General features: G+C 44.5%; 1 protein-coding gene across 2 annotated transcripts; it reads right to left on the bottom strand.

Moving 5' to 3' along the window:
- Positions 1-79,595: 79,595 nt before the first annotated feature.
- Positions 79,596-447,913, bottom strand: ZBTB7C (zinc finger and BTB domain containing 7C). Of its 2 annotated transcripts, XM_077135517.1 has the most exons (5): positions 447,814-447,913; positions 372,580-372,802; positions 234,120-234,181; positions 92,150-93,376; positions 79,596-82,199 (listed from the first exon to the last, which is right to left on the bottom strand). In XM_077135517.1, exons 4-5 carry the CDS (start codon positions 93,358-93,360, stop codon positions 81,548-81,550), a joined length of 1,863 nt encoding a protein of 620 aa, XP_076991632.1. In that variant the 5' UTR covers positions 93,361-93,376; positions 234,120-234,181; positions 372,580-372,802; positions 447,814-447,913; the 3' UTR covers positions 79,596-81,547. The 2 variants fall into 2 exon arrangements, with proteins under 2 accessions (XP_076991632.1, XP_076991633.1); XM_077135518.1 differs by lacking the exons at positions 234,120-234,181; positions 372,580-372,802; positions 447,814-447,913 and adding an exon at positions 186,898-187,150.
- Between the last annotated feature and the right edge of the window lie 91,189 nt (positions 447,914-539,102).

Below are 539,102 nucleotides of genomic sequence, written 5' to 3'. Positions count from 1 at the left end.
GAATATCAGAGCATTTTTAAAGCATAGTGAAACTACATTTTCTTAATACAGTCTGAGTGATTTGTAACCCTGTTACACATGGCACCTTTCTTTCTTTCTTTCATGAATTTTATTTTTTCTATTATAATTTTCTGCATTTTCTAATTTTTTCCCATAAAAAGCATGCATTACCTTTGTAACAAAATTACCTTTCTATAAAAAGAATGTACTGCCTTTGAAATCTAAAAAAAAAACCCACAATAAATATTTTTTAAAACATTGCATTAAACAAGATGAGAAGAGAAACTAGGGTGAATTTTCTAGTTAAAATTATTTTCTGTAAAGTTAAGTCTGTAATAAAAAGTCGAAGGTTAACAATATTGGCCTCTTTAACTTAACCCTCACCCATATGTGTATCTTACATCTTTTCTATTGTTACTATTATTGTTTAAGACAAAACAAGCCATCTCCTGCATCAATTTGCAGAACTTCCCAATGCATCATTGCCTAACTAAGCATATGCTTCCAGGATAGACCTGAGGGGACTTAGCCCCAGCACCGTGTCTGTGCAGGGAGCCGTGTTGGGGACAGTGTGTTTGGTGAATCACTGGCACCCGGTAAAGAGGCAGGCAAAACTCTGACAGAAAACAGGATATGGTAATTCTCTGGAGGCTTAGCCCAGCTCTGCTGTGGTTTCCTTGAAAACCTCTCTGATTTTCCAAGACCCACCTTAGGGCTCTACTGCTCTGCAGTGGTCTCCCTGTACCCACACGCACGCTGGTGCAGGCAGAATGCATCGGACAATGAATTTGTGAGCTTGTTACTTCTCCAGGAGGGAATGGAGTGGCTGGCCTAAGGTCACACTCCAGTTGGAGGTAGAATGAGGACCTGCCCAGGCATGGGGTCTGCCCAGGCTGGAGGGCTGGAGCAAGAGATAAAAGCGCTGAAGGCAAGGTGATGCCTCAGTTTACCTAACCACAGTCAGAACCCCCCCTGTTATTTTTACCATCTGTTTGAGGGCAGCTCAGGTTCCTGCTAATCTAGTCCCACGTGGAATTCACCACAATTTCTGAACTTGGGCAGGATTGGATAGTATATATAGTATATAAAAATGGGCATTCTCCTTCCTGAGGCTGCCCTTGCCAGAGTGTCCCACCCCCTGCATCTGCTGAGAACTGGAGTTTCTCTGTAAGGCAGACAAGGATACTTTTCATTATTATTATTATTAATTATTATTATTTGAATAGGTAATACAAGCACATTGTTCAGAAGTCAAAACAGTACCAAAGAGTATTCACCAGAAAGTAATTTTCTTCCTCAGATTCTGCCACTCAGTTTCCCTGCCTAGACACAATTGCTGTTACCAAATTTTTGGGTTTCCTTCTAGAGTTATTCCATAAATATCCAAATAAATATACAACAAATGTGTAATTGTTTAAAGTAGATGAAGGGAAACTATTTATACTGTTGTCTCTGGATGTTTCTTCACTTACTATATCTTGACAATTGTTCCATATCAGCACATATGAAACCAGAGCTTTAAGATCTCCTTCCAAGGCCATGATATTCTGTGTCCATTTATGTTCAAACAAAACTTTTCTTTCTCTTTCTTTCAAACTTATGGCCAGGAGAATTTTAACAACTAATGGTTAGGATGCACATAAATACAGACTTCAGACAGAAACATGAGGTACTCTCCCCACACAAACCTGGTAAATTGCCAGAGTACCAGGCCTCAAGATCCAGCACCTTGGTGTCGGAAGGGACCATTACAATCACATGGCTTGACATTTTGCCCAGTAAAAGAATCCGTTCCATATGGAATGAGGCTAAAGAATGGGGAGCGGCTGCTTACTATGTGCAGAATGTTTAACTGGGTTCAACTTAAACGTTTGGAAGTGGACAGAGGTGACAGTAGCACCTTATTGTGAGAATAATTAACAGTGCTGAATGGCGTGTAAGTGTGGTGGAAAGGGGAGGCTTAGTCCCGTATGTCACCAGAAGGAAAGTTGGAGTTTAAATCATGGGAATGTATAACACAGTGAATCTTGGGGTGGACAGTGTCTGTGATTAACTGTGCAAATTTTAAAAACTTCTTTCATGAAGGAGAGCATATGTACAGCTCTATTAGAAAGCATTAATAATAGGGGGTATATGGGGAAACCATTCCTATTGCGAACTATGGACTATAGTTAATAGTAATATTTTAATACTCTCATCAACAGTAACAAATGTACTACGACAATATTATGGGTCAATAACACGGGTGCAAGTGGGTATAAAGAGTATGGGAGGATTTGGTTTTTCTTTTTTATCTTTATTTCTTTTCTGGGGTAGTGAAAATATTCTAAAATTGATCATGGGGTTGTATGCACAACTATGTGATGATACTGTGATCCAGTGATTGTACACTTCAGATGGTTTGTATGGTGTATGAATTAAATATCTCAATAAAAATGCAATAAATAATCATCATCAGCAGCAAAATCTATAAAGGGAAAAACAATCCTTTCCATATTCTTCCTGATGGTGTCATATAAGTCCCACTTGGGGTAAGCTCCATAGGGATCCTACTTCCTCTCAAAAGAAGCCATTCTACTTCCAGAGTGTTCACAGTCCTTCTCAAATGAAGGTAAAACTTGGCTTCCTCGTGGTGTCTTCAAGGGTCTGATTATACATCAAGTCTCATCTTCAGACTATGATTCTCCAGGACTTTCTATGGCTTAGGAGCTCCCAAGAGCCACACCCCATCACCCTGGCCAGGCACCCTGCTTCCTTGCTGTCTGCAAAGAGGCCCTCAAACCTGGCAGAGCCTCCCAGCTGGGGCCTGGCAGCACAGAGCAGCAGGCATGGAGCCACACCTAGGGACGAAAGGATATTGCTTGTGTCTTGCTCACAGTTTCCAGCTATTTCCCTGCTTTCCTCAAAAACGCCCAGGGCAAGGATTAACCAATTGATTTTGTGAACATATTTTCTGAGACCCAAAGTGCACCCATCAGCCTCTGGTCAAATGCATGACTGATATCTAAGTTTCCTAGGGCTGCCATAGCAAACCACCACACATTGGGTGGCTTAAAACAACAGGAAGATATTGTCTCACGGTTCTGGAGGCTGGAAGTCTGAGATCCAGGTGTTGGAAGGGAAGGATCCTTGTAGCCCATGAGGGAGAATTCTTCCGGGCCTATTCCTAGTTTTTGGTGGTTTTCTGGCAATCCTTGGCATTCGTGGCTGCAGCACTTCAGTCTCTACCTCCACCATCACAAAGTATACTCTTCTGTCATATCTCCCTGTCTCTTTGCCCAAATTTCCCTCTTTAAGTACAGATGCTGGTCATACTATTTTAAAGCCCACTCTCCTCTGGTTTGGCCTCATCTTAACTGATCACATCTTCAGAGACCCCTGGGCTGTAAGTGGCAGCTCTCGCCTGGCATGTGGCTTACATCTTCATGATTAGCCATGGTTGCAAGATCTCTTGTCTCTCAATCTCTTATGTCTTGCCCTCAGTCTAGGCAGAATGCACAAAGCCATAAGGAAGAAAGGATGTCATCTCAATGAGGAAAGAAAGCCCTTTGCAGAAATCCCCAACTCACTTCCACTTAGGTCTCATAGCCAGAAACTGTGTCACATATTCACCCCTAGCTGCAAGAGGGGCTGGGAAATAGATGTCTGAGGCTAGCACATCACCACTCAGGCTTATGCTAGTGATGAAAATCAGGTGGCTCTGGGTAGGCAACTAGCTAAGACTGCACACCCTCTAAATACATGATGCTGCTCAAGTTCAGCTCTTTGCACTTTCCTTGCACCCAGCTCTAGAAGCTTCCCTATGTCTGTGAAGAGGAGCATTAATCATTCTTCCAGGCATCTAGAACTTGGACTCTTGGTTCCTTCCACTCCTGGGTGATCCACTGTCACCACCCCACTTCTAGAACATATTCCCTTAAGTTAATGATAGCCGTAGCTTCTAAGTCTAGCACATGCTTTCAGTCCATGTTCTCATCCATCACCACCACACTCCTCCATCTAGTCACTGCCCTGTTTTGTACCTTCGGTGTCTCAACATTGCCCACCAGGTAACCGTTCACACGTGAAGGGTGGCATTTGGCTTCCATGTGCCTTTCTAGCCTCTTACATCACTGTTCTACTACCCAAGCCCTCAAAAATAACAAATAGATCAACTCAGTATATCCTAGGTATATCTTGCATTAGCCAAGGTCTGCATGTTTGCTCCACTGACCATTCTTCTGAATTGCCCCCTTCTTCCTTCTCTCTGTATTTCCAGATCTACCTCATTCCCAATCACCTCCATGAAACTTTTCCCAACCACTTTAGCCTACATGGCTTTCTATCTTTGCTTGGGGGAGAGGTGTGCACCCTGATGATGTGATAAAGAACGCAAACCTAGGTTCAAATCTCAGCTTTGCCATTAATTGATAAGATCTTATGTCAGTTACCTAGCCTCCCTAAACATTGGGTTTTGCCTTTGTAACTAGAGGATAATATTAGTGCCTACCTCAAAAGGCACTGTGAGGAGCAAATGAGAAAATTCATAAAAGGCAGAGATCTGACATTGTAAGTGCTTGGTAACTGTTGTGCTTTTATTGATGCAGACACTGTTGCTTGTCCATCCAGAGCCTCCTTGACAGAACTACAATTTTCAAGCACCTCCTCGCCCTACGCACAGCCATCTTCTTCTGAGGAAGCCAATCTGCTCTCCCATCAGGGTTGTGTCCTTAATAGAATCAGCCAGGGGTTGTTTTATGTGGTTCACAAGCTGAGAAAGGTTTTTATGTTTTTAAAGGGTTGTAAAAAACAAAACAGAAGCACAAGGAAGAATATTAGTCAGAGAGACTGGATGTAACCCCTAAAACCTACAGTATATACTATCTGGCCTTTGCAGAAAAGTTTGTTGACTTCTGGTCTAAGTGAATCAAGATAATCTCATTCCCTTTGCTAAAGATTAGATTAGGAGTCAATGTAGGATCCGGTGCTAGCCAATGAGATGTGAGTGGAGCTTGTCTGGGGTCCTCAGGGCATTGTCACATCTGATAGGCCACCTGGAGGTGCTGTAGCTACCTCACTCCAGCCAGGAGAGCACCAAGGATGGCATCAGGGATGGCAGAGTAGAGAGATGGAAAGAACATGGATTCTTATTACTTATGGATCAAACAACTCCCAAACCTGCTTACTTCTGAAATTCTACTTACTATGAAATAATAAATTTCCTTATTTAAGGCAATCCAAGTCAGGGTATTACATCCCTTGCAATCCAACTGTATTGGCTAGGATAGGCTAGGTCGCACTATGGCAATGAATTAATCCCAACTCTTAGTGGCTTTAACACTAGGAAGAGGACTTGCTTGCAATAAATATCCAATGCAGATGGGTGGGGCTCTAAACCAAACAGTGGGTAAGGGACCCAGGCTGATGGAGGCTCCATATATTATAGTTGCTTCCTCTTGAACATGAAACCTTCATGGTCACTGTGGCAAGGGAAGAGAAGCTCTGGAGAGCTAAATGACTGCTTCCCTTTTAAAGAATAAGTTCCTTGAACATAGAGACCATGTCTTTTCATGGTTGATCCCTAGAACCTAACACAGTGACTGGCACACAGTAGGTACACAACGAATGAATTAGTGGCTAAATAAGTCACTTATCTCTCATGTAACAGTCCAGAGGCACTTGCGGGTGGTGGGCAGCTCAGGTCACTAAGGTCATTTAAGGACCCAGATTCTTTCCATTATTTTTTAAAATAATCTTTAAAGGACAAAATTGGTTCACTGTCTTATTCTCATTCTGGCTTAAGTGTAGAGGGAAAGTCAGAGGCGGAAGGCAAGTGATTTCCTTTTAAACAAGTCACATGGAAACTGCACATATGACTTCCACTCACATTCTGCTGAAGTAAACTTAGTTACACGGCCACACATAGCCACAAGAGAGGCTGGGAAAGGCCATCCCGAGCTAGGCAAACACTCCACACAAAGGCCATAGGGGAGAGTGAACCTTGGTAGACCACAGCAGTTTATCCCAGGGAGAATAGATATTGGGTAAGTGTCATGAGTTAAAATAATGCAGGGCTTTTTCACAACATCATGGTGTTTCAGCATCTCTGAGGTCTGTAGTAACATAAAAACAGTAAGCAACCAGTATTTCTCTGTCACAGAAAGCATGAGAAAATAAATCTATAAGTAACTAGAATAGTCAAATAAGAAAATGTTTCTGCTTTAAAGAAACTTAAGGGTTACCTGGTTGAAATCCATTGATATATTTTATTTTTATAAGTTGTCTGTTGGGTTTTCTTTTTGCAAGCCAAACAATCAAGATATATTATAGGCATACCTTGTTTTATTGTGCTTCACTTTATTGCACTTTGCGTTTTATACAAATTGAAGGTTGTGGCAACCATGCATCGAGCAAGTCCATTGGCGGCATTTTCAGACAGCATATGTTCACGCATGTCTCTGTCACACTTGAATTCAGACATATACATAGCTTTTTAGACATAATGCTATTGCACACTTACTAGACTACAGTACAGCATAAACATAACTTCTACATGCACTGGGAAACCAAAAAAAATTTGTGTGACTTTCTTTATTATCATGGTCTGGAAGCCAACCTGCAATATCTCTGAGGTATGCCTGTGTTTATAAAGGGAAAGCCCTTTAATGTCCAATAAATCTATCCTGATGACTTTAAATGCCCTCTGTATTTTTATGAGTCAAATTTATATTAACCCTGACCTTTTTCTGGAGCTTTAGACTTTAAGTGGCTACTTGACACCTTCATTTAAGTATCTAATAGAAATACAGAGCATAATATTCCCAAATAGAATTCCTGATTTTCCTCACTCACCCTCCCATGACTGTCCCTTTCTGTCCTCCCACTATAGTGTTCCCCCATTTTACTAATGGCACAACCCAATTGGAGTGAAAGACCTAGGAGTCAAAAGACAGTGGAAGACAGAAGAAATATCATAGATTAGAAACTAAGAAGAAATAACAACAAATGTAATGCAGACTCTTGGATAGCATCCTGGAACAGAAAAAGGACATTGGTGGAAAAACTGGTGAAATTCAAATAATAAAGAATAAAGTCTATAGTTTAATTAATGGTATTGTACCCATGTTCTTTTTTTTGAGCGGTTACCATTGGGGAAGGCTGGGGCACAGTAAGTCAAGCCATTCTCATCTCATCTGTGTGCATCCACTCTTACTCCTGTACAAATCACTTTCGTCCCAGCAGCCAGGTCATCTTCCTAAGACATGGGTCAGATGATGTCATTCCCTTGCTTAAAACATGCCCAAGGCTTCCCCTATTGCATTTCAAATAAAACTCTATATCCTGACAGCAGATCATAGCCTACATGACTGCTCTGTCTACTTCTCCAACTTCGTGTTCTACCACTAAAACCTCATCTTCCACACTTGGTTACTGTTTCTCAAACTAACCTATTTCTTTCTATTTCAGGACTTTGGTTTTTGCTATTTCCTCTACCTGGACCGTTCTTCTCGCTAGCCTTGCACTTTTTTTGAAATCTTAGTTCAAGAAAGGCCTTTCTTCAAACCCTATGTATAATCATTCCTAACCCCATCTGCGCCCCCATTCTTTTTTCTTTTAAACTGCTTTATTAAGATATAATTCAGATACCATACAATACATCCATTCAAAGCATACAGTTCAATGGTTTTTAATATGCTCACATGGTTGTGCAACATCACCACAATCAATTTTAGAACATTTCATAACCGCAAAAGAACTATGTCCCTAGTTCCAACCAAGCCCCCCCAGCTCTAGGCAACCACCAATCTACTTTCTGTCTCTATTAATTTGCCTATTCTGGTCATTTCATATAAACGGAATCATACAAAAAGTTGTCCTCTGTAACTGATTTCTTTCACTTAATGTAAGTGTTTATGCTTTTCAATTTAGCATAAGGTTTTCAAGGTTCAGCCATGTTGTTGCACTTGTCAATACTTTCTTTTTTATTGCCATATAATACTCTATTGCATGGGTATACCACATATCATCATTCATTCACCAAGTTGATGGGCATTTGGTTTGCTTTCATGTTTTGGCTCTTATAAATACTGCTGCTATGAACATCTGTGTACAAAGTTTTTTGCAGTCATCTGTTATTATTTCTCTAGGATCCTCCATTCTTAATTCTCTCTAGAAGACAAGTTAGCAGACTTTTCCTGCAAAGGACCAGACCGTAAATATTTTCAGCTTTGTGAGTCAGAAGCTTTCTGTTGAAACTACCCAAGTCTGCCATTGTTATGCAAAAGCAACCATTGACACTTATGTAAACCTGTGAACAGAACTGTGTTCCAGTAAGATTTTACTGACACTGAAATTTGACTTTCATTTATGTTTCATGGGTATTAGAATATTATTATTCTCTCAATTTTTTCCCCCAACCATTTAAAAATGTGGAAACCATCTTTAGTTCACAGGCCATACAAAAACAGGGTGGACGAGAATTGGCCCATGGGCCATATTTTGCTAATTCTCCTTCTAAAATTCAATGTATTTATTTTCTTCAAAACATTTATCACAAACCATGCATGGCTATCTGTTTACTTATTTGCTCTGCATGAGAATGTGAGCTTTATCAGATAGTGGACACAATCAACATTTTGTTGCATTAATAAAAGTACTCTAATTTGTTTCGGTGATCTCATAAAAATAGATATTTGGGTTGTTTCCAACTTTGTGATGTCACAAACAATGCTGCCAAGTATGATTATGCCAATAGGTATAAATATTTTGTTTCAATAAATTTGACAAGTTCTCCTCCTAAAAAGTTATATTAACAACAAACATGCGAGTGTGTCCATTTCCCAACACCTTAGACATCATTTGGTATTATCTAGTGAGCAATAAATAAATCTCATTCTTTTATTTGTATTTCTGTATTGTTAAAATGGAACTTTTTCTTCATTATTGGGCCTTGATTTGTAAGAACTCTCATACGTTTGTATATAAAGGACATCAGCCCTGTATCTGTCAAATGCATTGTCTGTAACTTTTTGCAAATAAGTTTGTGTTTTTACATTTTGAATTTTTATTTTTTTGGCTGTTGACTTATTTTTAAGGATGACCTTTTTTTCATAGAGAAAATTTTAATTTCTTAGGTGATCATGCTTAGAAAGCCTTTCTCATTCCACGATTATAAAATATTCATCCCTGTTTTCCTCTAGTAAACTTAGGGTTTCTTTCTTTCCTTTTTTTAAAAAATATTTTAATCTTTTAACTATTGGTAATGAATCCTAGAACAGGTGAGGCAGGTTTCAGCTTTATTTTGTTCTAAATGATGAACCAGATTTTGAATGTCATATTCTATTTGCTAATTGGAAGTGCTTTGTTTAATATATTAAATTTCCAAAAATATTTGCTGTACTCAGGGGTGATATTCAAAATATTCAAAAACAGATACGACACAGACCCCCCACTGATCAGAGCAGGCCATCAACATGCTAAAATACAGGGGAGGTGTAGATAACTGGTGTGGCAGAGGCCACACAGCTCAGTGTCTGGACTTGGCTCTGGCTCCTTGATCTGGCCCCTACTCCTGCTCTCCGGCTATCACGGCCCTTGGACTGAGGCCCCTGCAGTCCTCACTACATGCCAGACCCAACAATGATAACACTACCAACAAGCTTCATTAGGTTTGATAATAAATGGCCTGATACATTTTTTTAAATTTATTTATTAATTAAAAGAAATTTAACAAACCAAATAAAACATTAACATATATAATCAGTAATTCACAATATCATCACTTAGTTGCATATTCATCATTTCTTAGAACATTTGCATCAATTCAGAAAAAGAAATAAAAAGACAATAGAAAAAGAAATAAAACAAAAACAGAAAAGAAAAAAAAAGATTATACCTACCATACCCCTTACCCCTCGCTCTCATTGATCACTAACATTTCAAACTAAATTTATTTTAGCATTTGTTCCCCCTATTATTTATTTTATTCCATATGTTCTACTCGTTTGTTGACAAGGTAGATAAAAGGAGCATCAGACCCTAGGTTTTCACAATCACACAGTCACATTGTGAAAGCTATATCATTATTCACTCATCCTCAAGAAACATGGCTACTGGAACACAGCTCTACATTTTCAGGCAGTTCCCTCCAGCCTCTCCATTACATCTTGAGTAACAAGGTGATATATACTTAATGCATAAGAATAACCTCCAGGATAACCTCTCCACTCTGTTTGGAATCTCTCAACCATCGACACTTTGTCTCATTTCACTCTTCCCTCTTAGTCAAGAAGGTTTTCTCAATCCCTTGATGCTAAGTCTCAGCTCATTCTAGGGTTTTTCTCAATCCCTTGATGCTGAGTCTCAGCTTATTCTAGGACTTCTGTCCCACGTTGCCAGGAAGGTCCACACCCCTGGGAGTCATGTCCCACGTAGACAGGGGGACGGTGGTGAGTTTGCTTGTTATGTTGGCTGGAGAGAGAGGCCGCATCTGAGCAACAAAAGAGTCTCTCTTGGGGGTGACTCTTAGGCCTAAATTTTAAGTAGACTTGACCTATTCTTTGTGGGGTTAAGTTTCATATGAACAAACCCCAAGATTGGAGGCTCAGCCTATAGCTTTGGTTGTCCACACTGCTTGTAAGAATATCAAGAATTCAACTTGGGGAAGTTGAATTTCTCCTCGTTCTCACTATTCCCCGAAGGGGGCTTTGCAAATACTTTTCCACTCACTGATCAAATCATTCTGGGATTCATCGGGGAATCACTCTGGACAAACCAACAAAATCTCATGTCCTACCTGAGATTCCCAGTACTTATAGTGTTCAATCAAACTATCTACATAAGTTATATTAGGAAATGCACTAGTCAAAATATAAATTTTGTACCAAATAAACATTTTTTGTTTTAGTCTCACACATATGGTGACATTTTAAAATATTAATTACCATCTATTATCAGCACCCTGCAATAATGACATTCCTTTGTTCTTCCTCATGCAAAAACTAAGTGGCCTGATATTTAAACCACTTTTAGTCAGGATTCTGTTACTTGCAGCTCAAAGCATCTCATCTGACACACTAGCTGTGTGTGTGCAGAGGTAAGCGAGTACACAGATGACCATGTGCACAGGTGAGTGTGTATAGGTGCACCTGCCATATTTATCAGCTTTTAAATATCACAATAAAACTGGTTTTGTAGAAACGAAGGACAGCAGAAAATTTTATTTTGTAATGCTCAGTGGATCTTTTGAATAGTATCAAAATCAATCTGCTCCTTGTATTCACCCATAAATCTGGCACATTGAGAACTTTCTTTGTCAATTTATTCCATGTTTTTATTGTTACCTTTCTTGCTGCTACTAATTTAAATCTGCCATCTTTTTGGGGGGGGGGGGTTACTTTTTAAAGTTTGTATTTTCTCAGAAAATTGTCCATTTCATTCGGATTTTCAAATTTATTAGGCTAGAGTACTGAAAAATTATTCTCTAATAAGTACTATTTCTATTATCTCATTGCAGTCGGATAATATGGCCAGTATATCTTCCTTCTTCTTCTTCATGTTTTCATTGTGGTCTCTTTGGTAAAAATTTTATAAATATTTCAGGTAGTATAGTGTAGATGTTAAGCACTAAACCGTCTGGGGGTGAAGTTTCATTCTCCCACTAATCGGTTAACTTTGGGGAAGTTCAATTTCCTCATGTAAAAATGGGATAATAACAGTACTGTCGTTGGCTTTACATGGGCTAATAGCTTAAAGCTCTAAAAACAGTGTTTGGAACATAGAAAATTTCAACCCATGTCAGATTTTATGCTTATTGTCCTTTGGTATCATTTCTTTTTTAGTATGTTTTATAAAAATTCATGTTTTTTTCATTTATTTAATACTATAGAGAATTTTAATTAAAAAGTTCTCCTGAGGGGGTAGAACGGTAGTTCAGTGGTAGAATTCTCGCTTGCCATGCAGGAGACCCAGGTTCGATTCCCAACCATGTACTTCCCAAAAAAGAAAAAAAAAAAAGAAATTCAAACAAATGTGCTGCAATAACGGGATACTCACATGGAAAAAGAATGAAATGTGGCCCCCATGATACAGCATACAAAAGGGGAAAAATAAAAGTCCTGTTTTCTAGAATAATTTCTCACAGAGTACGCTTGATCTAATTTGTACTTGATATATTCCTTCCCATCTTTTCTTTTCTTTTTGTATTTTCAACACACAAGAATGTTTCACGACAGGAGGTGGGGCACATTATTCCTCTTCAGATAGAGTACTCTATTCCAGTTTATCGTTTACCCGAGAATCCTGTTTGTGGATTTTTCTTGACTGTTTTCCCCTTTCCCCCAAAGCAGTCTTTTAAACACACTTCAGAATCTGAGCTGGAAGGTGGACCACCGATGGAAACTTCTGATGGTGGTCTCCGCCTGCGGAGCAGGGGAAGGGGCAGCTGTGGAAAGGAGCCTCAATGTGTTGTCTCTGTTCTTCCCTCCTTTGCTCATAGCCCATCCCATGAAAGGAGCCCTTTCCTGATTTTGACAGTTCCCCCACCCACTTTGGGACCAGCAGTTCAGCCTGAAAGGTTTTCCCAGTAGAGAAATTGAGTGTGACTGAAGGAAGCAGCCGCAAGTGTTCTCCTTCAGCTTTGCCTACATATTCTTTGGTGGGAAAATAGGCCCCCAGCAAAACACTCCCTTTTTCTGCATATACTTCGTATCACCCTTCATTCTATCTCTCCACAGGAAGGGGCCCTGTGATATCAGGGGGCAGGAGTTCTCAAGTTCTTGCTTCTGACACCAGTTGAAAGTTAAGGGTCTCCAAGACCACTCTCAGTTTCCATGTTTCACTAGGACTCAAAGATTTCACTCAAAGCTGATATACTCAGTTACAGGTTGTTCCAGCTAAAGGGTACAGCTTAAAATCAGTCAAGGAAAGAAGTGCATATGTCTGGATCCAGGAGAAGTACCCTAGGCATAGCTTCCAGTTGACTTTTCCCAGTGAAGTCCTCTCCCAGTGAAGTGATGGACAGCGCTGCTTTTCCCAGTAACAATGTGTGACCACATGCATGGGGTAATGCCAACCAGGAAAGCTCACTGAACCACAGTGTCCAGATCCTTTACTGGGCTCCATCAGGTAGACACAAATGACTGCTCATGTGGCAGATCTCAGTATCTGGCCCCTCTGGAGGTCAAATAGATACCATGGGACCAAAAACCCCACCCTAAATCACATTGTTAGACTGTCTGGCATGACCTGAAGATCCCCAGGAAAACCAAAACACTTATCAGTCATGACATTCCAAGGGCTCAGAAATGACCTCCCAGAATCCAAGGAAGATTGGACCTTTCTTTGGGAAAGACTAAATACTTGACTACACAGTACCTGTGAATACTCATTTACATTTCAGAAGTTGCACCTGCTCTGAATTAGAGGAAAAAGATGTCATACCTTGGTGCTCACCTTCCTTTTGGCTTAGATTTCTTATATACCTGGCAGCTAGAGCTCTTGGCATCTAGAAGAGTGCAACATCTCAGAAGCACTCAGTAAATACTTGTTCAATGGATGAAGTGTGACTGATTGGTTGAATGAATAAATGTTTCCAGAAGCTGTGATTTGAGATGTGGTCAATCTCCTGGACTTTGTTCATTCTGGTGGGCTTCAGACACTCTCGTTTTATATATGAGGAAGCAAACATCCAGAAAAGCTGAGTCACCTCCCCAAAGCCACCCACTAGCAAGGGGCAGAGATGGAATCAGAATACAGGTTTCTCAATTTTTTTCTTCCCCTGCATGGAAGGCAGCACCAGGAACCGAACCCGGGTCTCCAGCATGGCAGGCAAGAATTCTGCCTGCTGAGCCACCATGGCCCTTCCTGGTTTCTCAACTTTTAAAACTGCTGTTAGCCAAGTGCTTTAGTTCCTCTTTTCCTGACCAATGACAATAATAATAATAATAACAATGGACTCATCTAATTGAGTTCATTACAGAACAGTGAAACTTCCCCATTTGGGGCCCCGTTCAGCGTCCCACCTGCCTTGAGGTGTTGGTGTTAATGAGCCAGAAATTCATCAGTCTGAACACAGGGAAAAGAATGAAACTGTTAAGAACCTAGATACTGATTCCACTTTTGAACAATTAGGGATTCCCTGTTTTTGCATTTATTTCGAAGATCAATTGAATCCCTCCAATATTCCTGTAGAAATATGGTTTTAAAAAAATTCCCATCCAGGGGTGCTTGGGACAGGTTGAGAAGCCAGACTCTAGGGGAGAAACAATTTCTTCAAAAAATGGTGTTTTCTCATTAGCCTTTTAAAAGATAATGTTTTACTTGATAGTTGTTAAGACTATAATGAAGAGACAGTAACAGCAAGTCCAGGAGGCCAGTAGAGAAGATAGTAAAATGGTATTTTATATACGGGATTGCTCCCCTGCAAACATCAGTGCTGTCCCAGGCAGCTGCCACACTTCTGACCCAAGTGTAACTGCAAGGCTAATATTTACCAAGCACTTACTGTGTGCCAAGCAAGGCTCTAAAGGCTTCCCACAGATGGAACCATTTCACAACCACTTATAATTAATTTAATCCACACAACCCTTATTAATATAGGGACTATTAATATCACCAGCCCTGCTGGTGAATCTGAGGCACAGAGAGATTAAGCAACTTGCCCAAGTTTACTCAACTGGTGAGAGGCCCTAGAATTCAAATTCCAGCAGTTTAACTCACACTTCTGATGGTAATGCCAGTGAAATGAAATTAATATGAACTTTAAGGATGTATTGGTATTCCAAAGCTGCATAATAACCACAAAATTAGCAGCTCAACACAACACAAATTCATTGTCTCACAGATTCCGTGAGTCAAGATCTTGATAGAGTTTAGCTTGGAACCTCTGCTCCGAGTCTCACCAGGCTGAAATCCAGCTGTCAGCCAGGGTTATGGTTTCAGCAGAGGCTCAAGGTCCTTTTACTAGCTCCCTGATTCCTGCCAGAATTCAGTTCTTTGGGACTGTAGGACTTAGAACTTCAGCTCCCAGAGGCCATCCACTATTCTTAGCCATGTGACCTATGACATGGTAATTGTTTTGTCAAAGCCAACAGGAAATCATCTCTGCTGCTTTGTGTCTTTCTTCTTCCATCTCTGTCCTCCAAATGCTTTTTCAAAGGGTTTCCCTGATTAGGTCAGGCCCACCCAAGATGAACTTCCTTTTGTTTAATTTAAAGTCAATTGATTAGAGATTTTAATTAATCTGAAAATCCTTTCACCTTTGCCATATAATATAACTACTCACACTCAAAAGGATGAGGTTATAGAGGGTGTATACCCTGGGGGAGGGGGACAGGAATCTTGGGGACCAGTTTAAAATTCTATTGACCACAAAAGATAACACCGAAGAGGAAAATGTCATGAAAGTGTAGGAGTGGAGGGAGGGAGAGAAGGGCAGAAGAGCCATCCCTACATGTAGGTATGTGAGCTTCAGATCTCTTTTTTTAAGCACCAGCCAGCAGAGCAGTTCCTTTCTCACCCCACCGCTGTGCCGTGACTACTAACCAAAGTTGCTATCGACACACTCAAATGTGCCACATGCTGGTTCATCTTTAAAAACTTTTGCATTTTCTCTGCTGATCCTTACACTCTGCCTCAATTCTACCTCTAGTGAGTCCATCCCAAGTTGTATAGCCTTCCCATTCAAGGCGTCCAGGGCTGGGCCCCTGTGGGGTAGGAATTATCCTTGTTACTTTAGATGTCCCACTGTGGGGTGTCATTAAAAGCTGGTTAAAAACTTGCCCCTAAAGTCTGTTTGCAAATGGTGATAAAGGGGGAAAATTCAACTTCCCCAAGTTGAATTCTTGATATTCTCACAAGCAGTGTGGACAACCAAAGCTATAGGCTGAGCCTCCAATCTTGGGGTTTGTTCATATGAAACTTAACCCCGCAAAGGATAGGTCAAGTCTACTTAAAATTAGGCCTAAGAGTCAGCCCCAAGAGTACCTCTTTTGTTGCTCAGATGTGGCCTCTCTACCCCCAGCCAACACAACAAGCAAACTCACCACCCTCCCCCTGTCTACGTGGGACATGACTTCCAGGGCTGTGGACTTTCCTGGCAATGTGGGACAGAAGTCCTAGAATAAGCTGAGACTCAGCATCAAAGGATTGAGGTAACCTTCTCCACTAAAAGAGGGAAGAGTGAAATGAGACAAAATAAAGTGTCAATGGCTGAGAGATTCCAAACAGAGTTGAGAGGTTATCCTGGAGGTTACTCTTATGCACTAAATAGATATCACCTTGTTGGTCAAGATGTAATGGAGAGGTTGGAGGGAACTGCCTGAAAATGTAGAGCTGTGTTCCAGTAGCCATGTTTCTTGAAGATGATTGTATAATGATATAGCTTTCACAATGTGACTGTGTGATTGTGAAAACCTAGGGTCTGATGCTCCTTTTATCTACCTTGTCAACAGACAAGTAGAACATATGGAATAAAAATGAATAATAGGGGGAACAAATGTTAAAATAAATTTAGATTGAAACGCTAGTGATCAATGAAAGGGAAGGGTAAGGGGTATGGCATGCATGATTTTTTTTCTGTTTTCTTTTTATTTCTTTTTCTGAATTGATGCAAATGTTCCAAGAAATGATCATGATGATGAATATGCAACTATGTGATGATATTGTGAATTACTGATTATATATGTAGAACGGAATGATCAAAAGTTAAAAAAAAAAGCTTGCCCCTATCTGGGGAAACTGAGGCTCATGAGGTCACTGCTATCTAGCTGCCAGGGTGAGCCATCCAGGAAGGGAATTTTGGCCAGGCCTTGTGTGACTGGGTTCAAGGTGAGTGAGTCAGCACTGTGGTGGTAGTGGGGGGATGGGTGGTGTTGGACCTCAGTTGGGGTCCCTGTGTCTGCACCAGGTGGTTTCAACACTCTGGGCAGCTCTGTGCCCACCCCATAGCCCAGCTGCTCACATTTTCATTGATTTGTGTTGGCATGACAAATTTCCAGAAATGGTGTGTTCTGGAAATGCTTTTCTCTAGGTTTAATTACCCTTTCATATTTGCCTATGATTTTTCTCCTCTTTTGACCCACCAAGGAAACTGTCTTGATTTCTATGATCAGGAACGGGGCTGAGTAAATGCAACTTCTACTGCCTGAAGTGACGCACTCTTCCTGGATGTTATTTTAATACAATGGATCCCTACAGTCACAGGGAAATTGTAACTCTGTACAGAAAGAGCAGTGGCCACTGCTTCTAACTCAAAAGATTTCCCTTGAAGCATTCAAAATGTCTTATACAGTGGTTAAAAGCTACAAAGAGTTTAAAACAACTGAGAAAGTTTAGAGGGCACAGTCCTTCCAACCACTCTCACTTCGGACACCAAAGGCAAGATTTGGGATTCCCAAAATCACCCTGAGGTTTGAGAATTTGCTAGAAGCACTCACAGAACTCAGTGAAAGCTGTTATACTCACAGTTACTATTGATCACAGGGAAAGGATACAGCGTAAAATCAAGGGAAGAAGACCGTGAGGCAGAGTCCAGGAAAAGTAGTGAATATGGAGCTTCCATTGTCAGGGACAGAGCCCCTCCCCTCCCCAATTCATTATTCACAACAACATCTCAGAGACCTGCCCAGAGCCCCTCTGTACCTTTGGCAGATGTCACCACAAAGCCAGATGTGGAAACTGGAAACCAGAATGCAAAGAAAGCCTTGTTTCATCCCTGCGCCAACAAGCGCCACGTCTATCAGCGAGGTCATCCCGCCAGCTCCTGGAGCCTGCAAACTCCCCACGTCACTGCCCTGCTAGGGGAGACTCCCGGACCCACTGACCTCCTACAACGCTCTTCATATCACAGGACAAAGTAACTGATAGTCACCCGCTTTCTCTGGAGACAAAATCTCACAAGGATGAACATTTATTCAGCAGCACGGGGCCTGGGGCTGTGCAAGAGCTGTTTATTTTTGATAAGGCCAGGAGAAACAGAGCCAGGTGTGCTGCCCCGGAGACCAGGTGGAGGAAAGAAGGGGGAGTTGAAGACCCTCTAGCAGACCGATATGACGGTCAAGTACAGAGGCCACAAGCGAAGCTGGACAAACTCAGCAGAATGAGCTTCCCCTACCTTGACGGCCACTATACCCCAAGATGAACCCCTCAAATCTGGCACCAGCCAGGTGGCCTTTGTCAGTCAGTGCCCAGAATACCAGCATCGGGAGTGGAGGAGGGCGAGATAAGCAGGCGAGAATTGTCTATGCCACCCCACTCCATCGCCAGGATCTTTGCCAAACAGCCCCACGTAGAGCAGTTAACCTGGAAATTCAGGCTGAATTCTGAAGGCAAATTTGAACAGTCTCCATGGCAACCACTACACAACCAGTGACTTGGCATCTTCATATCACCTACAAGAAGGTGACCCCATACAGTTAGAGTGGCGGCTCCATCCTACGGGCAGAGGCACCAAACAGACCTGGAGCCCCCAGGAAAATGTCATAGCTACACATGTCACAATGTAGTCCCTGAGGCGGAAGTGGGGCGTGGACTTAAAGCCTCTGTGGGTCCAAGAATGCTGTTCAGATAAAAAAAAAAAGGCCTTTATTTTTACGGCTGAGGATTTTGAATGTTAAACAAAAAATGCTGGCTAAGAGAAGTAAGGAAAGGTCATTAATACCTGTGGTATATGGAAAGGAGGCGAAGAGGAAAGTAAACAGGAAGCGGACCAGGATGTGTCCTCTCTGCTCATTCTCAAGAAGTCTCCAATGGGCGCTTCAGGCTCTTGGAATTACATTCTTAGATAGTCAAGTTACTCTCAAATAAGCTTTTACTCAATTGCGCTTCTCATACTAGCTCCCTTGTTCGCTCGCACTCCTTATTCCTGTCCCCAGGGAGGTGGAAAGAGCGTTTGCTGGGGCCGAGACGGCCACACAGCTCTCTTCACATCACAGGGCAAAGCAACGGACAGTCACAGTTTTCTTTGGAGACAAAACCTCACAAGGATGAACATTTACTCAGCAGCATGGTGCCTGGGGCTGTGGAGGAGCTGTTTATTTTTAAGAGTCAGAGGGTTCCTGCTGTTATTTGATAAGACCAGAAGGGCTAAAAACAAAGCCAGGGAGAAATAGCTTGAAAGAGTTCAAATTCTTCTTTGTTGAAAAATACCCCACCAATGAAACAGCCAGTGTATTAGTTAGGGTTCTCTAGAGAAACAGAATCAACAGGGAACACTCGCAAATATAAAATTTATAAAAGTGTCTCACGTGACCGCAGGAACGCAGAGTCCAAAATCTGCAGGGCAGGCTGTGTAGCCGACGACTCCGATGGAGGGTCTGGATGAACTCCACAGGAGAGGCTCACCAGCAGAAGCAGGAATGGGACCTGTCTCCTCTGAATCCTCCTTAAAAGGCTTCCCGTGATTAGATTAAGTGTCACTCATTGTAGAAGACACTCCCCTTTGGCTGATTACAAATGGAATCAGCTGTGGCTGCAGCTGACGCGATCATGATCTAATTCTATGAAATGTCCTCATCGCAACAGACAGGCCAGCACTTGCCCAACCAGATAAACAGGTACCACAACTTGGCCAAGTTGACACATGTCCTGGACCATGTAACCAGAATGAGAATATACGTAGAGTTTGCAAATGTTTTAGGGTCAGAAATGGGGTTATTGAGCGCTGCCACTGTCCTCAACACACCCCCGCTATCCAGCTGTTTTCGTTTCCCAGCCGTACAATGGGGTTGCTTAAACAATGCATTTATTGGCTCACAGTTTTGGGGCTAGAAGAAGTACAAAGTCGAGCCATCAGGCAAGGTGATGCTTTCTTCATGAAGGCTGCATTCTGGGGCTGGCTGCCCACGATCGCGGTCCTTGGATTTTCCATCCCATGGCGATGCACGTGGTGGCCTCTCCTGGTTTCTCTGGTTCTGTTGACTTCTGTTTTTTTTCCCCATGGCTCTCACTCTCTGATTTTCACTCTGTTTATAAAGGGCTCGAATAATCTGGATAAAAGCCCAAGCTAATTCAGTTGTGCTACTCCTTAGCTAAAGTAACATCTTGAAGAGATTTTATTTACAACAGGTGCATACCCATCAGAATGTGGACCGAGACAAGTAACAGGTCCAAACTGGGATACATAGCCCAGTTCTGTGCCTACAGAACGTAAATAAAAATTTAATTTCCATCGAGAACTTACATTGCACCTTGCTCTAGGTAGTAGGTTTAGCCTTTGTGGAGGTGAGGAGAACCAATGAGTTCCTTTTATTTATCCATTCCTTCATTCATCCGACCAATATTTATTTAATGATGAAAAAAAATAGGATTCTTTCTGTTTTGGGGATACTAACAATAGACAAAGTTTCCATACTTATTCAGGTGGGAAAGACAGAATGCAAACAATTATGTAATGAAACGTAATGTAATATAAAATGCATGGTAGTAAGTCCTACAAAGTTTACTTATGATGAAAGCTGTAGTCCATTCCTCAAAAAAAAAAAAAAGTCTTTACAAACTCAGTATTACCTATTATTTCCAGAAGTTACTGAATCCTCAGAATCCATCCACTGACCTGCTCTTGGCAGTGGGTCCTTAGCCTGTGAATAGCCTGATTTGGTAGGGCTGATGCGGGGCCCCAAATTTTTATTTTTTGAAGTTCCGCTGGTGATTCTGCCGCACAGATGGAGTTAAGAACCACTGGCATAGAGGATCTAACAGTTTTGTTTGTTTTGCTTTGTTTGCAGTTTCTTCCTACTTCTTCCTGCCTCCTGCAACCACCAATTGGCAACCACCAATTTGTGTTCTGTCTCTATGGATTATTCTGGATGTTTCATACATATGAACTCATAGAATATGTGTCATTTTGTAACATTTTCAAGGTTCATCCATGTTGCAGCATGTATTAGAAGTTCATTCCTTCTTATGGGTGAACAATGTTTCATCATCTGTATGTACCACACTCTGTTTATCCAGTCATCCACTGATGGACAGTTGGCTGTTTTCACCTTTTTTTGCCTGTTGTGAATAATGCTGCTATGAACAGCATTATTGGTAAAGATCATTAACAAGATCAAGGCTACTGAATTACAGGTATATAATTTTAGATATTTCCTTCTAGCTATTCTAATACATTAGAAACTAAAAGGAATTTCTATATAATGAATCAGTAGTCAAAATCATTTGTTAGAACCTAATTTCTCAGTTACACCTCCTCCCTCTCATTTGATCACTTTCTCAATCTTCAGATACATCTGAGCAATGATCATTTTATCTTTTTCATCCTGGAAAAGGGTGTTGACCTTATGGGGGAGAGAAATGAAACAGGTTGATATTCTTAGAGAGACTGGTACATCTGGGTTTCAGGGCTTATCTGGCATAGAACAATCTAGAGGCCTTAAGTTTCTGAAAAACTAAACTTACCATGGAAGATTTGTATAGACTCTTATTATAGAGCCCAGGGTATTCTTTAGGGTTTTCATGAATACTATTGGTTGGAGCTCGGCATTATGTGGCAATTTGCAATATCTGGCTGAAGCTTGCATAACAGTAACCTCCAGAATGACCTCTCGACTCTATTTGAAATTTCTTAGCCACTGAAACTTTGTTTTGTTTCATTTCTCTTCCTCCTTTTGGTCAAGAAGACATGCTCAATCCCATAATTCCAGGGCCTGGCTCATCTCTGGGAGTTGTGACCCACATTATGAGGGAGATTTACCCCACTTGAAGTCATGTCCCATGTAGGGGGCAGGATGGTGAGTTTATTTGCAGAGTTTGGCTTAGAGAGAGACCACATCTAAGCCACAAAAGAGGTTCTCTGAGTCTTAGGCATAGTTATAAATAGGTTTAGCTTTGCCATTGCAGAAATAAGTTTTATAAGGGCAAGCCTGAAGATTATTAAATTGGAAGTTCCTAATGATTGAGAGAATATTAGGAATTCCCCAGGCAGGAAAGTTTAATAGTTCCACATTTTTTCTCCAGTCCCTCAAGGAAACTTTACAAGTACTTTTTTACTTTCTGCCCCAAATACCCTGGAATGTATTAGGAGTATTCTGTACCTGTACCTGTACAAAATAATAAGATCTCATTCCCTATTTTAGGTTCCATGTAATTTTGATGTTTAAATAAACTGACCAGAGAGGTTAAATTAGCTAGTTGCTGCAGAAAATTTAAATTTTGGACCAAATAAACATCTCTTCCTTTGGTCTCACATAGGACTTGAGGTTTTATAATACAGACAATAATATTTTTTACCCTGTATTCTGATTTTCCTTAGTCCTAACCAGGTCTGTTTCATCCATATCTCTAATTGAAATCTGACCTGCTTTTTGATGTCTTTAATAGTTGCTATATGGAGTAATGCTGACTTTCAGAGATGCAGAACTCTAACTCTGAGTCTCAGGTGACACACAGATACCCAAAGTTCCAGGAAACTACCAGGTTTTATACAAAGAACACAGCATCTCAGAATTTAGAAATGACAGATGAAACTCAATAACAGATGTGACTGTTGTAAGAGTGTACAATTTAGGAACTGTTACAATGAGCCCTACTGAATATTCTGTAGTCCTTAATCCTCAATGCCCAATCTCTGCCCACTTTGTATCCCCTGATAATCTATGCTCTTGAATTCAATATTGAGAGCTTGCTCACTATAGTTAGGGTGCTACCATACAATATTTCTCTTTTCATTTCTGGCTTTTTTCACTCAACATAATGGCCTCAGGATTCATTCACCTTGTTGCATGCCTCACTTCATTTTTTTGTGCAGCTGCTCAATACTCTACCATATGTATACACGACAGTTTGCCCTTCCATTCATCAATTGATGCACCCTTAGGCTACCTCCATCCATTGCAAATCGTGAATAATGCTGCCAGAAACACCAGCGTGCAAATGTCTAATCGTATTGCTACTGTCAACTCTTCCAAGTATATACCTAAGAACAGGTTTCAGGAGCATGTGGCAACCCTATGCTTAGCCTCCTGTGAAACCACCACACTGTCCTCCTGAGGGGTTGCGTCATTCTACTTCCCTACCAACAGTGAGTGAGTAGGTACGTCTGGAGGAGCTAATAGTAATCCAGTTGTAAAACAAAAAAGATGAATGCATCAATGGCAGCATACAGAAGGCCAGCAATGAAAGACAAATCACCTGTCCCAGGTGAGACACCTGAGAAGCGTGTGAGCGCCTCAGGATTCAGAGATGGCTGGCCTGTCCTGAAAGGTCTTCCAACCTGGGAGCCCAAGGGCTTAACCCAATCCTTGACTGCAACATTCCCCACCCCACTCCACTCTACTCCAGTACACTTTCCTTTTTTCTTTTTTTTTTTTTTTTTAACTCACACCCACTTTGGATCAAAATTAAAATCTCATCTCTCCCTAGGACTTCTGAAATGAAGTCCAAGTGGGACATAACATCTGAGGGAGAATTGCTGTATTTTAAATGCAATCTCATAAATCAAAATTTTCTTCAGCACTGGATTCTAAAATTTGTGTTATAAAAGTATGAGATTAAAATTGTATTTCAATGCTCGATATGCTTTTCTAGTGCATAACTACATAGTTCATTCCTTCCTCATCCTTCCTTGCCCTTTCCCTGATATCCCCCACTAAATGTCATGCCTTACAGCCTAGGACTGAGGTTATGCATTTCTCTGTTCTCACTACTGTGACTCCAGGTAGAAGAACAAATAGATAAGAAAAGGAAGAGAGAACTCAAACAGCAGGGAGTCGTGAAAAAATGCAAACATTTGATTTCATTTCCTATTGAAACCCCATTAAAACACCAGTAAAGGGATTTTTAAGGCACAAACCCACACGAATGGAGAAAACAGGAGAGTAGAACATTTGAAAGCTAGAATGCAGCTAGATTAGTGGTAATTTACTTAGCAGACCCAAGAAAAGGAGAGAAAATTGAATCCTAAGTCAACAGTGCAGAATGTGGAAAACCAACCTGATTTGCAAACCAGATTCCTCATAAACCTTGAAAATTGGCAGCACCAGGGACTTCTGTAAGTGGAGGTGAGGATGAGGGGAACTAAAAGGAGCAGAATTGGCTGAAGTAGTCATAGCTCCAGATAGCCTCCCCAAGTCCATGCGGTCAGGGGATTTCTTCTCCACTGTTCTGGAAAAAAAGCAGGAGAGTGCAATGCCAAGGGCAGGCAGGTACTACAGAGTATAGGAAATAAAAGTCCCCAGCCACCATCTCCCAGACTCAGCTCCCAGGAGTCCAGCGGCCAGACCTCCGCATTTTAGGCTGGAGCTTGGTAGAGTCTCTTTTGACAATCTGACCAGTCCAAGGGGCTGAAATGGGGCTTCACAAGGGAAAGGCCCAAACATATCAAGGTGAAGTTCACAGTTGACAAGTTCACCTATAGTCCAGAGCTTCCAATAAGCTTCTTAGTCCCCTGTACTTAATTATGAATAACGCCCCCACCTCCACCACTAACTCATTGCATTAGTATAGGAATAAACAAAATCCTACTTGTGAAGTGCTTAGAACAGTACCTGGCACATAGTAGGAGATAGATAAATGATAATGGGTAGATAGACACATAGAAAGATAGAAATATAGGTAGATGTATAGATAGATAGATAGGTAGGTAGGTAGAGATATGCAGACAAACAAACCAAGGATTATAAGACATCTAGAGAAATCCTATAATATGAAAAATAGGAACCAAAACAAAGTAAAGTTGCTTAGAGACTTTGCTACTTAGAACAAGAACCAACACTCCTCTAAAAAAATCGCTTATATAAATATAGCTATACAAAATATATTTATATGTAAATATATAAATACATAATATATTAAGTTAAAATGTGCATATTTTGTGTATATATACACAAAGAACTCTTTCTATCCAATTTTTTCAACTTTTTTACTATGTAATATAACATATATACAAAACAAAGAAAGAAAAAGCAATAATTTTCAAAGCACTCTTCAACAAGTGGTTATAGGATAGATCCCAAAGTTTGTCTTGGGCTACCACACCATCCTCTCAGATTTTTCCTTCCTGCTCCTCCTATGGGAGACTATAAGGAATAAGTATTTTTTTATCATCACAATCAACTTTTTTTTCTTTTTTGTGAAAAATAACTTATATACAAAAGAGCAATAAATTTCAAAGCACAGCACAACAATTAGTTATAGAACAGATTTCAGAGTTTGGTTTTGGTTACAATTCCACAATTTTATTTTTTTTCTTCTAGCTGCTCTAAAATACTGGAGACTAAAAGAAATATTAATGTAATGATTCAGCAATCATATTCATTGGTTAAACCCTACCTTCTCTGTATAACTCCACCATCACCTCTGATCTTTCTATCCCACTCTTTAGGGATATTTGGGCTATGGCAGTTCTAACTTTTGCATATTGGAAGGGGCTGTCAATAATATGGGGTAGGAAGATGAAACTAGCTGATGTTCTAGAGAGGCTGAGCCCTCTAGGTTTCAGGACTTATCTGGCCCAGGGACACATCTGGAGGTTGTAGATTTCTTTAAAGTTATCCTAGTGCATGGAACCTTTGTAGAATCTCATATATTGCCCTAGATGTTCTTCAGGATTGACTGGAATGGTTTTGATTAGAGTTTGGCAAATTATGATAGGTAGCAATGTCTAACTGAAGCATACATAATAGTGACCTCCAGAGTAGCTGCTTGACTCTATTTGAACTCTCTCAGCCACTGATACTTTACTAATTACACTTCTTTTCCCCTTTTTTAGTCAGGATGGAATTGCTGATCCTACAGTGCCAGGGTTGGACTCATTCCTGGAAGTCCTCTCCCACGTCACCAGGGAGACTTTCATCCTGGATGTCATGTCCCACATCGGGGGAGGGCAATGATTTCACTTGCAGAGTTGGGCTTAGGAAGAGTGAGGCCACGTCTGAGCAACAAAAGAGGTCCTCTAGAAGTAACTCCCTAAAGTTTGACACAGTATCAGGGGATTCCCTGATGGTATGTTTAATAGCTTCATATTTTTTCTCCCATTCCTCAAGGGACTTTCCCAATACTTTTTTATTATCTGCTTAATATATTCGAGGATGTGTCCAGACATTACATTAAGCTATACAGGATTAAAGGCCCTCATTCTTATTCTGGGCTCCCTGTGTTTCAATTGTTCAAATGAACTATCCAGACAGGTTGAGTTATTTTATGTGCTGCAGAAAACTTAGGTTCTGGACAAAATAAACCTTTCTTCTTTTAATTGTGAAATATAACATATATACAAAAAAGCAACACATTTCCAAGTACATTTTAGCAAGTAGTTATAGAACAGATTTGAAAGTTTGGTATGGGTTCCTGTTCCACATCTTCTCATTTTCCTTCTGCTTGTACCAAGACACTGGAGACCAACAGAAATATCAACATAATGATTCAGCAGTTCATACTCATTTGTTAAATCCTGTCTTCTCTGTTATGCTCCTCCCTCTCTTTAAATAACATATATACATAAAAGCAATAAATTTCAAAGTACTTCGCAACAATTAGTTGTAGAACAGATTTCAGAGTTTGGTATGGGTTACAATTCCACAATTTTAGGTTTTTATTTCTAGCTGCTCTAAGGTGCTGGAGGCTGAAAGAAATATTAGTAATGATTCAGCACTCATACTCATTTGTTAAACCCAACCTTCTCTGTATAACTCCACCATCACCTTAGATCTTTCTACCCCTCTCTGTAGGGGTATTTGGGCTATGCCTATTCTAATTTTTCAAGTTGAAGGGGCTGTCCATAATATGGGATAGGGGGATAGAACTAGCTGATGTTCTGGAGAGGCTGGCCCCTCTGCATTTCAGGATTTAGCTGGTCCAGAGACCCATCTAGACAAAATAAATCTTTCTTCCTTTGGTCTCAAAGAGCAGATAAGGTTCTAAAATATAGACCATGTCTTTCTTACCCCTGTGTTCTAAATTATCTTAATCCCAACCCTATCAGCTTCATTCTTATCTCTCAACACCAGGTTATACACATATAAAACAGCCCCTCAAAATCCAGAAATGACAATTACCACTCCGGACTAAATGTGACTGCTATGAGAGCTTACGTTCTAGGCCCTGAAGTATTTTCTAAATGAGATCATGCAATATTTGCTGTTTTGTTTCTGGCTTATTTTGCCTCACCAAATGTCCCACAGATTCATTCAGATTGTTGCATGCCTCACAACTTCGTTTCTTTTTGTAGCAGCACCGTGCTTGATCATATGCTTTCACCATCATTCACCAACCTACTCCTCAGTCAGTGTATCTTTCAGCCACCTCCATCCAGTTGCCTTCTTTCTGACCTCTTGTTTAAACTACCATAGTAAGCGAATGAACACGTGTCACTTGCGGTTTGGGTTGTTGTCCTAATTGACCACCTGAACACCTGGTGGCTGTCAGCATGTACCACACTCTCCAGCTGCACTACTGTTCTTGGCGTGATTATTGACAGGAGGACTTTTTCAGGGTCCAGTATACAGGAAAAATCCAAATAGAAAAACACAGGCATTCATGGGGCACTGACTTGTGTCAGGCACCGTGCTATGCATGTAATGTGTCCTGCCTCATTTTCTCCTTCCAACAACCTGTTTTTCCTCCATCTTGCTTAAAAAGGTTAAGCAACTTGTCTAAGGTCACACAACTGAGGGTTCCACACCCAGGGCTGTCTGACCACATCATTATATCGGCATCATTAACTGCATCTCAGTATTTGTCCCAAGGAAAAGATTTCTGTGGTGGAGAGAAAAGCACACAGGATTAGGATGGGTCTTAGAAGCTCTATCTCATTCGGTGCAGGAATTCTTCCAAGGTCCTTAAGAGGTGGCCACCAGTTTCCACTTAGCAGTGAGCCCCTCCAGTGACAGAGGCCGCACTATCTGTCCCAGGCAGCCATTGTCAGGTAACTCTGAGGGTAAGAAGGCCCACCTTTTTCAGGGAGAATGGAAACCTGCTTTCTTATAGCTACCGCTCACTGGCAGACCTCTGGAGGACCACAGAATGAGCTGCCTTCCTCTCTTCAAATGGTCCACTGGAGAGCTGGTGACAGACCCTGGGCTTCGTGTTGGCTTCTGTGCATCATGCTGTATGGCCCTCATTCTTCATGTCATGTCGATCTGGCCCAACTCCACCCCCTCATCCTGTCCACTTCCCTCTGTTCTTGACATACTCAATTTGTCAATATCCCCCTTGACATGTGGCTCCCAGAATGTAACAGAATGCTTCAGAGAAGTGGGAAGCACAAGTTCTTATTAGTTCAGCCCCAGATGGATCTAGTTATTTTAGCACACTATTATTGGTCATTGAACTTGTGGCTAACTAGCAAAAGGTATAATATAAATATATTTGTAAAGGTATAATATAAATGTATTTTTAATTTACAGTATGAAGGTCTCAATAACCCTGGGGAGTAAGCAGCCACCAGATTGTTACTCTTCCTTTAACATACCCTGATTTTCACATGCTCTCTTGTCTTTATCACATTATTGAGTTTGGTCCCTAAGAAACGTCAGCCTCAGACAAAATGCGCCCCCCAGTACATGCCAAGGATGCCCATCCTGACTGTCCCTTCCCTTCTTTGGGCCTCAGAATCTTCAGCCAGGAAATGAAAGGTCTGGGCTAGATGCTTCTAGATAGTCACTAACAAATACATCTCATCTACTCAAACTCTTGCCCATTTGCATCATCTGTACCCAACAACTTAGCGCTGTTACATCCTCTCGCAATAATTTAGCTCTGTTTTCTTGAGGTTTAGGGTTGTCTCCTCCAAATACATGGACAGTTCCCTAAGGGTCAAGGCCCACCCTATACTTCTCACAACCCACAGCATCTAGTGCAGTGCTGGACAAATGTCTTGTGATCAGTGAAAATTCCATAACAGGACAGACGATGCCATGCAAAAGGAAAAGAGTGGATGCTAATCCTTAGTTTTGTTCACTATGTCACCAGCACCTAGAAGAGTACCCGACACACAGGAAGTGCTCAAAAAATATTTTGTTGGCTGAATGAATGAACACACCTATAAGAAAAGCAATAATAGAATCTGATGGCTAGAAATACTAAAGCATTGGTGGGCTTCCAATAAGTGGCTCGAGTGAAAACCAGGTAGAGTAGGTCAAAGCCTTCTACTCTCTTCTCATTAAGGTTCCCAAAGGGAGAATGTAAATAGTAAAATCTCTCTGGGGAACAGTTTAGCTAAATATTTAAAGCCTTACAAATGTGCATTACCAACTTTCCCTAGTCTAAGAACTTTCCCTAGAGAAATATAGCAGAGGGAGGTGTGAGGCAGATAAATAAAGACTTTTATTGCAACATTATTTGTAGCAGAGAAAAACTGAAACAACTTAAATGTTTAATAATAAGGTACTGGTCAAGCAAATTCAGGAGTAGCCATAGATGGACTGGCATATGGTGATTACACTAGTGTAGCAGAAGGACATTACTGTCAGGGATTAAATGTTTGCTATGTAGTGCTTAGTGAAGCAAGGAGACAAACTGTGTACATGTGTGTGCCTTTCTCTTGTGCTAAGACAAAAGATATACTGACATGTGCATATGAATGCATGTTTATGTGTCTACACATACGCCTATATTCATAGAAAAATATTGGAAAGATAAACCCAAAATAATTCGAGTGTAAGAGAACTAAAGCCTGCTTTTTTGTTTTTCAGTTTGTACTTTTCTACATTTTTAAAGTTTGTATTATTTTTTGGGTTTAAAGGAAAATATATTTTATTTCTTTGAATGACATTATATGCAACATTGCTATTCAAGTGTGTACAGACAACAGCATGGGTGGATACACTAAAGGCAAGTTGACAAATACTCTCCCGGATGGCAAGAAATGAGCAAGTCTCACGATCCCCCCATTTGAGAGAAATGCAGGGTTAATCTGGGTATGCTTAATAGCTAAAGAAGCGGGATTCTGAAAGATGTGTCAATTAAATTTAAGGACTGAATTTGTCCATCATGGAATAGAGATGTTAGAAGTGATAGGGAAGAAAATCGAGCCTGTTTTCAATGGGGGGTGGGTTTGGGGTGGTGGTGGAGTGGGGCAGGCTTTCCTGGAGGGGGAAGGCTTAGGAGGAAGGAGAAGAGGAGCGAACAGAAGTCAAGCAGAGTCAGACATATCATTACATTTTTACTCTGGGTATCCCGCTCCCATAGAGGCTCTGTCGGACATGAGAAGCAAAAGACTAGTTTATAGTCTAATTAGAAAGACAAGCCTAGCATTTATAAAACCAGTAAAGACAAATGCTAGACTGGATTCTTTATAATTAGTGCTAAATAGTAAGATTCAGATGAGTGGGCGGGCCACAGTGGCTCGGCAGGCAGGAATGCTTGCCTGCGATGCCAGAGGACCCAGGTTCGATTCCCGGTGCCTGCCCATAAAAAAAAAAAAAAAAAAAAAAAAGGTTCAGATGAGTGTTCTGGCAATAATCTAGATTTTATATGTTTTAAGATACTTTTGATATATGTGTGTGTATATATGTGAATTTTTTTTAACAGAATTTCATTAGGATAAAGATAATCAATGATTAAACATTGGAAATTACAAATTCTAGAATCTGTATAACTTTATATATAACCTCTTGGTAAGGATGTTCCACGAGATATGCTCTTGGGCTGGAGAGATGCGTGTGCACCGAGGTTTGTAAGCTCAGCAGACAGCAGCGTTGAGGTTCCTTCTTTCAGAGAGGCCCTGATGGGCAGAAAGACCTCTGAGGCTTAGGAATGCACAGGGGAGAGGCTCAGGGATCCGCGGTGGATTTCCTGGGGAAGGGAGGGAAGAAAAATAGAGTTAGAAGGAGATTGGAGGCAACATAAATTGATACATGATGGTAAGGGCATAAGGCTGGAAGCTGCTCCAATATCTGGGGGCCTTGGAAGTAAGGATGGGTGCCAGTGGGAAGTTCACACTGTCTCAGTGTCCCCTCCCCATCCCAGACTGTCCATACCCTGAACACATCCCAACAATAAAATGGTCATTTTCTCAGAAACCAGAGAGTGTAGAAGTAGGATTAGGGTTGTCCCCTCCCCCACCCCCAATATCAAAGTAATGCCTGCTTATGAGATAATTTAGCAGATACAGAAAGAGTTAAAAAAAAAAAAAAACTAAATAAATGAAAACCACCTGCAATGCCCACTCAGAAAGGGTTGCCAGATTAAGCAAATAAAATTAGAAATGAAATATTTGGAACATGTATGTTAAAACAAAATTGTTGTTTATCTGAAATTCAAATTTAATTGGACATCTTGTCTGTCATCTGGCAAACTCACCTCCAGGGATAACCACAATAGCCCCCCACCCTCCAATTTCTGAATCCCCTGCAGCCTTGACTCTCATCAGCTCACACCACATTTATCTGAACTTTCTCAAAGTACCTGGGCTCTCCAGTGCCATAGCTGGTCTCAGAAATACTACTTCACATGCAGTCCCTCTACGGTTCTCAGTAGCATCTCCCACCTTCCTCCTGGAGGGCTGGATTTGTCCTGGGTCCTGCTCCCTGCAAACACCCTGGGCGGGGGGGGGGGGGGGGGTGGGGGGGGTGGTGGTGGGGGGGGGTAGGGAGTGGGGGGTGGGGGCGGGTGTAGGTTGCAACAGCTCCCTGCAGGTCCCTACTTCCGGACCCAGCTCCTGAGGCCAGGTCAACATGAGCACCCCAGGAAGCAGCCCGGGGCCCTTGCCCCTGGGCCAGCCCCTGCCCCAGTTCCTCCCACACCAACATTGTGGTCGGACCGGTTCCAATTCCACCACTTTCAACATCACCAGCTCCACGAGGCAAAGAGCCACCAGGGCACAAAGAGGAACCAGACCAAGCTCTGGGTTAGCACCACAAGCTGTGCATTCATTCAGTCCTGTCCTTGGGGCTGGGCTCCTGCCTTTCCCTTAGCAATGCCCTCCCTGTTTCCTCCTGCCTCGCAGCAGCACTGAAGATCGAAGGCCTAAAGTGAAACTTTGTCAACCTCCTCCATATTCCTAAACCCAGACCCTTCTGGCCCCTCCTACATCGAGCCCCACCGAAGCGCAGAGCCTCTAGCTCTCTAATCTGTCTCTGAAAAGGCGCCAATGCTGTCAAGGGTTAATGACCCATTCCTGCTGCAGGGTGGGGGAGAGGTTGGTGGGAGGGAGCCAGAGGAAGGGAGATAAGGCCTGGAGATTTTCTCTGTTCTCTTTCTTTGCAGAGGAGGCAAGGTCTGTTTATTTTGCCTTTAAGAGTATTTGAGGCCCTCCAATTCCCCGCTGCTTGCCTGGAACTTCTTTATATTTTGCATACTACCACAGGGCTTTGCATCTCCGTATATTGAAGAAAGTTTTCTTCTTCTTCTTTTTATTTTTTTTAACTAATGACTATGCTCCAGGGAAATTTATTTCAGAAAATGATTTCCTTTTTCCAATTTTTGAAATGACAGGAAAACACTGCCCAAAATCAAGTTAATCAATAGTGTTAGAAAATAAACCCACGTCGGGTCATGACTAAAGTAATCCTTGTCAATTATGCTTTCAAGATATTGACACCTACAAGCGCTTAGTAAACCCAAAGCCATTTTCCCAGTGAACTAAATGGATATTCACTAAAATAATGATCTGATTTTACAGGAACATGCGATTAACCCCAATCCCAAATTCAACTCTGCAGGTACTGGGCACATGATGAAGTCTTCCTATCGTCCTTTAATCCACCTTAACCTCTATCCTCCCTGCCTCCACCTCATCAGACTATTGAAATGGAAAAGTCAAACAGTTCTTGCTGCAGCTCACTCACCAATTCTGAACAAGAGGCCCAGCAGCCTGGGAACCCATGGCTGCCCACTACTGGACTAATGCATCGAGAAGGGAGAGCCAAGTAGCCCAAGCTTGAATTCACTTGCTCCTAAGGTATTAAGAGTTTAGCAAGCAGCAGCAAAAACAAAACCAAAATAAGCCACAGAGCAAAGAGTTTGATACAGATTATTTCTTTTTATGATCTCTTTCATTTCTTTGTTGTATTTTAATTTTTTAACAGCCTTATTGAGAAATATTTCAAACGCTATATAATTGGCCCACTTGAAGTATACAATTTAATGATTTTTAGTATAGTCACAGACATGGGCAACAATTACCACCATCAATTTTAGAATATTTTCATCAGATCAAAAAGAAACCCTTGTACCCTTTAATTATCATCTCCCAGCCCTAAGCAGCCACTATGCTATTTTCTGTCTCTGTAGGTTTCCCTGTTCTGGACATATTATATAAAGGAATCATATAATATGTGTTCCTCTGTGTCTGTCTTCTTTTGCTTAGCATAATGTTTTCAAGGCTCATCTGTGTTATAGCATTTATCAGATATATGTAGCATATATCTTTTTATGGCAGAATAATATTCCATTGTATGGATATACCCAATTTTCTTTATCCATTCATTATCTTTTCATCAGTTGATGGATGTTTTGGTTTGCTAATGCTGCCAGAATGCAATATATCAGAAATGGATTGGCTTTTACAAAGGGGATTTATTAGGTTACAAATTTACAATGACAATGTTCAAATGAAGGCACCAACAAGAAGATACCTTCACTCAGGAAAGGCCTCTGGCTTCCAGGGTTTCTCTGTCACATGGGAAGGCACATGGTCCACACGGTGGTGTCTGCTGGGTCTTCGTTCCTGGGTTTTTTTGTTTTCAGCTCCTGGTTTCAGGGCTTCCTCTCTGAGCGTCTATCTCCAAACAATTGAATACTCTAGGTTTTCTGTATCTGCTCTGTTAAAGGACTCCAGTAAGCTGATTAAGACACCCATCTTGATAGGAGGAGTCACATTTCTATCTAATCAAAAGGTCCCACCCATCATTGGGTAGGCCATATCTCCATGGAAACAACCTAATCAAAAGGTCCCACCCATCACTGGGTAGGCCACATCTCCATGGAAACAACCTAATCAAAAGGTCCCAACCAGTATTGGGTAGGCCATATCTCCATGGAAACAATCTAGTCAAAGGGTCCCACCCTACAAAAGGTCTGCCCTGCATGACTGGATTAAAAGAACATGTTTTTCCTGGGGTACATAACAGTTTCAAACCAGCACAATGGACATTTAGGGTAACCATTTGGTTATTATGAATAATGCTGCTATAAACATTTGTGTATATGCTTTTGTTTGGACATATGTCTTCATTTCTCTTGATTAAATACCTAGAAGTTTAATTGTTGGATCAAATGGTTAACTCTATGTTTAATTTTTTAAAAAAGATTTTTATTGAGAAATACGCATACAATACACCCATGTTATAAAATCAATGGCTCACAATATCATCACATAGTTGTGTATTCTTCACCATGACCATTTTAGAACATTCACCATGACCACTGAGACTTTATTTTGTCTCATTTCTCTCTTCTCCCTTTTAGTCAAGAAGGCTTTCTCATTCCCATGATGCCTGGCCCTGGCACATCCCTGGGAGTCCTGTCCCACATTGCCAGGGAAATTTACACCCTAGGAGTCATGTCCCACGTAGTGGGGAGGGCAGTGAGCTCGCTTTCCAAGTTGGTTTAGAGAGAAAGGCCATGTCGGAGAAACAAAAGAGGTTCTCTAAAGGTGACTCTTAGGCATAATTTCCAGTAGGCTTAACTTATCCTTTGAAGGAATAAGCTTCATAGGGGCAAACTCCAAGATTGAGGGCTCAGCCTATTGAATTGGTTGTCCCCACTGCTTGCGAGAACATAAGAAATTCTCCAAATGGGGAAGTTTAATATTTCCTTCTTTCTCCCTGGTCCCCCAAGGGAACTTTGCAAATACTCTCTTACTCTCTGCTTACTCTGGGATATATTGGGGCATCACACTAACCTGCACAAACCAACAGGATCTCATGACCTATTCAAGAGTCCATGTAATTATGGCATTCAAATATACTGACTATACAAGTTAAATTAGATAATGTGCTACCCAAAATATCAATGTTGCACCAAATAAACATCTGTACCTTTGGTCTCACACAGAGGTTGAAGTTTGAAAATATGGACCATATCATCCTTTACCCAGTATTCTGGTTTACCTTAGTTCTAACCAGATCCAGTTTCATTCATATCTCTAAATGAAGTCTGAACACTTTTTCAGCTTTTTAAATGGTTGCTGAGTGGCGGTAATGCTGACTTTCATAGCTTGAGTGCCCTATATGTTAATTTCTTTAGGAATTGCCAGGCTGTTTTCCAAAGTGGTGGGACCATTTTACATTCCCACCACTAATGCATGAGGGTTCCAATTCCTTCACATCTTTGCCAATACTTGTCATTATATCACTTTTTGATTCTAACCATTCTAGTAGGTATGATGTATTATCTCATTGTTGTGGTTTGATATATTTCCCTGATGACTGATGATGTCGAGCATCTTTTTGTATATTTATTGCTCATTTGTATATCTTCCTTGGAGAAATGTCTACTCAGATCCTTCACCCATATTTTAATTGAGTTGTAAGAGTTCCTTATATATTCTGGCTATAACTGCTTTTCAGATATATGATTTGTAAATATTTTCTTCCACTGTGTGGGCTGTCTTTTCACATTTTTTTTTTTGATGGTGTCCTTTGAAGCAGCAACATTTTTAATTTGGTGAAGTCTAATTTATTTATTTTTTTCTTTTGTTGCTCATGCTCTTGGTGTCATATCTAAGACTCTCTTGCCAAATCCAAGGTCAAAGACTTACCCTTGTGTTTTCTTCTAAGACTTTTATATTTTAAGATCACACATTTAGGTCTTTGGTCCATTTTGAGTTAATTTTTATAAATGGTGTGAGGTAGAGATCCAATTTCATTCTTGTCCCTGTAGCTATCTCAATTAAATAGCTTAGTTTAAATTTTAGTTTAAAATTTAATTTTAAAATTTCACTAAGAAGTTTTACTTCTTCCTTGCCAGTCAGAATGCCTTTCATTGTTCTTTCCCTTGCCTAAGTGCACTGTGTAGAACTTCCTGCCATGTTGCATAGAAGTGGTGAGAATGATGAAAGTGAACAAACTTATCTTGTTTCTGACTTCATATCATTAAAAAAATCAAAATGGATCGAAGAACAAAATAAGAACCAGATCTATAACACTCCTAGAAGAAAACACAGGATCTTCAGGACCTTATGTCAGGCAATGGTTTCTTAGACTTTTCACCCAAAGCACAAGCAACAAAAGAAAAAAACAATAGATAAGTAGGACCTTATCAGAATCTAAAACTTCTGCACATCAAAAGAATTTATGAAAGTAAAAAGACAACCCACTCAATGAAAGAAATTGGAAACCATATATCCAATAAGGGTTTAATATCTTGAGTAAATAAAGAAATCATACAACTCAATAATAAAAAGACTCAACTAAAAATGGCAAAAGACTTGATAGGCATTTCTTCAAAGACGATACACAAATGACCAAAAAGCACAAGAAAAGATGCTCCACATTATTAGCTATTAGGGAAATAGACATTAAAACTACAATGAGATACTATTATTAAATAAATGGCATCTATTAGTATTAGTATGGCTGCAATTTTAAAAAAAACAGAAAATAACAAATGTTGGATGTGGAGAAATAGAAATATTCATTGTTGGTATAAATGTAAAATGGTTCAGCTGCAGTAGAAAACAATTTGGTGGTTTCTTAGAAAGGAAGTATAGAATTACCATATGACTTGACAATCACTTTACCAGGTATATATCCTAAGGAATTGAAAGCATGAGACTCAAACAGATTTCAGCACACCGATGTTCATTGTGGCATTATTCATAATTGCTAAAAAATGAAAGCAACCCAAGTATCCATCAATCGATGAATGGATAAATAAAATGGTATAGACACACTAGAACACTATTCAGCCATAAAAATGAATGAAGTTCTGACACCTGCAACATGGATGAACCTTGAAGATATCATATTGAATGAAATCAGCCAGACACAAAAGGACAAATATTTTATGATTCCAAGTTATAAAATAATTAGAGCAAGCAAATTCATGGAGTCAGAAACTAGAATATAGGAAATCAGGGTCTAGGATGGGGATAAAATTGGGAGTTAATACTTAAATTGTACAGAATTTCTATTTGGGTTGATGGAAAAGTTTTGGTAATGGATTATGGTAATGGAAGTACGACATTGTGAATGTAACTTACAGTACTGAAATATATATTCAAATGTAGTTAAAAAGGGGAAATTTTAGATCATATATGTGTTACTGGAATAAAAATTTTGAAAAAAATCCTTAGGACTATACAACAATAACAGTGAACCCTATTGTAAATGATGGACTACAGATAATATTACAACTATAAAGATCTTCTTTGTGAATTATAACAAATGTACCACCCTAATGTAAGGTGTCAGTAATAGGGTGGTATATGGGCACTCTTTATTTTATGCATTATTTTTCTGTAAACCTACAACTTCTCCAACAAAAAAAAAGAAAGAAAAGCAAAAATAAGAGAGCTGCTTTTCCTTGATTTGGCAATCACTCGGCTACAGCAGTCCTTTAACTGTTTTCCAGAGTTCTGTGGAAGATGGCTCTGCCAGATTTTGCTTGTTGTTCAAAGGCTCTATGGGAGAACAGCACCCTGGAGGGTCTTAGGCTGCCATCTTGGTCAACCTGGGCCTGTGTCCAGAAACCACTTTTAATTGTTTGCAGGGCTCCTTTGACCTCTGGTTGCAAACCAGTGAGGATTGCTGCCATCATGCCTAGACACATCAGCTGGAAAGTACGAAATAGGACTTTGAGTTTTCATAGAGAAAGGTGAGCAGTGTTCCTTCACTCCTTTATTGACTTACTGGTGTTTCCAAGTAGAAATAACCATGAGTGTGCTTGAGGACATCTGGAGGAAAAGCTTAGGAGAGCTAAAGTTGCCCAAAGCCAAACCGTACATGTTCCTTGATGAACACAGGATGATGAAGAGCCCTGCACACTCAAACTCCCCTGTCCTCTCTCCCCACTGGCCGTGCAAGCAGCACCCTCACTGAGAAAACCTTTGAAGGAAGCCCCAGGGCCAGTTGCGACTTTCTTGTCTTACTTCCAATACCCCTCCTCCTTGCTGGGGACTAGGCTCATGTTATTTAACTTTCTGGTCCTCCTCCGTATGTGTTAAATATAGAGGAGAAATATTTTATATATTTGAAGGTAGAATTCTTATGGAAAGAATGCATTATGTTGGCCCTCAAGAGTGAAGGGAGGGAAAAGGTGGTGCCATGCAGAGGTAATTCAAGACATGTTCTTGGGGGGATTTAACCATTGTGGTCCCCTCTGTAAAATGCCTTTTGGCCCCGATCACAACAGGATGAAGCCCAAGCATCCTGGACTCTCTCCCACAATCTCATTCTGTACTACCAGTCCAGACATAGCTCTGCTTTACACTCAGGCAATACGTGAACTCTGCTCACAGGACATACTGTTTTACACCAAAATCTGGATTGGGGAACTCTCCCTGCAAAAAGTCAACCAGTCTGGCAGTACAGGCCTGCATTTCTGAGCACTACAGATAGACCAGAGCCCGTAGCTCCTCTGTGGTTCAGACAGGGCCTGCATTTCTCATTTACCGCATACCCCCATTCAACAAGGTCTGCGCAGGCATGTCCACCCAGCCTGCACTCCTCTTGGGTCATCTGCCTAGAACCTGAAGACCTCTGGGTTTGAGGCCGCTGACCTTAGCCCATGCCAGGCCCACAAAACAAACTTAATACCCATACTTGCTTAAATGAGAGCTGGCCCCTCACCAAGGGACAGGCCAAAGTTTTCACCTCTGGATACCTGCTTCAGGAACCAGAAGCACAGCGTTCCCACTGGATGGTGACAATGGTCTTCTGGAAACTCCAGGTCTGTCTGCCTGGGCCACCTGTTCCACAGCCTGCCACTCCTTTCCTTCCCCCAGCAGTCCTTAGCCTCACCCACAGTTAATCCCCTAATTGACCTCAAATGCAGGGGGTCAGGTTGAATTTCCATTAGTGCTTTCTCTCCTCTCTCTCACAGTCCTGGGTGAGAGGAGCTGAAGGCCTGTTACTTTTGAGTTATCATTAGACCAGCTGAAGCTTTGGCCTTTTAAGGCAACCTTTTCTCTAGGTTGCTTTTTAAATTCCTTTCTGCTATTTCCTGACTCCTCCATTTGTTTCTCTTAATTCTTACATTTAATTGAAGGCTGGAGAGGTATGGTGAAGAAGGTGCCAGCTCTTAAGACCACCCACCTCATTCCTCTTGGAAGGCAACAGCCCTGCGGCTACAGGATAGCAGGTTCAACTCCACCCAGCTCTGCCCTCAGGTGCTTTGAGCCCTGCAACTTTCGGGGAGTGATTCTCACACTTGAGTGTGCATGGGAGTCACCTGGAAGGCTTGTTAAACCACAGATCCCTGGGCCCACCCCAGAATCTTTGATTCAGTAGGTCCAGGGTGAGGCCGGAGGATTGCCATTTCTAATATGCTTCCACGTTCTGTTGCTGCTGCTGATCCAGGAATCAGATGTTGAGAACCACCCATCTCATTGTCCTCCTGGGAAGCTGGAGGCCAAAAAAGTCTTCTGTGGAGACCTTTCCCCACCCCCAACTTTCTGGAGTGGAGATGTTTCCTGCAGGGGGATTGGGGTCCTTGGCATCTGCTGATTAATTTATTAGGAAGAAACCAGGCTCTTCTGTCTCCTGTCTTTTCTCCTCCTCTCATTTTTTTCTCTTGCCCACCTCATTTTCTTTCTCTCCCCACTATGGCTTTGTATTTTTGTCTCTGGGCCTCTCCCACCCTCCCTGCACACACATACTTCCCCAGCAATGAGTTGGCATTGAATTTGTAGAATGAGCTCGCAGCCATCTGGAGATGCTGGGCCAACCTGACTGACATATGCTAAAATACAGGCAGTGGAAAGACTCTGGGCAAAGAGACCAATTTGTTAATTTAATTGAGTTGCAAACAACCAGAAAGCCAACAGGGTTTGTGCGAAACCTATTAGGGGTTCTCAGAACCAGTGGCAGGGAAGGGTCCTGCTGGTCCGGCTGTGGTGGATGAGGCAGGGCAATCGTCTGTGGGGGCTTGCCGGGCGTAATCCTGCTCCCAGGCCCTCTCTTCTGGGCTGCTGCACCATCTCCCAGCTGAAAAGCTCAGCGCCATCCCCTTCCCCAGAGTCTTGCCGTTGGGGTGAATAGGAGCCACCTTGCCTAGAAGATTTGCTTCTCCCCTGGCCAGAAGCAGCCCAAAGCTAATGATAGATTGGTGGTATAAAGGCTGGGCCTCTTACAGGAGGCGTATTTTCAATACTGAAGCATGTCCTGGGATGAAGTTCTTTCAGTGCTAAAATTAGGACAGTCCCAGGCAAAGTGGGACCATTGGCCACTCTGCCATTGATTCAAGGTGGAGTTAGCTTTGCGGTGCAATTTGTGCCCCAGAGTTTCCCCTTCCATGGGCTCAGGTTAAGATTAGACTCCAGCAGAGGCTGCATGCTCTTGGGAGCACACCCCCCGTCAATCATGTTTGCCAAAGCCTTGACTCAGGTTCTGCTTCTAGTGAGCACAGTCCAAGACATCTATCCCCCTCCCCTGTCCCTACCATGAACAAACTACAGAGGGGGCGTGGGGTCTTCAACACTTCTAGTGGTTCTGGGCACAAGGAAAGCTCAGGGGCAATGATAAGAATAATACTTTTTAAACTGACTTCAAGGGAGCTCCTTAGCTTCACTGTGGTACCACCCAACCTCAGCCAGTTGTCAAATAATTCATGCCTTCATTGCATGAAAAAGGGCTTGAGTCTGGGAACGATTCATCTTTCACTGCCTTTTTGCTAGGCTCTTCCAATGTAGCCAACACTGCTCTAAGCTCTGTGAGGAAACCAGAAATGAGTAAGACACAGGCCCTGCCCTCCTGGGTAGCTATGTTGATTGGACAGTTTCACCCGCAACATCTTACCAGGTCCCTCAGGGTAAGTCGTGGGGCTTGCTGAGGCAGTAAGACAGTGTGAGTTTAGAGGAGGGATTGTCCAGTAGGGTTTGGGGGTACTGGACAGGCTTCCTGGAGGAGGTGCTGCAGCTGGGATCCAAACGGGGGAAGAGGTATGGCAAATGGAAAGGAGAGCCAGCCCCAGGGAACCATAACGGAAGACAGAGAAGCATGGGGTGTATTTGCGAGTCAGGGAAGAGCTGCTGTGCTAGAAGGGAGGTTTGCAGAAGGAAACAGAGGCTGCGGTCTGGGGACTTGGCCCAAGGCAGAGGAGACAGTGCCATATTCTGCAGGGCAAAAGAATGCTCTCTTTAACCAGCACTCTTGGGAAAAACCTCAAAACAAAACAGGCTGGGCCAGACCTCCTGTGATAGCCGAGAACAGTGCCTTCTCCCTGAAGGATGAGGCTCCCTGACCAGAAGTCTGGCTGTCACTGAGAGAGGTGGGGGCCTAGACAAGCCTCGTCTCTTCCCTCAAGGCACTACCCCACCCCCAGGGCCTGTCGTCCATGGGAGAAATGTAAGAACATTTGCACAGAATCCTGAACAGGAGATGGTCTCCTCCCCTTCTCTGTGGATCACTTTCCAGTCACTCATCTCTTCAGGCCCACATTTCTGCTGACTCCAGTCTCTCTCTGTCTCTCACCCCTCCTGAATACCGTTGCCAAATTATTCTTCCTGAAACTTCACTTCCAGCGTGGCATTCTCCATCCTGGGAACATTAGTGTCTACCCACTGCCTTGCAAGCACTGCACTCTGCAGATTATCTTCCAAAGCCTTTGCTCCTGCTCCGTTTAGCTTGTTCCTCACAGGCCCAACTTCCAGTAGAGCTGGGCCCAGGAGATGCCTGTGAACATAGCACACAAGATCTTGCTTTCAGTCTTTATTCAAACTCTCTGCCAGGATCCCTCACACGTTTTCTGGGCAGATCCAATTCTACCCATTTTTCTTGATGCCCCCAAAATGTTTCCTCCCAGGATTTCTGGCCACTTGGGCTTGCCTTCTGTGAATTCTATAGCCTGTGTCCAGTAAAATTATCTGCAAATATGGTCACCAACAAGGGCTCCTATTCCTGAATGCACAAGATGCTCCTCCATCAAAAGCTAGAGTCTACTTGCCCTCCCCCAGGATCCTGGGCTGGCCTTGTGACTTGCTTTGACTAACAGAACATGGTAGAAGTAAGGTTGTGACAGTTCCAGGCTTAGGCCTTGAGAGACCTGGCAGTGTCTGCTTTCATATTTTTGGAACCTTAAAAACCACATCAAGAAATCTGGCTGCCAACACAACAAGCAAACTAACCACCCTCCCCCTGTCTACGTGGGACATGACTCCCAGGGGTGTGGACCTTCCTGGCAACGTGGGACAGAAATCCCAGAATGAGCTGAGACTCAGCATCAATGCACTGAGAAAAACCCTAGAATGAGCTGAGACCCAGCATCAGGACATTGAGAAAACCTTCTCAACCAAAAGGGGGAAGAGTGTAATGAGACAAAATAAAGTGTCAATGGCTGAGAGATTCCAAACAGAGTTGAGAGGTTATCCTGGAGGTTATTCTTATGCATTAAATAGCTATCACCTTTTTATTCAAGATGTGATGGCGAGGCTGGAAGGAACTGCCTGAAAATGTAGAGCTGTGTTCCAGTAGCCATGTTTCTTGAGGATGATTGCATAATGATATGGCTTTCACAATTGTGTGATTGTGAAAACCTTGTGTCTGATGCTCCTTTTATCTACCTTGTCAACAGATGAGTAGAACATATGGAATAAAAATAAATAATAGGGGGAACAAATGTAAAATAAATTTAGTTTGAAATGCTAGTGATCAATGAAAGGGAGGGGTAAAGGGTATGGTATGTATAATTTTTTTTCCTGTTTTTGTTTTAATTCTTTTTATTTCTTTTTCTGAATTGATGTAAATGTTCTAAGAAATTATCATGATGATGAATATGCAACTATGTGATGATATTGTGAATTACTGATTATGTATGTAGAATGGAATGATCATATGTTAAGAATGTTTGTGTTTCTTTCTTGTCATATTTTTTAAAAAATTTAAAAATTAAAAAAAATAAAAGAAATCTGGCTGCCCTGTTGGCAAGATAGAGGTCCCATGGAGAGAGAAAGAGGGGTCCTGGAGGCTGAGAGAGTTCAGAGAGAGAGGGCCAGCCAGGAACTGCCCAGCCTGTCCAGCTGTGACACCATCTAGCCTCCTCTAGCCCCTGTCAAGGTGCTCCAGTGACCTCATGTGGAGCAGAGACAGCCTTCCCTGCCCAGACCACCATAAAGCGCAGAGTCGTGAGCGACTAAATGGTGGTTGTTGTTTTAAGCCACTAACTTTTGGGGTGGCTTGCTTCAGAGCAATAAATAATCAAAACCCTTAGTGTCCCTACGACCCAGTGAGAGGCGTGAAGTGACCACCATCCGGTTTTGCAGAGGATTTTCTGGTCTTTGCATTGAAAGTGCCACACCCCAGGATACCCCTCAGTCCCAGGAAAACTGGGGTGATTGGCTTTCCTAGCCAGGAGCTTAGGCTAAGAGTAAGAGGCTGCACAGCAAAGTAGAATGAGTGGGAGTTTGGTGTCATGGTCTGAATCCAGTCTTGGCTGTCTGAAAAGCACAGCTTTTCTTTAGAACACACTCACTAAGGGCCAGGTTTTGTGTTTAACACCTTGCACATATTATCTCGTGTGGTAGGCACCATTTTTCTCCCCATCTCATCAGTTAAGAAAAGAGAGGAGGTGGGTTTCAGTGATTTGCCAAGGTCCATAACTATTAAGTGGGTAAATTCAATCATGCCTAACTAAGCCCGTCTGAGTCCAGTCCACAGGCAGAATTATTGCTTACCAGTTATCTGAGCCTCATGACCCAAAGGAAGTCAGTTAACCTCTCCAGGCCCCCTTCTCAACTGTAAAATGCAGGCACAGATATTAAATGGTTGGAGATGGAGCTTTATGAAGATTACATGAGGTTGCTTACGTGCATGTGGCCTGGGCGCTGAGCAGGCCATGCTCACTAAACATGGTTCTTTTTGCCCTACTGTGATATAGAAACAATTCCCAGCCCCTTCCAACAAACACTGTTGAAATCTTGAAAACACAAGTCCTAACTTACAAGTAACAGTGACAGGCTAACCCACACAAATTGCTTAAACCATAATGCACCAGAAATCCTGTACATAAAAATTGGAATAAAGATAGGAGTTGTAACTATTATTTCTAAATTCTAGGATACTGAGCTGTTTGTTTATAACATGATTATTTCCAGAAACTCAGGTATTTAGGTGACAACTGAGACTCAGAGTTAGAACTCTGAAACTATGCAAGTCAGCAGTACACCATACAGGAACTGTTTAAAAAGTTGAAAAAGGGATCAGTCTTTGACTAAAGATATGAAGAAAACTGATCTGGATAGGACTAAGATAGATCAGAATGCGGGGTAAAGGATGATATCATCCATATTTTAAAACTTCAACTTCTTTATGAGACCAAAAGAAGAGATGTTTATTTGGTGCAAAATTTGTATTTTGGGTAACACATTACCTAATTTAACTTATATGGTCAGTTTAGTTGAATACCATAAATATATGGAATCCTGTATAGGGCATGAGATTTTATTGGTTTGTCCAGGTTAGCATGATGCCCTGATATATCCCAGGGTAATTTGGGCAGTGAATAAAAAAGTATTTGCAAAGTCTTCTTGAGGGACTGGGGAGAAAGAAGGGAATACTCAACTTCCCCATTTGTAGAATTTCTGATATTCTCACAAGCAGTGGGGACAATCAAATCAATAGGCTGAGCCTTCAATCTTGAGGTTCACCCCTAAGAAACTTAATCCTGCAAAGAGTAGGCTAAGCCTACTTAAAATTATGCCTAAGAGTCACCTTCAGAGAACCTCTTTTATTGCTCAGATGTCAGAGTTGGCTTCTCTCTCTAAGCCAACTCAGCAGGCGAACTCACTGCCCTCTCCCCTACATGGGACATGACTCCCAGGGGTGTAAATCTCCCTGGCAGCATGGGACAGAACTCCCGGGATGAGCTGGGACCTGGCATCATGAGAATGAGAAAGTCTTCCTGACCAGAAAGGGGAAGAGAGAAATGAGACAAAGTTTCAGTGGTTGAGAGATTTAAAAGAGTTTATTCTGGAGGTTTGATTCTTATGCATTATATAGATATCCCTTTTTAGTTTATGGTGTATTGGAGTGCTGAAGGGAAGTACCTGAAACTGTTGAGTGTGTCCCAGGAAGCCTTGATTCTTGAAAAAGATGTAACTTTTACAATGTGACTGTGTGCTTGTGAAAACCTTGTGTCTGATGCTCCTTTTATCCAGGGTATGGACAGATTAGTAAAAAAAAAAAATATGGATAAAAAATAAATAGATAATGGGGGATAAGAGGTAAAATAAATTGGGTAGATGGAAATGTAGTGGTTGGTGAGAGGGAGGGGTAATGGGTAGGGGTGTATAAGTTTTTTCTTTTTATTTCTGTTTCTGGGGTGATGCAAATGTTCCAAAAAATGATCATGGTGATGAATACACAACTATGTGATAATATTGTGAGCCACTGATTGTATAACGTGTATGAATTTTATGTACACAAAGATATGTCAATAAAAACATTTTTTAATTGGGATAAAGAAATTAGTAGAAAATGATAGTGGTAATTAAACAGACAAAAGAGTAAGAAAGGGATTTTTAGTCATCTTAATAATAGCATAGGAAAGGCCAATTTAGCTTTAGGTCAAATGCTGTCTGCTGATTTGGGGCAAAAGCTCCTGGATGTTCTGAAACAGGGAGGGGACTTGGTCACAAATGTTAATCGCAGCCTTGAACTCTAACCTCCGCATCTTGCTGCCCCTTCCAGAGGGGCCTGCAGGGTCTGCTCTGAGGAGCCCCCACTGCTTAGCGTGGACATGAATGGCCAGTGGTCCCCTTCGACCTGCTTCTGCTCCCAGGGCCCTTAGCTCGGAAAGTCCCATAAGGGATTCTTCCGGAAAGCTCACCTGTGCTGGTCTGGTGAGGTATCATAAAAACAATTGTTTCATGTTATGTGATTAATAGTACAACTGCATTAGCTGCCAAACTGCCTGTTTACTAGACTTCAGTATAATTTTTTGATTGTTCATTTGTGGCTTTCTGTGTAATAAGCTGTCTTTAATAATTTTTTACATTTCAATATACGTGTTTTTTTGGTTAGTTTTAAACCTGGTTCAGGTGAACAAAAATATTTCACACTCAAGTTATTCATTTGTTGATAAATCAGTCTATTTTCTTTTTTGTTGGTTTTATGACAATATTTTCAGATGCATTCAGAAACTTGCAGCATCCTCACAATTTTATATGCTTCTTTAAAAAGTGACTGTAGCTCAAGTATATAACAAATTTTATGAGTTTACTAACAATAGAATGGATAAATGAATTATGGTTGTTTCATATAACAATAGTATTCAACAAACTACAGCTATATTCAATATCATCGATGAATCTCATAAACATAATGTTGAATGAAAAGAAGTCAGACACGAAAGAATACATGTGACAATGATTTCATTTATGTAAAATTAAAAATAGGGAAACAAAACTGTGGGATTTAGTGATACATTCTTAGGTAGGAAAACCATAAGGGAACCTGAGAAAGGGATTGCAGTGAGTCACAGGGACAGGACTGGGAGATTCTGGGCACTGGCAATGTCTCGTTTGGTAACTGGGAGGTGGTTCTAACGTGTTTGCTTGAGAGTATTTTCTTAAGTCATACATTTATGTACTTTTGACAATATAAAAGGTTGAAAAATAATTATTGCATATGCTGAATCAGGTAGATATTTAGGTTTTACAAAATTCTATTGCATCAACAAGCTTTAGTTTTCTGATTTATCATTTAATTGTTTACCTACAAGTTTGTTAGTTAAGCTTACTACAATTAGTCACCATTGTATTAGGGGAGGTTGGGGACTTCAAGATCTGAACACTGCAGTGTCCTACTAGGTATCTGCTGTATGATAGGCTTGAGCTAGCTGGGTGCACTGGGTTGAAAAATGTCCCCAAATATCCATGTCCTCTTGGAACCTCAGAATGTGATCTTCTTTGGAAGTGGGGTCTTTGGAGATGTAATTAGTCAAGTTGAGATGAGTTCACACTGGATTAGAGTGGGCCCTAAATCCTACAACCAGTGTCCTTATAAGCAGGCCACGTGAAGAGGCAGATGCACAGGGAGAATCCTGGGTGACAGTGGGGGTAGAGATGGGAGTGATCCAGCTACAAGCCAAGGAGTCCCATTAACCAACCAGAAGCTTGGAGAGAGGCATGGGACAGACTGGCCCTCAGAGCCTCCAGAAGGAACCAGTTTTAACCACACCTTGAATGAAGTTCTGTTGTTTTCAGCCACCTGGTTTGTGGTCATTTGTTGCGATGGCTCCATAACATGTCGCATGCCACCTGATCTGCTTCAGTCAGCCTCTTGAGTGGGTCATTCCAGCCCCCATTTAATAGACAGCATTTAGGCATTTACCTAAGATTGCTCAGCTTGTAAGCCTCAGAAACAGGAACGAAGCAGAAATCTGTGTGACAACAAATCCCTAGTGGTGAGTAAGCTTTTTTTTTAATCAGGAGGGCCAATTCAAGAAGAATGAAAGTGTTTATGGACTGCATATTTTCATTCAGAATGAAAATAACTTGATTGACTCTCATGGGGAAAATGTATTTTAAAATATAATTACCCATCTTATTGATGGGAAATTGGCTCCGCTATTTAGTCACTAAAATATTGTATCTGGGCATATTTGAGAGGAGGAAGCTTTCCAATATTTCACCCTGAAACCAGATCTCAGGCCTAGGTCTGCTTCCAGGGAAGCAAAGTGGGCTGCCGGTGGCCCATCCCGGTGCTCTGGTAGGGACCAGGAAGGGAACCGAGGACCAGCAGGCTTAATTTTAGATGGAAGAGAATGTGGCTGGGTAGATAGGCTGATAGGAAACTTTGGGACACTGTCCAGAGCTTCAGTGACTGGTGGCTCCAGCTTTTTATCATGTCAAGCCTCACTACAAAACTTAAGGCGTCTCCCTAGAGGTTGTGTATTATTAGCACAGCACTTAACTTTATCACCTTGACCTCACTGCTCTTTGGAGGTTACAAATGCAGTGAACTAAGAAAGACAACAGGGACAAGGCAAAGGGTAGTGGGGGAGGATGGGGAGAGAATGAATAGAAAAGGGAGCAGGGAAAGGTGACAGGAGAGAGGAGAGCACCCAAGCATCAGAGGGATGGTTTTGAGATAAATGGAAAGGGAAGTGGGGAGATAGAAGCCAGCTGGTTAAGGGTGGCTGTGATTATTTGAGAAAGGGACACATTGTAGGGGATTAACTAGTCCACAGAGTGATGAAAATCAGGAGGCAAAGGTCTGTTCCGCTCCCCTGGAGAAGGAAGAAGGATGCCGCCAGCAGGGCTGGGGGCCCGGCAGTTGGGGGAGCATTTGGGGGCCAAGAAAGGGGTGGTTGGTGGAAGTGGTGGAGGCTCGGGAGACATTGCCAAGGCCATGAGCAACGACACGATGTGGGCAAGGCTCTTTCCCTTCTTTTTCAGCTATGGGACAGAGGAAAGAGCACGGGCTTTCAAACAGAACTGAAGTGGGTGCCAAAAAATAATTGGAAATTCAACTTAAAATAACAAAACCACAATACCATGTCAATGCATCAATAACACCGCTTCACATTGATGTGACGGCGTGTTTCTGTGATAGTATAATACATGATGCTGGTAAAGAGAGGATTTTATCATCCTTCCTCTTAGGGTTGCAGGAGAATTCAACAAAAGGAGAACAGAGGTGGCTCCTTTCTGCTCCGCATCCATGATCTGCTGTCTTCAGTGAGATGAAAACACCTTAAAGGGAGGGAATGGGTCACAATGGGGAGAGCAGAAAGGGAGGGGTCTGGGGGTCAGACTGGCGAAACCACAGCACTTCCCCATGCTGCCTGGGACCTCAGGTACGCCCTCTCACCTCTCAGAGCTCTTTGTTTTCTCTCCCAGAGGAGCCAAGGGGACGTGCTCTAGAAGCACCTGCAGAATCGAAGTCTGTGAAGTCTGCGCAGTCCAGTCCCAGGGTGTCAGATTTCCAGTGCTGCCCAGGAAAATGCCCCTGGGGCTGTGCTAACCTAAGAGGAGCAAGTGGAGGAAGAGATGGCCTAACAGCAGAGCCCCTGCCTCCCTACGGGACTAGGAGGCCCAAGATACAGTCCTTGAAACCAGCCATCTTCCCCAGGCAGAGGCCAGGGGTCACTGGAGACAGGACTGACTGCAGGGGTCAGCAGCAGTAGGTCGACCTGCACGCTCTCTGCTCGGTGGGTCCCTTTGCAGGACAGACACTGGCTTCCTTCATCCCCTCACTGTGAAATGCTGAGATCTGGTGGAAAATTAAAAGCCACTTTGTCAGATTCCCCAGAGATGAAAGGGAGTCTGGAACAGATGTTTAAAACAGTAATTAGCATTCACCAGGCATTGGCACGACAGCTCCCACCCAAAGGTGTCCAATCCTGCAGTGTGGGAGCCATAGGCTTCCTAGAGGTGGCCAGGGATAGTCCCACCTTTCTAGGAGAGAGGTCACCAGTCCCTGTGGAACCTTGGGTGCTCTGGCCTGTTCTATGGCCTCTGCCCATACAGAATTGTAGTTGTAGCCATTCTGGGTCAGCCCTAATTGCAGGAAGGATTTTCTCCTCCGTGATTAAAGGGGTCTCGCCAGGGATGCCCTTGGCTGCTTCAAACACACTTTTTTCATGTCCTGTTCCTCTGCCTATCCAGACCCTGACCCCACTGCACTAGCTTGAGTGTGTGGGCGAGCTCTTACATCAAGCCAAATACTCCCCATCCCTATAAAGGTGTTCAGGTCCCACCTCCTCCATGCAGACTTCCCTGACCACTCCAAACCTGGCTTGTCATTCTCTTCTTTGACCACCAGCTGTCCTTGGAGGCACCCAAATTTGGGTGCTATTTGGTTTACTTCCACATGAAGGGTTCTTGTCTTCTAGTTGTGGAGTAAGCCCTGTGGGTCTTTCCCTCCTTTCCCATCTATGCCCAATGCATGGCCATTAGCCTCGTCCCAACCACCATTCCCCGGAACCTGGGCCCCTGGAACAGCCTCCTAAATGTTTTGCTGTATCTGCTCCTGCCCCAGCACCCACCTTTCTCCAGGCCAGAGGTCTCTCTGAACTACAACACAGATGATCTCAAGTCTCACCCTCCCTGTGCCCGGCTCCCAAAGCCTTCAGTGGCTTTGCATTGCCCCCATTACAGTTCACCAGGCTTCTCCAATTTCCCATACAGCAGACACCTGGATCCCTCATCACTTGAAGTAGGGCCTCCAACAGACACTTGATAAATTTTTGTAGAATGAATTTTTGTAGAACGATTGAATGAGCGAATACACGATGAACAAATGCCCCTGTAGGCTTGAGGGTGTCATTAAGCAGTGGTTGCATTCAGTCTCTTTCCCAGATCCTGGGAGTTTTCTGGGAGCAGAGCCCTGGGAAGAGGATCTGTGCGCACAAGACTTGTTAAGGGAGGGCAAAGGAGTTGAAGAAAGCGGGACTAGGAAGGGAGGCAGCCAAGCACGGATGCAACATCAAGGAGGGTTGCTTTAGCCTGATCCTTTGGAGGTGCCTGGGAGGCATCCAAACCAGAGGGGGCTGGGGCTTTCCTGCTCCTGCATTCCTCCGGCATTGGTCAGGGGCCCCAGGACCGCGGGTCATCAGGCGCTATCTGCTCTGAGTGTGTGCAGAGCAGGCAGAGGCGGCGCCTGAGGCCAAGGGCGGCCCTCCGGAAAAGAGCTGGAGGTGAGGGCAGTTAGGAGCAGAAAGGGCACCTAACCTTCCTGCTACAGGTTCCCCGTAGGACCCCATCGCCCTCACCCTGGAGCCGTGTGAGGAAAGGCGCAATTCCCGCCCCTTGGGCCTTTGAGTTGTCATCCCCCCAATACCAATGGAGCACCCACTCTGTGCCTGCCCGGGGGCCTTGGAAGACCCAGGATGTGTCTCCAGTGCTCCTGGAGCTTCCTGCCCTTGGTGCTGTGATCCTCCGGGGCTTCGTCAGCAGAGGGGAAGCCCCTCCCAGCGTTTTAATACAAACGTGCTGAAGTGTAAATAGATGAATGCAAAATAATGTCTCCCTCCCTTGCTTGCCTACTGAAATATTTTGTGAGTAGTGGAGAGCCAGCACCCACCATTCTCTAGGCCAGAGGTCTCTCTCTGAAATACAACACAGAATATCTCAAGTCTCACCCTCCCTGTGCCCCCCTCCCCAAACCTTCCCCAGGGCGCCCTGTGGCTGTGTGGTCTGGATGCCAGGAACAGCCTCTGAGAACTGCCACAACTGTGATGAACGCGCGGCCCCTTTGCGAGCTCTGGCCTCTTCTCTGCACCCAGGGGAATGGAAGGCTGAGAGCTCTGTGAGACCCATGGTGAGAGGGCGAGGCTGGGATCCTGGGGTGGGGGTGGGGTGGCAGTAGTGGGAGGCTGCGCAGGACATCAACCTCCAGCTTCACCTGAGCCAGCCGTTCGCAGTCACCGGGCTTTCTCTCAGTTGCCGACTGCTCTCAGTTTTCTGGTTGTGACAAATCATTAAAGCCAGGCTCTGTCCCAGCTCCCTGCCACCTCGTTTTAATATTAATTGCAGCCAGAGCAAATTAGAGGAGGAAATCTGCTGCTGCTGAAGCATGCCGTGCATTACAGAACCAAATGTAAGTGATTTGATGTCTGTGTAAGCAATTTGTATGATTGCTCTTTTCTTTTGGTGCTGATAGAAAGACGACAGCCTTTGAAACAAGAAGTGATGCGTGCCTCATCGCCAAACAGCCAGGAGGTGACCGCTGGGCAAGTGACAGTGCGAGATGACCCAGCTTTACCTACGCTTTGGAAGGGAGGGAGGGGAGGAGCTTGCCTCTGCCCTGGTGGGCCAGGGACTGGGTTTGCTCTGTGGCCGCCCTCCGGTCCAGCACGTGCATTTCCTTCCCGTGCTGCCACGGGTCAGACCAAGACCAGAACTTTCTGTCTCAGTGTTCCAGCTACTAGAAGCCTACCCAAGACAAGTGACAGGTGCCAAAACACCCTTTTCCTCATCACCTCCTTGGAATATGCAGAAAGGATGGCTCTGGGGAGCTTGAGCTGCCAAGGTTTGCCTGGAAGGTGCCGAATGAAAACTTATGCCACTTCGCGGGGGCAGCCAGTGAGGGATCGATTACCCCGGAGGCAGACAACGTGTGTGCTTGAGGGAAACAGTGAAGCAGGGGTGGGAAAAAGAGGGAGAGAATTAGTAAAAATTTGATATTTGATATTTCCCCCATATGGAAAAGCCTGAACATTGTAGGCTTCCTTTTGTATTATTTTTGTTTGGGTGTATGTGTGGGAGTGGGCTGCGGCACATAATCTATTCAAGCTTTAGAGCTTTATGAGCTTAGACTCCCCCTCTCCCATGGAAGGAGGGCATATGGGAGGAGGTGGGACATTAGTGATTTGTGTAAGAATTTCACTCCGTGGGAGGCAGGGGTGAGCCTGAAAGTTCCTTGCTTGGCAAAGCGAGATCTAGAGAGAAATAGCCCAGGTCATGGCCCACCTCCCTGTGGGCCGGGGAGGTTCCTCCAGGATGGAGGGCTGCCCTTTGCCCTGCACACTTAAGTGTGCACCAACACCCACACACACTTAAGTGTGCACCAACACCCATGCAGGGCCTGCTAAAACACAGAGGGGTCTGATGCAGTAGGTCTGGGCTGGGACCTGAGAATTTGCATTTCTAACAAGGTCTCAGTGATGCTGTCGTTGCTGGTCCAAGGACTTCATTTGAGAACCCCGGGCCTAGAACATTCTCTGGCATAAGCTAGAATGGATGGAGGTACCAGCCTGGAGGTGAGCATGGGATGTGGAGCCTGCAGGGAACCAGGTTAGCAGTGGCTGCCAGAACAGGAAGCTGTGGAGGGAACGATGGCTACAAGCAGTGATGTGCTGTTAAATGTGGCCTAACTGGCTCTCTGAGAAAGAACAGCAACTACTCTGATTTGTAGCTTTTGCCAGTTTCTGTGGCATAAATACTCCCATCATGGCCAGTTTCAAGCTACTAAATGCCGTCATTGAACCCACAGTTGGGAAAAGCTGTGCAGGCACCTCTCCCAGCTCACAGAGAAAAAGAGGGTGCCTGGGAGGGAGCAGGCCTGTAGCCTGGGGAGTCACTGGAATGACTAATAGGGCCACCCACCGCCGTGCAGTATTCCTGAGGCTTCTGATGGAAGGATAAAGAGGTGCAGAAAGTATGGGGGTGGAGTGGTCTTCAGGAAACAACTGGCTTGTTCATCCAAGAGAGGAAATATCTAGACCTGACTTACCTTCTCGTGGCTGCTGACCTGGACACAAATATCTGTTAGATTTTGTTTTGTTCTTAAAAAATTATATACATATATATATAAATAATTTTTTCCTTTTTAAAAAAGTAAAGTTAAATTTTAAAAAGATGTACCTCTTATTCTACTATGTAGAAATAAATACTGTTAACATTTTGGCATTTATTCTAGTGTTTTTCTCTTAAATAAACAGAGACACACACATACATATAGGTTTTATGGGGTTGTCTAACATATACTATCTTTTGACCCATTTTTTCCACAGAATACAGTAGACAAACGTTTTCTTTTATTAATAATGTTCTTCTAAAATACAGTTTTTAATGGAGTAAGGATCTTCCTTTATTTGGATGGATCATAATTTATTTATTGAACCCCCCGTTCTTAGAAATCTGTTTTGTGCCTGACATTCTTCAATCACAAGCATGCACTTAGATCTAAATATTGCTGTTCTAAGATTATTTCTTGGAATTCATTTTTCTAATAGGAAACACTGGGCCAAACAAAGGCGTGCCTATTCTCACATTTATGATTCATAGTGTCAATTCGCCTTCCAGAAACCTCATACCCACTTCTATTTCTATCAGTCACACTTAAAAGCGCCTGTTTCATCAATCTTTCACCAAAACCAGGTTTCATGCTTTAAAAACTCTGAAATGTGCCTTTTCCCCCTTTGTTTTTTACATTACAGTAATCTCATGAGGGACTGAGTGGCACCCATGTGCTTGGGGGTAAGTGGGGCAGCTACTAGACCTGCTAAACTTCCAAGTTCCACCAATCCCTCACAAATTTGGCTCCCAGGGACAGGAAAAAAGGAAGGTATTACTGCCAGCCACGTCTTCTTCAACAGACCTGCCTCTACTGAAGCAGGCAGCCCGAGAGGGGCCAAGCCCAGCACTGCCCTGGGAGGAAAGGCCAAGGAGGCACGTCCAGAACCTTCTCTGACCGTAGCAGAGCAGCATTTTAAGATCACAACTCCTGAAAGGAACAAGGATGGACAACAGCAAGAAGTAGGGGAGAAAAAGGACAAGCTAATAACAAGTAAATTAAAACCAGGGGCAAGAGAGAGGAATCAGATGTGATTCAATCAGCAGCCCTGGATTAGATACCGCTGGCTCAGCCTGGGATTTCACAGTCGTTTGCTTCAAGCCGCTAATCTTTTCTGAGAGGTTCCCTTCAAGCCGTCTGGAAAGAATGAATAAATGGAAGGTTTCACCAAATGGCTGCTACAGCAATGCTTTGTGAATGACCTGTGCAGACACACGGTGTCCTGGATGCAGGATTTAAAGTGCTGCCATTTCACAGAGTTCAACATTTTAGAGGTAGAAGAGACTTAGACATTATATAGTTCATCTGTGATTTTACAGATGAGGAAACTGAGGGACAGAGAGCTGATATAACTTCTAAACATATACATCAAATTATTGGCAGAGCTGGTATGAGAAGTCAGGCCTCCAGCTCTTAGTCCAATATGTTCCTATTGATTTGTTGCCACTTTCTCACTCTCAGCATTTTCTAAATTTACTTAATGGAGAGTAAACAGAAACAATTAACCTGGACAACAAGACTAAAAAAGTAGGATTAATTTTTTTTTGGTGATTTCACTCCTGGTCTTCCCCAGGGGGAATATTACATGGTAGGTGCATGCCTGTGAGGGGCAGTAACGAAATCTGAAAACGGGCTTTCCGTTCAGACAAATGGCTTTTCCTGGGTGTGTGTGACCTGGGTAAATGATAGAACTTCACTTCCTCCTTTATGGTCTGAGCCATGGCCCCTACCTCACAGGGTGCGGTGAGGTGGCACAAAGCTTGGCACAGAGAGCTCAACAGATATTAGCTATATCATCACCATCATCATTATTTTATTTTACTTTTTTTTTATCAGAGAGAATGCCAGTTGCGTGTTGGTCTAAGTTGAGGCAGAAAGTCACCTTGCAGGGATATTCTTTGTATGCAAATCTATAAAGTTACAAAGGGACCACTTCTACCCAGGAAAGAGTATAATGGGACATTTCGTGGCAGGTCAGACCTGCCTCTCCCAGTCCTCTGAAGTGGGCTAGCCGGTGGCTGGGGAGGAGAAGGCCAGTTTCACAGGAGTAGAGGGCCAGGAGGTTGAGGGCACAGGACTAGAGGGCATCAACCAGGAGGAAAGGGAGAGACTGGTGGCCAAATCCATCACTTGAACCTGGGATGTGGGGAAGGCTGTGGCTGGAAGCCTGCCCTCTCCACCCAGCTGCCCTGGCATGAGGCTGTGTTACAGAAACAATGGCTGAGCTCAGGAGAGTGTGAACAGAGAGAGCAGCACCCACCCAAGGTTTGATCCGTGGTCCCTGACGGGGCTGGGCTAGCGTGGAGATGGTTTCAGCGGTGGCCAAGCACCGCTGGGCAGTGCAGGAGAAGTGACCCACAGCGCCCCAAGTGGCAGCTGCGGAAGCAACAAAAATACTCAGTCAAACACACTGGCAGCTTTCTCTGCTTGGTAAGGACTAAGTTCTTTGGAGTAAGTAAGCCCTGGGTAATTCTCCGCAAAGTGACAGGTCTCTGGAGGATGTGCTGGTTATGTGTTACTATGAACAGTTATTGCTCTTTTCAGTATTTTGAAACATAAAATAAAAGCACCCTAGGGGGTACAAGGGTAGTTCAGTGGTAGAATTCTCACCTGCCATGAGGGAGATCCAGGTTTGATTCCCGGTCCAAGCACTTCCCAAAAGACAAACAAACAAGCAAAAATAAACAAACAAAAACAAGCAATACAAAAAATTCAACAAATGGTGCTGCAATAATGGGGTACTCACACAGAAAAATAGCAAAATGTCATCCCACGATACAGCATACAAGAAAAAAATAAAAAATAAAAGCACCTTTATTTTTACCCAAAGCTGGTCATGTAAATTACTAATCTATAGCTGTGAAAAAGCATATATCTACAAACACATGCCTAGCAATCACAACTGAATTCCTTAATAATTCTGAATTAAATACTTTATACAGGAATTTTGAAAGTTTTCTTTAGCCAAACGTTCCTAACTTTAGTTATTAATAATAGCAAGCCATTTACTGTGTACTGACTGTAGTCTGTATTAAATGAATGTAAGAGTGATCTCATTTACAATTCACAAAAACATTTTATAGATGAGAAAACTGAGGGTCAGAAAGGTAAGGACTTATGCAAGGTCACACGGCTGTGCAGTGATAGAGTTAGGATTTGAAACGAACCTGACAGCCTCTAAAATTCTGCCTTTTAAGAGCTGGGTTTACTGATCCCAACAAGTTTTTGCATTCTTCTTGTGTTCACTGGTATTTGCCAGACCAGAGCTGGGATTGTATTAGCATCTATTTGACACAAATTATTATTATATTTTTATAGCAATAGCAAAGTCATTATTAATTGCCTACTTATTTACATGTTTATTATATGTTTACTTATATGTCAGGTTCTCTCCTTGCTGGGCTGAAAGTCTCTCCCAGTGCCTGGTACCAAGCAGGAGCTTCACAATAGTTGAATAAAACATGAGCATTATCCTTACTTTGAATATTCCCTCCAAATGACGAACACTCCAGGTTTTCCCAGCCAACAGAAGGAGGCTCCAGAGAGAAGTTCTCTCTGCTGCTGCCTCCATTAAAAAGAGGCCCCCATGCCAAAGCAGCAGAGGGCGCGGATCGGTGTGGGCTCTCTGGTCCCAGAAGACCTCTCTGGCCGTCTCCTTCCTCCCCAGCATGCACTTGGCAGCCCCTTCCCAGGAACATGCTACCTGCACTCCTAACCCCAGAAGTTCCCAACTGCCGGGCTCCCCTCCCAGAATGCCACTCCTGATCCCTCACTTTGGGCTACTCCAAATTCTACTTTTCCTTCAAGACTTATCTTTTCCCCAAAGCCTTCCCTGACTTTCCTACCTCACCAACAGAGATGGAGCTCTGTTTTGGGGCCTCCTGTAGGCCTCGCTGAGTGTCTAATAGAAACTATTTTTAGGACAGTAGTGGTGTCAGGGGAAGAAAGGGCTGGAAGGGAGCTCAGATACCCCCCAGACCAGGTGTGGCAAATTGTGTTCTTCTGAGCCTGGGGGAGAGGGGCCTCAAGGACCCCCCTTGGAAAAAGGGTCAGGAAGAGGGAGGCCAGCTGTCAGGGTCCTGGGCCCCCTGCCCTACTTAATCAGGGTACTCTGCTTCCATTTATTTTATTTTATTTATCTTACTCTAGTTTTTCATCTATTTTATATGACTTCATTTGAAAGAAGATGTTAACTGCTTAAAAAAAAACAATTATCCTATTTCCACCTCCTACTTTTACAGATAAGAAAACCCCAATGCTTGGCTTTTCCTCAAAACTCCCCCCTTCCTTCCTTTCATAGCAATAGGGTCTGGCAAACGTTGCTCCGGCCAGAGACGCTTTTCCCGGCCTCCCTCGCAGTGAGCTCTTTGTGGCCACACGACTGTGTTCTCACAAAGAGAAGGTGAGTGGAGTGATAAGGGCACAGTTTACTTCACTTGCCTAAAAGGAAACTCTCTATCCTTCCCTCTTCTCTTTGTGTGCCCGTCAATGTCCGCGTGGAACTGAGCTGCCTACCAGTCTGGGCTCTCAAATGTCATGGGAGAGAGAGAGAGCGCTAAATGTATCTTATTTAAGTCTTTGTAATGGCAGGTTTCTTTGTTACAGCAGCTTAATCTATACCCTAACCACTCCAGCCAGGGAGAAAATGACTTGCTATGCCATTCTGTTTTACATGCATATACAAATGGTTTGGCAGCTGTTTTTTTCCAATGATCCCTTCTTCTTGCATACAGACAATACCTGAATTAAGGTCAGGGAGAGAGCAAGTATCCAGCTAATTTGTGCTGAATTAATACAGATCTATATAACCGAGTCCAAACCACTAGAGGACTGAGGTCAGTGAACTGTGGGGCTTTGGGAACCGCCTTTAAACCTTGATTCTGTCACCCACTGGCAGGGTCACTTTGAGAAGCTCTTTCAACTCTTTAAGCTTTGTGTCGGTTGTTAAAACAGGGACAATACTTTCTAATTACATTATTAGGATTAGGTTTTTTAAAAAGAGCTTCATACCTGGCCTGGCCCACAGGAGACACTCTACAAATAATGACTCCATTTGTTCATTCGTTTCTTCATTCATCTAGCAAAGACTGATTGGAAACCTATTTAGTGCCAAATATGGCACTGAAACCTGAGATGATAAAAAGACTAAAATGATAGGACATGGACGCTGACCTCGAGGAGTCCAAGGTCCCATGGGAGACCAGTGATGGCTCAAACTCCAGGTTGCAACTCTTTAATAACAGCCAAGCTTGGAGTCCTTTGGTGTGGGGCTGCAGCACTTCCAAATCTGACTCTGAGTTTGCTTGAAATCTCTACTTTTTCGAGTGAGGGGAGGGTGAGGGCATGGGGGGAGAGAGTGGGCTCTGAGCATTCTCCTCTGATTGCTTCAATTGCGACCCTTTTTCTGAAAACTTCCTACATACCAGGCACTCTGCATTCCTGTATTTATCAGCTCACCATAGCCCTATGAAGAAGACGCTACTAGTGTTATTCCCATTTTGCAAAGGAAGAAACTGAGGCTGAGAGAGGGTAAGTAACTTGCCCAAGGTCATTCCACAGTCAAGGTCTCGTCCAAGATTTGAACTCAATACTAGTGATTTGTTACCAGATGCACAAGCCATGTTTGTGTGTGCACAGTGGGGGTAGGGGAGGGAGATTCTTGGTTCTATGAGATCCCTGGGCTGTCAGAGACAAGCAGAGGGCAAGCAGCAGCTGGAAGGTGCCCCAGGTGGGCTAGCCTGGAGGTTCCAGGGGCAGACCACAGAAGCAACTGTCCCATTGGCATCCTTTACTCACTTCAAGCCCACTCCCTCATCTCCCCAGTACTGAGCTCTCTTGGTCTCCCAGTTCCAGTCCCTGGCCTCCTGGCCTCCCGGGTGACACTCTCGGCTCACCTGCTGGCTTCCCTCCTCTTCTAGACTGCTCCACTTCCTCTGGCTTCTGCTGAGTGGCCCAGCCTGTGCCTTGTGGCCTGTGGCCTGGGCAGGGGTGTGCTAATGGCAGTGGCATTCCAGCAGGACTGAGGTCACTGCCCACGGCCTGCTAGAACAAGCTGTGAGGGGCGGCTGGTCTGCGTCACTTGAGGCCTTGTTGGCAGATCATAAAAGCTGGAAATGCCTGGTGAGGTCATTGCACCCAGGCCTGGGGGCTGGACCCCATGGGTCCCTTCAATGACTGACACATCCTGCGACCTAATCTTTTCCTTTGCTTCACTATGGGGCCCACCCTGGCCCCTTGGGAGGAGACGACAGAGCTTCCACCTTCTTGCTGGACAGCCCTGACTCCCCAAGGCTCTGCCAACAACCCTGAGACCCTGCCCAGCTGGGCCCCACCTCCCAGAGGGTCCAGACAGCTGGTCCAGTGATAGAGAGGGATGGGGGAGTATAGGGGACAACTATTAATGAAGTTAATAATGTTGGTGTCAGAAATTGCCTACTGTGGTGGAAAGAGCACTGGTTGGGACAGAACCAGTCTAGAACTGGTGTGGCTCACCAGAAGGCTTGTCACTCCCTTCTCTTGGTCTCAGTTTCCCCATCTATAAAATGGGGAGTTCTAGAACAGTGGAGTCCAGCCTGCTGGGATGCATGAGTCCTCTGGGGTTAAAAGCAGACAGTGAGAACTTGAGTTCCAGGGCAGAAGGGTGACGCCTTTCCTCAGATGCCACTGCCGGGGTCCCCAGTGAGGCTGGGTCGTTAAAGGTCTGCCCCACCTAACAACCTCTGTGTGTCTGAAGGTTACCAGGAAATGACGCAAAAGCCCCTGGCGTGGTGCCAGAAGGCACACGTGACCTAAACCCTACCTCTGGGAAAGGGCGGAAACCAAGGTGCTCCTCAGAGGCCTGATGTGGGCAGAGTCCCTGTGCTGTGCCTGACACGGTCCTGGGCAGGAGAAGGGATGGGACAGAAAGGAATCCTACTCCCGCTCCTCGTTTAGAGCCTCCTGGCGTGGTAAGACACAGACAGCAATGCAAACGTTCACACCCCATGCCCACTATTGCTACAACTCTGGAAAGAATTCCTGCCCTGCAGCTGCAGCCAGCCCCACCAGAGCAGAAAGAACGGAAATTGAAGTCAAAGAGCTGTAAAAGGGCGGGCAACAGTGGCTCAGTGGCAGAGTTCTCTCCTGCCATGCCAGAGATCCAGGTTCGATTCCCGGGACTTGCCCATGTTAAAAAAATATTTCAAAGGACGTCAGAAAGCAGGTGATAATATGCCTCCGGCCTCAGAGTGAACTTAGGAGTCCAAGCACAGGCTCCAGCCTCTCAAATCCCTTTGCGGGCAGATGGCCCTCAAACCCACAGCGGACATTCATGTGTGCAGAGCACGTCGGAGCTGATAAAAGGCCTCTTGTACTTGACTCTTACAGCTAATTTCAGCCCACATCAGAGGCCTCCAAGTGACCTCCCTTATCTGCTACATCCATGATTACCCCCATTCTTAGGCAAGGAGACACAGGGGTCACCCAGTAGGGAAATGCAGACCTGGCCTCGCCACCCAGAAGTTCTAAGGCTAAGTTGACATTTTTTTTTCCACCTGTCTTATCTACTCACCTAAGCCACGATGCCAAAATAAACATCAGAGTCTAAAACAGGGGTCAACAACCTATAACCTGTGGGCCAAATCCAGCTTGCTGCTTGTTTTTATAAATAAAGCTTTATTGGAACATAGCCATGCCTATTCATTGACACACTGTTGATGGCTGCTTTTACTATGACAGAGTCAAGTAACTGCTCCAGAGACCATATAGCTTATAAAGTCTGAAATACTTACTATTTGTCCCTCGTGGAAAAAGTTGGCCCTAGTCTAGTCTATATACATCAAGATGGGTTTCCCCAAGAAAGCAGGTCATTAAACCAAGGCCTGATATTCAAGAGGCCACAAAAAGAAGCCAATGATGACAGCACCTGTGTCACAGCTGTTAATGACAGCCTGCACTTTCAAATCACAGCCTTTGGAAAGATCATGAAGAAAATATAGAGTTCCCATATATCAACCTCCATTTTTAACACTTTGCTTTAGTTGGGTACTTTTGTTACAAGTGATGAGAGCATAGAATTATGATTGTGCACTTAACCATATTCCATAGTTTACATTAAGGTTCCCTGTATTCTATAGTTCTATGGTATTTTTCTTTTAAAATTTTCATCTTAGCAACATATATACCACCTAAAATTTCCCCCTTTAACTACATTCAGATATATGTTCAGTGGTGTAAACTACATTCACAATGTCACTTTACTGTCAGCACCATCCATGACCAAAACTTTCCTGTCACCCCAAACAGAAACTGCACCAATTAAGAATTAATTCCCTACCCCAACCCATCCCCTAATTATGCAAGAGTTGAATTGATATTTCTCCACAGAAATATCAAATGGCAAAAAGGCACATGGAAAGATGCTCAATATTACTAGCGGCTAGGGAAATGCAAATCAAAACCACAATGAGATACCATTTCAACGAGAATAGCTACTACCAAAAAGAGAAAATAACAAGTATTGGAGACAATGAGGAGAAACAGAAACTTTCATTGTTGGTGGGAATGTAAAATGACACAGCTGCTATGGAAGACAGTTTGGTGGTTCCTCAGAAAGTTAAGTACAGAATTACCATATGACTTGGCAGTCTCACTTCTAGGTATATTCCCAAAAAGTCTGAAAGCAGGGACTAAAACAGATAAATGCACACTGATGTTCACAGTGGCATTATTTCTAAGTCCCAAAAGATGGAAGTGGTCCAAGTGTCCATCAACCAACGAATGGATAAACAAAATGTGGCATATATACACGGTGGAATATTATTCTGCCATGAAAAAGAGATGTTAGTAAATCTGAGGAAACAACCACCTGAAGAAGGGGACTGAGTTCGAGGCTTGAAACTGGAGAGTAGGTGTGGGAGCAGGTTTGAGGGGGGCTGGCGCAGTGTCAGAGTGAGAGCAGAGAGTCTACACTCCGGCACATCCAGGGAGCCAGCAGGCCAGAAGGTGTAAAGTGCCCACACAGAGTCCTGCGCATGGTGGGTGCTCCTGCCACGTCCTTGACGGAAAAGCTGGTCATAGGGCACCCTGTCAATAAAAACATGGGTAAGAGGGACAGGACAAGGCATAAAGGGTTGTGTTTCCAAAGGCAGAGTGTTCTAGTTCGCTAGCTGCTGGAATGCACACACCAGAGACAGATTGGCTTTTAATAAAAGGGGATTTATTTCATTAATTCTTCAGAGGAAAAGCAGCTAACTTTCATCTGAGGTTTTTTCTTACATGGGAAAGCTCAGGGTGATCTCTGCTGGCCTTCTCTCCAGGCCTCTGGATTCCAACAACTTTCCCCAGGCTGATTCCTTTCTGCATCTCCAAAGGCCTGGGCTGAGCTGCGAGGGCTGAGATGAGGTATGCTGAGCTGCTTGGGCTGTGCTGTGTTGAGCTCTCTCATTTAAACACCAGCCAATTAAGTCAAACGTCATTCATTGCAGCAGGCACACCTCCTAGCCGACTGCAGATGTAATCAGCAACAGATGAGGTTCATATGCCATTGGCTCATGTCCACAGCAACAGAACTAGGTGCCTTCACCTGGCCAAGTGGATACTGAATCTAACTACCACACAGAGGGACTAGTTTCAGAACAATTTCTACATCTGTTTCCCCTCCATCATCCTTGACCTCCAGTACAGTCTCAGCAGATGGGTAAGTCTGGTCTTAGCCAAGCATGGGTTATAGGGAGGGGTCCTGAGCCCAGGTATGGTCAGAGCACTAAAGCAGGTCTGGAAGCAACCACGGCCTGTCCCCACAGGCTCTCCAACTCTTGCCAACTTTGGCAACTTCGGGTTTTATTTTACTGGGAATGTTGCATTTCTTCTCTTTGCCCATAGGGAAAGTGATGCTTCCTTTGAGGACAGTAGATGGCAACAAGCAAGGGACACAGAGTGGTGAGGAGTTGATGAAGGGTCCTGGACAGGACAGCCTCTCCTTGCTCTGGAGATAGTGATATGGGGAGGGGTCTCCTGGTTGATGGATCCTCTCCCAGGGCTTCCCTGCCTCTCTGCTAACTTTGGTCCATATCCGAAGACTCTGCTCTGCCCTAGAGTGTCTCTGCCGGGCCTCACTATCCCAGTGTCTCTTCTCTCCTGCCCTCTCTCTCCCTTTCCCCATCCTACTCCCTCCATCTCTCCCCACCCATTCTTTTCTAACCCGTCAAACTGAAACCAGCCAGAGCATGGGGTTGAAGTCTGCCTTAGTATTTATTGAATTAATTGATGAATATTTAATCTTTCCTGGGTTTTAATGTTTATAGTCCATGAGGGAACATGCATAGTTTCTCAATTAGATTACTCTGTGAACAAAGTCTCTGCCTGTTTTTTCTGCGGGGTAGGGGTCTGAAAGTTCCTCATGTTCAGAATAAATCCATGTATTATTTCCAAGTGCATCCATGAATGGCTTCCCCAAGCTACACGCTGATGCTCACATCCTGAATAGTACCAGCCTCAGCAAATATCTGCAAATATCTGTGTGTCTGTAGCATGCCAGAAGTTACTTTAGATGCTGTAGATGCAGTACAGACAAACAGACAAAAAGTCCTGCCAGCAGAAAGTTTATATTTGGGGGTGAGCAGAGGAGAAGACAACAAACAAGACAAAATAAACATCACACAGGGTAAGACAGGTGGTAACAAGCATATGGGGGACTGTGGGAAGATGCAGACTCAGGGGGTGGAGTGGGGTGGGTGCTGGGGGTGGGGTGGGTGGGGGGTCAGGAGCAACTCCTGCAGCCTGGTCAGTACATGCAGATACTGTCCTGTGGTGTGGGAGGGAGGGCATGAGGGGTAGACAAGGAAGGCTTCCTGGAGGAAGGGGCCTCAAAAAGAGGCTATGAAAAGTACAAACTGGAGAGGAATCACAGGAGTGAAGGGGACCTGCAGGAAACTGCTGAGCAGAGTAGGGCTAAGGGAGCAGCCAGGAGGATGGACAGTCCTGGGAAGGCTCTGGGGAAGGGGAAAATGGAGAAATGTTGCAGACTAAAGATTTTAACAAACATGACAATGGCTAACATTTGCCAGGCTCCTACCCGCTGGCAGCAACTGAGTTAAGTCTAGGGGCAGATGAGTCAGGCTGCTGGGGGGAGTGAGAAAAGGCCCCGGGACTGGGGTGTTGGGGTCTGGTAGGACAGGCGCTGACCCCGGCCTCTGTCCGCCCCTTCCTGGACACCACTGGCCCATACCCACTCCAGTTCTGCAAGACGATCCAAATCCTTCTTCTGTCAGTCAGAACTGCATGAATCTAGGCAAGTGACCAAGCTGCCCCCCACGCCTCAGTTTCCCCATCTGTAATAGGAGGTAGTGCTACTTAGCTGTAGAACTTCTGTGAACATAATCTGAATGAACCGGAGCTCCCGTTCCATAGCTGAGTGCTCTTCCCTTCCTCCCCGTCAAATTCCCTTCTGGGTCGTATCTCTGCCAGTTCAGCCCCCTGGATTGGGGCTTCTGGTGCCGGTAACCCCAGTGTGGGGGTGTCACACCTCCTCCCCTCACTCCTTGTCTTCTTACAAGTAGTCTCCGGCAGAGCGTGTCTCGAATCACAGCTCCTTTCATTTGGGGCGTGGGTCCTCGCGGTGGTCCCCACCTGGGGATCGCAGCTGCACCGCCCCCACCCCGGACCCCGCCCCCGCCGCGGGCTTTGTCTCCCGCGCGGTGCAGCTGCATGTGGCGGCCACGCGGGGGCGCGGCGGGGCTGGCGGCGAGACGGCCGGGGCTTGGGGGCGGGGCTACCCTCCTCCCTCGCTTCTCTTTCCCGCTTTCTCCTCCTCCGGGCTGGGCTCTGAGCGCGCCGGGGGCCGCCCCCGGGAGGAGGCCTGGGGTGGGGTGGGGCTCGGGGCCCATTTCCGGTTCTGCGCCTCCCGCCTTTTGTCTGAGGAGCCTCCGCCTCGGGATGAACAACCCTGGGATTTCTACCGGGTCTGTCCGGCTGCCCCGCACTGCCTCCGCCCGGGTCTGCGCCTGCCAGTGTGATGCCGCAGCGCCCCCGTCCCGGGCCGGCCCCTGTCCCGGGCCGCGCTCGCGGTCGCTGTGCCCAGCGCTGTGGCTTCTCTCCTGCCAGATATTTCTCTCCTGGGCCCCCGGGCTCCCAAGTCTTACTGTATGCTAGGGAGGAAATACCTACCTTTCTCATATTGATGATCTATAATTACTAGTATGGGAGGCGCCCAGCACGCGTCCGTTGAATGAATAAGTGTTAGTCACTTGCACACCCGGTCGTTGCACCTAATTTTGACAACCATTCAAAAGGTGGGGACTCTCTCGGTTTTACCTTTGAAGAAACAGGCTCAGGGAGGTTACCAGAGCCTGGTCTGGGATCTGCAGGCTATAGCTGTCTCTGTCCCTGCTTCCTAATCGTCCCCAGACGATTAGAGCCACCAGGCTCTCTGTTTGCATGCACTCCTGAACAATGAAGCCAGTGACAGGCGAAATGATGCCCCAGCCCTCCTCATGACAGAGGAGCCTGAGGAAAGCCAGGTGGCTTAGCATTTCCTCACCCCGGCCAGAGAACAGGGGGTAAAGGGGTGCCCAGCCGCCTTCCCCAGGGACTCCCCCCAGAGGACTGCACCCTCCTGCCTGAGGGTGGAGGCTGTCCGGTGTGGACTGCACAGCCTTGTCCTGGGAGGAGAGGGCTGTATGTGGCTGGCAGGCCTGCCCCCTGCCCCTCACATTGGCAGCCTGGAGCCCCTGGCTTGAGGCAGTTCCCTTCTTTTCTCCATCCAGGGCTCCTTCCTCACAGAGAGGAACTTCCAGAGCCGGCGTGGACACCCAACTTGTGGACAGAGAAGATGGGTCTGCAGAAGCCCTAGATGAGGGTTCTGGGCCCTGTGAGCAGAGTCCCAAGTACCTAGAACAAGATCTAGAAGGGAGGACACAAGCCCCACGTGAGCACATCCCCTTGACATGGTTTGTGTACCCGATTTAGAGGACAGGTCGCCCAAGTTAAATTTGAATTTCAGATGAACAATGCCTGTTTTAATACAGGTTTGCACCAAATTTAACTGGGTATCCTATACTTCTGGCAACCCTACCTGACAGGTCTCCTGGTGGCAGGAGGAAGGCCTGCATGGGGCCCTCTAAGGCACAGGGTTCCAGGCAGGGGCTCTAGGTACCTGGTCTAAGGCTCTACTGACTGCAGGTTTCATTATCCTGAAGTTGGGACGGGATTCTGGGTTCTGGGGGTGTCAGCGACAAGGTCATTGCCAAGGGCCAGCTCCACCCAGGAGGAGCCCAGTGTGGTTTGACCATAAATTTTGCCATCAAAGCACTGGGATGTGTGTGTGTTTGGTTGGGGGTGAGGGAGGTGATGCTAAGGGGAGGTGGCACAGGGACTAAGAAGTGAGCTTGCAGCTACTGCCAGCACCTCGGTCCCTCCAAGAAGGTAGGAGAGGCTGGGGGAGGGGGAGGAAGTTGGGGGATTGAGCGCATACTGACAAATCCCCGGACTTGCCGGTAGTGAAGTGGCACTGTGGCCTGCTGTGTTTCTTTACAGAATGTCTTCTGGACCAGGTGGTGAATGAAATCAGGTGAGACTTGAAGGAACCGATTGAGCTGGGCGGAGAGTCGTTTCCTTGCCGGCCTGGTGTTGGCCCCCACTGCCCGGGCCTGGGTCCCTGCACCTGTGTGGTCTCTCAGGGCAGGGGGAGGAGCACTCGTCGAAGAAAGAACTGGCCAGAGAAGAGCCCTTGGGCATGATGGAGAGGCAAGGCAAATGTTCCAGAATGATTTCTGAAAATTTGATGACAGATGGGACTGTTCAGGAAGCTGAGTTCTGGTCTACCCTTGTGGCTTAGGAAGCAGTTGTCTGGAAAAGTGAAGTTGCTGTCCTGAAAGCAATGTCCTGAGCAGGTGGTGATGTCTCTCAACACATGACCCAATGTGCCTGCTCCATGCCCACCATTTCTCTGAGTCTTGGTTTCTTCACTTGATGAATGGAGATAAGTTTGTGTGTTTATTATGAGAAGCGAATCAAATCACTTCTGTATAAGAACTTGCAAACTGAAAAGTTATTTATAAGTGCAAGATAGGTGTTATTAATTCAGTGTGCATTGAACCCTTCCTTGGGGTCAGATTCTGTGTCATTATGAGAGGAGTTAGAATGGTTCTCGAGGAGTTCAGGATGTAGTGGGGAAGACAGGCAGGTGAGCAGGTAACATAGGTGTGCACAGGGTACCCTAGGGGATCTGAGTGAGGGAGGTGAGGCCAGACCGAGTTCTTCAATGTGAGGCATCACTAGATGGATCAGGATGAGGAAGGGGCTTTCAGCCCAGCAGGCAGGAGGGGCAGCTGGGAGGCTGCAACAGTGCTGGTGGGTGCTGCCGGCTAGAGCAGAGGCCCTGGCAGAAAGTACCTGACCCCAAGGAGGCTGGATTCCTTCTGGACAGGGAGGAAGCAGGGAAAGTGACAGCTCCACTGTGGCAATTTGGAAAGATCACTCTGGTTTCCACTGAAGAAGTCAAATTTTGGAGATGCAAGAAGGGAAGAAGGCAAGGGAACTAAATGTGGGGTTACTGCAGAAGTCCAGGTGAGCAAACAGGGGGCTAAAGGAAGGACAGAGAGGTGGGGCAGTTCCTATAAATGTTGGTATAGGAGTTGGCAGGACTCAGTATTGTCCTTCTTAAACCCCTCTCAGTCTCGTGGGCCCTCATGAGCCCCTTCTTCCTGACAGCCCTATTCCTTGGGGGTCTCTTCCCTCTCCTCAGTACCAACGACAGCTTCTTCCCACGTTACTGACCTTGGAGTCTAGTGAAGTATGCTTTTTTTTTTTTGGTGTGTTTTTGAGTCTGTTGTTTTCTTGTATGTCACCAAAAATTTTTTGTCTATCCTTCCTGTGTAAGGATAGGGTTGAATGAGGAGCAAACTCCCAAAAGCACTGGATGCAGTTGGATTTGGAGGCAGAGAGATGAGTCATGTGACTTCTGGGTTTAATAGGTTCCCATCAAAGTGTCTCATGAGACCAATTTGGGTGGTCCATGTTTAAACCCAAAGTTAAGCAGACGACCAGCATGGCATCGTTTGATTGCTATTGTAGTTGTTAAATAAGTTGTATCAAAATATAATGTATGCACAAAAAACTGCGCAAGGTGAACATATTCACACAACTACAAACCAGGCCAAGAAACAGCATATAACCAGGACCCCTTCAGAACTCCTCATGCTGTTTTCTGATTTTCTGCCCTCTCCTCCCTGCTCTTTTTGAAAGGTAAAATCACTACCTGGACTTCTAGAATCACAGATCAGCTTTGCTTTTCTTTGAACTCGATATAAATGCAACCATACAACATACGTTCTTTTGGTTATGGCTTCTTTTATTTAACATTATGTTGATGAGATCCTCCGTGTTGAGTGCAGCCATAGTTTGTTCATGTTCATCGCTGTATAGTTTTTCTTTTCATTGTGTGAATTTATCATAATTTATGTATCCAGTCTACCACTGGGCTGCTTCCAGTTTTTAGCAATTATGAATGCTGCTGCTTATGAATGTGTTTCTGCATGTATTTTGGTGAACATATGGATGCATTTCTGTTGGTCATATTGCTAGGAATGGAATTACTGGGTTACAGGGTTGGCATATGTTTGATGTTAGTTAATATTGCCAGCCAGTTTTCCAAAGTGATTGTACCAACTTATGCTTCCGCCAGCAGTGGATGAGAGTTCTACTTGCTCTACACCAACCCTTGGTGTCGTCAGTCTTTTAAATTTTAGTCATTTGGTGGCTATCTCGTGATACTCTGATGATTAATGAGGTTGAGCACATTTTTATATGTTTATTGACCATTTTGATATTCTGTTTTGTAAGATACCTATTCAAGTCTCTTTTCTACTTTCCTAACTGGGTTGTCTGTCCTTTTAATATTCTGGATATAAGCCCTTTTCTCTTATATGCATAGCAAATAACTTTCACTCTGTGGCTTTTGTTTTTGCTCACTTGATATCTTTCGATGAACAGGAATTCCTCATTTGAATGTAGTTTAGTATACCTATTTTTTCCCTTTGGCTAATGCATTTAGTGGAATTTCCTTTAGTGTAATTCTGCTGGTGACAAACTCTCTCTGATTTTGGTGTCTGAAAATGAATTTATCTCAGCTTCATTTTAAAGGATTTGTCCACTGGGAATAGACTCTAAGTTGGTTATTACGTTCTTATAGCATTGCAAAGATACTGTTCTGTTAAACTATGACTTTGATTCTGTGGAGAACTCAACTGTCTATTTTATTGTTTCTTCTTTTAAGACAAAGTCTTTTTTATCTGGATGCTTTTAAGCATTTTTTCAGCATGTTCCCAGGTGTGTGTTTGCATGTGTGTTTATCAATCTTGGGGACCCAGGCCTTCTTAAATCTATGGCTTGACTTCTTTAATCAGTTTTGGACAATTCTCAATGATTATTTCAAAATTTACTTCTGAATAATTTTCCTTCGCCTCTCTTATTGAAATATCAACTACACACATCCTGGATCTTTTCATCACATTCCATTTGTCTTTTCTGCTTTTTTTCTATACTGTCCATCCCTTTGATTCTATTCTTCAGTGGGACATTTTCTTCTGATCTATCCTCCAGTTCATTAAGCCTCTTTTCACCTGAGTCTTACCTGCTGTTTAAGGCGTCCAGTGTATTCTTGATTTCATTTATTGCAGTTTTGAGTTACAGATTTAACATTTGGCTCTTTTTTTTTGTTGTTAATAAGTTTCTGGATTCTGCCAAAATTCTCCACCTTGTTATTTAATTCCATGGACATATCAGTTATAGTTATCTTAGTCTGTTTTTAATAATTCCCAAATCTGGATATTCTGAGAATCTGTTTCCATTGTCTTTTTTTTTTCTTTTGATACTTGGTCAGATGTTATCATTTTTGCTGGACATCATGTATGAAAAAACATTAGAAATAAACTTTAGGTTCGGGATGATGTTATCTTCCCAAGAGTTGATTTACTTTGACCTATTCTGGTTCTGATTTCTCCCTGGGGGTCAGGAGGGGCACAGGCCTCCACCTGGGATGCAGTATCTCCTACTGTCCAGCTACGCAGAGGGTCTGTCTGAGCGTATCATGGGAGTGCCTCAGGAAACTATGGCCTGGGATTGATTTAGAAATACTTGTAATGCAGGCTTTCTGGTTAGTAATGCGGTGAAGGTCTATGTATTGTATAGAGAGTAATGGTTTGCAAGCATACTCTTTGTTGCTGATAATTCTGTTTATGGAACTGATGGCAGCGTGGTCCTGAGAGGAGAACTGGGTGTCACCATGCAGGTAGTCCTTACCTCACTTCTCTGCAGCACTGTCGCCACAGCACCGTCAGGCTTTCTGGGAAGTTGACTTCCCTTCATAAATTAAGCTACAGCATTGGCTTTGGTCATGGAAATTTATCTTCACACAAAACTTGGGACTGGATGCATATACTTAAGCAAGCCCCACAAGTGTTTACTTCAAAGGCACTTTCCAGCAGACTCCTTCTATTCATGGGGTTTGCCTTAATTTCAGACAGTGTGAAAACTGAGAGAGGGCTGAATAGGTGAGACATTGTTCCTGGAATGGCAGCTTCTCATGCTGGTGGTGGTGATGCCAGGGGCAGCATCCTAGTGAGACTGCTGGCTGTGGCCGGGCCTGGTTTTGCTGATGTACAGCTTCTCTCCGTCCTGCCTGCTCTCTGCCACTGGCTCTCCAGCCACCTCTCAATCTCCTCAGCGACAGTGTCCTTTAAATACATCATTTTTCTACTTAAGAGTTGGTCTGTCATCATTTGTATACAAGAACCTTGGTCGACACATTTGATGGAAAATGAATAGCCTGCACAAGTCCCTGCCTGTAAGACTTTTGTTGAGTTCTCTTTATTATGTATGCCTCACTAAAAAGATTAGAGAGGCGCTTGCCTTTGATGCCCAACAAAATAAAATTGGAGGCTGTATTTAAATTTCAACAGGGTTTTCACCCTTGCCCCAGGGAAAAGACTCTAAAAGGTCAGAACATCTCAGCATCCAGCAGGGCCCCTTGCAGAAATATCTGTACGGCACAAGCATCCCTTCTGCCATCTTCCTCCATTTAGGGATTCACCAGTACTGGGCCCCATAATGAAGATTCAGCTGAAGAGACCCACCTTCAGATGACAGCAGAGAACTGTGCAGGGACTATTTAGTGCAGCTCCAAGTGGCCTGAGGGCAGGGCTTCAGCTCTCCTCCCAGGTAACTTCCATCAGGATTCAGGCAGGTTTGTGGGGCTCTCATAGGTGTGGTAGGAAATCAGCCAGAGGGGCCACTTCCCCATCAGGAAGCAGGGCAGGGCGGGGGGTCCCAGTGGGGAGAGAACAAGTTAACCTGGGCCTTGTGGCCCTGAGATGGCACTGTCCACCCACCAGGTGTGACCTTGCCCTTGTCCTGCATCCCTACTCTCTGCTGGCCCCCAGGGGAGCCAGACACAGCAGTGGTGGATGTGCAAGGACATGGTATGAAGAGCAGACACCCCGACCCTGCAGCAGGTGTCTGAGCTTGCTTCAGGCCCACCCTGTGTGAAGGGATGCAGAGAGGAATGCAGTGATGGACCAGAGATGGACTTTTGAGATTAGGTTGAGCTGGATTTGTTAAATCCTTGAAAACAAGACTATTTTAATGCCCTGAAAGTAAGCAAAGGTCTGGGGTCCTCTAGAAATGTAGAGAGACAGGAAAGGGAGACCCAGGAGAGTGGACATAAAGGGAGGTGGTGGGGAGAAATGAAGCTATTTATTGCTTATGTCCCACTGAAGTCAGCTTCTTCAGTAAGGTACAGGCCACTTCATGCGAGATGAAAATGCAAACGCAGGTCCAGGCCCATCCTGCCCCAGCCAGATCCCACCCCCCAGGCCCTTCCTTTGTGCAGCCTATGGAACCGCCATGGCTTAGTTCCCAACCTCAGGTCCTTTTCCTTACATTTGCAGGACTTGAACAAGAATACAAACAGAGGCCCATATATCGTATGTCAACATATTTAAATGTGTAAATTGAGCTAATAAACTGTGAAATAAAACATGTTCTCTTCTACCTTGCAAGCATACTGCCATAATGACCTGGAAAGCCAGGTTCCAGTTAGAATCCTCAGAAGCTGTAGAGTCCTGTGCCTGAGGGAGACTCAGTCCCTAGCCCCTTGCCCACAGCTGCCTCTTCTCTTCTCGCCCCTGGCTTCCTCCCATAGTGTGGGAGGCCTTGCCTATGACAACCCCAGTCCGTGAATCCAAGCTCTCTGTCCTCTGATCCCAACAAGTAGCTTGGGGGTGAGTCGCTGGCAGCAGTCTGCCCTGGGAGAAGGAGCTGGGGAAGAGGTCCACACAGGCACTGGAAGCCAGCTGAAGGCCACCGCGGCAGGGATTTGGGGATCTCCAGTATCCTGAGCCTGCATGATCCAGAAGGTGACCTGGGCTCCTGAAGGGCACATCCCCTTGGCTCTGTGGACTCCTTGCCCCAGGGAGATGGGTGCAGTAGCAGGAGGGCAGTGTGGGGTCCTTTAAAGCATGGGGCCTGGGGCAGAGGCACTGGTTTCCAGGTCAAAAGGCAATAGTGGCAGACCTTCTCACCTTTCAAGCCTAGTTCTTCAGCACCCAATTTTGAAATTGCAGCTCCCCTTTCCCAGTGCCCCAGTGCCCCAGGGCCAACTGGGCCTGAGTGCAGAGTGGGAGGGCACCTCCTGCATCCTTTCCAGCTGGATAGGAGGCAATGAGGTGGTGGACTCATGGATTCCTTGGGTGTCCATATTGGTCACATTTTGCTGTGCTCTGTCTTGCTGTCCCATCCCCTCTGCTCCCTGTCGCTACACCCTCCCTTGCCCACAAAGGCCCACCTACCTAAAATATCAAATCATTAGGAAATGGAAATACACTTTTGCATTGCAGAGTTTCTGGCTCCTTTAAGAGCGATATTGAAATCGCAAAATAAAATGAAAAATTAGTTGAAACACACACCTGGATTCTGCTGTACCGAATAAGAAGACCTGTTTTGAGGAGGAAGGTTCAGCATTGAGTTTACAGCTCAGCAAGTGGCAAAGAAATATGAGTTAAAGGGATTCTGGAAAATGGAATATGACAAGGAAGCTGCATGCCTCTGTTTGCCAGTGAGGGACAGAGATTACATAGACCATTTGCGCTGATGGAAGCTTATTGTGAAAGGCAGTTGAATAAGTCAGAGTTCTCTGGAGAAGCAGAACCAACAGGAGAGATCTGTAAATATGAGATTTATAAAGGTGTCTCACACAACGATGGGATGCAAGAGTCCAAAACCCATAGGGCACGCTGCAAGGCTGGCAATTCTGATGTTCCTCAACAAACTACAGGAGAGGCTGGCTGACTGAAAAAGAAGTGAAAAGTCTATTCTCCCTTAAGAGCCTTCAACTAATTGGAGCAAACCCAACTGATTGGACTACCTCATTTGGAGGAGACACACCCTTAGTTGATCATAGATGTGATCAGCCACAGATGCAAAATCAACTGACTAATGATTTCATAAACCAGCCATAAAATATCCTTTCAGTAATGGTTAGGCCCGTGCTTGCCTAACCAGACAGCTGGGCACCATCATCTGGCCAAGTTGACACCTGAATCCAACCATCACAGTGGTTGTTAAGGTTTCACAGGCTTGGGGTTGGTGAAGGTATAAGTAAATGTTTACTGAGAACGTTAAAAGGCTGAGATATAAAAAGAAAAGTGTCTTAATGAGTTTTGTTTAATAGGTGTGCACATCACAGGGTGTATGCCATTGAGAGGCTGCTATTAAGACTTCTGCTCCCAGTGGTCCTGGCCTCATGTGAATGGCACCCCCTTAAGTGTGGTGCTGTTGGGCAGTAGGCAACGTGCACCACTGTTCTTGGTGGCCCTGCAAGCCTGACTCAACTGCTAAGGAAACAGTGCAGTGTAGTGGCCAGGGCAGTCAAGAGATTCGGGTTCTAGTCCTGGCTCTGCCAGAGCTTGCTCTGGCTTTGTCCATACCATTTCACCACTTTGAGCTTCAGGGGCCTCATCTGCAAAATACAGTTTGGATATGTGACATGCTTTGAGGCCACAGAATTATTGGATTTCTTGTTATGTTTGGAGAATTTACAACATCATGAGTCCTTCCTTCTCAAGCCAGAAGTCAGAAGCTTGCTTTCCCAGTTTGTCTTACAATTAGGTTGAGGCCTGAGGCTTGGGCTCTACCAGTCAGATGCCCCAGCATTAGACTACTGTGCTGGTTTGAAACTGTTATGTACGGTTCTTTATCCTAATCCTGTCTTGTGGGGAGCAGACCTAATGCTTGGGTGGGTCTTTGTTTAAGTTGTTTCCATGGAGATGTGACCCAGTCACTTGTGGGCGGGACCTTTTGATTAGGTGGGGTCCGTGGAGATGTGTCTCTGCCCATTCAAGGTGGATCTTAATCCACTTCCTGGATCCTTTATGAGGGGACCATTTTGAAATAAGCTCAGAGCTGACACAGAGACATTTGGAGACGCAGAAAGAAAATGCCCCTGGGGAAGGTGTTTGAAACCAGAAGCCAAATGACCAGCAGATTTCCAGCTACATGCCTTCCCAGCTGACTGAGTGTTCCGCATGCCATTGATCTTTCTTGAGTCAAGGTATCTTTCTCTGGATGCCTTAGTTTGGACATTTTTATAGGCTTAGATCTGTAAATTTGCAACTTAATAAATTCCCTTTATAAAAGCCAACCCATTTCTGGTATATTGCATTTCTGGCAGCATTAACAAACTAAAGCAGCTACATGGCACAGAACAATAGGGGAGCCTGGAATGTGTGCATCTGTTTTCTGGGGAGAATGGTGGTAGGAGTGGGCAACAGGGACAGAGTCCCGGTGTTCAGGACCCAGTGTTGGTGGTGTGAGCTGTGGGGTCCGTTCCTAACGGCAGCAGCAGCAGCCAGGTCACCCCTAGAGCAATGTCTGAGACTGGTTTGGGGTTGTTTCTGGTTTCCTGGCTTCCAGGCCGTGGTCTGCTCCACATGGGGACGTTGTGTGAGACACGCCTTCAAGACACTTTACTGCCATCTGGTGGGAAGTTGTTACATAAATCTATTGTATATGATGGTAAATACACAAACCTGTCTATGCTGTGAATGGCGCCTTCTTAAATGTGGTGCTGTTACGCAGTATGCAACTTGCACAGCTGCTCTCGGTGCCTTGCAAGCCTGACTCTTTGGCCTTTGTGGACATTCTATGAGAGACTTCCTTTCTCTTAGTAAATGCTTCTTCTACTTGAGCTAGTGTGGATTCTGGCGTTTGATTAAGGACCCCGACTGATACAAATAAGGATAATGGTAGGGACCTCAAGGGGCTAAGAACCCTCTGGTGTTCAGTGGGTGTAAGAATCCTCTGCGAAGGCGAAAGCACCCATGTTCCTCAGAGGTCGTGTAGCTAATTTATTAATTTTTAAAGGAACACTGGAAAGAGGTCTGACTCAATCTCTCTTCCTTCCTTATTCCAGAAACCTATTTGTTTATTCTTTTGCAGCCAGGGTCAGAGTTCATGGTTAAAGGGAGGAACCACAGTGAACAGGAGAGTGTGTGCTGTAAATATTCCAGCAGGAAGGCTTGTGGGGAAAATAGCTTTGCCGGGTCTTGTTCATACAGTGCTGTGTCTTCTATTGTGCAAGGATAGATGACATCAGCCTGTGCATCATTTGTCTGATGCGTGCGTGTGTGTGCGCGCGCGCGCATGTCTGGCTGCAGAGAAAGTGATCAGCTTACAGGTTTTTCAGGACACTCCAGATCTGCGATTCATCCTTATTAGTCACGTTATTTGGTTTAGGCCAGGTGGGCGCTGCAGCCCGAGGTTCCGGCGGTCCCTGCTCAGGGTGTGGTGAAGAGGGTAATGAGTATGGGTCCTCAGGGAATCCTTGTCCCTTCAATGGCTGGAAATGCGTGTCTGCCTCAGTCCTCGGTGATTCTGACCTGAAAGGAGAGAAAGAGGCTATTTGCCTGCTTGCTGCATGCCCCGTCCATTCCTGCCCTCAGAAGCAGGGTAGGGGGTTGGGGAAAGAGGTGGGTGGGGGTGGGGAAACCTGGGAGGACTGGTCACTGCCTTCTGCTATGGTTTCAAGGTTCCTCGGGCTGAATAAGCCACCTTGTTTGCTGCCCGAGGCCGTCCTCCCCTCGTTGAACGAGGAGCTGGGACCGCAGAGGCCAGGAGAGGGCGCCTGAGAGTCATGTTCACACGGGCTGTCAGCGGCTTTTCTTGAGAGCAGTTTTGGACAAAGAGGACAGAGAGAAGGGCACTAAAGCTTGAAGGGCAATTGGGATAGAAAGGGGGGCACAAAGAGACGGTCAAAGGGGATACTGGTAAGTTTGGGTATTGGGGCCACTAGAGACAAACATGTCTGATTCCAGAATTTGTCCCAGGATGTCCTAGGTCCCTGGTAGGGCCTCTGAGATCTGATTCTCTGCTCCTGGCTGAGCGATTTGGCTTTTCAGATGAGGGAACTTGTGGCAAGTGATGGTGCCCCTGGCCGACCCCTCAGATGGCCCCACGAAGCTACAACACCCACCTGAAAGGCCGAGGCTGCCCTGAGGCTTTCTAAAGGGAAGTCCACGCGTGCAGTGCTCCCTGGTTGGGGCATTCCCTGCGCCGTGTGTCCGGGGGCCACCGCAGTCAGCTCAGAGGCCCCTCGGGGAGGGACCGCTGTGAGGTCCCGGGAGAGGAGGAATGGGGTGAGAAGAGGTTTGGGATGTGACCCTGGAGGTGGAAGCTTTTGCTCTCCATAGTGAGGCTAGACCTGGAGACAGAAGTGGCTAAGTCAAGAAAGTCTAACTGATGTTGGTTTATTACTATTACATTTGGGGTCTTGAAATTAGAGTCAGGGCTTCCTCCCCACCTCCCCTGAGCCATTTCTTCTGGCCCCAGTTGCCGGAGGTCACTGGTGGTGAACTTGTCCATCTCTTCTTTTACACTTGTCACCTACCCTCCTTGACATAGCCCTTCTTTCATGGTCAAATGTGGATATACATTCGCCTTTTCACAAATGAGATGGAAAGGATCCAAAGGGCCCCCTCGGAGGCTCTGTCCCATGCCGGACTCTCTTCTATATCACTCCTGAACGGTAGTTGTTGAAACCTTCCAATGACTGAGTGCTCACTCCTTCATGAGGGACCTCATTCCTCTTTGGGACAACGCCAGATGTTAAGAAGTTATCTTCTTTGCTGTGGGCACCTCCTGGAACCTCTTTCCCATTGGTGGGAGTTGGACAAACTTGGTAAAATCCTTCCTCTGCTCAACAGATCTTTGGAAGTCCCAAGGTATGTTATAATGGGCCCATTAAGGCTTCTCCTCCAGGGTGCTATGCACACGGCGTCTGGCTCCTACCTTCACTCCTCCTTCCCTCCACATAGGTTCCTTTGCTGTCACCACTCCGACTTCCCTGGTAACTTGGGACCCGAGGGCGTAAGCGAGGGTGGGGGTTCATTAATTCCCACCTGGTCAGAACCAGCAGGACATGCTACTCACTTGAATCCTTCAGGAGCACCCAGGGGTCCAGGCCCATTTGGCTAAATTTTCTGCCCCTTCTTCATTTCTATCTACTGCCGTCAGTGGACACCGAGCCCTGGAACGAGGACTGAATGATCTTAGTATGCCTGAGCTGAATGGAATCTTGATGAGTGTCCAGCCTTGTAATTCTTGTACAAGGCTATGTGTATCCCTAAATCCTCAGCCAGGAGCTGGTTCCCCCACCCCCTCCCCCCCACCCCCAAACTGCAGGATAGCCAAGTAACGCTGATTTCACTAAAAGATTCTGGGGAAAAGGCATGCAATTTAACTGGCAAGTAGTTCAAGACAATCATTTTATATCACTACAAACACATAAATATCGTGTAATAGAATGTAGATGTGTGAGTTTCAAAGCCATAAAAAACGAGACTTCAAAGGAGTTTTACACTGCAGGAAGGTTGCTGCAGGCTATTTCTTTTAGAGTTCAGCTCCCATCCATCCCCTGCATCAACCCCCTCCCCACCAGCGGGCCCCTTTGCTGAGGGATGTTTGGGTAGAGAACTTGGAGAAGCTGTGATGTGCTCAATTGCCTTTATTATTGGCGATGAGGAAAGAGAACCAGACTGGAGATGCTCTGAGCCTGAGGACGCACAGCTTCGAGGCATCAGATTTGCAACCCAGGTGTGTGCATTATGCGGTAGAAATGCCGCATAAGGTTTAGAAGAGGGCTGACTGTGGCAAGAAAGGGGACCAGAAACAGAAAAGAGGTATTGGGTTTGCTCTTGGTTATCCAGAAAACTCAGTTCAAGGAACAATTTGACCCAAAGAGCCTGTGCTCTGGGTTCTGAGTACAGGCAAGCCCATTCAAAGACAGAAGTACATTTCCTTACTTCTTTTAGGATCAAATGTCCTTGGGTCGGGCAAGGGCTTCAGGTAGAAAAGGAGGAGAAACCCAGCTCCGGGGCTAGGGGACTGATGGGAAGGCCAGGCTGGCGGGGAGGCCAGCAGGAGGCAGCTCCGGGCGCCGGGCTGGGGAACTGTATTAAAACAGCCAGCAACCTGCACATTTCCCTGCTCACACACTAAGGCTGTGCCTGCCCACGGGGCGTGTGCTCACACACACGCACACCTAGTGCTTGGACATGCAGATGCCCCAAAGCATACGATCAAGCAGTGCCTCCTAAAGCTGAAATGTTTAAGACTATTGAAGGAATGAGTTCTGGCCTCCCTACCACGCAACCGCCTGCTGGCAACTGAAATGAGAAACGGAAGGGGAAAAATCAATCTTAACCAGGGAACTAAGCAAGCATAGCTTTCTCTTAATCAAAATGTTATCTTTCAAATATTAAATAAATGTCAAGTGTTAGGGTTTGTGTGTGTGGGTGTGTGTGTGTTTAAGGTGTCTTTGACATTATGACACCCAAGAGGCAAAAACTTAAGAAAAAAGTGTCTCTAGACTGGCTGGTTGCTGTCCCGTGAACTTCCAGAAGTCACATCTGACAGAAGTGCAACAACTCTCAATATAATTTAATCAAGTCAGTTAATACTGTTTAATAAATAGGCCAGAAAATTAGCTGAGAGTTTGTCTCGGCAGGATGTGGCGTGCAACCAAAGTTATGGAAGATTGTCCCTTGAATCACTAAGGCAAACTTTGTTGAGTGTCATTTTACATAGAGCAATCACATAAAAAAAGAGTTATAAATAGAAAAAATTGCAAAGTCTTCCCACAGAACATCAAAAACAAAAAAAACAAAAACAAAACAAAAACACAACAACCCCTCCCCCCACAACCCATTTGCTTCAAGTTCTTTGATCATACAGTACTCAGCGTCTTTGGATATTTTACAATGAACAACTCCAAATTGAAGCCAAGAAAAAACAGAAAGAACTAACCAGTCATCTGAACAATTGAGTTTATAAGAAGTCGTTACCTTTACAAAATAAAAACCAAAGCCCCAACACCACTGGATTCCAATCTGTCCTTTTTTTGTTTTTTTGTAAAGTCTGGTTCGGTCCCAGCCCCTCAGCTGATGGGGGAGCATGGGCATGCTGCTGGGGCCTCCAGAAGCGCCTGAAATGGGGCCAGGAACCTAAGAGGCGGCTGCCCAGGCATGTGAGTTCTGAAAAGAGAAGATGTCACGAAGTGATTTCGTTTGCCTGGAGTGGCATCTGGTGGTGTGCGTAGTCAGAGGGTCCATTCTGGGCAGCTGTGAGAGGGAAAGAGTCTGTGGTCTTCTCTAGCCTTTTTGTTTTGTGTGTTTGCTCAGGAAAAAGCCAAGGCGATAGGAAGAGCAGAAGTCTCTTGCACCCCCAGTTCTGGGCTTGGGGACACCAGCCCTGGGCCCTCTAGATAGATGATCTCTCCTGTCTCCGCAGAGCCTCCTCTCTGGGCTACTGAGAAACAAAGGAAAAGGGAGCCGAAGGAAGGCAAGAGAGAAGGTTGGGAAGGCCATGGACCAGCAGAGCTGTCCTCCCTCCCAAGACCTGTTACACACCCAAGGACCCAGAAGGAGTATAGACAGTCCTAACTCAGAGCCAATCAAACCCCATATTTGAGTCAGTAGCTTCTGCTCCCCACCTCCCAGGCCCTGTGCCCAAAGAGTGACTCTAAATGCCCTGGCTTCACCCCGGGGGGTTGGGGTTGAAGGATGTTCAAACACTGTGAAGGGGGCAATCACCGGCAATGCCAAGGTCCTGAGAAACCCACAACTGGAAAAGCAAACCGATAAATCCTGGGGAGCAGATTTGTCTGTTTCTTTAGGGATTGGGTTGGAGGGAGGCAGTTGCCAGGTGTTGTGAAGAGGTGTCTCCCAGCCTTTTGGTGCTGGCCCCAGGAGTCCCAAGAGACTCTGTGCAGCATTAGAGGCGGGTCTCCTGGCAGCATTAGAGGGAGGCATGAAGGTGGGGTAAGTGCTAAATATGCTCCCCAGGGGTCCAGACGCTAATAGTGACCTGTGGAAAAATAGCAGTGTTTGGGCTCCCCCAAACAGGACATGGGCTGTGGATGAGTAATGAAGCCCCACCCCAGACTCTCTGCCCCCCTCGCCTGTGCTAATGTAGAGGGGGGTGTGAGAAAAGTAAATTCAGTAAGACATACAGACGATACAAATCTCCTACCCTCCCAATGACTCTCTTTAGGGGAAGAGGAGTACATATGTGTATGGGTGTGGAGAGGGGGACCTAAATGACCAGCCCCCTTTCATAGTGGGGTGAGCCAGAGGCACAGATTGCTGACTTGTCCAAGGTCCCTGGACAAGTGAAGGGAGAAATGGGTCTAGACTCCAGCAGTTTCATTCCTGACTCCAGGGGCCCTCCCTGCCAACAGGGATATTACATGGCAGTGGAGTATTTCCCAAGAGGATCCAGGGGACACCTGGGGACTGTAAGGTGACCAGTCAGAGCAGTTTCTACTGGGACTCGCCACCAGGGCAGTAGGGTCCAACCAAGGTGTGAGCTCCAGGCCCTAGCCTCCACCCTGTTCTGTCTGGGCTGCCTCCCAGCCCAGCCCACTCCATTTAGCCCCACAACAGCACCCAAGTGCTCCTAGATGCCCGGTGTGTGCTCCTTCTCTGCAAAATGGGCTTGTGTGAGTCTCCACGAATGCCTGAGAGACAGTGAGGGGTAGGTGAGACCTCGGATTCTACATCCTTTGGGAGGAGATGACACATCTCAGACACCAGCAGGAGGGAGGCAGCTGCCAGAGGATGCCTGAAAAATGCCATTGCTGTTTTTCTTTTCGGTTTTCCTGTTTGTTTTTAAAATAGGAAGTTCAGACCCATTGGGTAGGGCAGGGCTAGCCTGGCGGGAGAGGGGTTGGGGCTGCTGGACTGGGGTTGACAAGGACCAGCCTAGTTGTTGGCTTCAGACATGGAGGCCACATGGTTCAGACCAGCGAGCCCGGGGAGACCAGCCAGGCCTGCGGCCCACGGGTCAGGCAGCGGGAAGTAGGGCCGCGCCGCAGCCACGTTCTCGGCCAGTGCGAAGGCCAGGAGGCCCCCCGCGTTCCTCTCGGCCTCCAGCTGGGCGCGCCCGAACAGCTTCATCTGGGTCTCCTCGAACTGCCGCTCGAGCTCCTGCAGGCTCAGGGTGGCCTTGGGCGCCGCCAGGAAGTGCTTGGCGGGACTGGGGCCCGGGAGGCACACGGTGGCCCCACCCAGGTGGCCGCCCACCTCCCCCAGCGCAGGCGGCATCATGAAGGCCGCCTTGTCGGGGGCCGGGCCGCTGGGCCCGAAGAGCAGGCTGGCGGCCCTCCAGGCAGCTGGCTTGCGGCCGCGCCGGGGCCGCGCCATGCGGCAGCTCTGGCGCTTGATGTGGCGGTGCAGGTGGTCGGAGCGGGTGAAGCTCTTGTAGCAGAACTCGCACTGGTAGGGCCGCACACCTGTGTGGATGCGCATGTGGTTCTTGAGGTCATAGTTGTGCACGAACTTGGCGTTGCAGTGGATGCACAAGTAGGGCCGCTCCCCTGTGTGCTTCCGCATGTGGATCTTCAGCTTGTCCTGCCTGCAATGCAAAGCCAGGGAGTCAGTCCCCGCTTGCAGCACCCCCATGCTTTCCCTCCCTCTGGAACCTGCTGGGACTCCCTGCTCCCACCAGGCCAAACCTCAGGAAGGGAGCCCAGGTAAGGATCTACCTTCAACTGCGGCCCTGTCCCAAACAGGTGTGGCCTCTCACCTGGATTAGAGGGGTGGAAATGGAGGAAGGCCAAAAGGGAGCAGGGCCCCGAAAGGCTTCCTCCACTCCAGAACTCTTTACACAGAGGCTCATAGCAATGAAGCACCCCCATCTCTACCCGGGGCCCATTCCACATCCTAGAAAACAGACTGGCTGGGGGCAAGCCAGTGACCTGCCCTTTATCCTCTCATGGTGTAGCAACTTCTCCTGACACTGGACTGCACTTTAATCTCATGCCCACACCCTGCCAGCAATAGTCTTCCCTTAGTTTTGTCTTCGTGCTTTTGTTCAAACCCCCCAGTCCAATCCCAGCCCCCCGCTTGCTGAGTGTGTCTGTCCTCAGCATTACTCTGGGTCCTGGGCACACATTGTTCACGTCTCCTGCACTGTGGTTTCTTATTCTAAGCCCTGTTTTCTCCTCTTTGTCTGCAGACAATTTCAGGGTTTATAAAAGAGCCAGGTGCAACAAGAATGCAGCCTAATCCAGGGCAAAGCTTTTCAGGGTTTAAGGGGTATTATTCACATGTGAGGTATGGTTTAGGGGTGGAGTCCCCTTGGGGGCCTGGGAGCCCCTGCTCCAGCTGCAGACCCACTGCTAATTTGCTGGGTGGTGTTAGGCAAGTTACTTAACCTCTCTGTGTAGTGCTGAACCTAGGGCCAGACATCAGTTCTCATTGTCTGGGACTGATGAGGAGAATCTGACATCATAGCATTGTTTTCTAAAAGCCTGAGCAACATGCCTTTCCACCAGGCTGAGGGAGAGTCCAACTGGGCTGTAAGAACTCCCCTCATCACCATCCTGCAGCCTTCCCCAACTGGGCCTGCAGGCCAAGAAGCTTTTTGTCTAGTCTCCCACCTCCTCCCTGCACGTGTGGCTTGGGTGGAGTGACTGCCTGTAATTTAGGCTCAGATTTGAGGTCAGAACAGATGTGGAGCCCAGATGTCTCCCCTGAAATGACTGGCCAGGTTTAAACCACACGCAAACCCCAGGAAAGCAGGATCTTTGACTTCTGGTGTCCCTGGCCACTAGAGGTCTCCCTGGCTCTCATTTTCGAGAATGGTTCCGGTACCTGGCACGGATATCCCATTTCCAGTCCTCTCCCCTGCCCTGGTTTGTATTCATCCAGATGATTGGATTTTTGAGCAGGGCCTTAGAGGGCACCTATACCAGTGGTTCTCAAACTCGAACCAATTATTCGGACTGGGTAAAACACAGATTTCTGGGCCTCGCTCCCAGAGATTCTGATTCAACAGGGCTGGGGTGGGGATCAAGAATTTTGCATTTCTAACAAATTCCCAGAGACTGCTGAGGCTGCTGTTTGGTCCACCACACTTTGAGAACCTCTGGCTGTGGTTAATCCTTCCCTCTGCAGGTGGGCAAATGGATGACAGAGGATAGCTGCAGAGCTGGGATTAGAACGCAGGCCTGTGGCTCCCAGCCCAGGCCTCCTTCCTCACCACTGCACTGCACCTGTGTAAAATGGGAGGGAGGGCACACAGTGCCACGTGTACCCCTCCTGCAATACCACCTCTCAGTCCTGAGGAATCAAACTTGGGAACCCACAGATTCAGCCAGCTCCAATGGAAACCCCGGTGGTAGGTGGTTGCTGGGCTCACTCATGGCTGTAGAACTTGCTTCCTCGCTGAAGCCAGAGAGCTCAGCTCTGTGTCATCAGCAGGCCATTAAATATATAATCTCATTTAATCCTCACCAACCTTATGAGGTTGATTTTTTTAAATCACTATTACAGTGATTAGAATTATTGACCTTCAAGGGTCACTCTCACATAATGGGCAATGCAAATGTTAAATATTCAAATGTCAAGGGCCTACTATAAATATCCACAGCATCTCCTAAACTTTTCTAAAATAAAAGACATTTCAGCAGTGATCAGCCCATCAGTGTAAGAAGTGCTGAGAAGATGGAGATGACATCCTTTCATTGAGTGCCTATTATGGGCAGGTGAATGCATGGTTTCAGCGACCCTGAGAGGTGCTGCCCTTTCTTTACATTGACAGAGGAGAGATGGAGGCTCAGAGAAGTCAAGCAGCTTTCCCAAAGGTATCCAGCAGGTGAGGGACAGAAGGACATCTAAGATTACCTGGAGTGTGGTTTGTTTGTATGCTGATCTAGGCTGAGAAAGGGTGGATTCTCACACAGTGGACTCCCAGCCTGTTGCCTCTACAGGCTACCCCAGAAAATACAGACCAGAATAATCAAAGCAGGCATTCATAGTCCGCTTTCTGTCTCTAGGCCCAGGAGACTGGGGCATGGCTGTGGGAGGGCTCAACCCTTGGCAGAAGTTGTTTTTCCCTGAACTGAGACTTTTTGTGGGGGTAGGATACAATGGGCAAAGCTCTTGATAAGTTAGTCCGGGAAAAATATTCAGCAATCATCTAGCTTACCAGGAGTGTGTTAACAATTGTGATTCATAGTCTGAGTCAGTCAGTGGTGCTCTGTGACTTGCAGTATTAGCAGTAAGCTTCCTAGGACCTTGAAAATGCTGAGCTAATCCAGCTCTCTCGTTTGAAAGACAAGGAAACCCAGGACCAGAGAGGAAATGGCTTTCTGAGGTCACATAGCCTCCTCCTTTGTGTAATGGCCCTTTCATGTGTGCATAATATACACATGCATCAGCAGAATGGGGCCTAGTGCCAGGCACTCCAAGAACTGGATCAAGTCCCTTTGCTGCCCTGGGCCTCTATTTCCTGACATATTAATGGGGAAATTTATGGTCATACCATAGATGCACCATAAATGGGCTGCACCATTTTGATCTCTGATGCTCTGTGAGTGTTTGCATCCGAGCAGCAGGCTTATACTAAATCTCTTTCTGCAGCTCGTTTGGCTGGTCGGCTTCATGTGTGATAAGTTGGATCTGCTTGTGGAGGTAGCATGAGTTTGGCTGGAATATTTTCCAGTCTGATCCTCAGGAGTTGAGCTCTGGGTCACTTCCCTTCAGGTGTGGAGATCTGGGGATCCTAATTTAAACTCCCCAAGGATCTCCCTATGTGTTAACTTACTTCTGAGCGTGGCTTTCTAAGCTCTTTACAAGTTCACACCAATCCATTTCGGCAGCCTCAGCCTCCAGCACTGCATCCAAGCACCACCTGGACCATGCTATTCCCCTAAGCAGGCCATGCTCTGTCTGACTTTGTATCTTGGAGCACCTGCCTGAATGAGCCGGACTGCCAGGCCCCCTGGTGCAGAGACCACACCAATGTAGGACTCAGACTTGTCAGTGCCGGCTCCCATCCCCTTCTGTGCATACCATGTTTGGACAGCAATGCTCCATCCTGAGGGCCACACCTGAAGTCCAGGCCCAGATGCCCAAGCGTTGGGAATGCCCACTGAAGTCCAGGCTCAGATGCCCAAGCGTTGGGAATGCCCACTCATTCCTTCCCAGCTGCCAGCCCTTCAGTCCAGACTCCTCCTCCCCGATGCATCTCTTTCATTTCTGAGTTTATTCTTGCAGTTTGCCCTGCCTGAAATGTCTCTCACTTCCAATCCTGCAATCCTTCAAGGTCAACTCAAGGGCAGTCCTCTACAAACCCTTCCCTCTCCACCCAGGCCTCATCTATCCCAACCTTCGGGAGTACCTGTTACCTGAATGTTGCACTTCAAGGCAGGTCACCTGTCAGCATCATCTTCTCCTGTCCCCAGTGGTCCTATGTGTTCAGCAATGACCCCACCCGCAGCCTTGGGAGAGTGAGACCATGTTCTACGCCTGTATCATCTGTGGCACTGCACAGATGCTCAGGAAACACCTGATGATTGATCAGCTGTTCTTATTTTATGATGAGAAGAGCTGCTTGTGGAGTGTCTGGGAGCCTCATGGCATCACAGAGACCTTAGACCTAAGACACATATAGTTCCTTAGTTAGCCTTCTAATACCCCTTGTCAAATTTGGGTACTGGCCAGGGAGTCAGAACAGTGGCCTTTGGATAGCTCTCTGAAAAGCCTCTGTGAAGTCCAGCACCCCTTCCCATCTGCAGACGTGAGCACTTACACCTTGCATTTGTTTAGAGGTGACTTTGCGAGGTCTACCTTTGTTTCCAGGGTGCATGTTACTCCTAGGGCAAGGGCCACCAAGCGTTCGATTCCCCTTGGCCATTCCATAGCCCCACAGTGGCACTGCCTGTCCCTGGCTCCTGAAGCTCTGTCTTTTAGGAGCACAGGCAATGAGAGGATGAGGGTGGCAGCACATTCATGGAGAAGGAAGCAGTGATGCCAAGCCAGAGTGGAAAGGGAGCCCAGGCACGTGGACACTTTTCTCAGTAGTCTCCATTCATGTGGCATTCACTGCCTATTCCCCCCATGAAGTCGGTGTAGCCAGGATTCGCATGAGGAGATGGAGACAAAGAGAGATGCAGAGGTGCATTCAGCGCTCACCTCATCTTGGGCACTATGTGAGTGGAGTCATAAACTGGGAGCAACCCTACGGAGCCCCTTCTTCAATCCCCTCATATTACACCTGGAAAAACTGAGGCCTGGAGAAGGGAGAAGACAGGTCCCACAACCAGTCAGTGGCAGAACCAGGCCTTGAAGCTGGGCCTCCTGGTGACCACCCAGTGTTCTTTCCTGAGTACCACCATCTGCTGAGAGATGCACATTCCCTCATTCATTCATTCAGCAACAGATATCAAGAGCAGCTGCTGCTTTCTCCAGCCCCCATTCAGGATGTGTCAGGGATGGTCTGGGACCTGCTTTGATAAGGTCTGTAGCACAGAAGCTGTCATGCACTTCTGTATTCTGTACAGTGCACAAGACTGAATGTAGAGGAGACGCATGTTTGTTGATTGACCTATGATCAGCCCAGTTCCAAATCTTCCTTGCCCCTCTGGCCCTGCACTGTGTGTCTGCCATTTCATTACTTCTTCCTGCATCAGAGATTCAGCCAGGGTCACATGCACCCAAGTCTTGATCTGCATTACCCCTTCCAGCTCTGAGATCTCATCTTCGGTAAAGATGAGCAAGTCCTCATCACTCATATTCCTGAGTGAAAGGAAAGGGCTGTGGGGCCTTGTCTGAGGTCAACTGCCCTCCATAAAAGCCCCCAATCACAATAATGCTTTCCCAGCACCAGCCATCCAGCCTCCTTGGTAACCTGATGGTCTGAGACAAACTGTTTTCCTGCTACCACTGCTAATGACATTACATCATCTTAATAAGGCTCCCAGAGCTGCCAGGAGTGGGAGGACTTAAAAGAAAATAAAGGAAAAAAAAAAAAAGCTGGGTTCTTGGCCTTGTCTGTAGAGCAGACAACTCAACTGGCAGGGTGGCTGGAGTGATCAGCATTTGGCTGGTACTCTAGGTAGGGCATTCATGACTACAAGTTATGGCCTTTTGGATGTTAGTGGAGGGTTCAGCAGAAAGCAGTGAAATCACAGATCATCAGAGAGAACCCTCCTAGAGAACAGTTGTGTCCATCCTTTTCCAGGATGGCAAGTCCTCCATGGGAGCTCTGTTGTCTCAGTGGCTGATCTCTTCTCAAGTCTTAGATTTTCTTGCCTTCCCTACACGCCCTGCTAGATATGGCCTGAGCACAGATGTGAGCCAGGCTGGGGCTGGGACCTAGGGCCAACAGGAAGGAATGTAACACTGCCTTGCTCTCAGAGCACTGTGGTGGGGAATTAGGAGGAGAGAGACTCGGAGGCCTTCATGGGTCCCGGGGCCAGATTCAGGTTGACGGCGGTGGCTGAGATTGGGGCAGCAAGGAGTGCAGAGGGCCAGCTGCGATGTGAGTGGGGCAGTGTCTCTCTCAGGCAGCGGACAAAAGCTTTCCCATCTGCTCTGGCTCACAGGCTCTCTGTTCTCCAAGGCTTGCCCTAGCTGCCATCTCTGGCAGGATCCTTTGGGCCCTGGTTCCCAGACTGGGATTAGAAGGTAAAGGACCCCTGACAAAGAGGGTCTAGAGAATTTTGGTCCATTCTGCCCTTGTCCTCTGTCCTTGGGCTGTCCCTCCCTCACAAACCAGAGGTCAGGAGCTGCCTTTTTGAGGTCAACACAGGCACCAGCCTTTCTCAGGAAAGAAATGGTGACCTTGGACCAGGCCTAGGGAGTGTGAGCACAGATGCAGGTGCAGGTGGGACTCTGAGTCCAAGTGAATACAGGGTGACCAGATCTAGGAGGGGCCAAAGAACTACAAAGTACAGCTACAGCCTTTCAGGGGTGTTTCACATCTGGAAGAGTGCAATGGCAGGAAGACTAGTGGGGCTGGTTGGAAATCTGGAGCAGACTGAGAGGTAAGGCTCCTGACACCAGGAGCCTCAGCCCCTGCTCTATGAGGCATGGAGAATGAAAGCAGCGGGCAGGGCCCTGGGGTGGAAGGAGCTCTGTGGGAACCACGCCCTGCTCCTCCATGGGGGTGTGGCTACTGAGGACATTAGGGCTGTGGACCCCACAAGGGATGGAATTCTGGGGGTTGGCACCTAAAGTCAAAGCTCTGGTCTGTACGCTGGCCCAAGGGGTCTTTACAACTCAAAGCCTGGGCCAAAGGGCTATCTTGGAGGGGAAGGGCAGTCAGGAGGGGTGGATTATGGGCCCAGCGGCCTCTGAGTGTGTCCCATGCCAGGAGGCAGGAACTGAGGCCTTGCCAGAGCTTGGTGAAGTAAGGACATGGGCTCCCGAAGTAGATTCCTGCTGGGGAAAAGTTACCAAGAGTACCTTGAGGCAGCAGCTCTCAGGGGAGTGCGAGGGCATGAGGGGGCCCATTCTCATGGAATGGCTTGACCTTGCAAGGGAGACTGGGAATTCCAGGTCAAAGTGGTAGACTCCACTGCTCCAAGCGGCTGTTGGAAAGTTGCTGGGTGGGGAAGAAGGAGAGGGTGTGATAGATCCTGCCTGGGGGATTTAGCCAAAAGAAGGCTCCCATGGAAAGTCTGCAATGGGACATGGCTACAGAGAGAAATGTGGAAAATCCAACCTGGGCAGGCCCGAGTTGGGGCTTCAAGGACAGAGAAGAATCTTTGTAGGGCAGCTCCCAGAGAGGGGGTGAGAAGTAAGGAAGCAGTGATTCTGAAGAATGCAACCAGGTGGGGAGTAGGGAAGCACATCACCCCTCCCGCCACGAGATCTAAACTCTCTGTGTGCAGCAGGCCAAGAAAGTCTCCCCCAGGGGGTTCTCTGCTGCTGGGAAGGAGGAGACCAAGACTCCTTCTGCTCTTTCTCAGGAGGGTCACAGCCCAGTGGGAACTGAGTGGGGGAGGTGCTGACAAAGGCCGGAATGCAGCTGCTTCAGCTGGGGACAGGCCTAGGGGGCCCGGATGTCTGTCATTCTGCTGAGCAGGAGGAGTAAACCAGAGGGAGGTAGCACAGAAGGCTGGATGGCCAGACCTGTCCCAAGAATACCCCATCTCTCTGGGCCTAGAGGGGGTGGTGAGTCTGCAGATACAGAGGCCACCCTAAGTGGTCAGCAGGAATGTGCTGGGAGGGAGGATTCTGGAATGTGAGCTTCCTCTGCCACACAGCATGGCCGCCCAAGCAGGAGGCCACTCGGGGCAGGCACTAGCATCTGGAGTTGAGCCATTTGTTCGCAGGGGTTGATGGAGTTGAGAACTTTCCTGAGGGAAGGGAGGGCTCACAGCTGGCCAGACCTGGTGTGGACTCTGGAGAAGGGCATTGGTTCCTGGGAAGAACAGGGGCCCGGGAAGGAAGGGAGATGGGACAGGGGTGCTAGGGAGCTCACTGTATGCTCCTCTGAGGCTCACAGCCCTGGGAGGGAGATGTCCTTCCAGATAGGCCTGGGAAGCTAGGGTGGTGGCCCTAGGACTGGCTAGCAAGGGTGCTGCAGGCTGATTCTGTGTCCTGCTTTTGGGATCTGGCCTGAGAAGTCTTTAAAGTCCTTGCTAGGGGTATGGAGTCACCCTGGGGAGGGGATCTAGGCTGAGGAAGAGTGAATGTACTTGGGGTTGGGACTGTTTCATTCCAACTAAGCTCCCTTCTGCTGTTCCCTTCAAGCTGTGTTCAGGCATTCGCTGGCCCTGCAGGACTGAGGGTGGTGGTACCACTAGTGGGGGCCTCTGGGATGGGACGTGATCTCAGGCAGTTTGAGGCCTGTGGCTGTGTGGAGTTAACAGGAGCATAGGACCCTGTGGCCAACATGGCTGGGTAGCTGGGCCTCCAGAAGCTCACCTTGAAGAAGAAGGGGACTACACCTGGGTAGGTGGCACCTGCCACCGCTGCACCAGGAGACCTTCCCTCCATGGTCACCTCTGAGGACCTGGGAGAGGGTCTATGAAAGGTTTTCCTCACCAAAGCAACCCCAAGATCACCTTTGAACCATCAGTGTTGTTCTTCAAAGCGTTCATGAGAGGAGTCTGCAGAGCCACTTTAGCAAGGCCACTGCCACCTGAAAACGTTTCTGGGACCCTCCTCTGGCAATGCCAAGCAGAGTTTTCAAGTTACCCAAGAGAGCAAGTTTTATTACTTTTGTAGAACTCACCTTGTTTTTCCCCAGAAAGCATTGTCTCTGGTTTGATACCCAATCTGATCCAAGATATTTTGCTCTGCCCTCAAAGGGCAAAGCTTTGGGCCCACTGAAGAAAACTGAATGTGCCTCTGACAATTCCCAAAGATGAGTTTCCAAGAGGATGGAGAGCAGCAGGAGCACATCAGAGTAAGCACAGGTTTCCCAAGGGGAGTTCTTAGTTAAGACAGTGGCAGTGTGGGCAAAGGACCTATCCAGTTAAGACATGGTCACAGGGCAGATATCTACCTGACCATGTCCACATCAGACACACCAAAATGACCAAATCTTGATGCCAGGCCACTGACTGGAACTTCCCCCATCCCAGACATGGCTGGGAAGATCAGCCTCACACCACTGACCACCTCAGTACCAATGGACCAAATTCCCAAAATGAGGTCTGTCAAAATTTGGCAGGGGACACATCTGACCCCGCAACATTCCCACAATCAGTTCTGACTACAAAAGTTGCTGTGCAGAGAAGGTACATAACACGGGTTTGCTGAATGGGATGGAGTCTCTAAAAGATGAAAGGTTTTTAATATGTTGATCTCAAATGCATTTTGTAACAGCCTAAAGTTAACTCTCTTCCTAACATGGCAAGTGAAAGGGAAGAACATAAAAGGCCCATCCTCTAAACCGACTGGAAGGCCCTACAGGGGTCTCTGCAGTCTCCTGATCACACCTTGCTGTCACTCATGTATCAGTGTTCAAGTCCCAGCTCTGCCATTTACTGGCTACCCTTACTAGTGGTCACCTGGCCACTGGGAGACAGATTGCTCTTGGTAAACAAAGGTGAGAATTCCTCCCACCTTCCCAGGGCATGGCTGGCAGTGTGAAAGTACACATGGAATGCACCTAGAACAGCCCCTGGAGGGCACAGCATGCTTAATAAAGGGTAGCTGGTGCAGAATAAAATAAAGGGGCCATCTTCCACTGGGGAGCTTCAAACTGGGTCCCCCAGACCCCTCGATTTATAGTGGGGAAAGGGAAAGGGAAGCCAAGCAAGGAAAGTGCTGGGGGCCCTTGCCTGAGTCTTCACCAGAACAATTCTTCTCTTGTCTGTTTTATATCTAGAGCTGCACCTAATATTGAATTTGAGAATATGCCTTAGCTCCTATAAAGTATTCAAAAATCCCAGCAGCTGGTAATGCCTAGCACTCCTTCTGGCATGTGTCCTGACATGTGTCTAGGACCCAGGAGGGCCTCCCCTGAACTGGATCTCTTTCTGTCCTGTCCTTCCTTGTTCTCTCTGTCTTCCCCGCAGCTCCTACACCTTCCCCCCTGTCCCGGGGCTGCCGGAGGCCCACCTGGTGAAGCGGACCTCGCAGATGGTACACATGTATGGCTTCTCCCCGGTGTGGGTCCTCATGTGCCGTGGCAGCTTCCCGGCCCCCATGATAACCTTGTGGCAGATGGGGCACTGCTGGGAGGCCTTGGGCTTCAGCTTGCGCTCCTCCACCAGTGGCCAGGGCGGGAAGAGGCCCCCCAGGTGGGTGGCACTCAGGAAGTTGAGATAGGCACCGTAGTCATTCTCCGCCTTGATGGGGCCCAGTGGCCCCCCGGGAAGGTCAGGGAACATGTCCTTGAAGAAGTCATTAGGGAAGGGTGGTGGTGGCGGTGGAGGCAGCTCCTCCTTCTCCTCCTCCTTGATCTTCCGATTCTTGATGACCAGATCCAGTGGCCCATTGTCCATGGGCTGCTCGGGCAGCTGGGCGAAGGCACTGAAGTCCCCTGGCCAGAGGTGGGGGAAGAAGTCTGGGGCGAATGGAGATAAGGAGGGCCTCCTGTCGGGGAGGGTGGCTTTGGGGTACAGGTTCTCCCTCAGCAGAGATTCAATAGAGAAGTCCCGGATCACCCCCAGGTGGCCAGGGCTGCCGGCCTGGAAGGAGTCAGGGAAGTCCCCGGGCGTGTCTGAATAGGCCTTCTCCGTGAGATGGTCCGTTTTGGAAGGGCTTTGGTGGCAGTTGATGTCCTGGGGGTCAGGCAAGTTTTCTTGGTCAGCAAAATCCTCTGTGTCATCATCATCTTCTTCCTCTTCCTCCTCCTCTTCCTCCTCTTCATCCTCCTCGTCATCATCATCTTCATCGTCGTCATCATCCTCCTTGTCGTCCTCTTCCCCTCCATTCCCCCCAGGCTCCATGATCTCCAGGCACACGTTCACGATGCACTGGATCTCCAGCATCCTGGCGGCATTGAGGATATGCTTGACATTGGAGGCAGTGATGGTGAGCGTGGAGGTGTAGGCGAACTCCAGGATGGCAGCTAGAGCCTCGGGCTGCACAAAGTCAATTTCGTAGACGTACGGCTGGCTCGCTAGGGTGCCAGCTGTGAAGAGCTTCTTGAAGTATTTGCTGCAGGCAGCCAGGACAGAGCGGTGGGTGCGGTACTCCTGCTCCTGCACCACCAGGAGCACATCGCAGAGCAGGCCATCGTGCCGCTGCTCGTTGAGGCTGCACAGGACCTCGCTGCTGTGGTTGGGGAAGGGAATGCCAATGAGCTCATCAATGCCATTGGCCATGTTCTCAGCCAGAGCCCTGTAGGGACACACACAGAGAGGAAGACTGGAGTTAAAGACCAGGGTCCCGGAAGGGGACTCTGGGCTGCCATGGCCAGACTGGGAGTGGGGGAAGGGGGCTGGCTCACCCATACTACAACATGCTGCTTCTTGTCTTAGCCTTTGGTTAAGACACCACCCCTCCCCCACTAGAATGGTTCCCCTTCCTCTCAGCTTTTCCAAATCTCACTAGCAACTCAGCGCCCAGCCCCAAAGCTAGGGCTTTTCATTATAACCAGGGGCTCTTTTCTCTGGACTGCTAGGACCCATGGAGTTATGCTTCTTGTTGGCCAGCTGGTGTAGACTGCCTAGCAGAGGCATGGAGGATTCTTGAGGCCAGATTGCACTGAATCCCACTTAGCTGGTATGTCATCGTGGAACCCCACAATGTATAGCCCCATGAAGCTCAAAAGCTCCATGTGCCCACCACTTCCTCACACATGTCAAGGATCAAGGATCATTAGAGGCTTAAGGACCCAAGGACCAAAGGAGGGGTATTCTCTCAGGGCTCAGGACTCCTGCTAAGAAAATGCTTTGGTTTATTTCACAAATCCGTTAATAGACTAACATTTTGCATTGGCTACTAGGCAGTTGAAAGCCAACTTTTTGGCCCATTTTTAGCAAGTGAATGGGGGACCTCCAGCACATGTTTTCCTCCTAATCTTACTGTTGGCTTCATCTCTGTTTCCTTTCACTTGCCATCAATTCTTGATCTTTTTTTCTTTTCTACCCTGATATCCTATACATGCAATTCTGTGAGTTATTTCACATATAAATAAAAATTCATGTGCATTGTTAGTTTATCAGGGCAGTATTCTGTTACTCTCCCTGAGCGGAGATGCTTGTCTGAGACACTCTTCATTATATATATTCTACCCATACTGTGGCCTTGGGAGCCAGCAGGGAAGAACAATATAGAGCAGAGGCTCATTGGGCAGTCCCCTCCCTTCAGGGAGAAGTCAAAACTTGAACCTAAAAGTATTTTCCTTAGGAAGAACTCACAGCCCAAGTTAGCATCTTCAACCTGGCACTCTATTTTCTAATCAGAGCACAAAGGGTTCTTCCACTCATCAGCAGTAAAAAGGAACAAACGTGGCCCCTGGATAAATCCTAGTCAAAGGCTGGCTCTCACCCTGGTGTGGTTATAGTGGGGAGGAAATGAAAAGAAAAGCAAAACCCGAAAGCCCCAAGCCTGGTGAGAAGGACTCTGGGGATCCCCACCCATTTATCTCCTCAGTGCCTCCTCCCTGGGAAGGCAGGTGTGAGGGGTGAGGTGGGTAGGGAGACAGGAGTGCCAGGCCCATAACATCTACCCTGAGTGCAGCCTGGGGGCAGCAGGGAGTGGTGGGACATGCAGGGTGCTGGGTGCTACCCCCACCCCTTCTCCATCATGGAGCGGCCTAGGCCAGGCAGGCTGGCCTCCCCCGAGCAATCCTACCCTCGCAGATCCTCAGATCATTTCCCAGAACTGAGGCCTTGCTGCTTTCTGCCTTCTCATCTTTAAAAAGGGCCAGGGACTCATTCCTCGGGTTTCTCTCTGTATGAGGCACTGTCCCAGGATCTGGGGATATAGCAGAGAGCAAAGCAGAAAGATCCCTGCTCTAATGGAGCTCACAGGCACCTAGTAAGCGTGATGGCAAAATATTGCAAGGTTCACCGAGGAGGACCTAAAGATGCTCAATAAGCGATCTTATTTGAAAAGATGTTCAACATCATTAGCCATTAAGGAAATGCAAATTAAAGCCTCAGTGAGATATCACCATACACCTATCAGAACGGTTAAAATAATAAATAGTGACACCACCAAATGCTGGCGAGGATGTAGAGAAACTGGATCACACATAAACACTGCTCATGGAAAACTAAAAATGGGTGCTACCATTCTGGAAAACAAGTTTGGCAGTTCCTTAAAAATACTAAATGCACTCAGTAGCCCCCTGCTAACAGGGCCTCATTTGACCTTGAAAAGTCTGGGAATAGAACCCCTCTAGAGGGTTTTCCCATTTTAAAACTCTGGTTCCAGCTTGGCCCTGAGCACTCCATGGGAAAAGAAGTCCCATATTCCCACTGACGGGCTCAAGGGTCAATCACATGGTGTGATGATAAGTAATATGAAATTAATAGCCAGTCTCACTTTTTCAAAAAATGTGGTTTTTTTGGATATAAAAATTGTTTTATTATTTCATTTTTTAAGTTTTCTATAGAAATACCATTACTTTTCCCTAAGACTTGAATAGATCTGTCAAAAGGCTAACAAATTTTCCAAATACACATACTTATCAGGCTAATTTTTCTTTAGCTCAAAAATTATAGCATAATTGCTTTAAATGTTTTCCCTTTTCTTTTTTATTAATATAGAAATACATTGATTTTGTCATTGCTGCTTTCTTCTTTTTCTCTGTGAGGTTGTGTTGTATGTCTTCTATATGCTTTTAGGAAGTTTTAATTAAAACAAACAGAAAAAAGGAAATAAAAACTAAATACACAATTTAGCAATTGCACTCTTGAGCACTGATCCCAGAGAGATGAAGACTTATGGTCACACAAAAAGCGGTAAATGAATGTCTATAGCAGCTTTATTCACATCAGCCAAAAACGGAAAACAACTCATATGTCCTTCGAAGGGCACTGCCGTATGATGGAATACAACGCAGCAATAAAAAGGAAGGAACGATCAATCCATGCAATAACCTAGATGAACCTGAATGAACAAAGCCTGTCTCAGTAAGTTACAGCCTGGATGATGCCATTTGTATAACATTTCTGTGATGATAAAAAGCACAGAATAGATTAGCGGTTGGCAGGGGTTAAGAAGGAGGCTAGGTCCAAATGCTGTGGCACCAGCCTCGGTCTCTCTTGGATCCCTTGCTCTGGGGAAGCCAGCCACCAGGGTGTGAGGACACGCGGGCAGCCTGGAAGGGATCTGTGGTGAGGAACTTGGGTCCCCAGCACCAGCCCTGCAAGTGAGCCGCCTTGAAAGGGGATCCCCCAGCCCCATAGACATCCTGACTATGCCCTCATGAGAGATGCACGACTGTCTCGTTATGCTGCTCCCCAATGCGTGACCCATGGAAACTGTGAGATAGTAGCTGTTTATTATTTGATTTAAACTGCTAACCTACAGAGTCATTTGCTATGCAGCAATAGATAACACGTGCAGGGAGGGACAGGCCTCATTACATTGATATGATTGATTTATTTTATTTCTCATGACAATTCTCTGTCAGGTGATAGTTAAATGCCCATTTAACAAAATCAGTATATTATGACAACTTCTTGACAGATGAAAGTAAATGTACTGAGGAAATGACACCTTTTTCTAATTCACACAAAGCCACCAGCTGGGTAGCAGGGGTTCTGCCCCTCAGAGGGGCCTCCTCTTCTGAAAACACTGTAATTGAAATGACCCTCAGAGTGCTGGGGAGACTCCAGGAAATTAGTTCTTTATGGAGAGTCAGGTTTTCCTGCTTGCTAAGGACTTATGCCTTAAAAGACAAAACCTCTTTAAAGTCTTGTTCAGGGCAAATTCCCACTCGCTTCTTAAACTTTTTCCTGCCTCCTCAAACAGAGGAGATGGAACCCATGGGCCCATGCGCCAGGAGTGGGTCTCCCTTTGCAGCAACCACAGTTCCAAGCTCATGGAGGATAGGAGCATGGTTGTTCTCCCAGATCTCCCACTGTCCCATGCTTTGGGAGCCACATCTGCTTGGGATTCCCAATTGGGAAACCACAGCTGGGGACTTCGGGAGGCCCCTCCGCTTCTCTGGGCTTTGGTTCCCTCCTCATCGAAAGGGGAGGTGGTACCACCCATGTCACCAGAGGGCTGGGAGAAATCTGACCACGCGCGTCCTGGCTGCGAGGTGCTGGAAGTGTGAGATGGACCCGGCCGTGCGCATGTGGCATCGGGCCCAGGTGACCCGGGCTGGTCTGCCTGGCTGTGACGCCTCGTTTTACAGCCTTTGTTCCATTCCTGGAGGAGCCGATGTCACCCTGCTGGCAGCTCGGGGGTGTTTTCAGAGGTAGGAGACTACTTGGGGATGAGGGGTGGACAGGAGGCAGGGGCCACCATTGCTGGTTCATTGTCTCTTGGGGAAGAAGTGCCCCCAGTGCCCCTTTCTTCCCTTCTGAGCGCTTCCCTGGGGACCCTAAGGTTCCCATGCCCTGGTGGGACTGCAGACAGCAGTGTCCCAAAGCGGATGCCACGCACCCCTCCCATCCTGCTCGGGCCCTCCACCCCCCAAAGCTAGGGCAGTTCTGTCTCCAAGAATAACATACTCAGGAAAAAAATTAAACATACAAATTTAAAACAAAACAAACTCTCAATAACTGGTAGAGGCTTGATGTAGAATATGACCCTCTGGTAGGGAGGGGATAGAAAAAAATGAATGTATTAGTTGTGTCAGCTTGGCCACAGCCCTACATTATCTGCCAGATAAAATACTTTCACTTAAAGGGGGAAAGAGGAGCTGATGAGCTCAGAAGTGGAGGAGAGAGGGGGAAAGGGCCGAACACAGGGGATGGAGACCGTCTTGGGGGGGCTGTTATTCCTAGGCACGTGAAGCCAACCTTTGCCTCCCCTGAGCCTCTTCACCCTCATGGCAGGTTCTCAGACCCAGGTAGGGCCAGCAGCCCTGTCTGACAAAGGCAGCACGTCCCATCCCTGGACCTCGGTTTATTAATCTGTAAAATAAGAACCTCTACCCACACTGCCTGTGTGCCCCTCTCTTCCTACCTGGAGACCAGGTCCCACCCTGTGGTGAGGGTACTTCAAAGAGGAAGAGAGAAGCACAGAGGAGGAGATTTGAGGGGTGACCAGGGCTTCAGACCCTCAGAAATGCATGGTGGAAACCTGGCTCTGGAAGTACTCTGATTCGAGTCCTGAGGGTAGCTTGGATGTCTGTATTTATTTCTATCTTATTCTAATAACCAACCCAAGCAAACGAGCCAGCACCTTCGATGACAACCAAAACTGTCTAACCCTTATCAAGTGCCTGTGATGTCAGCCATTGCCCCTTTAATTCTTCCTCAACCAACAAAGCTCTGAAAGGCAGGTATTTTTAGTGTCACCTTCAATTTAGAGATGAGGAGCCAGGTACGGGGAGGTTAAGTGACTAGCCCAATGCCACACAGCCAGCAAGTATCTGAGCCAGGATTCAAACCCACTGCATTTGGTGCCAAACCTCCTCTTTGCTCCCCATTTGCCACCCTGCCTCCTAAAAAGTCCAATGCAGGGGGATGGGGTTGAATCCACCCGGGAAGGTGGACTCTACTCTAGAGTGAGCCATAGCCCCATGGAGCCAGGCCTGAGGAACGTGCCCCGGGCGGCTGAGATGCACGCACGCCAGGTGGCTAAGGTGAGAGGGGCTCAGCACTGAGTGAATGAGAGGCCTGGACAGAGTAGGAACAGGCCCATGTGGGCTGGGGGAGGGCTTTTGGAAGGAGGGGTCTTATCTGAGCTGTGAAGGCTACCGAGGACTCTGCAGTCGAAGGAGTGGAAGGGGTTCCTGGGTGAGGGAAACAGGATGAACTAAGGTGCTGGTACTTAGTTGGTGCTCAACAAATGTTAGCCATTCTCAACTCCAGAAGGACACACCTTTGATAGGTGTCTTGGCAGAGGGAGGTGGACCATTCTGGAAACAATTTGCCTTCCACACAGTTTTATAGAGACTCACATGATTTAAGCACCTCTCCCGAAGAACCCTTTTGAGAACAGTCCTTAGAAGCTCATAGGGCCGTCTCTGGCATTTGGAGGCATCATAATCTTCCAAGATCCTTTCATACCTCCTGTTGCATGTGCTCCTAACCCAATGACACAGGCAAGGCTGGTAAAAAACATCTGTCCATTTACAGATGTAGACAATAAGGCTTAGAGAAGAGACTGTGCTGAGCTCAAGTTAAAACTAGGGTGTGGATTCCCCAGCCTTGCCGTCAGCCAGACCACAGTGCGCCGAGGGGCAGGACTGGCTAGGGGGGCACCCACGTTTTAGGCTTCGTGGTTTTACTAGGATGTGAAATGCAAGTGTAGGCGAATCATATATGCTTGTGGCCCTGCATTTGCTTATGTGGAAAACAGGGAAGTGAGTGCATAGATCTCGTACAGTGGCATAGGAATGGAATGGGGCTCTGCAAAGCACCAGGCACACCTGGGTTATCTGTAGTTCAATTTCCTCAGGAGATTACAGTCTGTTTCTTACATGTCTGTCTTATGCCCAGGATACCATAAAGCAGGAACATGGTAAACGCTCAAAAACCTTTGTTGAATGAGTGAGATCAGTTCTGATAAACAATGAGGAGAGCCTGGAAGTCACAAAAGGCTGGTGAGATGGCCCTAGCCCTCTGCCTCAGGATGTCTGTACAGATGCCTGTCATTCATAAGGCACCTATATTAATTCATTACATTCTTACAGCGGGACTTAGCCCCATTTGATCGATGATAAAACTGAGGATCAGAGAGGCTAAGTGAACTGCCCCAAGGTACACAGCTAGAAAACAGGAGGGCAGGGACTTGGCTTCTGCTTCAGGTCTCATCTCCCTCCTGCCCTCCATGGCTGCTCAGGTGGTGTGATTTTGGGGACAGTAATATTTCTGTGATCCACAAGTCCAGCATCTCCCTGAATCCCTGCTCATCTTAGCAATTCTGGGGCTTAGAATAATGCTTCCATCTGCCAAATCCCCAGGGCAGGCTCACCCCAGTCAGTGGACTACCACTGCTAAGAGGAGCTGGCCTTCATTGGTCTTGTCCCCAGCTCTTTTCTTGCCCAGGCCTTGGGCTTCAAAGTCACCTAGAGGAATTAGTGGCAGTTGAATTTTCTTTCCAGACCTGGGAATGAGGCTGGGCAGTGGCTACCTACGCTGCCCTTCAGCAGGTTGTTGCTTCCTGCGGTTTGGGCAGGCACTTACACCCATAAGGGGGTGGGAGGCCCGAGTACGACAGAGAGCTGGGGACATGACCTAAGTGGCTGGGCAGCCCCAGATCTCTGCTGGGCACACCCCACCAGGCTTTGGCAGTTCCCCAAGCAGGGTGGCCACACCCCTTGGCCCTAGAGTGCCCTGGGGCCTTGGCTGCCCCAAGGCTGGGGCCAGCCATGTAGGCAGAGGCTGGGCAGGGCCACTTCAGCTTCCAGCTGGAGCCCCACCAGCCCTGAGCACCCAGCCAGAGCACCCACCCCTGGGTGAAGCTGGCCTTACCTGCTCTGCCACTCTGCTGGGACATGACTGGGGCCCACAGACTCCAGTAAACTGGTTAAAGCCAGGCTGCACACAGGCCTTTGGGTCCAGGGCTTGGAGCTGGTTGGTTTCTGTGCAATGTGCTGAGAGCTTCTGTCCCCTGCCAAAGCCCATGGCCTTCTCAGATGTTCCAGAAGATGCAGCTCACCCCCTCAGAAGGCCCCAGCCCCACATTACGCACTGCAGTCTCCTGCTCCCTGCAGTCTCCTGCTCCCCGCAGTGCTCTGCCCCTCTCCCCGGTGCCCTAGGCAGGGACAGGGCACTCCTGAATTCTAACCTTAACCTGACAGATTTTCCCTGTGTTCCTCCATCTGGGGGCCTGAGTTTTCTCCCTGATTTGTTATTCTCTGTTCAAGCCCTTGGGTGAACAAGGCCACGTGCTTGCTGACCTCTGTTCAGAAAAGCTTGTTCACACCCACTTTTCCCCATACACCTTCCTAGAATTCCCCAGTGGCATGCACATACAGAAGGAATTATTTTGCACATTTTGCTGATGAGAAACTTCACTGATGTTGTGAATTGACTTGTGCCAGGTCATGGAACAAGGTTAGAACAGGGGCCTCAGACATCCAGACCAGTGGCCCCAGCTCTGTCCACTGCACCCACTGTATCCCTCAGGCCCCTTCCACAGCTCTGAGAAGGGATGAACTATGCACCAAGGGCAGCCTTGAAGGGCACCTAAGAGGGCAGCCCTGGGGTGGGGGATGGGTAAGGAGTGTGCAAGGATCACAGCTGCCTCCTCTCACCTAGAGGGAGTCCTTAATCTCTGCAGCTCCTGCCAGTGTCTAGGCAAACCCTGATGGATGTGCCGGGGTCACTGCTCCATCCTCTCAACCAAGGGCTGGCTCTGAGCCTTTAGTTTTCAAGGCACTTTCACTCCTTGGGAGCAGAAAAGGCCTGTCTGGTACCCATTTCACAGATGAGGAAACTGAAGTGAAGTGAGGTTAAGTGACTTGCTGAAGGTCACAAAACAGTGTGGGGAAATGGCTGGTGGAGAACTTCCCGCAAGGCTTTCCTACTGCACGGTGCACCCCCGTGGGGAGGGTGCCCCCCTGCTGCCACCAGAGCCCTGGCCACACTCACGTTTAGGTCTCTAGGGGTAGGCAGAGGACACGCACCCCTCAGGTGGCTGTTCTTTAGTTATTCACCCTTTATTGAAAATGTCAGGGGGACACTTGTTCTCTATTGAGAAAAATTGCACACCTCTTATGTTCAAAATAAAGGATTTACTACTTGTGTTTATTATGGGCAATTTCCCCAGCCAAAAAACTCCTTGGGAGGCTTATTAAACCACTGAATATTTAGATAAAATAAATCCCTTCTCTCCCATAAACTACACGAGGCCACATGTACTGAGTCTCAGGGTGCCAGCTGCCTCTGGCTGTCTCGACAGGAGGTGCCCATGCTCTGGCCTTCGGGTGTTCCCTGTGGCTTGTCACAAACATACTGGAAGGGGATGGAGTTGGGAGACACATCAGCCCACGAGGAATGCTATTTCTTTTTATATTTTTAGCATTTCTGCCCAGAGGGGCTGCCTCCTTCAGAGGAGTGGTATGGTTTAGATTCTGCCGATGGACACCTGGGTTAAGTGGCGACATTTTCTGACCCTTCTCGAGAACATTTTCCAGAAGGTACCACCGCAGCTGCCTCTGATGCTCTCTGCCTGCACACCACCTTTTCTGCATGCCAAGTGCTCCCAGTGCCACGGACGGGGCTGGGGAAGGCAGAGCCCATTCGGCTGAGCCAGAGGGGTTTACACTGGGTGGAAAAGAAAAGAGACACCAGGGGTGGGGACCCCAGCTGGAACAGGGAAAGGTGAGTTCTTGGGTGGGGGGCAATAAGGAATAAGGGCTAAGAAATGCCCAGGTGAGCGGTTAGCAGAAGGGGGGCTAAAGACCCTTTAGGAAAGGAAGTAGAATTAAAAGCCCAGTTCTGTTCCACACCTTAGTCTCAGTGTGGCTTTGGACCAGCCCACCTCCTTTTCTGAGCTTTAGTTTCTTCATTTATACAAGACCAGGAGGCCAGGAAGGGCCTGTGCTGCCCCAGATGGTTCTGTGGAGTCTTCCAACTAATCCACTTAGTTCGGCTCCAGGGTTGGATTCCAAGGTCATGAACAGGTCAATTAGTGATGTCTCGGGGCTGGGGCATCTGACTATGGATTTCCTGTGACACTGACTCCTTTCTCCTGCTCTCCCCATGTGTCCCAGGGGTGCTTCAGCGTTATGCAAGAAAATAAATGTGAACACACTTTGGGCTTCCAGAGGCAAGGGCTGCAAGTGACTTCTCCATAATGTACAGGAATTCAGCACAGAAAGACAACCCTTATGGGTCCTGTGTATGGGTGTGGGGGGGGGCAGGAGGCAGAAAGGGACACAGATTATCATAACATGCTCTGTGTTAGATGCTTGACAGAGACCCACGTGCCGGAGGAAGAGGAATTACTTCTGAGACTCCTTTAACCAATACTGACTGAGTAAAACCAGAGATGCACTGAGGCCAGCCAATGTCCTGTGTATTTTACACGAATTCTCTTGGTTAATTCTCTCAACCCCCCCATGCCGTAGCTACCATTATCATCATGACTCTATTTTTTCACATACGAAAACTGAGGTAGAGCTGGGACAAGGCTCCCTAAACAGTCTGCAGTGCTGCCTCTCAGCTGCCGTGGCATTTCCTCATTTTGCTAAGTGCTGGAGAAACAGGGATGAAACAGATGGAGTTCCTGGGCCTCGGGAACTCACAGAGGATGGGAGACAGAGACAAGGAAAGTCGTACAGATGGTACTAATGCCAGCCCAGAGGTGTGGGAAGGGTGCACTGAGACCAGAGGGCAGAGCCTGATGTCAGGGGCTGTGCGGGCATCAGCGAGGGGCTCCACAGGGAAGCAATGCTCAGGCTGAGCTCTGAGGTCCCTGACACGGGATGCTGGGGGCAGAGGCAGGGGGACACTCCAGACAAATGCACCCAAGAAAGGCACAGAGGCTTGCTGGGGCATGGCATGGCTAGGCAGGAATAACAGGTCATCGGGGGTGTTGGGTTGACAGGTAGTTTGGTGAATTCAGAGGCGGGCAAGCCACGGGGTCACAGCAGGGCTGGCAGCAGGCCACCACAGAGGGGTTCCTGGGGGATGGGCGGGAGAGCGAGGCGGGGGACCAGGGACCTCACAGACTGGGTGGAGGCATTTGGACTCTATTTATGAAGCCACGGGAAGGAAGTCAGGGAAAGGTCTGGGCTGGAGAGGAATCTGCTAGGCGCTTACATTTCAGGATGTGTCAGCAAAGGCAATCCTGGAGCGGGCGCGGGAGGGCAGCTGGAATCCAGCAAGGAGATGGCATCCTCTGACCCGTGAAGCCGCGCCCCATTATTCACAGCGACTCCCCTGCCCTTCTCCCTGACCCAGGCCTCCTGGGGGGATCCGGAGGGGAGATGCGCTGGTGGGGATGGGAGCTGTGGCAGGGAGGAGGCAGAATCACACTGCAAGGCCTCATCCCAGGTGTAAAATGTCCTGGTTATGCCTTTGCCCTCCAAAACCGCTTCTGCCTTCCCCCTGTGTCTGCCTCCATTCGGAGACAAGGCCCGGGTCAGTGGCCCTGCCTGATGGCTTCAAGGATCCTAGGCCTTGTCTGTGTTTTCCGAAGGAAGTGAAACCTCAGCTATCCCTCATAACTTGCACTTTCTTCTAAGCAAACACCCTCTACTACGAGAACCACCTGGTGTTTGACTGAGGAAGAACAAACTGGAAGCTTGCAATTTGCAGGCTTAATTGCATAGTTACATATAATATTATTATATAGAACTTTTATTGCACAGAGAAGTCCAAGTATTTCCTTTTCCTATTTATGCTCCAGCTCAGTTTCTTCTCTGCTATAATTTCCCCCACTGCAGGAACTGACGGCTGTTTGATTCCAGGAGCTCTTTCTTTGGATGTGAGATGTGAAACTCACTTGTCATGCGTGGTTTACTCACAGAGTATCAGTAAAACAACAAATGTACTTGATGCCATGTGGGATTCAGAAAATGACCCCAAGCCGGCTTTTGAAGGACTTCCAGCTTCACTGAGCAGATAAGATGAAGCTACAGCAAAATATCAGAGAAAAATTCAAACCAATAAGGAATCTAGTGCGGGCTGGACCCTACAATCAGGGACAGGGGAGCCTGTGAATACTAGCTTGGCAAAGCTGGGCAGAATCCCAGATGCCACCAATGATGGAGAAACTGTATGATGGCACACAGCAAGCACCCCCTCCAGAGCCCACCCTGAAGTGCAGCCCTCCCTCGTATGCCTCATTTTCTCAGTGCAAATCTCAGGAGACAGGAGCCTTTCTCCCTTCTGCTGACATTTGTCCCTCCCCCAGAAGCCTAGCACTAAGGAGTGACTCATTCACAGCAGAGCGCCTCACTTTTCAGCATTGTATAGAGTAACTACCTCTCAACTGCCACCACTTGTCCATTTGCTTTGAGATCTTTAGTCCCCAAATGATCATAAATGACAGTGAAAATATTCTCAAGGCACAAGAATCTCTCTGCTACCAACTGCAGCCATTGTCGTGCTGTCCACTGATGGGCTAGAGTGGGCTCAGTAACTTCCCCGCACCTAAGTAAGGCAGGTTCCCCTCTGAAGTGTCAAGATCTTTGAATAAAGTTCAAAAGTCAGAGAAGAGATAACAAGAAAACATCATTATTTGCTGATGAGATGGCTGGATACTTTCCTATACAATCAAGACAAGTTCAAAAAATACGTTAGAGAAGCTCATTTACTTGGGAACAGAAATAGATATAACATCTAGGAATAAGCTAATAAGAAAAGTGCATATTTATAAAAAGAAAGATTTAAAATACCAGTGAAGTAATTTTTTTTTAATACTTAAATCAATGGAAAGATATATCCTGTTCTTGGATGGGGAACAAGATGCCAATTCTTTCTAAATAATTCATAAATGTAATTATCTCAATAAAACTATCTACCAGTATTTCTACTGAAATTAGATAAGATGATTCTAAAGCTCTTATAGGAAAATAAGCATTTAAGAATAGCCAAGATCAAGATGGCCATTGGAGCATGATATGGTATAAGATGCTCAAGGTGCTTTCCCCCCACACAGAATCTTTGAATAACTTGCAAAAACTGGCAGAGCCATTTTACTCAAAACTCTGGAAAACAGAGGTTGTTTGTTTTTGTTAGCTCTTGGCACTCAAGGAAGTATCTGTCGTATCACTATTTGGATACAAATTAAAGGACAGCAGTAAGGAGGCAATGGCTGAATCAAGAAAATACAGCTTTAGATATGGTAGGACAAGCACATGGCGCCCTCTCCCCCCCTTCCCAGTGCCGTGTGGAGCCAGCCTGTGCTGCTTGGCCCTGTGCCAGAGGGAGCAGAGTAACCCTTATGCAAATACTGGGGGTGCCTGTATGTTGATCAATCCGGTGGCAGTCTGAAATACTGAACCAGGAAACTCATCTCTGCCTCCCAGAACTGGCCCTGAGGCAGAAGCAGCTTGTGGACAGCTAAAGCAATATAAGAGGGCGGGCCATGGTGGCTCAGAAGGCAGAGTTCTTGCTTGCCATGCCAGAGACCCGGGTTCGATTCCCGGTGCCTGCCCATGCAAAAGAAAAAAAAAAAAAGAAAAAGAAAAAGTTAAAAAAAAAAAAAAAGCAATATAAGGAACACTTAAGTCAAAGGGCCTGGAACAAAGGATTACTTGCTTTAAGTCATACAAAAGAACACCGGGACGGGGAGAAAGTCTATTTCATAGGGAGTTGAGGGGGCATTGGAATTCCTGTAAACAGGAGATTTCCTAAGGCCAAAAGCAAGCACACAGGTTTAGAAAAGACAGAGAGAACCCAGTACTTCACATTCACCTTGGGCTGATCTTGACAGGAGTTCTAAGAAGCACACCAGTCAGTGCAGAGCCGATTTGCAAAGACTACAAAAGGTTTTTTTTGAGGTTGTTTGTTTTTGTTAGCTTCTGGCATCCAAGGAAATATCTGTCATATCACTATTTGGATACAGATAGAAGGAATAGACAGTTCAGGGACTAAATCCCAGAGCTAACACTTTAAAATATTAAAACATAGTGTGCAACAAAAGATTTCAAGACAAAGAAACAGGAAATGATGGTGCATCCAAAAGAACAAGATAAAAAGCCAGAAACCATTAATGAAGAATACTATGCTTTGGACACACCAGAAAAAGGCTAAAAAAAAAAAAATTGTTAGTATACTCTAGGAGATAAAGGAAAACACAGAGAACGAACTAAAGGATATCAGGAAAACAATGAATAAATAATATGAACATTTTGATAAAGAGATAGAAAATTTTAAATGAACCAAACAGAAATACTGGTATAGGAGATCACAATAACTGAAATGAAAATTCCCTAGAGGATTTCAACAACAGAGTGGAGCAGGTAGAAGAAAGAATCAGTGAACTCAAAGACAAGGTTAAGGTAATCATGTGGGTAATTACACATGCCAGTACTATGGTATTGCATTTTTTGGTATGTAACACCACTTTCTACCTTTTTGCAGGTTCTAAAATGCAAATGCATAAAGAGCAATGATAAATGTATGATTTTGGAATACAATGTATAAAGATAGAATTTATTATAAATGCAACAAAAATTTGGAGGGACAGAGGGTTATAGGAAGAGTATATGAGTGTGCAATTGAAGTTAAGTTGGAATCAAGTCAAAAGTGACTGTTTTGGATTTAGGATGTTGAAGTTTAGCCCCACAGTATTCATAAATAAAATATATGGAAAATAAGTACAAAAATAGAAGAGAAGAGATTCAAAATGGTGCAGTACAAAAATATCAAATGAATATGAAAGTAGGTATTAATGGTATAAGACTTACAAAGACCATGCAGCTAAGTGGCAGAAGCCCTGCATTATCAGTAGTTACTTTAAATGTAGATTCATTAAACCCTCCAGTCAAAAACAGAGAATGGCAAAATGGATCAAAAAGCATTAACCAACTATATACTGTTTATGAGAGACTCACCTTAAATTAAAAAACACAAATTGGTTGAAAGTGAAATGGTGGAAATAGTAACAAAAATGGAGGTAGCTACACTAATATCAACTTTAAGTCAAAATAGGTTTTAAGTAAAAAACAGGAGGGACAAAGAAGGTCATGTATAGTGATAGAGGAGACAACTCAACAAGAAGACATAATAATTATAAATATATCTGTACCTAACACCGGAGCCTCAAAATATACAAAGCAAATATTGACAGATTTGAAGGAAGAACTAGATGGTTCTACATTAATAGTAGGAGATTTAAGTACACCACTTTCAATAATGGATAGAACATCAGGACAGAAGATCAATAAGTAAATAGAAGATGCCAACAACAATGTAAATCAGTTAGACTTAACAGATATATATATCTGTTATAAATTATATTTATATAATACAATATCTATTATATACATATAACACTTCATCCAACATTCTTCTCTAGTGCACATAGATCATTTCCCAGGATAGACTTTGTCACAAAATAAGTCTCAATAAATTAAAAATACTGGAATCATACAATGTATTTTCTCCGACCACAATGGAATGAAACTAGAAATTAATACAGAAGGAACACTGGAAAATTCACAAAATGTGAAATTAAACAATGTATTCTTAAGCAACCAATGGGTCAAAGAAGAAATCACAAGGGAAATGGGAAGATATCTCGAGGATATTTGAGTGAAAACAAAAACACAATGTACCAAAATATATGGGATGCAGCAATGGCACTGCAGAGAGAGAAATGTATGGCTCAATGCTTACATTTAAAAAAAGAAGAAAGATCTCAAACCAGAGCCTAACCTTAGAATTGGAAGGAGAGCAAAATAAACCCAAAGCAAGCAGAAGGAAGGAAATTACAAGGGTTAGGGCAGGAATACATGAAAACAGAGAATAAAAAAACGATAGAGAATAATTAGGCTTAAGAGTTACTTCCAGAGAACCTCTTTTTTTTTTTTTTGCTCAGATGTGCCTCTCTCTAACTGAACCCTGAAAGTAAATTCATTACCCTCCCCCTAGGTGGGGCATGGCTCCCAGGGATGAGCTTGGCTCTGGCACTGTGGGATCAACAATGCCTTCCTGAACAAAAGGGTGGGTGGGAGAAATACAACAAAATTAAGGTATCAGTGGCTAAGAGAGTTTAAACAGAGTCAAGAGGCTATTCTGGAGGCTACTCTTAATGTAAGCTTCAGCTAGATATTGCTAACTGCTACAGTTTGCCAAACCCCAACCAAAATCATTCCTGTTAACCCTAAAGATCACCCAGTGTTCTATCTGAGATTCTACGAAAGCTTTGCACATCAAGTTACTTTTCAGAAACCTAAAACCTTCAGATGATTCCTATCACAGATAAATCCTGAAACCCAGAGGTGCCAGTCTCTCCAAGAACATCAACTAGTTCCATACCTGTATTCTATATTGTTGACACCCCTTTCCAACTTGAAAAAAGATAGAATGGACTCAAATACCCCTAAAGATTAGGAGAAAGATCAAATGAGAAGGAGGAGTTATAACAGTAGTTAGGATTTAACAAATGAGTATTACTACTGAATAATTATATTGGTATTTCTTTTTAATCTCCAGGTTTTGGAGCAGTTAGAAGGAAAAACCTGAAATTGTGGAACTGTAACTCATACCAAACTTTGAAATCTGTTCTATAACTACTTGTTAAAATATACTTTGAAATTTAATGCTTTTTTGTATATATGTTATATTTCACAATAAAAAATATTTAAAAAAACAATAGAGAATCAATGAAACAAAAAGTTAGTTCTTTGAAAAGATCAATAAAAAAAATCAACAAACCATTACACAGACTGACAAAGAAAAAAAGAGAGAGGGCACAAATAACTAAAATCAGAAATGAAAGGAAGGACATTACTATCGATCCCATGAGAAGAAAATATGATTGTAAGAGGATACTTTGAACAACTTACACTGACAAATTAGATACCTTAGATGAAATGGACAAATTCCTACATAACACAAACTATCTACACTGACTCAAGAAGAAATAGAAGATCTCAACACACCAATAACAAGTGAAAGGATTGAATCAGTAGTCAAAAACCTCCAAAGAAAAGCCCAGAACCAGATGGCTTCACTAGTGAATTTTATCAAACATTCCAAGAAGAATTAGGGGAGGGAACACTCCCTAACTCATACTTTGAGGCCAACACCACCCTACTACCCAAGCCAGATAAAGAAATCACAAGAAAAGAAAATTACAGACCAATATCCCTTACAAATACAAATGCAAAAATCCTCAACAAGATACTAGCAAACTGAATTGAAGAGTGCATTAAAAGAACTACACACCATAATCAAGCGGTATTTATCCCTGGTTTACAAGGGTGATTCAACATAAGAAAATCAGTTAAGGTAAAACACCACAATAATAGAATGAAAGAGAAAAACAAACAAACAAACAAAACAAACCACAAAACCACACAATCATCTCAAGTGACAAAGAAAAGACATTTGACAAAATCCAACACCCCTTATTGATGAAACATGTGGAAAACTAGGAATGGAAGGAACCTTCCTCAACATGATAAAAGGCATACATGGAAAATCCATACCTAATATTATATTCAGTGGTGAAAGACTGAATGCTTTCCCTCTATTATAAGAAACAATTCAAGGATGCTCACTGTTATTCAACACAGTACTGGAAATTCTAGCCAAAGCAATTAAGTAAGAAAAAGAAAGAAAAGACATCCAAGTTGAAAGGAAGAAGTAAAACTTTCCCTATTTGCAGATGGTATGAGCCTGAATACAGAAAATCCTGAAAATCCATAAGAAATTTCCTAGAGCTAACAAAATGAATTCAGCATGTAATGGGATACAAAAGATTAACACACAAAACCTAGGTGTCATCCTATATACTAATAATGAACAATCTGAAGAGGAAATCATGCAAAAATTCCATTTATAGTAGCAATGAAAAGAATCAAACATCTAGAAATAAATTTAACCAAGGATTTAAAGGACATGCAGAGATATTACAAAACGTTGCTAAAAGTAACCAAAGAAGACCTAAATAAATGGAAGAACATTCTGTGTTCATGGATTGGAAGAATAAATCTTGTTAGGATTCTACCCAAAGAGATTTTCAGATTCAACATAATCCCAATCAAAATTCCAACAACTTTTTTGCATAAATAGAAAAGCCAATCATCAAATTTACATGGAAGGATAAAGGATCCTGAATATCCAAAAACATCTGGAAAAAGAAGAATGAAGTTGGAGGGCTCATAGAAACAAATTTAAAAAATTTATTATAGAGCTACAGTAATCAAAACACCATGGTGCTGGCCCAAGGATAGACAGATAGACCAGTGGAATCAATTGAAAGTTCAGAAATAAATCCTCACATCTATGGCCAATTGATGTTTAGAAAGGGTGCCAAGTCACTCAATCAGGAAAGAATAGTCTCCTTAACAAACTGTCATGAAAATTGGATATCCACATGCAAAAACTAAAGGTGGACTCCTACCTCACACCATATACAAAAACTAACTCAAAATGGATCAAAGTCCTAAATGTAAAAATCAGAAGAAGAAAGTAAAGGAAAGAATCCTCAGGTACTTGAGTTGGGTAATGGTTTCTTAGATTTACATGAAAATCATGAAGAACAAAAGAAAAAATAGGTAATTGGGTCTTAAACAAATTTTAAAACTTTGGTGCTTCAGTGGAAAAAACCTTACAGAATGGGAGAAAATATTTGGGAACCATATATCTGATAAGGGTAGAATATCCAGAATATATAAAGAAATGCTAAAACCCAAGAACAAAAAACCAGACAACCCAATTTTTAAAATGGGCAACAGACCTGCATAGACATTTTCTTCAAAGATATACAAATGGCCAAAATACACATGAAAAGATGCTCAGTCATTAGCTATCAGGGAACTGCAAATCAAAACCACCCTGAGATACTATTTCATACCCCCTAGAATGGCTACTATTAAAAAAATGAAGAATAACAAGCGTTGGAGATGACGTTGAGAAATAAGAACACTTGTTCATTGTTAGTGGGAATGTAAAATATTGCAGCTGCTTGGAAGACAATTTGGTGGTTCCTCAGAAAGTTAAGTCCAGGATTACCATATGATCTGGCAATCCCACTTCTTAGTATATATTCCAAAGAACTGAAAGCAGGGATTCAAACAGATATGTGCACACCAGTGTTCACAGTGACCCTATTTACAATTGCTAAAATATGGAAATGACTGGTGTGTCTATCAACGATGAATAGATAAACAAAATGTGTTATATACATACAATGGAATATTATTTAGCCCTAAAAAGGAATGAAGTTTTTCTACATGGAACATGGATGAACTCTGAGACGTTATGTTGAGTAAAATAAGTCAAACAGAAAGGACGAAAATTGTATGATCACACTGATATGAAATAATTAGAATCAGCAAATCCATACAGTCAGAAATTAAAATACAGATTACAAGGGTCCAGAGTGGAAGTAGGGAAAGGGGAGTTAATGCTAAATTGGTGCTTTTGTTTAGGATGATGGAAAAGTTTTGGTAATGGATGGTGGAGATGGTAGCACAACACTATGAGTGTAATTAATGCCTCTGAAATAAACATTTGAATGTCGGTAAAAGGGGAAATTTTAGGTTGTATTAATGCTAGTAGAATAAAAATTTAAAAACAGCATAGGACAGTACAACACAAACAGTGAACCCTAACGTTAACCATGGACTATACTTTATGCAATTACAATGAAATTCTTTTGTCAATTGTAACATGGTGCCACACTAATGCAAAGTGTTAATAGTTAGGGTGTGACATGGGAACTCTGCATTTTCTGCATGATTTTTCTTTAAATTTAAAACCTCTATGCAAAAAATATTTTTAAAAGAAGAATAGACAAGAAATTTTTGAACAAGATGAGTAATGGGATTGGAAGAAACAGCCCTACCAGATATGAAAACACATTATAAAGCCACAAAAACAAAATGTTTGTTACTGTATCATGATCAGAGAGATATTCAACAGAATGCCACCAGCAATCCATCAATAGGCTCACATTAATTAATTAATTAATTAATGTATTAATTTAGCATATAATAAAGGTGGGATTTCAATTTTTATCTTGGAATGGATTATTAAATAAATAGATTTGGGCAATTAGCTAATCACGAAGGAAACAAAGCAAAATAAAACGGGGACTCTTTTCTCACTCCTTATACCCAAATAAAAAACAAAGATTAAAAAAAAAAAGAATCATGAAAGTATCTGATGATTATTTTATATTCTCAAAGGGGAAATACTTTTCTAAGTAAGGCAGAAATCTCAGAAGCAATAAAATAAAGATTGATAAATTTGACTGAATAATGATTTACAAATTTATATAAATCAAAAATTCCATAACGAAATCAAGAGAGAAATAAACTGGGAAACATATGCAAAACATGACAAAAGGCTAATTTCCTCATACAGATGTGCTTATATTAACAAATCAGCAAGACATAGAGCCTACTAGAAAAACTGGTAAAAAGCATGGACAGGGAGATCAGAGAAAAAGAAAGATTAATAGCTTTTAAGTACGCGAAACATGCTCAACATCACTCAGCACTAAAGACATAAAAATTAAATAATTAAATCTTGATTTTCAAATTCTCTTTTTAACAAACTCCCAAATCTTCTTTGGAATCCGTGTAATGTCTGAACACCACTGGTTTGTTTTGGGGCCTTTTGGCTACTCTGTCTCAGTTTTTCTTTCTATACAATGGAGTTAATGACACTAGGCTGTCTGGTTCACGATAGCCGTGAGGATCAAATGGGAATGTAAACAAGAACAGGCGTTGGCCAGCACGAGGCATTGCAGGCCACAGCCACAGTCCAGCAAGTGTCCAGCATGCAGTGACTTTCTTGTGGCTATCAAGGCAGGCTGTGTATAGGGGCAAGGTTCTCTAGTGCAAGATCTCATGAGCTCAGCCTTCAGAGGCTCTTAGTCCACCCCTTATATGCCAATTTAGGTTCCCAGGAATAGAAGGAGCCATGATACTATTGTGACATCATCTGAATTCCAAGAATCCTAGGAAGATCTGGTCACAAATGCTGATGGTCATGATAATCATAACAAAAGACCTTAGTGCTTTAACAGCCTGATTCACATGTTAATTCACTCATCTCTCCCATTTTACAGAAGTGACGGCTGAGTGCTGAAGGGGTGATGAGAACTACTCAAGGTACCTACACAACCAGCCTCCCCACCTGGACCCTGCTACTTCTTTAATACAGGACTTTCAATGACTTCCTTTAGGGGATCCCACTGTCTTGGTCTGCCCATCATGGCCTGCCAGAGTCTGTTCTTATTTCCAGTGCTTTCTGACTGGGACTCTCACTTTCTGGCTGGTCGCTGTACTGTCCTGCAAGCACACCGGTCCATTTCAGCCTCTTGTGATTGTTCCTTTAAACTGTTTATACCTCTTGTTGTCCAGACTCTTTAAGTCACTGGTTAAATCTCATTTCTTCCCTGGCACCTTTCCTTCCAAACCAAGGCAACTTTTCACTCTAGGGTAGTTAGTCTCCAGAATGGCCCACTTTGATCCTCACCCCCTGGGATTCATGCCCTAGGTAATTCTTCCCTCTCTGCATACAGGGAAGCGGTGGCTGGGACTTCCAAAGCTGGGTTATAAAAGACACTGCCAGTTCTGCTTTGCTTTCTCTTGGAACTCCTGCCATGGGGGAAACCAGTCTCCGTGTCATGAGGACACTTACGCAGCCTATAGAGAGGTCCAGATGGGGAGGGACTGAAGCCTTCCACCAACAACCAGCCCCAGCTTGTTGGCTATGTGAGTGAACCATCACGGCAGCAGGTCCTTCTGCCCCAATTGAGTCTTCAGGTGACTGCATCCCCAGTACACATTCTGACTGCAGTCTCATGAGAAACCCCAACGAGAACCCTCCAGCTAAGCTGCATCTAAATTGTTGAATCCACTGAGAGGATAATGAATGTTATTGTTCTTGCAAGCTGTGTAAAATCTGGGGATATTCTGTCACCCAGCCACAGATAATTAATGCACACTCCTCTCCACTTCTCCAGGAGTTGGACCCCACCCCTTGGCCCTTGCCCATATATTGTCTTAATTAGCTCTTTGTAGTTTGTCTCCCGACATGACAGTAAGCACCTGTCATTTATATTTCAGCTACATGTATTGTCATGCCTTGGGTGGGGCTCGGAAGAGGGGGGAGATCCACAGTGCTCTGCTGGTACACTATTTGTGTAGAGCAGCCCAATGGACAACTGAAAGGCTGGAGCACACGCAAGCACACAAAGGGTACCCCCTTGGCTGGTACCCTCATGAGAATGGAAACAGCTCACACACAGAACGCCTGTAAACCCACTGCCTACGAACTACAACTCCCCTTCACACTGGAGTGTCTGCGTGTGAGCATGTCCAAATGTTACACCATGTGTTAGATTTATAACCCATTTCCAGAGGGTCTCATAAAGGGAGGGAGGGAGTAGAGAACCTGGAAAGGGCTGTTACTTTTCATTTACCACACTAAATGTTACTCATGATTTATTTGCTTGTTCCACACCCTTTCCAAAAATATTTCTTTCAAAGTCAGAGTGACGTGCTCTTGCTTAGCTTTTCTGATACTCTGAATAGATGGTACACTAAATGCTCAAGAACAATTTAGGAGCTTGAGAATCACAAAGAAAAATATTGCAAAGGGAGCTGCTGCCGCTCCTTTTAAAACAGCCCCCACCCCGGTCCCTCACAGAGCCTGCTGGCCCTGTCCCCAGAGACTCACCCCAGGTGGTTTTCCCCTAAGGCAACTTGAGGTGGGAGGACACGACCCCTCCTCCACTGTCTCGCTCCTCCCCTCTCTTTCCCAGGCCAGCAGGCTTATTTTCAAGATTAATTTTAAAAAGTTGAAAGGAGGAGGGAGAGCAGGAGAGTCACATTGCAAAATGGTGTCTGAACAGAGGCAGTGGCACCATCTTTTTTTTTTTTTTTGACCGGGAGGGTGGAGGTGACCAAAGATACAATTATAATGCAGCCCATCCTCTCCCACGAAACCCATTTTAACCAGTATGTAATAAAGCTCCAGCTTCTCCACCCTCTGATTTGGGTCAAATGAGATGAATTTTTAGCTTTTCTAGGGAGCCAGTGCCAGCGTTGGAAGCCGAGGGGAGAAGAAGAGAAGGAACAAACAAATATGCTCCAGATCTTTAAAGAAAGGAAAAGGAGGGAGTGGACTGAGCCAGGACTGGGAAGACCCACCCTTTACTTCTTCCAACCTCCTCTTTGTTTCCAAAGTAGTCTTCCAGGGTGTAAACCTTGGCCATGACCATGGCTCTCCTATTCCCTTGCTCCCAGCATCAAGGAACTCAGCGGCCAAGACTTGCTGTTGCTGTCTCTGCACTATCTTTCACACCTCCCCCCAACTCTCCATTCCTTCCTTGTTGGGAAGCAAATCAGCTCTCCCTCCAGGTTCCCAGAGCACACAAACGCCCACTCCACTATACTCCCCTGCCTTCTTTCTCTCCTGCTTCCTGCTGCTCTGCCTTGACCTTCCAGCTGGAAGTGTTCCCAGTAACCCCAACTCCCACACCCTGGCCTTACCTATTCTGTTTCCAAGCTCCTCTCCTCTCCCCACCTTTACTGGCTAACTCTTGCTCATCCTTGAGATATGGTCCACGTGCCATTTCCTCCAGGAAGCCTTCCTGCATTAGGCGCCTGTCCTCCATGTTTCCATCCTTTCTTCTCTTCTGGTCCTTGCCACATAGGGATGTAACTAGACTGTGAGCTCCTGAGGTGGGGGCTATGTTTTACTCAACTCATATCTTTATGTGTCTTTAGTGCCTGGCCCAAAGGAACTGAATGAAAGAACAAATGCACATATATTAATTAGGAGACCTTGATGTATAAGGGAAGTAGCAGGACACAAGATACCCATACTGAAATGTATATACTTCTCCATATCCTGTCTGTCGAGCCAGACTAGAAGGCAGAGGTCACATCCCAGATGTAGTTATGTAAACATGCCCATTGCTCTGTGGGCTCATGGTCACCCCACTGGGGTGAGAGGGACTTCCAGGAATAGAGACAGGAACAGAGAGACATACGCCGTACAACCCCAGCTACTTGAAAGGTGGTGAACAGCAGCTGTGCGGTGCTGGATGGGGGTGGGATTGGGCCAGAGGCAGAGACAGGAAGAACAGGGACCTGTTCTGGCCTTTATGTTCCAAGGAATTTACCAGGCAGCAAGGGATGAGGAACAGGCAATTTACAAAGCCATGGACCCATGGATCTACATTGCAATTGTAAAGGGAACAGCACGTACCCAGATGGAAGTTCAGCAGAGAGAGGGCTAATGAGGAAGTTTCCTAAAGCAGCTGACAGCAGGGTTGCATGAAGGTTGGATTATTTAAATGATTCCCTCAGGAAATGTCATTCTTTCCTTCCCTAAACATTCACTTCAACATTCTCCAAGGTCTGACCACTGTGGAGCTTCCACCTGTGCTCGTCCTTCCCTATCTTTGAGTCTCCTCCTAAGAACACCAAGAATCTTGAATCACTCATTAAGCCCCTTAGGCAGTTAGAGACTTGGGCAGACGGTCTTCAGGCCATCAGCTCCATCAGTGTCCTGAACACAGAATTTTCTACACATACAAGTACGGCTGGGAACCCTGTCTGCAAATACCTGGAAGCTCCTAGAATGTCAGTCTGTAAGGGACTTTTCAGAGCTGAGGATACAGAGGCCTGGAGAGAGGAAATGACTTGGCCCCCTTGTTGTGGCCCTCGAGGTCAGGGCCAGGAGGCCCGTGTGGCATGGGGAACCACAGCGCCTGCCCTGGACCATGCCTACCTCCCACGGCTTGTCTCACCCCTGTAAGTGGAGGCCCAGACAATGGTGAGTGGGAAGAAATCTGTGACTCTGAGAATGAGTACTCCAAAAAGGACAAAACCATACCACGCTTACCCTCCAAGTTGTCCTCCTTCCTTTCCACCACCCAAAGCCAAAGGTGGACATAGGGTGACCAATTTGTCTTGGTTTGCCTGGGACTTTCTCAATTGAAACACTAAGGGTCCCTTGTGTCAAGAATCTGTCCCTGTTCCAGGCAAACCGGGAAGGTGGTCACCCTAGACTACTTCCACCTTCATGCATACACCACCCACTGCAGCTGCTTTCAACACCCATGTGACCCCGGCTTCACTAGGCAAACAGCACAGGTCTCTTTGCCCCCGCCCACACCCTTAAGGGCCTGCCCTGCACCATTTAATGCCAGAGAAGAGAAATAGTGTTGTTGCTGGAGATTGCTCAACCAGGCACCTTTCTGCCCACCTGTGAGGGGGCAGCCCTCTGCCTCCAGACGCCCAGAGGGTGACAGGGCAGGGAAGGGCAGAGTCGGGGAGACAGAATGTGATGGAGATATAAAGAAGGGAGGGGGTGGAAGTGAATGAAATTGAAACAGGGAAAAGAGGGAGAAAGGAAGGTAGGGACGTTGGAGAGGAAAGAGAGGCAATACTGTGGGTATCCAAATAAGGGAATGGCCAATTGTCGTGGCCATCTGTGGTCCAGGCAAAGCTCTGACAAATGCTCACTGGGCAGAGATGTGCTTCAGAGTTTGATGAGGTTATGGGGACTGCCTGGTTTAACACTCTCCTTGTAAAGAGGAGAAAACTGGGGCCTACACAAGTAGAAGGTTAGGGCCTCCAGAGGAGAGATCATGTCAAACTCTTTTTGCACCCAGCCCAGATCTTTCCTGGTATCTTGTGCCTGGCAGCTTCTTAGATGTTCATTACTCAGGACAGTGACAATAGTGATATTGATCTCTGGCAGTCCAACCTTCGTGAGCAGGTCTTTCTGAGTCAACGTCAACATGAAGTTGGATAATTATCTTGGAAATTTGAGCAACATGATCACGAAGAACGGGAAGGTGGCCCCAATTCACTGGGGAACAAAAGCCAGGTTGGCCCCACCTGTGGGCGGCTGCTCGATGGGTTAATTGGAAGGCACCTCACGAAGCTTTCCCCACTCCAACATACACCTCTTCCACAATCTGGTATGATGCCACTTGGCTTACTATTCCGACCACTGAGAATTCCTACCAGGAGAGATTTTAACAAGGAACTCTGCTGGTGGAACCCACCAAAGCCATTTCCCCCCTGCACTCATTGTTCAAGGAAGATGGGACAAGCCCCGAGCAATACGTGTGAGCTCCTCACATCAACAGCTTGTCTCCTGGGAGCCCCAGGAACACAGTGCTGCAGACACAGGACCTCCAGGCCACTTGCTGTGTGCAGTGAAGGAAGGGAAAGAGAGGTGTGGGGAACAGGGAGAAGGAGGTGGTCAGGCAGGGGAGGCTAAGGTGGACTCTAAGGTGAAGCTTAGCAACTCTGCCCTAGAGACAGCTGGTCCACAGGGCCCCTCAGAACACTGGATCCTTGGGGTGCTATGAAGCATCTTCTTGATTAGGGAGAGGCCTCCATTGGGAAAGCCATGGTGGGGGGCAGGACCCTAGCTTCCACCAGGGAAGAGGGAGGTCCTTCTACTCCCTACCTTCTATAGCTAGATCATGGGCACATCCCCCAGGGCCAGCCAGCTGGACACTTCTGTCAGGATTGAATCATGCAGGAGTGACGGCTGGCAGGAGCAGTTCAAGTTCAAGTGCCACTGAACTTTGAATGACACAACTATGTTTGGGATACTTGAAAACCAGAGCCCTGTTGGAGATTCACAATGCATATCTCACACACACACAAACACACACACACACACACACACACCTCTGAGAAGGCCCACAGTAAAGAAACCTGTTTAACTTTATTGAACTCTGCATTTCCTGGACTTTGTTTAATCTTTTTGCATTGGCTAATACCTTTTAATATCCTGCAGAACTGGTGTGACAAGAACACCTGCAGGGAACACTGGTATGAAGCTATGATTTCTAAACCCTTTCAGACATGGAACTCAGAGAAAGGCATAGAGAAGTAATATTTTCTTGGCACACAGGTGTATGAGGTTGCAGCTGCACAGGAAGTTGCTGGTCCATTCAGTTGACTGGAAGGCTGAAAGGATCAGTATCTGAGCACAAGCCACTGGCTAAGAAAGTCTGGACTAGAAGACTTCCTAAATCTGGACTAGAGGACTTCCCGACTCTGGACTAGAGGACTAAACTTCTGCCCTGGCTCTGGCTGGACCCAGTCTCCCTGAGGTCACACAAGTTACTATGGCTGAACCTGGATCTCTCAACACTTTACCTGCCTGGGGCCTCTTCTACTGAACAACACAGCTTCCTATTAGGGTGCTTGGAAAAATGGTCCTATACAAAGATGCCTGTCTTCTGTCTTCAGAGACAAGGAAGGCAGGATGGGGCAGCTCATTTTCCAATTCATCCCTATCCCTGGAGATAGCTCAGGGTCAGGACTTGCTAGATCTTTCCTCTGCTCCCTACTCTCTCCCAATCGGTCCCCGGATCCAGCCACAGCAGGCTGCATATGGAAGTGTCCTGGGTCAGGCAGCCCTGCCTTTGGAGGTTTCTCTATCACCTGCTGGTTAGGCCTAACCTTCAGCTCCCATGCCATGTGCCACCTGAGGTCTCCTAAACCTTGAGGGCATCCAGAGGTCTGGTCCAGTGTCCATTTCAGCTCCACTAGCCCTGGTTTGCGGTTCCACTAACCCTGTCTCTGGAGTCCCCTCGTCTGCCCACAGCCCAACCTATCCAAAATGTTTGGATCGCAGTCTCTGCCCAACATCACACGGGTATTTCAGAGGGTTTGCACACCCCTTTCATGTAGATGCTGCCAAGTCCTCGGGGCTTGTGGGGTGAAGTGCTATTGACAGGATCAACCACTGTAACCATAACTTTGATTTAAAGCAAAATCTATTTTACAAGCCACTTTAATGCAGAGCAAGTGGTGAGTGTGCAGAGACCATATCTGCAAATGATGGCAAGTGTGTACACCCAAGCATAAATGAAGGAGCTCCAAAATTATAGATACCAGTAGGGACCAGATGTAAATCCAGGGAGTCGGCAACCACTGAGAGGTCACCGGACTCTCCCCTCTAAGCAGAGTCAGAGTCAATCTATAGCTTCACGTTCCCAGTTCCCAAGATCTTCAAGAGTGGGTCTGCAGTTGGGGAAGAAGGCAGGGCATGGTCTCACGTTTGTAGAAAGGCACTTCACTTAGAGCTCCAGCTATGCTGATGTTTGGAGCTTCCCCCAGAAGCTGGGAGTCTTGGGTTTAAGACCCAGCTCTGGATGTGAAAGCAATCTGGCTGTGACATCTGTCACCCCACTGATCACTGGGGTCAGTTTGGCTGATCTGGTTGACTAGGCGGGTGTCCCCTTTCTCCCTCACCACTCCATTTGCGTCCCTCCCGAAGCCGCACACTCTGTGGAAGAGGATGACCTTCCCTGCTAGAGGAGGACTGTTCTTAGGTTAAGGGCAAACGAGTAGCTGCACTGCCCTGCTAGAACCTCCAAACAAGCTCTCCAGACCCTGCTCTATTTCCTATCAGGATGTGTGTGCCCTTGGAAGGCTGGTTAACCTGAGCCACAGCCTTCTTCTGTAAACGAAGGCGGTGAATCTTACCTTTCAGGTCCCTTTATGGTTTTTATTTTAGAATGTCTGTATCTAGGACAAGTAAAACAGCAATCCAGGAACTAGCTGTGGGACCCTGGGCAAGTTGCTTTACTTCAGTTCTTTTACTGTAAAAGGGGGTGGTTGGACTAAGTCAGTCATGCCACCTTAGCCCTGTGGTTCTCAAGCCAGGCTTCACATGAGAAGCACTTCAGGAGCTTTTAAAAAAATAGCAGAGTTCAGACCCCACCCCAGAACAACCGAATCAGACTAGGGATGGGGCCTGGGTACCATATGACCCAGCAATGCCACTCCTAGGTATATATCCCAAATAATGAAAACAGGATTCAAACACACCCTTGTACATAGATGTTCATAGCAGGATTATTCACAATAGTCAAAAGGTGGAAACAACCCAAGTATTCATCAACAGATGAATGGATGAACAAACTGTGGTACACATGCACAATGGAGTATCACTCAGCCACAAAAGGAATAAAGGTCTGATAACATGCTACAACATGGATGAACCTTGAAAGCATTTCGCTAAGTTAAATAAGCCAGACACAAAAAGACAACTATTATAGGATTCTATTTGTATGAAATATCTAGAATAGGTAAATTCAAAGAGACAAAAAAAGTAGATTAGAAATACCCAGGGGCAGTGGGGAGATGGGGAAGGGGAGTTATTACTCCCTGATGGGTACAGAATTTCTGTTTGGGGGATGAAAAAGTATTTGCTAATGGATGTGGTGATGGCAGCCCAACACTGTAAGTATAATCAGTGCACTGGCCACAGAGTTGCACACTTGAAAGCGGTTAAAGTGACAAATATTATGTCACACAGACGTTAACCACAATAAAATTAAAAACAAAAAACTCCCGAGGGCCTTCTCATGTGCAGCCAAGGCTGAGTAAGTACTAGAATCACTTTGGAGCTTATTAAAAATGCATATTCCCTGGGCCCCACACAAGACCTACAAATCAGAACCTTTGGGGATGGGCCCCTGGCATCTTGAGGTTTAATAAGCTTCCCAGCACTTTTGTCAGTTGCTCACTAAAATTTGAGAGCTATGAGCAGGGATTACCTCTCAAGGTCTCTTTAGCTTTGATAATCTTTGGTTCTGGGATCTGAGATTTGGGGGTGGAACAAATTGCTTCCTTCTAGGAGGAGGCCCAGGACATGACAGTGGGTGAAGGCAGGCAGGGTGCTACCATTTGGGAAAGGGAGGGAATCTGCACCCTCCACAAAGGCAGCCTCCACCCAGCCAGGCGGTGGCCTGTGCTCCTGGAGTGCACGTGCATGGTGCCACCCACCTTTGCATCCCCGGCCCCCAAGCGGGGCAGGGCAGGGCCCAGAGTAGGTGCGCATACATTTTTGTTGATTGACTGAATAAATGAGCACATTGTCCCTAGTCATCCAGGTTCATCCCTGCCCAAGCATTTTTGTGAGTGGCATGCCTCCTCCTTTTTCAATTCCCCTCTGCCCCAATCTGGAAAGCCCCCTCCCTTCCTCACTGCCTTGGCTCCCAGCCATTCTCCAAAGTCCAACTTATACCCCTTTCCTTTGGAAGGGCGTCTCTCAGTCTTCTCTTCGCCACCACTGCCTCTCATCACTGCATCTGCTTGGACTTACAGTGGATCTGCCCAGCACCTCACAGTGGACCCGAAGGAGCACCCCACAGTGGATCCACAGAGTGTCCCCACGGTGGATCTCCTGTTACTATTTCCCATGCCATCCTCCCAGGTCTACCCAGGGCTGGGCACACCGCAGGATGCAGTGAAATCTCATGGCACAAGCTGAAGTAATCCTTGCTTTGTGGTCAATAAGAGGCCCCAAGAAAGTAAGTCGGGCCACTTGAACCTCTCCCAGCACCCTCTTATTTGGAGCCTCTATTTATTTGCATTATCTTGAACACCGTCCCTGCCAATTCCAGGGCTGGCTGATGCTTTTAACCATTAGACTACAGGGCCTCCCCCATTGAACAGGAGTGGAGCAAAATAAAGGTGTCTACAAGATCCGGAGGGCACAGCAGGGGATTCAGAGGTCCTATTAATGAATATAAATGAAGATTTGACAGTCTCTGCAAAACTCTGGGTTACTTGCAATTTTGAATGAAGAAGCATGGAAGCTCCTCGGAGGCTGTGTCATATAAAAGGGTGTTTGACTCTAGGAATCAGATAAACATGGTTTCAAGTCCAGCTGTCTGAGACTGGGGACATTTGCTTCTCAGAATTTCAAGCCCCTATCTGGAAAATGGAGTAAGAATACCCAAACCAAGCATTAAGGACTAAGTGAGCTGACACTCTGAGGTCCATGGTCAGAGACAGGCCATAACAGGGGCTCTGGAGACAGCCGCTCTCACCTGATCCCCCGGCCTTCCTCCCTTCTCCCCAGCCTTTCACTGTACCTGTCGGCCAGGCTTGCCCCTGGCGTCCAGCTCCCGCTCACCTCTCACAGGCTGCTCTGCCGTGGGCCCCCACCCCCCACCGTGTCCATTTCCAAAGGCTGCCCACTTCCGGGGACTCAACAGACCTACGAGGTGAGCAGGTGAAGCCTTCTAGAAGCTCCACGTGCTTGCAGCAGGCAAACGAGCCAACAACGAAATGCGAATGGGAGCATTTCACCCTCGGTGGGAAGTCTGTGGTGGAGATATTTTTAGGAAGGGAGAAGGAGGGAGGTATTTTTAGGATGGGCACTCTTCCCGCTACTCCTCCAACCCCACCTCATGGGTAATGGCCTTCCCCACGGGTCGGGAGGAAAGGGGGCATCTAGGGCCTTGCCGGGTGGATAAGGCAGAGGGATGAGGAAGCTGCTCTAGGCGCCGTCCTGGGCAGGGACCCCAGGTGCTGACCCCACCAGACGGTCACCCCCGCCCCTCTCGCCCCTCCTGGAGCTGCCTGGAGCTCCCCCCTCCTCTCCTCTCTGCCACAGCCACTCTCCCTTCCTGATGACCTGAAAGGGAAGTTTATAAGAGGAAAAGGAATGAAAAGGATCCGACCTAACAGCCCATACTGGGCGGGGGAGCTTCCTGACAGGAAATGCTGTGGAAAAAGGGCCCAGTTTGGCCACGGAAAGCTGGTTTGGCTCAGAACTGGCCAGAGTGGACAGGAGGCCCACGGCAGCTGCACATCACAATTAAACTCGGCTTCTCTGAGCCCACTTTCTTTCTTGTCCCCTCTAAGAAGGCAGACACTATAATAATCTGCATACCACAGAGGGGGAAGGTACCATTTTTTTTTTAATCCAGGAAAAAAACCAACACCCTAATTTCGGTCTCAGAGACATCAAGGGCTACTGGTTCAGCACGGCAAATGAGGAGCAGATGGGGACCCTGCGCGGAGCCAGGCTGAGCAGTCACTGCCACCGGCCGGCCAGCCTGAGTCACCCAGGAGGGCGGGCAGGGGGTGGGCAGGGGTGGTTATCTTTGTTCTTGGGCTTGGGTGTGGGGAGCAGGAAATCATATGAACAGAAGAGTCCTCGGGGCTGGGACAGGGCAGGGTCGCAGGCAGGTCCTGGCAGGCTCCCTGCAGGCTGCTTTTCTGGGCCTAAGAATTAAAACAGGCCCTGACCGTGCACAGGGCCAAGGCCGCTCCTCCCTACGCCTCTCCCTCTTCCTCCCTTGCCCTCCCCGCTCCTCCCCACCCTGTGGCCAGCCAGCTGCTCCCCACCCCTGTCTCACACCCCCTTTTATTACGAGTCGGGCTGGCCTGTAGCTCAGAACATGGCAGCATTGGGCGTCAGCGCCATGGTCCCACACCCCACTCCACCCCTTTCTCAGTCCCCCTCTTTTCTCTCTTCGCTAGAATTTAGTCCCTGATGGAAGTATAATTCCTTAGGGCTGGACCTGCAGTAGGTGCTTCAGCCCTCATGGAGGCCTCTTCTAAGATCACCCCCTGAATGGCGGACATGCCCGAGACAGTGCTTCTTCTGCCACATGATGCTGCCCCTGGCATGTGAGCTCTCTGGAAGCAGGCCCTCCTCAGCCCTGGCTGCCCTCTAGCCCTGCAGCAGCAGCCTTGGCATATAGTACGGGCTCAATAAGGGTCTGGCAGAGGGAACTCTCTGAGTGGGACACCATGCACCAAGGCTGGAGCAGTGGCATCCTTCTTGTGTTGAGAGGAAGGTTTTAATGCTGCCCTCTGGTCTCTTAAAGATAGACCTGGCCTGGGACAGAGGGCTTTCTTTTCCCAGGCCCCACAAACTTCCACATGATAGAAGGGACAGAAAAATAAGGACCTCCTTTCAAAGAACCAAAGCACTTTTTTGTTTGTTTGTTTTTGTTTTAGCTAGAAGTTTTCTTAGAGCTCTGCAGCTGGGGAAATAGAGAGAGGGAAAATGGTATGATTAGGGACACTTGGTTTGTCACAGAAATTGGGACCCAGTTCTCCCAGTGAGGGTCCAAAGTCCTTTCCATTTAATAACTGGTTCACAGTTATTAATATACTGGAGTCCTTTTAAAAAATTCTCAAATTGTCCTTGGCCCTTTGACCCCTCTAGACAATTAAAGTCACATCTTTATCAGCATAGAAAGTCATCTCTAGAAGTGCCCAGAGGAAAGAGAAGTGCTGGAAGAAGAGAAAAGAAAGAAGTGTTGTATCATTTTTCAAGTATACGGACCTCTTTTTCACACACTGTGTCTCCCACAGGTATTCTCATTAAGAAACACACAGGTAGGCATAGTCAGTGTGTGTGCTGCCATAGATTTCTCTGCTAAACATTCTACTCAAAAGGCTTTTGGTTTCTACCTGGTCATTCTTTTCCCTTCCAGCTGCCCAGCTTGTTCTGTGGGAGGCAGAGGAAACACGGGGGGCCCTCCAGTTTCAGCTGCAGCTCCTCCCATTCTTGACAGTGAGTGCTGGAAGATATGAGGAGGGGCATCTTGCATGGTGTCTGCATACAAGGGGGAAAGGGAGACAGAAGTGGCTCCCAGACTGGTTCTGGGACAGATAGCAGCCAGCCGGGAGAGAAAGCACAGGCTGGAGCCTCCAGTGGAGCGGTGTGATGCCTGGAGTTCCAGGAAGCCCGAGAGTGGACGCTGTTCCCTACTGTGGGCTTGGCTGAGGCCATCAGCTCAGTGACTGTGCAGTTCTGGGTTAACTTATTCCACCTCCCACATGTCCACTCCCAGGACGGGCTCCCAGTGCTCAGCCTACAGCTTCAGGGAGAATAAGAACCCTCAGGCCTCCTTTCGGGTTGGGGAGGGGGTGGGTAAATCCTCTCTGCTTTTCCCAGGGTCAATTTTCTCCTCCTGGCAACTGAACAGGAGAGTGTTCAGTCCAAGCGGCCCCACCTGCTCAGTCTGCTAATCCCCCAGCACCTGCAGAAATCAGAAACAGCAACTCCCTGCCTTCCCCGCTCCTGCTCTCACAGGAGACCCCAGCTCTCCTCTCCAGACTGAACCTATATTCCATCCACATGCATCTAAGAGCTTGCCATAGCACTGTGGGCACAGAAATGCTGGCTCCTCTGCCCCCCTCCCCCTCCTCCACCCCCTTCCTACCCAGTCCTGGAAAGAACTCATCCAGTGCTTACTGAGTACCTTCTGTGGTTCAGACCCTGTGCTAGGTGCTGGCAGAGCAAAAAGTCAGCATCTTCCCTGTCCTCAAGGAGGGGGGTGGAGGGACAGGACCCTACCTCATAAGCTGCTCCTAAGTCCCAGGTGCTTTGTGAGGGGCTTTGCTCCCGTGACCTAATTTAATTTTAATTTTCACAACAGTCCGCGAGGTCAGCTAAGAAGACTCTTAATTTTATTTCATGACAAGACTGAGGCTTGCAGAGTGAGGGAAGGAATTTACAATATAGTAACTGCAACAGGTTCTTTACAGGTAATCATAATGTGCAATGTGGGAAGGGCTTGAGAAAGTAAAACACACAGTGCTGGGGGGCGGGGGGTGAATCCATTGGGGGTGGCAACCACAGTTTTTCACTGTGGCTATGTCTGGGACCCTGGCCCATAGCCTCCCTGCCTCCCAAGCACCCTGCCAGCTGCCGAGAAACTGGTCGCTCAGGAAATCCTGGTTGCCCAAGTGAATGAGTTCCTGGGCAGAGCGGACACAAGAAGCCCAAGGGCAGGAGCTCATTCAAGTTCCTGAAAGATGTGAGTCCTCTCTATCCACAGAGCTTCTGGGACAGCTACTAGGAAGGTTCTGCAGGAAACCCCCTAGACCTGCAGGTCAGAGCCAGAGGTCACAAAAGGCACTGCTTCCGAACATGAAAAGGTGTTCAACATCACTAGCTATGAGGGAAATGCAAACCAAAACCACAATGAGAAACTATTCACACCCACTAGAATGGCTACTATTAAAAAAGCCCAGAAAATTACGGGTGTTGGAGAGGATATGGAGAAACAGGAACACTAATTCATTGCTGGTGGGAATGCAAAAGGGAGGAGCAGCTAGGGAAGATAGTTGGGCAGTTCCTCAGAAAGTAGAAAATGACCATGTGACCCAGCAATCCAACTTCTAGGTTATACCAAAAGAACTGAAAGCAGGGATTTGAACAGGTATTTGCACACTGATGTTCACAGTGGCATTATTCACAGTTGCCAAAATGTGGAAGCACCTTAAATTTCCATCAATTGATGAAAGGGTAAAAAATGTGGCATATCCATACAATGAAATACTATTCAGCCATAAATAGGAATGAAGTTCTGATACATGCAAAAACATGGATGAACCTTGAACACATTATGTTGAGTGAAATAATCCAAACATAAAAAGACAAAAATGGTATAATCTCATGTTTCTTACATGAAACAATTAGAATATGCAAACTCACAGAGTCAGATATTAAAATACAGGTACCAAGGGCTGGGGTGGGTGTGGGGAATGGGGAATTATCGCTAACTGGTACAGAGTTTCTGGTTGGAATGACAGAAAAGTTTTGGTAATGGATGGTGAGTGTAATTAACACCACTGAATTGTATACTTGAAAATGGTTAAATGACTAATTCTAGAATAAAAATAATTGAAAAAAAACAAGCACAACACAAATTGTGAATCCTAATGTAAACTGTGGACTATAATTTACCATATAATTATAATTATATTTATCACTTGTAACAAAGATACCACAGTAATGCAAAATGTTTATAATTGATAAAACTGTATGTGTTGGAGCGCATATGGAAACTCTGTATTTTCTGTTTGATTTTTCTGTAAACTTACAACTACTCAATAAAAAAAAAAAAGAAAAAAAAATGCACTGCCCCCCTAAGAACTTATAGGTCCCCAGATGCACCCTGTCTACATACCCCCATCCAGATCTTTGACTATACTCACTTTTTCAATTAATCAATTAAATCAAGAAGCAAACTTCAACTAAGTGCTAGCCTTGCTTTACCACCTTTTCATAACACCCTGGGTGTGTCTGTTAGCCTCAAAGAGAGCAGCAAGTTCCTTTCTGAAAGCAGACGTAATGTGAACAGGATGGAAAGAAGTTTATGATATATTCTTAAGGGGGAAAAAAAAGAGCATTTTCTCCTCTACTGTTTTTTCTTATTATAAAAGCAACACACAGGTTTATTCCTGAAAAAAAAAATCAGAAAACAGGAAAGGGAAAGGAAGAACCTAAAAACCACTATCCATCCTAGCTACTGTAGGGACATGCCCCACTCAGAGCCTGAAAATCTGTATTTTTAGGCATTTAGGTATTTAAAAAATGAAATTAAACACTATAAACTGTTTTTCACCTAATTTTTCCCCCAGTTAACAAGATTCTTAGCTTCTTTCCACCTGCCTTCTTGGCTAGAGGGAGTCACGTATTCCTAGGGTTTCATGGAGAGATGGTAAAGCCAGGTCAGTGCTTGGTTGATGCTTCCACCTTGACTTAATTGAATTAATTGAAATAGTATTCAAAAATAAAAGGAGAGCAGCATATGGAAGTACAATGGCAGCTACCTTGAAAAGCTTTGTGTCTAGAACAAGTATTTGAAGAATTCCCCCGTATCTGGGTGTCTAGCACCCACCTCCTCTGAATGGGGAGACTCTCCTGCATACAGGAGAACTCCCAGGAAGCAGCGGAGAGTGAGTAGATGGGGAGTCCCTGTCACCTAGGACTCCACGAGATTTGTGCCCCAATCACCAGAGTGCCAATTTGCCAAAGGCTGTGGTCCCCAAATACAGAGTTAAAGAAGAAACTGCTAAGTAGGCAAGTGAGACAATCGAGGTGGTCATCGTTCAGGCCCACGTGATGGTAAATGTTTGGGCCTGAACTATTCAGGTGACTGAATTAACCAGATAACTCGCAATAGAACAATGGCGTCTAATGCTCCTACAGCATGGCAAGAACAATTCAAGCACTTTTGAATGTTCCAGAGGGCTCCTGGGCAGGGGCCCGTGAATATGTCAATGCAGGAAATCTGTTCCCAATTCTCTTCTGAGAGTGGGGCTGACGGGAGGGTTAGGTGGGGGTGGTATGTGAAAATATTCCAATGGCGATTCTAACGTGACATGCTCAATGCATTCACACTCCAAACTCCTTAATGTTCGTGGGGAATCCCTGCCACAAATGCACAAAACAGGAATGAGGGTGGATGTATGGAGCATGGCCTGCTGACTCACTGAGCCAGCACCTAGTATAGGGCCTGGCATGGAATAGCTGCTTAGGACAAGTTTGTCAAATGAAGAATGGGCAGAGAGCGGCAGTGAGAAGGTCCTATTGGGGTACACCTAAAGGATACCCGAGGTTAGCTGCCGTCAGCAGAAGGTGCTGAAATGAGAATCAGGGGAGCTGAACCTCCAAGGGTGGAAAAGCTAACCGTGGCAGCAGCAATGAGCCTTCAGCACTGTTCCAGCTCTTTCCACAGCCTGTGTCAGGCCATCCTTACCATTCAGGTCTGGTCTTATGGCCACCTCTCAGCAGGTAGGGCTGGGACTTGGGCCCCGCACAAGGCCTGCTGTCTCCCCGCCTGCTGGGAAAGGACACTAGGGGATTCCATGGGTTGTGGTAAATGTAGCCCAAGACCAGCTGAACACTAGGCTGCAGGACACCCAGTGTTCTCACACCTGGGTGGCAGAAAGAGCCATGGAAATATTGTTCATTATAGCCATTGTGACACCCAGGAAGTATGGCACGGAGACCCAAGCACTACTTAGGCTGTGGTTATTAGGAATTATAGAGTTTTTAGAGCTGGCATGAAAGTAAAGGTTAATGATTTCCATTTACAGATAGAAAAATTGAGGTCTGGGTAGATTCTATGCCCTGCTGGGGGTCACACAGTGTGCCAAGATATGGAGAGTGGCTAGAGCTGAGACATCAGTGGTTTCTTTCAGTTTGACCACACGCAAGTCTTTATCAAGGGTCTCATGGCGCCCAGCATGCTCTAAACAGGCACTGCATAACTATTTGCTGAGTGAATGAAAAAAAGAAAACATGTATCCCCAGCTTTTAAGCACAACCCATTCGGAAAAGGGAGATGCCCACTATCCCATCCCGGGAGTCTGAAGAAGCTTGCAAAACAAGTCTACAAAGGTCAGTGTGAATGAGCCTGGAGCCCACCTCCCCGGGTGAAGATGAACTCAGCCAGAACGGGACCAGGGGTGATCGTCACTCTGTTTCCTAGCCTGTCCCTTTGTGGCCACCTCAGCTTCTCCTCACCACCTTCCCAACGAGAGGCAAAGCTGGCTGGGCCAGGAAGGAAGCACCCAGCCCTCACAGTGGCACTGCCCTTACTCTGGGCTCAGGAGGCGTGGGCTCGGGCCCACCTGACTAGCCGGCTGTGCCATGGCACTTGTGGTGCCAAGCTGTCCCATTTTCTGGGGCAGGATGAGGCTGTAGGTGGCTCTGGGAAAAATGACTGTGGTTCCACCTCCAGGAGGATCAAGCAAGGAGCCTTGACTGGCACAAAGCCTTGTCTGTGGATCAGTGGACGAGTGGCCATGGATGAGGGGGCCCAGGCAAGCTCCTCCCTCGCCCTCCTCCTCCTTGGAGAGCAGGGCAGGTCTGTCAGCAGGACTGTCGAAACTCATGTCAGCCAAACAATGAGGCAATCCTAACGACACCACTACCCCTCCAGGACTGGGGAGGAGATGCTCCCACACAGAGCAAGGCCCACTGACGTTACTGTGGTTCCTTTGGAACCCATCTGGGGTTGACGTGACATCTCCACATCTCCAGGAGCCGAGAAGGACAAGGACTTCTGGGCCTGCGTGCTGTCAGTCTCACTGCTTCAGGTACCTTGATGGCCACTGTCCCGATCCTGGACCTGACAAGTGCCAGAGACAGATGTGTACCTTGGACAGACACATACTGGAGTCCTTGAGTGGCACCCATCGACAGTGCCTGTGGGTGTCTGCCCCTACCCTTTCATTTCATTCCTTTTTACATCTCTCAGAGGGCCCCAGCCTGAGTCAATATATTTCAAGTATGAACACTCTCATTAAGGCGAAGCTGAGTGAGCCACAAATAGAATTCTAATTAATGCATGTGGCAGGAAGGAGCATGGGCTTGGAGTGTGCAGTTCACAGGTTTCCTTCCACTCCCCATTCTATCCCTGCCTGGCTTTGAACTGCCCTCAGCAGTGATCTCCACACACATGTGCCTCCACCCAGGTACGTGGCATCCAGAGTGTGGCTTACGTGACACTAGTGGACAGCGCTGTCCTGGCAAACTGCCCGCTCCACAGGCTGCCGTGGACTCGGCCAGTCCCTGTCAAGGCTGCACACAGCTGAGAGCCGCCAAAGAACCAGTGCTCCGGAGGCCGGCATAACCCGAGGGCCTGCTTCTCCTCCGGGGCCTGGCTGCCCCCCTCCCCACCGTCTCTCCTTTGTCTATTGGCCTCTGCCACTCGAGAGAGCCTGGGTGAACCTACATGGTCCTCTCTGCCTCTTTACCCATTTGGAATTTATGCAGTCCTTCCTCCATTCATTTTGCATTCTTCTCATCAAGAATATTTAAAATCTCCTGTAAGCCAAGCACACAGCTCTACCTGGAGAAGCCCACAGCTGAGAGGGTCAGACAGCCACATGCCAAATACATGTGGCTGTCTTCAGGGTTACATTGGCCAGGACAAAGAAATGTGCAGGAAACAGTGGGAGCACCAGCAAGGAATGGGCGAGCCCTCTGGGGCAAGGTTGAAAAGAGGAGTGGAACCAACTTAGAGGAATTGGCCCTTGAGCTGGCCCCAGGGGAACAGAGCACAAAGGGCCTGAGAGAGGTCCTGGATGGACAGCTGGCATATTTGAAGACCAGAACTGCAGGTAAGGAGTCACACCCCACCCCCATCCCCTCTGCATCTCACTGTCTCCCAGCCCAGGCAGTTCCCCACCCATGACGGTTTGCTCCTGTGTATCTCTACAGTATCCATGGCCTGAGTCCCACCTCTGGCATTTTATTACCTGTTGCTGCTGATTTGCCCCAGCTAGACCCTAGCCTGGGACCCGGTGAGGCCCTGCACCGCCTCTATTCCTCATTTCCCAGTGCCTTCCAGAACTGAGCATAGAACTGGTATAGGGTAGGCACTCCCAAATGCTCAGGGCTCATTCGTTCATTTTAGTGACAGTTGCCAGGGACACAGTACTCCCAGTACCCTGTGCAACCACCACGCAGGAAGCATCAGACAGCATCAGAGAGAGCAGCCAAATCCTTCGTCCTCCCAGGAGCCCTCTGCAAGACAGAGGGAGCTTCTCCAGGCAAATTCCTTGAAATGTACGGACAGCCAGAGCAAAAATCATCGTCTTTGCTGTTGCAAATCTTCAAGGAGGGGAGTAGAAACCTCACCTGCAATAAAAATGAGGCCTCAGGAGCCAGTTCTTAGTCCCAAACCAACTAAAACAGCTAAACTTCTGGGGAGATTAGCACGGGCCCAGCCCTGCAAGGGGCCCCACAGCCACTCAGCTCCGGGGATGAGTCCTCACCTCGGACCCAGGTTCTCATTCTGCTGCTGGCCGTATCCTCAGGCTGGGCCCACTGAGGATGGGCACTGGGGGAAGGAAGGCCCTGCTGGGGGTGTTGTGAGGAAATCACTTAGAATGAGCGAAACCACAGCCACTGAACAGCCCCTACACTGCATCCGCTCCATAGGCTCCTTCAGGCTTGTTCGTCAGTCATGACATGAACAGTCGAACAGGTATTGTCGAATGCCCTACCAAAGTGAGTCAATCTGATTCAGTTTGGTAAATGTTTTGAGCTTCTACTATGTGCGGAAGATTCTAGACCTACACTGTCCAGTATGTCAGCCACTAGTCACATATGGCTACTGAGCACATGAAATGCAGCTAGTAAAATTGAGATGAGCTGAAAGTACAAAATATACTCAATTTTGAAGATTTAATGAAAAAAGTGCTAAATATCACATAATTTTCATATAAATTACATGTTGAAATGATAATATTTTGGACTAACTGGGTTAAATAAAGAATGTTACTTAGATTAAGCTCACCTATTTTCTTTCATTTTTAAAAAATGTGGCTACTAAAAAATCTTAAAACTGCATAGGTGGCTTACATTATATATCTATTGAGCAGTGCTGGTCTATGTGCTAGGAGATGCTAGGGGAAGGAAATTGATCCTCACCCTTCAAGCATCACAATGACTGGGCACCCCTCTGAGGTCCCTAGGCCATTCTGAGTGAGCTGAAATTCAAGCAATTTACATAAAGCATTTGTTTGCCATACAATTATGCACCATCCCTTTGCACCATTTGCTTAGAGAAGATTCCAACACACTGAACCTTATAATGGGACAACGGAGTATGAAGACATTTCGGGTACATGTGGCATCTGACCCATCATTTTTCTGCACAGGTGAGACCACCTTTATCAAAGCAGGTAAAATGCTTTGATAATAGTCTCCAGGTATGATCAAATTGTTAGTCAGGTTGGGATTTTCTCAATTCAACTATGTTATTGGCAATCATATTCCTTATCTCTAGGGACCTAAGATGGAACAGATCTGTCACTCAGGCTCTTGACAGAGAACTAGCAAACTCAAAGAAATGCCCGGAACCTGGCTGGGAAGTGAAGAGATTTGTGCAAACCGTCTCACCTCCTTGCCTTTCCTCCAGGATATTTGCTTGTGATGAGGTATTGGTTAGGGGTGTTGTATTACGTGGCTGGGTATTTGGACAGGAAGGGAAAGTAAAGGCAAATGGTATGCTCTGGGTACATTCCATGTGATGGGCATGGGTTTTATGCAATCTCATTTATTTTTACAACAACCTTACCAGGTGAATACTGGCCCATTTTATAGACAAGGAAACTGAGGCTCAGAGGGTTAAGTGGCTTGCCTGAAGCCTAATGCAGGTTCTTAGGCTGCAGAGCCACAAAAGTGCTTTGAACTACCCCCTCAGAAGGGACCTGTTGTGGGAAACTTTGCTGGGGGAAGAGGCCTGGCCTAGAAATTGGGTCATGTGTTCTGGATTTGAATTTCATGAGTTGCGTGACCTTTGGCAAGTGGCTATTCCTCCTGGAACTTCAATTTTCTTAAAATGGAAATGCAGTTATTGGTAGACAAGACCAGAGTTCTTCAAACCTTTTCAACTGTAACATTTCACTTTATGACCAGGATATAAATCTCTCTCTGTGTATGCAACTTAAATAAAAATTTTATTGACTAATACTTACTGGGACTAAATATGATGAGCATTGATATTTTCTGTTCTTTTTTTCATTCTTTTAAGGGTTGACCTACTAAATAGATTAAATGACTCATTAAAAGGTTGCCACCTACAGTTTGAAACACACTGTCCTAAATGATTGATTTCCAAGCGTCTCTCCAGAATTAATGTCTGGGGGCCTGTTACTGATGCCAAACTAAAATAAAAATCAGAGAGCTCCTGAGTCAAGATCAATTTTACTTCGTCCTCTCTCTTGAATTCCTATTGCCCCATCCCCACAGCTCCTCATGAGTCCGAGGAAAGCAGTCATAGCCCATCCTCTCCACCACAACGCACGCGGGAATCCGGGAGGGCCTCGAGGGGCCTGTCACTTTAGTTTTTGCCTTGGGTCACCTGAACAGATTTTCGTTTCTGTAAGCTGTTTGCTGAACATGGAAATCTCTCTATTACAACTAAATGCTTCTCTGTAATGGAATTCATTGTAACGGGGCTTTACTTCAACTCCCAATCTAGTAGTAGAATAATTTCCAGAGCACTGAAGAGGAGGAAATTGAAGACGTTCCCCCTGATTTGAAACAGCGCCTGTGTCAGGAAATCCCTTTGTTCCTTTTGATTGTGAGGTTATAAAGAGCTCTACTATGTGCAGTATTATAGCGACCCATATAAGAAACGGAATTTTCCCTCTGATCTTGTCCCTGAGGAAAGGAACGGCTTCAGGGGGCATGAGGTGGGAGGCGGTGTGTCCAGTCACACACCTCGGACCGCGGTGGCGGAGGCTGACCCCTCAGCACAGTGGCAAGGGCCTCTCCATCCTTCCTGCCGAGGGCCTGCGGGGTTCCGACCTGCCAGGACGCTGGGATCCTGCTGTGAGCATGAGGCCTCCTCTGCACCCATGTCCTCGTCCCTTACTCCTGGGTGGGTTTCCCACTGTGCTGAGGTGGGGCATGGGGGAGCCCCACAGGGGGCATGGCCCCACCCCCCCAGAGCAGCTAGGGAGGGAAGGAGAAAGTGTGGGGGAAGGCTGGAGCCCGGCTGAGGCCTCACCCTGGGCAGGGGAAGGGAGCTGGCATCTGGAAAGCAGAGGTCCAGGGATAAGCAAGGAATGAGGTTATGTCAAAGGAGCAAATGATGGGCCATCCCCCCACCCAACCCTTTGCTCCCCCTGTGGCCTTGGGTAGGTAAATGCTTGGTTATTTCACTTGCCATTTTAGGAGCTGTTCCAGCTTTTGCCTTGGGTTAACTCCTAGCAATGGTGGCAGGTGGCCAGCCCTCCCTCACTGTTCCTCGAGGAAAACTCCACTTCATTGGGGTACTCAGCACACGCCACTCACACCTGGGGACCACAGTGCACCCTTGAGCATGGATGAGTAAATGTCTCAGGCCTCATGATACTGCTGCCCAGCCCTGGGTCTCAAGGTTTGCGCTCACACAGAGCCAGACACCAACCGGTTAGAATGCACTTCCCACAGATGTCTGGCCTGCTCTGAGCCCCTCACACACACTTCTTGGCCTCCTCAGAGCCTAGCAGGAGTCTTACATGCAACGAGGCCTTAAAGTTTGTTGAGTTTGAAGCGCCTGTCAGGGCAAAGGCAGATGTGACGGCTGCCTGTATGGGGTTTGGTATCCGGGAGCCAGGAAGGGCCTCATGTCTCCCTAATCCTTTTCTACTGTCCCCCCCTTTCCCCCCAAGCCTCCTTAGCTGGCTGGTGCCTATAATTCCACAAACCTTCACTCCTTTGGGTTAAGCCGAACCTGAACTTTAGCCCAAATTAAAGCGCCCAACCCTGGGAGTGGTGTCATTAAAATCCTATCAGTCATTTACATCTTAGAATGGATGAGTTCATTCAAATCAACTCGGCTGAACTCAAGGGCCTACACCTTGCTTGGAGGCCCTCTAATGGGCCTCGTAGGGGAAGAAAAGGGGAGAAGGCAGAGTCCTTGCCCTCAAGGGGCTACAGCCTGGGCCCCTGTTCTTTCCTGAGAGCAGGTTTTAGGGGTAGAGGTGGAAGTGAGCTGTAGCCCCGAGGCTGAGGATGAAGAGGGCAAGGACCTACATCCCCACTCAAGCGTGTTTAGTTTGTGGTATATTGTCCGAAGGGGCCCAATTCCTCTCCTGAACAAAATTTTCCTCACCAAAGAAGTTTGCTACTGGCTAATAGTAGACATGAACTTATACTGCTTGAGCAAATATGAACTGACAATAAGTAGAGGACATAAAAATGCACTCTCTAGACCAGAGCTTATTTGAGCTCAGCTATTCATTAGCTGTACGACTCTGAGCAAGTGAATGAACTTCTCCATACCTCGGTTTTCTCATCTGTCAAATGGGGATAATAATAATATCAGCCTCCTGGGGTGTTGTGAGGATTAAATGGGTTGATAATATGAGTACATAGTGTCTGGTTGGTAGAAAATACTCCATATACATTAGCTATTATTATATAAAAATATCTTGAGGGGAAAACTGAGTGTTGGCCATGTAGAACCGGACGTGCAGCTTGCTATAGAGAGTGGTGGTTACAGAAATACTCTGGGACTCTCTACAGATGTCTGGGTTCTTCAGACATCCCTCCCTGCCCTGGCCTGGGGCCCTGGCTCCTACTCTAGGCCCTTCTCCAGGAAACCATGCTGCTGCCCTGGCTATGCCTGGGCCATCTCAGCCAGAGGTGGCTGTGTCCACTAGGCTACCAGGCCTTGGTGAGGCTCTGTGAGGGACCCACAGGAAAGGAGCCCAGGTCACTGAGGGGTTAGCGCTTGTTCTGGATGATCCTCTGGTTATCCCAGGGCAAGGCACAGGCAGTGGTGCCACCCCCCCCCCGGTCTACTCTGAACATTGCTGCCAGATTCATTTCCTTGTTGCACAGCATCACTCTCTTGCTCAATCACCTCTGAAAGGTCTCTCCATGGCATGAGGAACAATTCTCTAACCTGCCATTCATTTTGCTCCTAACTGCTTCCTTAGCTTTCCCCCATTTTCCAGATAAGAAAACTGACAGTTGGATTGTACAAATAGCTAGTGGTAGAGCTTGGAGCTAACCCTGAGTCTCCCAGTGCTGGCTCCCCAGCCTCTGCAACTCCCTATCCTGTGTCCACTGTGCGGCCAGGTCTTGGGAAGGCACCGTGAGGGATCCACAGGAAAGAAGGGCATCTGGGCATCTGAATTCTATGGCCAAAGCAAGAAGTGAAAAAGCTTCGCTGTTTTCAGGAGACAAGGAGAACAATGGATTTCTTGAAATGATAAATCCTCCAAGTCAAAAAGTTGATTACAGTACTACCTAAATACTGCTGGCTAAATATGCAGGACTTACAGACACCCCTTCAGGATGTGTGTGCATTCAAAATAGGCTATCTTTTTGTTCTTTTTACTCTCCTGCTTCTCAGATTTGGTTCAAAGATGATCATATTTCTTATTTCTTCCCGAATTGCTTTTACCTTTTTCTCCCCTAGTCTATTTTATTCTTTCATTTTTACTGTTTAATGTTACCATTCACTTTTCAAAAGGATTAAAAGCGGGCAGGTTTTCTTAAATATGTGTGATCAGCATTAGCATTGTCATCATCAAGGTTTTATTCTGACATCCAACTTCAATCAAATATTTATTAATCAGCTGCCACGACTGGGACACAGTAAGGATAGAGAAGAGAGAAGTGGCTGCACTAAACGCCTAAAGTTTTGGTGTGTGCCCTCATTCAGTGTCACAGTTTAACAAAACAAATACCCCTAAAAATAAGCAATTATCCCATCTACCCAGTGACTCTGGGCTCCACCAGCTGAATGATATGGTTGTTAATTTCGCCCTAAAAGAGCTCAAAGGAGGGACGCATTGCTCTGAGTTTGGGCTGTCAGAGAAACAGAGTCTTGAAGGATGGACAATGTTTTGCAATGGATGTGTTAATGAGAGAAGAGGCTGGGAAGATATTCTATCAGAATAAAAAAAAACATGAACAAAAGAACAAAGAAAAGAATACAGAAGATGTGCTTGGTGTAGCAAGTGGTTCCATTTTGATTGGTGCGATGGATTGACAGGAGGAAATTCTGGGTGTGAACTTGGCAGTGGATAGGATGTCAAATTAGGAAGCTTCTTGAAGGTCAGGCTGAGGCATTTTACCTTAATCTGGTGGGCAGTGGAGAGCTACTGAAAATTTTTGAATGAAAGAGAGCTCATCTGATGTGGTGGGTATACAATGCTGGGTTTATGGCCACTGGCTCCCCCAGGTGATTCTGATGAACACTAAAGCGGTGCTTCTCACACTGCACTGTGCACACCTGGGGCGCTCCTTAAACTGTGGATTCTGATCCTGGAGAGGTCTGGGGTGGGGCCTGAGACTCTGCATTTCTAATCAGCTTCCAGGGGATTCTGATGCTGCCGGTTTAAGGGCCACATTTTGAGTAGCAAGGCAATAAAGTTTTGTTCTAAACCGAAATAATTATTCTCCACCCTGGGAAGCTTTTTCAGAAAAATACTTACACTGAGCTCTCAGTCTAGCCTAATTAATTTGACTCTCGGAGGGTGGGTCCAAGCCTGTGTGTTTTAAAAGCTCCCCAAGTGAATCTAAAGAGCAGCCATTGTTGCAATCCACTATCCTGTAACCCTAAGCGAAGGTTCTTTCTTCCCAAGGCTGTCAAGGATAGTCCTATAATTCAGAATGGGTGCAGCATGTGAGTATAGTCAGTGAGCAAAGCAATGATGTGGGCAGCCCTAAGCCCTTCCTGCTCCTGGCCCACAGCCGGCACTCAGGAAGGTTCACATGGCGTGGGATCCCAGATGGCAAGTAACAGGAAAACACCCATGTTCAGAAACAGCATGCACTTTTTCCTATGAGCCCCCAGATTTTCTCAGGTCATAAAAGGGGAAGGCAAGAAAGCAGCATATTCCAAGCCAGTCATCTGTGCCACTTACTGGTATTGACATATGAACCACGAGTGCCCAGGACAGGGGGTGAAGGAGGACACCAGGAAATCTACCAGATGTCTGCTTGGAAATCAAAGGTAGCTTTCTTTTTGGTGTTTGGCTACTCTGTCTAATCCTGGGGTTCGAATAACTGTCAGAGGAAATTCTTGCCCAGGGAGTTAAGACATTTGCAATGACACTTGCAGAGGTCTAGGTGCTGGTTCTGCGTTTACCAGAACAATCACTTCCCCAGAGTACTGCTGAACTGGCTTTATGGACAAGTCAGGCATGAGCCAAGTCTTCTTTCTGCTAATTCTCTCTCCTTAAGGCCGCTAGCTGACCTGAGCATGCTCGGTGGAGGCATCAAGGAAGAGAGAAAAGAGAGAAGTTGATGGTGGAAGATGAGTGATGGAGATGAGAGCGAGGGAAGAGATTGAGAATACAAATGCTTTTTTTTTTCCACGTAGGCCTATCTCTCCAGCCTTCACTCCCCATGGTCTCCTACCAAAGCCTTCGCTTCCAAAAAGGTTGGCCAACCAGTCCACCTGGCTGCAGGATGGGTTTTTTTTTTCCCACTTCCTTCTTGTGCTCAGTCATCCCAGACCTGACAGGTGCTCTCCTCACTTCTCTGTCTGAATCAGCTCCATCAACCTTCTTGAACTACCAGCATCCCCAAGCCTTTTTATATGACTCCAGCCTACAGTGCTCTCCCCTCTCTGAACTCCTGCAGCAGCTGCTGTCGTGGGGAGTCAGGTACCCTTCATACATCTTCTGTTTGAAGCAGTGCTATCCAATAGAAATATATGGCAAGGCACATAGGCAATTTTAAGTACTCTAGTAGCCATATTAAAAAAAAGTAAATAGAAACAGATGAAATTAACTTTTTTTTTTTTTACATGGGCAGGCACTGGGAATTGAACCCAGGTCCTCTTGCATGGCAGGTGAGCATTTTGCCTGCTGAGCCACCGTGGCCCGCCTGAAATTAATTTTAATGACAAATTTTAGTTCAATGTACTCCAAATATTTTAGTTTTAACATGTAATCAGTAATGAGATATGTTACATACATACATATATATATATATTACTGTCTTTGAAATCTGATGTGTTTTATACTCATGGCACATCTCCATTTGGAGTAGCCACATTTCAAGGGCTCAATGCCACAAGCAGCTCATGGCTATCACATTGGACAGCCATAGGCTGTAAGCACTTGGAATCATTTATTGGAGCTCTTTGACACAGTGGACATTAGGGCTGCAGGAGATCTTGGGTCTAGGGCCTGTTCTGCTGGTAAGGAATCAGCCTTGCTGACTTGCTCTAGATCAAGTGACTAAAGGGTCTAGCTATGCCAGAGTTCTCATTTTCTCAGAAGACACTAAAGATCTTTTCCAGGTGCTGTATCACCCCAGACTGTGTAGTCTCCTCTGTGCATGAAGACACTGCCTCCCTCACCCATTGTACCTTCTTGTAAAGGTGTTGATTGATCAGTGCCCAGCCATACGTTCAGAAGCTGAACAAAGACCTCTGTCTATCCCTCTTCACCGAGTCCGGTGCTCTGAGTGTTCACACTTCGGCCAGTGCCTCCCTCCACTCCCCTAGGACCTCTAGTCCTAGGCCAACTGTGAAAGAGAAGGGCTCAGGAGGAAGGAACCTTGACAAACAAGCAGGGTGTGGATGTGGCCTGTTAATTATCAGTCATATAATTCCTGGCAACAGAAGTCATCCTGGGAATCATTAATGTACTGGTATTGCAATAATGAGGGAACCATCAATCCAAACAGCCCCAAGGACTTGTTTCTCCACAGTGGGTCTCCACCCCCAGCGATGGAACCCCAGCTGAAATGACAGGAGCACCACCTTCACTTACTTCACTCCCTGGGTTAGTCAGCCTTAATCCTCTGGAATACTGACTAGGATCCACCACACTCTGAACCCTGGAGGCTATCAGGCCCCTCTCTGATACACCTGCAACTGCACCTATCAGCAGAGCTGTGTGCCTAGCAGGGAGCAGTTGTGCTGTGCCTAGACCTGTTTACACCAGTTGCACTTGTTATTGCTATTGCACAATTTAATTAAATGTAAAAAACTGATGAAATAGAAGTACAAAAAGAAAGCTGACATTTTCATTGAAAAGCAGTTGGTAGATTCAATAAAGTTAATCACTAAAAAATGCTGTTGAATTAGGCATGTATGAGACAATAATATATTGGAATGCAGACTAGAAATCTAGAAGGATTTTACAATCAAACATGCTCTGCATGTGTCTTTACGTTCTTATACCATTTTAATAAATCCATTCTAGAAACCACAGGAGCTGCCTTTTGGGGATGGCTTATGCAAGAAAACAATGGGAACCCCCAACTTCGAGACCCATATGTAATCAAAGACCTTGTCCCCTCTCAAAGGAATGCTGAAGAGATATACATTTATATATTCTGAATTAAAATAAGATATTTAAGGTGTTCATTTACTTTTTTTTTCTTCTTTTTTTTCTTTTTCATGGGCAGGCACTGGGAATTGAACCTGGGTCTCTGGCACAGCAGGCAAGAACTCTGCCTGCTGAGCCACTATGGCTCGCCCGGTGTTCATTTACTTTTGATTCCTGATCTCTGCTTAACTAATTTTTAAAAATATTTTTATTGAGAAATCTTCACACACAAACAATCCATACATGGTATACAATCAATGCTTCACAATTTCCTCACACAGTTGTGTATTCACTACCATGATCATTTTTAGAGCACTCATACATCCCATAACCTTTACCCCTCCCTCTCATTGACCAGTGGTATTTCAATCTACCCAATTTTTTACCGTTTATCCCCCCCATTAATTATTTAATTTTTATTCTATTTTTTTACTCATCTGTCTATTCCCTGGATAAAAGGAGCAACCTTTGTGAAAACAAGGTTTTCACAATCATGTGGACACATTGTAAAAGCTATATGGTTTGTACTGGTTTGAAGCGATTATGTACCCCAGAAAAGCCATGTCCTTTAATCCTCATTCAATATTGCTGGGTGGGATCTTTTCTTATTGTTTCCATGGAGTTGTGACCCATCCAATTAGACAGTTTCCATGGAGATCTGTCTCCACCCATTCAAGGTGGGGTTGTTTAGTGGAGCCCTTAAGAGGGAACCATTTTGGAAAAAGCTCAGAGTCAACAAAGCTGAGAGAGCTCACACAGCCAGAGATCTCTGGAGATGCAGAAGGAGAACAGCCCCGGGGAATCCTTAAGAAACAAGAAGCCAGGAGAGGAAGCTAGCAGAAGTCGCCATGTGCTTTTCCAGCTGACAGAGGTGTTCTGGACCCACTGGCCTTTCTTGAATCAAGGTATCTTTCCTGGATGCCTTAGTTTGGACATTTTCATGGCCTTAGAATGGTCAACTTGCAACTTGATAAATTCCCCCTTTTTAAAAGCCGCTTCATTTCTGGTATATTACATTTCGGCAGCTTATAAACTAAAACATCATTATACAATTGTCTTTAAGTATCAAGGCTACTAGAACACAGCTCAACAGTTTTAGGTACTTCCCTCCAGCCACTCCAATACACCATAAACTAAAAAGGGATATGTATATAATTCATAAGAATAACCTCTAGGATAACCTCTCGACCTTGTTCAAAATCTCTCAGCCACTGCAACTTTATTTTTTCTCATTTCTCTCTTCCCCCTTTCTCAATCCCATGATGCTAGGTTCTGGTTCATCCCAGGAGTTCTGTCCCACGTTGTCTAACTGATATTTTTGATTAACTAATTAATTATAGGTTCTGATCAAGTAGATAAATGTTGACTGGGTCAAATTCTTACTGGGCCGTGCTCACTGGGGAAAGCCTCTGAAATATCTGGTATCCACTGGACACTGAGGTTGAAAGTGTACAAGAGTTTTACATTTTAACAGGGACCTTGTTTTGGTCAGGGCCCAGTTGGTTCTAGGTAATTGCAACAGAGAGAATTTAATGTGGGGAACTCATATGAAGGAACTCACGATGAACAACAGCAGGAAGCTGCTACCACCCTTAAGGCTGAAAGACATGGAGGAAGAGATAGTGTTAAGAGAGCCCTAAAGCTGGGGCTTTTCTACCAGTGCCAGAACCATAGTGGGGCATGCCTGAGGGCAGGGTGGGAGGATGGAGCTGGAGCCACAGTCGTGGTGGAGAAGCCCCCTGATTTTGTGGGGGGTACCTGGTTTCTCCCTTCTTCCCTTCTGCCAATGCCTCCCCTTAGCCAAACCTACTCCAAAGCCCATTGGCAAGAGAGCAGGACAACACAGCTGGCACGGATCAGCCCCAGCATACTGGGCAGAGCAGGGAGATATACATCTGAGGGCAAACAGGTCCAGACCTCCTGTAGTCCAAAAAGTCTCCACTGACTGACCTAGAAAGTGGAATTTAAGACATTTTTAAAGTTGACCAAGGGCAAATGAGTATTTGGGTTCCAGAGCAAGGAGAGGCTGCCCTTCTGGAGTCCTGCAGTTATGCTGCATAAGTGATCTCCCATTCTAAGGCTGCCCTTAAGGGCAGCTTTGAGGAACAACAAGGGCAGAGATTCATCTGGATGTAAACACAGGAGTTTACAGAGGAAGGGTGACAAACTGCTTAGGGGAGTCAGAAAATCTTCATTAGGAGACAATGCCGGGCTGTGCCACGGAGCTTAACAGATCTCTTGTTTATTATAGCAGAAATCCAAAGGGTGGCTAATTTAAAGGGCCACTGTGCTCTATTCTGGTCACTGTCCAACTGCTGTCCCGAAGTCAGGCGCTCTGAGTCTGATGGACGACTTGATCATGCTGCCTGGCTAATGACATCATCTGGGTAGGCCCGCTCATTTTTCCCTCATGTGCAGCCATTTTGGTGACCGCCGAGATTAGGCAGTCAATGTTTGAGGTGGTGGCATGTCATAGTGGTAGCCTTTGACTAGCATCTCAGAGAGCTTGATTCTGGCCACCACCAGCTGTGAGTCTTCGGGAACGACCTCTCTGGGCCTCGAGGTCCTTGTCTGCAAAATGAAGGAGTTGAGCTGGCATGACACATTTCAGGGTTGTCACTGTGAACATTAGTTTTCACACAGGCTTTTAAGTGGAGGTGAAGGAAGAAAGGGAGATTGTGCAGAAGGCAGGGGAGTCCAGGCAGAACTTGGAAGTGATTTTTTTAAAAAAAATCCCTGAGTTGAAGATGTCCCCCCCCTTATCATGTGCTTTTCCCCCTAAAAGCAGAATTCTCCGAAATAAATCCTAGTTAATTGAGAGTTCTGGTTACTTGGGATGCACTTAATAAAGGTTTTACTGCTTTTTCAATTGCAGTGAGTTATACAGTGGTTTGCATATGCAGTTACTTTTTAAGTGACTTCTGTTCCCTGACCTCATATCTGTTTCATTAAAATTGAACACTTTGAAATGAAAAAGGGAGCATGGAGCGGAATGGTTCCACCTGGATACAGCTCTGGAGAAACAGCAGTCAAGGTGATGAAAAGCAGCATCCAACCAAGCCCATACTTCAGCTGACCTGCCTGAGAGGCAGTGATTGTATTTTCAACTGCACTTCACAGTGCTTTTCAACCTGGCCAGGCATTTCTAGGTTATTCTTCTCACTCTGGGACAGATGAATTTGGTGTAAAAATCTCCCACAATTCTTGTAACAACTATAATTTAACTCTGGCTGGCTAAGCAATGTAACGGATTATCTCAATCCTCCCAAAATGCTGTGCAACAGAACTCAGGCACATTCTTGGGTGTGAATAAAAATAATGAGCCCTTTAATTCCCATGGTCATGTTGAGGCAGTTCCATTGTAAGCAGCGTTGTTGCCATTTTATAGAGAGGTGGAGAAGAAGTCTGAAAAAGGAAAGCCATTTATAGACTGGCACTCTCCTTACAAACTACAGGTCTGGTGGCCAAAGCCAGAGAGGACAAGCTGCCCAAGGTCCATCCCAGCAGAGATGCTCAATAAACAGCCATTGCAGGAATGAATGAATGAATATCGAGATTTCTTCCTGCAGCCCAAAGCTGAGGTACAGATGGTTGTCTCCTACCCTTGCGTCCCCCTGAGTAGCCAGATGGGGAAAATCCAATGGATTGCAAGCTGACAAACAGCTGGTAACCTCTTATGCAGAACCTGGCAACGTACAGAAAGTCATATTTTAATCAGAGCAGGCAGCAATCAGGGCAGCTTACAGCAATCACCCAACATCTCCTGATGCTGCCCTTTCCCTGGAAACTTCTGTCACTATCCTACAGTACCTACAGTCTGTCTTTACTGGAGACATGGGTCTCATGCTGGTCCCATAAATGCCCTCCCATTCCTTTTATGGAAGTTTCCTTTAGTTCAGACAGGTAAACAAGGTTGCATTCTTTTAGCAGGAAAGAATAAAAGAAGAAAGTGCCAACTGGGAACAACTGATTGGAAAAGGCAAAAAAACCCCCACAAAAAAAAAGAAGGCATTTTGATTTTTGAAGAAAGTGTGTGAGAAAAAGCACGAGAGAAAGAGAGAGAAGCTGGATCACATGCCTGATCCCTTGAAGACATGTCACAAGCTGAGCTGTGACTTTTATGAAAGCTCTGAAAGTCTAAGGGCACAATTCTCTGACTGCAAATGCACTTTATGGACAGGCTTCGTAGAGAGAAAGGAAATGGGCTCCCAATGACATCAGGGTGGCCACAGATTGCTTCCTGTGCTCCAGCATGACTTTCTCCTTATTTTTTTCTTTTCTTTTAAAATAATTATCAGGATAGATGTGACAGTGCTTGATAGGGAGATGATACAGAGGGAGGACAGGGAGCTGGATAATGAGTGGAGGAAGTGGGCCATCTGCTCTACTCAGAGCCACTATTGGGGGTCGAAGGGCATTGCTCTTCATCGGGGGATGGGTCAGTGGGGAAGGGACAATTAATGAGGTGCTTCCATCTGAAGTCTAAAGTCTGAAAAATATAATGAATGGAACTTACAACTAAAATTGTCCCATCCTGTGTGGGATTTGAGAGGATTTTTGAGAGGAGAGAGTAAGGAGATGTGATGAACCAACTCAACTCAACCAGCATGCACCAGTGATCTTCTTTTCAGTAGTTACCAAAGTCTCTCTTGGGTCTGAGTCTTTTTCCCCTATTAGACCACAAGTTCCTGAAGGGAAGTCTGAGTTTTCTGTATTTCATCATTAGACAACCCTATTATCACTATGGTCACCATGACTGCTAATGAGGTGCGGCCAGCCAATGCACAGGACAAAGAGAAAGAAGCTCCCGTTCGGAGGGTCTGTCCAGCCCTGATAACCCTCTTGCCCTGAAAGCTGACTTCTCTCTCTCCTTATGGTAGCTGTCCTTATTCAGGAGCACTACCCACTGACAAGAGTTGATGCAATCAAAGGGATAAGGACTTCAGCTAGGCTAGTCCAGACTTTCTCTACCCATGGCTGGACCTAATGGCCATAGAAATATGGATCTTTTATGACAGGATCATCTTTCATCATGAGTGTGGAAAGTCAGAGAGACCTTATCTGCAGAGAGGAAAGGATTGATCAGTTGTGTAAAGAGAAGCTAAGATGAGAAGCACAAGTGACCCCAGAAAGATAAGTGAACACTGGGGTGACAGTAGGCTTTTCTGGTCCTAGTTGCTCATAAATTCTGACTGTAATGAACTTCCTGCTTTTAAGACTCATGGCATACCTCTGTATCCTTATAATACATATTTGCAATTTAGGCTAGCCTGAGTTGGTTTTCCTTATTTGTGGCCAAAGTGTTCTAACTAATATAATATGCATGTCACCACCCTGCCTTCCTCAGCAGGCATCACTAATCAATGGCAACGGTCTTGCTACTAAGCCTCAGAATCTTCCTGGCAACCACTACCAATTGAGCCAGCTTAGTAGACAAGAAGAAAAAAATCAGTTGGCCAACCCAAAGTCTATAATGGGCTTGAGTAAAAAAGAGTACAGTAGGAAACCATGGAGGGAGTGATTCATTCTGACTGGGCCTTCTGAGCATGAACTTGAACAATGGGTGGGATTTCATCAGGCAGAGATGAATAGGATGCATGTTGGGTGTAAAGAACCACAAGAACAGCCTTTGTGGGTCAAGTCTCTGTATAGTAGATGGACCCAATACTCATTTTAGTGTCTTCCCAATCACATCTTATCAGGTTGACTCCAGGTCTTAATAAACCCTTTTTGTAACTGTTGTTTTCAAGGCTCTAGAAAAATCCACTTAAAAGATGGAATACCTGGCCATGGTGACTCAGCAGGCAGAGTTCTTACCTGCCATGCTGGAGACCCGGGTTTGATTTCCAGTGCCTGCCTGTGTAAAAAAAAAAAAGATGGAATACCAACCAGAGCCAAAAGTTGGCCTTGGCCAGGGCTGGGATGCTTGTTTTTCACTATTCATGGCTCCCGGTGGGATCTGGGGAAGAGTCAAATGACCCAGAGGTCTTGGTTTCGGGCCTGGCTTTGTCACCAGTGCATCCCCTCTAGTGAATATTGCTGTGCTTTGATGTCCCATTCCACCCATTCCACCATTTTTAATTACAGCTCCTGATTTCCTTTTGTGGATCCCTGGCTCCTGCCCTGGTCCATGTGGCATGGGAAGGATTCCATATCTGGTTCCAGGATGAAGCATGTGACCAGGCATACACTAATCGTGAGTTCTATTCTCTGGCTATAGGGATTGGTTCAGGGCTGGACATGTAACTTAAGATAGCCAATCAAGCTCAATCAGAGCTAATTCTAAAGCTTGGTCTTAAGCAACCAGCAAGGTGTTATTTTTTTCTTACTGGACTTGAACTTGAAAGGCTGTGAGGCTGTGCCTGCTGCTCCATCTTGCCACCTGAGAATGCAGAGCCAGGAAACAGAAACCTGAGTCTTGAGTTAGTGAGCCAGATACAGCCGCATCCAAAGCTGACCCTCCCCATAGATCATTGCATTACATAAACCAATGCATATTCTGTTTTGCTTAAGCCAGCTTGAGTTGGGTTTTCTCTCAAAAAGCCCTAACTACTACATTATGCCTCAGTTATCTCATTAATAAAGTGGGATAACAAAAGTTGGCCATTGCATTGGACTGTTGCTAAGAATAACTGAAGGACTATAAAATGCTTTGTGAATTATCAAACGCGTCCTAGTGGTGAATAACACCATTCTGATAAGTGGTTTTAGGAAGGGGCACAGAGTGTTCGCCAAAGAAAAGTAAATGTGAGGCATATTGTTTTATCTTTCATGCAATCTCTCCCAGTGCAATGCCTGACACGGAATAGACTATAAATAAAGTCTATGTGTCAAAAGAACACACATCCAATGCCTTTACATGGCCCTGCTGGGGTTCTTCCATCTCTCCCTACTAGGTGAAGCCAGCCCAAGGAGGTCTTGTGCTGCAGATGGCATTTAGGTGGGCTTCCATCCACTCTCACTTTGGTGCTAGATGAAAATTTGCAACCTCCCAGCCATCCCCACCCCCTCAATGCACACATGCACACCTTTGAAAAACTGCAGGCCCACCTGCTCTACTAGTGACTGAGGAGAGGTTGCAGGATGACATATAGCTGAGGGACTGGCACACTGGACGTTGTGATTCTTGAAAATGAACGCTGGGGTGGGGCTAGGGGAGTTTAGGCAGCCCAGGCAGGTTCTGGTCACCTCCCCTGATAAGGCTCTCACCCTTCCATTCCCATCCATGGGACAGGAACAATCGTTCCCCTAACAGCCTCAGTTGTCCCAATGTCATTCAACACCTAAGACATCCTAATAAAAGGCGGGAAGTGCTCCCACCAGCTGCCTTTCCAAACACAACTCACTTTGAAATTATTTGCACTCCTTTAACCTGCCAAGTCGTAGGTACATCCCAAGATGCCTGAGCCCAGAGCACTCCTCTGCCTGGGTAGAAGTGCCAGAAGTGCTGCCCCGCTTTCTCTGGCAACAGCAAACTCTTCACGTGGTGCTTTCCTGCGCTGTTCCTCCAGCAACACCCACTCTCAGCCTGGACATTTGGTTTGAGGGAGTTGGGTGCATCTGCCTGGTTTTTCTCATCGAGCCGCTCCCTCTTCCACTTTTCCTCTAGCATCAGCAGATTAGAATCGGAAATAATTTACGTGGAAGTAGGTGATTCTCCAGTTCGCTCTGCGCGCTTGACGATTAACTAAATAAACTGCTTGGGGTCACTTGGAGTAACAATTCACAGGCTTCGCTGTGACAAGCAAAGCTAAACCCCAAGGCGTGCGGGACCCCCACCCCCACTCTGGGCAGGAGGAAGTTGGTCTGCAGGAGGGAAATTCTAGGCATCTTATTATTCACCCGCTCCCTTTCCAGTTCTGACCTTAAGAGTACTCTTAACCTTCCTCCTCCAGCTTGCTAATGGGGAAATAAATCTTGGGAGAGTATCTTAAATTCTTTTTTATCACAGACTGTATCACCGAGATAATAAGACCAGCCTTCAGAGTAACCATTAAGCCACAGAAGGTGTGGTCATCATTTATGATTTTTTTATCCTTAATTGCTAGACAGACACTTTAAGTGGGAAGTCTGTCTAATGAGCCCAGTCATTAAAACATCAAAAACTGTTATCTGGGGTTTCTATTTTAGTTAGACGTTACATTATTTTAATAAGGGGGCTGCATTTCTTGTCGCAGGGTTTGGTGATGGAGGCTGAGGCAACCCCCTGGGGGGTGGGGGAAGGGGAGGCAGTCTTGCCTTTGGAAAACAAGGTCGCAAATCAAGCCTGAGCCCCCAGAACGAATGGGATGCAGATGAGAATGTCTGGGAACCTGAGCGGCGGGAGGCGCGCCTTGTGGTGGTGGCCTGGAACCGCCATCTCAGCCCATGGCCGGGCCGAGTAGGACGCGGGCTTCTCTGACCTCATTTTGCATCAGTGTGGGGCTTTGTGCTTTGTTGCCCTTCTTTTTGCACCTCGTCGTCCCCTCCTGGACTCTGCCCTGGCTGCCTGGGGAAAGAGCAATTCTTGAGCCTCCAGCCTATTCCCTGCCGCTTCTTCTGACCTTCTGAGCCAATCTTCCTTTCTCCTTCCTCTGGTCCCAGAGCTGGAAATATCCATATAGCACTTGATATCCTCAGATCTATTTTTTATGTTTATGTTTGTTATTTTTTATTGCTCTAGACCAATACGGTCCAATAGAAAGAGAACGTGAATCACAAATGTGAGCCACACAGGTCATTTAAAATTTTCTAGCAGCCAATTAAAAAAAGTAAAAAAGATACAGGTAAATTTAATTTTGGCAATATATTGTACTTAACCCAATATAACCAAAGTATTATAATTGCAACATGTAATCAATATTTAAAAAATGATTGGTGAGATAGTTTACGTTCTTTTTTCACATAAATCCTTACACATACAGCACATCTCAATTGAGACTAGCCACATTTCAAGTGCTCAAAGGCTTATGTGGCTAGTGGCTTTGAAACTGGACAGCACAGGTTTAGGCTTTGATTTTCCAAGTAGCTTACCTTACTGGCACTTACTCTGTGTCAACGATTGCTCTAAGTAGTTTGTATACTAATTTACTTAATACTAGAAACAAACACATGAATGTGGTACTATTATCCCCATTTTACAGATGAGGAAAGTGAGGTAGAGAGCAGTTTGAAGGCACACAGCTTGTAAGTGCCTACCACCCAGACTGGGACACAGTATAGATATGAGCTCATCATATATTTGATGCCTAAGCATCCATCCTCTTGCTCATTCTAAATTTGGCTGAGTCCTATATGACCTGGAAAATATGCTGACAAATCCCCCACCAAGCCACCCATCTGGGGGCAGCTGATTCTCTATACTCCCCAACCACGCACCTCCCGTGACTGACATTCCTGGCCATGGAAGCCCCTGGGAGCCACATGTCTGGGCAAGTGTCTAATACCAGGAGATTCTCCTCAAGCAGGAAGCTTGGCAATGAGTAGTTTTTATTTTGAAAAAAAAAATCAAGAGGTTAGCCTTAAAAAAAAAGAAAAATAAAAAACTTCTGACACTGACAACTTCTGACATTGAAAATATCATTCCGAAATCAATTGTCAAACACTAGGAGAGCAAAAGGTAACAAAAGAAAACTAGAATGGCAGTTATTGTTGCCTCATCATCAAAATGATCAGCATTACTAGTAAAAATACAAGGCGCTCCAGCCCAGCAGGGCTCAGGATTACTACCTACTGAAAGGATTAACTAACCTAGTCTTCTTGGAGAAAGAAGACTGGGCTTGATAGGCTAGGAAAGAGTAATCCATGGTAACTATTTTCCCTCAGGCACACACTCACAACTGGTTATCAAAACCAGGAAAAGAGAAGGAGGCTGACGTAAGTGGACAGCATTGCATCAAAGGAGAGCAAGGTACCAGGTGGAGAATGAAGGCAGGAGGGGGAGAAGTTGAGGGCCCCTGGCTACATACATTTATCTCACACGGCAACTGTCAGCCACCCTCCCTAGGTCTGCACATTATACATATAGAGGAGGCAAGTGGAGAAGAGATGGCATCCTTTCAAAAAGAGGGTCATAATTCACAGCACTATAGTTTGGTTTTAAATGCTATCAGAAATCTAATCTGATTAAATTTATAAAGAGAGGCAGGAAAGGCAAATATAAAACATGGAAGACCTTGTTGTATGTAAATACAGTAGGAAAGAATATGGATGTCCTAGTGGATCACAGACCAGCCCAAGATTTACAAAAGTCAGACGAGCACACGCTAAGAAAGAGAAATGAGAGGACGTTTTCTGGGCATGGTTATAATGGTGGTTACCCCATTATATAAAGATTTGGAGAAAAGTGATAAGGACAACATTAGCGACCAAGGCCTCTGGCAGAGTTGAAAATATCATGGATCACTGAGTTGGGAGAAGAGAAGGCAGCGGGACAAGTCACTGTGGCCTGCCAGGATTCAGAGCGTGCTGGCCACCAGCAGCAGGAAGACCCCAACACAGAAGGGAGTCACACAGACAGGGGTTTGAACCAGCTCGAGCAAGTGCCTTGTTTGGGCAATTTCTTTACTCTTCAGAGCACTGCTTCCTTCTTGGGCAAACTGATAAAAATATGTGTAAGGTAGAGTTACCATAACACCCAGCAATTCACATCTAAGTATATGCTTAAGAAAAACAAAACATGTCTACACAAAAATCTGTACAAGAACATTCAAAGTAGCATTATTCATAAACACCCAAAAGTGGAAACAACCCAAATATCCATCAGCTGATGAATGGATACATAAAATGTGGCATATCCATGCAATGAAATATTGTTTGTCGATAAAAAGGAATGAATTACTGATCATACTACAATGTGAACGAATTTTGAAAACATTATACAAAGTGAAAGAAGGCAGTCACAAATGACCACGTATCGTATGATTCCACTTATAGGATAGGAAAATGTGCAGAATAGGGAAATCTATAGAAAATAGGTTAGTGGTTGCCGGGGGCTGTGGGGATTTGGGAAGTGATAGCTAATGAGTTGAGAGCGGTTTCTTTTAGAGTGATGAAAGTGTTCTCAAATGGAATTTGGGGGTGGTTTGCATGACTGTAAATATACTAAAAACAATTCAATGGAATTGTACAATTTTAATAAGTGAATTGTATGCTATGTGAATTATATCTCAATAAAGCTCAGATATATATAATCCAGCCAGTAGCTGGCATATAGCAGGCATATAGAAGGTACTTGGTAATTGTTAGTGGTAATGCAAGATACTGTTGGTCTCATTATTATTTGCTCTGAGGATGCAAGAAAAGCAAACAGCTTGGGGACCTAAGCTTCCTCCTGGTCAGTCGCTTCCAGCAGGCAGCAAGCTTCAGGTTTCCCTGGGAAGTCTATTCCCGGCGCAGACAAGGAGGGGTACAAAGAACAGAAGTGGGCCGAGTCAGGTGTGGGTGTGTTGTGCAACGCCCAGGAACACCTGCAGTGCCTCCCAGGCCCCAGGCAGGCAGGCCCTGAAGCACAGGGCGGCTGGGTGTGGGCCTTACAAATCGGCACTGACCTCTGCTAAAGCCAAACTCCCAAAGTGCTTACCATGGCTGGAAACACAGTGATAAATGTCTCTACGGCTCTGTAGAAGGTAGTTCACTCCCATAGGGTAAAACCGTGTCCAGAGTGTTCGCAGAGGCTGTGCGCCCCCACCCCTTTCCTTTCTGCCCCCTCCTTGGGAGACAAGCCTCTCCTTTAGACTCCAGGTCTGCTGGGATAGCATGGGAAGAGTCTGGAATGGGATTTGGGATGTGGGCAACCACAGTTCCTTTAAAGAAAAGAAGTGACTGCGGCCCAGCGGAAGGCAGAGCTGGGGGCTGTTCATCTTCGTGATCCCATACGTGGTATCTCCTACAGTCTGAACTGAATTGGACTCTCTGAAATCTCCTTATGAAGCCAGGAGCTTGGTAAAGAGTCTCAAAGTTTCTCAGCGAGAGTACTACTGCATCTCAAGTGCAGCAATTTTGGGCCTGGTGGGTCTGTGCAGAGTGTTGCTGGACATTTAGCATCCAAGGCCTTGGCCCCCCTAATGCCCGTGCAGCCCCATGGTGTGACAGCTCCAAACAAGCCCCTACTCACACTTTCTAAATGCCACCTGAGGAAGTATTGCTCCTAGGAGTGGGGGGCAGTGGTATCACCCCAGTTCCTTTGAGCCCTAATCCATGGAATGCAGGTAAAATTTTAAGAACCAAATCTATAGAAAAACGATAAAAAGAAAAAAAAACCCCTGATTTGCAAAAATGTGCTGAAGATTTCCATGGTGTTAAGTACTCCCACCAAAGCCAATTTCAACGATGGCTATGTAGAACTGGTTTGCAAAATTCCTAAAATTTACCAACGAACTATTGTGCTCACAAACTGGTCTGAGCTGCTCCAGCCAGCTGCCACTTGCATCTTGAGTCTTACTGTACAACTCTAAATGTTAATTCAAAAGGTGTACTGAAATGAGAATTCAAGTGGAATATGCTTTCTATGGCCCTGTATTTTAGAAGCAAATAATAATGATACTACTAATAAAAACCCGGATGACATTGTGTGACCTGAACCTCACTACAAGAAAATGAGGCTGGAAGGCAATGCCACCGTGCTCCTACCAGAGGGATGAAGGGCAGGGGCTGGGGCAGCACAAAGTGACTGACTGCTCCTGGGACTCCGCCCTGCCATGGGTGGCCGGGCAGGCACCACGCCATGGGGGGGGCTGAATGATTCTAGCACCCGCCTTTCCTGCCTTGCCTTTATCTACCTTCAGCATTAGTCCTCTCCTTTTCTCAGCATCTCCCCGCCAGGCCCCTTTAGAAGGCACCAGAACAGCTTCCCACCCCCAGGTGGGAAACACTTGTGCCTCCTCCCCAGGGAACTTGCATTTCCAAAGGGGCTTGACCTAAAGAGTCCTGGTCATGTGCAGAAGCTGGCAAAGCCCAGCAAGGTCAGTGTGGCAAAGAGACTCAGCTGGAATAAGAAACAGGGGCTGAAGTCTGTTCTAATGGGGGAAGGTTAAGGAAGGGAGATGAGAAGACGACAGAACAAACAAGAAACTATAAACCCTAAATGGGAAATTTATTGAAAAATATTCCCCAGGTGGAGGGGGTGGGGGTTCGAGAAGGGCCAGGAGGAAGAGCTTGCCAAGGGCGGGAGAAATTTGGGGTGCTGGATATGTTCACTATTCTGTCGATGCCGATGGTTTCTGGGCTGTCTCCATGTGTCCAAACCTCTCAAACTGCACTTTAAACACAGTTTATTGTACGTCAATTATAACTCAATACAGCTATTAAAAATTTCCCCCAGGTAAACTGGAGAGATGGATAGTTTGGTGTGTTCACCCAGAGACCCACCAGCTCGGAACAAAACCATCTTGTCATTAGGAAGAATGAGGGAAGGGGTGGGAGGGCAGGTGGGTGGGGGGTGGGACCGCCCTGGCTTTCCACCTCCAAAGAGCAGGGATTGTGAGTGGGGGTGGGGGGAGTGCCCAGGGTGAGGCAAGGAGCGTGGGGTAGGAAATGGGCACATGAGGAGCATCAGACTGCCTAGAATTGTCTGTTTGCAAGGATCAAGTCATATCATTGGAATCAGAGCCTTGGCTGAACCGGGAAACCAGTAGACATTTAAATATCAGAATGCAAAGTTTAGCAAAGGGATGAGGACAGAGGGAGGAGGGCAGAGAGGTGGAGTATGTAGGGAGGGCCCTTATTGAGAGAGGAGGAGTGGAGGAGGGGTCAGGAAAGGGAGGAGAGGAGGTTGGGAGGGAGGGAGGGAGAAGCAGGGAGAGATTAGGTAGAGGGAGGGAGAAAGAGGAGAGGTGCGAGGAGGGCAGGAAGGGGGTGTGAGGAAGAAGGGTGGAGAAGGAGGGGAGGAGGGGTGGGAGGAGGGCTGAGAAGTGGGGAAAGGAAGAGAAGGAGAAGGCGGAGAGCTGAGAATCAACCAGGAAAAGGTACTAAGGCAGAAAGGCCAGAAGTTCACGCAGTGTGCTCCAGTGAGATTCCTGGAGGTCTCTAACAGTTCTGGGGCTGCCTCAAGGCAAAGGGGACTGGGAAGATGTTTCTGGAGATAAGGGCAGCTTGGGCGAATGCCATCTTGCCTGGAGGCAGCTGCTGGGCCAGGGAGAGCCTGCAGACTTCACAGCAAGGGTGGCAGGAGGCCCTGCTGAGCTGCCTAATGCAGGGATCTGCCTGAAAGGCACCCCCTTGTCCCTGCGGGGTCGTTTTCAAATAAGGACAGAATCTGGGGCCATCTTGGAGCTTGGACACTGAGATAGAGACTAGAATAACTCCATAGGTGCCCAGTGTAATAAAGGGCAAATTACTTAATGCCAGTACTACCTGCAATGGTTGAGCTGATTTCCTTATCAGCCCCAACCCCACTCAAAGGAGTGAGAGGTTACCCAGGGTTTGATTTAACCCAGCCAAATGGCACCTCTTCCTGACAAATGGCACCTGTTTGTCAGGACTTTCCCCAAAGTATTTATTTGTCAGGGCACCTGAAATTCCACCAATGATTAGTCATTCCTTTGAGTGGTATCTGAGGCTGGAGACTGATGTTATTTGCTTATGATAATTGGTGTCTGATTGCAGAGCCCATCATCTGAGGGGTACAGCTGGTTCCCATAGGGGTGAGGTGTTCAAGGAACAGGAGCACAGGCTGGCATGGAGGGACTGCAAAATCCCAGGGAAATAGGAAAGTGGGAAATATGGAACAGTCAGAAGGAGCTCTGCAGTGCAGAGATTTAAGGAGACTAGTCTGGTTAGGCAGGAAGCGGGACATACACACAAGGAGGAATGTTTTCCCCAGCCTAAGAACCTGGTGAACAGCAGATTCAGAGAAAGTCAGAGCTCGATGTATCTCAAGGCTCATCTACTCTAACATTCCCATTTTATATTTGAGGAAACTGAAGCTCAGAGTGGCACAGGAATTGTGCACAGCGAGTCAGCGGCAGCTGGACCTGACCCTAGGTTCCCTGACTCCCTGCCATGCTCACGTCTCTTCTTTAGACCAGGTATAATCACTCATAAGCATTAAGAAGTTTAAGGACCCTGAAGTACAGCAAGACGAGTGGGGTAGGTCAGCAGTGGCAAAATGCAGTAAGCATTCCCCAAGGGATGCCCAAGATGAACTCCCAGACTGACATGCCAGGGAGAGAGGGAGCATTTTGTTTTTCTAAGCCAGGTTTATGCAGCCTATCCTGTGTGATTCAAACGGCCTGGTTCAGACTGAGTTCTGTGGGAGGCCCTCCTGGGCTTGGGGCTTGGGTCTTGCTCCTTTCTCTGCCCTGCTCCATGTCCTGTCCCACCTTTTCATACCTTCAGTCGGTGGTGAACTTTCTCCTCCAGGTGAGATAAGTCACTTATTAGAGTTGCTGAACATACATGAAACTCTGTCTAAAAGAGGGGAGGACACGAGCTACAGATGGACAAAACCCTCAGGACAGCTTTTTCAGGGGTTTCTGGAGTGGAGGGAAAGGAGAGCGCATTCAGAGTGGGTCAGGAGTAGCCCCAGCAAGGGCCTTGGAGTGCTGCTGGGAGCCCAGGCCAGGGGGCTGCCACAGGCCTCGGGGAGGCCCAGGAGAAGGTAAGGAGGCCAGCACTGCGGCTCCCAAGTAGAGGGCCCCCCACCCAGCACAGCCCTCCCCACCCCTGGGTGGCAGTTCTGAACACCTGGAGGTTGTGCCCCCAAACAGCCTCTTTCTATATTTGGAAGGATCTGCTGGTGACTTTTGCCATTAAAAATGATGCTTATGAAAAGTTCATAATTTGATAACTTGGGAATACTTATGAAGCTGAGCGAAAACGCAGGATATAAAGCAGTATCATCATCAATGTACAGCAACAAACACGCACGTAAAACTGTGCCCGGGAAGATGAGTTGTCTGAGGCAGGGGCCTGGGATGGGGGATGGGAAACCAGGAAGTAGACAAGGGCGGTGGGTGTATATTTTCTAAATGTTCTATAATGAGCATATATTACTGTTATAGTGGACACAAATGTTATTAAAAAGAGAAATATACTATCTTTTTAAAAAAGAAAACAAGGAACTTTCTTATGCAGATGTGGTACTAACAAGTGACTCCACCACAGGCAGCCACCCTCTCCCCAAACACTTCTCTACCTTACCTCATCTCCCACCCCCACCCCCGACCCCTGACTCAGGGAACCCAGTTTCCTTCTGTCGCCCAGAGGCTCCTTAGGCCTAACAAGCAGCAAAGCTGTTCCTCAATGAAATGGTGGCTCTGAAGGGATGCAGCAATGGACCCGCAGGCTGGAAGGGTGGCCCCATCTTACAGACTAAGGAAACCGAGGCACAGAGAGGTGAAGTGAATTGACCGCAGGTTATAGGAAGGTAGTTAGTAGTAGAGACCAGGGATTCTTAATTTCGCGTGATGGTTTTTTCTATACTCGAGGCTCCTTTATCGAATTTAGCATCATCGTCCTTAACCTCATCACCCATGGGCATTTGTGTTGTCTTCTCCCAGGAATGGGGTGCAATTGTTTTTTATGTGTATTTTACATAGCTTTGGGTTGTCCTTGAGGTCCATCGCAGTCTGTGCCTCACTTGTCACAGGGTGGCACATTCTCATCAAGGATGCTCTGTGATTTCCGTAAGCACATGTGTAGGTACCGTCTGCGCTCTGGCCCTGCCCTGGCCCTGCACCTGATTTGAACAGCAGCGCTCTAAAAGCGTCTCCTTTGCTGATACCTCTTCTCCAGCCTGTGCTGCAATCTTGCAATTGTGCAAGAGGCACAATCTTTAGGGAGCTAATTACCTAATTAGTACATCTAGAGGAAGGCTTAAGTTATGAGGCTGATAATAAGGCAAAACCCATGAAACAATTGCGCTAGGCGGCTCCGTGCTGTCAAGCTTGCTGTCTGCGTCAAATTATTAATTACAACTCTTAATCACTCCTTTTCCCGTCAGAACCCCTGAGATTTAATTTGCTTCACCATTTTGCCTTCCTAGAATCCGCGGTCTTGGATGTCTTTCTTCTCCAGGGCAGTGGGAGAGAACTGCTAAATCTAGCCAAGCAGCTAGTCTTTCTGCCCAGACCTGAGAGCAACTGCAGCCCACCTGCCTGGCCGCTGAAGCTGGAATCCACCCCTGCCAGCCAGCCCTGTTCTGGGGAGGGTTTGAAAAGGAGTACCCAAAGAAGGGGGTCCAGGATGGGGAGGTGACCGGAAGCTTATCCTGGAGGGATGGTAAAGGGAAAACAACACGGAATAGCTGTTTTTAGGCATCTGTCGGGGTGTCATTTAGAAGAGAAAGTAGGCTTATTCTATTGCTCCAGCGGACGGAATGAGGGCCCATAAGTGCATTGTGTGGAGGTTCTGTTTGGGTTTGATATAATAATCTTCTAATAATTAAAGCCGGGCCAGAGACAGAATGCACTGTCGGGAGCAAACCAACCTTGGGGTGCTGGACACCTTCCGGCAGCTGCGAGGTCACCAGCTGTCCAGGGATATCCCTTTTCCGCATCCCCTTTCCACCCTAAACCGACTGTGGGTTTCTGTGTCCGTCTGCCTCCCCGATCCGCGTCAGCTAGTGCTTCTGCCCAAGACTGTGCCTTCCGCATGCCCGTGTCCCCAGCCCTTCTCACAGCTCCAAGAACACTGCAGGTGCTCGATAAACGCATGTCGATTTGAGTCAGAATAAAAAACAAATCCAAATTTGACAAATTAGCCAAGTTTCACATTTATATAAAACGGAATATTTGGATTGTAGAAAATGTCAGCGGGGATTTTAACTTAGCTCTTATGCTCTAATTTTTTCCAAGGAATGGAATGAATTCATGTAATATTTGTGAAATTAACAATTACTTTTAAAATAATAAAAGCCAATATGAAACTTTAAAAGATTCCCTAGAGGGCATTTTTTTTCCTTTTCTAAATATTTGGTAACTCAAGATTAGCTATGACTGGGAACAAATCCGATTCTGCTGCAATTCTCCAGGGGAGGAAGGCAGAGGGGAGAAGAAGACAGGGGCCAGGAGCCCTGGGTGTGGGGGAGTAGGGGGTAGGGGGCGCCTCAGAAAGCTGTGGGGTGCAGGTTCTGCTTTAACCACACGTGATGAGGTGGCTGCAGAGGCAGCTTAGCCAAGGCAGCGGCCTGGATTCTGAGGCTTTCTTACAGACAAGCTCCCCATGTTCATTCATTTTTAAAGACCAATCTAGTCAAAATAGAAATTAAAAAACTATCTCCCTGTGTTAATAAATATATACATGTATATATACACACACAACATACATATACATACAATATATATACTTCTCAATGAAACAGAAGAAATTCAGGCATACTATGTAAAAAGGAAAAGAGAGAAACCACAAATATCCACTTTTTTGGCTGGCAAGTTAGCAGTAGATATCAAGGACCCTAAAATTATATACATTCTCTTTGAGCCAGCAATTCTACTTCTTATTGTTTATCCTATTAGTTAAGTATGTGCAATGGTTTTGCTGCATAATATTAATCGCAGTATTGCCATGTTGTGGAAAAAGTTTTTTGTGTCCAACAACAGCGGGAGATTGTACATTTATACAGTGAAATGACTGGCACACAATAAACTAATATAGATTGGTACTTTACTGACACGGAAATATGCTTTGTTGTGACATATACAGTGTGTTCAATTTGTTTAATAAAGCATATAGCCGTAGGAAAATGTCCAAAATAAATTTATAGTAATGACACTCAGTGGGAAGATTACAGTCATTTAATTTTCTTCCTCTTGTGTATTTGTATTTTGTTCAATGCATATATGTTGTTTTATAATAAAAAAGTTCTAAATTATATGTTCTTTTTCTAGGAAAAGATCATTATAGATCATCGAGAAAAAATGTGCAAAGGGTATGTACAATACATCCGTGTGTGTGCATGTGTGCACGCGTGTATACACTGAGAGAAAGTGAGGAAAATGTTAAGGATATGCAATAGAAGATGAAAGATGGCACTTCTCAGTAGTAAGGTTATGAATGTTTTCTCCTTCATTTTGTTTATCTAATTTTTTTCTTTATAAAATGAACATTTTAAAAATAAACCCTTTTAATTTAATAATTAAGTGGCCTCTCAGATGCTCGGTGGTTTGAGGATTCCACACTTTAGGGAAAGGTGACACAGTGCATCCATGCCAATAATGGTAGGAGACGTGTGTGAAACATCTAACTCTGAGTAACCACCATGGGAGGATGTGCCATATAAAACCAATCAGTGACTGTTTCTTGAGGAATCTTCGAGGTGTCCTTCCTGTTGTCCCATGAGTGGATAGTTTTTTCCTGGACAAGAGAGTGATAGAGGGGTGGTCCCTGAACCTGATGGCCAACAGACGTCTGGTAACACCAAGTGACTGCAGTGATCCCTTCCAAACCTGAGTTTTCTCAGCTGCTAGGGTGAGAGAATACTCCCTGATCTGTCTCTCTTCTTAGGGTGGTAGATGTGCAGAAAGCAAAACTTTCACAGACACAAGGGAGAACCATCACAGTTAGCTGCTGGGAAAGCCAAAGGAGAGGCAAGGAAAATAAGCTCAAAAAGGGATAATTGGAGCTAAATTTGTTTTGGAACCAGCTCTGAATGGAGCTCTTCCTTTGGAATTCTATCCACCAGGGCTGCTAGGGGACAAGGGGAGGGAAGAGGAGGTGCCCCCCTGGCCCAGACCCCTCACCCTCATCTGCAGCTATCTCCTGGCCTAGGGTGTGGTGATCTTCATTTGGTTCAAAGTCAAAGGGAAAGTCAAATACTTGCAGTATTTCTTACAGGGTCTCAGGAATGGAACATGTGCAAATGATGAACTCATCTTATCATCAATCCCAGCCCTCATCACAGATTCAGTCTCAATGAGCCCTTTATGTGTCTAGTATGTCCTCTCTGTCTGCCCAGTGGGGAAGGAGATGCTAAAGGTGTGTTGCTATTACCCACTGGGGAGCTCACGGTGCTGGGGGAACGGGTGATGAGAGCTCCCCACCCTGGGCATCTGGTCCGCCCATATACTTCCTCTGCTGCCGTGCACATCAGGCAGCATACCCGTCCTAGAGCCAGTCATTCTAATACAATCTGATTGCCTTGGCCCAGGACCCTGACACTCATAGTCCTTTCCACTCTTCATCCAGTCCCTTCTCTGTGTTCCCGGATCTTCTTCTCACTCCTGTCCAGGGTGGAGGAGTCCTGGGCACTCAGATTGCAGAGGCCTTCTTTAAGAGATGGCACAGCAAGCACTCTGAGACCCGGGCAGAGAGCCAGGGCCAAAACTGCAGTACAGCTGCTGTCCATCAGAGCCCCTTAAAGCGAGCTGGGATGGCAGGGCCACAAAGCGGTGTGGCCCTTCTCCTAGAGAGCATGCAGGCCATGAAAGAGTGAACACTCACCTGCCAATGGTTTCCCATGGGCCATGGCCTCTGATGTCATTCTGCCAGTGCTTGCATGTTCTTCTAGATTTGGTGCCTTGGAATTCCCTTCCACTGGGCCAAATGACCTTATCTGTCCTCCACTACCCTGCCAGGGGCTTCCTTTCAAATAGATGTAGCTGAGCAGCACTTTATTTTGCCCCAAACTCATTATCATCATGACACTCCCTAGGTGGAACATCTTCATTGCCTTCGTTTCCTCCTGAATTTAGTCATTTGTTCACTTACAAACACACAGTGAACTGTAAATCCTAGTTACTCTTGCAGACTCCGCTGGGGACACCAAGATAATGAAAACCTGACCCACATTGCTTAGGCTTTCATGAGAAGCCCTCCACTGTGGAGACCTACCTACATTTCTGGCATGATCCTGCCTCTCCCCTACACATGATCCTAATCCAGTCCATCTCTTCTATCCCATTTCTGAGAACACCTGAGCCCTACCATCTCGTGTGTTTGCTTCTGTCATTCATCATCTATTGTCACTGAAATTCTTCAAGGCCCTTTTCAAGTGGCACACCCCCTCTGGGAAGCCTTCCTGGTTAACCCTGCCAGGACCCTCTCCTCTGAGTATAGAATCTGGGATCTCTTTGACCATCTAGTTCTCTTCAGTCATGTTGTAAGTATAGGTGTGGGTTGCACAGAAGGACATTAAATTCCTCAAGGGCCAGGATCTCCACTTTCTAATTCTTTTCTAAATTCTACAGGCAACTTAGCATATGCCTGGGCACTTGAGGAAAGCTGAATATTATCTATGACCTGAGAAAGGGCTTCATTTTTACCTCTCTAAAGATATCAGCAAGGTGACTGCCTTTGAGATCAATCAGAGCTGTGACTCTAGGCAGCTGACTCTACTCATTCCCAGGACCTAACAGCATGGAAATCCACAGGTATTTTCAAGCATAAACAAGATATTCCAGAACATACCAGTGCCTCCATGGTCAAAAGTAAGTTTTCTTTATAAACCATGTGTTATTCTTTATCACTATCTGAAATTCTGATGCTTCGAGGCAAAGAGAATGTCTTAGAGGCAGGATTGATTAGAAGCCAGAGCCGAGGTCTGCAGATGGATGATGATAAAAGAGGGATGAATGAATGCTGCAGTGATAGACAAGAGAAGGTCCTTCCAGTCTTGGGTGGCTTTGGGCAGGTCATTTAACCTCTATATCCCCCAGTTTCTGGCTGTAACCAGAGCATGGATGTTAGAGTCAGACTTTATGAGTTCAAATCCTAGCTCAGCCACTTTCCTGCTGTGCGTCCTTATGTTAGTTACTGGACATCTCTGGGCCTCCTTGTCTCATCTGAAGAATGGACATAATAAACAGCCCCCCATCACCGGCTGGTTGTGAAGGTTCAGTGAGTTAATTACATGTACAGCACTTAGAACAGTGACCGGACCATGCTGTGCTCTAGGAGTGAGAGATGGTGCTCCTTGCTGGGTAACAGGGTCAAAACCACTCGCTCATTCCCCCTTGCAGACCACTGATTTCTGATTGAAGCCTTTCCAACACATGAGCTATCCAAGTGGAAGAAATCTTTAGTAAAGCGTACCAAACTGCTCTCCAGAAAGGGGGTACCAATTTCTATTCTTTCCAGACAAGATGGCTGGGAATATCCATTTCACTGCACTTTGCTTGTTGGCAGTGCCTACTTACATTTAAAAAAAAAACTTTGTAAAATTGATGGATGAAAAATGGGATCTTGGAGCCTTAACTTGAATTTTCTGATTAATAATGAGGCTCAACATTTTCTCATATGTGACCTGGTCATTTGCCATATGTCATCCTACATTTGTGAAATGTCAGTTCTTTTCCCCCTTTATCTCACCACTGAGTTGCATGCCTTTATCTTAAGGTTAATAGAAGCTCTTTTTATAGAGTTAAAATACTAGCTTTTCTGTCATATGCATTCTAAATACACATATTTATATTAACAGTAAAAGTTCACCAAGAGACCTAAAATATTTAGTGTCTGATTAGTCCTTCCTCTTCTAGCATTTTGTCCTAAGAAAATACTCAGCCTTTACAAGCTAGGATGTTTATTCCAGTATTATTTATATTAAGAAAAGTTAGAAACTACCCAAATGTATGGCTTCATGACATATTTTTGTGAGTAAACCATATACAGTCATTAAAACAAGAAATGCTCACTGATAAAATGTTGTGATAAAAGCAATATATTTAGCATATTCCTAATTTTATACAGTAAAAAACATACACACATGCTTAAAAAAAGGATGCAAGAAGATATACCAAAATAATAGTATTAAATTGGGTTACTTCTGAGTAATGGGATTACTGATGCTTTTTATTTCCTTTTGTACTTTTCTGATTTTCCAAATTTTCTATAGTATATGTATTATAGCTAAGAAAGTGTTTTGCTTTTTATCATGTAAATCTCTCAGAATTGGAGATACATCAGAATCACCTGTAGAGCTTGTTAAATCAACTTGTGATTCAGTAGGTCTGGGATGGGGCACAATATTTGTAGATCTCACAATTCCCAGGAGATACTGATGTTGCTGGTCCAGAGAACATACTTTGTGAACCGCTGCTCTATACTAAGGGTGAGTCTCCCATTGCCTTCTCTCCATCTAGGTTGACAAGATAAAGAACACTGGCACCTGGTGTTCTTAATCTGCAAAGATTGGTTAATTTTGCTTCTACCAGGTGAGAACAGAGCCAGACCATCGCTATAAGCTCAATGCAGGCAAGGGTTCTCATCACTCTGCCAACTGACATTCTTGGAAGTCCTACATTCCACTCATTCCTTCTGTGAAACCACCAGGCACCTCCCTTTCCTTCTCATTTCTCAACCAAGTGAACTTTGGGGAATGAGGGCATTTCTCATTTGTATTTTGCTCCTGCATTCTGAACAAATTTTCCTGTGTGAGAGGCTTGTCTTCCCAGGTAGGCCATGAACACATGGTAGACCCAGCCACCTTGCTCAGGCCCATCATAGGTGCCCAGCAAAAGTGTGTTGGTTTGACCTGGTTCTTCCTGTGCTCCAGGGAGCATAAGGAATTCGGAAGGCATGGTGGTGACTGGATGGGCAGAGTCCTACCCTCCTGAAGCCTGCATTTTAGTGGGGAAGACATACAAGAAACACACAGACATACACGCCCATAAATCATGATCTTACTGATAGTGATGAGTGCTCCGAAGAAAATGAAACAGAAATGGAACTGCAGAGGCTACTATAGTAGGAGGCTCAGAGACAGTCTTCTGAGTCTGAAGTGCATAGGTTCAAAATGAGGTCAAAGGGATAGGCAGGACAGATCTCAGCTCAGATTTTAGGTGAGCGCTTTTCAAACTGTAATGTGCAAACAGTCTGGGTCTACTGCATTGCCAACAAGCTCCTAGGTGGGGCCCATACTGCTGGTCCTGGGACCATATTCTGAGTAGTAAGGCCTTAGGCCAAAGGAAGGAGTTTGGAATCCAATCTAATTACAATGGGGAGCCATGGATGAGCTTGAAGCAGGGGAGGGACAGATCCCACATACGTTTCCAAACATGAATCTGGGGGAGAGAATGTGTGGGAGGGCTGGAGAGCAGGGAGCCAGGAGTTTAGGTGAGAGCTGAGAGCAGCTTGGCTCCTGGAGGCGGCAGTGGAGTGGAGGTGGGAAGTAGTGGTCAGATCCAGGATGTGTGTTAGAACCAGGGACAGGACAGGCTATGGGACTGGACACTGGGTGAGGAGGGGGAGGAGAAGGAGGGCAGCTGCTCACCTGCCAACCAGGAGCTAGGTCTATACAACCCAAACAAAGGGTGGGGCTATGCTGGGCCCCACCCTCCCCATCAACCCACCTAGAGATTCATTTAGAGACTACACTCCATGCCTCTTTTGACATCATACATGAATAATCTGAATTCCGGGCTCTCCCTGCCTTGTCTGCAGAGGATTCTGGGAAGGAACACAATGAGTTATGAGTTATCATACTTTAGCCTCTGGATCATATCCCCATAAAGGAAGGAACACAGCCTAGTAAAAGGAGAAGCATAGCTGTAGGGGGTGGGTGAACTTTGGGAGGCCCCAGGAAAGTATGTGGGCACCTCAGGAATCTCAGCCATGACTCTGGAGCTGGCATGGCCCTCCCAGAGCTGCTCCTTGGTCCCAGGTTGCTCCTAGTAGACGGCGGCTGTTTTTCCTGCCTGCTTCCTTTACTTCCTGCAGAGCTGTACCCATAAGCACTGTTCCCTGTCTTCAACCCTTGAAGACAGAGATTCAGGCCTTTAGTTGGGCAATGATCCAGGAGTGATGGGTGGAGGAGAAAGACGAGGTGGACCACCCATCTGGTGGTAAAAAAAATTACATAAGCAACCCTAAGGCATCCGTGTGTTTATATCTTCACCATTAGCTCACACCCCTCCACATCCCCAGTGTTAAATAGGCTGCCTTCCTGTTTCTCAGCCATGCCAGCTGCTCTGGCTCTGCATCTAAACCTTCTACAGCCACTCCATCCATCCTCTTTTCCTTTGTAGGGTTAACAATGCTCATTAAAAAAAAATATTTATTGTATCACAATCTTAAAGGGTAATTTAAAGAAAGTCCCCCCCCCCCCCCCACTTTAATACATCTATTTTGGTTTCTGAGTTCCCTCTGGGCCTGTATCCTGGTGCACTCCTATTTATGCCTACCTGCAGTAACAGTGCTATGTAGCATGTCTCCCCAGAGCACAAGCAGTTTTGGGCTTAGCTGTATGGAACTGACAGGCATTAATTTGCATGGAAGCTTTTGGACTGAATGAAAAAAAGCTTGGTGTGCAGGGCTAGGACAGGCAGGAGAGAGACCTACAGTGTGAGTCCCCACCTGGCTTGGGAGGGTGAGTCTGAAATAAGGGCTTGGGAGAGAAGCTGAGAGCTGTGGGGCACCTAGGCCCAGACGACAAAGGGGGATGCAGAGAGAGGACATAAGGGTGGCTCTGGTGTGCTAAAGACTCAGGGTGACCCTGGGGAGGAAGCAGCAGAGACACACTGGTGTGGAGGCTGGAGCATAAAAGCCTGAGCTGACCTGTGCTTGGGGCCCTGTGAGACTGATGTGGTCCCTGGAGACTTATGGCAATAATGGCAGGGCTTCTGCATGTGCTGGAGAGGAGGCACCAGGGTCCTGCGGCCAGGCCAGCCGAGCCTGGAGCCACTGTGATCTGGCTGTTGCCATTGCTGTGACTGAGACTGTACCAGAGGCTATGGAAACTGGGACCTATGTGGACCAACCACAGTGCCAGCACAGCACAAGTTTGGTTCCATTTTTTCTCCATTTAACATCACTTTATCCACCCACTTCCATATTGCTGTACAATGTCTAAATTTGTTCTTTTAATGGTATACAATATTCAATTGACTTGGTCCACAAGTGATACTACCACTTTCCTTTTTGTAGCACATTGTTATTAATTTTTAAATTCTATTTCCTCTCATGTGAAGATGTAGTGGTGGTTTTATCTTTATTTTATAGGCACACAGATGCTGGAGACTGGGGGTTGTGGAGGTTCCCCCACCCCCACCCTGTGCCATGTGGTCACAACTGATTCTACTAACAAGGCCCAGAGCAGTGGAGGCTGGGAGATCTGGGATTAGAGGGATTAAGCTGACTTAATATGTTACAACATGCTCTGGTGAAATATCTGAAATGCACAGCAAAGTCCAAGGGGAGGAGTGGGGGGAATAGCATAAGTGAGAGGTGAGAACCAGCTACTTCAGGCTTGGGGAGAGCCAGAGGTCAAATAAGAAAGAGTTCCCTGGCAGCCAGGTTTCAGGGTAGGGGAGCGTCCACAGCCCAGGATTCTCCCCAGTTGTACAAACAGTCCACCCCACAAGGATGAAAGGTGGCCCACACCTTGTGCCTGTGCGACACTGTGCAAGCATCATTGTGAGTGCTCAATAAACAAACGTATGAATGAGTGAATGAACAGAGAGATGGGAGGCCACTTATGCTATTCACACAGCCCACCTGTAGCCCCATCGCAAACCCCACTGCCAGGGAAGTTGGAACATTTCTTCCTGGACCCTGACTCCCTGCAGAAGACCCCAGGGGGCTGGGGGCGCTTGCCCCATTCAAGGAGCTGACACGCTGTGCTGTAGCATCTCATTCTGGCAGCTGTGAGGGCCTGGGTGACCTGTCCCCAGGCACAGACGTCCAGCAACCTGAGGCCCATAGTGTACCTCTACATGGGTCTCTTGCTGCTCTGTGATCTCCTATTATGTGCTCAGCTCCATGCTAGGGGCGGTGAGAGAGACAAGAGAGAGTAGTACAGGAGTAGAGGATACAGTTTAGGCCTATGGAGTTTACACACTAATGGGAGAGATGAGCCATAAACATGTTGCAGAGGGCACAGAGGGGCGCCGCCTAGCCCAGAGTCCCGGCAGGAAGGCTGGGATGGGGGACAGCTGCAGGGAGTGCAGTCAGCCCTTCCGGACTGTCTCAGCTGCAGAGAGCCACCTTGCCAGGTCTTATTTTCCAGGGTCCATCACATCCAATGACTGAGCCAGGCAGCAGTGAGGACATAAGGGGTTGGCTGTTTTGGCCCAATGTGGGACAAAGCTGAGAGGCTTTTTGGGCTGCAGAGGGCCCTGCAGGGTCAGCAGTAGTTGTGGGGCTGCACAATCGTGGCCTCTCCGTCATTCCTGCTCATTCCTGACACCTTTCGCTGGTGCTAATCCCAAAGGCACTCCCTGACCATATCCTGCACACCAATCTCTGGCCTCTAATCGGCTTCTGAGGTTGATACTGAATACAAGTATCTGAACAAAATTCAGGGTTAATTCTGTAATTCAAAGCCTATACACTGTAAGAATAGCAGATGTAGAAATAAGTGCTGCAAGATGTTTCCTTTAAATACAGTCTCCTTAGGGATTATGACGCACGTTTTTATTAATTAATTTGTAAAATACAAACACATGTATGTTACAGTCTGGTTTATTACTATGAAGAGTTGATTCTTTCATATTTAATGTATGATGCTCAGCCCTGGGGTCCCTCATAGAAAGGGAGTGATGTAGTCTGGGCACAGTGAGATGGCTTCTTTCCTGTAAGGCTGAGAGAGCCAAGGAAAATGCCAATTAAGGCAAAGCTGTCTATGAGGAATCATTTCAGTTGTCACGTTAACCCCATTACCTGGGGATTAGAGGCTAGGTACTGTCTCCCTAACTCTCCAGGCAAGCTGGGCCCCTTTAATTGGCATCAGTTACTTTGGGGCATGGTGACCTCTGCCCAGCACTGTTGAACTCTCCAGGGCTGATGAAAGAGCCCACCAAAGCCTGCAGTCCGAGACCCTTGGGCAAGCCTGGAGAGGGAGGGGGTGGGGCTGGGACCCCCATGTAAACCTGTCAGGAGCCACTACATGCTGGAATAGAATCAACGTGGCCAGGACAGAGCCAAATGAAATGTAACAGCCACCTTTGAGAACCAGGGTGTCCTATTGCTAATTATATTTTCTCATCTGTTTTTACTACAAAATTATTGTATATCATATCATTGGCTAAAATTAATCATTACTACAGATGAGCCAGCTGGGGGGCTGGGGCTGGGGGTGACTCTGCAGGCTGACCGTGCAGGCCCTGCCAGCAGGACCTATTCAGGGTCCCCTAACAGGCTGAGGACCACAAGGGTCCCTGGAGCACACGAGGCAGAGGACTTGAGGATGGTGGCGGGAGGCCCCAGGGCCTTGAGATTAAGGAGAGGAACAGAGGTGAAAGGACAGGGATCTCAGCCCTGCTGGGTGGGAGACCTGGGAATCCTCCTGGGATACAGGTTGGCATTTTTGGTTTGATGTCAAGTAAGTCCTCTCTGAGTCAGTTCTAGAGGGACTCCACTTCCTCTAGGAGCAAGGGTGGGTGAGAAAACAGAAAGCAAAGACAAATTTGGGGGATCTGAATAGATTTTAACATTAGTTGGGGAGAAAGCCCCTCACTGTACCCCACTTTCAATCCCTCTGCTCCAATAAGGAGCAGCAGTGGCCACAATAAGAACAGCTAGGGGAAATCTCGGACCAGTTGGAGGCAGGAGCAGTATTTGCCAAGCCAAGTCCCCAGCTGTTCTCAGTGGGGGCAGGAGAAATGCCACGGTTTCCAGCAGGACACTGGAGTCTCTGGGGAAGGGAGAGGCTCTCTGGAATTGGGACCTAGGGCTTTGTGGTATAGGAGCTCTGAATCAAAGACTGTTTTTATAACTACAGCTACTATGTGCTAAATATGTTACCTAGTTCATCTTTTTAAATTCTCTCTTCTCTAAAGGCAGGTATAATTTTCCTGGTGCACAGATGAATAACCCAAGGCTCAGAGGTTCCAAGCACGTCCACAGTGAACCAGCTGGAAGCGGATGAGCTGGGATGGGAACTCAGGTCGATGAGAACTCTTGCCCCATGAGAACTTCCTATTGTGGATCTTCTTTCCAAATAGGACTCTGGGCTAGATGTGTTCCAAGGAACAAGGTTTCCCCAGCCCCGGGAGGTGTGTCTCCTTACTGCTCAAAGATATCCATTTTTTGCACCCTTGGCCCCTCGCAGCCGGCCACCTTGCCAGGAGCCCCCTTAATAACAGGGTGCAGCTACAGCACTCTGTGCCTGGCAAACCACAACACAGAGGCAACTTGGTCTAGTATTCTTCTACCCTATTCCCCCAAGTCATAGAAGGCCGAGGACGGCTCGCAGGGGCGGCCTGTAGCAGCATAACAGCTGTGAGAGGTGGGCAAGCACCACGGCCAGAGCGTTCACCTTGGGAGCCAGGCAGACTTGGCTCCGTCTCCACTGAGGAAGAACTTCTGGACCCGAAGGCCCTTCTGAGACCCTGACAGTGCCAGTTTGCTTTGCATTTGACTGGCCCCATTGGACTGGGTGACATAGGGCTGCGGCCCTGCCTGTGCAGCCCGGGAGATGCCATCCAAGCTGATGTCTCTCTGGGTGTGTGTGGCCACACTGCAGTAGCCAGCCTGTATTCCAAGAATGTGGGACACCGTGCAACTCTTTTCCTAGTGTGCTTTGGGCAAGTGGTCCTGGAAGGGCTGCTGCCAAGAGCAGGGGAGCCAAAGTGCCAGCCTCAAGACCTCTGCAATGAGACCACAAGCACTGTGCAATCATACTTTTGGGCAGCTTTGCTGACGTGGCCAGGACTATCCTTTGGTGATACATAATTTTTATAACATTTTATCTCTTCAAAAGACACCATTTAAAGAGTTTACCTACTGATGTTTTCTATTTCCTTTATTGCCTCTCATGCTGATTCCTGCTCCCCCTCCCTGCCATGGTTACCTGCACTGAGCACTTGTGACAGGCCAGGCACTGACTGGTTCTCATATTCAGGTCTCACATCAACTGCAGCAGAGAGGTTAAGAAACTAGCCCAAGGCCACAGAGCCTGAATATGACTGAGCTGGGACCTGACACAGGCTGTGTGCTTAAAGGCCATGTCACACTGTCCCCCCTTCAGTCCCAGTTTAAAGCACTGCCATGGAGCCTCACCTGAGCCCCCAGCCCACACTTTTGCCCCTGTCTCTGGTCTCTGGGCAGCACGGTCTTTCCGTACCATTCAGCTGATGCAGTACTTGACTCTATAAATCTTGCTTCATTTCTGAGTTCTGATTCTTACTGGCTAACAGGGTGACAGGGGGCAGAGATTCGCATCTGGGCCCTTGTGGGGGACAGCACGGGCCTGACACACAAGAGCTGCTGCTTCTGTCTTGGTTGGTGAGGCCCTTTCTGTAGGAAAAAGGCATCGTGGCCATGTCTCCTTGTCACAGGGCCCTCGCCGCCCTGCGTGGCCCTGCTGCTGCTGGGAGCCTGTGGACTAGCGCTTCTCCTCCTGGGGCCCCATCAGTTCTCTCCTCAGCTCCCCCTAAAGAGGCTCCCTGGGCCTTTCTTCCCAGCTTGGCAGACACTCAGCCCCACTCCTGTGCCTCGGGCCTGGAAGAGTTCACCACCATGTTATTAGAAAGGCTTCCAAGAGCTGGAGGCCAGGTTCACTCAGAGGGTGCACTGCAGGCAGGCCAGGGAGGCAAAGTGCCGGGCAGCTGCCCCCTCAGGAGGGGACGGGGGCAGGGGAGGGAGAAGGGAGAAGGAGGCAGTGGGTTTGAGAATCCCACAGCTGTGTGCTGGCCAGAGGGGCCCACTCCCCAAGGCCTAAGTCTTCCTGAGAACCCCTCAAGTCCCATCTTCACATTCACTCCATTTGGTCCCCAATCTCTCTGGGGTCACACCCAGTGTCATCCTGAAGGAACCTGTGCTCTAGAGGGGAGGAAATCATTCTGGCCACCCCGAACCTCAACCTCTGGTCCTCTTAGTCAGAAGCCCCTGCTTCTCTCTCCATTGCACCCTAACAGACTGTCTTCTCCAAGGTGCCCAAGCCCCTCACAGGCCCTCACTCTGCTCCCTGACCTTCTTCTCAACACAGCCACCCACTCCGGGCCGATCCCGGGCTTCATCAGGGGTGGCCTGATAAAGCTCTAGGAAGTTCCTTCCCATCAGTGCCTGGCCCTGCACACAGCCCACTGCTACTGACTTTGTACTCCCCTCATGCCTGGAGTCCCACCGTTAGAAACACAGGCCAGGAAGTCTCCTTTTTCAAATGCCGTCACCCTGAGAAGAGGGGTGGCAGGGGTTGTGGGGGAGCCATCTTCAGGTGGATTCGTGGAAAGAAGTGGGTGTCTCCTAGTAGCTGGGTCCATCATCAGAACCAGGGGATGACGTGAGTTTTGAAGGGGTGCTTCAAGCTTGTGCTGGGTGATGCTGGGATACAGAATGGTTCCTGGATGGGCAGGCCCCATTGGGGTGGAGGAATTTGGCAGTTTGAAGTTACCAGGAAAAACATTTACTGTTAACGCCTGTTTTGCTGCCTTGAACAAAATGGCCAAAAAAAAAAAAAGTGATGAAAACTAGGGGTCAAAGGACACACTCAGAGCAGCTTCATAACTTCCCAGTGTTCCCACCACCTGGTTGGAACCCCAGAACATAAGCAGCTGATATCCCTAGGTGGGGCTGAGGACACACACACACACACACACACACACACAGACACACAATCCACACCCACATAAAATCCAAAGAAAAATATAGCAACGCCCAGCAATCTACCCCAAACATGTTCCTTTGAGAGCTGCCAACCGAGGAGGCCCTGCTGATCAGTCGGAGGCAGACCAAGCCCGTTTCCTTTTATTGCAACTTCTCCCTTCTAGAATGTCTCCTTCTCTGCAGGTCCAGGCCACAGAGACATTAATCCCTATTCAAATGAACCTTCAAGGTTCTTCCTTCATAAAAACAAAAACCAAAACCCTCCACTTCTCCCAACAGCCAGAGCAGCGGCTCCCGAGCCCCCAGCGAGCACATGCAGCGGGAAGGGAGGCGCGGGTGCAGCCCATCCAGGCTCGGCCTCCCGTCTCCTCGCCTGGCCTCTCTCTTGTTGGAAGGCAGAAATGCGACCCTTCCTTTCCCCCTCTGCCCCGCTGGCCCCTCCTTCCGACAGCTTTAATAAACAGCGGTTATTCCCATCCTCAGGGCGCAGCTGTCCTGTGAATTGTCCAGTCAGGGCGATGGGGGGGGGAGCCAAGGGCTGGCGCGGGAGAGCTCAGATCTCCAGGTCGGCCGGCCCTCCCTGCCCCTCCTCCGCCTGCTGGCTCCCTAGCAGGTGGGAGTTGAGGAGGAGGGCACGTCTCTGCCAGAGACCAGGGATGACAGAAGTATTGGCTGAGCAGCCTGCTGGGGGCAGCGCCCCAGTGGGGGAGGGGGAGGGGGAGGGGAGGGGAGGGGAGGAGCAGAGCTTGCAGATGGGGTTAGTGTGCCATGAATTCAGACCTCTCCAAAACCCTCTCTCTTCCAAATCAAGGCACCCTGAAATTACACCTCCAGAGATTAGTCGCAGGCTGCTTCTCTGTTAAAATGTGCTGGCACATTATTTGAGGACAGAAAGGGAATTTTAGTTATTTTGTAATCTAGTGAAGGTGTTTGGAAAGCGTTGGTTAGATGAAGGAATGAATGAGTTGAGTGTGTGAGTGAACGACACTCTGGGCTACTTCAAGACTACAAGTAGGAGGAGAGGAAAGCACTGGATATTCGAGGGGAAGATGAGCAGGTGTCAGTGAGGGGGGGAGGGAGAAGAAAGGGGTGCCAAGTCCAATTCTACTACACCACAGTTCTGCACATGGCTGGCCAGGGTGGCAATGGCAGATGACCCATTACCAAGTAACTATCATTTGCGTGATTCTTGCTAATTCCTCCCCCAAGAAGTTGGGACAATTGTCCTCTGAGAATGTGACACTCAGAACTGTCAAAACTGAACTGCGCAAGAGCTCTCTGAATTTTCTTTCAGCAATAGAAGCCCCCTTTGCAAATAAAGTTTCATGCAAAAACAGACACACACAGAACTACTTTCCTTGAATCAGCTCCGTGAATTCCCTGGGGAAACACTGCTCTGACTCAATTCCTCATTGCAAATGAGGAAACTGAGACCCACAGAGGTGAGCCTTTGTTTTCAGGTGTCATCATAACCACCTGCAGAAGTCTGGTCCCCACCCCTCGATTCTACTTCAGCACTTCTTGGCTAGAGCTCGGGTATCATATTCTTTCAGAAAAGTTTAGTAGGTGATTGCAACATGGAGCCAGGTTTAAGAACTGCTGGATTAAGGACTTGGTTTCAGGTAAATTAATAGCAAAGCCTCACCAGGCTCCTCTTGGATTATAAGTGCAAAATTCTATTACAATGACTTCCAAGAGGTTATTGGACTTAATTTCTGATGCTGTATTTTGAGTATATTGAACCCAATTTCACTGAATGGTCACTGACTAGAATTTCAGCATATTCTGGTGAAAGGATAACTTTTAGTCATCTTTGCTAGCCTTCAAGCCATGTGAATTCCCCCATACTACTTGTCTTAAACTCGTCTTTAATAGTGTGACTCCAGTCAGTTCCACAGGTATAAAAACAGGACGAATTTATTTCACTGTGGAAATGCAATACCAGTGTAAAAAAAAATGCACCCAATAACACCAAGCAATTTTGGATGTTGCCAGCAGCTCAAAGCCTCAACAAGAAAAGTACAAGGCAGCACAGCATGGCCCACTTGCTACCTGGTCAAGATGCCAGGGTGCTCCAACAATTTTATTTGTGGTCCAAGGGATCACTCAACAGAATAAAAAGGTCAGGATCTTAGTGAGGCCCCCACTTAAAGCCCCAGCCATTGAACACCTTGTCTAGTAAAGATCCCATTCATTTCCCGTTAGGTCAGTTTCCTCCCTTCCCAGGGCTTAGCTTTCAGTGGGTAGCTGCAGCTGAATAGAGTGGGGCTGAAGGTTCTCTAGAGCATTTGAACATTCCTCAGGAAAACAGAATGAGAGCACCAATCTCTGTGTTGCATTACAGGACCTTCACAGTGTCCTACAGAACTGAGAGGGAAAACCCAACATAAAGCTTTAGGACATGCAGAGAAAACATCAGGTTACATGGGACACTCAAGAAATCGAACAGCTCTCACTACAAGGTATGGCAGGTGTATGTGACTGGGTTGGTTCCAGAGAAGCTGCTTCCCTGGGTTTTTTATAAAAACTCTCAGGAAATAGGATGGCTATATTCTAGAAGACAGACAATAGCAAGTGTTGACAAAAATGTGGAAAAATCAGAACCTTCCTATGCCGATGATAGGAATGTGAAATGATGCAGCTGCTTTGGAAAATAGTCTGGCAGTTTCTAGAAAGGTTAAGCATAGAGTTATCATAGGCCCTATTCATTCCACTCCTAGGTATATACCCAAGAGAAATAAAAACACGTTTTCATGCAAAAAGTTGTATGGGAACAGCCAGAAAGAACTGGCAGAAACATCTTTCTCAAAGCTCCAGAAAATAGTAAAACGACTGCAATTACAGTGCAAGCACTGAATCAACAAAAAGGCTACTTAAAAGCAGTAGGATCTCCTAGTACCCTGGTTGTCCCCTTCCTTAACCCCTCACTAGTGTGGGCGGGGCTCCCCGTGTTCCCAGTGCAGATGCTTGCAGGTTTCAGAAGGAGCAGAGTGACCTTGTGCCCATACTGGGAGTGTGTATGTATGGCTCAATCTGTCTGGTGGTGGCCTTCACTCGCTGTCCCAGAACTTACCCTGTGTGGTAAAGGTGGCTCACAGGTCGCCTCTACCTGTGGGAGAGCCCTCGGGTCCTGCTGCCTGAGACAAGGGATTGGTGGCTGTAGGACACATGGTGCACAGCCCAGGAACGTGAGGAAACCGTGTCCTAGGAAGAGGGGACATTCAGAATAGCATAAATGGGAGAATTCCCAGGGTCACACACACATGCTCAAGACAAGACACATGTGCAAAAAGGATGGAAAAGCCCCTAAGCTTTGGCCTGGAGCTATTCACTGCAAATAAGTCCTGAAGGACAGCATTCACACCAGTCAATTCGCAAGGACTGGGAAAGGTATTTCTTTCTTTCCTTTATTTGTTAGCTCCTGGCATTCAAGGAAAATCGTGTTGTAACACTAGCTGGACGTAAGCTTAAGGAACAAAGACACCTCAGAGTCTAAACTCCAGGGACAACACATTAAAATATCAAAACATCCAGTTTTCAAGAAAAAGGTTACAAATCATATAAGGAAATAGGAAGTGATGGCCCAGGCAAAGGGAAGATTCAAACAATTAGAAACCATCCATGAAGAAGACCAGACCAGGACAAACAGGACAAAAACTTTTAGAAAATGGTTCTAAGTATGCTCCAAGAGCTAAAGGAAACCATGCAGAAAAACAAGAACAACAAAACAACAGCTAAAGGAAGTCAGGAAACTTATAGATGAACACAAAGAGAATACCAATAGAAAGCGGAAAATGCTGAAAAGGAACCAAACAAAACTGAAGACCATAGTAAAAGAAATTAAAAATCTCCTAGAGGGGTTCAACAGGAGATTGAAACTGGCAGAAGAAAGAATCAATGAATGTGATGATAAGACAATTGAAATCATTCAGTCTGATAAGAAGAAAGAAGAAAGAATGAAGAAAAGTCAACAGAGCCTGAGGAACCTGGGACACCATTTCGTACGTTGTAGAAGTCCCAGAAGGAGAAGAACAAAAAAAAAGGGGGGCAGAGAGAATAAAGAAATAATGCCTGAAAACTTCCAAAATTCAACAAAAGACATCCAAGATGCTTCATGAATTCCAAACAGGGTAAGACCCAATAGACCCATGCTTTGGCATATCATAATCACGCTGCAATGCCAAAGTTAAAGAAAGAATTCTGAAAGCCACAAGAGAGAAGCAACATGCCACACACAAGGGAACTTGAGTAAGATTAAATGATGATTTTTCATCAGAAACTGGTGGCAAGAAGGCAGTGGAATAACCTATTTGTAGTACCAAAAACATAAAAAAAGCTGTCAACCAAGAATTCTCTTATCGGCAAAACTCTTTCAAACATAAGGGAGAGATTAAGATATTTTCAGATAAACAAAAGTTAAAGGAGTTATCACCACTAGATTGGCCCTACAAGAGATACTAAAGAGAGTTCGGCAGGACTTTTCTGTCTGAAAGGAAAGGACAATAGACAATAGATCAAAGCTGCTTGAAGAAATACAGATTTCCAGGAGGGTAGTGACATGGGTAAATATAAAAGCTAGTACTATTATATTTTTTAATTGTAACTCTACTTTTATTTCCTACAGGATTTAAAAGGTAAATGCATAAAATTTAAGGATAAATCAGTTGACTTTGAACTCAGAATGTGTAAACATGTAATTTGTGATAAGAATTACGTAAGGGTGGGAGACAGAGGGTATAGGAACATAGTTTGTGTATACTACCAAGTTAAGTTGCTAGCAAAGCAAAGGAGATTTTTATAGATTCAGGATATTAACTTTAAGTAATGGTAACCACAAAGAAAATACTGGTGAACATGCAAGCTCACAGAGATAGAAATTACAGCACAGTTTGTCAGGGGCAAGGTCAAGGGGTTATGGGTGTTAATGTATAATGGGTGTAGGGTTGCTGTTTGGGGAGATGGGAAAGTTTTAGCAATGGAAGTTGATAAGGGTACCGAAATATCATGAATGTGCATAATCCCACTGAAAGTATGCTTGGGAGTGGTTGAGATGGGAGAGTTTATGTTGTATATATCTTCTCACATTAAAAAAAAAAAAAAGAAGAGAGAGCAACTAAAAAGATAATAACAATGAAATGCAATACATGATCCTGAATCAGATCTAGCAAAGGAGGAGAAAAGGCTCCAAGAGATTTATTGGGATATATGAAAAAATTGGAACATAGACCGTAAGCTTTATATCAATGTTAAATTTCATGAACTCGATAACTGTACTCACGGCAATACAAAAGTGAATATCCTTTTTCTTGGGAAATGTACATAGCGATATTAAGTGTTGAAGGAACATGATGTATACAACACTTAAGTGTTCAGAAAATAGATTAATAGAAAGAAGGATAGACTGATAAAATGAAATAGTAAATGTAGCATAATGTTAAAATTGGTGGATATGGATATGGGGCAGGTTGCAGTATGTTGGTGGAATTCTGTATGGAATTTGTATTATTTTTGTAACTCTCCCAAAAGTTTGAAAGTATTTCAAAATAAAAAGTAAAAAACAAACAAACAGATGTGTACATGAATGTTCACAGCAGCATTACTCATAATTGCTAAAACAACAGAAATAATGCAAATGCCTTTAACTGATAAATGGGTAAATGATCTTGGTATACAATGGAAAGTTATTGGCAATAAAAAGAGTGAAGTACTCATATATACTGCAACATGGAGGAACCCTAAAAACATTATGCTAAGTGAAAGAAGCCAGTCACAAAGGACCACATATTGTTTGATTCCATTATTATGAAATGTCCAGAGTAAGAAATCTATAGAGACAGAAAGTAAATTGGTGGTTGTTAGAGGCTGCAGGGGTCTGGGGGAAATGTGGAGTGATGGCTAAGGGGTATAGGGTTTCTTTTTCAGGCAATGGAAATGGTCTAAAATTGACTGTGGGGTGGTTGCACTACTCTGCGAATTGACTAACAACTGTTGAATTGCTCATTATAAATGAGTGAATTGTATAGGATATGAATTATATCTCATTAAAACTATCATTTAAAAAACACATAGAAAGTTCTTGTTAGTTGGCTTGTTTCTTTATAGAGACAGGCTCTTCTAGACTTTCCTAGGGCTTAGAGAAGGCAGAAGCTAGGGTGACTGTCACCTCTCCAATGGCTCCCACTAGCAGCTTCACAAAAACCAATGGGCCTAGGACCAAGGTAAGTCAGTATACAATGCAAAGGGAGATGCTGCCTGTATTTTAGCGCTTCACCCACTATATGAGACCAAAGGAAAAGAATTTTATTTCATCCAAAACCTAAATTTTCTATACACACAATCTAACTCAACTTGCCTGGATAGCTCACTTCAACAACCCAAACATATGGAACCCAGAATGGGAACAAGGGCTTATAATTCTGTATAGTTTAATGTAATACCTTGTGTTTCAGTTTATTAAAGCTACTGGAACTGTAATATATCAGAAATGAAATGGCTTTTAAAAAGGAAATTTATGGGCGGGCCGCGGTGGCTCAGCGGGCAAAGTGCTTGCCTGCTATGCCGGAGGACCTCGGTTCGATTCCCGGCCCCAGCCCATGTAACAAAAAACGGAAAAACAAAATACAATAAAACAAGAAAATGTTTAAAGATGTTTCCCTTTCTTCCTTCCTTCCTTCCTTCTATCCTTCCTTCCTTAAAAAAAAAAAAAAAAAAAAAAAAAGGAAATTTATGAAGTTAGTAAGTTTACAGTTCTGAGGCCATGAAAATGCCCAAATTAAGGCATCCAGAGAAAGATACCTTAACTCCAAAGCAAGGGCTGATGAAGTTCTGGGTTTCTCTCTCAGCTGGGAGGGCACATGGCGATGTCTGCTAGCTTTCTCTCCTCACTTCATAAAGCTTCCCCAGGGGTGTTTTCCTTCTGCTCCAAAGGCCTCTGTCTATGTAGGCTCTGTTGGCTCTAAGCTTTTTCCAAAATGGTTTCCCCTTAAAGGGCTCCAGTAAACAATCCTATCTTGAGTGGGTGGAGACAAATCTCCATGGAAACCATCGAATCAAAAGTTACCATTCACAACTGGATGGGTCAAATGTCCATGGAAACAATATAAAAAATCCCACCCAAGGAATACTGAATGAGGATTAAAGGACACGGTTTTTCTGGGGTACCTAATAGCTTCAAACCGGCACACCTGGAAACATCCCAGAGTAGGTTGGGCAGATAATTAAAAAGTATTAGCAAAGTCCCTGAGGATTGGAGAAAAAATATGGAACTATTAAACTTTCCCATCTGAGAAACCCCTGATGCTCTCTTAAACGTTAGGGACTCCTAAATTAATAGGCCAAGCCCTTGATCTTGAAGCTTGTTCTTATGAAACATTTCTGTAGCAGAGAAGTCTACCTATAATTATGCATAAGAGTTACTTTCAGAAAAACTCTTTTGCTGCTCAGATGTGAACTCTCCTAAGACCAATGCTGCAAAGAAAATCATTACCCTCTACCTTATGTGGGGACATAACATCCAGGGATTAAAGTCTCCTGGCAATGTGAGACATAACTCCCAGCGATGAGCCTTGCCCCAGCACTGTGGGATTGACAACACCTTCTTAACCAAAACACCTTCCTAACCAAAAGGGGGAAAAGAAATGTAACAAAACAAGGTATCAGCATCTAAGAAAATTCAAATAGGGTTGAGAGGCTACTCTGGTGGCTACTCTTATGCAAGCTTTGTTTAGATACTGCTAATTGTCACGGTTTGTCAAACTTCAACCAACATCATTCCTGTTAACCCTAAAGAACAACACCCTTGGGCTCTGTCTGAGATTCTACAAAAGTTTCATGCATTAAGTTTACTTTTCAGAAACCTGCAACCTCCAGGCTTGATGAGCCCTGAAACCCAGTGGTGCTAGTCTCTCCAAGAACATCAACCCGTTCCATCCCCTATTTCACATTTTCAACACTCCTTTTCAACATGAAAAAAGTTAGAATGGGCATAACCCAAATATTCCTAAAGACTGGGAGAAGGATCAAAGGAGAAGGTGGAGCTATAACAAAGAAGTTAGGATTTAATAAATGAATAAGACTGCTGAATCATTATATTGATATTTCTTTCAGTCTCCAGTGTCTTGGAGTAGGTAGAAGGAAACACCTGAAATTGTGGAACTGCAACCCATATCAAACTCTGAAATGTGTTCTATAACTACTTGTTAAAATGCTCTGTACTTGGAAATTTCTTGCTTTTTTGTATATATGTTATATTTTGCAATTAAAAAAACAAGACCAATCCAATGGGCTGGCCTGTCAGTCAGAATCATCAGTTGGGTAGCCACAGATCAAAAAACAAGAGCCTTGTAAATATGTGTACGCACGCATGTGCAGACTTTTCCTGCAGGCCAAGTCCAGTTATATGATATCATTTGGGAGGGTCATGTATACATTAGCATCTGGTTTGTATCTAATTTGAAAAAAAAGCTGATATAGATCATGTAACCTATTATTAGGCAATTTTTCAAGTTTGGAGACTCAGTGTGGCTCCACTACATTTGTTCAATGGATGGACTCACTTCTTGGCTGACGGAGAACGTCACGCCCTGGGTTACTGCCTTCGGAGGGGCAGGCTTTGATCAGACGTGCATTCCCATTCTATGCTGTCTGAATACACAAGCCAAACTGCCGCTGGGGAGCAGCTCCTACCAGGCCAGGAAACTTCCTTCTCACGGGCTATCCTCCTGCATGGCGGAAGGAGGTGGGGGTGAGGGTGAGACAGAAGGAGACGTACTCTGGTTCCAAGCAAGACCCAGAACGGAGGCACGCTTCCAAAAGGAAAAAGGGAATGTGACAGGAGAGAGCAAGCATTCCTCTTCTGAGCAGAGGATCTAGATATACAGAGGGAAAGTTAAATTATGCTGCAATTTTGAAAGCCAGCCACTGAAGATAAACTCTCCCTTCAAAGGAATTACTCTTTTCATTCCATCATAATATCTCAGGGTCTATCAGTATTCAAATTTATTAAGCAATGACATACAGAATATACAATATAAAGCGCCCGTTTCATTACCCCATTCCCTAAGCTTTGTTTGCTGTTGTTTATTTTTTTTGCTAAGTCATGAGAAGTCCAGCAAGTTAAAAATCCAAACGAAAACTAACAAGCACACACAAAAAAAGGATGGAAAAAGTCCTTCATGGACATTACTATGAGGCGGGCAGCTTCAAAAAGGAAAAACACAATCTCTGACTAATATGAAGGAGACTCCAAATTGCCCTTGGCAGCCATCTCTCAACCCGATTCCCCTCCCTCTATTCATCCCTGCAGTTTCCAGCCAAAGGAAAATAAACTGAGCAGCTCTCTCCTGGCCCAACCTGTAGGGCTGCACAGCTGAGTCCGGGCTGTGCAACCTAACCTGCCCACGCAGTTGTACACCTGTGTCATGGCTGTAAACACAGGAGGCCAGCCAGGCGCTCACCACTCTGATCAAACTGATAATCCAATATACAGAGCAAAATGCCTTTACTCTGACGCCACTAAACCAAAATGGAATGCAATATGATCTTGTAACCTCAGAGCCAGGAGATTTAAAAAAAATAAAATAAAGGGGAGGCAGGGGCGCGAAGAAGAAAGAAAGAAAAACTGTCCTCTTCCCAGGTGTTACTATCCGTTCTGCAGAAGGAAGGTCCCAGAGCATCACTCAAGATGGGCACTGGTTTCAAGACAAGATTTATCAGCTCACCTTCCTCACAAAAGTGATAGTTAATTTTAGAGGTAGTTATCTTACATCTATTACACCATTCAAGATGGAAGGAGAGTTAACAGGCCAAACACCCCAGAATATTTATGGCTGCTCAAAGAGCCATCTGACATCATTTTATTAGCACAGCTATGTCAGGTCAGCTAAAACGGAGATGGACAGGAGCATCAGGAAATGGCCTTGTAAGTGTGGCTGCAGGCAGACGGAGCAATCTTTTTGGTGGAGCCCTGAGACCATCCTAGCACCCCAGTGGGACGGGGAACTGAGAGACCTGGGGTCCTATCCTGGCTTTGCTTCCACATGTTCTGACCAAGCACAGCCCTTCTCAGCCTAAAGCAGGGGACTTGCAGCTGCAGCTCAAGCGAGCCCTGGGAGACCAGGAAGTGCTGGCTGGTCACTGAGGCGCGTGGCCGATGCCTCATGAGGGTGACACGTGGGACAGTGCTGACACTGCTCCAGAGAGGGCCAGTCTTCCTGGAGGCTGCACAGGCTCTTCTTGTCATCTCCAGATGGCATATGCCCATACTAAAGACTCATCTCAGTGGGTCCACAGGTGGTTCAGGGTAAAATGCTCGCCTTCCACGTGGGAGACCCAGGTTCGATTCCCAGACCATGCATCCCACCCCAGCCCCCACACAAAAGATTATTCTCAGAACCTACAACGATGGTAAACCCCTAATCTGAACAGCAGGGGCCCCACTGGCTCCAGGGGCATTTGGGAGAGAGGCTGACGGTGCTACGCACACCCCCTAGACCCAGAAGCGAGTCCTAGAGCTTGCGGCCCCGGGGACAGCTCATCATTCCAACTTCCTTGCTGAATGCCTCCCACCCACCTCTCCCCCAAACCAAATTCCAGCCTGCCTACTTCTCCTCTTTCTCTAGAGCAAGGCTTCTGTAGCACTTTCTCATGCATTGTCTCACTCCATTCACTCAATACCCACTGAGGGCTGGACTACTCCCACCACCTTTAGTGTTGCTATTACTATTATTAAACCCACTGACAGAGGCCAGGGACTACTCTGACTCCCCTTCTTGATGTATGCCCAGCATTAGCACAGTACCTGGAGGCACATTCGTATACAATAAATAGTTGTTGAATAAATGATTGAATGAATGAAAGGTAAGAAACCGAGGTTGAGAGAGGTTAATATCAGGTGTAACACTTCCACACGTGTTGTATTGTATTACAATTACAACAGGATGATTCTTGTCTTTGTTATTAAAGCGTAGGTTTCTAAAAGATATGTGGTATAAATGGTTAGTCCTGAACCCCTGTTCTGGCACTAACTAGTGCTGGGCAGCTTACTTAGCTCCTTTGTGCCTCAGTTTCCTCGTCTGCAAGGTGGGGCAATGGTTCAGTTCTCATGGGATTTTGTGGGTTAGAAGAGATAAGGTAGGCCAAGCAATGCCTGGCATATAGTAAATGGTCTCACAATGTTCTGTCTCTTTCTTCCCACTCTCATTGGCCCGCTTATCTCCCAGCACTGACAGTACCTGACAAGCCTCATGTTCTACCGCTTTCAGGTCTTTGCGGTTTTGACCCTCCTTCAAGGCTTAGTCCCACTGCCACCTCCTGTTTGAAGCCTTCCTGGACCTCTCTGATGCCCAAAATGCTCTTCTCAAATCCCAAAGTGGCTCTCCTGCTTGCTGTCAAGGACCTCCTACTTGTTGCCTTCATTTTCCTTGTTGCTTTTCACGTCTCATCTACCTGACTCTGCTAGATGCCCCTCAGTGGGGGCCCCAGACCAGATTCCTGTCTGCATTAACCTGCGGGTGGGATCTGAATCTCCCCATTTCATGAAGTTCTGGAAACTGAACTGGTGGCTACTGGCCCCATGTGGCCCCAGAGCCTGTGGTTCTGTGTAAGGAGCAGAAGGCTCTCTGACGCCTACCTTAGGGGTGACCTTGTAGGTCTCACCTTGCACCCTGGGCCTCAGTCCCTCACCTGGAAAATGGGGATGATGAGGTCGGTGGTGACGGCTGCTGCCTCGGCCTTGGCCCTCAGGCTCAAAGAGTGGTAGTTTGGGAGAACTTCGCAGGCAGTACCAAATGCCAAGCCCAGAAGGAAAAGGAGCACAGGCCACACAAGGCATTTGGGGGAGAGTGGTTTGTCTTCCCATTCAGCCTAGCTTGGGCCTTATGGGGAGAGGTGGCACCCAGGCTACTTTGCTTTTCTGGGGATCCAGCAAAGGGAGGTTCCCTAGCCCCTCCAAGCCCCAGGAGGACTTAAGTGGGGAAAAGTGGAAAGAGGGAAGAGTGGAGGTGAAAGGAAACCTGGCAGAGCTTCCACTTCTGTCCCTCCTCCATAAAATCTTCTATCTGTTCTGGAGAAAACTGCCTGGTTATTTCAACTACTTCCTTTACATTTTCAAAATTCTGCGTTTTTGGAGATATTAGATGAGGTGTGCCATCACTGGCCAATGAATCATGGGGACCAGGCTACCTCCTGTGCAGAGCCAGGTATGAGGTACTGAAAGAGAAGGCAGCTGCCCTCTGCCCACCCCCCTACCGGTGCAGCCAACAACAGAACCGAACGCCCTCCCCTCGGTAGCCCTCACCACCCAGCACAGAGAAAATCGCTCTGTACGCTCCCCCCCCACCCCCCAAGAGGGCGAGGTTAGGGGACAGCTCTTTCCAGAGTGCCTCCCAGGCACAGAGTACGTCCGACAGGGCCAACTCCGCCGCCGCTGTGTCCACCTGCAGGGAACTAGGAGCGCCTGGGGGTCACCGGGCTGGGTGCCCAGCCGGTCCCTGCCCCACCCAGCCAGTCCCTGCCCCATTCTCACAGGACCGCCTCCTGAGGCCGAAGACCCCAGCTAGACACGACGGTCGGGGAGGGAGTTTCCCCGCCGGGCATGAAATGCGAAGCAGCGCCCCCCTCCCTCCCCTCCCCACAGCGACTGGAGCCCGGGAACCCCGACGGGACTCCTTCCAGCTCCCCGAACGACTTCTGCCACTTCTCCGCTTAATTCTGCCTGTTTCCGGACCGCGACTTCTTCAAGGAGTTGCCGTGACTTTTATTCCCTCCACCCACCAAGTTTCGTACCTGACACTCAGGAAGACCGATCTTTTTTTGGGGGGGGGGGATGGAATTTAAATTTGAGGGTAGTATACATTCGCAACTACCTTTTGGAGTCCCTCTTACACCCTTTGCTTCGTCCACTCCCCACGCCGCACCCCTCGCACCCTCCCCCCCCAAAAAAAGCCTGCCTGCGAGGGCCGACAGCAATGAGAAAACGACGAGAGTTGCTTTTTTTCAGAATTTAGGGTTCTTTCTTTGTATTTTCCTTGGGTCTACGTGGCCACGCTCCCCTAGATTAGCACAGGGACTCCAGCCCCGATTTCCCTAGCACGCTCTGCTGCCAAGAGCCGAGGCGGGTTTGAAATTCCTTGTGGACGCCGCCACACAAGCCCCGCGTGCGCTACCCCGGGCGCCACCCCAAGCCAGAGGGTCCCCACTGCGCGGAGCGAAAAGCCTGCGCGGCTCTGGGTGGGGGACGGAGCAGCTGGGTGCCCTCGCACCCCGCAACCCCCCCCCCCCCCCCCCCGCCCCCGGGCTCTCCGGCCGCCAGGAAGGGCTTCCTCCCAACCCCCTCTCCCCTTCCCGGCCGCGTCGCTCCCCAGAGCCCGGATCCGACTCCAGCTCCCGGCCGAGGACGCCGCAAACCCACCTGGCCGTCCCGGGGGCGCCGCGCTCGTGCCCGGGCCGTGTCCGCAGCGCCGCCAGGGTCCCGGGATGGGAATCCACGCGGCAGCGCAGCTCAGGGGAGCTTGCCGCAGCCCGCGGGAGGTTGTCATTGATTCGTGCTAGGCGAGTTAAGCCATTCCAGGAGTGGTTTTGAGCGTGCACTCCCACCCCTCCCTTCCACCAGAAGTATTTGGCAAGCAGCTCCTTTCGTCCACCTGTACTGTTAAGCACGGGGCAAGGACCAATTTCCACAGCCGGCTTTAGGCTTCACTTTAGAACATGCAAATTAGGCTCTTTTGAAAAGGAAAAACAGAAATGAAAGCAATGGTAGTGGTGACTTTTTTCTCCTTTCTCCTGGGTCTCCGTTGCTTTCTTTTGCTTTTTTTTTTTTTTTTAATTCCCCTCTAATATTTCATAAAATACCTTACACCACTTATCTCAATTTAGGGGTGGTTTTAAAAAAATATTATTGTTTTATTCAATTCTGACTGTCTTTTATTTTTAGAGGTACATTTACTTCTATTTGCCTGAAACCTGAGCCCAATAAAATGACTAGAATTGTATGTTTTCTTCTTGAAGGGTCATGAGTGGAACAATCAAATCAAACACCGCAGAGCAATCATTCAAGTAGCAAATAAAAAAGGGAAAAGTGCAAGAAGTAAGCATAGAAGGATGGGTCCCTCCAACGTCTAGCCCAGGTGGGGACATGGGGCCTAAGGGTGGGGTTTGGCATTGTCAGGGGCACCCATTGACATCCCCCCTTCCCAAGGCAAACACATCACACAGGCTCTCCTTTGCTTTGTCTCTGCTCTAAGGCTGACTCAGAAATGCCAACTAGAGATTCCAACAGTCCAAACTTGGGGTGGGCCAACCACCAATGGCAGAGGGGTGTGGTGAGAGTGCCCGCTCCTAAGCCCTTCCTTAAAACCACACAGCACGCCCTTTTTGAAAACTGCCAGCTGGGAGGCTCTAGCCGTTTCAGCCCTCTTTTCCCTGGAACTGTCTAGTCACCTGGGGAAAGCGTCCAGATACCTCAGCTGGCTGTTCACAAATCTGGGGGAGGAGTTAGGGGGCAGTTGTCCTTCCCTGCTGAGCAGCTGTCCCATGTGCCACAGAGAACTGGCACAAAACAAAGGAGACCAAAGAAATGTTAGCCTTCCATGGCATTCTCTCCAGGGCATGCCACTGTCCATTTGTTTCCCCTCAGCCTTAAAGCACCCCAAAGCCAAAGACAAATCTCAAAGGTATGTTGGTCCACAAAGGACCAAGGGCGGGGCTGTGATTTGCAGAGCTCCAGGAAGATTCTTCAGACTAAAATATCTCTTTCAACAGGTGCCCCTGCCGGAAATCCCAGTGTTAGTGCTTCATTTCCTTGTGGGACATATGTTGCTAAGAGTCTGGTCCATGCAGGCAGGAGAAAGTGTTTCAAGAAGTCAGGAAGGGTCTCTCTCTGTGGTTCGCTCTAAAACTGTAAATACTCAGGGAGACAGAGCAGCAGTTTACACAACCAACTGGAGTGAGTTTGTCAGGTCCAGATCATCAATGCTGTGGCCTGGGGGCCAGTGCACAGCAGCAGGAGGGGAGGGAGGCTGTGGAGACGGGTGGGTGGGGGTGCTAAAGCAGGGCATCAGGCACTGAAAGGAAGAAAGGGAAGTTCTTCATCAGGGCAGGTGGAGAGTTTCCAAGGTTGGATGACTCCACAACTTTTATCAAAAACGGCCTACTCAAGGAACACCCAAGCCAAAGAATGAAAATTCAAATCCCTTTGTTCACAAAGCCACTAATTAAATACCCAATCAAGTGTAACTCCATACTCCACCCCCAGACCCGGGCAGGTAAAAGTGCCAACACATGACCTGGATGGAGCCAGTATCAATCCAGGTGTGTTTGTTGTACACCCATAAGGGGTTTGCATCAATGGCTTGGGTGGAGGTGGGGTGGGGTGGGGTGCTGCCCTCGGGCATCATGTCATGTGGGGGAGTTAAAATACAGGTGGACTGGACAGTGTGGGGCAAGGCACCTACAGCAGTGTGGGGACCCTGAAGGAGCAGGGGGTTCATACTGTGGAGCAGACAAGGAGCCAAGAGCAGCTGGTAGCAGGGCTTATTTAGAGAGAGCTCCATAGAGGTGGGCCCAGGAGGCCTGGAAGTTTGTACCACTGTGGGGAAAGGACATGTGGGGTGGGGGCACTGAAGGAGCCAAGGCAGAAGTAGGAGGTGGAGCCACTGGGGAAGGGACGCTTGGCTGATTCAGAGAATTCTCCCAACGGGTAAAATATCAGATGGGGTCTAGGGGACCAGTTTATGGCTACAACTTCTGGATGAAAGGAGAGTGTGCTGGGCAGGGCCTGCTTTGGAGGGGAGGGCAGAACAGATTGAAGCTCCTCTTGCAAGTTCAGCAGGAGCTGGATGTGAGTAGAGATGATGGTGGGAACGGGAGGGTCTTGAGGAGGGGAGCAGTATATGGGTGCAGTGCCCAGCCCAATCTGCCCCTAGGCAGCAGTCGTTGGACTTGAAGGCCTGTCTGGGAAAGCCAGTGGGTGGTGCCAGGGCCAATGATATTTCAGCCAAGAGCCGGGAGGGGAGCTGGCTGCTGTCCAGGCAACTGGCTGGGTCCTGCATTGGACAGTGAATGCCATTCCTACCTCCCCCTTAATCACTGTGTGTATGCCCTGCTGGGACACACCCTTTGGAAATGGCCTTGGGCAGAAAGTGGAGAGCCCTACCCCTTATTCCCTCCAGCCTTACCTCCCTGTTCTCAGAGCCTAGTATCAGCTGCCTCCTGGGAACAAGAATAAAAGGAGAGTCGGAGGGGTGGGGAGAAGGGAATTGGGGGAGGCTCCCAAAGCCACCCACAGAAGGGGCTCCGGACAGGCTAGACTAGATCTGTTATTGTGCATTTCCTTTTGGGCTGTGGTTCCCTCCTAGGCCTTCTTTGGCCTCCCCACTTCTTACTACCCTCCTGTCCCCTTCCCCCTCCCTTCCTGGGTCAGGTCAGTCAGAGCACATGGAAACAGGCTGGCTTTACGGGTGCCTTTCCTTTCACATCTGGTCCAAATCCAACAATACTCTCTTGTTCAGTGAGAATGAAGCTCCTACTTCAACCCCTGAACATGGTTCAGAAGCAAAACTGCTACTGTCTTAACTTGGAATCTTAGTAGCGCCTGGTTATCAGCTGTAGCATAGGCCCACAGACAGCTTTTGTACACATGTGCATACACATATACAGAATGTCTACACGCACGTGCAGGAAGAGATAGCTATATATAAGCTATGTGGTTCAGAAACAAGAATTAATGCTACTGAGGGTCTACTCCCTCATTTATCCTCATAACACCACTATGAGGTAGGTCCAATTATTTTCCCCATATTTACTGATGAGGAAACTGTGTTTCAGAAAGGTCTTAAAACTAGTTCAAGGTCAAATTGCTTGCTACGTGAGAGGATATCAACATGGTTCGTTCTGATTCTGGAGCCCAAAGGCTGCCCCTAGAGTTTGAGCTCTAGTTCCTACGATTGGTTCCCTAAGGAAAAAAATGCTTTCCTGACTTGTACTCAGCTTCTTCACCTGCTAAACAGACAAGGTAATGGTTCTCACTGAACTCGAAAGGGTATCATTAGCCAGTAGGAGGTGGAGGTGGAGGTCAAACTTTGGTAAAGCGCTGGAGCAAGTCTTCCTTAGAGAATGCACGTAGCACCATGGAACAAGAGTTACTCCAGCCAGAAACCCAGAGTCATCCTTGCTGCCTTCCTCTCCTTCCCACTCAATCCATCCATCAGCAAGTCTATCTCCAGAATATATCTCAAATCCACCCTCTTCTGGCCTCCTCCTCCATCACCCTAGACAGGCCACCATCACCTCTCACCTTGACTTCTGCAGCAACCTCCTAACTGGTCTCTCTGCAACCAGTTCTTCAGCCTAGTGCCAGGTAGCTGCCTGAGCAGTCTTCTTAAGACATGCATCTGGTCATGTCATAGGGAACTTAAAATGCAATTCAAACTGTTTGCCATGGCCCACAAGCACTGCCAAATCCTTGTCTCTCTTTCCACTGTCACTATACTCCAGTCATATGCAGACACTCTATGTTCTTGCCTACTATGGTGCCCTTGCACATATGAATTCCATGGCTTGAGATGCTCTTCCCCTACCTCCAGTCACATGGAAAGGTCACCTCCTCAGAGAGGCCTTCCCCTCTGTGCCTCACAGAGTAAATTAGGACCCTCCCCACCATTACCTATTTCAACCCTTCATTCAAGGCACTCATTGCAATGTAAGAACTTTTATTCAACTGCATGATTATGTTGATTCATTTTTCTTTTTGACTATCTACCCCCCTAGAATAGAGGCTGCCTGAGGGCAGGGACCCTGTGTATCTTCCTCACTGTATGGTACCTGCTATATCATAGGCACCTGTTAAATATCTGCAGAACAAGTGTCTATTGAGAAAACTCTGGATCTGGGAAACAGGAGGACTGGATCTTCATCTTGGTTGCATACCCTTGAAGTTATCACTTGCCCTCCCACATGCTTGGCTTCCTCTTTTGTATGTGGGGGTGATGGGTGAGACATTGCTTGAGAGCCCTTCCACCTCTAATGCTCCAGCCAGGTTTGTCTACATTTTCCAAGAAATTGAAGATGCCAGTGAACAAAGAAGAAGAGAATTCTGTACATAGAGCACTTTATATGGCTTTTAGAAGCTTTGCTTTTGCTTGTTGGCCCAGCTGACTTTTTAGATAAATCAACTGGTAAGAACTGAGGCATTTGCACTACCATGCCCAGAAGGGTTGGGTGTTCGATGGCCTTATACCACCACAACCTCTATAGTACAAGTTGTCACACAAGTGTGGAAACTGAGGCTCATCCAAAGAAAGCAGTTACTATTCAGAAATAACCAGCAGAAGACCAAGTCAGGAGCTATTTGGCAATTCCCATCCCAGCAGCCATTTCCCCTCAATGCACCAGGTCTTGATGGCCCTGTCTTATCTGAATGATGATGACAAGCCCATGGATACATTTCCGTGGCATTCTAAACCCATTATCTTGCTTGCTCTTTACAACATTATAGAGTAGTCCAAGAAGGGATCATTATTCCCATTTTGCAAAAGAGGAAACTGAGGCTCAGATTAAAAAGTAAGAGGGTAGCAGAACAGAGACCTTTTGAATCAACAATGAAAAAAGTCTAGTGAGATTAATATTCTCTTAAAAATTTATATATATGTATATTCATACACATACACACACACACACACACACATATATATATATATATGAAACCCTTCCACCTTAGAGAAAACTTATGAGATGGGGAAAGTCACCCACAGCCCCACCATGCCAGGGAGGTTAATGTTCGTGGCATCAGGCCAGCCTAGGGCAGTCCATCTCTCCCTCTCTGGAGGGAATAGTCAGCCCTACACTCAACACAGGCCTCACCTTGTACTTCTAAGGTGCTCGACAAACATTTAATTACATTTTGAGGAAAACCCAGAGAGGATTCAATTAGTTTCAATTGGAGAGGACTCAACTAGGACTCAATTAGTGGGGACCACGGGAACAGGGTGGTGTTACCAACAGTTCTTCCCAGGGTGGGGGTAGAGGGACACCAGCCTCTTACTTCCTGGTCCCTCTAGCTTCCTGTCTGATGACAGACCAAGCTCTCCTTGTTCCCAAGCCCATTGTTTGTACAATTATCACCAGTGGCCTTGACTGTAATCACTGGGCTCTAGCACTTTGATCCATAGATTCGATTTCATTGCAATGTATTAAAATGCCCATAAGAAATAACAATTCATAACTGTTTTGCATCAGGATCAGAGAAGGAGCCGCAAACTGAATCCAAGCTCGCTTTGGCATCTGTCAGATGGTCACAAAATGTATCCAAATCTGCTAAAGTTGCCGATGCTACACACAATTTCTGCCACTGTGTTTTGGGGGAGACTCAGTCATTCTGAACCTACTCCAAATATGCCAAACTCCATCACAAGCATCCACTTCTTCAAACACAAAGCAGTGGTCCAGAAAGACCAAGCCCTTTGGCCCCTGGACTTGCGGGCTGCCAGCCCATGAGAGCAGTGGGTGCAGGGGGTGGGGGCGGGCCCAGTAGGAGCCGGCCTCTGCTTCTCAGGTGTGCTGCTCATCAAGTGGATGCTTGCGGGGGTGGGGGTGGGGGGGCCTTGGGGCCTCCAAGGGGAGGTGCTGGCTAAGTACAGGCTGTAAGAACTGCACTCTTTGGGGAAAGTGAGGGGAAAATACCCCCCAGGCTAGGGCAGAGGGATGGGCTCAGAGCCAGGCTGGCTGCTTAGCAGGCAGAGTGAGCAGCAAGCGGGATCTAAGCCCTCTGCACAGCCTAAGGGCCCCAGGGCTGCCAGGGCCTCGCCCTCCTCCCAGATTAAATCGGGTGACACAGTCACAGCCCACGGCAGGAGGAGAGGAGGCTGTCAGGAGCTCCAATAAGCCAGGCTGGGGCACTGGGCAGAACTCTGGGGGGACCAGGCCTGTCACCACCTGAGCAGGCATCACTAGGAGCTGAGCAGAGGGGAAGAGGAATGCTCAGACAGAAACTTGCCAAGGTGGGGCGGTGGCAGGAAAGGGGGTGGCACTACTACTCAGGAGAGGCAGATTCCCTCCTCCCTCCCTCTCCACTTCCTTCCTCTCATAGTTAGGCACTGACTGTCTGCTCTGTGCCCAGCGCTACTCTAAGCTCATATAAAGTGGTGAACACAGCAATGCGGTCCTTGCCTGCTTGGAGCCCACCTTCTAGTAGGGGAAAGACAATAAACAGTTAATATCTACCATGAAGTCAGGTGGGTGAGGCCAAACCATGTATCCCTCAGCCCCTTCCTTATGCACACCTCTGCACTTCTCCGGCAGCCTCGACTCTCATTTGATCCCCATCCTGAAATCAGGAATTATAACTTCCAGATGAAGTGAGGAAATAGGGTAGAGGGTGGGAGGTGACCTGTCTACAGTCATACTAGGTGTGACAGTGGAGCTGGGATGGAATGCCTTCTCCTGACTCCTTGTCCAGTGCTATCTCAGGGGTCCCATACTGTCCCTCTTCCCTCAGCAAGGCCACCTAGATTTACCTCCAAAGCCCCCAGAGAACAAGAAACTTGACCTAGAAAAACAGCAGATTCACCTAATGGGCACTGTGTACAGCAAGACAGGAGGACGCTTGCAGGTATAGGGAGTCCGGGGAGTCGAGGCCCAGGCTGTGCCAGCTGCAAACTCTGGCCCTGATACAAGTTCCCTTTGGTAAAAATGGAGAGAGTTGGCTTGTTCGTGCTGGATTCCTGCAATTCTGAGGCCCAACCAGGTAAATTATAAGGTACCCACTTTTCCCTTCACTAGTGTTTACCAGGAGGTGACAGAGGTTAAGAGGCTGGGGACTGGTCTGCGTGTGTGTGCATGCATGGGCGTCAATGTGCAGTTTATGAGAAGGACCAACAGCTGGTCTAGGGGGATGACTGCCAGGTGGGGAAGGGATGTGCTCAAGTAGTTTCTCTGTTATATCAAGCACTGACCAGGGTTCTGACACCCTCTAGGAAAGCAATTGCTTTAACGGGCTCGGGCATCATCAGGCAGAAGGTAGCATCACTCCCAATGCTGGTCAGAGGGGCCACTGCCAGGAGTTAAAGATATGGCCAAGCCAGCCCTCCTCCAAGGCAAAACAGCCAGTCATGGTGGTGGGCTAGCACTAGGACCTTTATGGCACTGTGAAACCAGTATGCCTGGGACCTTCTAATCAAGGCTGGCCATTTTCCATGCAGCCAAGGTTAGGCTCATAAGATGAATGGGGAAACAGAGCAGAACTGCATGGCCACTATTCAGAAATGGCCTTGGCTACCTGCAAGGATCAGATCAAAGAAAAGACCAACTCTTAACTTCCAAGGACAGAAAAATAATCATAATGTTAGTGGCAAGCATCGTGCTAGGAGCATTGCATGCATTATTTTTTCTTTTACTCTTCAACAACAAACCTATAAAATTTTTGTATTATTATTCCCTTTTCACAGAATGGTAGCTCAGGGGTCATAAGAAACAGAGCCAGGATTTGGACTCAGGTCACATTTGCCACCTCCATAGTCACTTTTAATCCTGGGAAACTATCTTAGGTGGCTCAGAATATCTTTGGACTTCAAATGAAGCAGGAGAAATTGGAGCAAGACAGAGGTAGGACTTGTTCATCCTTACAGGTGCAGAACAGTAGGCTGGGCACCGTTGAGGCTGATGCTGCTTTGAGGCATCTCAGAGCAGAGTATAAGTAGCCATCTGCTTGGAGGAGTCAGCATGTTCACGCAGCAGTGAGTTCTGAGGCAAATGCAATTCTGAAATCCTTGATAAAGGTTTTATATTTCACTGATGAAGAGAAAAAGCATAATGGTTGGGACCGTAGGCTGTATGGGAATATGCATCTCAGTGATTCAAGCATGGAGATGTTTCTCAGAATGGGGATTTCAGATCCTGTGCTAGGTGCTCCTGGACATATGGCCACAATATGGATTCCTGGCCCTATCTCAGGCCCACTGAATCAGAACCAGAACCTCAAATCTGCATATCCACAGACTCCCCAGGGAATGTACGTTAAAGTGGAAGAAGCAATGGCAAATGGTAATCTATTGGTTTGGTCTTGTTGATCAGTGACCTCTGGTTGAGAATCCGGCTGTGAAGAGCCGCTGACACTGAACTGAGTCCTTCAGGGTGAGCACTGGGAGGGGTGGGGTGGGGAGCGGAGTTGGTTTTCAGCTGCTGGACTGCACCTTAGCCTTGTTCCCCACATCAATCATTTTTAATAGCTGTATGAAATGTCACCAAGTAAACATTCCATTACACAATTAGCCCCTCCCTGATTCTTGGATACGTGGGCCTTTTTCCATTTTATAGACAATGCTAGGGTGAACATCCTCATGCCTGTGTCCCCCATATTTTGGATTATTGCCTTAGGTTAGATTGCCAGAAGAAGGATGAGCAGGATTATGGACATTTTCATGGTTCCTAACATATAGTGCTAAATTGCATCTTCCAAAAAGGTTGCACCATTTATGCCAATAATTGCCATGTTCAAGAGTGTCAATTTCATCACAGCACTGCTAGCATTTCAATCCCCTTATTTTAAAGATGAGGAAACGGAGGCTGGATTGCTGAAGTGACCTGTGACCTGTCTGAGGTTACATCCCTAGTCAGTGCCAAGGCTTGGACTCATCAGGGATTTCTCATTCACAGGCCAGGGTATTTCACAGCTTCCCACTTCCTCAACCTCCAACAAGGCAGGAGGGAAAAGTCAAGCCTCGCACATCGTTCTCTCTTTGTACTGTACTCCCTGCCAGCTCTGACTTCAAGCATGGTATGAGCTCACGTTTCAGTGCTGTGCATTGTTTTTTTGCCTCTAAAACCAGGGATGGACGTGGGAGTAGGGTGTAGGGGCAGGGGTGGTCGCTCTCTTTTCTCTGCTCAAGCACCACATCTTCTGCTCACTCAGAGGAGGTCATTAACCTGTGCTGGGCTGAGGAGTCAAAGAATAGGAGGACATGCCATCTGCTGTTCATGGGACACAGGGTGTTTACATAAGAAAACAGACCTTGCTTCAGATAGTGGTCCTTAACAGGGTATCTCAAGTGGGCTTCAGAAGACCTTTAAAGACCCATCTACTGTGTGTGCAATTGCTTAAGTATGTGAGCATGTATCTGTTTCCGGGGAGACAGCCATTATGTTCAGCAGATTTTCAAAGAAGTTTATGAACCCCTAGAAGTTCAAAAAATAAAATCAGGTGAAAGGTGGGGACTCAATTGGAAATGTAAACTATTTGTTGGATATGATACACACACACACACACAAATTAACATATAGCAGAGAAACAGGAAAGTAATTTCAGGTGGTCTTTCTTAGGGAGATAGATAGAGAGACAGGCAGACCAAACAAACCTACATTTAGCAAATGGATACAGTTAAGAATCATTATTTACCCCACTTGAGTTCTCTCATTGTCCCCTGCGTGACAGGGAGACTGGGAAGTGGGGAGAGAGTGCAAGCCCGGACACTGAGGTGTTCTGTCACTGCCCACTGAGGACATTCAGAAGCAAAGAACAAGCCTTTGTGAAGGACGAAGTAAGTTGGTGGGAAAACGGGATTTGGTTTCACAACTTTTCCAGACCCATCACCTGCATAAGATGGGACATGCTTGAAAATAATCACAATGAACACTTACTGAGCACTCACGGTGCCAGGCACTGTTCTAAGTGCTTTGCAAGTATCATCTTGTTTACTTCTCACAGCAGCCCTGTGGCATGGGCACTCCTGTAACCCCTGCTTTACAAGGGAGGAAACGGAGGCCCAGGGATGGGAAGTCACTCGCCCTAAAGCAACCGCTGTAAGTGGAACAGTGGGGCTGGGACCAGGCAGGGTGGGTCCAATGCCAGGGATCCTAGCACCTGGGCTGGATACACCCTTCCAAAGCAGTTATGACATGCCGTCAGCAGTCAGCCCCATCTCTGCTTCCACAAAAGAGCTGATCCTGAATATCTTAACCCTATTTCTCCCTTTGCCTCTAAAGGGATAAGTTTCATGATATGTGCTTGAAGATATCCAGGTTAACTGGCTACACAAGTTAAAAAAAAAAGGTTATAGTAGTAGTAAATACTCACTATTTATTGAGCATCTATTATGCAGCAGACATTATCCAAAGGGCTTTATAGCCATTTTCTTAACTTCCCCCTTATAACAAACCTCCAAGGTAAGTATCAGCATGTCCATTTTACAGACAGGGTGCAGAGGCACACGGAGTTTACACAGCCCACTTGAGATCACCTAGTAAGTGGAGCTTAGAGAAGAAAGCTGTCCCAGCCTCCTTCTGCTTCTTTGCCTCCCACTGGGTAATGCAGGGCACAGAGGTGTAAGGGGGTGTCTTCCTTACTGGAAGCCCACCTGATGACTGGGGTATGGAAAAGGCCCAGAGAGCTTGTTGACATGGTAAAATGGAAAGAAAAGAAGAAACGAAAGAAGAAACATGGATGTAGCATGGGCTATGTGTCAGGCAGCACCAGGATGGTGATCAATGACCTAAACTTAGAGATACAATTTTTAAAGCCAACAATCCAGGGCGCTGGCTACTAGCCATAGCTCTGTGAATCAGCCCACCTTCAAGGCAGTCACTCCAAGGCACAAAGGCATGACCCAAGTGTTTTTGAAATTGGCTATAGTCTTTATCTCATAAAATGTTCCCGTGAGGTTCAAGTAAAGGTGGGAGCATACTTCTTTGATTAATATCAGTGCTATTTTAGCTTCTCCCCTCTCTTAGAGTCAAGCCATTGTTTTTGGAAGCCCTAGGGCCTGGAAGACATTGAGGTGCAGGAGGGCAGAGGGGTAGCCAGCTCCAAGGATCGGATTAAGAAGATGAGGGGGACATGGCTGTGTCTCAGGGGCTGCAGCCTCATGGTCATGGCTGGGAGAATAGTTATCTGAAGACTGTGCAGGTCTTGTGAAGTCCAGAGGTCAAAGCTGAACTTAGAATTTGAGAGGCTTTTGGCAGTACAGAGTATGGCCTGTCTTCCAAGTATGTACGCAAGGGTCAGGGCCAGGTGTGTGGCCCATTGCCTGGATTCCTACCAAGCAGGCAGATCCAGGGGTCAGAGGTTCAGCTGAACAGCCAGGAGAGGTCAGCTGAAGTAGGAGGAAGCAGACTGGGATGGATCTCAGGCCTTGGCAGGGGAGGGAAGAGTTCCGTGCAAATGACGCAATGGGTTCTGACCACTGAGCCTTAGGGATACCCAGGCAAGGGAGCTATTCTCTGTATATCCTGGGCATGTTCCCTGAGGCAGGACAAGGGATGAGCTATGACCAGGGAGAGCAGTGAATATGGCTATTGACTGTGTCCCAGAAGCCTGACAGACCCCCACGGCTGCCCTCCAAAACCAGGCCTGTTCAGTTCTTGGAGGGCTCACTCTCCTGCCTCAACAGTCCTTTTGGGTCTGGAATTTCCTTTCTTTTTAGGAAATAAAATTTTGTGTTTTGTGATCTATGAAAGTAATGTCCCTGCATTGAGGGAAACCTGGACACTACAGGGAAGTTAAAAGAAGAAAATTCTTGCTACTCACAATCCCACAACTTAGACCTAACAACTGGTAATATTTTATTGTTTTCCCTTTTGGTCTTTATTCCATTGGCATATAATGTTTTTAAGTATTTGGGATTCTACCATAAATATAGTTTTTATTCTGTCTTCTTCATAAGTCATTGTATTTGAGCAACTTCCCATAATGCATTTGCTCATGTCCTCCATCCCTACATTTCTCACCACCTCATTTCAAGTCTTACCTGTAAGTACCTCTGTGAACTCTGATAAGTGGGACACCCTCTGAGCTATACTGTCACTGCTAAATGCTCAAGTTCTAGTCACTTCATGTATAATTGCCTCAATGATCTGAAGAAATTTGCATAACAGGAAAACCCTCGCCCTACAGTACCATCATTACCCAAGGCTGCCTCCTAGAGCCACCAGAAGTGCGAAGAGCTGATACACAATCCTCTACCCTCACTTCTCTTGTCTCCATCTGGCCCCATGCAGGTTTGGAAACTAGAAAACTAAATTGTTAGAACTGTACGTAGAACAAGAGCAAACAGGCTCTGAGTGACAGGGTCCTGGGGGAAAGTCACTGCATGTGTTCTATGACCTCTTTTGGTGGTTTAAAATTATTTTATTTTCCTCTCAGGTTCTTGGCTATGCTCTAAATAAGAGGAAGTGACCAAATAAAGGAGGTTTTCCTGTTCCTCTATATTCTACTCTATGTTATACAGGGCTTCATTTTTTTTTTTTTTTTGACATTTTAAAGAATTTATTTCTTGGTGCTGTAAAATATGGAATGTATAGTCATCCCATATCATCCCAGATCCCATGTTTTGCTGCTTTGCCAGGGTTGAGAACCACTGGTTTACACAAACAAGGATGGATTAGAAAAACAGATTTTTAAATCTTATTGGTTTCAAATTGAGCTGTGGGTCTTGTTGAAAATAGAAGTATACTCAGACTGTCATAGACACATGGCTCTGAGAGATCCAACAGATCCACACTTTCACATTACCCCTAAGGAAATGATCTGTGTCTAAGGCAACGAAAGAAGCCATTGGCTAATCTGTAAATATCTCCTCCACAGGAGACTTTGTAAAGTGATTAAGACAACATCCTGTGTTGGGATGTATGCATTTTATAACCCACCTTGTTCCAAAAAGGATTTGAGCCAGCCTACAAATATGCCTACAATGCAAGGTCAGCATGCATTGAAAAATAAGGAAACAAAATGAGGCACGGGGAAAATAAGAAGGAAGATGGAGCCAGGCTTCCGGACCACCCAAAATGAACACTGCCAAGACCTGTTGCTTAACAGAGCATGGCTAGAGATTTGGTGTTGAGCTACCCAGCAATCAAGAGGAGAATGCACCAGCCCTATGTGGGGTCTGCTTTCTTGTTCTAGGACTTGCCACTAACTCACAAAATAGCACTTCCCTCTCTGGACATCAGTTTACCAGTCTGCCAAATGGGCAAATTCTGCCTTTTAGGATCTTTGTGAGGATCAAATTAGATCACACATGTAAAAGAAAGCCCAGTGGGAGACACACTCAAGGGCTTATCATTTCATTTTCCTGACTGTGTCCTTGTAATGAATTAAACTTTACTCATTTGCCATTGACGGATTTGGCCACCAGGTTTAAGCTGCTTTATTTGGTCAAAGTTCATTCTGTATACATTCACAAGAACGTCAAGCATTGTCCAAACACTGGATGGGGAGCCTCTTAATTTCTCCTGAGCTCAAGCTGTGCCCATTTCCATCATTACAACTATCTAACGCTTTCCTTGCTTAGACTGGGAACAAGAAACAGCAGGGAATGTAAAATTTTAATGCAAACTTTAAGTCTCCCACTAGAAAATATTTGGGAAGGGGCTCCTAACAGCTCTGCATTTTCTGGAGAGGTGATGTTGGGTGACAGGAGAGGAGAGAGCAGAGTCCTTCCCCTTGGAGAAGGGAGGGTATGTCTCTCCAGATGCAGTTTAAGGTGGGGGGAAGGACTCTAAGTGGTAAGTGGGGGGGAGGGTCTGCCATTCAGAAGATTCCCCCCTTTTAATTTTCGGGGTGGAATAATATATCATCTGAACACAGGATGGCATTTTAGTGGAAAATTACCTTGTAGTGAGGGTAGGAGGTGGAGATGTGCATGTTGTGATTCCAAAGGGTGGGGGTGGGGGGAAAGGAGTCATCAAGTCTGGGCAAATGGATCCCTGGGAGCCTCAGCTGGCTCCCCACCCCACGATGTGACTTTTGCCTGAGATTTAAACTGGGGATAATTGCCAAGCCAAACCTTTCAACAAACAGCGCATTTTAAGCAAAATAATTACATAAAATAAAATAATACATAGAAAATATGTTTGGTTTGGGGTTGACTCTGAAAATGTTGCTGTGGGGAAAGGGGGTATTCCACCAGCTCCAAGGCAGCCGAGAAATCTCCATGGGAAATTACAGGTCCCACAAGGCATTAAAGGCTGCCACAGTCCTGTGACCTGTGTGGAGGATGAGGCAACAGTGGGATGAATCAATGCCAGCTGGAAACGTGGTCACATAAGAAGCAGCCCTTGTAAATGCAGAGTCCTTCACGTTTCTCAAAATGACCATCTCAAAGGGTTAAAATGGGGTTACTGCTATCCCCATTTTACAGATGAGGAAACAGACCTGGGTTGGTTAAACTACTTGTCAAAATGGTAAGAACCTGGTTGTCCCAGCAGAAAGGCAGCTTGGAATCATGGCTGAGAACCTGGACTCTGAATCCAAATTACTGATTTCTGGCTCTGTCATCACTCGATGTGACCAGCCTCAGTTCCTGGCTTGATGCCCTGCCTCTGTAGCCTCCACTTTGGGGCAGCCCATCTGGACCCTTCCCTCTTTGGCCCTCCTCTACCCCAACCAAAAGGGACCAGTGGCAAGATCCCAAGAGTGTGTGCTCTGCCTTGAGAGGGAAATTCAGATGTCAGTTATTGTCAACCAAGAATCTTCACTGGGTGTGGAGAGAAGGGCTGGAGCTTGAGGGGAGGCGAGGAACAGGTACCCAGCAAACTTCCTCAATGCCCTGGGGACAGTTTCTGCTTCCTCTCCCTTAAAGGACTTTGCCAAGGAGTAACAACATACGGGCTCAATGAACTTCTGCTAAGCAAAACGAGACTGTATCAGGGCCAGACAACAAGTTAAATACACCAGTGGCAAGCGCTAACTCCTAGCTCTTTCTTTCTTTCTCTCTTTGCTACCGGTGGATTATTATAATGGGTGGTTCGCCTTTGGGGAAGACTGTGAAGGCGCTAGGCCAACAAGCCCTGGCTAGCTCTCTCATAACTCTGGCCCTAACGGGCTGCAGAGTGACTATGGGACTGAATGGCGTTTCCCGGAAGCCATGGGCCTGTATGCTTAAGAGGAGTGTCTGAACTGGAATGCAGGCATCCCGCTTCTGGCCCTGGCTCTGCCTCTCCTAGCTGAATGTCCGTGAAAAACTCCTTCTTCCTTTCCTGTACTCTCTGTTCTCATCCGTAGAAGAGTCTTGCGGGGATGATGATTTGAAGGTTCTTTTCGGCTCTCACATCTGTGAGTTTGGAGGAAACGTTCTGTAACTAGAGCTGCAGAGTTCTGCATGGCTATTGGGAGGCCCACTTTCTCCCCACTCCTGGGCAGTCTTCTGTGAGACTCTCTCCATGTCTATTATTGACTTGGCAGTCTCATTCAGCAGACCCATGAGTGTTTCCATGTTCCCAACCTCGCCTTGGTGGGAACAGAAGAAGGCAGACTTCAAAAGCAGAGGACAGCAAGAAAAGGTATAAGGGAAGCCTGCCAGGCCTGGCTGTCTCACCTCTCCACTCGGCTCATCCATCTAGAGGCTCTGAGGGCAAGACTTTAATGAAGAGGGGTGGGGGTGGGAGTGGAGGAAGGCTGGGATGGAGCATGAAGCTAGAGGCAAGTCCCTAGGGCTTCCCCACACAGCAGGAGCTCCCCCAGAAGCTGGGGATGAGAACCAGGAGGCCTGGGAAAATGTTCGCCCAGCCAGCTCCTCCTCCAACTCAGGCTTCCCCAGCACCACATCTGTTTCCAAACAGCCAATCAAAACACTGTGGGGAGGGAACACTAGACCAGGAATGCCTGTGAGCTTGAGAAAATCTCTTTCCTCTTCTTGGATCTGTCTCCTCATCTGAAAAATGCTGAGACAAGACTAGACTAGATGACCTCTCCTGCCCTCAGTTCCTGTGGTTTTTGCCAGTGAGAGTGGGGATGGGAGGATGCAGAGATTGAAGCTCATTTTTGTATTCAAGAAGCTCATGGCATGTCCTCACTTAACTGATTCATTCACTGAGCATCCACTATATGACAGGCCCCGTGTTTATCTCCCCCAAATAGATTAGAAGTTTCTGGGGGATAGGGGATTTAGCCTATCCTTTTTTTTTTTTTTTTCTTTTTTCCTATTCCCCTTATCCTACCACAAACGAGCAAAATATCTGCACTTATGGTAGTTAAGGGCACGGACTCTTCTGAATCCTGGTATTTCACTGACTAGCCTCAGTTTCCTTGCCTGTAAAATGGGAACAGTAAAAATACATACCTCATGGGGTTCTTCAGATTTAATAAATTAAAACACAGGGCCTGGAACATAGAAGGCACCTAGTAAATGTTTGTAAATAAATAAAATGCTTAACAAGGTGAATGGAAATGAACTGCTTCTGGTCAAAATTTGTTGTCACAAGAAAGTCACACATGTGCACCTTCCATCCTATGTCAAATCATGTGTGCACTGTTAATTTATTCACCACGCTCTGTTCTCATAGATTATGTAAAGTTGAACTTCACCAAAACCAAGCTCAGTTATCCTAAATTCCAAATCGGTGCAGTCCAAGTTCACAAGCTTTTACTATAACCAAAAGCAGAATTTTAAATAATTCATTTTAACCTCTTTCCTCTCAAATACTTATTAAAACGGATAACGGTGCCTGATTGACTTAAGAGTTCTCCCCCCTTTGCTCTTTCTCAAAATGCTGCCCCCACCCCATGTGCTATAAAAATGCTCACAAACAGCCAATGCGCAGCAGGTGGCCCCAGGGGAGGGGAGGAGAGCAGCCCTCAGGTATTCTCCAGTCAGGCTCCCCACAGCCCTGGGCAGATCAGCTCCGACAACAGGAGGCTTCCTGTCCCAGAGATACCGCATGCATCTGGTGGGCCGTGGTCCCCAGACAATGACTGCCAGTGCCACAGGACAAGGAAGAAGAATGTCCACAGGAACCGACTTGCCTTGGCCTTTTGCAATCTGTTCAGATATCGGTTGCGTGTAAGGAATGGAAGAGTCACAGCGTCAGTGGTTCTCATTTGAAAATGCCCATATGGCTCACTTTTAGACCTGCCTCCAGACCTACAGTTTCTCCAGGGGCACAATGACTGGGCTTGAAGTGACCAAAGGTGATGCGTGGCTCCTAATGGGGGTCACCATAGTGACCGACTACAGAGAAACACTTCTTTAGCACACTCAGTGGAAAGGGGCAGAGTCCCAAGCACCTATGGAAGCCAGGGGTCTTCTTGCTTCCTCCAAGGAATGTAATTCTCCAGGCTGCTCCCTTGTGGGCTCATTCATTTATCTTACTGAAATTTACTGAGCACCTATCTGTACCATGCAGATGTTATGCTAGGTCCCTAAATACAAGCTACCCTAAAATTAAAGCACAGCCAACAGCAAGTCAAGTGGATGGGGAGTCAGGAAGTGGGTTACAGTTCCAGCTCTGCCACTAACAGGGCAGGTCACTTCTCTATCTGGGTCTCAAGGGCCTCATCAATAAAACCAGGACTTGGCTGGATGATGCTTGTGGTTACAGTTCCATTGAAGATCCTGGTTATTTAATCTATTAAATAACAGCACTGATGTGCAGCAAATGACAATCTTGGTCAAAGAACTCCAAGCTCATAAAAAGCACAAGCTCAGCAACCCACAAAGCTCCTCATAGCCACAGGGAGGGTGTAAAAACCTGAAGCCTTGGAGAGGTATGAGAAGTTGAATTGGCAAAGGGAGAGACCCAGGGGCAGGGCACTGAAGGGTCTAGGGGGAAAGGGTAGTGGCCTCCTTGGTGTGATATGAGGGATCCTGGAAAGGCCTCCCCTGCCCCTAATAGCTGCCCTCCCTCCCCCAAACCGAAGTCTTGCCTTTGGAATTTCACCATTTGAGAGTAACATTTTGGGGAGGAGGGGGAGTCCTCTCAAGGAATCTTCCTGTAAAATGCAGACACCTATGTGGAGGGGTTACCTGGGTCTTCACTCACTGCCACTCAGGGGCGCTGGGTCCCTGGGGCAGGAGGAGAGAGGTGGACCCTGCAGAGGGGAAGGGAGGGCCTCAGGGGCTGCTGAGTCAAGGCCTCCTTCACTCAGCCCCAGGGGGCCTGGGGGAGGGGGAAAGGGGAGAAAGAGGGAGGAGTTGGGAAGGCAGGGAAAGAGAAAGGAGGGCACGCCAGGATTTGAATTCTTCAGGAGGGGTGGGAGGGGGAGAGTTGAGGGCAAGAGGTTGGTGCCTCCCTTTGGCTAAACAATTCCTCGGAGGAGCCAACATGGAGAGGGGAGGGAGGGCCGGTCAGGAGAGAGGGTGGGGCTGGAGTGGGGGCAAGACAGTAAAACCAACGGGCGGGTTCACAGAGAAATTCCCGGAGTGGAGAAGGTAGAGTGTGCTGGGGAGAACCCCAGTTCGCCGGGCCCACGCCCCTCGAGTGGTCCGGCCGGTTCAGACCGGTTCGCCCACCTCTCCCTCCCCGCCAGCGCCCCGGGTCTGATCCCTGAGAAAGCAGCCTCCGGAACGTGATGTAACCGCAGCGGCTCCGCCCCAGCCAAAAACGCTCGGGCCGCGCCACGCGTGCCCCCCCCCCCCCGGCCCTCCCCGCGCACCCTCCCTCGCCCGGCCCCGGAGCCCCTGCCCCCGCTTCGGGCGCTGCGCCCTCTCTCTCCCCTTGGGGTCCCTGCACCCTCTCCTTCCCCAGAGCCCTAGACCCCTGTAGAGCATCCCGGGGGCCGTCGACCCCTCCACTTCCCGCGCTACTCTCTCGCCCTCGCCCCGCCTCCCTGTACCCCTCCGCGCTACTCCCCGCGGCCCCCAAATTAACTTCTCCCCGCGCTCCTCTCCGCGGCAGCACCCCATCGCACCCCCCGCGTCCTCTCCGCGCACCCCCATCGCCTCGCCCCGCGTCCTCTCCGCGCACCCCCATTGCACCACCCCCCGCGTCCTCTCCGCGCACCCCCATCGCCTCCCCCCCGCGTCCTCTCCGCGCACCCCCATCGCCTCCCCCCGCGTCCTCTCCGCGCACCCCCATCGCCTCCCTCCCCCCGCGCCCTCTCCGTGGCCGCCCCATAGTACACCCCCCCCCCCCGCACTCCTCCCCGCGGCCCCCACGTCGCACCCCTCGGCGCCCCAGCGGGTTCCTGCGGGCCTCTCCTCCACATTCTCCCACCGCTCTGGCCTGACCTCCTCACTCGCCCTCTGGCTGGGAGGCTGCGGCTGGGAGCCCTGTCCCAGGTTAACGCCCGAGAGAGCGGCGCCTGTCCAGGGGTAACTGCACTGACCAGAAGAGGGGCTTGGGGTGGAAGATGGACGGGGTCCGGGGCCAAGAAGGGAGAACGAGGACGCAGAGCCCCATCCTCTCTGTCCGCCCCCCACCCCCAGGCCAGGCTTCCTGCCAGGCCAGAACGTGGGCCCCGGAGGTAGCCAGGCTGCAGATAGCTGCTGGCAGTGCCAGCTGCAGCTCGTTGTGGCATAAACGCCACCCCAGCCTTTCTTTCTACCCTCCTGTCCTGAGAGGGCAGCACCTTCTACGGGAAACCTTGAATCATCAGGGAGCCAGAGAAGGTGGGAGGACCCACTTCACCTGGAGATCTCTTTATCACAGGAAGGCCCAGGTCTCCTCCTTAGAGGCCCACCAGGCAGAAGCCCAGCTCACTTATTTTCTGGCAAGTTACTGCTCTAAGCATCTATAAAGTGGAGGTAAAAATAGCACCACCTCATGAAGTTTCCTGTCTGGCACATAATAGGTGCTTCATAAATAGTAGTTGGTGCTTCATAAATGGTAGTTATTGCTCTAACCTCTCTAAGGGGAGGTATCATCTGCCGGTAAAGTTCTGCTAAGTGCCTACTATGTGCAAGGGAGAACCGGGAGGACACTTGGTGTAGTGCAAGAGTCTTGGGACCTGGATGTGGGTTACCCCTGCCCTGCTGCTTCGTAGCTGAGTGTGACCTTGAGAAAATGATTTCCCCTCTCAGTTCCCTAACAGTAAAACAGGGACAGGAAGACTCCCTTGCAGAGTCACTGCAGGGATTACATAAGACCACATACGCAAAGCGTCCAGGACAGTTCTCTGTACCCAGTAGGTGCTCAATAAATGAGAGGCATGAAGAAAGTAGAGAGGGTGAGGGCAGAAAGGACAGACTCAGTTTTTGCTATGTTGGAGCACTAAGGAGACAAGTCCTGTGTGAGAAAAATAGCCCAAACTCAAGGGGATCAGTGCTCAGTGCCAAATACCAGGCCGAGGCTAGGAGAAGGGCTGGGGTTGGGGGTGGGGCCTCCGTGCCTAGGAGAAAGACTAAGCTGCTTCAGCGCGGGAATGTCCCTGGAGGGGGCCCTCAGCCCTCTGACTCCTGTGGCAAGGTGGCAGACTCCCCCCCCACCCCCAGAGGGCCACTGGGCTTGAGAAGGACCCATGTCAGGATTTACTGTACTGGCCATGTCTCTCCCATTCTGAAGTGAGGAAGAGAATGAGACAGGACAGGTGGAAAATGAGGCCTGAGCAACGTTTATGACTGTGAATGTGGCCGAATATCACTGCTGCCCTCAGCTGTGTGCCTCTATGGAACTCAGTCCCCTCACCTGGAAAATAATGGGGTCCGGGGGAGTCTTTCCGGAGCAAGCCCTCTCTTCTTGAAAGCCATAGTTGCTGTAGGAATGGGAATGCAGGGGGCCCATTGGCTGTGGGAAGGGGCTCCCGTAGGCGGTCCCAGATGACCAGTTGTCCCAGTGACTGCGAATCTGAGCTGGGAGGAGCCTTGGTAAGCAGGTGTCCAACTTCTTACTTTATAGACAATGGACAAAAACTCAGAGGTGTGAAGGGACTTGCCCAAGATCACCTGTCTGTTCGGGGCCGAGCTGGCGTTGCATTCACTGCTCTGGATTACTTCCCATTAATTTAGTTAATTAAAAACAAAAAAAGAATCAGTAAGCTGGTGACCACGGCTAATGAAAACTGCTGAGTTCATTTCATGAAAGCAAAATGGAAATGCAGTTGAGATAAGAAGGTACTTCTGGAATTGAGAGGAACGATACAAACAGCCGCCATTAACTGCGCGCCGAGGTTGGAGTGGGTTAACCGGGGTGGTGCGTGGGCACCTCCCGCGAGGTCAGGATGCTGTGCTTTTGTGATCAGCGCTGCAGACTCCACGAAGTCTGTCCAAGGATGCTGGGCTCCGAGTACTCGTATGCATTTTTATTCTGTAATAATTTTCATACTGAGTTCAAGAGGTACCAGTTCCAAGTACATAAAACCAAATCAAATTAAATTAATTGATTTTATTGAAACCTGCTGCAGTCGTATTCAAACCCACAGCCAGGGGCATGACCCTTATGAAACACCAGAGGGGCTTTTGAAATAATTAAATTAATCATACCCTGGGTTATGCACAAGGGCTTGCTCCCTCACTCACATGCTGATTGTTCCCAGCCACAGCCGGGAGAGGAGCAGCATAGCCTAGGTATAACCACAAAATGTGGTGCTGCCTCGGGGAGTCAAAGGCCCAGACTTGCCATTCTGGGTTTACCCTCTGTCTAAGTCCTTTTGGACACACAGTCATGCACACGTATATATTTACTGGCTGGAATCACCCACCCCCTGTCTCCCTGTCTGCCACTGGCCCAGACATCCTCTCCTTTACTTTCCCTTTCCTTGATCCACCCAGGATCCCTCAGCGCTTACATTCGTGTACTCAGGAATCTTCCTGTTGGCTACTGTTTCATGAGAGACCATCCTGCATCACTAAGCAAAAGATCATAAACCTCTTGAGAACAGAGAATGGGCCCCTGCCTTCTCTGGATCTCTCAGGAAGCTGTCCCATGGAAGGAGCTCCAGGAATTTGATAAGCACTTCCTATCAAAAAGGAAAACTTAGTTAATCCTCACCCTGCCACCCCCTCTCCAAGTTGGGATTGTTGCTGTCCTTATTTTACAGATAAGGAAACTGAGGCATATGAAAGTCAGGGAACATGTCCAAGGTCACCCAGCACATGCAGTGAGCAGAGCTGTATCACTCCTCAGTAAATCTTAAACCCAGATATTCCATTCTGCTCATCAAGTGATGGGCCCACGAACAAGTAATATCACACCATCCCAGCAGTAGAGGTGGAAGGAACTCCCCAACCCTTCATTTTACAGAGCAGGTAGTTTGCAGGCCAGTAAGAGAAGGCTCCTGTTCTAGGTCACAAAGCAAGCTGGCCTCATCATGCAGAGGAGTAAGCATCCTGGGCTTCTGTTGGCCCACAGCTCTGAGCAGCTCCACCCAGGAAGAAAAGTTTCCGATTATTCCAGCAACTCATTTATTCAGGGCTAAGCCAGCACTCCAAATTAGGCCATCCTTAGAGAAGATGACACATGTCCAGTGATGGCTGTGCACTGCCCACATTCTGGGGCCCAGGTCCCTGTTTGGATTCAGGGAGTAAACTGGGCTGTGTGAGGGACCTGGCCCTGTGGGGGACCAAACCCCAAACTGACCTCATCAGACCTGCCCTAGTCCTTGCCTTAACCTGCCGCAAGACATTAGGAGACAAAGCCTGACCTTGAAATCTTCTGCACAACAAGCTTTCACACACACTCCCGCCCCTAGCTCCTTCCCCCCATCACATACTCCTCTCACCATCAAATGGTATGCCTGGAGATTACCCTAGAGATATTATGGGGGAAATAGGCCTGGATGTCTGCCAACATGAATCCTGCCCTTGTGAACTTGAGCTGCTTAATAATAATGATGAACATATCACCATAGCCATGAGAGCCACTCTTCACAGAGCATTTACTACCATGTGCCAGGCACACTATGACATCCCATTTAAACCCCACAACAACCTAATTTTAGAGGTGAGGAAACTTAGGTGAAGGCAGGTTAGTAGATCACCCTAGGACACAGAGCTGGTACAAGATGGGGACTGGATTTGAAATTGTTTCTATTTGATTCCAAAGCCAGTTCTCTTCAAGAGTAAGCCAGACTCCTCAGCTTCTCTGGGCCTCAGTTTCTCATCTGCCAAAAAGATACAGTCATCCCTGTCTTGCCTCCCTAACAGGGATTCTGAGGGAGGAGGGGAATGGTGGGGATAGGTGACAACATCACAAGGAGGCTCCCTGTCCCTGGGTACTGGCAGGTAGAGGACCAGTGAAGCAGCATCTTAGGGGAAGGAAAGAGAAACCTCTGGCAGGGAGAGCAGTAAGAGGCAACCCTAACAGCAAGCTTGGGATGGACCATATTGGACACAGCCTCCGTGGGTCCAGTCAAGGCTCACTAGGCCCCCCAAAGACTCTTCGGCTCTTTCCTTCTGTCCTCCTTGCTGCCTGCTCCTCCCTGTGGCTCTGACCACCCAGCCTCCTTCTTGCTTCTGCAGTGTCACTCCTGCTGTGTCTGCCAATGCTCCAGCTTGGGCCCAGCTCCTCCAGAAAGCCCTCCGACCCGATGGCTCCCCTCCAAGCTCCTCTAGGGCCTTCTCGAGCTACATCGCATTACCTACCCCACGGGCAATGCTGTCTTTCAGGGGAGCACACACAATGGAAAGAATTGTGAATTTGGATCCTGGTGCTGCATTTTCTGGCTGACCTTGCTCACATTACTCAGGTGCTCCAAGACTCAGATGCTTCATGTATAAAATGGACTTGGAAATATCTACTGGATAGGATTGTTGTAAGGATGAGAAGGAATATGCAGCTGTGATTCTCAAAGCCATGCAAAGGCAGAACCTGGTGAATCTTTTTGATGCTGAGTTTTACTCAACTATTTGGGGAACATGCATTCCTTTTTATATTAAAAGAAACAGATGATATTATGAAGAAAAATGAAAAAAAAAAAAACCCTGCATTGTTTAAAAGACACAACAGGCAACTTCAAAAGAATTTCTTTTTGTGAACCACTTCAGTGATTCTCTTAGAGCTATGCATTTCTCACTTTGTTTATAGGGTACATTTGGGACGAGCTGGTGAGGACATGGGTAGGACAAGTGCCTGGTACGTGTCAGGTACTCAGTAAAGGGCAGCTGTGGTTATTTCTCCAGTTAATGTGGGGGGAAGAGTTTCAAGCAAGGACAGTGCTTGGAGTGGCCCTTTACAGTTTGCAAACCCTCTAACTAGTATTGTCTCAATCTCCCTTGGGAGAGGCAGAGTGGTAGGGTGAGAAGCTCATGGGGTTTGGAGTTGGAAACTTTCTGTCTCTGTTCCACTATTACAAACTGATGTGCATTCTTGGAAACAACACTTAACCTCCCTGAGCCTGGGTTTACTAACCGATAAAATGAAAACAAAAGGGCTTCCTTATAGGCCTCTATGCAGATGACATCATATCATGCCAGTATCATTACCAAGGATAAAGATGCATATAAATATTAATTTAATTTCATCCACTTCCCACTGAGGCTCAGTGAGTTGAGGAGGACAGGTAAAGCACTTTGTAAACAGGACTGGAGCTGGACTGTAAGGTGTCATTACCACAGGCAGGGAAGGGGTTGTCATGATCACCTCTGGCCCTCTGATTCCCAGGGGACTCCTCATTCCAATCCCCCATGCTAATTCCAATATTGTTGCCCAAAGATGAAATGAGAGAGGCCTTGGTAGGTAATGAGCTCCCTGTCACTGCAGACAATCAATCAGAGGTCTGGCGAGGATGGAATTCAAGCCCTGATGATAACTGGACCAACTGATCTTTGAAAGATCTCTTTTAATTACTGATTCTTGATTATCTGAATGGCTATCAAATTGGGAAGGGGTGCTAAGGACTCCTGTTTTATATTTCTCTGTGTTTTTTTTTTTTTTTTTTTTTTTACTATACTCTGCTTATCTTCTCTGCAGAGCTTAGCCCAGAACACAGAATAGAGTAGGTGTTCAATAAATACTTGGTGGTACTTTTCCTGAAGTGGCCCTTGCAACTGGTCCTCACATTGACATGAACCCTCGGAGGCTCAGCCAATAAGGCTACTGACTCATAAAGGGCTCTTCCTGTACACAGAGCGAGGAGGTGGCTCGGGGTTGTTGTCCCTACTGAATGAGAGGGAAGCTCTTGATGCTGTTTCTCCCTTCCCCACTCCCTGCCCCCAAATACTCTTCCACAGTGTTCAGGAGGGGCCTCAGCTGAGAGTTCATGGGCTAAACCTTGTCCAGCTCCCTGCCCAGACCAGCCTCTCTCTGGCCCACTGAACCGCCTCCCACCCTTCCACAGAGCTGTCTGTGCTTCCCTCTGAACAATGGCCATCCGGAGGTAGCTCTGTGCCAGTCCCTCCTTGGCTGGAGGCAAAGTCCAGACCTTTCACCCTCACCGGCTTCCTGCCCACTCCTGAATCTCCACTTTGAAAATTTTTCTTGGACGAGTGATTTCTAGGCCCCCAACCGCACACCCACTCTCACTTCCCCTCCCAGTCCGGGCTGCCCCTCCCACAGGCCCCAGCCTACCCATTTCCTCTGCCCTTTTCACCCTTTGGCACCAGATCCCAGCTATTCTGAGCCTTTGGCCAGGCTCGTCCCCTTTTCCAGCTGCTCCCTTAGTGGGGCCTCCATGTCTTGCCTTTTCTCATTGGAAAACACTTGACTATAATCCAGCCCTAAAAAAATCAAACCAAACGAAAACAAAACATCCTACCCTGAAAACAGGGGGCACAGTGTGGGCACAGAGGAGGATAGAAGGCCTGGAGATGGGGTGCACCAAAGGCAGCAAGATTCAGCACAGACCTGACCCTTGAGTTACCTATTTGGAAACGTTAACTACATCCTTCGCCAGGTTGGGTCTGGGTGAGTGTGTGCAAGTGCGTGTGCATGAGTGTATGTGTGTGTGTGAATAGGCACTGCATCCTTCCAAGGAGCTTTCAAAGTAACCTTTCTCCCTCTTGCCAAAACAATGAATTAGTAAGGATGAGCCCCAAAAGGATTAATGGTCCTTTCCTGGATACCTAAGTTTCTTGCTTCTTTTATAATATAGCAGCCATTGGGTTTCAAGGTTCCTTTGAGAAGATGCTAGGGCAATTCCTGCAGATCTTTTAAAACTACACTGAATAGTACGTTTGAAAAGATTTTTTCTGCATTTGGCTCCATGAAAAGTTTCCCATAAAAGCAGCAATAGTCAGATAAAGGTGTCCGCCCACATAAAACCGTTTTAGCACATTTTCAGATCCCTTTCAGAGTGGGGGGTGGGGCAAGAGTGAGGCAGGTGGGAAAGGGCTACAGAGAGGATAAGCAGGTCTGCAAGCTCTGATTTGGCCTTGGTGACCAGCAAAACACATTTGGAGGGCTCTACGGTCAGCATTCGCTTCACTGAGCATATCGCCAGGCCTCAGCTAGAGGGAACACAGGGCAGAGCCCAGCACACAGAATCTGCGGTGTGTGGTGGGCTCAGGGTGAGGGATGGACTGGTCAAAAACTGTTCTGAGTCTCCTGGTTCTGAGTCTCCTGGTTGTAGCCTACTTGTTCAGGGGCACTCAGGAAAGGTTGCTTTTTGTAACTCAACCTCCCAGGATGTCTGCCCCAAAGCTTTCACACTCCAAATCTTTGGCAAATCTGTGTTTGAGAAATATGTGGTCAATGTGCAGGTTTTCCTAAACATGACATAAGAACCAAAACCATAAGGGAAAAAAACAGTGTAGGATTCATCAAATAAAAGTTAAAAACTTTTATATGGCAGAGATACTACAATCCAAGTTAGAAGTAAACAGGCTAGGAGAGATTGTTTGCATTATATGTAACAGTTATAAGTTTAAATCTATAATATACAAAGAGTTCCTATAAATCAATAAGAAAAACCAGGAAATACAAATGTCCACTAAATATATTTAAAACTGCTCAATTGCAGTCATGACTTTTTTTTTTTTTTTAATGTAAAAACTAACCCTTAGGTGCTTATGAGAAAATGGCAGGGAGCAGAAATTTTAGAGGAAGAGCACCAGATAAACAGATATAAGTTCTGAGATGTAGTCACTTCCCTATGTAACCTAGGCATAAAATTTTCCCTGTCTGGGATGGTTTTCTATCTAATAGTTTAATGGAAGTTACATGAAGAATGGTATCGGTCTTGTATCTTTTGTACTAAGCATACGACTGGCTTCTAACACCTTTCTCCTTTTTTTGTGTTTTGTTTTGTTTTGAGCATCCCCAGAATGTTTTATCACAGCTTTCTTGGCTAGCCTCTACATTCCAGAAGACTGGAAAAAGAAAGTGTATTGAGTTGACTTTCCAGCAATGGAATCTGAAAGCATTGAAGGGAAGTAGCCGAGCTAAGACCCCCGCAGCAGCCATTGGTGTGTGTGGCACCAGGGCCAGGGTCCAGTCCTGTCTCTGGGTCTGCTTCCCAGATCAGACGGGGGTGGGCAGACAAGGCTTAGAAAGCAAAAACGTGAAGTGTAAGGAAGAATACGGGCCTTAGAGTCACGCAGCTTTTGGTCTGTATCTGCACCCTGCCACCTCTTAGCTGGATGCTGCAGGGCACGCTGTTTCAACTCTTTGGGTCTTAGGTACCTTTTTCATGAAATGGACACAATACTTCCCATCTTCCTACCTTGCTATTATCCATACCACTCAACTTGATAAACTTCAGAGACAGCCTCGCCCTTCTGTTAGTTAACTGTCCTGAGGTTGTTTGTTTCCATTTCCCAAACACAAATGCATGATTTAACAGGCTGCAGTTGTGTCTCTTAAAGAGGTGGCAGGAACCACAGAAGTTAGTGAATGCTTGGCTAATGCCAGGGCCCTGCACAATCACCTCTGAATTTCCAGCATCTGGCAAAGTGCCTCGCACATGGAAGTCACAAAACAGTATCTGGGAACAAACGGATGAAATAATGGATGAGGAAGCCCAGGTCCAGAAAGGCTAACAACTCAGTACTAACCTGAAGAGGGATGCAAAGTCTTCTTTCTTTGTTTTACAGGCAAAAGAGAAAGGAGAAAATAGCCGAGTAAATGGGCTCATGAAGTCTCATGTTTGTTAGGGAAAGTCCCATTTTATGTATGTTTTCCCTTATATTCAAAATAGGCTCACTTTCACTCTAAAAAGTGTCCCATTTTGGATGATAAGTGATCTGTCCTCCCCAATTAGGAGTGAGAGTGGAGGGATGGACTTTGTATTTCTCAGACTCCTTCTCCCCACTAACCATTGTCTAGCCTTCTATTCCACAGGGGCATCGAGCATGGCACAGACAGACAGGGATTCGCCACAGTGTCTGGTGAGCCAGGAGCCTCTCCGGAGGCCAGTCTGGCCAAAATGAGAGCTAGTGAACTGAGGGCCCCCACCTGGAGCAATGCTGGGCTGGGGGGAAGCAGGGAGGTGTCAGGAACAAAGTGAAGTTCCCTGGGGAGCACACCAAACCCGGGGGCAGGGGCAGCCTCAGAGGCATGCGTGGTTCATATGGCTCGACTGTTGGATTGTGGGGATGGAGCCAATCCTCCAGCCGGTCTTTGGACATCAGAGTGGCCAGGAAAAAAAAAAGACCAGTTAGTACCTTAGCAAAGTAAGCAGGGTCTCAAGCACTCAGACAAGCCCCCCTACACATCAATGGACTCCTTCAAGGCCAGGTTCAATGGCCGCCTCTCTCAGGGCCTTCCTCAGGCAACCACTGCCCTGGTTCTCCCTGACCTTCTGCTGACATCCTCGGTACTGACAGGTGATGCAGGGCATGTCTGCACATGGCCGCAGAGGCCTACCATAGTGGCTTCTGGGCCTGCCATGTGGGTGTGCTGCTTCCTCCTGAAAGACCCCCTACCCCGAACTCCCTCCACCCTGGGCAGGAACCCTTTCACTTTCTTGGCCTCTGTACACAGCCTAAACTCAACCGGCTCTTACTAACTGGCCAGCTAGGGTGTAGCGTCAGAAGCTGGGACTTGGGTGGGCAGGTCTGCCCCTGCTGGGCTTGGACCCAGATGCCTCCTTGGCAGTGGGAGAAGACAGCATCAGCTCTGCCTGCACCGGCGGAGCCCAGGTCATGCAGGGATCCCAGGCCTGGTCACAAGTTAAACAAAAGGACAAAGCTGGTCCTTCAGCTTCCTCTCCAGGCTGGCTGACATCTATTTTGTCCTCTGAAGGAGAAACTCAGGCCTACGCTGGCCATCTCATTCCATCCTGGAATACAATGGGTTTGACATATCCAGGGCTTTTTGAGATCCAGACCTCAGCCCCCAGTTTCTTTTGAATTCCCCCTCTTTCCTCCTGCTCTCATTTCCCAGGCATAGGCCAGACCCTCCTCTCTATGAGGAATATCCCAGAAAACACCTATCGCCAAATGCTAGGAGCTGATCTCAGCAAGTTTGTGGTGGCAAGAGATATGGAAAACCCACTGGCCCATGATACAAGTGACTGTTGGTGCTAGGAGGGCAGGGATTCACCATGAGGGCTCCACCAGGCACACCCAGCACAGGGGGGCTCTCAATACAAGTCTACAGGCTGCACTCGAGGCTTAGTGTGTATCCCCCCAGCTGGCCCAGTGCCTGGCACATAACCATGAAGAAATGAGTGTGTACCAGGCACTGGACTGGGCACTTTGCCTACTTTTACCTCGAGCACTGGCCCTGCAAGGCAGATGGGAACATCTCATTTAAATGATGGGGAAATGGAGGCTCAGACAGGTTAAGTGGCTTCCTCAGTGGCCCAGGGCAAGTGTTAGGCCACAGTTCAAGCTTAATTTTTCTTGTCATTGAAGACTGTGGTCTTTCCATTTCCATTTAAATGACTAAAGCAACGTTGATTGAACACCCAATGCTGTGCCTAGCATTTTGGGGGAAGGGGAGATTTAAAGCCGAATGAGAAGTAGCTTCAGCCCTCAGCACTTCGTACTGAAGGGGGCAGACAGTCTTGTTCACAACTCTCTGTACTGCAAACCAGGTGTAGCAAGGCCTGTTCAAGAGAATTAAGTCAGTTCTGCAGGCTGCAGGACAGAGGGAAGAGTACATTCCGACTGTGGAGTTGGAAAAGGCAGCTGGAAGGAGCTGGCACTTGGGTTGACAACAAAGGACGATTAGGTTTGTGCTATGGACAGGTGATGGTGAGGCTGTGAAAGCTTGTTTGGATTTTACGCAGCCCACGGTAGGAAGATGCATCCCTTAAATATCACCATCCAGGAACTGGGCTGGCCACTTATACAAGTCTGGCAGAGGAAGTCGAGGTAGAAGACAGGCTGGCAGGTCGGCTATAGGATGGAAAGGGGCAGAGGGGAGAGGCTCTGTGGGTGTGAGCGGTGGGAGTCGGGAGCCCGAACTCGGGCACTGGCACTCCCTTCCTCCACCAATGTGGTCTAGAAGACAACCAGTTTCCTGGCCTCAATCAGCTGGAGCCTGGGGAGAAGCAGACGAGGAGCTCTGAAGGATGCACCTCGACCATATCGCAGCATATTTTTTTCCCCACACACTTGACTAGTGGGGCACAGTGGGGCACGGGAAAGGCCTTCGCTGAGCTGGAGCTGGAGCTGTGCAGGGGGAGGGATGACAGTCCCAGAGCCTGGGTGGCCCCTCTGTCTGGGCTCTGTCCCTGTAGCCTGGCCTGGGGGTGGAGGGAGCGGCTGCTCTCCTCTTCCATCCTGTCACAGTGGGGTACAAAGGGACAGCTCCACTCTGCTTGCTTCTCCCTGCAGTTCAGCACGTTCAGTCAAGCTGCTGGGAAGGCCTCTCCCGGATGCGCCCAGCCCGTGTGGTCTAGGGGCTGAGAGTGTGGGTACTGGCTGGGAGACGAGCGTCCATCTCTTTCCTTCTAGACAGCGGAGAGGTGTAGCGGGAGCCAGGAATGCCTTCTACAGCCTTAGCTTTCCTGGGTCTCCACCTCCACTCCTGTAAACACAGGTCTCAGCCTGGGTTCTCCAAGCTGCCCTCTAGCTCTGACTTTTTAATAATCCTTGAACAATGTCATTAAACTCTTCCCAAAATGTTCTATTTGTTACAAATTTCTACACTTACATTGTGATCTGAACACTCCTACTGAGTCTGTCAAGGGCATTAGACCTAAAAACTGATTAAGAAAAATCCATAGATCCCCTCACAGTAGAGGAAAGTTGTGTTTATTGAGCCATGCCCTATGAAAATGTTTATGTTCATTATCTTATTTAATCTGGACATCAACTCTGGGGAGAGGCTTCCCCCATCTCCATTCTCCCTAGTTTGGCAGAAGTTTTAAAGTCCGGCCCCACACCTTCATGATGAAGCCCAAATTCATCCCCTCCCTGCCTCTTCCTGTCTTTGCCAGCCCCGATTACAGCCTGCATTTCTCCCACTTGCTCAGGCTCAGGACCTACAAAATACTTCCCTGCTTCCCTGTCCATTTAACGTGCATTCATCCTCAAGGCTCAAAAGTCCTGCTTCTCCCTAAAGAAGGGCAGGACTAGGTGAGGCAAGTGAGGCCCCTAGGGCACAAAATTTAAGGAGGCCCTCACTCTCCTTAAATGCTGCCTCCCTTCCTTCAATCTACTCCTGCTTTTGCCCAGTCCAAAAGATTTCTCCCTCCTCCCAAGTTCTCACAGCCCTCTCTGGTTGGTCCTTGATTCCTCATGGAAGGGTCCATCACTGCAGGACAGAAACCACTTTTCCTCTGACCCCAGTCCCAAACCCACCTGGTGCAGGGCTTCATATCTCCACACCTTGCATCCCCTCCCAGGACTCGTGCTCTTCCATCCATCCCCTGCCCTCCTTTATAACCATCTGCCTGGAGAAATCCAATTCATCTTTTAAAATCGATATAAAAATTGTGGTTTATCTTTTCAGTGAAATGTTATATCACCAAGAAAAATTATGATCATATATGGCAAATTCCTCTACAAGCTGGTATGAGAAAAGGCTTTCTAACTTGTCTCTTAAAATCCAGAGAAAATAATAAAAAAAAAAGATTGCCAAAGAAGATATACAAATGGCCAATATGCATATGAAAATATGCTCAACATCTCTGGTCATCAGGGAAATGTAAAGGAAAATAATAATGAGATCCTACTTACTTTATACCCCCAAGATGGATATTATTAAAAAGTATAACAGAAAATAACAAATGTTGACAAGGATGTAGACAAATTGGAACCCTTGTACATTGTTGGGGGTTTGTAAAATGGGCAGTCACTGTGGAAATCAGTTTGGTGGTTCCTCAGAAAGTTGAAAATACAGTTACCATATGACCCAGCAATTCTGCTTTTTGGTATATATCCCAAAGAATTGAAAACAGGGACTCAAACAGATATTTGCACACTGATGTTCATGGCAGCATTATTCACAATTGCCAAAAGGTGTAAGCAAACTAAATGTCCATCAACAGATGAATGGATAAACAAAATGTGGTATCATACAAGGGAATATCATTTGGCTGTAAAAAGGAATGAAGTTCTGATATATATGATAACACAGATGAAACCTGAAGACATCATGTTGAATGAAATAAGCCAGACACAAAAAGTTAAATATTATATGATTTCACCTAAATGAAATATCTAGAGTAAGTAAATTAATGAGATAGAAAGTAGATTACAGGTTATCAGGGGTCAGGGAGTGAGGGCAATAGAGAGTTATTGCTTCATGGATGCAGAGTTTCTGTTTGAGGTGATGAAAAATAGTGGGCAATGAATATTGCTGATGGTAGCACAATACTGTGAATGTAATTGATATCATTGAATTGCCCATCTGAAAGTAGTTAAATGGGGGATACACATTACTACATTAAAAAGTGAAGAAAAATATTTATACATTTGACTATATAAAAATTGTAAAAAATTGGATGATAAATACAATAGGCAAAGACAAAGGTAAATGACAAACTGGGAAAAAATATTCACTACATGTATCATAGATTAACTGTGGTTAATATCCTTAGTATATAAAAGACTTAAAAATTGAGGGCAAAAGATCAAAACCCAATTTAAAAGTGGGCAAAAACGTGAAAAGGCAAATAACAAAAATATGTATAAATGATCCTTAAACATGAAAAAAACGGTTCGACTTCACTCATAATAAGAGAGGTGCAAATTAAAACTCCACTGAGATACCATTTCTCACCCATAAGATTGGCAAAAAGTCTAAAATTTGACAACACCTTCAGTTGGCAAGGCAGTGATGAACCAGGTGGGAGGGTAACGTGGTCCAGCCCCACAGAGGGGAACTGGGCAATACCTTACGAAACTATATATTGGCTTCCTCTTCAACCCAATAATTCCTTCCTAGGACTCTACCCTGAAGATACACTTCCAGGAATACGAAATACGTACGCAACAGCATTGCAGCATCAACTGTAATCACAAAATATAGGAAACCACCTCACATGGGAAACTACTTGCATGCTCATACATAGGAGAGTGGTTGAATAAACTATGGTAAGAAGTCAAAATGGAGTACAATATAGCTGAGGAAGAATTAAGAAGACTTCTATGAACTGATATGGAGTGAATTCCAAGAGATCCGATTAAATGAATAGAGTGAAGAACAAAAAAGCCTATATAGTATGCTAGCTTTTGAGTAAGAAAGAGAAAATTAAACATAAATATTTGCTTATCTTTAAATAAGCAACAGAAGTATAAGCAGAAAGCAATTAAGTTGGTCATCTAAAAGGGTGGGATACAGCAGAAGGAATGCAGGAGACAGTGACACTCTTCTGAGTATACCCTTTTATAGAGTTTTTACTTTTAAAAAAAATGTAAACATTTTATTTTGAAATACTTTCAAACTTATAGGAAAGTTACAAAAATAGTACAAACCTCCTACAGAGAAGTCCAACATGCCCCTATCTCCCCAGATATTCAGATCCACCAGTTTTAACATTTTGCCACCTTTCCCATATTATTCCTTTTCCTTCCGTCCTTCCTACCTCTCCCCTCCCTCCCTCCTTCCTTCCTTCCCTTCCTATGCATCCATCCATCATTCCATTCATCCATCCATCCATTTATCAGTCTTTCTGAACATTTGGGTATAGAGTGTATATCATGTTCTTTGAACACTTTAGTACTGCCATGTACATTTCATAAAAGCAAGGATATGTATCCATCTAAGTACAGTTACCCAGTTCAAGAAATTTAACAATGATATAGTGTACAGTCTGTATTCCAATGCTTTCATATGTCCCAATAATGTCCTTTAGAGCCTCTTCTCCTCCCTTGTTAGCTCTCATCCAGGATCATGTAGTGCCTTTCATTGTCATTGTCACTTTAATTGCTTTTTTCCTTTTTTTTTTTTATTGTGGGAACATATTTACAATATAAATGTTCCCATCTTACCCACTCCCAAACATGCCACTTCAGTGGGATTAATTACACTCACCATGTCATGGTAATCCTCCCCAGCCTTCCATTACCCAAACTTTCCCATCTCTCCCAAAAGAAACCCTAGACCCATTTTGCATTCATTCCCCTTTCCCCTGCCCCCTGCTCCCTGCGCCTGGCAACCTGTACTTTAATTTCTGTCTCTATGAGCATGAATATTCTCCAACATCTTCTTTGTAATTACCATGGGCCTTAAATTTAACATTCAAAATTTGTAACAATCTCATTTGTTACCAATTTAACTTCAATAGTATTACACAAATTATGTCCCTGTACCCTTCTGTCTCCCCACCCTTTTGTTCTTGTCACAAACTGCATATTTATGCATCATGAATCCCAAACCATTGATTTTTTCATTATATTTTATGCATTTGCCTATTAGGTCCTTTAGGAAGTAAAACAATGGAGTTTCAAACCAACAATACAGTAGCACTGGCATTTATATTTATCCATGTCATTACCTTCACTGGAAATCTTTATTGCTTTGAGTAGCTCTGTTCTATTGTCTATCATTCTTTCTTGTCAATCTATGAATTATCTTTAACATCTCTTGTAGAGCTGATCTAGCAGTGATGGACTCTCTTGGCTTTTGTTTATCTTGGAATATCTTAACCTCTCCCTCATTTTTTTTTGCATGGGCAGGCACTGGGAAATGAACCCGGGTCTCTGGCATGGCAGGTGAGAACTCTGCCTTCTGAGCCACCATGGCTGGCCTCTCCCTCATTTTTGAAAGATAGTTTTGCCAGATATAGAATTCTTGGTTGGCAGTTATTTGCTTTCAACACTTTACATATGTCATCCCACTGCTTTCTTGCTTCCACAGTTTCCAATGAGAAATGAGTGCTTAATCTCATTGAGATTCTCTTATATGTGACATATTGTTTCTCTCTTGTGTCTTTCAGAATTCCTTCTTTATCTTTGGCTTTCAACTATTTCACTATAATATGCCATGGTGTGGGTATATCTGGGTTTATCCTGTTTGGAATTCTTCCATCATCTTGGATGTGTATACTCATGACTTTTATGAAATTTCTTTGAATAGACTCTCTGTCCTTTTCTCTCTTTCTTTCCCTCTGGGACTCCCACAGTGTGTATACTGGTATGCTTGATGGAGTCCCATAGGATTCTCGGGCTCTGATCACTTTTCTTCATTCTGCTCCTCAGATGGAATGGTTTCAATAGTCTTCTTATCTTCAAGTTCATTGATTGTTTCTTCTGTCAGCTCCAATATGCTGTTGAAACCCTCTAGAGAATTTTTAATTTCTGCTACTTTGGTCTTCAGCTCTGTTTGATTCCTTTCCATAATTTCCATCTCTCTACTGATATTGTCTTTGCATTCAACTATTGTTTTCTTGATTTCCTTTAGTTCTTATCATGCTTACCTTAAGCTCTTTGAGTATTTTAAGATCATTTTTTATAAGTGTTTGTTTGGTATGTCCAAGGTCTCCTCCTTGAAACTTTCTAATGCTTTAATCTTCTCCTTTGCCTGGGCCATCACTTTCTGTTTCTTTGTATGATTTGTAATCTTTATTGAAACCTGGGCATTTTGTTATTTTAATGTGTAATTGCTAGAATTTAGATTCTGGGGCATCTGTCCTTATGCTTGAATACAGCTAGTGATCCAAGGCTCTCCTTGAATGCCAGGAGAAGGAAGGAAGAAATGAAGGAAGGAAGGAGGGAGAGAAGGAGATTGGGAAGGAGGGAGAGAAGAAGTGGGGGAGGAAGGAAGGACCTTTCCCTGTTTTTGCAGTTTGACCTGTGCCAGTGCTCTGCTTCAGGAATTATCCATACAGTGAGCATTTAGATAATAGCTTGGCCAAAGCTGGGGGCCTCTGTAATTCTTTCTGTGCGTGGGTATTGTCTTTGGCATGCACATGTGGTCCTGGGAATTTCACCATTTCCACAGAAACAAATGTCCCCTCTTCCCTAGGGAATGTTTTTCTCTCAATCCCAGGCACTGCACTGTATACCTATAGCCAGCAATCACTTTTTCCAGGCAGCCATTTGACTGTGCCTTCTACAAACAGGGCATGTTGTAGGATGGTGAGTCCCTCAAGCCCACCACCAGACAGACTGAGCTAGACACACATACTCAGAGTAAGTACATGAGGGTTACCTTTCTCTCCCCAGGCAGGGCCCAAGGATCCACACTGGGAACATGGGCTGGCTCTGGGCTGAACACGTGCGGGGTAGGAGCAGGACTAGAAAGGATACCCAAGATCCTACAGTTTTTCAAATGTCCTTTTCCTGATCCCATACTCACCCAGTTACTTCAGTCCTTTAACTCCTTTCTGGAGCTTTGAGAAAGATGTTTCTGTCTGTTCTTACTGGTTGTTCAAAGCTTCTTTGGGGAGATACAACCCTGAAGCATCTTACTCTGCCATCCTGATTAGGGTGGGGCATCCATGGTTTTGACTTTTGCATGACTGCTAATGTTTTACACATTCAAAAAAATAAAATTAAATCAATAAGAATGGGAACAATGAAAAAAAAATTCCTAAAAATGAAAGCAGACTGAAAAAAAAAAATGAAGCTAACGGTATTTCAAATAAATACTATGACCATGCTGAAGGGAAAGAAGGAAGGGAGGACTAAACTAAGTAATTTAGCAACACACTGCTTGACTAAATATCCTCAGTCCTGGCAGGAAGGGGCAAGGGAAGAGAGGAGGGGAAGGAGGCTTGTTGAAACTATTTTAGATGCAATGTAGAATTGAGCATGTAAGTGGATGTGTTGACGCTTTTGAGGGTGAGGATCCTCACTATGGAAGGACGTATGAATATGGAATGTGGGGAGGCAAGAAACAACCCTTGGAGGTGGTTTAGAATTTGAGGCATTGATGTAGATCCAGGATTTCTGCATATGTGCATGTCAGTGTATATGCATGTCCATGCGTCTGTGTATGTATGTGTGTATCTATTTATATGCGTGCACATGTGTGCATGAAAAGGCATGCATACGCATGTTTATATATATGAAAATATTTCCTAGTTGTGTCCCCTGAAAGGGCCAAGAAACAAAGAGCCCACACCTGTGAGCACATCTAGTATTCAGATCTTGGTTGTCAGCGCAGGTCCCCATGAAAGGAACCAGGGTTTCTCAGAGAGATGACTAATTACAGGGCTAGGGTGCAGGAGGTACAAGATGAGCCTGGAACATCTTGTTATTTTAGAAAGTAAGAAAATGCTCCAAAAAAGACACAGCAGTATATCAAATGTAACAAGAAACAGCTTGAAAGGACTCCCACAGGTCAAACATGGGACAATTTAAGCACTCAAATAATTAAGAACAGTAATAAATAATAAACCATTTGAAAAGCAGAAATTCATCAGTCCATACAGATAACAGATAAACAACTGGAAAGAAGGTAGCCCAGCAGAATATCAGGAGCTCCACTGGTATATACTGAAGCAGCGCTGGAGCTGGAAAAGTATCTTTTGCACCCAGCATATAAAGAATCATATCAGGCTGGATTCATCAATGGATGCTACAACTAGGAGAAAACTGATGAGGAGCAGGACATCTTCACAGTGTTAGAGTATCTCCCTACAGACTGCCTATTCATTACAAGGGAGAAAGAAACAATAATTATATAGTGGATAAATGAGTCAATATCTTGATCGGGTAATCAAAATCAACGTCACCGAGCAGGGATGGATAGGTCCCTGCGCTCCCAGGTGTGACTCCCTGGGAAAAACAGAAGATCCCCTTCGCAGATTCTGTCCAAGGATGCATAACTGAGATCTGATCCTAAGGAAACGTCAGACAAACCCAAAATGAGGAATCTTTTGTTAAAAATAAGTGAGGCGGTTTGTATTCATCAAGAATGTCAATGTCATAAAAGACAAAGAGAGGTTGTGCAAATGTTCTAGATTAAAGGAGGCTAATGAGACATGACCTCTAAATGCACAATGGGATCTGAGATTGGATCCTTTATTGGAGGGAAATGCTGTAAAAAGCACCATAAGGTTAACTAACAAAACTGGAATACAAACGGTAGCTTAGATAACAGTTTGCAGTAATGGTAAATGTATAGAAGTTGATGATTACACTGATTCTGTAAGAGAATGAGCCTATCCTTGGGAGATAGGCTCACCGAAGAAATGCTCACTGAAGCATTTAGGGATAAAGAGACGTGATACATGCAATTTACCCTCAAACGGTTCAAAAACCTTGCGTGTGTTTTGTGTAAACAAAGAAAAAGAAAACATAAATCATAAAAACAGAGTAAAATTTTAACAATAGGTGAGTCTGGCCTATAAGGACATAAGGATGTTCATTGTATCATTTTATTTTTGCTGTCTTTTCTATGACTCTGAAATTATTTCCAAATCAGAAATTTAAAAATGTATGTTTCTAACATTAGTGACACTCCCTTCTCTGCAGGTGCAGATTCTGCTTAGCCAGGGGATGACCAGCAGGCTGCCAGGCCAGGGGCCAGTGGTCAAGATTCCTGATTCTGCAATTGAACAGATCTGGCTTCAAACCCAATGTGTGGCCTTGGGAAACTGACTCTTCATTTTGTCTCTGCTTCCTCCTTTGCAGGGTGATACCCACCTGGTGGGTTGTTGGACAATCATGAGAGATTAAGCAGCAAGTACACAGGCTCAGGCACTGGCCCACAGAAAGGGCTCCATCACCTTTAGCTATCATCAGTCTTGTTTTCCATCAGCATAAACCTCTTCTCTATGAGAACTGAGAGCTGCCTGCACTTTCAAGAACTCAAGCAAGACTGAGCACAGGAAAAGCGAGCTGTCTGGGGCTAGACCAGGGCAGGCCGCCACCTGGCAAAGCTCCTGTAGGGGTTGTGGTCTCAGGGTAGGCCTTGGCTTTGCGGTCACCTTACCTGGCCTTGTCCTCTAGGCCTTGATCTACACTTTCCCCCACCTACAAAAACCTTTCCTTGTTGGTTAAATCCTCCTTCTAGGCCAAGTCCTGATGGTTCTCTTGGCATTTTGCTAGTGCTGTTCGAGTTCCCTTCCTTTACCTCCTTCTCCCCGTCAGGAGTCAGATGTGGCATTTCAGTGTGGATTCACCTGTGGTCCCGTCCCACCTCTTTCAGGAGAACCTTTGTGACAGTGACATGGCCGGCAAAGAGAACTGCAATCCCCGGAGAATGGTCAGAAGGGGTATTACCTTTTTGGCTGGAGTCTTTCCTGGTGACCCCGAAATCGGCCCCTAGACAAGGCCTGCCCTGAGGAGGGTTGTGGGCCAACCCCCACCTCATCTGGGGGCAGAAGCACTGTGCTGCTGTCTTCCATTTGCCCCTCCAGTCCACTCTCTACCCTTCTCCACTTTGTGCCCTGGAAGGCTGACCCACATGGGTCAGTTCAGCCAGGGGGCCCCAGGGGGAGACAGGAGGGAGGGGGCGAGGCCGGATGCTCAAAGCCTTGTTTCCCTTTCTTCAAGGTCACCCCAGGCTGGACATATCCTTGGCCCAGAGCTCACAGCCCAGGTAAGGTGACCCCTCCACACCACGCTGTCTGACTCTGCGTGCAGCTACCTGCCCACTCCTGGCCAGGGGTACGATCGTCCCCCATGTTGATTGCCCAGGCGCCCTGCGCTGGGCCTCCCGGTTTCTCTGCACCCCGCACTCACGTGTGGACCAAATTCTCTTCAGCCTCCCACTCAGGGTGTGCTGCCTGTTTCCTGCTCGGCTTCTGGCTTGCACACACCTGTGGAGGGAGGCAATGCCCTCCCCTACCAATGCATTTTGAATTTGCCTCCGGCCAGCTCCGCATCTCCGAGCCGGGTGGGGGGTCCGCTGCCCAGCCAGTCCCGCTGCAGGAACAGAAGCCCTTCTGCCTCCTGCCATTCAGGCCTCCACCGGAGGCTCACTGCTCCCCGTTCTAACTTTATTTCTTCTTTTCATAAATTACTGTTAACTGAGAAGGGAACTAAGAGAAAAGTTGATGGAGGAATGTCTTTTTTTTTTTAAACCTTTTGTGGTAAACACTTTAGGAGCCTGATTCCACTCGAGGAACATGTAGCAGAACACATTCTTCAAAATCGGTTCTGAAACACTTGGAGCCCTTTATCATTCATTCTATTAAAATAAAAATATTAGCTAATGCCTCTCGTGTTGCCAGAAAGGGCCTGACCACTTCTCGGATGCATTGTTCTACTTGAAAGTGAAGAATAAGACCTTTCATCCAGATGCCTCTGTCGCGTCCACTCCAGTCTCCCACTCACAGTGATGGAAAAACCTCACCTGCTTTGTATTTGAGACATTCACAGGCCCAGGACAAGGCAGGGGAGCCAGTCACCAGGACTCCTTGGGTTAGACCTGGCCAGCAGGGCTGCCTCTCCCCTGGCCCCACTCTGCACTGCCAGTCCCCCTTTGCTGAGCCAAGGGTCACTGCGGAGAAGGCGGGAAGGCCCCTCCTGGTCCCTGGACGTGGTTTCCCATATCCAGAGCCCCAGAACTGAATTTGGAGTGGGGTGGAGGAGATGATGACCCAGGGACCCTGAGGATTAAAAATCAAAACTGATTTGCACGTTTTTTTGGTTCCCCACTGCTGCCTTTATCTCTGAAGGAATACCACAATGCAGATGAATTCCACTTCTCTAGAAGGAACAAACAAATCTGGCTTCGGCACCGTGAGCTCCAGAGTCCCCTGGGGTGTCATGGTGCCACTTTTAATTGGACATCTAGGAAAACGGCGCAGTTCTCAGCTCAGTGGGGGCTTGTCCTTCTCGAGCCTCTTACTATCTGATAACATTTCCTGAACGGCCAAGGTGGGCTCTGTGCCATGCGGCCCGGGTTACAGAGGGGACAAGTACATGACTCTGAGGGATCCTCCCAGCTGGCTGGCTTGCAAGACTACGTGAGGCCTGATGTGGGGGCTGCCAGGGGTCAGAGGAGGCAGAGATTCCTGATGCTGGGTGGCAAGGAGGGCTTCCTTGAGGAGCTGGGATTGGACAGGTGATTAATCAGTGAAAGGAGAGAGGAGAGGGAAGGGCAAGGCGGGATGGGAGTGAAAAGCTCAGAGGGCAGGTGGAGGGCATGCCAGGTAGGGGGCGGGGCAGGGACGCGCAGCTGGGAGGGAAGTCATCACAGGGAAGGCTGGAAGGACCCTGACTGCAGGCAAAGATAGCTCTTCCTCCTTTTGTTTCCTGGAGCAATCCCTAAATTCAATATTAACTTCCCAAGACCTATCTTGTTGATAAATGTTGATTTCCCCCGCACACCTGTTCATATTTCTGATGGAAATGTATTATAAAATCACTCCATTCTGCTAGTGATTACCAAGGCAATCAGGCATGCGCATGTCAGGCCAGTACTCCTCTTGAAAACAGGATTCTGAAGATTTGAGTTTTCATTTCACTTATGTTGGGCCTGGGAAGAAAAGGGGAGTGAAGCAGGCACGGGGTGGGTGAGAGTGATGGTTTCCCTTCTCTGGGGACGTCTGGGCAGACAGCGTGGCTTCAGGGCCTGGGAGACTCTGCAGGAAGACGAGGGATGGATCAGAGTGGGGCAAGTGGATGGTGGGGTGGTGGTGGAGCAAGTACCTGTTACCTTGTGCCCTACAGGGTGCATCCAGTAGGGAGTAGCTTTACAGGATCCCACATGAAGAAGGGATCAGAGCTAGCAGGCACACGTAAGGGAAGCTTGGAGTTGGAGGAGACCTTGGCTAGTAGAGCATTCAACCTTTCATCTGGTGCAGGAATCACCTCTATGGCCTCCTTGAACATTATAAACCTGTTAATATTGCTTCTTGGTATCACAGGAGTTGGATTAAGGTCCAGCAGAAGCCCAGGTTTTTGAGCTGTATTATTTTGTTTGATGCAGTCTATGTTACATTCTCAGGAACTCCAACCAGATTGCTAGGTTTCAAAACCCAGCTCTACCCTTTACTGGCTGTGTCATCTTGAGTAAGTTACTTAACCTTTCTGTTCTTTCTTACCTGTAAAAGATGGCTAATGGAAGCTTCTGTGGCTTAAATGAGTTGATAACATGTACAGTAGGTCTAGAACAGTGCCTATCACAGAGAACGCTCTCAGAAATGTCAGCCATCAGTATTGCTGAGTCACTCCATTTTTACAGGTGAGGGAACTGAGACAAGGCCACAGGGCAAGCAAAGAGTGAGGACTGGACTGGACTCCTGGCCAGTGCTCTTCACACTGCACTCTATTCCATTGCTCTCTAAGGTTAAGAAAACTATTCTTTGGATGCAGGAATGCTGTATAAGAATGTCAGAAATTCAAGAAGAAAAGCATCCTCATAGGAGTCAGTTTTTTTTTTTAACATCTGGAGGGCCCAGGAGGTAGCGGAGCCTCCCACTCAGTGTGGGACAGTGAGGCTTGACGGTACAGCGAACCTCAACGGCACTACCAGCATCCTGGACTTTGCACAGATATTACCTCACCTCTATTTCCTGAAACCCCGTGTTACTCTCTCTGAGAAATAAGAACGAGGCCTAAGAGCCCAAAGCTGCATGGTACGATGGTAGATATGGGTTGGAACCCACACCCCTTGCCTCCATACCCACAGCTCTTTCAGCCCCTTTTCCAAAGATGGCTTGCTGGCCTCTGGTTAAACTGTTTTCTATCCAAAATGGGGGCTGAGTCTACCTTCTCAAACCCTGTCACCCCCTTAATCTGAATGAAGTCCCAGGAAGCTCAGGTCCAGCGACTGCAGGGTCCCAAAGCACTCATATACTAAAAGGACAAACCTCACAGCATTCAGGTGACCAGCAATTGCTCACATCTTTTAGCTGTTGTCTAATAAAAACCACCACCTTAATAATAGCAGTAGCTCCGTTTGTTGCTGATGCTGTTCTTGGCTCTGTGGTCCTCTCTCCTTTAAATATAATGCTACTTATCATTACCGGAATGATTTTATGCTACACCAACCATTGTGCTGTCTGAATCAGGCCAGGAGCTATGGGCACTGTGTTACAGAACCCACCCTACCAGAGACAGTTGACAGGCCATTATTCGGTGTCCTGCAAACTCTGTGCAGTGATAAGGAAACTCCACCAATTTGATGCTTTATCTGGTTGCAGGTTGGGAAGAGATATTATTTCAATCAAGATAATGATTCCATTTCTTGGATGGAAATGAGATTTTCTTCACAGCCTCATGGGGGTGCCACCAAAATCTGTGTCAGGGCTAGAGTGGGTCAGGCACAAGTTGAAGACTCCCTTGAAAGCTGAGAGGGGTTATAAACTTGAAGGAGAATTGAGAGGAGGGAGCTTGTTTGCAAGAGAAAAACACACACACTGGGCTTACAAGATAATAAAATAAACTCTATTTGGACATTTATAGGCATTGGACGAAACCTGTGAAAGAAAAACTCAGAAAATAAATGTGCAATGTGAGTCCAGCAGCTGAGAACTCAAGTGATGAAAATGGCCTGCAAAGGCCATACTGATGCCAACGATGCACAGTTTATCCTAGTCTAGGGCAGGGGCTCGGACTCTTTTAAGGCTCCTGTCACACAGCGTAGAGACTGCTTGTGTAATTTTGCAGACAGATGCCCCAGCTGCTGTTTCTACACCTCCTATGGCAGGGAGCTCACCAACAAAGGAGCCCATTCCGTGGCAGACTGGCTCCTAGGCTGGGAAAGTACCTCCAAATTATAGTAAAGCCACTTTATGAAGGGAAATCACGTTTGTAATTCAGAAGGCGCTGAACTTCGGAAACAGAACACTTGTTTCAGTAAGTCATTACACAATATGCAAATGACACTCAATAATATATGAAACCTTGATAATTGGAACTAAATAGCATAGTTAGTGAAATTTTAAATTATTTTAAATATTTGGGACTTTCAAGGGCCGTATAGTACAGTATCTCAAACTTTATGTGATTTGCTTTAATGAGGGAACAATAATTTGCAAACCCTATATTCAATTGTTTATACAGTAACTGATGGATCTAAAGAGTTAGGAAATATTTATAAATTTTTATGTATTTTAAATATACCACTAAGAATTGACCTGGAATATGCATTGCTCTCTCTCCAATGAAAAGGCAAATTTCTGCTCAGCCTCTTTCAGAATAGCCCCAACTGTTGACTCTTTGAAGGCCAGGAAGGTGGTATCTTACTGCAGTACATCAGATTCACCCGAACTCTGTAATCTAAAGCACACAGCTGTTGGTGTGCACAGACTGCCACTGGAAAGAAACGGAACCCTGACAATATTGTTTGTTTCTAGGAGAGGAGTTAGCAGCTGCTGAGGGACAGAGGGGGTTAGGAGACTTTTCACAGTATGCCTTTTTGTACTTTTGAGTCTAGAACCATCTGACTGTATTACCTATAAAGAATAAAATTGCCCTTAATAAAGCTCTAGTTGTTTTCAGTGAAAGCAGGATTTCACATTACTGATTCCTATTTTAAAATCTCTACCTTTAAAATGCAAACTTACTAAAATGAAAATTACTGCCAGATGAGGTGGAAATTATATCTGGCTGTCTTCACAATAGTGACGCTGACAAACATGACGGTATTTGCAGTTGAGGCGCGGGTCCAGGTCCCACTTCCCTGCTGGGACACCTGTTTCTGAGCTGCTGCGAGTATGGCAAACAGCTTACAGCTGTGACATCCTCCACACCCTTGTTCTTGATTGGCACGATGCCTTGGAGATTGCACCACCACCACCACCACCGGCACCACTCTAGGGGTGGCCAGTGACTATCAAGGGCATCTGAAAGCCCTGCCCTTCGCCTCCAAGCCAGACATCACTGCATGTGGGTGCACGTAGATCAAGCCTGGGCAAGATTTACCCTAAGACCACATCCTTACTTGGCTCCTTCCCTATCCTGCTTTCCTCTGTCCCTTAGAAGTTTTTCCTAAGTGTGCCCCCTTGATAAACCATGTGATTCTGAATCTCTATCTCAGGCTTTGCTTCTGGGGAACCTCACCTAAGTCAATCAATCACCAATAGCTCCAGGTAAACTCCTCCAGTTTCCTTTCCAAAGACCTGTCCCTTGGGTTGGAAACACACATGAATCTTCCTCTTTGAGGGCAGAGCCATAACCTAAGACCACCAGTCTCAAAATTTATATCCCATGAAGCCAGCAACAGCAAAACTCTGATCATCCAGATTGAGAGAATTTGGATAACTAGACCATTGTTGAACCAAATGACAATCTTCTTCCCCAGGCTGAATGAACAGGAGGCAGTGGCAGATTGGAAGAGCCTGTTCCACAATCAGGCAGATATCCAGTTCTGTGCAGTGGAAAGTCAGCTTGAACATCAGCTCTCCCACTTATTGGCTAAGCAAACTTGACCAAAACATTTAACAACTGAGAGCCTCAGTTTCCTCATCTGCAAAATGGGAACACCTAACAGAGCCTTTGTGGAGATCACATGAGACAATACTGGCAAGTGAACTCTCAACTAGAAATGCTATTGGCTCTCTTTGTTGAGATTTAGAACTAGCTAGCATTCCCTGCTTGCTTGGAACAAACAATTAATTATGCTTGTTAAATAAATAAGCCCCAGCTGCCCCTCATACTGGGCTCAATATCTAGAGCTCACCACACGAGGAGATCCAGGGAGAAGCAAGCCAACAATTGGAGCTCAGGGTGTGCCCCCCTCCACTGGTCTCACACCTGCCTAAAGAAAGCTTTCTCTCTCTCTCTCTCTCTCTGAGACACAGGCAGGACCCCCAAAGTGAACTTCCCATAATCCACACCAGTCTATATGTTGATCTCAAATACATCCACCAAATTTGGTAAAAATCCCATGCAGCCATTTTCACATCATGGAGTTACAGACAAACTGGCAGAAATATAATTTGGTTTACAGAGATAAGGTATACTTCGTCCCACCCCAATTCCTTGCATTTGCACCATTGATGAGATCATTTCAAGCCCTCTTCTACTTGGCACTGCCCAACCTCATCATCCTTCCTCCTTCTACAACATCTTCCACACAGGCCTTTGCATGTCCCCACCCTGGTATCTCTGTCCTCCTCCTTTCCTCCCTGGAATGACCTCCCCCTTCCGTAAGTCCAGTTCAAGTCTCTCCTCCCCCAAGAAGTCTTCCCTAACACCGTCCCATCACCTTGCCCCGCCCTCCCAGCATTTGTGCCTGCGCCATGCAATCCAGAGCTGGTTGTAGTTTCATATTTAATTGTCTCAGGTGCAGGCTTCTTCTCTTTCCACAGTGGACTGAAATCTCCTCCCAAGATAGAGCTTAGGCTTGCAAGATCTCTTGTATTTCTCAGAGCATCCAGATTGGGCCAGGCATCTAGTGATTAAAACTATTCTCAGAGTGACTAGCTGGCATGTATGACTGCTCTTCACTCAACACACTCTTAAATGGCCTATACGGGGATTTACTGTTCTAAATACGGTCATCCTAGCAGCAGACTTAGACGTGCACAAACTGTTCGTGGCCTCAGAGTAAAAAAATGCACATCTTGCTCAACCAACCATAGGAGTCTTGTTTTCCCATGCCAGTCAACTACAGCCAAGGGAGCGTCTCTTTCTTAGGCAGGTGGGAACACTGTCCACAGGAGGGTACAGCCAGGGTTCAAATCATCTTCCTTAAACCCCATGCCTTACAACTGTATTCGGCCGCACCCAGCCAGAGGCACCTTCCAAACAACTGAAAGCCGATTCTATCAAGGTCATGCTCCCTTCCCCACACAGGGATCCTCACCCCTCTACTTCACTCCATTTCCCAGGAACATTGCTTAACCATAGACCTCAAAAAAGCAAAATTCATACTCACAAGCAACGATGCCTTCGTCTTAAATTTCAGGCCAGCAGTTTCTCGGCAAACCTGCTCATTTCCTGCAAAGAGAAGAAAGAGATGGAGAATCATATTAGCATGTGCTCTGGGAATCCTTCACAGGTTCCCTGGCCAACCTCAGGCTTTTGCACCTTCTCTGCATTCTCACTCCCTATAGCACTCTTCCCTCCCCAGGAACACCTCGTGCCAGCTGAGTGGGTGCACCCAGCTCCCCTCACAATCCCACACCTCCAGGCCCGTGGGCTTAGCCCACTCTGCCTCCCTCCCCCTCTCCCGGCGCCGTGCCAGTCTTGGATTGACCACTGCCTCCAATTCCCTGAAGGCGCTCCTGCTTCTTCCCACTCTGGAGTGAGGCCTCCACTTCTGTAGCATGGGGTTGCCTAGCAACCCTGTGTGCCGGGCTCCGAAGGCCCTCCTAAATTGGACCTCACAGCACAGGGCATCTCCTTGTACAGCTGCCTGAATCTTAACAATCTGGCTCTGAATAATAACACAATGATAATTGCATTCATAGACCCCCAAACTACATTTAAATAATGTTCAAGAGCTGACACAAACCAACAAAGGCCAGAAAATGCATTGCTGAGGTTGACTGTGAGGCCAGGCGAGAACATTTGGTGGGGAGGGAGTTGACACCAAAGACTTGAGTTAATGACAATGCCAACCTGAACTGTGAAGCCTCCTGCCTTTTTGTCTGAGTGTGTCACCACTGTAATGGGCTTTAAGTGAGTTTGGGATCTGTAGAGGCAATTACTGCCCAGAGGTAGTGATGTTTCAAGACAGGATGCCCTTTAGTTCTTCTGATGTGTACATGGCTTTTGGAGGGTGTGGGGGAGGGGAGTTTCAGCGGACAGGAAGGGAGGAATGTGCAAGAGTGATTTCTCTTGGCTGTTAGAATCATGGTTAAATAATATTTAAAAAGAATGGGGGAAGAGCTTACCAAGAAAGAACACAAAGCACTTGCTACGTCAGCTAGAGACAAATTCAACCTGACTGACATATTTCAGGATAAGAAGTGAAGGCAATGAGGCCTCGACACTGGCTAAAGTGGGGGAGCGAAGCGGCTTAACGCGGCATGGGGGAAAAGGTGGTGTGTGCTCGAGAGAGCCCAGCCTTCAATCGGTGTCCCTGGCAGATGATAATGAAGAGGTCTGCCCAAGGGAGTAGAGTTTTAATACAGGGGAAGTGGCAAGCTAGCATTCGGCAACTCCTAGAATCACGGCAGCGAGGGTCAGCAGACCAAGTCTGATGATTTTTAAAGCATCAAGCACTTTATTTTTTAAGCTCAAAATCCTCCTGCAATAAAAGCATAACATACACAGTATTGCTTTACAAGACTTCCGTCCATTTTCATCTTGGGAGTCAAAGTGGCCTGTGTTATTCACAAGCTCAGACAGAAAAACTGTGACCAGGACAAAAGGACAAATTAAAGGACACTGTGGCTCTGGCTTGTACTCCGGATGCAGTTTCATCTCAGTGTGGAGGTCCTGTGCCCACTTCATGAAGCCCACACACTAGCACCCGGAATTCGCCCTATGTCCACTTCTAACAATCATTGCTACCTGCCCGTCCCTATGCAAGACGGCTCCCTTCTCCAAGGCCACTCCTGTTCTCATCCTTGCCCACCCTGGAAACCCTGACTAGAAAGCCTTCTCCTGTGCCTTCCACCTGACTGAATTACTCTTTCTACTGAATCTACATCAAATTCTACCTCCTCCACTAAAACTTTCATGGTTACCAAATTCTGCTTTCTCTGAATTTCATAGCCCACCATCCAGCACTTGCTTAGGTATACCTTATGTTCATGTCTGAAAGTTTTGCCTTCCCCAGTAAATCCCTGAATGGATGCCTGGGATAGGGAGTGTAGCTAACATTTCTTTTCTTCTGCCACAGAACTTAGTTCAGACTGGGGCACTCTATGGGCTGCTTCCTCAAGACTCACAGAGAGACAGACTGCTACTTGCTTAGCCTCCTTTCCCTGGGAACTGCTGTCACATCCCCCCTCTCAAGGGTGTGCAATAGTCTGCTGGCTGCGGAGCCCTGGAGATAAATACTCCAGGACAGCGTGCAGTTGCCTCCAGTCATTTAGAGGTGTAACTCAATGTGTGCTATAAACAATTGGGCATTTACAGATTTTATTAATTTGGAAAGGCCATTAGAGCTAACAGCTTCTCCAAGTGACACTGAATAAACAGCATGGGTAATTTTTTTCAGTGTCCTGAATTTTTTCTTTCATGGAATGTGCTTTAACCCTCAAAAAAAGTAGTCCTACAAGTAAAAAAAAGAAGGAAAGAAAGAAAGAAAAGAAAAGAAACCAAACAATACAAAGTCAAAATCCCAGGTATGGGAGTCGGAAGGAGGCACAGCTGGGCTCCGTGGTTTTGAACAAGGCTCTACCCCTCTCTGAGTCTCAGTCTTCTCAACTGCAAAGTGAGGGCATGCTGGCTGAACAACTTAAAGATAAAATTAATGTTCAAGGAGAGAATGTGAAGTTAACCAGCAACCTCCCATGTTAACCCCCCACCCCGGACTCCTAACAGCAGCCAGTCTTTGCCCCTGGCTAGACAAGGCACAAGTGAGTCTGTGGCCCTCAGGCAGGGAAGGTTCTTAGTGATTTCGGGTGTCTTCCCAGCCCCTGACCTGGGTGCTCTCAAATCTGACGATCTGGCCTTGGCTGTTCTCATTAGATCATTCAGGAATGCTCCAGACTAATGACTTATTTACCCGAATATCCAGAAGTGGCTGGAAATGGGCCAAAGGGCATCAGCCAGGCCCTGTCTCCCCAGCCCTTGGCTCTGTGATCAGCCGGCGCTGTCTGTGAAGGGCTCAGGCCTCAGCGGAGCAGATGCTCGTGATTCTCCCTTAGAGGTGAGACCCGCCTGTGCAGCTGGAAGCAGCATTCAAGGAGCAAACACGGCTGTTTGCCACAAGGCCCCGGCTCCAGGCCTGCTGTCGTGGGGAGAAAAGATTGGCCCTTGACCAGACAGTGAAACCGGCCAAAGCTGTTCTGAGATCCCTCACTTTCCATATTGTCAGCCCCCTCCTTTGGCCTCTGGTGCCTGGGAAAGTGGGAGGCCAAGACCTGCAAACCTGTGGCCACAGCTACCCGTGGCCCCATATATAGACTGCTTGTGGCTTTAGTAGCAAATAGGAAGAATGAATATGAATGAGAACCGTATGCATAACAACATTAACATTAATATTAATATTTACTAACATTAGTGTAGCACTTTATGACTGAAAAAGCATTTTCCACATACCCCACACTGTCAGGCAGGTAGGACAGATGTGGCACATTTATTGAGCACCAGGGCACTCAACTAGGTCTGCTGCTTCCCAGGGTCTCTGCTATTTCTGGGGGATGCAGACATGAAAAGACATGGCTCCTGCTTGCAGACTCCTTCCAGGATGGTTTAAAGACACCGAGAAGCTAAACAACTTACTTAGAGTCACCCAGCTAGTAAGCATTGGAGTGGTGCTCAACTCAAGCCCTTTGACCCAAAAGACTTTCTAATTTACTGCATGACCTATGAGTTTAGTATGAAATTTAGCCTACATGATGTCATCCAGAAGGGACAAATCACTGAACACCATGTTTTAGGGATGGTGGGAGTTTTGGCCCAGAATGAAATGAGCCCAATAAGTATCAAGGTGTCCTGCCCTAGACACCCCACAGGGGCAGGGCCTGGGCTGGGAACAGTGCAGAGCCTGCTGCAGAGCCTTGGGCCACAGGGGCTTTCTGGCCATCCCTAAAATCCCCTCCCTTGTCAGCAACCTTTGCAGAGAGGCTGCTTTGAGAGCTGATACAGAGTCATGTGACACAAAATTAGTATCGTTCTTCTCAGGTTCCCATTGACTTTTTGAATAAATAAAAATAAAAATATCTGCTCTGGAAGGAGCCCTGTAAATCCCACACTTTCCAGCCACTGGATCCCAAGCCCAGTGAGACTAAATGACTTGCCCCAAAGCACACAAAGGTAAGACCAGAACCCAGGTCCCTGGACACCCAGCCTGGTGCCTGTACATACCCACTCTGCGAAGGTGGGAGGGCAGGTTCAGGCTGTGTCCTGTTTACTCTGTAGCCCCCATAGCAGCAGGAGGGTGGGTGCAACAGCAGGCCCACATCGTGTCCATGGCTGGGATGGGGCTCTTTATTACTGGATGGTGGTGGGCATAGGCTGATACCCCTCTGGGGATGAGATGGTCACTTCCTGGCCTTGAAAATGAACTCCACAGGGAGGAACCCCCACCTGGGGGATGGTGAGGGCATGGTTCCTGCAGCAAGGTCTGCAACTCTCGGGTAGCCATAATGCCTAGTGGTCTAGAGTCAGACTGGCCCTGCCACTTACCAGCTGTGTGACCTTGGGTTAGTGGCTTAACCTCTCTGTTTTGAGTTCACCAGCAGACCAGACACGATAGTGGTACCTACTCAGAGGTAAAAAACGAGAAGTAAGTGAGAAAGTGGAGGGGAACACACGTGGCATAGTGCCTGGAATCTGTGTGCCCAGTTGATGCCAGGAAGACTTCATTTCCTGGGAGGTCAGCTCCATGAAAGGGGGACGCTGACCGCTGTACTCCTGCTAAGTCTCCAGTGCCTGGAATAGGGTCAGCACGTAAATGTATGTTGACTGGTTCCTGTGGAAAGCACTTCCAGGGCTGGTGGCAGCCAGCAACCTGGTAAGAAGAGCCTGGCATGCTGAGCTGTCATGGTGGGTGGGCCAGCCTGGGCCTGGGGGTGGTTGGCCAGCTGAGGGTCTGTGCCAACAGGGAGACGGTAGCCACGCCTCCCAGGAGCCTTTAGAGGCTGGGTCAGATGTGTCACAGTTTGCTTTTCTCTAGTATTAAAATCAACCACCCCCAAACTCACAGAGTCAGAATCTAAGAATAAAGGTTGCCAGGGGATGGGCTGGGGATAAGGAATGGGAAGTGGAGGCATAAAATGAATAGAGTTCCTATTGGAATATGGAAAACTTTTGGTAATAGATGGTGGTGATGGTAGCACAGCATTGTAAACACAATTAACAGCACTGAAATATCTATCTGAATATGATTAAAAGGGAACTGTTAGATTGTATATAGGGTAATAGAATAAAATTTTTTTTTTAAATCTATGGAAACATACTTTGAAAAAAAAAAAGCAATCACCCCCAAAACAAGATGTTCCTGGTCAGTCAGTATATGGGCTGTCATGCCCAAAGCCCACGACTAGGGACTTGTAGGAGGGGCAGGAGACAGCATGATCCTTCCTGCTTGACATGCAATCACGCTGGACCCAAATGGGAGACAGTGTGGGAAAGCCAGAGTGGGGCAGCCGGGAGGACCCACAGCTGGGGCACAAGTAGGACCCTGCACACCAGTAAGTGGGTGCTGCTGTCTCTGGGCATCGATTCCAACCTTAATGCATTCTGAACAGCCTTCCGAAGCACACACCCAGTGCCAGGCTCGCCCTGCCTTCCAGAGGGGAGGTCTAAAAATGATTCAGTCCTACCCCCCACCCCAAGCCACACTCTATTCTGCCCATCCTTTTCCTTTCCCCTCATCCCCAACAGTAAATGCTGCAGTAGATGCTGGATTAACATTTACTGAATTAAATATCTCAGAGGAAAGAAGCAGATTTTAGTCGTAACCCCTCCACCCCGAAGCACAGCATTTGTGCAAGTGAATGGAGAGCAGAATTCTGTCAGATGTAAAAGGCCATGGGGGAGATTTCTTTTTTTGGTAATGGGGACAAATGTCACTTTCCACCGCCCTGAGGGCATCCTTCTGAGGCTGCTGCAACCAACACACCCTGGACTGCTGGGCCCTGAGCTCCTGCCCAGCAGGGCAGACACTCATGCCTGCTCCAGGGAAGGGCTGAGAAGCTGAGGCTCACACAGAAGGCTGCGCCTCGGGGAAGTGCAGGAAGTGTTTGCGAAGAATGAACTGTGGTTCAACACGTCCTCCCATGGGCACAAGGCCAGTTTGGTCTGGTCTGATCCAGGGAAAGGGTAGGGAAGGGCCGGGGAGAGAGGAATACAGAGCTGAGAGAAACTGAGACACATGGAGGGAGATGTACACTCAGATACTTCCACATATGTGGCAGACACATACTCTTTTGCTTTCTCTCTCACACTCATACAAACACTCACATACACACTCACAAATTCACATACTCATTCATACATACTCTTTCCTACACACATGCTTACATATACCTCTCACACTCCCATTATAGGTTCACACATATACACACACCTCTCACACACAAACACACACATACTCTCTCACATACACACACTCTGCACAGGGAGAGGCCCTAAGATGAACAGCACCTCTGCCCCGTCTCTGTCCCATTCCCAGGATGTGGTCCCAGGCCTGTCCATAGCCAACCAAGTCCTCCAAGGTCTCTGAGCCTGCCTCCAATCTCCCTCACCCTCTAAGTCTTCTCTGATCTCCTCGGCCAGAACCTGTGTCCTTCTTGTCTCCAATCCCTCCATGGCCTTGTGATACGGTCTACCTCCTTTGCTGTGTCTCAGCTTGGAATGTGTTCTTCTGAAGTCACTGAGGGTGGGAATGAAACACTGGAAGCCCCTAGCAATTTGGCAGGTGCTTCTTCAGCACCATTCCCTTCTCAGGAGATGCTAAGAGCCAGGAAGGGCCGGAGGCAGGAATGCCCCCTTTTTACAGGTATGGAGATAATCCAAGCTTCTAAACTGACAGCAGTAGCCTAAACAAGTTGGGGGCTCCTTGGTGGAAGGTTTGGTTGTGGAGACCCCCAAGATTTCAAAATCCAGAAAGAATTAAGAAGCACTGAGCACTGTGTATACCACCTGAAAGAAAGAAACTCGACTTTTCTTCTCTTTCTTCCTCCTCCTCTCCCCTGCCCCTCCCTCCGGCATTACGTCTCCTGCCCAGAAGGAGCCCTCTTCCTTCCCAGATGGGCCCTATCTGAAACCAGGGCCCACACAGGAGACACAGAAGCCGGACCCCACCTCCCCAAGCCACAGGTGCATCTCCGGCAGCAGCTGCCTGAGGGCCAGGGGGTGGGCATGGAGGCAGGAGCTGCAAGGGGTGGGAGAGCTCAGTCCACATGGCCACAAGAGCATCTCAGAGCACTTCAGATTTTCAGGCTTGGAAACTGCGGCCAGCTGTGGTCAAGAGATTTGACTAAGACCATCCATCAGTGGCCACATCAGCAGCGGATGCAGGATCTCTTGCCCCTGGTCTGGGGATCCTTTCCCTGCTCCAGGCTAGAAGACAGGTGTGTGTGTGTATGTGTGTGTGTGTGTGTGTGTGTGTGAGAACGTGTTCACATAAACATGCAGGGGTACGATAGTACATGTATATGTGAGTGTGTGTGTGTGAGAGGGCATACATGCCTACATGAACATATAAGTGTGTGTGTGTGTGTATGCAAGTGTGGGACTGGGGGAACAGTGTTTCCTATGGCAACCTACTTCTCCCTCACTCATTGCTTTGGGGGTGATGGCCCCATAGAAGTCCAAATTTCTGTGACCTTGGCCTAGAATCTTAAAATAACCTTGAAGGGCTGAGTCCAGAGCCAAAGCCAACAGTGGGTCTGGGCCAGGGGAGGGGAGGGGAGGGGAGGGGAGGGGAGAAGAGCCTGCCCAAGGAACATAGACCTAATCTCCCGGTCAGGCCGCCCAGCCCAGCCAGGCTGCTCAGTCACGCACACCTTATTTTTTCTGGCCTCCGGGGAAGTGTTCCTGGGGTTTGGCGAATCTGGGTAAGGGCTGCCAGCAGGGACTGGCCCGGAGCTGCTGAAGCAGAAGGCGTCAGCTGCCCAGAGCCATCTCCCCAGTCCCCAGAAGTCCTCTCCCTGGACCACCAGGGTGGGCAGCAGAGAGGCGCCCACTGAGACGTCCTTCCCACAGCTCTCTCTGGATGATGGGCTCAGAGCACCAGGAACTAGGGCAGGGGTGGGAGCCGGGGAGTGGCAAAGGGTAGTCATAATCCTGAGTAACAGTTTAAATTTGGAGAAATTAAAGGTTTTTTCTTGAAAACAAGGTCAAGAAAGTAAAGCATGACAAGAGGTTTACTCCTGCTGGGCACATGAAGAAGGCATCTAAGCCCCAGCAAAGCTTCTCCCCCTGGAGGGCCAGGTGGGATGGGAGGGTCTTAGGTTTGCTGAAAGATGGTTCTCCGTGCCTGATTTCATTGGCTGCTGGAGTCTGTGGTGGAGCATACTGTTGAATTTGCCTGTGTGGTCCCCCAGCCATGCCTGCCTGGTTTTCCTGCCAAGGGGCTGGGCTGTTGAGGCTGGCTGTGGGAAATCACTGGGGGGAAATGAGAGGCTAGTGGGGGAGCCAATGTGGTCTGTCCGTGCCGGGACTGATTTCAGAGCTGGCATTGATGGATTTCTGCGCTCCACTCAGCAAACTGGGACAAGCAGGCCCTTTCTTCAGTGACCATGAACTTCTCTTTGATGACTTTTCCTGTCTCTCGGGGTTTTGTCCCCTGCCCTATTTCCTGGTGCTCTGAGGCCTGTTACTCACACTCCTCCTTCTAATTAAACCTGCTTTCCAGAAAGCAGGTAGTGTCCAGTGCGTTGGAAATCCTGGTGCCAGCCTATCTCTCTCCCAGAAACATGGCACTTCCAGGCCCTCTCAATCTTTTGGAACTCCACTATTAATTATGCATTACAATTACAACTAATACACAAGTAATATACAGGCATCAGTCCACTGTGAATGGTGTTGCTGGATGTTTGGAAAAGAGACAGGAAATTCATACAGTAAAAGAGAGCACCTAGGAGGAGGCTGTCTGAAATTTCCCTCTAGCTCCCACCACACATGGGACTGGATCACCCCCACCCAGCCTTAAGCACTGACAGAGAGACCATATATTTTATTGTCCAAAATGGGACACTCTGGAGAATGGAAGGGACACTATTAGTTACCTAGGGACACAGGTATAAATGTGATTCTTACGCCTACTAGGAGCTGACACACCTAGCATAGTGTCACCAATCTTTAGGGCACAGGAAACCCGGAACTGGATTCTCTTCTGGAGTTAACAGGCCATACCGTGGGATAAGAAGTCCACCTCAACAATCCAGCTTACCCTCCAGGAAGAGGCATCAGAAATGATCCCAAAGCAGGCCAACTGGCACAGTAAGGGATCTGCCATGTAACAGCTAAGTCTGCTCCCAAGGCCCAGATCCCATCTCCTGGAAAAATGGGCCCAGACACTCCATTCTCCTTAGCACTTTGTATCTCTGAGTTCCTCATGTATGGGGTCATCTCTCCAACCAGATCGTCCACTCTGGAGGGCAGACATGATCTTGTGTCACTTATCTCTGGGCCTTCCTGCCCATCCTCCATGCCTCCGAGGTTTACAGGGAGCCCCTATTTTAAATGTGCTGGAATGAATGGAACTGAACTGAATTCCTGCAATATCCCCTTCAGCGTTAGGGACCCAGGGTTCTAGAAAGTGCCCTGTAGTCCTTTGGAGTTCATTGTTTCTCTTTGGTATTGATTAAGCCCCACAACAGCTTATAAGTCACCTTTAAGGCAAACATTTCTATATCCCTATGTCTGCTGCAGGGGCGCTGATGATGGAATTTGTGTAATCACACAGAGTGGTGGCTGTTGGGGGCACCCGAAATAAAATCCAAAGGGACTCAAGAAGAATTCCATTTTCACAGCTAGCGGAGAGTGGCAGGGAGTGTGGTTAGTGACCTTGTTAAGAGCCTCCCTTCGCCATCTAAAATCCATCCAGACCTTGGGTTGCAGATTTACTAGTCAATTCATAAGGGTCTCTTCAAGTTCTCCTCCAGCCCTTCACCATGGGTCAAGTCCTGGATTGAGATATATAAGCATGTCAAGGCCCAACTATAATTCAAATGGGGAAACAAGTTAAGCACATAGGAAGATGACAAGGGAGTCAAGACCTAAGAGCAGGAAGGTGGTACATGCAGCAAGCTCACAGGGGTGGCCGGGGGGACTTCACAGAAGCAGCGGGCAGTAAGCAGTCTTAAAGGATGGGAAGGATACAGGTAGGCAGAATCAAATGGGGTATCTAGAAAGGAGAGATTCTCAGCAAAGATGGAGAGGCAGGAATGGCCATGGCACAATCAGGGCCATGAGTAACTCAGGATTGGCTGGAGCAGATAGCATATGCCAAGAGGAGCAGAAGATAGAGCCACAAGGGCAGATAAAGAGCCCTAAATGTCAGAAGACTCTGGGCCTGAGTCTGCAGGCAGTTATAAGGGATCCAAGGAGCTTATGCAACAAATCACCCACTCCCCACTGCCATCCTTGGGGGGTTAGGGGAAGGGCTGGCCTGCATTTTCTTGTGCAGGGCCCCCAGAGAAACATCAGGAAAGGAGCAGAGAGACTGACCCAGGCTGAAGTCATTCGCAACCTTTTTCCTGTCCCCCCTTGGCTAATCCCAGTTCTGCCAGCTCTGGGAAACCCAGCCAACTAAGCATCTATGGTCCAAAAAATGTAATCGCACTCTGCACACCAGGCTCTGATGCAGCAGGATGCACAGCGGTGGGAGCAGGTTTCCAAGCTCTAAGCCCATGGTAAATGTGCCAGAGTGGAAGTCCTCTAACTGACGGGACTGTTCAGCTCATTAAAAAATTATAACATCTAACATATACTTTGCTATTTTAAGTACAATTCATTCAGCAAACTTGTGATGTTGTCAAGGCCTTTTCTTTAACTTTGTACCCACTGGATAGAAACGTTTCCTATTGTTTTTCTTGCATAAGTTATATTCATATGCCTTTGCAAACAATTTCTAATTTCAGCTTTTTAAAAAAGTGGAATAAGAAATTAAATCCACTTACAAAATATTCTGAGTGCAAACATTTTTCTAGATTTTTTTTTATATTTCCCAGACTTTCACTGACATCTAACTCAACAGCATTTTTCAAAAATGACTAGCCATTTTCAAGTCTTTCTGAGACTTCAGCATAATTTTCATAGGAAGAACTTTTCCTCCCCATTCTTTTGCAGCTGTATTTAATTGGTTTGTATAACATTTAGTTAAATTGCATAATTACAATAGCAAGTTCAATTGGCATAAACAGGTTTGGGAACTAACCCAGCTGCCTCTTGGAAAGCCTTCAGTTCGGATGCAGGGAACACAAGTGGTAGAAGCTCCGGCCAGAGGCTTCCTGCCCTGAGAGTGCTGTGGTATCAGTCAGCGGGAATGGAGCACGCTGGTGAATTTGGCAAGATGGTAAACTGTGGTTAAAAGAGCGTCTAATGCTCCCCTTACAGGGGCCTTGGTTAAGGTGAATTCCCTAGGGACTAAAGGCCTAATGCTGCCTGCCTCCACCTTGCCGCAGTCCTCATCTCGTCCTACACTCTACTACGGCACTGAATACACCAAACCTCTCTGGATGCCCTTCTCCTCCTCCCCTCTCTCTCCCAAGACCTTCTCCCATTGGAGCTGTCTAGGAAGGTTTTGGCAAACTAACTCTCCAGCATCATTGACAGAATACAGAGGTGATGTGTATTTCTTACAAGGAAGTGAGTTTCTAATGATGTAATTTCAGACATCTGCAGCAAGTTGGTTCGGGAGGGGTTAGGAGTCAGGGGAATAACTAGGAGGGCCTCCATCACAGTAAAGCCAGCTCCACACTTCCACCTCTGGCTCTGCCTCACTCACTAAGGTTTATCTGTCTGTTCACTGTCCGTACTCCCAATGTCTTACAAGACATGGTATGCACTCCAACTTTTAACATCTCTGATCAAAGCATTCTCTCTACAGCCTCCCTTCCCTGTCTCAGGGATCATTAAAAGCAAAAATTAATGTTTAATCCAGGGGCAAAAGTCTCCCTGGCAACATGGGACATGACTCCCAGGGATGAGCCTGGCCCTGGCACCGTGGGATCAACAACACCTTCCTGACCAAAGGGTGGGGGTGGGGGTGGGGAAAAATGCAACAAAATAAGGTAGCAGTGGCTAAGAGAGTTCAAACAGAGTCGAGAGGCTATTCTGGGGTGTACTCTTATGCTAGCTTCAGCTAGATATTGCTAATTACCAGGGTTTGCCAAACCCAACCAAAACCATTCCTGTCAACACTAAAAAACACCTAGGGCTTTAGCTGAGATTCTAGGACAGTTTCATCCACTAAGATTACTTTCCAGAAAACTACAAGCTTCAGATGAGTCCCTAGGCCAGATAAGTCCTGAAATCCAGAGGGCAGAGGAGCCAGCCTCTCTAAGAACATCAACTAGTTCCATCCCCCTATCTCATATTATCGGCATCCCTTTCCAACATGAAAAAGTTAGAATGGGCATAGGCCAAATACTCCTATAGGTTGGGAGAAGGATCAAAGGAGAAGGAAGAGCTATACCACAGAAGATGAGTATGACTGCTGAATTATTTTATTGATATTTCTTTTAATATCCAGTGTCTTGGAGCAGCTAGAAAGAAAAACCTTAAATTGTGGAACTGTAACCCACACCAAACTCTGTACTCTGTTATATAACTACTTGTTACAATGTACTTTGAATTTTATTGCTTTTATAGAAATATATTTCACAATAAAAAATGTTTAAAAAAATCAATGTTGAACCTATATGGCACCAAACCAGCCAACCAATCGACCCTAATTATTATGGGCACCTATAACTCATAAAGAGAAGAAGGGCAACACGTTTGCAGTGGATATTCACCATTTTGGGTCATTCATCATCTATTTCACCTTCATGTTGGTAACAAAACCTCAATTTTCTTCCAGAGTCTCATCTGCCCCCCGCAGCTCACGTATTTCAGGAGGCCTCGGGATGGGTCGTGGTTGGCTTAAGACAATCAACTCAGCTCAGCTTCCCAGCTATGGGGATTGGGCCAATTCCTACCATATGAGATGCAAGGAGATGTTTACTGGGAAGCTCTGGGAGAGAAGATGAAGTGAAGGGCACACGTGAGGCCTGGGGCCATTGCTGCCACATTGTTACCATTACGATGCTAAGAAGGATAGGGGTGAGCTGACTACAAGAAAAATGGAGATGGAGAGCTGACTAAACTGCTCCTGAAGGTCACCCTGCCTCTGGACTTCTCATTTACCCGAGCCAGTAAGTTCCTTTCCTTGATTTAAATTTATTATTTTTTTAAATCAAATTAATCATAAACATGATTTGAAAAATCAAAATTAACACAAGACCAACGATGAAAAATAGCAGCCCCTCCTGAACCATCCCCACACTGAGTCCCCGTCTCCAGATGTGACACTCTCAATTGTTCTAGCTATATTTTCTGTACTTTACTGCCATATTTCTAAATAACATGACATATACTACTATTTCTAGATTTCTACTCTTAGCTATCGCCCATTAATGTCCTAAAATGGAAAAGGAGGTTTTATTTCTCTTGTGCTCCCTTCCCCACTTCCACCACACACACATTTCTGATCTCTGCATCTTCCTAATAGAGTGACACCACCACTTTTAGTTAAATCAATAGTTGATGTTCACGGGATTGAAACTATTCAGATACTGTTCATAGAAGTGCTGTACAGTGAAGTTTCCTTTCTTTTTATTTTCCTTTTGCTAAAAGTGGCTTTTAATGCACCAACACTAATTTTTGGCACACACTCATTGCCAAAACTATTAAAATCCCTCCCCAAACAATTAGGCACATTAGGACCCTGTCTTTTTCTTTCTTTTTTTTTTTCCTGGAATTCGTCCCACCCAGAATTCTCCATCTTCTAACTCCAGTCTGGACCAATAGCTCCTAAGCCAATTGTGCAGCTGTGACATGGGAATTCATACATTGGACCCCTTATTTCCACATATGCATTCCCTATTGCTGCTATAACAACTAACCACAAACTCAGTGGCTTAAAATAACAGAAATTATCTTACAGTTCTGGAGGTCAGAAATCTGGTATGTTTCTCACTGGGCTTAAAAGGTGTTTACTGGCCTGTGTTCCTTCTGGAGGCTCTAGGGCAGAATTGTTTTCTTGCCTTTTCCAGCTACTAGAGGCCACCTGCATTTCTGGGCTCATGGCCCCCCTTCCTCTACCTTCAAAGTCAGCAAAGTGGGGCCAGGTCCTCTCCACACTATCCGTCCAATGCTCCTCTTCTGTCTCCCTGTCCACGTATAAGGACCCCTGTGATTACACTTGGGCCCACCTGTATAATCCAGAACAGTCCCCCATCTCTAGATCAGCTGACTAGCAATATGAATTTTATCCGTGAATTCAATTCCCTCTTGTCACATGATATACATACATTCACAGTTCCAGGGATCACGCGTGGACATATGTGGAGGGCCATATGTCCTACCTCACACACCATTCTCTTTTTTTGGTTTATTCTCGTTTTGATGGTGTGAACCTTCCTATGGTAACTTCCTGAGAAGGTGTGCACAGGAGGTACGTCTTTTGAGACCATGCCTTTTTGAAATGTCTTCATTTCTTTTCAAACTTGATAACCCATTTGACTGTGACTACAGCGCTAAGCTGGAAGGCCGAGGGCACTGTCCCAGCGTATTCTAGTCTCTAGCAATGCTACTATAAAGTTTAATTTTGTTCTGAATTCCAACCATTGTACACAACCTACTTTTCATCCTCTCAAAGTTTTACCAATCTTCTGTTTTCTCTGGCATTATGAAATTCCATAATGTTTTATTCATTGTGTTCCTTCCTGCAGTCTGGATGTACTCACCCTTCAATCCTGGGAAACTTCTTGCATAACTTACCTGATATTCGTTCTCTTTCAGTTTCCTTACTCTATTTCTGGAACTCCTACTGCTGGCCCTTCTAGATTGGTTTTCTAATTTACTTACTTTTCTCCTAGTTTCTACAATGTTGTCTTTATTTTCTATTTTCTGAGAAAGTCCATCAACTTTATCTTTCAAATCGTCTACTGAATTTTTAATCCTGCTATCATATGTTTAATTTCCTAGAGTTCCTCCTTATTCGAGTGTTCCTTTTTTATAGCCTCCTGTTCTTATTTTATGGATCATTATCTCCTTTTATCTCTCTGAGGACATTAATTATGGTTTTATTGAAGTTTTCTTCCACTCCTGGCCTTGATTCTGCTTCTAACAGATCCCTTTTTTCTATTTACTTGTTTGTTCCTTTCTCTCCTGATGGTCCCCTGTCTTGGTCTCTTATGCTGGAGATTTTCTTTCCACAAATGCCAAGTAATAATCATTAGTTATATTTAAAAGATACTAAAAAGTCAGTGATATCTCAATGGGGAATTAGGTAAGGATTTGATCATTTCATTTGGGGTGTATAGTGCTCAAATTTGCCCTCAATTGTACATAGTGTCTTGGAGTCCAGAATATCTCTGATTCATATACTTTTGAAAATAAACTGCTAGTCTCCAGCCAAGAGGGAGAGGAGAAATTGCCTGCCTTTGCAGGGTTGGGGGGGGGTATCTGAGCGTGGGGCGGGGCAGGGAGTGGGTGGATGGGAAGAGGTTCCTAGATATTCTCTATGCAGACTTTCATTCCCTTCCCATTCCTAATTCACCTTTGGAAGCACCTGGAGCTCCAATTCTTGATCTGTTTGGGGGTTTGTGGGGCTGAGGTTTGGGAGTGGTAAATGTTTCTAGAGGCTTCTTCTCACTACCCAAGCTTGGTTCAGCTCTCCTCTTTGCTAAATGAGTAATCATACGTCCACAGACTTTCCAGCTTCCAAACTGTGTCGCCATCTCTCCCCCGCTCTTATTTCCTCTCCTAATCTCATTGTCCTTGTGTACTTAAGTTTTTGTCTATTTCTTTAATGCCTCGGGGGTGGAGGGGGGAGAGGGGTATAGGGAGGGAGCAGAGATAAATTACGTTGTCAAATCATCATGTTTAATCAGAAATCTGTCCTTGATCTTTTGGGCTGTGCTGGGTGGGATTTCGGCCCTGTGAGCCAGACACATTCAGGTTGACACAGGTCCCATGCAGCCATGCTGCCCACTCCCACCTGGGCAGCTAGTTTCTAACACTGCCTTCTTCGGGGTCCAGAGACCCCTCTTCAATGCTCACACTACCTCTTTCTACAGTTGCAAGGAGCCTCTAAGTAGGCACTACTGACTTTTGCTAACAACCCTCAGCTCAAACCCCCATGTGAGGTGTCTCCCCGCTCAGCTTAGGGAGAGTCAATAACAGCGATTCTCCAAGGGACTCTGTTGAGTGACCCGGCCACAAAGAGCTAACAAATAACCTTTTTCTAGGCAAGCTACACAGAATCACCCACGCCTAATATCCACGGAGTCTTTAGGGTAAGAGTTTTCCAGCAGAAAGATGCCCTTTAGCAGGAAATGCATCCCCTTTTCCATAAAAGCCTCCCACAGAAACCAGGCCACAGTGTCCCCGCAGAAGTCAGGCCCACAGCTGTAGGTAGCCATCTGCCTCCTCCTGGCTCAGACTCGACACAAAACCAGTTGAAATAAGGGCCCTGCCGTCCAAGCAGCCTCTGGTGTAAGAAAAGGTGTGTGGGCTCCTTGTGAGGAAGTCAACATTCAGCTCCAGTCCCCTCTTGCCATTTTGCAAAGCAAAAGGCCTGGTCCCGAGGGAGAAGCTAAGGCTCCCCCTCCCCGCCCCCCCCACCCCAGACCAGACCGCGAGCAGCGCGCTCAGGCAGGAGCTCCACTTTCTGTACAAGAGCTGAGCTAAACATCTGAATACAACAGAGCCCACTTTAAATCTAAAAAGTCCTCTGTTATTTAAAGTACTCCATGTTTGTACAGTGATATGCTCCCCCTCTACAGCCCTGACCCCTTCCCATGACCATATACAATTTGTTTTCCAGAAGCTAAGATTCTAAACATCAGGGGTGCTGAAAAGGGAATTCACCTACTTTTGAATGATTTTTTTTAAAACAACAACAATAAAATAGAAAATACGCACCCTTCCAACAACAGCCATGAATAAGTGCACGGAAGCAAGGGCACAGCTGAAGATATAAATTCAGGACCCAATAAGCCACAGAAGGGGATTTTTAAAATTCTCATCAACTTTATCAAAACTCGCTTGTCCATGTCCATGATGACATCACTCCAGCTCTGTCCCTGGTCTGGCACGGCCCCTGCCCCATGCTCTGACAACTTCTTGACCCTGCTCCAGTGACTCACGGGTTCCCCACTTGTCTTCTTCCCTAGCCACGCCTTCCACCCACACTCCAGTTGTCTTGCCTTTCTTGCACCTCTTACCTCCATCTTGTCCAGACCTACCTCCTTTGCTTAGCCCCAGGCACCTCTTTCTCTTAAAAATTTGTTATGAAATATTCCAAACATACAAAAAGATATAAAAATAATATAACAAACAGCTTTCTACTCATCACCCAGCTTCATAAATAAAAGGCAGCTCTTTCTAATCCCAGACCTCACATGTCTCTCTGACACCACAATTCCTAACAACCTTTGTTCCATTCTTCCTTGAAAATAGCCCTGGAAGTGGCATAGATCCGAGGCATGGCCAGCTGTCACCTGGACTCTGCTGTATTAATTTTTTCTCTACCTTTAGTCTCTGCGTGAAACCCCTCCCTTCTCACCAACATTCCTCCTTTGTGATTTGACCACTTCCCCTTCCCAAGGTGGAAATGGAGTGGTGAGTGTCTCTACTTAGTTAAAAAACCACACAGGCAAAGAAAAAAAAAAAAAAAAAACTCACACAGGCAGGTCAGTAGTGTGCCGAGAGTTGGACTGGGGAACTTTTCCCCTTGGTGACGCCACCAGGCAGGACCACAGTGCGTCCCAGGCCCATGCACGCAGCAGTTTTCACTGCAGGCTCCTTTGTGCAGCAGGCGCCGAGCCAGAGCTGGGAAGAGGCAGGGCAGGAGGAAGCTCTGCATTTCATGGCTTTGCTGTCACTTGGGGGCATTGGGCACATGCACAGACACAGCCTGAAGCCAAGTGGGTAGGGCTGTAATCTGGGAGAAACCCCCAAGCCGCCTAGAGCAGGGCTCTGGAATCTGGCCTCACGGGATGGGTGGGATGGAGAGAGACAGATAGGAACAAGCAGGAACTTTTTAGGTGAGAAAAGGCTAATCAGGAGAGACAGTGACAGGGTGAGGAGGTTGAGACAGAGGAGAAGGGAAGCCAGCCAGGCTGGAACGGAGGGAGATGAGGCTGGCAGGACACATCCAGTTGGGTAGGATCTTAGGTGGCAGTGGGCTGAGGGGATGGAGGTTGATGCTAAAAAACTGAAGTGCCCACTTCCTGAGGACTGCATTCTCAGCACTCCACTGTTACCTGTGGGCCCCTCTGCTTAGGTCCCAGAGCAGGCAGTTTGGGGGTTGGAGGGTTTCAGGGAGCCCTTTGTGCCTTTGCACACAGGCCTGGGAGGCTGCAAAACAACAGCATTGGCTCAACTGTTGACATTGGCAGGACCTGCGCAGAGGCAAAAGATGACTTGATGGATACCCTCTTACCGGCAGCTTCATCCCAGAAGCTGAAAGGTGCCCACTCAGCTAGGAGTCTTCCATGGTGGCTGGTACCCATGATCCTGGGCAGAGGGCAAGAGTTTAGGAGCAGGGGCTGGCCCTCCCCACCTCCACAGGAGACCCAGGGATACAGACTAGAGCTTACTGCCCTTCTCCCCACCTGAACTCCTGGCTTTATCCTTCACTCCTGCATCAGGCCACCTGTCCTAGCTCCATGTAACTTGCACCCCTCATTCACCCATTTGCTGCCGTCTCTGTGGTATTCATGCATCCCAGAACGAATTGTCAGGCCCATTGTCAAGGAAACATATTAAGGTACAGAAATGAGGCTGCAGAGCCTTCTATCTCTGCTGTGTGCGTCTCCATCCCATTTCTGGCTCCCCTTCCAGGCCAAGGCCTTCATTTTCTACCTTCCTCTCTCCTCAGCGTTCCAGCAAAATCCATACTATGAGGAGTAAATGACTGAAAACAATAAAATGAGTGTCTCCTGAGAACGGTCATAATTTAACAGAACCGAAGTCATAAGTTCAAGGGATGAAACCTGAATGGTGGTATTTCAGGCAGCAGCAGGGGGCAAGGCAGCATCACTGAAATATTGGGCTGGGAGCACACACCTCACCAATGCTGAAGGCAGCAGGTACCTCTGGGCATTGTTTGTTTAACCCACCCTATTTTTTTGGAAAACTTAAAACTGCTGAGAAGAAAGTAACAGTTTGGGTCCATTTTCAAGCGAGCTCCAAGGTGAGAAAATGGACTTTCTCATTTCCTCTTGATTCTAGAAACACATTCTGAAGACACCTACAACAGGGCAGCAGCTCAGGTTGCCTCATTTCAGGGCTGAACCTTTAGGTACCACCTTCTCTCTGAAGCTGGAAGGACAGCCCCCATCCTCTGACCACAATCTGTGTTTCAGTGGTCCTGTGATTATTTCTACTGTGATGCTACTGCAGCATCTCGTTAATAACTCCTGATGGCAGGAACCATATCTTACTCACTTTTATGCCCCAGTAACTAGCCCAGAGCCCAACACAAGGATGATGTTCAGTAACTGTTAAATAAAGGGACAAATCATCCCGAGTGGCCTTGCATTACAGGGTTGAGGAGGAGAGACTCTGAAGAGGGGTTATCTTCTCTTTCTAAGAGTTCTCAGGTGATTTTTCAGTGACAGCTGTAAACCTTCCTGGAAAATTCTGCATGGGTACCTGAGCCTGAACCAGGTGCCCTGACCTGTCGAACACAATGTGAAGTCATGTTTGCACACCTGGTGCATGGGCCCACATCTTGAGGTCCTCGCCCATTCTCTCCATGATGTCCACCCATTTTATGTCCTTCCATCCCTGATTTACTCCCAGACCACTCCACTAGGTCACACTCTTTTGGGGGAAGAGGGGGCAAAGGTGCCCAGGGGAGAGGTCTGACAAAGACAGCACATACCAGGGGCTTGCTTCTCCATTCCACCCACCCAACCCTTCTCATGCCCAAGTTCTCACTCAAGATCCACTTCTTCTGTGAAGCTTTCTTGACCCCCAACCCACGATGAACATCACTGTTTTTAGTGTTTCCCACTCTCGCTCAGCCACTGATCATGAATGTTCCCTTTGAGCTGTTTTTAAGGAAGAAACTCAGAGCTAAGTGGGATTGTGGAGAACGAGGAATTATTCTTATAATTTTGCTGGGAGGCCAGGACCCATGAAGAGTGGGAAAGTATGTGGTGGAGATAGTCTTTCGAAATAGTCTTTTGAGATAGTTGATGATACAGCCAGAGCTCAAATCAAGGTCTTCTGACTGCACTTCCAGTACCCTCCTCCCTATATAACTTGAGCTCAGTCCCCTCACCCACAACACAATTTCCCAATGACAAGGACCATGCCTCCTACCTCTCTGCATCTTGACCTAAGTACATGATAAAAAGGTGACCCAGGTTAGGACCCTGGCACGTATTTGGAGAGTGGTTGTGTTTCATGTTCCAAGGTTCACCCACCCACTCCTCATATCAGCACCACCCTCTCTGGCAACACATCGTGTTCATATACCTGCAGCACACACAAAATCTCTCATGGAAATTCAGGAGAAATCTTTCGGAGGGGGACAGAGGGGTCTTCTTTGGGTATTTCCATTTGGAGTGCTGCCTGACTCCTCTTAGTCTCTAAGCAAAGAGGTGAACACTCCTCTCCATGGTGGCAAGGGACTGAAAACAATAAAAGCAGCCCAGTTAGGGGTAGGAATATGTGAGCAACCCATAGGGGGTTTATGTCTGTCTAGGGACCAATGATCATGAGTCCCCAGGGCTCCAGGGACATCCCTCCTTTTCCTCCCTCTGCTATTGGAAGATTTTCAGGACAGCTAGTGACTATTTATTGCAGGCCTTACATTCTGCAGAAGGATTAGAGGACATCCTCCTCCATTTAGTGTATAGTTTTCTTAAGACTAAAAATAATAAACGAATTTAGCAAGTTGCTGGATACAAGGTCAATAACCAAATATCAATTATATGTTCTATAGACTAGTAACAAACATGTAGAAGATAAAAATTTAGAAAACATTTATGGGATAGGCAATGGTGTCTCAGTGGCAGAATTCTCACCCACCACGTGGAGACCCGGGTTCGGTTCCCGGTGCCTGCCCATGCGGAAAAAAAAAAAGACACACAAAGAAAAAACTACACATTTACAATAACATCCTCCAAAAATCAAGTACCTAAGGAATAAATATAATGAAAGATGTATATAACCTCTACCCTGGAAAGTACAAAACAATGCTGATAAAAAGTAAAGCCAAATAAATGGAGTAACCATGTTCATGAACCGAAAGACTCAATACTGCTAAGATGCCTCCCAATTTTGATACATAGATCCTGTATAGTCTGATCAAAATTCCAGTAGTGTGTGTGTTTGTGTGTCTGTGTGAGCAAATCAATAAGTAATTATAAAATGTATATGAAAATGAAAAAGACCTAAAATTACAAAGGCAAAAATGAAGAACAAAGCTAGAGAAATGGTACTACTAGATATCAAGACTTCTATTATAAGCTGCAGTAATTAAGACAGAGCAGAATGGGTGAAATCATAGTCGCATAAGCCAGTGGAATAGAACAGAGTCCAGAAATAAACACATTCATAGAGGGTCACTTAACTTGGATCCACCACAACTCAGTGGGAAAGAACTGGTATTTATAATAAATGGTGCTGAGTCAATTAGATCTATATTTAAACAATGAGCCTTGACCTCTACCTCACACTAAACAAAATTAATTTGAGATGGATTACAGACCTAAACATGGGAGGTAAAGCTGCTAGAAGAAAAGATAGGAGAATCTATCTGCATGAACCTGGATAGGCAAAGAGGTTCCTTAAACAGGTCACTAACCATTAGAGAAAAGATTGATAAGTTGGAATTCATTAAAATGAGGGACTTCTAGAGAGTGAAAAGGTAAGCCATAGAGAGAGAGATATATGACAGAGGACTCATACGCAGTATATACAAGCAAAGCATATAAATAAGAAAAAGACATACTAGTTTAAAACTGGGCAAAAGATTTGAATAAGTACTTCACAAAAGAGGACATCAAAATGGTCAATAAACAAATAAAAACATCCAAATGCAAAATAAAACCGTGATGGCATATCACTACACCAACCAGAACAGCTGAAACAGAACAACATGGGTTGGTGAGAATGTGGAACAACCATAACTCTCTAGTATTGCTGATGGGGGTATGAATCAATAGAACTACTATGAAGAAGTGTTTGGCAATACCTGTTAAGCTAAAACTGTGTATACTCTATGATCCACCAACTCCATTCTTAGGTGTATGCCCAAAAGAAATGATACTCATGTACACCAAAAGACATCAATTAAGGCTATTCAGCTTTTTTTTTTCATAATTGTCCCAAACTAGAAACAACCCAAATGTCCATAAACAATAGAATGGGTAAATAAATTATGATATAGCCATGCTCAATATAAAAGAATGAACAAGGGTGGGCCACGGTGGTTCAGCAGGCAGAGTTCTTGCCTGCCATACTAGAGACCCAGGTTCAATTCCTGGTGCCCGCCAATGCAAAAAAAAAAAAAACAAAAAAAATGAACATTTGGCATTCTCAACAACATGGACAAATATAATGTCAAGCAAAACACCTAAAAAAAAAAAGGGTATATATGGTATGATAACATTTATATGAAGTTCAAAACAGGCAAAACTATTGTATGATGACAGAAGCCAGGTATGTATGATGACAGAAGCCAGGTGTCAGGATAGAGGTTACCTTGCTGGGATATCAGCTGGAAGGGAGCAAGAGGCTCCTTTCTGAAGTGATGGAAGTATTCTATACCTTGTTCAGGAGGACAGGACCACAAGGGTGTTAACATATGTAAATACGTAAAAATTCATCAGGCTGTACATTAAAGGTGTAGGCACTTTTCCCAAAAGGGATGAGGAAGGGCAGAACAACAATCAGAAGTCAGAAGGAGAAAAAGGCATTCCCAGTAGGAGTATAACTGAGGTCTGAGAGCTGACCTTGGGTGGTCTCCCTTGTGCCCAGGAGCCTTGGAAAGGGGAGGGTTTAGCCGGTCAGCAGGGGCAGAGCAGGCATTCCAGTAAAGAGGTTAATGCATCAAGAGTCAGTCCTGACGATAAAGAGGCACCTAATTGCCCACTTTGAAAAGAAAAGTAAGTAAGAGTCCTTCCATGCTTTGGAGCTGAATGAGGCTGAATGAGGGCCACCAAGAAGCGCAGCTGCTGCTGAGGATCTGGGTGCCACTGGGATACATGGAGACCTCCCTTTCAGCCCAACTTTGCATCAAGTGCTGGCTGTTCTAGAGGAAATAAATAAAATGTTTTCCTTTTTTCCATTTTTAAAAAAACTCAGATTTGCAAACTTACTTCTCTCTAACTTCTACTTATTCCCCAGGAGAGAAAAGGGGGAAATATCTTAAGCTGGCACAGAGCCTGGAGCTCTCTCTAGATAAGAGAGATGTTGTTTTACCTATCATTTAACTCCTGCTAGCTCCGTAGCATCTCCACCCACTAAATGTGGTAATTTGTTGCCTGTCCCAGGAGGATTCTGTCAGCACTTCTCTTCTCTACCACAGATCTGAGTTCCTTGGCCTGACTTGGAAGCCCCTAGCAGCTTCAGGCCCATCTTCCCACATCTCAGCATCTCAGTCCCTGGGTGACAGGAGTATGGCTTAGGTAAGCCACTTCCTTATTTGCCCCTCCCTTCCCCTACTTAAATTGTGATTTATTGATATTTGTTTGCCTTTAGCAATCCAACAATCTGGTTTTATTCCCCCACCCAAGTCACTTATATTAGGGTGGCTCTGGAAGTCTGTTATTTGGTTTTGCTCTCCATCTGTCCCATGCTCAGTGTTGCTGTACTCCATGCTATACTGTTTAAAAATAAAGTCTAAAAAGTAACAACTAAATAGATGACAGCCTGGCAAAAACAGCAGCTGTTGCCCATAAGGCAAAATAGAAACTATATCTATATAGAGATGAATATTACAGAGCAAGAGAGAAAAGAAAGGAGTCTCATCCAATGCTGTGTCGTTTAACCCTCTCCGAGGCCCACAGTGAGATGGGTATTTCATGCTGGCACCTGTCGCTCAGCCTTCGGGGGCAGAACATGGATGGCCAAGAGTTTAAAGGGTCTGGAAAGGCAGGTGGTATCTGGGAACCTTCACAAGATGCGTGTTCGCATTCTGACTCCAAGTACAAGCCAGATCCAAATTAAGCCAACAAGACCCCACTCACTGACATTAGAGCAGAAATGACAAGGAATTTCCCATGGATTCTGCCCTCGACAAAGTTAAAATGTAGCTGAGCTAGCAGGACATAAAGTTACCAAAAGTGAGGAAAAAATATATTTAAAAACCTAATTCACATGATACCAAAAGCACATGTGAAAAAAGAAAAAAATAGTTTATCAAAATTTACACTTCAATGCACACCATCAAGAAAATGAAAAGACAACCCATACATAGAATAGGAGAGAATATGTGCAAATCATAAATCTGATAAGGAACTTGTATTTGGAATATATCAAAAGCTCTTAAAACTCGAAAAAAATTTTAAATGGACAAAAGATCAGAATAGACACTTCCCCAAAGAAGATACACCGAATAGCTAATAATCTATGAGAAGATGCTCAACATCTGGGAGACGCAAATCAAAGCCACAATCCAATACCAGTTCACACCCACTAGGATGGCTAGAATAAAAAAAGACAGATGATAACAAGTGATACAAGGGTGTGAATAAATTGGAACCTTCATACACTGCTGGTGGAATGTAAAATGGTGCGGCTGCTTTGGAAAACAGTTTGACAATTCCTCAAAAGGTTAAACATAGAGTTGCCACATGACCCAGCAATTCTACTCCTAGATATATACTCAAGAGAAATGAAAACCTATACACAAAACATGTACAGGTATGTTCATGGCAGCATTGTTTATGATAGCCAAGAAGTGAAAACAACCCAAATTCCTACCAGCAGATGAATGGACAAGCAAAAGGTGATCTATCTATACAATGGAACATTATTCGATTGTATAGATAAAAATAAGTGAATTATTGATACATTCATTCAATAAAAACGAATGAATTACTGATACATACAACACTGATGAACCTTGAAAACATGCTATGTGAAAGAAACAAATCACAAAAGAATACATATCAACTACGTTTATTCAAAATGTACAGAACAAGAAAACCTATAGCAACAAGACAGTAGAGTAGTGATTTCCAGTGGTTGAGGGAATTGGGTGGTGTGCTGGTTCGAAAGGATGTATGTACCCCAGAAAAAGCCATGTTTTAATCCTAATCCCATTTTGTAAAGGCAGCCGTTTCTTCTAATCCCTATTCAGTACTGTATGTTTGAAACTGTAATTAGATCATCTCCCTGGAGATGTGACTCAATCAAGAGTGGTTGTTAATCTGGATTAGGTGGAGACGTGTCTCTACCCATTCTAGGTGGGTCTTGATTACTGTACTGGGATCCTATAAAAGGGAGATACAGAGAGAGCAGAACGACATAGCCACGAGAAGCAGAGAGGCCACCAGTCAGTGACCTTTGGAGATGAAGAAGGAAAATGCCTCTCAGGGAGCTTCATGGAAGAGGAAGCTAACAGAGAAAGCTAGCAGGAGAGAGAAAGCTAGCAGATGACCCTGTGTTTACCCTATGCCCTTCCAACCAAGAGTGCTGACTGTGTTCGCCATGTGTCTTTTCACTTTTAAAGAGAAACCCTGAATTCATCAGCCTCCTTGAACCAAAGTATTTTTCCTTGGATGCCTTAGATTGGACATTTCTATAGACTTGCTTTAACTGGGACATTTTCTTGGCCTTCGAACTGTAAACTAACAAACTTATTAAATTCCACTTTTAAAAAGCCATTCCGTTGCTGGTATATTGCATTCTTGCAGGTAGCAAACTGGAACAGGTGGTGCGGGGTTTCTTTTTGAAATGACGGAAACATTCTAAAACTGATTGTAGTAATGGTTCCACAACTCTGTGAATATACTAAAAGCCACTGAATTGCACATCTTAAATGGGTGCGTCATATGGTACATGAATTATATCTCAATAAAGGCGTTACTTAAAAAATCAAACAAACAGAAGAGATGGGATAACTACATTTATGGTTCATGCTGAATGGCTAGTGCAACAGATGATGCAGGAGGTCTGAGCAGAAAGGGCACCTGTCCCAGACAAAGGGCGATCATGCTGGGTTTTGAAGAATAGTCTTAATAATCCAGGCATGCTGCTTGGCAAGAACAAAACTGCAGAGAAGGAGAGAACAGGTCGAGCTCAGGAGAGGTGGCAAACCTTCTTCCCTGCCCTGACGCTGGCTCACCACCACACGAAGCTGCTTTCCCTCAGGCCCCAGTGAAATAGGGCTCAGAGACACAACAGACACAAGGAGACACAAAGGGAGGGCTTTCTTCTGAGAGAACCTCTCCTCTGCAGTCCCCCGCTGGCCGGTTTGCCCATTCACCTGACTGCTCCTCGTTTCCAGAGGGTCGAGTACTCCCTTCACCCAGAGAAAGCGTTACCTTCCCCGATGAAATACCCTGGTCGCAGTGATGAAAACTGGACTCACCAGCACTCACTTATTTGTCACACAGGTGCTGCTCAGGGTAGTGAGGATGCAGAATGAACAAGACAGACAAGATGCTCTGGAGCTTGCAAGGCAGACAATAAAGAAACACAGGCAAAGATTCGAGGTCTATTCAAAGAACGAAAACGGCCCGACGTATTGAGCTGATAGTGGCAGCTCTGGAGAGTGGTCAGGAAAGGCCATGGTGACATTTGAGCTGAGCTCTGAAAGAGTAACCTGTGAGCATGGAATAGCATTTCAACAGCAGGAGCTGCTGGTGCAAAGACCTCTGGGAAGGCATGAGCTTGGCATGTCTGAGAGGCAGAATGCAGGCCAGGGTGACTTTATGCAGTGGACGTGACCCCAAATCCCACTGCCCAATTAACCTTCTCAGTCATGAGGCCCTTTGCTTTGGGTTCTCTATCCTGAGACAACTCCATGTCAGAAAATTAATTCTGGCAGGAGAGCTTGCTGCAGATGAATTTTCGGTGGAGGGCCTAATCACTTTCAAGTTGATATTTTCACAATTAAAACTAGAGTGTCCCATGCAACAGAACTGGGCTCGCTTCCTGAAGCCTGCATATGCCAAAAATAGAAAGAAAAAAAAAAGGCCTTTAAAACTAGAGTCTCTTTGGCCTGCATTGAGTGGGAGCCACATGTATGTGACTCTCAGTTCTTCTGAGTTTTATGCCTCGCATGGCTTCTCCCGCACGTACTGAGAGACAAAACAGATCCCACAGTAAGGTGTATCGTGTGTTCTCAGGATATTTCCACTAGAACATCCCACATTCGTTAGCATGTCATTACTCACGGCATAAATGAAGCAAAAACCTTGACCTATGTTATGTCTGAAAAGAAAGCAGCTAAATTTTAGACTACAGCCAGGAGAACAGGGCACAAAAATGTTAAATCCAAATGTGTTAATCTTCTTTTTGGGTGCAGACTGTTCTGACATGAAACAGTGAATCCCATTTGGTTTAGAACATGCTCCAGAATTTGGGCAGGGATGGGAACTGCCAGCTAAAAGGAGAAGAGCCCCAGAGAATGAGTAATGTCAGGATGTATAAGTCCCGCTCAGGACTGAGCTTTCAAATGTGGGTGGCTCTGTAGAGCTGTCAACATGTGGGGCTGGGTTGAAAAATGACCTCCAAAACCCGCAGCTGTGACGATGTGTGTGGCAAATGAAGGACCAGGTGAGTCAAAAGTTACTTGGACGTGCATCAGCCTGTCCCATGGTGAGGCAGGCAGCGCAGAGGGGCACATGGCAGGGCGAATGTGCCATGAGGTTGCAAGCTCTTGGGCAAAATCAGCTTTGAAAGGTTAATGGCTTCTTTTCCTCCAAATCTATTTTTAATGACCCTGTTGTACATATATGTCCTTAAAAATCAGAATGCCATCTGTTTCATTTTTTGAAGTGGGCATAGTATGAAATAATAGATAAATATATTGACTAATAAAAAACAAGATGCAGATTAAAACGATCAGTCCCAATAATCCGGGTCATGGGGTTATTTAATTTTAACATTAGAAGATCCTTAATGGACATTCAAGCCAACATCATACTGGGAGCAAGTTCCCCCGACCCTTCCCCACAGGACCCCCCAATGCATGCTATACCCACACTCAAAGGCTGCACCCCAATAATGGGGAGTTACCACCTCCGCAGGCAGCTGATTTCACTGCGGGCAGCTTTTATTGTTTTCAATTTCTTTGTTGTGTTTAGGAAAAATGTGTTTTCCCCCAGCTCAGCGAGTAAGGACAAAGAGCTATACTGTGGATTCTCTTGGCACCAGGATAACCAGAGGGAGGAGAAAATGTCATCCCTGGTCTCCAGGGCTTAGCATCTTGTTCTGGAGAGAGTGACTGCTGATGTAGCCGAAGCAGTTACATAACCAGACAAACGTGTTCAGAATTAAGAGACAAAACATGTAGCAAGAGCCACACAGTTGACAGGAATAGAGGGAGAAAAGGATCTAGGTGTCTGGTGTGGTTGGCAGTCACTCCTGGGGGACGAAGGGGGCTCTGCACTGACAACTCCCAAACCTAGATCTCTAGGTCAGGCTTGTCTATTGAGCCCAGGCCCAATTTTCCAGAAGTGACTTGAAATCCATTCTCCCCTGCTCCCTTGATCGACAGCCAGAGATACTTCTAAACTCCCCTCTTCTTCAGTCCCACAGTTAGGTCTATCCTGGCTATCTGTGGATCCCTCCCTCCTCTCCGTCCCCAGGGCCCGAGCACCAGTAGACCCTTAGCACTTCTCCCAGCACTTTTTCAGTAGCATCTAAACTCTCAGCCTTCATACCCTCTTTTCTTCCCTCCCCACATGTGGCCTCCAAACAACCATCAGAAGTACTTTAACACATATGTCTGACCCTGACACTCTCCTGCTTAGAACCCACAGGACTTCCTGTACACTGTAAATCCAGATAATCTGAAAGTTGGTCCAACTTTAAAGTGGCCAGCTGTCTCCCTGCTACACCCCGTCTCTCGCCATAGCTCCCCACACACCTCACTTCAACTAGGTCAAAGCCCTCAAAGTCTTCTATGGGAACCACATCTTCTGCTCTTTAATTTTGGGCAATGCCCAACTCTGTAGGAGACACGCCTGGACTGGTGGGATGGCGGGCATGACAACAGGATAGAGGAAGAAAGGCAGTGGCCAAGGAGTCTCACACATCACGTCCCTCTTTCCTCCGCCAGAGTGCATCAGTATATTTAGGCAGCTGAGAGATTTGGTGGGATCTTTGTTTGGGTAACTGGTGTCAGAGCAGAGGGTAGGATGAATAGAGAGAGATGGAGGCAGAGAGACTGGTCAGGAAGTTATAGCAATTGAGCTGGTCTAAATCCAAGGAAATGAGTGATAAGAATGGGAGGGGTTAAAGTCCTAACATTTTCCATCACAGCCCCTCCTGGGAGATGGCCTAGCAGCCAGAGTACTGGCCAACATTTGCCCCACAAGTTTCTATCATCTACAGATGTGGCCAGAACCTGCCTACTGAGAGACAGAATCTGCCCACCAGCTGCCGTGAAAACTGGCCCATTGTCTGGGGCTGAAGGGCTTGGTGGACTTGATAACATCAGCTCCCAGACGAGAAAGCCAAGGTTCTGCCTTCATCCAGTTCATGTACTTGGAGATGTCCTCAGGAAGGTGCCAGACCAGAGCCCACACTTGGCTGCTAGCCCCGACTCCCTTTGAAGTCAGAGCAATCAGGTTTACTCACAATCGGTTTGGCCTGTAGCACAGTTTGGATCCTATTCAAATCAGGCAGAGACCCAGGGCATAGAGGAGATGATTTAATGCATGTCAGCCAAGAGTCACTTTGTTGAGGCTGGAATTTCAAGCGCCAGTGTCTTGGGAGGGAGGCTTGTATTTGTTCAGCAGTGCTGGGCTAAGGCTCAGATGGTGGTGAAGCCTCACTTCCTCCTATAGATATGGAGGAGAGCAACGTTGACTCTAGGAAGCAAATATTTATTGAATACCTAAGTGCCTGGCACTGTGCTGGGTCGGGGAGATGCAACATGGAACCCAGACTGTCAAGGCCTGGCCCCCAGAGCTCAGGTTTTAGTAGACTTCCGGCCCAGGAGCCAGGAGCCCAGCTTTCAGACCTTACATACAGGTGCAGTTTTAAAACTAAGTTCAGAGGGCTTCTACCCAACCATGAAGGAAAATAAGCCAATCCACCAACAGCTAGCAAAAATGAAAGCTGAACCTATTAAATGCCAGGTTCTTTTCTAAGTATTTTATGTATGTTAACTCATTTAATCCTTAGAACAACCTGATGAAGCAAGCATTATTATTAACTCTATTTCCCAGCTGAAAAAATGGAAGTACAGAAAGATGAAATAACTTGTTCTGACACACTGGGCAGTGGCAAAGCCTGGAACTAAACTCAGGTAACTTGGTTTCAGAATCTGTGCCTCTACTTCACTATCCTACTCTTAACCTCCCCACTATCCTGTCTCTAGCCTTGGCCCCGTACCTCCCCTAGGCTTCACCCTGTACTGCCCCTAGTCTCTATGCAATACTTCCTCTAGTTCTGCTCTGTTACTACCTCCAGCACACATTCTGTGGGCCCAGGATGCTGTCAAGGCTGCAGAGGAAACAGACACAGCTAGGTCTGCTCCCTTCTCTCTGGCAACTTCCACTCCAGAGGGTTAGCCCTGGAGATTAACTAACACACAGGTCTACGTGAGGTCCTTGCTCAGTAAGGGACTGTGGCCAAAGAGAAGGAGAAAGAGTGGAAGGAGCCACACCCTTGCACTAAGGGCAAGATTACCTTTGTAAAAGAGTGCTCCACATTAAAAGGCATTTTTACATGTGTTCTCTTACCGGTTCTAGGGTATGATTAAGGCAGATAGTAGTGGTATCATCTCTACTTACCAACAGAGGAAATTAAGGGTTGAGGAAGCTGTGGACTTGCCTACAGTCTTCCAAAGCTGGTCCTTGATGCAGCCCATGTCATGTTTCAGGAAGTAAGGTTTGAGAGCCCTTCCACACAGGCTGATAGAACATAGAGGACTATTCTCATTTTAATATGGATACGTGTGACTGATAGGGTACCACTATCAGAGATTTCAAGCAGTTCCCTTCTGCCAAGGGCATGAGAAAGAGTTTCCTTCAGCTTTCTCGTCACTCCACAGGACCTGGCTGGCAACCCACTCTGGAAACCTTGCACCCTTACTCTGCACCCAAAGGAACTTCATGGGAAGCAGTAAGAAATCTAAAAGGCAAAGGCAGAAGGCAGAGGTGGAGCTAGAAAATTCAGATCCAGAGCCCCTGCCCCTGGGTCTAGGCAGTCCTGAGCTATTCTCTGAGATAAACTTGTTGCCCAGCCCTGTGCCAGTGACATTAAAAAAGTCTCACCAATAAATCCTGGAGACTAAATTAACGGTGGATCCCCAGCCCAGTAACTGCACATGATATACACTGGTTCCTATACAGAAATGCCTCTGGGTTTCCTTAGGAAGAGCTAGGGATGGTTTTACACTCAGGCTTGCTCAGGCAGTGAAGGGATAAGCTAGGTCAGCCTTGACATCATGTAATATGGGTGACCTGGCTCCTGGCCTGTGGGTTGTGGGATTGCCCTGGTAAAGGCCCCAAATAAAGGCAGAGGGGCCAGAATAGAGGTGAGAAATCCCTTCAAACTCCAGTCCCCAACCTGGCCCCCACATACCCCTTATTCCAATCATCATCATTGGACTATCCTAGAAACCCGGGCCTTCAGCCCCAGGTTCCCTGACTCTTTCACTCCTCCAGCTAGCTGGCTAATCACAAGTGTTTATCAGCACTATCCAATCAACGGGCCTTGGTAGTAAATAGGCATGGAGAGACAAGGGACTTAACTGGATACTGAATATCTCTTCTCCTTGATAGCACACAATGGGCTTTTCTGGTGACAGAGCCCTAGTCACATGTGTACACACGTGAGAATGGATGTGTGCTGAAGGGTGGGGGTGGTGTTCTACCTTCTGTGTTAACGCTGGCTTCTTCAATGGGCTAGCCATACAGAGAAGTAGCTAGGAGTCCCAGGTAAAAAGTCATTTTACCTCCTTTGGTCTCAAGTCCTACATCTATAAAGTGAAGAACTAACTGTTCTCTTTATATCTATCAATATAGTGATTTTCACACTCAGAATAACTTATATGTGTTCCCACCACTCAATGCAGACAATTCTCATTTGACCTAGTAATCCAGTTCCTTTTAGGTCCTAGATAGGAAGCCATTCATTGGTTATCAGACAGCAAAAGGCTTGGTAAATAATGGTCTCAGTCCCAGGCTTAACATTAGTTAAATCTCAATTTGGTGTCTTAACCATTTTAATTCTGCCAAAAAGCTTTTCCAAGTCAGCTCTCTACTGGCCCATCAACTCTTCAGCCACATCCTTCAGCCCATGCAAATAGGTAAGTGTCTGGAATAGAGTCTGTTTCAGTGACTACTGTTTTTCACCTGAGTGATGGACCTACTGAAAATTACATTTCCCAGACACACCTGCAGAGATTGCCAACAGGATGCATGCAGTAGTCTCTGGGTGGGACCACAAGAAAGCTTTTTAAAGTTTGCGACAGCCAGAGCTCCAGCAGCCATCTTGAATCATGAAAACATTAAGCTAAGACACAGAATGCTAAAGGCCCAGATGACTGGATATCTTAGAGTAGCTCCGATCTGCCATCCTCCAGGCATCCTTTACATGAGATAAAAGTAAACTTAGAGACGTTATTTAAGTCACTGCTGTTTATGGTCTCTAACACCAGCAACCAAACATAATTTCTAAGCAATATAGGGTCTGCATGGATTTATACTAAAAACTCACCCAGTGTTCACAAGCTCAGCATTCCTCAACTATCAGCCCCACAAAGGACCGTAGGAGTTACAGATCTAGGTCCAAAAGAAGAATCTCAAAACATAAGAACTAATTAACAAAGGACGCCTAAAGACATAGGAGAAAAGAGCTGCCCTTAAACACATGGAGCAGTGGAAAGTCCATGTGACACTACAAAGAGGCAAGAAGTAGATGCAGGGGCTGAAGAGTACAGGGAGGCCCTCACAAGGAGGGAGCAAGAAGCAAGGACAACATAAAAACCAGGGCATGCAGCTTCGGGGCAAATGGCTCTCCACACCATCTCAGATCTCGAGGACATCACTGTACCTCAATAAAGGTGAGGCAAGGTTAAGAACAGAGTTTTTGTGGAACATTTAGTGTAGCACACTAATATGAGGGGTCTGTCAAGCAAGTAAATTCCTAAATCATGGTAAGTCTGACCGAGCTGATTATGAATTTCAGCACCACTTCTTACTAGCCACAGGCCAACTGATTAACCTTTGTGAGGCTTTTCCCTCATCCATGAATTGGAGATAATCACAGCAAATGTTCAGAGTTGCTGTGGCGTATAGATAATGTAAACAGAACTACATATTGTGAACACAGCAAATGCCCAATAAATAATAGCTAAAGAGTCTAATAAAAATTCTACCCAGTAAAGGGCACATTATCAAGAGATTGTTTAACTGGGTTCCATATACTCTGTTAACTCAGACAGCTACTTTTATTATATATATTTGAAATACTTCTATCAAACTGCTAAAATATGTTGGTGACTTAGTGTTTCCATCGCTCAGCTCTCAGTTAAACGTTAAGTATATCCATTGGGTGCAAAATTCCCTTTGCAATATTTCTGACTCTGTCCCCTTCCTAGTCCAGATAACCCAGGTGCTTAGTGTCTACTATGTATGTACTTGTGTCTTTGGTCCATTACACACACATGCACACCTGAGCATACACACCCCCCCCCACAATCAAGTTCCTCCACCCCAGCTATCACAATTATCATCTACCCTGTCTAGCGTGTTAACTGAAACATCAGTTTTAGCGATGAGGAAGGGGGAGGTACAAGAAGAGGAACAAGCTCAGTGACCCAAGACTCCTGAAAACTCTGCCTAGTCCATCACAAACAATAAGGAAATCAGATCATGCAGCTGACTGTCTCAAATATGATCAAGGTGATCCCCGCCGTACCTATATCCAGGCTGCCTTGCAATGTGGCTTTGGTGCTCCTGCCATCAGGAGGGAGAGTCTGTTTTGCTAGCACTTGAATACAAGCCATCTTGTGACTTGCTCTGACCAACAGTGCAATGGAAGTAATTCTATGTAACTTCTGAACCTGGGACTCAAGAGGCCTTGTGGCTTCTGCTCTCTCCCTCTGAGAATGTTATCCAGCCATGTGAAGAAACACAAGCCGGCTTCTTTAAGGATGAGAGACCAGGACTGGCAGGCAAGTATGACTTCAGGCAACAAATAGCAGCAATGACCATAATAACCAACATGCACTTCATGCACGTGCTCACAGTTCACCTGTCCGGGCTTCAGTTTCTTCTCCTGTACCCTGGGTGGGATGAGCTGCAGGATTTCCACAGTGAGCTGCAGGGTCAGCCCTGGGAGTGAGGGCCTTCCCAAGTCCGCCTCTGCAGGGAGGATTTTGCTGGTCATCTGCCCACCACAGATGGGACTGGATCCCTGCAGTGGGCGAAGGCTACGAGGCTACCAGCCTTGCGGCTGGTCTTTTCCCTTCCCTCACTCCTGCCACCTCCTTCCTGGCTGGACCCCACCTCACTACCCGGCCCCACGCACCAGCCGGAGCACGCCACCAAGGGTGGAGCCTGCGGCAGGAAGAGCAGAGGCTGTCCTGACGTGGTGGCTGCATTCCCTTGCCCATTCGCAACCCTTCCTTGGATGCCAGAAGTCAAAGAGGCTCAGAACAGAAGGAAAAACCAGAGACGGAGGTGGTCTTCAGCTCAGCTGGTATCCAACAAACACACACATGCGTGTGAGCACGAACATACACACACACTTCAGCCTTCCAAAAAGGATATTTCATATTTCTTTCACCTTTTCCTTCCCAGCCTTGGCCCCCCCCCCCCCCCACACACACACACACTAAAAGGAATCCATCTGGCTCTCCAGTGGCAACCACATAGCTTCAAATCATCTGGAAATACAAGCAGGGAAGCACTGTGCCTGGCTGGAGGTGAAGACAGCCAGGTGACAGGAAGGGAGGAGGCAAAATAAGGCAGTGGTCAGATTCCAGTCAAAACAGCATGTTCACCCCCCTCAGATCTGCACCCCCCTAAACGTCCACACACACTACCCACATCTGTGCTTGGACAGCTGCCCCCAGATTCCAACTCCCAGTTCATTTTCTGCTCTACCCACCACTCCGGCTCCATTCTGCCACCAGCACCCACTCTGGTGACATCTGAGCACAGCCACACAAAGGCTCATTTTAGCTCTCACCTTCCCTGGTTATGGTTGTGTGGCTTCTAATTATTTTATTCCCAAGATTTACCTTGATGGATAGTTATACATTTTCCAATTTACTGTACAGTGTCATGTAAAGTACCCTCAAAAAATGTGTAGATTATTCCATGTTGTTAATTTTCCTAGCTCTAAGGAGAAATCTGCAGAAAATCACCTACCTAGAAGCCCTGATTCAATCCCCATTTCCTTTAATACTAATAAAATGAACAGTTCATTTATAAGAAGTTCCCTAAAAGAGAGTATTGGAAAACATTATATTTCTTTTAAAGTTGTTAAAGGGCATAAATCCATTACTCAGATAGAGATCACTTAATAATTTAATGCCTTTGCCTTGGCATTGCTCCCAGAATATTTTCACTTTATCTGTCTTTATTTTCAGGTTGGAACAAATTGAAGAATAATCAACTCTGTTGGCGGGAATTGTGGAAGGAACAGGGAAGAACTGAGGGGAACCGTGCAGTCTTTGGGGGCCTCCGTGCCCCTCACAGGCCTGCAGGGCAGTACGACTGTGGCGCTGGGGGGGCAGGTAAAGGTGAACCAGGCTTTCCTTTGGGCCTCCACGCAGTGGGGGGGAACGGGTGCTGCACGAGTTGCCTGGCAAGCTCTGCCTCCCAGGAAGCAGGGCAAGCAGGTGGGAGGGCTCTGGAGACAGGGCCTTTCTGCAAAGGGGATTCGTTTACATTTTCTAAATAAAATCATTTACATGATGTAGTAACCCAACTCCATAATTAAAAGCATTAACGTTTCTTTGTGCTGATTAGCAATAAAGAGAAACTAAGTGCAGGAGTCAACATTCCTTCTTACAGGCTCATCAAACAACTCTTCCCTGCAAAAGGCTTGGAAACCTAGCCCTGCCCTCCCTGCCCTCCCTGCCTCCCCACCATCCAGTGCTCTGTTGCTCTCCTAGTCTGACCTGTTTGAGGAGGGTTTGCAGGGTGCCTGACCTCTGCAACTAGAAGCTGATTGAGAGCAGGGATGAAGTGGTTTGGGAAGCCTCCCTGGATGGACAGAAGGATGGTCTGGCTTGCAGCATAGCAACTGAATCTCTGTGTATGACTTCCCTTCCCCAGTTCTCACTTCTTCTTTAAAATAAAGCCACTGAACTAAAATGATATTGAAGGGCTCTTTCTAGATCCCCAACACCATGGCAGGTGTACTGCCAGGCCTAGGACTGATCTTTGGCCACAACTGGCATCCAGTACATATTTGTTGAAGGTAATTGAATTGAACATGCCAGACCTGTGAGGACAACGGCAGGTGGGGTTGGAGACCTCGCATCAAGTGCAGGGACATTAGCTGCCAGTGGGTGGAGCTGAGCAGCTACTGATGTTCCAAGGTGAAGAGACAGCTCCCGGGTAGCAGTGCGGAGTCCCTACCCCAGGGCACACACACAAGTGTGTGCCCACCTCTCTTAGGCTGTGCATTACGGAGTAACCTTAATTAGACTCAGGACACAGAGCAAGAGATAACAAAGGTGAGCAGGGGGACCTGACATGCAGGGGGACCAAGTGGAGGAGGCTCCTGGTTCAGCCTCATTCCCCAGGGCAGCAGCCAGTACCCCTGCAGAGGCGGAAACAGGTGGTGATGCTAACAGCTGCATTAGCAGCACAGCTGGTGATGCCAACAGTGCATCAGTGAGTGCATCTGAGATCCCAGGACTACTGGAAGGGAAACGAGGGGCTTAGCAGTCAATGATCCTTCTGGTAGGGGAGTCTGAGTCCAGGAAAATCCTACCGCTGTTGTGGTTACCACCATCCCTGACTACCCCTGATGAGAAGAGCATGGATGGCTCACGTTTATGCGGCACTGAGGTTTCTGGAGTAGATCTATCCTCCAATACCAATAAGGAGCTGGCTTTCTTCTTTTCTTTTTCAGGGTGGCATCCTGGAAGGAGCATACTTTAGAATTAGGGAGTCATGGATTCAAATCCCAGCTCCACAGTTTACTAGCTGTGTGTCTTTGAACAATTTACTTAACCTCTTTAAGCCTCAGTTTTTCCATGTAAAAGGAAGCATAACCTTACTCATAGGATGGTTAGAAGGGTTAAACACGGTAAAAAGTCTGAAAACAGCTACCATGGTACCTGGAACAGTAGTTGCCATAAAAATCACACAGTGTGCCTGGTTAAAGATGGCTCCAAATTCTTAAGACACTCCTTGTATCAAGGAGTGGGAGGTAGAGTGTAATCCCTTACCTTGAATATGAGCTGGCCTTGTGACTTGCTTAACCAAGGAAATGCATCAGAAATGACTTTCTGTGACTTTCAAGGCCAGAGCATAAGAAGCCTGGCAGCTTCCATGTGGGTCTACTATAACACCCTCCTGAGAACCCTGAGCCACTGCGTGAGAAAAGTAACTGCCCTGAGATCACCAGGCTGGAGGGGCCACATGCAGGTACTGAGAGCAACCTCCCAGCTGACTCTATCAAGGCACCAGGAATGTGAGTGAAAACATCTTGGACTCTCTGGACCAGCCCACCCACCAGCTGAAGACCACCAAATGATCTCAGTCAATGTTATGCGCAGCTGAGATCTGTCCCAATTCCTGACCCATGAAATCATGAGATACAATAAAATGGATTATTATTTTAAGCCATGAAGTTTCGGGACTAATTTGTTTTGCAGCAGTAGATAGAAATACACAGTAAGTCAGTGGCAGAACTAGACCTAAATTTCAGGTCTCTTGCCTCCTACTTAATTCAGTAGGGCTTTCCATGCTACTATGTTTTCTCCCATTCGTAAACCAGTTATTTATTCTTGTCAATTTCTTATGCATATACCTCATAACTCATATCCTGATACCCCAGTTAAGACATAAAGTTCATTGAAAATAGGTAAATACCAGGTCATCTTGGTACACCACCACCACTACCCATCCCCAAGACTACTTGAGTGTGTTGAGGTGGAGTGGGACTTACACAGAATGGTTAAATAATAAGTACAAGGAAGGCAGGTAGGGGAAAGGGTGAAAGGAGTATAGGAGTTTTTTTGTGTGTGCATTTTTGGGGGGCTAAGCATGGGGGAAGGAAGGATGCTGAATGGGTGAGGTGAACTCAGACTGCGAGGAGCTTTGCATGCCAGGCTGGGAAGCTCACATACAGACAGTAGACCCTTACCTGTCCCCACCATGAGATATCTTACCGGGAAAACCAGTGAGCTGGAATCTATCTTGCTGCCTACATTACTACCCTGACCTAACTGGCTGGACGCCACCTGCTTTCCCCAGCATCGCAGTTAAGGACACTTGTGAAACACTTATCTGTACTTAGGAACCAAGTCACAACATAAGCCAAATTGATAACAATTTTGAAAATTAAGGTCTGGGTGTTGAAATCCATGTTGCTTTCAACTGGGTTTTCTTAGTTCCTGGGAGAGGACTGATGTTCATATGTATTTCTGCAATAAAGGAAAACGTTTGGCCAATTTATCTCAGCTGTGGGGGTGGGTGGGTGGGGGTGGAATGCAAGGCTGCATTGTGGCAAAGACCAAGGGCCAAGAAGATTCAGAAGTCCATTCAGGAGACCCCAACCCTGTCACTTCATAACCTTCCAATCTGGAGCTGTTTCTCCTTTGAGGATGGTTGGGTCAGTCTCATCTGCATAGATCTTTACTTCTATTCCACTCCTGCTGCTAAGGAAACCTTGCCAGTAAGAGTCCTTCACCATGTATCGGTTTCCAGGGCTACCGATTATAATTCACAAGCCTCACTGGAATTGTTCCTAGAGGTTTAAGTACCTAGAATGACCTCCCTTCCTCTCTTAATCCCAATTAGGAGAAAACTCCCTTCTTCCTCAGGTCTCTGAAACTTCACAGGTTCACAAACAAGGTTTCACTACAAAGTTTCAGCAGTTTACTATACATCCTTTCATATTAACAGCAATTTGTTCTAGAATATCTCTATTATCAAATTATTTTTACAGCTGTCAAAATATATTTTAATTAACAATTTTAATAAATAGTGAGACACACTGATGGCAGAAAAGTTGAAAAATTGTGATATATGATGAGAAGCAGGTCTCCAGGAGTCCTCTTCCTCAGAGGAAACTGCTGTTATAAGGTTCTTGTTTAGTCTTCAAGAAATTCTTTATGCATATATAAGCATATCTATGTATATGTGTATGTGTGTTTACCTACTAAAATACAAATGGCAGCACCCTGTTTATCCTTTGCACACCTTGTTTTATCATGATCTATTGAGACTTGCTTTGGGACCTAGTACATGGTTGGTTTTTAGAAATAGTCCATGTCTTTGAAAAGGACACATATTCTCAACTGTTCAGGAAAGGTTCTATGTGTGTCATTAAGCAACTTGATTGACTTTATCAAGTCTTCCATTTGCTTACTAATTTTTGGTCTACTTCATAATAGACTACTGGGAAAGGTATGTTTAAATCTTCCACTGTAAGAGTGAATCTGTTCATTTTTACTTGCCCTTTTGTCATTTCTCTTGCATTGTGTATTTTGAGACTAAGTTATTTGGTGCACATAAACCTAGAACTGATATCTTTCTGGAGAACTGAAAAGTTATCATTATGTTCTACTAATGTTTCTTGCTTTAAACATCCATATTTTGTGATAAATATAGCTATCTTAGCTTTCTTTTGGCCAGTTTTGTGCAGAATATCTTTTCCCTTCTTTTACTTTAAATTTTTCTAAATCTCTTATAAACTATAAGCAGCTAGATTTGGGTTTTTGATCTGACCAATCTCTCTCTTCTAGCTGGGGGATTAAATCTATTTACATGCATTGTAATTATGATATATTTGGATTTATTCTACCATTTTATTTGGTCCTTTTTATTTGAATCACCACTGTTTTCCTATTTTTTCTCTCCTTTATTACTTTCTTTAGAAGGAATGAGTTTTTGAATTCTACTTTTCTCTTCTCTTTTATAAGTTATACACGCCATTTTTTAAATTAATTAAAAAAATTTTTTAAATACCAAAAAACACCAAACAAATGCAAACATTCTTAACTTTTGATCATTCCATTCTACATATATAATCAGTAATTCACAATATCATCACATAGTTGCATATTCATCATCATGATCATTTCTTAGAACATTTGCATCTATTCAGAAAAAGAAATAAAAAGAAAACAGGAAAAAAATCATATATACCATACCCCTTACCCCTCCCTTTCATTGATCACTAGCATTTCAATCTAAATTTATTTTAACATTTGTTCCCCCTATTATTTATTTTTATTCCACGTTTTACTCATCTGTTGATAAGGTAGATTGAAGGAGCCTCAGACACAGGTTTTCACAATCACATTGTGAAAGCTAAATCATTATACAATCATTGTCAAGAAACATGGCTACTGGAACACAGCTCTACATTTTCAGGCACTTCCCTCCAGGCTCTTCATTACTTCTTGACTAACAAGGTGATATCTATTTAATGCGTAAGAATAACCTCCAGGATAACCCCTCAACTCTGTTTGGAATCTCTCAGCCACTGACACTTTATTTTGTCTCATTTCACTCTTCCCCCTTCTGGTCAAGAAGTTTTTCTCAATCCCTTGATGCTGAGTCTCAGCTCATTCTAGGATTTCTGTCTCACATTGCCAGGAAGGTCCACACCACTGGGAGTCATGTCCCATGTAGACAGGGGGAGGGTGGTGAGTTTGCTTGTTGTGTTGGCTGGAGAGAGAGGCCACATCTGAGCAACAAAAGAGGTTCTCTTGGGGGTGACTCTTAGGCCTAATTTTAAGTAGGCTTGACCTATCCTTTGTGGGGTTAATACACACACCATTTTTAATATTGCAGTGGTTACTCTTAGATTTTTAACATCAATCCTTAACTTGAAGTCCAAAATTAATCCATTACCTTTATTCCAATAAAATCAATTCCTATGGAACATTAACTCTGCTTGTTCTCCTTCCATCTTATATGTTTAGATTTTAGATCTGTCTCATTCTTCTATCCTTTAGTCGTTATTACATTTTATAGAATTAATATTTGTTTGTATTTGCCTATTTGTAAATATTCATAATTACCAAAGTTTTTTTGTCTTCATTCTTCATTGTATCTTAGATCTTTCTTCTAAAATGAATTTCCTTCTTTCTTAAATACATAGTTTAGGCATTACTTTGGTGAATATCTTCTGGTGTGAACTTTTTTAGGTTTTGTTTGGTTGGATATGTCTTTCTTGATTACTTATATTGGCATAAAATTCTACTTTGGTACTTTTTCCTCCCTCTTGGCACTATGAAGATGTTATTCCAATGTCTTCTGGATGCCATAGTTTCTGTTGGTAAGTCAGCCATTTTTCTCATTTTGTTGTCCTTTATAGGCCTTCTGTCTTTCCTTCCGAGCTGATTATAAGATCTTTCTTTCATTAGTACTCTGCAATTTTACTTTCAGTTGCTTAAATGTGTATTTTTTAAAATTTATTTTCTTGAAATTCATTTTGCTTCCCTAATCTGAGAATTTATGTCTTTCATCAATTCAGAAAAAAATCTCAGCCATTTTCTCAGGTTTTCTCTTATTCTCAATATGATCTTCTTTATTAAAGTATTAGACATGTATTAGGCCTTTCCATTATGCCTTCTATGTCTCTGAACCTCTGTGACACTTTTTAAACTTTGTTTTCCTGTGCTATCTTCTGAGTAATTACTTCATATCTACTGTTAGTTCACAAAATCTCTCTTCAACTAGGTCTGCATCTTCCCATTCTTCTCATCCAACTCTCACTTACTGTGTCCAAGTATATCTAGAGACCAGGAGATGATAAATCTGATTAAGTTAATACATACTTTGATGTGAAGACCAACACCAACTTTTCCAAAAGGCCTTTAAACTCATCAAGAACACATTCCTTCACAAACTTGGAAAAGAATTTTATCCATCATAGGGGGTGTCAAATCTTTGTTGAACATATTTATCCATATCCTTGAGGAGATAAACTCACAGCTGAGAAAGTCAATAAAGGCATCACCTAAAAACCTCTTCAGCCCCAGGAAACAGAGAAGTTCAAGTTCTTGATTAGCAGGAACAAGACCTCATAGAAGACATAGCACTTGAATTGAATCTTGACATATAAACAGAATAGTTTTTTTTGTAGGGAAAGGGGAGGGAATTTCAATTGGCAAACCTACCTAGAGTAAAGGATGGATGTAGGAGTGAAGAGATCAGTCTAACAAGAACTGCACATGGGATTAGGGGAACTATGAGGGTCAAGTGTTAAAACTTAAGGTGGAACCAGAGTATGGGATTATTAATTATGAGGATTTCAACCCTACCCTATTGGTAATAAAAAATCTGAGCCTTTCTTGACTTGGAGTTAGTCCTCAGGGCCTGTATCAGTCAAGATCCAGGCAGGAAAACAAAGCCTAAGACAGATAACTCCAAAGAGTGAATTTAATATGGATAACTAGGTATAAAAGTGTTAGAAGGACTGAAAAGCCAAAGAGGGAATGATGAGGCAATACAGAGATTAGCAACAGCAGGAAGCTTCAACTACCCCCAATGTAGGGAAAAGAAGGAGCTCAGAAGCAGTAACTGATTGACAGGAACTAGAACTAAAAAGGTATAAGAGCCACAACCACTGATGGAGATGTTGCCCAAAGAGTGGGGAGTGGGGAAAGGAAATATCCTGGTTTATCCCATCCTAAAAACCTTCCAGTCTCCTGCAAGTGTCTTCCAATGGCAAAATTCAGCCAAAAATCAGTTAAAAAGGAACTTACAGAATGACATTTGAAAGGGTCATCTCTGTGCAATACAGTGTAGAGCAGAGATAGATGGGAAATCGTATGGAAAGCAAAGAAGCAAACGAAGAGTACTGTGTTTCATCAAGGATGGCCTATTGGGAGGAAAAGAAAGAAGGATAGAAAGAAGGATACCAGCTGGGAACTCAGAATAATTCAAACATGGGGAGATGAGATTCAAAACTTCAGATGTCATGATAGAAGGTGGAATAGAAAGAAAGGGCACTAAAATCCCAAACGACCAATAATTATAAGAAAAAGTGCTCAACTTCAATCATCAGGGAAATGCAAATTTAAACAATACCATAATTCTATCAGAATATCAAAAATTAAAGATCTAACAATACTAAGTGTTAGTGACAAGGTGAAGAAGTGGGGAATGTAATTTGGCATGCAATCTTTGCCTGCTTGTAGGAATGTAATTAGATGTAATCATTTTGGGGAAAAAAAAAAAACAATTTCATGTTATCCAGTCAAAATAAAGATAAGCATACTCTATGATCTGGCAATTTTACACCAGACTATATACCCTACCGAGATGTGTACATATACTTAACAGGAAACATGCTCAAGAAGATTTATAGCAGCACAGTTTATATTTGTACCAAACTTGAAATAACCTAATCATCCAATCAAGAATAGAGAAATTAAAAAATTAGTATAAATTCTTGTATATTTTACAATGGAGGATAGTAATTAAAATTAATTACAACCACACACAACCAAATGGATGAATTTTACAAACACGATGTTGAGTAAAAATCCTAAGATCTAAGAACACAAAAATATAATGATTCCATATTTACTAAGTTCAAAACTTAAATCTAAATGACAGGGATAAATACATAACCAGTAAAAGAAAAGTAAGGGATTGAATGAAGAGAGAGAGAGGGAGAGAATCAAGAAACTGAAAGCAACAAAACTCAGAAGAAAAGGAAGAGACAAGAAGACCTCTCCATGTGCCTTGCTAGGTGGCAGAGGAGCCAAGGCTCGCCAGTAGCTGTTCTCTGGGAAGAAAGTATAGTCTTGATTTGGATATTCTCATGGCCTCAAAGCTTTCCTTCTTTGGGGTTGACTCCATTCTCAGATAGACAATCCCTTAATGATCATAAGATGGCTACAGAAATGAGTCCTTCAAGTTCATACCCAGCAGAGAAGTAAAACTTACCAGCTGGTGGCATCCATAACAGTCTTGAAATGTTCTCAAATTGCACTGGTTTAGGCCATGTGCCCACCCTGAACCAAACGTCATGACCATAGAACACATACAGGGATCAAGAAGGGTGGAAGAGTGTGTTTATATAAGCAATCAGCTGAATTTGGAGACTATTTTGATGTTCTGATTCCCTCTTAAGAGATTACAACTCAATATGAATCACAGGGTGATAAACTGCTTATTATGGGTTGACTGGTGTCCCCCCAAAGATATGTTGAAGACCTGATTCCCAGTACCCCACAATGTGACCCTATTTGGAAATAGGATATTACAGATGGAATTAGGTAAGTTAAAATGAGATCATACTGGAGTAGGGTGGACTCTTAATTCAATATGACTTCTGTCCTTATTAGAAGGGGAGAAGAGACACAAAGAGAGAAAGCAGCCATGTGACAATGGAGGCAGACATTGAGTTATGCCACAGCCCAAGGAATGCCAAGAGTTGCTGGCTACCACCAGAAGCCAAGTGAAAGGTATAGACAGATTCTTCCCTTACAGACTTCAGAGAGAGTGTGGCCCTTTCAACACTTTGAACTTGGACTTCTAGCCTCCAGAACTGTAAGACAATTCATTTCTGTTGTTTTAAGCCACCCAGTGTGCAGTATTTTGTTACAGCAGCCCCAGGAAACTAAGACATTGCTAAAAAAAACTAATGCATTATAGGGACCATTAGTTGAAGTATATCCAGAACAAGAAAATTATGTTCAATTGTGAGTAATGCATTTTAAGGGAGACATTATAGAAGAACAAGTTCCAGAAGAAGGCAACAAGGACAGGGAGGATTTCGGAAACTATGTCATATGGATAATCAGAAAAAATAGAGTTTAAAGAAAAATAAGAAGGAATATAACAAGTGTTTTCAAATTTCTGAACATCTGTTATATGTAAAAGAGAATCAACTTATTTTGTAAGTTGGAGTATCAAGTTTAATGATCATAAATCATAGGAAGACTAATTTCAACTCAATATAAGAGGAAGCACTAATAATCAGAACTGTCCAATAACACAATTACATTCCTGGAAAGGTAGTGGAACTAGAAAGGCAAGCCAAAGCTTAATAATTATCTGGAAAGAAGGCTGGAAACAAGTAGAAATGAAATGGAAAAAAAAGGCACAAAAATACAAGCCCAAATTGTTTATTATCTGATTTAATGGACAAAAAATTAAATCTCAATAAATAGAACAAATATAAGAGGGAAAGTGAAAAGAATGATAAAAAATGTTCACTAAAAATGTGCATTTAGGAGTAATACAAAAAATTTCTATGATATAACTTTTGTTGTTTTTCAACTGTAACAGAACAAAATTCTTAATGAAATAGTAATTCCCTAAATTAGACCCATGCATACTTTAAACACCATGTATAGCAATATTAAAAATAATTTAATGTAACAATAAGCTTGTTTCTTGCTTGTTAAAATATCTATCTAATCCAGGTTGGATTGACAGCAACGCTACCCTCAGGCAATGATATGTATCTAAACTGTTTCTATTTTTGCTTTAAGATCATTCATAAAACAAAGCCAGACTTGGAAAGGGATGATGATGGGAATGGAAAAAAAAAGAGCTCTTAAAGTAATTTCAGCATACTCATATTCACTTTAAACTTTTTTCCAAAATGAAGCAATTGCTCCTGTATTTTCAAAATTCATTTTAAATCTTTCTTTGGTTGCCAGTACCAATAATGTGTCCTGTAAATTTATAAATTTAAATAATCTTTTGATGGAAGAAATGGATTGCAGATCTCTAAATCTGCTGTTTGTGGATGTTCTTTTGATAGAAAATAAAATTCAAAACATTTTATCAAAAAGAAAAAGAAAAGCTAGGACCCTGTTACCATAAAAATAAGGATAACAGTTATCTCCGAGGGGGATGGAAGACACTTCTAAAGGTCCAATAAAATTCTTTTCTTGACTTAGATGGTGGCTACTTGGATGTTTGCATTAAACACTACATACTAATTTTAGGTACTTTTCTATGCGATATTTTATGTTTAAGATTTTAAAAAATAAATAAATAAAGGAATGGAAGGAGAGAGGAAGAGTCCAAAGCACATTTTTCTCATGAAGCTACCAGGTGATGCACTCCATCAAAACAAGGGAGCAAACTGAGAAAGAGAAGATATTAGATTCAGGAAATAGGATATCCAAACAGAAGAGAAAGGAAGGGAACGGTTAGAATGATAGTGAAAGGAGATCCCAGGCTGATGGCTCTGTACCAGAGAGCAGACAGAAAAGAATGGAGCAAGCCAGAGGGCATGCAAGCCAAAAGGCTCCAAAGAGACTTCTGCAAGGAGATGAAATTATGTATTTGAAAGGACTTGGAGGATATTTATTTAATTAAGGGGATATATGTAGTTGAATTAGTAATCAATACATGAAAAACTACGCAAATCTATACACAAAAGTCGAGACAATTATTAACTCCCAGAAAATCAAAAAGTTGTGCCAGGAAGGAATCAGACTACATATTACATAGCTCAGCTGTGACTAGTGCACCTGGTCATAATAATGTAAACACTAAATATCGATTAACCATAATTGTGATATAAGGACGGGGCTATGGAAAGTGCGTGCTTCTGGTTTGCATCCTGAGTAAAGGAAGCTAAGTCCTCATCTTCTATAGTAGAAAGTCAATAAATAATACTGTCTGAAAGGAAAAATTAAAAAGTAACTACATAGCATGTTACTTAGAGATAAGGAAATTAAAAAAAAAAAGAGTGGTTATGTCTGGCAAGTGGGAAATGGGGTGGAGTAGGCTGCGGAGAGGACTTCTGTTCTTTTGGTAATAAGCCTTATTGAACTATCTCATTATTTAAACTATGGGCATATGTATCTTTGATAAAAAACTATATGCATATTTTAAACTAAAATTAAAAGGAAGGATGGGACACTATGTCTCGCTTGAGGGCACAGCGCTGGAGGTGACAGCCCGCCTCGGCAGGGTCAGGACTAAATCAGGGCCAGAGGGGTCCAGACTGAGCTCATTTATGAACACAGATAGGACAGTCCTAAGAAAAAACAGCAATGTAATTAAATGATATATTATATATATATATATATATATATATATATATTTTGCTCTCTCTTGTTTTTTTTATTTTTATTTTTTATTAATTATCAGAAAAAAAGAAAAAAAAGAAATTAACCCAACATTTAGAAATCATACCATTCTACATATGCAATCAGTAATTCTTAACATCATCATCACATAGATGCATGATCATCGTTTCTTAGTACATTTGCATCGGTTTAGAAGAACTAGCAACACAACAGAAAAAGATATAGAATGTTAATATAGAGAAAAAAATAAAAGTAATAATAATAGTAAAAAAAAAACCAACCAGACAGACAAAAACAAACAACAAACAAAACAACAACAACAACAACAAAAAAACCCTATAGCTCAAATGCAGCTTCATTCAGTGTTTTAACATGATTACTTTACAATTAGGTATTATTGTGTTGTCCATTTTTGGATATATTATATTTTTAATGTAAAATATACCACGATGAATTAGAGTTATCCAGGATTGCAAGCAAGTATTGCTTCATATAAGGGGTTTTATTAATATATTATACCAAATCAAAGTGCTAAATAGGAAAAGAACCTCATAACTTTAATACATACTTAAAAGGCATGAATTATATAAAATTCAATAATCATTTATAATAAATTTTTTTAACTAGAATAAAAAATTCTTGTTAATATCACACAGCATCCATATTTAAACTAAACTAGTAAAAAAATCCTTTGAATTCTAGATCATATAGAGATACCTATTGTTATTATGGTTATGGAAATCACAAATAAAAATTATTTAACATTATTTTGAAAGTTCATGTCAAAAATTAAGATACACAGACAGTACAACGGGAATAAATATTGAAAGGGGAAAGACAAAAATAGTATTTGCATATGATATGATTATCTACCTAAGAATTAAATCAGCCCAAATGATTCAAATATAAAAATATCTAGTGATCTTGTTAAAATGCAGATCAGATTATTTTTCTCTCATGCGCTCTCAGCCCTCCATCTCCCTCAGATTCAATCCAGCATCCTCACCATGGTCTCACGTGATGTGGTGACAACCTGATTTTCCCACGTTCTAGCCCTCGTCCACTCCTCTCCAACAATGGCTTTGTGTTTCCTCAACATGCGAAGTATGCCCCCCATCTCAAGGTCTTCCCACTTGATGTTCCCTCTTTCAGAGGCTTACAAGTTTCACTGCCCTGCCTCACTCAGGTTACTGCTCAATGATACCTTCTGGTAGGAGACCTCACTGCACCCCTATCTCAAATGCCACTCTCTGTGAGTGTCCTTTTCTGCACACTAAATCTAAAATGACATTCCACTGTCATTCTCTATTCCCTAGCCCTGCTTAATTTTGTTCTCTATAAGACTATCGCTACCTGACACATTAGCTTTGTATCTGCTTATTGTTCCTCTTCTCACTAGAATATAAACTCCAAGAAAACAAGAATTTTGTATCCTTGGAGCCTAGGAAGATATTTGGCTCATGAGAGATGCTAGACGAATCTGTATTGAATAAATGATTGAATAGATGGGATGTAAAATATTCAAAAGATCCGTAGAGGAATCACCTTCTATTCTTTGGAAAAATAAAAAGAATTCACAGATTAAAAACTGGCAATTCCCATCTCTAGCAATATAAAGCTTCGCTGCAATGAAAATTAAATCTAAAAAGGAGATAACAAACTAGGGTAAATATTTGCATCAACAAGACAAAAATCGTTAATACTTTATAATCTAGAAAGAGCACATTTAAATGTATAATAAAAACATCAAGACCACAATAGACAAATGAACAGGTATTTCATAGAAAAGTATATATAATAACAAGCATGAAAAAAATAGTAACCTTTACTAATGAACAAAGGAACGTAAATGAAAGCAAACAGAGATACCATTTTATATCTGTCGAATTAGCTTCTCAACAAAAAAATTTTGCTAATTGCCACTGAAGTTGAGATGAAACTAGTAGATGCTTCCAGAATGATGACATTGTATTAAACGTTTTTGGAAAGCAATTCAGCAATACGAGAGCAAGAGCCATATAGATGTCTCTGTCCTTTTCCAGTAATCCCTCTAATAGGAATTATTCCTATGGAAATTAGCAGCAGCAAAAAGCTATCTGTAAGAAGATGCCTGCTGCAGTGTTATCTCTAAAAGCTCCAAACTGAAAATACATAAATGGCCAACATTAAGGGGAATGTTTAATAAATGACAGTACCTCAGCACAATGGAATATTATGTGGCCATTAAAATGATAATTACGCAGGACATGAAAAATGTTTATGATCCACTGGTCACTGAAAACAGGGAGAATACAAAATAGTAAGTATGCATCATGGACAAAACTCCCAACATGTACACATTTGGAAGACAATACGTAAAAATAATACAGTAGTTGGATTAGGCTTGGTGGAATTTTACAGGGGATTTATAAAAATATTATTTTTTAAATGTTTTCTTTAAATTTTCACAAAGAGGCTCCTCTAATTCCTAACAGGTTAGATTCTGAAGAGCTCTTCCTGTGCCCGAAATAACACTACACAAGCCACCATTTGTATGTGTCTGTGTAAAATTTTATCTTTACTTTTATTCTCACTATAACAGTAGGACTCTTCTTACCACTTTCAACACTCCCTCTGCTCTGGAGTATAAAAGATGAAATGTGGAACTATATCAAACAAACAAAATGGAAAATTTAGACTAAAAGCCAAAATACCCTTCATAACTATTCACAACACCTGTTGATGGCAGGCTCAGCTAACTTTTTTATTTGGCAGGAAGCTTTGCTTATATTACTGAGAGCTTCTAGGTGTGCGTGCATGTGGGTGTGTGTGTGGGTGTGGCCTGATGGCACAGAATGAGGTATGCCTTAGATCACCTAACTAGAGTACCTCCCCATCATCTGCCTGGAGAACAGATTCTCTAACCTTCACCATGATGCTTTCCAGAACTTTCTGTCACTTTCTAACTGTGAGACCTTGGAGCAAGTTAAACTATCTGTGCCTCACTTTCCTGCTCTGTAAAAATGAGGATAACAAGTCCCTACTTGAGGGTGCTAAATGAGAATTAAATGACTCAATACTGTCAAGAAAAGGGAGCAGTGCTTGCCATAAAACACATACTCAATAATGTTAGTTATTACTGCCATTGTTGTCTCCTGTTCCCCCCTGCTCTACTTTATATTCTATACACATTTCTAATAAAGAAATAAGGTCCCACCTATTTCTTCTATGGGACAGAGTCTTTTTGCATGATGTAATTTCCAACCTCCTTCTGGGAAGAAATTAGTGTTCCTGATAAAATGCTTAAGCAATTTTCTGATAAACTTTAATGAGATTAAGACCTCTTCTGGGAAGTTAGTTACCCACCCTCTCAGCTGACTGTCAGTAGGGTCTAATGATCTTGAAAGAATCCTTTCTTTTTTCTTGAATTCAGCCTAATGATGATTACCTAACCATTCTGTTTTCCGATAAAATATTTCAGCAAAGAGGTAATCTCTGAATTGGCATGCTTAGGGCTCTATCTTTATGGTCTGCTTGAACTAAAACCTTGACACATGTTCAAAAGTTATACGTCTGAAGAAAAAAAGGAACAAATCATTACAGAACCTAAAATTGTTTATAGCAATTATTTATATTCTTTTCTAATTTTCATACTAGAGACCCTGGGAAGCACAAACCACACTTGTTTTTACCCATATTTTTACCCAGAACTTACACTGTGCCTGAAACAAAAAGGGTAGCCAATAAATGTTTGGTAAGTGAATAAATTAATGAAGCAAAAAATAAAAATTATAAAAACAAATGAAAAGAGTACTTAGTAGTCAGAAGCACTAGAAGCCAAATGATAAAGCACTACTGGCTTTGGATTCAGCTGTGGGTTCAAACTGGTTTTTAGTGTGCGGCTTTGGGAAAGTTATTCAGTCTTTCTCCGCTTTTGCCTCTTCTTCGTACTATGGGGACAACAGCACATTGAAGAGGTGTTGTGAGTTGGGACAACTTGCATAGAGAGTGTAACACAATGTCAGCTCTACTAGGACCTCAAAACACGGTAGGTCCCCTTACCCCGACTGTCTTTGTGATATTGGAAAAGGGATTTCCTCTCTCTCTGGGTTTCAGTTTCCTCATACACAAAGTGGGAATTTAAAAATCCCTCACGTTTCTGGGATGTAGTCAAGATGAAATAAGATAATAGAGTAAAAATGCTTTAAAAAGTAATAAAAGTGCAGGACAGGCTTCTGCTTACAGCCAAGATGGATAAACAGGGACAAAATTTACCCTCTCAGCTGAAACAACCATGAATAGTTTTCAAGACACTGCACACTGCACAGAAGGATAGTAATACCTCAAAAATGAGGAAAAAATGTGGCAATCCCTACAATTTCCCCAATTACAGCCTTGAGAGAGTATTTATGCTGCAGTGCAGGGAGGTGGGGCTGAGGCAGAGCTTGGCATTGTTCCTGAATTGAGGAGATAAAGCCAAAGAGTTTAGGGAGACATAGGTAGTTAAACTATTAGAGAGAAAAGATTCAAACAGAGAGAGGACTCTGGAAATCTGAGTATTCTCTTCAGGTATTCAGCAGAGTACTGATAAGTGCCCACATGTGAAGAAAATACACCAATATTACATTAAAGGATAAGAGGAAACAGTACCTGACACTCACATGGGGTGGGAGTAGAGCTATTTCCACTTGCCAGACTGGGAAACTTCATTATACCCAGGCCATTGGTCAGAGTACTCAGAAAAGCCTCACTACAGCACTGAGGAATAATTAGTCCTTTGTTAAACCCAGGCCTGGTCATACCTAACAAGTCTTAAAAGCAAGATACTACAGAATCTAACTACTTCCAATAACGTAACTGATTCCAGAACAAAGCTCAAGAATATTTAAAGAAATAAAAAAATAAATATCCAGCATGCAACAAGATAAAATTCATGTCTTGCATTCAATCAAAAATTACCAGGCATGTAAAGAAGCAGGAAAATATGACCTATGATGAGGAGAAAAGTTAATCCATCAAAACTGACCAGGAGCTGACACAGATGTTAGAATTAGCACTGAAAGACATTGAAACAATTATTATAACTGTATTTCATATGTTCAAAAATTTATGCAGAACTTATCATAACCTGTCAACCCCCAACCACATTCCAGACAATCTTAAAGAATACCTAGGACAATATATATGATTCCACAAGGCTTCCATGCACTAGAGTAATTTTCCAGAAACCTACAACCTCCAGATGGGTCCCTGGTCCAGATAAGTTCTGAAACCTAGCCCAGTCTCCCCAGAACATCAAATAGTTCCATCACCCTATCTCATATTAGTGACAGACCCTTCCAATATCAAAAATTTAGAATGGCCATAGCCCAAACACTCCTAAAGAGAGGGATGGAAAGATCAAAGGTGATGGTGGAGTTATACAGAGAAGATAGGATTTAACAAATGAACATGAATGCTGAATCATTAAATTGATACCTCTTTTAGTCTCCAGTATTTTAGAGCTGCTAGACAAAAAACCCTAAAATTGTGGAACTGTAACCCATGTCATACTCTGAAATACGTTCTACAACTAGTTGTGTGCTATGTTTTGAAATTTATAGCTTTTTTGTATATTGTTATTTTTCACAAAAAAAGAAGGAAAAAATTGATTGCGATTATAAAAAAATATTTAAGTCTTCTAGCCTCCTATATTCTGGAGCAGCTAGAAGGAAAAATCTGAGAGGATCATATGGTAACTGATGACAAACTCTGGGATCTGTCCTATAAATACTTGCAGAAGAGTGCTTTGAACACTATTGCTTTTTTGTTTCTTTTCTTTGTATATATGTTATATTATTCAATAAAAAGAGTTAAAAAATGTTCATTGTCCAGATATACCTAAAGATTGAGAGAATGATCAAATGAGATGGGGCAGGTGTAACTGAGAAATTACGATTTAACATATGATGATGACTACTGACTCATTATATAGATATTTCTTTTTTAGTTTCTAGTGTATTAACTAGCCAGAAATTGTTGAACTGTAATCCAGTAGCCTTGATCTATGATACTGATTTATAACTATATAGATTCTGTTGTGTGACCATCTGATTGTAAAAACCTTGTGACTAATACTCCCTTTACCCAGTGTATGGGTAGATGTGTAATAAAAAAAAAAGACATGCATGAAAAAAATAATAGGTCAGGAATACAAGGAAAATACCACTATGTAAACTATGGACAAAAGTTACAGTACTACTTTAATAATATTTTACCAATTTTAACAAAAGTAACTACTGTTAGAAAATAGTAGAAATTTAAAAGGCATTATCATCAATTGTAACAAAATTTTCACATCAATGCAAATGGTGGTGGGGTGGTGTATGGGAATTCTGTATTTATGCATGATTGTTCTGTAAACCCACACACACAAAAAAAAGTTAAGCAGAAACATAGAAAATATTTTTGAAAGACCTAAATCAAACTTCTAGAGAGGAGAACTACAATAGAGTACCAGTTCACTGTGGGACAACTTCAAGCAGCCTAACAGATGTGTAACTGGAGACTCAAAAGGAAAGGAAGGAGTTGGGGAAGAGAAAAAGTATTTGAAAAATACCAGCACCAAAATTTCAAAACTTGATTGAAAAAAAAAGCTATATATGCACAGATTCAGGAAGCTCGAGAAACAGGAAGAAAACTACACCAAGAAGAAAACTACGCCACGGTATATCATACACAACTTGTTCAAAACCACTGACAAAGAGTAATTCTTAAAAGCAACCAGAGAAAAGGAGATATTATATTCAGAACAACAAAAATAAGGATTACAGCAGAGTTCTCCTTTTAAAAAAGCAGGCAAAAACAAAGTGGAGTAACTCTTTAAGAAACTGAAAGAAAAAACTTGTCAACTTAGAATTCTCTACACATGAAAATATCTGTCAAAACTAAGATGAAACAAAAACGTTTTTAGACACATAAAACTGAAAAAAAGTCAGAACCAGCAGACCACACTGAAAGAAATATTAAAGGACTTGCTTCAAGCAGAATGACAATGATAGCAGGTAGAACTAGGGACCTACACAAAGCAATGAGAGCATAAGAAGTGCTGATGACATTGATACATAAATATGAGTGTGTACGCATGTGAATATATAAATAATATATATATACACACACGTGTTTTTATGCGTATGTATAAAAGATAACTGACTATATAAAAATATCAATATTGTATGGGGGCTATAATATACACAAAAGTAAAACGTATGACAGCATTAGCACAAATGGAAGAGATTGAACCTGTAATACATACAGGTTCATATTACTATATATGAAGTGGAATAATATCACTTGAGGGTACACTGATAAAATTAACAATTTATAATATAAACCTGAAAGCAACCACTAAAATAAAAAAAAAACACGTTACAGCTAATAAGCCAGCATAGGAGATTAAGGGGAATCATATAAAGTACTCAATTGAAAGAAAGGCAGAAAAAAATGAAATGAAGATATAGGATGAATAGAAACAAATATAGAAAGATGGCAGATTTAAATCTAACAATATTGATAATCACATTAAGTATAAGTAGTCTAAACACTATAATTAAAAGACAGAGATTGTTGGAGTGCATAAAAATCAAGACACAACAAACCCACTTTAAATATAAAGAAGTAAACAGATGAAAAGTAAAAGTACCAAAAAAATACCATCCTAACACTAATCTAAAAGAAAATTGGAGTAACTACAATATCAGACAAAGTAGATTTCAGAACAAACAATATTACCAATAATAAAGAAGGTAATTTCATAAAGTTGTCAACATCAGGAGTAGGGCATAACCATCTGAAACATTAATGTACTAATAACAGAGCTTCAAAATACTTGAAGCAAAAACTGATAGGAACGTAAGAGAAATAGACAAATTAACAATTATAATTGGAGGTTTAAACATCCCTCTCTGAACAATTGATAGAACAAGCACACAGAAAATCAGTAAGAATATAGATTTGAAAAACACAATCAACCAATTTGACCTAATTGACATTTATAGGGTATTCTACCCACAAATAAAAAAATACAGTTTTAAAAGTTTACATGGACTATTTACCAAAATCAACTATATTTTAAGTCACAAAAGAAGTTTCAATAAATTTAAAAGATTTCAAGTCATATAAACTATGTTCTATGACCACAATAGAATTGAATTAAAAATCAACAACAGCTAGATTTCTAGAAAGTCTCCAAATACTTGGAAATGAAATAAAGCGCACACTTCTAAATAACTCATGGGTTAAAGAAAAACTAAAAAGAGAAATGAGAATAATTTTGAACCTGAAAATAAAAATACAGCATAGGATTTATGGGAAACTAATAAAGCACTACTTGGGAAAGATGTTATACACTAGAGGTCAATATTTAAAAAAGAAAAGGGCTCTGATTAATGATCCCAGATCCATTATAAGATACGATAAAAAAGAAAGACAACTGAAACTCAGAGTAAGCAGAGAAAAGATCAGAGTGTAAAATAAATAAAATAGAAAATTGAAAAACAGTAGAGAAAATCAGCAAAACCACAATGTATTTTTTGAGAGATCAATAAAATTGCTAAAACTCCAGACAGACTTGTCAGAAACAAAAGAGAGAAGACACAAATTACCGATAACCATAATGAGAAAGGTGACATAACTATGAACTTTAACAGAATTAAGAGTAAAGAAATATCATGATCAATTTTATATCAATAAATTCAATAACTTAAAGCAAGGCCTTTGAATGACACAATCAAATATCATTAAAAAAGAGATAACTTTGAAGTCAATTTAATTTGGTAATTAAACAAGGCTAACAACTAATAATCTTCCCACAAAGAAACTCTCAGAGCCAGACGGCTTCACTGGTGAATTCTATCAAACACACAGAGAAGAAATTATATTGATTTTTCACAAACTCCCCCAGAAATCTGAAGAGGATAAAGTATTTCAAAATAAAAATACTTCACCACTCATTCTGTAAGGCAACATTACCCTTATATATTCAGCACATAGAATCCAACAATACATTAATTAAAAGGATACTACATCATGTCCAAGTGGTACTCATCTCAGAATTGCAAGGCTGGTTCAGCATTAAGAAATCAATGTAAAGCACTATATTAACAAATTAAAAAAGAAAACCAAATGTTCATATGAATAGAGCAGAAAAATAATTGTATAAATTCAACATCCATTCTTGATTTTAAAAAAAAGTATCAGCAAACTAGGAATAGCAAGGAATTTCTTCATCCTGATAAATGGTATATACAAAAAACCTATAACTATCACATCCTTAACAGTAAAAAACTGACTTTTCCCCCAAGATCAGAAAAGAGACGAGAGTGTCAACTCTCACCAATTCTATTTAATACCGTATTGAAATTTCTAGCAAATGCGGTAAGACAAGAAAAAGAAATTAAAATCATCGATATTGGAAAGGAAGTATTCACAGGCAGCATATGCTTCTATGTAAAAAATCCAATGAAATCTACAAAAAAAAGCTACTTGAATAATAAGAGTTGAGCAAGCTTGCAAGATACAAGAACGGTATACATGTATCAATTGTATTGCTATATACTAGTAAAACTAACTGGAAATTAAAATTTTAAAAATACACTATCACTTAAAATGCCATTGTGCTGGTTTGAAAGGAAGTATGCCCCCTAGAAAAGCCATGTTTTAATCAAAATATCATTTCATAAAGGTAGAATAATCTCTATTCAATACTGTATGTTTGAAACTGTAATCCGATCATCTCCCTGGATGATGTGATTTGGTCAAGAATGGTTGTTAAACTGGATTAGGGGACTACATGTCTCCACCCATTTGGGTGGGTATTGATTGGTTTGTTGGAGTCCTATAAAAGAGGAAATATTTTGGAGAATGAGAGATTCAGAGAGAGCAACATTACAAAGCAGAGAGTCCATCAGCCAGCAACCTTTGGAGATGAAGAAGGAAAATGCCTCCCGGGGAGCTTCATGAAACCGGAAGCCAGGAGAGGAAGCTGGCAGATGATGCCATATTCGCCATGTGCCCTTCCAGCTGAGAGAGAAACCCTGACTGTGTTCGCCATGTGCCTTCTCACTTGAGAGAGAAACCCTGAACTTCATTGGCCTTCTTGAACCAAGGTATCTTTCCCTGGATGCCTTTGATTGGACATTTCTACAGATTTGTTTTAATTGGGACATTTTCTCGGCCTTAGAACTGTAAACTAGCAACTTATTAAATTCCCCTTTTTAAAAGCCATTTCGTTTCTGGTATATTGCATTCTAGCAGCTAGCAAACTAGAACAGGCATCATAACATATGAAATGCCTAGAAATAAATATGGCAATAAATATGTAAAACCTGTACACTGAGAGCTACATATTGCTTACAGAAATTAAAGATCTAAATAAAAAATTAGATCTAATTTATAAAGATCCAATAAAAGTTAGATGTCCATTTGCAAAAAGAGGAACTCCGATACTTTTTAAAAATTTTTCATTAATAAAATCAATCAACATACAATATGAACATTCTTTTTTTTTTTTAGTTTAAAAGTAAGTTTATTGTGATCCTGTTATAATTTTTTTTTTATTTTTTTATTAACGGAAAGAAAAAAAAAGAAATTAACACAACATTTAGAAATCATACCGTTCTACATATGCACTCAGTAATTCTTAACATCATCACATAAGATGCATGATCATCGTTTCTTAGTACATTTGCATCGGTTTAGAGGAACTAGCAACACAACAGAAAAAGATATAAAATGTTAATATAAAGAAAAGAAATAAAAGTAGTAATAATAGTAAAAAACAACAACAAACAAACAAACAAACAAGCAAACAAAAACAAAAAAAACCCTATAGCTCAGATGCAGCTTCATTCAGTGTTTTAACATGATTACTTTACAATTAGGTATTATTGTGCTGTCCATTTTTGAGTTTTTGTATCTAGTCCTGTTGCACAGTCTGTATCCCTTCAGCTTCAATTACCCATTGTCTTACCCTGTTTCTAACTCCTGCTGAACTCTGTTACCAATGACATATTTCAAGTTTATTCTCGAATGTCCATTCACATCAGTGGGACCATACAGTATTTGTTCTTTAGTTTTTGGCTGGATTCACTCAGCATAATGTTCTCTAGGTCCATCCATGTTATTACATGGTTCATAAGTTTATCTTGTCTTAAAGCTGCATAATATTCCATCGTATGTATATACCACAGTTTGTTTAGCCATTCTTCTGTTGATGGACATTTTGGCTGTTTCCATCTCTTTGCAATTGTAAATAACGCTGCTATAAACATTGGTGTGCAAATGTCCGTTTGTGTCTTTGCCCTTAAGTCCTTTGAGTAGATACCCAGCAATGGTATTGCTGGGTCGTATGGCAATTCTATATTCAGCTTTTTGAGGAACCGCCAAACTGCCTTCCACAGTGGTTGCACCCTTTGACATTCCCACCAACAGTGGATAAGTGTGCCTCTTTCTCCGCATCCTCTCCAGCACTTGTCATTTTCTGTTTTGTTGATAATGGCCATTCTGGTGGGTGTGAGATGATATCTCATTGTGGTTTTGATTTGCATTTCTCTAATGGCCAGGGACATTGAGCATCTCTTCATGTGCCTTTTGGCCATTTGTATTTCCTCCTCTGAGAGGTGTCTAGTAAAGTCTTTTTCCCATTTTGTAATTGGGTTGGCTGTCTTTTTGTTGTTGAGATGAACAATCTCTTTATAAATTCTGGATACTAGACCTTTATCTGATATGTCGTTTCCAAATATTGATTCCCATTGTGTAGGCTGTCTTTCTACTTTCTTGATGAAGTTCTTTGATGCACAAAAGTGTTTAATTTTGAGGAGTTCCCATTTATTTATTTCCTTCTTCAGTGCTCTTGCTTTAGGTTTAAGGTCCATAAAACTGCCTCCAATTGTAAGATTCATAAGATATCTCCCTACATTTTCCTCTAACTGTTTTATGGTCTTAGACCTAATGTTTAGATCTTTGATCCATTTTGAGTTAACTTTTGTGTAGGGTGTGAGATATGGGTCTTCTTTCATTCTTTTGCATATGGATATCCAGTTCTCTAGGCACCATTTATTGAAGAGACTGTTCTGTCCCAGGTGAGTTGGCTTGACTGCCTTATCAAAGATCAAATGTCCATAGATGAGAGGGTCTATATCTGAGCACTCTATTCGATTCCATTGGTCGATATATCTATCTTTATGCCAATACCATGCTGTTTTGACCACTGTGGCTTCATAATATGCCTTAAAGTCCGGCATCGCTAGACCTCCAGCTTCGTTTTTTTCCTCAAGATGTTTTTAGCAATTCGGGGCAACCTGCCCTTCCAGATAAATTTGCTTATTGGTTTTTCTAATTCTGAAAAATAAGTTGTTGGGATTTTGATTGGTATTGCATTGAATCTGTAGATGAGTTTAGGTAGGACTGACATCTTAATTATATTTAGTCTTCCAATCCATGAACACGGTGTGCCCTTCCATCTATTAAGGTCTTCTGTGATTTCTTTTAGCAGTTTTTTGTAGTTTTCTTTATATAGGTTTTTGTCTCTTTGGTTAAATTTATTCCTAGGTATTTTATTCTTTTAGTTGCGATTGTCAATGGGATTCGTTTCTTGATATCCGCCTCAGCTTGTTCATTACTAGTGTATAGAAATGCTACAGATTTTTGAATGTTGATCTTGTAGCCTGCTACTTTGCTGTACTCATTTATTAGCTCTAGTAATTTTGTTGTGGATTTTTCTGGGTTTTCTACGTATAGTATCATATCGTCTGCAAACAGTGATAGTTTTACTTCTTCCTTTCCAATTTTGATGCCTTGTATTTCTTTTTCTTGCCTAATTGCTCTGGCTAGAACTTCCAACACAATGTTGAATAATAGTGGTGATAGTGGACATCCTTGTCTTGTTCCTGATCTTAGGGGGAAAGTTTTCAATTTTTCCCCATTGAGGATGATATTAGCTGTGGGTTTTTCATATATTCCCTCTATCATTTTAAGGAAGTTCCCTTGTATTCCTATCTTTTGAAGTGTTTTCAACAGGAAAGGATGTTGAATCTTGTCAAATGCCTTCTCTGCATCAATTGAGATGATCATGTGATTTTTCTGCTTTGATTTGTTGATATGGTGGATTACATTAATTGATTTTCTTATGTTGAACCATCCTTGCATACCTGGGATGAATCCTACTTGGTCATGATGTATAATTCTTTTAATGTGTTGTTGGATACGATTTGCTAGAATTTTATTGAGGATTTTTGCATCTATATTCATTAGAGAGATTGGTCTGTAGTTTTCTTTTTTTGTAATATCTTTGCCTGGTTTTGGTATGAGGGTGATGTTGGCTTCATAGAATGAATTAGGTAGTTTTCCCTCCACTTCGATTATGTTGAAGAGTTTGAGGAGAGTAGGTACTAATTCTTTCTGGAATGTTTGATAGAATTCACATGTGAAGCCGTCTGGTCCTGGACTTTTCTTTTTAGGGAGCTTTTGAATAACTAATTCAATCTCTTTACTTGTGATTGGTTTGTTGAGGTCATCTATTTCTTCTTGAGTCAAAGTTGGTTGTTCATGTCTTTCCAGGAACCTGTCCATTTCATCTAAATTGTTGTATTTATTAGCGTAAAGTTGTTCATAGTATCCTGTTATTACCTCCTTTATTTCTGTGAGGTCAGTAGTTATGTCTCCTCTTCCATTTCTAATCTTATTTATTTGCATCCTCTCTCTTCTTTTTGTCAATCTTGCTAAGGGCCCATCAATTTTGTTGATTTTCTCATAGAACCAACTTCTGGTCTTATTGATTTTCTCTATTGTTTTCATGTTTTCAATTTCATTTATTTCTGCTCTAATCTTTGTTATTTCTTTCCTTTTGCTTGCTTTGGGATTAGTTTGCTGTTCTTTCTCCAGTTCTTCCAAGTGAACATTCTTTTTTCATCACAGTAGTTGTATATTCATCATTATAATAATTTCTTAGAACATTTGCATCGATTCAGAAAAAGAAATAAAAAGAAAATAGAATAAAAATTCATACATACCATACCCCTTACCCCTCCCACTCATTGATCACTAGCACTTCAATCTACTAAATTTATTTTGACCGTTGTTCCCCCTATTATTTATTAATTTTTAATCCATATGTTTTACTCATTTGTCCATAAAGTAGATAAAAGAAGCATCAGATACAAGCTTTTCACAAACACGCTGTCACATTGCAAAAGTTATATCACTATACAATCATCTTCAAGAAACATGGCTACTGGAACATGGCTCTACATTTTTAGGCAGTTCCCTCCAGCCTCTCTGTTATGCCTTAACTAAAAAGGTGATATCTATTTAATGCATAAGAATAACCTCCAGGATAACCTCTCGACTCTGTTTGGAATCACTCGGTCACTGACACTTTATTTTGTCTCATTTCTCTCTTCCCCTTTGGTCGAAAAGGTTTTCTCAATGCCTTGGTGCTGAGTCCCAGCTCATTCTAGGATTTTTTTCCCACATTGCCAGGAAGGTCCACACCCCTGGGAGTCATGTCCCACATAGAGAAGGGGAGGGCAGTGAGTTTGCTTCTCGTGTTGTCTGAGAGAGAGAGGCCACATCTGAGAAACAAAAGAGGTTCTCTTGGGGGTGATTCTTATGTCTAATTTTAAGTAGGCTTAGCCTATCCTTTGTGGGGTTAAGTTTCATATGAACAAACCCCAAGATTGGGGGCTCAGCTTATAGATTTGGTTGTCCCCACTGCTTGTGAGAATATCAAGAATTCCCCACTTGGGGAAGTTGAATTTTCCCTATTTCTCATCATTCCCCCAAGGAGACTTTGCAAATACTTTTTTATTCACTTGAACTTTGATACTTTGACATATATCTTGCACCATCATATAAAAATTAATATGAAATGGATCACTGTCCTAAATGTAAAGCCTAAAACTATAAAATTTCTAGACAAAATATGGGAAAAAGTCTTTGTGACCTTGTGTTAGGCAAAGATGTTTTAGACATAACACTAAAATTACTGTACATAAAAGAAAAAATTGATAAACCAGCCCTTATCAAAATTGAAAACTTCTGGTCTTTGAAAGTGTTCTAGATTGCTAGCTGCCAGAATGCAATATACCAGAAATGGTAAAGACAATCAAGACCTACCTGGAATGGGTGGATACATGTCTCCACCTAATCAGGCTTAATACCCACACTGATTGAGTCACATCTCCACGGAGATGAGCTAATTAAAGTTTCCAACATAGAGTTCTGAATAGGGATTAGAAGAAATGGCCACCTTTATAAAATGGGATTAGGATTAAAACATGACTTTTCTAGGGTACATAAATCTTTTAAAACCAGCACAGAAAGACACTGTTAAGAGAACGAAAAGATAAACTGCAGAAAGAGAGAAAGTATTTAAAATCATCTATCTGTAAAGACCTAGTTTCCAAAATACACAAAGAATTCCCAAACTCAATAATAAGAAAACAAACAACCTCCTTCAAAATGGGCAAAAGCTTTAAACAGAGATTTCACCAAAGATGTATGAATGGCAAATAAGCACATGAAAAAGAATGCTCAACATCATTAGTTATAAGGAAAATTCAAATCAAAACAACAAGATACACTACACAACAATTAAAATAATAAGAAGACTGACTGTACCAAATACTGCAAGGATGTGGAACAACTAGAATGTTCATGCATTGCTGGTGGAAGTAGAGAACACCGGAAACAGTTCGGCGATTTCTTGAAAAATTAAATATATACCTGCCATACGATCCAGTCATTCCATTCCTAATTATCTACCCAAGAGAAATGAAAACACAAGTCCACATGAAGATCTGAACATGAATGTTCTTAGCAGCTTTATTTTGTAACAGCCAAGAACTGAAAACAACTCAAATGTTCATCATCAAGTAAATGGACAAGTGAACTGCATTATATCACACAATGGAATATTATTTGGCAATAAAAATGAATGGACTGCTGAAACATGCTACAACATGGATATATCTTAAAATAATTATGATACATGAAAGAAGCTAGATTATAAAAGTACATAGCATATGATGCCATTTATATAAAATTCTAGCAAATAATCTGTAGTCACTGAGCATTCCCAATCCCCTGCGTATGGGAAGGAGTAGAGGACATAGTCATAGAGGGACAGTAAGAAACTTTTGGGGTGATGGATATGTTTATTAATTTGATGGTGGTGATGATGATGTATATCAAATTGTACATTTTATGTATAGTTTATTATATCTTAATTCTATTTTAATAGAGCTGTTAAAAACAATGTGCACTGCAAAAAGAAAGGCTATTATCAGCTACTACTGGGTATCCAGCAGAAGAAAGGTCAAACCAGACCTGACAGTCACTATGCAGGAGCCAGTCTACACCTCCTAGTCAGGGAGATATTCCACGCCTCTCACCTACTACCTGTGTGATTCACATCTAGATGCGGAGAGCTGCAGTAAAAATTTCAAGCCGGTTAAACCAAAGCAAATAACATTAGTGAAGGCCAAATTAGCTGCAGGACTTTATCTGCAAGGCCATTTTGACTCACCACCCCCACTCCCGCCACTCCCACCCTCACATTGTCCACTTCCTTTCTGCAGATAGAGAAGTCTTTTTCTAGGCCTGGAAGTCTGGCCTCTCTGCCCACTCTGAGAATCTTGCCTTCTTCCCAGCTGAAAGTTCCTCTCCAGAAAACAAAATCATGATAAAAAGCAGCAGTGTGGCCTCACACTGGGCTTTAATGGACAAATTTGTATGAGCAAGGGCAAAAGGAAGGACAGCAAGTAAAGCACTGAATTAAAAGCCACTTAAATTAAGAATTCAATAGCATCCACTTAACTAATAAATAGTATTCCTCTTTGCCATTGATCGACTCAGGATTGTAATGAAGAGTTCCAGGGGCAACAGCTGAATGTCTTAATTCACGGTATAAACGTCACCAACTCTTGGGTTCCTAAGATTGAATATGAGGAGAAGAGCAGAATGGAGAGCCTGCAGGAATTAATTCTTGGAACATCCCTGCAGGGTCAGCATTATTATATCCTGCTACTAGGTGGATTTAATATCTCAAGTGCTGGGCAGGGCATCATTTGCCCAGGGGGGCTCCATAATCGTTATTAAGTGATGATAGGGTAGATAGACTAAAGTGGGAGCTCACACTAGATCAGCTCTTATTTATTTCAAAGTTAGAAAATGAACAAATGTAGTGTTCTTATTATCATGGTGATGATTATTGCTGTAGTGTATAATAACGGCCCAATGCTGCCAGAACTACATGGGAAAGGCAGTGCTAAGTCATAGTCTTCAGACAAAGCTGCTTTCTCATAAGGCAATGTTTTGCAAAATAAGAGCTCATCTGAAGGATGGCCCATATTCCCACCTGAGACTCCTACCCAAAAGTTCTGCCTGTCCAGAGCTGCGTCCTGCCTCACAGAGTATCTTCCATAGAACCAGGCTCATAAATAGACCCCAAATGCTCACTGCCCCTTCTCCTTGGAAAGTGTGGATCGGGGCTTCAGCTTGGGCTCCTTGGGCCTCCCCATCCATTCCCTTAAGCAGGATATGGTAGTCATGGAAAGGCTTCCTGAGGATATGGCCACCCTCAGTCTTCCAAATTACCACTGAGGCCTACTTTCTATAACAATGGAAGATGGTGGTCTGGCCTTGGCACTATTTGGACCAAATGGCATGAACCAATGTCCCCTTTGCCTGGTGCCATCTTAACTTCTGTGAGTGGGGGTAAAGTGGAAGGGCCAGAAGGAAGGTTCAGAGGGGACAAAGGTAGTTTTCCCTATCCTTAGGTACATTCTGGGTATGGCTGGACACAGAACTAGGATCCCTGTCCCTGGAAAGTCACATAGCATGTGAAAGAGCATAAAAATAGATTAGGATCTGAGATATCCTTAATCCAAATGTTTCATTTTCCAATGAAAGAAAGTCAGGTTCAGCAAAACAAAACAACCAGCTCAAGCATTCCCAGCTAGTGGACAGCAGGGCTGGATGTGGACCCTGGCTTCCTATCTCACTCTCCATTCTATCAGATGCTTTCAATCTCTCAGGAGTTTAGTGAAATCAAAGGAATGTGATACTCTGAACGTTGGCCCACAGTCAAGCAACAGGTATGTCTTAAACATTTACCACATTCTCATCCTACCATCAGTCCCTGTTGGGGAATATAATCAACTTGCCCTCAAAGAGCCCACTCACTCACTGAGGCCAACCCACAAGAAATCCTCAAAAGCCAAAACAAACAAAAAAGACAGGCACTATATAAAATAAAGGGTCATACGGATCATTTAAAAATGCTTAGAAAATGGTGCTATTAGAATGATCTTGTCTTTAGGTAAGCCCTTTGGATCTGCTTCATAAATAGGCACCAAAAACTTTACTAACACAAACAAAAACATTACCCTGCCTTTCTTTTCCCTTAGACATACTAATAGATAGAAACCTCTAAATGTCCAACTGCAACCCAACATAAGTATGCACTAGAATACTGCACATTCTCTCATTCCTAATCTTTTCTTTTGTTTCTAGGGACTGTGGGAATTTCCCACTCTGTCAAGGCCAAGCTGACAGAGGGAATCCTAAACCACTTGCAGAGCTTGACAGTGCCCCATCAACCAGCATCTCTTGATATATTACAGAACCCACAACCCTCAGAGCCTCCTCCCTGTGGAAAGCCATCCTTTTGGGCCTACCTTGGTTATACATTCCCAAACCTCCTTAGCCAATGCCTTCATCTCATGCTTCCATCATGGGTAATCCTCTGTGCTGCACCCATAAATAACCTCTACATGGTCTGGCCCAGGACCCAGGCTCCTCACAACAAAGTTAACTCTGCCTCCCTGGCCTGGAGTTGCCCCAGCTCCCATAAACTCTGGCCTGATTCAATTCCTCACTGTCCCACAAACACCATAAAAGTTTCTTACCCAAATACTTAAAGGATGCAATTGCCCCAACTAGCAAATCCATCTTGTCTCTCCATCTGGCTAAATCTTACTCATTCTTTAGTACTGTCTCCATACTCTGACTGTATAGCCCACATGGACCTCTCTGCTCTCTGGGCACCCAAAGTCCTTGCAACCAGCACCACTCACATGTCCTCAACACAGGCGGCTGGTTCATGTCAGCAATTATATGTTAGGGCACCCTCCAAGTGTTCATAGGCAAAGGGAGGACAGCATAGTGCTGTTCTCATTTCTGCATTCTCCTCAGCATCTTCCATTAAGTCACCAGAGTTAAGGATTAGGAGAAATGGAATACACGCAAAGATAACCTAGTTGCCTCTTCATTTTTTCAGATGAAGAAACAAAGGATCTCAAAAAATGAAATGGATGAATGCACGTAGTTGAGCTCTTTTTAAAGAGCACCCTTAAAATGAACCCCCGCCCTCTCTTGCTGCCACTACCCTTCCTTCTGGCCCAATCTGCAGAGCCCTGAAAGGGTGAGCAGTGCGGCAGTACTGGGGGACTATCTGTGCTCTAGACCCTGGGAAACAATGTCTAATCATGACCATGTGATTCCCTGGTGACAATAAAACTGCTCAAAAAGTCATCCAAAAGGATCAAGGGAGATAGAAATATAACAAACAAATAATAAACATATAGAATAAATCAGTCATCAAAGATATGCAAATTAAATCACTTAACCCCCAAATGCAAAGCAAAGCAATAGTGTACTATTGAACCCCTATAAATTAAAGAAAAAAAAAAGAACCAACAACCCTGAATTAATTAGCCAACTGCCAATAGGACTGTGGAAAGAGGGAAAAAATCTATAAATGGCTAATGGCATTAAAATCTGGTACAATGTGTGGAGGAAAATATTTAGCAAAATATATCAAGACCCATGTACTTATCCATGCCCTATAACATAGTAATCCCAATGCTAGGATTTCATCCCAAAGGAACTAACAGAAATTTGCAGCCCTGCCATTGCTGAATCAGCACTACTTAAGGCTGATAATTGTTAATACCTTCAATGTGAGGGTGACATCTCTACATTCAATTAATGAGCCAATTTTTGTAAGATATAACATCAGCCAGCCTGGCCAACCTCAATTACAGTCAGGAGCTGAGCTATAATCATGGGGTGAATAAGATTGGGCTGCTCACTGTTTAAAATGACCACAGAATCAAATCACCTTTATGAACAAAACTGGGATAAATCAGAGCGAAACAAAGAAAGGAGCACTCGCCACGTATCACTTCACACAGCTGGCTCTGTGTCACAGCACATCCTCACAGATCCAGCCAGGTTCACCCACTCCAGCCCTGGGAAGCCAAACTCCTGCTCCCCAGGCTTAGTTTGACAAAGGACCTTCTGGGGGTCTTCTGAGTAGCTAGGTTCCAGCTGTCAGACATAATCCTGGTTTTACAGAGGTGGAGAAACAGCCTTCCATGTGCTGGAAAGCAGTGCCTAGAAAAGCTGGCTGCAGGGGTTGAGATTGGGGAAGCTGAGAGGGTGACCACTACGTCACCATAGCAACGGTCTCCTTGGCATCACCCTCCCCCTGACCCGGCCAGCCCCCACCAACTGGTCTGCTCACACCGGGGCTGGGACTAAGTGCATCTTCACGCAGCCAACATTCCCCTACGGGCTTGTGCCTGTGAACAACCCAAAGGGGGACTAATCATCCTTTACATTCCCAGAGAACTTCACAGGACACTTTCCCTCCATTATCTAGTTTCATTCTCACAATGAGGGTGGTGAAAGGACAGGGGTTCTGAGACCTAGGTTGCAGATAAGAAGGGGAAAGTAAAGTTCAGCCACTTGTGGGAGGCTCTCCGGGAATCAGACCCACCTCTTAGAGAGAATGGGAGGAGAAGGGGTTAGAGGAAGGACCTGTGTTCTAATCCCATGTTGTCACACATGACTCTGTGAGCTGGCCGTATCACCTATGGTTAAAAAAATTCTAAAGGACTGGACAAGAGCCATAGTCCGTAGGCTTTTGGATCCCATGATTGGTGGAAAAATAAAAATGGGAGTTCTGACACAGGGTTGCCAGGTCTGCCATAGTTAGAACATAACAACCATGTATTATCTACTCTTGGTCTACTCTAAGCTAGTTAGTATCACTATTATTTCCTAAAAGAGAGGATCCTCTAACAAAAAAAGTAGGAAAGCCATAATCTCAAAATTTAAAAAAAATCATTTAATTGAATATGGTTAGCATTATAAAACTTTTCTCCTTTCATTTCACACTGTTGAAATGGCAGTGATAACTAGTAGGAACCTGAGAGTTTATTTTTGGGAACCTCTGAACAGTCAACGATCCTAGAGAGAGTATCACTGAAGACATTACCATCCCAAAAATGGAGTTGAATACAGGCCGAGCTGTCAGTTTGTATCAAGGCCTCTCCCTGCCTAGAGTCCATAGAATGCCCCTGTTGAACCCAGCAATGCTAATGGTATTTGTTTTTCCAATGCAGGAGAAACTTTCCCCCTGATTCACTGGTGTTAAGTAAAATAAAATGGCTGCTTGCCTTGGGTGTTGCCAGGAGGGATTCCTTTCTGAAAAAGAATTTTCCAGAAGAGAAAAACAATTGACCTGCAGAGGCTTTCTGAAAAAAAAAGAAAAAGAGAACAATGGAATGTACCCTACAGAACTGCAGATAAAGCAACACCTGGTTACAAATCAGTTTCAGTTCAGTAGAAATAGGCTATCAGAATGGTCCAGTAGAAACAGCTCATCAGAATGGACAAGCTTACCATACTAATCAATGTATATCTGCTCCCCATCTGTAAGACCTGCCCATGTAAAATGGCAACCTAACATCAGCCAATCAGAACATTTCCTCACTTGCTTCTGCACTTGCCCTAAATAAGCTCCCCCTTACCCCCCCCCAAGGAGTTCCAATCCACATTCGATTTGGATGCTGCCTAATCCATGGTTCGTAAACTGCTCAAATAAACTCCAATAATAAATATCTTGTCTAATATCCATATATTTTAACAATGGAAAAACCTCAGTTTCCCTGTTTCCTTAGCAGTTCTTCCTCATTAACCTCTTGCTTAAGTGGGAGGGACTCCTGCTGGTCAGTGTGGGTGTTCTATGTGAATCCTGCCTGTCCAAGGCCCTAAGGTCCAGACCGAGTGCACCTTGCTTAGGGGTAGAGATGTGGGAGGAAAATGGTAAAGCAAGGCAGCTGCTTATAACAGGGTACCTGGGAGAATGGAACACACTGAGGGTTCCTGCCATGTGCAGTAGGTCTCTGTCCCTTCTCTCTAATGCACTGGGCCTCCCTGTGCATCAGAATCACCTGCAGGGCCTATTAAAACACTTTTCCTACTTGCCACCCCAGAACTTCTGAGTCCGTGGCTCTGAGATGCGCTAGAGAATTTGCATTTCCAATAAGATTCCAGGTGATGCTGCTGCTGCTGGTGTGGAGACCAGATTTTGAGAACCAATGCTTCTAATTCACTCTTCCTGTGATAAGTCAGTGGATGAGGCAGTGAGCTGGAATACAGAGAAAAGAGTGCAGCGTGAGCTGGGGGTAGGGAGGTGCCAATGCAAATGTGGAGTCTGGAGGAAGCCTACCAATTTCTGTGACTACAGAAATTCTACAAGGAGGTCTAATTTACAAATGTGTCCAATAAGCACTGAGCTCTTAAAAGGCTTTCTGGTGCAAGCCGCACCTCCTGCAGTCTAGCCGGGCTGGAAAATGGAAGTGATGAGAGAGAGGGAAGGTACTCTTATCCCACACCCAGTGCCTCAACCCACTCACAACGTGGAAGACTGTGGAGCAGGGCTATGACTGCCCCAGGCCAGTGAGGTTTCAGAGCCCACATTTTCAATCATGACTGATCCCTGTCTTGCTGAGCTGGTCTGGTATTCTCAGTTGTGCTCAGAATCTGACTCCCACCTGGCTGGAATCCAAGTCCCCTTTGCCAAGCTTCATTGCCAAGCCCACCTGAGATAGAGCCCCTATAAGGGGAATGAAGAGGTCTGGGCCCAATTCAAGCCCTGCCACTGACATAGTGTATGGCCTGGCCAGGTCACTTACAACTTTTCTGAGCTTCAGAGTCTCCATCTGTCAAAGGGATATATTGATCATTAACTGACTTGAGGAGCAAGAGAGAAAATGGATGTGTTTGTGTGATGGAAACATAAACATCCAATACAATGCAACATAATGAGTAAGGCAGGTGATCATGTATGTGCTCCAGGAACTCTGAAGTTACACCACCTGAGTCCCAGTCTCAGGCCACCTCTGAGGATCACTTCACTGAGGCAAATCACTTATCCTCTCTGAGCCACTGAGAGGACATCTCTAGAGCAGAATGAATGTAATGGACCATACCCCATACAAGGACTAAATGAGATCATATATGTGAGGACTTAACCCAGCGCTGCCCATGGTGAGGGTGCAATAAATGAGAACAATTTCCATAATGATCTCATTTAAAATAAAACCGACAATAGGAAGAGCATAGCATTGCTTCTATGAGAGCCCTGCCAAACATGTATATCTTGAATCTAATCATACCAACATCAAACAAACCCTCAATGATGAGCATTTACAAAATAACTGGCTTGTAATCATGAAATGTCCAGGCCGTGGCAGTCATGGGAAGACTGAGAAACGGTTCCAGGCTACAAGAGACCAAAAATACACAACTCCATGTAATGCATGATTCTGAATTGGGCCCTTCTGCTAAAAGGACATTATTGAGACAATTGGCAAGACTTGAATGGGATCTGAGGAATAGAGGGTAGTAATGTATCAATATTAATTTTCTGGTTTTAATGGTGGTTGTTCTGTAGGAGAATGTTCTTGTTCATAGAAAAGGCACACTAAAATATTTTGGGGTGGTGGGGCATCAAGTTGACAATGTACTCTTAAATCATTCATGGGGAAAATGTTCTATGTTCTGTGTAACTTTTGTGAAAGTTTGAGATTGTTTACAAACAAAAAAGGTATTCAAAAATAATTTAAAAATTCATAAAGCTTATGCTTAGATAGGTTTAAGTGGTGTGGCAGGGTGAGGGCTCACTAACACCCAGGCCTTTCAGTTCCACAACCAGCACTCTTCCCACAGAGCCCAGTCGGGTGGAAGACCTCCAGGAGGTGATTAATATGCACTGTTTAAAGAGTGGTGGGATCTGGTGCCCATTCTTCCTTTAGCCTTATGCAAAGCCCCTTCCCCTCTTTGCACATCAGTCTCTTTACCTGCAGAATGAAGGAGAGGCAGGAGTCCAAGGTCCTTGACAAGGGCACCACCATACTCTAGATGTTTGGAAATGTGGATGCCTAAAATAGCCTGCAAGGCACAGGCAATCCCACACAGCAAAGACTTCCCACTCACCCTTGTATTGTAGAGATATTTTACTTGGTTTTGTTTATTTTAGCAGGGGTTATTCACCATGTTCAAAGAAATACCAGCACAATACCAAAGCTACTCTCAGTAACTGAGCTGCCAACACAACCCTCTGCATCAGTTCCACTCTCAGTAGCACTACACATTGGGGCAAACTTCTGTCTATGTTATCTCTTTTTATCTAGTCCTGCCTGAACACTGACTAGTAACATGACTTCATTACAATTCCTTTCCTTTTATTTTCCCTTTCAGCCACAGTTAGCTTTTTACAATGTGTTGTTTTTGAAAATTTGCATGTAGGTAGGTCTATATGTACTCATGAGTTTCATTTCAGGCTAGCAAAAGGAATATTTCAAGATATTTGTTATTAAAAAAGGATTTTTAGTCTGCAAGGACTGACCCCTACTGCCCTGCGTATGGGGTCCATCTCGTTGTTTTAAAGGGCTGCATAGTGTTCAACTGCTTAACTATTTCTTTACTGATAAGAATTTAGATTATCACTGCTGCAGGTAAGGCTGCAGTGAACATCCTGATACCTGCCTCTTTGGCACTAGATTCTACAACAGGCCAAAGAGATCAATGCACAAGGCCATTTCCCTCTGGCCAAGCCTGCTCTAGCACACTCATCAGACACTCCTCTCTTCACCACCACACTACCATAATAATAACACTTTTTCTTTTCTTGTCCGTGCTTTTTCACTGTCAACAACTGAATGATCCCTAGCAACAATTCATCCAGCATCACATATGGCACGTGCTCATGTCACTGCTTAACAACATGGGCCAGTCAACTAAAACTTTATTGGCAGGAATAAAGCGTGGCCTGGCACAACACTCAACTAGAGTTTACAGAATTTGACATGCATTTTGTTCTAATAGCAAAATCTTTTTGAAATTAGGTCTTCATTTTTATCAATATGGTAACCAAGCCCAGAGGAACAAAGGAAAACAGAATTCTCCTTCACGCGTCCACTCACGTTGGCTTCTCTCTAACAGCTCCTCAGAGTATATCATTCTGTGCTTTGCAGGTTGAAAAGTGTTTCAAATTTCTAGCTTCTAAATGTATCTATCTCACATAAATGAAATGTAAACACTAGCCACAGGCCTACATTCGAGACATATCAGCCATCTCAGAAATAGAGCACAGGGGTGCAAAGGTAGTTCAGTGTTAGAATTCTTGCCTGCCATGCGGGAGACCTGGATTTGATTCCCAGTCCATACAGGTCCCAAAAAACCAAACAAGCAAAAATAAACAAACAAAAAATTCAACAAATGGCGCTGCAATAACGGGATACTCACATAGAAAAAATAATGGCACGTGACCCCACCATACAGCATACAAAAAAAAAAAAAAAAAGAAATAGAGCACAGCACTTAGTAAAGATATTTTCTGTACTGGAAGAGAATAGATTTGAGGGGAAATACTTAGGAATAGCAAGCCATACACTTGAGTTGTTTCAAGCACTTGAGTTTCAAGATTCAATAGGACATTTTTCAAAATTTCAATCCCTACTCTAACCCCATGTCATTCATTTATTAATTGATTCACCACAGAGATACTGAATATATAGTAGATACAGACGTAGAAGTGCATGTGCTTTGTAGATACTGTGGATGTTGAGATACACAGACATAGACATAGGTATCATCAGACCCCAGGCTGGAAGCTGGGAAGCAAGTGGTGGATAAGAAATTGTCCTTGTTTGGAAGAACTCAATATCAGGAGCTTCTCCACATCATGCTCGGACATAGGGTATGCAGACCAAAGGCATGATAACCAAAGCAGGAAATCCACCATAAAGATGGTTCAACATAAATTACAGGGACAGATGAGGTTATAGGACAGGCAGGACTGCATCGAGACTCTTGGAAGAAACTTCTGAGGAAAGGAACCCATACAACTTCAAGTTAGATGTCATCTGGATGGGTAGATAGTTCTGTCAATGCGTTATTTCTGGGGTGACTTCCTGTCTCTGTTTTCAGTTTTGGGGGGTATATACCTAGGAGTGGAATTGCTGGGTCATAAAATAATTCTATGTTTAACTTTTTGAGGAACCACCAGTTTCCCACCGCTGCTGCACAATTTTACAGTCTTAACAGCAGTGAATGAGGGTTCCAATTTCTTCACATCCTTGCCAACACTTGCTATTTATTTATAATTATTATTGTTACTATTATTGCCATTCCAGCGGGTATGAAGTGTTATCTTATTGTGGTTTTGATTTTCATTTCCCTAGTGACTAATGAAGTTGAGAATTATTTTCATGTGCTTAATGGCCATTTTTATATCTTTTTAGGGGAAATGTTTCTTCACATCCTTTGCCTGTTTCCTGTTTTGAATTCAGTAATTTGTCTTTTTGATGTTGAGTAGTAAGAGTTCTTTATATATTCTAGATATTAGACCCTTAACAGATGTATGATTTACAAATATTTTCTCCCATTCTGTAGGGTTTTTTTTTCACTTACTTGATAATGTCCTTTGATGCACAAAAGTTTTAAATTTTGATGAAGTACAATTTATCTATTTTTTCTTTTGTTGGTCATGCTTCTGGTGTCATATCTCAGAATCCACTGCTAAATCCAAGGTCACAAAGATTTACCCCTGTTTTCTACTAAGAGTTTTATGATTTTAACTCTTATAATTAGGTCATTGGTGCATTTCGAGTTAATTTTTGCATCTGGCCTGAGGGAGATTGCCATCAGATTTTAATAAATAGCATCATCACATAAAAAGTATTTTTGTATTCCTAATTTGCCAAGTTGTCATAAAAATATAGAGAATTTTGTCAAATGCTTTTTCTTCAGAATTTACTAAGCTGATGTCATGGTCAGGTTCATACATCAACTTGGCCAAGTGGTGGTACCGGCTTGTTTGGTTGGGCAAGTGCTGGCCTGTCTTTTGCTATGAGGACATTTCATAGAATTAAATCATGATCACGTCGGCTACATCCACAGCTGATTCCATTTGTAAACAGCCAAGGGGAGTGTCTTCTTTAGTGAGTGATGCTTAATCTAATCACTGGAAGTCTTTAAAGACAGGCTCTCTTCCTGCTTCGGCTGGTGAGCCAGAGGGTGGAGTTCATCCAGACCCTCCATTGGAACTGTCAGCTTCACAGACTGCCCTACAGATTTTGGACTCTACGTTCTCACGGTTACGTGAGACACTTTTACACATTTTATATTTACGAATATTTCTTTTTGATCCTATTTCTCTAGTGAACCCTAACTAATACAGCTGATAACATATTTTTTCTCCTTTATCTGATAATATGGCATGTTATACCAGTAAATTTTTTGATGATGAACATTTTTACATTTCTAGGATAAACTGTAATTGTTCATGATATAATTTTGATATACTGCTGGATCTGATTTGAGTGTTTTAAATAGAATTTTTGTATCTATTGTTAAAAGTGAGACTGTTCTGTAAGTTTATTTTAATGCATTCTCCATGTCCAGTTTTAGTGTTAAGGTTATACAATTCTCATAAAATCACTTGGCCATCAGCAAGTGGAAAAATATTTGCAAAGTCGCCTTCGGAGAATGGTGAGAACGGGGGAAAATTCAACCTCCCCAAGTTGAATTCTTGATATTCTCACAAGTAATGTGGACAACCAAAGCTATAGGCTGAGCCCCCAGTCTTGGGGTTTGTTCATATGAAACTTAACCCCACAAAGGATAGGTCAAGCCTACTTAAAATTAGGCCTAAGAGTCACCCCCAAGAGAACCTCTTTTGTTGCTCAGATGTGGCCTCTCTCCCCAGCCAACACAACAAGCAAACTTACCACCCTCCCCCTGTCTACGTGCGACATGACTCCCGGGGTGTGGACCTTCCTGGCAATGTGGGACAGAAATCCTAGAATGAGCTGAGACTCAGCATCAAGGGATTGAGAAAACCTTCTCGACCAAAAAGGAGAAGAGTGAAATGAGTGTCAATGGCTGAGAGATTCCAAACAGAGTTGAGGGGTTATCCTGGAGGTTATTCTTACGCATTAAATAGATATCACTTGTTATTCAAGATGTGATTGGAGAGGCTGGAAGGAACTGCCTGAAAGTGTAGAGCTGTGTTCCAGTAGCCATATTTCTTGAAGATGATTGTATAATGATATAGCTTTCACAATGTGACTGTGTGATTGTGAAAACCTTGTGTCTGATGCTCCTTTTATCTACCTTGTCAACAGACGAGTAGAACATATGGAATAAAAATAAATAATAGGGGGAACAAATGTTAAAATAAATTTAGTTTGAAATGCTAGTGATCAATGAAAGGGAGGTATAAGGGGTATGGTATGTATAAATTTTTTTTCTGTTTTTGTTTTATTTCTTTTTCTGAATAGACGCAAATTTTCCAAGAAATGATCATGATGATGAATACGCAACTATGTGATGATATTGTGAATTACTGATTATATATGTAGAACGAAATGATCCAAAGAGGAATGTTTGTGCTTGTTACGTGTTTTTTGGTATTTAAAAAAATAAAAAAAGGATAACAAAATACAGTGTAAGGCACCACAGCAGAGCAGTGGAGGGAAACACCTGGACTCTTACCCTGCTTCTACTTTTCAGAAGCGTATCATTTGGGGCACATCCTTTTGTGTTTTGTGATCTGTGATTCCTTTTGCTCAACAGTAAAATGGGGGAAACTGTAGCACCAACTTCACCAGGGAGTTGGAAAAAATAAATTAGACCATTCATGCAAGCGAACAAAAAAAATCACTTGGCTAGTTTTCACTCTTATTCTACTCTCTGAGACAGTTTGCTTTGGATGGAGATTAGCTGTACCATAAGATTTGGCAAAACTGTCCTATTAAGCCTACGTGGCCTGGGCTTTGCAAAGAAGGTGAAGATATCTGACCACCAGTTCAATTTCTCTTGTGCCATTAGTGTATTCAGGTCTTCTACTTCTGTGTCAGTCAAGATAATTTACACTTTTATTTATAATTTATATGTTTTATAAAAGAAAACTGTGCATTTTTTCTAATTTCATTCACAGTGTCTCTACTGGTTTGAGAAACACCTAATATTTTTTGTCAATATATCCCAATTTAATTTCTATTACTAGTTTGTGTGTGCTTTATCATTTTTCTTTTAGTCCAGTCTTCACTAAAGATCTGTCTTCCCAAGAACCAGTTTTAGGTTTTGAGAATTAACTTTCTCTTTCATTAATATATGCTTTTCTGCTATTATTTCAACTCTTTTACTTTCTTTGTAATTAATCTGTTGTTACTTTATTCACTTCTTGAGGTAAACTTTTAACTCATTTATATTTATCCCTCTTCTCTCTTTTTGTCTGTTATTAATAGAGTTAAACCAGTTATCCTATCATTATTATTTGCCTGCAATATCTTTTTCCATTACTTTATTTTCAATTCCTTTACATTGTTTAAATTATGTTTCAGCTGGATTTCATCTTTTTTATTTAATTTGAGAAACTCTTTTTTTTTTTTTTTTTTTTTTTATTTGCATGTGGGCAGGAGGCACCAGGAATCGAACTTCAGACCTCCAGTATGGCAGGCGAGAGCTCTGCCTGCTGAGCCACGGCAGCCTGCCCAGAAACTCTCTTTTAATAGGGGATTTTAATTCAGTTTTATTATTTTACGATTACTAATATGGACTTATCTTTACCACCTGGTTTTTCCATTTGTGTTTTCTATTTATAATCCATTTTTATTTACTTCTCTCTCCTGCCTCCTGTTGGATTTACAGTAATGGACTTATAATGTTTTCAGTATTTACTTTTTCTTTCTCCTCTGCTGGTTTAAATGCTATAGATCTGGTTTTAATTTATAAATTTTTACCCTTTAGTTTTAAAACATACATTCTTAACCAGGCAGTTTTTCTAAAAAAGCCTAAAAGTTATTTACTTTCTGTTTCCTCAAATAAGAAAAGTATCTTAGCCCAGTTTAACCACACTTTAATGTCCTCTCTTCTATACCCTTTGTTACTGTAGCTAGTGTTAGCTCCACTTTCTTTTTAAATACATACAAAACAGTAATTTCAAAAACTTAGTAATAAATCTACTCACATACTTTTCCTCTATGGGCTCACTTTTTTTTTTTTTTTTTTTTTTTTGCTGAAGTACACCTTAAGTAGTTTCTTCAGTGAGGATCTGATGAATTAACTCGTAGTTTTTATATATGTGAAAATATCTTAATATTTTTGCTCATTATTGAATTTTTATTTAACTGAGTATAGAATTATAGAATGACAATTCTTTTCCTCAGTACATTAATGATATTTCTTTATTGACTTCTGGCATCTACTATTACTAATGAGAAGTCTGCTTTCTTTCATAATTATGTTTCCTTCATAAGTTAACCCTCTGCTACCTTTTAAGATTTTCTCTTTATCGTTTACATTCTGCAGTTTTTTTGGCTTATATCTAGGTGAGGATTTATTTGTTTATCCTGCTCATGACTCTCTCCATGTTTCATTTTAGATGAATTCCTTAGCATTTTCTTCTCATCTACTAAATCTCTCATAATTATGTCTATTCTAGATTTTACAATTTATTACATTTTATTTCTATACCCATAGTTTTCATTTTCAGGATTTTTATTTTGTTCTTTTTCATATATAAAGATCTTTATTTTATTTTTTCTGTTATTGTTTGATCAACCTTTTTCTTCTAATTCTCAAATTCCCCAAAGAACTGAAAACACAAAGATCTGTACAAGAACGCGCATAGCGGCACTATTCACAATAGCTACAAAGTGGAATAAAACTAAATGTCTCTCAATGGATGAACAAGTAAACAAATTCTGGTCTATATATAGAATGGGATGTTATTCAGCCATAAAAAAGAATGAAGTACTGACTCATGCTATGACATGCACGAATCTTAAAAACATTAGGCTAAGTCAAAGAAGCCAGATAAAAAGACTATATATTATATATTTAATTCTATCATACTATATATATGACAATATATTATACAATTCCATATATAAAATGTACAGAACAGGTAAATCCATGGAGATAGAGAGTAGATTAAAAATTGCCAGAGGCTAGAGAAAGGGGGAATGGGGAGTAACTGTTAATGGTTATGAAGGTTCTTTTGGGGGTGATGGAACTGTTCAGGAATAGGTAGTGGTGATGGTTGCATAGCTTTGTAAATATACTAAAAAACGCCAAGCTATACACCTTAAACCTGGTGAATTTTATGGAATGGGAATTATATCTCAATTTTTAAAAGTTAACATCAAGTTTATTTTTGTGGTTTTCTTCACAAAGAGATCGTAATACTCATACGTATGAGTATTATGTAAGGGCCGAGAAGACCTACCATATTTTATATCATAGTGCTGTTTCTGTGAAAAGATAGGATTCAAGTTCAAAATACTCGGTTTAACAAATAAACTTGTTACTTGATACAAGTAACGAAATATATGTTTATTATCACAAGGGTAGACAATTAAGCCAAAAGAAAGTAGCAATTCCAGAGAGAAACCTGTAGAAAGATGCAAACTTGTTATAGCAAACATGGCATCACAAATCAGTAGGGAAAGCCATGACTATTCAATAACTTTACTCATATGGGAAAAAAATTAGACTGTTGCCTCAATGAAGTTTAAAACAACAATGAAATACCATTTCATATCCACATTAGCAAAAACTACACGATAGTTGTTATATTTTAGGAGAAAAGAAAAGGAATTTAAGTGAAGGAAAAAAAAGCATGTTTCAATGGTATCTACAACACCTTATTTCTAAAAAAAATAAAAGCATCTAAATCAAATATGGCAGAAATGTGGAAACTGATCAGTTATGGCCCACAGTGTATGTATAAGAAGTATTTCTCTGCACGTTACTATATATATGAAATAATTTCTAACTTTTAAACTTTCAGAAAAATATTACCTGAAGGAAATATGTCAAAATATTCAGGGTGGTTTGGCTCAAGGCAGTGAGAATGTGGGTGATTCTCTCTTTCTGTTTTTCTCTATCTTCCAATTTTCTTTTTATAATAGACAGGTGTTATTTTGCTAAGAACAAAGAACGTTAAAAGTATCAAAAATGGAAATAGCCCATTTTCTCACTGTTATCTCAATAAGAATCCCACACTGTAATGTGAACAAAATTATAATTTCTGTAAACTTCATAGCATGATACACTTTCTATAACACTTCCACGCATCTGTTTCATGATAAACATAAAGTATATAAGCAAAATATCACAATAAGTTGTTTGTTCTAGTTATACGTGGTCAGTTAGTGACGGAGGCAGTACAAGAACTAGTGTTTTATGACTCTTAACCTCATTCTCTTTCTACTACACCAAACTACTTCTCAACAACTCCCCATAGGCCATTGATACAAATGTATACAGCTACTCCCCAGCTTCCAAACAGTTATGTTCTAAGATTCACTTGTTAAACCGAGTATTTTGAACTTGAATCCTATCTTTTCATAGAAACAGCACTGTGAAAGCAAATTATGTTCAAAGCTTTGCAGAAGTCACTACCTCAACCCTGACGTCTCTTCTAAGCTTCAGAGGTGTCCCCTGCTGTTGCTTTCTGCCACCTCTATCAGGATGATTCACCAGGCATCTCAAATTCAACATTTTCAAAACTAAGCTATTTATATTACCCTCAAACCTGCTTCTTCCCAGTTTTCCCCATTACCACAAGTGCCACCTTGATCCACATATCTGCTCCATCCAGAAACTTGGAAGTTACCCCTAACTGTCCCTCTTCCTCCCTAATCGACATTTGCCCTCCCCCTGCCACTGCTAATCCATCACCAAACTCTACTTCATCTACCTGTAAAACAGAACTCAATCCTATCCACTTGTTCCCATTCTCCTGTCACTACATGGTCCAGGCTGCCAACCCTTCTTCCCAAAACCCCAGCCACCACGGTCACAGTCATGGGACCCTTGGCAAGAAGACAAAGGGAAGGAATCTATGCTGACTTGAAATTATGTACCCCAGAAAAGCCATGTTGCTTTTCCTAATCCAATCTTGCAGGGGCAGACCTATTGTTTGGGTGTAATCTTTTTGATTAAGTTGTTTCCATGGAGATGTGACCCAACCAATTGTGGACGAGACCTTTTGATTAGAAGGTTTTCATGGAGATGTGTCTCCACCCATTTTTTCAGGGACTGGAGTCCTTTAAGTGGGAGCCATTTTGAAAAAGCTCAGAGCTGACAAAGACAGAAACATTTAGCGATGCATAAAGAAAATGCATCCAGGAAGCTGTTTGAAACCAGAAGCCAAAGGACCAGTACGCCAGCCACATGCCTTCCCAACTGACAGAGGTGTTCCAGGCACCATCGGCCTTTCTTATGTCAAGGTATCTTTCTCTGGATGTCCAAATTTGCACATTTTTATGGCCTTAGAACTGTAAACTTGTAACTTAATAAATTCCCTTTATAAAAACCAACCCATTTCTGGTATATTGCATTCCAGCAGCATTAGCAAACTAAAACAGTCTGGTTCAAGGGCAAAGGTCCTGTTTGGGGCTTGTTAAGTCAATGAGCATCTGCTCTTGTTCTGGCTGAGGAGCAAAATAGCTGTTCTTGCTACTATCCCCCTGCCACATGCACTTGACCCCCCATCACAGGCTGTCTTATCAATAATTCTTCCTTTTATAGGGACTTGCTCTTGAGGCCTTGTCGCCTCCAACTTGATTTTTACTAATTATAAGAAGTATTTATTACTGGAAAGGACTCACAGATGAGCAAAACAATTATTTAATTTAAAAAAATGCCCATTCTCTAGTCATGGTAAATTAATTAACTAATAAATATCAAAGTACTTACATAAACAAATCTTGCCTATACCTATGGTTAACCATAGGTTATATGGTTATAATAGACAGAAGACTATTAGCGTTGTTTTTCCATCAGAATAACCCAATGTTGTTGCATTACTATTCTCAGGGATCATTCATTACACTGGGTTCCTTGAAGGCAGGCAACAGTCTAGCTTGGTCTCAAATCCCAATACCCAGCACAATGCCCAACCCAGAGTTTGTAAAAGGGACTCTAATCCAAATCCCTCACTTAAAAATACAAATGCTGAAACCTAGAGAAGGAGCGTAATTTGTCCAAGATTATCACAGGGTTTGCTTTCTCCATATGTGCTATGTACTTAAAGGGGGAAAAATTACATTTAATATGTTTTTCCCCTGCACCTGATGCACTTTTCTCCCTTAAGCGACCTAGCAGGGCTGCTCAGCACCCTCTTGCAGGAAGTGAATAAACGGCATGGAGCAGTTCAGAAGTGTACCTGGGCGAATCTCATCTTTCTTTCCTCAGCTCTTAATGCCACCATGTTTAAAATCAATAAAAAACAGCAGCTCTTTAAATTCAAATGATCTGTTAAGCAGCATTAAAGTGAGAGCATTAAGCATCAGGGATCTAATAACTATAAACCTGTTTTCCTTCCCCAAAGACAAATGTGATTTTGCAATTTGCTTTTGGAAACATCTTAGGTGTGAAACCCTAGAAATGGACTCGAGATATTAGGAAGCAGGAAAGAAAGACGCATGGGATCTAAGAAGCTGGAGGAAGTTGGGCAGATGACAAAAACAGTGGCAATTATTTCTGAGGCAAAGGATGGCTGGCAACAACAAAAATACCTCAGGTTTTATAATCTGAAATAAAAGGAAAATTACATGCCAATCAAATTCATGAATAAAGATGCAAAAGATCCTGAAAAATAATTAATAAAGCAAAACCAGAAATACATATTTTAAAACATAAATTATTAAATTGAATTTTTCCAAAGAATTGGAAAAATTGGCTTAACATCGGAAAATCCATTATGATTCACCCCAGTAATGGATGAAAGAAGACTTACCACGTAATCCTCTCAGAAGTGGGGGATGGGTGGAAGCATCTGGTGAAATGAAACATTTATTCCTGATTAAACTAAGAATTGTACGGAGTTTTTTGACATGAATAAGGTCATCTAACATAAAGCAATCATGATGCAAGGCGGTAACGTTCTGGAAGCACGCGTGCCCTTGACCACCAGGAACAGCACAAGGCTGTCCACCACCTCGCCTTCTAATCAACTCTGTACTGAAATCCATGTCCATGAAGAGTCCGTCAAAGCAAGAAAAAGATATGAAGGGTATACAAACGGGAAAGGAAGAAATGAAACTTCCATTATTTGAATATGAGATTATCTTCAACATAGAGCTGAAAGAATTTATAGCAAGATGTAAATTAATAAGAATTAGGAAGGCTGTTAGTTATAAGCCCAATATACAAATCAATTGTATTACGATGACCCACAAAAAATACTTTTAAAAGTAGATATCAATTTGTATTGATATGAATTACCATTTATTGAAATGTTGTACAAGTGGAAATTGTTGACTATATATATCAACAATCAGGAAAATCTAAGGTTATACACCCTGCAACACCACTTCCCATCCTTCAGCAAAAAGTCTGACAGGACCAGGCACTAATGGGGATAAGTGGGAATGTTCACACACTGCTACCTAGAGGTGTAATTGAGTTTGTTTGTTTTAATTATTTAAAAATTGTATTGTAATAAAACATATATAGCATAAAATTTGCTATTTTAATCATTTTAAGGTACACTTCAGTGATATTAATTGCATTTACAATATTGTACTATGTGGAATTGGATTAAAAAGAAAACTGGAGAGCAATTGAGAAAAAAAAAAAAAGATATGTGCTCCTAATACCCAGTAAATTCACTTCTAGACCTGTTCTTCACTTGTAGGCTCTCGCATAGAGTACACCAGAATACAAGCTTGAGGATATTAGCTACAAGTGTTTTTGTAATGACAAAATAATTAGACACAACCTAAATATCCATCGGCAAGAGAATAATTTGATAATCCATATAATAATAAGCAGCAATTAAAAAGAATGAGGCAGCTCTCTAAGTACTGACATGGAAAGGTATTTGGTTACATAAAGAAAACCAAGCACCTACAGAAAATAAATGCAGTATGATTTTTAAAACTCTATAAAACAAAAGTATATATTTTTGCATATACATTCATTCAGCAACTATTTATTGAATACTTTCTATATGCCTGCCATGCTTTTAGGTACTGGGGATAAAACATTGATCAAAAGCTACAAAAAATGCCTACCTATATAGAGCTTACATTTCAGAGCACACGCATACACACCCAGATATGGACCAATGGCCCTCAAATGACCTATATATATATATTAGGTGTGTGCATATTAAAAAAATCTTAGAGGGGCACACACTAAACATTATAGTAGTTACCACCAAAAATAAATACACTGTGTATAGTCATCCAATGAAATCCTATACAGCAGTTTAAATGAATGAATTTGATGTCTATGTACCAATATGGATGAGTGTTTGATGTGCTTTGGCCACCTCATTTTGCTAAGCCTCAGTCTCCAAATTTTGTTAGGATGGATATTCCAATCATTAGCCTAGTACCTTTCTCATAAGGTTGTTGTATGCTTTCAAAGAGATAATTACTTAGAGCATTTATCATGCAGTGCGTGCCCAATAAATGAGACCCATGAACATTTTTACAAAGGGAAGGAAGGAGATCTAAACCACCCACACAACTACAGAAGGTTCTCATCACCCCAGGCCATGTCTGTGAGTTCTGGCTGGGACTGTGTGTGCTGAAGTCCAAAGGCTGCCAAGACTGAGTCCTTGTGAAATCAGTCCAACTTTATACCCTGTGAGGGTCCCAGCTACACTAGGGGTGTGCCCTTTAGGGTTGCCCGAGGACCTGAAGGATGGAAAGCCCTCTGTGGGAGGAGAGGCTGAACAATGGCTTCTGCAGGCAGAAGGGGCTTGCAACCTTCACACCAGGTGGCTGCAATGCAGGGAGGGATGTGTACCGATTAGCTTGCTGCAGGGTAGAATTATTTTGGGGAGCTGTTTTGGAGGATCATTAAGAATAGGAGGAAAGGGACTGGGGGTTGGGGGAGGGAGTCTGTGCTTCCTTCCCTGGATAGACAACAGGGCTTATTGTTGGAAAAGGAACAGTCTTGACCTAGACCAAGGCATGCTCCTTGAGTTGGTGCCCAAATGCCCTAGGCCTCCTGCATACTCTTCTCTGCTAAGGGAAAGCAGGGCCATCATCCCACTTCAGAAAGTACTTGACTGATCACATATCCTCTCCAACTCCCATGCTCCTGGGGGCTACAGCCAGGACAGGCTGAGCAAACTATGCCCGGGGGTGGCTGGGTTCTGAACCCCTCTTTCCCCTAGCCACCTCTGTTGCCATAGGGTCCCTTCTCCTCTTCCTTATAGGTGCTTGGAGAGAGAATGGCTAACTGTCAAAATTTTTAGTCATAAATCAATACATTAAGTGCTTATCACTTCCTATAAATGGCAAAAAGAATTCTCCAGACCCTCTAAGATGAGAAGCTCCTCAAATAATATTTGTCAATTCAGAAAGTCAAAAGAGTTGGCTGTCACCTTGTTATTCAAGACGTAATGGAGAGGCTGGAGGGAACTGCCTGAAAATGTAGAGCTGTGTTCCAGTAGCCAGGTTTCTTGAAGATGACTGTATAATGATATAGCTTTCACAACATGACTGTGTGATTGTGAAAACTTTGTGTCTGATGCTCCTTTTATCTACCTTATCAACAGACGAGCAGAACATATGGAATAAAAATAAATAATAGGGGGAACAAATGTTAAAATAAATTTAGTTTGAAATGCTAGTGATCAATGAAAGCGAGGGGTAAAGGGTATGGTATGTATAAATTCTTTTTCTGTTTTCGTTTTATTTCTTTTTCTGTATAGATGCAAATGTTCCAAGAAATGATCATGATGATGAATATGCAACTATGTGATGATATTGTGAATTACTGATTATATATGTAGAGTGGAAAGATCAAAATGGGAATGTTTGCATTTGTTTGGTATTTTTCGTATTTAAAAATAAATAAATAAATAAAAGAGTTGGCTGCCTGGTATTACCTCCCTAGTCCTAACTCTAGTCTAGTCACTATAGAATTTTCTGCTTTCTGCACAAATAAAAAGGAGCCCTCAGTTAGATATACTGGTCAACTTCAGTAAGAACAAACTTCACTAAGTTTAGAAGACCTTACTGATGAGCAAACAGGACCTCTTAGCAACTTTAGACCATGAATTAGCCAAACTTCTATATAAATGGGGATGTCCTACCCCAGCTCCTATCATCCAGACTTCTAGGTGGTCCCTTGGAATCCACAAACTCAGAAAAATTAGTGTGAGGATTTGGGGAGTGTGTTGGTTTGAAATGAGGTATGGACCCTAGAAAAGCCATGTTTTAATCCCAATCCCACTTTGTAAAGGCAGCTGTTTCTTCTAATCCTTATTCTGTATTGTAGCTTTGAAACTGTAATTAGATCATCTCCCTGAGGATGTGATTTAACCAAGAGTGGTTGTTAAGCTGGATTAGGTGGCAGCATGTCTCCACTCATTTGGGTGAGTCTTGATAAGTTTCTGACGTCCTATAAAAGAGGAAACATCTTGGAGAATGGAGATTCAGAGAGAGCAGAGCAGAACAACATAGCCATGAGAAGCAGAGTCCAACAACCAGTGACCTTTGGAGATGAAGAAGGAAAATACCTCCCAGGGAGCTTCTGAAACCGGAAGCCAGGAGAAGAAGCTAGCAGATGATGCTGTGTTCACCATGTGCCCTTTCAGATGAGTGAGGAACCCTGACCATGTTCACCATGTGCCTTTCCAGATGAGGGAGAAACCATGACTGTGTTCGCCATGTGCCTTCTCAGATGAGAGAGAGACCCTGAACTTCATCGCCTTCTTGAACCAAGATATCTTTTCTTGGATGCCTTTGATTGGACATTTCTATAGACTTGTTTTAATTGGAACATTTTCTCAGCCTTAGAACGATACACTAGCAATTTACTAAATTCCCCTTTTAAAAAGCCATTCCGTTTCTGGTACATTGCATTCTGGCAGCTAGCAAACTAGAACAGGGAGCTACATCTCTAGAGACAAAAGAGGAAAGACGGCTGAATCTTTCATTATCAGTTGACTTGGATTCAAAGACCCAAGAAAGCTATTCGCACAAACCCCTTGGGGGATAAAATCCAAGGGATACTGCAGAGGTGATAAGGTGATAACAACCCCAAAGAAAACACCAAAGGAAAGAGCTGGCTGAGACCCACGCTCCTGAAATCCACAAGGAACACAAGGCCTCCACAGTCACTAGGTTGGGTAGCATCTGTGCTTGGTGGCTAGGAAAACCATCTTATTGTGGCATTTTATAGCTGGAAAAGTGCTTTAAATCATTTACATTCATAGGCCTATAACTAATCAGAATATCGTACCATCCATAACCACAACCACTATAGTCACTGCAGTTGTTGTCATTTTCCAGGGCTCTTAACTACAGTAGTGCCACTGTGATGGGGTGGTGGGATGAAAAGGGAAAACCACAACTAGGGGGATGGGCTCCTGGAATCTGGAGGCAAGACTGATTTGTATCATACAGGACACAAGACTGCTGCTATTTGAAACTTTAATAGGAGATTCTGCCTCTTAAAGACTGTCACCATTTGTTAAGCACTGACCCTGTCTTAGTCAATGTACAAATGTCATCTCTAATGCTCATAATGCCTATATGAAGCCAGTATTATCATTCCCAACATAATGGGGCAAGCTGAGAAATAGAGGTTAAATCACTTGCCCAAGGCATACCACTAGTAAGAACAGAGTCGGGTCTGGGTCTAGGCCTGTCTAACATCAAAGCTTTTCTCCGTGACCCCTGACCTCCCATGCCTCTCTGACCTCCAAGGTGCCCAGAACCACAGAAGCACCCCAGGAGAGAAACAGACTATACGTGGGCACTTGCCTCACTAAGAGCCCGAGGTTTACACCAGCATAGACCACTTAGCTTTATTCTTCTAACATCCCTCCTCCTGCACTTGACTCTGGAGAGACTAGAAACAGCAGCTGGCAAGAGGGGAAGGAAGGAGGCAAGTGGAGACACAGAGACAAAAGGGGGGCAGGTCCCTGAGAGCGGGGCAGAGGTGGAGAGGGATGCTGAAGCCTAAAACGGCATGAGCGGCTGAGGTTTGGGTTTAAACTGAGCTGGACTTTCAATACCTACAAATGAAGCCATTCATTAGTATTTGAGAATGACCAGAAAAGCTACGGAATCTGCCCAAGATTTGATTCAGGGACTGGCAAGAAGAACCCAAGGAGTGGTATGAAAAAAAGCATGATGAAAAAAGAAAGCTCTTTCATGATTCCACCCCATCAACTCTGGTTCATACCATCAAGCATTAATATACTACTAGTTGTTTTTACTGATTTACTCAATGACAGGCTCTGAGCTGACACATCACCCAACTGCAATCCACTGTGGCTTGTCTCTAACACCCACTTGACTGTGAGATCCCTGAGGGTGGGAAATGCACTGCACTCAGGGTTGTAGTTTCTGCATAAGTACGATGTCTGCTTGGACCCCCAATAAATATTTAATAAATGAATACATGAATACTCTAAACCGTAAATCATCATCCAGTATTTGTTGTTACTCACTCAACTCCCACCCTATCCCCATCTCTTTCTGACTCTGCTTTTACCTGGTGGAGATACGAACTTCAGAATGCCTCCCAAATAGAGGGGAGGGTAGTCAGGAGAAAAGCAGTCCCCAGATGAGTAAGACCAAGTATGAACTGCCAAAGAGGAAGAGTGCAGAATTGGGATGACAAAAACTGTAGCAAAAGAACCATCTCACCTTCTCCCTAGGAGGCATGTGTATAAAGCCTAGGACTAATGGTCAATTCCAGAAGCCCACCGTCCAGAACTCTGCCACGATTTATAAATCTTTTTTTAAACTCTGCTGAGAGCAATAAAATGATACAAGCTAGAGATTCAGGCCTATGGTGGCTGGTGCTTTCTTGGCAAGGGGCTAGCCCAGGAACGGGCCTGCTGCAGCCACAATAGCAGTCATTAGGACAGTGTTTACCTCCTTGGTGAAGGGCAAGCAAGTTGCTGGTGTGTTTCAGAACGCACCGCCCCATGGGCCCCAGGGAGAGCATGTTAGCAGAGCTCTGGAGAGGGCGCGAGGCAATCAGTAGGTACGTCCACACATTTGAGCCCGAATTCTAAATTAATCACCTGCAGAAAGCACAGTGGGCAGATGGGAGGGAGTTGCCGGGAGAGAGTAAAACCAGCAGCCTAGGCAGCTACTAAATTTAGCCTGGTCCCCAAAGAAGGGCTTAATTAAATTAATTCTGCACACACCCCCACCCCAGTTCCCAGGTGGATTTTTTTGTGTGTTTCTAGCCTGGTTCACATTATATCCTGGGCCTGCAATGTTGATCCCCTTGACAGGTGCCCCGGGCCAGTTCCTCTGGTGCTGGTGCTGGAAGGGAGAAGAATTCCCAGCTCCCTGGCCTCTCTTGCAGAGCTGGGTGAAGCTGCAAGGTAGGCTGGCTACCTGGAAAGGTTTACCCGGCAGGCAATTCTCCATCTGCTCAGATGGACCTGGCACCTCTAACGAAGCAGGGTCCTGACCTCAGCCAAGGCTGGCCCTTCCCGGCACTGTCTTCACCCACATCAGGTGCTTTGCCCCTCGCTAGCAGCCTCGTGTGCTGGCAGGGAAGATTATCATCCCTCCACTTGTCAGAGGAGTGAGTTACTGGTTCCTGTAATTTCAACCCTGACCTCTTACCTTCAGAATCTGTAAATCCCCTCTGCACTCACTGCCCCACAAAATTCACCATCCTCCTTTTCATTTATACAATATAGCAAATGAGTAGGAATTAGGAGGCTGAGGCCTGGTGTCCACCAAGCTTGCTGCAGGCCAAGTGACAGTTTCTTTCCTGCTGGACATCCTCCACCTCCTCCTAAAAGAGGAAGCTGGTAAAGCTGAGGCGCCCAACCCAGGGTGGAACGAGAGAGCCACACCATTCAACAAGCCTTGAAACCGCATTCCTCCTGCCCACTCCAGATCTGGTCCACTGGTCCTCAAACCCCACATGCACAGGTCGCCAGGCCCCACTCCCGGAGTCTCTGCTTCAGAAGGTCAGGTTTGGCTAGAGAATGTGCATCTCTCATAGCTCCCAGGTGATACTGATGCTGCTTGCCGGTCCCGGGACCCCACTTTGAGAGCTGCTTCTCTGGGCGAGCTCCAGCACCGTTCCCTGGGGCTTACACAGACTGTATTTCTAACTTGCTAAGCATTAGCTCAGGGGGGCAGAGGTCGGGCCCAACCCTTGGTCCCAAGTGGCCCCCTCATTCTAGTGGTCCTTCCAGAATGTGCCCTCCAAGTAGTGTGAACAAAGTGGGATCCAACCATGTTGGGGTGTTGGAAGTCTCTCCCTTCCCTGACTGCCCTCAGAGGGCTTCTCCTTCTAATGTTCAAGTCCAAGAGGATTTAGGGTGTGATTATTTCAGCCTGAGGGAGCCAAGTACGGTTTACGCACCTCTGCTTGTCACACACAAGCTGCTCTCCATGGTTCAATTCAACTCAACAATCAACAAACCTTTCCTGAGTTCCTTCTAAGGGTCTGGCCCAGTTTAGGAATGAATTGATTCAAGAGGCATAAATCAGCCTCAAATCCACAAAGAGCATCAACCCTCGTGGCAGATCTGAAATAGTTAAAAAAAAAAAAAAGCCCCAAACTGTCTGATTTTGCTTCTCTTCAGCCGCAGCATGGCCCCAAAGGTTCTTCTACCTCTTAGTCTAGCAGCAGCAGGAGGAGGACAGCAGAAAGCTGAGTGGGTAGGGAGGGCAGTGCGCATAGGGAAAGGAGGCCCATTTCAAAGATCAAGATTCCAAATATCTGAAAAATCCCCGGATGGGGAAGTTTTCCATCGGGCTGATTAGAGATATAGCTTGGGAAGTTAAGTAATGCCACTGCATAGTCAGGGGAAGCAGGGGTGGGGAGATGGGTGGGGTGGGCAGGGCAGGCCCAAGGCTGCTTCCAGGCAGGAGGAGGACAGGGCTTTCCCTAGACCCCTGTGCCAGGCAGGCAGGCCACTGCCTCCTCTTGACTGCCCTTTCTGTGCCCTTAGAATGCTGTACCCTAGGAAGTGCTCCTTATCAGAAGAGCTTGGAAGGAAGGCTCTGTGCAAACTTTTAACCACTATTATAGGTTGAACTGTTTCCTCCAAAAAGATATGTTGAATCCCTGAACCTCCAGCACCTCAGAAAGTAACCTCATTTGGAAATTGTCATTGCAAATGTAATTGGTTATTCTGAGGTCATACTCCATCAGGGTGGACCCTTAATCCAGTGTGAGTGGTGTCCTTATAAGAGGACAAGAGGTACTGAGACAGAGCCACACAGGAAGACTGCCATGCAAAGATGGGGGGAGACAAGTGAGGCAGCCAGCAGCAGGGAGCCCCAAGAATGGCCAGCTACCACCAGAAGCCAGGCAGAGGCAGGGCAGGACACCTAGAGTCATCGGAGAGAGTGTGGGTCTGGCAATACTGTGATTTCAGATTTCTAGCCTCCAGGACCACGAGAGAACAAATTTCTGTTGTTTTAAGCCACCTTGTTTGTGGTACTTTTTCTCAGCAGCCCTAGAAACTAAGACAACCACCAAGTGTCCAGGATGAGTTCCAGGACTGCAAAAATCTCTTCTCTCCTTGTCTCTTTTTTTCTTTCCTCTCCCCTCTCTATTTTTCTTAAGTTTTGGAAAATATTTATATAATTTTTAAATTAGGTAATACAGACACCTGGTACAACATCCAAAAAAGCAGAAAAGGATATATATAGTGAAAAGAAGTTTCGCTCGCACATGCTGTGCTAGAGAACCCAGGTTTCCTCCGTCGCCGGGTTCCTCCAAAGAGATTACTTATGCCAGTGTATGCGTAGTCTCCTTTCTACGAACAGTGGATAACTGTACAAACTGCCCCCTACCTAGCTTTTTGTTATCAATTTTTGTTCTATTATAAAATATTTCAAATAGATTGGCAAACAGCGAGTCATATGATATCCTTGCACCCACCTCCAGCATGATCATATCTTGACATTATACTGTACTTGCCTTCAGATTTCATCTTTAGAAATAAACCATTATTTTATCATTTGAGCCTCTATGTCCCCCTCCATGATCCTGTCCCTCCCTCCCAGAGATAACCTGGAGAATGAGTTGGCCATTGATCGGCTCTCCTCTTTACCTCTTGATTTGTCCCTCTCTCTCCATATTTCATCCCACCCAAGCAAAGCCCTTCTGGGCTGTAAGGTGCACAGTGTTTGTACAGCAGCTGCTGCAGTCTGTCTGGAATGTGGCAGGATTCACAGTTATTTCCCTGTTCCCCTAAAAAATGAGGAGCCATTAGAGCAGGGCTTGGCATTGCTGCAGCACTGGGCAATTGCAGGATGTTTTAAACCTCACGGACTTCCGAATAGCATTGTCCTCTTCAGTCAGAAGTCATTGCAAGTGGCGTACATCACAGCTAAAAATCAATGCCTGCTAATGTCCCTGCAGGAAGGCAGAAACATTAAGTTCATGAATTCTCCTTCTGTTTACACGCTCATTAAGGGGATAAATGTGACTTGGGTTTGGTCGGGCTTTCTGATGCTCAGAGGTAGTCCTGTACGAGGGAGCACGCCTTGATTTTGCTATGGCCCGTTTCACACATTAAATGCCCATGTACAATGCCCATGAAATGAAAACTCTGCCTCTTCTTTACAGCCACCAAATGTACTAACATCTATTAAGAGCTGTGTGCTGGTGACTGCCTTGTTTGCCTTGCTGCTCCCTGAAGCTGGGGGGACAGATAGACATGGTGACTGTTCTTCTCATCAATGGCACTGGCCTTGCCCCATGGTGGGGACAGCTGTGGGTCCTAGTACGACAGGCTTGGGCTCTAGAGGGGGCCCAGGGCTACATCTGGCTATTATACCCCCACCCCCACCCCCACCTTGACACTCACCACAGTCTGGGAATCCCGCCCCAAGGAGACTCATCAAACTCTCTCCACTGCCCTTAGGAGGCGCTTTGCTCTGCCCCCCCAGATCTCCCCCTGCTACTGACAGCCCAGACAAATGCCACATCATTATCACTCACAGCCAGGAGCGGGTAGGAGGCAGGGGGAACTCAGGATACAACTCCACTCCACAACCACCTCCCCCCCACACGCACCCATCATTTTCAAATGAGGCAACTGAGACACAGACACATGGAGCCAGTGGCCTAGGATGAGCAGGCAGGTGGGGCCCCGGGGAGCCCTTGCAGGGCCAGGCCTCACCAAAGTGTGGGCACGGGAGGCTCCTTGTCAGTCTCTGGCCCTGTGCTGGGCCCCTTCCCCTGCTTGTACCCAGATCCCCGACCCTTCCTCACCTATGCAGGTGTCTCCTTGGGCACCTGCCCTCTGGAAAGAAGGGCAGAAGGACAGAAACAGCGATACCGCGGGCATACACATTTTTGCCTCACGTCTCTTTGCCCCATGTCCAGGCAATCTGGGGGCGCCAGAGCAGCTTCCCTGCTCTCCCACACAGCCTCATAAAGGCAGAGACAGAAGTGTTCCAGGCCTCTTCCTGCCTCAAAGAGGCGTTCCCAGAGGTTTGGACCCTGGGGTGGGCAGGCAGGGTGTGAGGTGGGAAGATGGGGGTACAGGGCAGCCCTGTGGGGGCAGAGAACGGCAAGATGGAGGCCCTTGCTTGGCAACAGAAATGGAGGGGAGAGCAAGAACTAAAAGGAGCAGGACGGGCTCTCCTGGGTCCGCGTGGAGTGACCCTTTCTAGGCAGAAATTTAAAACTCAGCATTTGTGGGGGTGGCAGAGTGAGGGCCCACCTCCAGGGGCAGAGGGTTTGCGTCCACCTTCTACTCGTCGCCTTCTCACTGCTCCGTCTCCAGCAGGCGCTCATTCCCTGCCACCACTACCAACGGGAATGACTATGCTTTATCACTGAAGATTCTTCATACTCTAGAAAGCATCTTAACATCCATTATTTAATTTGATTCTCAGAGCACCCAAGTGAGGGGAACAGTAAAAGGTATGTTCTTGGCCTTTCTTGCATAACCATGAGGAAAATGAGGGGGAGGGACAAAGGAGGTGGAGATGAACCAAACTTTGAAGTTGAGCTTCCTTGCTAGCAGCCTTGGTTCCTTCCCCAGGGTCACCCCGGAGGCTGTCAGTGGTGGGCAATGATGACAAAAATGCGTGAGACCGGAGGCTGCAGAAGAGTAGATAAAGGGAGCAAAGGATGTGAAATGGACGAAAACAGCTCCCCCTGGTCCGACAGTGGATGAATGGGAATTGGGCAGGTGAGAGGGGATTGGGAGAGTTAGAAAGAGGACAGGGAATGAAACAGGCTGAACACAGCACATGCAAAGGCCCTGTGGGAAAAGAGAGCTTGGCTCATTTGAGGAAGTGAAAATGGTCAAAGCATAGATATTATGTCTGTTTTCTTGACAGTGGATACAAATTTGTTATGCCACACCGACACCCACAACAGATTTGCGGTAACTTACGAAGGAGTGGCTATTATAGGATAAGGGAACTCTAAATGGTCGCTTACGGGATTAAAGCAATGCTCCTCGAATGTTCAGTGGCACAGAAATGACCTAGGACTTTGCCATTAGGCACATTCTGATTAGGAGATTCCAGCCGGACCTGAGACGTTGCATTTCTGACAAACTCCCAAGTGAAGCTAATGCGGCTAGTCTGAGAACCATATTTCAAGGAGTAAGTTTGGTGAGTGGCAAGGCACTACAGTGATGGTTCTCAAACTCTGCTACCCTTTAGGATCACCTGGGAGCTGTTAAAACATAAAGATGCTGGAGGGCCATTCCAGTTCCACTGAATCAGAACCTCTGGGAGAGGGGCCTGAGCACTGTATATTTTTAAAGCTTCCCAGGTGACCCCATTGTGCAGCCAGGGCTGAGAACACTGGACTGGAGCTCTCATGAGTTTCAGGTTATATGAGGCCCCTCCACCTGAGGGGTGTAACCTCCCGCAGGAAGCAGAACTTCACCAGCAGTGAGTGTGCAGCCTCTAAAATACAAGAACAGTCATTTCTGCCCAGAGGAGAAACCAAACATAGTCAGAGCTGGATTTCTAATTCAACCCTCATTTTACAGATGAGGTAGCGGAGGTCCCAAGACCAGGCAGCAAGTAAGTGGCAGGGCTGGGACTAGAATCCTGACCTCCCTGCACTCCAGTGCTCTTTTCATTCCCCATGCAGATATCAAGCAGGAAGTCTCCCTAAAAGGAGAAGGGCTGGCTAGGTTGGGCAGGGTCAGGAGGCCTTGCAAGTGATGAATGATGTAAAGGAAATGGGTGGAGAAAAAAATGTTGGGGTGGGTAGAGGAGGCCACCCCCAGTGTCTTCCAAACCAGAGTCAAGTAACGGCCATGCCCCAGCAACAGGCAAGCTGGGAAGGCCGTCAGGAGGAGGCAGACAGGCAGGGTTAGGCTAGAAGAAGCCCATTCAGGAAAAGAAGGAAATACTACCGCCAGGGCAGCTATGCTAAAAGTAAGGTCTTCCTGGATTGAGAACACACCTTGGCTTTTAGGAAGTTTTCAGAAAATAAAAAGCACTGCATACTTGACTGTCCACTGCAAGCATTCTCTAAGGATCCAGCAAAGTTATTTATTGTCATGAGCAAGGAATGCCATTCCTAGACTGTTGTCCTGCATGCCAGCACCCAGGACAGATGTGGAAGGGAGAAAGAGTAGGACTTGTTGGGCCAGAAAGGAACTTGGGGACAGGACTGCTGGTTCTCTACCAGAGTAGAGAATCATAAGTGGCTGGGGTTGGGGCAGCATGTGGCTCAACCTCACAAAGAACTTTCTAACAATTAGGGTTATTTGAGAATGGAATTATCTGCCTTGCAGTGCAGTGAGTCCCCTGCCACTGAAAACAGTCACAGGGAGGCTATAGGACCAGCTATTATGGAGACTGTGAAAAAGCGGCTGCCGGTGTAAAAGGCTGGATGGGAAGCATGGGACAGTTTCCCTCAGATCTCAGAGTATGCCAACTTTTTATGGTGAGCCTCTATTTTTGGTTTCTCCAAGTCCGTGATGGCTTGCGAGAACTGGAAATGGGGCAGTGAGGGGAGGGGCTCATGGTGGCTTCCCACTGCGAGGAAGGCCCAGCCTCTGCAGCCAGCGGGAGCCTCCTGCTGAGTCAACCCAAGGGAAGAGAGACACTTCGTCAGAAAATGTTTTCAAACCAGCTCTTAGATTGTCTGAGAACTTGGGCTCCAACTGGCTCCCATGGCCTGTGGGGAAGCCAACGCCCACCTCTAAGGCTTGTGAGAATTCTCAGGGGCTTATATTTCTCCTAGTTCTGGCTTCTGCCCTATTTCCCTTCCCTTCTCTCTGGTTGAGGGTGCTCCTTTGTCTCTGAACTGTAACCTACACACAGGAGACCTAGCCCCTTCTTCCCAGTTCCCCACAAGCATCATGCACACGGGCTGGGTGTGGAGACCCAGGGTCCAAGGGAGTAGAGAGCATGAGGAGCCTTCAACTAAGAGCAGACCTCTCCTGCTCTGGGACACTCCCCTGGCCATTTCCTAACTCAAGCCCAGCCTCCAGCCAGGAGCCTCCTTCTCTTGCACCTTCCTCACCACAAATCCTACATGATTTTTATAGAAGGAGTTCTCTCTGCATAATTTTTCTTCTTCCAACTCAAGCCTTCGAGGCCTCATCTCTCACCCAAAATGACCTATCAGGGTGGTTCTTAAACGAAAGCAGTTTCTTCCCTGAGAGAACAATGAAGCCAGCAGGTAAAATAATAATTTTTCTCACCCCACTGCACGTTCAATAACAGAGTGCTGGCTAAGTCAGGCCAGATCGATGTCCACTCTTGACATGGTAAACTAGTGCTCATCAGCCAGATGCAGATGTTCAACCCGAACTTGACTCTGAAAAGAGAAAGAGCACGTTCTGACAACATCCCTCCACAAAGGCGTTTCCCCAAAAACCATACCCCATGGATGACTTTCAGTGCTGCGGGCAGCTGAGACCAGTCCCAGTGAAACTCTGGCTCTGGCCAGTGTGTCTGCAAATCAGATCGGATCTGCCGCTGCCCCCTGCATCTTCTGGCCTGGAGTCATCAGGAACCAGCCTCCCTTTGCAATTCTGGAACCTGACATCCAAGTGAGGTCTCTGGTTTTTGTTTTGTTTTTAATTTATAATTTTAAATTTAATCATAGAGGATACATGGCACTATACATCTCTTTTCTATCATATTCACCTTCAATATGGCAATAGTATTTATCAACCTGCTAATTAGTTATGATCACTTCTATCCACTCCCTTGCATTTAGATTCAACCTCTTTGGGTAGCCTTCACTTCATCTCTAGCTTTTGTGTACCTCTAGATCTGCTATATTCTACAGTGTAACCTCTGAGATTACCTTTACCAGAGTCATAATAGCAAAATCATACAGTATCTGTCCTTTTGTGACTGACTTATTTCACTGTGCATTATGTCCTCAAAGTTCATTCACATTATCATATGTTTTGGGACATCATTTTGTCTTACTACTGTATAATATTCCATCATATGTATACACCACATTTTGTTAATCTACTTATCTGTTGAAAGGCACTTGGATTGTTTCCATCTCTTGGCAATTGTGAATAGTGTCACTATGAACATCGATGTGAAAATGTCTGTGTCACTGCTCTCAGCTCTTCTGGGTATATACCGAGAATTGGTATTTCTGGGTCATAGGCAGCTTAATATTTACTTTTCTGAGGAATTGCCACAAAACTGTCTTCCACAGCAGCTTCACCAGTATACATACCATACAACAGTGAATAAGTGCTCCTATTTCTCCACATCCTCTCCAACAATTGTAGTCGTGTGTTTAATAGCAGCCATTCTTATAGGTGTGATGTACTAACTCATTGTAATCTTAATTTGCATTTCCTTATAGCTATTGAAATGAGCATCTCTTCATGTGCTTTTTATTCATCTGTATTTGCTCTTCAGAAAAGTGTCTATTCAAGTCCTCAGTCCATTCTATACTTGGGTAGTTTGTTCTTTGTTGTTGAACTGTGTAATTTTCTTATGTACACAGGATATCAAGCCTTTATCTGACATGTGGTTTCCAAATATTTTCCCCCATTGGGTTGGCTGCCTCTTCACCTTTTTAAGAAAAAAATGGTGAAGTCACAGAAGCTCTTGATCTTAAGGAGTTTCCATTTGTCTATTTTTTTCTTTCACAGATTGTGCTTTAGGTGTAAAGTTTAAGAAGCTACCTCCTATTACTAGATTTTAAAGATGTTTCCCTGCATTTTCTTCTAGAAGTTTTACGGCGCTGGCTCTTACATTTAGGTCTTTAATCCATTCTGAATTGATTTTTGTATAGGGTGTAAGGTAGCGGTCCTCTTTCATTCTTGGCTATTGATATCCAATATCCCATGCCCACTTATTGAAAAGACTATTCTGTCCCAGTTCAGTGGGTTTGGGGGCCTAATCAAAGATCATATGTCCATAAATTTGGTGATCTATCTCTGCACTCTCAATTCTATTCCATCGGTCAATACTTCTATCTTTGTGCCAGTGCCATGCTTTTTTAACACTGTGACTTTACAGTGAGTTTTAAAGTCAGGAAGTGATAGTCCTTCCACTTCACTCTTCTTTTCTTAGGATATCTTTAGCTATTTGGGATCTCTTTTCCTGCCATATAAATTTGATAACCAGCTTTTTCAAGTCTTCAGTGTAAGTTTTTAGGATTTTGATTGGTATTGCATTCAGTCGATAGATCAGTTTGGGATGGATTAATATCTTAACGATATTCAACCTTCTTATCCATGAGCATGGAATATCTTTCCATCTATTTAGGTCATTTTTTATTTCTTTTAGCAATTTTTTGTAATTTACCGTGTATAAGTCCTTGACATCCCTGATCAGCCTTATCCCTAGATTCCTGATTCCTCTGGTCACTATTCTGAATGGATTTTTTTTCCTTAACTGTTTCCTCAGATAGGTCATTGCTTGTGTACAGAAATATTACTGATTTTTCTACATTAATCCTGTATCCTGCCACTTTGCTGAATTTATTAGCTCAAGTAGCTTTGCCATAGATTTCTCAGGATTTTCTAAGTATAATATCATGTCATCTGCAAATAATGAAAGTTTTACTTCTTCATTTCCTATTTAGATGCCTTTTATTTTTTTCTCTTTTCCAATTACTCCTGCTTGGACTTTTAATACAATATTGAATAATAGTGGTGACAATGGACATCCTTGTCTCGTTCCCAATATTAGGGAGAATGTTTTAGGGAGAATGCTTTTAGTCACTCAACGTTAAGTATGATGCTGGCTATGGGTTTCTCATATATGCCCTTTATGATACTGAGAAAGTTTCCTTTGATTCCTAACTTTTGAAATGTTTTTATAAGGAAAGGATGCTAGATTTTGTTGAATAATTTTTCAGCATCAATCAATATGATCATGTGAGTTTTCCCTTTCAATTTGTTAAAATGCTGTATTATGTTGACTGATTTTCTTATGTTGAACCACCCTTGCATTCCTGGTATAAATCCCACTTGGTCATGATGTATAATTATTTTAATGTTGTTGGATTCGATCTGCTAATATTTTGTTAAATATTTTTGCATTTATGTTCATTAGGGAGATTGGTCTTTAGTTATCCTTTCCTGTAGCATCTTTACCCAATTTTGGTATTAGAGTGATGTTAGCTTCATAAAATGAGTTAAGGAATGTTCTTTTTTCCCCTACTTTTTGGAAGAGTCTGAGCAGGATTGGTGTTGGTCCTTTTTGGAATGTTTGGTAAAATTCACCTGTGAAGCTGTCTGGTCCTTGGCTTTTCTTTATAGGAAGATTTTTGATGACTGATTGAATCTCTTTACATGTAATTGGTTTGCTGTGATCGTCAATTCCTTCCTAAGTCAGTATAGGTCATTTGTGTGTTTCTAGGAATTTGTTCATTTCATCTACGTTGTCTAGTTTGTTGGCATATAGTTGTCATAAAATTCTCTTATGATTTTTTAAATTTCTTCATGATTTATGGTAATGACCCCCTCATTTCTGATCTTGTTTATTTGCGTCCTCTCTCTTTTTTCCTTTGTTAGTCTAGCTAAGGGTCCATCCATTTTATTGAGTGTCTCAAAGAACCAACTTCTGGTTTTGTTGATTCTTTCTATTGCTCTCCAGTTGGTTTATTTCTCCTTTCATCTTCATTATTTCTCTTCTTTGCTTTGGAGTTAGCTTGCTATTCTTTCTCTAAATTCTCCAGGTGAGCAATTAAATCCTCAAGTTTTGCTCATTTTTGTTTTTTAATATAAGCATTTAGTGCAATAAATTTCCCTCTCAGCACTGCCTTTGCTGAATCCCATTAGTTTTTTTTTTGTCTGTTTGTTTGTTTTGTATGCTATATGGTGAGGTCACATCTCATTATTTTTCCATGTAAGTATCCTGTTATTGCGGCACCATTTGTCGAATTTTTTTGGTCTGTTTTTCATTTGTTTGTTTTTCTTGTGTGTTTGTTTTTGGGGGGAAGTACATGGACCAGGAATCAAACCTGGTTCTCCCACATGGCAGGTGATTCCTAAGTTTTTTTTTATTATTATTCCATAAGTTTTGATATATTGCATTCTCATTTTTATTTGTCTCCAGATATTTACCAATTTCTCTAGTATTTTCTTCCTTGACCACCGATTATTTAAGAGTGTGCTGTTTAATCTCCATATATTCATGAAAGCTCTGGTTCTTTGGTGATTATTAATTTCCAGCTTTATTCCATTGTGATCAGAGAAAGTGCTTTAGATCCTTCCAATCTTCTTAAACTTAAAAAGACTCAGTTTGTGTCCTAGCATATGATCTGTCCTGGAGAATGCCCCATGTATGCTAGAGAAGAATGTGTATCCTGGTGTTTTGGGGTGTAGCAATCTATGTCTGTTAGGTTTAATTCATTTATTCCATTGTTTGCATTTTCTATTTCCTTGTTGATCCTCTGTCTGGTTGTTCTATTTACAGTAGAGAGTAGTGTATTGAAGTTTTCCACCATTACTGTTGAAATGTCTGTAGTTCCCTTCAGTTTTGCTAACGTTTACCTCATGTTCTTTGGAGTTCCTTGGTTGGGAGCATAAATATTTACAATTTTTATTTCCTCTTGGTGAATTGTCCCTTTTAATAATATGTAGTGCTCTTCTTCGTCTCTTATGAGTCTTTACGTTTAAAGTCTATTTTGTCTGATATTAGTATAGCTACTGCTGCTTTCTTCAGGTTACAGCTTACATAGATGATCTTTTCCCATCCTTTCACTTTCTATCTTATTGTGTCCTTGAGTCTAAGATGTGTCTCTTGTAAACAACATATAGATGTATTATATATATTTTAACATTATTATTGACAAATTTTCCACACACATATACTCCAACCATATTATACAATCAGTGGCGCACAATAACATCACATGGATGTGTATTCTTCACCATGGTCATTTTTAGAACATTTGCATCATTTTAGAAAAAGGAAATAATTAAGAAAGAACTCATGGAGTCGAGAGGCTACTCTAGAGGTTGCTCTTATGCAAGCTTCAGTTAGACCTTGCTACCTATCATAACCTGCAATCCTCCAACCAGGACCATTCCAGCCAATCCTAAAGAACACCTAGGGCAACACATAAGATTCCACAAGGGTTCCATGCACTAGCGTAACTTTCCAGAAACCTACACCCTCCAAATGGGTCCCTGGTCCAGATAAGTCCTGAAACCTTGCCCAACCTCTCCAGAACATCAGATAGTTCCATCTCCCTACCCCATTAGTGACAGACCCTTCCAATATCAAAAATCTAGAACTGCCATAGCCCAAACACCCCTAAAGAGAGGGATGGAAAGATCAAAGGTGATGGTGGAGCTGTACAGAGAAGATAGGATTTAACAAATGAATATGAATCCTGAATCATAAAACTGGTATCTCTTTTAGTCTCCAGTATTTTAGAACAGCTAGAAGTAAAAACCTAAAATTGTGGGATTGTAACCCATCTCATACTCAATTAGTTGTAGAACATATTACAACTAATTGTGATTCTACAACTAATTGTGATTCTGTACTTTGAAATTTATAGCTTTTTTGCATATATTTTATTTTTCAGAAAAAAAGTCGATTGTGATGATAAAATAATATTTAAGCCCTTAGCCTCCTATATTCTGGAGCAGCTAGAAGGAAAAATATGAGAGGATCGTATGGTAGCCCACGGCAAACTCTGGGATCTGTCCTGTAACTACTTGTTGAAGAGTGCTTTGAAAACTATTGCTTTTTTATTTCCTTGTTTTGTATATATGTTATATGATACAATAAAAAAAGTTAGAAAAAAATTGTACAATCATAAAAATGTGTATCATCAATTGTAAAAAATGTTCCATACCAATGCAAGTTGTTGGTGGGGTAATATACAGAAATCTTGTATTTTATGCATGTGAATCCAGAACTTCTCTTATAAAAATAAGTAAATTATTTAAAAAACTTTTTTAAAAAATGAACACTACTGTAAACTATGGACTTAATCTAATAATATAATTATAATAATATTGGCTCACCAATTGTAACAAATGTACCACACTATTGCACAATGCTAATTGGGAAAACTAGATATGTGAGGGGGGTTTATGGCTTTTCTAAAAACCTACAACTGCTTTAAAAATTGAAAAAATGAAAAATAATTTCCAATAAATATTTGCTGGTAGGAATAATAAAAAAGAACTCATATATTCAATTCCCCTTACCCCTCCCTCTCATTGACCCACAGTATTTCAATCTACCCATATTTTACCCTTTATCTGCCCCTATGTTTATTTTTTATACCTTCTTTTTTTTTACTCATCTGTCCATACCCTGGATAAAAGGAGCATCAAACACAAGATTTTCACAGTCACACTGTAAAAGCTATATAGTTATACTGTCTTCTTGAAGAATCAAGGCTACTTGAACACAGTTCAACAGTTTCAGGTACTTCTGTCTAGCCACTCCAGTTCACCATAAACTAAAAATGAATATCTGTATAATGCGTAGAATAACCTCCAGGATAACCTCCAGACTCTGTTTGAAATCTCTTAGCCACTGACACTTTGTCAGTAGGCTTAAGTTCTTCTTTGCAGGAATAAGCTTCATAGTGGCAAGCCCCAAGATTGAGGACTCAGCCTACTGAACTGGTTCCCCCCACAGCTTGCAAGAATATCAGGAATTTCTCAGATGGGGAAGTTTAATATTCTCCTTTCTTCCCAGTCCCCCAAGGGGACTTCACAAATTCTTTTTATTCTCTGCCCAAATTACGTTGGGATATATTGGGGCATCACACCCCAATATAAATTCTGCATCAAATAAACATCTCTTCCTTTGATCTCACACAGAGGTAGAATTTTCAAAATATGGGCCATATCTGGATTATGTCTTTTAATCCATTCTGCAAGTCTGAATCTTTTAATTGGTGAGTTTAGTCCATTAATGTTCAGAGTAATTACTGTAAAAGCAGTTCTTAACTCTACCATCTTATCCTTTAGTTTTTATTTGTCAGATCTATATATTATTTTCCTTCTCTCTCTTTTTATCCTTTACATTGCTGTTATCTGTATTCTTCAATTCTGTGCTCTCTTCCAGATCTCCTTCATCTGTCTTTTTTTTTTCAGCTGACAGGACTACTTCAGTATTTCTTGTAAGGCAGGACTCTTATTGATGAGTTCTCTCAATCTTTGTTTATCATTTATGATTTTAATGTCTCCCTCAACTTTGAAGGATAACTTGGCTGGATAAAGAATTCTTGGCTGAAAGACATTCTCATTCAGGATCTTAAATATATCATACCACTGCCTTCTAGCTTCCATGGTGCCTGTTGAGTAGTCCAAAACAGTCTTATATGTTTTCCCTGATATGTAGTAGATTGCTGTTCTAGTTTGCAGGCTGCAAGAATGTGATATATCAGAAACAGAATGGCTTTCAAAAAGGGAATTTTATTAAGTTGCAAGTTCACATGATCTAAAGCCATGAAAATGTCCAAATTAAAGCAAGGTTATAGAAATGTCCAATCGCATCAGGGAAAGATACCTTGGTTCAAGAAGGCTGGTGATGTTCAGGTTTTCTCTCTCAACTGGAAAGGCACATGGTAAACATGGCGACATATGCTAGCTTTTTCTCCAGGCTTCTTGTTTCATGAAGCTCCCACAGAGGTGCTTTCCTTCTTCATCTCCAAAGGTCTCTGGCTGTGTGGGCTCTCATGACTGTCAAGCTTTTTTCAAAATAGTTCCCGCTTAAAGGGCTCCAGTAAGCAACCCCACTTTGAATGGGTGCAGAGACATCTCCATGGAAACTATCTAATCAAAAGTCACCACCCACAATTGGGTGGGTCACATTTCCACGGGTAATCAAAAAGCTCCCACCCAGCAATATTGAATGAGGATTAAAGGATGGTTTTTCTGGGATCCACCACAGATTCAAACCAGCACAATTGCTTTTCTCATGCTGCTTTCCGGACTTTCTGTTTCTCTTCAACATTTGAAACCTTGTTTGGCATGTGTCTTGGAGTAGGCCTATTCAGATTTATTCTATTTGGAGTTCATTGGGCCTCTTTGGTCTGCATATTTATGTCTTTTATAAGGGATGGGAAGTTTCCCCCAATTATATCTTCAACTAACTTTCCCAGCCCTTTACTCTTCTCTTCTCCTTCTGGGACACCAATGATTCTTATACTTGTGTGCGTCTTGGCTGTCTAACATTTCCCTAAGATTCAGTTCCATTTTTTCCATCTTTCTTGACTTTTGTTCTTTTGTGCATTCTCGTTCAAATTGTCCTATCTTGTAACTCACGTATTCTTCCTTCTGCTTCTTTAAATCTGCTATCATGTGTCTCTAGTATATTTCTAATTTGGCCTACTGAATCTTTCATTTCTGTGAGATCTGCCATTTTTCTATTTAATCTTCCAAATTCTACTTTATGTTCTTCTAGTATCTTCCTGATATCCTTTATTTCTTTATAAATATCCTTGAGTAGTTTTTCCATATTCTGTGTCCCCTCTGGAATTTTCTCATGCTGCTTTCAGGACGTTCTGTTTCTCTTCAACATCTGAAACCTTGTTTAGTATGTGTCTTGGAGTAGGCCTATTCAGATTTATTCTATTTGGAGTTCATTTTGCCATGTGGTTTGTTTGGCTGGGCCATTTCTACTTGGATCTTCACATGCTTTGTGATTTTCTGTTGCATTTGGGGCATTTGATTATCTTAATATGGTTAATTTGCAAATTGGTTTCCTTCACTCATCTGAAGTTTTATATTTACTTGGTTTTGCATTGCAAGTTTCCTTTTGCACTTTTGCAGTTATTCCCTGCCAAATTAAAGTCCAGATCTTATGTAGAAGATACAATTCAACTTGATGGTCTATTAGAAGCTAGGCCAGGATGTATGGACACTTCAATGGTAGAACTGCCAACCACCACACAGGATACCTGGGCTCAACTTGCGGCCCATGCACCCAAAAACTTGGGGAGTGAGTGTGTTGTGATGGGGTGGGATGTGGTGACTGCCCAGTGATGAAGGAGGAAATCGACGGCAGCAGGTATGATTCAGAAGCTCCCCCCCCCCACACACACACACACCACCCTGGAGACTATGGGCACAGGGAAGGTTCCGCAGGCCAAAGAGGCAGCAGCAGGGCAGGGTGTGGGCGGTGGGTGCTGTTCACCTTTGCCGGTCTCTGGTTTTTGAAGTTTTCAGCCCCATTAGTGTCAGCTGAGTACAGATTGATGCAAAAAAGGGAAGAGGGAAGGCAGCATGGTGACAAGAAGTTCAGGGTGGGCAGGCTAGGCCTGAAGCTTCCTCCCAAAGCAGCTGTGTCTCTACCCTCAGCTCTACCATCACTGGGGTGCCTTAATAATATGCATCTGTCCAGCAAGAACAAACTGTGATAGCTATGGAGAACATCTTTGAATTTCTACACTTTCGTGTCCCTCAACACCCAGTGATGTCATGTTCTGGTTTTGCCTCTTGATCTGTTCTTTCATTAGACTGTAGAAGAAGGATGAAATAAGCCAGTCTTAACACTATGTCTAAGCTTCCAAAACAAAAAGCAAAGAGCCAAAGCAGTTAGTGAGTTCACGTTACCAAAGACTGCCCCTCCTTTGGATGTCTCTTTTAATCCCAAGGATCTACAAGGCAGGTCTGTGGAAATGAAGATTAAGAAGGCCGACTGCCATGTGGTGGGACAGAAGGGGTCAGGGACCTTCTCCACCTCCCCAAATACCTTGACAATCCATGAGTACGCTCCTGACACTCTTTAAGTTCTTTCCTGTAGTGTAAGGTGTTGACCCTATTAAAACACAAAATACCCTGCAAAGATGATGCTTTGAATTTATCTTGGCCAGGAAAATAGAGCTAAGGGAGGAGAATCTCACAGCAAAGCTTTTTTTTTTTTGCATGGGCAGGCACCAGGAATCGAACCTGGGTCTCCAGCATGGCAGGCAAGAACTCTGCCTGTTGAGCCATCGTGGCCCACCCCACACCAAAGCTTTTAAGGAAGGCTGGAAACTAGAAGCTCAGGGATCCTGGGAGAAGGGGAGCCCTGAGGCTGAGTGGCAGGTAAGTATACCAGGGGCAAATGCTACAACTTAGTTGGCAGCTAGCCTTGAATCCAGAAGCTAATAAAGCTTCCATCTCAGGTGGGGCTCCTCTTCCTTCTTATTCTGTGAACTTGGGTTAGCACTTGCCTCTCTGGGCTTTGGTATTCCTCTTGCAAGGTGAAACCAAAAAGAAATTTACTCCTTCCTTGTAAAGTCAAGGATAGCTTTACCAGCACACTCATTGGGAAATGTTCTATAGTAAAAATAACGAGACTGTACCCTGTGCCAGGTACTGTCCTAACAAGCCTTTAACATGTGTTAACTCATGTAATCCTTCTAAGATTTCAGAGGTGGGAGCTCTGATCACCTCCATTTTTCAGAAGAAGATCTTAAGGCCATGAGCCCAGGGTCAGCCCAGTTGCTGAGCTCCAGAGCCAGAAACAGACTGGACATTCTGGCTGTGAGCCCACCCCTTAACCTTGACAGTGCTGTCTCGCCACATGCAGGAGCCTCCAAGCACAGAGCAGAGGACTGGCTGCCAATTCTTCTAACATTCTAATCCAGTTCCCCAGGGGTACACTGTGCCATTTTCCCCAGTCGCCAAATGGGGGTCACCTCAAGCCCTTTTCCCAAGTGTATTTATTCCACTGAGATCACAGTGACAGTCTAAATCCATTTTAAGATGGCACCTAGGAAGGGGCACTATGCTCTGCTCTGGAGTAAGCACCTGTTGTTACAAAGACAGCCTTGCTAAATTTGATTTCTGGCCCCAGGATGTCACTTTAGCCCTGTCTGAGACAAGACTGGTTTTTCTTCTGGTGCCATATAAGCCTGACACTGCGGGGAGGGAAGTGGCACCTGGAGCCTTTGTTCCCTTTCATTAGGTGTGCCTCCATTGATTGGCTGATTTACTTTCTTCCCTGAGTTGCAAGAGAGGACAAAACCCCTGCTCCCGGGTGTGGGGCCAGCCATGGGAATTATATAAGCACTAAGCAGGCCTAGCACTCCATTCCAGGATGTGAGACCTCCACCAGCTCCCCGTCAAACCTCAAACTGATTCTGAAATTGCTTTGAGGGCATAAAGTGGTGAACAATTTGAAATCCATGTAATCATGGCTGTTGCTGGGTGACCTGGCCATCACTGCCTGAGATCATCTGAAGAGGCCAGAGCTACCGTTCCAGAACAAGAAGGCCGAATATCTATCTGTTGGAGACCCATGAGGCACGCAAAACTGCCCGGCCCCTGGAGCAGTTCCCAGCTCAGAGGCCTGAAGCAGGACAATCCTAGGGGTGAATTATACAACCCCCCTTGGAGATGCTGCCTAGACACTGGGTTCATTACCAAACCATCCTGTCGAAGGAACATTGTCAACCGCTGACGGTTCACCCAGCATTGTGAGAGACACAGCTGCGTACAGAAGAGGCAATACCCTCGTGGGCGCCAGGGAACCTCAGCGGGAAGAGATTAACGCATGGAAATGTTAAATAATAATACAGTGTTAGTGGAAAGCACGGTCTGCTAGTGCCCAGGTGAGAGAAAATACCAAAAGTTGAGGGTCATAGAGTTTCTGTGGGCCAGGCACACAGCTAGACACTTCCTGCGCCCTCCATCCTATGTGCTCACCATCTCCTAAGCTCGGTGCCGTTATTTGTCCTCGATTTTCACACGGGGAAACTGAGGCTCAGAAAATTTAAATCACTTGCCCAAGGACCGCTTGGCCCCACCAGTGTCATGTGAATTATTGAATAATCCACAGAGAACATTAAGAAAGCAAAGCTTTATGTTACAGAGCCTCAGATCACCTAATTTGTGAGAAAGAAACTTTCAGACACACAATAAGCATTATAGAACGAAGAAAACCAAGCCTGAGCTCTGGACGTCACTGCCATTGCAGTCCTGGGGGTTTTACCTCTTAAAATGTCCATGAACAACTACTAATTCCAAACAGAAATTCAAACTTGAACACAGTACTTATTTGCCAAGATCTCAAAAATCACCTTCTATCAAGACGTGTCTAAAGGACAGTCATTGCTCCTGTTCAAGGGATGGGCAGTTGGGTGTCCCCTGCCTGGATCCCTCTTCACCTGTCTTGGGTGTTCCTGGCCTCCTAAGGTTTCCTTCCAACACCCACAGTGGCCATTAAGCCCCCTTTTCCAGGCTCTAGGCCACAGTTAGAAGGACTGCTCCTTCCCCACCAGCTACTTCCTAGAATGGATGCTACCTGGAAGCAGGGACCTTGATGCTGCTTTGCTATGTTTTGAATCCCCAGGTAGTATTGTGGCTGGGAAATGGCAGGTGTTCAGTAAATATCTATCAGTAAAATGCATGATCCAGAATGCTGATGCCTGGCAGTTACATGCCTCTGACCGACTCCTCCAATGCCTCCAATGTGCCGGTCTTGTCACACACAGATCTCTCCTCTCCTGTAAGCGTCAACAGCACTAGCTCAGCAACTCTTCCCAGGCACTGAAAGAAGGCCCAGGGTCAACAGACACCCACTCTGGGAAAAGGTCTTTTTTTTTTTTGGCGCAGGCAAGCACTGGGAATTGAACCCTGGTCACCAGTATGGCAGGCGAGAACTCTGCCACTGCACCACCATTGCCCACCAAATGCAGGCTTTTTTTAGGTACTGAGTTCTTTGCTGGTGTTCACTACAAAGCAAAACAGAAAGGCAGGGCCTTTGTAGTTCAAGATTAAAAATTAACAGAAATTAGCCCCAAAGGAAAATTAGGTGGGGCAACGTAGACAGATAGGCCCTTTGCACCAGAACCTCTAGAGGCACACAGGATGAGAGTGAGAGCCAGCATCCCACAGAGCAGTCCGACCAGAGACGATCTGCCAATGATCTGCCACCTTCTTACCACCTTCCCTCCACCCTTCCACTCCACCCTCCTAAGGAATCTCATGCTTGGCACAAGAAACAAAGGAGGGGCTTCACTGTCCCTGTAACTGCTCCAAATCCCATTAATTATATGGTAAGTCTCCAACAATAGGCGGGCTCCTGACTTAATACAAGCTTGACTTGGGGCAGACTTGGAGCCTCAGGGCCTCAGTTTCCACGGCTATGAAAAGAGGGTTTGATGAATGCTGAGCCCCCATCCAGGTTCTGCATTCTTGAAGAGCCAGTGGTCTTCTTGAATCCCCAAGGCACAAGACAACTAATTATTTCTCACACTGTTACCATAAAATGTCAAAACATTGTCTACAAAGATGGCAAGTTGGAATCACAGAAACTTCTTGGCTGAAAAGGACATGCCCAGTCCCAGGACTGGCGAGGGCTCGTGCCCAAATGGACCGCCAAGTCCTGGACTTCAGGCTGGGGCCCTCCCTGCTATGACCACTTATTATCATGGCATTTATTGCCTTAGAGTCTTCTAAGCAATTGACAATGCCTTCTGCAATCAGATCAGTCTTTAAATTCTGTCACTTTCCTTTATATCCCTCACGTTATGCAAAATGGCTGTTCTGGAAACCATGCAAAGATCACATTTTGGGGACATTTGTTGTGTAGTAGGTATTCCTGCAATTAAGCCTTTTTAAAAGGAATCATTCTCACTAGCCCCTGCCAATCGATCTTGTTTCTATGTTGATGATTTTGTGCAAAAGGCAGAAGTACCACAAATGAAAAAAAGGCACCCATGTCACCCAGGCCTGGCCATACACACAAACAAGATTACCAGGGAGAAACAAGGGCACCGCCTTGGTCAGCAGTCAACTGAACCAGTCCTGACCAGAGCCCCCTCTATTCCCACTCACTACCTTTCTACCTCCCCATGGAAGGCAAGCTTCCCTTAGGACAGATTCTTAGCCCCACCTTCCTCAGCTACTGTTCCTCCATAGGGGTGCTTTTGGCATTTAGGGAAGGACAATTCTTTCTTGTGTCTGTGCTCAGCTTGGTCATTTGACAACCAAACACCCCCACTCTGAGCCTCACACACACATTCCAAGCACCTACTGGGGCCAGTGCTACTGTTTATCCAGCCTGGCTGGGGCCCTTCCATCTCAGTTTCCAAATCTCCAGCCAGTGGGCTGCCCAGAACCCAGGCCCACTTGGCTGGGCTCTCTAGAGCTCAAATCTATGGAGAAAGACGTTGTGTTTTTGTTTTTGTGTTTTTCAACTTCCAAACCATCATGTACCATTCCTTTTGTAAAGCATAATTAAAGTGAATTAATTTTAAAAAAATCAGATGCTTAGATGTCATAGAAGTATCAAAATCCAGTACAAGTTTCTAAATGTTTACTCTCAATTTCTGTACTCATGTCACTGACCAGTAAGAGTTACCAGGGGACCATACAAAGAGTAGCACGGTTTGCTAGGGGTTCTTCAATTGCAGTCTCAGTGAAAGCAGAAGCAGCAAGTACCTGGGAGCCAGCTGAAAATGCAAAATTATCAAGCTCCACCCCGAGACCTACATAATCTGTAATGCTGGGAGTGGGACTCAGCCATCTGTGTTTTAACAAGCCCTCCCGGTGACGCTGATGCACACTCAAGTTTGGGGAGCCCTGCTTTATGCAGTCCCTTCCCTCAAGGTGAGATGCTCCCTTCAGGAAAGGTCTCCAGTCATGTTCTTTACCCCACCCACCATGGAATTAGAACAGCCCACCCTGGCCCTGCCACAGGCCTGTGGAGATACAAGAGGGGATGAAGGGGTGTAAAAAAAAGATCACTAGAGCCCCACGCTGCCGGGAAAACACTCTTTAATTAGGGCCAGGCTCCTGGAAATCACCAAGGGAGGCTTGCTGGAGACCACTAGTCTCCATTAGCATTTTCCCAAGGGCTACATCCAGGTTATGAAATAGGAGGACCGTACATGATTTGCATATAATTTGCATATGCCTACTTGGACGGCACTCACTTCTTCAGCAAATTTCAACAGTGACAATCATTCTTTAAACACCACCGCTGCCCTAATTGTTGTCACTTATCATTTTTCCTGTTCTCTCCTCCTTCTTGTTCCCATTTTCTGAGAAATCCACAACCCTAAGCAAGAAAAGGAAAGAAGTACAGAAGTGGGGATAGTGTCTACTCCCCACAGAACAGGGCAGTAAGTATTGCTTCTGGCAGCAGGTTGCATAGCCCAGCATGTGATTTCCTTAGGAATTTCACAGACCTGTAAAATGTACTTTCTTTAAAAATGGCAGAGTGCCAAGTTTTTATGCTGCCAACATCTGCTATCTCCATAGTTATCCTAAAAAATAGTGTATCTCATTACCAAAAAATGGAGGAAAACTGTAAATCTCAGAATAAACGGATAGCCCTTTTGAAGAGAATAAGTTTAACTTTATGAAAAACTCATTTCATTTTTTGAAATGTTTATTTTTCATTTCTTCTTTGAATTTTGGCTTTGTGACAAGGTAGGGTGGGCAGCTTCAGGCTTCAGGCTTCAGTTTCCCAACTATAAAATGGGAACAGTAAGATTGATTTTGCAAGAATCTGATAAGAGTTGCAAAAGTAAAGTTCCTGGCGCCAGCAGGCACTCAAAAATCAGATGCTATTTTTTAAGTCACAGTTATTATTATCAGGTGTTTTTTTTAAGAGTTTTCATTTCTTGCCCTCCATCTAAGCAGGTGAAAAATCATTTTTACACTTTCTGTTTTCTAGACTGTTCATGTATGTCTGGACTTTAAAACCAGAAATGTAAGAAGTGGATTCAACTTGAAAAAGAGCCATGTCAAGACTTCCAAAGAAAAGCTAATGTTGAATGCACAGCGTTTTTTTCTTTCCTAGTGCTGACAAAAAAAAAAGAGTGAGAGGAAGACTTTTTTTCTACATTTTTTTCCTCCAAAGGACAGCGGGCAACCTTATTTCAGGGGTCGCAGGAACAGCACTGTCACCCAAGCCCCCAGGCCTAGGCAAACAAACTACTTTCTGACTTTCCTTTTCAGACACACTCTTCGGCACATCAGTCTCAAAACACCCTGGGTCCCTCTCTCCTGCCTCGACCTCACCAAGTCCAGGGCTCCCAGACTCTGGAGAGCTGAGGGTAGGAGCACATCCCACTTGGAAACTCAGGTTGGTGGCAGCAGCATTCTCTTGTTGGACTGGCCTTATAAGCCCCCTTGTTTCTACATTATCGGTCTTCCTAACTGACACATCAGCAGGCCCCTGGCTGCCTGGCTCCCAGGGTCAACAAAAAGTAATTGTGCCTCAGTGTGATAGAGTAGTGCACATCTTTTTAGATGACTTGGGCGGTAAATTGTAACATGAGCAACCTTTGCCAACCACTCCCAGATTCATTTAATCAACCACAGTAATGGAGGAATGTCTGGTACCTGCAGGCTCCTGTGTCAATACCCTACTACATCTCAACCACCCCCCATCAGGGGGTGCTATTGGCATCGAGTGGGTAGAGGTCAGGGATGCTGCTAAACATTCTACCTTGCACAGGACAGCTCCCCCAAACAATAGATGTGAGAGAACTGAGGTTCAGAGGGGTAGAGAAACTTGCCCACGAACACAGAGCTAATCACTGGCAGGGATGACACTCAAACCAAGCTATGTCTGACACCAAATAAGTGGTCTTACCTTATACCTCACAGAGAAACCCTGAGAGCACTGAGAATTCCAAAGGCATCAAGGGCTGATGGGAGAAATGTAAAAGTTATTCCATTAAAAATTCACTTTTATTCTGACTTTTCTTCATCAGTAAAATAAAGCACAGAAAACAGTCACCTGGCACCAAATATTTCTCCCAACAAGCCTGCTTTAATTCCTGAAATCCTACCATCAGCTACTCTTTCAGGTTAAGGTAAGACTCTCTGCACTTTTGCGGAAGTTCTCCCACCTACTTAGAGCATCCTTTCCCTCCCTTCTGCCTGTCCAGTCTCTATCTGTCTCTCAAGGACAGCCTCAGCATTTCCTCTCCTGTAAAGTCAGTTCTGACTCCCACAGGAGGGAGCCACCATCTGACCTCCATCAGCATGGCCAGCCCACCCATGTCCAGAACCAGCTAAAGAACTCTTGGGCAGTGCCCAAGATCACTTGGCACTTGTCATCTCTGGGGTTCTGGCCGCATCCCAGGACCCCAGTTCTCTGCCAGGGCCTTGCTACATGCTGGCCAACAGCCCTTCCTGGCCCTCAGACTTCCAGTTCCACAGGGTCCCCCGGAGGCAGCCCAGGCGGTAGGCACTGGCCCCACCCCAGAGGTTTGTCTCTCCTGGCCTCTCCCAGACAGCCCTGCACACTGCGTTAGGCATACCATGCACTGTGTGGCAATTCTATTCCACTCCCCTAGCCATTATCCAAATATGACTCCTAGATATCATGGGTGAATGTCCATGTGTCTCTTTATAACAGAGGCAGTAATGGGGCGTGGTGATCAGCATGGCATTGAGAGCCAGACTACCTAGGTTCTAACCCCAGCTCTGTTACTTTCTAGCTATGGAGCCTTGGGTAGGCTAGCTACTTAAATGCTCTGTCCTTCAGTTTCCCCACATGAAGAGCAGAAATAATAATAGTACCTACCTCATAGCAATGGTGTCATGAGTAAATAAACTAAGAGCTCAGCAGAGTGCCTGGCACACTGAAAGTGGAGTCAGCTCTGGTCATCTCTGACACCCTGCCCCTAGGGCTCCTCCACCCCTAGGCTTCAGGGATTGAGTCTCAGTCCATCATCGAGTCAGCGGTATGCTCTGCATGACTACCAGGCATTAGGCCTAATGGTGCTGGGTTAGATGCTGGGTTGTGGTAAACAAGACGAGCTCACATAACTTCTCACGAGATGCAATGAGACAGGGGTGCCTCAGTGGAGGTAATTTCTGACTCCATGGGCACCTCCTCAACTACAGACAATGGTGCTTGATGAAGTTTCTGGACTCCTATTGTCCTCATCTCTTCTGGCACCCTAATGGGTGTTTATGGATCCATGGTTCAGCAGATCCACCTTTGTTATAGTTATCACTCCCACCTCCCTTTATAAATGTGGACCTGAGGTTCAGAGAGGTTAAGTGTTTTGTCCAAGGCCACACAGCACTCAATGAGGTCAGTTGTGGCAGGTATGCCCAGCTGCAGAAGGCACCATTCACAGACACAGGACATCCTGGAGCTGTGGGATGGATCTATCCTGTAGCTAGTAACCTCCTGAGGCCTCAGGCCAGCAGGAGAAGAGAGAAACATCCAAAGAAGAGCCTAAGGGTAATGGTTCTCAAGGCTGCTTGGGAATTTGAATCCCCCAAGGAGTTTTCAAAAGTACACAGTTTGAGCCTCACCCCAGACAAATTAAATCAGAATCCAGGGAGGTGAGCCCCAGGGAGCAGTGTTTTTAAAAGTATACTACCTCTCCCCTACAAAACTCCACAGTCCCATGATTCTTATGTTCAGCCTGTACCACTATTTCCTTGCTACTCAAAGTGGCACTGGCCTCTCCTGGGAGTTTGTTAGAATCTCAGCTCTGCCCCAGACCTACTGAATCAGAATCTGCATTTTATTATGATCCCCAGGCAAACCTAAGGTATATTAGTTTTAGAGAAGCAGCACCCGAGTCTTTGGAAATGTGGTAGTTAAATTCAGTTGTCAACTTGGCCAGGCGAAGGTGCCTAGTTCTGTTGCTATGGACATGAGCCAATGGTAAATGAACCTCATCTGCTGCTGATTACATCTGCAGTCAGCTAGGAGGCGTGCCTACTACAATGAATGAAATTTGATTTAATTGGCTGAATGCTTATTGAGAGAGCTCAACCTAGCACAGCCAAAAGCAGCTCAGCATATCTCATCTCAGCACAAGCAGCTCAGCCCAAGCCTTTGGAGATGCAGAAAGAAATCACCCCAGGGAAAGTTGTTGGAACCCAGAGGCCTGTAGAGGCCAGCAGAGAGGCCAGCAGAGATCACCCTGTGCCTTCCCGTGTAAGAAAGAACTTTTCTCTGAAGAACAAAATAAATCCCCTTTTATTAAAAGCCAATCCATCTCTGGTGTGTTGCATTCCGGCAGCTAGCAAACTACAACAGGAAGCCTGCAAGGGCTTGTGACAGCACCTACAGGGGCCATGAGATACCACCATGTTATGCATTGCTAAGTACAGCTGGTTCTACAGAGCAGAGCAGCCATCTCATCTCTCTGGGGCCCAGCCTGGTGCAGGGAGACTTCCCTGAAGATGGAATAGCCAGATTTAGCAAATTAAATACAGGATACCCAGTTAAATTTGAATTTTAAAAAGTTTTCAGTGTAAGTATGACCATGCATTATTTGGGACATCCTTATGCTAAACACATTTTTTTTAGTATTTATCTGGAATTCAAATTTAACTAGGTATCCTGTATTTTATGTGTCAACTGTACCAATGGGAGCCCACTGAAGGTGGAGAGAGGAGAGTGGAGAGTCCTGGGAGGAGACGAATGAGTGGAGTCACTGCAAATAATGGCCACGTGTGCTGAAAGGTGCTGGAACTAGTGCAGGGGGTGATGAACTAGTGCGGCAGGCATGGCTAGTTCTGGGTCCCCAGTTAGGTACGAGACCGAGCCTGACCAGAAAACCCATTCAGGAACGTGTCTTCTGCTAAAAGCTCCTCTATACACCAGGGGAGAAAGACCCCACAGTTGCCCCATCCCCTCCAGGCCAGCCCATTCCTGGGAGGACTGACAGCTGGGAGAAGGCTGCAGGCTGCCTGAGGTGCCCACTCTGATCCTGACTTTTGTTTGTGATGAACCGTGCTTCCAGGACTCCACAAGCAAGCAGGCAGGCACTGTGTGCAGCCAGCGGCGGTCCTGAACCAGGCTGTTAATGGGCACAATCTCTCTGGCCGGGGGTCTGCACAGCCATTGGGATGAAAGGAGTCCTGGTGCTGAGGGCATGGAGAGCATGGGCATGGCAGCCCTCTCCTGTCCCTTTTTTGGGTTGACAAAGTCAATCTATCGCCTGCCTGGTGGATGTCTTCAAGAGTGCCAATTACAGTCAGGACATTACACATGTGATTTCAGAAGCCAGCTGAGTTGAGATACTCAGAGCACACTGGCTTCTGCCTAAGGCAGGTACCTAGGAAACTGACCTATCGAGGTGCTCCAACCGCAGGCACCAGTTGGAAATCTGCTCGCAAACCAGTACTGAATCTGGCTCACAGGACTCAGGGAGCTCTGAAAATTCAAAATTGCTCCTGATAAAACACCGGGAAAATGACCGGAGGTTCCCTGTGATTTGGTGAAGAAGGCAAATCTGAGGGCTTGCGTGCTTGCATTCAGGACGGAGTGAAGGTCATCCCCACGGGGCTTTCTGACATCCAAGGCCATCCCATCTTCTCCTCTCCAGCCCCTGCCCTGGTTGAATGCCAAGAATGCTGGCCTTGGACGTGGGTGTCCCCCCGCTTTGCCTCTTACTAATCTTGTGACTCCAGGGAGTGAGACCCTGTTTTGAGCCTCAGTTTCCTCATTTTAGTCCAATGGGAGGCATGGTGGTAGAGTGGAAGGTTCAGCCCCCAACCATACATTCCCTGTCGGAATAACAGCCCCTAACAGGGACAGATTCCTCTCCGGGGAAGGGAACCAGAGTTCGACCTCACCCTCCCTCAATCTAACTGTCCTGAGCATCTCCAGATTGAATGAGCTCAACGGTCTCGTCCAGCTCTGACACCTAGGGGTCTCAATTAACTTCAAGTCCCTCGCAAAGTATAACAAAAAACAGAAGGAGGTTTATAAACAAGACCTTAAGAGACAGGCCCCATGGGTGGTGGACAGACCTTTGTGTCAACTTAAAATACCTGGAAGCCCAGCCCAGCCCCCCGAGAGCCTCAGCAGCTCCTGCAGCACCACCCCCACCCCCACTCCACTACCTCTTGTCCCTAGAAATTCACATCATCAACTTTCCAGGCTTAGCAACCCAGCAATGAGGCTCCCCAGTTCTCCCACCCAAACCCTGCCTTCCATCAGGACACCCAATGCCAAGGATACCCAGCACCTGGACTGGGTCTTGACAGAGCATTCCCTTACTCATTTTCCCTTCTTTACAGATAGAGCAGAATCGGAATTTTCAAAAGAACGTTACTAAAACTCCTCATGGAAAATAAACAGAGAAAATTCCAAAAATTAAATAACAGGGTTCGGAAGGAATGCTCCTTCTGAGTACAGGTATAGGGATGGGAGTCACCTAAGTCCGGGCAGGGATGTCTGAGGAGCCCAGACCTCTCTACCTCCCTGCCCCCACCTCCACCCCCTGCCTGGGGAGGGAGTACACACGCTATGATGGCAGGGGGGCTGCTTGGCAGGGTGAAAAGTCAAGAGGCTTGGTTTTCCTGTCTGACCTTGAGCAAGCTGCCAGACCTCTCTGGGCCTCAGTTTCTCCCTTTGTAAGAAGGGGATATGGCTGCTGCAAGGATTATGTGAAATAATAAATGTGAACCTATCTAGCACACGGGAACTCCCAGCTGGTTTGGCTAACACCCCATCCTCAGCTGGATGTCACAACCAAGGCTAAGGCCTTCACCTTGGGCTGAGGTTCATCTCTGACCTAGGTCTCTGATAGAGGCAGTAGTGCCTACCATTTTGACTCAGCCCTCTAGACAAGCTCACCCAACCCTCAGATTGCAGAAACAAAACATCTCCCAAAATGTTCTACGTTCCCCAAGGACCTCTTAGCACCCCACTTGGACGATGTCAGGTCCAGAGCTCCTCTGGGTGGCACAGGGATGCCCAGGTATAGCCAGCTGATGCCCAGGGCTCCTCCTAGGAGCCAGTCACATGCTAGGCTCACATATACCCCCAAGAGCTCTCACAGCACTCTCAGATGCACACACTAGGACCATCTCCATTTCACAGGATGGAAATCAAATGCCCCACATCCGACAGCTCCAGAGTGGGGAGTTGGTCCTCAAACAGAAGAGAGTCTGGCCCAGAGGTTCTTAATCCCAGCTAGACAGAAGAATCACCAGAGGAGGCTTCTAAACCTACAAAGCCCTGGGTCCCTCCCTGAGAAGTTCTGATTCACTTGGTCTGGGGTGGGCAAGGGCATCAGGATTTTAGAAGTTCCTTGGGCCAGTTCTCATGTGTGGTCCTGGTTAAGAGTTTACACCAGGGTCGGTAGGACTTTTCCCCTCTTCTGGAGAATTTTCTCCCCGCTCCTGCTTGCCCCCAGGGAATCCTAACTAAGTGCATACACAGAAGCACTGGGTCCCATCCCCTTTGCCACAACCTATGCATTGAGTTTGAAGGCACTGCTGACCACGTGGTGCTTGAGGGAAACTGAGGGCTGGGGTGAACGTAATACCAGGGGAGGCCAAGCTGTTTGTCTTCTGTTCTCTGCCACCCCCTATTGATCGCAATGAGCAAAACGCATCTCTTGGTGCAAACACACCCAGCTCCTTCCTTTCCTCCTCCTGCCAGGCTGGTCTGGAATCACCTGCTTCACATATCCACCCCTGCCCAGCCCCAAGTGAAGCACTGTTTCTGGCCTGCCCTCAGAGCCTCTGTGCTTGGGCCGTTCCCATCTGGCTTCTGAGGAGGAAACTTCAGACTTTCCCAGGTGGGTCCCAGGTGGCCCAACTAAAAGGGTAAAATCTGAGTTCGCATTCTCGCTATGGCCCAGCCTGGCTTGCATGTGCCCCACACTGAGCTTGGGCCCAAAGCCACCACAGGGCTCATGCCTGACTGTGGTCCTGCCACCCCAGCCCCCTGGGAGCAGGAACAGTTATTCCAGGGACAGCGTTTGCTGTTTGCCCAATCCTGTGTCCAGCCATCCACCTTTCCATTGCCTCTGTTCCTAATGTAAAGAGAGGTTCTTCACTCTAAGGGGGTGCCCCAAGGGCAAAGAGGGCGGAGCCAGTGGCCAGGGACCCCAGGGAGGGCAGCCCTTGCCCATGCTGACCACCGCATACCTAGCTTTGTTGAGCAAGGGCCTCTGCAGTCACTGGGAGCCTGGTGAGAAGGGCAAGAGACGCTGCCCTGAGCAGGTCTCTTCTTCCCAAGGCCTGGGCCATGGGTCCCAGCCTGCACCCTTCCGTGGAAGCCAAGCCAAAGGACTCTGTGACGGGGTATGCCCTGAGTCTCCAACCCCTTTAAGTACAAGACCCAGCTGGCATTTTCACTATACAGTGAGGAGACTGGCAGAGTTTGGCAAGCATCGGAAGATAAGATCTATTTCTCCTACTATAAATGTTCTGTCAATTAAGAAGTATTTGTGAGTAACTCTAGAGTACGCAAATGAGTGTGGGTGTTGACCCCTCATTTGTATCGGAGAGTCATTCAGTGGGACTCCTACAGGGCTGCAGTCATGGTGTGTGTGTGTGTGTGCGTGTGTGTGTATCTCACTCATTTGGTGTGTCCTTGAGTCAGTTGCTCACTGTGTGTGCCTCAGTTTCCCCATCTGTTGAAAGGGGTTAGCAGAGTGCCTTACACAAAGGAAGCACTTAAAGATGTCAGCCATTATTACTACCCACCTGGCTCTGTGAGGGGGTGGAGGGAACATAAAGTCAAATATTCATTCCACAAATACTTGGTTGCAGTTAAAAGGAATGAACCACAACACATGCAACAATGCAGACGGGTCTTAGCAACACAAGATTAAGTGAAAAAGGATCCCAAAAGACAATACACAGCATGATATACTTTGAATAAGGCTAAAAATAACCACAACAAAGATAAACATTTTCAGAATACCTATAGATGCAATGGAACTAGATAAAAGGAAAAGTGGGGATGATAAAGATGGGATTAGAAAGATAGTTACCTCGAGTGAAGGCAGAGAGTGAGTTTGGTCAGAAGATGTCTGGATATAGGTTTGTGTCAAGATCCCAACTTTGTTTTGGATGATGAGCTTTTTTCAACATAATTTTTTAATACAGAAGTTGTAGGTTTACAGGAAAATCAGGCAGAAATTACAGAGTTCCCATATACCCCCTCTATTATTAACACCTTGCATTAGTGTGGCACATCTGTTACAATTCATAAAAGAAAATTTTTATAATTGTACTATTAACTATAGTCCATAGTTTACATTAGGGTCCACAGTGTTGTACAGTCTCATTGCTTTTTTTATTTTAGTAATGTATATACAACCTAAAATTCCCCCTTTAACCACATTCAAATATATTATTCAGTGATTCTAATTACATGCACAGTCCTCTGCCAGTGCCACCAGTCTCCCGTTACCAAAACATTTCCAGGTTTAGGAAAACTTGAGCTTTTGAGTAATGGGCTCTTGAGTGCTACCTACATTATTTAAAATAACTAACTAAATAACTGTATAATTAAATAAAAGCAGACCATGCATGGACAACAGAGAGATGTCATGAGCCACAGATTGTAATTAAGCCATTCAAAGAACTGACATTCCAAAGGGGAAAAACAGACAAAGATGCTGAGCAGCTAATACAGGCCAGACACCAGTCCAGACTCTGGATTTACATCAGCGAATAAAATAGAAAAAAAAAAAAATCTCTGCCCACTTGGTGCCCACATTTTAGTGTAGGGAGAGAGACAGTAAGGAAATACAGAATGTGTCAATACAGAGTGCGATGGGCACGGGAGGCGGGAGGTAGGACATCGGAGAAGCCGCATTGAGAGCGACATTCAAACAAAGAACTGAAGGGGAGGGCGCAGGCTGTGCGGACAGGCGGGGGTGGGGAGGGGCCCAAGCCTCCGGGCAGGGGGGACGTCCCAGGCAAAGGCCCTGGGGCAATGCTCTGGGAGGTGGGAAGATGGGGGGGGCGGGGATGGGGCCAGGTCTTTGGGGCTTTGCAGGTCACAGGGAAGACCTTGTTTTTAAACCCTGAGTGACATGGGGATGGGGGGGGCGGGGCACCTGGAAGGTTCTGAGCAGAGGAGGGAGCCTCTGGGTCATATCTGAAAATACCCCTGCGGCTGCTGGGTTGAACACACTGCTCTCCTGGGGGCAGCGGCTGAGGCTAATCAGGAGGCCATTGTAAAAATAATCCAGGTGGGAAGGAACAGCAGCTGGAGGAGGAGCTAAGAAGGGTCTGAATTCGGAATATAACTATGACAGGTTGCTGCTCTTGGAGGTTCTCAGGCTGGCAGCGAAGATCAGACGCGTGTCCAAATCATTACACAACAAAATCTACCATAAACTCCACATCACAGGTATAAGCCCAGCAGGCACTGTGCCTCCTTCCCACTCTCTTGCTGCCCCTGAAGGGCACCCTGCCATCTGGGGCAGTGGGCTCAGCCATGCTGCCCGACTCTGGCTCCAGGCCAGTCACCACCCCTGGGCCCCCACGCTCTCTCCCAAATCCTTCTTCAGCCAACCCGACCTGAAACTGGGCACCAGGGGGACCTCGGGCATTGGTGAAGCCAGAAGGGTGACATTTCTTCCCCAGACAGAGCCTGCCAGTCCCTCAATTTCCTACCCATGACTGAGCCCGCCTCTGGACCTCAGTCGGGGTGTCATCACTATCAGTCTCAACGTGGGCAGACAGTCAGAGCCCAGAGAGACACTAATTCGGCGGGTCCCCCCCCCCACACACAGCCTGTCCATCAAAACCACCTGGGGAAACTGAAAATTACTGGTGCCCAAGTCCCACCGTCAGAGACTATCATGCAATTCGTCTGGTCTGGGCACTGGAATTTTCTCGAAGCTTCCCCAGTGATTCTATGTGCAGCCAGGGTTGAGAATCAGGACTCAGTGGCCTGGTCTAGCACTACATTATACCCACAAGCCTCTTGCCTGCCCCCCATGGCTCCATGAAAGCCCTGGGAGTGCATCCTCCCCAGCGGAGAGCGCCCAGACAGGGGTTGGGAGTGGGGACAGGGCAGGTGCTCACCTAACTCCCCAGTAAGCCGGGACCAAGGGGCTTTCTGAAGCCGGGAAGCAGTGGGTGCAGACACCAAGGACCACCAGCAGCTACCAGGGCCCCTGGGGACTTCAAAGGCAGAAAAGCCCTGCAGCTCAGATGCATTTCATCAGGGCTGCACTGGGATGACTCCCCCTCCCAGGCTTCCTGTCCTTCTTCCTTTAGGACTAGGACTCCGAATGCATTTTTATTATTTTTACTAGACTTTTCCTAGGTGCAAATGGTGTGGGCTGGGAATGGGGGGGGGACTGGATGGAGTGTGATTTACACTTACCCTGAGTCCTCACACCTCTAAGGGCAGTGGGACGGGCAGCTGCAGGCTGCACTGGATCTGTCCCAGCAGGGAGCATCCTCTCCCCATAAACACCCCCAAATCTCAATGAGGCAATGGAAAATGAGTAGGGGAAGGTAGATGCTGCTGTCAGTGAAGATGCCACACTGAGAAATCACTCTTGTTCCCCAGACCCTACACACTTCTGAGCAGGTAGCTCAGATCATAGTTATGCATTGCTCCAAATAGCTTCACTGGTTCACATTCGCCTCAGAGTTCCTTCTCCAGGCCTCCACCTCTCCATAGCCCAGCCCCAAACAAGAGGCCACTTCCCCTGGATATAAGCTGTGCTGGTTTGAAAATATTATGTATCTCATAAAAGTTTGAAAATATTATGTATCTCAGAAAAGCCATGCTTTAGTCCTAAATCAATCTTATGGGAGGCAGCCATTTCTTATAATCCTGATCCAATACTGCAGGTTGGAAATTTCTGATTAGATTATCTCCATGGAGATGTGACACGCCCAATTGTGGGTGTGACCTTTGATTAGATGGAGATGTGACTCCACCAGTTCCAGGTGGGTCTTGATTAGTTTACCGGAGTCCGTTAAAGGAGGAAACATTTTAGTGAGTCAGAAATGACAGAGCTGACATAGAGAGAGCTGACACAAACTTCAGAGCAGAGCTGACACAGATGCTGACACTTGCAGAACAGAGACACAGATGCTTCCAGATACCTGGAGCCCATCAGACATCACCAGGAGATGTTAAGCAAACCAGAACCTGGAGAGACCCAAGGAAAGCCAAGAGATGGTTAGCCCTGGAGAAGCAAAGTGAGGAACCCCACAGGGACAGAGGCTGAAAGCAATGGAGCCCAGAAGCAAGGGACCAGTTGCTGCCAGCATGTGACCGCCCAGCTGAGAGTGCTGTTCCTGACCCATTGGCCTTCCTTAAATTAGGTACATTTCTCCCTGGATGCCTTAGTTTGGACATTTTTATAGGCTTATAACTGTAAACTTGTAACTTATTAAATTCCCCCTTTTAAAAGCCATTCCATTTCTGGCATATCCCATTCTGGCAGCTTACAAACTAATACATAAGCTTATTACATTTCTGCTTTTTTATATGGGGCTCCCTTTTTCAGGCCAGTTTCTGGTGGAGGTAGTTTGCTCAGGGTCTTCTTTTAAACCCCATAACAGGATTTCTTTACCCCAGCACTACTGACATTTTGTGCCATATAATTATTGCCAGGGACTGACATTTGCATTGTAGTGTGTTTAGTAGCATCCCTGGCTACTACACACTGAATTCCAGTAGCAGTGTCACCTCCCAATCTAATCAAAACTGTCTCCAGACATTGTCAAATGTCCCACTGGAGGAGGTTTGCTAAGATCCACTGTGCAAAATGACTGGAAACCTGAGGGGGACAAGGCTGTGTAGCACTCCTGAGAGAACAGCAGCACCGCCCACGGCCAGGACAGGAAACCAGGCCCCGCATTGAGTGACTGTGTGATCCTGGTCAGGAGCCCTCACCTCTCCGGGCTTCAGTGTTGTCCTCTGTAATAATAATAATGACCAATATTTGTCCAGGGCTGGCACTGAGCTAAGAAGTTTGCATGGATTTTCTCACTGAATCTTCACAACGTACCTCTGGGGAAAGTAGTGTCCCTATTTTACAGATGGGAAAATTGAGATTAAGAGAGGTTAAGAAACTCGCTCATGAGCACAGAACGCAGAGGCACGTGGTTTGACGCCAGAGCACATGATCTGTACTCTGTCCCTAAAAGGAGGGCTTGGACCTGAGATGACTGCTGTTGTTTTCAGTCCTGTGACTTCGTTATTCTTTTGATATTGTTGCTACAAAAAGGATATTCAATGGGGTAGGGGGAGGCAGGTTCTGAGTTTTCTTGGTCCCCCCTGCCCCTATGACACAACTTGCTCACACATCCATTCTTCAACGATTTAGTAAGTACCTACTATGTTCTATGTGCCAAGTCAGGGCCCATGGGTACATGTGTCAATGAGACAGCTGTCAATGGGACACAGGTTTCACCCTCTAATGATGAGGCAGATATTATACAACCTGTTAGATGTGTATTCTCAACGAGGATAAGGTTTAAGAGATATGTAACCAGGGGCCTAACCCAGCCCATAGAGTTAGGGAAGGGATAGCCTAGCTGCTGTCTGATGGGTTGAGCAGGGGTCAATCCTGAAAAGGCGAGTGAAACCATACAGCCAGAGAGAGCAGACTGCCTGCACAGCCCTAAGGGGGGAAAAGCTTGTCCTAGAAACCAAAAGGGAAGAGGGTGCAAGAGGAGGCTGATGAGATGGGTCTTGCCAAGAATGTTTATCTGTATCCGAAAAGCAGCAAGAGGCTTTTCAAAGGACTTAAATAAGAGAGTGACATGACCAGACTAGCATTTTTAGCAGAGACCTGCTGTGTTCTATGTGAAGATTGGGGTATGGGGGGGCAAGAGAACATACAGGGAGGTCTGCTGGGGACTATGGGCTATGACAGGGAGAGGCAGTGGGGGTCTGGGCAGCAGGACAGCAGGGGCCACGGAGCGAAGCAGCAGATTCCACAGACATTTAATATGGAGAGCAGACAGAACATATATAATATGGAGAGCAGACAGAACCACTGAAAGGTTTAAGTTGAGGAGTGGAGTGGCTGAAGCAGGAGGCAGAGGGGGAAGAGAGCACAGTGGTGCTGTCTATAGGAGGAGGAGCCGGTTCCCAGGCATGTGGGGGCTAGGATGAGGTACGGAGTTCAGTTTGGGCACTTCAAAATTTGAAGGATGCCATGCGCAACAACATCAGATTGCATGACTGACTGATCTAGTAATTGATTAACTGATAAATAAGGCACAGACCTCTTTCCTGGGATGAGGCTCACTGTGAATGCCCCAGCGAACTTGGATATGTCCCAGACAGGAAGAGACAGGCAACAAAAAAGACATATACTTAGGCAGCAAAGCTTTGGGGGAAAGAGCACAAATAATGAAAATCTCAATTACTATTACCTTATGAGATCTGACAAGATCGTAGTCAAAGGTGGGGCTGCAATAGCTAGTGATACAATATAAATGGGCTCTCTGGTGGCAGTTGGCAGTTGCATTGATTCTTATTCACTCAGAAGCTAAATCAGGGTGCTAATGTGAAACGTGTGAAATATTCTTTTTTCATGCACTAGCAATGAAAGGGCTTCACAAATCTGTAGCCAAATGAATGTACTTATAAGTAATGGGAATCTACACATGAGCATCGTTTTATTACTTCATACAGGCTAGATTAATCAAAGCTTTGATTTCACATTGAAGAAAGCTCTCCAGTCACCTAAGGGGGTGAGGAAGTACCAGCTTGAGGCCCTAAAGTTGAGAAAGTGGCATTTGTTTTGCTATCCAGAGACTGAGAATACTAAAACTGTACTGTACACCCTTTGATCTCTCCTAGAACCACAGAATGTCAAGCTGGGAAAGGACCTCAGCTAATCCAGCTCATCTGTGTAACCGATGACATGACTAAGGCCAGAAAGGGAAGGGACTTGTGCAGGGTCACCCAATCAATCAGAGACAGGTCTAGACTGGAACGCATGCCTTCCAACAAGTCCGGCCCAGGGCAGCTGAGACCACTGGATCCAGGACCCAGGGAGACTTCTAGAGTCCACATATCTAGGTTCTAGGATTCTTATGTCTTCCCTGAAAGCACAGAAGGAAAAGACAGTAGGCTATGTCAAATGGCCCAGGGAGTCAGGCAGTGGACACCGCATCTTGGCAGGTGTTTTGGTGACTGGGGCAGAGTGGGACGGAGTCTCTTGAATCTGGGAATAAAGTCTTGCTCTTTTACCTGTTTATATGTAATGCATACCGTGCCTACTGCTAGAAAAGATTTGCAGCAGTTTAATTAAAACTGACGTCATACTGTGTGATTGTGAAAACCTTGTGTCTGATGCTCCTTTTATCTACCTTGTCAACAGATGAGAGGAACATATGGAATAAAAATAAATAATAGGGGGAACAAATGTTAAAATAGATTTAGTTTGAAATGCTAGTGATCAATGAAAGGAATCAGTAAGGGGTATGGCCTGTAAGTTTTTTTTTTTCTGTTTGTTATATTTTTCTGTTGTCTTTTTACTTCTTTTTCTGAATTGATGCTAATGTTCTGGGAAATGATCATGATGATGAATATGCAACTATGTGATGATATTGTGAATTGCTGAGTGTATGTGTTGGGAATGTTTGTTTCTTGTAATTTTTTTCAATTAATAAAAAATTTTTTAAAAATTAAAAAATAATAAATAATAGGGGGAACAAATGTTAAAATAAATTTAGTTTGAAATGCTAATGATAAATGAAAGCGAGGGGTAAGGGGTATGGTATGTATAATCTTTTTTTTTCTGTTATCGTTTTATTTCTTTTTCTGTTGTCTTTATATTTCTTTTTCTAAATCGATGCATATACAACTATGTGATGATATTAAGAATTACTGATTATATATGTAGAATGGAATGATATGTTAATGTTTTTGTTTGTTGTCAATTTTTTTTAATTAATAAGTAAAAAATTTAAAAAAAAACACGTCACAAAATAGTTCAGACTAACATGGGATTGCAACCTTTTTTATAGCGAAAAACTGGAAATGACCCAAGTATCCCTCAATAGGAGACTAGTTAAATAAACTTCATACATACATACAGTGGAATACTACTCTGCTACTTAAAAAAAAAAAAAAGGAGGAGGAGGAGAAGACTCACCCTATGGGCCAACATAGAGAGATTTCCAAGTTATATCATTACGGAAATAAAAGAGCAAGGTGCAAAACACAGCATATGGTAGGAGACTTTTTATATGGTAAAGTGGAAAACTAAGACTAAATATATTCAAGTTTCTGTGTTTTTGTAAAAAAGAAACATTGGAAGAATAAACAAGAAAACAATATAAATGGTTACCTATGGGAGTGGCAAGGGGGCAGGAGGCATAGAAGGGGACAGTTTACACCTTTGTAAATCATTTTATTTTTGAACCATATAAATGTTTAACCTATTCCAAAAAAAAAAAAAAATACAAGAGGAAATGAGAAAAAATTCCAGGAGGAAGAGCTTAAAATTTCTCCTTTCTGCATCTCAGAAAAGTAGATGCTAAATAGTGCTTTGCTTCACTTCACACCGGCCCAAAAAGTAGAGAGTGAGTCACCAGCCTCCTGCCAAAGAGGCTGGGAATAGAGTGCGGCTAGAGGGGGCCAAAGCCAGAGCCAGGTCTGCCAGGCCCGTCCATAGCGGCCTGGCCTCCCTCTTCCCTGGAAGAAGCAGGAACGAGTGCGAGCCTGAGCAGATCCCAGCTCCTGACAGTCTACGGGTCAAGGAGCAACCAAATGGCATTCAGTATAATTTTTCAATTTGTAGCTCCTAACTGCCCACTACACTCCCAACCCACAGCTCCACTGGCTCCTCCCAGGCCTTCCTTACGGTGTTTCCAACTCTTGACCCCAGCTTTGGCCTGGGTGCCCCCACTTCAAGGGAGAAGCACCCTATGCCCTGACATGGGTAAGGGGTGGCAGCCACTGCACTGAACTCATTGGAGAAGAATCCTTGGAGGGGGTGAGAGGGCACCACCCTCAGCTAAGGATGGAGGCTTCAGCTCTGTGAATGTGCTCTTCTCTTCTCTAACCTACTCCAGGAGAAGGGGTATGAAGCATCCACTGGAGATTACTCAATTTGATTAATCTATTTTAATCAAATCAATTAAAATGCACTGGCACCACCCAGATGTCCATCACTGAGGTTAAATAAATTATATTCTATTAATAAATTATATTTACATTATAGAAGAAAATAGTCATAAAGAATGAAGGCCATATATAAATTTTTAAAAGAAACATTAAGTGAAAAACATAGCTGCAGAACAGAATACATAGTCTGATACCATTTTTATTTAATATGGATATATTTTTCCAGATCCAGGGTAACAATATGGATATCTTTCTATAAGAATGTTCCCTAAACTGTTGATAGTGATGGTCTCCAAGGCAAGGCGGTTTACAAGTTCCTTCACTTTCTCAGTTAGAGACTTCTATATTGTTTGAATGGTTTTCCTATAAAGAAGCACTTATTATTTTTGTAATTTGGACAACAAAGACCTTTCTAATTTTTCACATCCCTACTATACACTGTGGGGCAGGTTTCCACCTAGTAGTTAGTTGGGAGGCCCCAGCTAAGGCAGAGGCTCAGGGGAGGTGCTCCCTTACCTCCCCTGCCCCTCCCACAGGAGGAAGGCGACGCCCAGGGAGGTCAAGTGACTTCCTTGCTCAGCGTCACACAGTTAACGACTAAGCAGGCGGAGCGCTCGTGTCTCCTGACGCACAGCCCAGTGCTCCTTCCACAACACCATATGACTTTAAAATAAAATAAGGGTCTATTTGCTGGGGGTCTGTTACATATCTGGTTGGGGAAATATAGGGGAGATACTGGCCAAAATAGGCCTTGCACTCCAGGCCTCATTACATGGCTACCAGGTCAATACCACCCCTTCCTAAAAGGCATCCATTGGCTGATGGAAGATTCCAGACAAGTGTACATTTAAAGATGAACCATTAACTGTAAATCAAAGCCCGGAGTGAGTGCTGAGTTACAAAACTAATTAGAATAAGTGGATAAATGGATGGCTGGTCTCAGCCCCACTGGCCGCCTGACTGTGATCCGCCAGGGATAGGAGAAGATATATTCTCTGACTCATAAAAGCAACAGAGGGTCAGAGCAGACTTCTTTAAGGTATCACTCTAATATAAAAATAATCGCCACTGTCTCCCAAAAGGCAGCTGCAATGGCAGGATGCACACTCATCAATTAACAAGCGTTATTAAACCCTTTGTTCCAGTGGCTCGAAGGCCTGGCTAACGGTTATCATGATGACGGCCTCTCCCATTTGATCACCACTCTACAACTTCGAAAGGTTTTAACTCTGCTGTCCTGTTAGGTTCTCCTGACGTCCTGTGGCTGGTATTCTGTGACCTTCAATTTTGGATCTGGGGAAGCAGTTATGCAACATTCTCAGGGTTGCACAAAGCAGTCCAAGGCAGGGCAGAAGCCAGGTATGCCGGCCTCGCGTGAAGAGTTTCCCCCACTCTGCACCTCTGCCAGGGGCTGCAGGGTCCGCAAAGTGGACAAACGGCCACTGGCCCCAGCGAGTGACAAGCCTGTGAAAAAGCCAAGAAATACAGTACAAACCTGTCTAGAGTCAGGTGCTAATGCATCTCCCTTCCAGACCACCCACACCACAATACATATACATTTTGCCATTCCTAGATTTTGTCTTCTGGGCATGATTTACAATACAAATAAATCTGTATGTATTTTTTCATTTGTTGTTTGACGAACTCATTGTACTCCTTGAAGTGTTTTTGCATTCACTGCCCAGTTACACAGTGTTAGTAAGACATGTAATCTAATCATTTCCATTTCATAGATAAGGAAACAAGCACAGGGCAACTTGCCTGAGGCATTATTACTTCCCAGTGGCAGAAGGGGAAGGGGCAAAAAGTATGTTGTTGAGAACCACAGGGGCCAAGAGCTCTCTCTACTTCATCTCATTATGTCCTCACTACAGTCTCGAGAGGAAGATGTGTTACCCCATTTTACACTTGAGGACACTGAGCCACCAGGGTACTGAGTCATCTGCCCCATGTGGCAGAGACAGAATTCAATGTCAGAGCTCCCTGGCTCTAACATGGGATGCTGTGGGGGTCAAGAAAGTCAACAGAAGGGTCAGTTTTGAGCCAGGCCCTGGGTAAGTCCTTTTCCAAAATATCAATACTAACAATAGTTTGCACTTGTTGAGCCTGCAAAAGTGCCAGGAGAAGGCTGAGCTCTGTCCATGCACAAACTCTTGAGGACAGGGAATGGCCCACTGAGTCTTAAAGTGGCATAGAGCTGGGCGCACTGGACCTTGTTGGCTTGATGTATCCACCATTGTGGGGCTTTTCTCATTTCTGCTTTGAAAATTAAAGAACAGTCTGGGTTCTTAGACAAGTACCTCAACTGCTGCTTATGTCCTGCCTAACCCCATATGTATCCTGCAAGGGGATCTGGTAACCCCCTCCCCACTGCCAATCTGCTCTCTTCTCCCAAGAAAGCAAGCCAGCTTCCTGAGCGCTTCAAATCCCTTCACCTCTACCTAAGCCAACTGCTGACCCACCTTTTTCAATATTTTCACTCAGGTTGTCCTTTCTCGCTGCCCTGAGGAGGGATGTGGTGATAATAAACATTTCAGCATGAAGGCTTGGGCATCTCTGAATCATTATTTCTGGGGTTTGTTTTAGTGGGTTTTATTTTTTTTCCCTTTAACTTAAAAGAAGGAGCAGGCATGACTTAGTGTGCACAGGATGAGTAATTCCAGCTCCTCTGGGCTCTAGTGGGAAGAAGGAAATGGGGTGGAGACAGAGTGGAGAGGATGGGAGTGGCTGGGAGGGCCAGGCAGGGGGTGCACTGACGCCAGCTCGTAATAGGGAGGCCCCCCAATAAGATAATGTCAAAATCCCAGAGTTTACATGCTCAGCTGTGGAATGTGGATGTGTGGAGGCAGGGAGACAGGGAAATGTTCCTACAGAACCATCCATCACCAACAAAAGGATGGTCCATCTAAATCTCCTCCAAGCTTCCAGGCCAACATCAAGTCCCGCCTCCACCAGGTAGCCTTCCCAGACCACCCTATTCAAGAGTGATCCCCCTTTGCTCTGAATCTGAACAGTTCACTTATCCCTAGGGCCAGAGGGCTTTCCTAGGCCCCTTCACCTGTTTTTTTTTTTTTTTATGGCCTCCGTTATGAGCTCCTGAAAGGCAAAAAAAATGTCATACCACCTGTTACAGGTTAAATTGTATCCCCAAAAAGATATGTTCAAGTCCTAACCCCAGCATTTGTGAATGTGGCTTTATTTGGAAATAGGTCTTTACAGATGTAATGAAGTTGCGATGAGGTCATACCGGATTAGGGTGGGCCCTCAATCCGAAGACTGGTATCCTTATTAGAAAAGGGATTTTTTCTTCTAATTAGAGAAGTTGTAGGCTTACAGAAAAATCATGCATGAAATACAGAGTTCCCATCTGGACACAGAGACACTCAGACAGAGAAGGCCATGTGATAAGGGAGGCAGAGATTGGAGTGACACAGCCACAAGCCAAAGAACACCAAGGATGGCCGGAAGCCACCAGAAGCTAAAGAAGAAAAAAAGGATTCTCCCCTACCGGTTTTAGAAGGAATATGGCTCTGCCAACAACCTAATTTCAGACTTCTATCCTCCAGAAGTTCAAGACAGTACATTTCTGTCATTTTCAGCTGCCTAGTGTGTGGTACTTTGCTAAGTACCTATCCGTGGGGAATTCATATGCCCCCTTCTTTTGAAGCTGTGACTCCTACAGCCACTCAGCACTAGCCTCCAAGTCAACATCTGTTGGGCCAAGTTTCATTCAGCAAATGGTACCAAATAATAATCGTAACACTCAATCTCTGACTCACACTTTGCACTCTGAAAAGCCCTTTCACCTTCTTGGTAGGTAGGTAGCAATTGATACTAAGCTCATTTTAAAAATATGAAAACCAAGGCTCAGAAAGTTTAAGTGATTGCCCAGTGACTGTAAGTAACAGAAACAGCTACAGAGCCCAGACTTCCGACCTTGCTCTGATTTTGGGGGTCACTACACTGCCTTAGCTCACCCCTACCCACGATGCACAGTGCAAACTAGCACCACTGAGGCCTAAAGAAGCCTGTTTACCTTGATTCAATGCAACCTTTACAAATCTACTTAACCCTGGAATCCTTCTCTCTGACATATCTACAATGCTCTGTGCTGGGGAAATGTTCTACTGCCCCACTGGTACTTTCTTGAAGGGTAAACCATGTTCCCAAAATAAGCTGTATGCTATTGGGCTAAGAAAGACTTACGCTAGATAAAGTGCCAATGGCGACACTTCTGGACCCAACTAGCTAGTAAGAACATTTCTTCTTCTTCATCTTCTTTTTTTTTTTTTTAACTTTTTATTATTGAAAATTTCAAACATACAAAATAGAAGAGCATAATAAATCCCCAGGTACCCATCACCAGCTTCAACAATATTCAACATTCTGTTACTTTTGCTCCATCTTGCCCCTCTTTTTGTGAAACATTTTAAAGCAAATCCCAGACACCATATCATCTGTAAACACTACTGTATATAGCACTGCCACAATATTACACACTCTTCCAAAAAATTAACAATAATTCCTTAATATGTAACACCTAGCCTGTGCTTAAAATCTCCCAGATTCTCTCAAATATGTCCTTCTACAGTAAGTAGATTTGAATCAGACTCCAAACGAGACCCAGAGATTGCAATTGGTTGGTATGTCTTTTAAGACTCTATGAATTTATAATAGCGCCCCAACTCTACTACTTTCTTTCCCCTTGACAGTGTTCACATTGAAGAAATGATGTTCATCTGTCCTGAAGTTTCCCTGGTCTGGGTTTGGTGCTGGCCTCCTCGTGGTGGTGTTTCATGTGTTCCTCTAGCCCTGAAAAAAGTGGTAGTTTGAGCTACAGGCTTGATCGGGGTTTAGGTTTAGATTTTTGGCAAGAAAGTGTCATGGGTGGGGCAGTATCCTTCTACCATTTACATCTGGTTGACCCACTTGTGTGACACTAAGCTTGGTCAATGGATTTGGACAGTGGGGACATATCTTTTTGAGCAACTGGGTCTTCCCAAATCTCTAAAGTTTTATCACATTCTAGAATTTGGTTCTAGAGAGACATCTCTAGCCCAGGAGTTGTACATTTTCTATGATTTCATGGAAATCTCTCTTATCATCCAGCTCCAAAATTCTATGAGCCCCTCTTTCCTCTGGGTAGGACTTCTTTTCTTTTCTTTTTATGATAAGACATTTTAAAATAACCAGACAAGTTGGGGACCCTGTGTTCCCTTCAAGTCAGGCCCTACCAGTGGCTCCATGGGCTTAGCTGGAGTCTCGGGATCTCAACAGCTCATTGATCCCTCCTCCTATCTCTCAAGAGAAAAATCAGAATCTCAAGGAGAATAGAAACACATAGTTAAAAATGATAAATATGCATCCAAATTTTTTAAAACCAAATTACACAAATCAAGCTTATTCTGAACAGTTCATTTTGCCAGGGGTCTCTAGTGCTCCAATCAGCATAATTAAATAGCAAGATCTCTCCAGAATTGATTGTGGTTTTCACATTTTTTTATCATCCAAGGACCATTTCAGTGAGATGATTTTAAGCTAATAAGAACCCCCAAATTAGAAACTAATTAAGGAGATGGAAAATACAAATGTATTTGTTTTTAGTTGGGCACTATTTTTATCAGGTGAATCATGAAAAATTAAAATTGTTAAATACCGATATGAAGGTTGTCACTCAAGGGCAATATGGCTTTCTGCCTCTCTCTGCTAACAAAACTGTAAGGTGACATATAAGAAGCTCTTCCCTGTGGGCACCCAGAAAGCAATAAAGAAACTAATTTTGAAGAACGGAAATTATGTACTGCTTGACTTGGGAGGAAAAGGGTGTTGTCATACTACTCTCAAATCTTTGGTAAAGGAGGATTCACAGTGCCTTTTATTTTCAATGCACGTTTAGCCTGAATTCAGGAGTAAATCACTGCAGTATACCTAACCATCCCATTTAAAGGATGAGATCATTAAGACCTGGGGAAGCAAAGAGATCTGCACAGCATCACCGGCACACTAACAAAGAACCAGGGCTCCAACACTATCTAAATATGTTTGGTTTTGTGATCCCCAAATGTGCCATGGACTACCCTTTAAAACAGAAATGCAATCACAATGACACCGGTTGGGAGGACCCAGGATTCGTGACGGGCCTGAAGTCTCCGCCCGAGGAGAGGTGGGGAGCAGCAGCCAGCTGCTCCCGCGGGTGGGAGGAGCCTCCAGTCCGGAGAGGCAGCAGCACAAGCGACCCAGATCCACTGCAGTGAGCGCCGCAGAATCAGGAACCTGACCACACGCGGGCCTGCAGGATGGCCTCGCTCAGGCATTACATTAATCCCAGCACAGCTGAGGGCCAGGGAGTCTTCAAGTGACCCACCCGCACCGCCTTCTCTTTCTCCTCTACACCAACCCAGAGGACACAGGATTTGCATGTAAAAATTCCCTTCAAACCTCATTCCCTATCACAGTTCTAGCCAAACCCAAACCAAGCAGGTGAGAGGACATCTGTGGCCTCACTCCCCTCAGTCCCAGGAAAGACGGGGCATAAATTTTCCTGATAGTCGAGGCGGATTCTAAACTCAGGAGCACTGGCTGGAGTCCTCACAAAAGGAAGCTGAATTAAAAAAAAGGTGTCAGGAAAACCAGCTGCTGCACTGACACACCACACGGTCCTCCTGTAGCAGAAGTGAGCAGGGCAAGGGTCAGTTCAGAGGCACTGGCCCTGGCACCCCTACCCAGGGAGGGGGTGGAGCACTCAGGGGAGCACAGTGCACGAGTCTGCAGGTGAGAGGATGGTGCCTCCTGGCCCCACCTGCCAATCAGATGCTGAGAGGGAAGGACACTTTTAGAATCAAAGCCACATCCTCAATCCAGCTCCCAGACCAGAAAATATCTCTAAGGAAGGGAATTAAGAGTCTCAAGAGCATTTTACAACTTTATAGAGGACTTTTATTTGAGTCTCAGGTTTTCCCAGATGGCAGGAATTATTTAACCCATTCTACAGACAGGACCCGCTCTAGGGGGACCTGTCTTCCTGGTCATGTGGAAGCAGCAGCGTCAGGATGCTATTTTAGTAAACGCATGTAGGCAGGACTGTTTCTCTTGTTACTGGGGCTGCTGGTTGGAGATGTCCATAGAATAGCAAAAAATGAACTCCTATCTTCCATGCCTCCACCCATGGAGGAGCAGCCATTTTCTGTGACAATGACCTCTGGGCTCCCTTAGCCTAAGGGGGAGTTAGTATTTTTTGTGGCTGGGGAAAGAAAGGCATGGTGAGGTGGGGATGGGCCTTTGTTTCACAGGTTGAGGGTAAAAGAGAGAGAGAGAGGTTGGAAAACATTCAGCCTTAGGGTAGGAGAGGAGTGGTTGGATCCCAGGAGGCTTGGAATGGCTGGGTCCTAGGGTCCTGGAGTGGCAGGCAGCCCTCACTCCACTGGAGCACAGTGCCAGGCTGGTGAATACACCCTAGCAACGAAGGCCGGGAGGCCCCAGCAGTTCCTACGGCAGAGCTGACACAGGGCCCTGGGAGCCAGTGGTAGGGCCTGTCCTTTAGATGGACACACAGATCTGGATTAAGGAGAGGCAGCAGCCAGCTGCCCCTTGGGTGAGGTCCAGCCTCACCTGCTCCCCATTAGAGAAGTGTGAAGAATGAACTACAGAAATGCCCCATGTAAAACCTGTGCTGCACTAAGCCAGAAGGGGAGATCAAATTGGTTTTCATTTGATTTAGGAAAATAAAAGAATTATTTCTTGACATTGAGTGTCACAGAACAATGGATAATTATTTTATTTAGTCCTCATAGTTACCCAGTAAGATAACAGTGATTAATCCCATTTTCTGTGAAGCTTCTGAGGCTCAGGGAGATTCAGTGTCTGGCTGAGATCAGTTGCAGGGCCAGCAAGAGACAGAGTTCTGAGCCCAGCTGGTGAGATCCAGAGCCAGGGCAGGTTCCAGGGAACTCAAGTCACCATCTACTTACACACCTGTTTAAAATGAGTTAGCCAGTTGAATTACGTGTATGAATGAGTGATTCAATACATCTCGTATTATCCAAGCAAACTTCCCTGGGAACTCATTCCAGAGCTTTCATTAGAAGGGGACCTAATAGTAAATTCTACTTTTTAACTAAAGATACACCTGGCCCCTGAGCACATGTTAGCAAGATAGTCCAGGCCTGCCCTGTCCAAGACAGCAGCCACTGGACAGATGGAAATGGGGTCAGGACAAACTAGATGTGCTATAAGTGTAAATACAACCTGGACTTCAAAGACGTTGCATGAAAAAAAAAGTAAGATTTCTCATTAGTAATTTTTTATATTGATTAATGTTGAAATGATAATATTTTGGACACATTGAGTTAAATGAAATACAATATTAAAGTCAATTATACTTGCTTATATTTACCTTTTTAAATGTGGCCACTAGAAAATTGTAAATGACCTCGGTGGCTTGCATTGTGGATCCATGTGGATTCCACTGGGCGGCCCTGCTCTGGACCATAAGTCTTACCTTGTCTCGGGCACCTACCTCCCCCTGCCCCCTCCCCAGAAGAGTCCTGGGAGCCTAGGAAGCCAGGCTCTCCGAGCATTCTGAGAATGTCCTCTCTTCTCAACACTTCTCTAAATTCCTGGCTCTCTCCCTCCCGCCCCCATCCTCTCTGTGCCCCTAAAGAATCTCAGCCCAGCAACTGCCAAAGAACTCAAATACAGGCACCTCTCTGAGTGTTAAAATCCACCTTAAACCAAGTTTTCTGTGGCCAGAAGGGATTTTGATAACTGTGGTCTCAACGTTCCAGGCCTCTAGCCACGTGAGCAATTTAATGCGCTTCTCCTCTTCTTCCCCTGCTCCCACCCCTGCCGACTGTGAGCTCCTCCAAGAGCGGAGCAATAGAAGTCAACTCAAATGCATTGATGATTTTTGACTGTGCCAGCTGCTGTGTTGTTTTTACATGTTATATTTCATTTAGTTCTCCTAACCAGCCTGGAGGGAGATACTACTGTTCCCATTTTAATGATTGGAGCGTCAGGCTCCGAAAGTCTAAGCAACTTGCTGGACCTGACTCAGCTCTGGGCCCAGGCCTTCTCCTCTACCCCATACCCCCTCTCCCGGGTGCAGACAGCACTCACTCATCTTTGCAAGTCTAGCATAGCATAGTGCCTGATGCACTCAGAATACACTGATAAATAGGTTAAGATATATCCAGTAGACACAATGCTTTGTTCTTTCTTGCCTTGATCATGAAAGCCCTCATCCACCCCCTGCACAGCTGGTCCTTGTCTGCCTCCCCTCTTTCCAGAATCACCTCCCACCAGGCTCCCCAGGGTCAATTCTGCCCAGGTGTTGAGTCAAGCCTGAGATGAACTGGATCAACTGTTTCACTGACAGGTGGGGTCCAATGATAGCCCAGGGCTAGTACACCAACATCTGGGGAGCTCCTGGACAGAGTCAGCCCCAGGTGCCTGTGGAGCTTCAGCTTCCTAGCTAAACCCTCAGGCACAGCCTGTCTAGCCCTTGCTGGGGTCCATGGACCCAAGTCCCCTTCCATTTCCTCATATAGGTGGGAGCCAAGCCCTGGGCTCACCGGGAGCATGTGGCTGAGCCAGTCATAGCACTGGGCTCAGCTTTCTGAACTTCCTCTTCCATCATATTCTTTCTGACTGATTTAGAACATGGCCACCCAGAAATCCTGATGCTCTATCCCGCCCCACCCTTTGGCTCTGACACTGTAGACCCTGACACTGGTGTGTACTGGAATGGAATTTGCCACACCCCTTGGGCCTCTTGCCCCAGGATGTTGGCCCTTCTCCCCTTGCTCTGGTCAGTTTCCCAAGGCCCCAAGCTATTTTTGCTTCTACCCCAGCATGCTGTTTTTCCCACAGAGCAAGTTGCCAGAGTGGTACCCAGCATGACACATAAAGTGAAGACCGGACAACCAGTAGGAACAGCCTCTACCATCAGATCAGAGTTCACCACTGGGGTCTCCAATCCTACTGATCCCTCACTGTTCCCATCTAGGACCAATGCCTTCTAAACCCTAGGACTTGCTAGAAGCTTCCTGCCTTGGCGAACTTCCTTAGATCAAATACTTGACTTCCTAGGCCCAAGGTATTTTACAGACCTTCCTGTCCTCTCCAGATCTCTAATCATAACCTCCCCAGCCACCCATGAACATCTGTTACTTGTCCTGGGTATCCTTGGAAGGATGGAAGGAGCCCCAAAGCCCTCTTTTCCTTTGGTAAAAGAAATACTGACCCTTCATCATACTCTGTCATTTGATCATTTGAGATATCTGAACCAATCCTGAAGTCTTCCCAGTGAGTGAGGTTTCCAGGTTTGTCCTTACCCCTCGTTGTCTCTGTTTGCCCACTGGCATAAACTCCCTGCTCCCCATGGGAGCTCATGGGGAATAATGACTTCTTATTTTATAACTCTGAGTCCTCAAGATGTGCTATATACATAAAGGCATCAGTCTTTCCATAAGGCATAGGAAATAACCCACCTAATGCCAAGCACAGGAGATTTTAGTCTCATGTGCTTGGCTCTAGCAAGCTCAAGGGGCAAAAACCAATAACAATAAAGGATCCATCTATCATCTTATCAAGCCTTATTGTGCTTTGTTTGCATAGTCATCTTCCAAGGGGTTGACATTTTATGTCTCCTACAGGCTCATATATTCTCTCACCTGCCATATCACTCATAAAGGACAGCTGAGCCTCAGGTTCATTACCTGTCATTACACCACACACATGTCGCCAGGGGCCAAAGCATCAATTCCTCTTCAGTCTCCTTGTTGGTGCAGTGCCACTTGGAGGCTCCAGGTCCAATGATGGAGGATTATCCTCACTCCTCAGCCCTGTTTGTGCTCCATGCCATCCCCTCTTGCTCTCCTGGCTGTCCTACTCCCTGGGTCCAGTGAGAACTTCCGGGCTCTCAGCTGCTACAGAGGGGACCTGCAGGAAGAACAGAGGTCTCTGTCATGAAGGCAGGTCCAGAGACGCATATCCAGACTTTAACTCTTCTTGAATTTGCCATCCATCCCCTTTTTTGCTCATTACTAATAGGTCTTGCAATTTCCGGTGACTGTACTGATTCTACCTCAGACAGCGTCCTCGCTGTCAATGTCCTGTCCACTGTTCTGACCCCAGCCCTCAACTCCCTTTTCATCCTTGGTTTCTTACCTTGACAGATTTTGTTTTATCTGCCTACAAGACCCAGCTTCCATTCACCCATCCAAACCCTACCCATCATTCAAAGTTCAGCTCAAAACACTAAAAGAACTTCTGAGCAGTTCCAACACTTTAGGAAAGAGAAAGAAAACGGATGCTCTCACTCCACCAAGAAGATGTACAAGAGCTAGCCATGTCTACCATGGAATATTCTTCAAATGTTTCAGGACCATTCTCTTAGCCCAGGCCCCTGGAGGTATGGGCTGTGACTCAAGTCGCCAGGAAGACATCACACCTGTGGCTGATCACAGACTGTCCTTCATGGCCCCTCAGGTCAGAACGAGAGACAAAGCGGAGATACAAACCTCCTTGGGATGAGGGATGTGCGCATGGAGCACCAGTGAATCACTACATTTCAGATCAGATGATCATGGCTCACACCCCATCAGGAGGGGCCCAAAGGTCCTCCAGCCCACAGCAGCCTTATCTTGGCTTAGAGGTAGCTCATCTCCAGAGCACTGAGTCCACATGGCTGCAGCCTGGCACCTCTATCCAGGTATGGCCTCCAGCTCCTGAAAGTGAGGGGAATGTGGGCTTCCACTGCCTGGCTAGTCATGACCCTAGCTCCAACCTTGGGCTCCCCAGGGCCTCCATGAACCCATGGCTGAGAAAGCGCTGCGGCAGGAGAAAAGCATCTGCCAGGGTACCCAGCAAGGCAGGCAAGAAGAAGTACATGGACAGGGACATGGTTGGTTCAGGGAGGAAGACACACAGTCTCCTTCTCTCTGGCCCATTTGGATTTTGTAAGCATGATGATGACAGGGTCTCACACACCACATATATAATGATTCATACCCTTCAAAATGCTTTTTCATCCACTGGGTCAATCTGGTTTTACTATAGCTCTCTAAAGGGATGTTTTAAACATGAGGAAACAGAAGCACAGAGAGGTTAAAAACTTGCTATAGGTCACACAGTAGGCTAGTGAAAGAGCCAAGACTAGCATTCCTGACTTGCAATTATCATTCTCTTCAGCAAGCTTCCTGCTGAAGGAATCCTAGGTTTATTTCATCTTCCATCCAAGTCACCCCATGGGGAGAAGAGTGGGAGTGGAATGGGGGAAGGGAAGAGTGGCATGCTTACCACGCTGTGAGGGAGTAGGAGAGGAAAGAAGAGAACAATCACGCCTTTGGTTTCTTCCCTAATAGGAGGAACTAAGAAGAGAGAGCCCAGAGAGAACAGATTGATAAATGGGGAAGAGAGGAATGTGGGGGCTCTGAGTTAACAGGAGCAGCCCAGGAAAAAAGGAAATTGGCTAGGATAAGCAGTCAATGGGGAGACTGTGCTGACCCTGGCCTGCAAGGACCTTCGGTGTGAGGCAGCACTGGGGGTTAGAAGCCCCCTTTGAAAGAGCAAAGCAATTATCATTATTAATTCAAAAGGTAGATATACATTTCACATATCGTTTGTAGATATGACATATTCCTAAATAATAAAGGGGGGAAAACCCTTTCCATTCATCTGAAGAAAGATCCCAGCTGCTCCTGGACAATGGAATTCTCTGCTTGATTCCAAAGCACCTCTACTTCTATTGAGACATACAGGAAATTTCCACCTAGGAAATTCCTACCTGGCAATGAAAAGCAGGGCCAGCCTCCTTCCAGAATACTCAGTACAGACCAGGAAAGTCCAGGAAACCCAGGGCAGGTGGCAAATTCATAGGGTTAGGGCAGGAAAACGACCCAAAGCATGAGTGATGACCACATAGCTCAACACAGGCTCACACGTGTACCTCCATCAACAGCTAGACCAGAAACCCCATAAATCAGAACCCAGAGAAGAAAAGAAAATCAGCCCCTTGGCATTTGTGTTTCCCAGGCTGCCCAATGGGCCCTCGTTCAGCCCTTGAGCTTTTAGTGAGCCCTACTATATGCACCAGATGCCAGGGGGGAAGAGAAGAAACTGCACCTAAGAAGCAGATCAGCGTCCCACCCCTCGGGCTGAAGAGTCCCCTGGGTGCTGGGAGCCCAGGCAGCAAACAGCTAGAGCACATTTCTTGCTGGGATTGGGGGTGGGGGGGATAGGAACACATCCCAGCCCTCCTGCAAGGTGGGGTTAAAACATATTCACAGCAGATGGTGCTGTCGCCCTCACGCCAGGATCCTCATTCCTAATTATCCGCGCTGTCAGCAAAACAATTAACCCTCAAAGACAAATCGTGCTGTCCACTCCCAATCATATGAACAGGCAATTTTTCCCAAGGACAACGGACACTTAAGGTGGCAGCAGAGGGAAAGTACGGTAGCCTTGTCTTAGGGTACAGACCTCACTCACCTGAACCGTTTCATCATTTCTGACCTCCAGGGTCTGGGCAGCCCCTCCCCTCTGAGCCTCTGGTCCCTTTCCCATAAAAGGTGAGCTTTCAGTCCAGGAGTGCCACCATTCTACAAGCCCATTTCTTTTCTTCTGAATGTAAAGTTCGTTTGGGGCAGAGATTGAGTTTCCACTTGTTCCTCCATTCATTCGCTCATTTGCTTATTCCTTCATCATTCTTTTTTTTTTTCCAATCAATTACTGGGTGTTTACATATGTTACTCCCAGGAGATACAAGGACGCTATCTGTGCAGGCTCTCTGACCACTGGTGGAGTGTTTCTTTCCTTAGGTGAGGGGAGAGGAGAGGCGGGAAGGGAATGCAGGGAGGGGCAGGGCTGCTGGGGGGGTGGGGGGCGGCGGCGGCTAAAGGACTTGGAGCTGCCGGTATCAGGTTGCTGCACTGGGTTCCCTCTGAGGAGTCGGTTACTGGAAGGGAGCCTCTTCTCTGGAGAGCTGAATTTAGTGAGCAAGCCACTTAGGTCCCCAGAGCTGACCTGCAGAGGTGGAAAGGTGTGATTTACAGAGGGCACAAAGTCTCCTACCCCATCAGGCATAGGTCCCATCTGTGTGGGGCTGGGACTAGTACGGGGAGGTCTGAGTGAATGGACCAGAATTCACTCCTTAAAGGAACTGTTTAAAAGAAAAGAGTTGTTACACGCCTAAGGCAGAATGTTACCCAGGAAGGCTGTCACGTGAAGTTGGGATCAGTTGGTCTAATGTACCCATCACCTTGCACTGTCATGGAAAAGAAAGTAGGATGAGCAGGAAATTGTGGAATGGCACCCTTACTCATGCTGAAAGGGGATTCAGAGAGGATGGCATCCAGGGACCATGTTTTAAAGGAGGGATCACAAGAGGCTGCGGGGCTGGCGCTCTCAGGGGAAAAGCCAGAGCAAGACCCTACCACAGGCCGGCCTCGTGCCCCACGCTGCCTCCTGTGATCACGCCTGGATAGACTAGGAAACTCAAGAGAGGTCCAGAGAGTCCACAGCCAGGGGATGGTCTTCCCTCTCCCCAGGCAACGGACCCCCCACTCGGGCAGGGGCAGCGCTATCGGTACCTGGGGAAGGAGTGCAGAAAGCAGACAGGGGCTGGTGGAGGCAGGGAGCTAGGACCCCTCCCCCACTACCATTTTGCCCAGTGCAAGCCTTATGAAGTCCTTCTCCCCTGTCTCTGTCGCTGTTTGTCTACCCGCACTCCCCCTCACCCAGTGCCCAGGAACCCAGGCTCGGGTGCCAGCTCCTCAGCACAAGGAAATTATGTTTATATTCAAAGTGGGCTCTTGCCCACTCAGAACCTGCCCACTCAAAGGCAGCACATGTGACTGCACCCCCTGCCCAGAACCCGAGTGGGACAGATGCCAACCTCTAGCTGGAGACATTTCTAAATATGAACCTGGCACAAAGAGTCAGGTTCCCAGGCCTTCTCTGCCCTGGGAGACCCAGCCAGGATTTGTAAGGCTGCTGGGAGGGAGAGGACTGGGGGCAGGCAGGATCAGGAGGCAGCCAGTTGAGACAGCCATCAGTCCCGGAAATATCCCCTGAACCCCTCCCTGGCCCTCCAGCCTTGTTAGAAGAGAAAGGATTACCCCGCACCCAGAGAGTCGAATCAATTGCCTGCAACCCTTGGTCGTGGGGACTGGAAAGCCACTGCCTGCTCAAATGTGCAAGGATTAAAAATATACAAACGGAATATTTTTTCTTCCCCTCTCCTCAAACCCCTGAAGCCTGGGATGTTTGTTAAAAATAGTCTTGCTGTGGCATGGATCCTACAAAAAACCCAAAGGCTGGCAGGAAAATTAAGGAGCCATTGGAGGCAGCATTGTTAAGTGGTTACCCCTGGGGAAAGAGAGAGGGAGGGTCAGGACAGGGTGCTTTTCAAGTGTTTCCTGACACACTTCTACACTGCTTGGATTTTTAACGACAAGCAGATATTATTTTTACGAGTTTGCTTTTTTTTAAATTGGGGGTTCACCCACTGCATTCTCAAGCCTAAACTCAAGGCTGAACTTATACTGACCCTACAGCACCCAATAGCAGAGTGGCTAGTGGTAGACAGATCCCTCAGCTACCTAGACAGCAGCTACAAATACAGCCTGGCACTATGCACAGAGCAGTAAATTCAGGGTCACTCTTGACTCTGCAACTAGCTTGCTGTGTGATCTCAGACAAGCTGCTTGAGCTCTCTGGGCCTCAGTTTCCTTAACTATAAAATGAGGCAGTTGGAGTAAAGGTTAAATCAGATATCTTCCAACATCTTATAATCTAAAGGTTTAAAAGAAAATCTCAGATTTGCCCTGTGTTTCTCCACACCATGAACAAGCAAGAAGAATGTGTCCATGGGCCAGGCAGGGGTGGGGTTTTAAATCAGTGGAAAGAGCATCAGTTCTGCACCCAAAATGTCCTGGGTTCGAATTCTGACTTCAGCTGTTAGTAACTCTCTGACCTCAGCTACTCACTTCTCATTGGTGCGAACTGACCTCCTGGTCTGCAACACAGGGTCCTAATACCCATGTCCAGAGGTCAGTTAACCAAATCGGAGGAGGCAAATTCACACAAAGCTGGTATGATGAAGTCCGAGCAGGTCTGAATTCAAGAGACAGTGAGGAGGAAAGATGGTGAATGTTTTACTAAATTATGTGACATTACCCAACCAATAAAAATAATGCATATTGAGTTAACGCAGCAACACAAAAATGCTTATTACACATTAACTGAGAAAGCGGATTACCAATTGTATGTGCGCTATTTCTTCAGATTTGTCAACTACATGTTAAGAAAACTAACAGCAGGACTATAGCTCAGAAGAACTATAAAGGCTGTGTTATGATGATGTAATTAAATGAATTTTTGTTTGTCATTTTCCAGATTTTCTTAATGAAGTTTTATCATTTTTGTAATTTAAAATTTATTTTCTATATATTCTTAAACACCCACTCCCCCAAATTGCCAGTTACTCTGTGTTCATGAGGTTTTATGTATTTTGAGCACAACGTTCTGTTATTGCAAAGGCTGGAAAATGGTGCATTAAATCTTCCCAGTCAAACCCAAAAATAAAGCAACCCAGATTCTGTTTTTCCTCTAAGCCAAGGGGCCAGCGCTTTGGAAGGCTGGCGCTATCACCTCTCACTATAGCAACAGGAAGACCTTGGTAACCCTGAGCTTACAGTTACTAAGAGTAAAAATAGGAAGTCTGTGGATAGATGTTCAGCAAGAAGCTGCTGCAGGTTTGCACTGGACAGGCGGGGTTTGGAGCCCTCTCAACCTCTCTTGCAGGAAACAGAGAGCAAAAAATCAGACTCTGGGAGCTGGTTCCTGTAAAACTGCAAGGAGAGCTTGGCATTTTCTTCTTTGTCTCCCATTTCAGGGCTATAAGCCGCTTTTCAAACCAGTTCCTGACATGCCTAGAGGCAGGCTGTTCTAGAATTGTAGTCACAAAACATTGAGGCTGGTCAGGCCATGGTGGCTCAGCACGCAGAAATCTCGCCTGCCATGCAGGAAACCCGGTTTGATTCCAGGTACCTACCCATGCAAAACAAACAAACAAACAAACAAACGACATTGAGGCCAGGGGACATCTGCAGCTCACTTGTGCCTTGGGCATGTTCGCCCCACTTCTAACTCCCAGAACCTCCAGGGCATGCTGTGTACTTGTGGTCAGCTCTCCTGGCTGATCTGTACCCTCACCCCCCATTCTGTGCCATCTGTCTCTTCAACTTGTCGCTTGGCAGATGTTTCAGGCAACCAGTCTCCTGTCCAGGCCTTGACTAACCTCAGGGAGGCTGAAAGTGTCCCCACCCCACCTCCTATCACTAATCTGGCACATCCTGCCTAGGCCAGAGTCTGAAGCCAAGCCTGCTTCCCCATTCTGCTGCCGCCACATGGCTGTGTGACCTTGGGAGAATCACTTCATGTCGCTAAAGCTCAATTACATCATCTATAAAAATTTTAAATCGGGTTTATGTGATCTCTAGGCTTTTTGACTCTAACATACTATGGCACTCACAGGAATAACCATTGATCTAGTAATTCAGATGAGATGCCTCACATACAAAGATTTTCTAAACTAACCCTTCAAGCAACAAAATGTGTTTTATTTTAACCCTACTGCATGAAGTACTTTTTTTTTTTACTGTTTACATGATTTTTTCTTTTTTTGGCAAAGGATATAAAACATACAATTTATTTGTGAACACCCTGTGATTAAGGGTATGGACCTTTCTTCCATTATCTCCTTACCTTCTCTGAACTCAGCCAGGAAAAAAGTCTCCACTTTTAAGGACCCATGTGATTGATTGGGCCCATCTGATAATCCAGGATATTCCATCTCAAGGTTCTTAATCACATTTGCAGAGTTCCTTGTGCCATGTAAGGACACATATTCATGGGTTCCAGAAATAAAGGCATGGACAGACATCTATGAGGAGGGGAGGCATTATGTCGTTCATCACAAATAGGAAATACAGTCACAGTGTTCAAAGTTTAAACGGCACAAAAAGCTGTATAGAGTGAAGAGTTTCCTTCTCATCCCTGTCATCCACCTCCCAGTTCCCCTGAAAGTAAATTTCTTTCCATAGAGATTTTGTGGGCACATAAATAAACACCAATATGTATGATTTTCACTCTTTTTTATACAAATAGCACCATACCATAAAACTGGCTTGCATCTTGCTTTTATTACAATACCTTCGCAATCATTCCCTATCAGTATATGAAAACATCCTTGTTCTTTTTTATGGCTGCATACTATTCCACTGTGGGTGGATATACACAGCTAGTTAATCCAGCATCCCCATGATGGACATTTACATTGTTCCTAACCTTGTGCCCTTACAAAAAATACAGCAATGAACAACTTTATACATACGCTATTTCCTGTACGTGCCTGGATAAATTCGGAAAAGTGGAACTCCTGGGTTAAAGGATGTGTGCATTAAATGTCCTCAGATATTGTTGAATTGCCCTTCATAGAGTTGGACCAAGTTACGTATACACTCCCTTTCCCCTGTTTCCCAATCTTCCTCCATGTATGAGAGTGGGCTGTAAGTTCCTTGGGGTAGGGAAGCCACACCTCACACTTCTTCCATACTCCCCACAGAGCTCAAACCAGGGGTGGACCCAGGAAGCCCTTGAGGACTGCTGTAGCTCACATTCCCTGATCTGGTGCTGGTGTCGAGCAGGGATTGGGGAGGAGGAGAAAGCAGCAGTGGATAAGCTGGAAGGATCTGAAAGAGCACTGGCTTTCTGCATCTCGACCAGCCAAACTGCTCTTCCCACATGGACACTCCCCAGCCAAGCAGTTTTCCCCACTGTGGAGAACTTAATACCACTATCTAAAGTGGGGACTCTCATCAGTAATGTGTGGCAAGAGGAGATTACAAGCGTATTTAGGTGTGCAAAGTCCCAGCTGCACCCCTGTTGAGAAAGATGCCATTTTCTTGCTCTGAATCCATCGTGGGTGGAGACGTTGCCTCAAACTGAATGAGCCTTTTATGTGCTGAAGTCGACTGTGATCTAAAAGATAAGTTAAATCACTTATTCAGGAAGACATGAAACTATTTATCTGAGTGCGTGATTAAGGTTTCACAGCAGCAGATTCCGGGCATGGGTAGAGTAAAGAGTGCTCATTCCCTGCTCTAGCCCAGCCTGCCCCAGGCATCAGGAAAAGCTCAGACTGGGAGACAGGACACGGGATCCTAACCACTTAGGGATGTTTGTAAGACAAATCCTCAAGAGGGGCAGAGGAGGGAGTACAGAACCTCTCCATGGCCTTCAAGGCTCAGTCTAGGGTCACCTCTTCCAGGTGTACATGTTCCCAAAACACTTTTACTCTGCCCCATCACAGCACCTGTAACCTGAAATATAATCTTGTCCAACTACCTGACTTTGGCATTGGACTGCGAACATCCAAAGATGGTACCCAGCACAATGCTTGACTCTCAGTAAGTGTTCAATAAATGTTTGATGAATGAACAAATGAGTGGCTGAAACTGGGGTCCAAGGGTGGTCAGAACAGCTACCTGTCCTAACAATGTCACTCACCACCTTACCCAAACATTCAAAGCCCAATCAGACAGAACAACTGTGTTAAGCCCTGGGGGCATCCCCAGAGTTCAAAAGGGCTTCTTGTCCTAAAATACTGTCCTGTCCCCAAGATCCACTATTTGAGCCACTCTCTTGGCTTCACTTTCAGAAATTACCAAATTCACAAAGAGATAACTCTCTCAACTCTGTGGTCCTCATATCTCCCCAATCACCAGGGATGGGGCCCAAAGGAAGGAAGCTTTAGATCCAGGGCCCAGGCTGAAAAGGCACTTAAAAATAAGCCCCAAAGAGTATCAAGGTAAGATTCTAATAACAGAAATGAACAGAAACTTGAGAAGAGCAGAAGTGACCAAATTGAAGGATGAAGGTTCTGTTCAAGCAGATGGGAGAGTGAGGTGAAGATTGCAGGTGAGCTGAGCTTGGAGGTGAGCTGAGCTTGGAGATGGGTGCACACAAAGCACAGGGCTCCCTGTGGCAGGGGCTCACAGCCCAGGCTTCCCTCCCAGCCAGCATTTGGTGGCAGCCTTGGGCAAGCCACCAGCCTTGGACAGCTGTAGATGAGTGCCCTACCTGCCTCACAAAGTTGCTGTACATTAATTAAGAGAAAATATGGGGAGGGTCCCTGAACGTTTACAACAATATAGAAGTAGAACACTATCATAATAATAGTCCTCTGCTTTTATATAACATCTTATAGCTGCATAGAGCTTTCCCTCCAGTACCTCCTGATTCTCAAATCCACCCTAAGAGATAGGTAAGAACAGTTATACCCAATTTACAGATGAAAAACCCGAGAGGCAGAAAGTTTGAGCCCAGAGTCACACAAATAACAAGAAGCTGAGCTGGTAGCTGAGCCCAGGTCTTCCGGCTCCAAATATACTACTCTTTTAACCACAGAAAGTTGCCCCCTACATTGCCTAACTAGCTGTACAGAAAACCCTTCTTCAATCCTCATTTCTTTCAGTGGATTTGTTAACTGATGAATGAGCTTCCCCAGACTCTTTTGTAACCAAGTGTTGGAGGGCTTAGGTGGGCAAAGAGTCATGATGTGGAGACAAGCAATGGAGGCTACAGCTTGGGCTCAGTTTCTTCCAATTCCATCCATCTGTGATGATATTAAGATGTACTGTTCCTTGTCTAGGCACTTAAAGCAAGATGTATTTGGTGTCTGTCTTGGGGGGGGGGGGGCAGGGCACTGCCCTTTGTGACAATACAGAGAGGGAGTCGGAGCTGCCCTGTACTGAAAGGGCACCTCCTGGGTTCCAGGCACTCTGTGTCCACCTTCCCAGTTACCTGAGGATACCTCAGGGCCAGTGTTAATACAAGTGAGGTGCCCGAACAGCAGCGTGGTGCACGGCCTGTCTGGTCACACGGCCCAGAAGTGGTGGAGCCAGGCTGTGAGGCCCTGGAGGTCACGCCCAGTGGGTCATCCACACTGTCCATCGCAGCATGACTGGGAGAGAAGGGAGACAGAGGCAGTGAACAGCCTCGTTTTTAATCCTTTTTTTTTTCTAGTGCTAGTATAGATTTGAAAAAAGCTTTAATTACCGCCCCTCCAACCTACCTCCCAGGCCTTTCATAGTTTCCTCCCTTCAGTGAATTATGGTGGAACAAAAGATACTCAATCAGTAGCAGAAATCAGACTCCAGCGTCTCAGACACCATCATTCTACGAAAGCACTGTCCGAGAAGGGGGCTGTGTGGAGATGCGCCTGTCCTATTCACACCTATGGGGAAAATGCAGTCCTTATACAAGGTCCGTCCAGACAAGCAGGTGTTTAAGGCTGGCATGACCAATCTCAACTCGAACACAGTTAATGATTCTGCGCTGCACATTTCCTGTGGGAGCCTTCACGCGCATGCGTACAAACAGCTGTTCCCACTTACCATTCCCATTTACAGACCAATATGGAAAAACCTGATGTGGAAATAGGACTATTAGGAGGTGAGTAATCACCTGGCCATAGAACTCGCCCCAGATCTCCTTCACAGCCATCCTGAGTGCAATCAGAATAGAGTTTCTCTTCCCACATGGTTTTCAGAACATTTCTATCTGAGGGGATCAGGAGTATGACTTGAGAGACACAGCTATTTCCTGCTTCCTGACTCCAAATCTAGCATCAATTCCAACCCCTCTGGCCAGTTCAGCAGGAGAGAAGAAGGCTGACGTGTCGGGGCTGGGTTTGAAGCAAAGCAGTGCTGTCTTCTCAATGCTTCGCAGGAAGGAAGGGAGAAAGGGGGTGTGAGTGAAGCGGCTTGTGCTGTTGTGAGTCCACCCAGCACTGATGCCCTCCTCCGTACACCGCCCCCAGACATTCACGCTGCCCAGGCCTCAGAGGACGGCCTTCCCTGTGCCACCTCTGTCTTCCTGCTTCTTCTCTAGCCAGCAAGCTGTGGACTCCAGACCTGCCATACTTAATCTTTCCCCCCTCTCTGCCTCCAGGTACATCAAAGTTTACCTGTCCCTGCCCACTGGTCCTTGCAGAAAACTGCCATGTAAGGCGACCAAGCGTAGTGCACTAAGGTTAGTTACTTTCCTCCTTGGATAGCTCTAGTTTATAGCACGAGTCTCTTGGAGAGGATAATATTTTGGAGAAAAGGAAATAATCTCTAACAGTGGAACTTCAAGTATTGTGGAGGGCAAACTGGGGAGAGGAGCAGAGAAATCTCTGAGATATAGCCTTGAAATCAAGACTTACAGACCAGTCATGAGCTCCTATCAAAAATCTGTTTTTCAAAATGTCTAAGAGTCAATCTCCAGATGTCTGCTTCGGAGAGCCAAACTGCTGTTGATTTGTTCCCAGTTAATCATGGAATAAAATCTGAGCTCTTCGGTTTACCATTTCAGACCTTCCACAGTCCAACTCCTATAAAGCCTTCTGTCCCTTTTTTGCCTCTGCACTGGGAAACCCATTCAGCCAACTGGCTTCCTCACTATACCCCAGCTCCAAACCTGTGCTTCCTAACCTGGGCTCCCACACGCTAGGCCAGCCCCAAGGGCCCTCTCATTCATAGGCTTCACCAAGCTACACAACTCCAGGGGGCGCTCTTCACATCACAGTCCAGGTGTGTGCAGTGCATGACTTCTGGGAGTACTTCAGGGACTGCCCAGCCTTCACGGCCTCCCTGTTCAGGGAAGTCCTGTCCGTCCTTACCCTTCCCATTGCACATTCCCTCTCCTCATCTCCCCTGGGCTTTAACATCTTTGGTCACTTTACGTCATCGATAAGCATTAGCTCTGTCCTTTGGACCTGGGATTGAGGGTAGGTGGGTCTCCAGTTTTAGAGTATAAGTGCTCCTGAAGGTAGCAATGGGCCCTCCTCTTCTCCCCCAGGCCAGAGGGCTGAGAAATAAGCAAGGCTTCTCAAAGTAAGGTCCTGCAAACTTACAGCACCAGGGAACTTGTTACAAATGCACATTTTCAGACCCCAGTCCAGACCTACCAAATCCGAGACTCTGGGGGTGAGGTCTTAGCAGCCTGTTTTCACAAACTGTCTAGGCCATTCTGATGCCCCTGAAGTCTGAGAGCCACTGAGTCACAGGATCCTTAACACACCCTTGCGGGGTTTGCTGAATTGATTCATGGACTTTCCAATGAGGAAAGGAGCTGGCACAATCAGGGCTGCCCATTTCACTGGACTCTCATGGGGACCCAATTCCCGTGTGTTCTAAAGAATGTCAAAACGGACTGAATCAGAAATCCTCCACAGCAACCCGGGGCATGAGCACGAGACAGCACAGAGCGGCCGGGCTGCCTTCAGCTCTCCTCCAAAGGGCGCTCCTGTTCAACAGTCCTCCCCCTGGCCCTGCTAACTGGGTGGTTAAATTATTCAGGAACCAATTAGAGTTTAACAATGTCCCTGTCTCCCAACCAAGTGATTTGCCCAAGCGGTGCTAAATGATTTTCCCACACAAAGCCGGGCAGCTTTAGGAATTTAGCAGAACTAAAGCCCTCCTCCACTTCCCCACACCTTTCACAGCCAGTCCGCCCAGGCAAAACCCCCCAGGAGCCCATCCCCTGGGGAGGAAAAACCAAACAAGAAATAGAGAACCAATTTCAGAGCCCCCAATCCAGACTTACAGAATCCCTATAGAGGGGAATCCAGATGTTCAACAAGTCTCCTGGTCATTCTTATCAACAGGCAACCTGAGAAACCATCGACGTGCCCGCCCTCCTATCTGACAGGTAGGAAAACTGAGGCCTTCATCCACAAGGCATTCTGTGACCCTCCCAGACCAAGAGCATTCTTTCTGCCCTCTGTATCCGACACTGCAGCCACCTGGACAGCCCCCTAACTCTCCCACCCCTGGACTGTAAAAGCCTAGAGGCAGAGGCCAGCCTTAATGACAGGACTGGATGGGAGTTCAGTGCTGGGCACAGGGTGCCCTCAAAAGCCATCTGGGGGGGCCAACAACCTCTCAGGCAGCCTGGGCTGCCATGAGCATACGCACTGAGAGTAACCTACCAGTTCACTAGGTTGTCAGCTTGAAACACAGGGAAAAGTCTGCCCCCAAAGGGATGAGATAACACATACATATTGATGGGAAGCAAACAGCCACTTGCTGAATGGGCAGTGAATAGCCAGGAAGATGAGGCCAGAGCACCAGGGGAGGGGGAGCCTTGGGGGAGAAAAGGGTTGGGGGGGATGGGGGGGCAACACAGGCAAACTTCCCCTTGTGTTGATTTTGCTCAGAGCCAACCCCAGGAGAAACGCAGCTGGGATATGGGACATAAAGCTCACAGTTTCTCACCTCAGCCTCTCAAGAGCCCTTACCCTGGCACACAGAAAAGGGGACAATGAAACAGAGACAAAGAACAGCTCCAAGGCGAAAACAAGCCTGCTCCAGTCTCTGGATCCGGGTAGGAAAGTGTCAGCAGGTGCCCTGGGCTGTGTCTCCCGCCTCAGCCCAGTCGAGAGGCTCCCAGGGGCCCCTGGAAGGTCTCCCTGGTAGTTAAACTTTGCGCCCCCACGCCCAGCTCTGTCAGGCCCTACCTCTCTGTGTCAGCCCAGCTAAATTGCACTGTAGTAACAACTCCATAATCTCAGTGGCCTTAAACAACAAAAGTTTCTTTCATGCTCATGGCACATGTCCATCGACACGCCTCTTCACTCCAACTTCTTCATTTTCACAGGCCTTCTAGAGCTAGTAACACCTAGTTTTTATTACCCAGCACACATCGCTCTGTGCCAGTCAAGACAGACTAGGTTATGCTGCAGTAACAACAAATAATCCTGAATATCAGTGGCTTAAAACAGTACAGGTCATGCTAATGGATATGGGATGTCTTTTGGGGTGATAAAATGTTCAAAAAGTAGACAGTAGTGAGGGCTACATAGCCCTGTGAATACACTAAAAAGCCCTGAATTGAATACTTAAAAAAGGTGAATTTTATCTCAATAACCAAGAAATGAGACTAGCTCAATAAAGTTAATCTTTAATAATTAAAAAAAAAAAAAGTCAGAACCGGCTTCTCGCCCTCACTGAGGTCACGTGGCTCGGGAGCCCACAGGGGCCCTGCCTGTGGCCGACACTCGGGGCTGCGGGCTGATGCTGGACCGCCCACCGCCCGGCCACCTCCACAGGGCTTCGTGCTGGGAACTGAACGCTCCAAGCTGGAGCGGAACCCGGCCCTCCACCCACAACCTCCCTGCCAGGGCCAGTGGCCCCGCCAGGACTACAGGAAGGGCCCTGCCGCCAAGAGCGCTGACACCACCCCAAGTGCCCGCCACACACAAACACGCACACACACACACACACACACACACACACACACATGCGCGCGTGCATCATCCAGAGCTGATGCCTGAAATTCCTCCATCAAAACTTCATTCCTTTCCTCCCCCTGTGAAAAGCCAAACTCCGACCTCTTATATATCATCTGTACCTCAGGACAAAGGAAAGTTTTCAGAGAAGGTTTAGAAACCGTTCTAGAAGAAAGCAAGAAAATCAAAATATTATTTCCAAAGGAAACAAGGGAAATTATTAGAATATACACATTACACATTCTAATATCTAACATAACATATTATATAGGTACAGCAAGAAATTAAAATTAAAGTTTTTACAGTGACAACAGCATGACTGATGCCAAATGGCAATGAGAGAGTGAAACTGATACACAGAATGTACAAAGGAAAATTTCAAGAATGAGCTTATGACTGCTGGACCTATAACCAGATCAAAGATATAAAAAGAGGCCAGGGAAAGGCCTGCCCTATGAGCATGGCCCCTTGAAAACCCATCAAAAGCTGGCTGCATCAGTTCTGCAATGACGCTTTGTGACTTTAACAAGCCGTCTTTTCTCTTTTCCCCAAACAGAGAAGGGTGGGAGAGAACTTGAAAAGGAAGCCATGGGTGGTACAAAGTAGGAACAAGGAGTCATCTGTGCTGAGGTCAGGGACGGGGATAGCAGAGGGGGGTCAACAGACAGGAAGGGCCATCTCTGCACACAGACAGAATCCAGAGACCCCTGCCCGCTAGGTGTGCTTATCCTGGGGGCATTCAGACCCAGGGAAAAGAATCTAGAAAAGCATACAGGACATTGGACTTTCTCTCCCTGCAGTTTTCTGGCTGCTTCCATAGGCCCACCACGGCATTCCAGGATGTGCGTGTATCTGGAATTGCTCACAAACGGGGCTTATGGGAGGAAGAACTCTACTTTCTTCCTTGGCCTGGAAAAATCAAGGCACTCTCTCACCCATGTGAGGATAACTACTTTTCTAAGCACTGGAATATAGGAGCAATATGAAGCTAAATGGATCTTTCCTTGAGCATCCAAAAGTCACTATGACATGTCATGATGCTTCAAGTTATCATCAGCAGATCAAGCAACTTAAATCTACAAACATTTGTTGAAGGTCAACTCTGCAGCCAGCACTACAGATCTAAGAGTGTGGAAGAGAGAAAGCCTGCCGTGAGCGCTTCTCTCGATGAGATTCCCAGGTCTTGGGGAGGCAAATGAGTCCCACAGCGTGAGGGCAGCTATAAAAGCAGCCAGTCTATGAGCAGCGGAGCACAGAGCAAGGCAAGGTATGACTGAGCCAATCTGGGGATGGAAAAGAGGAATCGGGGGGGGGGGGGGCTCCTTGAAGGATCTGACCGCTGAGCTGGGTTTTATAAAAACGATGAACATTTTTTCAGTATGATGAATGGTGGGGGGAAGCGTGGGTTCTAGGAGAAAGTTACAGCATGTGGAAAATCAGAGACAAAACAAGACAGATTCGAGGAATAAATGCACATGTGAGAGGAAGAGTTGTATTCGTGCTGCACATGACCCTGGAGGACAGAGGTAGACAGGATAGCCACTGTTAGGAGGCTGAACCACTCACCCAGTGGAAGATGAGGGACTGAAGCAAGGTGGTGCGAGGGACCTGAAGGGACTCTACAGTTTAGGAAATACTTAGCAGAGGAATCCCTAAGACTTGGTGACAGCCAAAGGTGAGGGTGGGGGTAAAGGGGGGAGGGCGAGAACATGAAGGAGCCCAAGGAAAGAGAGTGTGTCGCGACAGGGTGGTGCACAGAGACGCTGCAGAGACAAGGATGGCGCAGCTGGGACAGGTGGGTCACTGATGGCTCTACCAGGGCCGAAGTGGAAGAGGGTAAGGAAAAGGGGTGGGGTAGGGGGGTCATATGAGTTGCATGTTCTAGAAGCCTGGCTACAAGGACAATGCAATTTTCGATGGAAGCCACAGGGAAATGAAGGAACACATTTCATTGCTATTGTTTTAACTTTTTAAAGTAGTAACTTAAAACACAAAATTTCCCACTTCGACCACTTTTTAGGGTACGATTCAGTGGTATTAATTACATTTACAGTATTGTGTTGCTGCCACCAACATCCACTACCCCAGCTTTACCATCACGTTGAACACAAACCCTGGACCCATAAACAATGACTCTCCCTTCCCCTCGCCTCCCAGCTCCTGGTAACCTGTAGTATACTATCTGTCTCTATCATTTTCTTCTTCTAGGTGTTTCATAAAAGTGATATCATATAATATTTGTCTTATTTTTGTGCCTGGCTTATTTCACTCAACGTGATATCTTCAACGTTTGACTATGTTGCCCCACGTATGAGAACATTGCTTTTCTATGCCTGAATAACGTTCCACTGTATGATATACCACATTTTGTTTATTCGTTCATCTGTTGAGTTGCTTCCACCCTTTGGCTTTTGTGAATAATGCCACTATGAACATCAGTATACAAATATCTGTTCGAGTGTTTGCTTTCAATTCTTTTGGGTATTTATTAAGAAGCAGAATTGCTGGGTCATATGGTAATTCAAAAACTTTCCATGGGGTGCATGGGTGGTTCTGTGGTAGAATGCTTGCCTTCCACGCGGGTGACCCGGGTTAAATTCCTGGACCATGTACACCCCCCAAAAAAAATAAAATAAAATAAATAGAAAATTTCTATGGTGGCTGTCCCATTTTACAATGCCACCAATAATATATAAGGGTTCCAATTTTTCCAGGTTCTCGCCAACACATTTTCTGGTTTTGTTTTTTTTTAATGATAGTCATCCTAGTGGGTATGAAATGGTATCTTGTAGTTTGGATTTGCATTTTCCTGTAACCAAATATATTGAGCTCTTTTCATGTGCTTATTGGCCACTTGTATAACTTCTTTGGAGAAATGTCTATGTAAGTCCTTTCCCCATTTTCCAATTGGGTTATTTGTCTTTTTGTCATTGAGTTGTAGCAGTTTTTATATACTCTGTATACTGAACACTTATCTGATATATGGTTACAAATTATTTTATCCCATTCTGTAGGTTGTCTTTCCTCTTTCTTGATAGTGTCCTTTGACATACAAAACTTTTTAATTTTGATGAAGTCCATTTAATCTATTTTTTATTTTATTGCTCATGCTTTGGTGCCATATCTAAGATATTACTATCTGCAGTAGTTAGATTCAGTTGTCAATTTGGCTAGGTGAAGGTGCCTAATTCTATTGCTGTGGACATGAGCCAATGAACCTCATCTGTTGCTGATTACATCTGCAGTCAGCTAGGAGACATTTCTGCTGCAATGAATGATGTTTGATTTAATTGGCTGGTGCTTAAATGAGAGAGCTCAACGTAGCACACAGCCAAAGCAGCTCAGTATACCTCATCTCAGCACTTGCAGCTCAGCCCAGACCTTTGGTGGGGCAGAAAGAAATCACCCTGGGGAAAGCTGTTGGAACCCAGAGGCCTGGAGAGAAGGCCAGCAGAGATCACCCTGTGCCTTCCCATGTAAGAAAGAACCTCAGCTGAAAGTTAGCTGCCTTTTCTCTGAAGAACTAACAAAATAAATCCCCTTTTATTAAAAGACGATCCATCTTTGGTGTGTTGCATTCCGGCAGCTAGCAAACTAGAACACTATCAAAACCAAGGATATGGAGGATCCCCCCTACATTTTCTTCTAAGAGTTCTATGAATTTAGCTCTTATATTTAGGTCCTTGCTTCATCTAGAATTAATTTTTGTATATGACGTGAATTCCAACTTCATACTTTGGCATGTGGATATCCAGTTTTCCCAGCACTATTTACTGAAGAGAACATTCTTTCCTCTATTTCAGTTATTCAGGGCCCCCTGTGATTCCATGTGATTTTGAGGATCAGTTTTTCCATTTTTACAAAAAAGGCTGCTGGGATTCTGAAAGTTATTGAGTTGTAACTATAGAATGCTTTAGATAGTACTGATATCTTAACAATATTTATTCAGGTTTTCTTTACTTTCTTTCAGCAGCACTTTGTAGTTTTCAGAGTACAAGTCCTTCACACTCCTTGGTTAAATTTACTCCTAGGTATTTTATTCTTTTAGAAGCTGTAGTGAATGGAATTTTTTTTATTTTTAATTTCCATTTCAGAACATTCTTCGCTGGTATATAGAAGGACAATTGATTTTTGTGTGTTAATCTTGAAGGCTGCAGCTTTGTTGGATTCATTTATTGGCACTAATAGTTTTCTAGTGGATTCTTCGGGCTTTTCTATTTAAAGGGTCATGTCATCTGCAAAAAAAGATAACGTTACTTTCCAATTTGGATGCCTTTTATTCCTTTTTCTTGCCTAATTGCTCTGGCAAGAACTTCTAGTACAATGTTGAAGCACAGTGGTGAAAACAGGCATCCTTGACGTGTTCCTGATCTCAGGGGAAAGGCTTTCAGTCTTTTACCACCGAGTGTAAGATTAGCTGTGGGTTTTTAGGTGTGTTTTATCTTAACTCTGGGAAAGATAGCATGTTTCTATCTAGAAGGAAAGAAGCCAGTGGAGGGAGAGGGAATTTGAAGATCAGGATATAAAACGGGTTAGTTAAAGGTGTTGGGAATAGACGAGGTTCAGGATGCACGCAGTAGGTAAACCTTAGCAGGAGACCAAGAATTTTGGACATCTGGTCTTCTTTGCCAGATAAAACTCAAAAAGGCTGGTGTCCAGAGTCACAGGTGACAGAATATAGAACATAAGCATTTTATGCAATATTTTTTTTTTTTGTATAAAAGTCTTGGTTTCCCAAAATACTTTCATGAATTATCTCATCTGTTCTTCACAATGATTTCCTGAGACAGGCACAAATATTTCTATTTGACACAGAGATTACTAGCTTCCCCAGAGTCCCAGAGCAAGTAAGGGATGGAGCCGGGCTTGGTGTCCAGTTCTTCCAGGCTCTGGGTCCCCTGCTGCTGCTCCCCTGCCTCCTGGCTCCCCTGTAGTCTCAAATCTCAGATTCCAGGGGAGACTCATGCTAACGTGCCCTCTAAATCAACCCATGCAGCCTTATGCTAAATGTAAAAATCTAATTAAATCCTTCTATTTGACCTTTCAAAATACATTCAGTATCAGACCTCAAACATATCATAGCATATAATAAGCATGCTTTTAAAATACACTGCCCGGGAGAGTCACATAGATCATCTCTCCTATTTCTTCTTTCCACTTCTGTCCCATGAAGAATATGCCTCAACCTTGGCTGCATATTGGGACTCTTGGGAAGCATTTAAAGAAATATCAAGCCTAGGATGCAAACTAGACCTGGGGATAGGAATCTCTTGAGCTAGTGCCCAGGCACCAGAGACATCCAGAATTGGGCTGCACCATGAGGGCTCAGAATACTGACATGGAGAAAAGGATGGCCTCCAAAGGACTCCTGGGACTAACCAGAGCTAGAATGGGAGGCACAGCAGCTACACAAATTCAGCAAGTCTCGTCAAACACACAAATCTACCGGCCAAGCATGGCAGAAGGAGAACCCCAGGAAGAGACTGCCTCCCATTATGTTATTCCAGAACTACCTGCCACTAAGCATTTGACCCTGTTGGACACACTCCCATTTCACCTTCCCAGCAGCTCTGGCACTGGAATGGGTTTGGGTATTGTTCCCGCCTTTTCAGACAAATAAAAGCAAGGTTCAAAATGCAAAGCACTACCCAAAGTCGTGCATCTGCATGGAACAAAGACAGACCATCTGGAGGACCATGGCCACAGAAGTAAGTTCTCCGTCTCTGATCCCTCCCCATTGTTAAAACCTTGCCCAAACTGGGCATCTCTCATTTGCAAAAGGGGAACTTTGCCAGTGAGCTGGCCCACTCCCCATCCAGAGGGTACTCTTAGATGTGCTCCCTGTTTCTCCACAACAATCTCATAACAAACATGGCTTCTAGCCTCACAGGGAAGCCTGTCATCTGCACCACTGGAACCCCTCACCATTCTCTAAAATGAGAAGCTGGGAAAGTTCTCAGGTAACTCCACCACACAAAATCAGCCTTTTGGCTCTAAGAAATGTACAAAGGGTTCCCTCCCTCCTGTTCTGAACTAGTGCCCTTCTCAGTTCTCTGCTGAGCTCCAACAACCCACAACTATTCACCAATGACCCTGCTGTACCAGCTAATGCAACACCAAGGATGAAAGGGCCACCAAAAGGCAAAAGGGTGCAGCCCTGCCCCAAGAGCCAAATGACTGGTTGGGAAGCCATGGCATACACAGTCAAACTGGATCAAGCTAACATTAGGCATATTTCTGCTCTTGGACGACTTATTTAATCTCTCTTTGCCTCAATCTCCTCATTGAAATAATGGGAATACTAACGGTACCTACCTTTGGGGGTACTGTGAGAGTCAATGCATTAATCCATGTAAAGTGCATAGATGTCCGAAAGACATCTAGGCTCAGAAAACCTGGCCGTTAGTGCTGTATGGTGTTTCTTATGTTTACCTGATGCTCAGAGGAAAAAGAATCATATGGCTGAGAATAGTTGGGAGAGTATTTCTATAGGAGGCTGAGCTTTTAAGGATTAAAATAATTTAGAAGGGAGGATCTCATCTGAAAGGAAGACAGAAAATGAGAACCCCCAGAATTGGGATTTGGACATTAATTTATTGTCAGGAAGGCATGAAGTGTAAGGTCCACCCCAACCTCAAGCCCTTCTAGAACTCCTGTTGCTTCTTCAGGATGGACCATCTTATTAAAGAAATACCCCACAGGAACCTAAGCCAAACACTCCAGGCAACATGAATTCACAGTACCTTTGGCTCTAACTCCAAGCAATTGAAAAGAGCTCAAAACAGATTAAAATATGAGATGAATTTTCAAACCCAGGAATGAGATAAAATGAATCCTGTGGCTGAGGAGCCAATATGATTATTTCATTATTTGGTGAGAAAGTTAAAATGTGCAGGAAATGTCAGATGCTTCTCAAGATTGAGGGTGGGGGAGTTTAAGGACAGTGCAGTCACAAGGGGCACATTCTTTTTAATATTAAAAAAGTGCCACCCCTGACTCGGGTTTAAAGAGAAAAACACTGTTGATAACGTAGCCTGCCCTTCTATCTGCTTCACCCCTCAATCATACCACTCAAAGCAGATCTGCCTTTTTAAAACAACTTCCTCCAATAAAACTAAATCCCCTAGCCACCCAGGGGGTGCCCCTGCTTCATAGGAGAAATCCAAGCCCAGAGCAACTTTTCCACGAATGGGCCTTTCCCTATCTTCCCAGCCTGGATCTTTCTTCCCCTCTCAAGGCAATTTCCACTCTCCGGTGTGTTCACTGTCCATGCACTGCATAGTTCAGCTTCATGTCCCAGCACTCACTTGCTGATTCATTTATTAAAAGATTCTCAGGTACTAACCTGTGCCAGGTGCTGGGGACACAAGGATGCATAAGGCTGAGCCCCTGCCCTCCAAAAGCTGACAGTCTAATAAAGACTTACTGCAAGTGACAGACAGGGGGGTTATAGCAGAGCCACAGGATGGGGAGCAAAGGGGATGGGCTGGTGAATTCTGACTGCAGGAGGGTGATTAGGGCAGTTTTCTTGGAGGAGGCGCGTGGACTTATATGTAAAACGTAAAACTAAGAAAAAACATAGGAGAAAATATTCATGGTCTAGGTAGGGCTAGGCAAAGCACAGTTCATAAAAAGAAAATTTGGTAAATTATACTTCACAAAATTAAAAATGTTTGCTCAGAGGAAGACCCTGTTAAGAGAATAAAAAGACAAGACAAAGGCTGGGAAAAAAATATTTGCCAACCACATATCCAACAAAAGACTAATATCTGATATATATAAAGAACCCTCAAAACTCGAATGTAAAAAGCACATAGATTAGAAAATACGCAACACCAAAGATAATATACATATGACAAATAAGCACACAAAAATATGCTCAATATCAACAGACATTAGAGAAATGAAAATTGAAACACAATGAGATATTGCACAATGTGTTAGCTTGAAGATGTTATGTACCCCAGAAAAGGCCATGTTCTTTTAATTCATTCCTGTGCGTACAGACCTATCGTAGGTGGGACTTTTTGGTTAGGTTGTTTCAAATGAGATGTGACTCAGCCCATTCTAGGAGAGTCTTAATCTTTTTACTGGAATGCTTTGTGAAAGGATAAAAGAGAAAAAGCTCAGAGAGTTCAGAGAAACCCCCACAAGAGCTCAGAGAGCATACCCAGAGAAGTTTGGGGAAAAAATGTCCCCGGAGGAGCTGCGACAGGAAGCCACTGAAGCCAGAAGCTGAAAGCAATGAAATCTGGGAGAGAAGGACCAGCAGATGCTGGCCATGTGCCTTCCCATGGGACAGAGGTGTCCCAGATGCCGGCTCCCTTTCTTCAGAGAGGGTATTGTCCCATTAATGCCTTAATTTGGACATTTTCACAACCTTAGAACTGTAAATTTGTAAGCTAATAAATCCCCATTGTAACGTGTGTAAAAAGCCAACACATTTCTGGTATATTGCTTTCCAGCAGCTTTAGCAAACCAAAACACACACACACACACACACACACACACACACACACCTATCAGAATAGCTAAAGAAAGAATAGTGACAACACTAAATGTTGGCGAGGATGTGCAGAAACTGGGACACTTACACACTGCTGGTGGAAATGTAAAATGGTACACACACTGTGGAAAAGAGTTTAACAGCTTCTGAGAAAAGGAAACATATAACTCCTGTACAAACCAGTATTGATTCCAGGGAAATGAAGATTCATGTTCACGCAAAAACCTATCCGTGAATGTTTATCGCAGCTTTAGTGGTAATGTCACCAAAGCAAACTACCCAGATGACCTTCAATGGGCAAATGGTTAAACAAACTGGGGTGCATCATGCCATGGAATACTACTCAGCAACAAAAACTACGCAGTACTGATACAACAGCAACTTGGATCAACCTCCAGAAAATTGCACTGAGTGAAAAAAAGCCAATTCCAAAAGGTTACATACTGTATGATCCTCTTTATACAACATTCTTGAAATAACAAAATTATAGAAATGAAGAACAGATTAGTGGTTTCCAGTGGTTAAGGAGAGGGTGAGGGCAGGAGGAGGTGGGTGTAGCCATAAAATGGCAACACAGGGATGCCTGTGGAACCTTCTGTATCGCCACAGCAGCAACGTCGATATATCCTGATTGTTATGTTGTGCACAGTTTTGCAAGATGTTACCACAGGGGAAAACTGGGTAGAGGGTACACTGGCTTCATCATCATTATTTTTTACAACTGCAAGTGAATCTACAATTCTCTCTAAATAAAAAAACTTTAAGAAAATTAGATACTCCCTCCCAGAAGATGCACTGATGAAGTTGACAGTGCCCAGTACATACAAACACACACGTACACCACCTATCAATCACTTTCAGCTAAGGCCATATAAATTTGCACTGATATGATTTTCTGCCCCTCTTTGGAGAGGCTTCATCCATTCTCCTGTGAGATCAGAGGATACACGTCTGAGACCTGTCCTTTGGCATCTTAAGTTACATGTATGGTGCATGTTTTCTATGGCCATGTCATTGCCAGGGAAAGTCTGGGGCTTTCAACCATTTCCAAAGTGGTTCTTTCCTAAAGAGGCAAGAGAAGGAAGAGGGTTCACACTTGATTCCTGTTCCAGTTTGCTAGCTGCTAGAATGCAATATACCAGAAAAGGAATGGCTTTTAACAAGGGGAATTTAATGAGTTGCTAGTTTACAGATCTAAGGCCGAGAAAATGTCCCAATTAAAACAAGTCTATAGAAATGTCCAATCAAAGGCATCCGGGGAAAGATACCTTGGCTCAAGAGGGCTGATGAAGTTCAGGGTTTCTCTCTCATCTGGAAAGGCACATGGTGAACGCAGTCAGGGCTTCTCTCTGAGCTGGAAGGGCACATGGCAGACACGGCGTCATCTGCTAGCTTATGGTTTCATGAAGCTCCCTGGGAGGCGTTTCCCTTCTTCATCTCCAAAGGTTGCTGGCTCGTGGACTCTCTGCATCTCATGGCTACATCGTTCTGCTCTCTCTGAATCTCTCATTCTCCAAAATATTTCCTCTTTTATAGGACTCCAGTAAACCAATCAAGACCCACCCAAATGGGAGGAGACATGTCATCCCCTAATCCAGTTTAACAACCATTCTTAACTAAATCACATCAACCAGGGAGATGATTTCATTACAGTTTCAAATATACAGTATTGAATAGGGATTATTCTACCTTTAAGAATGGGATTTATATTAAAACATGGCTTTTCTTAGGGGGCATACTTCCTTTCAAACCAGCACAATTCCCATACCCACAGTTTTTCCAGCCCCAGGAAACAACTGCCCAATTCTCCTGAGCCCCAGTTCACCTTCTAGAAACTCCCAGGAAGCCTCCTGGTATTGCTGCCCCTAGCTGAAAAGCACTGCTCTGAAAATGACTGGGCCCTTAGGAAATTCAATTTCCATTCCGTTAAGTTGGAAATGTCAAAGCTGGGAGAGAGCTTAAAGATCATCTAATTAAAAACCTCTGTGCTTGCCCAACTCCCAACTAACAAATGAGGAAACCGAGGCCCAGGGATACAGGATGACATTCCCAAATCATCCAGACAGTTAGCAGCAAAGGTCAAGCCAGGACTCACAGAGGTCCTCCTATGCTCTAGGGCATTCGTCCCTTAGACTGAGGTAAGAGCCTGACATTGGGCAAGACACCAGGAGGACGGCCATCCCCATGGATTAAAATGAGCACAGATATGCAGAAGCTAATGAGCACAGCTTCCCTGAGAAAGCCTGACGGTACCTGTGAAATGGCAGCTTTCACTATTCCTAAGAGAAACAAATAGATAGCAATGAAGGTTAGGCACACTGGAGAGATTCTGTTGTCTTAAATGTCACATCTTCTTCAGGATCCACCTTGCCTCCCCCTTCTCTTCTCAGAGCCCTGCATTCATACCCATGGCTTCATCTACCAACTGCTCACTGTCCCCACAAAAACCTACTCAGAGCCGAGGACATAGAGGAAGGCACCGTGGGCCACACCTTGGCAGAGCTCACACTTAGTGAGGGGTCTGACCCTGAAGAGGCCAAGAACATCTGTGAGTCCCATTCAGGCTCCTGCCAAGGCCCAGGGCCCTACTGCTCGCTGCCTCTCAGGACCTCTCCATCTCTGCAGAGCTGCTGTGCCTCCCTCATTGATCTCGCCACCCACCTGCCCTCCAGAGCCTTCCCATACCTCCAAACTGTGGGTATGGGAATTGTGCTGGTTTGAAAGGAAGTATGCCCCCTAAGAAAAGCTCACCTACATATGGTCTGAAGAGAACTTGGGAGCAGGATCATTGAAAGAGCCTCTGGCTCAGCCTCCCTGTCTCCACGCTTGAAGCTCTTTAATTCTTTCTTCACTCTGTGACCAGAGTGAACAATCTAAATCATGCCTCAGACCACATTATCCTCCTGATTAAAACCTGTGGCAGCAGAACAGTGCTGGTGTCTCCTGATCTTTCCCAACCTCCTTGGGGTTGGGTTGAGGCCAAGTGACTGGCTCTGACCAGCAGACTGCAAGTGGAACTAAGGGAGCTGGGGCTCCTGTGCCTTCACCACCTTCCACCTTCCTCCCATGTGACACTGGAGGCCTCATCAGACTTTACAGCAGTGAAATCAAACCTTTATTGGGGTTAAACCATTAAGATGTTAGGGGCTGCTTATTGGAGAGTTGGTATTGACTGACTAATAAAATCATTCAATGGCTCCTGTTTCAGTTGGTAAAGCTGCAAGAGTGTACTAGACCAGAAACAGGATGGCTTTTTCAGTGAAGATTTATTAGGTTACAAATTTACAGTTCTAAAGCCATGAAAATGCTCAAATTAAGGCATCAAGAGGAAGACACCTTCTCTCAGGAAAGGCTGCTGGCATCCAGGGTTCTGTCACATGGGAAGACACATAGCAACTCTGCTGGCCCTTCTCTCCTGGTATCTCCAAAATGCCTCTGGGCATTTCTTTCTCTCTTAGCTGCTCCTGGGGCATTTTCTTTCTAAGCTCTCTCTCTCTATGTGAGCTTTCTTAAAGGACTCTAATAAAGGATCAAGACCCACCTTGAATTGGGTGGGTCATATCTCCATGGAAACAATCTAATCAAAAGGTCCCACCCACAAGAGGTTGGCCCCCATGAGAAAGGATTAGAAGAGCAAGGCTTTTCTAGGGTACATAATAGCTTCAAACCAGCATAGCTCCCCATTACCCTCAGGCTATAAAGGCCAAACTCCTAACCATGGCCGTATTCAAGACCTTTTTGGTCTAGCCTAGCTTTCCCTTCTGGATCTCCCCTAAACACACCCTATCAATAACCAAGATTTGACTATGTATTTGCAGGTCCCTGGAAAGGCCACATCCCCTTCTATCTGAGATGTGCCCCCCACTTGAAATGCCCTTACCTCTCCCTGCTCCCATCTCCTCTGTCCACTTGGTGAACTTCTACTCATTCTTCAAAACTCAGCTCAAAAGCCCCCAACTCTGAGCCTTCACAGCCAGGGGCACCTTATCTATAGCTTTGCTCACAAAGTATCTTCACATTTTTGTTTTCACTTTCCTGTGTCGCCCACTGGACTGTGAACTCCACAAGAGAAAGGATGTTGTTTTCCTCATCTTTATCTCCCCAAAGCCTAACTCAGCCTCAGTTCCTAGGATGTTTAATGACCTCACAGATAAAGCCCACTTTAAAATATTTCTGGGGAAGATCACCTCTCTTTATAGGAGCGTATTAGTTTGCAAGCTGACGGAATGTGATATACCAGAACTGGAATGGCTTTTAAAAAGGGAATTTAATAAGTTACAAATTTACAGTTCTAAGTCTATGAAAATGTCCTAACTAAGGCATCCAGGAAAAGATACCTTAATTCAAGAAAAGCCGATGGGTCTGGAAAAGCTGGGAAGTCACATGACTGGCATCTGCTGGTCCCTTACTTGTGGGCCCCACTGCTCTCAGCCTCGGTTTCAGTGTGGGTTCCTCACTTTGCTTCTCCAGGGCTGGCTTTCATCTCTTGGCTTTTCTTGGCTCTCTCCAGGTTCTGGCTTATTTAAATCTCATTGCAGCATCTGCTGGGCCCCGAGCATCTCCAAACATCTGTGTCTCTGTTCTCCAACTCTCGTTATCTGTGTCAGCTCTGCTTTGAAGTTTCTGTCGGTTCTGTCCTTTCTGAGGTTTCTCCAAAATGTTTCCCCTTTTAAAGACTCCAAAAACTAATCAAGACCCACCTGGAATGGGTGGAGTCACATCTCTAATCAAAAGGTCACACCCACAATTGGGTATGTCACATCTCTGTGGAAATAATCTAATCAAAAGTTTCCAACCTACGGTACTGAATCAGGATTAAAAGAGATTTAATTAGGATTAAAACATGGCTTTTCTGGGATACATATTTGCAACGGGCACAAAGAGAAATTCAGAAAAGTTACAGAAATTCTTCACAAAAAAAGGAGGCTTGAGGTGAGGAACAAAACAACCCATAACTAGACAGGGGTGGAGGAAGAGCTCCACTCTGGGAGCCAGCAGGCCTGGTCTAGCGAGCTCTGCTCCCATCGACTCAGGCCTGGGCCAGGCAGCCCTGTCTCAAATGTCTTTGGTGTCCCTCCCTGCACCAGGCTACATGGTTCTGAGCCTTGGTAAGGCTGTCTCTGCCATCCTCCCTTCTCTCCTTCTGGTCCCACTTTTTCACCCAAAGCCGCCACTCAGAGTTCTTGGCCCACTTCCAATAAGCTCCCTATCTTTTTAAGTAAAATCTGACAGAGTTCACAGTTCCCACTGAAGGGCATTTTACGCTAATATGAGACTGCTGAAGACCCAATGAACGATGCCAATGGGGGGATTTCAAGCACAAAATAGGCAGCGGGACAGACATCTGGTCAATGCTGAAGGGTTCTTTGGAGACATGTCTTCCCCGCACCCCTCCCATCACACAGCCAACGTGAGAGCCTGCTAGAACTGCTAGAGCCTGGCAGATGGCAGGGAGGGTGCTGGCCTGAAAGAGAGTTAATATTGTTGGAATATCCTGAGGGTGGGACCCACGCTCCTCATTCCTCATTCCATGGTTTCTTTTATCTGGTATTTTTGGGCAAGACAATGAGCAGGCAGACTGGAAAGTTACAGCCCAGCTTTGCCTATTCCTGCCAAAAATGCAGAAACGGAAACTGGAAGGAGACTCAAGACTCTCTTTAATTTCCTTTCCTATTTGCTTTGGGTGTGCCCCCACCCACCCTATCTTCAAGTCTTTTTTGCCCCTGGGCTCTAACTCTAAAGGAGCCTCTTCCCATCCCAGATGTATGGGAAATATGCCTGCAGTCTGTCCCGACTGTGATCTGGCCACATTTGGTAAGGCTCTGGCCCTGCCGTGAGTGGCAGGGACTCTCAGAAGCACAAGAGTGCATCTCTCACTCTCTCTCCCCCTAGAATGGAGTCAGGACTGAACTACCAGCAAAACTGGGAAGGGGGTGGGTGAGCAAGGACCTCCAAACTCCTTGCTAGCCCAAGAGAGGATGATCTTCAGGATGCCAGCAAAACCAGAGTGGCCACCTGGCAGGGTCTGGATCTAAACTCTCCATGCTCTTCCGGTGCATATGCAAGCACAGACAGCAAATGCAGGCAAGTGCAGAAGAGACAGAGAGGTCAGAAATGAAATTCTGTCTCTATCTGAGCAAGTTATTTAATCATACAGAGCGTCAGATTAAATGGCACTCCTGCTATGGGACTTGCATGGAAAGGGCCTCTATAAACGTCCCTTGTTCCCTGGATCCTAGCAACAGCTAGGACCCATAAGACATGGTTCCAGCCACAGCTTTGACATCAACTGGCTGTGTGGGCTTAGGCAAGTCACTTACACTGGCTTTCTTTCTGTTTTCTACTCTTTTAAGAATAGTGTTTCTCAAATTTGAGTGTGTATCAGAATTGGCTGGAGGGCTTATAAAACAGATTGAGATTTGCTGGGCTTCACTGCCAGTTTCTGAATCAGTAGATCTGGAATAGCAATTGAGAAGCTGCACAGCTTCCCAGGTGATGTTGATGCTGCTGGTCCAGGCACCACACTTCAAAAAGTTTTGAAGTAGAAGCAGACTAAAAACTCTGCCCAGCTCTAACAGTTTAATGAGTATTTCAAACAAATCCACATTAAGTTGATAGTGGCAGCCACTTGTATAGTGTGTTCTTCCTGCAGTTATTTGCATTTTAAACAGAATAATAACCCAAGGAGATCACCTACTTAAAAACTGGGTGTCAGAAGAGCCCTGAGTGATGTGGCCTCTCTCTCTAAGCCAACTTGGCAGGTGATCTCACTGAACACACACACACACACACACACACACACTGCTACGTGGGACATGAAACTCAGGGGTGTAAATCTCCCTGGCAACACAGTACAGCACTCACAGGATGAGCTGGGATCTGGTATCATGGGATGGAGAAAGCCTTCTTGACCAAAAGGGGGTAAAGAGAAATGAGACAAAATAAAGTTTCAGTGGCTGAGAGATTTCAAACAGAGTCGAGAGGTTATCCTGGAGATTAGTCTTACACATTGTATAGATAACTCCCTTTTTAGTTTATGGTGTATTGGAGTGGCTGGAGGGAAGAATCTGAAACTGTTGAGCTGTGTTCCGGAAGCCTTGATTCTTGAAGACGATTGTACAAAGATATAAAGATGGTGAATTTCTTGTGTCTGATGCTCCTTTTATCCAGGGTATGGATAGAGGAGTAAAAAATAAGGATAAAAAAATAAATAATTAATAGGGGGATAAGGGGTTAAAAAAATGGATAGATTGAAATACTAGTGGTCAATGAGAGGGAAGGGTAAGGGAAGTATGAGTTTTTTTTTTTTCTTTTTATTTCTTTTTCTGGAGTGATGCAAATGTTCTAAAAATGATAATGGTGATGAATATACAATTATGTAATGACATTGTGAGCCAATGATTGTATACTATGGATGGACGGTACATGTGTGAAGATTACTTAATAAAAATATTTTTTGAAAAAAGAGGCCTGAAAAAACCTAAAATTGTTGAACTGCCACCCAGTAACCTTGATCTTTGATTATGGCTGTATAACTATGAAGCTTTTATCTTGTGACTGTGTGACTATGAAAATCTTGTTACTGATACCCTCTTTAGCCAGTCTATGGTTAAATGAGTAATATAATAAAAACAAGCATGGGAGAAAAATGTAGACTACAGGTTACCTAAAGACAGAAACCACAGAATGAGGAATTGTTACTTAATATGTATACAACTGTTAACAAGGTTGAATTTAAATGTTTGGGAATGGACACAAGGTGATGGTAGCTCATTCATGGGATTATAAGAAATAGTAATTTACTGTAGGTGAATTTGATTACTAGTGGCTTTTTAGAGTCATGTATGTAATAAATAAGTTCTTCCATGAACTACTACAAATGTAAAATAAAACAGAGGTGTATATGGAAAAAAAGCATAGCTACTACAAACTATGGACTATAGGTAACTAATATTTTAATATTCTTTCATCAACCGTTAACAAATGTACTACATCAATACTATGGCTTAACAATAGGGGGAGATAAGGGTTAGAAGAGGATTTGGGTTATTTTAATTCTTATTTCTGCTCTGGAGTAATGAAAATGTTCTAAAATCAATCAGGGGGATGTATGTACAACTATGTGATGATACTGTGAACCAATGATTATACATTTTGTTTGGCTGGTGTGGTGTGTGAATAAATTCAGTAAAACTGAAAAAGAAAAAAAAAAGCCCCAAGGATTTAAGAGTTCCAGTCAACCAAGATGGTAGCATAAGACACTCAAAGGTATCATTCCCCTATGGAATCTTTGAACAACTAACAAAAAATGGCATAGCCACTTTACTCGGAAGACTGGAAAACAGCTAAGAGGACTGCAGTAACTGGGTAAGTGACGAAAAAATTTTAAAGGCAGCATTAAAATACAGTAGGAGAACCTTCAGACACCTTTGTGGTCCCCTTCCTCCCTTTCCACATGGTGTGGAGCCAACCAGCACTCCCACTGTGGGTCCCTAGCCATGTTGCACAGAGAATAGAGTAACCCCTATGCACATACTGTGGTGTGTTTATTTCAGTGCCAATCTAGCCAATGGGAAGCCTGAAAGATTAAAACAGGAAGCTCAACTAGGCTGGCCCTCCCAGAACTTGCCCTGCAGGCAGAAGCAACCTACAGATAGTAAAACAGAATAAGGAGCAATTAAGTCCAAGCCACCTGAGGTAAAAGTTTATATGCTTGAAGTGACACAATAAGGGGAGGAAGGGAAAGTCATACTTTCATAGAGAGTGGGGGAGCACATTCAAATTCCTATAAATGGGGGAATTTCTAAGGCCACCAGCAAGCACAAGCCCATGACAAGACAAAACTCAAAAAGATGGAAAGCACTCTACACTTAACATTTGCCTCAGGCTGATATTCTTAAGAGGAAGGCTACTCTAAGGAGAACACCAGCCAGAGCAGAGCCAATTTTCAAAGACTGGGAAAGTTGTATTTTGCATTGGTTTATTTGTGTTAGCTCCTGGCACTCAAGGAAATTTCTATCATGTCACTGTCAGGATACAAACTTAAGGAATGGACAGCTCAGGGACTAAAACTCAGAGCTAACATTTCAAAATATTAAAAGGTACAGAGTGTAACAAAAGATCACAAGACAGAGTTACAGGAAATAATGGTCCATCTAAAGGAACAAGATGAAAATCCAGAAACTCATCAACGAATAACACCAGACTTTGGGCATACCAGGTAAAGACTTTTAAAAAATGATCTTAAATATATTCAGAGAGACAAAGAAAAACATAGAAAAAGAACTAAAGGATATGAAGAAAAAAATGAATGAACAATATGAGAATCTTAACATAAAGAAATTTTTAAAAAAGAACCAAACAGAAATACTGCACTTGAAGTCCACAATTACTGAAATGAAAAATTCCCAAGAGGTAAATTCCAGGTTAGAGCTGGCAGAAGAAAGAATAAGTTAACTCAAAAAAATAAGACAACTCTTTGTTTTCCTGAAGTCTGCCCATTGTGGAAAAGAAAAAAAAAAAAAAAAAAAGCAAGACAAGTGAAATGATTCAGGCTGAGGAACCAAAAGAAAAAAGAATGAAAAAAGTGAACAGTGCCTAAGAGACCTGTAGGACATACTGAAACATACAAGACACACATTAGGTGAGTACCAGAAGGAGAAGAAAGAGACAAATGAATAGAAGGAATATTCAAAGAAATAACAACTGAAAACCATCTAAATTTTTTTTTATTTTAACATTTGTTCTCCCTATTATTTATTTATTTTTAATCCATATGTTTTACTTGTCTGTTGATAAGGTAAATAAAAGGAGCATCAGACACAAGGTTTTCACAATCATAGTCACATTATGAAAGCTATATCATTATATAATCATCTTCAAGAAACATGGCTACTGGAACACAGCTCTGCATTTTCAGGCAGTTCCCTCCAGCCTCTCCATTACATCTTGACTAACAAGGTGATATCTATTTAATGAGTAAGAATAATCTCCAGGATAACCTCTCAACTCTGGAATCTCTCAGCCATTGACACTTTATTTTGTCTCATTTTGCTCTTCCCCTTTTTGGTCAAGAAGGTTTTCTCAATCCCTTGATGCTGAGTCCCAGCTCATTCTAGGATTTCTGTCTCACGTTGCCAGGAAGGGTTACACCCCTGGGAGTCATGTCCCACATAGAGAGGGGGAAAGCAGTGAGTTTGCTTGTTGTGTTGGCTGAGAGAGAGGCCACATCTGAGCAAGGGAAGAGGCTCTTGGGGGTGACTCTTAGGCCTAATTTTAAGTAGGCTTAACCTATCCTTTGCAGGATTAAGCTTCATATGAGCAAATACCAAGATTGGAGGCTCAGCCTATTGCTCTGTTGTCCCCACTGCTTGTGAGAATATCAAGAATTCTCCACTTGGGGAAGTTGAATTTTCCCCCTTTCTCACCATTCCCCCAAGGGGACTTTGCAAATACTTTTTTATTCACTGTTCAAATCACTCTGGGATTTATTGGGGCATCACTCTGGACAAACCTACAAAATTTTATGCCCTATTAAAACAGCCTAAATTTAATGAAACACAAGAATATGTAAATTTGAGAATCCCAATGAACCCCAAGCCACATAAACTCAGAGAGAAGCAGTCTAGGCACATAGTAGTAAAACTGTCAAATGCCAAGGAGTAGGAGAGAGTTCTGAAAGATGCAGGAGAAAAGCAACATTTATGTACAAGGGAGTCTCAACAAAATTAAGAACTGATTTCTCATCAGAAACAATGGAAGCACGAAGGCATGGGGTGAAATACTTCAAGTACTGAAAGAAAACAACTGCCAGTCAAGAATTTTATATCCAGTGAGACTGTCTTTTAAAAATGGGGCAAGATTAAGACATGCCCAGTGAAACAAAAGCTGAGGGAGTTAATTACCACTAGACCTGTCCCACAGGCAATGCAAAAGGGAGTTCTTTAGACTGAAAGGAAAGGACACGATACAGTATAAAGAAACAAAGACCTCTGATGAAGGGTAAATAGGTAACTATAAATATCTACATATTATATTGTGGTTTTTTTTGGGTACGTAACTACTTTTTATTTCTTATAGGTTCTAAACTGCAAATGCATTAAAAGTAATAATAACACATCTATGGATTTGGACATAAAATGTATGAAGATATAATCTGTAACAAGTAAAACAAAAATGTGGAGAGATGGAAGGATATAGGAACAGTGAATGTACATGCTATTGAAGTTAAGTTAGTGTTTTGGTTTGCTAAAGCTGTTAGAGTGCAATACACCAGTAAAGCATTGGATTTTACAATAGGGATTTATCAGGTTACAAAGGTACAATTCTAAGTCCAAGAAAATGTCTAAATTAAGGCATCAATAGGACAATACCTTCTCTGAATTAAGACTGGCAGTATATGGGAGACCTCTGTCACATGGAAAGGCACATGGCTGGAATCTGCTGGTCCTTCACTCCCAGGTTTTATTGCCTTCAGCTTCTGGCTTCAGTGGCTTCCTCTCTCAGGTCCTCTAGGGGCTTTTTCTTGTGAGCTTTTCATCTCTCTGCTTTTGCATGTATTTTATCGTCTCATAAAGGACTCCAATAAAAGGATTAATTGGGTGGATCACATCTCAACTGAAATAACCTAACCAAAAGGTCCCACCTACAACAGGTCTGCACCCTCAGGAATGAATTAAAATAATATGGCCTTTTCTGGGGCACACATCAGCTTCAAACCAGCAAAGGTGATCTCAAATTAAACATTATTATTATAGATTTAGGATGCTAAATTTAAGCCCCATGGTAACCACAGAGAAAACATAATGAAGAATGTATACAGAAAGAAATGAGAAGGGACTCAAAATAGTACAATACAAATTATAAACAAAATATGTAAGTAGGCGTTAACAGATGCATTCAGGGACAAAAAAGGTACAAGACTTACAAAGACAAAATAGTAAAGTGGCAGAAGAAAATCCTGAATTATCAGTAGTTACTTTGTAATGTAAATGGATTAAATGCCACAGACAGAATGCAGAGATTGGCATAATGGATAAAAACATAACTATATCAATAATGAATAAAACATTTAGACAGAAGGCCAAAAAGATGACTTGAACGATATTTTAAACCAAGTAGACCTAATAGACATATATAAAACACTTCTCCATTTAAGCATTCTTCTCTAGTATACATGGATCATTTTTCAGGATAGACCATATGTTAGATCATAAAACAAGTCTCAAATTTAAAAAATATTGAAATCATACCATGTATCTTTTATGATCACAATGGAATGAAGTTAGAAATCAATAACAGAGGGAGAAATAGAAAATTCACAATCGTGGAAATAAAACAAATCATACTTAAACAACTCATGAGTCAAAGAAGAGAGCACAAGAAAAATAAGAAAATATCTTGAGGTGAATGAAAATGAAAACATAATACATCAAAGCTTATGGGATACAGCACATGCAGTTCTAACAGGAAAATTTATAGCTCTCAATGTTTACATTAAAAAAAGAAGATCTCAAATCAGAGACCTAACCTCACAACTGGGGATTTAGAAAAGGAAATGCAAACTAAACTTAAAGTGAACATAAGGAAGGAAATAACAATAATTAGAGCAAAGATATATGAAATAAATTATAAACAAACATACAAAAAACAGAGAGAATCAACAAAACCAGAGTTAATTCTTTGAAAAAATCAATGAAATTGACAAACCTTAAACTAGCCTGACAAATGAAAAAAAAAAGAGAGAGAGAGAGAGAGAGAACACGAATACATAAAATCAGAAATGAAAAGGGGGACATTACTACCAAAGCCCCAGAAATAAAAAGGCATTGTAAGAATATACTATGAAAAGTGTGTGCCAAAAAATTAAATACTCTAATGAAATGGGCAAATCCCTAGAAACACACAAACCACCTACATTGACTCAAGAAGAAACAGAAGTCTCAAAAGACCAATAACAAATAAAGAGACTGAATCAGTAATCAAAAATGTCTCAACAATGATGGCTTCGATGGTGAATTTTACCAAATATTCCAAGAAGAATTAAAACCAATCCTACTTAACCAATTAAACCGATTAAAACCAATCTCTTGCAAAAAACTGAAGAGAGGGAACTCCTCCTAACTCATTCTGTAAGACCAACATCACCATCATATCAAAGTCTGACAAAGATGCCACAAGAAAAGAAAATTACAGACCAATATCCATTACATATATAGATGCAAAGATTCTCAACAAAATACTAACAAACTAAATCCAATAGCACATTTTAAAAATTATACACAATGATAAGTGTGATTTATCCCATGTATACAAACGTGGTTCAAAATAAGTAAATCAATTAATATAATGCACCACACTAACAGAACTGAGTAGGAAAAAAACACATCACCCCAATTGATGTAGAAAAGGCATTAGACAAAATCGAACACGACTTCTTGATAAAACACTTATATAACTAGGAATAGAAGGAAACTTTCCCAAGATGATAAAGAGCATGGATGGAATACCCGCAGCTAACATAATACTCAATGGTATGAAAGCTTTCCTTCTAAGATCACAAAAAAGACAAGATGTCCACTGTCACTAGTCTTGTTCCACATTGTACTGGAAGTTCTTGCCAGAGCAATTAGACAAGGAAAATAAATAAAAGGCATCCAAACAGGAAAGGAAGAAGTAAAACTCATTATTTGCAAATGACATGACTCTATGTATAGAAAATCCTGAAAAATCCACAACAAAACTACTAAAGCAAATAAACAAATTCAGCGAAGTGGTGGGATACAAGATCAACACACAAAAATCAGTAGTGTTTCTATATACTAGTAATGAACAATCTGAAGAGGAAATCAAGGGGAAAATCCATTTATAATAGAAACTAAAAGAATCAAAAATAAAGGAACAAATTTAACCAAGGATGTAAAGGACTTACACATAGGAAACTACAAAATATAGCTAAAAGAAATCAAAAGGAAGACCTAAATAAATGGAAGGCCTTCTGTGCTCATGGATTAAAAATTAAATGTTGTTGTGATGTCAACTCTACTCACAGAGATTTACAAATTCAATGCAATCCCAATCAAAAGTCTAACAGCCATCTTTGTGTAACTGGAGAAGCCTATCATCAAATTTATATGGAATAAGAGACTTCAAATAGTCAAAACCATTTTGAAAAAAGAACAAAGTTGGAGGACGAACACTTTCCTATTTTTTTTTTCTAACACTGCCCTATTTTAAAACTTATTACAAAGCCATAGTAATCAAAATAGCTTGGTGCTGGCACAAGGACAGAAGTACAGACCACTGGAATCGAATTGAGATTTCAGGAATAAACCCTCATATCCATGGCCTATTGATTTTTGGCAAGGGTGCAAAGACCACTCAATTGGGAAAGAATAGTCTCTTCAACAAATGGTGCTAGAAAAATTGGATCTTCATATGCAAAAAAATGAAAGTGGACCTATACCTCAAATCTTATACAAAAATCAACTGTAAATGTATCAGAGATCTAAATATAAGAACCAATACTATAAAACTTCTAGAAGAAGACATAGGGAAGCATCTTCAGGACCTTGTGCTTGGCAATGGTTTCTTAGACTTTACACCAAAAGCATGAGTAACAAAATAAAAACCAGAGAAATGGGGCTTAAGCAAAATTAAAAACTTTCGTGTATCAAATGACTTCATTGTGAAAGTAAAAGGAGAACTTACAAAAGGGAAGAAAACATTTGGAAACCACATATCCAACAAGGTTTTAATATCCAGAATATACAAAGATATCCTACAACTCAACTTATTCACAGCAGCATTATTCACAATTGCCAAAAGATGGAAGTAACCAAGTATCTAGCAGCTGAGTGGGTTAAAAAAAAAGAGTAGAATCTTATTTAGTCATAAAAAGGAATGATGTTCTGACACATGGGACAACATGGATGAACATTGAAGACAGTGTTTTGAGAGAAATAAGCCAGATACAAAAGGACAAATATTGTTTGATCTCACTGATAATGAAAAATTAGAGTAAGCACATTCATAGAGTCAGAAACTAGAATGCAGGTTACAGGGGTCAGAGTGGAGACAAGGAATGAGGAGTTAATGATGAACTGGTAAAGGGCTTGGGTGTGGGATGATGGAAAAGTTTTGGCAATGGATGGTGGTGATGGTTGCATAATATTATGAATGTAATTAATACTACTGAATTATATATTTGAATGTGGTTACAAGGGGTAAGTTCAGGTTGTACATATGTTACTAGAATAAATTTTTTTAAAAAAACATACAGCCATACAACACAACAAACAGTGAACCCTACTGTTAACTATAGACTATAGTTGATAGTATAATTATAAGAATATTGTTTCACCAATTGTAACAAAGGTACCACACTAATGCAATGTGTTAATTATAGAGAAAATTGTGGGAGGAGGGGAAGTGTAATGTAGGAAATCTGTATTTTCTACATGATTTTTCTATAAACCTATAACATCTGTAATACAAAAATAATTTTAAAAGAAACAAATAAGCAAATAAATAAAAATTAAAAACAAATTTAAAAAGAGCCCTGAGTTTGTGACAGGGAAAGTGATTTGGAGGGAGGGGCTACCCAGGCCTCTCCAACCACACTGTGCAGTTGTAACTTAAAAGGCAAGTCCACCGCCAAACTCTGGCCTCCCAAGTGACTCAGCTGCACCTGGTTAATTACCGTTTGAGGACACAATCTATGCAACGGAAGAAAGGCCTCCAGTTGCCTGAAATCAGCCCAAGGCCAGGCCCCTTGGCTGGGAGCAGGGCTGTCAGTCAGCCGGTCACATTCAGGGACCCCCACCCCACCCCACCAGGGCCCTGGGGAGCAGCCTCCTGCTCAGGGTGGGTGGCAGGGCTGAGGACCTGCAGCCCAGAGGCTGTTGCTCTGTAGCAGCTCTGAAGTTTGGAGCATACTGCCCCCGCTCAGCTTTTGTGTCACTGTAAGACCTGTCCAGCCAAGTGGCCTGGCTCTGCAAACACTGCTGTCACTCTGCTAATGCTCTGGGCCTTGCCTCAGGGAAGAGAGCTGCCCTGCCCATCAATTACCAAATAATGACACCCTCCTCCAGGGACTCTCACCAGCCCCTCGCCCAACATCAGGCATTGGTGTACAGAAACACAAAGGGGACAGAGATTACATGGCTCTACCTCCCATCCCCACTGTGTTCTCAATATTTTTAATCACAAACCCAGGTGCATGGACAGTCTTCAGGGAAAAGGTCTATGCTGAGAAAAAAGGCATCCAGAATGAATCCAGGGACTGAAAGCGGGACCGAGAACAAGCTCTCACCTAGGCCTCACCGCCCCCACTCGGGCCCAGCATGTAGGTCACAGGGGATAGTGGAGGGGATATCTCTGGGCAAGCCCACCCCACTAAAGGAGCCCAAATCCCCCACAGCATCATCCTACACAGCAAGGGCAGTGCTTGCTTTGCTTTTTGTTCACCCTGCAAGCATTTATTAACAGCCTATTAAAGCCTGGGCATTGGGTCAGTTGCTGGAGACTTAGATGTATGAGGGGTGCCCCTCCCCAAAAGCTCCTGGACTAAGAAGGGGAGACAGCTGCATAAATTATCATCAATAGATGCAATGAGGGAAATGAGTGCAAAGAGTATGTAAGTTCAGGAGAAGGGATGGTAAACTCGGCTTGGGCAGGGAGGGCAGAGGGTTAAAGAAAAGCACCACAGAGGAGGTGGCATTTGAACTGGTTCCTAAATGATGACTAGGAGAAAGTGTATCTAGACAGGGGTGATATTCCAAATACTTAAGTGTTAAGGCCCAGGCCTAGTGAAACAGAACGGATATGGGTGTGGACACATCTGAATGCCAAGCCTGCCAGAAAAATAAATATGGTTGGACATATGCATTTACTTTTGCTCCCTCCCCAAACCCTATTAGAATGACAGTTTAAAAAAATTCAGCATGAATGCACAAGGATGGGGAGAACTGGGGAGTAGATAGGAGTAACACAATTTGGAAAGATGGAAATCAGATGGACAAATGGTAAATGGCTCAGAAGTCCCAAAAAGTTTAATTCTAAGCTAGTACGGGCGAAGCTGAGAACTAGCCCAGAAATTGATGGTACCAATTCCCCTGAGAACAGTGGTGAAGGAGGGATTGCTAGAACAAGGAAGACTGACAGTCTTTTCAGGAGGCAGAGCCTCAGATTCCTTTCCTGATTCCTGACTGTTCTTTGCCCACCATAGCAGATGGAGGTTTATTTGTTTGTTTCATGCGTGTATGTTGTAAGTGAAGTCTAATGGGACAATGGAGCATTTGCCAGGGGACTGGAATCTCAGCTTATTCATGGTTCCACCTCTAGTTATCTCCCTGGGATAGTTTTCAGCTATTTACTTCCCTGCACCCTCTGCCCCAGAGCCATACCTGGCCTTCTCTTCCCTCCTGTCTTTCAGCTTCTGCTGGCCCCTGCCTATGATGGTGACCGGATCACACTGGCAGGTGCGGTGCACATTCCCAGGTGCAGATTGGGGACAGTCAGGATCAGGCCACGCCCTGCAGCATCTCAAGCTGGGGCAAGCAGACAGCTGCCCTCATTCAAGGTTAGCACAGGTGAATTAGCAGGAGCCTCTTGCTCAGCCCTGATACAGGTACTGAATGTGTCCTGGTGCAGAGTTGTTACCTGGGTGTTACCTTTGGTGTTACCTGTCCTCTCTGTGTCATGATGGAGGTCCAGCAGGCCATGGGAAGGGGAGACTGACTTCCTTCCACTGGCAGGGACTCTGCATTTTAATTTTGAACTGGGCTCCCAAATGCTAAAGCCAGCCCTTCCCCTGGGTTGGAGGTGGATTTTGTGAAAAGGATAAATAGAGGCTTTCAGGACTGAGAGACATTAGGCATAATTGAAGACAGACCTATCATACTAAAAACAGGGGGATTACAGCCATTCATTTAAATTTTAGTTACTAAGGTGCTAGTCCTGAACCACTGAATATTCAGAAAATGAACCATCAAACTGTTACCCTATTGGCAGGAGACCGGATGAGCTTTCTATGAGGACCTATACCTTATAAGGAGAAAGACTTCATGATATTGACATTGAGATTCCACAAGAAAAATACCCATCATCCAATGAAGCCCACAGTCATCAAATTCTGCCTGCACACAGAGATTCTTAATCCTTGCAGATAAAGAAGGATTACCAGACAACAGAAGAAAGCTTCAAAAGTGAATAACAGAGACCAAAACAAACAGCTGGAGGAAACACAGACTGTTCAGGGAGAAGAAAACTCCAAAACAAACAAACCTATCATTAATTTCTTTAGAGAGACAATATTGCAATGATGAAAGAACAGGGCGCTATAAAAAGAGAACAAAAAGAAAGAACTCTTGCAAATTAAAGAAATAAACATTCAATAAAGGTTTGGAAGAAAAAGTTGAAGAAATCTCCTGGAAAGCAAAGCAAAAAGATAAAGAGAAGAGAGAAATTTTAAAAACTGGAGAACCAGTCCAGAAGGTCTAATATCCAAAAGGGAATTAGAAAGAAGGAACCACAAAAAGCAAACAAAAACAAGAGAAGTAAACACTCTAACAAAATCAAGAAAATTGCCTAGAACTGAAGAACCAGAGCTTACAGATTGAAAAGGCCCGTCATATGGGTCCTTAGATGAATAAATGAACACACAATAAAAACATAGCTCCTGAAAAGCATATCATTTCAGAATAATGGGGTATATAAAAAAATGTGTTCATGGGTAAGTAGACTCAATATTAAGATGCCAATTCTTCCCAATTAAGCTAAAGATTCCATGTAATCCCAACCAAAATTACAGAAAGGTATTTTGTAGATATTGACAAACTGATTCTAGAATTCTTATGGAAAAGAAGAAGACCTAGAACAGACAAAACAATTTTGAAAAAGAAGAACAAAGTTTAAGGACTACTCAAACTACCTGATTTCCAGTACTGTAAGGTTACAGTAATCAAGACAGTAAGGTATGGGCAAAATAACCAGAGATCACTGGAACAGAATGGAAAGCCCAGAAATAGCCCATACAAATATAGTCAACTGATCTTTGACAAAGAAAAAGACAATTCAATGGAGAAAGAATAGCCTTTACACAAATGATGCTGGAAAAACTGGATGCAAAAAATGAGCCTAGACATAGATTTTTACTTCTATGTTACATAAAAATTAACTCAAAATATATTACACATGTAATGTAAAATAAAAACAGAAAACCTCTTGATGAAAACATAAGAAAATACTTTCATGACCTTGCATTGGGTGTTGACTTTCTAAATATAACATCAACAGCACAATCCATGAAGGAAAACATTGCTAAGCTGGACCACATTAAAACTGAGCACTGCTGATTTGCAAAAAACACCGTTAAAAGAAAATGAAAAGACAAGCCCCAAACTAGGAGAAAAAAACTGCAAAATACATATCTGTTAAAAGACTTGTATGCAAAATATATGAAGCACTCATAAAAGTCAACAACAAGAAACTAAACGACTTAATTTAAAAATGGACAAAAGTTCTGAAAAGACATCTCACCGAAGAAGATATTCAGATGGAAGATAAATATATAAAAAATATTCAACATCATATGTCATTATTAGACATATGATTATTAGAATGGCTAAAATCTGAAAACCTAACAATACCAACTTCTAGCAAGGATATAGAACAGGAACTGTAATCATTGTTGGTGAGAATTCAAAATGGTACAGCCATTTTGGAAGACAATTTGGTAGGTTTTTTACAAAAGCAAGCACAATCTTACCATAGGATCAAGCAATCATGTCCTTAAGTATTTACAAAACCATTTGAAAACTTATGTTTATACCAAAACCTGAATATTTATAGCAGCTTTATTCACAGTCCACAAAAACTGGAACCAACCAAGATGTCCTTCAATTGGTGAACGGATAAGCAAACTGCTTATGGAATATTATTCAACAATAAAAAGAAATGAGTATCAAGCCATGAAAAATATGAATATTAAATGCATGTAGCTAAGTAAAAAAGTGACCTTGAAAATGCCACATACTTTAAGACTCCATTTATGTGACAATCTGGAAAAGGCAAAACAATAGAGATGGTAAACAGATCAGTGGTGTCCAAAGAGAGGGAAGAGCTCTAAATAGGTGAAGCATATGGGAATTTTTAAGTTGGTGAAACTATCCTATATGATACTGTAATGGTGAATACAAGACTTAAGCATTTATCAAAACCTATAGAACTTTTAATTAAAAAAATCATTTAGGAGGCTAAGGAATCCCAAGATGGAAAGCAGAATGTGACAAAAGAATCTAAATGTATTATAAATATATGAAACAAACTCAATAAAGAAGGTGGGAGAGAACAAGGTGCTGACCTAAGTACCACTGAGAATGAGTGGAATCTGTAAGACCAAAGTCAAAAGGAACTATACATGAGTACTGTACTTGAGTTGATAAAGTTGTTTCCCATGAGGGTATTGGTTAAACAATTCTGAAACCACTAACATTCATATGGGAATTGAGCATTAAGTAAGTGGAAGGCAGATGATGGGAGCCAGATTTCTCACAACTGAAGTAGAAGTTTACAGATAAGCAAAGAGAGGAAGTTGGAATGACCCATATGGTAATGGATTGGATTTAGAGGCATCAATATGAACTCATGTCCAGCTAAACATAGAAACAGATAGTTACATGTAGAAATATGTACTGGCACATATATATGCACAGCTTCCTATATACACATATAGCTCCTTGCTCTATGAATTGAGGGGGCCTAGAAGCAATGACAACCCAGTAGAAGGGAGCACACCTAATAACAGATCTTGGTTTTTAATGTCATTCTCTGATAAAAGGACCTAGGGCTTCTTGGAAATGGGCGATTTCAAGGATCGGTGCAAGAAACATACAAGATAAGACTGGAGCATCTTCTAGTGCCAAAAAGTAAGAAATTGCTAAGATAGACACACACACACACACACACACACACACAATATGGAGGTATGTCAAAGGGATACAAGAGCTAAGTGAAAGATCTCCCACTGGTCAAAGATGGAGCTATTCGATCAATAAAATAAAGTACTTTTGGATTATAACCCAAAGTATAAAATGAATATCCATGAGTCCATACTGATGTAAATAAATGATTTCATAAATAAGTGAATGTAGGAGAATAGACAAATCTTCCATTCATAAGATTCCAAATAACTCATGTAGATACTCTATCCATACAGAGGTGAAACATACCTCCCCACTTTTTACACACATAGGCTGTGTACAGTCACTTTCTTCTAAAGAGAACAGTATGAAAAAGAAGGAAAAAAAGACTTTACAGTGGAAAAAGCTGATAAATGCTATCTCAAGTCAGGTGATCAAGGTCAACTTCAACAATGACAAGTCATACTGAAAGAATGTGTTCTTGACATGATATGATAACAATGGCACTTTACCTTTGTGGTCTTCCTACCCAAAACAAATTATCCTAGTCTAATCATGAGAAAAACATAAGCAAATCCCAATTGAGGGATATTCTATAACATTCCCTGCCTGTACTCCTTGAAACTGTCAAAGTCAACAAAAACAAGGGAAGTTAGCTTCTGGAATTCAAGGAAAGCTCTGTTGTAATGCCAGCTGGATAAAACCTTAATGAAAAGATGTCTCAGAGTTTAAGCATCCAAGTTTCAACAAAAAGTTAAAAGACATGAAAGGAAACAAAAAGTTAAAAGACATGAAAGGAAACAGAAAGCAATGGCCCAGGCAAAGGAGAAGATTAAAGCATTATAAACCTTCAATGAAGAGAACCAAATTCGGGAGATACACAAATATTTTTTTTTATCTGTCATTTATCAATAATTTATTGTTTTACTTTGGATATCGGACAGTCAAAATTATCAAGCTTATAAAGGTATTTTAGGTTATTTTTTTTTACATTTTTTTATTAATTAAAAAAATTAACTAACACAACATTTAGAAATCATTCCATTCTACATATGCAATCAGTAATTCTTAATATCATCACATAGATGTATGATCATCATTTCTTAGTACATATGCATCGATTTAGAAAAAGAAATAGCAAGACAACAGAAAAAGAAATAAAATGATAATATAGAGAAAAAATAAAAATGAAAAATACAAAAATATATAAGAAAAAATAATAAAAAATAAGTATAGCTCAGATGCAGCTTCATTCAGTGTTTTAACATAATTACATTACAATTAGGTAGTATTGTGCTGTCCGTTTTTTTTTTAGAAATCATACCATTCTACATATGCAATCAGTAATTCTTAACATCATCACATAGATGCATGATCATCGTTTCTTAGTACATTTGCATCGGTTTAGAAGAACTAGCAATACAACCGAAAAAGATATAGAATGTTAATATAGAGAAAAAAAATAAAAGTAATAATAGTAAAAACAAAACAAAACAAAACAAAAACCTATAGCTCGGATGCAGCTTCATTCAGTGTTTTAACATGATTACTTTACAATTAGGTATTATTGTGCTGTCCATTTTTGAGTTTTTGTATCTAGTCCTATTGCACAGTCTGTATCCCATCAGCTCCAATTATCCATTATCTTACCCTGTTTCTAACTCCTGCTGAACTCTGTTAACAATGACATATTCCAAGTTTATTCTCAAGTGTCGATTCACATCATTGGGACCATACAGTATTTGTCTTTTAGTTTTTGGCTAGACTCACTCAGCATAATGTTCTCTAGGTCCATCCATGTTATTACATGCTTCATAAGTTTATCCTGCCTTAAAGCTGCATAATATTCCATCGTATGTATATACCACAGTTTGTTTAGCCACTCGTCTGTTGATGGACATTTTGGCTGTTTCCATCTCTTTGCAATTGTAAATAACGCTGCTATAAACATTGGTGTGCAAATGTCCGTTTGTGTCTTTGCCCTTAATTCCTTTGAGTAGATTCCCAGCAATGGTATTGCTGGGTCATATGGCAATTCTATATTCAGCTTTTTGAGGAACCGCCAAACTGCCTTCCACAGTGGTTGCACCATCTGACATTCCCACCAACAGTGGATAAGTGTGCCTCTTTCACCGCATCCTCTCCAGCACTTGTCATTTTCTGTTTTGTTGATAATGGCCATTCTGGTGGGTGTGAGATGATATCTCATTGTGGTTTTGATTTGCATTTCTCTAATGGCCAGGGACATTGAGCATCTCTTCATGTGCCTTTTGGCCATTTGTATTTCCTCCTCTGAGAGGTGTCTATTAAAGTCTTTTTCCCATTTTGTAATTGGGTTGGCTGTCTTTTTGTTGTTGAGTTGAACAATCTCATTATAAATTCTGGATACTAGACCTTTATCTGATATGTCGTTTCCAAATATTGATTCCCATTGTGTAGGCTGTCTTTCTACTTTCTTGATGAAGTTCTTTGATGCACAAAAGTGTTTAATTTTGAGGAGTTCCCATTTATTTATTTCCTTCTTCAGTGCTCTTGCTTTAGGTTTAAGGTCCATAAAACTGCCTCCAATTGTAAGATTCATAAGATATCTCCCTACATTTTCCTCTAACTGTTTTATGGTCTTAGACCTAATGTTTAGATCTTTGATCCATTTTGAGTTAACTTTTGTGTAGGGTGTGAGATATGGGTCTTCTTTCATTCTTTTGCATATGGATATCCAGTTCTCTAGGCACCATTTATTGAAGAGACTGTTCTGTCCCAGGTGAGTTGGCTTGACTGCCTTATCAAAGATCAAATGTCCATAGATGAGAGGGTCTATATCTGAGCACTCTATTCGATTCCATTGGTCGATATATCTATCTTTATGCCAATACCATGCTGTTTTGACCACTGTGGCTTCATAATATGCCTTAAAGTCAGGCAGTGCAAGACCTCCAGCTTCGTTTTTTTTCCTCAAGATGTTTTTAGCAATTCGGGGCACCCTGCCCTTCCAGATAAATTTGCTTATTGGTTTTTCTATTTCTGAAAAATAAGTTGCTGGGATTTTGATTGGTATTGCATTGAATCTGTAAATCAATTTAGGTAGGATTGACATCTTAACTATATTTAGTCTTCCAATCCATGAACACGGTATGCCCTTCCATCTATTTAGGTCTTCTGTGATTTCTTTTAGCAGTTTTTTGTAGTTTTCTTTATATAGGTTTTTTGTCTCTTTAGTTAAATTTATTCCTAGGTATTTTATTCTTTTAGTTGCAATTGTAAATGGGATTCGTTTCTTGATTTCCCCCTCCGCTTGTTCATTGCTAGTGTATAGAAATGCTACAGATTTTTGAATGTTGATCTTGTAACCTGCTACTTTGCTGTACTCATTTATTAGCTCTAGTAGTTTTGTTGTGGATTTTTCCAGGTTTTCGACGTATAGTATCATATCGTCTGCAAACAGTGATAGTTTTACTTCTTCCTTTCCAATTTTGATGTGTTGTATTTCTTTTTCTTGTCTAATTGCCCTGGCTAGAACCTCCAACACAATGTTGAATAATAGTGGTGATAGTGGACATCCTTGTCTTGTTCCTGATCTTAGGGGGAAAGTTTTCAATTTTTCCCCATTGAGGATGATATTAGCTGTGGGTTTTTCATATATTCCCTCTATCGTTTAAAGGAAGTTCCCTTGTATTCCTATCCTTTGAAGTGTTTTCAACAGGAAACGATGTTGAATCTTGTCAAATGCCTTCTCTGCATCAATTGAGATGATCATGTGATTTTTCTGCTTTGATTTGTTGATATGGTGTATTACATTAATTGATTTTCTTATGTTGAACCATCCTTGCATACCTGGGATGAATCCTACTTGGTCATGATGTATAATTCTTTTAATGTGTTGTTGGATACGATTTGCTAGAATTTTATTGAGGATTTTTGCATCTATATTCATTAGAGAGATTGGCCTGTAGTTTTCTTTTTTTGTAATATCTTTGCCTGGTTTTGGTATGAGGGTGATGTTGGCTTCATAGAATGAATTAGGTAGTTTTCCCTCCACTTCGATTTTTTTGAAGAGTTTGAGGAGAGTAGGTACTAATTCTTTCTGGAATGTTTGATAGAATTCACATGTGAAGCCGTCTGGTCCTGGACTTTTCTTTTTAGGAAGCTTTTGAATGACTGATTCAATTTCTTTACTTGTGATTGGTTTGTTGAGGTCATCTATGTCTTCTTGAGTCAAAGTTGGTTGTTCATGTCTTTCCAGGAACCCGTCCATTTCATCTAAATTGTTGTATTTATTAGCGTAAAGTTGTTCATAGTATCCTGTTATTACCTCCTTTATTTCTGTGAGGTCAGTAGTTATGTTGCCTCTTCCATTTCTGATCTTATTTATTTGCATCCTCTCTCTTCTTCTTTTTGTCAATCTTGCTAAGGGCCCATCAATCTTATTGATTTTCTCATAGAACCAACTTCTGGTCTTATTGATTTTCTCTATTGTTTTCATGTTTTCAATTTCATTTATTTCTGCTCTAATCTTTGTTATTTCTTTCCTTTTGCTTGCTTTGGGATTAGTTTGCTGTTCTTTCTCCAGTTCTTCCAAGTGGACAGTTAATTCCTGAATTTTTGCCTTTTCTTCTTTTCTGATATAGGCATTTAGGGCAATAAATTTCCCTCTTAGCACTGCCTTTGCTGCATCCCATAAGTTTTGATATGTTGTGTTTTCATTTTCATTCGCCTCGAGGTATTTGCTAATTTCTCTAGCAATTTCTTCTTTGACCCACTCGTTGTTTAGGAGTATGTTGTTGAGCCTCCACGTATTTGTGAATTTTCTGGCACTCCGCCTATTATTGATTTCCAACTTCATTCCTTTATGATCCGAGAAAGTGTTGTGTATGATTTCAATCTTTTTAAATTTGTTAAGACTTGCTTTGTGACCCAGCATATGGTCTATCTTTGAGAATGATCCATGAGCACCTGAGAAAAAGGTGTATCCTGCTGTTGTGGGATGTAATGTCCTATAAATGTCTGTTAAGTCTAGCTCATTTATAGTAATATTCAGATTCTCTATTTCTTTATTGATCCTCTGTCTAGATGTTCTGTCCATTGATGAGAGTGGTGAGTTGAAGTCTCCAACTATTATGGTATATGAGTCTATTTCCCTTTTCAGTGTTTGCAGTGTATTCCTCACGTATTTTGGGGCATTCTGGTTCGGTGCGTAAATATTTATGATTGTTATGTCTTCTTGTTTAATTGTTCCTTTTATTAGTAGATAGTGTCCTTCTTTGTCTCTTTTAACTGTTTTACATTTGAAGTCTAATTTGTTGGATATTAGTATAGCCACTCCTGCTCTTTTCTGGTTGTTATTTGCATGAAATATCTTTTCCCAACCTTTCACTTTCAACCTATGTTTATCTTTGGGTCTAAGATGTGTTTCCTGTAGACAGCATATAGAAGGATCCTGTTTTTTAATCCATTCTGCCAATCTATGTCTTTTGATTGGGGAATCCAGTCCATTGACATTTAGTGTTATTACTGTTTGGATAATATTTTCCTCTAACATTTTGCCTTTTGTATTATATATATCATATCTGATTTTCCTTCTTTCTACACTCTTCTCCATACCTCTCTCTTCTGTCTTTTTGTATCTGACTCTAGTGCTCCCTTTAGTATTTCTTGCAGAGCTGGTCTCTTGGTCACAAATTCTCTCAGTGACTTTTTGTCTGAGAATGTTTTAATTTCTCCCTCATTTTTGAAGGATAATTTTGCTGGATATAGGAGTCTTGGTTGGCAGTTTTTCTCTTTTAGTAATTTAAATATATCATCCCACTGTCTTCTAGCTTCCATGGTTTCTGCTGAGAAATCTATACATAGTCTTATTGGGTTTCCCTTGTATGTGATGGATTGTTTTTCTCTTGCTGCTTTCAAGATCCTCTCTTTCTCTTTGACCTCTGACATTCTAACTAGTAAATGTCTTGGAGAACGCCTATTTGGGTCTAATCTCTTTGGGGTGCGCTGCACTTCTTGGATCTGTAATTTTAGGTCTTTCATAAGAGTTGGGAAATTTTCAGTGATAATTTCTTCCATTAGTTTTTCTCCTCCTTTTCCCTTCTCTTCTCCTTCTGGGACACCCACAACACGTATATTTGTGCGCTTCATATTGTCCTTGAGTTCCCTGATACCCTGTTCAAATTTTTCCATTCTTTTCCCGATAGTTTCTGTTTCTTTTTGGAATTCAGATGTTCCATCCTCCAAATCACTAATTCTATCTTCTGTCTCTTTAAATCTATCATTGTAGGTATCCATTGTTTTTTCCATCTTTTCTACTTTATCCTTCACTTCCATAAGCTCTGTGATTTTTTTTTTCAGTTTTTCTATTTCTTCTTTATGTTCAGCCCATGTCCTCTTCATGTCCTCCCTCAATTTATCGATTTCATTTTTGAAGAGGTTTTCCATTTCTGTTCGTATATTCAGCATTAGTTGTCTCAGCTCTTGTATCTCATTTGAACTATTGCTTTGTTCCTTTGACTGGGCCATATTCTCAATCTTCTGAGCGTGGACCGTTATCTTCTGCTGCTGGCGTCTGGGCATTTAGTCAGATTTCCCTGGGTGTCGGACCCAACAAGGTTGTAAGATTTTTCTGTGAAATTTCTGGGTTCTGTTTTTCTTATCCTGCCCAGTAGGTGGCGCTCATGGCACACGTTTGTCTCACGTGTTTGGAATGGATCCCCCCGGTCACCGATCTCCGCAGCCTGGGGATTTCCGATCCAATTCTCTCCGTTGGTTCAGGGGGCTGCGCGTGGTGGAGGCGTCAGCCGCCGCGGCTTGAGGGGACCCTGTGGCTGGTCGCCGGCCGCAGTGGGCCCGGGGAATTCGCCACCGGACCAGGAAGACGCCCGCGGGGGAGGGGCGTCGGTCACCGGCCGCCACAGCCTGGGGAATTCCCCACCGGACCAGGAAGCCGCCCGCAGGGGAGGGCCACCGCGGCTTGGATAGCCCTCTGATCCGAGACTCGTAGCCGCGGACTCAAAGCCAAGACTCGAAGCCGCCCACAAAAGAGGGGCGCCGGCCGCCTCGGCTTGGGAAACTTGCCTCTCCGAGACTCTCAGCCGGCCCAGGAAGGAGGGAGGGAGTAGCTCCGGCCGCCGCAGCTGTTGCTGCTCGGGAAATCGCGCACCGCTCGGGGATCTCACCGCAGCCGAGTCTCGCAGTCAGACTAGCCAGTCCAGACTGGGGTACGCTGTGTGTCCATTCCCTGCCGTAGCCCCGGGAGCTGTTCTGCACTGTTTCAGTTCACCTAGTAGTTGCTTTGGAGGAGGAGGAACTAAGACACACGTACCTTACTAAGCCGCCATCTTGGCCCCTCACAAATATTTTTTTAATGGTCCTATGTGTTCAGAGAGCTCAAAGAAGAGATGGACAAAGAATTAAAGGAAATCAGGAAAACAGCAGATAAACACAAAGAGAATAACAACAGAGAGGGGGGGAATCATGTAAAGGAACCAAACAGAACTGAAGAGCGCAGTAACAGAAAGGTAAAATCTGGAATTCAAGAGCAGACTGAAGTTGGTAGAAGAAAGAATGAGTGAGCCTGAAGAAAAGATAACTGAAACCATCCAGTCTGAGGAGCAGAGAAAATGAAAAAAAAAAGTGAACAGAGCCTGAGGAACCTGTGGGATACTATCAAATGTACCAACATATGCATAGTTGGAGTCTCAGAAGGAGAAGAAAGAGCAAAGGGAGAAAAAAAGAATATTCAACAAAATTACGGCTGATAATTGCCCAAATTTAATGAAAGACATGAACAAAAAAAAAAACAACCAAGAAGCTCAATGAACTCCAAACAGGATAAACTCCAATAGAGCCACACCCTGGTACATGATACTCAAACTGTTATATACCAGAGATATAAAAAGAGAATTCTGAAAGCTGTAAGAGAGAAGCCTCAACAAAATTAGTACCAATTTCTCATCCAAAACCAGAGAGGCAAGAAGGCAGTGGAATGACATTTACAATGCTGAAAGCAAAAAATTGCCAACCAGATTTCTATATCTGACAAAAGTATTTTTCAAAAATGAAGGAGAGATTAAGACATTCCCAATAAACAAAGGTCAAAGGAATGTGTCACCATCCATTAGACCAGCTCTACAAGAGATGCTAAAGAGCCTTCTGCGGGTTGAAAGAAAAGGAAAACAGACAATAGATCAAAGACACATAAAGAAATAAAGATCTCTGGTGAAGGTAATGATACAGGTAAATATAAATGCCAGTGCTATTGTGTTTGGGGTTTGTAAACTACACTTTTTACTTCCTATAGGATCAAAAGTGCAAATGCATTTTAGTGTAATAATAAATCAATGATTTTTAACTCATAATGTATACATATGTAATTTGTTACAAGAACTACATAAAGGTGGGAGGACAGAGAGGCACAAAAACATAGCTCGTGTATATAGGTGAAGTTAAGTTGGCATCTAAGCAAATGAGAGTGTTATAGATTTAGGAAGTCACAGTTACACCTGTAACAAAGAAAATATCAGAGAATATACAAGGTCATAGAGACAGAAATTAGAGTACAGGTTGCCAGGAGTGGGGGGCAGAAGCAACAGGAGTTAATGCACAACAGGGATAGGGTTTCTGTTTGGGGAAATGGGAAAGTTTTAGTAATAGAGGGAGGTGATGGTACTGCAATATCTGGTGGTGGGGGACAGGTAGGAGGATGTTGGGATTCTCTGCATGGAGTTTGTATTGTTTTTGTAGCTGTCCTGTAAGTTTAAATAACTTTCAAAATTAAAAAAAGACAGGAAAAAAATTGAAAATAGTTGCCTCTGGAGAGGGGAAAGTGGGGGTGAGGGAGCAGAGGAATATCATACTTCATAAAAACTTTGAAAACACTTTTGCTAAAAATAACTGTAAAATGACAATAACAAGGCCAAGCAGCTCTTAACTGCTAAACTATACTGTGCCAGGTTTACTTTTCAATCTGTTTTTGATAGTAAGGGAATGCATAAATCTAACTCTTTACTTTAAAACAAAGAAAGTGAAATTGTTGACAGCTACTATTTTACCACCCCTTCAAAACCTACCACCTAGTGTCACACAGCCATAGTGATGACATTCCTCCCTACATAAGTGAAACCTAGATATTCTTCCTTTCACTCTCTTCCATATTCTCCAAACCACAAAAAAAGATGATAACAAAAACAATTCATAACAAAATGTTATTCAGAAGTCACACAAATCTCTTTAGAATGCATCAGTGTTATTGCAGCATAGGAGACAGGACTCACTGAATATGCATAGGTCCAACTAACATTTAAGTGCCTTGTCTATATTCAGATTAGGCTAGAAAGAAACTATCCTAGAAGCCCTCATAATAATAAAATTTGGAAATAAAAATCTGTAGACTATAACGCCTAAAAAGATGCAACATAAGCAACTGACCAAGAGTTAACATTCTTTTATTCCTTATCTTTAAAGAGTGTGTGTGTGTGTGTGTGTTTGTGTGTAAAGCACACCTACCCTGCATCTTGCAAGATATAAAAATGGGAGGCAAAGTTAAACATTTTGCTCATTGGTTAATAGGAACTCAAAAATTTGGTCCAATATTTTTTTCTTAACTTAGCTAAGTCAGATGTAAACTTTCATTAATAGACTTTACATCACAATTGATTTCCATAAAGTAACTAAAATTAGATATAAATGTACCTTAGTCTCCATGGACCCTGAGCCAAACTGTCAGCCTGTCATCCCTCATCCTCACAAGGCTACTAGCTCAGGTCAGTCCATAATTCCCCTTCCATTAATAATTCCCTATAGACCTTTCTAAAGCAAAGACAGAAAGCTAGTTCCATTTCAATCTTTTTAAAACAAAATTTCAAATTTTGAAACTCTTAGGAATCAGATCCATGAAACAATAATCTATATTCTAAAAAACACTTCCACTTTCACATAATGAAATACTATATATAGCATTCATGAAGGAGAAGAAATAGGGTGTGTATAATAGTTAGCTTTGCTGTAGTAACAAGTTATTTTTAAATCTCAGTGCCTTAGCGTAAAGATTCCTATCACCCTCACATCCTATTTCAGCCGCAGGTCAGAGGTGCTGCTATTCTTGGTCCATGTGCCTTCTCTTCCAGGATTCAGGATGGAAGAGCAGCCCCCATTTAGAATCTCATGCAGAGGGAAAAAGGCAGGAGCGCTGGTGGTAGCACTTGATATTCTTAAAGTTTCGACTCAGACATGGCATATGTCATGTCTGCCCTGTTACTGGCCAAGCCAGTCACATAGCCATGCCTGATGGCAATGGGCCAGGGGTGTGTGCTCCTTCCAGAGAAGTCTCCAGAAGATACATGGCAGTGGTAGAATTTAAAACCGTCTTACAGAAAAGGACATTACTACAGGGGAACAATAATAAAACCGACCACAGCAAAGAAGAATGTTTATAGTATATTATTCTCTGGTTAAAAATTAATATATATATTTATATGTCTAGATACACATATGTATATTTATGTATATATGTGTGTATGTTTCTCTATGTGTGTGTGTTTCTTGTTTCTTATATATGCATCTTTACATCTCTGGAAGAACACACAAGAAAGCAATTAATAGTGGTTACCTGTTTGACAGCAAGGGGAGAAGTTAGGCTAATAGGGATCAAGGGTTGAAGAATACTTCTTACTGCATTCTTTCTATACTTTTTGATTTTCGAATAGTCTAAAATTAGATTTTTTTTTTTCTTTTGCATGGGCAGGTACCAGAAATCGAACACAGGTCTCCACATGGCAGGTAGGAACTCTGCCACTGAGCCACAGTGGCCCACCCTAAAATTAGATTAATTTTTGAGCACCAAAAAAAAAAGGAGGAGAGAAAGGCTTGACAGGGTTTAGCACGTCATAGGAAAAATAAACTGCAGCGTCTAATTGGTCTTATGGTGCCTGGGTGAGGCTGTAATGAAGAGTCTGGACCTTAAATATAAACATTGGAAAGACAGTCCTGGTAGCTGAGTAATCTTAGAAGTCAGAACTAGTGGGAAAGAGGGACTCGGTCTGTGTCCTCGGTTCTTTTTGCATTATCTCATCTAAGTTCAAAAGAGCCTTAACTAGAACAGTAAAAATGCAACTGAAGCAAAAGAGACAAAGTCAAAAGATACTTGCATGGTAGACTCCACAAGATGTGAGGACACCTTCAGAGAGGGAGGCAAAGGGAAGAAGGACCAGATAAGAAGCAAGGACTGCACAAAAGATAGCTTGGGCTTTAGCCCCCACCCCAGGTCAAGACCCAGCCACAGCCTCTGATGGTCTGATGTGGACAGAGCCATTTTGTCCATTGTCTCAGTCTTATGAAACTTGCTTGGCATGCACAGCCACAAGACAAATCCGCCTATACTGGGGCCAGAAAGACTACTGCCTGGAGCCCCCTCAGCACACTGAGGATTGGGGATTGGGAGCCCCATAGTGGGGCCAGGAAGAGGAGCACTTCTTGTCTGCTCTATTCCTACACTCCTGAAAAGAAGCTGGATGCTGGAGGGTGTGGTTAGAAAGGTGGTTGGAAGAGACTGGGCAAGATGCTGCAGAAGGCTGTCGGGTGATAAGTAGCATGCTACGTGCAACCTGACATCATAGCCAACATCAAAACATGCCGACCTCCTTCCCTGAATGGGGTTATGTCAAAGATCTTGGGGCCAAAGTGAGCTTCAGGAGACTGTTACATTTTATGGACACTTTATTCAATGTTTTATTACCTTCTAATTTACAGATCTCTTTTTGATTTGGAGTCACTAATTTTTTGACAAGTATTTTTGTAGGCCTTGAGAAATGCACAGGCCCTAGCAGTGCCCCTAATGTCCTGGGGTAAAGTGGTCCTTGTGTGGGGCAATTAGGAAGCCATGGGTGGGGTGACTGCTGCTGAAACTGCCTGGGCCATTGGGTTTAGAACGCCACGCTAAAGAGGCTACCGTCAGAGTTCTGTTTGCATGACCCAGCAATTATAAATCCCATTTTGGGGTACGGTCAGATAGTGTGGTTGGCACATGCAAAGTCATCCCAATACAATCCTAAATGCGCATGCTATCATAAAGTGGGGAAAACATGCCTACCCAAAGGCAAGTCTGCCCAGAAAGCACTTACCATTTGGTGTGGAAGACAGTCGGGCAGAGATGGACACACACGCAGAAGCAACTGGAGCATACAAAAAGACCCTTTAACCTCTTCCAGCTAGCAGTTCAGAAATACACAGGAAACCCTCGATATTTACAGAGCCATGATTTGTGGTTTCGAAAACGCACAGCACTGCTTGCTCCTCGCCAGCCCACACAGCTATGCTGCAGGCAGCCAGTGTGGTGGACACACGGCCCATGTGTTTCTATAAAACTCCCCTCAGAGCTACCTTTCCAGCTGCCCTAATTCTATGAGGGGATGGTGTGCTCCCTGTTGCCCCCTCACCACCCCCCCACACACACACCCCACACAAACACACAGAGTCTCTTAACCTCTTGTGGTTTAGTCACAGGATCATATGATGCTTGAACTAGAAGGCAGGGATCTTAAGGACCCCACCCCTCACCCACTATCCCTCCCACTGCCCACAGCGCTCAGTGCAGTCAGGGAAAGGGGTCTACTTAACAGAGGGGGCTCTCTCTGGTGAACATGCTGTAGGCTGAGCAGCATCTTTTGGGGCTGCTCCATCCTCCCCAAGGACGATGAGTGCCGGTGTGCTCAACATGACAGTTATTGGTATACAACTGATCTAGAATGAGTATGGATAGAAAGATTCTTTATGGTGCACATCTGTACTTAAAAATGATGTCTTTTTAAAGAGTTCGAAAGTTGCCTGCTCCCATCTTGTTTACAGGATTTATTTGGCTTCCTCCCCCCACCCCTCCCAGTCTTTATTTGGACCAAATTACACTTCAACCCAACCCTGTCTGAATCATCACACTTTCTAAATAAACGCCCTCTGTCTGAACTAATGTGGAGGTGTCAGGCTGGGAGTAACAGGTTAATCTTGCGGCTGCAAGGCCGCATATTGCCATACATGTATTTTGTCATATCTTCATAGAGTGATGCTTGGTGCCCTTTAACCGTGCGTGTGCCAGCTCCTGGGGACCTGGGGAGTACCTGTCAGCCTGCAACACCTCTGGATGAGGCAGGAGAAGATAAGATGGAGACAGATGGAAGGAGGAGGGTTCAGCTTCCGACTTCCCACTTACTGGTGGGTGAACCTAAGCCAGGCCTTTTGCTTCCCTGACTCTTGGTTTTCCTGCCTCTAAGAGTGTTTAAAGATAAAAAATATGCATGAGCAGTTAACACAGTGCCTGAAACAGGGAAACCACCAATCCACGGTGAAGGCTGGATTTCCCTTGGACATTTCCCAGAGCATTGAGCGCTGGGCAGGACTGGGTTAGGCTGGGCCTGGGGGCATTCACAGCTTCCCCTCCACCAAACAGGCTGCCTGAGGCGCAAACCCAGCCTGCCTGTTACTGGCCAGGCCAAGTGCTGTCACGCACAAATGAACTGAGGTTGTTACTTGATTTAAAAAAATCAAACAAACAAACAAACAAAAATGAAGAATTGGAACAGTATGAAAAGAGGAGAGCTTAGAGGAAAAGTGAGCAACCTGCTTCTGAATCTTCTGTTGGAATTCTAAAGCCTAGCACAGGGCTTGGCATGCAGAAGGCCCTGAGAACATAAATTTTTTAAGTTTTTACTATAGTAACATATGTAAAACCTAAAAATTTTCCTTTTAACCACTTTCAAGTATACTCTTCAATGCTTTTAACTGCATTCACAATGCTGTATTATCACCACCACATTTTTGAAGGAAGCAATAAATGAATAAAATATCTCTGAATTATCTATTTGCAGTTTTCTCTAGAATCTCTTCTGCATAAGGGAGATGCCCTATACTTATTGAACTTGAGTCAGAGGGCTTCCAACAGAAAAACAGAAAATTTTTAGTGGTACTTAAAGACCCTATCACTGATGTTAGGTGAAACTACGGCCATACACCCAAAAGTCCAAAGGCTGGACTGGGACCCCTTACCGAAGAAGAGCCTGCAGGGTTTTCCAAAGACACCTGTGCTTCTTTTCTGTTTTAATTAGAATTAATAATTACTTTCTCAACCTACAAAAGTGATACATGTTCACATTAGGAAATGAAAAAACAAAAAGCTAAAACAAGACAATTTTAATATTAATAATATTTTAATATTCAGGGTTCAGGCTTTTTCTACACATAAGCACCATTTTTATCAAAATGAAATCATAACAAATATAGCATCCTTTTTCACCTAGCAATTTATTTTGATCTGCTTCCCAAGATAATATGTATTCTTGTTCACATAATTTCTTTTTTACTCGATCTAGAAAAGACCTTCATTTTTAAATTAGTTTTAAACACAGATACATAATAAAAGTAAGACAGAAAAAAAAATTCAAATAGTATCAACTGATATAAACAAAATACAAAGTAAAAGTCCCTTCCACTACCACACCCAGTCTCTAGAACTGACACAGCCTAATTTTTAATGTCTGCTGATTTTTGTTTAAAAATAATTGTTTCTAAGGATTCTCACTTTCCCCCTCATGCGATATGAGGCTGAAATCGTGTGGGGACAAATGGCACAGGCCACAAAGCATCCGAGCTGGGCTGCCGCAGCCTGGGCTCCCGACTTCCTTCTACTAATAACTAGTTGTGTGGCTTAAAACCTCTAGGTTTCCATTTCCTCAGCCCTAAATGAAGGCAGTGGACTGGATCAATGAAATCCCTCCCAACTCTTCACTCTGTGGTTCGACCAGTTCCAGAGAAGGAAAACTATGGTCAGGGGATGACGGCCACCATGGGATGACAGCAGCCAGCGGTCTCCGCCAGGCAAGGGAAGGAGGCTCAGCAGGGGCTTACCTGGGAGAATCGCCGACCTAGACTCCTTGCCTAAATTACGGCTCTTGGTCTCATTTACTCTCAAGAACTCCATGAGGCAGGTAATGATTACCTTGATTTTGCTCTGCAAAAAGAAAAATGAGGCCCAGAAATCTTCAGTAACATGCTAAACTTCCCACGGCTGGTTAAGTGGCAGGGCCAGGATGTGAAGCCCAGTCTATGTGATTCTCGAATTCTGCTTTACTTGTTTCTGGGTGTGGTTCATTGAATTTAGATATGCAATTCAGTCGAGTGTGGTTTTTTATAGAATAATAAAACTCTTCATTGAATTAACCAGACATGACTTAACTAATTACTATAGTCACACACACAAAACACAAAATCATTACCCTAACCTGCAGCTGTTTTCAGCCACTGCTTCATTACCTCCTCCTCTTTACAGCTATGGTTCTCAAACTTAAGAATGCACTAGAATCTCCAGGAAGGCTTGTCAACACTACAGACTGCTGGGCCCACCACTAGAGTTTCTGATCCAGTGACCTGAGGTGGGGCCAAGAATCTGCATTTCTAACCCATTCACAGGAGACACTGATGCTGCTGGTCCAGTAACCAAACTTAGAGAACCCCTGCTCTAAACCATTCCAGACAATTTCTGCAGAGAAGCCAACTGTAAGCTATGGTTGTGTTTCTCTCTTTGGCCTAATTCCTTGCTTGGAGTTATGAGGTATAATCAACAGATGGCTGCCTTTGGAATAAAGGCCTAAGTTAGGAGGTTTTCCACTTGAACTCCACTCCTCTCAGGGTTGCTAGATGATAACTGGTTAAAAATCAAACTGGGATTGCACAATGTCCTTACTAAGAACGCTTTAAAATAGTTCTTAGACATCTTCCACTATTTAAAATAGTGGAAGACAGTTCCGGAGCCAGACTAGAGAGATAACATACAGGGAACCTATAAATAGAAAGATGGGTCTTTGTGACCTCACCTTGCCTATCTACCTGCTTCCTCCCAAACCTACATTAGGCCATTCTGGCAGGGCAGAGTGACCAGAAGGCCATTCCACTGGCCCACAACGTCAGGAGACCAAGGACCAGGTCCTGGCTCTACTGCTGACCAGTGAGTGCCCTGGAGCCACTTCCTTCGGCTCTTAGGACAAGATTTCCTCATGTGTGTATAGGAGGAACTGGCCTGGATGACCTAAGAAATCCGCTTCAACCCAATCTAATAGTAGAACCGGAAATGGCTTTGGCCAAATATGCTAATGAATGAGTTTGATGTAACCATACCTTGGCATGTGGCCAGGCAGGAAGAGCCCCACATGCCAGAGTGGGACCTGAGTGGGACAGGGGGTAGGGCAGCGCTGCCCAGAGTGCACAGACCTCCCCCCACCCCACCCCAGTGCAGGGCCTGCTCCAGCCACCATACTTCCTGTCACCGTGGCTCCCTGCTGCAGAGAAGGTGAAATGAGAGAATTTACCTGCACAGGCCTGAATAAGAGGGTCCCCTTTCCCTTCCCCTTCTACAGTCTCAGCCTCATCAACACCCTCCTCCTCTCTCTGACTATAGGTTATTGCTGTTACCAGAATGAATCACTGAACTGGGCACCTAAGGCAAAGTGATTCCATGGCATGTAAACCATAACTCAATAAAGCTGTCAAAAAATTTTTCAGAGTTTTTAAAATGTAAACAATTTCATTTAGTTCTTCTCAACTCTAAAGGCAGTTTTGGTTATGACACCTTCCAGATGATAAAACACACAAACAGGATTAAAGCAAATGCCCTCAGTGAAAATCAGCCACAAAAGGAGAATCCAAGAGACATATCAGGAATTATAAGCCATGAACCCATGGTGGGCAACCTCAGGCACCCGAGTCATGAATGGCTGACACTACTGCAGCTGGAAAATGATGCTCCTCTGCCTTCAGGAAACCCAGAGCCCCCTCAGAACCCTACAGGACATATGGTTCCCAAGTTTCAGGGCACCCTTTCCAGCATTTCATTTCTAATTGACCAACAAAAAGAACAAAAAAGACAACAACAATGCAGAAGCCACCAGAACCCCTTCCAAACCTTGGCCAGTCTCTGCAGCCTGGTAAGATCCCATGGCAAGCAATGACATGATGTATTTCTGCAGCATTTCCATCACATCCATCTACAGCTGAAAACTTTAATGGCTCAGCTATTAATTCCTCATACATTTAAATCAGGTAAAAGAGACTTCAATTTGGTGTCCCTTTTTTTTTTTCCCCCTTAACTTCAAAAAGAAAACCTGCAAGTGACAGTTTTTAAATTTTAGGTGTGTGGTACCTACAAAATCTTAAAAGTGTCCAAAAAGTTTCTTTTTTTTTTTTTCCTGATGCTCTATTTTGCTTGGTCAAATCAGGCACTACCAAAATCATATTCCCTAATGATTGACTAGAGAGTGAGGTGTGGGTGGCTGGACTTTCTGGTGACATTAGCTTGAAAGAGCAATTTCTGTAGAGTGTCCTGCCTTGTCACGGCCCTCAGATAAGCTAGAGGGTGGGCAGGTACCTAAAGCTAAAGTATGGGATGAGGTATGGGAGTGGAGGGATCCCAACAAAGAAAACTCAGATGCAGCAGGCTTGTTTATTTTGACAAATCTTTTCTTCTTAATCATCTATAATCAGACCACAATAAATTGTATCATGTGCATGATATACTCTGGAAAGATAACAAAGTCTTGGGAACAGGCAACATAGCTAAGCTCACAGCTACTAAATCTTTGCTTAGAAGTCAGAGATTTTTGTATATGTGTGTCTAAAAATTATAGGGCTGATACATGAGCAAGGGCAAAAATTAACCAGGTTCTACTATCCTATTGAGATTTAGAACATCAGAGTAGAGTGACTACATTTTTCTGTAGAGATCTTTACAGCTATTTGAAATTATGAACCCATAATATGCAAATGCATAGGGCTAAGAAATATACATTCTTGGCAGAGCCTGAAGATGTTATAATGTGTGCTGTAAACGGCGACGCGTGTGTGTATAAAATCAGTGCGAACATACTAACTGGTCCATTATCCCCTCAAAAACCACACATAAATTCTCCTGACAGGAATTGGAATTTTGCACACATCCCAAGAATGAACAGCCTCTAATGTGCTGTGTGTATATGAAGGATAGAGTATAAAAATACAACACAAAAGGTCACCAGGCTAAGTAAGAGTGCTTTCTGAATCTCGAGTGCAACAACAAAGGGTTTGGGGACTACATTTTCCTTCTGAATATGATAATTATAATATCGATAGTGGTCAGTAATATTTATCGAGGTCTGGACTCTGTGACAGCCACTATGCTGAGTGTTTTGTATCTATGATCCCATTAAGAATAAGGAATGTGTGTGACTATGTGTGCACGTATGTGTCTGAGTGTGCATGTATGTGTGCATGTTCTAGTTGAGTGCATGCATGTGCCTGAGTGTATGCACGCATGTGTGCATGTTCTGGTTGAGTGCATGCATGTGCCTGAGTGTGTGCACGCATGTGTGCATGTTCTGGTTGAGTGCATGTGTGTGCCTGAGTGTGTGCACGCATGTGTGCATGTTCTGGATGAGTGCATGCATGTGCGTGCTGCTGCATGTGTATTTGTGTGCGTATGTATGTGTGTACACATGTATGTGTGTGCACGTATATGTGTTCCATTCAGATGTTGTGCCACCCTGGTAAATGGCTACTTTCCTGGGGAATGTAGCAATTTTTAATGGTGCAAATGTTAGTTTGTCCATCAGGCAGGCAAACTCAGTCACCCAAATACCTAGTCATTGCAGGCAGAGACATGGTACAAAGAGGCAAGCTTTTGTGGTGAGACTACTTCAGATTTAGAGTCAAAATCGAAGAAATAGTCTTTCTGAGCAAAGAGCAGGAAAAAACAGGGAACCGCAGTCCAAAATCTGAAAAAAGGTAACAAATTCTCAAAATAGAATGTTGCTGAGTCAGGCCTGTACAGATGCAGGGTCTTGAATATTGTAAGGAAGAAAAAGAAAAGCCTTTAGTTAAACAACGGCTTTTAATGACTTCTGCAAATAGGTGATTCTCAGCAAGAAGGCTGAATCTGTCATAAAGAATTCCTGGCAAAGCAATAGAAAGAAGTAGAGAATGATTTAGTTTTTCTCTAAAGTAAACAAAAATACTGTTTTATTAAATAATTCAGTTCTACAATCTTCCTCTCCGCCCCCCTCTCCCTAGCAAAGCAGTTTAGGAAAGTATGCAAGGACTCTGGGTATACAAAGGCGCATAAATATGTAACTATTTTCCATACCACCCCAGCTTGTGGGCACAATTTCTGAGTTCTTGGAAACTGGCTGGAATCTGAGTTAGAAGATCATTTGCAAAATGGGCACAAGGACATCTAACCTCAGAGCTAAACCAGAAATAGGAAGTAGTTTCCTTGCCCTCAGGGAACTTTCAACATTCTGCGGGAGTCAAGGTATGACCTGGAGACAAACATGACTTTACCAGGTGATATTCAGAGCTACCACCTACTAATACTTCATTAAGGCACAGATTCCAAGTGCTAAAAACAGTCAGAAAAATAACAGGTGCTTGTTTTCTTCTTTTTTCAAAAAGTGGTTTGGATTTTTGTCACTATGAGGACAGAGAAACCTTGAGATTACCAAGACAAATATAAATCCACTAAAGGAAGCTGATGCAAACTTGGACCTTGGAATGGGATCCTTGAATCTCCTCCCCACATATCTCAGCCTCACCATTAAACAGTTCATTGGCCCTCGGTACCATCCGCCTGTTCCTAACCTCTCCATGCCACCCCATCCCTAACCAACATGTCCTACTTGGCCTGTACCACCCAGAGAGTGAAGATAATGAAAGAGGAATCCTCACCCTCACCGTGAGCCATACCACAGCTGCCAGCAAGCCATGCAGCCCCCGTGGAAGGTGAAATGTAGAATTACCCATCTAAAGAATTACAAAACACAGACAAACACACACCTGAATTTAGGGAGCCGAGACTCCTTTGTGCTGGTAGTTGCATTTTTACAACAGTGTCTTAAAAGGCTCCAATAGTTATGTTCTAAAATGCCACATAACAGAGACAGTGCTCCATGAATAAAAATCATCCCAGATACATTATAGACTAAAATACCAGTTGTAATCCTGGTACCAAGTAGATGAACTCATTCTAATTTCTTATTGTTAAAGGCTAAAATCAAAATTATGATATCCCCTGAAGCATACCAGAATTGAGCTAAACTAAGGGGAAAGTCACAAGTGATCTGGACAGTGTGGAGTGCCCAGCCTGGAAGTTAAGATTCACTGTAATAAGTTCTCCAAACCTGATCCCCTTAACCAAATACACTTCCTCTGGCTTTCCACATGTGCCTTTCTGCTGAGGGGATAATTCTTCACTGAGCTGGCCACAGGTTATGTTTGTTCCACTACCATTCCTTTGCACAAGCCCCCCACCTCCCGTCATCCCCTCTTGCAATAAACTCACTGGGAACCTCAGTGTCAATTTAGAGGTGTTATGGAGGAAATATGAGCTCTGGAATCCGAGCTCTGCTAATTACTGGCACGCTACGCCACCTTAAGCAATTCGCTCTAAATATTCCAAGCCTCCATTCTTTATCTGTTAAGTGGGAATAATGGTCTAACTGAAAGGTGCTGTGAGAATTTATGGGTGTAACCCAACTGGACAGTGTGGACCATATGGCAACCGCTCAGTCACTGTCAGTTCTCTCCCTCCTATCATGCTCCCTTCTCATGGTTCATCTCAAGGCTCACATCCTACCAACTCCTTTTCTTTAGTCTCTTTTCTTTAGTCTTAGTGCTTTTTCAAGCTCAGCTACATTATTTAACCCTTCAGCAGGCCAATATGTGTCTTGTATAACACCAACTTTCCAAACAAATTTTCAGATCTTGCCCTTGAGGGCAAGACTTCATCTTGTGCTCCTTCTGGCTTTCTGCAGAACTCAGTCCACAGCTAAATACTCAGTAGGAGCCCCAAAGCACTTTGTGTTCAACGTGGGATCCCAGTGACCCTCCCTGCAGACACACAAAAGAAATGAAGATTTTCGGTGGCCAGGCGGTCTCCAGGGCCAGTCCACACCTCCTCAGCAACTTGAGTTGGCTGCCTTCAAGCCCCTGAGGGAGGTCTACACCCTCAGCCTGGGGGTTGCTTCAGGAATGCATCTGAGCCACCAAGGGGGCATACCTGCCAGGATGGGTGGCTGCATGCCTGGTCCTCAACCAAAAGAGGCCCCTCAACCCCAGAGGGAAACAGCAAGCTGCATATACCCAGGGATAAGCCCAGAACTCTCTAGTTGGAGCACAGGTAAAGGGTGCCTCCTTGGACACAGTGGGGCTAATTTATGCCTGCTGAGCACAGCCCTGTCTGTCCATGGGGCAGCTCTGCTGTCACTGTCCATTCACTGAGAAGAGATTGGTCTGAGGGAGGGCCTTACTCTCCAGACGCTGAAGCTGGCCTTGTTTCCCTAGGATAAATATCAGTTTCAAAATCCGTGAAGGTCAGAAGGAAGTTGCCAAGGGTATGCAGAGTCTGCCTGGCTGGTTAGAAGTCCCAGGCCCTGCCCTCTGGAGGATGCTGCAGGTAGGCAGTGACTGTGAGAGGCAGCTGAGGCTTCCGAGGGCATGGAATCACAAGCTGTGGTCAGGAAGTCTTGCTGCTCACATACAGCCAGTCGGCACACTGACCCCCTACGGCCTGTACCCAAACACTTTCTCGGTGGCCACTCTTTCTTTCATTGAGGCTGCACCAACACTGCTTATAACCTCCTCTCCTGACATAAAGTTGCAGGGGTTCCCTTTTCTCACCTTACCTCTCCCCTCAGAATCAAAGCCAGAGTCTTGTTTCAGATCCTCAACCCCACCAGCCCCACTCCCAGAAAGATAGCACTGCACTGGGTGTGTTTCCTGCTTTGTTCCCCCCTACCCACTTTCTGGCCCAGTGTCCACCACAAAGTAGGTGCTCAAGAAGCACTGGCTTAAAAAATGAATGTCTATGTAGAACTCATCTGGGAAGTTCAACCTGAAAACTGCTTATTCTACTCTTAATGCTTAAACAATTAAGCAATTTTATTCTTTGAAGTATCTTGTGAATCAGCAAGCTCATTCTTTGGGTGCTATTAATTTGCCCAACTTCAAAAAAATCAAGGATTGTTTTCATAAAAAACATTACTGGGTAAAAATCAAGAATACTGTATTTAAGCAAAGAACTAAAGAGAATCAAAATATCCATTTATAAGAGATTGGATAAATTAGTCAGGTATGACCATACAAGGGAATCTATACAGCTAGAAAAACAAACAGATGAGCAGAAAATGAAGAGGGTCTTTACAGATTCTGGTATTTCTAAGATATATTGATAAGTAGAAAATGTAAAGTGAAACATAAAATGTATGTTATGCTTCTATTGAGTTAAAAATGTAAAAATACACACACACACACATATGCATACAATGCATATACACACATATACATATTTTGTCCTATCTGTATATACAGATAAAATATATTAGAGAGATTTTCTCTAACCTGAAGAAATCAGTGACAGGGGTTGCCCTAGGTTAAAAGAACTAACGAATGGACAAGGGTGAGAGGAAGATGTTTCACTATAAATACCCTTTCATACCTTTTGAATTTTAAACCATGTAAGTGTTGACCTATTCAAAAAATTAAATTAAAAATTCAATGCAAACAATATGTGGAAAAGTAATAAAAAATCTAGTTCAGAGAAACATAAAAGAGAATTCTCATTTAAAAAGGTGGCTCAAGGCAGCCCGTTGAGTCATCTATTAAACTCTGGAGGAACAAAACCAAGGACGCACCATTGTCTGGCAGAAAGGATGCCAGCCGGCCAGGGAGGCAGGAAGTGTGGGTTCTGGCACCCACTCGTTGCCCGCCTTCCTGGGTGACCTCAGAGAGTGGGGTGGTCTCTCTGAGCCTCAGTTTACTCGTTTGTGAACAGAGCCTTTGGGCCGGTTCTGAGAGTGCTGAGGCCTCTTTCTTCTCTGGGAGTTTGGGGCCTTTAGCTAGACAAGAGCTAGTTATTCAACGGCAATCTAATTTAAAAAGAAGAGACACTCCTTTAAAAGGAGAGCCGGCTTCTTTCCCGCCCCACCGCCCCCACATAAAAGTCTGTGGTGAGGAGATTAAAAGCCCCAAATCCCTACTCACCAGAAAGCAATAAAACCCGTGTCTCTGACCTCAGGAGTTTAAAATACATTCAATGACACACCCTTCCCTCCAAACACACCTGCTGCTTTTTTCCTCCCTTTTCCCACATCCTCTCTGGACAGGCCAAGTGCCCATTTATTGCAAAGCTGAAATATTTCCTCTTTTATTCTAATATTTCCTGTAGGGCCCCTCCCCTCTTTTATGTCTGCCATGTACAGCCATCTGGGATGGCTTTGGAACAAGAGGTAGCTTCAGAACTTAAAGACAATGAAAACATGTCACTTTAAAAACTAACCATTAATGCTCCCCTGCCCCCTCAAAACATACTTTTAAAAAAGGCAACTTAATGGTGACTGGACCTTGTCGATTCTTGGAGACACTTAACACAAGCAAACTCTCCAGTCAGAAGTTTGTAAAGAGATGCTTTAAAACACAGGGCCTGGAAGTCATCTCTGTTGGCCAGACTTGCCCTCCCAGCCCCACCTCCACCCTCCTCAAACCTGATGCCTGCCTTGGTTTTCCATGTTTCTCTTGGGAATTCAAGAACACCAGAGCCAGGAGGGGTCTCTGAGACCATCCAACTTCATATTACAAATGGCCAAACCACAGCCCATAAAATGGAATGGCTCCCTTGGGAATCCACAGTGCATGAGCCATAGGGCCAGGACAAAAGCCAAATCCCTGCCTCTTCCCTAATTTGCTTGCTTTTGTCACATTCCCTCCCAGATGCCTAGCTGCTTTCCCTCGCAAGCCAGAGCCCCCCGAGCAGCACCGGGCTCCCCACACTGGCCCTCGGGCCCAGGCCCCAGGCTGACGGCACTGCCTCTAGCCCCATGGGGCAGTGTGCATGTGACAGGTGGCCAGTGCCACATGTGGAGGTGGTAATATTTAGGGTTAAATAAAATACATTACTAAAATTAATTTTACCTATTTCTCTTTCCTTTTTTTAACGTGGCTACTAGAAAATTTAAAATGACACAGGTGACTCACATCATATTCATATCGGACTGCACTGCTCCAGGCCATATGTACCGACTCCTTCAGCTCTCAATCAGCAAAACATGCCTGTCCCATGTCCCATCCCTCTGCGTGGACAAACATTCTCTGTTCCCAAGACCAACCCATGTCCAGGTGTTCATGAGTAAAGAAGGACCCACCACCCCCAGGGACAGTTAGATCATGCTGGCTGGAGCCTCGAGGTTATTGGGAGGCGTGAGTCTCTCCATCTGCACAAGGTAAGGGGGCTTCAGCACCCTCTGGTACCCCCAAGTGGTGGTGATTCCACCTACATAGGAGCCCTCTGTCTCCCCTCTCCTTCGGGTCCGGAAGAGACATGCACAAAACACCCCAAGCCTGGTGGCTTCCCTGTATGGATCTCCTCGTTCCTGGTCGGGAGCTGCTCTAAGTGCTCTATGTGTCTCACCTCATCGTCCCCACCACCCCAGGAGGCTGGTATCACTATTATCTTCTCCATCTTATAGGTAAGGAAACCAGAGCTTAGAGAAGTTAGATAAGGTTCCCAAGGCGATCGCAGGTGAGTGACCGAGCCACTGGACACAGAGTTGTCCAACTCCAAAGCCCCTGCGCCCCACCAGCGCTTAACTTCTCTGGTCTCAGCTGCCCCCTGTGCCGGTTCACGCTGACGCTGCCTCCCCGCTGTCCCTGAGGGCCAATCCTACCCTGCGACTCGGCTTCCGAGGAGGCACCAGTTTCAATAATCCCCATCTCTAGCCACTCCCTGGCTCGGGCCACACACACCCCTTCACCCGAGTCCAGCACACCTGTCCTCACTCTGTCCCGAGGCTCCACACAGGCCACCTCTCCTGCCCAGGTGCCTCCCCAGCCCTTCAAACCCCCAGGCCCTCTGCTCTCCCCACCCCCAGGGGCCCTGACATAATGGAATCAGGGCTCCACATCCCTCAGGAAGTTTTGCATTTTAATCATTCAACAAATACTTCCTGAGTACCTACCGTGCACCGGGCATTCTTCTAGGCCCTGGGAAAAGAGTAACTGGGGAGCCAAAGTTCTGCGCCCTGAAGGAGTTCAGGTGGTCGCATAAACAGTGACAGCCCAGGCACACTCATCCAACAACTCAGGTACACGCTGCCCAGGCTTCACCTGCTACTCTTGTTTTTAAGTCAAGGAATTATTTATGGGCGCTGAGTTTTTTACAAATGATTAAATCAATTAGGGTATATAACTTGGGAGAATGTTACATATCCATTAAAAACACATGTCTGAAACACATCACGATATTGGTCAACGTGACCCAATGTCCGAGACTGCACACCAGCAGTTCTCAGCACAGTGGTATGCAGTGGAGGAGTGAGGAGCACGTTTCCAAGCACATCACAGTGTGGTGGGGACTCGGGGTAACAACAGTTTTCCTCATTCAAACTGCAGAAGGTAAAGCCCATTGAAATCTTCTTACCCAGAGAACAGTCTTTGAAAACACATTTTTTTTCTAAGTATCATGACTCACAGACGGAATATAAGTACCAGACTGTCAAAGGGAAGGGACCATTATGTTTACTAAAAGACAGGCTGGGTTTTTTTAAGTTTTGGAAAAGAAGGTTTAATTCTAATTATATTGTATGTACATGTATGTGTCTGTGTCTGCATATTGGTCGATACAGAAAAAGGACTGGAAGGAAATAAACCAAAATTAGGGAGTAGGAGCATATTTTTGTTCTAATTTTATACTTTTCCACATTTTCCAAATTTTCTATTGTGAGTCTTACGGCTTTTATAATCAGAAAAATTAACAGTAGACTGAATGCTAATAGTTTTTTAATTTCCTCATAAATCTGTTTTTACAGGCATCCTTTCAATGGGGTTTGGAACTCAGCAGGGTGAGAAGTACAAATGAAATTCTCCATTCCCTTGGCCCTGAAGGGAAACCCTCCCTGCATCCACGCTGGCAGCCAGTTGTCCACAGCTGTTCCCAGGAGGCTGCAAATGAATGGAGCTGGTGGAAAAACACAACATTCCTGCCTCTCCAAGGATGGCATTGTGCTTGTAACTCTTGCCCACCAAAGAAGTAAATAAACAGAAAAAAAAGAGAGACAGTAACCAAGCAAGCTGGAGGAACCGCAGCCCTGGAGGTGGCTCAACTGCCAGAACCCCCAAACTCAGCTTCCTAGCATGTGAAAGAAGACCCTCCTCCCGAGCCAAGACCCCCTGTGGAAATCAGGGCTAACACAGCTTGACAACAACCCTCCTAGGCTGTACCTCTTGAAAGCCACCTTCTCTTCCTCTCTACCATCATCATGCCTACATCAGAGCGAGTGTGGACAAGCTTTACTACTGCCCAAGGCCTGCGGCTGACTGTCTTCACACTCCCCAAAACCACTGAGAGGCATTCACTCAACGGCAATCTACCTGGCCCTCCTACAGGCCAGGCACCATTCTGTAACTGAGGATGCAAGCAGGGAGCAAAGCAGACAGGGTCTCTGCTCTCATCCAGCTTACCATTTAGTGTGGGAAGGCAGACAGCAAACAAGAGAAGACTCAAGAACACAGCCCAGTTAGTGTTGTGCTATGAAAGATATAATGCAAGGGGATATTTAAGTTGAGACCTAAATGACAAGAAGTCAGCTGTAGGAAAATGTGAGGAAAGGGCCTTCCAGACAGAGAGAACAGTCAAGCCAGAAAGAAATGAGCTGGGTGTTCACAAAAAAAAACAAAAAGAAGCCGGAGGGTGGAGTATAGGAGTAAAGGGGAGGAGGTCAGAGCGGCAGGTAGGGTTCAGGTCACGTTGTGCCCACTGCAGAGATTTAAGCAAGGGAGTAACTTGAGTTCCTTTCCTAAAGGAAACACACTCTGCCTGCTTTACGGAGACTGGATTGGGACAGGACATCCTGCAGAGAAGGACTTCGTTGCTCTCTGTGGAACCATCCCTGGTGGCAGGGAGGAGCCAGGCAGCTGGGCCCCAGGGCTATCCAAACGCCTAAAGAACTCCCAGCTCTTCTCATTCACACTCCGATTCTAAGTCCTTGCCCTCCCGAACACCCCCTCCATAGTACCACGGGGTACAACTGACAACAGCAAAGAAGCCAATCAGTCTTCTGTCCAACCAAGCCCAGGCCTCAGCATTCACACAGGAAACATCTTCCAAGCTCAAGCGTCACACTGGGTGCCGGGGTGTGAGAACAAGCCCTGCCCTCAAAAAGGCTCAGCACAGGGCACTCATGCCAGCCTTGCCAAGGACCACCCGCAGCCACAGGCTGCCCAGCCCCCAACCTCTCCCTCTAGGGCCTCATACTCAGGTCCACTCCCAGTAAAACCTGGTGTGGACCCCTGCAATGGCACTGGAGTTCACACGAAGGGGTTAAACAGGGAGACAAGCTCAATATCTCTCCTGCTCCCTCCATACCCCACCCTCATTCCACCCTCCACCGACCCAAGGAGAATATGTTAAGTCTGAGGAATGAAGTTGTTACGGTGGAATGGCAGGTACTATTTATTAGAAGACAAAGGAGGACTCGTGTTGGTTTGAAGAGTGAGTGGGCAAGGGGGAGTCCTGGGGTTGGTCAGGGGTAGGGGCCGGGAAGGAGGGAACGCGCTTTCTGTGCCTGGCTTAAAATTCCTGGCAGACTACTGGACCACACAGCAATACCTCGGCTTGGCGTCAGAGAGAACTCCGTCTGATCTGCCACTTTCAGAATCTCCTCCTGCATAAGAAGGCATTATTACCATTAATCAGGAAACCAGTTACCTCTATTTTGGCAGATTCTTAAATTCTGCCCTGTGAGATTTCCAGGGTGTGCCTCACTTTGAACAAATGGGAGGCAGTGCCTCAAAGACAGTACACACACTGGCTCTAGGAAAAAACCTTGTACCCTATACCCACCAGAGCAGCTGGCCTTCCGAGGAGCCCTGCAAGTTCCCTCTTCACAAGGCCAGGGCTCACTCCAATATTCCCATCCGGGGGCCTGGCAGGTTTTCTTCCAGTGGGGCACAGCCATCCTGGGGTAAAGACAGCAGCACTGATGGTTCCAGACCCTTGAGTCTCTTCTTCCCAGGAGGGAGGAGGGGTTAAAAATAGCCTGGACTCCTTGAATCCTACACAGGCACGGATGCCACACCCCCGCCCCAGCCCCAGCCAGCTGGTCCCTCCTCGCCCAAGTTCCCACAGTCTGCTCTAAGAGGAGGGAAAGCTGCTCATCCACAGTGGAGGCAGGGAATGGAGCCCTTCAGGTCCCAAACGATGCCCTGGTGAGCAGCACACCTCTCTACCCCTTTGTGCCTGCAGTGTTGGAGGGAGGCAAGGGGCCTCTTACATACATCCCTGTCAGTCCAGAAACCCCAAGCTGGATGCTCAGATTACATGAACACAGCAGGTGAAGTTATAGGAATAACTGTCTCCTCCCTCTCTGCCTTGGCTTCCCCATCTGCAAGACAGACAAATCAACGAACTACCCACCAGGTTATAGGGGATCCTTATGAGAGAACCATAAAATGGAAGTAAAAAGGAGCTGTTAGAATATAACACTGTATCATCCTTGTAATACCAATTCTTGGTTTCTTCTACAGGAGCCCAAGCACAGTTACAGCAACACAGATTCTTATCTATTCATGAGAGCAGAAGAATTATATTCAGTGACACTGCATTAGCCTTGAATTCTGGATACTGAGTGCCCTTGAAAGCAACAAAACTTACAAAATATTCTCTTACAAGTCATTTCTGACTAATATAGATTGACATACACATGTACCCAGATAAATTTTGATTTAATAAGGTTCTGCTGGACTGTACATAACATTATAGACTGAAGGATAAGCACTGCCCTGGAATATTTTGATTTGGAGGAAAAAGTCCTGCTCAACCATCATTCTGTTTATCATTCGATTTCTTCCTGCCCACCCACACTGGTGAGAAACAAGTGGCTAAAATCTAAGTGGCCAACTTGCAGTTCTTTTTAATTAGGACACTTTGTGTACTCAATAAAATGCAGTATAAAAAACATTTACTGAAAACCCATTCATTGGTGTTTAATAGCTGTGTCAAATACTATAACAACATTTACTCCAACACCCCCAGATAACTGCTCATCTTTCTCATTTGGTTTCCGCAACAGCAGAGCATTTGTGTCCAAGTGTAATTGATCCAAAATTGGGCTCCCTTTCAAAAATATCTGTAAAACCTAATTACCAGGAAAACAGAGTTCTGGCATGCTCCAGAAAGTGGGTGCTTCAGCGAGACAAGCTGCAAATTCATTTTGGCTAATCAAGCCACATTATGTTGCAAAAGCAGTCTGGGGAATTTGGGGTGAGGAAGGAGCAGGAAAAGTTGGGATAGTGTCAGACTGGAGTCTTCAGTGACAGCCCTGATTTTTTAAGCCAAGGGCATGGGACAGGAAATATGCCATATGTACTGGATGGCAAGCATGGATTTAGAAAGCACCAGATAACGAGGCCATAATGTGCTTGGGATGTAGGGGTGGTATTTTTGATCTCTGGCCTTCAAGTCCTTGAGGAGGGAACTCTCCCCACCCTGGCCTGGGAGGCTAATGTCATCTCTAAGTCTCACTGGGCCTCAAGGGCTGTGGCAGATCACTCATCTTCCATGAGTGTGAGGTTGCTCATCTGAAAAGGAGCCCTTCTAATATATCTAGGATGTCTTTTGGCTCCAAAATTCTGTGGCTTTTTTTAAAGCAAAAAAATAAAAAGCATGCTTTCTGCTCCCTCGTGTACTTGAAGGAGGTGTAGGGAGTGGGAGTAGGAGGAGTGAGAATGAAGGACTGTTTCCACCTCTCACACAGTTTTGTACCAACTCGCAACACCCGGGTATCAGACCTGCTCGTAGGATAATGGTCTCTTTCAGCCCCAGACGGACCTACCGGGTGGCTCTACCTCGTTGCCCTGGATTCATCAGCCTGGCCAAAGAGGAACAGAGCCAAGCCACTGGACATCTCTGAGCTTCTGTCCAAGAGCTGGCCACAGTACACACCTTCCACTTAGGTGGGGTCTTCCCTTTCAACTCCTCTTTCTGTCCCAGAGGCCCCGAAAAACTCCAACCCTACCCCTGGGAATAGCCCGGCGAGGCTCCCCCGGCAGTGAGCACACGCCGGTAACCCGGGCCCCCTCGGCCCCGCGCCCTAGCTGTCGACGCTCGGATACCAGCCTCCACTGCTCCGCGAATTTCAAAGGTAACAGGCACTGCCGCGTCGCTGTTCTTCGGCTTCTCCTGGCCCTCCTTCTACTGAAATCAGACGAGCGCCCCGAATAACAAAGCAGCACAGCGGGTGGAAACAATTCAAAGGAGCGGTATGCGCACTCCGCTAGCGAAGACGCGCGCGGTTCCTGTGCGTGCGGCTAGGAAGAGACCCTGCGCTGCTGCGCGCTGGTGACCGGTACCCAGCCAGCCTCGGCTTAACTTTCCAGAGGATCACAGGAACCGTGTGCGCGCGCCCATTTCCCCTAACTTCCCAATGTGACGGCAGCAAGCATCTTAGGGTCCCGCCTAGGCGCGCGATCTCGGGCTGGGAATCCCACGTAGTTCTCGCGTCGGTCGGGCTGCGGAGTCTCGGATTTTCCAGCCCGTTTTCTCATCTTCAAGAAAAGACAGTGCGAGGTGCGGGTGCAAAAGTCCCAGGAAACCGTCCTTCTTCAAAACGCTCCCACGCCTTTCCCGCATAAGTGCGGCAAAAGTTCTGGCAGAAACCACCTGTGGCTGCCGATAGGCTCGCCCCGCCTGGGCCTGGCGGCGCCGCCGAGCCCAGGGCCGTAAGCGCCCGCAGAAGTTCCCTTCGAGCCCCGCGCGCCACTTCGCTCCGGGCCGCGGTGCCAGCCAGGAGGCGCGGCGCCCGCTCCTGGCTCGCTGTCTGCTGGTTCTCCCCCTCCCTCCCTCCGCCCGCCTCCTCAGCTGCATGGCTGCCGCACGGAGCCCCGGAGTAGCCACCGCAGCCCCCCGCCCCTGCCTGCCGCGCGGGGGACGCCCCTGTCCCCGCCCGCGCCCCGGGGCGCGCGGACCGCCGGCCTCCTAGCAACAGCCCCCGCCACCGCTTTCCAGCCTTTCGGATGCAGAGCTGGCCTCCCAGCTCCCCGAGAACCCCCAACCCACCTCGGTAGCTGAGGTGCGGAGGAGACCGCGACCCTCACAGCTGCGGGGCGGCCACCGCGCTCGAGCCCGACGCGCGAAGCCACTCACCCCTGCGCGCTGCCGAATCGGCTCAGCGCTGGCATTTGAGCCCGGCAGCTGTCCTCGCGTCCTCCCTCGCCGCCGCCTGGTCCTCGGCCGCCGCCGTCCGTCCCTGCGCGCCTGAGCCGCGCTAGCCGCCGCTGTCAGAGTCTCGTGGCGGGGCTGCGCCGGCGGGTGTGGAGCGGAGCGGCGGCGGCGGCGGGCGCGCGGGCAGCTCCGCCCTCCCTGCACCGCGCCCCCGCCCTCCTTGCGCCCCGCCTCCCGCGCCGCGGCTGTCAGTCCGGACCCCCGCGCCCGGCGGCCGCTCCCGCTCGCGCTGCCCGCCTTGCCGGCTCCCGGGGCGCAACGGGCTAAAGGGCCCGGATGTCTGCGGTCGTCTCGCGCTCGCCCCCTCCCCCGCGCCCCCCGCCAGCCCTCTCACACATGCACTTGCTGTGTCTGAGCCTCCTCCTCGGCTACTGAATTTCTATTTTGACAGTAACTGTTGCCGAGTGGGTGGCGCTGCGGGGGGCGCCGAGGACCTGTGGTGGCGGTGGGCGGGAGTCTGGCCCCAGAGCGGGGGCGGGGTGGGGGACCGGGCAGAGACACCAGCGGCTTGAGCTGCGAGTTGTTTTTTTTTTTTTTCCTTTCTTTCTTTCCTTTTCTCTCTTTGCCTCCTCCAGGATTTAAAGGGACAGCCCCGGAAGAAGCGAGGGGCCAGGCGGCCGCCGTTTCTCCGGTCTCCAGACGCCCTCTGCGGCCCGGAGAGACCCGCCCGCACCCTCAGCGCAGCCTCCGTGCCCCGCGGGGTATTTTTAGGTCCACACCCGGCCCCGGGCAACAGTGCGGCAGAGCTTGGCTCGATCGTCCCGGCGCACGGCTATTTTTACAGAGTCAGATTGGGGGAGGAAATAAAACAAATCAGCCACTGCTTTCCCACCCGAAAGTAAGGAAGGAGGAGTGGGGGGCAAGAAGTTTCCCAAATGCTCTCGGAATTCCAGCGAGCGCAGAAAGACACCTCGCCGAACACGAGAAAGCACAGGCTTGCAACGCTTCAGGGCGCTCAGATCCCTGATGGCACCCACGCCCTGGAGACCCCTTGGGCCAAGTCTCCAAACCTCTGCCTGCCGGGGCGCCCCGGCACCTCGCGTACCAGGGACTGGCCCGGGGGCCACGGGTCATTGCCCAAGACGGCCTGGAAGCGGCTTTCCGAAGCGCCCAATCACGGCGCTGCGTAGCCAGGGGGCGGGCCCACGGAGGGCTAAACCCCGCCCCGCTCCATCAAGCCCCGCCCCCCGGGTGCTGTCCGGGCTCCAGAGTTTCCCCGGGAAGTGCTGCGCCGAGCGGTGATGGACGCGGCAAACGGCCCATCCGAGGGAAGAGGAGGGGGCTCTCCGCCCGGGAGGTGCGGCGTGAGCTGTCGCGGGAGAGGTGACGTTCGGGCGGACGTTCCGGCAGACAGCAGGGCCGGGCACTCTCTTGCTGACTTGCCCCCCACTACCTTCCTGCAATCCTCCCCTCCCCGTTCCAGGCAGACCCAGAGACCCTGGCGCTGCGTGTAGGGCTGTACTCAGGAATGTCGGTGGGTTCATTTTGGGGTCCTCCCCCAGAACTCGGGGAAGTTCGCGGTCCTCAAGCTCCTACTGAGGCCGCGCTTACCCGAGTCGCGCGGAGCCCGCCCAGCAATAACAAGAAAACGATTCCCTCTCTCTCGTCCTTCTCGCCATCGACTAATGAAAGGGCGATGGGGCTGCTGTCTGAGTAATGTCTTTATATGCTGAAGATACTCAAATGACATCCTTTGCAGAACTCGCAAAAATAAATCCGTGGACCTTGTACTTGGCACTTCTTCCCAGTGTTGCTTACTGGGATTTTAATCCTTTCGTTCACTCCTGTAAGACATGCACGTTGCAAGGCACCAAGCTGGAGATAGTGAAAGCATGAGAAAATATGCCGTGAAATAGGTGGGACAGCAGAAAATTAGGCAAAAACACGACAGGAAGAGCTGGAACTTTGGGCTTGTGTACAGTGACACAACATTTAATTTACCAGAGAGGTCTGGGTCTAAGGTGCTACATCTGTCCAGGGACACCTACGGTGGAAACTAGGTTTCTCAGACTCAGGGTGGGATTTCCCAAATTGTTAGGGCTTCCAGAATGGCAAATAATATCCCAGCAGTCCTGGGAGCCACTGCCCCTTGGAATTGGGTTTTCTGCCTCCCTCCTAAATTAGGTTGTTCCTCTTCCTTTCATTAAAACAGCGATTTGGAATATTGCTAACCCAGTAGATACAGTGAAGTCTGTGTTCCATGTCAAGCCTAAGGATACATTTATGGAGTAGTTGGAAGATCTGAGCCCTGGAATGGCAAGACACCTGCAGAAAATAGGAATGTAATTCTTGGGGTGAGGAAAGCTTTAGCCATGGAAAGGGAGTTCTGTGTGAGGAAAGAAGAACGTGGGTACTAAATGAGAAATGCCTCTAAGTCAGTCTGGTTTCTCCTCCCTCCTCTGGGCACAGCTGGGTCAGAGTAAATGTTCCATAGTATTCTAGATCACTAAAAGTATCATGTGTCATGAGCCATGGAGGGAGGGTTCCATGTTCTCGACAGTGAGCATCAAGATCACTCATCCTACGACACCACAGGCAAATTCTGTCTAATTTTAAGAGCAGTTCAGATTAAAATGGTTGACATTAGGGAATATTATAGACTTTTTTAAAAGAAGAAAGTAGCTATTACACTGTGTTTGAAAATTTCATTCACTTGTCTTTTCCCCACAAAAGTGCCAGCTCCTTACCCATCTTGGTATCCTAAGAACACACACATACTTCACACCTGATAGGTACTCACTGAAAGAGGAAAACACTGAATGAACCAAAAGTCATTTTAGAACAGTGGAGTGAGTATGGTACCAAATGGGTAGAGATCCATCGAACTTGTAAGGCTCACTGGCAATTTACTTGTTTGGAGTTGAGTGCAGTGATGAACTTTACTTTGCCATAATTAATAGAATTGATTGGTTCCTGTCAGACTCTACCATTTATTACCCATGTGACCTGGTCCTTCAACTCCTCGGTGCCTCCATTTCCAAGTCTTATGACATGCATTGTTACATGTTCCTCATGTCAGCTGTGTGTAAGAAACTTCGTTCTCACCATTTTGTAGAGAAGAAAAAACATAGAAGTAGTTGCTAGTAATGACCGAGGTCCCACCACTGGGAAGCAGAAAGACAACATTTGAACCAGGTTTGTGAGTTCCCGTGTTCCCCGGCACCCAACTCTGCAGAGCCGCCTCTACAGGAGAGAGAAGAGGCTTTGAGGTGATCAAGGCTGGAGAGAATTTCAAGGAAGCAATGATCCCTGTTCCCAAGAAGCAGGTGAGGTGTAATTTTGGTTGAGAGGAACTTCCTGGAAAAGGTGGCACTCGCTATTTAGTCCTTGAACAACAGGGGTGGTTCCTCTTGCTCTCTCTCTCTCTCTCTCTCTCTCTGAAATAACTCCAGAATTATAGAAAGGCTACAAGAATAGTACAAGGATTTCCCGTATACCTTTATTTCATCATGTTTGATTTATCCTGCCATCTCTGTCCGTCTGTCTGTCTCTCTCTCTCTCTGTGTATATATATATATATATGTACATATATATGTTATTCTTTAGACTGAAGACATGATGCTCCATTACCCATAAATTTATTTGTGTGTGTTTTCAAAAAACAAAGACATTCTCTTACATAATTATCAAAATCAGGCAATTATCATTGATGTAATACTATTATCTAATCTAAACCTTATTTAGATTTTGCCAATTGTCTCGCTAATGGCAAAAATGAAAAATAAATAAATTCTGGCTCAAGACCCAAACCAAGATTACTCATTGCATTTAGTTGCCATGTCTCTCCAAAGGGTATTTTTATTATGAAAAATAAGATTTATCCTAGTTTTTTCTTATTTAAAATGGCCATACATATTCATTGTGGAGCAAAGAAAACATGGACAAAATTAAAACCCATCTGTAATCCTTCACCACATATAAGTAATATTTAGCCTTGACTTTTTAAATGTACAAAGTAATCCAAGCATATAACCACCGGCCCCCTCCAGAGGCCAGCTTCCCCTAGAAAATACTAAGGATGCAGAAGTTCTACCTTCATTCCTCCTGAAATTCTTCCTCAGTACCCAGTGCTCCTCCTGCTGCTCCCAGCTTGGCCACAGCCACCTCACCCTTAGCTTCTCACTGCCACCTGGAACTCCAGTTACCAACTCCCTCGGGAGGGTGCTGGGTCCTCCACTGTCCCCATGGAGCAGCACCCCTTATATACACATTTTTTGCTGTTTGCTACAAATAAAAGCTGTACTGGGCAAAAATTTAATAAAGGGTTGTGGTAGCTCAAGGGAATTAAAATGTAAGGCTGGACAAATTAGAGCTGTGCATGAGCTATGACCTCCCCCACATTACAGGGAAGAACAAACAGAGGTTAACCCCCCGTGAAAGGGCACTCCTGTTTCTAACCTGGCTCCCCTACTTTCAGGAGCCCCACAGATCTTGCACCCTTTGATGGGACCCTCCATAGAAAACTCAACACCTGATGGCAAGGATGAGGCTTACCCTAGGATCTCCTCTCTTCCCACCACCAAAACAAAAACAACAATAATATACTTCTTCCCAAGTCTCAGTCATGCCAACACACTGGTACTCTGGGGGTAGCTGAGTGGTCTCTACCAGGGCTGTTCGATGATTGGCAATTGGCACCCCAAGGATGGCCGAAGAGCTGAGCAAGCCAGGGCAGGTGAGGCCCGCAGGTAAGTCCAATCCTCCTCGAGATCTCCCCACAGTCTGCTGCAGGTTGCCTAGGTCTTCTTCCAACCATTCAACGAGTAACTGTTGAACCATGTGTGTGCACATACACACCCACCACACACCTTCCAAGGACAATTACAATGATGATTCGGTCTAAATTTATGAGAAACTATTTTCTTTCACACACCCTCCTGGACCCCCACCCCCATTCTGAGTGTATAATGTTTCCTTGACCCAGACCCAGGAGAAAGTAGAAGTGGCCTTTCACAGAATTGGGGTCCCCACTGGGATTTTCCTTAGTTAACCAAGCACCAAGTCAGAGCCCTGTGATCGTCTCTGCCCCCATGCGATTAAACCCTCCAGGAGAGCCCTTGTAGGGACACAGAGGCTGTGTGAAAGGAGAAGAGGAAGTGCAGGACATCAAGCAAATGATTATTGCAGAGTGTCTGCCTATATCAACAACTTGATTTTAAAATCCATTACAAAATTCGTGGCCCGTGTGAAGTATAGTGATTTATGGATGAAGACTTAGAATCACAGGTAAAGAAGGGGTATTTAGGTATTTATTTATTGTTCCTTCAGCACAGGTAAAGATCCCTTCCTAGTATCCAGGAACCATCTCTTCCTGTTCAAGTCCAGGAACCATCTCTTCATCTTTTTTGTTCACTGTTGTCAAAAGCACCATCCCGATTCATTTCCCGTGCAGCAACGCTGTTAATACTCATAAGATACAGGTCTTCAGAAACTGTTGATATTGAAACAATATACATCTTCTTGCCTGTGCGGTTCTCTAATACTAAATAGAATGCTCATGATACTGCCTCATCCATTGAGCCACCCAATAACGCTCTCAAAGGCTGCTGCTGTGCTTCTGTAATGAGCCCCACGGATGCAAGTCTTGACAAAGTATGTAGGAAAATATAAACTAAGTCATCTCCAGGTCATGTTAAATTTACCATTTGGAATTATATAATGTAAACATAAAATGACACTTCTTCCACCATTTCGAATTCTTTAAATTGGGTTTTTAATTTGGGTCTGGTTGGAAGTCAGATGCAGCATAATGGGAAAACCAAAGTATGGGAAAAGATAGTTTATTACTCACAGGTCCCAGAGAAAGAAAGATGCCAAGAGAGCAACTGCAGATAGCTGAGTGGCTCAACCAACAAGTGGAGAGCAAACAGGCGGGGGGGGACTCACGTGCTTGTGCCTTTATTGGGGTTCACGTTAGCAGATTTCCTGCAGGAGTCAAAGAATCATTCGTTTAAAGCAAAATGGGGATCTGAGGGCAACGGGGAGGGTTAGTTTATCGTTTTGGACCAGGTATGGGTGGTGGTGTGGATGGTGGCTGTGGATGTGGATTTGTACTCTGGGGGAGTTTATGCCCCAGAGCTGGAAAGCTACTTATTAACCAGGTCAAAGGTCCATGCCGAGGCAGCACTCAAAATTTTTTGATAGTTATAACATCTGCCCATGTCTTCTCCTTTAACTCTTAAGGCTGTAAACACTGCATTCCTAGAATGTGATCTCTTTCAATGTTGACCACACTCTGCTTTCCCTTGGGTGGAGCTAGAAGAGAGGAAATATTGATGCCAGGAATGCCCTTCCCTTGTCCAGCGCTGTATAACAACAACCTGGGAAAGCATAATAGCACCACAACTGGCGAAGGTAAGAGGACATTGATGAGAAAGTAGTAGTGATTTCAAAAGCAACCAGAGGAATTAGGGCTACAACTCCTGGAGGACTGTCTCACCCAGGGCACAGAACTGCTGAAAGGGTGGAGTGAAACCCTTGGTACTCATGGTGGGGACATACAGGGTAAAGGACATCTGCCTTCAGTACCACTACCTTTGGGTGCTGTAAACCAGTGGCAGCACTGTGGTCAGACGATGTAAGGGCTGATGCACAGGCTCTCATGCTTGGCTCACCACAAGGGTCAGCGTTGGACCATGAGTAGCTCCAGCCCTAAACTCAGCCTTTGCCCACATGTTCACACATTCTGGTGGCCCAATCTCATACAAACCTACGAAAGAAATGCCACATTGGCCAGTGGGAGCAGTCCCCCTTACCACGCCGCCCTCCTGGAACCAGGGCCAGGCCTGGAGCCCAAGGATTATCCCATAGGTGTGAGTCCTGGAACTCTTCAGGTGTAGAGGGGCAGAGAGTGTCTCAAAGGGGAGAAACAGGGCCAAGGGCCCCCCGTGAGTTCTGGGCTGGCTTGGGGTACTGTCTTCAGCCGGTCCCAGTCACAGGAAAGAATGTAGAAAGTTTTAAGGAAGGCATTCCAAAGCATGGGGTTCCATAAAGCTGGGGCTGGGGTAGGACCCTGTTTGCATGGCTCTAAGGGAAGACTACTTTTACTCTTCCATTTGCATTTCCATCCTGTGCTGTGTATGTGTGTTTTTGTACACAAATGGGGGTTGTGTATGTCACACCAGTGAGCTCATTTACATGTTATTTATAAACTGCTTTTTCATTTAATAAGTTGGATCGTTTTGAAATCAATTTTGAATATTTATTTAATCAACACATTTTATGGTAAATAACATTCTATTTTATTAGTTATTATGAGTAATTTAATCTGTTTTTAGATAGATCCATTTGGATCTATTTCACAGTTCTTAGTTATTATAAATATAAATTTGACTATTAAAAATGAACATCCTTAGAACTACATCTTTATATGGTATCCTTAATTATTTCTTAAGGATGAATATGAGATATGAAATGGCTGGGTCAAAATATTTAGACATTTGTATGATTAGACCACTATTGTCAGAGTGCCTGCCAAAATAATTGTACCGACGTACATTCCTGCTAGCAATATCTAACAGTATCTAAGCATTCACTATACATACACTATACTTTGCCTAACTTCTTGTTTTGATCTACATTTTAAATTATTAATAAGGTTGATATTGTTCATAAGATTTTTGGTCATTAGCATTTATTCTATTGTTCATTGTTTGTGCCCTTTGCCCATAGTTCCTCATTTTTCTTACTCATTTATAAGAGCTCTTCACATAATGGGGATTTTAATTCTGACTGTCACTTATGTTGCAAATATTTTTACCACTTTGCCATTTAACATTATATTTTTATTGATGCTTTTAACATTCCAAATCACAAAAGCAAGATATTGTCTCCATAAACTTCTAATAATACATAAGTATATACTTTGTCAAAAATTGAAGTCCCTTTCACACCCAGAAAACACAATTTTGCTATTCTCCCCAGAGATAACCATTAACAACTTAACAATTTGTTGAAGGTCCTTTCAAATCATGCATTTACATTAAGATTTGTTTTTTATGTTTAGGAGGCTTAGACATTGCTTAGTGAAACCAAAGGTGCTTAGCATCTTTTGAAGGCTGATGTCGTCCCTCCTTTACCGGTGTCGTATTAGAAACACTGACTATTTCTAAGTTATATAAACACCATATTTTCTCTGTGTTTTGGGTTTCTTATTTTTTTTTTTTTACATTTATAACTATAATTAATCTAGGATTTAGGTGGAATATGGTTTGAGATAAGGAACTTCTAGATGTGTTTTCTAAGGTAGTTGGCTAAGGCAGTTTTCCTTTCTTCATTTTACAGATGGGGACACTGAGGTTCTGAGAGTCTGTGACTTGCCCCAAAGAGACAGGAACGCTGGGTGCTCCTCTCGCAGCCCCATTAGAGTAGAGATGTAGGTGGCAGGACGCTGCACTCTGTTATTTCTCTCTGAACCTGGCTAGCTCACCTCCCCTGTGCACCTAGGGGAGGGGGAATGTGGGGAGATGAGAGAATGTGCGCATGGACGCAGTTACACTCTGCGGTCCTGTGCACGCCCCAACTGGCTTTCTCCTTAGGAAGTGGCAAGGGGCACCAGTGCTCCCTAGGTAGCTTCCTCTTCCCAAATAAGCAATCATATGACACAATGTCTGCAAGCCCAGAAGATTTCCTGGCTCCTTTGGCCGGGTGTCCTCCTGCTGCAAACCTGTGGCCAGCAGAGCTACCTCCAACCCTTCATTTCCCTCCACCTCAATCTCCAGCTCCAGGACATGGGAACCTATGAGCTGTCTACTCCCAGCTTCCTTAGCACTGGCTACAAGAAGGGCCTGAAACTTCTTCTGCCAAAGAAAACCCAGTGGTTGGGCCAGTGATCCAGACTTCTTCCTGCAGGCTAACCCAGCCCTGCTACCCACTTCCAGGCCCCATCCCTCCCCGGGGGTCTGCTACTCCCTCCTGTCCAGATCTGAGGGACCCTAAAAGGAAGTTATGTTTCCCAGTGACTATTACCGTCTCTCCAAGTTGCAAACAAAGCCACACCAGTGCAGGGGGTGAAAGGGGACCAGGCGGTTTCTAACCTGCAGAAATCCATCATCCTTGGCAGTCCAGGTGATTTGTCATCCACTGTGACTTCTTACCCAAATTCCACCAGAAAACACTCGCCAACTGCTTCTCTGTGATCCCACAGCAAATGCGTATAGTGTTATTATAGCTCTTGTTGCCTGGGAAGCAAATAGGTTTCATCTCTTGTGCCAGGTCTTACTGATGGTAGTGATTGCCTCGTTGTCCTCTCAAGGAAGATGCTGAGGCAGGGGGCTTGGCTGGAAGACTTGACATCACCGCTGAGGGAAGCAGCTGCAGGGGGTTGTGGCCGGGTACCAGGCAGCTGTATCTGCTGACCCAACCCACTGCTCTACGTTCTCTTGGCTGTCTCTCCAATCACCAGACAAGCAATTCGGGGACGGGACTCTATCTTGCTTATCTTTATATCTCCTGGACCTCACACAGAACCTGGCACTTAAAATGTGTTCAAGAAATCTTTTGCTGGATGAATGATTTGTTAAAAGACCCCATAATCGAACGGCCTAAAATGGTGAGCTATGTTCCCGTAGCCATGTTTCTTGAAGATGATTGTATAATGATATAGCTTTCGCAATGTGACTGTGTGATTACGAAAACCTTGTGTCTGATGCTCCTTTTATCTACCTTTTCGACAGATGAGAAAACATGCGGATTAAAAATAAATAATAGGGGGAACAAATGTCAAAATAAATTTACTAGATTGAAATGCTAGTGATCATGGATTTTTTTTCTATTTTTTAAAATTTCTTTTTCTGAATTGATACAAATGTTCTAAGAAATGATCATGATGATGAATATACAACTTTGTGAGGATATTGTGAATTACTGATTATATATGTAGAATGGAATGATCATACGGTAAGAATGTTTGTGTTTGTTGTTATGTTTTAAAAAATTAATTAGAAAAAAAGACCCCTAATCCTTCCCATAGAGTAGAGAAAGAAGCAGATGCATCCACTCCGGCCATAGAGAAGTGGGAGAAGAGACAACCTCAACAGTCCCTTCTGGGCCAACTTAGGAGCCTGGACCCAGAGAAACTGCCCTCTGAGTCCCGCCCACAGAGACCCCTCGCCTCCTCCGGGCACCTGCAGTCTCTCCAGTCGTCTTACTCTTGGTAACATCTTGTCTGATAATGTATTTTTATAGCTTTATTTGTGCGTCTCTAAGAGATGTCTCCAAATTCCTAACTGGAAGTTGAGGATGCTAGCGTCTACTTAAACTCACACCGCACCTAGCATGCTGGCTCAAGAAGGCATGTAGGTAATTCCTGGTCAAAAGAATAAATGTGTCTTCCTTTAACTCCCTACCTGCCTTTCATTCTCTAATTACCATTTACTTTTCCACTTTCTAAATATAGCTTGTTCCGTTAAATACCTGGTGGTAAATGGATTACCATGCTACATAAATGTATCTAACTTCCTCTTATCAAGCAGTGATAATCTTAATTGGATTTAAAAATATTAATTGAATCATAGAATTTTATGTTGGAATGCATCATCCAGTTTAAAACACTTTATTTTAAAGGAGAGGAAACTGAGACCCTATTCAGTGGCAGAGTTGCTGTCTCCTCTTTTCACTTAAACTCCATCCATTCAACAAGAAGTATTTTAGAGTTAAATATTGTTTTAAAGCAATATATTAAAGATCATTTTTGGAAGAACACAAAGCCAACCACATTTCTTAATATTTTGACATTTAGTTTATATTTGTGTTAGCTTTTAGATAAAATCAGGCTTAAATATAGGTAGAATTACCTAACTGTAGGTAGAAATCTATAGGCAGAATAGGCCTTCAAATACCTCCATCTTGAAACTCAATAATAACTTCATTTTTTAACTTGTGTTTTATAAGTGAAGTTTGATGGGCCGGTGGAGCAGGGTCGAGAGCAGAAAAGAGGCACGTGACTTGGGCTCGGGCACACTTGCCACCCCCTTTGCAGAGAGCATCAGCTACCTACACGGACTACTTGGCTTCCGTGACACGCTGCCTGCACTTCCCTGGAGTCTCACTGAACTCCCACGCACTGTGAATCCCCCGGAATCCTGTGCTCATGTTCCGCAGCCACACATCTCATGTGAGCGAGTGGGACACTCACAGCCCCGAGAGGCCACACCTTCCGTTCAAACCAGAACTTGTCTCCAATGCAAAAAGGGGACAGTGGCATTCTAAGAAACACAAATAACCAAGGAACCCTGTCAACCCTTCTTGCTGTTGCTTCTCTGTATCAGCCAAGGCTTAGGCTGAAAATGATGACATAAAAGGGAAAGGAAAGATAGAGCAAACCAAGGTGCTTTTCCTTTAAGTCCTTCCATACACTTCAGTAAGCCAAAGGTAGGGGTATTCGTATATGCATCAAGAAGGAAAATAAAAAGTTGAGTTAGTTTTGTACAGCGTTTCCAGTCTTCTAGTGAAAATGAAATACATATGCCTATATGAGCTATGAAATATGAATTGTGCAATTTTGGTGATTCTGCATGAGTTACATGCTCTTATATTTGCATTTAAAATTGGCATTTGCACAATATAAAAATTAATGGCTAATTCATGCTACTCATTAAAATTTAAAATATTTCCTTACTTATAATCACATTAAATAATAGTGAATTTTAAAAACAGTAAGTGGAGAGAAATAGCAGAATAAAGGAAAAAGCTTTTTATTTAACACAGTTTTTCCATGTTTTTTGCACAAGCGGCTCTGCAGTTTTCATTTTGCACTGGACCCTGCAAATTACATAACCAGCCCTGTCTCCAGATGTTTTTCAGTTCCTGTGCTTCTGGTCCCTTCCTCAGCATTCACATTCGCCACCCTGAATGCACGGTCTCTTCTCCCTCTTGTTTCTTTTCCTTTCTTGTTCTCCTTTCCTCCTGCCTTCCCTTTTCTCAGCCAAGTGCAACAGAAGAGCTATCAGGTCTCTCAAATTACCTTCCCTAGCACATTTCATCCGATTTCTCACCCTTCTTCTCCAGCTGAGAGCACCACCCACAGTGGTCCTCCAGACTCTGCACTCTCCTTCGTTCATACCCATCCACTCCCCTTCCCTTTGAGGCGCTGGCTGTCTCGTCCCGGCCCCCTCTCCTCTTACATTCTGAATCCATGGCCCTTTACCTGGAGCCCACATGGATATTGTTCTATTCCCCACTGCTTCCTCCCTGGCTTCAGTGGCTCCTTGAATTGGAAGAAGCCCAAGAGATCCCAGCCATTTGAAGATCTGATGCTTTTCCTCTCTTGACTTTCCTGCATTAAAAATGAGTTACCCACAAACATTTTTCTTTAAAAAGAACAGGTTGAAATACTAATCTGTGCCCTGCTCTCTTTACCATTTTCTTCCTCCTCACAGAGGTGGGTATGTCCTGAAGAAAGGAAAAGATGACTCAGGTCTTCAGCTCAAGGTTAGGCAGAAAAAAGAGAAAAGAATAAAGGTGAGGACCTGGCACTTACCATGAAGATTATGTGCCTATTGAAGAGCTGTTTTCAGAAAAACACTTAAAGGCTTCCAGATGATGGCAAAATTTGGGGAATGGGACTTTTGAGCTGGAAGGGTCTGAGAGGAAAAGCAAATGTGTCCAAGGTCCCCACGTCTATTCAGTTGAAAGGACAAGATTAAGGAGCAGGGACAAGGTGGCTTCCAATCCAGGGTTCTTTCCTCCCTACTTACAGTTCTCAGGGAGATTCCAGCCGGTGAGGGAGGCGAGCATGTGAATCAGCGATCACAGCTCAGTGAAACAGGGACTCTTAGAAGGACAGCTCCAAGGAGGAATAAGCTCTGCTTCCAGGGCTAGACCAGAGAAGGCTTCAGGGAGGAGGAGCCACTTGGACTGAATAAGGATTCACAGAAGGCAAAGAGACCAGAACAAGGTATTCTGAGTGGCAGGAATGTACCAGAAGACCTAGAAGCACCCAAGGTGGTGTTTGTCTTGGGGGCACTATTGTCATTTGGCTCAGGACTGTCCCAGGCATTGCAAGACATTTAGCATCTCTGACTCCCCCTCCTCACCAAGTTCCATAAGCACACCCCACACATTTCCAGATGCCACCAGGGGGCTGTACCGCCCCTAGTTAAAAACTTCTGGTGGGTTTAACATTGCAAGTAGTTCCTTATGGCAAAAGTGAAGTATACGTGGCCTTGGGAGAAGTGAGGTGCCAAGGGCAGGTGTGCAGGGCAAGCTTCCTGGGCATATGATCTGTGTACTCACACAAGGCCCTGCTCTCTGAAGAGCCCGCACTTGAGCTTAAATGCTCATGCCATCTGAAAGTTCTTGATAATTTTATCATTGAAACTATATTTTATAAGTATATTTTATAAGTGGAGCATATGCTGGAGACTCCTGCACAGTCCCATCTCCTGCCACTCCCTGTCCCCCCCAACGGGTTCTCGGCTACCCATTCCTTGACCCTGGCACACCAAGCCCCACTGTTTCCCCTGCCCACCCCATCCCTTGACTGCTGCTGCTGTCTACCCAGGGAAGAGGCTGGTCACAATGGTGGGAAGATGTCAGTGTTCTCTGTTACCCTCCACCCTTGGCAGAGGCCTGGATGCAAGCAGAGAGAGAGAAAGGGTCAGGTTGGGCACATACCCTGTTACATCTTAAAGAAAGACAAGACGGTGGCCATCCTTGTGCTGGTCTAGCAGCACCATGGTGCATTCAGTGGGTGACAGCATGGGTCATTCATCCAATCCAGGTCCAAGCTTCTCTTAGGTTGCAACCCCTTAGGGGTTGCCTGACCTCCTGTGGGTTGGGGCAGCAACCTATGGTAAAGGAAGATCAACTTCCCCACATTCAGCTAGGACCCTGCATTTTGCCCTGGGACCCACACATCAAATAGCCAGACCTGCATGTATAAAAGTGTCAGCATAGAGATGGAAGAAAGGGGATGCTTTTGAGAAATGGTTTGGCAAGGGCTCAGTAGGTTTCAGTGACTGATTACGTATGGAGGAACAGGAAGGACTTTAAGAAGACCCTTCCCCCCATTTTTAGCCCAGAAATAGAGGATCAATTTGTTAGTATGGGCTGTGGAAAAAGTGGGGAGAAATAATGGGTTTACTTTGAAACACTGTGATTATAAGATTATTGTGGAGACATCCAGAAAGCATTTGGAAATTAGGTCAAGACCCCAGAAGAGAAGTCCGGGCTAAAGACATAGATTTGTAAGTCATGGGTAAGGAAGGTATTTGAAGTCAAGGGAGTGAAAGAGAATGGCCAAGATGTGATAGTTAGAAAAGGAGCGTGATGATACAACGCCTGAAAGGGAGATTCAGATGGAAACACAGGCATTGGATGTGGGCATTAGAAGATCACCAAGTACTTTAGAGCAATACAATAGCTGTGAGCCACATGTGGCTGTGAAAATTAAAAATAAAGTTAAAATTAAATAATATTACCATAAGTACATGGAACTTTGAGTAGGGCATGAGATTTTATTGGTTTGTCCAGGTGATGCCCCAATAAATCCCAGCGTGATTTGAACAGTGAATAAAAAAGTATTTGCAAAGTCCCCTTCGGGAAATGGTGAGTAAGGGGGAAACCCTTCGGGAAATGGTGAGTAAGGGGGAAAATTCAACTTTCCCAAGTTGAATTCTTGATATTCTCACAGGCAGTGCGGATAACCAAAGCTAAAGGCTGAGCCCCCAATCTTGGGGTTTGTTCATATGAAACTGAACCCCACAAAGGATGGGGCAAGCCTACTTAAAATTAGGCCTAAGAGTCACCCCCAAGAGAACCTCTCTTGTTGCACAGATGTGGCCTCTCTCTCTCCAGCCAACACAACAAGCAAACTCACTGCCCTCCCCCTGTCTACGTGGGACATGACTCCCAGGGGTGTGGCCTTTCCTGGCAATGTGGGACAGAAATCCTAGAATGAGCTGAGACTCAGCATCAAGAGATTGAGAAAAACCCTAGAATGAACTGCTGAGACTCAGCATCAAGGAATTGAGAAAACCTTCTCGACCAAAAGGGGGTAGAGTGAAATGAGACAAAATAAAGTGCCAGTGGCTGAGAGATTCCAAACAGAGTTGAGAGGCTATCCTGAAGGTTACTCTTATGCACTAAATAGATATCACCTTGTTAGTCAAGATGTAATGGAGAGGATGGAGGGAACCGCCTGAAAATATAGATGTTTATTGAAGATGACTGTATAATGATACAGCTTTCACAATGTGACTGTGTGATTGTGAAAACCTTATGTCTGATGCCCCTTTTATCTACCTCATCAACAGACGAGTAAAACATACAGAATAAAAATAAATATAGGGGGAACAAATGTCAAAATAAATTTAGATTGAAATGCTAGTGATCAATGAAAGGGAGGGGTAAGGGGTATGGTATGTAGGCATTTTTTTCTGTTTTCTTTTAATTTCTTGTTCTGAATTGATGCAAATGTTCTAAGAAATGATAATGATGATGAATATGCAACTATGTGATGATATTGCGAATTACTGATTATATATGTAGAACGGAATGATCAGAAATTTAAAAAATAAATAAATAAATACCTTTTAAAATTTTAAATAATATTAGAGATTCAGTTCCTCAGTCGCATGAGCCACGTGGCATATTCTCAGTAGCCACATGAAGCTACTGGATGAAAGAGAACAGAACATTTTCATCATCACAGAATGCTCTACTGGGCAGCATTCACTTGGAGCAGTTTTTGTGGAGCAGTAGGAATGGAACTGAGGCTGCAGTGGGTGGAAAGTGAGGAGAGGAGGACAAGAGAGGCCGATTTAGAGCAGAGGCTCTTGATGGCTGCACCCTGATGTACTGGTTTGCCCAGAGGCACAGTTGTGTGGTAGGTTGAAGGCTCAACTTTCAAATGAGGTCCTTTTGTGGGAAACCAGGGAGAGAAATTTGCATTCACCAGACTCCCTTCATGTAGAACATGGTATTTGGTGAGAAATTCCCTTGGGGTAGAAAAATGAAATGGTGAGGGGGCGGGAGGGTGATATGATGCTCCTGCTGGAGAAGGAATAAAATGTCCTGGAGGGGGTGGGATGTGCAGGCAGGAGAGTCGTAGGGAGAGAGGAGGGGGAGGAGCAGGGGTTGAAGGGGGGGTAGCTAGACCATGTGCTGTGACACCCCTCCCCTTGACCTCCCCAGATGTTCAGTAAACATCCATGTAGACACAGAATCTCCAATGTGAGTGGGATTTTTGTTGGAACAGACAAGAAGCAAGGTTGGCCAATCAGAAATCATGGGGAAGGCCAAAGACTCAGGTTTGAGCCAAGTCAATGCGCTTCCCAAGGGGCATGGGGGCACACTGACACCTGGGTGATAGTTGGAAGTTACAGCAGATTTTATGTTGCCCTATACCATCAGCCTTGAACATACTTAGTGCGTGCCTTGCACGTGGTAAGCATTCAAGAAACAAATTATTTTCATTCTCTCCCATTTGCATTCTTATAGGCTTTCCTGGGTGAGAGAGAACACGGGTGCAGTCGGCCAGAAGATGGCTCATCTCTGGCTGCTGCAGCCTGATTAGCAATTACTGTGCTACTCTGGATTGGCCCCAGAGGCCACCAGGTCCTGCCTGCTCCAGCTACATTACACAGTAACAGTAGTTTTATGGTGCTTATAAATGAATCTTTGTGCTCCTTAGTCTTATAAATAAAATCACATTTTTGGACTAGAGGAATGGTCACCATCCAGAAGTGAAGCATTAAATGAGATGAATTATCAACCCTAATTTATCCTAATTTCCAACCTGAACTTCCATGTTTGTTTAAAGTGAGGCCCACCTACGGTTATACATGGATAATATTGTGAAATCAATAGATGAAAAGAGGTGATAAGATATTTGATGTTGGGTTAAATTTTTCCTTGATTTTTAATATGCCCCAAAGGGCAAGACCAATGTTTTGGTTTTTGTTTAAATTCAACAAGATGCCCATACATTTATGAACAACTAAAGCAACAAAATAAAATAGTTTTTAAAACCTGGCTCAAATATGTCCTTGGAAATGTCCCCCTGAAGATAAGAACCCTCTGGAGGAATCCTGGCCACCAACAGCCCAGGGAAGCCCATCACAAGACCCCCACTAGGGCCTTGGAAATAGAACCTATGGGCATTGCCACTTATTTGGGGGACAATTTTGTGTAATGACACTTGCCTAGGATCTGTTACTCCAGTCATCCTTCCATAGAGCACTAGTACAAATACCCACCTGGATATTAAAACAAATACCATACAATGGGTTGGCTTAACAGGAATTGATTCGTTCATAGTTTTGAGGCTAAGAAAATCCAAAATCAAGGCATCAGCAGGGATGCCTTCTCCCCAGGTGTTCTGGGGCTGGCTGCTGACTTAACTGTCACATGGCACTGTATATGGTGGCATCCTCTCCTTTCTCTTCCGGGTTCCACTGACTTTTAGCCTCTGGCTTCTCTTCTGTGCCCAATTTTCTTTGCTTGTAAGGACGTTAGCCACATTGGGGAAAGGCCTACCTTCATTCAGTCTGAGCACACCATAACTAATAACGTTTTCAAAGGTCCGATTCACAATGGGTTCACACCCACAGGACTAGGAGTTGGGACCTGAGCATGTCTTTTGTGAGGACATGATTCAGTCCCCAACACCCACCCAGGAATGTGGGAAGAAAGGGAAGAGTTTCAGGGACATCTTAACCTGACTGAGACCCTGACACTTGTCTACAAGGTCAGTACCACCACCAAGGCTGGAGCTCTGGTCTTTGGTCTCCCAGCTCAGGACTCTTCCCATTGTGTTCAAGTCCACCCCTCCTGGCTGGCAAGGATGTCTCATCTGCCTGAGGCCAACCTGGCTTTTAACCAGAATCCAATGCTGCTTCACCCAGCTTCCAATTGTAAATCCATTCACAGGCCTCAATGCTCTCTAGCCCTCCTCAGCTTTTCTCTCTTCCTTTCCTCAGTCTGTCCAGGCACAGTGTCTGGCACATAGGAGGGATACCATAAATGCTTATTGAATGCATGCATGACTCCTGGCTAAGTCTGCCAGCTCCTGGGAAAGCCTTCTTGCCATTGCCTACTCCCTCCTCATACCAGTGCTTTCCCACAGGTTCTCTGGTTTCGGTTTCATCAACTAGAGTAAATGTGGGTTCTGCCTCTGCCTGGTGAAGTCACTTGCACATCACTCACAGGTGTTCATTTACAAAGCCAGCACCTACACAGTCCCAAGTGCATCAGCAAGGTGCCTGAAGGAATCCAGAAGTCTGGTCAGCTGCAGCCAGGAACCGGGATGAGGATTCAGAGAGTGTGGCATCCACCTTGGCTCCACGCATGTCCTGTGACCCTGGGCCAGGCATAGCACCTCTCAGTGCTCTTGTTCCCCGCCTGGGAGACTGAGACCCCTCACAGTGCTGTTGTACGGGCCAGGGATGGTCCTGACTGGGTGAGACAAAGTTCTGGGAAGGCAAGAGGTCACTCTTATGCTGAATAAATACAAGGTGAGGAACCACCTTTCCCTCCTTTCCTACTGTCTCCTCCTAACCTCTCCCCCATCTACACTCTTTCCCCTCCTTCCTTAAAAACTGAACCCCTTCCTCAAACATTCTCACTTCTGAATCTTCAGCACTCCCTCCATCCACAATGGCTTTTCCATGCAATATGCAAACACCTGGACTCTCTCTGACCCTCTAATCCACACACTCTTCTGCACCCCACCCTCTAAGGTCACAGCTAAGCTCCCCCAAGGGGTGCTCTCTGCTGGCTCCCTCCCTCCTCATTTCCCAGTCACTTTAACTCACTGCCATCTGGCCCTGCCTCACTGCTCCACCAAGACAGCTCCCACTCATGGCACCAGGACCTCTACATCCCACATCCGGAATGCTGCATTCTGCATCCTGCTGGACTTCCATGAGGATTTGAGCTCTGACTGCTCCAGCTTCCTTGCGTCCCTTCTCCTCCTTCAGCTTCCAGGACTCCACTCCCCCTTAGCTTCCTCCTCCTTCTCTGGCTCCTCTCTCTCTCAAGTCCTCCCCTAGTCCCTGTAATCTGCACACCCCATGACTGTCTTCTTTCTTTCTTAGGGCGCTATCCTTGTCCATGGCTTCTTTTACCATATAACCTTCCTGGGTGACTTGACCAGCTCCTGCCCTGACACCTCCCAAATCTGTCTCTCCAGCTCCAACTGCTCTCTGATGCTAATGGACATTATACGTGGATGGCCCAGAAGCCATATCAAACACATGTCCAAAAGCCAACTCATAGTCTCCCAAAGCTTCCACTTGGGCTTGTTTCCTGTGAAAGGAATTGACTTTTTTAGTTTGGTTGCCCCCATAATCAGAGGCTAGGACAAGGATTCAACTGTAAGCACTTTAATTGGGAGTGGACTTTTCAGCGAGGTTTACTCTGACCACTCCACTTAAAAGTGCAACCCCTCCTCGCGCCCCGCCCCCCAAACACTTTTCAAGTCCTTGGAGCATTTATCAGTTTCAAGCACACTCTAGCAATCACTCACTGATTGCATTTATTTGTTTGGTCTCTCTCCCCTCACTAGAAGCTCCATGGAGCAGATTTTTTTTGTCTCTTTTTCACTAGTGTATATATATATGTGTGTCCTGGTCAGAACATGGTACACAGCAAACCCAATAAGACACCTGGCAAATGCACTGTAATAGCCTCCATTTCTAGTAGCCTTCCCTACTAGACGTAAACTACTTGAAGCATAAAAAACTTTACCCTTCACAGAATCCCACACATTGGAATGACCACATTCTAGACCTCAATGATACTTGCTGAACAAGTGAAGTTTGAAAGCAAGATAGCACAACTCACACTAGGGTGAAATTTCCTGGCAACGCTGTTGTCTCCATTTCATCTTTAACTTCTGATGGCTTGAACTCTAGAGAGCTTATCTTGTGATGGTTTTTCTTTTTCTTTCCTTATCTTCTTTTATCTGGTCATTCTAAAGATCAGGCTAATCATGTCAACCAACCCGGGCACCCATTTCCCTGGAGATTTTTGGTGACACACTGAAGGGCTTTGCCTTTTGGGCTCCTCTTTTTCTGTACTCCTTGAAGACCACTCCACTTTTGATACACTATTTGCTTCAAACATGTTAATGTTCTTGATTATTGCAGCAGAAGCAGTGAAACATCCACCTGCTCTGGGTGTTCCGTGTTCAAGTTCACATCTGGGTAATCCCCCTGCAAGCACCCTGACTTTCCATCTGAAGGCTTTCTCTTGGCCCAGCAGCCAAGGAGTTAACGTCCCCCAGGATTGCCCTGGCGGGTGGAATTGGAGGACAAGTACCCCAGCTTATTTGCACCGCAGCGGTGGGGGGGGGTGCATGCTTGATTCTATCTGCCCGAGTTCCCCAGTGGGATTGAACCCCAGTTACCAGACAACTGCCTGATAATGCACCTTTTATTGGCTTCCTTCTTGTCCTCGTCTTGCTTTCCTGTTCCCCTACCAGTGATTCCTGGATCATCTCCCATTGAGCTTCCGCGCGAACATTCTTATTTCAGCATCTGCTTCTGGTGAAATCCAAACTAACACAATCACGCTATCCCTTTCTTTAACATACTGCTTTTCTGAAATTGCTAATGTTGGATTTTTAAAATTTTTTTATGTTGTACACTACAACACACATAAGAATGCACAAATTGTCCATATACAGGTCAATGAATTACCATAAAGTGAGCACTTATGCATCCACCACCCAGGCCAAGAAATAAAACATTATCAGTGGCCAAGAAGTTCCTCTTTGGGCTCCTTCCAACCACTACCCCACCGTCCTTGATAAATTTTCCTTCCCCAGCCATTATCTTGACTTCTAACACCACAGATAACTTAGCTGGCTTTTGAACTTTATACAAATGCACTCATTTAGTATCCATTCTTTTGTGTTTGACTTTCGCCCCTTATCCTGTTGGTGAAATTCATCCTTGATGTTACAGGTGGCTGCAGTCCGTTGATTTTTGTTGCTGTATCATACTCTACTATATGGTATAAAACGATATGATTACCCATTCTACTATTTGTCGTCATTTGTGGCTTTTATGAATCATGCTGCCCTGAACATTCTTGTCCATGCCCGTTGGTGCAGATGTGCACACAGTTCAGTCTGTCCCCCCAAAGATGGGCTAATGGGGGCTGCGTGGGGACTGTGATAGCTGGTGGGAGAAAAGACTTTTGTAGACAACTGTGTTCTTACTGTTTCCATGGTATAAATGGGGCTACAATAAGGAGCCTGTGTTAATTCTCTGTGGTGGCTGTAGCAAATTATTGCAAACTGGGTGGCTCAAAACAGCAGAAATGTGTCTGCTCACAGCTCCGAGGGCCCAGGGTTCATTCCTTCTGGAGACTCTGAAGGTAGTCTCTCCCAGCCTCTGGCGGCTGCCAGGGAGTTTTGCTGTTCCTTGATTGGGGGACGCATCACTCCTCTGTCTTCACATTGTCTTCTCCCCTTTGGGTCTTCTTTCCTTCTCTTCTAAGGACACTTGTCATTGATAGGGCCCGCCCTCACCCAGGATGATCTCAGGTCAAGATCCTTAACATAATCACATCTGTAGAGACCCTTTTCCAAATAAGGCCACATTCACCAGTTCTGGGTGGACATGTCATGGTGGGGAGGGGAATCATCTAACCTCCTACAGGACCCTAGAAATTGGAGGTAGTTACTCTCTAAGATTTAAACTCACAAAACCAGTATACAACTAAGGAGCTAAGTTCTTTGAAGAATCGCCTTGGTGACAGGCAGGACAGCTCCCAAATCAAAGCTGGATGAGCACCATCTGGCAGAAGTTAATCAAAATCCTCAGTAAGCGGATTCATTGGAGTCTACAAAGTTTTTCATTTTATAAAAGAGCACTATATAAACAAAGTATCCTTGGCTAAGCCCAAGCTAAGGTTGTTATCATCTAATGACTCAGCCACCCCCATCCCAGTCAGCCCTGTCAGCCCTCCCAAAGAAAAGGGGAGATAATGGAAGGAAGGAAACCAGGCATAGAGGGAAGATTAGGGCTCTAGCAGAGAAGAGGAAACCGTGAAGACACCGTCTTCCACTGTACAATGTTTCTGAGCACTGACTGGAGCAGGTGCTTCCATTGAAGAAGATACACACGTGTGCACGCACACACAACATGTGTGCACACACAGAGACATATGCAAGCAACTCATGTGCACACAGAAATGCACACATGCACATGATGCACACGTGTACACACACACACATTGGAGAATAAAGATTCTTTACAGAGAGATTCCCCCCACCAAAAAAAAAAAATCATTCTCTGCAGGTTCCCTTCAGAAATCAAGATCTCTTAGAATATATGTAAAATAGCATTTCCTATATTTTGAATAGGCAAATTCATAGAGACAGAAAGTAGACGACAGGGGCTGAGAATAGGGAGAAAGGGGAGTTACTGCTTAATGGGAACAGAGCTTTGGGGTGAGGAAATGGTTTTTAAAGCAGTGGTGATGCAACACTGTCAATATAATCAACACCACTGAACTATACACTTGAAAGTGGTTAAAATGGGAATGTTTATGTAGTATATATGATACCATAATTAAAAGAAAATTTTTAACTCCTAGAAATGTACAACACAGAGAGCGAACCCTAAGGTAATCTCAGGACTTTGGTTAATATTACTACAATAATGGTTCATCAATTGTAACAAAGGTACCATATTAATGCAAGATGTTAATAACAGGGAAAACTGTGTGGGTGGCGTAAACGGGAACTCTGTTGCATGATTTTTCTGTAAACCTGCAACTGCTCTCAAAAATAAAAAAGAGAAAATTAAAAAAAAAAATAGTGGTGATGGTTGCACAACATTGTGAATGTAATTCATACCACTGGATTGTACACTTAAAAAAGAGCTAGAATGGCAAATTCTTATGTCATATATATTTTACTACCCAAAATTTTAAAAATAGTTTTTCCTTTCCCAAGATTGGGTATGCTCACAGCTTTTTGGTACCACATCTATTGGCCAAACAAGGTCTTCCTGTACCAGTGAAAATCCTCTGGTGGTTCACTCATTTTTTTTTTTTGCCTGAGTCTCATGTGCTGGTTAAAATCCACCCTAGTGAATAGGCTGATCTCATGCTTATTCTCACCTGGGAAAAAGCGGGGGGTTCCCACGAGAGATAAGCCCTATCTCTCTGACAGGTCCTGAGATCCGGTGACCACAAGGTCCTGGCCATTTCACTTCCTCCCTTGCCCCTCTCATCTCTCCATCTTCTCAATAAAGTCAACCAATTCAAAACCCAAGGAAGGTCTCTCTTTGGAAGGATTTTCTATAAATCTAAAAATTACTCAGGAGGAAATCTCTTTCTCTTGCAGAAAGGAGTCTGCTCTGGGGTTTGCACGGCGCTGAAGGTGGGGCTGGCTATGCCAGCAATAAGACAGTGCCAGGGGACGGTTGCTTCTCCCAGTCAGATGCCCCTAGGACCTCCCCCAGGACCCAGATGTATCCATGCAGCCCAGAACCCACTGTGCCAGCAGTACTTCTACCCTGCCTGTCCAATTCACTTGCCCTCTCTCTCCCTACACTCACCTCTGTCAGCCCCTTGTCCCTCTGATGAAACTAGAACAAGAGCTCGTCTGCTGCCCACACTTGCCGCTATCCTCTTCCCTCTACACTTGCCGTTGTGGGAGGTGAAGGGAGGGGGCTCGGCACTCAAAGATGAGATGAAGTCCCGCTCCTGCCTGGAACTACCTACGGGGCCTCGGGCAAGTGCTCTTCCCTCCCTATGCCAAGACTACCTCCCTTGTCGAGCACTCCATGGTGGGCAGACCTTGGGTTCTGAGGTTCAAATTCTGACTCCCCCATTTCCTGGCTGGGTGAGCCAAGGCAAGTGGCTTACTGTCTCTGTGTCCTCAACTATAAAAGGGGGATAATAAAGTGCCTACTACATAGGGTTGCTATGAGGAGTAAATGAAGTAATATGGGTTCAGTGCACAGAACAATACCTGCCACAAAGTAAGGGCTTGATAAATGTTGGCAATCATCTCACAGATGGTGAGACTCACGTGAAATACTGGGCGTGGAAGATCTCTGAGAAGTATAAAGCTTGAGGAAGAAAGAGGAGTGTGGTTATTTTCTACTGCTCACAAACCCTCACTTGTAAGGAACAAACTGAAGGAATCTTTCACTTCTCTCATTCTTTGTCTGTAAAAGTCCTTTCCTTAAGAAATGCCCAAAGCCAAGTATAAGCTGAAGGAAGTACTGCAGTTTTCTTATAATGGATTTGCCATGGCAGATCGCAGGCAGCCTTTTAGGATGGGTCTGAACACCTCTTGCTTTCTGACACCATGTTATCCTCAATTTTGAACTAACAGATCCAGATCTCTTTCCTGATCTTCCCTCTTAACAGTTATATGATCTTGAGTATACTGCTTGGTTTCCTCCCCTGTAAAATGGAATAACACCTTCCCTGCCTCCTTCATGGGTTATCGTGAGGTTCAAAAGGGAACTGCTTTGTAATCTGCCTTACCCATATGAACACATGTGGTCCTGGGATAAGAAGGGTCAGGAAAACCTTGGACAGGAATCAGATCTTGTTCATCTTTTTATACAACTCCTTCTTCCTAGAGTTGCCTTCCAGTACCGGGCTAGTGCCTCACACACACACTCGGGGCTCAATAAATGCTTGCTGAGGTTAGGACAGAGAGAAAAGGGTCTCACAGCTTTCCAAGTCTCAGGGCCCTGATGTGTCAGAGTAGCACGTGGGCTGCAAGGGGCTTGCCCAACACATCACCCATAAAATCACAGGCTGCCAGGAGGGCGGCACCGGGTGGGGTCAGCAGGAATTTACTAATTTTGTAAATTGCAAAGTGCCATACCTCACACACCCATGGGCAGTAGAAAGGGGGAGAAAGGAAGGCAAGGAAAAGCAGACAAATTCATGTAAGTGAAAACTGCAGGTCCTGTCAGATGGCCAATAGGCCCAGGGCCCACTCTGGGCAAAATTTTGTGCAGTAGGAAAGTTTGTTCTTGTTGCTGTCACTCCCTCCATTTATTTCATCATCTTCTCCCCAGGTCCACACCTCATGCACACACATCCTACCCTGACATTTACCCTTTGACATGTCCCATCTTCTCTCTCGGGACCCACCTGCCTCTTTGGGTGGAATTCATGGTCAGAGTCTATCCCTAGTCCCTTGCCCATGGCCTCACCCTGTCTCCCCATCTCCCACCACACCCTCCTGCTCCATGATTCCAACTGTCCCTGTTAGGTTCTGTGCATCTAACTGCCATCCCTCAACATATTAGCACTAATTTGCTCCTTCCAGGTAACATATTTTGAAGTCCTCCTTGTATTATCGTTTGAGCCTTGGTCTGCACTCCAATGAGAGGGCAAGTTCCTTGAGGGTGGATACCATGCCTTGTCCTCTCTGCAACCTACACAGAGCCCAGCAGTCTGGGATCATGGAAGGTGCTCATTAGATACTCAGTAATTAACTGGGATTCTTATCACTTACCTGCACATTGGGTATGGGTAACCATGAGTGAAAGTCTCCAAAAGAGTTGAGTGGGTCAGGAGGCTCTAAAGACCCTGAGGATAGAGGGAATGAATTTGTAAAAGCACCTGGCTGGGCCCTTACTCCCTTAGGCAGTGTCATGGGACTACAGTGGTCCATGAAAGCAATGTCTGGTTCAGCTTGAGTGAAAACTATACAGGAACATTCTGTGTTACTTTGTAATTTTTCCATGAGTCTAAAATTATTTCAGAATAAAAAAGGAGGAGGAGGGGAAGGAGGAGGAGACAATGGTAAGGCTCACATAGTTTTACATAAATTTTATCAAACTTGTGGGGACAGATAATTCCTGTTGTAACCAAACTCAGAGTATGGAAAAAGTAAGAAAGCCAACTAACTCATTACATGGGGTTAATATAACCTTCATTACAAAAGCAAATAAGGACAGTGCAAGTAATGAAAAGCAAAGCTCAGACTCCCTTATAAACTTGGATACAATAAGTCCTAAATTAATTAGCAAATGTAATATATCAATTTATAAATAAAAATATACCATAACTAAATAGGTTCTAATCCAGGAATATAAGGATGGTTTAACATCACAAAATCTTAATGTATTATACCATAATAGCTAATTATGGGGGGAAACTGATAAGTTTAAGTTAATGCAGAAAAACAATTAAATAAACATTAAACTCCCTTCCATGGTCATTCATAAAAAAGAAAAAGAAGTATTAGTACTAGGAACTAAATGGAACTTTGGTAACAGGATAAATAAAATCAATCAAATCATTAGAACAAATAAGAGAGTTGCACAAACCTGCTGGATAAAAATTGATCCTTTTCTATAAAGGAGCAATAGGCAATTAGTAAATAGAGTAGAAAGATCCCATTCATAGATGCAACAAAGTTTAGAAGTAACACAGGGCTACCTTTGACTAAAAAAAATAAAAACGAAAGTACAAGATCTTCACAATTAAATTTACAAATCTGTGGTCTATTTCTGTGGAACAAACACACTGAAACTTAGTAGCCTAAAACAACAACCATTTTATTTGCTCATGATTCTGCAGGTCAGCACTCTGGTCTGGGCGTGGCTGGGAGGTTCTTTGGCTGGTCTCAGCTGGGGTCCCTCCGGCAGCTGCAGTCATTTGGTGTCTCATCAGGCTGGATGATGTAAGATGGCCTCATTCATATGTCTGGTGTTGGTACTGGCTGTTGGCTGGGCCACGTGTCTCCAACTACATGGCAGTGGAAGAGTTCCAAGAGAGTGAAAACAGAAACTGCAAAGCCTCTTGAGTGAGGTCCGGGCACCTGAAGACATACAACATCCTTTCCACTGCATTCTCTTGATCAAAGTGATTCTGAGGCCAGCCCAAAGTCAAGGGAAGGAGAACTGGAATCCAACTCTTGAAGGATGTTTCGGTTTGCTAAAGATGTCAGGATGCAATATATCAGCAATGGGTTGGCTTTTACAATGGGATTCATTACTTTACAAATTTATAGTTCTAAGGCCACGAAAATGTCCAAATTAAGGTATCAACAGGAGGATAGGCTGCCAGCATCTGGAACACCCTTGTCACATAGAAAGGCACACGGCCAGCATTTGCTGGTCTTTGTTTTCCAGCTTCTGGCTTCAGTAACTTCCTCTCTCAGCTCTTCTGGGCTTGTTCTCTATGCTTTCTTGGCGTTTTCTGTCCTTTATCCTCTTATAAAAGACTCCAGTAAAAGGCTCAGGACCCACCTTGTATGAGGTGAGTCACATCTCGATTGAAATAACCTAAACAAAAGGTCCCACCCACAACAGGTCTGTACCCACAGGAATGAATTAAAAGAACATGGCATTTTCTGGGGTATATAACAGTTTCAAATCAGCACAATGGAGAAATGGCAAACCCACACTGTAAAGGTTTATGCATCTGAGATGAAAATATGCATTGTGACCACCTTTCAAGCAACCTGCTACACATATCATTATTAAACATAAAAGATGAGTTGACTAGATCTACCCATAGATAGGAAGATTTAAAAGTTGTAAAAGAAAATAATAAATTCTTTCCAAAATAATCTATAATTTGTTTTAATGGCATAAAAATTCCAAGTTAAAAAGAAATTTACATGTGCATCCTGATGCCTGAGCCTAAAATGCAAAGGGAATAGCGAAGGAATAAAGATAGGGGATAAAATGGCAAAGACAGTAGATTGAACAAATGCTTTCACTTTCACTCCCTAAATCTCGTTAAAATGAGAGTAGATTGATTTATACAATTTATAAACAAAGACCAGGAGAACGGGAGAAAATATAAGAGCAACAAAATTTTGGAGGCAAAAAAAGATGAGAAAGTAGTAAATAACTTAGCCACTGAGAAGATATGAGAAAAGTAATTCCTAAGCCACTGGTGGGGTAAACCAAGAAGCAAGATTAAATGATAGAACTTGATTAAATGATTAAACCAAGATTAAAATGACTGCACTCTCAAAAGCCTCAAGAAAGGGAGGAAGCATCTATCTCTGGAAATGGTGGTGAAGATGGGCCTAAAAGAGGTATCTGCTGAAAGTGTACAGGAGGCAGTCACTTTCCCTGCAATGTGGGTCACATTCCCTGACCCACTCCCCAGCTCTACACAGCCATATGGCTGCCCACACTGAGGAAGACTGCAAGTTTATTCTCTGGAGAGGATCAAACAAGGGGCTTCTGAGTTAGAGAGCAGCTAGTACAGTTGAGGGTGGGGGTCTTCCACTGAAAGCATTGGCTGAACACGAGACTTAAATTCCTCTTCTGTGCCTCCATTCCAAGAACCCTGGAGGCCAGGCACTCACTCTCAAGACAGGAAACAATTTGATCAGCCCAAGAAGAACAACCTAATGGTACTGATTTTGAAAATCCCCCAAGAGGTGACTTAGCCAGATCATCTCAGGAAAGTCCTCATTTACATATACAGAGCTTGTAACTAGCATTTTAGTCCCTTTTAAGGGCTAAAATCAAAGATCTCCAGAGCTGTGAGGAAAGCCACAAACATAAATGATAGCGATCCAGATGAACAAATGGAAAAAAGCAAATTAGAAGAAACGAAGTTGATTCAGGGAGAAGAAAACTCTAAAAAAGCTACAGTTATTATCCTCAGAGATATACGAGTAGATATTAAATGACAGAACAAAGAAAAGATTTTATGAAAATAAACAATCAGAAAACAAAAACAAGTGTTCTTGGGAATTAAAAACACCATTGTAGAAATGAAAAATTCGATGGAAGGGTTAGAAGACAAAATTGAGGAAAAAGAAAGATTTTAAAAATTAGAGGACCAGTCCAGAAGTTGCAATATATAAACAATAGGAGTTCCAGTAAAAGACAACAGAGAAAATAGAGGGAAGAAATCAAGGAAAGAAGGGAGAGAGGGAGAAGAAACCTACCTCTCAGAATTGAATGACTCGAATTTACCAATTGAAAAGACCCAGCAAGTGCCCACCTAATGGATTAAGTGCCATTACGATATTTTTGAACTTTGTCTACAAAGAAAAATATCCTACAAGTTTACAAAGATCAGAAAGTATCTGGACTTTTCAAAAGCAATGCTGGAAGCTTTAAGATAATGGTGAATGCCTTCAAAATCATGAAGGGAAATTTCTTCCAACCTAGAATTTCCATAGCCGTTCAAACTATCAGTCATTTGGGAAGAAGAAAATAAAGATATTTTCAGACATGGAAGGATTCAAAATATTTACTTCCCTTGCATCCCTTCCCAGGAAGCTTTTAAGAGATGCATGCCCCCCAAATCATGGGACAAATTAATAACAAAGAAGACATGGGGCTCGGGAAACAGGAGATACAACATGGGAGAGAGATTGGATGGTGAAGGGAGAGCCCTGAGTGACAGCTGAGTACCAAGCAGAGAGGCCTTAGTCCAGGAGAGACTTCTCAGGAAAATGAAATTTATTACAAACCTGATGGTTATGAACAGGTGACTTTTTAAAAAATTTATTTATTAATTAAAAAAATTAACAAACCAAATAAAACATCAACATATATAATCAGTAATTCACAATATCATCACTTAGTTGCATATTCATCATTTCTTAGAACATTTGCATTAATTCAGAAAAAAAAATAAAAAGACAATAGAAAAAGAAATAAAATGAACACAGAAAAGAAAATAAAGATTATACCGACCATACCCCTTACCCCTCGTTTTCATTGATCACTAGCATTTCAAACTAAATTTCTTTTAGCATTTGTTCCCCCTATTATTTATTTTTATTCCATATGTTCTACACATTTGTTGACAAGGTAGATAAAAGGAGCATCAGACACAAGGTTTTCACAATCACACAGTCACATTGTGAAAGCTATGTCATTATACAATCATCATCAAGAAGCATGGCTACTGGAACACAGCTCTACAGTTTCAGGCAGTTCCCTCCAGACTCTCCATTACATCTTGAATAACAAAATGATATCTACTTATGCATAAGAATAACCTCCAGGATAACCTCTCAACTCTGTTTAGAATCTCTCAGCCATAGACACTTTGTCTCATTTCACTCTTCCCCCTTTTGGTCGAGAAGTTTTTCTCAATCCCTTGATGCTGAGTCTCAGCTCACTCTAGGATCTCTGTCCCACGTTGCCAGGAAGGTCCACACCCCTGGGAGTGATGTTCCACGTAGACAGGGGGAGGGTGGTGAAATTGCTTGTTGTGTTGGCTGGAGAGAGAGGCCATATCTGAGCAACAAAAGAGGCTCTCTTGGGGGTGACTCTTAGACCTAAATTTTAAGTAGACTTGACCTATTCTTTTTGGGGTTAAGTTTCATGTGAACAAACCCCAAGACTGAGGGCTCAGTCTATAGCTTTGGTTGCTCACACTGCTTGTCAGAATATCAAGAATTCAACTTGGGGAAGTTGAATTTCTCCCCACTCTCACCATTCCCTGAAGGGGGCTTTGCAAATACTTTTCCACTCACCAATCGAATCACTCTGGGATTCATCGGGGCATCACTCTGGACAAACCAAGAAAATCTCATGTCCTACCCAAGATTTCAAGTACTTATGGTATTCAATCAAACTATCTACATAAGTTATATTAGGAAATGCACTAGTCAAAATATAAATTTTGTAACAAACATTTTTTGCTTTAGTCTCACACATAAGGTGACATTTTAAAATATTAATTACCATCTATTTTCAGCACCCTGCAATAATGACATTCCTTTGTTCTTCTTCATGCAAAAGCATTTTTAAAATTTGTACATTTAGTCACTATTATTATACCCTCTAGGCATTCCTAGATTATATGTGACTTTTGACCAGTGTCAATTGACCAAGAGTTTGGGATTGAATTAGATGAGTATCAGTGGAAAACTAGGCAAACAAAGAAATAAGATAGCTATTACCTCCAGCAGAAACAAAAAGCTATGTAGGAAAAGAAAAGCAATCAGGCTTATTATGTGGTTCATCTGTAAGCAGAGTTTTTACATAGTCATATTAATGTTAGCCCTGAATATTGATCTTACCAAAATTATTATACAATGACATTGGGAATATAGGATAAAAGCAGAGAAATCCTTACAAATTGAGGTTTAAAATTTAATGATGAAAACTGAAAAATTAAGAGGGAGCAATACAAAGACAGACATATAATTTAGAGACATGGAGAAAAATACCATAATAATCAGAGTTGAGACTGGTTGCCCGCAGGAAAGAGAATATGGAACTCCTGTTTTCCATACCAAGTTTGTAAAACTATTTGACTCTTTAAAATATGAACATGTATAACTTTGACTAAAATATAAACTTTTAAAATAAAATCTTTAAAATGGTGGCAATAATACTGGCTTTTACCATTCAATCAGGTCTGAACAACTGTGAAGTGCCCCACCAATAAAAAGCTATTTGTGAAAACACATAATGGTTAATGAATCACAGGAACAATCAAGCAGGGCAGTATTTACAGTCTGGTTGATATTTTGAAATGCCAAAGCTCTTTCATATGTGCTCAATCTTCTAACTTGTTTATGCTCATTTAGCATAACATTCTAAAATTGAGGAAGTATTCATGCTACACACTCATTCACACACACACACACACACAAACACACACAGGAAGATCCAAGAATAGACAAGGCAATTGAAAAAAAAATGTCAGGCCTTGTTTTGTCAGATATTAAGACGTCATAAAAAGCGGTGTTAATTAAGTCTGGTATTGGCACAGAGTAAAGAAACACACCAATAGAACCAAATAGAGGGCCTCTAGAAATATACCAATACATAAATGGAACTTTGCAGTATGAAGAACATTGGGGAAAGGACATACTCTAAATAACTGGGGTTGAGATGACTGGTTATCTAAATGAAATACTAGCATTATCGGTAATGTTTATTTTTAAGGGGGAAAAAAGCTGAATCAAATATATTAAAATGTTAAGATTTTAGAAGTAGAGTGAAAGAAAGATTTTTAATAATGCAACAAACAAGCAAGTTCTGTGGGCAGCAGGGACTGTGTGATTGATAAACTGGGGAGGGAGGAGAGAATCCAACCAAGGAGGCCACTGCAGTAATGAGGAGAGGAGATAATGTGAGTTTGAATTAAATGTGGTGGCACTGTGAACAGAGGGACGAACTGGGTCCTGGAGCCATGCCTAAGGGATACTTAACAAGACCTGGTGACTGGCTGGATTTTGGTGATCAGCCGGGAGAGGAGTCAATGAACTCCCAGGTAATTAGCCTGGGAAGTATGTGCAATAGTAATAGATACTAAGTAACACTGAATTTGGAACAGATCTAGGTGGGATACAATGATTTCCATTGAGGATACTTTGAAATCTGAGGCCTCTACAGAACTCTCAGTTAGAGACAACTAGTAAGCAGTTGTAAATACAAGCCTGCAGTTCAGGAGAGAACTGAAGCTGGAAACAGATTTGGGAGTGTCCCCAGTGGACAGGACCAGGTCACATATCACACATTACCATTACCCTCTCCCCACTTCCCCATCAATCCCCACCACAGGGAACTATCTGCTGTGTCCTCACTAGGCTGTGAGGACCGTGAAGGTGGAGAACACACCCTCTTGTTTGCTGCCACGTCCTTAGTGCCCAGCACGTACTAGGTTCTTCACTGAGGATCTAGTAAAGTGAAGATAATCAAGGACAAAACCTGGCAGACCACCTAAACTTAAGGGACTGACATCAAGGGAAGCCCTGTAGAAGAAGCAGTAAAAGTGATCACCAGGGAGTGAAGAGGAGACCTACAGTAAAGGGGAGCCCCAAAAGCCAAAAGGAGGGAGGGTGTCTAGAGTGGGGAGTGGCCTGGTGGCCAAGACGCTCCTGTATTGGATAGGCTTCACGCCTGCCCCATCCCAACCTCTTCTAGAGAAACTTCCAGTCCACAGACCAGGTACCATACTGCCTCCCTCCACAAAGCAAATTAGACCACAGATGGGCAGCTGGCCGAGGCTGTGCCCTCAGTGGTGGGGCTTTCAACAGAAAGTAGAGGGAAGGCAAAGGTAGCATTCTGACAAACCACAGCCATATGACATATGTGAGGGAGCCAGGACTTGGAGTAAGCAGAGGAAGCTCATAGCAGAGAAAGACAGAATGAAGCTGGGGCAGCAGTCTCAATTCCCAACATCTTTCCAATTTCCAGCTGCAGCTCGGGAAGACCTGCCCTGACCTTAACTTTTATGGGATTTGATAAATCTGCTTTTTCCTTGAGCTAGTTTGAGTGGATTTCTTTCCTGCCAATTACACAGTTTCAACTAGAACTGTCTTTAAACTACATATATTGTATAGATAATAATTTTTAGAGAAATAAACCATCCATGGACCCACAAAAATATTTCCCTTTACTGGAGATTGTCAGCAACCCTCTGCCCAGATTAAAAATATCATCTTTAATTGCACATCCCCCACACAGAATTTTGCAGCTAGAAAGAACCTTAGAGTATGACAGCCAAGGAGGGAATTCATTGCCTGAAATGAAATGCTGATTATTGGTCTGGAAAGGATGGAATTCCAGGACCCCTGACTCCCAATCCAGGGACCTTGCCACAACCTTACTATGATCCCCCACCCCTAAATTCAGGAAAACAAATAACAATTCACTGCACAATTGCAGTGTGATGTGACTAAGCCACAACAACCCTCCACCAAATGCATCTCTAGGAGGAAACATTCAGACCCTTGATGGATTTCTCTGCAGTCAGACCCCTCTATCAGGAATGCCATTTAAACTGGGTAAAGCCTGCCTAGGTTGGCCTGAGATGACCACACTATTAAAGTCAACAACACTCGCTCTCTTGAAATCCTGTGTTCCTGATGTGCATTTTTAAAATCACATCTACAGCTGAACTTAGAGCCAACACTTTGGTAGTGAATGAACGCGGGGTGCGTGTGTGTGTGCTAGGAGTTTGGGACTTCTCTGAAGGGCATGTCCAGCCCTCCCAAACTGGCACAGGATGTCCGGCTTCCTCCACGGCGGCAGGGAATGCCAATCAAAACACAGCCTCCTGCCAAGAGGCTGGGGCCACGCTCAGATGCAGGTCTGGGGTCAAAAGACAGGGCTGCGCCAGGTTCTTCAAAGCACTGCTCCTCCCGGGCCCTCATACTGGAAGTGTCCTGGCCTCCTCCGGAAAGGCACATCAATCTCCTGCTGATTCCCGACACTGGCCGGAGCAGTAGGCCCTTCTCTCTCTGTCAGCTTGCCTCTCACTCTGCAGCCCAGAAAGGCTGGTTTGCAGCATCTGGAAAAGCATTTACTGGGTTGGTTGTGGTCTGCTCTAGCAGCTGAGCCGTTTCTGAGTGCCACGTCCTCCACTGGCTGCTTCAGCCCAAAGGCACTCAAAGAAGGCGACAAGGAGGCCCACTTGTGTACTTCCCTCCATTCTTGCAACTCAAAAATATTTGTTTCTGTGTAATGAATGAAAAAAAAAATAGGCTGCCCCTGTTATCTGAAATTGCCCCTTCAGCGAACTTTATGGCAATGTTTCACAGACTGCATAATAATAGTTTGAAGAAAGTTTTCCTGCCTGATATTTCACTGCGCTATGCTGAATCAGTCTGGCCTATTATGCCATATATCTTCCCAACCTTTTTAGAAAGGAGCAGGCAAACACATCTCCTCTCTATTTTGCGTGTAGGGAAACTGAGGCTAAGGGAAGCTACAGACACTTATGACTGCAGGCAAAGAACCAGCAAAGGGAGCAAAACTCCACAATGCCAGTCTGAGAAAATGCATGCTGATGAGCTTGCCTTTCCCTGACTTTAGGGATTTATATGATTTTTTGGCACTAAAAACACCACGGGAGGGGAATCTGGAGGGTACAGAAGTTGGAGCAGGGTCCCTTTGCAAAAATTTGAGTGACCCCCAATTTAAACATGCATCACAGCCTCCAAGTCTGGTACTCTTGTATTGGTGCCCCAATACTGAATCCAAGCTACCCCAGCTCCGGGAAGAATTCCCTAATCACTCCAGGATCCACACATCCCTCCTACCTAATTACCTTCCCCCTACCCCAGCCTGAACCACACCACTGGTCTTTATCATTCTCAAATTGGTGCTGGCCTTCCCTCGCTCATCTTGATCACTAGCTGCTTCTCAAGGACACGGGCTGTGCCCTTGATTTTGGAAACCCATCTCTACTGGATTTCCTTATTGTTTGCCAAATGATGTTGTCATAAGCATAACCTCAGGGGCAAGACCAAAGAAAGTAGTCATTTGGAATGTGGGGAAATCTGTAGGTTTCCATGAGAACCATAATGGAGGTGAGGAGTGTTGGGGGCGTGGGGGTAAGGAGTGAGGCATCAGGGGTCAGGTAGAATCAACATTTGAAACTGCTGGCAAAAAATTCTGGCTTCCTCTTTAACTCATGGAAGGTAGCATTAGCTGCATTCATAGAGAACGGATCCAGGGTGAATTCCTCATCAGCTGACTCAAGCTGAAGAAATCCACAGAGAGATGGCCAATGCATCAAACAGGGGGATTCCCTGCAGCCCTGCAACTGGAAACTTCCATCTCTGCCCAGGCCTGTTTCCCCATGATCACCTGGAACAGCACCCAGAAAAGCTCACAGTCATGTTCCACCATACAGCCCCCCAACTGCCGCCCCCCCCCCCCCAAGCACTATCCATATTCAATACTGCCAGTCAAATTTCCAATCAGGGGACCACAAATCCAGTTCCATCAGTGACATGAGCAAGTGATTTCATTCTCTGGCTTCAGTGTATGTATCTGTAAAGCAAAGGAATTGGATAATTTGGTGTCTGAGGGACCCTCCTGCACCCAAATTGTGTGGCCCTCGTATGGCAGGTATTATATGGTTTGGTTTTCTTGTCTACATGTTTACCAGTGCATGGCCATCTGACCAGGGGTGGACAGCACAGTCATCTACATCAAGCACCTAATATCCAGAGAATGACTCTGAACCTCTCCAGGGAGGCCTGGGGTGGGCCTCAGGATGTCCAAAGCAAGTGTGAAATTAAGTCTTTAATTTCCCTTAAAAATCCACATAAATTTACATTCTTTTCTATATTATTACTAGGCTGTTTAAAATAGAAAATTGTGTCCCCAAATATTAGAATAAAGTGACTCTCCTGGGAGGTACCTCGTGCAAGGGCTATTTGAGCTCCCCGTGTCACTCTGCTACATACTCCTGTACCTCCTACAAGAAGCACCAAGCTATAGGTGTTTGGGGGAATGTCAGAGCTGAAAATTCACTTTTTGATCCGAAATCTATCATCAGCTAGCTATTCACTGCTGTCTGTTAACATGTAAATTCTCCTTGGGGGGGTCTAAAAGTTGAACCAAGTTGAGATGAATATGAGATTATATACTTGCATCTAAGGAGTCAATTGCAGAAGGACAGCCTGGGTGGTTGGGTCAGCAGGGGCTGGTGAGAGCAGCTGAGGATTTTGGGAAACTTCATAGGGTCAACACTGCACTTTGTGAACTTCAGAACACAGCCCTGGGCAGGTCCCTCTGAAAAGCTGTGTAGTTCGCCGACCCCCGTTCTAGAATATGAACCTGGCCCCTTGGAAATAATTCTGGTCCATCTGACAGGAAGATTTTTTTCACTGGAGATCCAGACACGCATCATGTTGCTTGTGTCTTCCAGGCCGTAGGGAATGGAGCCAAATGGTCCCTATATGTTTGACATACATTACAGTTTAATGAGGACAGAGGTTCATAGAATACTGTTCTTGCTCCCAAGGAACTCAGTCTAGTTCTGGAGACAGGAAAATAGGTAGATAATTCTCATTCAGAGACAAGTACATGAGAGATGGAGGTACATATGCATATGTTTGGACTAGACCCATCACGGACCAATGTCACCAGCATTCAGATAATTAACTTTAGGAGCCTATCAATTGGCTTGGCCTTCATGGTGAACTAGTGAATGGTCATCTGTAGTCCCTTCCAGCCATAATCTTTGCATATGTCTAGAAGATCTGAATTTTTAAAAATTAATCTTGAAACAAGAACAAACAAAATCCTAGCTTGTTACTGAGCAGGTATTTTTTTGGTACAGAAGTCACAGGAGTCTCTGCCAAGAAGGGGTGAGTGGTCACGCCATTTTATGGGAAAGGCCACAGGCTGGGTGTGGCTTCCAAAACCATATTCCTATTTCCTGGGCTACAGTGGTTCATAGCCTGCTTGGCTAATTTTGGCTTATGTGTATGCTTTTCTCTCTGGGGTGCCATGACATCCAACCAATGCTTTCTCAACTGAAAATAACTCATCTGCCCTCCTGCGAGTCTCTGGATACCTTCGCAGGCCCTGTCTATGGGTGCCCTCTGGTGGCCTGTTGGCTGGAAAGACTTGGTGCCTGTTAGGCAACAAAGCCTGGGAGAAAGGAAGGGAAAGTTTCCGTGGCAGACATTCTTCTCCCAGGCTCCTTCTTGGCCAACATAAACTCTAGCCTTCCCCGAGGGACTTTGGATTGTGTTCAGAATTTACAGAAGAAATAATATTCATTCCTAATATGTTACCCTTCCTTCTTTGAATTGGGATGATTCATTCAATAACAAGAGGCTTGGCATTCGGATTTCCTACTGCAGATAGGGCCCAGATGTACCCTGAAGGCACTTAAGGTCTTCTTAAGTCACTGGGAAGGATGGGGGGCAAAGCAATGGATAAAAAGGCAGCTGCATGAATTTGCCTACTACTGGAACCATTCGTCCTTCGCATCCGCTCCCAAACCCCACCCTAGCCCTGCACCTATTCCTTCAGCGTCTCTCGCAGCTGGGTCTCAGGGGAGGACAATCTTCCTTATTGAGGGCCTCAATCAACATTGTTAAATGTACCAAGAAGAACCATTTCTGGTGAGGTGTGTTCATTTAGATTGGACATTGTTCCACCTGAAAGTTGCATGGTCCTCACCCTCAATGGAGGCCACTCACATTCTTTCTCAACCAGAGGGAGGAAACCATGTCCTGTTCCTTTGAGCTAGTCTGCTGATATCTGTGACTTTGACAATGCCTACCCTTAACCAGCTCTAAGGCTGGTAAAACTCACCTTTTATCCCAGGCCCCTGGCCTTCTTTTTCAAGGCCCTTTCCTTGGCTTCTCCATCTTTAGATCCCACTCTTCCACTGCCCCTCTGTTTTCTCCCCTTTCCTTACTCCTTTATGTGAATATCTATGTGAGTTGATGACCAAGTGCCCCCTCCCCCAGGGAGACTACATTTTCCATCCTATGCTCCTTTTGATTCTTTTTCTTTTTTCTTTTTCTTTTTTTGTTTTTCCTATGCTCCTTTCAAAAAGAAAATTGGTCTAGGAGTTAAAAGCTCTGGATTTTCATTCCACCCCTGTCAATGATGGCCATATGATTTTGGACAAGCCACTTTCCTTTTCATTAACAAGAAGATTGGTCTAGGCCAATGGCTCTCAACTCAGGTGCACATTAGAATTACCCAAGAAGCTTTTAAAAAGTAATTGCTGTCCTCCATAGGTGAACTCAACTGCCTTCCCCATTACGTAGCACATGACTCCCATGGGTATAAATCTCCCTAGCAACGTGGGACAGGATTCCCAGGATGATCTGGGACCTGGCACCAAAGGATTGAGAAAGACTTCTTGACCAAAAGGGGGAAGAGAGAAATGAGACAAAACAAAGTTTCAGTGGTTGAGAGATATCAAACAGAGTCAAGAGGTCTTCCTAGAGGTTATTCTTCTGCATTATATAGTCATTCCTTTTTAGATTATGGTGTATTGGAGTGGCTGGAGGGAAGCACCAGGACTTGCTGAGCTGTGTTCCAGCAGTCTTGATTCTTGAAGACAATTGTTTAATAATAATAGTTTTTACAATGTCTGTGTGATTGTAAAAACCTTATGCCTGATGCTCCTTTTTTAAAAAAAAATTAATTAATTTATTTTCATCACATAGTTGTATATTCATCATCATGATCATTTCTTAGAACTTTCGCATCAATTCAGAAGAAAGAAATAAAAAGAAAATAGAAAAAAATGCATACATACCATACCCCTTACCCCTCCCTTTCACTGATCACTAGCATTCAATCTACTACATTTATTTTAACATTTGTTCCCCCTAATATTTATTTATTTTTAATCCATATGTTTTACTCATCTGTCCATAAGGTAAATAAAAGAAGCATCAGACACAAGGTTTTCACAATCACACAGTCACATTGCGAAAGCTGTATCATTATACAATCATCTTCAAGAAACACGGCTATGGGAACACAGCTCTACATTTTCAGGCAGTTCCCTCCATCCTCCCTGTTACACCTTAACTAAAAAGGTGATATCTATTTAATGTGTAAGAATAACCTCCAGGATAACCTCTCGACTCTGTTTGGAATCTCTCAGCCACTAACACTTTATTTTGTCTATTTCTCTCTTCCCCCTTTCAGTCAAGAAGGTTTTCTCAATCCCTTGGTGCTGAGTCCCAGCTCATTCTAGGATTTCTGTCCCACATTGCCAGGAAGGTCCACACCCCTGGGAGTCATGTCCCACATAGACAGAGGGAGGGCGATGAGTTTGCTTGTCATGTTGGATGAGAGAGAGAGGCCACATCTGAGCAACAGAAGAGGTTCTCTTAGGAGTGACTCTTAGGCCAAATTTTAAGTAGGCTTAGCCTATCCTTTGTGGGGTTAAGTTTCATATGAAAAACTCCCAAGACTGGGGGCTCAGCTTATAGCTTTGGTTGTCCCCACTGCTTGTGAGAATATCAAGAATTCTCCACTTGGGGAAGTTGAATTTTCCCCCTTTCTCACCATTCCCCTAAGGGGACTTGGCAAGTACTTTTTTATTCACTGTTCAAATCCTTCTGGGATTTATCAAGGCATCACTCTGGACAAACCTACAAACTCTCATGCCCTACTCAAGGTTCCACATACTTATGGTATTCAATTAAGATGTCCACATAAGTTATATAAGGAAATGCACGAGTCAAATTATAAATTTTGTACCAAATAAACATTTTTTGCTTTAGTCTCACACATAAGTTAAAGTTTTAAAACATTAATTACCATCTATTTTCAACACCCTGCATTTATTGACATTCCTTTGTTCTTCCTCATGGAAAACATTTTTAAATTTGTACATTTAGTCACTAGCATTTTACACTCTTGGTATTTCTAGATTATACCATCTCAGTCTTTATCATCTATCTTTCCTTCTGATTTCGTTTGTGCCCCCAGGCCTCCTCCCTCTATCATTTTCACATTCAGCTTCATTCAGTGTTCTAACATTATTGTATTACAGTTAGGTAGTATTGTGCTATCCATTTCTGAATTTTTACCATCAGTCCCGTTGCACAATCTGTATCCCTTCAGCTCCAATTACCCAATATCTACCCTATTTCTATCTCCTGATGACCTCTGTTCTTAATTGAAATTATCCAAGGTCATTCATTAATGTTAGTTCATCTGATGCTCCTTTTATCCAGAGTATGGACAGATAAGTAAAAAAAAAAATATGGATAAAAAATTAATAAATAATGGAGGGGATAAGGGGTAAAATAAATTATGTAGATTGAAATATTAGCGGTCAATGGGAGGGAGGGGTAAGGGATATGGGACATATGAGTTTTTTCTTTTTTCTTTTTATTTCTTTCCCTGGAGTGATGCAAATGTTCTAAAAATGACCATGGTGATGAATACACAACTATGTGATGATATTGGGAGCCACTGATTGTACATCATGTATGGACTGTATGTGTGTGAGGGTTTGTCAATTAAAATGTATATTTTTTTAAAGTACCAGTTTTTTAAACAATTGAACGGTTGTTCAATTGTTGCCAGGGCCCAACCCCAGAGTCTGATTCATTCAGTGTGGGGTGGGACCCAGCCACCTTGATTTTTTATAGACTTCTCGATGATTCTAGAAGCTCCTGTTGAAGTAGGCACTATTCAAGTGCCTGTTCAAGGGTCCACCATACAACAGAAGGGCCCATGGGTGGGCCCGGAAGGGAGAAGTCTCTGAGATCCCCTGGCCATTTGCCTACACATGAAGTCAGCCTGGATTCTGGAATTACATATGGAAGGCCATCTGGAACAAGTGAAAAGCACAGGACAGCAAAGGCTGAAGTAATGAAGGAAACGGTCTTTTCATAGAGACTCCAAGCAGAGCCCTTGATGGTCCCCAGAATGGTAGAGTGGCCTCTGTCAGATCTGGGAGGACTCTGAACGACAGTTACATCATGTGCAGCAATAAGTTCCTTCCATAACTAATGACAGTGTTTACAGGGAAAGTACAAGGGCCTGAGTCCAGACAAGTCCAGAGCTGCCTTGGCTCTGAAAACACCTTGTAAATTGGTCCTCATTCCCCCACCTACTTCTCCACATTCCCAAAAGCCCTGTAATTGGTTAACTGTGTGGACTCCTTATCTGTTTGGCTACCTGGGGTTCAAATCCGGGCTCTCCCACTTACTAGCCATGTAACCTCAGACAAATTACTTAACCCCTTAGTGCCTCTGCATCCTTGATTGTAAGATGAGAATAATAATAGTGCCTACTTCTTTGGGTTGTTTTGAAGATCAGATGAGTTGGTACCTGAGCGCCTGACACTTAGAACATGCTCATAAATGTTTCTTACCACTATTCAGGAGAAAACCTCATCGCCCTGGAATGAGAGCCTGAAGACCTGGCTTTTCATCCCAGCTCCTCCTTTATTCATCTGTGTGTTCTTGGATAGGTGACTTCACTTCTCTGTGCTTAGTGCCCTCCATTCTAAGTTGAGAGGAAGGACTAGTCTCTAAACTTACTCTAAACTTACTCTGAACTTCTCCATGGCTCCTTACTGACCTCATGATAAAGTTCCACCTCCCGCTCTTGGCCTACAATGTCCTTCATAGCCCTACTCCTGCCCTCCTCTCTAAGCCTCCCTCCCTCTCTCTGAATTTGACCTAAAATGTTAATAAAACATCAGCCAGATTGTGTCCCTCCTCTGCTCAGAGCCCTCAGATGTCTTCTTACGCCACTCAGAGTAAAGCCCAGGTCTTTCCCACAGTATTCCAGGCCCTACCCGGACCTGGAGTGGTTTAGCTCCAACCACTACCCCTCTCAGTCACAGCACCCAGTTCCCAGGCGTCTCTGCTGTTTGCTTCGCAAGATGCCAAGCCCTCTCCTGACTCCAGGCCTTTCCACTTGCCGTCCCATCTGCATGGAGCACTTCCCTCAGAGCCTTACTCGCTCCGTCTCCCACCTCCCTCAGGTTTATTAGAGAGGCAGGCCTTCCCTGACCACCCTTCGTAAAACAGCACCCTGCCCTCTCACTTCTATGGCCTCGCCCTGCTTTACTTCTGTTTTTACCACCTGATATATTAAATATTAAATATTTGTTCATTGTCTGTCTTACTTGCCATGTTGTAAGCTCCAAGAGAGCAGGGACTTTGTTTGATACAAGTGTATCCCCAGCTGCTAGAACAGCATTCAACACATAATTGATAATCAAAAAAATGTGTTGAGCAATGAGTGGTGCTGGCTTACCTAACAGTGCTGTGTTTCTGCAAGAAACTTGCAGGAAAGACATTCCTCAATCTAAAAGAATTAACCCGTTATACGAGACGGCATGTCTGGGGACAGATATATGGGGGAGATATGCTTGGAGCAGTGGGAATATTCTCTTCTGGGGGTCCTAAGACCACCACACTTAAGTAATGTCTTCCATCTGGGGGCATTCAGAGCAGGAGAACTTGGAAAGCCATCTCACCAGAGAACCAAACCCCAACTCCAGGCCTGATGGTCTCACCCAGTCTAAAGGTCTCTAACAAAGGAGACGCGGCTTAAGGCTCACCACTGCCACCCCTATCTAACAGCACTTCCAAGCACCTGGGAATTCCACCTGGGCAGGCCAGAGCCAGGACAGGCTGGTTGCCCAGTCTGGGCTCTCACCCACTGCAAGTGGGGGTGCCTCTTCTTACTTTTTATTTCTATACTGTGCCACTTGAACACTAGGTGGTTTCCAAAATGAAGCCACGTGGTTTTGATGGAGGCTCTTTGGGGGTGGGGGTGGGGTAATGCCACCCTTTAATTAGCCTCACAACTGTTCTGAAAAGAGTCCTTTTTATCCAAAGCTTAATTCAGTTATTCAGTTAATGTTCCCAATATAAATGAATAATATATAAAATGAAGTCTCCTGCAGGCTGCAGATGACAGCGTTCCCCTGTTCTATTTAAAGCACGTTTCCCTGGCAAAGCCTAGGCTGTGCTCTCACCAAACCCACCTTGAAGCCCCCACCCCAAGGAACTGCACTGATTTTCCTGGGGAATCACATGCCCTGGGGAGGGGCATCCGCTCACACACCCAATCTCCCAGATCTGCATCTCCATCCAGCCCCCAGCACCAAGTTGGACCGAGGGGATGCCAGAGGAGCCTTGGCCCCAGGGCTTCTAGGGGGTTACATGCCTAAGGGACGGAACCCAAACATGAAACAAAGTGAAGCAAGATGGGCCGCAATCATGTAATACTTGCATGAACAACTGAATTAACTTCATGAGTCAGGCTGGAACTGCTGTGACAGTCCTGGAGAGAGAAAGATCAGGGTGGGCAGGAGTGATTCTGGAAGCTTTAGAGCTCAGCTCCAAGCCCATGTCTTTCACACTGCCTTCTCCACATCTGGAGGTGATGTGTTCCTTGCATTTCCTATTGCACCTTCTGCATCTTCTTTGGGACCTCTCAGGTGGCCTGAGCCCTCAGCGCCTCTCTCGTAGTTACAGCCCCTCAGGTGGCACAGCTGCCTCCGAGAGGCCTGCGCCGACCCTGGGGACATAGCTTTTCTGAGCACTCCATTATTCCTTTCTGCCGCGTGGAGCCACTGACTGCAGTGGAGTGGGACTAGCTGGTTACACAGCTGTTCCCCCTCACCAGGCTAATTGCAGTGGGGGGGAGCAAGGGGGGGTACTAGGGTGTTCTGGCTCACTGCCATGCCCCAAATGCTCAGCGTGGCACCTTGACCAGGTTGGATCCTCAACCAGTATTTGTTGAAGGCAGGAATCTGTCTGCCTAGATTGCGAATTCCTCATCGTACAGGACTATGTCTACTACTCCTTTGTTCCCTCACAGTATCAACCAGAATGTCTCTGAACCTACTTGCTGGATTATTTAATGAATGAAAGGAGGGCTTCACAGCAGAGGTGGAATTTGAGTTGGGCCTTCAAGGATGAGGTGATCCAAAAATTACCAGGAGAAGTGAAAGCCCTGATGAGGGCTTTCGTATTGGACCCAGGTTAGTACTGGGAAAGGCCACCCAGAGACATAATAGAGAATGGGTATGCACTGCCTCGATACTGGGTCTGGCACCAGCCATAGGCACATCCAAGGTCATCCTTATATCCTGCAAGTCCGACACAGTTCCTACCATGAATATATGTGCTGGATGCGACTGAACATCTCAAATCCATTATAAGTGTTCCACCACCCACAAGACTGGGATATTCAAGACCCTGGCTTTAGGGAAAGGGGGCACAGGAGCAGAACCCCAAGCAAAACTGCCCCCAGTTTGCTGAGCTGGATTCTGCAGCCTAAGGTTCTGCAGAAGTGAAAGGTTTCTAAGTCTCAGAAAACAAAAGAGCCTTGTCAAGTACAAGATGTCTGGAGGCCCATCGCCCTAAGACCTAGAAATGAGTGCTGCCCTTGCAGCTGAGCCGGGAGGAGTCAGCCTGGCTCCCTGACTGACACATGATGCTAGTGAGGCTGGATGGGTGCAGGGTCTGCAGGGGAGATGGGGTCCTAAGGAAAAGAAGGCATGTAATTCAGAGTGGCGGTGGGCATGGGGCTGGATGCCCCACAAGGTTTGTCCTTGGAATTTTTTTCAGGATCTGGGTGAACAGTGGGTCACTCTGGCTCCCAGAATTGTAAAATCACATTTCTCCCTGGAAATTCTGATACAAGGGTAGCTTAAATTGAGAATATTCCAAATGCAGAGACAGGAATAGTGTCACCCTTTCCTCCTGGCCATGACTCCCCAAAACAAAATGAGAAAGAAGAGGGAGGGAGGGAGGGAGGGAAGGAGGAGCAGAGGGAGAGAAAGAAAGAAAGAAGCGAGGGAATGAAAATAAGAAAGCCAAAACAGCAGTTTGGGTCCAATCTGTACTGCAGGAATGTTCCTTTTGGTTCACCAGATGATGTAGGTGCTGCTGGCAAGAGATCGCTTCTGGGAACTGGTTGTCAAGTTCATCCAGGCTAGGAAGCAATTGCAGGCTGGTCTGGAGCAGAACCAGGCAGATCATTTCTCTCCTATGCCCCACATGTAATCATGGGGCCACTGGGTAGGATGTGGGTGGTGACAGGGCTGGGATCCCTCTGTTCCATCCCTCTGCCTCTGTCCCTGCTGCTCCTTCCTGCTAGTTCTCTAGTGGTACCAGGATGGGCGGCAAAACCCCACCCTGCTAGCCCAGGGAAAAGATGCTCGCAACCCTCAGTGCTCAGTGCGGGCAAGCTCTCCTGCCCCACAAAGCCCCTCTGTTGTGTATCTGCTGAGCCCAGCACGGTTCCTGGCACATGACAAGTTCCTTATCAATATGTGAGGGTGCAATGCCTTCTCTCATGAAATGCGAACTTCACTAGAGAGCCCTTCCCAACTCCAGCCTCCCCTCAGCAGACAGTAATTTCTTATTTCTATGGCGCCTGACGCCCTCTTGGACTTCTGGAACCTTGCGTTCTTTCCTGCGGGGTGGCCACTGGATGTTTGGGCTTCGCCCCCTCCTGCCACCCTTCTCCCCAAACATCCACACTGTATTGGAATTACCTAGAGCGCAGGAAAGTATCCAACTTCACTTTGCATTCCCAGCAGTACCAGGCTCCGTGGCAGCCCCCAGGTGGCCCCAGGTGGCCCCAGGCTGCATGTCTGCCTCCTCCCTTTACCGGTTTGAGCCTTGGTTCTTTGGGGTGTACAGTGGAAAGAATAATAACCTGACCTTCCCTCCCTCTCTGGGGAGTCTCAGCACAACCCAGGGAGAAATCGGGTGTGCAGGGCCTCAGTAAACCACCAAGGGCCTCTAGGGGGATTATTATTATTACTCCTACTAGATTGCCACGGGCAAGGGAAGAAGAGGCAGGTACTCAGACAGGTTTGCAGCGATCAGGAAGAGGCCCAGCTGGAATCTTGCTCCCTTTTCAGCAGATCAGTCAGCAGGGACAGGGGAAGCATTATCAGGCATGGGCCTGAGCACAGAAGGTTGGTGCAGCTAATTGAGAGAGAGAGAAACAGCCTCCTTCAGGGGCCCAGGGAGGTGGATGAGCTAAGGATGTGGGACCAACAAGATCTGGGGAGCCTCTCCGACCTGCTCTGGGTGGAATAGTCCTAAAGGGCCCCTCACAGTGCTACCAAGGCATTGGCTCCTCCAGAGCTCCCCCTCACTCCAAGTTCTTGAGGTCCCTCTATCTCTACACTGCTCCTAGACTCTCCCTTGGACAGTGTCAATGCCCCTCTTCAAGGACAGAAAATAAGTCAAACTGAACTTATTGAGGCCCACTGGGGGCTGCCACGAAGCCTGGTACTGCTGGGAATGCAAAGTGGAGTTGGATACTTTCCTGCGCTCTAGGTAATTCCAATACAGTGTGGATGTTTGGGGAGAAGGGTGGCAGGAGGGGGCGAAGCCCAAACATCCAGTGGCCACCCCGCAGGAAAGAACGCAAGGTTCCAGAAGTCCAGGAGGGCGTCAGGCGCCATAGAAATAGGACATTACTGTCTGCTGAGGGGAGGCTGGAGTTGAGAAGGGCTCTCTAGTGAAGTCTGCATTTCATAAGAGAAGGTACAGAGCACTGCTCAGTCCTTAGGTTGCGATTGGGGCCTCAGCTCTGCCACACCCATAAGCAAGTAATTTTGTACCATACAAACCTGCATTTTCTCACCTGTAAAACAGGAAAGCTAGTAAGAGCTGGCCAATGAGGTCATGTCCCCTACCCTAAGCAGAGTGTCTGCTGCAAAGCAAGTCTCAAGAGAAGCAGTCATTATTATTCTGGAAGGAGAGGGGCAGAATTTCCAAAGATGGTAGAGAAAGGAGATGTGTTAGTTAGATTCAGTTGTCAACTTGGCCAGGTGAGCATACCTAGTCCTGTTGCTGCAGACATAAACCAATGGTACGTGAACCTTGGTACATGAACCTCATCTGTTGCCAATTACATCTGCAGTCAGCTAGGAGGCATGTCTGCTGTAATGAGTGACGTTTGACTTAATTGGCTGGTGCTTAAATGAGAGATTGCAACGTAGCGCTGCTAAGTAGCTCGGCATTCCTCATCTCAGCACTTGCAGCTCAGCCCAGGCCTTTGGAGATGCAGAAAGAAGTCACCCCGGGGAAAGTTGTTGGAACCCAGGGGCCTGGAGTGAAGACCAGCAGAGACCATCCTGTGCCTTCCACGTAAGAAAAGAGCCTCAGTGGAAAGTTAGCTGCCTTTCCTCTGAAGAACCAACAAAATAAATCCCCTTTTATTAAAAGCCAATCCGTCTCTGGTGTGTTGCATTCTGGGAGCTAGCAAACAAGAACAGGAGAGGAACAGAAGGGTAGTGTAGACAAACTTAAACATAACCAATCAGTTTAGAGTTTGAACTACTCAAATTAAATCTCCTTATAAATAGCCAAGGAAGTTTCTATTTAGTGGACCTCAATAGGGAAATGTTTTGTAAAATAAAATTCCTTTTTAACAAGTGAAAAATCTGTCCCTGTTGTCCTGTTTTACAGTCTGAGTTTCCTATACTTATTTCAGCATATATTGAATGTTTCCCTTTTCAGGAGCGGTGGTAATCCTGAAAACAGGTGGTCACTACTAAGAGGGAGTTTGCAAGTAACCAGTTAGTATGCACAGATGCTGTCAGGGAGGAAGGCAGGTTTCGGGGTTCCCTGGAAGCCTAGCCCATATCCTTACTCGAGCCCTTCCAGGGCTGCTATGGCTAGGTTCACCCGCCCAGGTCTGCCTGCAAGGCCCTGTGGCATTGGGCAGGTCTGCTTTTTCTGCTACGGTCGAGGGCAAATGGGCACACCGTTTACTAAGATGGGCAAGTTGGGAGCAGCTGGAGGTGAGAAGTTAGAGGTCTGGTGAGATGTTCCAAGACCTCAAATGTCTCCAACCAGCCTTCTGTTAATTATTTGAAATTGACAGTCCAGCTACAAAGAGAGTGTTTATACTGGGTCTCTGCTGAGGGAAACACCTGTGTAGATCTGACCTTGGCTGTGACTCTCACTAGGCCTGACTGTCACTGAGAACACCAGAAGGCCTTAACCCTCAGTCTACCAATCTACTCCTCTTCAGCCAAAGGCGTCCAGCTGCAGCATGTTCCATGGGTTTGGTTGAAGGGAGTGTGCTAGGTCATAGCAATGTTTACTGAGCGATGCCCACCACGTGAGGAGGCTCAGGAGGGTATGCAAGATATCTCTTCCTTATCTTCATTTTACAGAGAAAGAAACTGAGACTTGGCATGGGTAGGTAACCTACGCAAAGGTCATACAGCTAAAATGAAGCCAAGGTGGGTTGTTTATCAGAGCTGGACACCAAAGCCTGTGTTTTAAACTACTTCTCTCTACAAATGCCCAAGCCAGGGTGTTTTCAGAACCACTGAGGGAGTGATCACTTCTCTATGTCCCCTTCTATGTCAGAATAACAGAAACGTGGACTGTACAGAACAGGAGCAGATGCTTGCAGACCAGGGGTTGTGTCTGGCCAGGAGACAGGTTTATTTGGCTAAGAGAATCATTTTCAAATTTGAAATTTTAATTTAAACTAAATGTCTAGTCTGACAAGTATCCTGTGCATTACATCTGGCCCCTTTCCCTATTCAATTTCCTGCTGGCCCAGATAGCATTTGCATCTGTAACCCTGGCAGAGCCTGTTTCACCCTTACTGACACTTCAGGGCTAGTGTCTTGGGACTCTCTGGGGTTTTTCATTTGTTTGTTTACTTTTTTTATTTTGAAATGATTTCAAGCTTACAGGACAGTTGCAAAAATAATACAAACCCCATAGAGAAGAACTCCAACTTATTCCCAACTCCTAGACCCTTCCGTTTCAAAGGTGCTGCCCCTTCCTCCCCTCAGGAGGTATTTTGGAGTTAACTGATCTGCAGTGAGAATTCAGATGGAGGGGCCAGCAAACCAATACAACTCCTATCCTTCCCCTGCCTGCCTGGCAAAGGATGCTGCAGTCCTAGACAGGAGAGCCTGTGTTCCCAGGGCCAGAGGCCCACAGAGTATGGGCAGCTAGAAGCACAGCTGGGCTGCCAGGGCTAACCCCTAGCTTTGCTGGACCCACAGTGGTCCCCAGCACTGACCAAGGCTGCTGCCACTTGGCCCAGGGGGCCTGTAAACCCAAGGCAGCTCCTGCCTCAGCTCTGCCAGGCTTCAAGGCAATGCCAGCAGCAGCCCAAGGTGAGGCTCCCAGGTCCAAGGGAGAGGGCCGGCTGCTCTCCTGGGTACCCCAAGGACTATGGGGAACCCTCTGTTTACTTGTTCCTGGACCAGATCCTGAGTGGTCTTGTCTCATGAAAGTAGGAAATGGCTTCCCAATGGGTGAAGTGCTGTGGAGAACAAGGGTGGGGGTGGGGGGGTGGGGAGTGGAGAAACAAAGAAAAGGGAGGGAAGAAAAAAAACGAGAGAACAGACCAATTCAAAAGTTGTTTGGCTTTCTTTTTGTGGTTGGATGCAAGGGCTTGGTGGTTTAAATAAAGCCCTGAACCCAGATTGTGGGGCAGTTAAAGACTAAGTATGGCTGGAGAGGTTCTGAGAACAAATAGTCTCTTCAGGGTGCCCTGCCCAGTAGGTAGAGGCAGCCAGCAGGCAGGAGGTGTCTCCACTCACCTGTGGGATCTCACCTCGGCACAGGCCTCTGGTTTACCAGAAAGCCTCATAAGCAGCGTTCACAAGAAAGCTCTTCTTGCTTCAGGGAGGCCATGCCAGAGGCGCTGCCACATGGGAAGGTCGGGAGAGAATGTAATCAATTCCATGACAACATCCAGCCTCAGAATTCCAGAAGTGTGGTCCCCACGGCGGAGCACCCGAGGTAAGGACCCAGATCTTAATTCTGGTACAGAATAGGCCTCAAAGCTAGTTCTGGGTCACTTGTAGTCCCAACTTTCTAAGATTCTGTACCCCTTTATAGGCATGAGGACCTTCACCCCACTTCTTGGGCTCAGCAGCAGCAAGGTGTGGGGCTGCAATAGCAGCTAACTTTATACAGCACGTATCATTTGCCAGTCACCGTTTTAAGTGCTGTCTAGATGACCTCATTTAATCCTCCCAAGTCTAGGAAGCAGGCCCTATAACTTACTGTTTTACATATGAGGAAACCGAATCACAGAGAGTTTGAGTGACTTGCTGGATTTGGAGACTGGGCAGTGAGCTCTGGCATCTGTTATTAATGATTATAATGCCTCATTATGAGAGGGTGAGAATGCCTGGCACCAGGCCACATATGAGCATCCCAAGGCACAAGGCCCCATAGACCAATCCCTTCCCTCAGACTGCAGCCCTCCTCCCAGTACACACACTAGAGCAGGAAATGATATTTACTCCCAGTGAGGCTGATGCCCTGGTTTCCAGACCCAGAGCATGGCAGGGACTGGGCCCACCTCAGCTCTCTACCTTCTGAGCAGTAAGGCCAGGGCAGAGTATGCTGAAAGTCACGCTGCTATAGTACAAAGAAACCTCGCCTACCATCATGCCCATGGATCGGAACTCTCTGGTAAATTGTACTGGAAACCCTTCTGGCTTTCACCATTGTTACTGGAAATCTCCTTAAAATGGCTGGCTATGAATAATCCTAGAACTATCTGGTAGGTCTCTGCCAGGTCCAGAACGGAGCCTCAGAGCCGAACCTGAACTCACATTTATTGGATTTCCTTTTGGTCAGACCAGGTGCTCTGGGAAGCAGCACTGCCTGTGCCTGCTTCTCACCACCCCCCACCCCCAGAAGCCTTATGCCTTCCTAGATCACACAGCCGACAGGAACCTTGGAAACACCTAAAACCCCACAAATCAGCATGGTTGGTGGAAAGAAAACTCTGGAGTCCCAAAGACCAATGATTTGGAGCTGTCGTTTCAGCTCTCTGAAATAAAATACCCATCTTTTTATGGTGGGTTGCTGCAAGGATTAAAAAGGGCTCCACTTGTAAAATACTGAGCACAGCACATAATTGCACTAATAAGGGGGGGCTATTACTACCTAGACCAGCATCTCACTTTACTGATAGAGAAACTGAGGCTGGAAATATATGAACCTGGCATTTCAATTTACCACTTTACATGTATTTCCTTATTAATCTGTGAAATAATATAAAGAGTCCCCTGAGACCCACAGAGGTTAAGGAGTTTGCTCAAGGTCACCTAGATAGTAAGTGGACAAGCTAAGATTCACACTGGAAAATGGACGGGGTGGGGAGTTCAGAGACCGTTTCTGCCTGGCACTCAGTAGGATAAACAAGTTGATGAATGAATGAATAAATGGGGAAAAAGACACCCTCAAATTCCTGGTGGCCTGGGATCACTGCCCCTTCATCCTCAGCCCTCCCACCATCAAGGACACTGGCGCTCTAGTTCCTGGACTAACATGGGTCAAATAGCCAAAGGATTTATTTCTGGGAGGAATAAGCACGTTTATATAATAAAGATAACAGTTCTTGTGCAGCGTATGCTCGGCCCAATATTTTGTGGCCAGAGACTAAATACCCTCCTATATGCTGGCCACTCTGAGGACATAAGTAGAGAGGACCCAGTCCTGTTCTTACCTTCAAATGTGGAGGAGGGAAATGTCTGTGTGAAAGGAAACAGGACCAAACTGGGCTCTAGATGAGGGAGGAGAAAGCAGTGCCTGGCAGATGCCCAGTATGGGTCTCGGCAGTAAATGAGTGTTCGCTGAATGAATGAGTGAGCAAGTGAGTGCAATTTGTGCAGACAGAGAGCAGTAGGGACAAGAGTGGAGCCCATGGCTGTACTGCCCCAATACCAAGCGCTCAGACCACAGGAATATGGCTCGCAAAGTTCCCTAGCCCCAAGCACCCATCTCCACCTTGCTAAAATCTGGACCCCTGTGTACAAGCATTTTAGGCCATTAGGCCCAGGGCATTGGTGAAGCCTAAAATTCAGAATGGATCTGACAACACTGGCACAGCCCTTCCTGTGAGATATCAGAGAGAAACTCAGGAAGAAAAGCAAGCCAAAAAAAGATGTTCAGATGCCAAGGTTGTAAAAGACAAAACATGCAGGGAAGACTAAAGAGACATGGCAACTAGAAGCAAGTCATCAGCCTTGATTGGATTCTGAATTACAACAACAACAAAAGGCTCTAAAGAACTTTATTATTGTTGAGATTGGAACAACTGGAGAAATCAGAATACTGACAAAATATTACATAATAGTGTTGCACTATTATGCACTGTTAAATTTCCCAAATTGAGAATTGAATTGTGATTATGTCTGTGCTGGTTTGAAAGGATTATGTACCCTAGAAAAGCCATATTTCAATCCTGTTCCATCTTGTGGTGGCAGCCATTTCTTTTAATCCCTATTCAGCACTGTAGGTTGGAAACTTGATTGAATTATGTCCATAGATATGTGATGCGCCCAATTGTGGGCATTAACCTTTGATTAGAGGGAGATGTGATTCCACCCATTCCAGGTGGATCTTGATTAGTTTACTGGAATCCTTTAAAAGAGGAAACATTTTGGAGAGAGTCCCAAAAGAGAATACTAGAACCAGCAGAGCCCACGCAGCCAGAGACCTTTGGAGATGAAGAAAGAATACACCCCACAGGGGAGTTTCATGAAACAAGAAGCCTGGAGAGAAAGCAAGCAGATGTCGCCATGTTCACCATGTGCCTTTCCAGTTGAGAGAGAAACTCTGAACTTCATCAGCCTTTCTTGAGTGAAGGCAACCTCTTGTTGGTGCCTTACTTTGGACATTTTCACAATCTTAGAACTGTAAACTAGCAACTTAATAAATTCCCCTTTTTAAAAGCCATTCTATTTCTGGTATATTTCATTCCAGCAGCTAGCAAACTAGAACAATGTGAGAGAACGTCTTTGTTCTTAGGACATATTTAATGGTAAAGTATTAAGAGTAAAGTGCCATGGTGTCTTCAACTCTAAAATCATTATATATATACACAGAGAGAGAGAGAGAGAGAGAGAGAGAGAGTGGGGTGCCATTATAATTGCTAAATGAATCTTGGAGATGGGTTTGCAGGAGTTAGCAATTCTACATTTCTTATCTTGTCTCTATAAATTTGTATTTTTTCAAGATACAAAGTTGGGGAAAATGTTCTAAAATAGTTTTTTTTTTTTTTTTAACAAAGACAAACCTTCCAAAGGCAACCTTGCATGAGCATGGCGTGAAAAATGCTGGGGGTCTGAGAGGAGACAGGTATAGTAGAAAGACCAGGAGAGTTACAACAGGAAGGCTGGATGGAAGCCTCCTTACACAGTACATCAATTAAACTGGCTCAATCTATTTCCCCTTTGGAAAACTGGGATAATAATACTGCTAACTTCACACAGTTCTGAGGGTTAAAGGAGATAATGAACATATGCATGTGTTTTGTAAACTGTCCAGTGAAATGTACCAATGATAATTAACAATTTAAGAGAAGCACTAGTAAGGAGTGGGGCTGGTCCAGAGGGTTTTTGGAGTTAATCTCAACAGAAGAGAGGTTTTATATACCAAGTCTTAATGCTTTGCGTTGCAGCTGTTGCAATTTGATGCTTTATTTTTTTGCTTTCTTTGATCTACTACATGTGTTAAGTACAATAAGTAAAGAGAAGTAAGAAAACTGTGAGAGAGCAGAGAACATGAGAGGCTTTGTGCTTTGGCGCCTTGGGGCCAAAATTTTCAGAGAACTTCTCTTGATGCATCTGTTCCAATAATTAAAAATTTTATACAAATCAATGCAATAAAATGACAACTACCTTGTAATTAAGACACCACTACATTTAAGGTTCCCTGAGACCTGGCATTTAGAAGTCTAAGCATGAGGCATGAATCTTTTTTTTTTTTTTTTAATTTAGAGTTGTTGAGGAATGGGTTCTGTGGAAACTCCAGATCATATTTTAAGAATTTAACTTATTATTCATTTTAATTGATGAATTGAGCAATTTCATAACCTTATTTGCCCAGGGATTCAGCTTTTTCATGGTAAAGTTCGATTGATCCATAGGAGACTCCCCAGATTATGTTGGCAAAAAATATTTGCAGATGTCTCTAGACATCTAGTACCTGCTGGAGGTCTGACAATTAAAGCAGGATTAACTGTAAAGTTAGCCAAAGGAGCTTTGAGGCACACACCCCACCCTCTCCAGGGCCTCTCCTGAGAAGATGAGAGAGGTCGCAATTATGAGTTTGCATTCTAGGGACTTGGGTTCAAAACTGGACTTTATCATTCAACAACTGTGTAATTATGAACAAAATAACTTTAAATCTGGTTTTTAATCAATTAACTAAGCATACTGATATCTAACTCATAGGATTTTTAAGATTAAATTAAATAAATGAATGACTTTATAGCAATAAAATTGAAAATTCAGATAGAATGGTAAATTAATAGAAAAACACAACTTCATAGCAATAAATTTGAAAATTTAATAGAATGGACAAATTAATAGAAAAGTACAACAATGGTCATAAAGCAAATAGAATACCCTATAAATATTAAAGAAATTGAGTCCATGATTAAAACTATCCCACCAAAACTTCAGGGCCCAGATTATTTCACTGGGAATTCACCCAATCATTTAAGGAAGAGATATGCCAGTCTTATAAAAACTATTCCAAAGAATAAAAAACCAAACATTTCTGAACTCATCTTTGTGTGGACAGCATAATCTTATACCCTAAACCAAAAAGGACAAAATAGGAAACTGAAAATTTACAGACCAATCACAGTCATGAACATAGATGCAGAAAATTTTAATGAAAATTGGCAAACAGAAAACAGCAATAAATAAAAATGGATAATACATCACAGCCACACTGAATTTTACTCAAATACAAAATTGGCTTGATAAAATATCAATCGAGGTAGCTTGTTGTGCTAAGAAAATAAAAGACAAAAATTTTTTATGGTTATCTCAGATGCTTAGAAAAGCATCTGACAAAATTGAACACCTATTCATGATGAAAAAAATACTCAGCAATCTAGGATTAGAAGGGAACTTCCTTGTTCTAATAATGGAGCCTACTACAAACCTTCAGCAAAATATACTTAAAGACAAAACAGTAAACGCTTTTCCTTTCAGATCAGTTATAGGATAAAAATGCTTGCTATCACCACTCTTCATGATACTGGATGTCCTCCCTGATCATTTAGAGAGGAAAAGAAAAATAAAATGTAAAATACTTGGATAAAATAAAATGACATGATTGTAAGATAGAAAATCTAAAGTAATTTACAAATAAATTACTGGAATTAATAAATGAGTTTAGCAAGATTGATTAATACAAATTCAATTATAAAAAAAAACCAAGGCTACTTCCATGTAACAGAATACAGACAGTTTAGCAATTTTTAAATATTCCATTTATAAGACATTAAAAAAATCAAATACCTAACAAAAGATGCCCAAATTTTCTATTCAGATAACTATAGTAAATTGTTGAGAATAAAATTTTAAAAGATCTAAATATATGGGGAGATATCCCATATTCATGGATTGAAAGATTCAATATTGTGAAAATGTGGTTTCTTTCCAGACTGATCTATAGATTCAAATCAATCCCAAAAAAATCCCAGCAGGATATTTCTTTCCTGTGGAATCTGATCATTCAAATTTAAATTTCTAAGTGCAAAGAATAGACAGGAAAACTTAAAGATGAATAAGGTGGGGAGATGTGCTCCATCAGATATTAAGACTTTTATTCATTATTAGTAACTAAGACAGTATGATATCAACCCAAGGATAGACAATTAAATCAGTTGAAAGAGTCCAGAGACAGACCTGCATATATATAATTAAGGACAAAAATGGTGTTTGTGGGGAGTGGGAAAAAGATGGCCTATTTGGTGGCAGAGAAAATCAACTCTTTAACTTATCCCAACTTTTTGATTCATCCCTTCATAAAAATGCAACTGTTCATAATAGCCAAAAATTGGAAGCAACCCAAAATGCCCATTCATAGTAGGCTGGATATCTTCATACAAAGGAACACTATACAGTAATGAAAACGAATGAGCTACAAATCAATCGCATTTGCATCTTACAGATATAATGTTGAGCAAAAGAAAACAGAAACAAAAGGATATGTACTGTGTAATTCCACTTATATAAAGTGCAAAAACAGACAAAGCTAAAACTGAGTGTTAAGGATACATACATAGGTTTAAAAAATATAAAGCAAAACAAGAAAGCAGTTGCCATAAAAACACATCAGTTTATGTGTTTCTGGTTAACTTATTGAGGAGACAGCAGAATGAGGAGTCCAGAGCTGCCTCTGAGGTACTGAAAATGTTCTATTTCTTGACCTGGGAGGCAGTATCCTGGGTTCCTGCTGTATAACAATCTATTAAGGGGTACCTTGATGCTTTTTGCACTTTTCTGTATGTATGTTATAACTTGCATTTTTTTTTAATTATAAGCAAGAATGTAAGCAAAGCATGAAGGACAGAGTCTAGCCCATGGCAGGTGCTCAGTACATCGGTGCCATGAACTTTAAGAGCATGTCACCGTCAGGGTGAGGTGGGTGGGGTGGGGTCATGCGGGTGAGCTCTTGCCTGCTTTCCACAATCTTGTTGGAAGTGAACTCCAACAAAGGAGCTGGCAAAACAGTTTAATTATTGACTCATCACAGGGCTGTCTGCAAGCTTGAGAGATGGCTACCAGGCCAGGTGGCAGAATGTAGACAAATGACAGGCCTGGGGGAACCTGTCAGTTCACAAACCCCTTCCTGGTAAGCCCCCAAAACGGCATCTTGATGGACATGGTCTTCTGAGAAAAAGGGCTTTGAAGTTCCCCATCCTTGATCCCCACCTCAAAAAAAAAAAATTGTATAATAGAAAAATGAATCTCTAGTGGTAGATACTAAGTCAGAGTGAAGAGAAATTTGGAAGTGAAGGGGAAAAAAAGAAGAAAGTGAGGACAAAGAAAGAGAAAAAGAGGAAGCGTAAATGTACTTATGGAAGACGACGAACAACTGAATACTACAATGATTATTTTAAGCACAATTAGCCAGGCTTAGCCAGGGCCTTTGTTCTCAGTGGTTCCTTAGGGGTCACTTCTCTAAAATTGGAGAACTAATGGCCTGGACACTGCTCCTCTTGGGAAATGAGATAGTTGTGTGTGTAGACACAGGTTCTGTTCAACAAACATTTCTGAGTACCTACTACGTGTGAGTCCCAGGGCCCAGTGCTGGATATTGAGAGATAAAAGATCCCAAGGGGCTCTCAGTCCAGTAGGCAGAATATACGTGGAGATCTAAAATGAACAGAAAGCTTCCTTGTTTCCTACATGTGGTCCGATCTTCCTCGGGAGCTGCAGTGGATAGAACGGTGCACACCAAAAAGCTGTGTCTATGTCCAAATGCCTGGAAGCTCTGAATGTGATCTTATTTGGGAAAAGATCTTAGTAAAGTTAATTAAATTAAGGATCTGAGATGATATCATCCTGGATTACCCGGGTGGGCCCAAAATCCAACTGCAAATGTCCTTTTAAGAGAGAAAAGAGAAGATAGGCACTGAAAGGAGGAGGCGATGTGACCACTGAGGCAGCGATTGGAGTGATGCAGCCACAAAGCCACAAGTCAAGAAATGCCCAGAGATTCCAGATGCTGGAAGAGTCCTTCCTAGAGCCTCCAGAGGAAGAGTGGCCCTGTCGGCACCCTAATTCCAGGCTTCTGGCCTCCGGAACTATGAAAGAATCGATTTCTGTTGTAAGCCACCCAGATTGTAGTAAATCAGTATAGTGGCCTCAGGAAACTAATATAGGAGCCAACCCCCACCATGCCCCAATTGAAGAGGAGTAAAAACATTTTAGTAGCCAGGTAATGTTACTCCTATCTCTTCAACTTTTAAATAGTCTCCTTGGGGTGAATACTGGGGCAATTTAAAGTTCAACAGGTCTCCTCCCCCCGTGCCCTCCCAATATGGGATGGGTAGAGAGGAACACCAAGGAGTACTCCTCATTCTGGGGACAGGGGTGGCTGCTCTGGCTCAGCCTCTAAATTGGCACCACTGAGAGGTCACTGTCCCCCTCTGCCATTTGCATGCTCACTGCCATACACCGTGGCTGGTCACTGCTTATTGTCTCTAGGCAAAAAGATCCCACTCTTTCATGCCCTCTTCTTCCAGATCCACAGGCCCTCTCAGGACATGCACATCCCCTCAGTGGGGCCTGCAGGAATACGTGAATTCCAGGCAGACTGTGCTCTAGCTTTAAGGGAGCCGGGAGTATCTGCTTGTCTACCCAGCCTCTCCTTCCACTGATGCTGTACCATCTATTGCCCTGCTGGGCACTGCCTCATGTGGGGCTTCTAGAAGAGGCTTGCACCCCACCAGGGCTACACCAAAAAAAGCACTAATTCACCTCTCACACTTACCCACTGATCTTCAAATAAGTAGATAACTGAAAACCATACCCATAAGCAATGGGCCTTGAAAAGACCCACCGACACTTCTGTGCACCCAGCAATTCCAGATATTCAGAAATTGAAACAGAGTCCCACACAGTTAAGCTCACGTAACCCTACTGGCTTCTACTTGCAGTCACCTTGTGGTAGGCACTTAGTAAGTAAATATTTGCTCACTAGAAGGAAGGATAGATAAGTAGATAGACAGAAAGAAGAATGGTAATAGATAAAAATACAAGATAAATAGATAGGTAGATAGATAAATTGGATGTTTGCATAAATGGTCCTTTCTCTATTAAACCTATCAGGATCCTACACTTGCCAAGGAGGCATCTAGAGCTGGTCTCAAAAACATGAATCCAGAAAGTAGTACAAAAGGATCAGCACAGGTGACAATAGGTTATTAACCATTGCCTAATGTGACAGTCTGAATCTGTGGTGGACCCCAGAAAAGCCATGCCTTTTGATCCTCATTCAGTATTGCTGGGTGGGAGCATTTTGATTGTTTCCATGAAAATGTGACCCACCCAATTGTGGGTGGCAAGTTTTGATTAGATGATTTCCATGGAGGTGTGTCTCCACCCACTGAAGGTGGAGTTGCTTACTGGAATCCTTTAAATGAAGAAACATTTTGGAGAGAGTCCCTTTTGGTAGAGCCACGTGAAAGCCAGCAGACGCCGCCATGTTCGCCATGTGCCCTTCCAGCTGAGAGAGAAACGTTGAACATCATCGGCCTTCTTGAACCAAGGTATCTTTATCTGGGTGCCTTAGACTGGACATTTCTATAGACTTGTTTTAATTGGGACATTTTCTCGGCCTTAGAACTGTAAACTAACAACTTATTAAATTCCCCCTTTTAAAAGCCATTCCATTTCTGGTATATTGCATTCCGGCAGCTAGCAAACTAGAACACCTAATAATGGGACTGCTGCATTAGAATTACATAGAGAGTTTTAAAAACTACAGGTGATTCTCAGGTCATCCTGGGAATTTTGATTCAGTGGGGCTGGTTTTAATCCCAGTACCTGTTTTTTTTTAATTCAGTGGGGTTGGTTTAAGTCCTGGGTACCTGTAATTTTTAAAGCTTCCAGGATTGTTCTGATGCACAGTTGAGTTTGAAAACTACTGGAACAGTTTCCCACATCTAAGGGTCATTCAGCAGACCAGAGCCAGGAAGCCACATAGGTCTGGGCAGAGAGTCAACACCAAGGTTGACAGCAGATTTGTTTACAAGGCTCAAAGTTAGAGCAGAACACAGGGCTTCCTGCATCCCTCTTCAGTCTAGGGACAGAATTTAGTCTCAAGTTTTAAACAGGCCTAAATCTGCTGGTGGGTGCTAAGACTCATACATGACTCATTGAAGTCACATGGCTCTAAGAGTATTTAATGCTGCTATCATACTGTTCACCCAGGTTTCCAATCAAATCTCATTTAGTTCCTTCGTGGAGAAAGGTATCTGTGGGAGAAAGAGAATGCATCTCGGTATTTGCACAGTGAAACATATTGTTTTTCTACTGTGGAAATGTGAACTTGTTGCCACAAAGATTATCTCCTCCCTAAATCCCTAAAAGATTGACACTGTTACGCTCAATCAGCTTAATTCATCCATGTTTTGTCATTGGCACATCCTGATGCCGCAAAAGGTGAGTGGTAAAGGTTTTACTCTAGTTTTCCCTCACTGGTCTCTGTCACTGTCCTGTCTTAGGGAGCATGAGAAAGCCCAGTCCAAAACTGCAAGTCAGGAACCATCTCCTGAGAAAAGTACATTCTTTTTTACTTTGTCTGAGAATGTACAAAATCCAGAAGCCATTGGTTTTATCCCTTGTAAGTGAAAAATTCAATCTGGCCTGGGCAAACAATAAATGAGACCTTTGAGATCAGAACACAATATCAGATTATGTGGACCTTTAAAGAAATCTATTATGCTGAAACAGATCTCTCCCTGACTGCTGAATTACAGCATGGTCATTCACATCAGCAAAGAAATCCATACTTTTCAAGGATTTTCCACTAGGCTCCTTGAAACCTGGAGTTCTTCCATACTTTTAGGAGCAGAGCTAGTGCATAAAGTTAGGCACACCTGGATGCTTTCATGGAAATTATTAGCACACTTAAGACGTAATTTATAATATGTAGAGCCCTTGAAAGTAACAAAACTGCATTTGGCGAAATGGTCTCCAAGGTAGGAATTACTCAGTGAAGGGAATTTAATTTGTCCCTGTTCTCCTGAAGTTTAGTGCATCTCACACAAACCTGTGCCTCCCGAGATTACCTTTTCTGGCTTCCTTCCCAAGTCTTTGCCTGTCTTCTGAACCATGCTGCTGCCACTGCTTTTAATGACCTGCCCAACTGGAAGGCATCCAATTTGAAGCCCCAGGCCTACACAGCCACCATGTACCATGTGTCACACTGAAGTGTCCCTCCATGTCTAGACTGGGCTAAAATGTTATGCTCAGAGCCTGGCATTTGGCTTTCTGAGTAGCTGCCATAGAGCCAGAGCATTTGACCTAGAAGCATAGGGGGTCTAGCCAAAATAGGAAATGGGAGATGGGAGGGAGCCGAATAATATATTGCCCTTCCTTTTTCCCTTCTTTAGGGAATTCTTCCAGAGAAAATCTGATGTGCAACATGAACTTGCATTCCAACTGACTTGCATGGCTTTTCATGGCTTGCTGTTTCACATGTCTCTTTGCCTTCTTTCTCATTTTTCTTGAGCCTCATCTCTCTGGACTTGAAACTTAGAAATGAAATGTCAGCACTTGAATCCTTGCATAGAACTCTGCTTTCTAGAAGACAGGCTAAAACAAGTGTGAAAGAGTGGTTCTAGAAAATAGTCCCTCAGGATGCAATTAAGGACTTGAATGTCCCACCTCCTGAAAGTAACAGGTACTCTTTTGCTAGTGACAAATAGACTGATAATAATTCCTTAGTATTTGGTAGACTCACAATTTCTTAATTGTTAATTGGCATGAAGTGCAGGTGGAGGGAGTTCAAGGCACTGGAAGATCAAGTGGCCAAGCTCTCAACTAGTATAGAAATTGTGAATTATGAGAATTGTGGATTATGATGCCTATTCATGAAAAATTAAAGATATTTAAACAAATAACAGGCTCATGGTGATCAATTTAAAGCCTGCTATTAAAAATAGAAGGCAAGATGATGACGCAGGGAGGTGCAGAATTTAGTTAGTCCTTGAGAGCAGCTAGTAAATAGCCAGGAACCATCTGGAACAACTGTATGGGGGAATCCATGATGGGGTAGACATCATACACCAGTCTGGAATGGGTGGAAGGGTCTAAATCATAGTGCAGAACTGTAAGTAAAGCCCCCAAATGTGGAGGTTGGCGCCCCTCCTGCACTGACATGGCAGGTATGTATTGCTCCCATAAGAGTGATCAGGATTAAAACATGAATGAAGCTGACCTAGTTAGGACTAAAGTACATCAGACCAAAGGGTAAAGGATGATACTGACTGTTTCAGAACTTACACTTCAGTGTGAGACCAAAGGGAGAGATGTTTATTTGGTGAAAAATTTTTTTTCTCTAGCATGCTCTCTAACTTGTATGGTCAGTTTATTCAAACACCATAATTACATGGAACTTCAAATAGGGTGTGAGATCTTGTTAGTTTGTACAGGTTAGTGTAATATCCTCAAACATCCCAGAGTAATCTGGGCAGAACATAAATAAGAGTATTTGCAAAGTCCCCTTGAGGGCTGTGCTGGTTTGAAAGGATATATGTACCCTAGAAAAGCCATGTTTTAATCCTAATCACTCTTATGGGAGCAATGGTTTCTTCTAATCCCTTATTCAGCACTTTAGGTTGGAAACTTGATTATGCTATCCCTATGGAGATGAGACTCAATCAATTGTGGGTATTAAAATTGATTACATGGAGACATGACCCCACCTATTCTACATGGGTCTTGATTAGTTTACTGAAATCCTTTAAAAGAGGAAGCGTTTTGGAGAAAGTTTCAGAACAACATAGCCACGAGAAGCAGAGTCCACCAGAGAGCGACTTCTGGAGATGAAGAAGGAAAATGCCTCCCGGAGAGCTTCATGAAACAAAGAGGCCTAGAGAGAAAGCCAGCAGATGCCACCATGTTCACCATGTGCCCTTCCAGCTAAGAGAGAAACACTGAATGTCATCGGCCTTCTTGAACCAAGGTATCTTTCCCTGGATGCCTTAGATTGGACATTTCTATAGACTTGCTTTAACTGGGACATTTTCTCGGCTTTAGAACTGTAAACTAGCAACTTAGTAAATTCCCCTTCTTAAAAACCATTCCATTTCTGGTATATTGCATTCTGATGACTAGCAAACTAGAACAAGGACCTAGGGAAAAAGTAGAAATATTAAACTTTCCCAGCTGGGGAATTCCTGATATTCTCACAAACACTGGAGATTATCAATTTAATAGACTAAGCCCTCAATTTGGGACTTGCCCTTATGAAATTTATTCCTACAGGGGAGAAGCTGAGCCTACTTATAATTATGCCTAAGAGCCACCTCTAGAAAACCTCTTTTGTTGATCAAATGTGGCTTCTCTCTCTAAGCCAACTCTGCAGATAAACTCATTGCCCTCCCTCCCCCGATGTGGGACATGTCACCCAGGAAACATGGGACATGACCCATGCAACATGGGATATGACTCCTGGGGATGAGCCTGGAACTGGCATCATGGGATTGAGAATGCCTTCTTCACCAAAAGTGGGGAGAGGAATGAAGGAAAATAAAGTTTCAGTGGCTAAGAGATTTCAAACAGAGTCAATAAGTTATTCTGGAGATTATTCTTATACCTTCCATATTAATATAAATCCTTTTTAGTTTTTAATGTATTAGAATAGCTAGAAGGAAATACCTGAAATTGCTGAACTGTAATCCAGGAGCCTTGATTCTTGAAGATGATTGTATAACTAAATAGCTTGTGTAGTGTTACCATGTGATTGTGAAAACCATGTGACTGACACTCCCTTTATCTAGTATATGGACAAATGAGTAAGAAAATAAAGACAAAAAAGAGTAAATAATAGAAGGTATGGGATGTTTGGGGTGTTCTTTTTCGATTTTATTTTAATTTTTTTGAAGCATGAAAATATTCAAACACTGTAATGATGAATGCACAACTATATGATAATACTGTGAACCACTGATCATACACTTTGGATGATAATATGCTATCTGAATATATCTCTATAAAACTGCATTTAAAAAAAACCAAGGTCCTGAATGGCAGCATTAAAGGAGCCTCAGGGAAGACTGTGCCGATTCTAAGGTTCTCAGAACTGCCATGAAGATGACCTTTTCAGCCTTGGCAAATATTCTGTTTCAAGTTAGGTCCCTGATAAAGAAGGAGTGGGACCCTAAAACTTGAGATGGAGACTTTTAGGTGGGTGAACATGAGTATCTTGAAATTCCAAATTCCTTAAGCCCTCCTCCCCCAAAGAAGGAGCACATTCACCTTTGGCAGAAGAGACAAGAGTCCATTTACCTGGAGGGTATGCAATAATGATTCACCTAAGGAGCTGCTTCACAGGATAATGTTTGTCCTCATAATATGCTAACTTCCACCAACCTTCACTGACTCCAGGCTGATATTCAGAGTCAGGTCTGTGCAAGCTCAGATGAGGGGGTGGGGGAGAACCCTGTTTCAGAAAGAAAGCATCTAGATGGGAATGAAATGACAAAATCAGCAAGAACTGGGGAATATAATGAGAGTAAATATTGAGGTTGCTAGTCCAGGAGATGGTGGAATATAAAGCTGGATGATGGGAAGAACTCATCAATGATTTCTAATGGAACATCTAGAAATATTCCAACTGGTTGTGAGGATGGCTTCTTGAAACCTGGACCCCGCAAGGTACTAGAATAATCAAAGTGGAGATGACACAATTACCTACATAGTGTTGAGCACCAGATCAGAAGGCTTAGAAAATTGGGAATATTAAAGAGATTTATTATGTATGGCCCAAGAACCTACAATCCAGAGGAAATGCTCTTCAGTATGGTAGTAAAGGTATTCATTACAGAAAGATACCAACATCTTGGAGAAGCTCAGTAGTGACTTTCAGAGGCACAATGAACATAATTACTTAACAGACAGTAAGCTGGAGTGGCAAGTAGGGTACCTTGATCCAGAGATCTATGGTAGTAATTAATAGAATATGATGCCCCAGGAGTAAGACCAATGGACAACCAGTTAAGATGCTACTGGATCTCTATAAAGAGAAAAAATATCTAGATCTGGCAATAAAAGCTGATAACCACTGTAAAGGAAAATTGTGGCCCTTACCTCTAATCCAGTTCACTGAACCAGCTCCCATTGTGAAGGAAATTCCACAACTCCTTAAATAAAGGACCTGCAACTCTACCGCAATTTAATGTCAAAAATATTCCACCATTTCTTTCCTTAATGGACCTGAGGCCACTGGCCACTGTAATTGTGCACTTGGGAGAGGAGTAATACACAAAATGTCTGAGGACTGTTAGAAATGGAATTTGTACTATTGATACCTGGGGAGCTGATATACCACTGTGATCCACCAAGCTGCATAGGTTGTGGCATCTCTTGTTCAAAAAGCATGGGGACATATACAGAAAACTACAAAATACTGCTAAAAGAAATCATGGAAGACCTAAATAAGTGGAAAGATATAATGTGTTCTTAAATATAGTTAAGATGTCAATTTTACCCAAAATGATTTATAGATTCAATGCAATACCAAGAAAAATCTCAATAACTTATTTTGTAGAAATAGAAAAACCAATAATCAAATTTATTTAGGAGGGCAGGGTGCCCCGAAAAACATCTTAAGAAAGAAAATGAAGTTTGAGGTCTCACACTTTCTGATTTTTAAGCATATTACAAAGCTACAGAGGTCAAAACAGACTGATGCTAGCATAAAAATAGATATACTGACCAATTAGGTTGAACTGAGAGTTCAGAAATGGACCTTCTCATCTATGGACAATTGATTTTTGACAAGATGGCCAAGTCAACTCAACGAAGACAGAACAGCCTCTTCAACAAATGGTGCTGAGAGAACTTGATATCCATATCCAAAAGAATAAAAAAGGATCCCTATCTCACAGCCTATACAAAAATAAACTAAAAATGGACCAAAGACCTAAACATTAGAGCTGAGACTATAAAACTCTTAGAAGAAAATGTAGGAAAATATCTTAAAGATCTTGTGGCAAAGGGTGGTTTGCTAGACCTGACACCCAAAGCACAAGCAATAAAAGAATAAACATCAAAATTGAGTACTTTGTGCATCAAAGAACTTTCACCAAGAAAGTAAAAATGCAGCCTACTCAATGGGAGAAAATATTCAGAAACCACATATCCAATAAGGGGTTAATATCCAGAATATATAAAGAGATCTACAACTCAACAACAAAAAGACAAACAGCCAATTAAAAAATGGGCAAAAGATGTGGATAGACAGTTTTCCAAAGAGGAAATACAAATGGCTAAAAGGCATATGAAAAGATGCTCAACTCCACTGTTAACGAGGGAAATGCAAATGAAAAACACAATGAGATACCATCTCACACCTACTAGAATGGCCATTATAAAAAAAAACAAAACAAAAACAGAAAACTACAAGTGCTGGAGAAGATATGGAGAAATAGGTACACATTCACTGTTGGTGGGAATGTAGAATGGAGCAGCTGCTCTAGAAGGCAGTTTGGTGGTTCCTTGGGAAGCTAAATATAGAATTGCCATATGATTCAGCAATCCCATTTCTAGGTATATACTTAGAAGAACTGAAAGCAGGGACACAAACAGACATTTGTGCACTGATGTTTACAGTAGCATTTTTCATGATTGTCAGTAGATGAAAACAGCCCAAATGTCCATCAGCTGATGAGTGGGATAAACAAACTGGGGTATATACTTACAATGAAATATTATGCAGCTGTAAGACAGAATAGAGTCATGATTCATGCAACAATGTGAATGAAATTTGAGGACACTATGTTGAGTGAAATAAGCCAGAAACAATAGGGCATATGGTCTCACTGATATGAATTAACCTATAACGAGCAAACTCTGTGAGTAAAATTTGAGAGCACAGGTTATTAGGAAATAGAAAGAGGGTAGAGATATGACAATTGATGCTTAAGGAGTACAGAATGTTTAATAAGGTTGATTGTAAAAGTTCAGAAATGGAAAGCACAATACTGTGTGATGGTAGCACAATATTTTAAGTATAATGAACAAAGTTGAGTGCGAGTGTGGTTGAAAGAGGAAGGGTAGGGTCGTATATATCACCAAAAGGAGAACTAGAGGATAAACAGTGGGACTTATACCTTAGCAAAATCTAGAGTGGAGGATGATGATAGTTAATTGTACAAATATAGGAAAGTCCTTACATGAACTAGAACAAATGTGTGTCACTATTATAAGGTATTAAAAATGGGATGGTATATGGGAAAAAAACAATTAACACAAATTAAGGTCTCTAGTTAACAGTAACATTGCAATATTTTTTCATTAATTGTAACAAAAGCACATAACAAAGCTAAATGCCAACAGTGAGAAATAAGGGGTATGGAATTTTAGGGGGGAGTAGTGAGAATGTTCTCATATTGACAGTAGTGTTGACTGCATAACTATGTGATTACATCAAGAGCCACTGATTTTACACTTAGGATGGATTGTATGGTATATGAATAAAACTTCTTTAAAAAAATGGGGGTAATAAGGGGTATGGGATGTTCGGGGTTTTCTTTTTTTCTTTTCATTTATTTTTCTGAAGCAATGAAAATGTTCTAAAATTGATCATGATGACTGCACAACTATGAGATGATACTGTGAGCCACTAATTGTATACTTCAGATGGATTACATGATGTGTGAATATATCTCAATAAAATTGCATTTAAAAAAGAAGTGGGAAAGTGTAACTTCATTTTCAGCTGATGGTCTGAATATGGATCTTTACTGGGGTCTCTGGCACTCAGGTGCATCTGTTTGCTTAGCAAATCATTTATTTTCCAATATCTACCAGTAGAGAGGAGTAAAAGACAATTCCCTTTACTTAGCAGGGACAGCAGTACACATCCATTGTCTTGCCTGAGAGTCATTAATTTTCTTACTCTCTTGTCATATTATATATAGCGGAACATCATGCAGATCCACTATAATGATGACATCATGATAATTAGTACTGTTGATCAGGAACTGACGAGTATCCTAAATGCTAATAAGACACATGCATGACGGAAAGTGGGAGGCAAGCTCTATGAAGATTCAGGAGAATGCTGAAATAAAAAAAATTTAAAGTTGCACTTGTCTTGGATAGGTTGCTACACTTTGCATCTTATAACACTAAGAAAGAGGCATAATGCTTGAGGGTTTGTTTGGATTTTGAAGGCAATATATTCTAAATTTTGGTTATATTTCCCTGATGATTTGATGGCTCTGAAAGTCACCAGTTTTGAGTGGGGCCTTGAATAAAGTTGTGGTTCCAAGTGCTGTGTTTCTTGGGCCATAGGCCCAACAAATCCAGAAGCGCTAAAAGTATCTCTAGTGGATAAGGATGTAGAAATCTTCAATAGAAGAGTCATAACTCAGAGTCCTCAGGTTCTGGAGCACTTAGGTTCTACAAGGTCATGCACTATGGTAGTGAACTATACTGTTTGAAAAGAAGCTCCTGGCATACTATTGAACCACGGTGGAGACCGAGCAGCCTGCCATGGGACCCAGAGTTCCAATCTAATTCCCCATTGTGAATTGGATATTATTTAATCTATAGTGTCATGAGTTAGGACATTCAAAGCAGCAATCCATCATTCAATGAAAATCATTCTTTTGGACACAGGCTTGAGCATCTCCAGAAAGATTAAGTAAATTATATAAACATGTGGTCCAGACTCATGCTTCACTCATCTCTGCTGCTCTGCTGACTCTCCCTCAATCTATACTAATAGCCTTAGAGGGTGTTTACCACAACTCATTGTCAAAGGAGCAAAGGATTCAATAGTGTTCACAGGATTGCTGTTACATTGTTGCTCCAATTAAGAATGGTCTCAAAGATGATGGTAAAGGGTAATTCTTACAATGGGCCAAGCTGGAATGAGTATACTTGGTCATCCATTTCATATGGATAGTGGTATATAGTATAGATATACTACCTTCTTGGCAATACTGAATAGCTTGGCCAACTGATTAAGGGTATGGAAGGAACAGACCAGATCAGAGACAAGGAAATCTGGGAAAGAGGAATGTGGGTGGACCTATGAAGTTGGCCCAAAGTGTGTGGATGGATCTTTGCATCTCACATGAATGCCCACCAGACAGCACCTACATATTTGGGGCCCTCAATCACAGCTAGACAGTATGGCCAAACCTGTTTGTCATGCAATCACTCTGGTCAGATATCTCAGCATTTTTTTCAATGTGTCTGTGGACAGAGTGGCCAAGGTGAGAAAGTTGTCCTAAGACAGGACTACCCCTAACCAAAGCTGCTTTATTTACTGTGACTGCTGAGTGCCCAGCATGCCAGTCAAAAAGACCAATGCTGAGTCCTTGAAATAATAACATTCATCATGTAGACCAGCTAGCCACCTGATGGCACATCAACTATACTGGACCTCTTCCACCTTAGAGTAGGCAGCAACTTATCCTTACTAGACTTGACACCAACTCCAGAGCAGGATTTTTTTTCAGTGTAAGGCATCATACATACACACACATGCATACATACACACTCTAGTGCATGGCACAATGCCCCAGGTATTATAAAAATTTGTTACATGAATAAATGAATTAATGGATGAATGAATACTGGACATAAGTGTGTAAACCAGAGAGTGAAAGGCTCAGGAAGGTTCAGGAAAGAGCCTCTCTAGTCTCTTTTCCTTCTGTTCCTCAACCCAGACCTTAGGGCAGGGTCTTACTCAGACATTACAATCTCTATTCAGAATATTCCAGTCTACAATCTCTGCTAGTCCCTTCCTTCCAGGATTAAGTCACTGTAATCTCCCATATGGATAAAGCATCTGACAATTATTACTTCATTTTATCCATACCACAATCTTGTGAGAAAGGAAGATATGAAAGAGATGTGGTCATCAGTATCCACTTTCTCTTCTTTCTGGGCACAGAGATAACTACATTTCCCAACAGCTCCTTTACTTAGGTTAAGACCAAGTGACTAGTTCAGACTAATAGAAAACTATGTGTTTCATTTGTGGCCCTAGCACATACAAAACTCCATTCTTTATCTAACTTGTGGAGACCCTGGAGGCCACATACTGAAGATGGCAGCTCCATAAGATGGAAAGAGGCTGAGTCTCTGAATAACCTTTGTCGGGCTTGCATTGGACTTGCACATCAACAAGAAAATTTTTTATCTTGTGAAACCACTGAGCGTTTGGGATTATTTGTTATAGCAGTTAGCCTAGCCCAAACAAAACAGAAAGTCAGGTGTAATTTTACTATGAAAGAAGTGCTGAAACAGAAACACCAAAAGAAGAGAAAATCATATAGATATTGGAAAATCACCTGGTTAAATACACCAAGGGATTAATTCATGGCTCAACCACTCGCTAGCTTTGGGCACATCTTTTAACATCTCTGAGCATCAGTTTTTGTACCTGCAAGCTCTTGTAACCACAGATCAGATAAAGTATGGAGGGTCACACATGGGAGTTCTGTGTGTGCCAAGTCCATTTTTGTATGAAATGAAATGAAAAATACCATTTTGCAAGTGTATCCTGAGGACGGGAGATAGTATTTATAAAGAGCTAGGTACAGCTGCTGGCACAAAGTAGGTACTCAATGAACATTTACTCCTATGTATTAGTAAAGCACAGCTTCACATAGTAAATAACACCACAGGTGGGGTCAGAGCCCCACTTCCTGAAGGCTAACCCAAAGCAGCCTCTACTGCACACCCTGTTTTTTTTTGCCAGCCCAACTCTGAGTTGCTGCCAAATGCACACCCTCCCCCTGCCTCTTTTTTTTTTTTTTTTTTTTTTTTTTTTTTATGAAGCAACCCCAGCTAGAATTTTGGTTTCTGAAAACAGGGCAATCACCTCTTCTGAGCACTCTTTGCCTGCATGTATTTTAAGGGCTGGGATTAGCCCCAGGGCAGCTCTGAAATGGTGTGACCTTGAATTTTGTTATAACAGAGCTCTACTGCATTTGGAATAAAGGTGATGAAAGAGGGTCACAAATGGTGATCAAAATTATAGTATAGCCCTCTGAATTTTTTAGATTCGAGCCCTATTTCTAAGACTGTGCAAGAGAGCTATGAACAGACTAAGTCATTAAAGGAATAAGTTTTTCTCTGGTCTCCCTGCAACCTCCTTAATTGCTGACCTGGTCTCGCTGCACCCCCTGGTGGCTGTGAATATAATCATGTCTGTCTATTTGTGGACTTCAGAGGAATGATGGAAATACTTGTGCGAGTTAGAGCATGGGAACTTCATCCTTATGGAAGGTCTGAGTCATCAAATTCACACACACCAACTCTTTAAGGCAGAGCAGGGTAGTTCATGAGCAGCCCGTCAGCACTGACCAAGTCAGGGTGCTCTACCCTGAGGGCCTGTTGGAGAAGGGATTGTGGGAATGGAAAGAAGCCAGCATGAAAGGGGGTTTCGACGTGGATGTGAAAAGGTAGGAGCCAAAACTATGAAAGAATGAGCTAGAAAATCTACCCCAGTTCCAGACCACTAACTACAGCCAGGCTAATACTGTAGGCTATTCCTCCCCCAGAAAGATCAAAAAACACAAAACTCCACTGGGAACTTGAAGATAGCACCACCCACTTCTACCATCCTGCTTTTGTCCCCTCTTTTGGCTCCTTCATCTTTGCACCTGTCTGAGAAAGTCCAATTAACCTCCAGGCAAAGGAAATGGAACAGGAGACAATCCCTGAAATCTTGTACCCACTGTTTTGATGCCTGAGTCCCTCACTATAGAACCTTATTTCTTGAGGGTAGCCTTTTCTGGGCTCCAAAGCAGAACGCAAATAGACAAAATTTAAGAAGTACTTAAAAAAAAGAATTTTGGAAAACTGCATTAAGCAAAGATGAACAGATTTCTTTACTGCAGGGCTTCTCAGAGCCTTGCGTACACAACTGTGCTATGAGAGTCTGCCACAGAGCATTATAGGATGGCGTTTCCAAAGTTCATTTGAGCATTGAAACCTATCTTTGAAAGAGTACCTTGCAAGATGCTCCCCAGAATCTGCTTGAGAAACACTTTCCCCAGACAACTAACAAACAATTCTTGCTCAGGTCCTGGCTACGAGCAGGCCCTTATACCAGAGGAAACATTATGCAGGAGACCAGAGCTGTGTCCTCAGATCTCAAGGCAGGCGTTGGGCTGGGTCCCTCATTTCTCTGGGTTCCATTTCCTCATCTGTAAAATGAGGAGGTTGGTAGAGATCTTGTGTTTTCCAAACTGTTCCACAGTTTGAAGTACCATGGAGGTACTTCATTATTTTCACATCAGTCATGTAATTTCCATAAATTAAGAAAATGTGAACTCCTGAGGAAATCCATTAATCTCTTTTACTTGTTGTATACGTTGAGGAGTTACCAAAGGTTCCATTTGAATAAAAAAGTTTATCTGTTAAAACTGGTTAAAAATGTCTGGAATAGGGTGGACCACGGTGGCTCAGTGGCAGAGTTTTTGCCTGCCATGATGGAGACCAGGGTTCCATTCCCAGTGCCTGCCCATGCAAAAAAAAAAAAGGTCTGGAATATTTGAACCTTAAGGATCATCCCAGGCATAGACATTTCATCCTGGAAGTGCAGAACATCCCAAATGAAGATGTTTACCAGTGTGGATGCTTGCTAGCTATTTTAGTTTCCTAGCTGGTAAAACAAATACTATGCAATAGGTTGGCTTAATAACAGTCATTTATTGGCTGATGCATTCAGAAGCTAGAAGACTTGCTTCCTCCAGAGTCAGTATCTTCTAGCTGGCTGGCAAACTTGGGGGTTCCTTGGCTTTTCCATCACATGGCAATGCATATAGCAGTGACTTCTTTCTCTTCCAAATTCCGGTGACTACCTGCTTCTTGCTTCTCCCTGTGGCTTCTCTACCTTTCACTCTGCTTATAAAGGACTCTAGTAATCCAGATTAACACCCAACCTGATTCAGCTGGGCCATACCTTAACTGAAATAACACCTGGAAGAGGTCTTATTTACATGAGTTCACACCCCAGGAATGGACCAAGATTAAGAACCTGTTTTTCTGGGGTATGTAACTCCAGGCCATCATACTAGCTGTGTGACTTGGCCAAGTCACAAGACCTCAGGGGAATTTCTGGACCTAGATCATTTGGCTTTTGGAAATAATGAAAGACAGAATAGATGTGAAAGCATGGAAACTGTTACAAGACACGCTTTGATAGACATAAATTGGGAGAAAGCATCACTTGAGACTTGCCCATGGAGGGGAGAAAGCCGTTAACAGTCAGATCCCAGGATAGAACACCTGCGGAGGGGTGGTGCAGCGATTTAGCATGGAGTAATCCATAGGTAAATAGAGGCTGGCATTGACAGCCCTGAGAACAGTGTGAAGCAGGGGCTATCCTAGATCTGCAGTGGAGAACCAGACCCAGGGCCACGCAGCTGACAATGCCTCTCTGGTTTTCTGCGACAGCCTCTCCCTTCTCTGCCTCCCAGATCATCCCTGCTTCCCAGGAGACAGTATAATGAAATAATCGTCTTCTAAAAGTCCCTTTTTTTGCTACTTGGTTGCCCAAGAACCTACAAGGATGCTGTGTCAGTTTGAATCTTTTGTGAACTCCAGAAAAGCCAAGTTCTTTAATCTTCATTCAGTATTGCTGGGTGAGAGCATTTTGATTGTTTCCAACGGAGATATGACCCACCCAATTGTGGGAGGTAACTTTTGATTAGATGGTTTCCATGGAGGTATGTCTTCACCCATTGAAGGTGGGGTTGCTTACTGGAGCCCTTCAAGAGGGAACCATTTCGAAAACAGCTTGACAGCCAGAGACCTTTGGAGATGAATAAGGAAAACACCCCCAGAGGAGCTTCATGAAAGAAGAAGTCTGGCGAGAAAGCTAGCGAACGTCACCATGTTCACCATGTGCCTTTCCAGTTTGTCACTGGCCCTCTTGAATCAAGGCATCTTTCCCTAGATGCTTGAGATTGAACATTTCTATAGCCTTGTTTTAATTTGGACATTTTCACTGCCTTAGAAGATGTAAATCTGCAACTTAATAAATTCTCCTTTTTAAAAGCCATTCCATTTCTGGTATATTGCATTCCGGTAGCTTGCAAACTAGAAGAGATGCATGGTAACTTTTGCAAAAGCTCAAGAAGTGGGTCGCAGTGGACCAGGTAGTGGCAAGCTCCACAGCTAATGCTGGAAAAAAACCCTGCAAAATGGATAAGCAATTCCTTTTTTCTCTCCCACAAACTTTTCTATGCTGCTGTAAATTCCTTTTCCATTCTCTCAACTATTAATGCCTCCACACTACCCCAGATCAATTAAATCAAAATGGAGGTCTGAGGACCAGTATATTTAAAAGTTCCCCACCAAAGGATTCTAACGTGTAGTCAGAATTAAGAAATTCTTGAGCTCCTGAAGTCATCCCCTTGTAGCTGTGAACCATGCTCCAGAAGTATTTTTTCTTCTCAAATATCCGAACTTCCATTCCTTCCGTGAAGTTAACTTTAGCTCAAAGGAAGGCAATTGTATTGAATCAATATACACTGAAGCATAAAAGATGAATTGTCCTTGGTGGGGGGGGGGGGGGGGAGGATAGTTACCATTAAAAAGAGCAAATTCTATCCAAATTAAGTCCTAATTTGGGAATATCAGAACATATCTTGATCCCAAGAATTACTATGTTAAATACTCCTTTTTTTTCCTGCTCTACCTAATTTATATGCTGAGACAGACAGAAAACAGGAATTTGTAACTATTTCCATTCTAGTATAATAAAAAATATTAAACACCTTTCACAGTCAAGATTCTGGTTACTAAAGACACAACAATATAGAGAGACTTGGCGTTTACAGCCAAGGAAATCACAGTCTTCCAGAGAAAATAGGTATAATGGGTTAAGAAACAAAAAAAAAAGACAAAAAAAAAAAAAGTGAAACTGAAATTACTCAATCCTTAAAAATAAGCAACAGAGAGTCTTGTGTTTCAAAATCCACGGGCTGGGCAGGGCGTGTTTCCCGGGTTCCTCTGCCAGGGTCTCCCAGGGACCTGCGAGTGCCCTCCTGCTGTCCTGGCTGCACCGCCTGCTGCTGCCGCCACTGCTGCCCTTGCAGTGGTACCCCTGGTGTGGCTGCTCCCCAGGGCCACCTGCCATCTCTGGGCCACCCGCACTCCCTGGCCCCTGTCCATGAACGCTGGGCCTGCAGAAACCACGAGCCTTCACAGCCCCTCCTCCCACTGCCCACTTTCCTCAGGAGTCTGGGATGGCCCCGGGTATCCAGTCTCACTCCAGGGGTCCTTTTCCAGGCACCCCTGTCTGTCTGAGGGCACCCTTACCCCAGGCCTAGCAAAATAAAACTAATTTTAAAAACTAAAAGAAATAATAATAAAAGTCTGTGGGCTTCAACCAAAATAGAACTCAGAGGGAAACTCAGAACCTAAACTGCATATATTAGAAAAATTAGAAAGAAAATAATTTACCTAAGGATAAACTCAAGAACAATGTGGTCATGATGGCAGTTTAACTTTAAGTTTTTATTCTGAAATAATTTCAAACTTAAAGGACAGTTGCAAAAATAATACAAACCCCATACAGAGAACTGTAAAATACCTTCAACGCCTTGGTACTCAGATCCACCAATTTTAAAGTTTTGCCACCTCTGCCTTATTATTCTATCACTTATCATCTCTCTGTCTATTGGTATTTAGCTTTTTAATCTCCTTACAACCTCTCCTGAACAATCAAGCAGACCAGGTAGAAAACCCACAGATAGCATCCTCAACCAAATTAGGTGAAAGGAAAGCTATCAAACTTCAGAATATGGGCACATGCATCAAACTACAACAGCAGAACTTGGCCATAAAAGTGAAAACATTGCCTACGAATGCTCATCCTGAAAAAGAGACCACTCCCTGAGCAAAAATCTGGGCCAGGAGATCTGACAGCAACCTGTGTAACAAAAAAAAAAAGCCCTACAGGCTCCCAATGGTGGGAGAGAGCGAAAATAACTGTGGCTGCAGGAGAGGATCAAAGGGGGCTCTAGCAGGTTAAGTCCTTGAGAATATCAGAAATATCCTGCAAATAACTCATTCCAAAAGGAAAAAGCCTCATTCTGAAGGTAAATTATTGGAAACAGAAACCAAACTGAGCAGGGCAGGAACACTGTGAGCAAGGAAAAGAGAAGGCCTAGACAGGAGGAGAGGAAAGACCCAGAGGAAGATCTCAGAAAATACTGCAACATCAAAATACGACATCTCCTTGGAAACAGGGAGCAATACCTCAGAAGGCAAGACCTACAGAGCTGGGAAATTGGGCGAGAGGCAGAGAATCCTCCTGAACCCACCATCTTTGGAAACAAAGAAGTGGCTACACAGGATTTATTCTGAGTCATTCATGTTATCTAGAGGAAGTGACCTTGAATCTTGAAGCTGGGAAAGCTACCCTAAGCCTATTTCCTCCTGATATTCCCACCTCCCACCTCTCAGCAGGAATCTTCTCCTAAAGGCCTAGAAAACCCACCTGCTTTAAACACAAAGGAAAAGAGAAATATAGCCAAGCTCTATCCAACGTTACCTTTCAAAAGATTAAAATGAAACAAGTAGCTTTGGAAATGTGGCATTGAAGCCAGAGCTGGAAAGGAGGATTCATGTGAACTCAGATCCAGTCAGCCCCCCAGGGCGCCTCCCCAGTTGCATGCTCTACCTCTTTTTGCTTTCTGCCTCCAATGCCACAGGAACCCTCTCAGCTCACACACAAGGGGAGCCCAGAATTGGAGGCAAGTAACCACCACCAGGGGACAACACCAACCAAAAGCACATGGGAGCCTACTGTCCTTCAGCCTTCTGCTTGCTTCTCAGAGATCCTGGCAGAATCAAGTCCCAATTGCCCACACTGGCAACCTTGATTCATCCTTATTTTGGCTTTTCCTGCTTCCCTCTCACTTTCTGAGCTCTGTCATTACTGCTTCCTGGGATCAATGTCCAAAAAAGCTACTTCCACCAGGTCTTTATTTCAGGCTCTGCTTTCAGGAGAGCCTAAGTTAAGAGAGTTGGTATTAGAAGTGGCCCTCTTAGAAAAGAAAACCTTGGAACTGGATGCTGTAACTGGAGCGCTCAGCAGTTAAACAGCAGCAAGGACCTCATGCTGACAGTGAGTGGGGTGCTTATAGCCCCTGCTGTGCTGGACTCTCATTGGTGCTAGCAGAAATGAGCAAGAGGTTATGCGGTAGCTCTGACATGTGACCAGGATAGGGCACTGGTAATTATAAGGATTATGGAGCTGACTTTTGCTAACTGCTTTGTAAGACTTGAAGAAACAGAATGACACATTTACATTGGCCAAGTTTCAACTCAGAGCACACTATGAAAGCAAGGTGTCCACTCCAGTATTTAAAGAGACCCTTATATCCTGCAAATAGACGGCAGATTGCTGAAACCCTAGGATTTAATGGTAAAGGTCAAGAGCTGCAAAAGAGCCTGAGAAAGGTCTTAGTTGCTAAAATTATGATCCTGATAGGAAAGGAGCAAGACACTGAGCCTGGGACAGTGACATTTAAGTAGTTGCTCCTGAGAATCTGGAACCTCTAGGTTCCCTGAACTTTCCGAGCTTGTATCAGTGCCCCTTCCCTCTTGCTAGAAAAGAGCAGCCTTCCCTCACCTTGACATTATAAAATACAAAGATATAACCAGAAACAGGGCCTCACCCGATGATGCTTGACCTGTTCGAAAGCTGCCCCATCTCCCTCCATTGCCTCCAGAACAATAATCTGGTCAGGTTGTGCCATAGCCTTAGTGAGGATTTGCAGTCTCCTCTACCCAGGAACTAAATAAAAGGAACACCTAAAAATTTACAAGATGTACCAACAGAACTAGAAGGCACTTGTGTGAGAGTGGATCTTAAAGGCTCTGGACTGGGGGTTGGAGGTAGAATATAAGACTAGATAGGGGAGAATTTATTAACATTCACTTGTGACTTAGGATTTAACAGCCTGGAAAAAACACCTGGAACCAGTTCTAGTATAATGGCTGAGAAGGCCCCTTGAGACATGGACATGACAATGGCAGATGAGATGAAGATGCTGGAGCTGACTTCTCAGAGAAGTTGGAATGTGAAAACGGATTTATTCTATGACATCAGAGAACCTCCCTATTTACAGTGTTCTCTGGAAAGGCCCAGAGGATACTCACTGCACTAACTGAGTAAGAAACTGGAAAAGAGTGAATCAGCAGCCCTGAAAAAGTAGTGCTGGCTGGCCTGCGTAAGCAAGATTGGCAGAGGAGATGGACTTAGCCTCCCCACTCTCGACGGAAAGGAGGCAAGGTGGATGTAATTACTGTATCAAATAGCGAGGCCACAGTAGCAATCTAGGAAACCTTACCTGCAGAGACATATGCTGATAAATAATAAACCATGGTGCTCCTAGGGCAAGAGAGATGGACACCTAACTAGGGATGGCTTAACTTGTATTACCAGAAAAAATTCCAGAGCTGGCAAACCATTTCTATATCTGAATCAATTCTCTCAGACTCAGAATTCATCATTTTAAGGGAAGGACATGTTCTCTTGAGGAAAGAATCTGTGATGCCATATCAAGTATATACAATAAAAATCTTCCCAATTCCTTCTCCAAAGAGACCTATGGCCATTTACAAGATTAACTGTTCCTGCTGCTAACATCTTGCAGGGTCACTGAAGTGTCCACTATTGATGAAGCTTAACAGTTCACCAACTCGCAAAGGAGAAATGTTTACAGCGTCCAGCTCTAGTATGGGCAAAGTGGCCTGGAAGAGAACCTGAGAGACACTGTGGCCCAGCCCACCACTTTGGCTACACAGCTTCCATACACATCCTTCTACACACATTTAAACTTCTATTCGACAACAAAACAACACTTTATTTCCACTTTCTAAAATCAAGCCAGACTTTAAAAAAAAAAAAATACCCAGGAATAAAACCAACAAGAAAACAGTAAAATCTATGTGAAGAAAATATAAGGATACTAAATTCTACATAAATGAAGAAGACTAAATACTGTCAATCCATTTTCCATGAAGTGATGCATAAATCCAAGTCAGTAATATTAAAAACACAATTATTTTATCAGGAAATGTGACAAGTTTATTGTATAGTCTTATGGAACAGAAAAGAAGCAAAAATATGAAGAAAACAAAGCCCAGGGGTAGATAACCAAGGGCCACAGGGTGTACAGTGACACTGCACTCTGTGACACTGCACATGAGCTCCTTCTTATTCTTCTACCTTATGTGTCTTCCTTTCCTAGTGACCCTGTTTCAAAATGGCAGCTCCAGCTCTGGCTATCAAGCTCACATTTCACTCAGTTCACAAAAGACAAAATGAAAGGAGAAGGGTATGACTCTCTGATTAAGAGCATGTTTCAGAAATTCCAAAATTGTACATGGAAATTCTGCTTACCTGCCACTGGACAGAACGAAGTCATATGTCCACACTCAGCTACAAAGAGGTTGGGAAATTTAATCTTTATTCTAAATATAACACAATCAACTAAAGATCAGTGTTTGGAAAGAAAGGGTAATGAGGGATAACTAGCAATTTCTGCCACTATGTCATTTTCATTATGAAAACAATTTATTGAGGCCCTGTGTACTGGTCTACAGGGGGGAACACAGAGGCTGATTCCAGTCATCAGGAAGTTGGCACCCTACTGTATGCTAGGCTCAGGCATGGATAAATGGGGTATTCAAACAGAACAGACACTCAAGAAAGATGTGTGCAGATAGGAAAGTAGCAAATTAGATAGGAAATTGGTAAATTAAAAGGACATATTTCAAATCAGTGAAAAAGAATAGAGATGGAATAATTGGCTATACAGTTGTTGGAAAATATTTATAACCCTATCCACAATATGCCAAATTAATTCCAGATAAACAGATAGAGCTAAAAATGAAAATCAAAACTGTTTTAAAATTAAGAAAAATGGAATGTATTTCTATTTTTGGCACAAGAAGAGCATTACTAAGAAAGACACAAAAACCAAAAGCAATAAAGGAAAAGTTGGACAGATTGAACCTTATTAAAATTTCTGGAAGACAAAACATACCATAAAGAAGGTTAAAAGTCAAAACTATCTGGGAAAAATTTTTGGTAACAGATTTAACAGACAATAATTTAGTAACTGGAATTTTAAGAAATATTAGAATTTAGTTAAAATGTTATCCTCCAAAAATATTATGTTTCTTGGTTATGGACATGCAATTCACAAAGAATTACAAACTGCCATTTAAAGAGAGAAAATATGCTTGGTATCCAAGCCACCTGAATGCCTGACCAAGAAGTTTGGGTCTTTATTCTTCAGGCATCAGGGGGTCATGGAAGGTTTTGAAACAGGGTGGTAACATGCTCAGTGTGTATTTTAGAGAAAAAAAATCCTAAAATTAGTGTGAAGGGTGTATTGAAAAATTAGAAATTAGAGGCAGAGGGTCCTATTAAGAGGTTATTGTGAGGCAGGGCAAGATGGTGGCTTAGTGAGGTGTGGAATTTGGTTCGTCCTCCACAGCAGCCAGTAAATAGCCAGGAACTGAATAGAACAACTGTTTGGGGAGCATCAGTGACTGGGCACACATCGTACACCAGTCTGGAACAGGGGGAAAGGCTGAGATACCACACAAACTCTCATTAGAAAGAACTACAAGCACGCTCAGGCTTCAGCACTGCCCCAGGCAAGGGAGGAATTAAGGTTTATGTGACAAAGTAACTAGTCAGGTGAAGGGGGTAATTCCCTAAAGTGCATCAACCCCAAGGAAAGGGGGGTGGAGCCCAGCTCAAATGGTGCCCTCCTTCAGTAACTCAGGCCCCAGGGGCTGAAAAACAGAAACAAGCTAAGTGCACCTCGACCTCAGCCTCTGTCTCAACCACACCACTGGCAGGGAGAGGCTGCTGAGAATTAAAGGCACCACGTGACTTTGCACTGGTGGGATGCTGGAGGCTGAAAAGTGCCACAGCCTGGGCAGGACAGGAAAAGCACAGAGTCTAGAAGCTTCACAGGGAAGTCTCACAGCCTTCTGGGTCTCACCCTCAGAGAAACTTGATCCTGGTTACACCCTCCTCCTGAGAATTAGGCCTGTCTGGTCTGAGGAAATCTGACTGAGGTAGATCATATCTGAGGAGACCCTCCTCAAAAAGAGGTCCCATTGATTCTTGAAGACAATTGTATAAAGATATAACATTTACAATGTGACTGTATGATGGTGAAAATCTTGTGTCTGATGCTCCTCTTATCTAGCATATGAACAGATGAGTTAAAAAATATGGATAAAATAAATAAATAGTAGGGGGACAAAGGGTAAAATAAATTGTGTAGATGGAAAACCATGGTCAATGAGAGGGAGGGGTATGGTATGTATGAATTTTTTTCTTTTTTCTTTTTATTTCTTTTTCTGGAGTTACACAAATGTTCTAAAAAATGATCATGGTGATGAATACACAACAATATGATGATATTGTGAGCCACTGATTGTACACAATGTATGGAATGTATGTTTGTGAAGATTTCTCAATAAAAATAATAATAATAAAAGGTTCCATATAGGCAGGGCAAGAACCAGAAAAACAAGAGATGAAAAATTCTAATCAGTGAAACAGAAGCTATGCCAGAGGTCTAGAATAAGTTGAATTGAATGTCAAAGCACAGATAGAGAACAAGGCCAACAAACAAGAAAACCCTTGGCAAAAGAATGAAAATGACCTCCAGAACAAACTATTTAAGGAAATCAAATGCCTAGATGCCAGCAAAATATAATGTCATACAAGGTATTTCATCACAATAAAAGACATGAAAAAAAACAATGGAGACCTACAACAGCAGATTTGAAGAGGCCAAAGAAAGGATTAATGAACTAGATGTCAGGACATCTGAAATCCTACACACAAAAGAACAAATATGGAAAAATCTGAGCAGGGTCTCAGGGAAATTAATGAAACGCATGAATATACATTTTGTGGGTGTCCCAGAAGGAGATGAGACGGTGATAGGGGAGAAAAACTAATGGAGAAAATAATGACTAAAAATTTCCCATTTCTTATGAAAGAAATAAAATTACAGATCCAAGAATCACTGCATACCCCAAACAGAATAGATCCAAATAGACATACTCCAAGACATTTACTAATCAGATTGTCAAACGTCAAAGTCAGAGAATTCTGAAAGCAGTGAGAGAAAAGCAATCCATCACATATAAGAGAAGCTTGATAAGACTATGTGTGGATTTCTCAGCAGAAACCATGGAGGCAAGAAGGCAGTGGTATGATATATTTAAGATTCTGAAAGAGAAAAACTGCCAATCAAGAATTCTGTACCCAGCAAAACGGTCCTTCAAAAACAAGGATAAGGAGGTATAAGGATAGCTCAGTGGTAGAATTCTCACCTGCCATGCCAGAGACTTGAGTTTGATTCCCAGTCATGCATTTCCCAAAAAAAAAATAAACAAACAAACAAACACAAATTCAAAAAATGGTGCTGCAATAACAGGATATTCACATGGGAAAATAATGAAATATGACCTTATCATACAGTATACAAGAAAAGGGGGGGGGGTATTTAAAATATTTTCAGAAAAACAGACCCTGGGAGAGTTAGTGACTAAGAGACCAGCTCCACAAGAGATACTAAAGGGATCACTACAGGCAGATAGGAAAAGACTGGAGAGAGTGTGTAGAAATGAAGACTATCGATAAAGGTAAAAACAGAAAAAAGAAGATATGAAATACAAAATAAAAAGACAAAATAGTAGAAGAAAGTACTGCCTTTACAGTAATAATATTAAACGTTACTGGATTAAACTCCCCAATAAAAAGACACAGACTGGCAGAATGGATTAAAAAATAGGACCCATTTATATGCTGTCTACAAGAGACTCACTTAAAATCCAAGGACAAAAGCAGATTGAAAGGGGACTTCCGGGTCAAGATGGTGGCTTAACAATGTGCATGTTTTAGTTCGTCCTCCAGAACAACTACTAAATAACCAGAAACAGTATAGAGCAGCTCCTGGGGCCATGTCAGTGACCAGACACACAGCATACCCCAGTCTGGACCAGCTGGACCCGCTGTGAGCACCCCTAAACCATGAGTTCCCAAAGCTGTGGCGGCCAGTGCCCCTCCCCCACATGCCGCTTCCCAGAGGGGAAAGGAAAGGACTTTACCTGCAGCAGGGACTGGGCACAATCAAACGCCAATTGTGGAATTAATTAACAAATTCTGAATACTAAAAATAGGACCCCAGCTTAGGTGAACCTGATCAAAGCAGAGGTTGCTCATTTTTGCCCTGGCACCAAGGGGGCAGGACTGACAGAAAAAGGGGGAAAAACAAAAAAAGAAGGAAATAGAGGTTTTTGTGGCTGCGTATCTACAAAGGCTTGACTGCCTCTGGATACAGCGGCAGGACTTTTCAGGCTGCAACTGCCCCAGGCATAGGCAGAAGTGAGCTCTTTCGGCGGCTTATCTGGAGTCTGTGCCTTCCCCAGGGGAGGGGTGAAGCCCAACTCAGGTGGAATCCCTCCATCAAGGAATTCAGACACCAGGGCTTGGTAATTTGAAGCCATTAAAACCAGCTTACAACCTCTTCTCTGTCTCTACCATGCCCCCAGCAGGGAGAGTCTGCCAAAGTTAAAGGTGCCACATCATCTTATGCTGGTGGGACCTGCAGTCAGACAAGCACCATACACAGGGCAGGATAAGAAAAACAGAGTCCAGAGACTTCACAGGAAAGTCTTTCAACCTGCTGGGTCTCATCTTCAGGGAAAACCGACGCAGGTGACTCTTTCCTCCTGATAGGAGGCCAGTCTGGTCTGGGAAAATCTGGCTGGGGTCTATAATATCTAAGTAGACCCTCCTAAGTGTGTGTGGGGGAAAGGCACCACACAAGCAGGACAAGAAACAAGAAAACAAGAACTGAAAAATTCTCCTCTGTTAAACAAAACTTAAGCTAAAGGTCCAGATAAAGCTGAACGGAATGTCAAAGAACAGATAGACAACAAATTTATCCAGCAAGAAAACCCTAGATAAAAGAAGTGAAAGCAATCTCCAGAATAAACTAACTAAGGTAATTAAGTGCCTAGACGCCAGCAAAAAATAACAAATTACACTAGGAAAATTGAAGATATGGCCCAGTCAAAGGAACAAACCAACAATTTAAATGACATACAGGAGCTGAAACAATTAATTCAGAATGTATGAACAGACATGGAAAACCTCATCAAAAACCAAATCAATGAATTGAGGGAGGATATAAAGAAGGCAAGGAAAGAATAAAAAGAAGAAACTGAAAATCTGAAAAAAACAAATCACAGAACTTATGGGAATGAAAGACACAGTAGAAGAGATGAAAACAACAATGGAAACCTACAATGGTAGATTTCAAGAGACAGAACGTAGGATTTCTGAACTGGAGGACAGAACATTTGAAATCCGACAAGAAACAGAAACTATAGGAAAAAAAATGGAAAAATATGAGCAGGGACTCAGGGAATTGAAAGACAATAAGAAGTGCACGAATATACATATTGTGGGTGTCCCAGAAGGAGAAGAGAAGGGAAAAGGAGGAGAAAAACTAATGGATGAAATTATCACTGAAAATTTCCCAACTCTTATGAAAGACTTAAAATTACAGATTCAAGAAGTGCAGTGTACCTCAAAGAGAATAGATCCAAATAGACATACTCCAAGACATTTAATAATCAGAATGTCAGAGGTCAAAGAGAAAGAGAGGATCTTGAAAGCAACAAGAGAAAAGCAATCCATCACATACAAGGGAAGCCCAATAAGACTATGCGCAGATCTCTTAGCAGAAACCATGGAGGTGAGAAGACAGTGGGATAATATATTTAAATTATTAAAAGAGAAAAACTGCCAACCAAGAATTCTATATCCAGCAAAACTGTCCTTCAAAAATGAGGGAGAAATTAAAACATTTTCAGACAAAAAATCACTGAGAGAATTTGTGACCGAGACCAGCTCTGCAAGAAATACTAAAGGGTACACTAGAGACAGATACGAAGACAGAAGAGAGAGGTGTGGAGAAGAGTGTAGAAAGGAAGACTATGAGTAAAGGTAAAAAGAAGGAAAATTAGATGTGACAGATAAAATCCAGAAGGCAAAATAGTAGAAGAAAGTACTACCCATGCAGTAATAACACTGAATGTTAATGGATTAAACTCTCCAATCAAAAGACATAGTCTGGCAGAATGGATTAAAAAACAGGACCCATCTATATGCTGTCTCTACTCAAAGGACACGAGGCCAAGGACACAAATGGACATTTACACACCAATGTTTATAACAGCATTATTAACAATTACCAAGAGATGGAAACAGCCAAAATGTCCATCAACAGACAGTTGACTAAACAAACTGTGACATCTACATAAGATAGAATATTATGCAGCTGTAAGACAGAATAAAGTTATGAAGTATGTAACAACATGAATGGACCTTAAGGACATTATGCTGACTGTGATTAGCCAGAAACAAAAGGACAAATACTGTATGGTCTCACTGATATGAACTGACATTAGTGAATAAACTTGGAATATTTCCTTGGTAACAGAGACCATCAGGAGATAGAAATAGGGTGAGATATTGGGTAATTGGAACTGAAGGGATACAGATTGTGCAACAGGACTGAATACAAAAACTCAGAAATGGACAGCACAATACTACCTAACTGTAATGTAATTATGTTAAAACACTGAATGAAGCTGCATGTGAGAATGATAGAGGGAGGAGGGCTGGGAATATAAATGAAATCAGAAAGAAAGATAGATGGTAAAGATTGAGAGTATATAATAATAGTGAAATGTACAATGTACAAATTTTAAAAATGTTTTTGCATGAGGAAGAATAAAGGAATGCCATTATTGCAGGGTGCTGAAAATAGATGGTAATTAATATTTTAAAATGTCACCTTATGTGTGAGACTAAAGCAAAAAATGTTTATTTGTTACAAAATTTATATTTTGACTAGAGCATTTCCTAATATAACTCATGTAGATAGTTTGATTGAATGTCATAAGTACTTGGAATCTCAGGTAGGACATGAGATTTTGTTGGTTTGTCCAGAGTGATGCCCCGATGAATCCCAGAGTGATTTGATCAGTGACTGGAAAAGTATTTGCAAGCCCCCTTCGGGGAATGGTGAGAGTGGGGAGAAATTCAACTTCCCCAAGTTGAATTCTTGATATTCTCATAAGCAGTGTGGACAACCAAAGCTATAGGCTGAGCCCCCAGTCTTGGGGTTTGTTCATATGAAACTTAACCCCACAAAGGATAGGTCAAGTCTACTTAAAATTTAGGCCTAAGAGTCACCCCCAAGAGAGCCTCTTTTGTTGCTCAGATGTAGGCTCTCTCTCCAGTCAACATGACGAGCAGTCTCACCGCCCTCCCCCTCTCTGCATGGGACATGACTCCCAGGGGTGTGGACCTTTCTGGCAACGTGGGACAAAGATCCTGGAATGAGCTGAGACTCAGCATCAAGGGACTGAGGAAAACCCTAGAATGAGCTGAGAATTAACATCAAGGGATTGAGAGAACCTTCTCAACCAAAGGGGGAAGAGTGAAATGAGACTAAGTGTCAATGGCTGAGAGATTCCAAACAGAGTTGAGAGGTTATCCGGGAAGATATTCTTATGCATTAAGTAGATATCACCTTGTTGTTCAAGATGTGGCGGAGAGGCTGGAAGGAAATGCCTGAAAATGTAGAGCTGTGTTCCAGTAGCCATGTTTCTTGATGATGATTGAACAATGATATAGCTTTCACAATGAGACTCTGTGAATGTGAAAACCTTGTGTCTGATGCTCCTTTTAGCTACTATATCAACAGAAGAGTAGAACATATGGAATAAAAATAAATAATAGGGGGAACAAATGTTAAAATAAATTTAGTTTGAAATGCTAGTGGTAAATGAAAGCGAGGGGTAAGGGGTATGGTATGTATAATCTTTTTTTTCTCTGTTATCATTTTATTTCTTTTTCTGTTGTCTTTTTCTTTCTTTTTCTAAATCGATGCAAATGTTCTAAGAAATGATGAATATGCAACTTTGTGATGATATTAAGAATTACTGATTGTATATGTAGAATGGAATGATATCTTAATGTTTTGTTTGTTAATTTTTTTAATTAATAAAAAAGTTAAAATAAAAAAATACATACCTTTGGAAACGAAAAAAAAAGCAAATTGAAAGCGAAAGGTTAAAGAAAGATATTTCACACAAACAACAATCAGAAAAGAGCAAGGGTAGCTATACTAATATCTGACAAATTAGGCTACAAATGTAAAACAATTAAAAGAGACAAAGAAGGATACTATGTATTAATAAAAGGAACAATTTATCAAGAAGTCATAACAATCATCAAGATATATTCACCAAGCCCGAGTGCCCCAAAATACATGAGGCAAACACTGACTAGTAGAAACAGAGATTTTGAACTAAACTTAATAGACATTTATAGAACATTACACCCCACAACAGCAGGATACACTGGGGACAAAGAAAGTCTCACTGAATTTTAAAAGACTGAAATTACACGAAACACTTTCTCAGATCATAATGGAATGAAGTTGGAACACAATAACAGGCAGAGGACCAGAAAATTCATAAATATATGGAGGCTGAACAACACACTCTTATTAACCAGTGGGTCAAGGAAGATATTACAAGAGAAATCAGTAAATATCTCAATGCAAATTAAAATGAAAACATAACATATCAAAATTTATGGGATGCAGCAAAGGTGGTGCTAAAGGGAAACTTATTGCCCTAAATGCCTATATTAAAAAAGAAGAAAGAGCAAAACTCAAGAAATTAACTGTCAACCTGGAAGAACTAGAGAAAGAAAAACAAACCCCAAAGCAAACAGAAAGAAAGGAATAATGAAGATTAGAGCAGAAATAAATAAATTGAGAATATGAAAACAATTGAGAAAATCAACAAAACCAGAAGTTGGTTCTTTGAGAAAATCAATAAAATCGATGGACCCTTAGCTAGGCTAACAAAGAAAAAAAAGAAACAAACCAACAAAAAAAACTAGAGCGGATTCAAATAAATAAATAAAATCAGAAATGGGAGAGGGGACACAATCACAGACCTTGAGAAATAAAGGAGGTAATAGGAGGATTCTATGAGCAACTATATGTTAATAAACTAGAAAATGTAGATGAAATGGACAACTTCCTAGACAAGCATTGCTCTAGCTTGCTAGCTGCTGGAATGCAATATACCAGAAATGGAATGGCTTTTTAAAAGGGGAATTTACTAAATTGCTAGTTTATAGTTCTAAGGCCAACATAATGTCCCAATAAATGAAAGTCTATAGAAACATCCAATCAAAGGCATCCATGGAAAGATACCTTGGTTCAAGAAGGCCAGTGAAGTTCAGGGTTTCTCTCTCAAGTGAGAAGGCACATGGCGAACACAGTCAGGGTTTCTCTCTCATCTGGAAAGGCACAAGGCGAACATGGCGTCATCTGCTAGCTTTCTCTCCTGGCTTCCTCTTTCATGAAGGTCCCCAGGAGGCATTTCCCTTCTTTAACTCCAAAGGTCGCTGGCTGTGGACTCTGCTTCTCGTGGCTACATCATTCTGCACTCTCAAAATCTCTCACATTCTCCAAAATGTTTCTTCTTTTATAGGGTTCCAATAAACAAATCAAGACCCACCCAAATGGGTGTAGACATGTCTCCAGCTAATCCAGTTTAACGACCACTCTTGATTGAGTCACATCTCCAGATATAACTAGATCTAGTTAAAGTTTCAAATATACAATACTGAATAAGGATTAGAAGAAACGGTTGCCTTTACAAAATGGGATTAGGATTAAACATGGCTTTTCTAGGGTACATACATCCTTTCAAACCGGCACAAGCATGAACAACTAACATTGACTTGAAAAGAATAGACAAACTCAACAAACTAATCACAAAGAAAGAGGTTGAATCAGTCATCAAGAAGCTCCCAAAAAAGAAAAGTCCAGGACCAGATGGCTTCCCATGTGAATTCTATTAAGCATTCAAGAAAGAATTAGTATCAATCCTTAACCGCTGTGGAAGGCAGTTTGGTGGTTCCTCAGGAAGCTAAATATGGAATTGCCATATGACCCAGCAATACCATTGTTAGGTATCTACTCAGAGGACATGAGGGCACGAACACAAATGGACATTTGCACACCAATGTTTATACCAGCATTATTTACAATTGCCAAGAGATGGAAACAGCCAAAATGTCCATCAACAGACAAGTGGCTAAACAAACTGTGGTATATACATCCTATGGAATATTATGCAGCTGTAAATCAGAATAAAGTTATGAAGTATGTAACCACATGGATGGACCTTAAGGACATTATGCTGAGTGAGATTAGCCAGAAACAAAAGGACAAATACTGTATGGTCTTACTGATATGAACTGACATTAGTGAATAAACTCGGAGAATTTCATTGGTAACAGAGACCATCAGGAGATAGAAACAGAGTAAGATATTGGGTAATTAGAGCTGAAGGGATACAAGTGGTGCAACAGGGCTGATTGTAAAAACTCAGAAATGGATAGCACAATACTACCTAACTGTAATACAATTATGTTAACACACTGAATGAAGTTGAATGTGAGAATGATAGAGGGAGGAGGGCTGATGGCACAAATGAAATCAGAAAGAAAGATGATAAAGACTGAGATGGTATAATCTAGGAATGCCTAGAGTGTATAATGATAGTGACCAAATGTACAAATTTTAAATATGTCCTTGTATGAGGAAGAACAGAGGATGTCATTACTGCAGGGTGTTGAGAATAGATGGTAATTAATATTTTAAATCTTAACTTATGTGTGAGACTAAAGCAAAAAATGGTACAAAATTATTTGGTACAAAATTTATATTTTGACTAATGCATTTCCTAATATAACTTATGTAGACAGCTTAATTGAACACCATAAGTTCATGGAACCTTGAGAAGGGCATGAGATTTTGTTGGTTTGTCCAGAGTGATGCCCCTATAACTCCCAGAGTGATTTGAACTGTGAATTAAAACGTATTAGCAAAGTCCCCTCTGGGGAATGGTGAGAAAGGGGGAAAATTCAACTTCCCCAAGTTGAATTCTTGATATTCTCACAAGCAGTGGGGACAACCAAAGCAATAGGCTGACTCCCAAGATTGGGGACAAGATGAAGTATTGTTCATATGAAACTTAACCCAACAAAGGATAGGTCAAGCCTACTTAAAATTAGGCCTAAGAGTCACCCCCAGGAGAACCTCTTTTGTTGTTCACATGTGGCCTCTCTCTCCAGCCAATACAAAAAGCAAACTCACCACCCTCCCTTTGACTACATGGGACATGACTCCCAGGGGTGTGGACCTTCCTGGCAACGTGGGACAGAAATCCTAGAATGAGCTGAGACTCAACATCAAGGGATTGAGAAAACTTTCTCAACCAAAAGGGGGAAGAGTGAAATGAGACAAAATGAAGTGTCAATGGCTGAGAGATTCCAAACACAGTCAAGAGGTTATCCTGGAGGTTATTCTTACACATTAAATAGATATCACCTTGTTAGTCAAGATGTAATGAGAGGCTGGAGGGAACTGCCTGAAAATGTAGAGCTGTGTTCCAGTAGCCATGTTTCTTGAAGATGATTGTATAATGATATAGCTTTCACAATGTGACTGTGTGATTGTGAAAACCTAGTGTCTGATGCTCCTTTTATCCACCTTATCAACAGACAAGTAAAACATATGGAATAAAAATAAATAATAGGGGGAACAAATGTTAAAATAAATTTAGATTGAAATGCTAGTGATCGATGAAAGGGAGGGGTAAGGGATGTGGTATGTATGAATTTTTTTCTGTGGTCTTTTTATTTCTTTTTCTGAATTGATGCAAATATTCTAAGAAATTATAATGATGAATATGCAACTATGTGATGATATTGTGAATTACTGATTAAATATGTAGAACAGAATGATCATAAGTTAATGTTTGTGCTTGTTATATTTTTTAAAAATTAAAAAATTAATTAAAAAATAATACTTTGGAACCTAAGAAAAAGAAAGAATTAGTACCAATCCTGCTCAAAGTTTTCAAAAAAAATTAAAGAGAAGGGAAACTACCTAACTCATTCTATGAAGCCAACATCACCATAACAGCAAAGCCAGACAAAGATACTAGAAGAAAAGAAAATTATAGACAAATCTCTTTAATGAATATACATGCAAAAATTCTCAACAAAATACTTGCAAATTGAATCCAGCAGCACATTAAAATAACAAGATGACCAAGTGGGATTTATTCCAGGTATGCAAAGATAGTTCAACAGAAGAAAATCAATTAATGTAATATACCATATCAATAAATTAAAGTGGAAAAACCACATGATCATCTTGATCAAAGCAGAAAAGGCATTTGACAAAATACAACATCCTTTCTTAATGAAAACACTTCAAAGAATAGGAATAGCAGGGAACTTCCTTAAAATGATAAAAGGAATACATAAAAAGGGGGAATGTAAATTATATCAATTATGGTATGTGAATTATATCTCAATTTTTAAAACTGTAAAATAATAAGAGTACTTGGTGATCACCAGGCTATTTAATGGCAGT

The sequence above is a fragment of the Tamandua tetradactyla genome, chromosome 18 (assembly GCF_023851605.1).
Source record: "Tamandua tetradactyla isolate mTamTet1 chromosome 18, mTamTet1.pri, whole genome shotgun sequence".
Lineage (NCBI taxonomy): Eukaryota > Metazoa > Chordata > Mammalia > Pilosa > Myrmecophagidae > Tamandua > Tamandua tetradactyla.
This window is presented reverse-complemented; position numbering and strand designations above follow the sequence as displayed.

What these genes read in the sequence shown, in the direction of transcription:
- ZBTB7C (XM_077135517.1), bottom strand. Translation starts at nt 93,360, where the DNA reads ATGGCCAATGGCATTGATGAGCTCATTGGCATTCCCTTCCCCAACCAC. An exon ending in TGCGAGGTCCGCTTCACCAG is followed by an intron (nt 82,200 to 92,149) that starts GTGGGCCTCCGG and finishes TTTGCATTGCAG; the next exon opens with GCAGGACAAGCTGAAGATCC.